The sequence below is a fragment of the Apteryx mantelli genome, chromosome 15 (assembly GCF_036417845.1).
Source record: "Apteryx mantelli isolate bAptMan1 chromosome 15, bAptMan1.hap1, whole genome shotgun sequence".
In the NCBI taxonomy this organism is placed as follows: Eukaryota; Metazoa; Chordata; class Aves; order Apterygiformes; family Apterygidae; genus Apteryx; species Apteryx mantelli.
In genome coordinates, this window is record NC_089992.1 from 9018236 (window position 1) to 9585422 (window position 567187).

The window sequence follows — 567187 nt, forward strand, 5'->3', positions numbered from 1 at the left end:
ACTGCGAGGACAGGAGCCACACAGGGAGAAAAAGAAGAGGGTGGAGGGAGAAATCTTATCTCACCTACCACATCAAAATCAAACAGTTTCACCAGCCCTTTGCGCTCTGAAGAGAGTGAATGTAGCAGCTCAGCTATCTAAATATCACGCAACAATGACTGGGGAGGTTGGAAACCAGCAGAAAGTGAGGGAAAGTGTGTGAGAAAATATTTGGACCTCCCAGAGCTATGATTTTCTTTAGAGGTATTTGAGTCCTTCCCTGCCGGGGTCTTGTCCTAAGAAGCCAGTAGTCCAGCAGTTAAACATCCCCTCAGAACAACTGCTCAAGTTTTCAATTGTAGGATCAGTCGCTTGTGCTGGGCGGGAGATCAGTTCCCATAGAGAACTCCTGGTAGCGTGACGAAGTGATGGTTAGATTTGTTGTGCCTCCCCCCTTCTTGGAGAGATGCTAAAATTGAAGGGTTACCAGAAGAGAGGAGGAAGGGTGGCCATTCCTATAGCTGGAAAAGAGCTGATGAATTGGGAGTGTGAAAAATTAAAGACGTCAAGATGAAACCAACCTATCAGCTCAGCTCAGCCCCTGGAGAAAGCTGTAAGATTGTTTTCTTCTTTCTCTTAGGTCTCTAATCCCTTTCTTCAGTTCAACTTTTCAATGCTGCAAGCAATGGGACTTCTATCACTTCTCTCAAGGAACTGTTTCATTGCTTAGTAGTGTACTGGAAGGGAATAAAGGGCAAAGGAGAGACTGAATGCTCCTGCATTCCCCTTGGAGCAGTGACTGACATCTCTACCTATGTCATTCATGACACTGCCAATCAGAATGGATGTTTTGAAAACACCAGTGTGCTCTGGGCTTGAAACTCAATATCCCTGCTTGGAGGGAGAGTGGCAAAGGGAAAAGAGGACACAGTCCCATCTTTTGGGATTTAGCAGCTACTTAAAGAAACGTTAAATGCATAAGGGTGTAAGAGATTGGGAGGATGGAGAGTGGAGTGGCACCTTAGAGCCAAGAAAGTTCATCCACTCCTGGAAAGCAGTGCTGAAAAGGGGAATTTTTCTCCATGCAGTTCTTGGTATTCCTTTGGAAACAAGCAGTCCTCTTATCCCAAGGCCGTGACCTTGTCTTTTCCATCAGAAAGCTACCACGTTTGAATGGTGGACAAGCATTTTGGGATGGGCCAAAGCATGCCCATACCTGCTAATCCTCATTGCAGAGGAATCGTATTGATGCCCTGGGCCTTCCAGTTATCAGAGGAGCCACTACAGCATGACATCGCAGACAGGATCCCATTTATTCAGCTTACTTATGCTCACTGTTGCCCTACAACAGGAGAAGAGAGCTACAACTGTTTATGAAAGTATGGGAGTGAGTCATGTAGTGGTTCAGCTGATTCCTGGATAGGTCAGGAAGCAAAGATGGACACATCATGCACCAAAAATTCAGCTACTTGCTTTGCCTCTTCATTTAGCATTAGGAGTCACAACCGGACAAAGGTGGGGGAAATTAGCAGCCTTAATAAAGCTGCCTAAGATCACAGTGCTGAACAAAACATGCTCTCCACACAGACTGACACACAACTACATGATGGGCAAGTGTGCAGAACTAATTCCAGTTTCATGAACTTGCAGCGACCCAAGTCTGCAGTCTTTAAACCATAGCCTGAACTCAGGGAGACCCATACACTTGAATTTTGGTAAATAAGAGCCTTTCACATGAAGGAAACCAACTCAATCAGCATTATGCTCCTGTGTCCGTGGCCCTGAAAAACTTAACTTTTCTGGGGCCTTGTTTTACTTGTATTTTCATGCAGAAGCAAAATAACTAAAGAGCACAAACCCTGGCTATTTTGTTTTCTGTATGGATAAATGGTCCCTTGCTTTTATTGGTTTCTTTCTCCTTTTTTAAACTAGTATTTGCCCAGTGTTACAGCTAATTTTTCCCAGAACTCTGGTATGTTGCTATTTTCTTTTGTTTTTTGCTTATATCCACCTTGCCATTTAAAATTCTACACCACATTCCCTAAACCAGTCTTGATTTCCCAACCGAAGATACTCACTGGCCTTCTAAAATCATCCCTTCCCTTTCCTTGACTTTTTTATTTCCCCACATATTTTTTCACTTTGTTCCACCCACTCCTGGGGACAAGTAGACAGCTCATAGCTAATGATGTCTCTCAAGCAAGCAGTCTCTCTAAAGGCATTCCAGATTTTTCACATTTGTACAGCACATGCTTCCAAAACCAACTGTTTGCAAATTCAGCACCTATCAGGACCAGCACAGGCCTGAAATGAGGCAGTCCAGTATCTTTTCCACCCCCAAAAGGAATGTATTGAGGGGCATTTTGAAAAGACCAAATGGAAAGCTCTGTGGGAGACAGGGTGAACTTTCAGTCTGGCAGATCATTGAGTGTCTTCCCTTAGCTACATCTCAGCTTCCATCCTGCAACCTGTCAGACTGCTGTGGGGAAAAAAAACAACTAGAACAGAAAAGACAGGTCACTGATGAGTCCCTAAGGCTAGAGCCATAGCGACTGCCCACAGTTTGGGGTCCTAGCATGCGATTGCTGGCTGTACCATGCACCAAAATAGCACCTTCAACTCCCAGAAACCATCATTTCAGTGACACCCTCCTAGTGACTGAGTTGGTGCTTGCACTTTCAGTGCAAGGGAGCAGCATGCTGCTAGGATGGTGACAACTCCATGGTGCCCAAACGAGCGTTCCTTCCAGCCCCCTGTTAACAGGCTCCTTGAGAAAGCTGCTGCTGGAGGAGCTTGGTGGTGGGAACATCTTCCTGGGCAGGCTGGGAGCTGCCCCCGAGCTGTGTGTGACCTCTTGGTGTTCCCAGGCAACAGGAATAGTTCTCACCTCTTAGCAGAAGCATGGCAATGAGAAGTATCTCTCCTGGAGGTGGAGAAGGAGCATAAGCTCATTCCTATTGTCATCTGAGAGCACTCTGCACTTAGATTTACAGTGCTCTGTGAGGGTTTCCCCCCAAACCTACTCTTCCTCCCCCGCCAACATGCAGTGGGGTGCCAGAGCCAGAGCCAGTGCCAGAACCCCTCTTCCTACAGGGAAGAGCAGTGCCACCCACGCTGCTGGGCAGCTCCACTTCTGGTCCAGGGAAGATGCTTCTGGAAATGAGGTCTCAGGAAGTTCACCGTTAACTCAGCACAGCTGCTTTCCCTGGTCCCCTCCAAAACTGTCATGCCAAAAAGAGATGTAGCAGTTTCCATCGTGTCTTCAAATACAAAACAACACACCCCCAAACAAACCTCCATCCAGCACCAACAGGCCATGGGGCAGCAGTGACAGGGAAGATGTTATGCAGCAGCACAGTAGCTTATCTTGCTTTTCTGAGCAATTGTTCACAATTAGCTTTGACAAAAGAACCTTTTTCCAAGGCAGCCACTGCACTTGGTGGGGCTAACAGTAAGGCAGTCAGACAGCCTTGGACCTTGGCCTCAGGAGCGGCATATCTTCTGGGGCCCATTTTCTTGCCTCTCATGAGGCCGCTTATTCCTAACCACGCGACACTGAGGCCCGGTGTCATGCTCTGCTCCCGAGCTCACTTTGCTGTTGTGACCATACAAAGAGCTGGCAAAAGGGACAGGGAGGTGATGTTGGGGAGGAGTGGAAGGTGGAAGGAGAGAAAGGAGGCTGCAGCTGAGGTACAGCATGGTTATATGGGGACTACCACTGACTATGGAACACAGTGTCTGTTAGTAATTTCATAGCGTAAAGACCTGTGAAACTGTCAGAAAGAGGAATGAGAGCTAGAGAGAGGGGCGGACAAAACAGTGACTTGCACAATCTGGCACAGTGTCTAGGAGCCACACATGAGCAGGAAGCCATTGGGGTGAGAGATGGGCAGCCCCAGGGAATGGTTTTCTCTTAAAGGCACAGAGCTATTAATAACCATCGCTTGCTCTCCCATTGTACGACGACTTCAGTCCTTTTAGCCAAAACAACCTGCATGCAAAGGGAGCCATGCCAGGGACAGCAGCCTTATAACCTATCTTTTTCATTTCCAAAGATGAGCCTGAGTAGGCAGATGATGGAAACCAGGGGACATCCTCTCCCAAAGGAGCAAGATGCTGCTGGTCAGGGTGGCATGTACCTTGTGTCTGTATGCAGCTCCTGCCCCTTGCCCTGCTCCACACCCCTGCCTGCACAACCAGGCGCAGTCAGCTTTGGTGTCCACGCTGCAGGCTGCTGGGGCCTGATCAGTGACAGTCCTTCCAGCCACCATTGGCATGAGTCTGTCCCCTATCTCAGGCGTCTCAAATAGCGCGGGAAGGGCTACCTCTTTGATCTCATGAGGTTACTACCACCCATCATCTTCCACCCCAAGCTTTCACCACTTATCACACAAACACAGACTAACACCATGGCCACTGCTGCCACCACAAACCTTCTTGCAACAGTGCTCCCTGCCCTGTCTGAAACCATAAGCCAAGTCATGCCAGAACTGTGGATGGGAGGTAGAGACTGGCAAGAGATGGGGCTTAGGAGAGTATGCAGAAAGCTTCCTTTTCAGTAGATGGCCATGATCAGGCTTTGGTCAGACTCACTCATCTCCCCTCATGCCAAGGCCCTGAACACTGCTGAGGCCATGGGGAAGGAGCTAAGATCCGTTTTCCCTCTCCTCTTCCCCCATGTGCATTCCCTTCCTGACAAACACCACATCTGAGCAGGCTATTTTTGTGCTGGTGGCTGTTGCCATCTCAAAATTGCCTTGACAATGCCTGTGGCGCCCGCTCCCTGCCCGCTCTCTCCTCCCAGGAGCAGCTGCCAAGCTGAGGTCCCCCCATCCCCCCCCCCCCCCATGTCCTCCATCAGCCAGAGGAAGAAACAGACCAGAAATGTTTCATTTTCTGGGTCTGCTCTGGACAGATGGGATTCAGCATCAGCTTCAGCCTTTCACCAGGTTGGGATTATTTCTGGCTTGAGGGAGGTGGGCTGTAGGGAGGATGCTTCTGCTGAGCTCTCGCTGTCCCCATTACCCGCTGTCGCTGCCTGTCAGGCCTTTCTCCTCATTGAGATGCAAGGCTGGCCGCTGCGGCCATCCGCTGAGCCGTCTGCTCCTGGAGGCACCTTCCCCTCCCTCCCCGCTCCTCCCGGGGCTGCCTGTGGAGCTATTCTTCAGCCTCTGCATTTCACAACAGCTCAAAGGCAGATGCATCAATCCTTTCAGGGGCTGGGGACGTGAGGGGAATGACAACGGGGCGGCAGGCAGGTGCTAGTAGGTTCCCAGCCATCTCATGAGCCTTGTACCCCTCCCTGTCCCACGCTGGCATGTGCCTGAGCATTGCACTGAGGCATGGGGCAGGAATGGGGGGAGGAAGAGGACAGGGAGGAAGATCACTGGGATGTAATAACCCCATAGGCATGCCCAGCCAGGGTACAAGGAAACTCCCAGCTGGTCTGCAAACTGCAGCCTTTCCCCCATGCTAGGAGGAGGCGATGCAACCCTGTCTGCTGAGGGTTTATACCAGGGATGAATTTGGTGTGGACGGGTGAGGGAGGGGGAACAACCCCATGGCCTCTAGCAAAAGTGAAGTGTGAGGAGAAAAGAGAGGGTGGGGGACGAGGGGGTTGTTCCTTCCAAAGTCACCATCTCTGCTGGGCGAACGACACTCCTGTCTTGCTCGCTGGAATGGGTTGGGGATGATTCAGGAATGGGTCTCCAGGACACCCCCCCTTGACTCTCGCACAGCCACTTCGGTCCCACTGCTCCCCTGTCCCTGGCAGTGGTCGGCATGGGGCAGGAGGGAGGTCTGGGTCCGGCCGACTCGCTGTCTGCGGGAGGGCAGCTGGGTCCTGGTATGTGTTTTACCCGTAGGTGCCACAATCCTTTGACTGTGTGTTCAAAAGCCTTGAGTCTATACATTTAAGAATCAGCAAATTAGAAAAATTGTCCTGAAATGTCACAGGGAAGAAAAAGGCAGGAAGGTGGTGGGGGAGGGACTGGGAGGTAGAGAGGGAAGGGGAAAAAGTGGTTGGTAAAAGAGAGTTCATCCAGGGACACTGACCTGGCTTGGCGCCCATGACCTGTGGGCAGGGAAGGAGGGAGCGAGGGAAGGAAGAAAAGGGAGGACTAGTTTCACACATTCAGTGCATATCATACAACCAGGGCAGAGCTTTCCTCCCAGGGCTCCTACCTGGGACGGCATCACTGCCTCAGCCCATCTAGAGCCCTGCCCAACAGCCTGGACCGTAGCCTCACAGCAGGGTTACAGTTCACTACTTAGTTGCTTGGGGAAAAGATTCCTTCTCTTTTCTTTTTTTTTTTTCTTTTTTAATTATATATATCTTTTTAAGTAGTTTTTTTCTCCCTTTTTTGTTTCCTTTTCATTTTTTTTTTTTGAGTCTTATAATTTCTGTAACAGCAGCTTCTTTCTGTATTGGTGTAGAAGTAATATATAGAGAGATATCTATAAATATATATATAAGCCAAACTGCCTTACAGGTCGTTGTTTTGTGGGATTCTTGTTGGTTTGATTTTTGTTTTGTTTTGTTTTCAGTGTTGTATGTGTAGCAGGCACTTGAGTTTATATGAATATGTTTGCTTGGGAGCTGAGGGGCAGGGGACTTGGGACGGGGAGAGGGAAGGAAAGACGGAAGGAAGGAGCAAGGACTCTTGACAAGTGACCATGGCTAGCCAAGGATGTCCAGGTAGATTGGTGTGGCCTTGCCCAGAGCATGAAGGATCTTGTAGATCTCCTTGATGTTGAGCCGTTGCTGAGGTTCTCTCTGCCAGCAGCCCAACATGATGTCGTAAACCTCCTTGGGGCAGACTCGAGGCCTTTCCAAAACTCGGCCTTGGGTAATGCACTCGATGACCTGAAAGAGAGAAAAACAACATCAAACACCAGCCTGGCAGTTCCTGGATGATGTGCTGTCCCTGATACTTCGTGGCTGTCCCCATACCATTTAGTGATTGGGAGTGCTGAGGAGCTGAGCCATCCTGTCACTTCTGGTGAGATGTGGCTACAGATCTCACCTGTTTGGGAGCTGCAACACTGCAGCTGGAGGTAAACCTTTCAGTTTAAAACCATCATTAATGGCACACAAAGATTTTCACCATTTGACACTTAACTACCTTACTGCACCCATGAAACAGGAGGCCACAAGCAAATTATATGAAGTTTTAATTGGTGATGTCAATTTTTCCTGCTAGTTTAAGAAAGAAAAGAAGCCTCAAAACCTGAAACAAACTAATATATTGCACAGCTGAAGTGATGCTTTCTCCCCTGAAAATCAAGAGTCTTTTCTTTTACAAAACCCAGGAGAATTCTCCAGGGGAAAGTTCAGAACATCTATTCCTACCTCCATTTCCAAGGGCAAATTTACCTCACTTCAACACGAGAAAGCAGCTGAAAGAATAACATTTCATCTCAGATCACATTTGTGATGGAGAAAAAAAATTTGCAGTGCTAACACCTTGCTCTGGGTCAGCTCAATGCTGCTAATGAGAGAACTGGAGCTCCTGGACAGATCAAAATTCTCTTCAGAGGGATGCCGTTGGAAAAGACTTCCCTAAGTATCTGTTTGTGTTTTGCTCACCAGAGGAATGGATCCAAAGGGAACTGGGATATGATTTGTCAGAGAGCTGCTATCACTGTCTGGCGCCCTCGGTTGGAGCTGATGAGTCCCAGCATTGCAGGGTGTGAGTGACCTGACACATTCTGCAGATAAACACAGATCCCAAACAGTGTGTTGAGGGAAGCCACCCGGCGAGGGGGGCTTGGAATTTCTCCTTTATGAATAGTAATGGGCCTGCCACACATCTCAACAGATAGTTACTGCTTCGCTGTTTGCATATAAATATGTAGGGAAGAGATTAGGACTTGCTGAAAGCAGGGAAAGGAGACTGCAGCATGCAGAGGCCTGCATCCCCACAAAGCTGTCGGTAGCAGTGACTTGGGGGAGGAGGTGAGTTATGGTTTCTGACAGGCATCCTGGACACGCATAGGAGCCCTGTGGTGGGCCCTGTCCCTCCAGAGTGAAGGAAGGGCATAGACAGGAGCTAATGGCCTGGCTGAGGCTTTCAGACGAGGAGGTCCCTGACTCACCTATCTGCTCAGGCAGGGTCTCTTCTAGCCTTGAACAAACCTGCTAAAACCACTGTGGTGGCATGAGGCCTTGTGGATGCTGTGCGAGAGGAGCGAGCATCCCAGCCTTGCTGTACCTAATGCCCACAAACAGCAATGATGGTACTTGGCAAGCCTGGTGCTTGCTTATAGTCCAGTCCTGGCAGCCTGGAGCCTGGTGCCGACCTGCATCTCCACGGGCCTCGTCAGCTCCCTCTAGGCTCTGCAGCTGCTGCCAGGCTGCTGCTGAGATTTGCTCTAGCTTCTCACTGTCCAGGAGCTGGTGGAGGAGTCAGTCCCCTGCAGCCACCTGGGTTCTGCCCATGGCTCCACAGCCTGTGAAAAATGAGCCAGATAAGAGCTAATGCGGCTCCCTCTTGCCAGGGGAGTGTGGGCTGCAGTGGGAACCCTCAGCTCAGAAGGAAGTGCATGCAGGAACAGGAAAGCAAAGGACAAGATCTCCCTAAGAATGGAAAAAAAGCCAATACAGCTGCATCCCAGACTCTGTGCAGATCTTCACTAGCCCTCTTCCCCCAAGGTTTGGGGTGACTATTCTCAGTCCTGCTGCCCTGCAAAGGAAACTGAGGCAGAAAGCATGGAGGCAGCTGAGCTCTCTTAATCCAGTGTACCTCTCACCCACATACAAGCTGCATGTGCTCATTTGTGTGTGTTTGTATTTACCCTCCCAGGGAAATGCAAGAGCAGCTCATTAGTGTGACAAATAACTTCTGTCGTTGTCTATTCCATTGTTTGTGTCTCCAAAATGTTTGCGTGTGCTACTTTGGGATATACAGTCAGGCCCCATTGAGCACACGAATGGGCAAGTATTAGAGATGTAAAGCAAAACCTTGGATTTGCCATCTCTGCAACTCACTTAATTAAGGGATCTGTGTCCAGAAAGCAGAAAATGCACATTTCTCGTTACAAAAGGTGAAATTGCTGAAATCCATTAGATACACAGTAGGATAAAAATGTGCAAGGTTCCCACAGACTGCTCTGTCAATGCATCGTCTTCTTCTATAATAGTCCCTGCTATTCTGAGCAAAAACCTTCCAATGCCTTTCTGCTGATGTACCTCAAACCTCAGCTCTGGTACTCTGCTAATCCCAGACAGTCTTCCCAGAAATTTTTTTACTGTGTAAAAAAGGCTGCAACTTTTGCTATTCAAAGAAACAATAAGGACCAGCAAGCCCTTTGGGTCCTGTTCTCAATGAACATGGGAAAACCATCTAATAGATATCCCTATGGCAAAAAGCCTCACAGAACTGTGCCACATGCCATATAACATGCCTCAAACACTGTTTCACAAACTGAAGACTGCAGTAAAATATCAAGAGGCTCAGCTATAAAGCAAGGAGGAAGAGAACAGGGGAAATAGAGGTCATCACAGGACTTAGATCCCAGCAATAATTTGGGCATCCCCAGTTCTGGCAGCACCCAGGAGTTTATCCGATGAGGTTGTTATGGAGGTGCATCAGGAATTTAGAAGAAAGTGACTGAGGATGAAGCATTACAAGGCTTTGGCAGAGCCCTTTGATTCCTGCCTTCCTCAGTTTCCCTATTTCTTAAATGGAGATAATGACACTTCTCCCACAGTGAAGTGATTTTATCTCCATGCCTGAAAAAGGATGTAGTGAGAAAATATTGCAGGTGCCAAGCTGGGGACCATCGGCCTACAAATTGCTTTGCGAGCGGTCTGGAAAGCAGTGATGGGAAAAAGGTTTCCAGCTGAGGGGTCTCAGCACTGCTGTACCTCTGTGTTTGAGAGCTGAAACCAGGGTTGCTTCCCGTAAGTGAAGATCTCCCAGAGGATCACCCCGAAGCTCCAGACGTCACTCTCTGTGGTGAACTTCCTGTACATGATGCTCTCTGGAGGCATCCAGCGGATAGGCAGCATGGTGTGTCCTCCGACCTGCGTGAGGGCAAAGGCAGGAGGAAATCTGAGTTATCTGAGCCCCGAGGAAGGAAACAGCCCTGGTGTGATGTGGGCAAACTCAGGGCCACCCTGCGAGCTACCTCTGGAAGAAGATGTTCAGAAAAGCTGTGCTGGCTACTGCCTCCCCTGCCGCCCACGGGCTTACCCACCAATCCCACCTGGTTAACATGATGGATAGGGAGTGACATGTATAAATGATGTCCTCTCCTCCCAAAATGGGCTTGTAAAGAAATCATATGACAAAATGCCAAGAACATACTCAGACTGTACAGGCTGATGAACCAGCAGGCAACACAAGAAACAGAGCATTCAACAAAATACCTCTCTGAGTTTTACTGGAGCTCAGTGCAGTGAGGCACCCACCCGAAATACATAGTGAGGTTCGTCCCTGTTCAGTAAAGCTTCCTGAAAGCCATGCACTGGCATCTGTGCATCACCTAATTGCATGAAAGATTTCGCACTCGTAAAACTGTGCTACAGGCCTTTTCAAAGAATGCTTTGAATATGTAAATGACTGCAGGACCGCACTGCAAAAGGGCGGTCTGTTTGTAAAGAACAGGCTTTTACACACAGGGATATGCCCAGCATTTAATGGAGGAAGGAAAGCTGTCCCCTTTGGAGAATGTGGAAATGGAAGACCCCATAGGCAAAGTCCTGTAGGGGTACACTAAGTGAGGAAAAGCCCCTTTCTTCAACAGGGTCCACCCATCTCTAGGACATGTGAATCCAGCAGGTGGGTGCATGCAAACAGTTTGAAAGCAGATGGATTTACCTTCATATTTGCTAGGGATTTCTAAACAAGTGTCTCTGAGCAGGACAAATTTTTCTCTGTTCTGTCCTTCTGCACAAGAAACACCATCTGTGGGGGAACAGCTAATTGATAAGAGCAGGCAGTGCTGGAAGCAGCATGGCTGCGAGTCTCCAGCATTTGTTTCTGGTGAGGGCAAAGTGTCTGAGGTTTTACTGGTGATGAGAGAGCACTTTCGTGGCACTGCTCAGAAGATTGCTTGTCTCATTAGGGACACCAAAAAAGCAAGTGCTAACGCCTTTGTAGCACTGCAACTGAGCCAAATGGACACAAATCTCTCTGGTCCTGTGAAAAATTGGGAGGGGAAGATATCTGGTGTCTAGGTTTCCTGCACGTGTGTGACTATTCAAAATAATGAGGTCATTGTGTTTGTTTGGATGAAAATGTTTCTTGTACAAACAAAAGCTCTCTTCCAAGCACCCAGCTTTCCCAAGCTCCCACAGGTTTCTCTGCTTGATTAAAGCAGAACTAGTGCAGGGAAGGGTCAGTACTGAGGCAAACTGCAGTGCCAGGGAGCAACCAAGACAGTGTTGAGAGGTGTGGGACTAGGTTGTGAAATGGGCATGATGCTTAGCAGGCTTTCTGCACAGAGGGTGGGAGTCAGACTTCTCTGGGGTTTGAATTCAGACCTGGGCTTGCAACACTGTACTGAGTTCTGCAGACCAGCTCCATTTCTAATGCTAAAACAGCCTCATTTAGAAAAGAAAAAGCAAAAAAAGGAAAGAAAAGAAAAAAGAAAAAAAAGTCTCAGGCGCATCTTTCATCCCTAAGTGCAGAGATGCTCAGTACTGAGATGCCTGAAGATAAAATGCTCGTTGCAGCTCTACACCTCCTGTTTAGAAATGCCTTGGCTAGTGTGTTCTCAGCTTGCTGCTCTGAACTCCCAAGAATGTCCTCCCTTAATGGAAATGGAAATATTCCTTCCTTTGTTTGTTCCTTTTAAACCTTGGCTGCAATTTTAGCTCTTTCCTGCATTTCCAGCTTTTATGACTTGCTTTCCCTTCTTGAGAAGGGCTCCAAGGAAATGTTATTGACAGAACATGACATACATCAAAGTTGACTGTTGCAAAAAAATGTTTTGTACTAATGCTTATTTTGTTCCCCTTTGAGTAGCACTAACTCTTCAGCTTTCCAGCAATCTCAGAATGATTACTTATTGCAAAAGCTCTCTAGATTTGCAATATCCTGAATCTTGCAGCATCATCAGAGATTACAGGTAGTATAACATATTGAGCACATTTAACTCCCTTTTGAACTAGTCTTACAGGAGTTCAGCATCTATGAGCCTGATCCTCAGCTTACAAGAACTGCTGTAGTGCTTGAATGGGAGTACCCTGATTTACACCAATTGAGAATCTGACCCCAAAAGTAGAGCGGAGAAGCCAGTAGATCTTTCTCAGTTCTAATAAACCAAAATACAGTCCACGTCTTTGGTCTCTTCTAGACACATCCTGGTGAAGAATTGCCAGTAAAGTATCAATGGTTGTCCCGAGGACATGACACAATCTTGGCTTAGCTAACACGGTGGCATCCAGGGACTGCCAAAGCATTCATCTCAGCCTTATGTCATGTGAGACATACTTTTTTACTAAAAATAAATCCATTAATAATTAATAATCAAATTAAGCCTGGGAAAAAAAACAAGCCAAGCAACCCTCAGAACTGTATGGCTCCCAAAATATGCCTCAGCTATGTTCATAGATAAGAACTTGTGAGGTATTCTGTGCACCTCCAATAGGGTGGCACATTTCTGAGAGAAAGTGCTAAGTCATGCACCTACTAGCTAACTAGAAACAGAAAAGGCATACATTAAACAGCACCATAAAACCACTCCAATGTCTAGCTTAGCACATAAGGTTGACTATTATCCTTTAAAGCATTGCCTTTGACTGTCCCGTATTGCACCCCTCACAGGCTAGTTAGGATTAAAATTCCCATTTCACAGATGAGAACACATACGCAGGAAGTCAGGGAAAGGCTCTGCTCTGAAGTTGTAGAGTAAGTGAACACAAAGACGAGACTTGCCAGTCTTCACTTGGCTGCACCCTGTTATTTGCTGATTTAGCAAAATGATTTAGAGCTGAGCTCAGACGGATTAACCTGCTGATGCCATAGGAAGCAGAGTGTGCCCAGAGTGACAGCAGCCCCTTGCATACCATATATTTGTTGTGATCTGTGTTGCGCCAGTGTAGACTTGCATGTGATTTCCAAGGCTGCGTACTTCACTTACAGGACCTGTCATTGCCAAAGGCATGAGTGCAAAACGATGCAATTAAACTAGGCTAAAAAACGATGCTGTGTTTCCCTTTTGCAGGGCTAGTTTGTCCTTGGCTCTGGAAGGCAACATTATTGTGTCTTTGGAGCAAAGCTGAAAGTTTGCTTCAGTCAGTCCTCTGTTTGCTCAGAGCTGGGCCTGTCAGGCTCTGAAATAAGTGACCATGCAGAGCTGATGCTTGTCAGGAACATGCTACTTCTGCGCCTTTTCTAAAAGATTCATGTCATCTTCCACCCCACCTTCCCTTTCCCCTGGGGAGTCAAGGATGGGGAGATCCCAGATGCCATTCAGCTCATATTCAAAAGTAAGGATGAAATGTCCTCAAATAGTGGCACTCCAACATCTTCCCTGGAAATGCTCCATAACCTGGCTGAGGGTTTTGCTCTCAAGACATGTAGCCTAAATTATCTTCTGTTTCTCCACTTAAATCCTATGATGCTGCCAAACTCGCCTTTTCTCCTTGTTATTTCAATGCTTCATAGACTTGCAGACTAGCCTCTTATCCCATTGCCATGGCTGTCTAGCTTAGCATGACATTTTTAGCTCTCTAACTTTCTCTTTCTAGATCAACTCCCCCTGCCCATGTTATTCCCACTGCTTTGCTCTTTCAGACTGCAACACCTTCCTGGTAATAAATAGAGCAATCATATCCTCTGAGCTGCTGAAGTTTCCTTCTTCTTACTTTCTCCATGTCAACATCCCAGTATCTCCTACTAGTTTCCATGACTTACTAGTGGATACTCCCAAGGCATCACCTAGTCTACAGTCACACGTTTCTGATACTCTGGGGCACCTGGGCTTTGCTCTGAAGTCTCATTACACATCCAAGCCTGCAGATTGCAGGATAACCAGACACTCCCTTTGAGCAGCTTATTGCTGTATTAGATCAGAGCCTCGGGGAGCTGGGGGAGATTCATGAGAGGCCAGCATTAATGGCCATTAGGGAGAGAGATAATTAGTTAATGCTAGCACAGCACTTTGAAGATGTAAAGCTATATAAGTGCTATGTACAAGTAGTATTATAAGACTCTAGGTTTGTCTGCTAGGAAGGAAAACTGGTGTCCAGGGAAAGAATTCTCCTTGTCCTAGCTTTCTGAAAGACATCTAGCTGATTAGGAAGGAATAAGATGACACGTCATCCCCAATGAGTTTGCCAGTACAGCAACAAGTAGGGGAGCAGCAGTGCTCCAGCGAATGTAGTGCAATGCATCAGCAGTTTGGGCCATTCTCAATGATACCTTGGAAATCAAAACTAGACCAGGGCTGAAAAGCCCAATTTTGGACCTGTGAGAATCCAGACCCTAACATGTTAAAGGCAGGGCTTGGTGGCCACCCCTGCTTTCCCTCTCCCAGCCCCCAAGGTAACTCCAGGGCTGTACCCTAAAGGCACTAATCGGGGGTGGAGGACTGAGTCATCCTCTCCGCACTCGCTGCTGAAGGCTGCTTCATGATATTAAGTGACAGCTAAGAATGGAATTTGGTCTTTGGTATACTCTAAGGTGGTGTTTTCCTTTCTTGTGCAGTTTTCTTCTCAACTTTGAAATAAAAGATTTAGTGCTTTGCTTTCCTTGGTCATTTGACATTTGCTTTGCATGGTCTTTTGACAGCTTTCTTACTGCTACTGGCATACTTTGAGGAGGCTCTGCTCCTGTTGCTGCCTTGGGAGAGTCACAAGAACAGCAGTAGGTGTCTTCATATGGTGCAGCATTAGCTGAACTTCCCTTTTGTGTGCACGAAGTTGAGATGTTTGAGTTTGTACAGAATCACGTAACAGTATTAGAGACCTTGGCACCATTTCTCTCCAGGAGAATACACTCAACAAATCAGCTCTTTTTAGATATGGTGATAAGACACACATTCCTGAATCGCTGTTTTAGTTCCTGCTGCTGTGTGTACGGATGACCTGGCTCTTCTTTAATTGCAGACCTGGCTACCAGCCCAGGCTGGGCTGCACCAGAACATATGTCCTTTAGACCTTAGCTGGATGATCCCTCGAAAATACTTAGCTCTGAACCTTCTCCCAGCAGCCAGATGTATGTCCCCATCAGGATACATTAATTCCTGCTGCGGGCAGCGTGTGTTATTCAGCAGATCTGGACAGTTTTGTATGAGTAAGAGCCACAGGTGGTTGGGTCACCTGAGAGGAAATGAGGACAAAAAAAAAGCAATGCAACTGAGAAACACGAAAAGCTTCTTTGTTTGGCTAAGCTGCACTCCTAGAGAAAACCAAACACAACTGCTGTAGATCATGCCCTTCTAAGTTCAACTGTGTCAAATCTGGTTGGGGGATAAGAGAGTGGCTTCTCAGGGACAAGGCAAAGGCTGTATGCGGTCCTTGCTGGAGATCTAGGAGGAAACACTCTTTCCTTGCCATCAGTCCTGGACCCAGCAGGCTTGAGACACCTTTCCCTGACAGATGTGCCAGGTTTTTGCCTGTGCGAGTCTGACAGATTCCTGGGCACCTTTTGCAAAGTAGAGGGATTAACTCTGACATGCCAGCCACATCTGGGCTTCACTAAACATTAGCTATAGATACTGTCTTGCACTTCCTAGTCATAACTGTCACCTCGGTAAGCTATTAAGTACCCAAGTAGTTTACATCAGCAGTAGCTGTGTTTAAGTGCGTGTTGTGACTGGTTGTGATTTCCCTGTACACCATCTATTAATTTACTTTCAGCTTATCTAGAAAGAAAGGTGTTAGATGTAGCTCAGACTGCATCGTTGTCAGAATTACTCTGGCCTCAAAATCCCAAAGGTCCTTTCATGATTCTGAAAGGCAGCATGTTGTGTGGCCATACCACCCCCAAGGTGAGCTGAGCTGTGGCTGATGACCCAGATCCCCCCCCTCCTCTTCTAAGCAGCTCAAAAGATGGCATTGCAAACTCTCTCAACAGCCTTGTTCTCATCTTCAGGTCTCTCAGGTGTGTTCCTGGGTATGCTAGCCAAGTTGCAATTTTCTGAGTGAAAAAAAAACAAACCCATTGTGATGCAATTGTGGCATTTCCAAGCAAAGTTTCCATGGATGTTCTTGTTTTCTTCCCACACACTCTGTTCATCCTGGAAGAGCATCTTGGTTAAACTGTCATACTTGTTGTTTCAGCCCTTTCATTCAGTGTAAATCCTTTGCCAGGCATGGTGGAGGCCATGATCAGGAGAAAGATCACAGTGGTTCTAGACTGCTGTTGGTCAGTTAGGATACTAGAGGACTTTCAAAGGACCAGGGTCTTTTGCCTCTGCTGTCCTTGCTGTCACAGCCAGTGCTGAACATGAGTTTAAAAACAGCTGACCAACAATGGAAAACTTCCTCCAGACATTTCAGCTACTTTGGCCTTTTGTGTCTTCACCAGGCATCTCTCTGCATGTATCATCTCCTCCACTTTCTGCAAATGGCAGATCTGATCTCTTCTTAATCCTCACTCTGTCCACCTAATCATGTCTTCCAGTTGCAGGCACTGGTAGCGCTGCAGTGTGGGGGATTGCTGCCTGCATGCCAGTGATTAAAGGCATCTTACAGGAATGTGCAAAGGATCACAGGGCATTTCTGTGATTTACACAGTGCATAATAGCAACCAGGAGCTGTTTCTCCTACCCACATGCAGCTGACCTTGGTATCCCAGCCTTGCCGAAAGCAGGGGAGATGCAGGTCGCCTGCTGCCAGAAGGAAGAGGGTTGGACTTACTCAGAGAGACCATGGGCAAAGGAACCAAATGTCCCTGTTGTGATGCAATGTAAGGAGCCAGACGGACGTGCTAGGGAGCAGGGAGAGCTGGCCAGGCAGGGTTAATGCGAAACCGAGAAGGGGGTGAGACCTTCCTGCTGTCAGTAGGACTGTTTGGCAAGGGACTGTTTGTTCCCCCCAGATGCACATACTGTGTTTAAACATGAGTCTAAAAATAAAGCCTGCCATTCACATTGTTTTTCCTTACTTCATTTAACAATCTAGTTGCTTTATGACCTATAATTCTGAATCACGTTGAATCAAGCGGTGTAATTTGCAAGCAGGGACAACGTCCTTTCTCCCCCTTCCCCTCATCTCTGCTCCACTGAGTGTGCTTTAATCCCACGGTTTTCAGCATTCCTAATGAGCCATTAACAAGCTGCCAATTACTTATGCAAATGAGGGGGGGGCAGACATGGAGGGGTGGCTGTAGCTAGAGGTAAATTCTGCTACCTAAAAACGGCCTGAGATAAATCACTGCTGCTGTAAGAGCTGCCTGTACCCAAGAGTCCTCTCTGTTATATTATCTGCCATCTAAAAATGCCAGCGGTAATGCAGAGGATGGTTAAGAAAAGGGAAACAGAGGAGTAATCGCACATATATTTTTAATTATGTTTGCCAATAATCTATTATTTGGTGTGCTCCCTACCACAGTTTGCCCCTTTCTTTTTGTTCCCAGAACTCAAGGCAGCAGGACTCATAGGTAGGAAAGGGCTGTACAAACAGGCTGGAAAGGAGAAATGGCTGATTTCTTGTTTTCATATAAGAAATAAATGCTGTGAAAACCAAGATCTCCAACTCCGGGACATAAATTGTGAGGAACTGCAGTCATGTCCTCTTCAGCTGGGGAGACATGGGGGCAGAACAAGTGTGCCTAGGCCCTGGCCAGCTGTCAGGGGTAGCAGCTGAGAAAGACACACTGCTGCAGTTTGCAAAGCACTCGACAAAGAGGTCAGCAAGGCCCCACCAGCTCTGTAAAATCTTGTCCTAACGGCTGCTGCTAGAGCCTTACCAGGTGAAGGAGAGGTGACCAGCCTCCAGACCCCCAGGGACACCTACCAAAAACTTAGAATGGCCCAGAACGATGAGCCCTACACTGCGGATCTCAGGCAGTTGCAGAAGGAGGTAGCGCTAGGAGGGATTCACTGGTGGGAGACCACGGTGGCTTCCTGGGAATCCCACTACCCTGCTGCGGGATGGAGCAAGGTTGACATGCAGAGGGTCAACACACAGGTGGTAGGCTGGTTGTCTTCTGTGCCACAGCAACAACATGGGCACCACCTCTTGGCTGTTTAAAAGCTACCGACTAACCACCTTTCTCCTGGTCACTGCCCAGATAACAGCATGTGCTGGGAAGGCCATTAAACCCTTTCAAACTCCAGCTGTCAACTAGTTAGCGAGGCACCATATGGATTTACTGATTTGGCTCCACGAGGTTAGGGATCCTTGTACCACACTACAGTCGTTTTTAGGAGAGACGCAACATCCATGAAACAGCACAGCCGTCAGCTGGTTCCGACTTTAAAGGGGATCTGTAGCCTGTGAGGACTGCAAGTACCAACAGAAATTATCCATGACTGATCTACATTATCGTTTTGCAGTGAGCTGATAATACTACAAGAAGTGTTTAATCGCTCAAAAGCTAATCAGATAGAGGCTAAGTTAAACCATCATGATGCAAGAAACATGTCCATCAGGATTCTACTTTTTTGGCTACAGAGAGAAGGAAAATCATCTTCATTTCTGGTCTGGGAAAGTAGGAAGAAGATTTGACCAATAAATCCTAAGCTAGTGATATAAAAGCAAAGTCTCAAAATGGCTTGAGAAATGCTGCTTAGGAAATAGTACCAATAAAGTACTTGCATGTGCTATCACTCTATGCTAAAATGCTTTCAGATTGGTATCTCATAATCTCCCCTTCCATCGTCCGTCTCTCTCTCTGTCCTGACAGTGACTCCCCTCCGGGTAACCAATAATACTCCGTCTTTGTCTGCAGCCAGGGCCATTCCTGACTGACGAGTACACATGATTTAGATAAGGCTCCATTACTTAACTTCTGGATGCTGGATAATCAGTTCAACTGCCTTGGCATTAATCATAATAATATTCAAAATTCATTAGGCTTGATTGTTTGGAAATCTATTTCTTATTAATGTCAGATTCACTGAGCATAGGCCTGGCAGCACAGAGACAGAAATTTAATGCAATGCAGGGCATGGGAACTCCCTGTACATGCAGTCCCTTTCTTTACATGCAGTAGCTCTGCTGGACAGTGATCTGACAGCTCCTGGTTTGGTTGTCTGTGAAAGTTGTCAAGTAGCAGTGACACACTGTCAGCTTGTAGCCTGCTGGCAGACCAATGGGTATCTCCATAAATCTATAACAGAGTATGGAACTTTTGAGGGGGTTAGATGCTCACGCAAATCTTAATTGCATCTGTTTGTTGTATCCAAAAATTGGGCAGGCAACCCAGAGATTTTTGTGCATTATCGTGATACAGACATAAAAAAACTGAAAGTGTCTTTAAAAAAATAAATCTGCTCCTTGCTTTTCTGAAAATTTACAGTACTTCAGACTACAGGCTGCCGCTTTAGTGCTTTACCTAGATGAAAAACTTTCAGCAATATAGTAGATAGATTGTCCCTTCTTGACAAAATCCTGTAAGCCAATTGAGGACAGTTCCCTATGGTACACTTTCTAATCGTTTATCTGGCCTATTTAGGCATTGGGGGTGATGGTGCTTCCCAGGTCCTCTTCAGGTAAGAGTTCTCACCCTCTAGCAGAACAGTGGTTTCTCAGCAGGAAATCTTCAGAGAAATATTGAACAACTTCAGAAGATGCTTACACTTTCTCTCCTAATGAAGGCAGTGCAGGCACAGATGGCATCTCCAGCAAACACATTGCAAGCCATGTTAGAATAAAGAGCTCATCGTTGGAGGCTGCAGTGTCACACCTACTAACGATGTGGTTAAACTCATCAGTGCCAATGGGAAAGCTGTGCTGGCTCTGGCACTGCTGAACGGGGAGCTGCATTTCACTGCAACACCAACACCCGGCACACACAAGTTAGGCTGCTGTAGAGGCACAGCGATTACATGACACTAATGGCTAAATGTGCTGAGGCCCAGGGAGGGAAGGTTGCCCTGGACGTGCCCTACCTGTGCCTGCCTGAAGCATCCCTGTGAAAATGCAGTGTGGCACACAGAGAGGCTGCATGCGACAACAGCCAGCTGCTGGGGGGAGGAGGAGAAGGTAGTACTGGATCTGCCTGAGCCCAGCTGCGACAGGGGAGCAGCAGCAGCAGCGGGAAGTGGCAGGACTAAAGCTAGCAATAGCTGTGATGGTGGCAAGTGTGGGAGACAAGGCTGTGATTTGGCTGCAGGATTCTGTTGGAAAACAAGCTAGATTTGAATCAGAAGGACTTGAGAATCTGTTTTTTAGCAAGTTTTCCAGATGCCTTTGATCAGAACAAATTTGCCAGCGTCCTGTGCATTTTAACCAATTTATGTTAAAACTCTTCCTCTCTGCTTTATTTAGCCAAGAGCGTAAATAAACAAGCAAGCCCATGAACACAGGAACCTGGGTCCCAGATGCCATTCGAGCCCTGAGGCGCTAAGAGGCCGTAGCAGATATTGCTGTTTGGCACCTGCCCCGCTGCTCCCCTCCTGCAGCCAGGCAGACGCTCCACTTCGCTGACCCAGCTCCCTATAGGACACTCTGACAGGTTTTGCCATGAGACAGCCCTGCTCCTAGCTGGCCAGCGCTCTTAACCAGATGAGTCTTCCTAGTGGGGTCTCTAGGCACCAGCTCTCCATTAGGGTTAGCCACAAGAGGAAGGGGCGGAAGGAGAAAGTGAGCCTAAAGAAACCACTAATGTTGCACAGCATCTGGCAGGATGAATGACCCGTGCAGACATGTGCCGAGCAGATAGGACAGTCCTCAATTATGTCATTGCTGGGGCATTTACTTAGAGGAGAGACGTGACTGCAGATGATGGGCTGAGAGCGTTGTGATTTCACTGGCTGGCTAAGCCGCTCTCATCCAAGAGGGTTAGGTATGTGTATGCAGCATGCACAGGCGATGACACACATGTCTGTGTACAAAAGAGCTTTACAGAACAAAGAGTATCACTGAAAAAGTCCCATTAAAGTCCATTCTGCCACCTTTCCTTTGTGAGCGAGGGCTCTTAAGGATATTATCAGGTTTCGATGGGTACCAGTCCAAATATCCCAGTGGGAAGTCCACAGCTTTCCTCAGGAAGTCATGAGCAAATCTTTTCTACATGATGGAAATGTCCTGCTTGCCACATTGATTTTCTCCAGCCTCATCTTCATCACGTTATACCTTGTGCTGACTTCTATGTACTTCTCTCAATAACATTTTCTAACCTTCAGGCTCACAACTCCATAAATATTTGCAATCAGGTATCACATCTCCCCACTCTGGTCATTCCTTAGCCAAACTAGTCACATACTGTACTTTAAATCCTGCCTCAGAAATCAAGCCCCTCACCCCCTCTTCATTTCCTCCAGAAGCTGGTGACCTTGTGGATACTCTGTGTGGGATTGAGTCAGGGACGCGCGGCTACATAGAAAAAGAGTATTTAAAATTATGATTGCAATAGAGCCACAAAGAGATTACCACTTTGCTCTTTGACATGGGATCTCTATGTAGAGCCTTCAAAAGAGCATTTGTCTCCCAGTCACACTGAAAGCCACAAGCCTGCCAGGGAGCTGCCACCCCACAAGGGTCTACAGATGGTTCAAAGAGGACAAGGTTTATATGGATAAAATGCACTGTGGCCTGGGGCAGGCACAAGCTCTCTTTACAGTGATACTGCTGTATATTGATTAGAACTGGCTCGGTGCTTTATTAGTCACCGGAGAGGTGTGATGAGTTGTTACTGGAATTTGTACTTGATAATCAAAGGCATTTGTCACTCTTTGAAATGCTCCGGGTGTAGGTGTTCGAATTGGGTGCACACAAAAAAGGGAAGCTGGGAATCCAGAGCGAGAGGCTGGGAGACAGCCGGGAGCCATGGGTGCACCGCTACCTGCCCTGCAGCCCGGCCCCCACGTGCCCCATGGCCCCAGGGACACTGTCATGGGGCAGGACCTGCTGGATGTGGCTCCTCAGCTCCTCCAGTGCCTGCATCACCTCCTGAACTGCAGCTGGGAAAAGCTGCTCCAGTCCCCAAGCTGACTGGCACATGTAGCTCTTGCAAAGCCCTCCTTTCTGTTTCAACTTTCCTACGCTTCCTAGACAAACTGAATCCTTTTCTTTCCTTCCTCTCACTTGCTGGCAGGTACAGGTGGCCTTGCTGCCCTCTCCTTCCACCTCCCCCTGTTTGAATTTTAAACCATTTAGCAGCCTTAAATGCACCTAATGAGGTTTCTGTCTGCACTTTGCTGCCATCCCTCCACTTCTCTGACACCTGGAAGAAGAGCGGTTTGGAAACCTATCACGGACTTCCCTGCACTGGAGGGCTAATTATATGGTAGCTGGTGACCTCGTAAGTACAGGGTAATCTGCTGTGTAGTACCAGGGTAAATTATCTGAGTACGTCTGTCTTTTCCACCACAGCCCTATGCAGAGATGGAAATATGGCCAGTTAAACAGTAATTAATCTTTGAAGCACCTGACACTTCCCCGAGCCGGTGAGGAGCAAGCTGCAGGAGCAGGCAGCCCTGTGCTCACAGGCACAACCTGGAGCCCCATGCTGGGGCGAGGGGATGACTGGGCCCTGCCCACTGTCCCAGCACCCCAGGGCTGCTCAGCCCCCCGGGGAACTGGCTCTGGGCTGCGTTTTCAGCCCGGCTGTTGTGGATGGGGTTGTCTTGTCCTTGCCTGCAGCATGGAGCACAGTGCTTATCTGGAGGGACTCATCCAGAGTCACCTGCAGGAGGAGGAGGCACAAGAGGGGATTTCGGGGCTGTTGCCTGGCTGGATGTGGTGGTGTCGGTGTCATGAAAATGCCTGGGAGGGCAGAGCCACGCTCGCCTGGCACCTATGCCTGGAGGAAGGGATGGACATGAATTTGGGAGGGGAAAACAACCCTTCCTGCTCCGACTCAGCAGGATGGGACCAGAGGTTCAGCGGGGCTTATCAGGGAGGAGGCGACCATGAGGGAGGTGCATGGGAATGGCACTAAGATTTTTCTCTGAAACCATCCAAATCAACAAGGCACAGACACTCGCCGTTCGAAACTGGAGGTAAAACAGCAAAGAGATCAGCTTTCTCCCTTGCCTCTGTGTGACACTCCGCAGTCCCTCCCTGCATTAACGGGCCCATTGCTCAGGGGCTGGGGGCTGCCTATCTGACCCCTGACATCTTTACGGCAACTAAACATATTTGTATGCGTCTTAGACCCACTGACATGGTTCCCTCCGGAGAACTTTGCTTTTTTATAGCAATCAATCATAGCAACGCTTTTCAGATTATGGACTAATAAAATATTTTAATTTGTTAGGAACATTTGGGTGGGCACTGTATGATTCTTATGACATTTAAATAGTGACCAAAAAAAAAAAGGAAAGAAAGGTTTCTGAGAGCATTTCTTTCCCAAACAGGAGCACTGAAATAGAATGACAAAATCCCACATGATGGTATTCAGATCAGCTCTGACACCTCTCATCCATGCTGTTTCACTTGAACACCTGCCAAGTTAAATAAGCAAACATGGAATTTCGGTGTCCTAGTCACAAACCTGTTTTTGTCAAGTGAGCCCTCCTCCTTAGTTGCTCTAGCAGTTTATGCTGTGCACTAATGAACCGATCAAAGCGTGGATGACTACATGTGTCATTGCTCTCGAAGGGCTGGAATCAGAACTAATGGGTGCTGCACCGTGTAACTTGGCTCAGCATTTTTGCACCTCTGCCTTTTTCAAATAGGCTACATTCACCCTATTTTTCCCCCCATTGCCTCATTCACTGTGCAGTCTGGTTAATTAACGGGACTAGACTGTATAGCAATCAAGTCAGGGGTCTAGAGCATGCATCATACTCGTGGCATGTATGTGCCATGTGTGTACATGGGTACGTGGCATGTAGGGTGCCCCAAAGCAGACTGTCATGTCCAGCCCTTTTCCTCTGTGTTGCATTTGTACGGCTTGGAGTGAGTAAGACTGTGCTGAATGAAGCAGGGGCATTTGAGAGGTGGAAAGTTGCCCTTGCAGCTGTGTGGGTTGAATTTTATTCTAGCTTTTGTCACAGACTTTCTGTGTGCCCTTGGGCAATGCATCTGATAGTTCTGGGCTTCACTTCCTAACCTGTAAAATGGGGAAATGCAACTCTGACTGCCTGAAGACGCTGTGCAGGTAATGGCTGTAGAGTTAAGCAATAAGCCTGCCAAGAAGGAGAAAAATGGTCAAATATTTAGCTCAGGCTTAGTTACACCTGGCAAAAGAGATAGAGGGTAACACAATAAATACTGTGGAGAAGAATAGCAAAGAAGTTCCTTTGTTCAATGGCTGCTTTTGCCTTGTACCTCAACTGGATCTTACAAGATTAACGGCAGGTGATTATGTAAAATCTATACTACAAAGCACATGTAAGATATGTGAGCTAAGGCCTTACCATTCTCATTATCTGACCTTGCATGTTCCCTTTTGCAGCATCAGCATTTTTTGTGGATAGGTTTTTCTGGGTGGTTATTTTAAGAAAACTGTGTTAAAATTCTTGCTTCTGTGCCAGGTACCTGCTGTTCAACAAACGGGCCATGACTAAGCATACACTGGAAATTAGAAGAATCTACGAGTTAAAGCAGTGAGATTCTGGGACTGTCTTCCCTTAGGAGCACACATAAAGTGGTGCTTGATTATGAAAAGGAGAAATCTGATGTGATCGATGCAGCGGGGGATTGGATTTGATGATCCGGAGAGTCCCTTCTGGTCCTCTTTACTCCTAATGAACTTAGTTTTAAAGAAAGAGGGGCGCAATGCTATTTTGATGGCAGACAACATAGAAGTGTGTAGATACCTGCTGGTGGCTAGTAGTACTCCATCACAAGATTTAACCACATCCCACCACCCTGAAGGTGGAATACATCCCTCTCCTGGCTCTGCCAGTCCTGAGCATACCAAGCAGAGGTAGGTGCAAGGATCCTGCCTCCTTCCCTCTTTGCATTTTCCAGCCACTGAGAACTTTGAGAACTCACTCTCCTTGAACCAGTACAGCGAATGTCTCTGCTCACAGGTTCCCTATGTTCTCCTAATGTACTTACCTGTCTCCCATCACCATAATGACTCTGTCCCTAGCAATTTTTTTTGATATGTATCTCCTTGGTGAAGATGAACAGGGATGGGATCACCTCTTTACACTGTAAAACTGATGCAAAGAAGGAACACCTGAATTGCCTATGGTGCCAGAGGACCTCAGCAGCATAGAAAGGACCTGCAGCCCAGTCCAAGGCTGGGATCACACTGCTGGACTCTTCTTCATCTCCATGTACCAAACTGGGCTCTCCCTTTCATGATAGGAATGGCAGAGCAGAAAGTGTTTTGCAGCACATGCATTCACCAGTCTGGAACTCACGTCCTTCTGGCAAGACAAAAGGCCTGAGCTTGGCATTCCTGAGGGCACAACATGATGGTTTCAGAAGGGATGCACAGCGAAAGCAGCTATATTCTTTTTTCCCTCTTGAATAGCTTTAATTCCTTAATTGCTACTTGCTAATAAGTTAAAATGCTGTGTTTCCGTATTATCAAATGGTACAGGATAAGCTAAGGGCGTTTGTTAATCAGCACACTTTTAAGACTGGGAAAAGATAAAAAAGAAAAGCAGCAACATGTTTGGAGATGGTGGCTATAAATATGATCCAAGTGTTACCTGCTACGACATTTTAGCCAAGGAGAGGCTGTGCATATTATTGCTGGGCATGGAACTCTGAAAAAGGGTATGAAATAGCGTATAAAAATTGTAAGTGAGAAGGGAAGGCTTTTCCTCTCCAAAATGTGGCTATTCTCAAGGACATGTTACATATCTCTAGGGCCTGATCCTGCAGGTAATACCAGGTATAGCACTTCTGTGTGTGAGTACTCTACTGGCTTCCCCAGGGACTGCTCGGAGCAGGGAGCACTAAGCCCATTGATAAGTGGTAGCAGGATCAGATTCATAGGTTGCCAAACATTTGGGATGAAAAGAGCTATAAAGAAGTCACATATTATTATGTCACATTGCAAAGGTCAACTCCAGTATTTGTTCTGTCATGAGGACATGATTGAAAGGCAAAAAAATAGTGTCAGGGCACAGGGGAAAATCATTTTTTAAAAACTGCCTTCAGGGCTGAGGATACAAAATTACTTCAGTGCTAAGAACTAAATTCCCATCCACACCCTGCAATTCAATTTCAGCTCAGAAAGGCATAAAAGTAACAAAATCACCTTTTGGTGGCACGTCTGCTTATCTGCTGACATATCCCCTGAAAAGTCAGTGATATCTAAACTCACACTCCCGTGTGATTCTGGCAACAGTCATAAACTGCCAGAGCCCTGCTCCATCACAGACACCAGGAGGGCTTTGCAAGATCCACTCAGCTACTTAACACCACGTAGGCACCCGCTTAATCCCTGTCACTGCCAGCTCTGGATGAGCCATGGTGACACTGGGGAGAGGTTCTGTGGTGGGACAGCTATACCCCCCCCCCGACCCTGGCCAGAGCATACACCTCCCCTAGCAATGTCATGGGGTGGTTTGGGTTTGGGGAATAGGACCCCTTTGCTCTCCCTGCCTCCAGTACTTTGCCCTGATCACAACTACATTGCAAATATTGATGCCCATCTCTCGGGGCTCACTCATGTGGGGAAGCTACTGTGAGACAAAGTGGGAAAGTCAGACAGCCAGAACTGTCCTGCCTTAACTTATGAGGGCTCATATTTGCTCTGCATGGAGAGTGTTTTTGGGTGGATTAACTTGATCCACGTCCAAAGTGGACTCAAGCAGCAGCTCCCCAGTTTTCTAGATCGACAGAGCACTTCTCTCTGCACCAGCAGCAAAGCCGCACAGGACAGTCAAATTCAACGTTCACCCTCTTTCATACACTTCTGCTTCCAGCAGAAGCCTTGCAGATTGCTGGCAGTGGCTGTTGGGACGCTGTGACACATGGGGACCCACTGGCCTCAGCCTCACTACATAAAGGCTCCGGTGTGCAGGGAGTGCACAGGCAGACAAGGGCTTGCCACTGCAGGAGGGAGGGTAGGGTAACAAGAGGAATTACCATCCCTCGGCCAACTCGTGCAGTTCCTGTCAGCCACGACCTTGGCAAACCCGTGCTCCTTTGCGCTGCCAGAGCAGCGAGCCCGCACCGCTCTCCCTCGCTGCCTCTCCACCAGGCGAGGGAGGGGAGCAGCACTGGGACAGGGACGTTTCCAATCCACTCGACAACAGCTATGAGCACCCAGCTGATCAGACACCGAGGCTATGTCTATACTAGCAAACAGACAGTGCAAAGGCTGACATGTGGCACTTCGGCTGTTTAAAGGCTGGCCTGATTTTGGTCCATGCCAATTAGACAGTGCCCAAGCAACTGGTGAGAGGACAACACAGGTCAAGGACAGTCCCCAGTGAGCAGTGAGAATGCCACCTTACTTTGAGGCATGGAGAAGGCTTAGTTGCACGGAGGAAACCGTGCTGTGCCCTGTTGCTGTCTGAGCTGGAGTACAGCCTGTGCTGTTTGCTAGTGTAGACACAGCCTGAACATCCACGAAGGAAGTTTGTACTAAGTTTTGCATTCATCCCGCGTTTCCTCACCATACAGACAAGCCCCAGAGAGTTGCTATAGTAGAGAGAAGCATGTACAGTTCCCATCACACACAAAAGCCCCTTCGCTGCCAAATGCACTAGACGCGACCTAGTCCCACAGCCAGTCGACCCCACGTGTCATTTCATGCTCAAGCGGCACAAGTCCCCGGCCTTCCAGCTGCCCCTGGTGTCGCGATGCACTCACTGTTGCAGCTGCCGGCGGTGCTAGTCTCTGTCGCTGCCACGCTGCGCTGCACTGGCCCTTCCGACGTGGCCCTTCCTGACAGTCAATGGGCGAAAACAAGGGAAGGAGACAAACAAAAGAGAAGGGAAGGGTGAGAGAGGGAGGGAGGGATGGGGGGGATGAAGCAAGGGGACAAGAAGGGAAAGGGTATGTCTTTAACTGAACTGCATGTCTTTCACTGGCTGCAGCACGCTGACACTGCACAGCCCTCGCTGCGAGGGCACGGGGCAGGCAAGGACCCCAGGCGCTGCTTGCCATGGCCTTGTGCTTCGCACCAGCATTTGCACCAATGCAAAGGGAGGTCAAGGAGTCAGTGCTGGCAAGAGTCAAGGGGGCTTCGTCCTCCTGAAACATCTCCCTGGCTTGCGAAGTAACATCTCTTGGAGGGCCCTGACTCCCTCTCTGCTGAGCCTGAAGGACAGAGGAGTGTTTGGGGGCCTGAAGTGCTCTTGTGTAGCTAGTTCCAAAGCACCCTGCTCTTTGTCCATCACCAGCCCTCTGGGCACGTGGTATGGACACATCCGCCTCCACCAGCAGAACAAGATCCAGGCCTGATGTCTTCACTCAGACAAGTGCAGTCTGGGAGCATTTTGCTTGAGCAAAGACTGCAGGCTGCATGCTTAGTGCCCACGATAAGTGGCTAACTCAGGGGCAACATGAGCTGTCCACGACCTTTCTGACCTGGGGCTCCTTAGGTGGGACTGCAGGATCAAGTGCTCACCTGTGTAACAGCAAGTCAGTATCAGCTAAGCTGTTGAGAAGCCAGTTTATATTTAATAGTGTGACAAGATAAACTGGTCACATAGGTGTTATCCCTGTGCCATACAGGCCCCTGTGTATGGGGGACGACAGAAGGCAGCAAGACACACACCCGTGGGACAGCAGAGTGCTCAAGGTTCATTTGGCAGACGGATGCCTCCATCTGGAAGGCTGCTTTCTTGGTCAGGACAGCTCTTCTTCCGGGAGCACCTTTCATCCAAATTGCTCCAGGCTCTTTACAAAGAGTAAATCTTCAGCGTGACTCTGAAGCAGGGTATGATTACAGTCGTTTTGCAGCCAGGATTAAGGGCATCATTTGCCAAATGTCCCAGTAAAGAAGCACCTGGTACATCACCCTACTTTTCCCCGAAAGTCTTCCTCCCCTCTGTACTGTCACTGATTGGGGGGGGGAGGGGGGAGAAAGGACTTCAGCCCAGAGGCTTCTGATCACCTGCAAACCTGTCAGCACTTGCAAAACTGAGCCCTACGAAAGGACAAGGGAAGCAAAATAATGGAGCAGAAAATACAGCACTGTGTTTTCCATGCATCAAAGCAGGAAAGATCTAGGTAATGGGAGGGAGGGGAAAGGGTGGGAATCTCAGGGCACAAATTCAGAGTGAATGACTAGCATAAGGTCTGTTGATTTTCTAGTAAAATGACTTTGCTGCTACCAGGACAAAAAGCAGACAAAGTCCCACCATGAAAGGGCAGCTGGTGAGCGCTGCAGTCTCGGGGGGAGACTTCTTGATGTGGTACTTAGGAGTGTGGGCTGACGGCTGCCAAGGGAAAACCAAAAATTTGGGTTTAGGGTGTGTCCAGCTAGTCATCACCCTGAGCACCTTTCTGCCCTTCACCAGAGGTGAAAATTGAGCTGTTAAATGTAGCTGATGGCTCAGCTCCTTCTGCTTAGGGAATTGCCCTGTGGATGCCTCACTAGCCTCCCAAGTCTTTTGCTCCATTCCCAAAAAGTTGAGGTAGGAAATGGGTGGGGGCAAGGCTTACAAAATTGTTTCATGATGCTTGTTAAATTGCCGCTGTATTACAATGTTACTGTTAGGGGAAAAAGAAAAGAAAGATCTATCACAAAAAGCCACATCCTAAAGCCAGCTGTGGCAGAGGTATGGACATTGGAAAGAAGCAGAGCAGATGAAGTCATCAGCAATGGAAAAAAACATCAATATAATATAGTGCAGAACAAAGCAAATTCTAACTCAAACACAGAGCTGAAAGAGAAACATCTTCCTTTGTCAGTTCTATTACCATGCATTCATTTCAATAACAAATAACTAACCCAAACCTGATTTATTCCTCTGTTTAAGTAAATACAAAGAGGCAGCCGAATCTGACTGTAAAAAACACTGATATCATATGTTTTCCTTGTATGTATTGGAAAAAGTGGGAATGGAGTTTCTGCCTTGCTGCCAGAGGATGTTGGCAAAGCATTTCAGTTATAGATATTGTATCTTGTCACTAATGACTGCAGGGAACTAAAAGGGATTTGGATTTTTTTTTTAATGCTTCACATTAATTGATAATTTGGTCTCAGAATCCACAGTGGAACACAGGATTTGCTGTACTGGATCAGTCTACTGGCCCATAAAATCTGGCGTCTTGCCTTCGTGATGCTCAGAAAAATTATCATCCAGTGTCTGTTTATAAGGTTGCTGGCCATTTTTGTAAGGCCGTACAACTGAAACAGAGAAAAGGTCTTTCTGGCCTCCACAGGATGCCTCTTAAACCTTGAATCATGGTGTGGCAGGGCTTATCATGGTCCCTGTATTACATCTCCTTAATGCAAGGGAGAAACTCTGTAACTATGAACATTTTCAATAGACATGCTGCTGTTTTTCTTCTTGGTCACCACATCCCAAATAGTGAGAAGGTGAACTTGTGTTTTTGAAGTGCAAATGAGAATACAAATTGGGGTAGAGCAGGGGGGCATGCCTTGTATTGAGCAGAACAATATTGATTAGGCAGTATAAAAATTTCCATCATTAATTCATTTAGCAATCTTATCATATGTTGCCCACATAATTGGATGGGGAAGAGAGAAGTGGAATCACTTAAGCGTTCAAAGCTCAACACACACCAAGAAAGGATTCCTATTTCTGCGTGTGTGCAATTTTGTGCATCGTTGCCCCTTGATTGTACATTGAACATGCTCTCCTTGACAGCCTAGTCCTAAACAGCCTGTTTATTAAAGACAGCTGCTTGCAAATAGCGGCTTTTTCCATCCAGCTGCCTTGGAGAAGGGGCTCTCTGTGTCTGTGAGAGAGACTATGGAACAGGGGGGATAAGAAGGGGAAAGCCGGTGGGAATTCCAACCATGCAGGAATTAGGAGGAAAAAAAAAAAGAGAAGAAATGGTTTCTTTCCATGTAGATGTCTTAATTAAGAAGGACAAGATGTTTGGATGTTAATTTTTCTAGTGAGGTCTTCAGTTTGTCTTCAAGCAAGGCCATTCACACACAGGAAACCCTTCAAATCTATCACTTAAAAAGCCACTACTCCACTCCACACATTTAAAAAAAAAAAAAAAAAAGCAAGCCAATTCATAATTTATCTCCACTCCCATTGAACTAGCTTATAAGTTCTCTGCCTCCAGTTCTCCCTGCAAGATTTGTGGCCGTTCCCCACCTTTCCTGACCGATGGGTGATCTCACGGCTGCCTCTGCAGCAGTGAATGCCAGGACCGCACTCCTGTGGGTGGAAAGGTAGGAGGAGGCAGCCAACTAGTTGGGACATGGTAAGGATATGGTCCAACAATCTGGAGGTCCAACAACCTGGAGAAGGTTTACACCTCCAGGTCTTCCTCAGTTTCAAGTGGCAGTGCTTCTTCCAGAATGTGAGCAGTTCCTTTTCTCGTGCTTGGAAACACACATGCTGTTTCTGCTGCATCTGGGGCTTGAATACCAAAGCTCACTGGCATACAGTTCTCCACCTTCTTTTGCTCTACCTACACTTTTAATCAGGCCACTTTAGAATATGCAGGAACCAACTGCTCCTCTGGTCTGCCCCATACAAAATCCTTTCTTGTTATTTGGTGATGCCGCAGAGAACTGTGCGCTGCTGGATCTCCATCACAGGAGAGTCTCACTGATTTGAAACTAGGCACTGTGTTCTTTTCTATGTATCTCATAGCTTTAGGCTAATGGGATATTCAGAGTGGGGAGAGGGGGAAGAATGGAGCACGCTGCATGCAAGCAGCCTCTAGCAAGTGGATATTCACTTAAGGACCACTGTTGGACAACATAAATTAGAACAAGGGTAAAAATGGTTTACAGTCAGAAGAGGAAAAAACAATTCAAGGATGGGTGCAGATCACAAGTACTTTCCTTTGCCTCTCTAGATCCATTTGCTGCATCCAGGATAAGCAGAAAGTGGAAAAGAACCCCTGCTGTTCTTAGTTCAGTTTTATTGAAAGGGAAATGCATTGAAGAAAAAGGCTCCAGAAATCCCAGCAGAAAACTTACTGTCTCAGGTTATCACAGCAGAGGTAAACAGGCTTGGGCGAGCTTGGCTACATGGAAAAACAATCCCTGATCTCTGAACTCAGCTGAACCTCTGACTTCTTGGGGTCCAGCCATCACTTGTCTGGATCTGAAATTTGATGGTTATTCACAGCAGCCTTTCCCAGCTCCCTGGGGTGCAGGGATCAGGCTAGGCAGCTCGTATGAACGACCAATGGTCCAGCCAGGCTGAGGCCAGACCTCAACAGAAAAAGCTTAGGGACAAGTATGAGAACAGACCTGACCCATGGTGGTATGCCCTGCAACGGTCTTCCAGGCCCCAGTAATCAGCAGCACAGGGATTTCCTGAGACAGAGGAGGGTTTTTTGGTTTTGTAGCCCATAATGGATTATTTTTCTTCCACAACTCTGTTCAATCACTTTTTCCACCTTTTTCAACTGCTGGCACCTACAATCTTGTGTGATAAGGAACTCCATCACTTTACTACCCACGGTAGCACCTCTGTTTTTGATCTGAACCTGCCACAAACATCAGCAGGTTTCTAGGTCAGGACATGCTGCCCAATGAATAAATCCTCCCTGTCTGGCTGCATCTGTGCCCTGTGCAGACAGAAGCTCAGGAGTTAAAAAACAGCAAGAAGCTAAACTGAAAGGCTTTGAACTTTCCTAGGTCTCTGGAGGGCAGTCAGGCTGCTGGGAGAAAGCAAATGCCTCAACTCAAACTTCTGGGAACTGCACTGAACTTTGGTCGAAAAATTCTAAGTTCGATTAGCTCTCAGCAAGTGTGTGAAGATTTGGGAGGCATGTTGAGGGCTTAAGCAGGGGTCCGGAGTCTGGGTGAACATTCAGACTGTATTAAGCAAAAAAAGTCTTAGCCAAATGACTTGCAGTGCTGCGCCAACGTATCCTGAGCAGGAGAAGAGGTGAGCATGGAGGTCAAGTACCGCAGCAGGGAGTTTTCATTTCCCCAAAACAAACTGCTCTTTTGTGTCTCTGCTTCAAAGATGTCACTAGATTGTGAGAGCTCTTCACCAGCCACATCTCTCTCATTACTGAAGTGAAATAAATGGCAAGAGCATGACAACAGCAACTCAAGCATGAGAAGGACAGGTAGACAGTGAGGAAAGGGGGGGAGAGGCTGCGGGTGGAGGGTTTGGCAGGGTGGAGAATTAGGGCAATTACCATTTCTGAGAAAATGCCAGAAATGCAACACCACCTAATCTCCCCAATTAATTCCTCTGCACTTGAGCTGCTTTGTGTGAAGAGCTCTTAATGTTTCAGGAGGAGGAAGGGGGGGAAAAAAAGACTCTTCAATATTTGTTTTTCCCTCAGTGGAGAAGTGGGGAAGAGGTAAGGAAAAATATCTGGTTAAAACACAAGATGATGCTGTTACATCTTCCTTTCAGGAGATGATAAGAAACTGTGCTGCAAATTCAATTTCCAGAGGTTTTTATAGGAGCCACGGAGATATCTAAGACCAACATGTTTAATATTGCACCAACTTTTCCTACACACAGAACACACCAGGACTGGCACAGAGACACCTACTACACGTAACCACACCTGAGCACTTCCCTCACCTGCCCTGTTTCTGGCCCTACCACAGGTTCAGGGCAGCTTTGCTCTTTTGCCTCCAAACTGCCAGTAAGGGCACTAGTGAGACTTGGTGCTGTGAGTCACCCACACCTTGCGGGGCAGCCAGGGCTCACCTGGAAGGATGAGCAATGAAAACAAAGAAAGAAATATCAAATTAGGGGCTAGGGTGAGGGGTAAAAAGATGCCGAGAATGCCATATGATAATTTCAATGGTAGATGCAGGCTCCTATACATAGCAAGACTGCAGGACTGCTCCACCTGGTTGGCCCATCTGTGTCAGTACTAGGGGTCTCCAGGTAACATCTTCAAGGTAGCATAAGACTTTCGTGCCCTTACTCATTTAGATATGACAAAGCAGGGCATGTTCTCCAGGATCCCAGCTGGTACAGGAGAAAACTGAAGTACTTTTCACTTCTAGGTCCTTTCATCAGTAGAACATATATTTACAGATATGAAACCTTCCCAGCTCCCTGGGAGAAAGGTTTCATTTCAGGGCTCATTTCTGGAAGGACAGCAAGGTGCTTGAGAGGGGTCAGCCTTCTGCTTCTCAGGGACTGCTTGAGAGAGCTTGCACTATCCACATTTTTGGGGAGAGACCTGGGCACTAAGAGGACTGGGCAGTGATTTTATTCTGCTAGTAATGACCTCCTGTGCTGTAAACACACTGCATGAGATGGAAAGCAAAGCAACAAACAGAGCAGCAGGAGCATGAAAGCAGGTACTGTATGGCTGAAGGATACACACAGGCATTAAGAAGCCATGGCAAGGATGCACAAAAAATGCTGGTGGGCAGACTACAGCTAAACCTCTGCAGTGAGTTCAAAGCTGGTGGGAACAGAGCACCATTCAATGATGTCTGGGACCTGCCTTCAATAAGGTTTAGGAACCTGCCTCTGTCTGGGGGAGTCTGGGTCAGACTATCATCAACTCTGTTTTCAATGTAAGGCTTCTCTATTAGTCTTATCTACCATGCTGAATGAGTCTCCAAAGGAGCATGACCCAGGCAGCCGCTAAGCCTCAATGATCTATTACTCACATGGAAACTTCACTGGAAAAATAGCTGATTGTAGCCCAGGAAAAAGAAAACAATTTTGAACTCTAGGGGAGAAGAAATAAAGTCAGAGATGATCTAGATGGGAGAGGGTCATCAGGAGGCAGATGGCCATCAGAAGGTAACCTGACAATGGTTATTGAAAATTATGAAGAATATGGGTTTTTCTTTAGCCATTTTAAAGAAAGAGAAGAAAAAAATGTTAGCAGGAGAAAGACAGAGTAACCCTTCAGGCTTCAGAGGAGGACGCATCTGTCAGAGGGACCCTAGACTTTTTAAAGAACTCTAACCTAAGGCCAAAGTCATGGCAGAAATGTTGTTTTGTCTCTGATGGTCTAAGGATGTGAGAGTTAAGGTTCATAGGAAGAAATATTAATCTTTTACTAAACCAACTGATATCACTGGAAAAAAAACAAAAAAACTCAGAGAGGGCTTGTGTGTCTGAAATTCATTCTTTTTTCCCCCCTCCAAAAATATCAGGTGTTCTAATAAAAGTTATTACTTCTTTCTGCAAACCTTGTCTCTCCAAAATCCAAAGAATGCTCCAGAGTGGTGAGGACACAGAAGCAGGGAGCATTTTTATTATTATGTTTGGTTCTGTACTGCCAGAAATAGAAATATACTTTCAGAACCCTTTGCAAATCCTCTGTGTGTCTGTTTTGACAAGTTGGTGTCATCTGTGTGATGATCTGTAACCTGAAATATGCTCAGGAGAGACCTATGGAAAAGTATGCATCTAAATTCTTTAGAGGTTTCAAGCACAGCACGGGATTTGGGGCAGGGTGCCGGAAGGGTAGAACATAGGAGACCAGGAGAGAGGGATATCTGAATGAAATTTAAAGCCTGTATAAATCCTTCCTCTACTGGACCTAAGACTTCACTGCTGATGTCCCACCCATGTTAGGACATTACCTGGAAAGTTATTAAAGACTGTCAACTAGGATTTAAGACTATGCTTTCTTCTAAAGATGAAGAAATACTGCCTTTTCCCTAGCTTCCTCCATAATTAGCAACTCCAACAGCCCTGAGCAACTGCCACATATTTTTGTTTTGGAACTGGATTTTTCATTTGAGGGGAAAAAGAAAAATGACCTGGACTTATAGTGCAGCACAGATGAAGTCTGAACTACAGCAGGGCTCTGAAGAGATGTCAAACCCCGGTCTGCTGGGTAAGAGAGGGGCCCAGGGGTCCTCAGCCCAGCACTGGTGATGCCCCTACTCTGGACGAACCCCCTGCCCTGCAGTGACGTCCCAGCTCCCCAGGCAGCTCTGGGCATGCACCATGCACCATGCACCTGACTTGCTGCAGTCCCAGACTCGATACTCAGCTTTGCTAGAGGCCCAACGTCCCTGACCTGCAGCACACCACTGCCTGCTGTCACAGTCCTGAGTCATTCCTAAAAAAGAGTCTGCTTACACATTTTTGAAAGAAAAAGCAAGGAAAAACAATCTGCCCAAGACTTTTCTCTCCAATATGGGTATATTCCATCCTGCCTTTCTACAGAGACCCAAATGAAAGATTACATGGCACATCATTAATCAGTGTGTTGCAGAACTGCTCCTTCAGCATCCCTGCCTTTACTCTTCACCCAGACACTAGGATACTTCTCCCTTTCTCCCCAGTCCCTCCACCTTCCTCTGCTTTCTAATCAGATGCAATTTCACCTCTCCCCCAACCTACCACCTCCATAACCATCTCCTCCCCATCTTGTCTTATTGAAAGAAGGTTTAAAGGCAACAGCTGATGGAATGCCTCTATGCTGCACATGGAAAAGGAAGCATCTGTCTTCAGCCTGAACACCAAGAGCCTTGCAGAGAAGCAAAACTATTCTGTCTGCTGCTTTTGTTACACAAATGTTTGTTTTCTGTATCCAAATGTGCAACAGGAAATTAAGCAGTTCACCTTTGTAAAGCACTTTTGCATCCCACAAATGCAGGAGCCAGATGGTGGTTTTTTTCTTTGTGTTAAAAGATTAAAAATGGGAAAGAAATGAAATGCCTAGGAGTTAATCCTCAGCCTGGAACACACTCACATATCCACATGCCCAGTTATCCTTGCTTGCTGGGCCTGCGCAGGAGCAAACACAAGGATGCAGCAGACTAAAGTAAACACCTGCCTGAAGAGAGCCAGACCTCTCACTTTGTGTCAGCTTTCAGGTGGAATCCTTCACTGTATTCCCAGAAAATGATAAATTATAGTATTCTTCCAAGGCTGCAGCCTGGACACACAAAGCACTATTGTATAGAAATCACCTGAAACAGAACTTTGCTCCAGGTCCTACTGCTGGGCATAACGAACTGTACTGACAATGGAAAGGTGTTGTGCAAAAGCACTGAGAATCAAATCTGGGGAATTTTACCAGACAGGTTGTAGATGTGACAAGGGGCAGTACCAAAGAGTTTCAAAATTCCTCTCTTAAGCCACATCTCTACCTTCCTCGGGTGAATCCCAGGAGCAGTTTGGTTCTCACACTTGGGATCATCTTGCTTTCTCTCTGTACCAGTAAAAAAACAATTGCTTGGATTATCTTGGTGCATTTTGTGATGGGGCGATTATCTTGGTGCATTTTGTGATGGGGCTGTGCGCTTGAAAGGATTGTCTCAGAAGCCTTGAAGAACCAGTTCTCATGCAAGGGATGTTAGGAGTTAAAATTTCAAGGAAGATAGACTCAGAATATGAATGCACAACTGTTGTTAAACCAAATGTTTCTCTCATCCACATTTGCAGGAGGAATTGAATGCCTCTTCATACTATAGTTGCAGTCAAGTCTAATACAGTCAATTCACATGAGCCCCATGTTGCTCTATTAGTGTCATGGCTGAGTTTGTGTTTAGAGGGTTGGCTGTTAGTGCTTGTAGGGAACCAGAAGTGCAAGTTGCCACATAGAAACCAAAGAGCTTTCCCAGTTCAGAGACAGCAAGGCTCATGCTACTGCCTGCACGGAAAGCAGCTGTGCTAGAGCAGAGGGAGAGGGGAGGATAATTGTGCAGGTATGAGGTAATAGCTGGATGCAGCCATAAGATGGATAGGGGGAGGCAGGCAGGGAAGGCCAGAGACTGTCACATAACTGGGAATGCACCAGAAGTGTGAATAATGTGAGAGGCTCCATGTGCTCTCCTGGTAAACACATCCCTCAAGGTTAAAGATTACAGGAGATGGAGAAATGAAGTATCTAGGTTCTCCTCATGCTCTGGGAGGAACGTGGCTAGGCTGTGGCTGAAGGAGGTATGAAGGACACTTGGTGCCTGGAGTTCTGCTCTCAGCTATGGGGAGATATGGCATGGCTGGGCTTCCCAGCTCTGTCACTGAATCCTGCTCTGGCCTTGCACAACTCATTTAAACCTTCTGTCCCTCATGCCATCGGCATGAATATGGGCAATCAAAAACACTTTAATTTGCTAGGATGCCTCTTAGGACAGAGAAAAGGCCTATGTGCATGCAAAGCATGGACTTACTGATCAAAAGTTTTAATAGTACCAAAAGTCAGTAAAAATAGAGAAAAGAAAACCTCCTAAGAACAAAAGTGTCTCTCTAAGACTGTGCTGGTCTGAAGTTCAGCTCTCCCTCTGGTAAACAGGTGATAACTAGTTATTGCTTTGGTCATGCATGACTAGTCACGTGAGCAGAGAAAGGTCCAATAAACAAGCCATACAACACTGCACAGGAGAGCATGGAACAATCCCCAACAAAGCATTTTGCACAGACAGGATGAGGTCTATGAGACACTGTTACAGAGAAGGCAAAAAAATCCAGTATGGTACATTGGTCTAGGAAGATCTTTGCAATTCTCATTCCTCAGGGGCCCCCTCCCATTGCAGAGAAAGCTCTTGGTGCTTCAGGTACACCACCTCTGCTGGGATTTTCTCAAACATCGTGGCGCTGACTGTGGTTGGCTTTAATTCTAACATTGGTCTGAAGGAAAGGTGCCAGGCCAGAGCACGGGTAATCACACGGGCTGGCTTCTCATCCTCCTCTTGGCTCTGCTTTTCCCTACTTGCTGCTTACTGAAGTTTCTGCAGTGATGCTACCTTGGCCACATCTCTTCCCTGAGCACCTCTTTTCCCCGAGACCTTTTCCAAACATGGGCTTTTGTGCTTTCTTGCACAGTGAAGGTCTGTTTCCTGACTGGTGATTAAGCTTAGTGTCAAGCCAATGTCCTGAACTTGGAAAGGTGGTTTGACTTAGCAGAAACTTGATCACCTGTTTCCTCCTCCCTAGTGCAGTAACCCTGCTTGGTATCTGCCTAGCAAGCCAGCACATAAAGCAAGTCTTTTGAATCAGAACAAGATCGCAAGTCAATCCTTTTTTAGGTTGCTGATAAAAATCAGCCTCAAAGCCAAACAGCCATGTTGTAACCAGAAATAAACCAGCCTTACACCATACACCAGACAAGGAATCTTTTCTTCTTAGCCTGAAAAGCCCTTCATGGGTAGTGGGTGGCCCAGTGACAAACCCCTCCTCCAGTATCCTTCAAAAGCTTTACGTATCATAGCTTTTCCTATAGTTGAGGAAGGATGAGAAACATTTCCCCCTCGGGGATGCTGCCATCCCAGGCGGATAGGGCAGTGAAGACTGGCACAAAGGGAGTGTGCAAGGCAAGGGGAAAGTGCGAGCATAAATCACAGAAGATATGGATGGAAAGGCATTCCTGACTCATCGAGTCAGTCCCCAGAGACTAGTGCAGGATTAGCCTCCGCACTAAACTCAGGCATTTTTATCTAGTCACTTCCTGAACTTCTTTAATGACAGGCCCTCAGCAACCTACCTCTGGAAAATTATTCCATTGTCTAAATGATGTCCCTGCTGGAAAAAGTGTTTTGAGGTCGAGCCTGAATTGCCTATTATTTCCTCTTCCATATTTTATGCACTTATCAGTCAGTCTTTCAGTTGCCTTTTCTCTAGGCCCCTGTATTAAGTTTCTTTAATCTAACACCAGAGGTCACAGCCTGTAGTCTTTTAATCATCTTTGTCACCCTCTTTGGATTACCTTTAATTTATGAAAGTCTTCAAAAAAAGAGAGAGAAAAAATAAGAACAAAGTAAAAAAGGAGTGACTTCAGAGCTGACCCAAAGTGTGTGACTGTGTGCTGGAATATCAGAGAGAGCTCTGTGTGTAGGGCAGTTGCATGGGTGTCTGAATTCTATGCACGCCTAAGACTGTAAAGAAATGAGGACAGCGGTTCGGGGATCAGGCACACACAGGTGTGGCTGGTGGACATCCATGTGCATGTTTCAGTGAGGGAATAACCAAATGGGTGAGATCAGAGCTCCAAATGATTTACTGTAATATTTCCTAATCTCTCTTTGCTCTGAGCATCAGACTGCCGCTGGAGCTGCCTTACCCTGTAGTAATCAGTGCTGTAGACATCTCTCGACATCCCAAAGTCTCCAATCTTCACCAGCAGGTTGGCTCCAACCAAGCAGTTCCTGGTTGCCAGGTCTCTATGGACAAAGTGCTGGGAGGCAAGGTACACCATTCCAGAGGCGATCTGGCTAGCGATGTGGAGCATCTGGGATAGCCCTAGCTCCCCTTTGGCTTGTCGAGGCTGCCCATCCACGAGGATCATAGCATCTGGGCCATGTGCCCTATAGGGAGGAAGAAGCAAAAAGCATAGAGTTGGGTCTCCAAAGTGACCAGGAGATAGGAATCCCACACGGTCTCTGTTCCTGCTCTGGTGGGGATTAGCCCCCAACTCTCTGCTCAGTGAAGATGTACACACAGCTCCAGTGGAAAGAAAAATGGAAAACTTAAGAGAACAGTAGGTTGGGAGAACATTTGGTGGGTGAGTGGGTGTCCTACATCCTTCTCCTATCCTTACTCTTCTCCAGGCAACTTCTTATGGCCACAGATGGAGACAGACTCCTGGGATGGAGGGACTGTTGGCTTGATGCGACATGGCCATTCTTCTCTTGTAAGACCTATCCAAAACTAATGAGCCTCCAGATATTTACATGGTCACTCCAGTTAACTCTTACACCTTGGAAACCTTTCCAGAGGTGGAGATATCACCCCTTTTTCTTCCACAGCCATTGTATCCTTGTTGCCTAGTCTCCTTCTTAATCCCCATACAGCCTCCTCTATTTCCACCAAACACCATTCCACCAAATATCCTCCTCCCAGCTGACACCAATACAACCAGATATCACAGAAAAGGTTTCAGAAGAACAATGGCAGCTTTGCCTCTGGAAAATACATTTTATATCCTAAGCTATCCCAGAGGTAGTGCAGCTACTGTAAAGTGTGAAGGCAGGAGCAGAGGCCTGCAGAGGTTAGACCTGGATGTCAACAAACGCAGAGAACATCCTGGGCAATAAAGGAAAATATTTTGCTGAACCAAGTGTATTGTAAATGCAGGACTTAAGGTCAGCCTCATTCCTGTACTGCCCCCCTTTTAATCCCCTCCCGCACTGTGTACCAAGCCTGCCTTTGCCGTGCTCCCTCTGTGATGTCCCTTCCCCTGGCGGACCTCACCCTGCGGTAGCCTGTGTGAAGGTGGAATAACAAAAGCCCTCATACTTAGGGAAATCCAAGAGATTTGCTGTGACCTTCCTCCTTGTGACTAAGATACAGCATGGCTGAGGCTTTCAAACTGTTCTCTTTGAAATGATTCTTGGCATTTTACCCCCGTCATCAGCAGTAACCCCGTGGAGAGCTTGCAAATTAAAATTGCACGTACAGTGCTTTACCTCCTTCCTGACATGGGACTAAACAACCCATAACAAGATCAAAACTGTTTTTTTTCCTTTGTCTCTGTTCCTTAATTACTCTGTTGGGCTTGAGGGCATGCAAAGGGATTAGCATCCAGGCGTTTGGGGTTCAGCTGATACAGTTTTTCATATACCCCTGCCTTCAATCACCTCCTGCTGCCCTACCATGGGGAATATGGTTTTGAAGCTCCCCTCCTCATAACAGGAGGACAGCTGAAAGATGAGACAAACTCCAGAAATGAGTGCTGAGGAGCCAGGCATGTTTTAGGAGCCACAAGTGAGTGATGCTGCAGTGAGTGTGGGATGAACTAGTGGGGAGAAACCTGCAGAGCCTGCAGGGCTGGGGATGCCAAGGGAATCCCCTGAGACGGGTGGGGATCGTGGGTGAAGACAGCACATTGGAAGAACTGCTACGTGCAAGGAGGAGCTGCAGAAGAGCGTATGCAAAGATGACTGCTTGATGTCTTATTTAAACAGCCCACAGTGTGATTTACCCCAGGAAATTACCTGTTAGTGACAAAAGATATTGACAGCAGGTGCAACTGAGCCAGGACTGAACAAATTAGCTAAAAACAGCAAAGCAGGACAGTTTGTACTGGTCATGCTTTGCAAATACACCCTGCTTAGCTGCAGCTGATACTTGTTGTCATCAAGGGTAAGTATTCCTAGGAAGTGAAGGACATATTACTAACTTGTTACTGCCACCTATTTCAAATACAATAATTGCCACCAAATAAATCTCTGTCTGAAGGGAATAGGTTAAGTTTAAGAAATGGTCACCCAATACTTTTATTTCATTGGTTCTTTGTACATATATGTCCTATATTATATATCTTCCTCCCTCCGTTCCCTTCTCCATCCCACATGGGTATGGTCCAGAAGAAAGAAATACAGCATGTTCATGAGATTGACGAGAGATACTAGTGCATTTAGTTGCGTCAAGAAGGTTGCAGAGAATATGAGAGAGGTCTGGCCATCTCTTCTTGGAGCAAACTGGCTAATTCACCTTTATAGAAAGACAGCAAGATTGGATGGATGTCTGTCAAATAACTTTTTCTTTTATAGAGTGATGGAAGCTTTTGTTGACATGGGTTAGAAGATCACCCCTCAGACTGCATGCTCCCTCTGCTGAAATTCCTCCTTCTGTCCCAAGACAGTGCAACTGTAGGGCTGCTGAAAGCAGAGCTCCACTGGAAGGACTGAAACAAAAACCTCAGAATTATGCAACTTGTCAAACAAAACCTTTTCCCTTTTTGAGTTAACAGCAAATGAGGACAAGTTTATTATAGACTGCAAAGAGGGTTTATAATGGCAAAGTGCAAATATCTCTAATTCAAAGTCGGTGCTGCTGCAACAGAAAACAACAGCTCAAAAAACAGTGATAGAAGGAAAGGGAGGAAGCGATAGCGATATTTGGTAAGCGGAGAGGGAAGGAGGTCACCTGAGCACTACAGACCTCCGGAGCAGTGGTCTGTGTGCTCAGGGAGCTGTCAGAACAGCCTCCAGGCCCTGCATACACCAGCTCTAGGGATGCTGTGTTCCCCAGAGAGCGATGTCTGTGCTTCTTCATGGCAGGATCTTTCAGAATAAGTTGTCATTTCACTCTCCCTCGCCTACCAGCCAGGTCACTGCAGCTGTACATGCCCTCTCAGTGCTGATAGCAGGCTACACTGTTGCACCACCAGCGATGGTCTTACAGACAGGAGTGCTGGGAGGTCTGCAGAGCCCATCTCAACACGTGCCATCTCTAGCCCAGCTGGTAGGCGCTGATCATAGTATCTTCCCATGTCACTGTAGTTACCTTTACAGGCCAGTGTTTTCTCTGGGAAGCCAAAGAAGGCATAACAACACCTAGGGGAATTTATTTATGGTGCTTTTCTCTAGGAAGCTGGATCTAAAGTGAGCATCTTCCATTTTACTGCTTTTCCAATTTACAATGAGAGGTGCCGTTAAGCTTGGACAAGCTCATTTGACTGTCTGACAGACTCCCAGCACCCTTGCCTCCGGTGCCTGGGAGCAAACCATCTCCAGCTGTGGGCTGGATGAATTGTGCTGCAAGAACTGTTACCCACCAAGGGATGCCAGAAACTCCTACCACATAGCTGACCCTCTCTGACCTCCCTGCAATTTCTGTTCCCCAGAGTTTCTGACCAGCTCTGCTGTGAGGGTAGCAGAGAGCTGAGTTGACAAACAAAGCCTAAGACTCTCTCTCCTTTAGCATTTTGAGTCCCCGTTTGTTGGGTATAAGCTCCCTTGTCCCAAAAGCCAGCTTCCTTTGGAAGATGAATGGATTTCACTGCCTATCACATATCAACATGCAGAGATGGGAGCTTGTGGCTACTTGCTGCATAGCTGCATAAAGGGGAAAAGCTGGCAGTTAAATGCAGCTGAAAGATTTGAGGTTGTAATCTCAGCGACCACGCTTCTGGAAAGTTTGTCTTCCTTCATGATGGCCAAAGATAATAATAATAAGAGCCTTCCTCTCGAGTGTCACCGGGACTGGTCCTGGCCTCCCAGGACACCGATGTTTCTCTCTGAGACATGGCTATGTCTCAGGGCAAGGCTGTGGTGTGGAAGTGTGGGGGGTGCATGGCTCCACCACAGTAGCAGTCTTAAGAGCCGTATCTGTGTGAAGCAATTACATTAGATGTTGACAGTGGGCACAAGATATCCCACTGAGACAGTTAGAGAGCCTGTTTTGGACTATTCTTTTGGGGAGGTCAATTAGAGCAGTGAAGGAAGACTATGCTTCATCTGCAATATCTATCTACTCTAAGGAGAATAAAGCTACTACTTCTGCCAGGAAAAAAGATGGTTCAATTTTCTGCTCTTCCTTGTGAAGAACTTCAAGAATGCAGTCTCCCATGCTCTTCTTTTGACTGTTTTCCTTCAGTTACGAGGCTGAAACATTGTCCTTAATACTGCAACTCCAATCTGAGCAAAAACACGGTTTTAGCTAAATACAAAGCTACATGCTGGTAGGCAGAGCTCAGTCAGTTGCTGCTAGAACGTTGCTGGGCCCCTTGCAAGATAGGGTAACAGAACAGGGAGACGCAGGGTAACCAAGGCTATTCTCCTTTGAACGTGACTCTGAGAAGGAGCTCTGCAGGGCTAGTACAGTGACAGCCTTCACTCTTCCTAGCTCGTCAATGATCTCATCTATCCAGAGCATGAGAGAGGGACTGAACTAGGAAATCATATTCAATCTATACACAGCCATGCCAAAATGAGGGGGGAAAACCAATGTGGAGATGTTTCCAGCTCAGCCACTGCCCTGTGAGCGCTCCAAGGGAGCTGCAGACAGTTTGGCACTGCTTGGCAGAGGAAGAACAAGCTTCTGGGATCCCTTTCCCATTGCTTTTATGGTATAGGTGACTGACTGAAAATGAAAACCTCTGGGAATGTGTTTTTTCTTCCTTGTCAGAAATTGACTGTGATGGTGAAATAATAATCAGAGAGTGTATCTCAGCCCCGGATCTGGACTGCATATGTTCAAGCTTCTTGTTCCTAACGCAATCATGTTCACACTTAGCAGTCAAAACAGGAAAATATCAAGGGCCCAATTTTCTAAATACTGGGAAATAAAACTACTAATTATTTCAAGAGGTAAGTACAACTCCGCTTGCATGCAGGTCTCAGAGCATAATTTCTGTATTACAGGAGAACAGATCATCCTCCAGAGAACAAACATCCTCCCACAGTTGTCCCTGCCCCTCACTGCTGGCGGATTCAGGGTGCAAAAATGATTGGCCTTATGTTTACAAAACGGTTACAGGGTGATGGGGAGGATCTGACAATTTGCATCTCTTAAAGGCAGGGAAGGCAATTACAGCACTTTGTCAGACCTAACTTCCTGAGTAGCTTGGTGCTGTGGATTAGGATATTTTGTACCTCGGTCAGGATCTCTGTCCAAAAAGGCTCAGGGAACAAAGGCCCAGTGATGGACCCAGGAGGCCCCTCCAAAATTTCGCAACTCTTTTCTGAATATGAGAACTAGATATCATTAAACATCCAGGATATCAGTCAGATCAAGGACCACAGAAAGTTTCTCTAGGGAGTATTTTGCCTGTGGTGCTACTGAACCAGGAGCTGAGTGAGATGAGGACTGATGGCTAGTGACCTTCTTCCTTCAGAAGCAGGTAGGGCATGGGTTTATTGTCTTTCTACCCCCACCGGATATGGATACAGATAGCAGCCACGCTTCCTGCTGTTTCAAACTTGCTGGGGTGGGAAAAGACAAGTCTGTTTCTCATGGCTCACTAGGATGACTGCTGGGACTGCCTAAGAAGAAATGTGGGGGAAAGGACTAAGTGTCAAATCTTGTCACAGAATGGTTGAGGTTGGAAGGAACCTTTAAAGATCATCTAGTCCAGCTCCCTTGCTCAAACAGGGTCACATAGAGCATGTTGCCCAGGACCTTGTCCAGATGGCTTTTGAATATCTCCAAGGATATAGACTCCACAAACTCTGGGCAACCTGTTCCCATGCTCAGTCACCCTCACAGTAAAAAAGATTTTCCTTATGTTCAGACAGAACTTTCTGTGTTTCAGTGTGTGCCCGTTGCCTCTCTTCCTATCGCTGGGCACCACTGAAAAGAGTCTGGGCCCGTCCTCTTTATACCCTTCCTTCAGATATTTATACACATTGACAAGATTCCCCCTTCAGGCCTCTCTTCTCCTGGCTAAACTGTACCAGCTGTCTCAGTCTTTCCTCATGAGAGATGCTCCAGTCCCTTAATCATCCTAGGAGCCCTTTGCTGGACTCATTCCAGTAGCTCCATGCCTCTCTTATACTGGGGAGTCCAGAACTGGACACAGTACTCCAGATGTGGCCTCACCAGGGTAGAGTAGAGGGGAAGGATCACCTTCCTCGACCTGCTGGCAACACTCTGCCTAATGCAGCCCAGGACACCCTTGGCCTTCTTTGCCAGAAGATCATGTTGCTGGCTCATTGTCAATTTGTTGTCCACCAGGACCCCCAGGACCTTCTCTGCAGAGCTGCTTTGCAGCAGGTCAGCCCCCACCCCATGCCGCATGGGGTTATTCCTCCTTAGGTGCAGGACTCTGCACTATACACATTGAACTTCATGAGGTTCCTCTCTGCCTGTCTCTCCAAAAGACTTGATGGTGAGGACCATCATCTTCTGCAAGCTGCCTTTGGAACAACCAGCTCTCATTACCCAGCCCACCAGCATCCAAGAAGCAGCAGTGTCCCAGGAGCATCACAGATTTACAACAAACCACATCAGGGTTGCAGAGATAGCTATATCGCATCTCCCACACCTTCTCTCACACTTACCTCAGGAATTTATTCAGGTCCCCATGCTTCATGTATTCAAAGACCATGATGAGAGGGTCGCCATCACCGCAGACGCCGTAAAACTTGACAATGTGCTCATGCTGCAGGTTGGTGAGCAGCTCTGCCTCCCTCTGGAAGTCCTTCCGGGCTGCTAAGGTGGGGTCTTTCAGCGCCTGAAAGAAGGGGCACAGACACATAGAGGATGGCTCAGATGGTAGCAAAGCCAGAATGAACAAGGCTAGATCGCTCCATCTCCTGACCTTGACATGTTCTGCTACAAGCAGGCTCAAAGCACGGAGAAAGCTGAGAGCAGTGCTGGGAGACAGGCTGCTAGCCCAGGCTCTGCACCATAGCAAAGCTGAGTGCTTTCAGTCAGCTCAGAAGTGCCCCCTCACACAACCGTGCCAAACACTGCTGAGACACTGCCCCAAGAGGTGGCCACCAAGAAGCTTTCACTCATCAGGGCTTTTGCTGTGAGTCTCAGGACATTACAGAGGAGCTGATGGGGAAGGAGGAGGAGATAAACCACTGCTGCCAGCCCAGTGTCACCCGGAGGGCTGGCAGCAGGCACTGGTGGTACCACCTCAGCGTTTCCTACATGTAGTTACCAGCCCAGCAGGCACAGCAGGTTTCCCAACTCATTTCCCAGGCAGCAGCAAACATTCCTCCGAGGGTAATAGCTTCCAATTATTCCCAGCTTGGATAGGATTTGTACTGGTGACCTAGGGGTGAATGGCTTCATATCTCATTATTATTAAATTCCTGAGCCAGTCAGTCCTTGCTATCTGTCTTTCATTTTGAAATAGCTGACTATACTGCCTTTATTCAGAAGATGGATTTGCCTGGCTGTGCAGTTATTGTGCGGATTTTTCAAACTGCCTCTGAAGAAGGACACTGTCAAGTCTTTTCTCATAATTTTTAAAATCATGTTTTTATTCCCTGCTGTTTATAACAGTTTCCCTGACAGATTGAATCTGAAATCAGTATCCTTATTGAGAATATCTCATCTTCCACATTCGAGCACACCAGTTTGCCATTGTAGGGTAGCTTGCAGGCTCTGAGCTGGGTGCACAGGCCTGGTATTGCAGGGCAGCTGTGAAGACATTGCTTTGGGTGCCCCGGCAAGTGGGCAGGGCTACCCAGGGGGGATGCTGGCTTCTTTATGCATTATTGTGCAGTTGCATAGGAGAGAGAGTTTGAAAACAGTGTATTGTCATCGCAGGATACCAAGGGAGGGCTCTCCTATGAGCACTTAATAAAAAAGTTGAAGTCCAAAACATTTGACAAGGTGGGACAGCCATGAGAATCAGCATGGTCTTCACAAATGCTTAAGGAAAGGAAGAGGTTATTCTGGTTTTGAGTCATCTAGTTTCCGTTGTATTCCCTCCATCCTCCATTGCCCCTTGGCATGTGCTGTGGTCTGTGTGGCCAGGACTGCTCTGTACCAGTGCTGGCTTCAACTGTGCACCAATGATGGTCAGAAAGGAGTCAAGATAACTTCATTCCATTTACTTCCAAATTCAGCCCAACTCTTTGCTTTGTGCATTCTATTTATCCCTCAATATGGGGGGATGCTAGGCAGCTCTTCCATTTATTCACGAATTCACCTTTTTCTCAAGCCTTGAATCTCCTGGTGGTGATAGGAGAGGTAGTGTCAGCAGGAGCTGGCTCTAATTTATGTACAGAAAGGGATGTTAAGCATCAAAAAGTTGCATTGGGAGGAGAGGGCTCAAGCACATGACTAATGTACTTCTGCATAGTCTAAGGTTCTGCTGCGTTCAGGGCTGGACAGAGTGAAGTAGCCAGCCCTCCACACTAGCTGCTTTTCCCCTCAGAGCAGATGTCCTGAGAGGTTTTTACCCAAACCTTAGGACATTCCCTCTTCTCCTTCTTCTGCTCCCAACCTGAGAGACACATGGCATAATTTTATTTTAATTCTACGTCCTCTGGGATAGCTTGACTAGAAATATTTAGATGGATGATAGTTACACTGTACAGATGGCAAAGCATCCATCCTTATCGCAGGCAACCAATTACTTTTAGTCATTTAATATCTTCATAATGTTGATGCTACCCCTTTTCCCCCCAGGAAAACAGTTCCCCATCACTCTTTTTTTCACCTTTTCCTATAGTTGTACGTAATATTTCACGTTGCAGTGAGTTTAGATTTCCTTCATACACTGTCTTTTCTACAAGGTGTTAGCACTATAACTTTGTAAATATAATGTAAAAAAAGGATATTAAAAAACATTACTAAGGTTGCACAGCCAAGCCTTTAAAAGGAAGGGAAACACAAGAGTTGGAAGTGGTGGAACAGAGAAAGAAAACCAGGATCAGAGGAAGAGAAGGGATGTCCCATTGAAACCACTGAAATGCCTCCCCTAGGAAGGTTTTGGGTGGACTGTATTTGTGCCTCCATCACATGGTTCCCAGCTGACATCAGGCAAGTCACTGAATATCTGCAGGTTGCAGCCGCTGCCACTAATTGTCAGTTCTTCTGATCAGTAACAGGGAGTTCCTCACTTGCCTGGCATCTGCGCTCAGCTTTGCAGAAGTGCTGAGCATTTACTGTGACAACTGTGGTCAAAAGAAATTTGGTATGTGCTGTATGAGGCTCTGGAAAGGCAGGTCAGTAGCTGTGCACTCCAGATTAGTGGATCCTTTCAGCTCAATTTCCCTGAGCCTCCATCTGCCCTCTGCAAAAAGGGGCTCATATAACCCCAGCACCTCACTAGGAGGTTGTGAAAATAAACACACTCACATCTAGGGAGCACTCAGACACAAGAGCGATCATCACAGTGGAGCAGCCCACAAAGCAATGAAAAATATATGTTCAGAGAACATACCCTGAATACCAATCCCTCCAGCACTCAAACACTTGACTCTGTGACCTCAACACTCTTTGATGAATACCGTTCTTGCGCATTTCCTAGGATGTTGAATAAAACAGGAAGCTTGTCCATGCCATCACATCAGGACTCAGCTCATCTGCGGGGCTGCAATCTTTAGAGCCATTGCAAATCTCTGTCTGTTTAGCTGAACAAGTAACACAGCCACTTTCTTTGCCCTGGTCCCGGCCCTGGGAGGAAGTCTTTGAGAGCACAGGAGGGTCAAAGTCTCTGCTCTGGACTCTGCTACTCCTAACCAGCACATCTTACTGCTACCCAGAGCTGGGGAGGTAGTTCTCAGCCGCAGCTGGAAACATGAGATCTTCAGGAAATGCAGGCAAATCTCAACTTAATATGTAAAGCTTTCCCCCCCCACCCCAAGACTTATACTGTTGCCCAAATTAGAAGGATTTTTTTTTTTCCGGAGCTGGAAGAAAGCCAGATTTCAAGGCCCTGCTCCAAAGTGGGATCTGTATGATCTTGCAGGATGAAAGGCACTCTGGAGATGTAAGCTCATAGTAGCAATTAACAGAAACAAGTTCGGATGCTGTTTCTGCCTACATGCAAATGAAGCTTAGGAGAGACCTCAGAGATAGGATAGCACAAGGGATGGCTGACAGTGATAGGCAGGCAGCAGCCATATAATCAGGCAAATTAATCATATGTGTAGCTGTGTTACCTTGGCCATCTTGCAGTTCATGGCCAGAGCATAAGGGGACAGATGAGCTAAAAAAAGGCTCGAACTGCTGATGATTGAAACGACTCTGAAGTAACTGGTTCCCTCAGCATCCTGGAGAGAGGGCTGGAACCTTTCCCCTGCAGATCATCGGTTCAAATGCAGATCTCCCAAAGAGTTAGGAGGCAGCAGTTGACTGCAGGGGATTAGATTATGAGCATCTGCCAATTGGTGCCACTTGACAGCAGAGCACACTTCTGCACTAAGTGGTACCCTCCACCCAGAACCATGTTGATGTGTCACGACTCACACAAGGACCTTTGCAAAGATGCAAGGAGCACAGCAGGCTCCAAGTTGAACCTGTGTTGGCTCAAAAATCACCAAGATGGGAGTGATCAGTGGTCATGCCAATGGGAGCTGAGCTGAGCCAAGCTGGAAGGGGTTACTTTATCCATCTTGCAGCAAAGCTGTTCCAGCAAATTGATCCCAGAAAACTGGTTTGTGGCATCTAGCTTTTAAGCACTTATTTTTGCTGAGGCCTTTTTATTTCAGCTTCTACATATTCTACAAAGAGATAAAAACCCCAAAGGGAAGGGCCCCAGGTCCTTGCAGAGGGAAGGTGAATTCCATGCTTCACTTCTGCAGCTGCACGGTAGCTTAAAACTTCCAGGTCAGCTTTTCCTCCCTGTCTCCTGGCCGCAGCGGCAGGAAGAGAGGCTTTGGCATTGGCGAGAATAGACGACCTTGAAGCGAAACACTGAAAGTTTGTGTGACTAAGTGGATTTACCACAATCTCCAGCATCAGCTAAATCTCTACCCCGGCCCCCAGCCCTCCCCTGCCTCCCTTTCCCACACAGGTTTGTGCAGCCTTGCTTTGCAGTCCAGCCCCTGCTGTACTCTCTTCCATTTGCCCTTGAGATTTACCTTTACTGCCACCAGCATTTTGTCGTTGGTGGGGCTGAGGTTGTAACACTCGGCCAAGAACACCTTCCCAAAGGCACCTTCTCCCAGCTCCCTCTTCAAAACGATGTCTCTCCTCTTAATATGCTGGACATCTGTTGGAGGGAGGGGAGGAAGAAGGAGAGGGTTGAGGGAAGAATGAATCAGGGTTAATTCAGGGAATGGAAAACAACTAATTCAATTTTCTAGCAAGCTGCAAAGGATCTGAAATTGCCTTGCAAAAATATCTACAGGGATCTTTTTACCCACCCACGGAGCGCAGCCATCTCTGGGATGGAACTAGTCTTATGCAAAACAGCTGTGAGGAAAGTACTTGAGATTTATCAGGTTTTCACTACAAACTTACAGCAAGCTTGTCCTCAGGGAGAGGAACCTTTGGGGAAAAATCTGCCCTGAAGACCTGAATCTCTTTGGAATGATTCTGGAAATAATTCATCTCCTAAAGGTCATTGCAAAGGTCACATACTCTTAGTGCCAGGCCAGGTGACACGAGAAGGTCCTGTTGAGTTTTGCATTTTGGCTGGGATCAGTTTAAACCCAAATTCAGGCAGATTTCTGAGGCTGAGCCCTGGCAAGTCAGAACCAGGAGGGTTGTCTCAGGAGGAGAACCACTGACCCAGCTGCAGCTCAGGGCACTAGCGGAAGCTGGTTGGAAGTGCTGAGCACAGCCATACAACAAGACCTCGGCCCTGCAGCCATCTCTTGTGCAAATGTTTCCTCTAGAAAAAACATCATCCCAGGATAGAGTCACTGACACAATGGACAAACTCATCCCATTAGTTTCAATGATCCTTTCCACTGATGTTTAGGATGGTGAGGACTGACAGAGAACAGCAGCTGAGGTTTCAAGAAGAATCAAAAGAGAAATAGCTATTAATTTAACAAAGATACAGAGGTCTATGAAGGTTGGTCTGCTCCAGATGTTTACGTATCAGCTAAGTTGTCATTCATAATAGCTAGATCTACCCAGGTATTAGGCAGCTGCAAGGGTAGATAAGTGATTACCAGGATTTCCACAAATGCAGGGGCATGGATTAAATGCCACTGACCACAGGGAGAGGTTGGAAGGTCTCAGTGCTCTCTTGGGGACAACACTAGGGCACAGCTACTTCTTGCCAAAGCTCTAAGCACCTTTCCAACATCACAGCTGACACACAGCTCCTCTGGCAACACGAACAGGCATTTCTTCATGCCTGGAAGCAGCTACAGAGGCAGGTAAAGGTGTACAGCCACCATAGCAGTGTCTGGAGATGTGGTACCCCAAATTTCATCTCTAAAAACTGTTCCTTCACAGGAGCCAACTGCCTCCCTTGTGGACTTTAGTAGTACAGACTACCCCCAGCTTCAGGCTGACGGTTGCAGCAGGGCAGTGTGAGCTAAGCACTCCTCTGTAGGGCCCGATAAGCAAAAACTGGTCCGTTAGAGGTCTCCACGAGCAGAGGCATTAGACTCTTCTCATTCCCACCTTGAGGCATCTGTAAATTGGCCCTCCATTTTCTTACTCACAAACTGGGCTGCTTTTGAATCTTTTCCAACTCTTCTATGTGCCACAGGAGCCGTACAGGTTTGCACACCTCCATTCAGATGCATTTTCCTTGGGGTGCTGCGGATGCAGGAGGCGGGGGCCGATTGACACAGGGCTTCAGACTGGCTGCAGAGAAGCATCACTAATGGTGATTACAACCTGCAACCAGCTCCTATCACCCAGGCTTGACTCAGGTGGCATCCACATCAGCCCGAGAGAGCAAATGCTTTACAACAATGTAGGTACCACTCAACTCATCAAAATGCCAGTGGATTGGAAGAGTAACATCCTAATGGCTTTCATACAATTAAACTTTCTAATTAGAAGCTCACAGGCAGGTTTAGAAGCTGCTATCTCCAGCCCTTCCGCTTGTTTGGGAAGATGGATGCTGCAAGATTGCATAAGCAATGGGCCTTGTAATGAATGATGCCTCTATAGAGAATTCCCATTGACCTTTTCATTAATTGTTCAGTAGGCTGAAAACTGTTAGTTGCCAATATTAATAATATTAGTAACATTAAGGCACATGATGGTGGGCATATTCAAAATGACTTTGGTTTTAAATCCACAATGACAGTCAGGGAGAACAAATCACCTGTGGACTTTGCCTTCCCCACCTGGTTTAGTTGAGTGCTTAAGGAGTACCTTGAGAAATCTGAAATATCATGTGTTGAAATGTTAAGTGATGCACTTGGGTGAGGAAAGTCCTAATCCAAGAAGAGCTCAAATTGCACCAATTTACTTAATAGTAAAGAAAAGGTTTTTTTTCCTCTTTCTCTTGGCAAGCATTTTTATAGCACTCATCAGTGTAGTATCTAGGATTTGCTGTATTAACAAACTCTGTATTTGAATTCTTGGTCTGCTGATTAGCAACAGTCAAGAAAGCTGCTGGGAAATGATCTTGTATTATGAGCAGCCCAAGGATCCCTTAAAAAACTCAGAATCCCAACAGAAACGTAGCACTGAGATCCTATTGCCCCATTCAGTTTTAGATAAAGTTAAAAAAGAAACTGTCTCAAAATAACCAATGCTAGTGTTTGAGATTATTTACATTTCAGATGAGTAAGTCATAACATCGTGAGAAATGAAGCAAACCTCTTTTTCTGAACTGCCTGGGGTCTTGCCCGAGATTTTCAGCTCCTTCCCTAACTCCCTCCCAACAACATCTTAATAAATGATCAGACATTTCTGAAAGTTGGGGTCCCAATTGTGTACCTTCATGTTGAGGAGGTCCCAATATTATGTCTACACTATTAAAAAAAAATACCATCTGCCTCTGAGACCCAGATTTTGCAGCAAGTTGCTAGGGTCACCTGGGAAACTTCAGAGAAAACGTATATGAAGAATTTAAGGAGATATTGTACTAGTGGGAGTTGAACAGAGGAAGAAGCAATCCTTTTGAGGTAGTGGACTCATGTAGCACTGTGGGATTTAAAATAAACTTGGATAGTTATAAAGAAAAATAAGTTCATGAAGTTAAGCAGTTTGACAGCAACTGGACAATCTTAACGGAGAGTCAGGAAAGCACTTTTGCTGATCACAATTTCTCTAAAAATAGAATGGCCATAAATTTTGCTTTGTAGTATTTTAGGCACAAATGGAATAATAAGTGAGTTATAATAAATTGCTTTTTCACATGCTATAGGCTTAAAATACTGATGTTTACATCAAATTCTTCCATTCACAGTGGGATCAGCACTAAGATTAATCCTATATTACTATTAAATATGGGCCTTACACATAAAGCAATGACAAACCGCCCTGGCACTGTGCGAATGACTGTGTTATTGTGCTAACCTTGCATCTATTCTTTGCTTGTCTGTCCTGACTGTAACTCATATGCTCATATGGAAGGCCAAGTAGCCGCAAAAGACGCTGGACTGCAAGGGCACCTGGGAGGTTCATCTGCATAAATCTGTTTACCTCCTCCTAGAGAAAGCTGAGTCCTGTCTGATAAACAGCTGGTGTTTATTTGTTTTAGGCAGACTTCGGTGTGCTAATCTGTCTCGGCAGCGTTGCGGTCAGCCCTGCTGACAAGGTGTATGCAAACTGTCCTCCCATAAGTACCACTCTCTCTTTCTTTCCCCCTTTTTTTTTTTTTTCTTTTCCTCCTCCTTGTACCATTAACTTATAAAAGAAAGCCAACAAGACAATTCAAAAGAAGAATCTAGGCAGAAAACGCAGCAAGACCCAACAGGAAAGTAACCAGACTTGACAGCATGATGGAAATTCATTCAGGGCCATGCTGTATCTACAGGAAGGATGTGAATGCAGAACACTGAAGTAATTGCTGTTTTAAATGAAACATCTTACAATCCTTGTTTCAGAATCACTATGATGCTATGCAATACAAATGAAGGAAAGTTAGCTAGATTCTCCACCCTTGTTTCTTCTCCATCAAGACTTAATGCCCAGAGATCATGTTTGAAACCCTTGCCCCGTTCTTGTTCTGAATAACACATGAACCACATGATAAAACACCCAAACTACCACTGGCTGGAAATGCCTTATGGCTTCAGTTCAATAAAGTAAAGAGTGTTAGAAAGACGGTAAGTTTGAGACTCCACACTCACCTTTACAAACCACCTCCAGAGCAGAGAGCTTTTCTTTTCCCTGGAAGACTCAAGGCAGAAGGGCTGGGGCTCCGGATCTGTGATGGGATCTTACCTAACCTCCTCTGAACCTTTGGGAAGATGGCTGGCTTGATCTGCGCTTAATGTGCATTCAGTCAGAAAAGTGGCTGTCTAAAAACAGCAACTTCTCCCTCCCTGTTTCTATTCCCATGTGTCTCTTAGTCACATCTGCTCCTCTTCTTACTCAAACACAGTTAGTTTGCTAACCTTGTAGACCCAGCACAGCTATCAGGATAGAGGGGAGAGGAAAAGGCAACAGGATTAATTCTGCTTTTCTCATACATCAATCTACCATGTCCTGGTGGGTCACTTCTGCATTGACCCCTGTGACAGAGCCTTGAAAAGCCAGGAGGACTTTTCATTTAAATGGCAGTGACAGATTCAATGACTCTTCACCCATCTTTTACACTCCTATTGCAGAGTCGCACTTGCTGGTGACAAGGCCAAGACAGAAAGACTCCAACTCAACTTCCAAATCCAAGGTGGAATATATAGAGCTGGTACCTGAGGCAGTGTGGGGTGAAAGATCCCTTTTTTCTAATAATGACAACATTTCAATCACACGAACACAAATTGGCAACTTGCATGGGGCCTATTTCATGTGTCTAGTTTTCCAGTTCTAAACCAGTCCTGAGAGTTAGAAGAGGAAAGGAAGGGTTCAGTGATCCTGCAGATTCTGCATTTGAGATTCCTATCACAGCCAGCATCCTTAAAACCCTGGTTTGATGGTAGGCTGGAAACCTGGATGCAGATATACCTGGACACCAGGGTGACACAGATGACTACAGTGGGAGGTAGATGGACAAATCAAACTCCAAGCAGAGTAAACCATGAGCAGCACTAATACTTAAGCTACAGCAACATGCAGAACCTCTTAAAGATGGACCATTTATACCAGCTAGAACTAGATCTGAAGTTGCTTCCTCATACTTCCTTCTTTCAGACCCATGAACAGTGAGTGGTCTATTTGGTGGCTGCATTTCCAGTGGGTTTCCTGTCCTTGGACTCTTATTTCACAAACAACAGGTAACTTATCAAGGAAACAGAACAAACCTATAGAAATCTTTCCTCTTACTTTTGCCATCCTCTAGATTAGCAGCTTTCTCTTCTGGCATAGAAAAGACCAAAGACAAATTTCTACTAGTTTCTTCTCCTCCTCCACACATACCTTTCCTTCTCCTCTCCTTCTCCTCCCCCTCTTCCTCCTTCCCTTTCCTCCTTCACAGGCCTTTCTCCTCCTGCATGCCTCCTCTCCCTCATGTTTTGGGCCCTGTTCTGTACTGTTGGTACCAACAATCGCGTCCTTTTCCCTCAGAGTAGTTCCTTTCCTACCCTTCTCTGTCCCCTAGCTTTTTCACTTCTTGCCATTTCTTCTCTCTTGACCTCACTTCCTATTTCTGTCCCTCTTACTGTTCAATTCCTGTTTTAAAACTGACTTCTTTCCTGTGTGTTTCTAGGGTATCCTGAATGGAGTTTGCTCCTGGGCTCTTTGTGGTAATGGCCTTGATTTTCACAAGCTTATAAAGCCTCATTTGCATTAACAGCACTGTATAAATAATAACAATGACATTCTTCAGTAGTGGCTGAGTCATTTGCTGTAACAACTAATTTATGTCAAAGAATTGTCTCTCTTTTCTTCATACACAAGTTGTCCACAAAACGGTAACAAAGTTCTCAGTCAACATGATTCAGTCACTTCTTTCCTGATTCACTGCTAAAATAATTCTAGTGAATAAACCCTGCATGGCTTGCCTGATCCATGACAATTAAAATCAAATAAACAAAGCTTACAGTTTGTGCTGAAATGCGTGTCATGAAGACACGTAACTACCAAACAGAGTGCCTTTCCTGTCAGGCAGTTGACTGCAATTTGGATGTCAACCAAATGTGTTGGTGAGGTACCTGATGTACCTGATTAGAGTAACCTGTGCCCATCGGGTAGGACCAGATCAAAAACCTTGCAACTGGAGGTCTGACAAGTCATTCCCTCAGACTTGTCTCTTAGCGAGAGAAGATAATGCACTGGCTAGCTGCACAGAGCCTGAGTCTTCTTCCTCGCCTGGTGCAAATCCATCAAAGTCAATGGAGAATATTGATTTCAATTGCAGACTGCTGCGAAGTAGCTGTAAACAAAGAGAGAATCAGCCCCACATAATTTAAAAATGGAGAAATAAACAGGCTGTTTCTTATCTCCACATGGACTCTGAGTAGGTAGCCCTCTGCTTCTGGTGGCTTCCCTCATGCTCTGACACGAGCAACCTTTGGGAAAAGACCCTCAGTTCATGCTTTGGCAGCTTGGCTCTGTGCCCAGACACCAGTTCTTTGCCAGTTCCTCTGTCAAGGCACCCTTCAAGGACTCAGGTTCAAAATAGTTGTGATTATAAACTCCAAGCAGTTCTGAGAGTCCTTTCAAAAGCACCACCAAATGATTTTATTTATTTATTTTTTTAATGTAAAGCCTATCTGAATCTTTGAGAACTTCATGGACCAGGCACATCCTTTGGTTGAGCCACCTGAGCTCCAACCCCTGGGTGCACAAGGTCCTTCCCACCCCCTTCTTTCCAGGCCCTGTGGACAAGACCACCTAAACCAGGCCTCTCTCTGCATTTTTCAGGATGCATTTAAATCTTGCTAATTCTGCATGACAGGTCTAATAGCCATTCCTGTGTGTCCACACAGCAAAAATATCAATCTAAGCTTTCCAGCTCACATTTTCATTATGTCAGCATCCTCTCCTTTGGCCTTGCATGAAATACAAAGGATGTTACCCGTGTTACTCCTCTCTTTGCATCCCTTCTCAGCCTCCAACAAGCCAATATAAGGCATTTGGCTTCACAGCCTCCCTTCAGATTGTTCTGCATGTCTTATACCTCACCAAGAAGCTGGCAGCTTGCTTCCAGGGAGCCCCTGGTGCCTGACTACATATTATATTATGAAACAGTCATAATCATCTGTGACAACTCCTACATAAAGACCTTAAAAACATCTCTGTTACATTTCTGCAGGTCTTTGCACCTTCTTATCACTCTCTTCATTTCTTGGGAGCAGCTGCAAGATACCAGTGCAGTGCCCAAATGGGAAGGTCACATTACTGCCTAGCTGACCCAGCAGACCTCAGGCTAAAGCACTACACCCTGCTGAAAGGATCTTGGTAAAAATTAGCTGATCTTGATGCATTAGCTGGACATCTCCGGCTAAAAATAAAAAAAAAATAAAATAAATCAGGAACCTTGAGCCATGCCAGGAGCTAATATTCAGTGTAATTAGGGTCAAGAAAATGAAAGAACAGAAGAGCAGCCTTCGCAATCCAGATTTCTGATCCTTTGAAAATACCTTACATGCACCACTTCCAAGCATACCTCTGGCAATTAGGTGATCATCAACTCCTCTGCTGTTGCAACAGCACATGGAAAGAAAGCACTGACCCAAAGGGCTGCCTTTTGCTAACCAGCTAACTCCAGCCAGCCTCGATTTGAAGGAGAGCCGCTATTCTGCAAACCAGCCCTCAAGCTACACAGAGTGATCTGATTAGCGCATGGAGAGACCAGATTAGCACCTGCTGAGTTGCAGTAACTCGAGCTGCTGCATCCCTGCTGCAGTACTAGCTCCAATATCAGCCACACTGCACCAGTGAGGGCCCCTGTGACAGCCCGCAACTATGGTGTTCACATACAGCATACTCTGATCTAAAGGTGAACGTAAAGAGAGCAGGTGTATGTGCATATGCATAGAGGAGCTGAGAGAAAGGTGAAGCAGAAGTCACCACTTAGACCAACAAATCAGCTAATGCAAACCCAGAGGCTGCCAGATTCCCCCACCAGACCACGCTGAAAACCAACACCTTGGTTTGTAAGCAGGTGATATAAGTTAGTGTGACATAACTGCAAAGTTTAAACCCAAACCAAAACAACCTTTCATTTTCTTCATTATAAAAATCTGAAAAATAATGATAATGTTAGAATATGCTTGGCATCCCCCCCACACTTGCACAAAAGCTACTGTCACAGCTTAAATTACCTGACACTCCTATAAAAACAAAATATGACTTCAAGCTCTTCTCATCCATTTCAGTACCATAAATCTGAGTACAAAATGGCTAGTAATCATTTTATAAAGAGAGAAATATAAGCTGTCCCAGGGTTACTGGGTGCTGGGCAGAGTCTCAGCTGGACTCAGCATACTGTTTGCAGAGTGTTGCAGAAGCATGGCTGTTCTGGGGAGATTCCAGAACAAAGGAAAAAGAGGAACTACAGCAAGAGAGAGGCTTCTGCGGGTCATCCCCAGCAAATTTTTGCCAGTGACTGTAGTAACAAAGAAAGGAAGCCTCCAGCCTTCATGTACATCTGGGTCTTCCACAGCAGCAGGCTCTTTCCTTTAGGACAGCAGCCACCTCCTCCTCCAGTCAGCTTGCGTCTTACTGAAATAATTCCAGAGAGAGCTCTTGGTATCCATGGGACCCTTCCTTGATCCTAGAGGGTAAATCCCTCTGATCCCACAGTGACCTGATTCACTTGACCTATGCTAAGTTGCCAAGGGTTAAAACATCCTTTAGCGGGGAGACATGGAAGACTTTAAAAGGGAAATCTAATGCCTACAAGGCTACCTGCAGTGGCTGTGCCCAAGGAGCACTGGGGTTGGGGTTCACAGCTGGCACACAGCTGTAAGAGGGTTTCCAGCTGTTTCTAGCTGTGCCCTGACCTGCATGCTGTAGCTGTACGAGCTGTAGATTGGGTCCCCCCTCAGGCTGCATCAGGCATGGCCCTTCACCTCCTCCCAGCCTGCTTGTGCCCCAGGCATGTGCCAAGATACCACTGTTTGCTCCCTCTTTGCTTCCCTAGAAATAACCCCCAGCTTCAGGCTACTCTCATAGAACCCATTGGGCGTGGACAGACATCCTCGGCCCTGCCTTGCCCCCTTTCTGCAGGGATCACTGTGCCTTGCTCCACAGACTATCTGCCTGCTCCCGCATGCCGAGCAGCAAGCCCACGTCACCGCCACTGCCACTTGCTACAGCCACACTGCCAAGATCACTAGCCCTCCTGCACCCTTGCTCCTGCCACCTTTGCAAAGTCTTAGCACTGCGCTCTGCTCACTCTGCTACACGCAGCTTCGTCTCGCGGCCACTCCTGCTCCTGTAAGGTCCTGCTCCTCCACAGCCACTAAACCCACACTGGCTCCCCAGGGGACCATGAAGCACTGATGATGGGACCAAAACCTTATTAACATTCCAGACAAAAGACAGAAAAACAAACCAAAAAGGTTTCCATCAACTTTTGCAACCCCTCAAATAAGCTTTCCGGCTGCCACCAGGCTGCAAAACCTAACCTGCCTCTCCAGCTTCAGCAATCTATCTCCTTTGACATCCAGCATCAACTTTGCATCCCAAAGGGACCCTTGGGCTATGCCTTCAGTAAATGAAGATTATCTGCACACCTGGCACTCCTCTCAGTAGGCAGACTAAGCCAGCAGGAGACACATAGAGAAGGGAACAGAGCGGGCTGCAGAGGTCTTTGCACTGGGTGCATGTCCAAGTGCACCACCACAATGTATCATAAAAGAGATCCATAAAAGCACCGCCCTCGCTGACTCACCGTTACACTCCAGCAGCTCTTGGAAATAGGGATTGGGATTCTTGGCAGGGTGGGAGGAAAAGGGAATAGGAGAGGGGAAGGCAGTCTTTCTGGTGAACATGTTTTCTTTCCACCAGCCAGGCCCCTAGGTCCCCTGCTGCCAAAGCACTCAGAATAAAACATTAATTCAATACCACACATTTAATTACACATTATTTGAAAGTGAATTTATTTAACAGAGGAAAATAGTCTTCAGAGAGCATCTGCCTCCCTCAGACTCATGCGTCTGCTGGGAGGGGGCTCAGAGAGGAGATAGGAGGAATAATGGTTTGTTTTACATCAGCAGCTATTGCCGCTCAGTTCAGCCCTTCAAAAGGGGAGATTTTAAAGAGATACGGCTGTGTTTTGCAGGAACTTACTGGCTGATTTGATTTTCCAGCCAGTTTTCACTTGATTGGAAAGTGCTGCTGCAGACAGATATCACTTGTCTTTTTTTTATTTATTATTTTATTTTTCTGAGGAAAGGGAGGGATTACTAGTACAGGAATGGAGGAGGACTGGCTGCCCCTTGGGACACTACACAGTAGTCAGATTTCAGGCTTAAGGCTTTAACAACACAGTAATCAGACACTTAATGGCATCCTATTGCTGAGATGGATAATCACAATAAAGCTGGAAGCAACCGGGTCTCAGCAGCAGCCTCTCAGTTTTCGAGAGTCTCCCATCAGGAATGCAGAGTCTTACCTTCTGCCACCGAGGTTTCAGAGGCCCTTTGCTATCTTGCTCCCCAAGACTGCAGGTTCATCACCACAGCTCTGTCTGTGCCCACCAGGCCGGCTGCTCTAGCTGGGGGCGAGAAGCCTGGCAGCACCTATATTTAGGCTGCATCAAGACTCACAATTCCCCAGTCCAAACTCCACTGAGGAAATCAACCCTCTTCACCTGCAGAAAAATGAGGTCTGACTCCAGTACCTGGCACAGGCATACCCTCCTCGGCCTCATATGAATCATGCTGAACTGCTGCAAGGCCAGAAAAGAGCTGCTTGGTCCTTTGCAGGGGGGAGTTTGCTCTCAGCCTGAGATTTCTCCTTTGCTGTCATCTGCATTTTGGCACCCCTGCAATGTCCCAGCAGGATGATGTCACTCAGGGCTGGGTTAACTCCCTGCAAGGCTACAGTCATGCCACAACAAGAGCCTTTCTCCCAACCCTCACCTCTGCACGTGGTCTTTCTCCCACTCCTTAATTTGGGAGCAGCACTAAAAAGCTCCCTCATCTCCGCGACAACCTTGCTTAGACAGCAATTCCCAAGCAGAGTGACAGAGACACAGAAACCTGCCATCCTGGGAGCTCAACCGATGCTAGCCCTCCATGCACTGCCAAGAGGCAACGGGATGGTTGTGCCCAGGATAGTACTTACCCCAGCAGTGGGCTATGTCTCTCCGAGCACTGGATGTCCCAAGGTGTATCTACTGCCTTCTTCAGCCTCAGCAACTGGTTTCTGCTGGTGCCATACTGACAGTGCCATCCCCATCCCAAACAGTGAATCTCGGCATCAAGGTACCTCTCAGAGCCATGCAGCAGTGCACATGCACACACATGTAGATATTGCAGCACTGCATTCAGGTTACATTGTTAAACTTTTCTTTACAGTTCTGAGGGTAAAGGGCTTTTTAATACTACTATTTCAATGGTGTTCAGTTTCTGCCTTAACCCACAGTTCCGGGGTTCTAGCCACAGACTTACACTGCTTCCACCTAGTCTGACTCCACTACTATTACCTTTCTAATGATTGCTGATCTTAATGGGCCATCACCATCAATGCTAAAAAGTCCCTCACATAACAGCTTCACAAGCACACTGAATACATTCTGGGGACCACGTGGGCATTAGAAGAAGGATGGCGTTAAAGAAAAAGGTATGGTTTGGATTCAAGGGCAGCTGTGGTCAGGATGCAGAGACCACTCTGAACACGGTAAGAACTGGCCCAAAAGTTGGGTGTAAACTGAAAAAAAAGCAATATTTTTAGAAGAAGCACAATTCCTTCCAGATGTGGAAGTGCCAAGAGATTTTAAGAAAAATCTGTTGTCACAGAATTTCTGGACCAACTCGAAAGGAGGAAATTTGGTGAAAGGGCCTGATCTAATTTTTCCAGCTAGAACTCCAAGTGGGTTGGAAATGTTTCTGATTGTTGCCAGGCTCACCATAATCACTTCAAAAAAGGACAAGTTTGGACAGAATGTTGTATCTTCTGCTTGTTTTCTCTTTTTGCTCCTGGGAACTTCTGGGTACCTATGTCCTCTTCTTGCTCCATGCTAAGTCATTCTCTCACCAGTGACTTCCTTTGGTGGTCTTTAAACAAATGGCCAACCCAGCCAAATTCATGGAACAAGAAAATTCCAGAAGTGAAACCACATGGAGTAAAAACATGAGGTGCTGAAAGACAGATCTCAGGCTCATGTTATGATTTCATTAGAAAGCCTTTCTCCAATCTGCACAATTTCCATCTCTCCCCTTCCTTTCTCTTCCTCCCTGCCTCCTCCAATTCCCCTTCTTGTAGGACTGTCACAGGAGGTGCACTCACATCTATGGTTTGATGAGGTGTTCTCTCGGACTCATGTTTTCCTAACACCCCAAAAGGACCTTACTCCGTCTTTGTTTCTGCCTGAGGTTTCCTTGGCTTTCTCCCTACTTCCGCCGTCCATGCAACCCCATCCCTTTTTCATCTTGCCAGCTTCTCCTGCTGAAGGAAACCCCTGAAGGAGGAGTAATGCGAGATCTCTGCCTGCTGGACTCTAAAGTTACTGTGGTTTTGGCTATTTTGGTAATTGTTATTAGGCTGCAAATTACATAGAGAAGAATAAAGAGAGGGAAGGACTGTACAAAGGAATTAGCTAATCTGATGGGACTAGCAGCTGGTCTTCATTTAGCCGTCCAAGTCTGCGAGTAGTTTGAGGCTTCCTGTACTTGTTCACCTATACTTGAGTCAGGCACAGGCTGAGGACGCAATGAATACTGGGCTTTCATGATGCTTCACACTCAGAGAAGTCAGCCTTTCTTCTCAGGTGAGGAATCCCCTCCTCGCTGCTGACAAATGAGCAGGATAACAGCAGAGCACCCCAAGCAAGAGAGAAGAGCCAGCCAGTAGCCCGGGTCCATCCTGTGGGTGAGGACATCCGAAAGGCAGTGTCTCTGCCTTTCGTGCCATGTGTGGACTCCACAGCTGCTCCAAGTAGGGATTTGACTTACTTCACAGACATGGGCTGAGTGAAGGCACTGTCCTGCCAACCCCACCTTCCTCCCCTTGGCAGAAACAGAGCTTTTTGATTAGTGACAGGTGAACCAGAAAAAGTCCTCTTTGGAAAAGGCTTTGGAAATCTCTCTGTCACCAGGAATTCAGGACTATTTAAAGGAACCACACACTCTTGTTAAGACACTGCCTTTCCTTCCTTTATGCTATTTCTTTATTGTATCCACCCATGTCCTGCCTTTATTATGATCAAAAATGAGAATCCATCTCACTTTTTTGTCTCTGACACTCCCAGCATGGGCAGAGCACAAGGTAGTAAAACAGCATACATCTGTCCATCTCTCTGTCATCCTTAGTAATGCCTCATGCCATTTTGAGTCAGATGGTTGGGGTGAATTTTCACCCCACAAAAACATCACAAACTTCACTGCATGCAAAAGGGGGGGAAAAGAATCCTACAGCTTTCTCCTGTGGCAAAACATCAGTGTTTGCATCAGGGGAACAATATGCAGTTAATTCTTCTTAAGGGCCCTGGTGAGAATCAAGAAGACATTCTGCAGTGCTGGGAACCTCAGAAGATGTGATTAATTGCAGGTGGTGAGAAGGTACATGTTCAGCTTTAACTGAATTATGTGTGAAGACTGGATGATTGCTACGTTGGTATTCAAGACACATGGGAAAGGCAACCTACTAGGATCTTCAGCTTTGAAAGCAAGATTATATATATGGTTTTTCAGCTTAAATTTTAAACTTATACTGAAGTTTTACAGCAAGAACATACTGCTAATGGAAAGCAGCAAAATAAGCAAGATTGCTGAGAAAGAAAGAAAAGGGAAATAATGCTTTGCAGTTAGCTGAGGAAGCAAAGGCATCAAAAGGATCTCCACTACACCTCCCCAGAGCTGGCAATACTGACTTGTAGATAAATATATGTGGATGGTACTACAGAGAATGGAGTGGGGCATAACGGTGGGAAGATCTCTGCAATGTCGTTAGCTGCTTCTCCTCACTAGCTTAGGACAGATCTCATTTGACTGGAAAATGGCGTGAACAAGGGCATATATGTTGCTTTCCTGAAATGTCAGAATTGGAGGGACAGCATCAGATCTTGGGACAGTAACATGGAAAAAATCAGAAGTCAGTTTCCACTAATCTAATCTATCAGGCTGCCTGCAAATCCTGTTTCATTATTGCAATCTGAGCTTGGACACTGACCTCAAACTCAGCTTGTATTATAAAGGTCACCTTGATGTCTTTCCTTTATCAATCAGAGTTTCAATCAAGTCCCTTAACCTTTTCCCAGGGCAGGGATTTTTTAAGCTGGTAATGGCCAAACCTACCCAGATCGATACCTGAGCACAAATGAGAACCCAGAATTCAAAACTCAGACTTGTTGCATGTACACAGCCATGTTGCAATTCTCCTGCAAATAAAGCTGATGCCAAGTGATCTGAGGTTTTCAGGCTGGAAGTTGGAAATGTAGAGAAAGCAGAGAAAAATTTAAAAAATAACAAATCACATCTTCATTTCTTGAAGAAGTTTGATGAAGGAAAAGATTCTTGTGCTGTCCAGATTACCCTTTCTTCATAGATAGCACTGTCTTTCCATTGCCTAAATTGCAGTCTCCCTATATCACTTCTTCTTCATGTGTTGAAATATTCCCAGTGCTGCTTACAGTATTGCGGGGGGGAGGGGGTGTCTAAGAGGTCTTCTCTTTGTTTCTCTCTCTCACTCTCTGCTTCTCTTCTCTCAAACAAATCCCCGAATCAAGTGGGTCAGCAGACACACTTGGGACCTTGGGTGCTGGTGAAAATCACTGAGGTTCATGGTGAGCAGGGGTGAATCTGGTTCCTGCTTTCACTATTGTCCATGCAAATCATCAGCAGACATTATGAAAAACACCTGATTAAGGCTGACCTCCAGGACACATGGCATTCAACCTCTTTCCATTTGAAAACACTTCTAGGAATAGCTCCTTTTTGTCATATGTTCTTATGCCAGATTTCTACACCAAAGCTCTTACTCTCAATCATTAATCTCTGATGCCGATCCTTGTCAAATACTTGCTGAAAATCAGCAGTGTACTATATCCACTAAATTTCCCTTATATATTGTGGCAGTTAGATCCTCAGGGAACCTCATCAGATTAGTTAAGTATGACCTCCGAATACTTCAAGCCACATAAGTTTGGCCTTCACAGAGCTTTGCTTTTCCAGGTGTTCTCCCACAGCATCCCTTAAAGTTGAAGATGATTTCCAAGAATTTCCCAGAGTAGATATTAAACTTACTGGGTTGTCTCTTGCCCTGTTATGCCCACCACCTTCCAATCCTCATCAGTCTGGCCCATATTAGACAGGCACTTAAACATGCCAGGGAGGATCTAAGTGAGTTGTGTGTGTACTCACAAGCGTGTACATTACAGGATGTGGTCTCCATCTGTAGAGGATGCTCACCTTGTCCAGTGCCCTGGAGCAGCTGACCATTGCGGAGATCTTTTTTTTATCCTCTGTAAAGTTGGACGTAATTTTGGCAGATGAAATACATTTAATAATATTTCTCTTATCGCTGATACAAGCTGGTTTATATTCTCTGTGGCCAGTCTAAGTTCTCCATATATCACTCTTGAGATAAGCACTTTCTCCTGTGCACCCTCTGCACCAGCTTGCTGTTCTCATCACTCCACACCCTTCCTTGCTATGAGGCCAGTCTCATTGGCACACACAGATACTTACGTACCAAAGGACTTTGCTTTCTGAAATACTCCCTGAGCATCCTGTATGGCTGCTTTTTTTCCAGCCCTTTGTTTTCTCCTCCTCTTTCTTCTTTCTCCCCTCCACTTTCACTGTGATATTTCATCAGTGCCCTGTCGTGGTGTCTCTATTTCTTGTTTACCTGGCCTGGTTTATGTCAGTCCTTTCATCCTTTCTTTTATTTTTATTTTTTAATTTTCCTGAATGTTTAGGGCAGCCTTTTCAACTGTATCTTAAAGACCGGCTTCCCTCTCCCCACTGCTGATTCCCCAGGAAGCATCAAGCCCCAGCCAGCTTTCTTTAACTCATTTTGCATTCCCCTAAAGTCTGCTCGCTGAAAGGCCAGCGGTTTTGTATAGCTGCCCTTTCTGCAGACCCTCCTCAGTACTTCAGCTCTGCGGGGAATATAATCACTGTATCCTAGATGCTCTTCAATTTCAAGTGTATTTATTATAGCTGCTCAGTTTCCTTTAATCCGTCATTTCTCCTTCTCCTCCCCTCCCAATTGCCTTCTTTTCACTGGAATATAAGTGCACTGAAGGAAGCTTTTACCTTTGACCCTTGCTGCCCACTCCAGCTCAGTCCCTGCACTGACGTCACAGTCAGTGGCTTGTGAAATGTTTATTGTTCGTTACTTATGTGGCTTAACGAATGTGCTAGGCACTTCCATACAAGCACAAACCTTGCAAGCAATCAGCTCGGAGTGCACCGGGGAGCTGCGGTGCTCTCTGACGGGTGACCTCTTGGAACAAATCAAGGGAGAGAAGACAACACTCTGATGCACAAATTGCTTGTATCATTAGCACCAAGATGAAAATAAAGATTGAGAAACTCTCCCAGGCCTATCTGGGAGGAGGAAACCTTAATAACAGAGAGAGTGCCTGTGTCTGCCAGAATCTCGTAAAACAGTGTATTTCTGGGGGGTTATACTATGTTTTTATGGGGGTGATGCATGTCTCTTTGGCAACACAGTTTAGAGTAAAACCACAGACATCCCTGCAGAGCTGGAACAGCCAGAGAAGCCCCATTTGGTATGAAAGACATCCACATGCCTTCCTGTATGTTAAGCTGTGTGAGCTTACACACAGAGGTTTAATTGCTGTATTAATGTATTAAAGCACTGATACAAACAAACAGGGACTGTTTTCATAAGCTAGAAAATCCTTGAGTACCTTGTAATTAGCTGGGCTTGTTAAACCGCTTAATAAGCAATAGATAGCATGTGTCTGATGCCCCTGTGCCTTGCCTAGGTAGGAAACGCAGTCAAGAAGTGCTTAAATAGGACATGTGTTAAGTTCCCAGGTGGACCCCTAAGAAATATCACTTCATTCACTGCCATAGGGAGCCTCTGCTCAGGGTGGACACAGGTGGGCCCAGTGCCAGGGTCACAGGTTTCTCGGGTTGCAGTCCTCATGCTTCCCTCCAGCCACTGGCTCCTTGCCTGGCCACAGGCTCACATATGCTTCTCCAGGAACTGCATCGGCCTGAGGGAGCCATCACACTGTGCCTCAGCTTCCCTTCCCACAAATGGCCAACAAACCCTACCCTTAGCTATAGCAAATCTTACTGACCATTGATTGCAAAAACACTCTAAAATTCTTCAACAGGATATAGAAAACAGCAGGACAAAAACACAATGTTGACAGCATCTCTCAGTATCTCAAAGCTTTACAGGTTGGCTAAGATTCAAAGGAGTCCTTTCTCCTTTACAATCCTGTCCTCTCCAGAGCATTGACCTTGCACATCACTACACGACATTTTCACAGTAGCAATCTCATCGGTCAGAGCTGTCTCATTCCCAATAGAGTGGAAGGAGCTGGGGGAAAATTCGTTTCCCTGTGCTTACTCAGGCCCTTTATTTGGGGACCAAACCTAGAACCTGTTGGACTAGAGACTGTATGAAGCTCCCTGAGGATATATCTGAGCCAGTTAGAGAAGAGGAAAGACCTACCATGCCTCGCTCCACGATCTGGTTGCTCCTAGGCTGTGTCTGGTGGTTTATAAGCCAAGGTGGGAAGGGCAGGCATGGAGGAGAAAGCACTATGCTGGACACAGGAGGTCCTTTGCTTTTTCAAATGTTGGACTTCTTTTCTGTTATATGTCTCATCTTTAAGGTATGCTGGGGAGGAAATACCTAAAAAATTTTTCTCAGCCAGGTAACTGAGGAGAGTCAAACATTGGCAGTGCTTAGCCTCCAGCATCTTGATTTGTACGGGGTATAGCGACTGGGGGATGATATGCTCAGGTAGCTCCGTAGGAGGCAGTGATGTTATGTCGACTTTCACCTGCTCACAATGGCACCCAAAGTAGTGAGGGCCAGGAAACCATCCAAAATGCAGCCAAAAAACTTTCTGTCCAGTGGCTGAGTGTTTACCAGGGCTCACACTTTGAGCACCTTTTCTCACTCCTTGAGTGGTCCCAGGCAAGAGGAAAACTCAGCCCAAATGATAACATGATACCACCAATCCATGCACTCCTGCTTCCCTGGGCAACATGCAGTCCACCAGGCTATCCAGATGCCCTAACTTTTCTTTCCCCCAGTGCATTGCCAAGCACAACAGCAGCTTTCAGAGAAAGGACAGAGAAGTTTCATTAAATTCTGCATCCACACAAGTCCACCAAGGGCACTTGCAGCTCTGCAACTATTCCTAGATCTCAGCTGGATTCCTCATTTCATCTTTGTCCTGTCTCCTATTCTAGTGCCAAACCCCAGGCCTGCTGCCTTGGAGCTTCCTCCAGACACCGTATTCATCCATTTTTAAAGGTGACCTTCCAACTTTAAAGGAAGTTAGTAAGCCTTACAGTCTTTTTTTTGCCCTCTCCTTCTTTTTAAATCGCTCTTTATTATGAATTGAAAGGGGCCTGAAAGGTTTCTCTATTAAAAAATAAAATTTGCTTTTAACTTTAGAAAGATCACAAGTTTCCAAGTCATTTCTCTCTCAGCTTTTGTAGTAGCCTCCTTGGGGGTCACACAGCTTGCTGCAAGCTATCAGCTGCCAGCTCTGATGGTGAATCCAGCTTGGGGGCTTCTCCTCCTCTCCATTCCTGGTGGATGCCTGCTGTCCACACCCTGCAGCTGGCCTCCCCCTGTTGTGCTGGGACAACATTGTGCACTGCTTGGCAAAGCAGTGCCCTGAAACGTTCCAGGTAAAAAATAACCTTTGAGGGAGGAGGGTAGAAGTGGGGTTATTTTTAACTTGGGTCATACTAGAGACCTAGGTTAGACTGTGGCCTCAAACTCTTGTGCTGGCATAAATGAAGAGGCAGTAAACAAATGAAGTTCTCTTTATCTCACCTCCCTGCCCAAGCCAGCCTCTTACAAACTCTGTGGCCGTATAGCAATGTCAAGGGAAGATGTGTCCAGCCCTTAGCAATAACAACATTGCTCTTACTCTGAATTGGCCACAGTAATTAAAGAGGCGGTAGCAAAGCAATATGACAGTTTTCTGCTGTTGTGGTATAACATTTTGCTATCTAATCAGAACAGACAGAACCTGAATTTTTACTGCAATAGAAATGAGATAGGGAGGAAAAGAAAGATTTTATAAAATAAAAGCTCATACTCCAGGCCTTCTCTTAGAGAATCAAACAAAAAAAACAAAAAGACGACAATGTCTCTCTTCCACCGTAGTTCTCACTTTTTTGACTATGACTTCTGATGCTGACTGGTCATCTTGAATGTTTGTTTTTGCCAAGAGGTCAGGACATCACAAATCAGTGCCAAGCAGCTCAGCTCTGGTTTTAGTCACTGACATCAGCCTTGATCCAAAAACATATAGACCTTTCCCGTGCTATGGACATTTGACTGCAGGGAACTACACTGACATCCACAAACTCATTTCATGTTGGCCACCAAGTGACCACACACTAGCAGGAGCCCTTATTCACAGCTGGCTTGTGCCACATTGAAAGGGGGAGCCTGGGCAGCTGAGCGCCTGACTCAGTCAGAAAGCAGCCAACTTCTCTTTCCAGACCACTCAATTACATTTTCCCTTGTTGCTGGGTTTGCCAGCTCCAGTGTTAACTCTTCTACTCTGCTTGACCCCAAGGCATGCCTAGGACTCTTCATTCTCCTCTCATTCTCCATCCAAGCCAATGCAACCACAATGCTCCTGGCAGCCCTGACCTTGTCTCACGCACTCACTAGAACATGCCATTTACTTCTTTAAAAGCCCACAATCAAGCTGCAGAACAAGGGAAGCAGCCAATTAGTTTTTTGCTCCAATTATCTACTGAAAATAAGAGAGTATCTCAACATACATTAAATTCAGGAGGAGAGAGGGCTTCCTAAAGCAAAGGCAGGAATGGGAAGGGAGGTGTTACCAGGTCAAGTTTTAGTACAATAAATAATGGAACGTTTCTTGCCTCACACCCTCAGCGTTTTCCTTAGCTCTGATGCTTGATTTCATCTTTGGGCTATGAATGATTCATGAAGCCTTAAAATATATATAATCCATATCTTCTAGAACAAAGAGCCAATATTCAGAGGTTTGCGAGGGAGTGGGGAGCAGCGTGCACAACTCCTGCTCCTTCTTTCTGCACGCGGACTGGGATGTCTCTTGGGAAATGACCCTTGCAGCTCCTCCCTCTTTTCCAGACCCAGATGCTGTTTGGAGCTCAAAGCTGAGCTTTGCCTGGAGGCTCCAGCCCTGTCTCTCTGCAACAGAGATGCGCTAGCTGCTGATGTTCCCAAGAACTTCTCTTCTTGAATCATTCCCAGGACCAGTTCAGAGCCAGACATCTGAAACTCTCCTCATCCCTCCTGAGGCAGTCAGAGTGTACAAATACTACCTTAGCACTGGGAGGGAGTTAAATGATATTATGTGGGATTACGAATGGGGAAACTACAGCAAAAGCTTACCTCTAGGTCACAGAGTATTCCACTGAGGACTTTACCATCCTGATTTCCACTTCTCACATTACTGACGGCGTCTCTTCTCTTGGAAATCCAACACCTTTCAGCCATATTTAATTCCTACTGTGCATATAAATGCACACACACACATCCCCACACCATGAACATCTACTTACTTCTCCAGACAAGAATATTACTTCAGGCATTTCCAAGGATATTGTGTCAGAGTACCCTCCTTTCCAAACAAAGAGATGGCCATCCACTGACTCTTGCCAAGAAAGCTAAGCATGGCACTGGGTAAGATCTGGTGAAAGCTCCTAGTCCAGGAGAGTCCGTCCCTCACTGAGAAGGGAGGACAGGCAAAACTAAAGGGCAAGAGATGCCAATTGTGACTGTCCATCCAAGAGGGGCCTCAAAGTGAGCTTGGTAGCTAAGTCCTCTCCCATTTATGTCATGGGCCCTCTCCAGAGAGAAGGGTCTTTGAGCCCTCTAAACAGAGTGTCCTCCCCATCCATCGTGAACATGAAGGATGCTGCTTCTGCCCACACTGGTCTCACACCACCTGGGCTGCCTTCCCCCTGTGCTGGCAGGCTAACAGCACAGACAGCAGCCAAATCTGACCTTGGTGGTGCTGTAAGCTAATGGTGCAGGCATGCCCCGAAAAGGTGAGCCATCCCTTAAAAGGTTCACCCAAATAAATTTTCTTGTGGCCTGCTGGTTTTCAGGGGTCCATTCAGGATCAAAGAGCAAGATTTCATTCTATGCTATGGCTCCTGCTCACTGACAACTACATTTCCTGGCCCTTTGGAGTCTTAGAAGATTTCTTCCTTAGAAGGGACGTTGTCAATCCTTATTCATTTGGGTCTACACTGTAACATCTTTTATACTCAGGAGTTGTCTTTATTTCCTAAGGATGCCTGCCTGGTTTGTTGGCAGGAGATAGTCTCCTTCTCTCAAAAGTCTGCTATCAATACCAATCTGCCCATTCTCTTTGAGGCTCAGGCTAACACCACTGAATCCAGAGAAGGAGGTTTGGCACAAGATTAGACACATTATAGTCATGTAGGGGAGCTTAAAAACCTACGCAGAACAGAACCCAGCTCCCAGGAATCCGCTCTGAGGTTAAAAGGATTAAACTGAACTTTCAGTCTAGTCACAGGACCGTATTTTCATCCAAGATACACTGACAGAGACTTTGCTGTCTTCTTCTGAAGCCATGACTACAGATCTTCTGTGGGATTGAGTGGCAAGTGTTTCATGCAGCTGCAAAAGAGGCAATCATATTGTAATGCATGCTCTGCTGGAACCAGATAGAAGGGTTAAGGCACACCAGCAGTTTTTTACTTATTGATGATGAAAATGATGAACTGGCACTATCATCAAATAGCCATCATTGTACCTCTGTGCTTCCTGGTTTTGTAAAGGCACGAACAGCCATGGCAAACTCCTACCACAGCTCTGCCATACCAGCTTGCAGCCTGGGGTTGCATCTCCCACCCACCCACCACCTCAATGTGGGCAGTCAAACAGCAGTGCTGGCAGGGGTTAATCCCAGTCTTCAGGAGCACTGTGTTCTTCTGGTTCAAGGCTTTGACACAGCACCAGATCTGCAGCATTTCCAGGCAGGGCAGCCCCAGCTAGTTCCTGAGCAGGGACTGACAGTTTCTTACTGAAACAGTCTAATACAGACAGATATCCTTTATGCATTAAGACCAGATACATCGAAATCATTCCTGCTAGAGGTCTGAACAGAGAGTATTACACACAATAGCTCCCTGGAAGGAGAAAATCTGACACTTACCTATGTCTTTAAGAGTCCTTTCTCAATCGCCTGCAACGTCTGTGCACTGTCAAATGTGATGGCTTTGGGGGACAGGTATCTCTGGAGTTGTTCTAGCAGTGATGAGCATATGACTGGTGCTTAAACACTCTTAAACTTGCAGCCCCCTCTGGCCCCAGTTGATGAACGAATGTGACTCAGGAACCACAAAGCAAATTTGCAGTCACCTTCTGCAATCTGTGGGGGATTGTACCAGGCACTACCAAGCAAGCAGCGACTGCATGTCAAAGCACAGCTGTTTCCAAGGTCCCCAAATACCGCTGGGAACTGATGAGGTGAAACCAAAATGCTCTGTTGGTCCAAAATCTCTCTAAAATCATGTTAGTTACCAGATATCAAGGCTTCATGAGGAAATCTGAGCAGAGATGCAACTTTTTGGCTTGGCAAGGCAAGCTCACGTTTGTAGTGTCTGAAGTGCACATGCTGCATTGGCACAATGCCACTTCAAATTCCTGTTATGGGTACCAGAGGCTGGAACCTTGCTGGCCAGGGCACCAGACACACAAAGCATCATCGCATAAACCCATGAGCTCATTCCCTCTCCTAACAGATGTTGCAATATACTTCCTCACCAGTCTAGTCCCCAGACTATGAACATCCTCCCCTTCCCTTTCTCCCTCTCTACCCCAATTATCTTAATAAACAGCCTGGACACATCTCTGACTCATTTAAGATAATGATGACCTGGCTGTGATTAGCTTGTTCAGACGTCCTGGCATTTTACCGAGCCTAATGTGACTCCGGTCTGGCTCTTTCTGACTTCTCATGAAAGAGGCTGAGCTCCAGCACCGGCTGTACTGCAATCAGTGTATGGAGACCCATACACGCATCAGAAGTGGGCTGCTCCCAAAAATCAGGCTGCAGCCTTGAAGGCTACTCACTCTGAAAACAAGCTCTTAACTACCCCAAAGAGGCTGGGGAACAGTGCCATCTCTTGCCAGCAGACAGACCTGTTGGGGTGGAGTATCAGTCCCGATATATGATGCACAAATACGAGGCTAAGCACAACTCCAAATACTGTACTGCTGAAGAACATCTCTGCATATTACAGTTCTGACTGCCTGTCTAAAACATTCACTCACCCAACCTGAGAACAAAAGCAGCACCAGTCAGCCAGTCACACAACATGAATATCTGAAGCAAACTCTTGGAGAAAAAAAGGCCAAGTAGTCTGAAATCATAGGCAAATCCTTACAAAAAGTCAACTCATCTGCAGGAATTGGGCACAGGTCACAAATGACTCACTAACAGCAGAGCAAATCATTTAACCAGCACTTGGAACGAATCCCTCTGCTTTGTAGTGAACAACCAGGATTTATTCCTGCTGATTAGTCAGCAGTTACACTCACAAATTCAAAATTGATATCAAAGTTCAAATATAATTGTCTTGTACTTGCACTTTGCTTTACTGCTGGAAAGATCATCATCTTTACTTAGCTAAGGAATCATCTACCATTTATTTACCAGTGCTGGGGGCATGAGTGGAGATTTATACTAAGTCTTAATTTGACAAAGCTCAAATACTGAACTCCAGCTCTGTCTTGGAAAAAACTCAGTTAACAGTGTTTAAAATTTCTGTACCATTTTCAATAGGAGCAGGCACTTACCAATTCTCTGGAAGGAAATCACCAAATTCCAATAAAGAAGGACAAACCACCCCCAAACATCTGTTGTACATCCAAAGAGGTGAAATTCAGAACTGAAAAGTGACATCAGGAACTGAAGTAACCAAGCTGAGTTCTCAGCAGAAGTAGAGAGGCCTCAGAATTGAACAACTAAGAAGTCTGAATCTTTCCTGCATTTCAACTTACAATGGTTCTGGTGTAAGAAGGCACTAAGGATGGTAACACACATTCCTGAATTTGTCTTTCCATGGTCGCTCTCTGTGCTGCTTTGCAAAAATCATACTATTAGTAACACAAAGGAAGCAGCCCTGGGAACATTAACTTATTTTTACCATTGGGCTTCCTATTTTGTTTTTTGGGAATCATGGCAAAGCTCATCAGTGGGTCTGAATCTGCATGATACCCCATGGTGTGGATGCGGGGTCAGATTTCCTATAGCCTGCAGTGCACTCCAGGGGCAGAAGAAGCTCCTGCCGCTGGAGATGTGGGGGATGGCAGCTGATGCTCGCTCTGCAGCAAAGCCTGCCCAGGTTGGGCCAGATGCTGGGACCCCAGGAGACTGCCCTGGCAAGAGGAGAGTGTGGGGACTCCAGGGGAGACATCAGGATGACCACAAAAATAAAGGCAAAGGGAAATCACCATAACAGAGGACGAAGATACGTCGCTTTGCCAGCCAAAATACCTTCAGCTATTGCATGCTAGTCTCCCATCACAAGTACTCTTTCCCCTTCAAAGAAAATGTATGCACTTTCCTGCAGCTTGTTAAACTTTTCTGCCAATTTATCAGGACTGGAAGGCATTGGTAAATACGGAGTTAATAAGGACTTTGTCTCATTGCATAAACTTCTCCAGAAGCTCTTCAAAATGTTAAGCAAAAATAAAGTCACCCATCATAGATTTCTTGTGTGCTCTCTTCCTGCTGCTCCTCCAAGCCTGTGTTTTTAAGCTTTACTACTGTGTCTAGGCCTCTTTATCCTCTGCTAATGCCAGGGCTTAACCTGGAGGATCTGCAGCTCGCTCTGGGTACAAATCGAAACAGAGTGATGATGCACTACCTGCAGTTCGCTGAAACAGCAGAAACACCTTCCTCTGACCATCCACAGCTTCTGGGATGTCTGGCCACCCCACTCTACCCTGTGAGCAGGGCACCGACATGTGCTGGGAAAGCCAAAGACCTATGTGGTGGTGAGCACTACTGCCTTTGAAAGAAGTTCCAGTCTCTTGGGGAAGAAGGGCCGATTCGTTAAAAGGATATCTAAATAAACAAGAGAGCAGGAAAGAACACCAAGGTTCATCCTGTGCAATTTGGACAAGCAGCTGTGAAGACCTGCAGCACCCAGCAAGGCCAACATACCTTGACTGTGGCCTACAGGACACTTTAAACATCCACCTGTGCCAAGTCCAGGCCCAAGGTGCCACCATGCCACACATTTTGCCAGAATTGTACAGTGCCCATCACACTCACTCTGGACATGAGCTAAAAGATGATTCATTTTTTCTAGAGCCCAAATCCAACGAAACAAAACATACTACTTCTCTGCTTATTTGCATGCAGCTGAACACTTGTAAGGACTGATTTTCAGGTATAACTCACAGGACGAGCCAATATGTACCCACTGCCTGCATCTTATCAAACTCGTGCCTTGAACTCCTTCAACAGTACTGTCTGTAAATAGCCCAGGAACGATTTGAGGCCAGTGTGGGAAGGGAGAGCAGGACAGCTGTAGCCCACTCGCAGTCCTGCTTTCTCAGAGAGTACGGAGCCTTCACATGGGTACATCAGGTGGCAGAGGCAGAACTAAGCAGCAAGCACATGGAGAAGCAAGTGCCCAACCCCTCCGTGACATGGGGCAGAGCCCTCAGACATAGTCATGCTAGCTCACTGGGAATTCACAAGATTAAAACCATCACGACAACTCATATGTAAGAAATTGGTTGCCCTGAAATGCAAGGCAGGGTGTTAGGGTTAGTTCCAGAGTGGACTAAAGCTGACCATACCAGCAGCCTCAGTAATTGTCTAATCAAACTCCTGTGAAAGACATCGCAGAGTTGTGAGACCTGATAATAGACCCTCGAGTAGTGGGGAGAATAAGGCAGAGCTTCCAACAGTCATATTTCCTCCCCACACCTCAAAAAGGAGAGGAAATAGGAATGAAATCCAAAGCAGCTTAGCTGGCCAGCCCTTATGTAAAGTTGTATGCCAGGAAACAACCATTCTTCTGAGGCATCATGGACATCCCTGGAAAGGTAAAGATCTTAAGCTATCACCTAATCTCGTGAACCACAACACCCACTCACTTCTATAGATATTCTCATTAGAAGCAAAAAGCAAGCAGAAACTCACTCACAACATCTTTGTGAGGCATTTGCTTGAAAGTCATCTTAGGACAGTACGGAAACAGAAGGATGCTGGAGCACAAGTTTTTATTTTGCTCATCAAAACTCTTGCCAGCTTTTCCACAAGGGTTCTAGCAGCATCCAGTAAAGTCAACTCAAAGACTCATGCCCACAGACACCTATAAGTTGACACAGCAGCACTGAGTTATATAAACAGCATTTCCCATTAACAATACTATGACACAGACACTGCCATCCTCAGGCCAAGCCTCACACATCACAGAGCACCTCCTCCCTAGTCCCAGAGCAACCAAACAGCCTTACACAAACTCCCAAGAAAGCACCTGAGTGCAGCAGCCACTTTCACACCACCATCTCTACATCATATGCGGTCTTGTTAGCTTAATAGGAAGCTAATTGTTCCTGATGAAGAGACAGCTGTTCAACCCTCAAGTAGGAGAGCACATTGCACAGTCGAGCAGGGGGACCCACAGCAACAGCATGTCCTAAAGGAAGAGCACTGCAGCCAGAGCAACCCTTTAGTGTCAAGCTCCCTGAGAGATCAGACTCCTAATAAAACTCCTTCCACTAGTGCAGGAATTTGCCTCAGCAAGCTGATACCATCTCTCAGCAGTATTACCTTGTTCCTGAGAATATGACCATTTTTAGCTACAAAACTCAACAGGTTGACAATTGAGATAGCAGCAGCTGAGCTCTAAAGCAAGAAAACAGCTTCCTGACCCATGAGAGCAACAGAAGCACGAGCTACACCTGAGCAATATTCACGTCACAACTGCCAATCCCACCCTCCACACCACCCCGAAGAAGCAAACAATCAAAACTCCCCGCACATGGAACATCTCATGAAGAAGCAGAGTATAGGACATATCATTCTGAATGTTCATTTATTTTGTCTTCAAAGAAGAGACCTGATGCAGCTGTTTCGTTAGAAAATAAAGTGTTTATTAAGAAACTAGACATTGAACACCCCTATAGTCTCTGTGAAAAGGGACCGTCCCATTTCCCATTAGCACAGGATGATAGTTATGGCAAGATAAGAATGCTCAAAGATGGAGGAGTCTCATTGACAGAAAATGAGGTAATGATTTACAATAATTAAAAACAAAATAAAATTTAAAAAAAATCCTTAGACTTGCTACTTAAAGCCACCAATCGCAAACGGCCATAACTGGCTTTCGTTTTCAGCAGTGAGGAACCAGAGACTTTAACTGGTGTTAAACAAATTGAGACATTGATCACAGTGGGGAGAACTGCTTTAAATTATGCTGTACGGTCCGGAGTATTTCTTCTAGGCAGAGATGGACCTGAGCTGCAAAATTCAACCCTTCCTCTGCTAGGGTGGTTGGGTATAGGCTTCTGGTTCAGGCCCACAGATGTATCTCTATGACTGATACACACAGTTGAGAGCAGAGTCCCCTGAACAGTGCAAGGGAGAGGAGACAGTTCGGACGGACAAGACATCCCCAGATCAGATGGGTGACTTTCAGGAGATGGGGAATTCAGTTCAGACAAGCACCCAGTAATTCACATGCTTTGTGAAGCTCCTCTTCAGTCTGTGAGTCTGCAGAATTGAGGTGTAAATCACACATGGCCGCAGGTCCTCTCTCTTGGTGCACCTCTTGTATTTCCAGCTCTGATTTGGGCAGGAAACATTGTTGGAAATTTGGTCGTGGTTTCTGAAGTGATCCAACCTGAACCAGGCCTCCTTGTCCTAATGCAGATGCCCCCCTAAGGCATGTCCATTAACTTAAAGCAATCTGCTATCATTTCTCCTTCACTCTTCTATTGCACTTTACCTTTTTATGCGAGTGAACCAGTAAAAGAAGCAAGAGAATGGAATATTCATAGGGACATCCCTACGGGAAAGGTGATAATAAAACTACCTGGCAATCTCCAGGATGGTTCATGCAGGTCACCCATAAAGGCAGGATGAAACAGAACATCCCATTCTTAGGCTTCTGCCCAATTCTGGCAGAGGGGGACCATGACTCTTTCCAGTGGCAGTGACCCATCAGGGCTGGTGATTTCGAGACATCCCTGGTGTGATAAGAACATCTCAGGCCACCAAGAAGGCAAGCAAAGCTGAGTGGCTGGTGAGCCAGCTCCTGGTTCAGCACTCCTCTCAGAAAGGGAACTGGCCACACCTGAAGATTTCAGGAGGTTTTTTTCCCCTAAAGAAAATCTGCCTTGCTTATAGGTTTTCACTGATATGTGTGAGCAGATCTTTATTTCCCACAGATATGATGTCCAGAGAGTCCAAGGAAAGCCCTGCAAGTTGCCATGAGGGTATCTGGCTTCTCTTGAGGACAGGATCAAGGGGTTTATTTTTCCATCTGAGAGGCTTTGGATGAAGTAAGACAAAAGTGGGGAGGGAGAGGGGGAGAGAATACAAATATTGACTAGAGAACAGGATCAATATTCCTGTTTATGCCACAGAAGAAGCAACAGAATACTTATTTTTCTTCCCCTTCAGTCACTCTGCCTCGACCTGATTGCTCTGTGTACATGACTGGGATACAATCAATCTCTAGTTTGGTGAGAATATAGGGGAGGGCTAAGTGGGGCTGGAAAAGGCCCAGCAACTGGGATCTGCGTGCGTCTGATATGTTTTTCCACTTTGCTTACTGCCCTAGTCCTGGCAAGGACACTGACCCTCCTGCACTATGGATTTTCCATCCATGTGGGAAGTCCAGAAAACTCCTCAGATAAAGCTCATCATTCAAGCAGCAGGGAGAGACCAAAGTACGACAACGATATAGTCAGATCCAACGAGCCGCTCTAACGCACACAAACAAACAGACAAACAAAAAAAAGCCTCCTAGAATATGTGCACTTCAAAGATAACCACATTCTCTTCCAGTTAGAGAAGTACGATTTTCTTTTCATTATTATGCCTTCCAACATTATTTTCTGTGCAAAAACTGGGAGTGGGGCTGCCTTTGTTCTTACCAAAAGTCTTCATTCTGCTTTAGTTTCTTCCAGGCTCCCCGCCTCAGCTCGCTCTGGGAGACTTCCCATCGCGTTGCCACAGTAAGAGGTGATGGCGGCATTCACTGGGTGTTGCGAAGACACAAGCTTACAAGGAAAACTCCAAACAGGGAGGACATGACTAAAGATGTCAGTTTGGTTGGCTTGGTTGGTTTTGTTGTGTGTTTTATTTTAAAGCAAAAGTACAATTATTTACTGTGTTATTAGGATGACTCCTTTAAATCAGGTTTTAATTTTCTTTATTTGCTTTCATTGCTGCTGTTGTGCCTTGCAGAGATATTTAACGAACACAGCGACCACTGGAGGAAAAGAACAACCCTGTTATCTGGTGACAGAAAACCACAGTTTCAGTTGGCTTTAACGTGTGTACAGGCAGGGCTGTAGAGTCCTATTAGGAGGAGACCTCAATCCATACAGACCACGCTTACTGCTTCCCACCATTTTGAGGGCAGAGCCTATAAACTTGACATCAGAACAGGGACTTTTAAGGAGTTTTTAAAAGCCATGACGTCCTTTGCTGAAATAAACACTGACATCCTCAACATAAATGCCTTGGTTAAGAGGTTTGGAATGTCCAGGGAGGCTTATTGGATTCAACATAATTTCTCTGAAACCTAAAGGGGAAAAAAAAACAGAAAAAAGAAAAAAGCAAAATAAAGTAAACGAAAAAACTAAAAAGAGCAAAACTAGAAAAAAAGAGAGAGATATCGACACACATATAATTATTAAAAAAGAACCAAATGAATAACCAGCAAACGGCTGCAGTTAAATTAAAGCCAAAATGCCCTCTCTGTGCCAGGCTATCTTGCTATGTTTTTCCATCAAGAAAAGACAGTCATTTCAAGTGGTGTGTGCAGGCACAAGTGCTCCGAGGACAAGGGGCAGGCAAGAAGTCTGGATGGAGAACTGGGAACAACTCTTTTCCAGAGGTTCCCACTAATCGGGGTGGGAGGGGGAAAAGTCCTATTTAGTCCATCTTTCCCATAGACAAAGAGTGAGCAAAGTGGGGGATCTTTCCTATACCTACCCTTCCCTGATAATTCTTTCAGTCTGGTTTGACATATCTGAAGCAGAAGAGTACATTGCGAGGCTGGGGAGCCCTGACTCTCATAGCGCCATAGGCTACCCTAGCCCCAGCTGTCCCATCTCCCCCAAGACCTGCACTTTAGAGGCATCTCCTTGCACAACCTCACCTCTGTGGAAGTAATTTGAAGGTTTAGGATTTGCCAAAAATACTGGCCAGATGAAAAGGAAAAATAAGTGGAGCAGAGAACACAGGCATCCAACTTCCTTCAGTCCCCAGGAGCTTACAGGGCAAATACAACATTTTCAAGGACTGTATTAATTATCTCTTCAAAATGCCCTTGCTGTGGGATTGCCACAGCCAGAGAAACCCATTACTAGTATGTTTCTAATAGAGACACAATACTTGAACATTATTTGCTGAAGCTAACTAAATGCAAATATTCAAGACTTCTAAGAAAATATTCCACTGGACTGGAGGGAGCAAACCTGTTCTGGAGCAATGGATGGGAGCTCCAGGAGGGAATCCTCCTGCTGAGATGTCTAGTCCCACAGCCCTCTCTCCTGAAGGCCAGACTAAAGGAGCACATATTCTGGTTCACTCTTAGGACATAACCTGATGTTCAGCCTTCTTCCTGACTTGAAGCTCCCATTGTTTGGTATTATCTTTTGTGCTAAGTCCTGAAAGTTCTCACAGAAAAGACCCATATATGTCTCTTCCTGTATCAGCTCATCAGTTTTTACATTACTTTCTCAGACACCTATTTATAATACTATTTCTATGATTGAGGTCATCCTAATGGACTGAAATGAGACATTGGCAAGAATGGCAAGAATAGGTATATGTCTTTGAAGGTAGTGCTAAAGCTGCAGTGAGGTTGCTGTTAGTTCAGATCAAATATGTGGAACAAAAGAAGCTTCTGTGCCACCTTTTCAAAATCCGCCATTCAGATCCATTGAGTTGCCAGAACAAAGACATACAGGGCAGCAGTCTTGGGGTTGCTCTAATCTGTGTCAACTTCTCATGGGCCAAAAGGATACTTCCAGCGACTGAAAATTACTGGGATGCCTTTGCCACATCATTGCTCTAAGGTCTGGAAAATGCTCTTGCTCCTCCTATGACTTGGGGATCTTCAACAAAATGAGTAAGCTTGTCCAAGTCTGGTATCACTAGAGCAGCACAGTGTAACATGGATGCCTTTGGGAATTGACCCTGCTGACCTCAATAGGAAGGTGCCCTCCACTAGGTTAGGAACAGAAAGTTTTATACACTGAATCTACGCCAATCAAAGGGAATTCTTTTTCTATTTCTTCTTTGTATTTTTTTTTCCATTTCCAATTACAATTTCTTTCCTGTTCTATCTTATTCCATCTGCTCCTCAAATGCATGCCTCTTTTGATGAACCTGAGATTGCAGACAAAAGCTTTTTGTTTGGTTTGGAACTGTTTAAGCTTGTTTGGGGGAGACTATCTGTTACTCTCAGAGGCCCCGGAGGGCTGATCCACATGGAAGAGTGAGCTAGGCTCAGTTTCGGTTCATATATCATAAACAAAATTTGTAGGCAAATTCCAAGTGCTGAAATGTCATTAGTAGTGAGAAAGAGCCTAGCTTAACTCTCAGAGCCAAAGCAGAGTTTAAAGTGCTGATGCTTGGAAAAGAGCATGTAAACTAAGTCCATTTCTTATCGGAGTCAGTGGGAGACAAATAAACATGGCATCCCTGAATGTCACTATTTATCCTGTTTTGTTTTTCATAATATAAATATACTTTATGGTCACCAAAGGACAGCTGGGAAAGTCTATACTCAACAATATCAAGCATCTCAAAGGAGCACTCCCGGCTGCTTTATTTTCTTTGTATATCCTAGCTCTGCTAAATTAAGGCAATTCCACTTCTGCTGGACCACGTGCAACAGACCTAAAAACCCACCGGGGACAAAGAGCCTCGGCAAAGGGACATGTGAAAGATAAGTAAGTCTTGTGTCTGGGAACACCAAGGGCTTTGCTCTTTATGGACAGCACTATGCTCTGAATCCCAGCTGCTGGAAGTTCTCTTGACAGCAGGGTCTTTGAAGGATGGGCCTGGATGTAGGGGTTATCCCATAGCTGCTATGTGGTCATCATTGAGAGACAACGAGGAACGTGTCAGGAGAGCAGCCTACATTTCTGAAGTTTAGGGGCCGAGCACACGTACCGTGGACCTGGGAACAGGGCCCAGCATTCTTTCATAGGTCATTTTGTCATTCTCTCATAGGTCATTTTGTCATTCTCTCCTACTGATTTCTTGAAGTCCCCACAGAATTGGAAAAAACATGCTTCTTGACTGATTTTTCCTCTTTCTTCACTACTATCTCCCATACTGTGCTGCTAACTTCAACCCCATTCTCTGTACTGCTAACTTCAATCCCATTCTCTTTTGTATGGAGCAGAAACCAACAAGGCTCTTGCTAGGTTTACTTCTTCCCTGTCAGATGTGAGATGAAGGATGTTCACTATGATGTCCAGGGATAGAATGAGTGAATCTCAAAAGGTTCAGAGTTTGGATGCTACTAGGAAAAACATCATCTTTCTACCATCAAAGCTATCAGCATCTGAAAAGCTAGATTAGAAATTTCTTTTTTTTTTTTTTAAGAAAAAAAGAAAGAAAAGTGTTCATCTTCTTAGAAGGAGCTGGTGAAATTTTAAACAAATAAACCTTTTTGTAATCTTTCACATTTGTCAATGCAAGTTGGAAAATGGGAAGAAAAGTATTAGCTTGGATACTGGTTATAGATTTGGAGGGAAACTCCAATGTATAAGCCTGAAAATAGTAAGGATGTTAAAAAAAAAAATCTGTAGATTCAAGGAGAAAGTGTTTCTGAAGACTTACAAAATTAGGAAGGGTCTGACAGATTAAACTTTGCACTTTTCCCTTGTCTAGTGAGATTACTTCTAAAATTAAAACATGATGCTGTCCTTCTTTCCTAACAGCCATGGTATGGTAGTGGAACAAATGTATGGAGAGTGTTGGAGAACAGGGACGGAGAAATGAGCTCAGACGTGGTGTGCAAGTCTAATAGTTTGAGATGGACGGGGCAGATGGGGCATTTCCCTAAGCAGGCTAGAAGGATGTGGCAATGAAAGGACAAGAAAATTGAAGGCAACTGAATCATGAGATCAGTTTCCGCCTTCAACCTCGGCCGTCCACCTAATCCTCCAGAGCTGTCTTTAGTTTTCCAACACCCTGGCTCATGGGTCCAAGCCACTCTACCCCATGCACATGCGCCGCCGAGCCTGCTGACAGTGCCTCGCAAGGTTTGGGTACACCTGCCTCCACTGACTGAGAGCAAGGCTAAGGAGACAAAGAGCAAACTTCATCTCCCCTTCCCTGTTTGCCTTCTGATAAAACTGCAATAATGTAAAAATACCATGCTTCCAGGGCTTTCAAAATCTCAGACTGCTCAAAATCACATGAGAAGAGCAGAATGGGAATGTGATTCTGAGAACTTCAGAAACCAACACAGAAAAAGAGGCATAATTCCCCATGGCAGCCCCATCCAACGTGTCAATGGCAGTGGTGCAGCCCCATTTTGAAAACCCTTAATTAGAGATGGATGGAAGCTGCCTTTATAACAGCAGCATAAATTACTATGGGAAGGGATCAGAAAAACAATGGGTTGCCATGTTGTGTCTGGCAAAAATGAGTCAAATAATAGCAAATTAAGGGCAACAAGCTGGCCAAACATCTCTGCTATCCACAAGGCCTATATTGGGTGATAGACCCCTCTTCTATGTTACAGCAGAATTTGTAAAATAAAGGAAAGCAACAGGAGACTCAAAAACCTGTACACATTTTATCTTTCCCAATGCACAGATATCAAGTATGAATAGCATCAAGGAAGGCATGAAAACCATCAATACTGGCCTGCATCCAGAACAAAGAAAGCTGCAATCCATCTAGCCAAAGCCAGGAGTGATATGTCTATACCTAAGCGGAAAGCAACACAGTGCTCCAAGACTCCTGTCATGCATGGGTTCATATGCAGTGCTATATCCCAAATCCTTTCTCTTTGCTTTTTCCTCTCACATATACCAGACAGGGCTAGATGCAACCGGGCCTGAGGCTTTGCTTGCCACAGAAAGGAAGGTCACAGAAGGTCACCACAGTCACACCAAGAGGTTCTCCCCGATGCTCTTAACTGCAGGTAGACACACAATCTCCTCTGTAGCCCAAGGTAAAGTCAAAGGGCCTGGCCTCCTCTCATTTACACCGGTTATTGACCAATAGTGGACAACTGCCCACAGAAATTCAGCCCACAGAAGAATTTCACACTGATATACAGACATCAAGCACATCTTCAAGTAGATACAGCTCCTTTAAGAGTCACAGAAAGATTCTGAGAGGTACAACAATGCCTATGGCTGTTAGTTTTCAAGGAATCAGGGTCTTTATCCCTGTTCATGGAAGCTCACCTTGTCTTGTTGTTCTTTTTCCATGATTAACCTCATACATAAGTCTCCCACTTTGGTCTATGAAACCTGAAGTCATTGGAAACCTCCTGGGAATGTGCTAGATGGAGCTCTAGCTACAATTTGTGGCATCTTCATCTTCTCCACAACTGCAAAATCACAAGCAGAGGAAACACACTGCGTGTGTTTGGGGGCAAGAAAGGGAAGAGATGGTCTGAAAGCAAGAGAAACAGCAGGATCAAATGGGTCCAGAAGATCTCATTTCTACACAAATTTCTCTCATGCTTAACTAGAGCATAGAAAGGGATAGGAGAACGCTGCAGAAACTCAACAGCTGAACAATGTTCCTTGAGAAAAGAGTAGTGTTCATGGCTTTCCATGAAATGAACTCCTAAGACTATGTCAAATTCATTAAACCTTTGGTCGGAGGAATTCCAGTATCCATAATATTTCTGCTGTTGCCTCCGTTAATGTGAGCCATTTCCATATTAACCAGGATCACAAGTTTGTTTTCTCTGGAACTCCTTCACGGATGGAGTAGTTCCAAGATACTAAATGTTGTAGCCTGATAGCTTAGAAGGCAGAACTCCAAGATTCCCCACCATTCCCCCTTAGGAAAAGCCCCAAAGTGGGAAAGCATTTACCAGGGAGAAAAAAGAAAGGAGAAAAAGAAAAACACCCCCCCCCCCCCCAAAAAAAAAAAAATTAAGACCAAGAATCTGTTTCCAAGTATGCTGCAGCAACTGAGATGCCCTGTGATTTGAGCTGGAGATATTTGTCCTGTCTAGAGGCACGGCAAGTGCTTTTTTTCTAGACTGCACAGAGGTGTAACTATTTAAAGCCAGTCAGAGGCCCCTTGTGTGATGGAAAGCAGCCAGATCAGTTGGGCCTCCTCAATTTTGTTTTCATTAGATTGAAGCCAGAGTATGTGGAATTATTTGTAAGAGGACCAGGGAAGGGGGAAGGACTGGGCACCCAACAAATTCATCCACAATATACAGAGCTTAGCCTCTGCCTCATTTCAGTTGCATGGGGTCAGAGAAAAGGAAAAGGTATCTGAGTGAAGAGGGTGGCTTGTTCTGTTCCTCACGACACCCACAACAATGTGAAAGTGCGTGGCAAAGCTCTTGGGGTTTATAGGTTGGCTGTGAAAACAAGCTGCAGGAAACAATTTTCAAATGAGAGTTTGGTTTTAGCTGCTATCATGGGCTTTATCAAGCTATTCCTCGGCTCTGTTTCTCTGTGTGCTTGCAGCACAGTGTCCAGGAACCTTCTCCTTTGTAATTCTCAGTGCCTGGAGGAACAATAGTGTCTCCCTACCTCCGTGGGTCCTCATTTCTCACAGTTGTGCATTACCTCTGCCTCTACACTCCACAAAGCCCGTGAGACCCTGCATGAAAGATCCCATCCCAACAAGCAATACATCATTTTCACCACTTTGGTTTTCAAATAAATTCTTTTGTCATTTTTTTTAAGTTAGCTCTCAGAGTGCTGCCAATTTAAGAACTGTGCACAGTTTTACAAAAGCTTCTCATTTCCCCTTTGCCTGACAGGTATTGGTGTTCTTCTGACACTGTCTCTGTTCCCCAGCCGCTTCAGACAGGAATAGTTACCCTAAGCATTTTTACAAAGTTATTGGAACCACTGACTAATTTGCCCAGAAATGAATATCCACCGGGAAAGATTCTGGTTGGCTTGTGTTCCTTAACTGCTGATTAATTCCAATTATGGTACAGTTGATCCACCAGTACCATAGACTGCCACATCAAAGAGCTAACCAGCAAAGGAAGCCCCTGAGTTAGAACAGCAACAGTCCTCTTATAAACTTCTTTTCAGCCAGTGAGCACTTCATAAACATTAATTTGTTACGCCTTGCTTATTCTCTTGGGAGGCAGGAGCTGTTATATTCATTACGCAGATGGCAAAACTGTGGCACAGAACAGGAACACAATTTGTCCAAGGTCCCTGGGGGAACCAATGCCGGGTGTGAGCACTGAGCAGGGAAGAGCCCCAACTCCCAGCCGCCGGCCCTCCCCAGGAGCCCCAGTGCTCTGGAATTGGGGCAGTAGTGTTTGGTATAGCCAGATGGCAGGGGTGAAAGAACAGACACCAATGGGGATATGTATGGTGGATAGGGAAGCCCACAACTGCTGTAGTCTACAGCTGGGACCATCCCTGCTTAGACAGTGCCAAAGATGCTCTCCAGGTCCTCAGAGGACAGGAGAAGGCTGACAGAGGAGCTAATCAAGACCCAGGGTAGATTTTTGTTTGCTCAAGTCTCTTTACTCTGCCATCTGCTCCAGCAATACCTTGTGTCATCTAGGAAGGACAGAGCTGCCCTCCAGGAAGCCCAGGAGCAACACGAGCCAGAGAGCCTGAAGTGTCAGGAGGAGCTTCCTGTGGGAAAACTCAATTTAATGGAGTTTACAGACTGAGGATGGAAACCAGGGCTTTAGAAGTGAGGTGCTCCAGAGATCTCAGCAGGCAAGGAGGCGCACAGCACTACAGAGGAGTTATAAATGGTAAGAGGAAGAGCTGAGGGCAAAAAAGCATGGAGAGCAGCAGGGCACTTCAAAGAATGAGGTTTTGTTGTTTTTTTAGGCTGTTTGGATGCTGTGTGGTCTGGCGTTATTGCCCTTCACCTGTGTTTCTCCAGCATTCCCACTCTGCCAGTTGTTTTGGAAATGAAGGCTACTATCATGGTTTTTCCTCCCTTGATGATTGCCCCATTAGCTGGTTCTCAAAAGAAGTTGGCATCTGCAGCAAAATATATTAGAGAAGTGTCATTAAGCTTTCCAGGGGAGGGCTCCCAACTCCAGTTTTTGTTTCAAGACCATGCTTCGGTACCTGCCAGCGGGTGGCAAGCTCAAAACACACAACCTAGGGCACAGGGAAGGCTGTGCTTTCCTCAGGTGAAGAGAAGACCCTGCTGTCTTACAGCAAATGGAGCAAAATAGATTTGCACTGGGAACATGTTGCTCTTAGGGAACAATTCTGGTAGTGCCAACTAAACAAGTGGCAGGTATTTGTGGTGGCCTTCATTCTGCAGGAGGGGAGAAGAGGCATCACTCCCACAAAACACACATAAAACACAGCATATTTCAGTGGGGGAGAAAGGTATGAATGCAAGGAAAGGCCCTTTCCCCTTGCCACCAGCAAAGCAAAGATGAGATGAGAGAAAAGCCCCCAAGCAGGCCACCCTGGTGCCTGCAGGAGGGATGGGGCCTGGTGTCCAGGACCAGCCTTGTTCCACACTACAGAGGAGGATGAGTGTCGCAGAGGAAGGTCTTACACATCACAGCAGGGTAACAGATGAAGCCCAAAGCCAAAAATGCATGGCTACTGTGAATTAGGCATCCTCATTCAAAGGAGGGAGGAAGACTAGGGTTTCTTTTCTGCAGACTTTTTCCAGCAAGTAGCCTAGCTTTGAATTTTTTCTCTGGCAGCTAGCTCCAAGCTTAATGAACTACACGACTGCCAGACCCTTCTCTGTCCCAGTTTCACTTTGGGTCTGAAAGTCTGTCTTTCTCTCTCTCATCAGGTCACCAAAATGCACAAGGCATTTGAAGCACTTCATCCCAATCTTATTTTACATCATATAATTTTTTGCAAGCCTTTGTGTCTGTCTGTCCCACTTGTGTCATCAGCATGTGCTGATCAAATATCAGCACAGATCAGAGACAGAGAGCAACAGAAAAGAGGCCAAGCTCCCTGACCACCAGACAAGGAGGCACTGCAACATAAAAACTCCCAGGAAAGCAACTGTCCAAAAGCCATTTTCCTTCCACCAAAAGATGTCACACTTGAGAAAAAGTGAAACTGCTTTATGTAAATAAAAAGTTTTTTTCTCATCTCCATCATCTATCGTGCAGCAGACAGAGGAAGTCCTGCCTGTCACTCCAGCCAAGAAGGTATCCTCAGCTACATACTGCGCTCTTCCAAGTGAGAGGTGCCCAGACAGGGCAAAACAGTGCAATGTAAGAGATCACAGTTCATGGCCCTGAAGGCAAACTCAGGGTCAGAAATATCCATGTGGAGAGGAAATAGAGTAACAGCAAAAGTGCCAATGCAGAGTGGGGACAGTGTGTGCACAACCCAGCATGTGTGGGACACACAGGATGGCAGGTGGGGAAGCATGTGAGTGAAAAACAGAGCACAGTGGTGCATCAGCACAGCACGTGAGAGGGAAAAGATGAGTGCAGGAAAGGGGCTGGCAAGCGTGCGAACACACACACGTGTGGGGCTGAGAGCATAATGCTGCTGAACATTTACTCTCACTTTACATTACAGATTTAATGGCTTTTAACGGGAGACTTTGAAAGCGATCAGGAATTGGAACAAAAGGAGCTGGGGGAATAATTATTCTAACCAGGGGAGCTAAAGAACATGGCAAAATTGCGTGCAGAGCAATCACGCTAATTAAAGGCACCCAGAAGAATCAGGATAGAAATGCAAAATGGTTTTCACTCTGCTGCCCTAATCCACTAACTGCCTCCTCACTTTGACTCCCACCAGCTGTGGGAAGGACAGGTCTGGTGGAGTCAGATTGTAGCACTAAAGGGACAGAGCTAACCAAGTGACACAGGGATCCCCTTGGTCATGGGCAGAAGCAGTATTTGGCCTGCCAGGCCCCAAAACAGCTTCTTTCACTGGCAGCCCGATGATGCCCAAATGCCCCTGCACCCTCCAACCACACAAAGAGGTTTCAAACTCACTTCCCAGAAGCAGAACAGCTTCTGTGCAGGGCACAGTGGCTAAATTCAAAGTGGACCCACAAACCTGGTCCTTTCAGCCCCACCAGCCCTGTGGGGCTAGACTGCCTCTCTGCAACAGACAACTGCTCAGCACGGATGGTCTGTCCTGGGCTGTGTCCAGGGAACACGTCTCCAGTGCCACATCACAGCTCTGGCAGCCCTGAACGCACTGATTCCTTGCCTGTGCTACCTTGGCCGCTAATGGGTTGGGTTCACCACGGTTAACATTGCAGGGGCCTTACACAATGGACCAGGACATCTTCTAAGCAGCAGACAATATCATCTTGATCTTTCTAGCGCTTAAAAATGCCAGCCCCCTGTGCTGGGGCTCATGCCATGCTAGCATCAAAAAAGCAGAACTAAAGCTACAAAATGTGGGAAATTTTGCACACAGAAAAAGCGGAGACTGGGAATACATTCCTGCTGTTAGGAATACAGATGAACGCATTCTTGTTTCAACAGACTACAGGTTTTACAGACCCTACTAAAAACTCCCCTGCCTTCAGCCTGGGTTAAAAAAAACCCAAGACTGAGCCCTTAAGGAGTCGCTGGGCATTGACCCCTTGGGGATTTCAGCAGGAGATCTTTTTTGGACATTGCTGGAGTCAAATGGGGCATCACTTGCCTAGACAGATGCATGCAGAAAATGAGATTAAAAGAACACAACACATAATAATGAAATCACATACTCAATGCAAAGTGTCTCTCTCTCTTTGCTCTCTCTCTTTTCCAGCCTCCAGAAGTTCCACCTCTGATAGCTGTTTGTGTGAGACATCAACCAATTTTTTTCTCTCAAGCAATGCAGACCTGGGTTTTGTTACAGCAGTTGCCTGCATTGGCACAGGGTGTGAGTTATGCATAGGGGAGACGGGGCGACAGAATATCAAATGCTAACAATTGCCATCAAGTAACAGATTTCTATTTAAAAAGCAATGGTTTGTTTGTTAATCAACAGGTCCATTAACACTGAGCAAATGCCTCTCTAATGGACACACAGGATCATAGGCTGAACTATTTGTATGCAATGTCTTTTGATTGATTCACCCTGAAGAGCATCAAGTAAATGAGAGAGGATGTAATATTTCTGCAGGAAACATTCCACAGCAGATACATTGATTGCTACATTTAACCAGCTGCTCTGTGGCAGTCTCTTCTTAAAGAGACTTCATATTTGATTTTGATTACATATTTCAAACTGAGAACAAATCAGGAACATTGACTCAACTGTATCAGATCCCTGATCCATGAAGATCTGATATCCTGCCAACAAGGATCATGTAACTGGCCAATGCCCAACCTGCTCCCACTTTTCATGCCATCAAGGCTCACATTACTGTTCTCTATTTTGGGGCAGTCCTTCCCCTACCACACAGGTCACTCCAGTGCTTCAACTGCTCTGCTACCTGCCTTCATCCTGCCACAGCTAAATCCTTGGCCCAAGCCAAGGGAGTCTGCTTGATGGCACACCAGGAGCGCTTATCGTTTGACTTGTTTATTCAACTCCTAACTGCAGCTAAAACTGCAGAAATCAAGGTCCATTTTCCCTGCCAATGCATACTTGACTCCTGCTCTGTCACCACAATGAATCCATTTTTAAACCAAAAACCAGTGAATGCCCAACTGGACAGAAGGAGGCAGGGTTGTGAATGAAGAATACCCTGAGAACTAAGGAAGAAAGTCCGGGTCCCGTGAGAAAAATAGCAATGAAATGATCAGTTGAATAACTTGCCAAACCAGCAAACCCAGCTGGCAGAGACAGCCCACAAGCCCAGAGCTAAGTGCTTAATTCAATTTCTAGTTTGCAAAAGCAGATTCTTTTTTCTATAGACCAAACACTGGGCTGGCACTTCCTTTATGAGCTGCTGAAAACATACCATCTTCTGAAAGATCTCTGCAGAAACACTGGCACTTCCAGTTGATGACCAAGCCTTGCCACTCCACCACTGCTCACCAAGTCAGAGCCTTCAAGGAGCTTTTGAAGCCTCCCTGAATGAGATCAGCATGGCCAGGAGACCCAGACTGCTGCCACGTCTTCAGAAACGACATGCTTATTTCACATGCAAATGAGTCACACAAATCGAGACCAGACTCTCCTTTTCCCCTCTGAGCTAGTCATAAATAATGGAGGGGTAAGGCAGATCAAGTGTCTTTGAGTCAAGCATGGCACGCGCAGGTGAAACACAGAGGTACAAAGGACCGAGAATCTAATTGGAGACAAAATGAGAAAGCTAAACACTCACCCAGGGTCCCATGGGGAGACACAGCTAAACCTCCCCTCCGGAGATAAGCTCCAACAAGAGGGCGTCCAGCCTGTTGGAATAATGACTCCTTGAGGCAAATCAGAGGTGCCAGCGGCTACAAATGAGGGCCTTTCTCTGCTGTAGGTTCGATCCTTTCTCCCCTTCAGTACTGGCAGAAAAAAAAAAAGAGCCTGGAGGTCCCATTCAGGCTGAACTACATATGCCATCGCAGTCTCACAGCCAGGCAACAAGGTAAGAGCTGCAGGTATAAGCTTGGCCGTGGATGCTGGGTTCCTGCCCCCATTTACTTTCTTTTTAAAAAAAATAAATTTGAGTTTGTATCGACTACTGAAAAAATGAGACAACATTATACAGGACACAACCCTCAACAATCAAATTAGGTCATTGCAACACCATAACCAGCATGGAATATTTAGCCCTGATAGTGTAAAGGATCAAGGAGAAGGTTTTCATGCAGCAAATGCTAAAAGACAAAAGGGAAATGAATCATAGCAGGAGATCAAGCAATATCAGAACCTCCAATAAGACTGGAGTGGCAGCAGACAAACAGAACTCCTATGTCAAGGTTTCCCTCCCAAGACCTTGCTGTGCACCCCATTCAGATTGTCCTGCCACTTCTCATAGCTTGTCATTAAAGACATGGCAAGTGCTGGGAAATATCTTTGCCGCTTCCTGAAAAGACTTCTTTCTTCCTCTCTCTAGAGCTTTGTTTTGATGGCTTCTAAAAGAGTAAACCCACTGTTCACAGAGCAGCTTTCCAGATGTGTCCCCGACTGCATCAGTAAAATATTCAACAGCAACAAACTCAAGGTGCTGGTTTGGGGAGTGCCAAGATCTCTTTAGATAGCCAAAGAGACTTGTGAAAAAACTAAGGAGACTCAGCCTCCTACATTGGCTTTAAGTCACCAGTTCTGTGTCTATATACATATATATATATTTTGCATGCAGACCAGCAGAAAATAAAAAACAAAGGCCTGGTCCAGCTAAGCAGACATTTGCCATCATGGCTCACCACCCAGCTCTCTGCCCATCTCCCTCACCCGGTTCACACCTTTCAGATGTGCTGTTTCCATACCCTTCTCCTCTACATGCCACCCATACTCAGACACCCATTCCCAGGCCTTCCTGCTCCTTTTTGCTACACAGGTCATCCCCCAGCCCAGCTCTTCCATCCACTCTCCCAAGCGCTCTGTCTCCAACATGGAGAAAACCCCTCTTTTCACCCAATTGCCAAGTGATTGCCAGCAGTGACAAATCCATAAGTGGCTTCGAACCAAACACCCACCTACGACGGGGGGGAGGGAGGCGGCAGAGAAATCTCCGGCAGTCCAGGTGCACATGTTGAGAGGTATTTACAGTGATATGGGGGCCACCACATATCTCCGGAAAGAGGAGTGTGGGTTACCTCTACAGTGTAATAGTAGTGCTATTCACTGCTACACTGGGACTGCCAGGACTTAGGTTTGAAGCTTGGACTCCCAGATGAGCTGGAAGGTGAGTACTGCCATCCAGGGGCAGATCAAAATGCACTTTAGCAGAGCTCTCCCATAGCCTGTTTGACCCCATAAAGTGGATGAATATGCACCCAATATATTAATCCTGCTACATGCAGGACAGAAGACACAAACCTTCCTAAAACCTGAGATTTACATACCAGTCTGTGACAGTGGTTTCCCAACTGCATAATGAGTACATTAACTTCAGCTAAGCTTATTCTCTAGAGATGATGAAATGGAAAAGAATAATCGAAGCAAACTGTGATAGAGTTTTTGATTAAGCAGCTGATGATCAATAAGAGTTATCTGCAGGGCACAGAGTGTTAATGAGCGACCATTCCTTTAGCAAAGAAACACCTGAACCCACGCTCCCTGCTCGACACAGCCCACAGAGGTCAGCAAGCCATCTCTTCCTCTTCTCTCCCAGCACCAACTACACTAGGACACAGGACATGGACTGGACAGAAAGCCCACAGGTCTTCCCTGCCCTCATTCCTATTAAAATGGAGGTGGTGGGAGAAGGAAACAGAACAACTTTAAAGTGGAACGTGGCTAGAAAGAGAAGAATGAAAGAGAGGTTAACAGCCTGATTCAGGGCTTGAGGTGATATGTTTGGGGGGGGAAAAAATCGAAAAAGCATTCATAACCTTCTAAGACAGCTCCATTAATTTAAAGAGGCCTTCCAGCTTTGCAGCTGTAACACACGACACCCAACACATTTACAAGGAAAGCCAGCTCAGGAGGACTAACTGCTAGCCAGCTGAGCTACTAGACAAGTGGCTGCTTCATGAAAATGCTGATGTAACATCCAATGACCACACAGCAGATCCCGCAGTTACTAAGACATTATCCTACCCCCACAATGATGCAACTGCAAAGAAGTATTAGGTGTTAAATCTTAATAATTATTAATAATATCTTGCATTCATCCCAAAAGATTTTAAGCCATTAATGACTGCCTGGACTTTAGATAGAACTTCTCTAAAAATGCAGCACCTGTTTAACAGCACATAGCAGCAAGGCTGCATAAAGGTTTTGGAGAGCAAGTGCAAAGGAGAACTTCAAATTAAAACTAGCTTGAAGAGAAGGGACTCACATCAGCATAGACAGAGCATCTCATTACTTCTGCCTGAATTTAGCCAAATCACTGTAACTAATCATTTTGCTCTTCCAAAGAGTGTCTAGAGAACTGTTAGTGACCACAGAGAACTGCTAGGATCTTTGTATTACATTTCCTCCCAAAGTTGTCTCCTCTGACAACCCAGCCCAGTCTGCCTACAAAAGGTATTTGTTTTCCCAAAACTCATTCAGCCTTCCCACCTTTGGAGGATCTAGGAAAAGCTGAAAAAATCAGCATACAGGATACTCTTTCTGTAGTGTCCCAAAGGGAACACAGTGGATGAAGAGCACATTAGGGTATCTGACCCAATTTCTCAAATTCTCACGGAAATGGAGTTTGCAATTGCCCTCAGTAGAGAGCATATCAAGACAGATCATTAATACTACTTGATGCTGAAGATCTTTTGTATTAAAAAGCACTGCAATTACTTAGTTCAAATCTCTATATTATTCATAAGATCCATATCTATTATGGATATAGTGTTTACACTACTATGGGGAAATGTAATAAATAAGGCAGTAAGTGCTCCCTTCCTCCAGGTCAAGATGAAAGTCTGTATCTTGGAAAGCAGCATTTTCCTTGGGCAGCAAGTCTTATATCCGAGGTTTCCCATTCAATTCCTTCAGTGAAAAACTAAAGCCAAGGTAAAAAGCAACTGTTCTTCCTTCAAGCCCAGCATGACTCCTACCAAGCCAGCCAGGAGGCAATGCCTAGGTGGAATGAGGTCAGCAGAACTCCTAGAAGGTTTGCTAGGAAAGGTCTCTTCTGAATTAGTTGTCAGAGCAAAAAAGTAACATATTAGACTGCAGCATGGTGCACCACAATGCATGTATCTGAGAGGTGAGGGAGAATTTGATCTAACATATCTGGAAAGGAGAGAGAAAAGCTCAGAATAGCTGTTTTGCATACTGCAGGATCATAATATACAGCTGATAGCCCCAAGAACCTATTTCTCCATCTAAACTCCTGACTCCACTTGGCAAAGGACTGGCTGTGAAAGAACTTCAGGAGGCAACTTGTAAACAGGCAACATGGTCCAGCAGGCTGAACGTGGGCCAGACTGCCAGCTGGCAGCAACCTGTTGTGACCTTGAACAAATCGATGCCTTTCCGGCTGCCTCTCCTCATCTGTAAAATGGAGATGAAGATGCTTGGCAGCTCATTGCTAGGCTCCAGGGAGAAACTCCTCTTTCCAGAAACAGTGACCATGCAAGGTGCTGGCTTACTTCTCTCTGTTAAGGAGAGGGAAACATTATAGCCCATCCCTCAAAGGCTCAGCTGCCTCCTGTGCTTTCAGTAAGGTTCCCCTGACTTTCATGCCCTGCTGGGATCTAGCTACTAGAACAGGGTAGTCCCAGCCCAGCCCATCTCTGGAATTTGCCCAGTATTTATTTTTAACACATCCTTCACTGTGAACATTTTTAGTGGGATTCATACGATTTCATGCTGATCTGTGACTCTGAGCTAGTCTCTCCCTGGCTGCATTGGTAGCCAGTACCATCGAGAGAACAGACGGTGCAACCTACCTTGTCCTAAACAAGATCTCTAACCCAGATCAGACCCAAAGCACCCTATTCCCTTCCACTGTGTAGGAAGGAAGCCTTGGGCAGCCAGCTTAGGTGGAGACGTCTCATTGTAAGCTCCTAATGCTTTCGAGGGGTAACTAACTTGTCCTAGAGCATAAGACACATCAAACAGGGTGCTGAGCGGTGCTTAAAATTACCTTTTTGAAGTCATGAACCCTCTGCCAAGCTCTTTATATTCTTGGCTTTATATTTGTAAGTAATGGGATAGGAGCAGAAGCCATTGTCTGCCCAAGATAAGCCTTGGAGAGTGGGCTTTGACCTTCTGCTGCATCAAGATCTTGGGTATAGCTTGAGGCACATGGTCCTTTGCTTTTGGTTTACACCTAGTGGCCATCATGTCCCCTTGCTCAATGCTCCACATCAATTACAGTGCAGAGATGTAAAATGACTGATACTTTTAATACAAGGGACCTGTCATTTATTTATTAGCTGGCGACAAGCCCTGCAGTCCAGGATGGATGCATTATAAATCAACTGCATTTCTAACCATTAAAAATTCATCCAATTCATAATGTAGGACGCCAGTAATTTCCTTATTAGTGTTGAGTGTGGAGGATTTTTCTTTCCCCTCCCTTGGTTTAACTTTGCTTCTTTGCTTTCCCAAAGATCTTGCTCATTTGAGGATTAGCTTAATCCTGCAAGAGGGAGGTGGGGGGCTGAGAAGGGCTGGGGGAAGGGAGACAAGGGCTGAAGTCATTTTGTTCCAGTGTTTTCTTCTAATTGCAGATTTGCCATATACACTTAGGAGACTTAGCTGTGTTTTCTCCTAGTCACACTTATGGGAGCCAGAGAGATTGTTCATCTTGAATTTAAGAGATGCTTTTAGGGAAAATGAATAAATCAATTCCTTTACCCTGGCAAAGGGAAAGAAGGCAGTGTGGTAAATGGGACAGGGAAGGATAATGTAGAACCTGTTAATACTTTTAAGACAAGAACAGGTACTCAAACATGAAAAAACAGCACTTTTGAAATAGGTCGAATGTATATGTATAAAAATATGTAGGTATATTAACCTTTGGAACTCGGTGCTCCAATTCATTGAGAAAAATAAGTTAGTAGGGCTCAAAGAAAGGTGTGACATTTTTGCAGACCCATGACCGCTTCAGAGAACCATAGGTACTGCTGCAGGACCAGCGATAAATAAGAACTTGGAACTAACAAAAATTAAGACAAGCTCAGTCTGCATGAGGCTGAAAGTTACGGCTAGTTGGAGTATTGCATCCTGTATTGACCACCCTTTGATGCAGGTGGCAGGACTGACTGATTATTGATGTGGTACATAAAGAAATTCTTGTGCTTTCACTGAGTCTCCATTTGTTCCTGTCTCAGAAACAGATCCATTCAGGTAAGGGCAGGGAGAGAAGGCCCCAAAAGCAGATTCAAACAGGGTTCAGCATCAGGTAAGTTATAGTCTGCTTAGGAATGAGCATGGAGGAGTCTGAAAATGGATTATGCAATAAACCCTGCCTTAAAGGGAGACAAGCCCGGGCCTCCAGAGCAATCCTTACATGCTGTGAATTGGATGTACTTTTCACCTCGAGACACTCGCATACAAATCTTGTATTGGTTACACATGGAAATGGGTTTGCCGAGTTCTCAACCCAGTCTGTTCACTTCAGTAAATCACGTTCAGTTCAACAAGGCTAGTGCTTTACACTTAACTACAGTATAAGACAGCTGTTTCGGGTCAGGAGTTCAGGAGCACATCAGCAAAACACTCGTGCACAAGCTGAAAGAGCACCAACTTGCACCGCATCTGCTTCAATTAGCAGTATCAGCTCCCTCCATTTCACTGACCCCGTCCGCAGTGAATCCACTCCCTGTCCATACTCAGGACTGACAACAGCGATAAAGCCACAAGGATTGCAAGGCAGGCTGGAAACATTCTGCAACTAAAAATGACAATTTCTGCATTTTTGTTATATATTATTCATGAGGCAAGAGAGCTCTGCTCTTCAGAGAGCAGTGCTGCCCTGCCTGCCCCTGTGCAGCCCAGAAGCATGAGCAGTCACACTGCCTTCGCATGGTTTCTCCCCAGAGCCAGCCACCATGTTAGGCTGGAAACAAGAGTCTCCTTTGATGCAAGAAGCCCTTTAGGCAGAATATCTTTTTACTTGGGTCTTCCCTCAGCTTTCAGAGCTGAATAGGGTATTTTAGGCTGCCTAACCCAAAAGTAGCACTCAAAGGTTTTTGTTTTTTAACCTCTACTGATATATAACATCACTTTCAGATTCTAGACAATACTTCTTGTCCCAGAGAGCAGTGCTACTAATAACATTCCTGCTGTGTTTGCCACCATGCAAACCCGCCCCTGACTCCTAAACAACAGCATCTATTTTTAATTAGGAATCATAATTTAACTGGACAACTACCACAGAAAAAGAGGACACGTTCTTCTAACCAGAGAGTCGGTTCCTGTCTGCTCATGATGAATCCCTCATATGCGTCTGAGAGTTAGATTTTAAAACTGAAAAGCACCCTGGTTTGACTAAAAAGTCACAACATGATCTCCTTGCAAATTCTGGGAGCTGCCCACTGCCTTGTAGAGGTATCCCAGGGCCAGGTATCACAGCAAACCACGGGCACATCCCTGTCAGCCAAGGAATATAAAAATGCACCAGCCTCAAGCTACTTTCCCAACATCTAACCATTAGAAGTCGCAGTAAACTTGTTAAAAACAAGATAAATATTTAACTGGTGGCCAAAATAAATCAGTACTGCAACTCTACCCGTACGCACGTACACACACACAAGCTATTTTTAAAGCAACCCACAGCCTAATTCACACAATCGATGAGCCATTAGGAGATTATTCTGAAACCTTCTTCATTATCACTGGCACCAGGGCTTCCTGAGTTAGCAATATCCTCAGGTCACACACCATGTCACTGTCTCTCTCCTTGCTGGGAGGAAGCTCCAGGCATGAGGTGCAGCGGCTGCTGAACAGAGCCTGCCTTCCCCTGGCATGGATGTCTGTTTCAGCTTTAAGACCAAGGTGGGGTCAAGAGCACCACAAACGTGGCTGGGTAGATAGAAACACCGATACACGAGGACATAGCCGCTAACTTAGGAAATGAGCACCTCCCTTAGCCCTCACTTGCCCCACTCTTTTTCTCTCACCCAGCTGCAATGTGTCTTGACTCATGCCAGGCCACTGGTGGAAAAAAGTCTGCACTGCAAGGCCTTAAAACCTGCTAGAAAATGGAGATGCAACCATTTTCAATGGCTTTGAGCAATCCACAGCAGGGGAACTGCCTGGACAAAACCACCACAGTGTCCCTAGCTTTGCCAAGGAATGACAGAGCACTTAGCAGAAGTCAGCCCTCACGCTGGTAGCATCCTTCGTGACACAGAGGCGTTCGGAGTGTAGGTGCCACTGTGCTGTGGGAAATGAAGAGGAGCTCCAAGATAATTCAGCAAAGGTTTTGTACCACACTGCTCATGACGGTGCACAGATGAGCAGTGGGGGAAACATGTGCCTGTGCACACAGGGATGGTGGGGCAGGCATGGGGGTGGATGGATGCTGGAAGAGCTGTGCGGTGGGCGAGTGCGTGAGCGCAGAGCACCTTTATCAGGTGAGGGCATAGGGAGCGCTCAGACAAGGAGCTGAATGCCATATGGAGTAGCAGGAGCATCCTCACCAAAATGGTGCACATCTCAGGCAGTCATATCCCAGTCTGAGGGAGGCTGAGGCCTGTTGCTTTAGCTGCCTGGGAGTAAACCATCCATTTGATGTAAGGACAAGGCTGCTAGGCAGTGAGAGCAGCCTGCTGTGTTAGAGCCACTCCAAATCCAGTAGGAAATCAGCTTGGGACATCTCCTCACTTGCCTTGTTAACTACTCGACAGTTGACACATCACTGGCTCCCTTTCTGAAATCACCCCAGGCAAGCTAATCCTAGTTGTCACCCCTATACAGACAGTAGGATTAAAGGGTCCTAAGGAGATGCTCTCAGGCAGAGGGACAGGCATACAGTTGTTCATGGGAAAAACACTTCCTTGCCCACTGTTTGATGTCTGTATACAGGAGTGTTTCCTCCACCACTGCAGTCTCTCTAGTGGCAAGTCAATGTCAGCAGCACAAAACAGTGTTCTGCTTGATTTAAGGGTTTCTTCTTCTAATAGATTTCCATCACCAGGAACGTCTCTCTCCAAAGTGCCATCACCCACTGCAGCTAAGCTGTCAGCTTCAGTTCCTCACGCTGGGGCTGAATTCTGCTTAAGCTGCCTTTGATCTGAATTGTTGCTACAAACATCTTCAGTAAACACACATTAAAGTAACAGATATCTAAAACCCAAACGGCTGCAGGAGGTAATTGGCTTGTATGCAAATAAAGCCAGCATGTATGTCACATTTGGAGTGAGACAGGATTGTCCCACCAGGCATCGCACTGTTGGCTACAGCAGCTCCTTCCCAAGCAAGCAGGGTCCAAGCAGGGGAAACCAGAATGGCAGTTTTCACCCTCCTATGCCGCTTGGCTTTCCCTCGATACAACCACATAGAAAGCACCTGCAGAGCTTGTTAGGGGGCAAGATACACATAAAAGGTTCTGCCAGCTATTCCAGGATGGCTGGAAACACTCTGGTTTCTGTAGCAAACTCATGGCAAGAAGGTCTGTAGATCGACTCACTGAGCCTGAAGTTGCAACTCTAAGTATACGTGCTATAGATGGGATGGGCACTCTGCCTCTGCAAACATAGATTGGACTTCTGCAATCTGGAAAATGTAGGTATTTCTTCCACTCACTCCTTCTGAGCTGGATGAAGCCATGTAGAACATAAAGTAGCCACAGGTAAGGAGTACAACAATGAAAGGAAAACCAGTTGAGAGAGAGGATAAGAGTTGAGCAAGTTAGATCAAGTCCCACTGGTCAAGCAATCTTTCCTGCTAGTCAGATGTTACAGTCTGGGGAAGGGGAATGAGAAGGAGATGCTGGGGTCAGGGGAAGTTCAGTTCTGCTCTGGATGGTGATAAAAGTATTAGTTTTTGTTGCTTGCACTTTTCTTCAGATACCTGCAACATCTGCTCTGGAAATAGACAGCTGTTGCCTGCAGGGTTTCTTCAACATCCAAATCCATTTGCAGGAAGCTCACATCAACACTTGGAGCTCAGAGCAGTTTCTATTAGAGGCTACCACAAACCAGAGGGAAGAGAAATATGGAGGCAGACCACTGTGGCAGAGACCACCACTGCCTTTCACCTGCTGAGCACTGAGGTCTGAGTTTTTTCCACAGACCCAAGCCAGAAACCTAGGCTTCGGTAGAGCAAATGAGGAGACGTAGAACTGGATAGCAGAACATGCTGAAAAGTTATATGGTTACCCATAGGTCCCCATTGATTTCCCCATAACTATCACATACAGCTTGACTTTGAAGGATGAGACCATAAAACAGTGAGGAGACCCAGTGCAAGAGAGTAGTGGCCCAGGAGTGTCCATGGAGGGCAGTAACGGGAGTTAGGTCCTACTGAAGAAGAGGCTGGGCTTTTATGTTAGAGGAGAGAGGAGAAAAAGAGAAGTTTGGAGAAACTGGAGAACCAGCAGGGACCTGTGGGAGGGACTGAGACCTGCTGTCAGTTCAGATTTGGCTCCACCCTTACATTTCATGAAAAAAAAATTTGACAAATCCTCTCACCTCTGGGAATAATAATAACAAAAATAATTAACGGTTTCCCTTTTTAATACTAACAGTTTTGGTTTTTAACCAAATGAAATTACAAATATTTATGGTTTGAATTTGGTGTTTTGGTGAAAATGGGGACATAAACTGACCAAAAATAGAAATGATACAGACTTTTTAGCTTCCCATGCCCAGGATGAATAGGACACATTAAGTGAACAAAAAGAATTAATGGCGGCAAGATAAACTGGGGTTATAAAATGTCTTTCTCATTTTGTTTTCAAGTCTTATTACTAGCAGAGGTAAGGAAATCCATTTGTTTAAAAAAATATGATTTTTGAAATGACCACAATGTTCCTTTTAAACTGCATTGAAAATACAAGATAAAGACAGAGTACTGAGTGAAAGAGTGCTGATGGCTCTTTTATTGTGTGATTTGCCTTGTTTTTTTCTGAAGTACTTCTTTTTAGCCGATTACCATGTATTTACAGTTAGTGTAATTATATCTAATTACTTAATTAGCATGAATACGTGTAATTACTAACTTCGAATATGTAATTATGTCAGGGCAGCCTGTAATAAATGAGGTTGAAAAAAACCCTCATTAGGACTCTACGGAAGGACGGCTGCTCCACCCGTGTGGAGAATGCATCATAGTCCCGAGACTACACCAGTCCTGCAAGAAGAAAATAGAGCAAGCACCAGTTGTGTCCTCACAGCAGCCAGCAATAATCTCCACCAAAATGAAAACACTTGCCCAAAAAGTCTAGCTGCAAAGTTTTAGTGGGAACTTAGCATCCACCCCCAGGAGACAGACAAGGATCTATAGAAGGTCCGCACCCCAGTCTCATTTTTTCCATTGAGCTTTGGAATTTTTTCTCTGATTTATGCCTTTCTTGAGAAGATTTATTTTGTCAAAACAGAAATGCCAGGGAACAGAGCAACTTCAAGACTGTGTTGTGGCATTTGTGTAGCTTGAGAAATCAGATCCAAGAACTTCTAATCTGCATCTGATGCATTATGCTGATTATTAATTACTGCTATTAAAGTAAAATAAGCCTCCAAAATGTTTCATCTGAAACGTTACCAAAGTCTTCCACGATCAAAATCTCCAGCTATTCATAATTATCCATTTTGCATTTTCAAATCCTAAACATAAGGAGATGGAGCTAAGGTAAAAAGTTGCTGCTACTGCCAAGAAGCACATCCAGGAAAACTTTGTCCTACCAACAGCTTAAAAGCCACCTCATGAAATTATTCCAGACTTATGCTCCCTGTTTTTTCACTGACTTTTTTTTTTTTTTTTTTTTTGTAATGAACTGATGTCTCCTGCCTGCAAGGGCTGATGGCCATTTACTGGACACAAACGAGGGTAGAACGGCTCATGTTCTGCATTAGGGAAACCCCTGACCATAGGATGGAGCCATCTGGTCCCCCCACCCTATCTCCTCATCAGGTATTTTGTCCACGGTACTTGCTCCACAGCCAGGTAGTCCTGTTTGTCTCCTCTCATGTGTTTATTTCCAAATATAGAGAGGTGCAAACTTATCACAACCTGCTGTTCCTCCTGTTGACATCTGCCAAGCAGATATGCCACTTGCTGCTCTTATGCATGCCAGAAAGCAGGGGGAAAAGTGTACTTTAGTTTATTCTTCTGAAGTTGAATCTTTGGACTGTTCTGTTGTCAGCCCAGCTCTTTGCCTAACCTTTCAGGTGGGGCTGAGGGTGGCTGAAATGAGGATTTGTTGCAAACTCTATTGCTGCCCAGAATGCCCTGGAGGTATTGCATGAGGATGCAGGGAGCGTCTCCCCAAAGAGTTACGAGAAAACAGGCTGGTGCGCTTTATTCCATGCCTCTTTAGGAAGCTCTCAGCCAGCAATGGAAGAAGGTCTCTGAGTCCCTCCTGCTCCTCTAATTCAGGCTGTAGCAGAGCGTGGGTAAGAAACAAACTTCAACTGCACAGACTGCAGAAAATTGGAGGTGAGAGCAGGCTCCTGCATCCTTCATCCTGTTGATGGGAGCAAAGTGCATCCCCCATGAGAAATACATCTCTGCCTCCTTGTAGACACATTAACTATTGGGCCTGCTGGGGGAGAACCCACAGGACAGTGCGGTGTGGCAGAGGCGAGCAGGGCCACAGCTCAGCGGGCAGGGAGCTGTCCTCCATATTTCAGCTGCAATTCCATTATGCAGAGCTAAGTGTCTGGGAATAAACATCCGTCATCCCTGCATGATAAGCGATGTTTGCTAGTATGGAGGGTGACAGAAATCTATATCACATCAATGTACTATTAATACTGCATTAAGCATATAGAGTTCGCTCTCCTCATTGCAGCTCGGTAATGGATATCGACACGTCCTCAGCCCAGACAACATCCAAGAGTATGGTGATACTGGCAGAATGAAGGAAGGAAGGAGAAAAGTCTAGAGATGGAATGAGAGAAACTGCCTGCTGAAGGAGTTGTTCTAGCAACATCTCAATGCAAAAGAGAGATGCTGGGTGCCACCGAGTGCCTTGCTCAGGCCAGGCTGCATAGCCTTGTGGCTGGTGGGGGCTGCGATGCACGATGGCTGGCAGAAGCGAGGTGACTGCTTGCATTGGCATGGACTCAGCCGGGTGTCAAGGTGCTCCCCAGCCTAAAGCAGCGCCCTCTCTCTCTGCGTGGCAACAAATGAAGAAGTGTTTGTGCCCCAGCTCAGTGCAAGAGAAAGCAATCCCTCCAGTAGGAAAACGTACGGCAGCAACAAACATTCTCTAGCTGTGCTCCCCAGCTCAGGTTCAAGTTGAGCACAGCACATCGGATCAAACACACCCTTTAACGGTGAAAGCTTCCCAAAGCATGGTTATTTTAAAAGGCGAATTATGAAACTTTCCAGCCTTAAGGAAAGCCAGCAGTTAAGTCAAAGAAGTTTTGTCCAAATGAAGTCTTACAGGTTTGGGGACTAGAATACAGAAACATACCGAATCCAACTCTGCCCAAGGTCTCAGAGCCTATTTCTTGCCCTGTGAATGGTAAATAATTCCAAAAATTGAAAAGGTTTTTGACCTGACAACATCCAGTTGTGTTTTCCCCCTTGTTAGCACTCAAATGTAGCATCTTTGCACTGGATTTAGTTTCAGCAATCCTGCCTCGCAGCCCTGGGAAACCTGGAGCTCCAAGATGGGGCTTGGGAAAGTTAGCACAGAAGCAAGCGATTTTCCATGCATTTCAAAGTGTCCGTACTTACTGGTAGTGTTACGTTTTCTCCCTGTGGCACATTCCACAGGAGAAACGGCTCCAGATGCCACCGCCAAGCGCTTCTGCTGTGCACTGAACTTTTCAGATCCTAATCAAATAGCCCCATGAAACTTTGAGGCCAAATCCTGCTGCGAGCTACTTTCCCTGCAACCTTACTAAATTTGACAAGCCCCACAGGGCAAATGCTCAGAGCAAAACTTAATCCTCTGAGTTTGAACCTCTACTACTGCGTAACTGCAATAGCACTAGCATATCAAAACGGTCGGCGCAAAGGTTGAATAGTTTTGAGAGAGTACGGAAGGTGGAAAAAAAAGAGAAAAAAACAAGCCATCAGAGTTTGTAAATCACTTTGAGATGAGGTGCTATAAGAAATGTAAAACATAAATAACGGCAAAAACTAACCCCACACTACTTTCAGCTTCACCAGCTCCTGCCTAAACCACCCCCTCCTCCCCCTCTCTACAAACAGACCAAAATAATTACATTAAAATAAAAATCAAAGGGAAAGCCAGGCGCATTAATTGGATGCGCCCCATTGCTCTGGCCAATTGAAGCACGATGATCAACAACCCAGCACACGAGGCTCGGCTCCTGGCTTTCCTCGCAGTGTGCAGGAGGGTGCGCGGTGGGCTGCCCCAGCGATACCACAGCAGGAGTGGCGGCTGCAGCTCCCATTCGTCCGATGGGGAGAGCTGCAGCCATAGAGAAGCAACTTTCTGCCTAACGTTTAACGATGAACGAATTTCTGCAGGTTAGGAGATTGGACTCCTACCAGCACTTCTGTTCCAGATACTGAATTACCTTTCCTTAGCCTCATGAGTCAGCAAAAGCAAAGTGGAGAGCCGGAAGCAGACTTCAGTGTGCTACCCCCTGCTTCTGCCTGGCCCACAGAGACAGTACAACACCTTTCCAACCTTTTTATTGGATCGGGTTCTGCCTAGAACCAAGAAATACCAGAAAGATGAACAATAACAGGAGGAACGTTATCTGAACCTTCTGTATTGCTCAGTTTGCTTCTTAGATTTCGTAAAAGACAAGGGAGAACTCAACTACTGACTATGGGAGCCCACTTTGGGGAGGGTTGCGCCCCAGAGCAGTCATGGGAAGCAGTGAGGGACTTCCAAGAATGCATCCTTTTACCCAGGGCTTTTCTTTTATGCTCAGAATTTAGGGGAGCTGAAGGGAGAGAGCCAGGTTATCACCACCTGCTATTCTAATGGGCTGACTTCACAACCCAGATTAATATAGGGAAACTGCAAGCTTTACAGAAGCCCATGAATATAAGACATTCAGCATCTAAACCTTCTGTTTTTTATCTCCATGCACCTGCCCCATCTATGAACACATGTCCTGAGCTTGTCTTTGCACCACAGGGAAGCCAAGTAGAAAGTCCTGCTGCTACACGGCTGGGAAACTGCTGGAGGAGGAAGGGGAGGCATGTTCTTTCCCCCCACAAGCAGCAGGTCACTTGAATGCCCCGTGCTTCTACACAAGCTCTTGCTCATGCCTCTGACATGGTGCTCAAAGCAGGCAAGGCAGAGCCCTGTTTTGAATAGCATTTTCAGGCAAGGGGGGAAGGTGACTGGTGGGTGGTACAGGGAGGGTGAAAGGAGGTGAATGTGAGGGTGGAAAGGCTCCTTCAGAAGCACCTGTATGTATGTTGTGATTTCTGAGACCTGAGATTCACTTTGGTTTCTGGACCATACCAAGACCCATTCTCCTCAAAAGCCTCCTTCTCTTCTTCCTCATCCTCTTCTGTAACCTCATCTTCCTTGCCCTCCTTCCCCCCATTTCCCCGACCCTCCTCCTGGCCCTCACAGGGGCATCCGGCTGGACCGGGCACTTACACGTGTCTGGCTTGTGACAGTTGTGACCTTGTCGGAAGTACTGGGGGTTCTCAATGACAGGAATACGGGTCATGCCGATCACCACTGTGTCCGGGCCAGCGTCCAGGGATGAGGGTGTCGTGATGCCGTGGTTGATGTGGTGGAGGGGACTGGCAGAATCCTCCTCTCCGCTGATCACTGCCACAGGACCTAAAAACATCACACACATATCCGTCACACACAACCAGGGAAAGGAGACCCACTGGCCCTGCTGACTGTGTAGTACTGATTGCTGCATTTACAGACCGGCAATGGTTTATTACCATCCCCTGGACAAGATGAGAAATACTGGAGCAGATCCCAATCAACTCATGTTACCTCCCACCACCACCACAAATGGCAGCATCTCCACCCTCTCCTCCGTGCCACAAAAAGCTCAGAGCACCAAAAGACAGGCAAGAAAGCATCAAGAAAAATTAGCTGCCTGAGATGGAAGTAATGGGGATCTTCCACCACTCCCTAATGTCTCTGCCTCCCAATAATTGTCTTGCTGCTCTCACCAGAGCAGGAGCTCAGAGGGAGTTTCCCCAGGGATGAGCTCAGCATCTTGCTAGCATCCCCCTCTCCAGTGCTAAGGGGAATCAAGGACTCCCAAGGCCAGCAGGAAGAGAGCCCCCAGCAAGATACAGAGAAGACAGCACCACAGGCTTTAAAGCTGAGCTATGATAAACCCAGGAGATTCCTTCCTCCTTGTCCTCTCCAATTTGTCTGCCACCATCTCAAGTACTTCTTAATTCCCAATTCCCCATCTGTTGCTTGCTCACAGGGCTGCGTTATCAATCCTGCCACTCCATCAAGCTGAAGGACCTGGTGGAGAGGTCTCGGTTCTCCTTCCACACTGTCCCCCCACACGAAGCACCAATGACTGCTGCTGTGATAGAAATGAAGCGGTTGCCGGTCCCCTGCAGCCACCTCCCCAGCCATGGGTGCAAAAGAGCTTCCTGTTCCCAACACGCCTCAGCTTTCACAACCAGCTCAGCCAAATGTTGCCCCTCTGGGACCCCTCCACGTGCCTCCCCAGATCCCCTTTCTGTGAAGCAGGTCGCCGAACACAGCCCGCAAGGATGAAGTCGTGCTTCATAGCAGCGCCGAAAGCACGTACACTGATCTGCCTCCTGCAGACAGTGACCAGGAACCACTATCCTGGCTCCTGCAATCGCCTACCTAAACCATGTCTCCTTGCACCTGAGTGAACGCACTAAGAGCACCGCCACTCTAATCCACCACTCTAATCTTTCCCTAAACATGAGCAGCTTGTTCCTGTAGGTAAAATAAAGTTGTGAAGGAAAGAGCAACTATACCTGAGAAGAAAGGTTTGCATCCCACTTACAGAGATAATTTACAATATTCAGCTATACCCCAATTTTAGGATTATGCTTTATTTTATTTTTAGAACTTCTAACTTCAGCCTTTGCTATCAGCTGCCAAGGCCAGAAACCTCAGGGGACATCAGAGATTAATACAATTCCCCACTTCCATTTATTCTCATATATCCCAGAGGTCCCAGCTGCCAGCCCACAGCAGCTCCATACAAACACTTCCATCACAAGGTAAAACCTTTTAACCTGTGCTGCAGCCTTTTGTGTTGCATAAACACAGGATCCTGAGGAGCCAGGGAACAAGGGGATCACACTGTAACTTTCCGGGAGGACCTCCTTTTGGCAGTCGAATCAAACACAATGCTAAGTTCAGACGGGAGGAAAAGCATGGTCAACTAGAGATGTTCCCTTTCTCCCTTCTGGAAGCTGCCTGGGGCTACCAGCAGATCAAGCAAAGATGAACAGAGATGCTGCACTGAGATTCAAGCCTATTCAGAGAGGTCTATCTTTTACCTGCATTGCATAGAAAATGCCTCTCTCCCATCAGTAATCTATTTCTAATTGCACAATTACTTTATTACGTAGCGCTAGCAACAAAGAGGGGAATCTTCAAGTCATTTTATTCTCCAGAGCCTCTGAGAGGACATGGAGAATACAGGCTCCGTGCAGTCATTCTGACTGCATTAATCTCATCTAAAGGCTATTCATTTTTGAGACTTCAAGTATTGTTTGTTCTTCCAAGTGGGATACAATAAAGTTATTGGGTAATTAGTAGAGTCCTGGCAGCCATGACAGGTGTTTTAGTCACAAGAAAAAAAAGTCTCTGCCTTTATTGTGAATTCCTTCTGGCAGGTTCTTGCTTTTTTTAAAGTTACTCCCAGGGCCCACGTGACTTCCAGCTTTTGAGATGCAAAGGCAAAATTCAGCTCTTGCTGCAAGATGCCTCTGTTGGGACTACATACATTGTATTTCTCCAAACACAAAAAGTAAACAGGCAATTTTGGTTTGAATGACTTTTGTTCTTTCTTGTCAATTCTTTGTATGCAAAACAGACAGTCTGGGTTTTGCATGGTGCGTGCATCTCTCTTCTGCCATATTCTGCGCTGATGGACAGCCTGACTGCAGTGGGAAGGGGTGACCTCTCCATTTCAAGGTGCAGGTCACAAAGCATGCCACAAAAATATCAGCTGGATATAGACTGGTATAATTTATATAACAAGAGATCATAATGACTCCCCTGCTGTGGAGCTGTGGGAGAGGCTACTGAGAGCTTATTGCTTTCCCTAAGCAGCAAAGATATTGCTTCAAAGAAAGATCATGGGGTGTCCAACAGGGCAGTGTGATGTGAAAGGCCTTTCTAGTGAATGAGGTCATCTATGCTGTCCTCTGCTCTGAGGGCAGAAATCACACCTTTGTGGTGAGGAGTGAAGAGGACATCACCTGCAATGTTAGTACCAGAGGGAGATGTTTGATTCTGTGGCTGCCCATGGGACGTATGCCAAGCTGGCATGGATCCTGGGTACACGTCTCAGGGTATCGCAGCGCCTTGCTAGCACGTAACCCTTGCTGTCCGCACAGCAGCTCCTCATTTTCAGGGAACACAGATCACAACAGGGGCCCAGTGGCACAGGCATGATAGAAGCACAATGGCTACATCCAAAGGAGCAGAACACGATCAGGGAGGCTGGGTACTTGTGAAACTGAAGTTTAGATGGCAATTTCCATGTCAATAAACAGATCCAGAGTTTGACCTCCTTTACACTCATCTGCTTTTTTTTCTGCAGCTCAGTTCTTAGGAGAAGAGTTTTTAAATGTGTTATCTCTAGTTTCATGCCCCAAAGCTGTCCAAGATCTTAGACACAAATGTACATTTCTATGGGGTAAGATGTAACCACGTCTTAGCTCATCCACAGTCCATATCTGCACTCTCAGTCCCCAGGGAACAGGGGTGCTGTGAATTGATTCAGCCTTTTACTCATCCAGCTCAAGTCAATGCTGCTAAGCTTGGATATTTATAAAATGTACCAACCCTCAAAAGCCTCAGAACTAAACTCTGATGCTCCATGACTGTCTCAATCTCTTCCCATTTCTGTAAAAACAGGAAAACCCAGGAACTGCCAAGACTGTTGCAGTCAGGACACCATAGGGATAGTATACCAGTATATTCTATCATTGCAATAACCTGGGGATAGTTTACTGCCTCTGAGCACATTTCAGTGTCTTGAAAAGAACAAAGTAAACCACATTCCTCCATTAACTTTTTTTTTTTTTAATGTTGTCCAGATTTCTACCAACTTCTGTGACACCATCATGGCAATGGTATAGCTCTTGTGTGTTCTTTCATGCCCATCTCTTCTGAGTGGTCAGAGTTGAGATCCAGCCCCCTCTAAGGCTACAGCCACTCCGTCGCCCCTCTGAGATCAAGGCTAGCATTGGACTTGCTGCACAAGCCTGAGAGACAAACTCTAAAAATATCATTGATATCAAGTAGTCACCAATCACTTTTATAGGTTTGACTATTGCTCTGACTCTCAAAATAGGTAGTAATCAACAACTCCTGGAAATAAAGCAGCTACCTACACTTCAACCCCTTTAATCTCTCTTGGTAATATTGTATATTTTTTGCTGCTAAGTAGGTAAAATGGCTTTATCTGGAAGAATTCTAGCTGGCTTCAGCAGTGGATTTTCCAGGTAAGGTTAAAGGAAAAAATGGAATTAAAAAAAAAAAAAGAGTACAGATTTTAAGATTTAGGTTCATCTTCCACTTGACAGATGAATGGGCAGAGGGACATAGGAATGAACCCTGTTTTGTACCATAAAAATGCAGAGTAATAGTCTGGGGCAGTCTGGGCTAACTCCTGATATACCACTCTATAAACTTTAAAAAGAATGTAAATTATTTTGAAGCTCCTCTGAAATTTAAAATCTAAACAGTGATGCAGCAGATGTTTCTGTGGATAAATCAACCTGCACTATGGACAAACATACTGTGAGCATTAACTATAAAGAGAGTTTATTTGTTAATATTTTAAAGAGCCTGTGTATGTTCTGAAAATCAAAAATATCATAGGCTCTGCCATGGCTCATGGGCACCAGGCAGCAGGAACCAGCAGAGAGCCAGGGCAGAGGATGAGGGAGCCTGGGCTGGGGAAGAGCTCAGGTCCTGAGCAGCCTAATCGGTGGGATGGGGCCACACCACTGCCAGGAAAGGCCAACGGAGCCACCAGGGCTGTGCCATGGCTCCAGTTAGCCTAGGAGGCCCTCCCTGCGCCCTGGTCCTGCGCAGTACGTACCCCAATTGCAGTTACACGCCCATCTGCAGTCCTGGTGGGAGAGTCAACTGCAGTGACCACAACATCAGGAACTGAATGAATCCGCCATTATCCAAAGAGCAGTGAGGCAGCCTGAAAATGCTGCTTTTGGAGAAATGTTACAAAGAAGACCTCAAATTGTCTCTCTTCTCTTCCACACCCATCTACATCCAACTTCTTTTTCCAAAGAAATGCGCCCCACTTGGGCATCACTGTTCCCAGACTCACCTCTTCCCTCGTGTCTCCTCCAGCCTCCTGTCCAGGCTATCCTCCTTCCATGTCTATCCTAGCAATGCTCTGGTTCTTGTCCTTCCTGCTCTGCCTCTATCCTAATGCTATCACCTCTGCTGCACAGCTGCTGAGCAAGTACTTTTCCAGATTGCCCTGAAAGCTCTGCTTTTTAGAAGATCTCCTGTCATTCTCTATTCATCACTCTTCCCTGTGGCTAAACTTGAGTTCAGCTTGGTACTTTTGTTCTTCTCCTTCTTTATCTGGAAGCTCTATCAAATAGGATATACATTTCAGTCCATGTCTGTAAAGGGCCTGCTGCATCCACAGTGTTATATGGACATTTGTTACTTAAGAAAAATGAAGCAAATAATAATAAATAGCTTGGGGAGCCCCTGTTTGCATGATCATATCATAGTGGTAAATTATTTACCAAGGCTAAGAGCTATACTTTCTGATAAAACACAGGCTCAGAAATATAGGGTACTTTATAAATAACCACAGATTTAAGAAGATAAGATAATGGTCACTTCATACACATCCATAACATAATGAATGCTCCAAGGCATACAGGTGAAGAACAACAAAAACTCCAGCTTTCTATCTGACGGTAACCTCTCCAAAACAGCAAAAATGATTGAAGGTGTAGAAAACATGACCTCCAAAGGAAAAATGAAAAAATTATGCTTTGTATTGAGGAAAACACTGAAGGGACACATGATAGCAGTCTTCAAATATGTAAAAGGTTACTGTGAAGAGAAATATAATAGCTGTTCTCCATGTCCACTGGGGATAAAACAAGAAATAATAGGTTTAAATTGCACTGAGGGAGATTAAGGTTTGAATGTTTTCCCTAATGCCTAGCAGCACGGATGATTAAGCACTGGAACAGATAACCTACAGATGCTCCAGAGGCCCCAGCGCTGCTGGGATAGGATGGGGAGAGGTTAAAGAAACTTCTTTCAAGGACATTTTGGTTATAAGGGCCTGAGGCTGCCCAGAGCTCCCCAAGCTGTAGCACTTTTCACCTGCAAACAAATAACCCTCAGCAAGGAATAGTTTTTCCTTTTTGATGCTTCTGAAGAAATTCCAAGTACTTGCCTTCCAGTTCCAGCCTGCCTGGTCAATGCAGAAACAGTCTACACTGCAGACAGACCTTGGGCAGCTTCCTAGGCACCACGGATGCCTTTTTCTCCATAGGAACTGGATGTCAAGAGCCTGTTGCCAGCTTTGACTTTCTCAGGCTGAATGGAAAGCACTTGTCTCTCCAGCTTGGTGCAGCCCGCGGCTGGCCAAGTGAACGGGACAGCACAATACCCGGGACGAGGACATAATCTCTTTATGCCATTTCAGACAGGACGACTCCATCCATGCACCAAGCCACATGCTCAGTAAGAAAACAGAGTTGCTTAAGCAGACAGAGAGAAAGCGAACACTCAGGCTGCAGGGCAATTCCTGTTCCCCTCTACCCATGCCTACAGGCACTGTCGTTCAGAACATAATTTTTGATAAAAACTGATCACTGCAAGAGATAATTGTGCCATCCACATTTGACTGTGTAATATAAAGGAGCCATATAATTAACCTACTTAATTAGGAACTGTATATGACCCATAACTAGGAAAAAAAAAGCTCTCCCAGTAAACTGGGTCACCATGCATTGTATAGCAAGTGCTGAAGCAGACCTCATTAAACTCCAATATGTTATAAAACCCCCTCCCCATCTAACTTCAAACCTCTGTTGGCACTTCCATATTTCCCTGATCTTAATCTTAAATGCTGTTCTTCAAAGGGTTGTATCACTGGCTGGCAAGTGGATAATTCCAAAACAGAATCTCTCAGCCTTGCTTTACAATTCAGAGCTATATGTACGCACATACGTATTTATTTACAGCCACAGACAGAAAACTAGCCCCAACCTTCAGCTTATCAGTAAAACCAAAAAAAAGGTGTTAAAAAAATCCAACTTTTTGCTGGAACTGAAATTAAACAATCCCCCAGGACTGATCTCTGCACCAGCAAGGAAGGGAACTGAAACTCATAAAACAGAATAAGTGAAAGCACAACAAATACAATTAAAAATCTAGCCATGCTCAGAGTGAGATCGCATTTACTGTCTCATAAAAAGAGCCTTGTCCTGTCAGGCAAAAAAAAAAAGGAAATCAATTTCTTAATTTTTATTGGCAGATGTGGGCATGGGGCCAAGTAAGTGCTTGGTGCCTGCGAGGCAGGGACCTGTTCGGAGCCAGACTGCCGTGGGCTCCAGTGTGTCCCCCTGCCCCCCTGCAAAGGGAATCAGCCACTTTTTCTTGTCTCCAGGGTTGCTGATTGCGACTGCTGGATTGTTTGTCGTGTGCCGTCTCTTCCCCTGAGCAACAGCCATACCGGAGCTCAAAAGGCATTGCAGATCTCTCTCTAACTTGTACAAAACGGCAGTTTAACTTCAGATCCCTGTAAATCCAACTCTTCCTCTGTGCTTGCTTTTGGCCATCATCTAAACCAAGTCCAAACAGCCTTTCCCACATTCATGAAGTTCAGGTCCTGACCGCAGCTGCCCAGCCTCTTCAGGGTGAGCCCTGTGTCCTCTTGGGCTGCTCCTGCCTCGTTCTTCAACAAGCAGACATCTGTCTCAGCAGCTCTCCAGGGACTGCAACCAAATGCCCTGTCCTCCTTCCCAAATTTCACCCCAATTCATTTGCAAGCCTTGCAGTCATGCAAGCCACAGAATTCACATGAGAAACCCCACAGAAACTGTACGAGCATCTTTGTAGAGAACAGCCACACAGCACTGCTTCTGCTCAAAGCCCGCTGTGCCCGGCTGTGGACGTGCCCCGACTCATTGCAGAGCTCACAAAGGTGCAAACCCTCGGACCTGGTCCTCCCCCTGCCAGGCCCCAGGACGAAGGTGCACAGGGCAGTACCTCTCGCAGGGAGCTCTCCCTTTAACCTTCTGGGGAAATGACACATATAAGTCTATAGCTCCGAGCTTCGGAGGGAGACAAGGACTCCAAGATTATACATCTGAGCTCTCCAAACAGTCTCCTCCAAATCCTACCCTCACTCAGCTTCCAGCCCCTCTAGCAGTGAAGCTAGGCGGAAATTGCCAAACAGCAATCAATTTTCCCCTCTCCTGAAGGGGACAGTGGGCCCAGGGCCCTGACCATCTCGAGGCCCTCAAGATCCCGCTGCGCTTCTTCAGGCTGAAGGGGAGCCAACGCCAGGCTGGCAGCCTCTCCGCACTGCGCTCCTCCTGCCTGCGGTACCCGCTGCCGCAGCGACACAAGGCTCTTCCCCCACCTGCTGCCATCCCCCAGCCTGTTAGAAATTGCAGATACATTATCATACAAAGGGCTGTCAAATTTGTTGTCAGTGGGCGATTCCTACATACATGATCCCTAAAGCATTTGGGGATCTTTCAAGATGAAAGAGTGCCGCCAAAACCCTGCCATTTACTAAAGCCCATTTCCCTCTTTACGTATTGACATTCCCTTCTCTCTGATGTTTTCAGGCACTCCTGGGGAGGAAAGACGGCTGCGCCAGCAGACAGTTGCCTGGTTCACACAGCTCCAGCCCCATCAGGATGTGGAGGATCCCCAAATCTCTCTCAATTCATCCTTGTCCTTTTTTTTCCCTCTCTCAGGTTTATTTATGGAGCTTAGACATGAATCCTATGAGCACTCACACTCGGGAATGGAAACATTAAGATCAAATCATATAAAACATAAAGTCAATGCATATGATGGCACAAATGCATAAATCCAGCAGAACAAGCACAGGAAAATGCTTACAGTAAAAATGACGAGACAATCTGATAATTAAAAAAGGAGGTATCTGACAAGCCAGAGCCATGTGTGACAGCAACTCCAACCACCGTCGGGAAGAAGATAGAGCAGGAATTATGTCTGTGCTCAAAGCTCCCAGCCCAGCCATACCATGGGTCTTCAAATCAGAAAGCACGTAACTAGGAAAAGAACTGTAAACATGTGCTGGGGCTAACCATGAGAATACTTTGGAACTTTCAATCTGAGGATCTTATAGCACTTCAGGTATTGACTAAGCCAAAATCTTCTCCCGCTAAATAGGAAAAGGGTACCTGGAAGTCGCTTCACTTGCCAATGGCAAGATGCTTTCACCACTGAGGTGGAGTGACACAGCTAGTTGGTGGCCCAGGCTACAGGAGAGGAAGCAAAGTGTATTTTATTTGATTGCAGCTGAAGGGAGGAAGACAGTATTTCACCCAGCAATGCCTGTACCGGTATGCACAGCAGCACTCTTCTGCTACCATTGCCAGTCACCTGCCATCATTTCCCCTATCCTGCTTCTTCTGTTTACAGGTCACAAGCTGATTTTTGTGACTGCCAGGTCTGCATGCTCACTGTGGGCTGTGATAAGCCAGTTGGGGTCCTTCTGTCTCATGCATCAGTCACTAGAAAGAAACCTCCTGAGACTGCATCTTAGCATGACAGAGTCCAAGCTAGCAATAGCAGCTTCCAGAGCAATAAAAAGGAAGACAAATACACTTTTGTCAGCAAAAGAGGCTGACCTGCCTTGAAGGCAGGAGGAGAGCGAAGCGGGGAGAGGTCCATTTTACAGTCAGTGGCTGTGATTTCTACACTTTGGGCTCAGTCCGCAGATGCAGAGCAGATGCTGGGAGCCTGCAGTAGCCGTGCTGCTGTCCCCAGTGCCCTGATGAGACCAGAGGAGCAAGAGACATGGCATCTGTGTATGGCCAAAGTCCCTTTGTGGCTGCACTGAATCCGTTTTGCCCAGGGTTGAGGCCCAACCCCAAGCTCAAGGCTCAGAAGGGGCTGGTGGAGGAGAGAGAGGATGGGCTGCTGCAGTGCAGCTGATACCAGGCATGCAATAAGACATCAAAACAAGGCATCCAGTGTCCTACTTTAGCTAGCCAAGCATCCTAGCATGCCAGAAGACACAGGGCTGTGCTGAGCCACACACATCTGAAGCCATCAGATGGCATGAAATAGGTGCTGCCCTCTCCCTTGCGCACTTGGTCCCCGTGAGTGCCGCATGAACCAAATCACCAAATGTTTCCTGTAACTGAGCCTCCCGCCTTGCCCCACATGAGGCTATAGCTCCATTTCTGTTGCTCATCACAGGGCAGGCTTTATCCTGAAGCTGGAAGCTCATTGCCATTCACACCTCCATGCCCAGGTCTCCAGCACCCCACTGTACTAGCTCCTAGAGCTCCAGCCCCTAGCTCCAGAGCTGGGCATGGTCCTGCCTGCCCCAAATCCTCAGCTTACCGCCCATCTATCATTTTTTCCCCCCTTCCTCCTGACTAGAAATTTGCCTCTTATTTTTTAAAACAAAGTCACCGAGCTTTCACCTCGAGGGCACCTTGAACTCCAGAGTGGCGCACGCTTTACGACGCAAGAGACGGGCAGTGGCTGGGTAAAGGCCTCAGCAGTGTCTATTAATCTCTTGGCTCACTCATCCCTATCACAGACACACCGTAAAAATGATATAAGCATTTCATTCAAACGGCACTGCAGAGGGAGTGGGGAGAGCGCACAGGCCGATTGATTTCCACTATGTCTGCTCTTTACCTTCAGGTATAAATACAACAGCAAAATCAATCGGAATAACATCATATCAGCTTTCTAATCTCTTCTGTTTGTAAGATGCGCTTTATATACTGCAGTGTTTCCTACAGCCAGCACACTTGTCTACAGGAGGCCCTCAGCACCTCCTCGCCCCCAAACCTTCCTGCGTGCACAGACAGATGTCACTCCCCAGCAGCTCTGGTGAAAGGCATCAAGATCTTCAGATCCAAAACACAACTTTTCTCTTCTTCCGTAAGGGAAATGCGGAGAGGTATCTCAAAGTAAGCTGCCTCATCTGTGAAAGAGTTGGTACCACCACGCACTTGCTAAGCCCTGAAGCATGTTATCATGTCCTAAAAAGACACGCTCACCTGCGTGCACCCCTTCCTAAGTGGATGGTTGTTGGCTGTAGTTAACGTACATCTGGGCATGCTTGCATTGCATGAAGCTACGCGGGAGTGATCCCACCAACACGGGACGTGTGTGAGGAAGAAGCAGGCACGTGCTTTTCCCCATTCCGTCAGGAACACATCACTGTATGCCCCAGGGCTCCCATGTCCCTGCTGGTAGGTCACCTCCTGGCTCCCCTCTGGCACCAGCTGGTCTCTTGGGGCGCAGAGCGCCCACAGACTGGGCAATACTATCTGAATGCCTGAGCCCAGGAGGGGGGCTGCCTGCTCAGCGCTGAGCACACACATTTCTTCTCTGCTTTTTCAATTTATCATTAGCCCAAGGCTTTTATCCTCTTTCCTGGCCCCCAGCCACCGCAGCATGAGACTGTGACAAACTGATAAACATTTTAGCTGAGCCCCTGCTCTCGTGACCATGCATATGAAGTACGAGGCTGGAGAAAGGGCTGCCTGGCAAGGCATCAAGGAGCCGTCTTCCCTAAAGTCCAGCTCAGCTGAGCTTAGGGCTCAAGCGATGCTCTCCCCCACCTCGGATCAGAAACAAATATGGCTTGCCTGAAAAGCTGCATTATGGAGAGCAATGCAAAGGTGGTTTAAGCTACCTCTTGGTCTTATTCTACAATTTAGCTGGGCAAAGAACATGCATACATAGCTCATAAAGCTGCAGCATTGCCATCAACACTGTGGCCACCGCTTGGGTTAAAACTTTTGGTGACATGGTTTCTAACTAGCTCACCACTGTCTGGGGCCATTGCAAGCTGAGAACGAGTGCAAGCTTGCGCATGTTTCTCATTAGGGTCCTTCATCGCCGTTTGCCAGGAAGCCTCCTTCCCTTCCCGTGTCACTGTGAGCGAGCCACGCTCCTGCTACATCCCTTCCCGTGCCCAGGCCGCGCTGAGATCAATCTTGGGCCAGCTTGATCTACTTGGAAAGCTTAACCGCCATGAAAGTAAACCACTTGTCCTCTGGCTCCAATCTCTTACTGAAATTAGTGCCAATGGAAGTGTCACTACCAATTTCATAATGTGATTGGATAGATGCAAAACTGGGCCAAGTCCCATATTCCTGACGGGCCATCAAAGCGATAGGGATTGTGGGTAAGGAGACAGGCAGCCCGGACAGGAAAGGCAAAGACTCGAGATCAATTACCCTGACAAGCTATCTTTGAGCCACATCGCTTAATGCTGACACCAGTGCGCTCTCCTAGGAGCCTGGATGCCCCTACGCGGAGAAGGTTTATTTTCTCCAGTGGTAACTGGAGACCCTTGGAGCCCAGGGATCTCTGCATCCCCTCTCCAAAGCATCCAGTTTATGAGACTCTGGAGACGCTGAGGGATTTTGCTGTCATTATGGGACATTAATTTTCAGGCCTCCCTATTTTGGTTTAATATTCTGTCAAGATAAAAAATCACGTATTAAAAAACAAATAAATGCCTTGCTTTGCATTACACCGAGGTTTCAAACTGAAGGAATGTTCAGACTCTAAAGTCCATGGCACAACACATTTTATCTTTCTTTGCTTTGGGTTTTTCTTCTTGTTTTTTGGTGTTTTCTTTTTCTTTTTCCTGGTAAAAAAGAGATCCTGCTTGGACCACGAAACTAAGCTGGTCAGTTCCACCATCTGGTTCTCATGCAGTAATTAATAGCACTCATAATTTTTCAAACAAAAATAGTTTTTGGTTGTTATCTTTTTGTCAGCATTTGACCTTTATAATTTTAAACAGAATTTTTACAAAAACATCAAACAGCCACCGAGGCCGCACATGGCAATGGACTAGATTTGATTCCTGTGGATGCCTCACATGCATAGTCCCTGCCAGCACCCAAGCAACTGGCACTCAGGGTGCAAATCTGTAGACAAAAATTTTTAGAAAATCAGACCCATGATGTTTACTTTCAGATCAACCGATAAATCCTTAAATGGTCAAAAAATAATAAAACGCAACCTTGCCAACCACAGTTTGGCTTGTTTCATTCATGTGTGAGGTCAATGAAAATTTAAAACTTCTGCCTCTTTCAGAAAGCCCATCATTTTTTTTCTTCCTCTAAAGACCTCCTTAAGATGATCTCAGGCAGTGATATCGGTCTCTTAGATTTATTCCTTCCTAAGATAAATAGTGCATTTCTTACAGAAACAAAATGTGTTTAAGTTGTGTAATTGTTTATATCCTGAACCTGCCCTTGTATTTACAAGACTCTTCTGGAATATAAACTCCGCAATAGAAATATCCACAAACAAACAAATCCTTTTTCACTCCTGCTCACAAATTGGGAAGGAAAGCAGAGCCCGGGTGCCTGCAGCCTTGCGCGCTCCCCCTGCCGGCTCCCCAGCTCCGCGGCGCTGCCACTGCTCGCAAACGCCAAAAGGAAGAACAGGATTAGGAGTGTCAAGCTTCGCTGGAAGCATGGGGATCAACATCTGCTAATGGGAAAAATCACAAAAGAAATGAGGTTTTGCAGGTTTCCCAGAGGCTGTTGCGGACTATGGTGGGGGGGAAGGAAGCCTTTGAGAGTCTCGACACAGAACTGATTGATAAAAGACCGACACTATTCGGCTTGACTAATATCAACTGCAGCATCGATACACTGGTGTTTTCCAGGATGTCATGTCTTACTCCAAAATTTATGTTCCTTGGTCAGAAAGGTGATGGTTTTGCTTAAAAATAACAGAAGCGGCCACTAGAGAAAGGCTTAGAAATTACAGGTTTCTGGGAGCTGACAACTCATTTGCAAAGAGAATCTCCAGCTCAGGGGTTTCTGCCTGCCTTGCCGGTAACCTCATCGATTTTGGAGAGGGGCCCCATCGACAGGGAGATAAAACACAGTGGGAAGAAAAGGCTGGGAGATGGGAGGGGGAAAGAAGAGAACTTCCCACTCCAAGAACTTGCTGCACTGCTGATCCACCAGCCTAAACAGCCCCTTTAATAAATTAGAGAGCTATTCATTGAAATGGCTTCCTCTGTCCCCACGCTGCCAGTTAATCTGTAATTCAGATAGATCAGTCAGAAGGCAAGAGTCCAGCATATAAAATGATTAATTCCTCCAAGGCCTAGGGAAATTTCACTTTCTAAACAGTATAGCATGCTCCTCTCCTCAATGGTGAGCTACAGACATGTATGCCGCTCCCATCAGAGGTCAGTAGGGAACGTCACTTGCATTTAAATACAAGCACTGGCAAATGCAATGTCTGTCGCTATGTTGTTGGGTTTGAAGTTCCATGGCAGTGACTCTGGCGTAACCCAGGCAGCCAGCTTGTATTGCACCTTCCAGTGTCTTCCTGCTCTCCAACACCCGGCTGGAAACAGCCTGCCTCTTGCCACCACCTGGCTGGAAACAGCCTGCCTCTTGCCACCCTGGCAGCCTGAGACCAAAGCCTGTCCTCAACAGGAAAGGCTTTCAAGACAATAACTTTCATGCAGCAAGACTGTAAACCATCATCTAAAGCAAGCAGCCTAGTTTGCAAAAATGCAGCGTCTACCAAATCCAATCTAGGACCAAACAGGCAGTGGCAGCTGGTACGAAAGCGAGCGCGGAGGGTAGGGACAAGGAGCAGAGCATATCTAATCTCCCAGCTCCCACACAGGAGTTACTGGTACTCCCAGTGCCACTTCTGTCCTTTACAACTTCAGGAGCGAACCGCAGCGCTGGCATGAACAGATGCTGCTACACAGGCTTAGATGATTTGCAGGTACTCAACAGCACCTACCAGAGAAAGGGAGGGATGAGCTTTGAAGGGGGGAGAGATCTGAAGTACTCACCTGAAAAAAACCTTCCTGTGCCAGTAGTGCAAGGAAAAGACTGAGAGGAAGCCTCTGGCTAGAAGATACCAATGAAGAAACCATGCAGATGGAGCAGCTTTGGAAAATGACTGAAGGGTGGGAGTTGATCATATGGACGAGCTGCAGTGGGCAGCGGGGAGAAGTCATACACAATTCCACGTGAGACTAGAGGCATCTGAACGTGCCAGCCCTGGAGGCCGCAGAATATAAGCAAACATCTTTGGATTGCTAGGAGATAGGAGAAAAGAAGGGCAAACCCAACTGAAAAGGACCCTTTAAAGGAAGCAAGAGGTCGGGCATCAAAGTAGTCACCCAATCTGTGGCTGGCCCAAGCAATGGCCTAAGAAAAGGGGACGTTAAGGCAGGCTCTTCAGAGTCTCCTTGCTGATCTGTGGTCCAGCTCCACCTCAGAAAAACCAACAGGTAACTTTTGCAACCTCATTTGCCAACGTTTAAATCATGTGAGGATAAGAGCGATCCCCAGCCAGATCCCTGTCTCCTTACATGTATTCCACATCCTGCCCCCAAGCTACTTCATCAACATCCTGAAGGCTGGTGGGAGGGAATGTGCCTCTTGTTAGTCTGCAAGCCAGGAGGTCAGTGAAAGATGGGGTGTTCGACATTTACCTTCATGACTGATTATGGGGATGCTAAGGACAGCATCTGTCATTTTGCACAAGCAAAGCACCAAGCGCTGTCTCCTTGCCCCACACCCCGTTCCCCCAAAACACATCTCTCACCTGATGGGTTTGTAGCTCATGACAAGAGACACAACGCATCCAGGCTGGGAAGCCAGATCTGAACAGGACTCCTCCATCTGCACCATCAGAGGGAGCAGAAAAGAGCAAGTAAACAGCATTCTCATCCACAGCACAGCAAGCAGAAGCTGGTGGGGGGGGAGGAGGAGGGGGAAAGGGAACAAAATAATAATAAAAAAAAAGCTTGCACAAGGCTAGCAGCTTTCTGGCTGGGAGCAGCCTGTGTCTGCTGAGCTTCAAGCCAAGCGCCCCTCTCCCAAAGCCCACTTCAGGCTGCCAAACTGCCCAGGAGTAGCCCCTGGCTGTGGCAGCAAACAAGCCCGCTTACAAATTCACCTGCCTAGAGGCACCCACAGCACCAGCATCACCCTGCAGCTGGAGGGCCACGAGGAGGAAAGGGGTAGGGCTCACGCACAGGCAGCACAAGTGTGCGGCTGGAAGGCAGCACAGGGCGCTTCAGGCAGAGAGAGCGAGGCGGCGGAGAGCTGCAGTAGCTGAGGCACCTGGACCACGACCAAACAGCTTTCTAGAAGCAGCTATCAAGCCACTGCAGAAGTTGTAGTGGAACGGAGCCACTTTTCATCCTACCTCTCAAGGAAATCATCACTGCTGTTACGCAGACACAATTATGTCTCCAGAGCCTTTTAACTGCAGCTCTTTAGGGCTGAGTGGGCTGATAGAAATCTATTCACAGGGCTGACATTGCACGGCTGGGCAGTGATGCTGTGCCACCAACTCACTGGCTGGTGGGGGGATCAAGAAATAAGACTAGTGACGGGGAAAGTCCCAGGGAATGGCTATAGGCAACATCATGGCCCAAGCAGCATCCCCTTGGGGACTTATGCCAATTCCCTTAACAACACAACACAAAGTTCAGGCCAATTTTTCATCTTATTCTTCTAGAATTTCCTTTTAAAGAAAAATAAAATAATAATACCCCACCTCCACGCCCCTGTTTTACTTTAGTTTTGTGCTCTTCCACTCTGGAGCAACCCCCACTCAAAGACGGATGGCTGCACATGCATGTAAGCCGCAGCAGGGCAACGCAGAGCAACATAAGGCTGTCTCGTCCCCCAACACCCACGTTCTCCATGTAGCCATAAGCAATGCCAGGATCCTAGCACCGGGCAGATGAGAGCACAGGAATGGCTTGGCCATCAGCCTCTGGGACGCCTTGCCGAGTCCGTGTCCGGAGCAGAGAGATGCAGGAAGCTCTTACTGTGGGACCCTTGAACTGCATCGCAGAGCCCTCTCCGAGCTCGGCAGAGCCAGCCGGCTGATGCTTTATCATAGCTGCCATCTGTTTGTTTGCTTTGCAATCCTCTGCTCCTCCTGGCTGTGTTCAAAGACTCCTACCTGCTCTCAGAAAGCATTGCCGGGTCTCGGTAAACAATTCGCAGGCAGGGAGGAGAGTGGGGATGGGGAAGGCAGGGCAGGAAGAAAGAGGGAGAATCAAAATTTAATTAAAGACACTTTTGCTCCAGGGTCTCTGAAAATTACAAACTCATAAATCTCTTAGTAAATGCCCTGAGCGGTTGTTGCACCAGGCCGCCTACCGGTCCCACTAGGAGGGCCATAAAGCGCAAGCACACAGCTCGCCGGCTCCCTCCCTCCACCTTCTTCCTGCAACAGAGGCAACCTTGAGCAGCCTGTCAAGCCCGTGACAAGTGTTTTTGCAACCAGGAGCTATCAATCTGCAGCCCCGTTAGCTGCTCGATGCAGGGAGCTGCTCCTTTCATTCACAGTCAGGGCACAACAAGAGGTGGGAGAAGGCTGGGACGCAGGGATGGGTAAGTCTCTGCAAGAGGAGGGCAGAAGGTCCCAAGGACATATTCTCGGAAGCACCGAGTTCTTAAAAAGCATATTTTCTGATGAAGATGATCAAGGAACAAGGTAAATGAAAAGGCAGATCCAGAGGGATTTCTGCTAGTCAATGCCAATCTTAGGGCACTATAGAGATAATCTCATCTTCCAATAATTTCCTAATTAATCAGCTTCGTATTTTCTCCTGCGGCTGAGAAGAACATTCACCAGAGGATGTGTGATTGCTGTCCAGCCCAAATTTACTTCTCACAAGGGTGATACAGAAGGATAGCTAGCATCTGCTGCCTAACAGCAGCAAGAACAAACTGTTTTAACGTGTTCCTCCGTTCCACCATGCAGCCAGGAATGGACTGAACTTCCAGCAGGCGGGGGAGTCGCGCAGCATTACTATATTTAAACAAAGCTCTCCGTACAGTCTGTAGTAGTGCTACGAACCAAAGCGTGTCTGACAGTGGCCAGTTACACTAAGGCTTAGAAAGGGGGATCTGGGGTATTTTTCACCCTTTACTTACGAATGGCCACAACTTTGAATGCAGGAGCAGAGTCTGTTTTCTACAACCTGGTCAGGTCTTGACCCTTCTCTGCTAACAAGCAGTTAGTTAGTAAAATGGTAACATAAACTTGCTTTCTTTCCTTTAAAGTGGACATCAGTGGGTGAGAGTAGCAAGTTTCCTGCACAAGATGAGACTAATGCATAATAAAATCCTTTGCTGAGTTACATCACTGGTTAAACAACAACCAGAAAAATAACAAAAAGTTAAAAAAGGCATTTATATGCTAATAGTAACCTCCAGAATCATTCAACCCACCATGGGCTACACTTTGAACCATATCAGCTATTCACCTACCCAGTAATGCCCATTTTCCAAAGGATAGAGTGAAGTGGGATAGACCAGACAGTGTTGGTTATATCAGGAAGTCAGGCAGATTAAGCAAAAATTTTTCAGCCAGAGAGCAAAAAAAGGTAGAATTGCTCTGAAGAAATATCAACCTCACCAACTTTTGTCATTTCTGGAACCATGCTCTAAACCTGAATCTCTCTAGGAATCCAGACAAATCTCACGTCACTCCATTTATGTAACTATGGTGCTTCTGCTGCATGTTGTGAGTAGAAGCCTAAGAGTTGAAAACTGAGGCAAGAGTACTTCTAGCCAGTTCTCAGGACCTTCCCAGTCAAATTCTCCAAAGCATGACTTGAAACACCTAGGACAAATACAGACTATTTATTTGAATCAAACAAATTCTGAACATCCTACAAAGGAAGGGTATCAACAGTCCACTCTGAGACTTTGTTTTGCATTTCTAGACCATCTGCTAAAGCATGCAACCCCATTAGGCAGAGGAGGCAACACAACAGATGCTGTAGCTTCTAATGGATATGCAAACACTGGAGGGGCACACAATCACTGAGGCTGGTTTCTCTCGGAGCTCAGCTTCCCTGGTCTCGTTGGATTGGGAACATGCAGAGGCAGAACTAGCATCGGCTCCAAGCTCATAAATGAATTTGTACGGCTTTCTTGAATCATCTCTTCCAAGGCTGCTCTCCAAATTGGAGATGCAATGCTTGGAAAGCTGTGGAGGAGTATGGAAACTAGAAATCAAGCCTTCCTGAGAAAAAGCAGCTGCAGCTTGTCATGCAAATGACTGCCCTAGCAAGAACATCAGTGAAGAAGGCAACAGTTCAGAGCAGGAACAGGGCAATATAACTAATACGCATCTCTCCTGTCCTACAAAAGCATCCTGATATCATTACTAGTCTGTGTAGCCACCTATCTACACAATTATGTACAGTATCTATGTATTTATCTACAGCACTTATTTATCTACACAGAGCATCTCCTTATCCATTTATCTTTCTTTCTATAAAGTTATAACATTAGTCTCTATTTTAAAACAATGGCGCTCTTTTGTTCCCCTAAATTCTCAAAGTAGAACAGTTCCCAGGGGAGAGGGGTCTTTTCTCCGGTCTCTCTGCTGTGATTCAGGGAGACTCTGGTGCAGTCAGTGGGGTGGGATAGATGTGGGACACATGCCCACTGGGTAGCAGTGGCCAGGAGAAGCCAGGCACACCAGCAGGCGCTGCGCTCCTGTGGGGGTGGACGTGACAGCAGGTGAGCACAGGCAGGGTTCAAGCTTAGGAGAAGCATGGAATATGCTGCCGCAGGGTATCTCTTTTTCCTTGTAACCCAGGATGGCAGCTGACCCAGCTTTATCTTTCTACCTGCCTAATTGAATCTCTTTCCCTCTACAGCTTTCTGTACACACAGAAACGCACAGACCTGCAAATGCTCTGCTCTCGGTCATACCAAGGTAACTTGGCTGGGGATGACCGTGCTCGGTACCTCTCAAGGTTGAGCACCCCCCATTTTGTCCTGCAGACGTGTGGTTTGCAGTTCATACCCTCACTCAGTGACTGGGCAGCAAGAGCAGATCCTTAAGGACCCAGCAGCAGAGAGACTGAATCTCAGACCCCAAAGACAAGGGAGGTGGTGCTCAGCTCCACATCCCCCAAGCTCCTTTACCTATAGCATTTGCCTTCTGCTTTATCCTTTTGTTTTTTTCCCCTTGCTGAGTGAAAAAGGCAAACAAGAGCTTATAAATTATCAATTCTTTTTGATTGATTTTGCTGAGAAAAGCACATAAAACAATCACTCAACAGAGAAGAAGAATAATTTAGCATTTCAAGCAGGGCATGGTAATGTTGCTGAGACAGCTCTGCGTAGGCAGACCGCTCCTGAGTTGCCCAGCAAGATCTCCTTGCTTCAGCTTCTTCCTCCTGCACTCTAGGAATATGCAAGCAAAACCCAAACCTCCTTTTCTCACAGCTGCCTTAAAACACAGAGACCTGCATTTCCAGTAGCGGGGCAGTTCCCTTCCAGCCCAGTTACCTGATGATGCACGAACATGAACGCAGGTCTGTGCCCAGGCTTCCACTGAGGAGGCTCTGTGGCATGACAACCCAGGGCTGCCCACACCCTGGGAGCTTGCACGGCAGCAGAGCCAGACTTCTGCTCCCCTTTGCCATATCTGTGTATAAAAGGCTACTATTTCCACCCCAGAATTTGCACTGCAACTAAGTAAGACTATTAAGAGCAGGTATTTTGAATCAGTCTCCATCAGTGGCTTGCTACTGTGAATGGTTCAGAAAACTGTGGTCCTCCCGTTCCACATTCAGGTGCACACTAGCTAATAGTTTTGAGCTCTCTTCTGTCTGTGGACTCCAAAAGAAGGTTCCACTAGAGGTTCACACCCCTGTAAAGTTTCTCCAACATCACATGCAAAATTTCTTTTCTGAGTCATTGTGGGAAATAACAGTGTCTCCCCCCAAACTAGCAAAGGCAGCACCCCACTGTTTGCTGTCAGGTTGCATGCATCATGTTTAAATTGTTTTTCCTAGACTACAAATGACACCATACAGTGTTGCCTAGCTGCACATGCAGTTTTTACTTTCTGTTTATGGGGTAAGTATGATATTGCAAGTAAAATGCTTAGCAAGGGAGCTGATAAAATCACCCAGTGATTACCTGCAAGATTGGAGGCAGCAGAGAGCAAAACAAACAACTCTGCATCCCTCAATAATGGGAAAAAGAACTGATATCTGTGGACTGAAAGTCTCCAATACCTGGGTGTTCCTATTGGGATAGACTTAAGACACAATTAACCTTGTCTGGAAGCAGTAATTCAAAGGGGATGAAGAATGAGAGGCATAACACACCTACCAAAGGCTTTACACACACCCTGGCATAAATAAAGGAGCTCTCCAAGTGCTCGAGGTTCCTGGCAATGCAGCCAGGAGTCTTCCCAGGGCATCAACCTGACCAAGGGATTGCCCCATCACCAGACTGTACCTTCAATGCTGCTGGCTGGAGATCCTGGGTAACAGAGCCTACAGGACCTGTGACACATTGCCAAAGTCCTCAGGTAGTACAGCAGGATTTTTTGTTTTTGTTTTTTGCAATTATGTTCAATAAATTTGATTAGCCTATGCTTTGATAGATTAAGGTCTTTCACTTTTTTCCTGTAACTTTTCTAGCTGTAACCATGTTCCTCAGGTAAAGCTCTGTTTACTACACTGGGTAGTAGGCGGTTTGTTTTCAGACACTAGCAATGCAGCATAACACATGCAGCTCCCTAGAGTTACAGATCACAATTCAGGGTCCCAAACTGTCCATTTCCCCAGTCGTTTGGGATCTTTGTTTGCTTTGCTTCAACTCTGAAGAAGAGAGCATTTCCTACTCTGCCTAAACATGGCCTGCTTCTCCTCCTGTCTTACAGAGAGGTTGGGTTTTTGACCATGCAGCAAGAAAATAAATATGTGTGTGTGTTCATATATTGATACATGTATATGTATTTAGAAATAAATAAAGAAGATGATGAAAGAGGTGGTGGCTTCTGGATTGGAAGTTATATTCCTTCCCTGCTGCAGTAACGATCTGATTAGGCTCCATTCCTACCACATCCTTCATGCGCTAAGTCATCTTTAAAGAGTTTAAGTTGCTTGAGGGAGATGGATGGTGGGAGGGTTTGCGTGCATGCGCGATTCTCATACAATGCAGTCCTGAAAGGATTGTACATTCACCCCCTGGTCACCCTACAAAACGAGAAATTTCCTTGGGCACTAAAACACCTTTTCTGTTTTTTTGGCAGCAATGTCTTTTTAAAACTACAATTTCATCCTTCCAATTTATGGGCATACTTGGATCCTTTGCATGAGCTGGAAATCCATGTATCCTTTTCAGTCTGTTATTTCCCCCCTCTCACCCAGACTTTCCACCTTCCTTGCAAATCTGGCTTTCATCTCGCTCTCTTGCTCTGGTTTCCAAGCTGCTTAGGAAATCTGAAGGGTGCGCCAGCTCTGCTCCACCAAGCCATATTCCAGCTGCTACTGGCTGGATTTCTCAGGATAAAGTCTGAATATCTAAAGTTTTCCTTTTTCCCCTTTTTAGAGATTAATTTCCTCTAATTCATGCAACACTCACAGCCCAGGTGACCTGCTGGGGAACTTCCCATACTTAGTTGCCTTCATCCAGGCTTCAAGCTTGCTGCGATTTACGAGACTCCTTCCAAAGTGGCTTGAAACCCAACTAAGTTCTTCACACAGTAACACCTGAATGAGTGTGCCAAGCCTAGAATAACCCAGAACAAGGTCCAAAGATGTGACCCCAGAGCTATTCCATCACCAGGAATGATGGATGGGAGGGAACATCGATTCCCTAACAGCCCCGGGGGAATCAAGCCCTGTCCTGGGATGCTCAGACTGAGCCGGACAGTCTGCACCCACAAAGGGCTCAGCAATCTGCTCTCGATTCAGGATGTGACCCACTGCTTTTGTTGGGGCAATGCCAAGTGCCAAACAGACTCTGAAGAGGCTCCATACGTTTTGGAAAGTGGCAGGTCCAAAGACACAACCTGCGATCCTATGCTGACCTATATATGAATAGCTGCCTCACATATATTTCCCCTTCCAGCCTGACACACAGCGGGCACCATAGGAGCCAGGAGAAAACAGTCTCTGTTACTTCTGCAAATAGAATAGAAAGGACTTAGCATGCCATCTCTTATCTCTCCAGAAGTGATGTGTGGCTCTTTGATGCAATGCTGTTATTGCTGCTGATGTGCACACTCCTTTCACAACTAAAAAAAAGAAAAAAAATCCTTTTTTTCCCCCTTCTTAGTTTCATATTTGCTTTTTTTTGTGGCCAAGGAAATATAGTTTTAAAAAATCACAAGGATAGAGAAGGTTGAGCAAAGGAGATCAAAGACTCCAATTTACTTTCCCTCATCCTTGTAGGAATTAGAGATCACTTAGTAGTAAAGCATTTATAGTAGAGATTAAAAGACAAATAGAGGGAATCTGTTGCCTAATGAAGTGTGATTAACCTACAAAAATCACAAGTGCAAGATCCTGCCTTGCTGACACCTAAATGAAAGTTTCTGCAGATCTCAAGCATAAAAACAAATCACTTCTCATGTCATATTAGCACCTTCAGTGCCCAGGAACTAGGAAACTTTGCAAGGGCTGTAGGTGGCAATTGCCTCCACTGCAGATGGGTGCCAAGATGGATAGGAAAGTCTGATGCCTTGCCAAGATCAGTCACAGAGCTGGGGGCACAATTTGGTCTCCTAACTCCCCCCCGATGTATTTGCTTGGACATGGGACTTCTCTGGCTAGAAACCTCAGCAACACACAGCTCCAGTGTTGCTGATTCCCACAGATATGGACCACAGCTGACAACTGCGTGCTACCAGGAAGACTCCCATCTCTTTCTCATCCCACACTGACAAAGCAGGAACCTCATCACTCAATCTGAGAAATAGCCAAAATGGACCGTTAAATCTGTTCCAGCAATTCAGGAGCTGTGATATTGGGCTAAAGGCAACACTAGGCTGTTTTGCAAACTTATGCGTGGCCATGTTAAACCAGCAGAGCATACCTCCAGTTTGTCATACATCACCTACAATACAGCTTGCACAACCAAAAAGAAATGTTTCTTACAGGCAGTGACATCAGAGAAAATATAAGCTCTGGCCCAACTGACTTCAACCCAGAGATTACCAGCTGCAGCATGCCCCAGCCTGTGTTCATTGTACCTTGGTAATCTTTCAGGGTTGCACTTAATGTCATGTGTATAAGAACAGCATATTCTCTGTGTACAGTTCAATCTCCCTTATCAGCCAGAATAATTTGTTTCCAGCAGGGACAATGCAAAGCAGCAGATCTAAAGACCGATTTAAATATCATGACCATAGCATTACACAAGGGGAGCACAGCAGTGCTTAGGGCAGGGCTGCACAAGGCTATCGCAGCAGAGTCTGGAAACAGTATTTGCTCCAAGAGCTGCCTGTGCTGTCAGTCAACACAGAAATAAATCATTGCCTATGCCTCTATCCACATACCATCTTTCTTTTCTTCTTCCACTTGGCAGTTCAAACTCAGCTAAATTAATTAGTCTAGGTCATGTTTAAAAAGGATGACATAGACTGCAAAGCTACGAAACAGAAAGAAAGCTACGCTGTTGGGTGCAAAATATTACTCCTCTAGCCATTGTAGCTGAGGTCACAAAGAAAAGAAGTGTGCTAGGTCTTAGCTGGTGCATACTAGATCCTCGTTTCCAGCCACAAAACATTCTTCAGAAACAACAGCCAAGAATGTGCTGTTTCTCTTTAAATGCTAAGTTTCCCAGGGGTGTACATTGGTTTATTGCATGTAGGAAAACTGGGGGAAAGCTTTCGCTCCTATTTGGGGATTCATTTGGCTGCATGCCTTTTCTCATCATAACTTACGTTCTTACTTATCTTTTATTAAAGCATCTTGAGGCATTTGGGAATAGATGCCCAGGAACAAATAAATAAATAAATAAATAAAAAGCTCCACTGCTACTAGCATTACAAAACTACCAGATGGTTTGGAATGATGAGCTGTCTGCAAAGCAGATAGCCTGTCCCAGAAGAGCAGGAGTCCGAGGTCAAATTTAAGGGGACCTGGACAAAGCGACAGGGATCCTCTCCACTAGGATCAGCAGTGAGTGCCGTAGGCGAGCTCCAGCCAGAGCGAGGCAAGGCAGGAGAGCTCTGGCTGTGCAAAATGCAGCCCGTAGTCCACACTGCTTTTGGGATTGCAGCCTTTTGTATGGGGATTTTGTCCAGGCTTGAGAGGAAACTCAGCAGCTCGCCCTGCTCACTCCGATTGCATCACCTTCACCTTCGAGCCTTCCCCTCTCGCTGCCCACTGGCCACCTGCAAATTGGCCATGCTGACACCCACACATCCACAGCACCCAACAGGCTGACGAGTCTGCCCATCGATGTGCAAACACGCATGATGAGCCCCAGCAACCTGATCGCACTCCTCCAGCTTCACAGCTTGCGTTTATGAGCCCCTGAGAGCAGCTCGTGTTTTCACGGAGCTCAGCACTGAGCAGCGTCAAAGCAAACATGTATCTGACCCCATGCGGAGGTACTGCGCTATGGGGCTGGGTGGCCGGAACGGAGATGGCAGTGGGGAGGCAGCGGGGATGGAGGAAGCGCTGAGGAGAGGGTTGGCCCCGTGCCCGCACCCAGGGCAGGGCTGAGCAGGCAAGACAGCAGCGGTCCTCACGCCTGGCTGAACCCAGCCGTGCCGTCAGCATCTCGCGCTCTCATGCTCTTGAATACATCAAAAGCTGTTTTATGAATTTAGACGCTCCCTTTAATGAAGCTGTGAGAAAAGACTGCTCTAATGTTTATGAGCACAGCTGAACACAGCTCCCTCCTCCTGCCCCTTTGCAAATTACTGGGATATTGTCACTAATTATCAGGCTCAACAAGTGAAATTGTGCAATTTGCTACAGACGCACTAGAGAAACGACGTGAAAAGCAGGTTTCAGTGCAAGGAAGAGGGGGGAGTTTGGAGGAGCCCTCTAGTGAGAGCACCGCAGCCCCCTCGGCAATGGAGCGGGGAAGTGCCGGGGGACCGGCGCGGGAGGGCGGCCCGGCAGCGGCGTTGTTGTGTTTGCGCTGAGTACTGTTTGCCTTTTTTTTTTTTTTTTTTTGCCTGATGTTTACTTCAAGCATCGCACTCTGAGGACTTATAAAGAGGATTAAGTGGTGAGGAGGTCTCGCAGAGTTAGGAGGAATTAATCAAGCGGTAATCAGAAAGGAAATTAATCTGAAGAGTTAGTTAATCAGTCGAGGCAGGGAGACTGCAGCCAGTCCTCCCTATCCCGCCTTCCAGGTTGCTATTTCACACACCGGCACAAACCCGGCAGCCGCAGGGAAGGGAGAGAGAAGCCCAGCGGGAGAAAGCGTCCAGCTGCTCCCGCCTCCCCAGGTGGCTTTCCAAAGAGAAAGCGGCAGCGACCACGCGACGAGCCGTAGGGTTTCCATACCCCGTGTCCTCTGCTTGGGAGGAGCGCAGGCTCTCGACTGAGGATGAGAGACGGTGCCAGGCTCCCCCAGGCCAGCGTCCCTCCACCTGCGGCTCCCCGTCCCCAGAGCAGCTTGCCACTGCATCCTGCTGCTCCCACCTCGGTGCTGCCCCACCGCTGTGACCTTCACTGTCCCAGCAAGCTCAGTCTGCCTCCAAAGTTTCTGGAGGCTGAGGCATCTGTTTCAGAGACTCTTTCATATTCCTGTTACTTCTCTCCTTCAGAAAAAGGTCGCCATATATGCAGCCCCCAGCTTTCTGATTGCTTAATTGATTTCATATACCCCAGCTTCTCCTTCTATCATCCTAAATAGTCTTTTTACTTCTCCATTGTTTGACTCTTCTAAATATGCACCACTGAGGATCAATTCCCCTTCACTCTTGTCTAGCTGGATTTTTATATATTTAGCTGTTTTTTCTTAATCTTTTCTTACAATACATTCCCTGCAGAACCTTAATCATTTTAGTTGCTCTTCTCTGAATTCCTTCCAAAAGGCATCAGGCAGAAAGTTTTGCAAATTCATTCTTGTCCCTTCCGGACTGCATTTTGACTAATGCCTGTTTCCCTCGTGATGAGACATGCCCCACACAGGCTGCTTGATCTGGGATTTTCAAACTTCACTGCAGCCTAAAGCACTTAGGGGAAAAAACTCTGCAATTCACAGGGGCTGCAACTTTATTCTCACAGTGCATCTTTGAACTTACAAAACCTAGGCCAGTTTGCAAAGACATTTGAAATCTCATTAACTTCACCATTATTATTATTATTATTAGACTCTCTTTATTCACAGAGCAGAAGTTTTAATTGCCTGGATGTTGAGAGCAGCTTCTATTGTGTGTTTTATAGACCATAAGTAAAGATTCACTTCTATGTGCTGCCTACAAGCCTGCCTCCAAGAAGATGCAGCTAAGTCCAGAGTCAAGCCCAGGCTGCAAGGGGTTATTCAGCAGCCCCAAAACTGCTCCTTCAAAACCCTTTCCTCAGAGGGCAGCAGAAACCATCTCTTCATGTGGTCACCCTGGACTCATTTTTAGTGATATTTATTGTGGCTACTGCTTTCTGAGAGATGATAGTTCAAAACTGAGCCAGCTCAGCTCAGAAGGGCTGCAATATCCAACAAAACAACAGTATCATCCCCAGAATCGGCAGGGCCAGCAGATGCCACATTGCTTATGGAAAAGGCAAGCAGTCCAAGGCTCGTCCTGCTGAACAAGGGTTACCCTCTGCGTGTAAGAGGGAGGAGGACTTCTCCACAGAAGGTGCTTCTGTAGCACAGAGAGGCCCCACACCTAGGCAGTGCAGGCAAAGCTACCCTTGGCCTTCCTGGCAAAGATGGTACTGTTGCCAAAAGATTCAGGACATGACAGAAGTGTGCATTATAACAGACTGTCAACATTCAAACCACCAGCATTAAACAGTGTAGTAGATACACAGCCTTATCCCATCCAAACATTTTTAAAAAGTAGGAAAATAACACATTTCACAAGAAAGGATCTGTGGGGCTAAGGGAAAGGCTAAAAATCGGCAAGGTGGGCCGTGACATGCAGAGGTGACTAAAGACTGGAGAGAAACCACTTGAAACTTGAGTGTGCCCAGAGTTTACCTACAATGAGGATGCCAGGTAGGCGCTCGCTGGCCACTCTCAAGCATTATTCTCCATCAGCAGAAAAGCCCGTAGCTTGAGCAGCCTCAAAGGAAACCACACCTGCTCCACACCAACATACTTTGCCCCAGCAGTTTCAATGGCCATGCAAGCCACTGCTTTCCTTCTCATGGTCATCCCAGTCCTCCTTCACACCAGCATTATTTCCAAGAAAGACTGGGAAGGGTTGCTTTTTCTTCTCAAGTAGATGCCACCCCCGGATAAAAGCTCCTACATCACCCAAGGGTCTCCCTTTCCCCCAAACCACGAACATATCTCTTTTTCCTTTGATACATAAAGGCTGCTATTTCCATGCAGCCTCTAAAAAGAACAGTGACCTTTAAAACTACTGCTGTTGCAAAAAATAATGTTAGGATCTGTAGAGTCCAGAGGGAACTGTGAGCCTCAACCACTCTTCTGCATATTCTGACCCAAAGAAACAGCTCAAACGGCTCCCCATGGCCACTTTTATAATGGGGAGACTCTACCTCTTTCTCCCACCTCCCACATGCTGCTTGACTGAAAACTGCTGGATCCAATTCATTATAACTCAGTTCTACTGTGACTGCCTGTTAGATGAAATTGATTTTAATAATTTATAGTCTGCCCAGCACCACAGCATTCACATCACCAACAGGTATCCCGAAGGCTGGCTCTGATCTGAAAAACTCTCCCTTCAGAGCCAGGGCTTTGGATACCTCAGCAATCGATGCCCTCTATGTGTGGTACCCCAAGAGCCGAGATCAAAAGAGAGGCTGCTGCTCTGCTCCATGCCCTAAATGCCACAAAGAGGGCACATTAGCAGAGGCAGTTCCTTGCTTTGATAACTGCCTCCCCTCCTGGCTAAGGAGTGAAGATCTAGTCCCTGCGGGGGTTGCCACTGTGTTCTGGCTTTTAGGGAGTAATGCTTTTATTTAGGATTTTTAGGTGGTAGTTCAAAGGAGAAGACATTAACCTCTCAGAGAATCCTAGCCTGCTGCAGGAGGATCTCGCTGCATCGCCTGCTGGGCTGTGATAGATCACTGGGTCATACAGAGCTGGAGATGAATTGATAAAAACACTGGGATAAACCGAAAAAATAAACACCACACACATACACACAAATATGTGAGCTTGGATATAAATATGCACAGATAAATGCACATCTCTCATATGATGCTATCAGATACATTACTCTCCAAATCCCTGCAGAGCAGCAGACCATCTCCAAGGTCATATTAGTGTGGAAGTAACGCAATCCCATTACCCAGACTCCCTCTCTCTCAGTTTCTATGTTGATGTTTGCTCTCTTAATTTTAAACACCAGCCATGTATCTTGTGGCCCAGCCTGGGACCACTTTGCTCAAGTGGCAGTAAACACATGGCTTAATTCACTCATTCTCCAGGAAAAAAGCTTTTCCTGCATGAAGTACACGCATCCACTAGCACAATGATCGACGCAGGGCACACTGAAAGCTGCCGTAACTAACACAGGCTCGGGAAACAACCAGACCACGCAGGGCGGTAAGCGGAAAATCTTTACACACTGCACTTGTCAGGACAAAAATATATACGTACCACGTAACTCAGACAGCTTGCACGCTGAGAACAATATACCATGCAAGCTTCCCTGGTGCTGAGGATGCAGTTCAATATTTATGCCAAAGCGTATTAACTAGTTCCCAAGGCGAGTGACAGGGTCATTAAGAGGAAAGCCTGACTGACTGCATAACACCAGCAGGGAAGCAGGGATGGAGGTGGAAGCAGCAGGCATCTGCTGGCGCGCAGGCAAAGGGGCTGGCAGCTGAGATGCTGAGTGCCAACTTTGAGTGTTGTGTCACAAAGAAGTACAGGGCAAAAGCAGGACTTTAGAGGCAGCCATGCAAGGTCACCGTGCCCCTTGGCATACAGGCACAAAATGGGCCTGCAGAAGTGCAACCCTTCTCCTTCCACTCAAGTGACCTCCCAAGAGAAAGAGGATAGAGGATAGCTCAGGCAGGGGTCACCACAGGCAGGCTGTCCCAAGGCTGACAGGGCTGCCCTACACAAGGCCTTTGCAAGCCACATTTTCCAGGGAACTCATCTTTCTGGACGCTAAATTCTTTAGGGTGTTGGGCCACTGGCATTGCGCATGAAAAACGTCATGAAAATCTGGCTCTGTGCTTCTCCAGTCCAAGACCTGAATCACTACCATGCTAGATGCTATGCTCCTCCACTGTCCCTGCCTTTCCTAAAAACTTTTCAAATCTTCCTGAAGTTCAGGCCACTCTTTGTCTGTTCACCTTCTAAAAACATCTCTAATCTCTCTTTTTTCCTTTTGCTGCCTGCCGAAGGCTGTGATAATGTATCCTCCTTCGCACCTCTTCTTTTCTTACTGACATGATAATAAAAAGTTTAATAATAATAATCTCCAACAAAGAGCACAGTGAAAGAGCGCGGGAAGCACTTCTCGTCATCAGATGCCAGATAGATCTGCCAAAACATGTATCTCAAAAGATCCTTAGCATATGCTTAGACTTCTCCTGAAACCTACACACACGACACCTCATGGCAAGTCAGCACTGAACAAATGCCACGAGGCCAGTCAGCACACGTGCCCACTCTTTGAGGAAGACTCCCCGGAAAGCCTTTCAGGATGCTTTTACCCAAAATGCACACAACACCCCGCTTGAGAAACCTTCATTTTTGAGTCTCCCTGCCTGGTATAATTGGGTATTTTATAGCAGGAAGCAGCTAGACCATTCTGGCAGTACAGCTGGGGTGATAAGCCAGGCACCGCTTCTGGGGGCATAGGTGTCCAGCCTCAGCAACCGCAGTGGCTCTCGATGTATTTTCACAGGTAGCTCGAGATATTCACCTGGATCTCCAAGAAGATCCTCACAAAGGGCAACTTCAACTAAGTATGACTAATGTCCCTAAGGCTCACTCTACAGTCAGTGGAGAGATAAGATGCTACTTGAAATGCTTCTGCATTCGCTAATGAGAAACTCACCCCTCTTGGGCAACAACAGAGGGAATCTGCAGTGATTAGTCTCATTAGGCCCCTATGAATGCCACTCCAACATGAAATTGCTAGGTCTGAACTATCCAAGATAGACTCATTAGTAGAAGGTGAATGAAAATCCAGCCCTGGTATTTAACAGCCTACAAGGTGTCGTTTCTGCTTGGATGACTCCTTAACCTTTGTACATTTTGCATGGCTCACTCGGTTGCTGTTCACAGCATGGAGCCCATCTCTGTCCCACAGTCTCTGTCCTAGTCTTCTCTTAGAAACCATACAAAGTTGCTCACTCTGGGTTATTATGAGTAAAGGCCTTTTTCTCTAGTTAATAAAACATTTTAAGTACTCTCTCCTGCTCCCATCACACGTACTTCAGCACTTGTTAGATATTAAACCCAGGATCGTCAAAGGATGTTACAAGAATTTCAGTAGGATTTGTCTATTAATTCCCTTAACTACTACTTAAACTCCCATGCTTCAAAAAAAATGCTGCCACACATATCCTTCTCAACAGGTAATCACTAATGAAATTATCCACCAGCTGCTTATTCAGTAAAGCTCAGCTGATCTGCTAGGAGCAGCCCCCCCCCCCCCCAAAGTGCTGCTAAGAGGCTGAGGCTTGGAGCTGCCATCACGCGCTGATGAGGGCTGAACTAGAGGCACATCAGTGGGCCCTCGTTCCTCCAGAAGGCAATGCACAGCAATCACCTGCCTTAGAGCTGCTCCTGGACAAGAACTAGATATGCAGCCACACATTTCAGTGTCTGCAGCACAAGAAAAGGCAGATCCACAGCAAAGGCATAATCTGTGCATTTCTGATATTGCCCCAGAAACAGGGATAAACTACCTCAAACAGATAAGGAATGCTCAATTTCTTTATCCTTTAGGAGTCATTATTTCCTATCAACATTTCCCTCAGCCTACAACTTCCAGGAGATTATGTCTTAACATCCTGAAGACTTTCTTTGGTACAGTGACACATTTGACCCCCTGCATCTCAACAGCTGCAGCTCAAGACACAAACATAGGCAATACAGCCTGCTCACTCAAAACATAAGCTAAGCAGCGCAGAGTGATCATACATATACATTTCCAGACTCTGGAGTGATGAGTTAAAATTCAAAGCTTCAGGCCTCATTGTTAAAGCCCTGTTAGGACAGGCCAAGCTACCCCAAGGGCCATTTTGTCTTTGCAACCATGGCTGCAGAGTTCCAGTGTGAAAGAAATGTTTTACATAGATGACGTGTGGAAATTTTAGCTTTGGAGCACCTACGAGATCATGCGAATTTTACACCTCCTAGCAACACCACCTTCATACAGAAAACCCATCTCTGCTTTATAAGCAATTTAAAGGCCTGACTCCTCACACAGATGCTTGCAGTGATAGTATTCATACAGCATTTCATTTTTACCATTTCCTTTCATGTGCACGCGAAGATGAAAGACCCAAAGTCTGACCAACAAGCATTGTTTCAGCCATATCCTAACAATAGCATTTCAGAAAGGTGCTCAGATAACTGTGCTGAACCCAGTTTGAACATGATGTAGACATAAGGTTAATAACTAAAGTCTGCCGCGTGGTTCCACCTGCTCTGAGCTAACAACAGCACAGGCATAGGACGACCTTTGACTGTAGCAAGACAGGTCCATGTATTTTGCTTTGGTTTTGCTGCTCCTTGATCAAGGCAGTTGTACATATCTCCTCAATAATTTAAACTGACAGCTGTGCTGGACTCTGTATCAATCAAGCCCCTTTGTCTAGGCAACATCCTTCTGAAGAAAGTATCCAGACCTCCTAATCTGGGCTACTGAATTTGTCAGACTGTGGAAACAATCTCTAAAGGGCTGGATAGAAAGCATCAGCTGGACAGTCTGAAGGATCACAGTACACTTTGGCAGAGACACGTCTCTGGGTCACATAGCTCTTGAAACTATTGTTCTTACAGGAAGGTGTTAAAAAAAAAAAAATAAGATTCAGCTACCAACTTTTCATCTCCCACACCCCTCACCAAAGCAGGAAATGATTGCTGCTCCCTCTTCCTGCTTTCACCATTCACACCCCCAAAAAAGAAGCAAACACTCGCTTCCTTCCCTCTCTGTCACTCAGGACATGCCAGCACACTTAGGAAATCATTGGTGCAAATTCCAACCAAGATTACTTATCCTTAAAGAACCTGTACGACAGCAAATCTCCCTCCAGCCACTCCCAGGCTCTGCAGCTCAGCGCAGATAAATAGGTGCTTATTGCCAGCTAACAACTTCATAAAGCATCTTCCTACCTTTATTCCCCTGTGATGCCTGCACACACACATGCACTCCATGCACACGAAGCATTCAGAGAAGAGTTTCTTCTGTCCCCACCTGCTTTGTTAAAGGTGACATGAAGCCTCAAAATGCATGCATTAATCTGTCAAGTAAGTGCTTATGCTACTATACTGCCTCTCCCCTCATTCTTCCACATCTTCATCCATTCTCATCTTCAGCTGTAAATTTTACAAGGCAAAGGCTTTGTGTCTTTACCTGCATTATAAAGTGCCATGCTGTCTAAAACACTTTGTAGATAGTGATGGTGCAGAGGACTATACAGTTTTTCAAAAACATGCATGCAATAGAGAGCTCCAAGATGCCAAGGCAATCGGGGCTTTGTACACATGAGCCAACAATGCACCGACATCTGAGAAGAAAGTACTCAGAAATGGCTCCTGTGTAAAGCTCTAAAGTACTGAATTCAAGATTTAGGGGTTCCCTATTAAGAATGGAGGACATTAAAGGACCTGTAAGTTATTATTACAAATTCACACAAAAAGCTGATGGCTTAGAGAACCAGAAAATGAATAAAATCTATGGGCAAAGTTTGGGCCAGTGAAAGCTAATAGAATTTTTGCTATTGATTGGCAAGTGATGAGGATTCATCTTCAAGGCACTGACTCAGGCAGCACGCACACCCTCCTGCATGATCCGGGCTGGTATCAAAGGGGTTGGTGCGCCACAAGTCAGCAGAACAATCATGAATCCAAACTAAGGTACCGTTGTGAAAACAAAGCTTCACAGCTTTTTACAAGCTGCACAGTAGCGGGTAACTAAATGCTAGTTTTGGTCTCATCCAAATACTCTTTAAAAAATAAAAATAAAAAGACATCTGGCATGCATCCAAAGGCCCAGTAGCACATGTCAGGAAGAGACTTAATCTGCAGTATTTAATAGCACCTTCCCCCCTAAAAACAAAAAACTCTCATTCCCTGTCAGTGGATTAACAAAAAGCCAGCCCATACAACTGGCCCTGAAACTGCATGCTTAAACCCTGACAAAGCCTTGTACAAAGCAGGTTTTGAACAGGAGTGCACTCAAGTGAGCCTTCCTTTTCTGAAGCATCCCTAAACTACGGACAGATTTTAGCTTCTCTGGTGGGAAGTACTTAAGAGGAAGAGACTTTTCTCGTGACCTGATCACAGCAACTTTAGCTGAACTTAAATCAGTGCCTTTACCTATACATATCAAAAGGTAGAAAGATGCCCTCCTTTAATCTTACAGCTTCTGTTTTAATATGCCAGGGTGGAATACATCTGCTTTGCTGATGATGGGTTTTGGCACCTGCTGATGTCCCATTAACTCTAGTATCCTTTTAATAGACAGTAGCAGCCAAGAAGCATTACTTGAACTCTTTAAGTGGAGAGAATAAGCCCAAATCAGAAATGATGTTCCCAAATACATCAGTAGCATAGTAAATGTGAATAGAAAAGAACCATAAGTAAAGACCATTTGTTTTGTTATTAAAAGCTAAATGACAATATAAAAAAAGGGGGAGGAAGGGGGATTTAAAATTCAGCTCTCCAGTAGCAGCACAAAGGAAGGGGATTTCTGCAGGCATCCAAAAGTTGAGTCAGGCCATATCTGTTTTCAATCAATTTTGATAACGACACTTCTGATAAAAGGAGACTGTGAATAAACAGGCAATAGAAGAATTCATATTCTTTAAAGAAAGAGAGAGAGAGAAAATGACATAATGGTCAAAACAGTTAAGCAAAGAAAAGTCCTACTAGAAAAATTTAGTAATATTTTCTCTCTTAGTTTCACACACCAAGGGGATAAACCTGCAGCAGTCTGCAGCAGGATACTTACAAAAAGCATTCAGTTACCTAAAGGCAGAAAGTCTTAATACCAGTGGCTGCTACTAATTTAATTCTGAGAAGAGAAACTTCTCAGGAATGCAGACATGTATTGTAAATCTTTAAAGACATTTCTCTTCATATATACACACATGCACACACACGTATGCACACAACTTGCATTTTTTCCTCAGTAATTTCTTCTACACATCAGCCATAAGTCTAACTTTAAATTCAGTAAAATAATGAAGGAAATATTAAGAAAAAAATTATTTGAGAGCCTAAATGATAGTGGAATCAAGAGCATGAAGCAGTTGGGCTATAAAAGCAAATCACACTAAACTACCTTGAATACCTTATTTTCTCCTGATCAAATTACAAAGTTAGTCAATGAAGCTTGTACTATATTTGGGCTCAGTAAAATATTTGATGGCATCTCAGAAAAAAACTGAAAACTTAATTCAGATTGGCTTGGCTGTGAGCACTGTCATACAACAATATTAATAACAACAGTAAATTTTATTATGCAGCTATCTGCTAGTACCATTCTAGGTGGTTCACAAAAACCTCCACACACACTTGCACCGTAAAGACTAGTGGGTGGGTGGGTGCGAATGCAAAGCAGGCGGTGGGCTGTAAAGGAAGGGTACTAATACAGCAAAGTTTCAAATCGGAGAAGAGGCTTCCTGCGGGGACTGGTGTTAAGCCTGGTTTTATTTAACATCTTTATTAATTATTTGGAAATGAAAAAAAAAAAAAGCCACTGAATTAACCAAACAGTCGATACTTGTCTGGTTGGGGTGGGGGAGGGAATGAGTTGTATTCATTTCCGAAAGCCACCATTAATAGAGGCAGCAAATTACAGAGCAAAAAGGATTCCCGATCTGCTCCGTTCCCTTCCCTGAAGTCAAGCGGCACCGAAGGTGCCAAAGCTGCACGGGCAGCACAGCAATTCGCCGGCAAAGACAGGCTGAAGAAAGGCGATGAAGATGTAAACTTTGAAAACGTTCAGGAAAGCGAGTTTTGGAGATGAGCCACAGAAAGGAGCAGCGCCTAACGGAATACCTCAAACCAACCCAGACTGAGCAGTCCTCCGGCGACAAACCCCCTTGGGCTGAGGGATGCCCCATCCCAAACTGGGGCACGGCAGCGCAGACCTGCCGACGGAGACAAGTCCCACGCTGCCAGAGGAGCAGAGAAACGGCGCCGGGGGGAGCCGAAAGACAGGGACGAGCGGGCCCTTCCTGCGCCTCCTTCCACGGGAGCCCTGCGCGGCGGGACGACCCCGTTCGCCCACCAGCACCTCGCACCTTCCCCTCACGCGGTTTGGCGGCAGGTGTCGCAGTGTTACGTGATGATGACGACTCAACAGGCCGCACACCCTACCCCATCCCCCAAACCCCCTACCAGCCACACAGCCCTGCTGCAGCATCGCGCTGCTCTTTCGAAAGGAACGAGCACAAGAATTTTACTCTCAAAAAAGAAAAAAAAGTTGTTTTTAAATGAAAAAAAAGAGAAATTAGTTAAGGAGGCTAAAAACTGATAGTCCGCTGATACCTTAGTTTTAGTTGGGTTTTTTTTCCCATATTTGTAATACTAAGCATTTCTCCTTGATTAAAAAATAAATAAATCATAGCTTAATAGATAATGGCGTGCTAGTTCTTACCCACCCCCACACGTCAATCAGAAAAAAATCACGTCTCTGTTACAAGCACTTCAGAAAAGGAAATCCTTCGCTGATCGGCGTAGGCAACGCACCTGCGGGCTGTGGGAGATTCCCCTTCTGGTTCCTCCTTCCCAGACCAGGAGTGATCGAAAGCAGGGAGCCAAACCCGGCGGCGGCAGCAGGCGAAGCCGCGGAGGTTCGGGGCAGCTGGGACGAGGCAGGGGTCGCAGGTGAGCGAGGGCCCGGCGCCGGCCTAGGGGCCAGGACAAGCCCCACATGGCGCCGCCCGGGCCCGGGCCTGGCGAGGAGCCTCTCTGCCCACAGGCCCCGCACGGGGCTCCCGGGGGACCGGGCCGGGCACCGACGCGGCAGGGAGAAGAGGAGGCCGAGGGGGAGGAGGGGAAGAGCGGGGTGGGCGGTTTCCCTCTGCCGTTTCCTGGCAGGGAGGTTTTCAGTCAGCCAGGGGCTGCACCCGATTTTTCCATCACCCGCCGAGGGATGCTTTGCCGTGCCTTCACCAGGAGCTGCTCCGCCAGCACAGAGGGAACAGCACAGGCAGATAAGCCAAAATATCCAGCGTGGTTGTTTCGGCAGGAGGCGTCGAGGCTGCGGCTGAACCTCCTTGCGGCCGCCTCTCCACACGGAAAGCGAGCTCCTGCGAGGCAGCCGTACGTGCTGAGTAAAAACCGGGAGCATCCCACAACATCACCCCCCCATCGCCAGTGGGAAAAGGGCACCTCGGCTCCCCCAGCCCACGCTGGAAACGCTACATGGTGGCGGCCGCATCTCCGTCTAGCTGCCCTCTGGACAGCAACCCAGGGCCGCACCAGAGCCACACGCCTGCCGGCCGGGCACCAAACAACCCCCTCGGACCGAGCGTGGCGTCCCCGGGCTCCTCCGCCGCCAGGGGGGAACCAGCCTGGCAGGACAGCGCGCCGCATCTCAGGTTCGCATCTCTGCGCCATGAGAAATGCTTCGTAGCCCAAGGACAGCAGCGATTTTACCTGCCTCTTTCCGTGCCGGCTCCACTTAGCATAATGATTATTAAGTCCTGTCAGCAGATATGAAACCAATGGATGCAGCTCCACAGGCAAGTGCTTAGAAAGCCGCTGAGACGCCCCTGCTTACAGGTTTTTGTTATCCATCTGGAAAATTGCGGATGTCACAAGAGCTTTTAGAGCATCAAAATGAAATAGTCTTGTCAGCAACAAAAGGGACAGTTTCTTTACCCCGATCCCAGCAGCTGTCGCACTGCTGCAGGCTTTTGTGCGAGCGGCAGACGCTGCGCTGTGTCAAGACATAGACACCGCTCGCGCTGGGGGAGCCTTCGCCAGCTCGCTGCCCGCTCCAGATTACCCGGGCACCAGGATCTCCGTCTGTGCCATGCTGAGGATTTTACAGTGAAGGAAAATCAGGGTGAAAGACAACAGCAGTTTTCCCTGATTCTCAGCCTTTTTTCTGACTCTTGATTGCATCAAAAGTCAAGTCTACGAAAAACTTCCAGTTTGCTGAGGAGGATAAATCACGCCCTGGGATAGAGGGAAGCGGGTGGTACAGGTTCCCTGATACCAACCTCTGTTTCAGCTGGTTCAGGTTGAATGAGAAGCAACCCAAAGCACTTTTAATCTAAAATCCAGGTAGAGCCATCCATTTTCTCTGCCACAATTGTATTTTTTTTCATCCTCTGTTTTTTGAAGTTGCCACACCACTTTGGCTCAGATGGCATCAAAGGCAGATCAGGCAAAACCACCTTTCTGAAGGCTGTTCTTCTCAGTGGGGCTCTGGATGAAAATAGCTTTTCCTTTTTCCACAGGCAAACCTCTCTCTGGTCACGAAGTGAAGTCTTTCAGCAAGATCAGGGGGTATCCAGAAAAGGCACAAAACCACCTGCTGACACCAATGCACGTAGGATGCTGGGCTGCAGTGTAATGGTCCTGACATGAAATAGCCTATTGCAGTAAAAGTTATTAAGTCCTACAGCCACTGGGCTCAGGTGAAACAAAACAAAACAAGCAAAAACTGTTTTGCAGCTAATATGGTGACGACAGATACAGGGAGAGAAGGAGGCCACAAAATACAGGACGGCTGTGAGCAGTAACTCCATGTCTTCTCCTGTTGGCAAGTCTGAGACGCAGGGAGCAAGTCTTCTTGCAAAACAGCCTGAACATGGAGCAAAGCACTTTGACAGATGACAACTGGGCTGGGGCAAGATTTCATGGGTGCGCTGGGCTCTGTAGCTGGCACGTGCCAGGTTCACTTGGTGCCTCCCAATGCTTTCTGTTGGCAGCAGGACTTCATATGCAGAGCCCAAAGGGAGATCTGTGGCAAATTTAAGTGGCCACAAGCAACAAGACCTCTTGGCTCCCTTTTCTGAAACATAAGCCAGGCTCAAAGGGAGACAACATCCCATCCTTCATTATCCAGGGCCCTGACACCAACTGGAGACCAAACCAGAAATTGGATTATGACCGCCACCCAAATACATGATATTAAAATCCAAATGCGATTTTTTCCTACTGTGCACAAAATATTGCCAAAGCACCTGCCTTTGTGTACAAGGCTGGGCATTATCTTCTGGCCCATTAATTTTTAATAGCATAGTTGTAGATCAAAACAAGATGCCTGAGTATCCCATAGGATTTTGCACTGTTCCCACCTTCATCAATAAAGATGCTAAACACTGGTGCTGCTGCTGAAGTTTCTTGGGACTCTCCAGGATACAGGCAGGCTTATTATTCCATGACAAAAGATAGAAGTTAGAGCTGGAACAAGCCTGTTAGATCATCCCATGCCTGCTGCCCTCTACAATTTGCTTCCTCAGTGCTTTCACCAGTTGAAGCTTAAACAGCCCAAATGATAGCTCCTATCTTTTCCCTTGGGAGGCTGTTGCACTCTCTTTAAATTTCTAGGCACCCTTAAAGCACATTCAGCCCAAGTACAGAACCAAGCAACATCATTTTCTTCCTTCTATATATTTTCCTTCAGAACTCCTAAATGCTTCCCTTGCCAATCCTAGCATTTACATTGCATTCACCTCACCAATTAGTCATCCTTTAACCAAGAACTAGCCTCTCCTATCCCATGGCTTAAGGAAAGAGTGCTGGATCTCAGGAGTCCTGGCTAAACAAGGCATAAATCAACAAGGATCCTACAGCAAGTCACGAGGAGGAAGAGATGATGAACTCATCAGGGGCATCCTCCCTGAGGAACGTTTATCAGCATTAACAGTAGCAAAATCTTTTTCAAGGAATAATTGGACAACTGCAGTACAAACAAATTACAATTAAAATATTAATTAAAGCCCTTTGCTTCTTCCCACACACTCTTGCACCTTATTAAAGCCACATCAAAGTTGACACTTAGTTGCCTGGTTGTTGGCCACCTTCGGAGAGGCATTGAAGACTGCATGGGAAGTAGGGCCTGAGGAGACAATCTTTTCATCAGATCAGTCATACTGGTAAGAGGAGAGAGAAAAGAAAAAAAAGAGCCTATCCTGCTACTGTCTGTGGTACCTGTTCTGTAGATAAACAGAATTATTCAGGCTCTGTGCTGTCAATCCAGCATCTTTCACTAAAGCAAAGCCATTTGAAGACAGACAGACACCGCAGAACTCCAAGCAGTATCACAGGTTCGAACTAGAGATGTTAGGAGCAGCCAGGTAAGAATAATGCTGCCACAGAGATGAAATGTTCTGAGGACTAACACCTTCCTTGTGGTCCCTGGGGAAGGCTGCTCTGATGATTGAAGCTAAGCAGCATTGAATTTCACAGCTGTGGAAATGATAAATGCAAGCAGCTGAACAAAAAACTAGCATGCCTCAGTTGCTTCTGAATCACAGTGGATAGAGGAAGTCTTCCCAGGTGCTCCAGCATAAGGGAAAGTGGCCAGGTCTTGTTCTAATCCTCTTCCTCCGGAGCCAGATGCAAGTTTGTGCCCACGATGTACCTGAAAGTAGAAGCCTAGCATGGTACCACATGTGACAAGGTCACCACCTCCTGCTGGTGCTCATTGACCCAGTGTGTCCTCCAGTCCTGCAGCTCCAACCTGCTGTTGCTTGTTCATTTTGCTGGGTGCAAAGGAGACGCACTGGGAGCCTGGAACTGGGAAGTCTTTAAAATGGAAAATAAAATCTCGTGATACCTTTCCACCAGCTTGACTGGGAGTTTACATCACACCAAATAAGTTGAGTGTCGTTTGTGTGGCTTTTGACACTCTCCCCCTAACATGCAAACCACTCATGAAACTCAACAATGAGAGAACTGCTAAGGAAAAGCTGCCCTGTGCAAATGCAGACACTATTGTTGGGCTCCTTTTGTGTGACTGGTGCATTCCAGGTTGAATACCCAACTGAAATTAGAGCAAATGAATGCACCCACGAGTGAGGAAGATGAGGAGAGGGTGGGGAGGTCATGAACATGGAGAAAGAACCTACAGGAACTCAACATGAAGGAAGCTTGGGGCTTCCCATATCAGATGAAAACGACTGATCTGACATTTTTCAACTGCTCTTAGTAATTACCTCAAATAGGCATTTATGTTTTGTAAAAAAATTGTAATGGATGCTAGCAAAATGCACTGACCAGCTACTATCATTTCCTTTATAAATAACCTATCAATGCTTCTGGGAGTGGAAAAATATTTTATTTCCAGATCTAAACAGTTGCTGATCTCCTACCGACCCTTTCTCCTGCAGGTTGCTTGAGGCATCTCTCCAGTCCCCTCCAAGGATGGTTCCCTGTCCCTTTTGGGCAACAAAAAGCATATCTGGCACAAGGATAACAAGGGTGGGATGAACTGACTGTACTCCAGCCTGGGCTGGATACTCCCAATTTTTCATGGCAGCTGGGCTACAGCAACAGCACCCTGCCACCTTTTGATGGTCTTCACAATAACAAAGCTGGAAACAAAGGAAATGGGATGTGAGCATTAATGGCTGATGTGAAAGTGGTTCTGACTTTGCAGAACAGAATCACAGAATCACAGAATCACTGAGGTTGGAAGGGACCTCTGGAGATCATCTAGTCCAACCCCCCTGCTCCACCAGGGTCACCTAGAGCACATTGCACAGGATTGCATCCAGGCGGCTTTTGAATATCTCCAGAGAAGGAGACTCCACCACCTCTCGGGGCAACCTGTTCCAGTGCTCTGTCACCCTCACAGTGAAAAAGTTTTTCCTCATGTTAAGATGGAAGTGTCTGTGTTTCAGTTTGTGCCCGTTGCCTCGCGTCCTGTCGCTTGGCACCACTGAAAAGAGTCTGGCCCCATCCTCTCGACACCCTCCCTTCAGATACTTGTACACATTGATAAGATCTCCTCTCAGCCTTCTCTTCTCCAAGCTAAACAGGCCCAGCTCTCTCAGCCTTTCCTCATAAGAGAGATGCTCCAGTCCCCTAATCATCTTTGTGGCCCTTCGCTGGACTTGCTCCAGTAGTGCCACATCCCTCTTGTACTGGGGAGCCCAGAACTGGACGCAGTACTCCAGATGTGGCCTCACCAGGGCTGAGTAGAGGGGGAGAATCACTTCCCTCGACCTGCTGGCAACACTCTTTCTGATGCACCCCAGGATACCATTGGCCTTCTTGGCCACAAGGGCACATTGCTGCCTCATACTTAACTTGGTGTCCACCAGCACTCCCAGGTCCTTCTCAGCAGAGCTGCTTTCCAGCAGGTCAACCCCCAACCTGTACTGGTGCATGGGGTTATTCCTCCCCAGGTGCAGGACCCTGCACTTCCCTTTGTTGAATTTCATGAGGTTCCTCTCTGCCCACCTCTCCAGCCTGTCCAAGTCTCTTTGAATGGCAGCACAGCCCTCTGGCGTATCGGCCACTCCTCCCAGTTTTGTATCGTCAGCAAACTTGCTGAGTGTGCACTCTGTGCCTTCATCCAGGTCATTGATGAAGAAGTTGAACAAGACTGGACCCAGTACTGACCCCTGGGGGACACCGCTAGCTACAGGCCTCCAACTAGACTCTGTACCACTGATCACAACTCTCTGAGCTCTGCCATTCAGCCAGGTCTCAATCCACCTCACTGTCCACTCATCTAACCCACACTTCCTGAGCTTGTCTATGAGGATGCTATGGGAGACAGTGTCAAAAGCCTTGCTGAAGTCTAGGTAGACAACATCCACTGCTCTCCCCTCATCTACCCAGCCAGTCATTCCATCATAGAAGGCTATCAGATTGGTTAGGCATGATTTCCCCTTGGTGAAGCCATGCTGACTACTCCTGATCACCTTCTTTTCCTCCACATGCGTGGAGATGGCTTCCAGGATGAGCTGCTCCATCACCTTTCCAGGGATGGAGGTGAGGCTGACTGGCCTGTAGTTCCCTGGGTCCTCCTTCTTGCCCTTTTTGAAGACTGGGGTGACATTGGCTTTCTTCCAGTCCTCGGGCACCTCTCCTGTTCTCCATGACCTTTCAAAGATGATGGAGAGTGGCTTAGCAATAACATCCGCCAGCTCCCTCAGCACTCGTGGGTGCATCCCATCAGGGCCCATGGATTTGTGGGTGTCAAGTTTGCTTAAATGATCTCTAACCCACTCCTCCTCCACAGAAGACAGAAGTCTTTGCCTTGTTCAGCACCCTGGATGGGGAGGTGGTATCTCTTGAAGGTTTGTCAAGATACTCAGCTCTACAAAGCTGCACTGTAGTTTTCCCTTGCTGCACCAGTTAAGGACTGTATGCTTAATGGAGGGTGAGGCACCTGTCAATTCACAGAGGTGTTTGCCTTATCACCTTGAAACTACTAAATAAATAAATAAATAGCACAAACTGAACTTCAGCAGAGTATAAACAGGCATTTGTAGAAAGAAGTCCCAGTGAAACCCCATGCCCTTTCAATCTACTTCCCAGGCAAATAAAACCAAGTAATACTGAGCACAAGAAGTACTTCTAGGGGCTTTTCAAACAAATAGATACCAACGAGGAAAGGCCTTGACCTCAATGCCAAGCACTTGCTCTGCCTGCTGATTTCAAGGGGATCGAAATGAGTTCAGTCCCTCGGCACTGTGGGGCGGGAGTCCTGTGTGTTACAGGAGAAGGTTTAAAGAAAACAACAGCAGTCAGCTCTCTACCAGTGCTTTAGGACTGTTCAGTGCACATCCCTGAGCCACCATGATTAGGCAGGGTTTTTAATGTACAGCTGTTACTCTCCTGTAGCCATGGCAAGACTGGATGATACTACTTTGCTCTCTCTTTCTTCCTGCTCCTGCTACATGACAGAATCCCAGGAGGATGAAATGAAAGGGCCTCGATCACGGATTTCTCCTGAGCAACTAACCCTGAAGATACAGCCGCTCCAAGCTGCAGATTGTTTTTTCATTCCTATCCAGCTGCAAATAAATACTCAGGGGAAAAACAACTAGGACATTATTGTAGCCAGACATGGCCAAGGCAACGTAGATCAGAATTAAGCCTCATCTGAAAGGTAGGTCATGTCTCTTGTATATTTTTCCCCCTTTAAAGTTGCAGTGATAATTGCATGATGGAGGAGGAAAGCAAAAAAAAAAAGAAACAAAAAAACAAATCAACACAACCAAAAAGCCAAGCATCTGAGATATCTTTACAGGAGCTGGTCCTCTTGAATCAGAACCCTGGAATTGTTCTGCAATCGACTCAGCGGACAGTTACCATCTGTTTATGGAAAAAAATGTTAATAACCCCCAATCATAATCAAATAGGCAACCACTTTACTTTAAGTACCTATTAACTAATGCTAAATTACAATGGAACAGCTCTGCAAGTACTTCTGACATTCACATGCACATCAGCAGCACCAGCACTCTGATCAGGGCTATTAGAACAAATATCAAATGAATTGATAGTGATGCAATTCCTAAAACATTACAGAAAGCGTGGGCATATTTACTGTTCTCTTCTTTCTCTCCCCCACCTCCTCGTTGATTCTGCCTATTCAGAAAGAAAATATGGATATGTATTTGTACGGACATGCGTAACACCCACCAACAGCAGACCCTGTGAAAGCTAGTTCCTATGTGTTTTGTTTTGTGTCCTAGGCTGAGTTTCACTATGGATTCTCTGACAACCAGAGAGGCTCAAGGCATTTCCATCAGTGGGGCATTATCAGTCGTCGTCCCCTGCTTAGCCCCCTATTTCCATGATGCCTGTAAAAACGTAGCATCTCTTAAGTCCTCTCCCCTCTCCTCTGGCTGGAGGTGGCCAGCAGATCCAAAAGCTGCTGCAGAAAGAGAGGAAAAACCAGGCAGCAGGCAATGTATGCACACACACTTGCACACGCACACATAGATACAGTGAGATCACACACCTTATTTCTTTATGAAATCAGATTAAAAAGCAATGGATCCTCAGAAGCTGTAACTAAGTCTGAACCATTAGCTGGCACCGTCTCCACCCGAGGAAGAAACCTCATTTAGAGAAGGTAAGTAGTTTTTAATCTCAGAGCCCAGAAAACAGTTCATCTCGGCAAAATGACAAGTACTCTTGTCTCTGGATTTTCTCTAGCATCTTTCTCTTCACATCTTTGCAAACTCAATTTTTTTAGTCGTGCAGCACCAGGAATACATCACACAAATATGCATGAGCACTACTGCTTTATCCCAAGGCGCTTGCAAACGTAACAGAAAGCAGGCAAAAGGAACGTATATTTTACTCCATCAAGCTAAGCATTTATATAGCCTCCATCACTGTGCCATCCAAACATTTTGTTAGTCCCAGGATTTGTGCGTCGTTATTATTGTTTTAGGAAATTTCATTTTTGTTAGTCCCATGACTTCTGTGCGACTTTTTATTATATTATGAAATTTCATTTCCTGTCATCTGCTGGGATTATATTTTGATGGGAAGACTTGGGTTTACGAGATTTCTGGTTACAAGTCTGACCCCAAAAGGTGAGGTGTAAAACACTCCATCCCCAGTGGGTGGTCAGGAGACTCGGGACACAGAGCCCCAAGTCCAAGTAGGCAACAATTGATAAGAGGATGCAGGACTTCTTGCTCCCAGGCTGTCCATTCTAACTCTAAAACTCACTCCCCTGGGAGACAGCAGTAAATCAAAGGGCCCAACTCCCAAATCCTTGCTCTGCTAGATCATGTTCCTCTTTCTACACTAATAGAAGGTTTTAAAAGCATCTCAGTTCCTCCTCCGGATAGACTAACCTCTAGCAAACAGTTACAATGCATATCTGTGACTTCAAGGTTTCTTAGTTTTTGTATTCACTCTTCCTGGCTGTTTCCCCTCCACTGCCTCTGTATTGTCCACATAACGCTACATTTCACAGAGGCGCTTTGTTTGCCATTGTCCTTCTACCTCCACCACCCCAGGTCTGGTGATCCCGCAGCCCCAACAGCTGCCGATAGCTGCTTCAGCCACCTCCATATCCCCCAGCCACATGAGCCAAAGTCAAAAGAAAACCAGAAAGGGGATCCGACATCTGTGATTCCATGTTAATGAATGCCCTCTCTGGAGAAAGCAAGGAAAGGCAATGAGGATGGCACACAGCCAGCCTCCACAAGCTTAGCCGAATGACGCCAGTGAGCTGGGAACACAGTACGTTAGAGCCCACTTAACAAGGAGCTTTTGTTGATGCCTCTGCTGCAGCCCATCTATTGTGCACTTGGCAGGGCAGGCATTTCACAGCTTTGCTGTTGGCTGTATCAGTAGCCGGGTCGTAACCAGGCTGGCAGCTCTGCCAGGACTCCCATGTGAGTGTCCGAGGGTGTGCTACCAGCCAGAAGGGAACGTATGGGAACACCCCATTCTTTCATAGACCTCCACCCAGCACATGTGCCTCCAAAAGCCCTGAGACATGGTGAGCACTTTTTCAGCAAAGGCAGCTGGGATGTTGCCCACTTTGCAGCCAGTTACCCCACTTCTACAGACTGGCAGGCAATCCAGACTGCCTCAGGGGCACTTTCCAAACCAGCCTGATCTCCAACCTTATCAGTCCAAGTACACCCCTTTTTCTCTAGAAGATAAACTTTCTGCTTAACTGCTAGGAGATGAGGGAGGAAAGAAAGACGTGCTCATAGAGACTCATGAAGTACTTTGGGTAGCACATCTAACACGAGCACACAATGTTCTATGGCTGTGACAAAAACAACAGGAAAAAACCTGCTCCTACAGTCCTGCCAAGCTGAGATTTCAACAACAAGTAGCAATATATCAGCTGGCTATGAACAGTTCCTGATTCAGGGAATGAGGCACTTTCCCAAAAAGACTCAGGGTTTGGATTTTTTTCTTAGTAAATGATAACATGTTGAGTGCCATACAGAATGGCTCTTGCCCAAGAATTAAATGATAATGGATGACCCAGAGGAAAGTGCAAGCTCAAAGGAGATGTGGGGGTGTTTGCCAGTTGTGTTGCATCCAGTATATGGGGACAAAACAAGATAGGACCTCTATGTGAACCCTAGGAAAGGAGATCAGGATCACTAACTAAAGTGATTTGATGATTTGGACAAGGGCATCATTCCATGAGCAGGGAGAAGAAAAGGAACAGCAGGCCATTAGCAGAGTGAAATAGAAGACACTAGGGGAAAGAGCCATCCGACATGCGCAGGACAAACAAAAGCTTGAACATGTAATTGCCAAGCTGGGACCTTCTGCAACAGCTCAGCTGAGACCCTGAAGTAATCTAAGGAGAGAGCTGGGCTCTGGGGTCACAGACCTGCAGAGGATCAAAGAAATAAAGTTTAGAAACTGCATTTTGGAAACAGTGGAGAGGACTGTGATATTCCCTGAGGAAGCCAGAAGTAAATGAGCTATAACTGCCAGGGCAGGCCATGGCCAGGGTACCACTAAGCATCTTGGCCACTGCATGAGAATGAAAGAGTTGCATTCATGTCATGGATGCAGAAGTGGCAAGGTTGGTAGCAAGTCTGACACAAGGAAGGGAGATAAGGCTAAAGATGTAAAGCCTTGTACTGTGGCAATTGACATTGGCACTATGGCAAAAGAAAAAAGCAGAAGCAGAAGAGACACAGGGGAAAGCAGGATGCTCAGAACTGCTTCTCTGTGCCAGCAATAGACAGTTAAGGCCATGCAGGGCAGGAGAGTCTGTGAGGAACAGAGCTCAGATAGCATGAGTAGTCAAAGCACAGAGGGGAAAACCTGCTGGACACTGTGCAGGGAGCTGGGCCGGCGGGAACAGGGGACACCACAGCGTAATTTTCGCTAAGGCCAAATCAGCCCAGGAAGCTGGCCTGGCAGTGCAAGGACTGCTATTCCAGATCTCAAGAAAGTGAGGGGAGCTGCTGTCTCTGCTGCAGGTACGTCAGCAGGAGCACATCCACACTGGCCATCCTCATATCCTGGCACAAGTTTCATCCATTTCCCCACTGATGCCACGCAGTCTCCGAGGCCACGGTAATGCAGCAGCAATCATTTCTGACAGGCCACCCACACTGGTGCCTATGAAACTTGTGCCTGGTTAAAGCCAGAAGTATCTTCCTTGATTTTAAAGATATATTTAATCTCTTCCAACTCTGTCTCTCTAAGCAATATTATGGATAAAACTGCTAGAAACTCTGCAGAGCTATTGTTTAATAACAGAACTGGAAGAAATATAGCATAGTGAAGAGGAAAGAAGGCTTTTCTGGTTAAATGTTTTTGCCTCTCAAACACAGCACACACAAGGACCCATCACTGCACACCTCTAGTTTCCAGGAACTCAGAATATCCACTAACATGCTTCTCTGAACCCCTCTGAACACATGTGTGCATCTGTTCACCAAGACTGGTTACTCACATAATGGTTATTTCACTTCGATTCTCCTGTTAGGGTCAAAAAAGTTACTTTTCTTTTTCATATTTGTATCTCCAAGTCCCATCAGTGGCAAATGCTCAGGCACTTTACAAGTGTTCTCTGACAAATCCCACCAGAAGGCATGTAACATCATCCCAATTTTACAGATGGGGAAATTAAAGCAGAGACAGAGGTTAAGACAGCTAATTGCCTACGGACACAAAGTGAGTCAGTAGAAGAGCTGGGAATTGATCCCAGGAACCATGTCTTCCATTCCTCTGCTCCACCCACCAGTCAGTACACCCTTCCAGATGGTTCCTATCATTGGACATATGGACTAAACATTGCTAAGTTGGTGTAGAAGATTTGCTATTAAATTTAAAGTCCTGTCTTCCATCTCCATAGGATGAGTAGGGGAAACTCCAGCCAGAATTCCATCTGGACCCACTCAGGAAATGTCTCTAAAGCAAACAAAGATCTAGGCAAGCAAAAGAAATTTTCCCAAACCTATCAACCTGCCCTACAACGCAGACCCCAACAAGGCCAGGAAATAGGCTGCAACTCGTGAGCTTTTGAAAAACTGTTTACCAAAGCCTGTCTTCATAATGGTGTAGGCATAAAATACCAGCAAGTAGGCTGGTAACTACTTTGTCATGTGAAGTCTCTTCCTCCAGCCTTCACTGGGCAGCACCATTGCCCCCAAACTGGAGATACCAGCAAAGGCACAAAAAGCAGATGGCACACACTGATTCACTTTCTCTGGGCATTAGCTCCAGCACATCACAAAAAAACAGCACTGGTGCTGGGAGGCCAAAGAGACCAGCTCCACATGGCAAATATCAGACGCCTTCTCCCTTTGTTATCACTACCAAGAACTCCTGAAACAGCTCCTAAGTGGATGGTCGTGAAGCAGAGGAGGAAACTTTCCAAAAGAGATGCAGCAGAAAGAGACCTTCCACACCACTGAAAGATCTGCCAGCTGTCCTAGAACAGACCTTACAAACACATAGTAGCATCTCATCCTCACTCACAGACAGACACAGATGTGGTGTGCCTGCCTTTCAAACAGAAACCAAAGTAATTTCACATCCTTCTGTTCTTCCTTCACACCCTGCCCTCTGCACCCAGTGCAACATAAAGGGAAAAATCATCTATCATCAGGCTCACAAGAAAAACTTCATCCAAGCATGCACTCTTCTGAGTGCAGCCACCTCAATGCGGGGCCAGAGGAAGCAGACTCAAAGCTTGTCTGGGGGGAAACTGTGGGTGCAGTTTTATGCACTGACAAGGAAATACACTGTTCATCATTAACACACAGCGTGCTTTTCCCCACCTTAACCCTAACACATGCAGGTCAGAACCACTAGCCCTCTTATCTCTGTTGCTCTCTAAACAATAAACAGAAGAAGGTTGGACAACATTCTCTTCAGAAGGTTTTGTGCCAACACTGACAGCATAGGAATAAAACCGTAACACCTTTCCACGCGTGCTATAAAAACTGGGCAATCCAGGAAGGTGCCTCCTGCTAGAAGAAAGTGACTGCACGTACCTTTCATCCCAAACTTGGATCGACGGCCATACTTGTTGATCATAATAAAGAGGACCACCAAGAGGACACAAGCAAAAGCTGCCAGCCCAACTGCTATGGAAACCTGAAAGGAACAAAACTGAGAGTCAAGGCAGAGGAATTTAGAAGTCTAGATTGGAAATATAGGCACCTCCTTGCTCAGTTACCTTTCCTGTAGACTCATACCGCCTGCTGCGGCCACGTGGGTAGCAGCAGTGGAGAAAAACGCAAGTGAAAACAAAGAGCTCTGGAACAACTGAGAAGCTTCATGGCTTGTTTCCACTACTGCCAGGTCTGAGATCTATCAACACTGCTGTTCGGGCAGCACTTTTCCCCAGCCTCCCACTACACACATCTGCAGGGAGAGAGAACCTCTGCTCCTCTGTCTTCCTGAATGCCTGGCCTTTCCCTCATCACATGACATCATGATCCTCCCTTTATGACATCACCACCATGCTGTGATGTCACAGCAACAAGGCTATACTAACCTGAGATGGGAACAAGTAGGAGCAGCGAGTTTTTTTTGTTTTGTTTTGTTTTTTTAATATAAAAAGCACTCCTGTCTCCATCCAAACATCCCTCAGGAGAGAGAACGAGGGAAAGTAACACAACAAAAAGAAAACAAGAAATGAAGTTGAACTGCTTTTTCCCCAAAATAGTTGGTTTTTCTGGAGCCTCCAACAGCTCCTGATTTATTGTAATTTTTAGAAGTAAATATTTATACTACAACAGAATCCAAAGTCCTTCACCGGAACTGTGGCCCCACTGTGCCAGTGTATGAGCATAGAAAATAAACCCTTGCTGCCCTAAAGGGTTTACAGTCCAAAGCTTATTTTAATATTTTTGGATATTTATTCCTTCAAGCCTTTACTCAAGATACTTTTGCTGCACTGATGTAAACAATAATTTCTTTGGCATTTGGCCAATACTTCTCCTGTACTGGATCTTGTGTTGCATTTAGACCTGGCTTTCTTATTACAAAACTGTGTTCTGTTATTATTAAAAACACATCATTTAACAAAAAAAATGTTATTTTATTTTGCAACAATTTTCCCTGCTTTTGATACCTTAGCCATGATATTTTTAAATTTTTTATTTTACCATATGCTGTTTTCATCCCCCAGCTTATTTTGTGTTGTATATTTAATAATCAGTGCACATTATTACTACAGTCCCACTTTTCAAGGCTTTCATTTCAACCATAAGAGAATTTTAGCTGGATGAAAATTGAAACCAAGGTGGACTGAGTTTTGTTCATTCTGTTAGCATTTGGTGGGTTTCAAGATCCTAAAACTTTCACAAAATTAGAGCAATTGTATAACATGCTAACTTTTCTTCAGTAGTTGTACACCCAATATATTTTTTTTTCTACTTGGAATCTGCAAATGAAAGAAATGTTGAGATCTGGTAAGCCCTGGGCTTGCTTTCCTTTTCCATTTGTGGCATGCCCTGCAGAGCAGGCAAGAGGGCAAACTGGCATTGACAAAAATGAACCAAGCTAAATTTGAGGCCCTCACAGGGCTAAACTTAACTGTTCAATAATTCCATAAAACAAGCAATTGACTGTTTGTTTGTTCTCTGGGTGCTACTTTTCTTAGAGTGAAAATTTCTGACCCCGCCAGCAGCAACTTCACAGAATGCCTTATTTCAAAGAGCTCCCTGGTTCTGCACTGCAGACCCATGAGGCTCACATGGTTCATGTCAGTATTTTGCTTGCCTGGCACAAGCCACAAAATCCTTCTGATTGTTGGCTGCCTTGTATCACAAAGGAAGAGATTTTACTTGCAAACATCTCAGTACAGCAACGGCAATATAAATACCATGCCACCACTAACAAGAAACGGATACAGAATAGTTCTGTAAAAAAGAAGATAGGACTCACCCCAAAAGTGTCCTCCTCTGGTTTGTGGGTGACAGTGATCGGTGGGGTGGGACTCACTTCATAATCACCGACTGAAACCAAAACACCAAAAACAGAACATTCAACGCACATCCCACAGAACTCAAGGCACCAGCATGTCCCCAGTGGCAGTTCCCTACCTAACAAGATTCCATTCACCCCTGGAAGAAGCTGCAGCCTTTTGTTTCAGAAGGCAACAGAGCCAACTAGCAGAGACAGTTCCCTGACTCCTGCCTCTGCAACACTGTGCTGGACAGCAGAGAAAATACAGATCAGGATGCTGCTGATGCCACTCCAACCTTATAAACAAGAAACACTAGGGTTCCTACCGTCCCAGGGCAGGTGGCCTTCACCCCGAGCCGTCTTCTAGAGCTTTCAGAAATCTGCTGGGCTAAATAGTGCTAGAAAATGCCTGACTCTAGCAGAACTTGATCCAAAGAAACAGTTACTTGGATGTTTTTTGGAAAATAAATACATAAATAAATAAATAAATAAGGGTAAAATCTGGTGAGGAAACACTATAGTTGAGCCCCACTTTGCTTTCCCCCTCCTGGCTACAGCATATCCTGTACATGGGCCATGCCACACAACTGTTCTGGGGATTGGCCAGCCTGCATCTAGTTAAGACCCCTTTCCACCACACCACCATCAGCTGGTGAGAGTTTGTGCTACTTATGTCTGGCCCTACAGTCTAAGCCCCCAAAGACCACTTTTCATTTCTACTACAGTAGACAATACATGTCTCCTTGGATCTTACTGACCAGCCACACTGCCAGCTATGAACAAAGACCAGTCAGGTACGCCAGTCACATTCCCACCATGACAACCCTTGTGCTAGTGTGACAACACCTGCTTCCTCCTCCCCTGGGAGGGACCTTTCCTCAGGACCTCACACAAGCAAAACGAGCATCTTCCAAGCTCTAGAGATTGTACTGCTGATCAAAAACCTTCCCTAGTATTTTGCTCATGCATGGGAAAGCCAGAGCTTTGCAGCAACCTCAGCTAACTTGCACTGGGGCTTCCCGACTTTCACCTCGAGGAGCACGTGAATCACAGAGGAAAACAAAACAGAATGCAAAGGGCAAGGAGGCACTTACTTGAGACAAAGTTATCGGTACTCTCTGTGGAAAGGACAAAGAGAGAAGCAAAACAGTTAGCAGCATGATAAAGGGAGAGTAGTCTCATTCACAACCCCTCCCAGCCACACTCCACCACCCCATTAGCCTGGGAGAGAACCCAAAACATTTCATGATTTGTCCTGCTTGACAATTGTAACTGGAAATCTCTCCACGATGTGTCAGCAGGATATGCTGGAGGTCAGGATCAAGTGGACACTTGCTGCTGTGTGGGGCCCTTGGCCTAAAACAGGGGGGAAGGATGCTGCTGCAAGGCCAAAAGGGAGAACAATTAATACCACGCTGTATTGAGATTTCAAGTGGCTGTTAAACAATTCTGCTTTCATTAGTGCCGATACCAAGAAGGCAGCGTGGTCCGCAGGATGCCAGTCTTGTGGCCTGTTCGGTGCTCTTGGCAGGCTAGTGCTAGGCTCTCTTGGCTCACCCCTTCCTCTCCCCAAGAGCCCTGCTCCCTCGCATGCTTGCCCTGCTTCTGTAGCAAGGAGGGGAGAGGAGTTGGATGTGAGCAGTTCTTCTCCCAGCTGGTAGCCTTCCTGCGGCTCCTTCAGCAAAGTGTGCCAGACGCCTGGGGCCAGCGAGGGAGAGGGCTGGGGGGCAGCGAGGATAGATGTAGAGGGGAGAGAAGCAAATTTTGCCTTGCACGACAGTCTTCACCTTGGCATAAAGTCTTACAGGGACAAGGACCAGCTCCCAGGAAGGACAGATCAGCTTGGGAAGGGAGTTGAGAGGAGACTCTTCAGAGCCCCCCAAACCCCATCGAGTCACTGTCACGAAGGCTAGTAGTGTCTATACTGGATGCGGAGCCACTGGACGCCCCGCTGCCAGTCAATCACATCGGCAACCTGACTGCTTCAGTCTATTCAGTAAAGCTTCTTCAGCTCCAGAGACAGCCAAGGTCCCGGATGACGAGGTCTAAAGCTCTCAGTGACACTCTGTTTACATAGCATGAGAACAATGTCAGCTTTCAATTTACTCGCCCATGTAAGAAATTGAGCCCGATATTAACAGGAGTTTACACAGCTTTGCTGGCAGAGGGCTGCTGGAAGGATGTTGAAATGTTCATGTTAAAGTACGGCTGAGGTTTGGAATGGAATCATAAAACAACCCCAGGGTGACAAACATGGCTTTCCAAACCAGGAGGAAAAACCTGAAAAAATATTTTTGTTTCAAGTCAAGCAGAAGCAAGTTTCCTTCACTTTTTCTAGCAAGAGAAAAGTATTAAGGAAGAAATATTTCATTTGGAGAGTTTTATATGTATTTTTTAAATCTATTAAAATGGACAGAGTCTAGTCATAAAGCATGTTTCTTCTACATTTTCTCTTTTCCATTTTTCTTTGCTGGACTAAGCAAATTCAATAGAAATCCACAAAAAGTTTTTCTCCACTAAACCTCACTATTTTTTGAAGCATAAAACATAACCAAGAAATTTTGGCCAGCTTGAGTTCTACAGAAAGTTCCCAAAGAACTGAAAACTCATCAAGAGAGAGATAGATAAGTTAACTTTTGTGGATTAAATAAGGAGATGGTAGCCCATGGTATACATGCCAACGACGACATGCAATGAGATTTTGATTGGGACCTGAAGTAAATCTGTCCTTGGAAACACGTGCAGGAGGGGCAACAGCTCCAAGGGCCACAGCATTGTGGAGAGGCAGGATATGGCACATCAGCTCCCATTCAACTGCTACTAGCACCTTTTACCTCTAACTTGGGAAGAAAAGTGCCACCTGACACAGTACCAATAACAGGGTGACAACTTCTGGATCTAGACAATGTACCCATGGTTCTTTTTCCATGCTGACATGAAGTCTGCCAGAAAGTACATTTTCATTAATTAATACTAATAATCTCTTCCTGGATAGTTACAGCAAAATTCTTGCATGTGTGAATACCTATAGGCAATAAGTTTCTTGAGTGAACCAAACAGGGGAACCTTCAGTTTGTAGTATTTTCTGGAGGAATCTACCTTCAAATGGGAAATTATAAACATCAGCTGTAAGTGTTAATGTCACCTTCAGCAGTGGATGGAGCGATGAACTTCAAGGAAAGTAAATTACATCCTGGATTACATTGACAGGGTCTGCCTGGATGAAGAACGACTTGGGACTTTGGATCAGAGGAAATAAAAGAAATGGGTCATTTCCTGCTGGAAGATTGTTCAGGGTCTGTAAGTACTCCACAGGCACAACACATACAAGGCGTGGGTAAAGATGTGTTCACAAGGGCAACATTTTATGTATACTTCACACAAAAAGATTCTCCCAGAGCCTTCAACACAAGAGGCTCTTCAGACATTAACGTGCCTTCCCACATCACAGCATTTCCACAATCAGCTCTCCAGAACAACAGATCTGCCCCCTTTTCTGGAGGTCCAGCACCTACTTAGAGCTGTCCTCATTTCACGGGCAGAGATATTGAGTCACAGAAGTGGGACCTGACAAAGCTGAGACTGTAAACCTGTGTGTCTCTACGCCCACCTACATTTCATAAGCTGCTCTTCCTCCCCAGCAGCAAGAAACATAAATAGGTCAGATAGCCAAAGAGGGCATCATCTTTGAAGCCCGAATACAAAATTTTCACTCCCATCCATATCAGTTTGTTTGTTCGATTGTCAGATCTTCAAGGCAAATATTTAGGTTTGTGTTTACGATATCTGACCTGCAGGAAAACTCTGTGTACATATATGGTGTGATATAAATAATAAATGAGACCACCACTGGTATTTTTCTATATTTAGAAAATGCCCTATTTTGCTGGATTTTCTTGGGCTGCAGGGGCCAATTTAGAGCTGCCACTTTCCCATGGTGCTGTTCCTGAAGGCAGTAGCAAGCACAGCTCTTAACTCTGTGATGGCCAGCATGGAGCTGCAATGCAGAGAGCAGACCAAGACCCTCCACACTCCTACAGAGCCAATAGGTCACTACAGACATCTCTACTGAACTCCCCAGAGCTAGATCTCCATGTCCTCAAATGTTTTCCTGCAATTAAGCCCTACTGATTCAATGGGGAATTCCAAACCATTGGCTAAGAAAACTTGGCAAACAGCTGACGCAGAGCAATTTATTGAGCCATTGCTTTTTTCCTTTTTTTTTTTTTGGTAGGGACTGTCATCCTGAAGTTGTATATGTCATTTAAAAAGAAAACAAACCTGACACTACTGCATCCAGCTATAATCGTTTCACAAAGGAGAGTCCAAAGAAAAAAAAAAAAAGAGAAAAGAACTACACCACTTTAAGGGGCTTTGCTTTCTTCAGTGTATAGTTAGCAATCACATAGAAGAATTTTACTATTAAAAAAGTGGGCATCCTCTTTGGGGGTCCTCAGAGGAGATCTAAAATAATCAACCTACCCTACATCTTTCTCTCTCTGAAGTCCCTAAGGTCTTAAAAAAAATATATATATATATATATATATATATATATATATTGCACAATATGTTACAAAAAAAAAATCTAAACCCGTTAGTCTCTTCCTTCTCAGTGAAATTTGGCCTGACTTCTGCCAAAGCTCGAGATTAAATTCTTCCTCTTTATATGAAGAAAGTAGGATTTCCTGCTGTTAAAGTACTCTGGGAGCTCGCTCCCTACGTTAATCCATGATACTTGGCTGATCAGAACCAAAGCTCCCAACACAACATTATGCTGACAGGTTTCAAGAGAATCATGAACTCAGGGTCACAACCTTGCATAGCTGCTGAAAACTCCACAACACTGACGTTACTCTTGGTGCTTCACCTAATGTTATGTACACCAGTTCTTGTGTCCCAGACAGATGCCAATTTAGATAAAACCACACCTTGTCTCATGCTTGCACCTCGAAGATTTCAGTGGATCTGATTCTTATTCACCACCTTTCTGAATTTTTGTGCAGTGTTGATCACTGAGTCAAAGAGTTGTTATGACACCACTTTAATAGTAGAATCATACTTGTTAGAAAAAACCTCTAGAGGTTTTCTCTTCCAAATTCCTGCTCAGAGAAAGGCCAACTTGGATTAGGTTGCTCAAGGCCTTGAACATGTACAAGGATCACTGGTGGGAGCATATTAATATCCTTGAACTGCAACTGTAAAGATATAAATGGAATATCTTACCTGGAAAGGGCTTTTCAAGAAAATGTCCTTTGATGGTTTGGTTGGCGGAGCCCAGCTGGTTGGTGGCCACAATTGTATAGTTGCCGTTGTTGTAGTGAGTGGGTTTGTTGAAGAGCAGGCAACCCTCTGACACTTCCCCTTGTTGGTAGAACTCCATGTGGATGATCTCCGTCTCCCGGAGGACCTGGCCATTGTGCAGCCAGTGAAGGGTGGGAGCTGGGTTCCCATGCACTGCAAATGCAATGCAGTGCTCCAGGTGCAGCACCGGCTCCTCCAGGGTTAGGATGCGAGGTGGATCTAGCAAAGAGAAACACGGTAGAGTCACAGCACCCCACCACCCCCATCATCTCTCTGTGCACCATGGAAATTAAGACTGTTGAGAGGGTAACCTCCAAAATCCCTTGTTCCTTCTACCTTTCCTGTGGATGTCTGCAAAGAAGGAGCACTGAGCCACAAGAACTGCTCCACAGAAGGATGATCTGAACCATAGCCAGCTCTCTTAGGCTTGTGAACAAGGGTATGAGTTAACCACAGTGCTGGTCCCCCTGCCAACTCACAAACAATTAAGCTTGGAGTTGCCCAGGCCACACAGCCACTGCTGTGCTCCCTCCCTCAGGGGATCGCATTAAGGCAGCACGTGCACATTGAGAAGGACACTGCAATGTGGTGCTCTTACGTTACACATTGCATGTGTGTAAGGTGCCTACAGGGGCTCTCCAGTCACACTGAGCCATTGGCACTCAGCCATTCAAGCAAATATCCTTCAGTGGCTGTGTTTCCTTGGGGGTTTTGATTACCTGCATATCCCAACCACTGAACATCCTCCAGGGGCATTTTAATTAAAGGGAGAAGAGTAGAAGAGCAGAAAGAAAAGCTGAGACTCCACCTGCAATTTAATGCATGTGCATTGTCTTCCCTCCTGAGACATCCCAAAAATTCAAATGTTGCTCCGCCATCATTTCTGAAATCCCAATTACAACATCTACGTGTAAGGTCCCAAACCCTGAGGCTGGCAAGGTGTGAACAAGAAGAAAGTTTTGTGGAGCAAAAGACACAAAGATTTACATCTTCCCTAAAGCACTCCTTTTCCTGACAGCATCCAGCAGCAAAGACAATCCATTGGACATCCTCAAGGAACAACAAAGATCCACCAACTTTGGCCCATCTTTTGAAAACAAACAAAACAGAACCACCCCTCCCTCCCGCCAAAAAAAAAAAAAAAGAATTTTTCAGTCAGTGAAGGTGGTAGGAAAGAACAAGGTGCAGAGCTGCTTGGGCTGAGCAAGATTTTCTCACCAACACTCAGATACTCCAAGCCACAAAGCTGCATCCCAGCCACTTAGTTTCACTTGTAAGCCTAGATCTGAATGTGGCTTATTCATGTCTTCTTGGCAAGGAAGATACCAAAACAAGCATCCACCTACACACAAAAATCCAGATCTTTTCAGCATGAAATTGCAGCCTGAGCGATGGGTCTGGGCAGTGAGAGCAGAGGTAGCAGAAACTGTCAGTAGCTTAGAGGGTTACATGGGTGAAAATAGGCACTGACATGATACTGTTTAAAGTGTGAAGGAAGATATGCTCAAATGCAGTGTGCAAACACCCGCCTGCTAACTGATCACACCTGAGCTGATGTGAACTTCAAATACCTGCATTCTTCAATGCATCACTTGTACTTATTGGGAGGAGGTTGAAAGATCTCCTATCTTCTTTCCAGCATTGTGACTGCCTTATGTTTACAGGACCCCATAGTTCCTGCACTGCACTAGACATGCAACACAGACAGGTTCACCCAGACTGGCCAGAATCACTCATGTGTCTCCATGGTTAGGGGAGGGGATAGATTTCCAACCTACACACTAAGAGCAAATGTTACAGACATAGCAACATATAGTAAATCTCAGCTGCTTGAGAGCGCCAAGCTGTGTCAACTTCCTCTTAAGGTCAGGTTTGTGTGAAGTTAAATTAGAAAGCGGAGCAAAAGTTTAGCTACTTGCAGCTAAAAGTGAATGGTTGAAATTTGACATGTGTGTGTTTACACGGCATTTGCTGTTTAACTTTGTAGGAACAGATCTGGAAGGAAGTACTAGCATCCCTGAAATGAGAGGCAAAATTTACACTAGCTTTAGCAAGGGTGACATTTAACCTCTCAAACATCATCAGAATGAGTGACTCCATGTTTGTAAACAGAGGTTTAGCTCCTCTATGGCTTTTCCTCACTCATGGATCTTCCACAAGTCGGGTGGAGATATGCCCACCACCAGTGCGGGACTAATGCTCCTTGCCTGATGTATCTCTGCTATAACAGAAGTATCAAGAGAGCAAAAATAATGGCTCCAAAGAGACAGCTGTGCTAGGATCAGCCTCGTTATGGCTGGGGTCACCTCCTAATTCTCATCCAGAAAAGTGGTACATCACAGGTAGCAACTGGGACATGCATTCACATGGTTCCTTGGCCAGCCCTCCCTCCAGCCTCTACGTGGTCAAGGTCTTCCCCCCCCGCTACTTACAGTAGACAGTGAGCAGCACACTGGCATTGCTCATGCCCACCACGTTCTCGGCAATGCAGGTGAGCAGGAACCCGTTGTCCTCACTGGTGACATTCACCAAGGTCAGATTGATGGCATGAACATTGGTCCAGTTGAGGTTGGTCTAAAATTCCCAGAGAGATATACAGGCAGAAATCAGTGACTCCTGCCCCCAGAAGCCAAGGATCCCAACTTCCACAAAAAATGCAACAGGGTCTCTAGCATCCAGGGACAATTAGGATTTGGGTGAGGGAGGTGTTTCCTCATCTAAGTAAGCACACCATATCTTATGAGAGTAACCACTGGGGGTGGGGGGAGAGCCACAGTATTGAAGCAATGATAAACATGGCTTGTAGCATGTTTCAGCTGCAGCTATTGCAGGCACTTCTGTAATTGGGTAGTTTCATTAGAGGAGTTATGAGTTAAGATTCAGTTGAGGAACACTGAGCTATCACATCTTCAGTTTCCTACCATAGAAAGTGAAAGTTTTTTCTGCCTGCAGTACCCCTCAGGTAGCCCTCAGGTTCTCATCTGGCTAGGGGATGGCCAATATTATCCACTGGATATGACGACTTGCTCGCTTTTCTCCCACAGCACTCTTCAGCATCTATCCAACCCCACTGTCCTGCATACAATGACCTGGCAAACCTGCGGTGGCTGCAACACATTGCTGTGTCAGGCACAGGCAGCCCGACAGCTCCTTGGCCCCTACCTGGTGAGTGTTGATGGAGTGGAGATCTGCGACGGTCCAGTCCACGTCAGGCAGCGGTGAGCCTGAGCCGTTGCAGGTGATCACAGCGTTCTCCCCTTCCCTCACTGTCAGGTTCACATGGCTCACACTGATCTCGGGGAGGTCTAGGAGAGCCAGACACCAAGACACTTAGGTGTGGAGCAGCATTTGCTGCAGCCAGCCACAGGGTCCACATGTATGGACATGGATCCTGCTGAGCTGTTTCTCAAACAGGCCTCAGGTCATGGCAAAGCAGCCTCCAGCATCCTGGGGTAAAGAGCAGGATGCAAAGGTAAAGCATTGCCCCGTCAAGGGAGAGAGGGGCATGGAGACTGGGGAAAAAGCATGCGCACAGGGGACATGCTAGCTGAATCGCACTTGAATCAAAATGTTTTGTCCAGTCCTGGTTCCTCTTCCCCCCTCACACAAACACCCTCCCCTTCTCTTCTAATCTCACTGAAGTTGCTCTCGAGAGCAGTCACCTGGGAAGGGTAAAGCTTCATGTGCTGGGAGAGGATCCAAAGCCTTCATCACCTCTGAGGACACAGCACAGAGCACCCAGTACTTCGGGTGAGCAGAGTATCCCTCTAATTTATAACAATCAAGACAAGATGACCAAGGATGTGTCCTCATATTAACTGCAGCTCTCCTAATAAAAGGTGCCCTTGCTCTTCCTCTGAGGTGGCAGAGAGATTCACTGATTTATAGCAGCTCTGATTTACACCTCTTCCGTATTTGCTGCCACAGGCGCCAAATATCCTCACAACGTGCCACAGACAGTGCCGGTCACAAGAAGGGCAAGCAGCCCTTTTGCCTGGGGGAAGCTTCCTGGGCTCACTGCAGAGACAGCCTGGGTAGGGGAAAAGGGGGAATTGGCTGGTGGTCCCCTCCCATGGGGGATATGTCCCACTGATGCGGAGCCATTGATGGGAATACCCAGTCTTTCATTGCCGTTGGGACATGAGAGCAGGAGGAAAGCAATGTTGCATAATGGAGCAGGAATGGGATCCTGAGGAATGGCACTGGTCTGGAGAGCAGCAAGGTCACACCGTGGCCACTTTCTCTGAAGTCTTTGATCTGACATTCGAAACTAAGTTCAAAGCAGTGAGCTGCTTTCTTGTTTCTGCTTCTCTCCCCAAGAGGATCTCAGTGATTTTTTGGGGGATGCCAAGAGGCAGCAAGGAGACTGCGGGTCAGGTGCCTAGTGCATTGGCCAGGCCGTGAGAGGAGATCTGCTGAGGCAGCAGGTCCAAAGGATCAGCACAGGGGCAGATGGGAGGGAACACATCAAGCTCTGATGGTCTCCCCCAATTCAGCTGGCATCAAACCTGGCCATAGCGAGCCACGCCAGCCCTCAGGACTAGAAAGCAGAGACAAATGGAGCCTTGTTAGGATGACCCTTAAGTCATTTTAGTGCTCAAACAGAAAAGCTCTCCCCTGGAAGAAAGCATATCAGTGGAACTCCTTTCTCTGCTAGGGGACTATAGGATCAGGGGAGATGCTCACCCTACACACCAGAACATTTGCGTTCACAAATCAGCACTCTGCTGTCCACTCAAGTCTAATAATACCACAGATGAAGTCACCTCTCCTCCCTTCCCTGATCCGTAAGGATTTTTTGTTTTTTAATCTTTGAATATTATTCTTCCCATTTGTGGAGGAAATTACAGCGGTCTCTCAAATCTTTTTAGCTCACCCAAATGCAGGCATGCTTTGGCCAATTTCCAGAGCTTAATAAAGGGACATCGTGAACTTGAAAAAAATCACACAAATTCAAATGTGCATGCCATTTGTCTACTTCTGCTACAAGAAACAAAACAAAATTCCTAGAACTGAGGGAGATCATCAGAAAAACACAGCTCTGTTTTTCCTTTTTTCCAGGCTGTGAGTTTGACAGATGCTTGTGTATAGACAGTTTAATTGTTCTGCTGATGGTACATGTCCTTCCCATATTCTACAAGGGATGCTTTCCAGTAACAGCAACAGCAGAGCAAAAACTGACACCAAACAAGCAGCTGACGTGCGAACAAGGTGAAGGGGACAAGGAATAACTCTTGAATATGCCTCCTGTTGCTCCTGGGGCCATTGGACACTTTTAAACATCAGCAGGAATCAGAAAGAGATATATAGTCACTGCTGCCTCTTCCCTACAGACAGTGGCTTTTGACTGAAGAAATAAAACAAAGCAAATGAATAAAGACATGTATTTCCTAAGAGTAATTACAAGAGATAAGGTGACCATGCCCTTTAACATTATGCTATTTCTAGGATTTGCTAGGCAGAGGAAGAGCAACAAGAAGCATATTCTTGTCAGGGAATGGACTGATCACATGCATTTTGCAGGCAATAGCATTGCAGTGAAAGAAATCCCCCAAATCACCTGATACCTTCAGGCATACAGTCAAAAGCAGTCTTGCATTTACCCAGAAACTATTTTTATCCACAAACTATGTGGTGTTCTCAACAGTGCGATGCTGTCCCGTGACACCAGCTTCCCCACGGTAACGAGCAATGGAGGTGCTGGTGTTGGGAATGGCTCCTCTCCGGCACGGCTGGAGGGAGAGGGCAATGCTCCTGCAGTGCACGTGGATTTTGCCTTACCGCACTGGGTGATGTTCATATCCTGTAAGCGGATGATGGCCGCGTCCATGTTCATGCAGTACAGCTCCTGATACTGCAGGTTTGCCTCGCCTTTCTCCTGCCAGAGCTGGATCCAGCGGATGTCGCAGCTGCAGTTAAAAAGGTTCTTCTCTAGTCTCCTATAGGCAGAGAGAATGTGAAAAGTGATGGTGGGGTGGGGAAGGATGACCAGGGTCATCACCCATCTCTTGGGCTCTCCAAGGAGGAACGGGGTCATGGGGCCCTTTGCATGGGCGAGAAAGCTACAGGGAGCTCCTCGAGACCAGAAACAAGAAGAGGTGGCCTGAAGCTGTGGTTCAAACACTGACAAGCCATGAAGACAGTGATAGGAGGATTCTCCAGTCCAGGGGGGCCATTGGCTGGCATGGTCAGGGACAGGGCACGTGGCCAAGGCCAGTAGGATGGAAAGCTCAGGGGTGTGGAGACCCAGCAGAGATTTCCATCACGGGGTTGTGCACTTGGGGAAGGAGGAGGCAGGAGAAGGACTGCCACCACATGGGATGAGAGGTTGTTCTGACCTAACAGAGAATCTCTTTCAAGGTATCTGCCGGGGTCTTCTGGCACACGTTGTTCACATCTCTTCCTATTCCGGAGACGGTTGCTACACATCCACATGTTCACATGTTCTCTTTCATGCACACGCACAAGGTTTTACACCTCCCAGAGCTCCACACTCAGATACACGACACATCTGTCACCACAAAGACCACATATCTGCAACCAGGTCCCACAGCAGTACCGCTGAAAGCATCGAAATATGTACATCTTGGCAAAGGATCAGACAGGACCACACTGCCCCAAAATATTGATTCACATCTTAAAATCCCACTGCTTGTACAGGCCCAAGACTGTGAGGGGGAAAGCACATCTACAGCCCCTCCTGAGTGCTTGGTGAAGCTGGCAGCTCTGCTCCATAGTACACTGCATTAACACAAGCCTCCTGGTGATCTAGGACACAAGCTAATGCACTGGGTATCATGCATTTTAATCAAATCACACAGCCCTGCAACTGAGACCCTGCTGACCTGGCTGGGAGAAATGGAAAAAAAAATCCACTGCCTTTAATGTACTTCATTTAAAATACACTTACATGTGTTTTATATACCAGGAATGTTTATTATTATTGATTTTCCAACCTATTAACCATTTCATTTACATTTTTAAAGCCCTGCAGCTCTCTGCAGAGATGCGAGGAGCATGGGTCCCAGAAGGAAAGGGAACCTAATGCGCAGCTGGGAGGACAGACTAACTTAACAATAGTTTTTGCATGGATAACTTGAGCAAAACAGGAGAAAGGGATAGGACAGAGCGGAATTTCCCCTTGCCATAGCTGGAAAGCAAAAGAAAGCAGGAAGCAGAGAAGCCAACACTGCCAAAGGTGAGCCAAGTCACCCCAAAGATGAGGGGCATCTCCAAAGATCAAAACATTCCTTCCCACAGCACCTAGATCTCCACGTCACGTGAGGGTAAGCTGTTTCTCTGGTCTGTTCCTTGTGTTACTGCAAAATTCATGCTTCTTTTTACAAAATTAACTGACTAACAGGATTTCCAAACATGTGCAACTGCTGTTCTGTCCATACAGTACTGCCAAAGGAGGGGGGAGGTCTTCTGTTAGCACCTAGGCGTGGTAAACCTGAACCCTAATGACATCACTTTGAATCGCTTCATAGAACGAGATGTCATCTCTGACCTTTTTTAAGAACGAATACTAAGCTAAACTTCACTATGTGGCTTTTTGTTATTGCTTCCCTTGCCTTTCAAAAGAAGCTACACCTTTGTAAGGCAAGTATAAGGCTTAGACAAGAGATCTGAAGGCCAAAACACTAAATTTTAGCTCAGTGATTCAGTGTGATTTGAATGATGAGGTGTTCTCTGCACACTACCATGAGTATTGCTAGGGCCTCATGCAGACTTTGACTCCTCTTAGCATGGACGTGAACCCGGAGGCCATGTTCTCCTCAGGACCCAAGGACACTCCTGCCAGCAGCACTGGATGCTCGCCAGGCACAGGAGCGGAGGACATGCTCCCAGAGTTGTGGAACACCATGTGGGTAAGAGCCAAAGACTCCACTAAGAGCCAGTTTGGTAACTGGAGTTGTACCCTGGGTTGAGGCAGAGAGCAGGGGGAGCTTAGATGCAAGGGGAAAGAAATTCTGCTCCACTGCAAATATCATCACAAAATGAGGCTGCCAGGGAGAGCCACTGTCACAGCACTTAAGGGCAGCTCTGTAAGTAGTAGAAGGCAGCCTTCCCAGCCCATTGCTAATTCATGAAGGCCCATGAATAATACAGGAGCAGCGTGCTTCAGGGCAGAATTTACCAACGACCTGCCCCAACATCAGTGATGTAACTTGTTCTAATCGAGACCCCCACAGGGGCTTTTGCACAAATTAACTCCTATCACAGGCTGGACATGCCACTGGTAGCTCGTATGGTGTTGCTCTGGGAAGATGCAGCAGGTAGAAGGGGTGTAAGACGCATGCACCAATTTTCCTTTACACTCTTCCCAAAGACACTCTCGACATGCTAGAGATAACTCCCCTCCTTGCTTGGAGCCTGCCTTGCCAGCCAACGCTCTGGAGAGGTGCATGAGATTTCAACACCTGCGCTGGTCTGCACCTGTACTTTCCCCCCCCTGCCCCAAGACACTGAAACACCTTTCTTTTGTCTCAGACCTCCACCTTAGAGTCACAGCCTCGGGGCTTGCGTGGATCATTACAAGCCATATTCCTTCCATTCCCTCCTCCTGCAAACTCTGTAATGTGTTTGCTCTCTCCCGTTATGAATTAAACAAAGGCTGAAAGCAACGGCTGGTCATACGCTGTGCTAATCAGCACTGCATAAACAACGTGAAAGAGGATATAGCTCTCCTTCTCTGAAAGCAAACTGGTAGGACTTGAGCTACACAGTTGCCCACACCCAGCTTGGTCACCGCCTTCCAAGGATACAGTGTCCCTGTTACCTCCAAGTTTCTGCTTGCTGAGATAAACGCATCCCTTCTCTGCAAGAAGGAGAAGCACCTCTGGGAATACAAGGTGCCCTTTGGCAAATGCCCACTGTCTGGCTAGGAGGCATCTCCATATCCCGCAGAGACACCCTCCGTGGCAGGAGAAGGAAGGAAACAGTTGCTGAATAGCACAACAGAGCAGGCCAAGAGAAAAGGGTTTATTTGCTCCAATGATTTTACCAGGCTTTTGGAAACCAAAGGGTCAACAGGGATATCAAAACCAATCACCACTGGCATCATCAGAGCTGTCAGATTGGAAAGGCCAAGGAAGACAGAAGCTGGAGCTGCCTGCCTTGTGATGTAGCAGTACTGGAACAGTTTGAGAAAAGGAGCCAATTTTCTCAGCTATGTCCCCTTCCTCAGCACCCTCTCAAACTTAATTTCACTTAGCTGCTATATGTTTAATAGCCTTATGGGCACTGCAGTGAAACCTAAGGCAAGGAGCTCCTTCCCCATATTCGGCACAGTTTCTTCTGGAAAGGACAAGTAAATCCAAAGGGCATTTTTTCACACATAGCCTTAGCCTGGAAATGTTGCCAAACCACCGCTTGGTTACAGCCACTCAGGAGTTGCACACACTCCCACACCTTCCTGAAAGCCTCATTAAAATAGAAAAAAATGCTTGTGAGAAATAGCAAGCATCACAGCTGTAAGTGAGCTGGGGGCTTTCTGAGTAAGCAGAATTGCTGTCTGCACCAAAGGAGGCAGCCAGCAAAGGAGACTGAACCCGCACACAGGTCAGACCTGACCATCAACTACAGGGCAGAGGCATGCACCAGGATCTGCTCCGCACACAACCGCCTCACACAGCGGACACTAGAGCTCTGCTCATGTTTGAGACAGAGGGAAGAACAGGGAGAGTCATGCCCAGCACCATCATTTTAGAAGATGATGACAGAGCTGAAACCCCAGGCCATCTGGACACCAAGTCAATCCAACCATTTTTCACAAGTGCTATACGGGTGGTGTGTAACCTCATCCCAAATTCATGCTGGCTGAGGAGAGCTCCAGAGGTACAGAGGACCTAAAAAAAGCTCTCTAAAGCATGCAGCACCATGGGAGGAGCAGAAAAAGATCACTACACCCTTTTTATTTGACTGAGATATTTGGTCAAAACACCAAGGTTACCAGACTATATGCCCCCTCCCCCAACCATAAATACATCTGCCATCTCAGGCTTCCTACAATTAGCAGCCGTAACATAAATGGAAAGGCTTTAGTTGAGCCAGTTGCTGTTCTGCAGCCTGCAAGACAGACTACAGTGCCAGATGCCAGTGCTGCAGCTTCCAGGTCCAGGCCAGCTCCACTCCTCCCCGGAAAGCTGCACTTACCCCCATCCAGTTCCCCGAGAGCCTCCACCAGAGCAGGATGACATGGGAGAGGGAGGTCACCAGCATCCCAGAAGGTACTGGGACAAGTAGTACTTCACACACATGGCAGGTTTTTTCAGGGTAGGCAGCTAGACAAGATGCACTGTCCCGTGCCTCATCCTCACTAGTCATCAGCTGAAACAAAACTGCCTGCAGCTAAGCCTCTAGGAGGACATTGGAAATCTTTGCCACACTTCTGCCATCTGTGTTGATTCACGCAAAACTACTGTTGAGGTTTGGTATGCTGGAAATTAAAACATTCTCCTACCTGGGGACTCAGACCACCTTGCTAAGCTTCAGTAAAAGAGTGCCCAGTGCAGAGAGAACAAAATCTATTTTCATTTTTCATTTATATTTATTTTCCAGAGCCAGGACTTCTCTCAGGGATCCAGCTAGAATCATTATTTCCAAACCCATGCCAAAAGGGATAGGACAGAAAAGGAAGAGCTTAGAGAGCGATGCATGGTTTCTGAAGGTTGAGTTAGCTCTGCAGAGTAGGCAAGTACCTACTGTTTTGCTACAACTCTATTAGTGTGACTGTTGGCAGCAGTAAGTTATTTAAGCTAGAGGCACATGTGATGTTAACTTGTGCACATAACATTAACAGAGATGCTGCTGTGTCCTGCCCCACCAAAGCCTCTTGCTGTAGCATTGCAGAAACCTACTGCAGGGCAAACTGGCAGTGACTGCTTGTGTTAGAAATGCTGATGGTCTGTGCAGAGCTGCAAGATGTTCAGAACTACAAGGCTTTATACAACCAAAGATGTAATTGGATCCAGAGTCTTAGGTCTTTCTGGGAAGGAATTTCTTGAAATGTCAGCCCTAAGCTCTCTGAGGACATGACAAAGGAAGCCAAGGACATGACAGAGGAAACCAGCTGTGACTTCTGGATAAGAAAGGCTGTAAGTCCAATGTTTATGAGCTGTTGTATGTGTCAGATGCTTGCCTGTGCACACTTAGCTTCAGACTTAGGAGAACTGTTCACACATTAGCTTCAGCCCTGCCAGTCAAGGTCAGCCCGTGCCATGGGAATTAGGGCTGGAGTTACTGGAAACCATTCCAAGTCTTGCTTATGGCCAGGAGGAAAAAGAGATAATATTTTTTGGAAGTGTGCCTCATTTTTGCCATCCTTTCTTCAGTGAGTCAGCAGGGGAAAAGCTCAGCTCTGTTCAACAAGAAAAGAATCTCTGTCTTAAAGAAATTATCTTCTCTCCTGGCTTGAGATGCCTTGAATGCAACCAGGCAGCTGTTTTAAGCCCCAGATTCCCATGCACCAGCCTGCTCTCATAGTGTGGCAATGATCTTCATACTACTCTTCAGCTCTCTTCTGCTCTGTGTTCACTTTGAGTGGCTTTGTCAGGTGTTATGTTCCCTGGCATTCTCCATTTCACACCAGTTGTAGTTCCTCCCTCCCAACACCCTCCAGGAGATGATCTCCCCACTGCTTTCTTTATTGCGTGCTCCACTGCTCTGAGTTGCCTCATTGCAGCTTGTGTTTTTGCCTTCGCTGACACTCCTCCCTCTGGATCCTTAGGGACCACAGTGCTGGTCGCATTTGCCTGGCCGCACTGAGACCCAGGACTCGCCCCAGCAGGGTGCTGTTTGACAGGTTGTCCTCTGGTTAACCACTGTAGCACCTGCACCCCTTGAGAAACGCAGCTTTGCCAATGTGGGAAGGGCCCACTTGTCCCCACTGACCCTCCCCACAGATGTAGCCCTCTAGAGAATAGCAAACATGCTAGCATCTCTCCCTCAGATCATCATCTTGCCTCTCCAAGGCCTCACAGAACGCCTGCTGCTCAGTCTGTCTTTCTCAAGCCTGCTATCTCTCTGCCTCAGTCTCTTCTGTTCACCTCCTTCCTCCCTTCAAGAGATTTGGCTCACCTTCAAGTTCCTAGTTGATATCAGTCCACAACTTCCTTTCTAGCTTTCACCAGTGTTTCACACTCACTTTATGTAGGCCATGTATTCTGACTCCCTCCCAAATCCTGGAGGCCTCCTTGGAGCTCAGTATGCCACAGAACTCTTCTACTTAACCATCCCCTGCATTTTAAAAAAAGAAAAACACACCCTAAATTTTCCACTTCTACCTATCTATTACTAATTTCTCCCCAACTTTCAGATTTACTTTTGTTCATCAACAGATACAGCCTTTCTACTTCTCAGGGCCATGAACACTCTACAATAGATCTTTCTTTCCCTTATTTTTTACTCCTTAATCTCCAAACATCTTTATGTGAATGAATATTCAGAACCTATAGCTCAGACTACACTTCCACAGCCTTCTCTTGAATGTATCCAAAGTTCTGCAAAACCGTTTTCATGGTCTTGCCCCTGGGGAAGACTTTGCAAGCACATCCCCTTTCCCAATTAACACTGACTTCCTAATGAGTATCAACTAAAATATTCCCCTCCTTCTTTCACACTTCTGGGAATAGCATTCCCATCTCATTCTACCACCTCCATCTTTCTGATCTATGCTAAGCTAGGTGGAGGGTCTTCAATGAAAAGTGGCACATGAAGGAATATTTGACAAGAAACATCAGTGACAAAGCAATTCATCAGGAAAAAAAAAAAAAAAGAAAAAGAAAAAGAACTTAACTGGGTTCTTACTTCAATGCAGCCAAAGCAAGCCAGACCCTCCAGGCATTCATGGAGCCCCAAGCTCATCTGTACCTTTAAGTTGACCACCTGAGCTCATGCCATGACACGGCTTGCCAAGAACACATCTGCAAAACTGAAAGGGCCTGATGGCAGGCTTGGTATGGCTGAGCTGCAGCACTGCCTCCCTCACTGTGAATTCTGCCAAGCCTCTCTGTAGGAAGCCGCTGACACCACACTTCATAACGACGGTGCTACTTTCCCACCTTCTATCAACTCTTCCTATTAACCAGCCCTGTGATCTTCAGCATTTTTATCCACATTACTTCTCTCATCAATCAGGGCTTGTTACAGCTGAGAAAACCACTCTGAACACAGATCCAACAGGAGCCAAATGACTCAGATCATTTCCGTTTGCCAGTCTGTAGAGCACTGGCTCCAAGTGACTCTGCTGACACAGAATTAAATCAGCTCAAGATGACTGGCATCCCTCTCAGGATCCCTACAGCGGGACAACAGACGAGTCTTGATCTGTACTGTACACCTGCTGTGGACAGGTACACTTTGCTGCCCAAACAACAGCACCTCAGTTCCCTTAGCGGAAGCTGACTGACTTGGATTGACAGACCTAGGACATACCTGAAGAAATGAAATATGACCAAGTGAAACAAAACCACCTAAAAACAGAGCCAGGTTGGAAGTATCCATGTTGATCTGTGGGACACCATTATCCCAAGCCTTAACTCCAAAAATCCCTGCCAGTGTCTCTAGTTCAGGATTGCAGCCCCCATTTGCTCTTCCACTCTTGGATGTCTCTTGGGTAATAACCATTAATCTGAATTTTGCCAGACTGTGCAATGAGAATAAATAAAGGTCTAAGAATACAAATGACTCATGCTATTAAACTTGAAACCTGAGCCAGCCTTTAAAAATATTTAGAGCTGTAATCAGTGAGGAAACAAACTCCAAATTCAGCATTTTTAACTTTGCACACCAGATTCCCCATCAGAAGGGTGTTTCTGTATTTTCTAATATCACTATTAGTATTTTTCATTTAACAATTTGACAGAAATAAAATACGCTGAAGTAACACCAGTGATAACACGCTTGCTCCCACTTGAAAGACTGTCTTTATTCTTTCATAAGTCACTTCTGGCTTACAGTTCTATTGATCATCAGTGAGGATGAATGGAACTTCCCAGGATCCTCCGGGAAAAATCCTACATATATATATATATTTTTTTATACCCACCAAGAAACTATTTCTAAAATTCAAGAAAACAGGTCACCAGGGCAACGTTCCATTGATTTCATGTCCACTTATTCTTCAAGCACAACACTGAATGCTTTATCAATAATTCAGTAGGCTGAAGGCCACTGCTGCCCAGAAGATATCCTGTCTAATCTCCCACACAGCATCTGGGAAGCGACTCAATTGCTAAAGATCGAGGGACTCATTCACCTAAAAAGGAGGGGTGCCATATAAAAAGTGTCATGAGCTAAAGGAATGTAACCACAGATGAACAGTAGGTGAAGATCAAGTCTTTGAGGAGATTCACTCAAAATACAGCCTAGTAAGTATTACTAATGTGTTCCCAGAGTTAGTCAACCAGTTACCACCCCACAAATAACTTGTTCATCATCCCAACATTAATTATCCAGCTGCCATGAATTTGAAAGAAAAGAAGTTCCACTCTGGTGCTTCAATACCCAGGAAACCCTTCCAAGGATGTTTCTGCCCACTGAAGTTTTAGATAATTATTCACAGGTTTCAAAATAGGTCATCTTAGAAATCGTTTAACCTCCTACTTCATTCAGCCTCCCCTCCTCTCCCAGGAGATACCTCAGGATGGAACTTACAGTTCAAAAAGTCTCAGTGTCTGGAAGAGTTGCCATGACAGTGTGGTGAGCCGGTTACCGGAGAGGTCTCTGAAAATTAACAAGAAAAAGAAGTCATGGTAAATAATTCCTTCTGCACCTGGCCTTACTGGGTCCACAGAGCTCATCATTTTCTTCTGTAGAGAGACTGTCAAGCAGTTTAGGACCCAACCTTAGGTTTCATAAAGAAAGATTTTAATGAACCTGAACCAAAATGGATATTTCTCTTTTTTTTTTGTTTCCAAATGGGAAAATGGTTTATATTCTGCTGCAATGTAAAACAAAACAAAACACACACACAGACAGATCGACTCTTGTCACTTGTGTCCAAGAATCAGGAGCTCAACCAACCATAAGCAGAAAGAACAAGCCTAATTTCATTTTCCAAACATGAACAAAATACTAACTACAAACAAACTTCACGTTAAAAATATTAACATCCAGGTTAAAACGACAGAACCATAATTATCCAAGATACTATCATTAACTTAGAAAGATTCTTAAACTACATAGAATTTGTACATTAACAGCATCCCATTATGGCTCTTTGCTATTTGTACCGAGAGGTACCACTACTATAGCAGCTAACAGCTTCATACTCCTTTCTCCATCTGCCCAAACTTGCAAAAACATAAATATCAACCACCTAGGAAATCCAGCAGACATCTCTTCATCTAAAAGCCAAAAGAGGATAAAAGAGTAAAACCGAATGAAGTACTAAAAGCAAGAGAACAAATGTGTATGGGGCAGACTAACTGAAAAGGTGGCAGGCACAGAAAGAGAAAAGAGCCCTGGGTTTCTAACAGTGTAAGAGGACAATAACAAACCTGCTTTCTGTAACAGGCTGTCCTTCCAGCGGATTCCCTCCAGCCAACGTCAGAAAGGAGGAGCCACACTCTTCCTCCTCTCGGCCAGGAGCCAGCTGGCTGCCCACCCTCACCGCACAACATGTTTCGCACTCCCACAAGACAAGCTTCTGCCACCAAAACCTCATTGTGAAAATCCAAGCTACCAAAGCAACAGTGCTGGGGAGCATGGGGAGGTGCAGACACTCCTCCGGCTCTTGCTGGTGACGCAGGAAGAATTAAACAGTTGAGATGGATCAGAGCAGGTGGAAATTTGTTGGGGGGCTTTTGGAAATGGAAGAAACCACTCAAGGGCCTCTGCTGAACTCCTCAGCTAGCCCTAAGGTGACCAAGCTCAGCACAAGAGGACCATCCAGACCTGTCCCTCCTCATCAGCAAAGGTTGTAAGACCCAGCTCTACCTGTTGATAGCATTAACCTGTTTTTCCTCATTCCAAAAGCCAGATTACAGAAACTAGTCCCAGTCTAGGGACTGCCAGCCCACAAAGGGGGAAGCGTGGTCACAAGCTTTTGCAGAAATCCAAAGTCATCCCATACCCGTGCTAGCATTCAGAGCTACAGAAAACATGGGAAATGGTTTGGAAGCAATGCCTCACCTTCACTGTATCTAGTCCTATTCCCATCAGTTGTCTCCCACCCCTGGTACGCCAGGCCTAGGTAGGCACTACGGCTCATCATACACGTCTGCACCCTGGCTGCAGAGACCATCCGCACTGCTACCCCGCTCACTACAGAGGGTGGGGAAGCACCAGAGGCATGAATGAGAGGCCCAGAGTCTCATTAAATCAACAGCTGGTTGAAGGAGAGATGTGGGACAAAGTGGCACAGAGGCAACAGCAGGCAGCCAAGTCTGTGCCGGGCTCGGCCTGGAATCCCCGTTCAATTTGGAGAAACGTGATAAAAACAAGACAGTAAATCCCAGAACCCACTGGTGCGGGTTGGAGGAGTGAGAATTTGGGCTGTAAGATTCATTTTTCTGCTTACCCTAGATTAAAGGGCAGCAAGCGGCAACAGCAGAAGCCTGTCAGGCTGGTGGAGAGACAACATGGCCTCTGAACTCATTCTGCTTCGTAGGAGCCAGACAATTCCCTCCAAGGAGGGGGGCAAAGAAGGAGCCCTGTGACAGCGACACGTTACAGCACCATCCTCTCAGCCCAGCGAGGCCGAGACCCAGGGACCCACACCTCACCCTCAGATTCAGGGCTCGCAGAGGACATGCTACCCAGCAACGGGCAAGGAAAAAGTAACTTTGGACAATTCCGTGCTGCTCAGACTCCGATTTGCAGAGAGAGATTGCAAGAAGAGTGCATGTGAGAAGTCACCTAGCTGCTGCCAACCTACCCAACCAAACCCCCATGCCAAACTCTGCAATTAGGAGTGGGGAAGCCCTGCAGCTCACCAAGCAAACCACCTCAAAGGCTCTCCTCGACTCCGGCAGAAGGATAAGTGCCAGCAAACGCCATGCCGGCACAGCGCTGCATCATTAAATTCTGGCTCTGCCTCACATCAGACTATCCCGCTGCGTAAACTGCCGCAAACCACAGGTACCTTAGTTCACATGACTAAGATCCCACCACTCCTAAGGCTTTAGACAAATTGCTACCAGCTTCCAACAAAGTTTAGAAAGGCAGCAATAATAGCTCGTGAAACTAAAGGAAGGGGTGAGATTGCAAGCCTTCCCCCTTATCCAACCCAGAGCACCTGGGCACTTTGCAAAGACAGATGAAAAGTAGGAGGGGAAGGAACATCTTGCTGCTACAGAAAAGCTAGACAGTAAATTCCCTCCCCCAGCAAAGAAGGAAGAAGGAAGTGAAAAGGGGGATGCATGAGAGACAGCAAGATGTGGGAGAGAGGCAGAGATGCAGAGGAGGGAGTGAATCTTGCTGGAATGTCCTTTCTCAAAGGTCATGTTTTGCTACATTAGGCAGAAATGTCAAGAGAAAATTGGATTCTGAAAGAGAAGAGAAAAAACAACAGGCTTTCCACGCAAATAAGGGAATCAAAAATAGCATGATCATGTTATTACAATTTAGGGCACAGAGAGATGGAGAAAGGAAACATCCTCACTATTGCAAGAAGCTTTGCCAGGCAGATGTGCTCCACTTCTTGTCTCTGTCAGTCCCTGGAAATCAACTCCTACCTCCCTCCTCCCCTAAAAAACCCAAACCATGCCAAGCCTCAAGCAAGGAGGAGATACATCTTCACTTGCATGCATCTGGCAGGAGATACTCCTCTAAAAAGGAAGAGACGCCATCCGATCCAACTGTTAGCATCTGCAGGACTTGTCAGGAGGGACACATATTAACAGCTCCCATTTCAGGAGATCAGCCAGAAGACACATAGGGAGAGATGCGTTTGTCATTGGAAATGGGTACTTAGGATGCTTTAAAATGTCAGTAAGGTTCTTGTAAAAGGCCCCTGACCTCAGCAGGTAGAAAGAAAGGGGCTACACACATAAGTACACATTAAAAATACATCATTTAGTTACAAAACCAAATACTCCAAAGGTCAGAAATGCCAGGACTAAGGTTAGTCACGCAAAAAGTACACTTGCTGACACAAAAGATACAGAGATACTATGGAAAGAAACCTTGCTGCACAGCATTGATTTCTCCCCAGAAGAGATCCATCCTGTGTACTGGATGCAGGGAGGGGGGTGCACATGCACAGGCACCCCCCTTCCCTGCATCCTGGGGCAGGTTTCCTGGGGAAAATAACACATGATTATGTAATTAGAGACTGTTATCACAGTGCATGCACACAAGGAGATTAAATTATGGCTCCACGGGCGAACTGGGCTCTGGCAATTTCTAACTTCTGGTCAGACATGCAAGCTTCCCACTGTGCTCTAGCCTTGGTTGTGCACATGGAGTTTCCCAATGTCTTATAAAGAGTGAATGGGGAGGATTAGGGGGAAAAGGAAGCCAATTCCCTCCAGATATTCCTCTATCCACTCAGTCCCTGCCATGATCGTCAAAATCAACCTCCACTGCTTGAGCCACTCCTAAACACTTCTCAGCCCCAATCTCTTTATCCAAATTTCCCATGATGCTCTCAGCCTTTATGTCCTCCCATGCCAATCTCAGTGTCCCAACAAAAGCTTCCACTCATCCCCCTATCCCCTCTCAAATAGTCTTTCCAAAACTTCTCCCTTTATTCTCCTGCAAGCCCTTCATCCAACAGTATCAAGAGCTGCTCTTCCTTCTATTAGCTAGGCAAGGCAAAATCCCCAGAAAAAAAGAGACAGGGGCCATGGCATGACCTACAGCAAGGCTAGAACACACTGGTTACATGTTCAGGCAATTTACCTGGGAACGCCGCAGAGGTCTCTAAGCACTAACAAATGAGATTTTTTAATTGAGCTGAGTTTCGGCAGAGTTTCATGGGGAGAGCAAAACCAAAGTCTTTCACGCAAAAGCCACCCTTTGGCAGTTTCCCAGCTCCAGAAAATTAGGGTGCAGGTGCTTCATGAAGGAAGCTTCGCCAAAATTTTTTTCACTTGAGCAGAAAAGCCCATTTTTTTTCCCTATCCACTCCCTCAAACATCTGAACAGGTTTTGTTTGAAATTTAAAAAGAAATAATAAAAACAAACTCAGCCAGGAGCAGACACCCAACACAGAAAACTTCAACCTGAGTGATTAAAATTTGGCAGCTATAGGAAAGTGAAAACAGTCTTAAAACAGAGCATGCCAGACAACCTTTATAACAGACTGTGTATCAGCTCCACCTGTAATAAAATATGGCATATCACACAGAGGAAACAGGGGAGAAGTAGCGAAAAGCCTTCAGAGCGTATTTCATGGTTGCAAACACGAGTCCGTCTTCCTCAGGATAAACCTGGCTATGAGCACTTTCATAGCACGTTTGAACTGCTGCTTTGTCATGTGACTTATTATCCATCACCTCCAAGACCCTATTTTCCATAGAAAGAGAGGAAGTGTTTAGAAATAGATGCCAGGGTCCTTTTCCCTCTAGAGTAGGTTTCCAGGGGAGGGCTGGGGAAGGCAGTTTTGCAGAGCATGTTTCTATCTAGACAGCCAGCAAAATGCATGACCTTCTTGTGATCCAAGCTCAACAACCTTGCTGTCCTCAGACTGTACTGGGTAGTCATGCTACTAAACCTCCTGGTTTTCAGGTGGATCATGACCTGATAACCCAACCACCTCTCTCCATCAGCAACTCCACACATGACTCAGAGGTGGACTGTTATCACTGAATGACAGCAAAATCCCAGTTATTGCCTTCTGCCTCCACCCAGCCTCCCTTTACAGGTCAGGAGGGTAGATGTTCATGTCCTGCAGTGCCATTGCGCACTCTGAGGCAACTTGTACATCCTGTCAGAGGTAGCTGCCTTTCAGGACAGGCTCATATATACCCTGAGCACTGCAGAAACCTCCCTGAGGAAAGGCAGGAGAGAAATATAAGGTGATCATGAGTGACAGATGGGGCAAGGAGGCACATCTGCTGAACAGGCTTCTGCCTGCTGTGCTAGCAGAGGTAGAGGGGTGGATGGGTGTGTGTGTGTGTGTGTGTGTGTGTCTGCATGCGCCTGTGTTAGAGGGGGATAAAAGAAGAGTCTGGATCCGCACAGCCCAGAACAATTGGACTTCAGTGGAAAAGGAAAAGGCATGTTTTCTTTTCCCGCAATTAACCAGCATCCAAGAAGAGTTTTCACTACTAAAGCCATTTTTATTCAGCTAAATTAAGTCAGATGCCTCATTAACGACACCAACAAGCAAGAGCCCCTGTAATTAAACCGTAAACTATATTATGTGGTTCAGTCCAACCCAATGGCAGAAACGCTGCTGCTGGGGAGGGGCTCTCTTCACCTGTCCCTCCTCCACACATCTCTCCTTTCTCCACTTGCCCTTGTTTCCAACCTGACACATTTACTTCTGCATGGGAGACGTTTTTCACACATTTTAATAACACGGTGCTACTCTGAAAAATCTGATGAGGGGGATTAACTGTACAGAGCAGCTGGGGGAAGGGGGGTGAGGGAGCGCAAGCGACCACCCGGCATAAATTAGAGGCAAAACTCACATCCTCAGCTGTGCTCCCCCATGCTGGATATGCCAGTGGCCTCGCGCTTGGTGTTTGATATTCGCCATACTCTGGGCATCCTGTAAGGTGCAGCAAGCGCTTCCCATCACTGTGCTGCTCCCAGGGAGGCTGGCTGGGTGCTGGCAGGCTGTGGGAGAAGGCAGCACTGGTGGTGCCAAGGGCTGCTGTAGAGTAGACATAGGAGTAGCTCCTCCATCCTGCCTTCATTTCTGCAACAGCTAAACCACTGAACTCTCTGAACCTTATGTCCTATAAGTCAGGCAAGGTATCTCTTTGACTCCTCAGGCCGTTTGAGCTCAGACATGGGTAGGACATCTCAGGTGGCAGTTTTCCCTGAGGCCCACTTCCCATTTTTGCGCCTGACTCCAAGGTGACACCCGTCTGCTGTCCAACACACCACTGGCAACAGTGGGGCTCAAGAGAGACACGCCCCTGTGGGAACCATGAACCAGAGGGGTCCAAACACACTGGTCCAGAACTCTGCCCAACAAAGCCGTGTTCATTTTCCAACAGAGAGTAAAATCACTGAAGCACCTAAGGGGTTAAGCCAGACTCCTCCAACTCAGAAGGGCAGGGAAGCTGACTTTTGGAAACACGACACAAGCCCAGCTGCCCACGCGGCCCACGTGCCAGCGTCACACTGCACCTCACCGCTGACGAGCGCCAGATCCCCTAGACACGAGCCTCGTTCCACAACACTGGAGAATTGTTCTCTGACTTGTTCGTCTCCGCCGAAGGAATGCAACGGCCTCTAAAAGCAGCACCACACTCTTCCAATCCCCTGCCCTGCCCTATCCTTTGCCCTCCCTTCACTTCCTGTTTAGTAAGCAGCTTTACTCATTAAGAGGAAAAATATACTGTCCTTCCTTAATGAATGTGTTAAAATTACCCCAGTAAGTCTCAGAAGATGCAGAAGTACAGGCCTCACCACGAATCAGGCTCTGCAAATATTAGACTCAATTGAAATCTCAGCTCAGCACAAAGCCCCAGCAGGCCACGTTTGAGATAGAGCCTGCAAAAACACTGGGCAATGCCAAACATGTGCAAGCCTCACACATGGAAAGCATTTGAGTTAGCAGAACAAGACTCGGTGTTAAACTGATAAGACCAAGGGCTTGTAGCTGCCAGCAATTCTCTCATTTGTGCTCGCAGCCCAGACTCAGCACCAGGAAGCACGTACTAGTGGGATGAAAGAGTACGGCAATACAGAGATCCTCCCAGCCATGATCCTGCATTACCTACAGCCCCTTAGAAACCCCCTGGCCTTTACTGACCCCAAACGCAGCCAACTAAGAAAGACTCCATGGCTCAAATCTTCCTTTGCAAGTTTGGACAACGTAACAGACTCCACTGTCACATCTAAGGGTATTGTACTGTGCCTTGAGCTTTGTAAGGCATCTGAATGCAACCACAGAGCATGTCCCATCACCTTATCTCATTCTCCCCAGATTAGTTCTTGTTCTAGTGCTAGAGCCAGAATTTGCAATAATTTCATAGACTCAGAGATGGTTGTCAAGCTTCTGCATCGGAGGAGAACAGGCGACCATCACTAGCACTGACACAAAAAGAGACTTTTCAAAATGTACAGCCCTGGGTCCCTGGAGATGCAATGCCAGAAGGGAGAAACAAGACACCCCAATCACACTCCTCCTGTATTTGCTGGTTTCAAGACCTTCATTTGTATATCCCAACTGTTATTGAAACAGGATCGAAGGGGGTGGGAGGGGTGGTCTTTCTCATTGTTCTTTAAACAATAGCATTAAAAACAAAACCACAGTTGCACAGCAAGTCAGAGACAGAGGAAGGAGGTGTACAGGCACAGTGGCAACACACCTCCTGTCACAGCGCTCTTGCACGAGACACTAGCAGCACATCTGCCGCACGCCTCTCCTCCCACTGCCTTTGCCAATGCAATGGGCCATGATAGCAAGATATCTATTGCTGCCACTTTTGTCCCAGTGCATCCCAAAACACATTAAAGGCCACTTTAAAGGCCATATCCAGCCCTGTGATGTTCCCACACCCTCCAAATTGGCTATAAGGCATCTCCCAGCTGCATCAAGCTTTATTTGGAGACAAGATCACACCCCAGAGCTAATCATTGCTCACAGTTTGGGTTCAGCCCCTGGTACAGATGGGAACCAGTCACCAGATGTGAATAATGCTGTCCCTATGCTTTGAGGCAGATCAGATGCAGGAATCCAGCCCTCTCGATTACACTTCTCTCCTTTGCTGTGTGCTGTTTATGCTGCTCTTCTCTAAAGACATCTGGGCTCTCAGAGGACTTGAGGAAAGGTTAAAAGCTGGGTCAGCCCTGCAGTTGCTTTACCTTTGCCTGCCAGCTTCCCTGCAGGGCAGAGTCCAACAGCATTCATGAAACATGCCAGTCTTCTGCTCAAGGAAAAGGAAAATCTGCTTGCAACAGGCAAGAGCCCTTCCCCACGGCTTCCCTCCTGCTGCTGAGGCATCCCCAGGGCTGCTCTGCCCCGCACCCCTATCTCCTCTCTCCTGAACCCAAACTATGGTAATTTTAGATCCGTCAAACTTGGAATACAACTGTACAGTGGGCTCTTTCCTGCTTCAATGCACAGAAATAATACTGGAGATTTGTGCCGATAGAGAACAAGGGGTGCCAGCTGACAGCTCCAGTGAGGGGCTGGGTTTATCGTGCCTGCTTGCTTCAAATTGCATGTTTCTTCAAGATAGGAACAGAAAATGACTGGGGAATGCCTCCCACTCACAGGTTTCCAGCAGGTCTAGGGCAAACCAGACCACCATGCGACAGAAGAGAGCTCTCTGCCGCACAGAACACAGCAGAAGCATGAGAAAACTGTCTGGAAAGGGCAACAGCACCCGGAGGGCATTTTTCAGCACCTCAGAGTACAGTGACACTAGAGCCCAAACACGTACTCCTCAAAGGCTCTCATGTTTCTGCCCCACCACTTTCCTCTGGGGCGATACTCAAATGGCAAGGTCAGTAGCTCAGGCAGCACCATTCCAGTAACCATCCACTAAGGGTCATCCCTAATGCACAGGTAGGCACTGGGGAGATCCCAGGCTGGGGCAGTTTGACAAGGTCAACAGCCAAGAGTCTGAACTGCAATGTGTTGAGCACAGAGCCTCTAGGACAGGGTCTTTCCTCCCCTCCCTCCTGAACTAGGTCTGTACTCTCTCAGTTGTTACAGACCTACCAGCCCTCGCATCATTTTTTTTTAAATTAAATATAAAAGTCCATCCTCTCCCAACATTCAATTCCCAGAAACCAACGAGCCCTGAACAACCTCAAGCACTGCTCTTCCAGGGGTAAAGGTAAGAGTAACTGCCAGGCCTCAGCTGGGTTTGGCTTGCCTCAGGGAGGAATGCCGGGGCTGATCTGGCCTGGGATTGTACCAGAGGTTCTGCAGAGCTTCCAAAGGAAAGAGGGGGGTATATGTGTGCACATGTGTGTGTGCATGTCCCAGCAACAGCAAAACAGGGCATAAGGCGGGCTAAGCTCTCGGCAGACACTGCTAAATGGTTTCCAATTAATTAACTGATTACGTGATAGAACAGAAGGGGATTCAAGTGAGTGCTGTTGACCTTTAAGAATAATTAATATCATCAGGATCGCAAAACTCGTCCAGGAAAAATGATTAGAAACATCCTAATATTACCTCCAAAGCCAAGTCAAAGCAGGAGAGGAAGGTTCTGGTTAGTTTAGAGGTGCAGTTCCCAAGCATTTGCTAGCAGCCCCATTTCTTCCTTAAACTTGTCTTCCCTGTAGAGCTTTCTCTCCCCCCTCCCCCTCACACTTCTCCCCTATCCCAGACAGCCTTCCCTCTCCTCTCCATATCCATTCTCCCATCACCTTTTCTACTCATCTCCTTTCTTCTCCATTTCAGTTCTCTCACCTAATGATTTCTTCTTGCTCCAATCCTTCCTTGCAAACTTCCCTCTCCAGACTAGTTCCCATCCCTCCTGCAGCTGCATCCCACCCCCTCCTTGTCTTCACTCAGCCCTATGTTCTTGACCTTCCTGCACTTCAGGAAGGATCCCTGGTCCTTCCCTCTATGACACAGATCCACTTTTTATCTCTAGTCACCATCAGCAACTTCATGTGCTGATCACAGGTAAGGTCTACACACAACCCCGAAAACTTGCTTTTCCTCAGCAATCAAACCCATCATAGAGGCTGTTCTAGGAAGCAGATATGAATAACAGATGCACAGAAACAAGAAGGTGAAAGACGGGGAACTCATGACTCCCTTTTCTCCCACTAGGCCTCCCCAAGTGTGTGAATACTCCCACTTTGCTATGGTTTCCTCTCTTCACCTTTCTCTGTTCACTTGGCCACACAGGTTCTGCACAGGGAGAGTGGCTGGAAAGCCGCTGTGCTGAGCGGGAACTGGAGTAGAAAGGGTCCCAGGGAGAAGGTCGAACAGATTCCCTGGAGGGAAAGTTGCATGAGCAACCAATGCCTCTCATGAGGAAGCCTAAAAAAGCCACAGCCCTGGAATAAAACCTGCCTTTGCAGCAAATAAATTTCCTCCACTGCTTATTATTGTGAAAACTTCTGTGGCTTGACACTCTACTAAATTATAGATAAAAGGAAAAATGGTCTTCATGAGCTCAGAAAAGCAGGCTGCTCTGCCAAAGAGCTGTGTTCACACCAGCTAATGAAAAGAAAGCCTGCTATTAGCCTGCAGCACTCGCCCCAGCCTCTCTGCCAAGGGAAGCGGAGCTACCTGCTTCCACAGTGTAGGGTGCCTGGGAATGAGTGGCTAGACACAGCAGGAAATGCAGGATGAGGGGGCAAGGGACCAAGAGCCAGAGAGTGTGGCGGGGGAAGCAGGCTGGCAAGGGCAGGCACACGTGAGGGGAAAGGCAGGGAGGAGAGGGTGCAAGGCTGTACTTCTCCAAAAGGACCTTGCTGTCAGCCAGCAGAGATGGCAGCTGCCACCTCCCTGCTGTGCAGAGGCTCCTGGCCACAGCAGGAGGCAAGGCTGATGTACTCCAGCTATGCCTCAAAAGGCGAGAAAAACACTCAGCCTACGAGACAAACAGCATCAAGCAGGGAGCTGGCTTGCTCCAAGCCGCAGGTTCCCTCTGGGTGCCACAGGGCAGGGAAGGGGAGCTAGGAGGCAGCAGATGCCTGGGAGTGCATCTGAGCTTAGGAGGAGCCATTAGGCAGAAACGCTCCTGCTGGCACAGCTGAGCACACACCAAGGAGACACATCCCTAGAAGAAACCCCCTACAGCTGTGCCTGAAGCTTGGTATGGTGCCCTTCGTTGTGGTCTCAGACACAGCTACCTGATGGGGACTGCGAACTGGTGGTGACTTAAGGCAGTTACAGTCCAGCAAACCCTGCTCATTTATAACCTTCCCAAAAGCAGAAACTCATTTTGTCCTTGACAATTAGCTCTGGCAGAGAAAACGCACAAAATTGGATGGAGTGATTATGCTTTTCCTGCTCTTCCCAATGCATGCTGCGCTTAAACAGGAAAAGTATCTTTCTTCCACCCTTTACCTTCAAGCACTGGTCATCAACAAGGATATTTTTAAAGTGAAAAGAATAATCACCATAAAGCACAACAGCCTGACAGTCAAACTAGGGCAGGCATTTCTTCATTATTCTGAGACAGCAAATTACCCACAATTATCAATGCAAACAACTGGATACAACAAATGCTTAGCCAAATCCCATGGGTTGTAGTTGCAATGAGGTTAGATGGCAATCCTTCCTAGAGAGCTACTCATGTGAATAACCCATTGATAGCAGCAGGGTACTGCAGGATGATTCCTTTTACGCTGCAGAACAAAACCAGTGCCAGGGAACCACTGCAGTTTAGAAAGTTTAGAATACATTCATCATAAACAGACATGTCAGAAGACTTGTTTCATAAAGGGAGGAATGGGGGGGGGGGGGAAGTGCTGGCAGCAAAACCTAGCTGGTCATTCCTCAGATAGACTCACACCTGGTTCCTAGAAATATAGTTGCACCTGCAAGCCAGGTGTGCACAGCTGCTGATCCATTCACTGCACTTGAACAGCAGGCCAGAGCTGTGTCTGGAAAGAGGAAAGATGTCATTCAAAGAGAAGGGGAAAGGAGGCAGGGAGACCAGGCTTAGGTCAGATGTAGGGAGGTCAGGAGGCCAAGCTGCAGGGCCAGGAGACTGGGGCTGGACTGGAGGCAGGGTGGTCAAGCTGCAGGCACCAGGACTAAAGACTGATGGACTAGAGCTTGAGCTTCAGGCAGAGAGGTCGCAGCTTCAGGCAGAGAGGTCGCAGCTTCAGGCAGAGAGGTCGCAGCTTCAGGCAGAGAGGTCGCAGCTTCAGGCAGAGAGGTCGCAGCTTCAGGCAGAGAGGTCGCAGCTTCAGGCAGAGAGGTCGCAGCTTCAGGCAGAGAGGTCGCAGCTTCAGGCAGAGAGGTCGCGACGTTTGCCTGCAAGCAGTGAAGCTGGAAGCAGGGAGGCCGGGGCTGGCGCCAGGACAGAGGCCAGGTTAGAGGCCAGGGCAGGGGCCAGGCTGCAGGGTGGCCCCGGTGCTGTCCGCGGTGCTGAAACGCAACCCTGGAGTGAGGCCCCACGGGATGCAGGGAGCCGGCAGAGCCCCACCGAGGGGCTCGCATCCCTACCTTGAGCATATGCAGGGGAACTGGGGCACCTGGGAGTGCGCGCATCCTGCCGGGGCATCAGTCTTCAGGAAGGCACAGCCAGCAGGCAACCTCATGGCACTGCTGGCAGGCCGCGGGGTGTGAAAACACACTCCAGCATCAGTTTGAGGGTCAGATCTGCCCTGGTTCTCATCCTCAAACAGTAGGAAGTTTACAGATATGCTCACCCACAGCCCCTGCTGAAGACAGAAACCTAATGCTCATACTGACAGCTTCATAAGTATCCCACAGTCTCTTGCATCTGGCATAATTCACAGTTCAGACCTTCACAAATACAAACGAAGAAAAAGAGTTGGTGTGAAACTCCTCCTACAATTTTCTAATAAAATTTTTATAATTCCAATAAAACACACGGCTGCCTAACTTATGAGATTTAAATTCTTGCCTAGTCACACACCATCATGAATTAATGTTCCATCATTCATGTCCTGTCATGTCTTATTGCTCAAATAACATATGATTTGAGTGTTTATTTCTCTGCCCTCATGCTTATTGCCTGTATATAAAAAAAGGAAAATCACCTCTGCAATCATATAGTTAGTAAAATAGCATCATGGAAAGAAAAATCCCAGGTGAGATCACTTGTGCAGTCACTTAGCTTTCACTCATCTTGCCATGATTGTTCTCCCTCTCCCAACAGCTTTCAAAGAAGTCTCTGTGTCCTCAGGTCCCCCTTGGGATGCTCCCTCTCTGTACAGTAACTCTCATGCTGACAACAGGCAGGGAAGACATGTCTTGCACCACACCTAATCAGCTGAGCCACAGGGTCTGGAGAACAAGCAAAAGGGACAGCCAGGGGCTGTTTCCAGAGTACTTCTATACTGCATCAACCCCAGGAGTCCAGGAGCAGTCTCTGGTCCTTGTCACATGGGCACATCCAGGAATTGGCTCATTCTGCACTGCTGGTGTTTGCTTTTTGAGAGATCAATAGAGACGCTGTGAGGTTTAACCAAGACATAGCAACACCCCTGCTTCAGAACTGTGTCCAAGAGGAACATTTGAGCCTCTCTTTGAGGGGAAGCTCACAACACAGCAACAAGACATCCATCAGGCCATTATTACACAACACATACTATGTCACAGAGAATGACCCAACAAAAAGCACATGTTTAGAGTTCATATTTTACCTCAATCCTGAAACAAGGCTTGTAAAAGACTAGAGAACATCCACCCAGGAGCAGCTGAACAGCCACATTCAAAATATCCTCAGCATTTTCAGCAGGCTCTTTTAAAAAAGGAACAGGACTTTTCCAGAACCTCAGTTGCCCGTTTCACATGTCTGTCAGGAGATAACTGCTCAGTCTTCAGAAAGGGAAATAAATCCCATAGCCACACAAGGCATCTGGAAGCAACATCTCAACATTTCAAAGAAAGGAAAGAGGGACAAAACCACACCAAAATCCTAAGAGCCCAGGTACCAGTGATAGGCATCACATAAAAACTGGGCAACAAACATTTGTGACATCAATAACATTATAACTCATCTTGCATTGCAACAGCATCCCATAATTCAAGGCCACATATCACTAGAAATGCATAAAGAGCTACACTGCAAATAGATCAAGTAAAAGGAGAGAAAAAAAACAAATGCTATTATTCCAGTTTTTCAGATGGGGAACTGAGGCAGAACAAGTCTTACCCCAAGGTGCACAGAACTAGAGTCAGAAACTTTCTCTCCCAGGTCCTTCTAGTTTGACAGTCACAAACCACTCTTCCTCCTATTGCAATACAATAAACCTTCTCCACAGCTGAGTGGAGCAATATGCAGTCAGGAATTAGTTACCTAGCCCTCTGAATGCAGGTCAGATGATTTTGACCCATTTTGAAGGAAAGCCACAGTCCTGTAGTGAACTAGTCTCTCCTCTGGCCTTGTGCACAATGCTTGGTAAAACAAGCTACCTCTGCTGCTGCTGCAGAAAAATGAATAGCTGCTTCTAACTGATTATCAGTCACCTGCGGTAATGACAGGGAATAAACATGCCATCAAACCGCTGCTGCTGATTAGCATATCAGCAAGGACCTGTGCTACACTGGCATCCAGGGGACAAAGCAGGTAGGGAGTCAGGGCAGGGAAGTTTATGGAAGCAGAGGAGACATTACTGCTGTTTATTTTAGCAACTGCACTCTAAACATGCCCAGAATTTTATAGGAGAAAAGATGAAGAAAAATACCTAAGTAAATCACAGTACAAGTGCCTGATCCCAGAGGGGCTGGGAACAGTAACATCCTCGGTGTGCAAGTAGAAATTAAGGGGTACCCAAACTGGCCATTTGATCAGGAATAACAAAGGAACATTCACTTAATGGAATTGAAAAGCTTTTTCTTTTTTGCTGGTAGTCATGGAGGAATTCAGTTCTTATTTAGTCCTTTGCAAATACAAAGTAAAACATTAAATTGTCAAGGAGAAGGGTTAGGTAAATTCATTTTACTTCATACTCTACACAGTCCTTTACTGTGCCTAACATGATACGCAGAGACTTCTTAGGTCACACTAACTCTGGAGTATGGTCAGGAAATCATGAGCAATTAACACATGACAGTTCATGTTAGGAGATCACCACCAGGATGGATATGAAAGCAGGATATTGATGAAAAGGACAGAGCACAGAGAAGTCATCAGAAAGAAGAGGGGAGAGTAACAGGACATTCAGAATCAAGGGTTACAGGCAGTGACAAGGCCTAGAGCTGGTTGCAGGAAGAGAGTTAACCTCTTCTTATATACAAATGGTTCCTTTAGAGGAAAGCAATAGATCATTAACCACAAAGAACAGGCAAACGACCCTCAGGCCACGACTGAGAGGGAACAGAGCTACAATTGCAGTAATTCAAAGTCTGGTATTTTGTTTATTTCTTTATTTAGCCTGATATCTAGATTGAGCTCCCAGGCACAGCAAAGAGGACGTGAACCTCACAAGCCTTGCGGGCTCATTGTCTGCAGCCCTTGAAGGCATGTGGGCTTCAGCTGGTGGAGAGCTTTGAGAGATGTCCTGAAACTGCGCTTAGGAGGGCACAGAATGACTTACCAGCTCTGAATGCTTCAAGTTTCAGGGGATGCAACCCCACTCACCTTCCTACCAAAGCCTAACACCATAACACATCTGTGGCGAACTCCTGAGCCAAAGTTACAAACAACATCCATCACCAATCCATCGATTTATGTGATGCTGCAGAACGGCTGCTTTGGGGCCGACTAGCTCTGCTCTTCGGCAGCCCATAGTAGCTTTGCAGGGTAAGCCAGGAGGTGACATGAAGAACAACTCCAGTGAAAACATCAGATTTCAGGGAAGCAGAGCATGGTTCCCTGAGTGGAGGCCAACCAGGACACCACAGCCAACCCCACTCTCAAAGCAATGCAACCTTTAGAGGCAGCTGTGAACACCTGGAAGGCCCCACATTAATCACATTTCCAAATTTGTCCATAGGCAAATTCTGCAAAATCTGCCTTTTCATTTTTTGACAAATTTGCATCTTTGGGAGAAAAAGGACCAACAGGATCACACAGATTAAAAAAATCCTTGGAGTAAAAGGCAGCACAGCCATACAATACTCTAAAGGTGGTCACACTGGGTACAAAGCACTCCTGAAGACAAAGAAGTTTTCCAGGAGTCCAGTTTTCCAGTGGTTCCTGGCCCCTTTTACAGCTTGTGCCAAGGTCTCTGTTCCAGTCCTGGCCTTATCCAAGGCCTCCATCTTTAAGATCCTTGGGTGAAGACCAGAAGAGAAAGTTTTGTCCTCAACTCCATCCCTGCTCCAGCAGGCAGTGCTGAAAGAGAGCTCTTTGACAGGAGCTGTGTCTTGGCCAGCCCACAAACCAATTTAGAGCACATATAAACATCCAGAAGACAGTTTAAAAAGAGCCACTGAATGTAGGCAGAAATGGCAATTATTAATTTTCTAAATAGAAATCTGACTACTTAGGTCTTATTTAAAAGGATGCCTGTCTCTATAATTGCAGAGCCTTAATTTGTTTTCTTTACTGCACAATAAATAAAGTGCGCACAATTACCCTCTGCAAATACAAGCCAGTGCCTCCTGACTGGCTGGCCGAGTATGCAGCCACCCAGGAAAGCATTTAGAGGGAATTGCAGTCCCTTAACAAGTACCTGTTTTCCAGTAAAGGGGGACTCAGGCACTGCAAATGTCAATTTGTCTAGTCCTAGGTGTAATCTGCTCAAACACCTTCTCTCCTACATCTATAGCTCCACTGTCCAAGCAGTGGCCAGTGAAGGCTGGACATTTGGCTAGAAGGAAAAAGAGATCCTGTCCTCTACTGAATACTGATTCCTGGTGCATTTGTGCTGTGAAGTCAAGTTCTCATAAGAACTACCCAGTGCCAAATAAGGATCATGACACTGCTGCATTCTTCCCAAAGGGCATTATAACATCTCTTTCCTCTACTATTCCTCTGCCTATTTTCACGATATGCATAGGAACTTAATACCCTTGTGATCTGTAATCCCCTATCAAGTTCAATTAGAATTGGTCAAAGCATTCAAGTGTTACTAGGAGAAGGACAGAGAGTGATAGCATGTAAGACTTTCTCAAAAGCTGTGCTAAACACAGTGGCATGGTTTGTGTGTCTCAAATTGAGGAACCATACCATCCTCAAGCCTTCTTTGCACAGCCTCAAGCCAAAGGCTGAAGGGGTTTTTTTGTTTTTGTTTTTGTTTTTTTTTTTTTTTTTAAATCAATGCTAAATGTTTCCTACATTCATCTAGCTAGCCTGCTAACACTAACTTCAGTGGATTTTGGCTATAAGGGCTCTCAGTTTTCAAGCCTAGACCTGCTGGTCCTCAAACCCAGTGCACAGTAAATACTGTTGTCCCTTCCTGGGAAGCAGTTCTCCAGGACCATCCTCGTATTAGCCAAGTGGCTATCAAATACAGCACAGAAATGGGACCAGGAACCCACCCAGGCAACCCTGGCCAGTGAGAAGACCTCCAGAATAAGGACACAAAAAGATGCTGGATTACATTTAGTTCAGGTCAGACTCACATCCATCCCCATTAAACAGCTAGTCAGTGCTTGTTCTGGAAAGAGTCACTCTCAGTCCTGTTGCCAGCAAAACAGGAACATCCATGTTGCAAATCCCACTATTACCATTTTGGATAATTGCCTCTGTCACTGGTAGACTTCGCAGCCCTGAAGATCAGATGGGCCACTGAGTCCTAGCTCTCTCCATTCCTAGAGAGGTGGCAGGGATCCAAAGCTATTTATAGGTCCACACCTCAACATGGGCTCTCATTTCCAGTTGCTCACTGCTCCTCCACTGATCAGATTGGCCTCAAGCCCCTTACTCTTACGGAGCTAATTTTAAACTTCAAAGGACAGGCATGACCCTGCCAGACTGTGCTTGGGAGCACTCTGAGGTCCACCCTCAGGCAGCTGAAGGCTGAAAAACCTCTTCATAGCTTTCCCTTTCCTCCCTGACTCTGTGATGGGGAAGCAAGGGGGGGGGGGGGGGGGGAGAAAGCCAAACCTCATCCAGAACCATTATCTTAAACAAACCCCCACAAATCTGAGCTCCTGCAATTAGAGCTGGGATAAGTGATCTGCTTGTGATTGCACAGCTGGGGTCTGAAGACAAGTGTGTGCACTGTGGAAGGGCCAGAAATAGAAGTTGATGGGAGAAGGCAGAGCTATCTGGCCCATCTGAGAGGAGGAAACCTTGCTAAAAGGCACTGGGGGAAGGGCTGGGGGGGGGGTGTCACTTCATCAGCGGTTTGGGATTTAACCTAGAATGGGGAGGGAGAAAAAACAGCAGTTGAGTCCTCATAATCTGTACACAAGCTTCAGCCAGAAAATGGCTGCTGCTCCTCGGAGCCAGCTCGCAGCACCCAAGGAAGGCCCAGTCTGAGGTTCCCACCACCCTGCGTCAGTACCCCAGTGATGAAGCCCCCCATCATTTCTTAGGCACATCTGCTGCTTGCTGACTGGACTCCATCTGCAACCATCCAAACACCCAGCAAAGGGGAAGCAAAATCCGGGCAATGGGTGCCTGCGTTGCCTCTCGCAGTGGTAACTTAATTAGCCGTAAGCACACCATGAGCCAGCCCCAGTCCTGCTCCTGCATCCCTCCAGCTGCAGCTATCAGCAGCCAGTTCTACTGCAAGGGGATGGGGGCAGTATCCCTTGTTCTTGTCAGCTACTGTACCCAGTTACAGCAGCCCAAGATTTAGAGCAGAGTGACATTTCCGTTAATCCTTTTATCCCCAGCTCCTATGTGCGGCGGCTGCAGAAAATGTCAGACCCTCAGCAAGCCGAGCCCCTTCTGAGGCAGCGGCCAGAGAGCAGCAGAGAAGACACCCGGCTGTGCTGGCACAGTCCCATGGACCTGCTCTCTCTGCAGGAGACTCTGGAGTGGCACCAGATGCCTGCGAGGCTGCTCAAAGGCCGAGGAGCAACCAATCTCCCCAGCAAAGATGTGGGAGCCGCAGGAGGCCTGGAGCAAGGGGATCATTTGGGCTGCCTAAGTGACATGCAGCCCCCATCCTGTGACAACTGGGCACCAATTCCAGTCCTGCCCCACACATCTCCTGTCCTCCATCCTGAGGAATTTCCAAGTTATGAACTTGAAGCCTTCACACAGAAAGGAGCAGAGCACCGAGGTGCAGTCCAAATCTCCGTGCCTGGCATAACGACGGCAGCAGCATCAGCCGGGAGCAGGCTGGCTCCGGCACCAGCAACCACCAAGCTGCAAGCACGTGTGGCCTCCAGCTCCTTCCTCGTCTCTGCTGAGCCGGCGTCAAACCCTCTGCCGTAGCTGCACTCCAGACAGCTTCGGCGTCGCCAGCCCACCGTGGACACACCACTGCCTGGCGCTTCCTTGCATTGCCAACGGCCCATCAGGACCGAGCCCCTATAGCAATGACAGGGGGACTCAGGAGGGGAGCGCGCAGAGCTGCTGGCACCGTGGGGCCAGGCGCAGAGGGCTCCATCCCCAGGGCCCTTGCCATGTCACGCGGCCAGACATCGGAGCTGAGCGGTGGCCTCACAGCCACCCTGCCGACAGCCACAGACCAAGGCTGTGGCACCGGATCCTGGAAACGGCGTCAAAACCCACTGGCAGACACTAACTGGATAATACAGTTACTTGCCTCAAGCTTCAAAAGGCAAGGAAAGAAAGATGTTAAGAACATGATAAATCTTACATGGCCCAAGCAGTAAACAAACACATATTTCATCACAACATACCAACCTTAACTCTTGACACAAGATGGATATGTTTTTTTTCCAATCTCAAAAGTAATCTCAAATGACAAAAACAAAAGCTATCTGAAAAAGCAGCAACAATTGCACGTATACACATTAACAATACACACTCAGACTCAAAACGTGCATATGTGGCCTTCTAAACTATTAGAATACCCAGACTAATGTTATTAGAAATCAGTGGTTTTCACTTTATCTTTTATATACATAAACAGCAACTGCACACAACTGACAAAACAACCCCCTAAAAAAATCAATTGGGAGAGGTATTCAGAGACAGCGTTTCCCAGTAACAAACAGATACAAAAATAAAAAATAAATACCACAAATCAAAATAATAAAAAACAGAAATCAGGAAAATCCCAGTGGTCAGCGTTAAGGAGGTTTTATTATAACAAAATACGCCCTTCTTTAAACTCAAAAAGGCCCTGTGTTTGTTCACAATGTCCTTAACTATTCATGCCCTTTGGTACTGAAGATCTCCTATTTAGCAAGTACTTTACCGTCACTTAGCAACTGCAACTGGTTTTCCAAAAAGGAAGCTTTTGGGGTTTTCAGTTCACATCATCTCTGAGCAGACATCAAAAGACAAATATATCCTGCTCTGCAGGTTGCATCTATCTCCCTTCACCAGTAACATGACCATATTGATGGACACAGGGGTCTGCAGAGTCAAATGGAGGCTTTTTTTTTTTTTTTTAAAAAAAGGATTTTACTATTGTTTTCCATGGCAGAAGCCACTAGCACCAGTTTGTAAAAAGTGGGGAAACGTACACCCTCCATCCAGCCTATCAGCTCACTCCCAAGGCCTGAGGCCTCTCGCCAGTCCCATTTCCACACCAAAGCGGAGAAGGGTTTGACCTCAGGCGCAGTCACTTGGATGAGACGTCTCAAGGCCGTGAAGTGCCTTGCATACTCACCAGCAATTCAGACAGCCACTTACTGCCTTGGGAAAAATAAACAAACACCCGGAGAAGAAATCAGCCTTCTCAGCCTCAAGCACACAGAAATTCCCTGAAACACCGTGCTCCGGGACCAGCAACAGTGGATGTTTGTGCAAGGACTTGTCCTCTCCTTGAGCCACACTCAGGAGCATCAGTTCCCCTGCCCGATCACATCCCGCTGTGCCGGCGCTCCAGCAATCCCCGGCACAAAGCAGCCCAACACCAGACCCACTGCAGATGCCTGTTTAAAGGGTCAATAATTAGGAGTACGGCTGTCAGCCACGTGCCCAAAAGAGAGAGATTTGTGCTGGAAATCCCCCATTGGTGAAAAGCTAATGAGCAGGGCAGGCTCAGGCCGTGTGCAGCTTGCAGCCACTGACCTTGGCAGAAAGGGAAGCTTGCCCCAGCTGCAAGGCTGCTAATGCTGCCAGTGCTCGTTAGAGGGGCCATCAGAGCTGGCCCAGTGATTAGACACCTAAATCTGTCAACAGCCCAGCAGGAGAGCCAGTCGGGGCTCTTGCCTCCCCCATCCCTACATCAGAGCCCCTTTCACTTCCTGGCATCTTCACTTCTCCTCCCCTCCTTAATCACCAGCTCTCGCTCCCCTTCTCCTTTCACACCTCCCCTTCCCTCCCCATCGCTCTCCCAATGGAGCAATGCTTCGGAGACGGCTCTTCCAAGGGGATCAGAAAGACCAGGGAGCAGAAGGCAGGGAAGAGGAGACAGGAACTGGTTCAACTCACATGTAGCGCAGGTGAGGGTTCTTTGCAAACGCCCGCGGCTGGATGTTTCGTAGCCCTGAGTTCTTGATTGTCCTGGAAAGAGATTTGAAAGGACAGTGATGGGGTCAAGGCTGAACACTGCTTTACACTCAACCTCCTGCACTGAACTCTGGAGGCCATGCCCCAAAAACTGCAATCAGCTCTGGGAGTCCTCAAATCCAAAGGGAGGCAGATCTCACCTCAGACAGCCCTTATGAATTACAAGCAAAGAGGAAATTTATCTTTTCAGTTCCACTGATAGGTGATAGAAGAGGCTCAGTGCGGGTAGCTGCAGGGCAAGGTCCCCACCAGCACACCGTGGAGGCGTGCAACACCACCTGCCCTGCAGCAAACACAGCCCTGCACCCCCAGCCCTGGTCCTCTCACCCCCTTGCTCCCCAGGCCCAGCTCTTCTGCGGGGTTACGATGAGGGTGTGCAGCCCTGGGGAGCACCCAACATGCTTCATCCCAAGAGAAAACCCCTCTGCTTGAAGCCCTGATAAGGAGGGGTGAACATTTTGTGTAGGGCGATATGGGTATTGAAGAGGGATTCTCTTTCCATCCATCTTTCTCTGTTTGGAGAAGCTGCATCAGCACTATAACCATGATTTATTAATATCTGCTACAGACAAAAATGCGCCCAACTCCATTGCTGCTTTTTAGGTTAGATGAGAAGGAGCAGTCAGCCTGCTTACAGAGTGGATGCGTTAAGTGCACAGCTCGCTGGGGTTCAGTTACCGAATGCTCAGCAGTATACACCTCTCCTCTGGCCTGCGGTCAAATGGTAGCTAATGTAAAGTTCCCAGTGAAACACATTAGGAGAGTCTCAAATTAACCCTAAGCAATGCTGCACGTCTTGTACGAAGGGCACCCAGCAGGGCACAGCTGCGGGCAGGCACAGGGCTGTTTGCAGTGCAGGAGGGGGAAATTACGAGGTGTGGGTCGTGCCCCATGCTCGGCCAGGCTGCCCAAGGGGCTGGAAAACCACTCGCTCTTGCGAACCCCAGTTTCCCCATCTGCAACATGCAGAGTTGCTTTCTCCCAGTGCTTTGAGGGCTGTGTGAGGAGATACGATTTCCTTATTGCACAACACTACTGCGATGGCATCTGCAGTAAAGGAGACTCAACAGCCCAACGCTGAAGGATTGATAAAGACAGCTGGAATTTCGCATTGTAGGGCTGAAATGAGTCAGAACAATGCACAAGCCCAGAACCAGAATAGCAGGGAGAAGAGAGGTCAGGGCTGATGTATGCTGACAGAGCTGTCAAGAGCTAGCAATCTTTCTTCTCACAGATCCAGCAAGGACCAAAAAGCACTTCATCTCCATTTTGTGAAGTCTCGCAAAAAAATATTGCGGAGTCAACAACTAGCAGGCTCCAAACATCACAGGGTGGAGACAACAGACAGAAGGGAGCAGCAGCTCTCTGCTGGAGCCTTCTGCTTGGGAAGGAAGCGGCTGCCCAGTGCCGTTCTCCTCCCCAAAACGCGCAACATACTTACAGCCTCTGGAGTCCCGTGTACAGCTCCATGTCTACGGCGTTCAGCGTCTGCAGGTTCTTCCAGTTCTCTATGTGTCTGTGGAGAGGAAGGAAAGACTCAACAGTGGCACAACCAGGTGATTGCTCTGCCCATGCAGGGAACAGCATGCAGAGAGCTCTTTGTACCCTACTGCCCTGCTCCACATCTCTTCCCATCTTGCTTTAGCCAAAGCCTTGTAACACAGGAGAGATCTGGGGATTGGACCTGCTCAGGCTTCAGCATCCACATCCCCAGACACATATGGTATGTATCATACTGCCAAAACAAGCAGTTTCGCATGCTGCTTTTTATTCTGTTTTCCCAGCACTCTGAGAAAGGCAAATAATATGGCTTTATCCAGAGTTTCTAGCATGGAACGTGCAACCGATGCATCGCATGTCCTTGGCTAAATCATTTCCCTTCTCTGGACCTCACTGTGCACACTGGTAAACTACAGACATGATTGAGACAGCTCATGCAAAAGGAGAGAACGTAAATAAAGCCTCTCAACAAAAACACGGGGCCTAAGTGGGGGGGAGGGGGGGGAGACATATATTTATCCAGACTCTTAGTAGGGTGGCCAGACAGGTCCTAGTCTTTGCTGGCTGGGTGTGCTGCTGGCAGGAAAGTGCCAGACTTAGTTTGGAAACTGTGTCTTTATTATAAATTCTTCAGTCGCCCGGGGCGTTCTGGCAGGTATGTTATAGAGAATGAAAACAGAAATAGATCTGTCACTGCAGGATCGTTATTCAGTAAATATTAGAGCTGGGGAAAGGTGACAGATTGACAGCCCCAGAGAACGGTGTCCCCTGTTTATCAACAGCATAGGAGCAACGCTGTCAGCCACACAGCCAGCTTGCTGCAGCCATGGGCCTCTGCTACCAAGCTGCAGTGCTGCGTGGTGGAAAAGGAGCATGGTGTCTTCCTCGCCCTTTCAGCCTTTGGCCTCTTTGCTGAACTGGCCCACAAAAGACCAGTGACAGTGCTAAAAGCAATGGGAGGCTTTGTGCACTGCAGAACCTGAAGGAGAAGCCCAGGATTTGGGCTACTGTCCTGACAAAACTAGAGGAAGGGACCAGAAGGTGGCCAGTGCCACTTCCTGCTTCCCACCAGCACCTGCTTCTGACAGGTGGGCAGCAGAGATCCTGCACCGATTCCTTGAGCGAAGCACAGAGGCTTTTTCTGAATCTGGATGCTTGGAGAAGACACTTTCTATGCACATAGGGCTCCCCCGGGGCATGTGGTGGACAGTCTCGCTTGGTGTGCCAGGCAGGTCCCACGCTCTTGACTGGCCTCTGCTTGGACACAGGCAACAGCTCATCAGAGCCTGCAGCCATTTGACACTAATGCCCGAGGCCTGAGCATTTGACAGCTCCACCAGTGAGGCAGTAACCAGCATGATTTCATGCTGTTGACTCCAGAAACAAATTTTTGCTGAGAACTATACTCGGTCCTCCTCATGAAGCACAAAGTCAGTTCAGACTTTCTCTCAGACTAAACTCAGACACCTCCCCACCAGAGAGCACAAGCGTTTTCAGGAGGGTCCTCTCCAGGGAGTGGGTGGAGGTGGTCCTCTCTCAAAAATCAAGAGGAGGAAAAACATCTGGCTAGTCCCCTTAGATAATCTGCGAAGAGAAGCCCAGTTCAGCCTCTGGGAACACATGCATCCCAACTCATATTTGCCTTAATGCAATAATTGGCCCTGGGCTCAACCCCAGAGAGGGGAAACGTTTCCAGTGATTCAGGCTTGGGGTGATAAGCCAAAACTGAGAGCTGTATCACTTCTGGGCAAGAAGGTTGCAGGATGTCACATGGTGGTCCAAAGGGTAAGTGGAAGGGGAATCTTCTACCACTGCCAGAGCAATCAAGGAGACTGTACATTCCTCCCCCAGCACTCACTGTTTCTTGAGAAAAAGGTGTGTATAAGAACAGATGAACTAACGAGACAGAAGCGCATGGACCTGTTTGAACCATATCCCACATATCATTCATCTAACAGGGGGAAAAAAAAATCCAAACCCTAGACTAAAATTAAACACTAAATATGTTTCTCTTCTCTTGCCATCCAGATCCAAGAAAAGCAGAGGCCCAAAAGAGTCACCTCTGCTTTCCACATGTTCCATAACTGTCTACATATCCAGAGTGGTTAGAGTAAGGACGCAAGATAAAACCCCAACTGGCTGCTGAATGACAATGTAAGTTACGGTTCATCCTAAATGACCTGTTCATCAGCTTGGATTGCCTGCATCCCAGAGAGAATGAGAAACAGGACATTATTAAAGCAATTTCATATTCACTGCCAATGTCTATGGCTTCTGCAATCACTTGCAGAACAGAGCGCAGACTGGGAGGCATCAGTCAAGAAACTCGACAGCTCGCTGAAACTCTTCAGAGGAAGCACAGGACTGCGAGATCAGGTTCTGGGGCACAAGGTTACAGGACTGGATTACTGGGGACTTCTCAAAAACTGGCCTGACCACACTGGGCAAGGCTAGAAACACAGGCTGAAGGCATTTCCCACCTGCAACTCCTACAGCTCACATGAGACCATCCTCCAGGAGAAAGAGAGAAAAGGGCAGGAGGCAAGTGCTGGGCGCCATGGGTTCCTGCCAGGGCATGCTGGAGCAGCCACATTGAGCCCTGGCGGCAGAGAAAGCAGTCCCCGGCCAGGAACCATGGAGCAACCTGAGCTCTGAAGGAGGAGGAGGCCAGATTGGCTCTTGTTTTATTGATTACGCATTTGATAAAAAAAGGTAATGTTATTTTTGACCTGATACTCAAAGCCACTTGGGCAGCATTTTAGAACAGGTAGAAAGAGACCTCAGCTTGTTCCCAGCAACGTGCACTAGCAAAACTTTCTGATGACTCAGCACTGGGGTATGGGGGTGTTGCAAGGGACAGAATTGAAATGCATTGGCAGAAGCACAAATCTCTTGGCCCACTCACTCCTGTCTCAAAATTAAGAAATATATCTGTTTCCATCCACAAAATGGTGCACAACAGCTATGGGCTGGGAGATTAAAGCCATACCAGTGGCATAGACTGCCTGTGTCTCAGAGTGGCTGTGCCTCCGCAGCGGTTTAACCATTCCAAAAGTGACATTACAGGAGGCTAAATACAACTCTGCAACCTGTGCTCCAGCCTCCCAAAGGCAGCCCATGACTTTCCCTACCCAGATATGCTCTGGGATGTTAAATAACATACACACACAGTACCCAGAAAGGGAGCAACAAGAGAAGCAACTGTTGAAATGAATACCTGCACCCTTTCGTGCAGGATAGATGCACAACACAGCAGCTGTTTTACATAGAGAGGGAGATAGTATCATCTTGAATTAGGTACACAGGTTAGAAAGGGACCTTGGAGTCCTATCTACTACACAGACACTTTTCAAGCAGCAAACTGTCTCTCCACCGCCTTGCCCTTCTCAGGGATCCCCAGAAATGGCTCTTCCCCCTTTTTTATCTGACTCTTTCAACCTAGAAGGAAATCCACCCTAGATCCTAGGGGTGGCAAATCAGTCTTGGTTCACAGGCACCCCAAAGATGCATCTGAAACACCATTTTATTTGTATCCACATTGCTTTTGAGAGAATAGTGTGCCTTAGCACTGCCTGGATTCACCTGAATCCACTTTAAGAACAAGACAAAACAGAAGTACATCTTATTTCAAAAGTTCAAAGGGTAAAGCTGAGATTGCAAAATTGCAGCAGTTGCACAAGAAAGCAAACGAACCAATCAACAACAACAAAAACCCAACACCCAAAAGACTCCCCACAAACTTAAGTCCCTTCAGTATGTCAGCTGGTTCTCCTGCTTCTCCTTCCAGGGTTTTGCTTGCCCTAAAAAGCTCACATCCTCCCTATTACTAGTGAAGATGGAGACCTTCCCTTCTCTGTCTCAGTTCCTGTACCTGGGAGGAACACAGGTTCTGCATTTGTGCCAAATACAGACACGACAACTCCCAGCCTTGCCCTGCCCACGTCTCTGTAATCAGGCTTTGAGGTATGAAACACAAACACGATCAGCAGGTAACTCACTAGCTCCCCGCTAACTTCTCTAACTCTATATTCCTACAGCAATCCTCAGTTATTACCAAGGTACGCAGCTCTTCTGCAAGATGCAATAGCTTCAAGGCCAATACCACACTTTACAACTCCTGAATCATGAAGTGCTCACCACATACACATCCATCTAAACTCAAGACCACGTGAGCTGCATCACTAACAGATAAAAGTGCTGACATTAGCATGTTTTTGTTTTGTTTTTAAATTTGCTTCCTTTTCCTACCTCATGTCTTTTTGGAGGGACCTGCCAAGTCCTTCAGTCTGCCTGCACTGCAGAGCACTACATTATATTATACATTTTACAGACTGATCAAACTTCACCTTAAAATTAATTAGGGCTTTGCCTTCTCTACTTTTACTGAAATGTTGCACCAGAACTCCACTGCTCTTCTCATTTCTTACTTAAATATACTCACAACCATTTTACGCCCATTTGGTCTTGCATCAAAATTGTCTTAGCTTAAGCAGCTCTTTTCCTTTGCTGGTATTTCTCCTGACTCCTTGCAATGTGTTTACAAGTGAGAGTCAAATCCTCCCCAGCTATCATTCACAAGTTATACAAGGCCAGCTCTCCTAAGGCAGCATATCTGTACCAAGCAGCGAAGTGCAAGGCAAATTGTCTCAAGTACCTTGAAGAGATACTAAATCAAGTCTCAGAAGTGATACAGACATATTGCTTAGACAGAGCTCTTGGTGCCAAGATTATTTGGTTTCCGACCTAGCACAACCGACACTCCCACTTGTGACCCTACACAGCAGGCACATGCCCCCTCTTGCCTTTAGGTGGGGCTGGGTTTCCCTTTTCTTCATCATCCTATTTAAACCCCTCTTTCTTGAAGAAAAGTGACCAGAAACACAGAGCAATCTCTGGGAGAGGTCTCACTTGTACAACAGCACCAATAATTCCTTATTTGCACTAGAAATGCCTCGACTTTCTGCCTAAGGTCACACCTGCCTCTCTCAGCCACATCAGCTAAGAGGCTCTTCTCCACCCCATGATCAAGCAGGGCACCCGAGCACTTCTATTTGCCAGGTCACTTTCAGCTGATACAATTTCCCAGCTGTCATCAAAAGCCTGCATTAGACCTGTGCCCGCACTCCCCCCCTCCGTGTTAAATAGTCTCATCTCTGCTACTCCAGCCCACGCCGCTGCAGCTCTTCCCCCCTGCCACTCTGATCCACCTCCGCATGGGCACTGCCCCAGTACCCCGTTGGCAGGGGAGCCCACCAGCCTACTTCTCCTTTCGTGCCGGAGTCCTAAGCAAAAGCATGAACTAAGATCATCTCCTTATTTGCTAGTTCTGCAGCTCATGGGCATCACGTTTCACCCTGAATCCCGGAGCTGGGCAGCCAGTAGGGAGGCAAGTATCTACCCTACATCACACAGGCATAGAAAGAGATTAGAGAGCACATTGACGATAGGGTCATCATGTCGTACGCTCTAGCTATTGGTCGGACTCCAGGACTTTTGGGAGCACCAGGAACCTGCCCCACTCACCAGAAGGGGGGACTGGCAGCTCCTGTCAGTCATCCAAATGGACACTGTGCAGGGCGACATTTGTCACCGCAGTCCAGTGTCACTTTTGAGAGGGCACAAGTCTGAGCAGTTCAACACGCTCCTGATCCACGCCGTGGCCAACACAGCAAGGGAGATGAAAACACTCAGATTTCAACACAACTGGACTCATTTTGTCCCAATACATAAGACAGGTGAAAAAACAGCCTCTGATGCCAGTTTACCAAGCGATTATCTTGAGGCTACTTAATGTTTCTGGCCTTCCTGCACCCTTCTCGTACAACAAGGATAATATTTATCTAATCTCTTCCAGCTTTTCAAGTACTGCGGTCGATAGCTGAAAAAGGCACTCAATAAGAGCCAAGTATTATATAGCATGTGTACACCATGTGCTACTCAAATCTATATCTAACCTAGACTGGAGAAGAGGGACTTTTCATCAGGACACCCTCAGCTCCATTTGCTGCCAGGGCAGATGACACATCTCCTTTAGACACGCTGCAAAAGTATGCATGCGTGCGCACACGCACAAACGAAACAAGCAGAGTATTTGACTCTTCTTGTAGGGCAACAAGAAAACCGATTTGTCATCCAGGCATATTATACATAGTGATCCAGACAGAAGCATTAGCTTTCAATTATCCAGTAAGTTTAGCATTATCAACGAACTGCCTAGCATGCCAGCGCCAGACCACACAAATATGAATTTGATAGGGGGGATAGGCAAGTCATCTGTTAAAACCTTTGGCCAGTAGGACCTGCCTCCTCCAGGTGTGAGGGCAAGGAAAGTCAACAGCCGAGGTGGAGAGGTGCCCCGACGTTGATGGGGAACCCTGAAGGGTAAGAAACCCGCATCTGGGTGGCTGTTGCAATGCTACATAATGACTGCCCACAGACGGAGCACAAGACGACCTGTCAAAGCCTGTAGGACTTCCCAAAGCTCAAAGACAACACAGAGCAATGGAATCAGCCCCTCGGCACCTCCCAGAAACTCTGCGCTGGTTCGTCCAGTGACTGCCTTCCCTTTCCCCCTCCCACATATACATTTCCTCTCCAAAACCCAATGAGCTGCAACAGAGGGCCTTGTGGCACCCGTACCCAGCTCCAGGTCCCCCTCAAGCTGTAGTACCCACAGCCGACAGGGGTGACAAGGCGTTTCATCAGCTCTACAAACCAGGAGGCTTTTCCAGTGCCAGGACCTCACCCCTGCTGGGAGTGGGTGCCTCGTGGCCACCCGCACTTATGTGTCGCAAGAGGTGGCATGGAGAGGAGGTCTGGACAAACTGTGTCCAGCTAATGCAGTTCCCAGGTCTGCTGTCCTGCTGTAAGGACTGTCCTCATCCCGAGCAGCCCTTCCCAGCTGTGTGAATGCACATCTGCACTCACCTAAACCTCTTCCCGAGGGCTTACAAACAGCATCAAGTCGTATTTGGGGATTGCTTGAGCCCAAGGTACCTGCTTGTGTGGGGGAACAGCAACAGTTGTTCCCTCCTCTGGGTCAGCAGCATCTTCTCACGGTGTGTTTAGGCCACCTGGACAGCAGGTTTACAGAGGCCGTAAATGCAGGCTGCCTTTATCTCTACGTCCCATTTTCCCCAGCAAAGAGACAGAACTGAGGATATGCCCAGACAGAGAGGACCACGAATAACACTCACATTACCAGGGTGGACAGGCACTCATCACTGCTCAGGCTGCAGCTCCTATCTGCACCGTGGCACCAGGAGAGTGAGGGACCGCGATGCTTGTGGGCCAGCCCATCCCAGTGCCAGTCCTGGGGGCAAGACAGTGCCTGTGGCACGGGGATACTGAGCCTGTGCCTTGGCCAGCCATGCTTGCTGGCACCCACCTCTCCTGCTGGGCCCTACCTGTTTCCAAGCACCCAAAATGCTCTCAGCATCTCGGTCAACTGCTCACCCAGCACAGGCTGCTCAGGAACCTGCTCCTGATGTTACCTCTCCCAAAACCAACCCTGCATTTAAACACAGGTGCCGTCACACCGGGTGCCAGACTTGCCAGCAGTCCAGCACTGTGGCAGAGCACCACCATCGTGAGGGTTCACATGGGACCTGCCATCCCCTTCCACCCACCGCTTGCACACCATGCAAGGCTGTGAACAAGCCATAAAGAAATCAGCCATCCTTCACAGTATTATAAAGCACTTATCACATACATTTATTAACCAGAGGCATGAAGGACTTTATTCCCTCAATATGGAAGTTATAAAATTGAATTGGTAACTAAGCATTAAAGGGAAGTGCTCCTGAATAAAGACTTACGAGGTCAGTATTTTCCCTATTTAAAGTGTGGGCTTTCCTTTACCAAAATCACATGGAAAAGTCACCCTGCAGCAGGTAACTTTGCATCATTAAGGATAATTTAAGGTCACGAGAGAAAAGGGGGAGAGGTAGCAAATATGGCTTTGTAGAAATAATTATTAGCGTAACTCCACAGTGTAATTGTGATTTGTCAAGGTAACGATCATAAAACAGCACTGCAGCACGGCTCCCTTTGCACTTACAGATCTTCTCTGTTAGCCAAGGCCATGTAGAGGTATGTGGGTGCGGGGAGCACACGGGCCCAGGGTGCGAGGGAGATGCACCCAGTCACCCTCCCACGGGCCCAACCATATCCGATCCAATGATCCAAATGGGCCCTTTCCAGAAAGGCTGGGCAAAGAAAACTAAGGGCAGAGCTGGCTGGCGATGACTTGTCTCTCTGAGGAACGGACTGCTGTAGTTGTGAAAAAACCCTGCATGAGCTTTAGTGAGAAAGCAAGCCTCCGAGTTAAATAAGTACAGTCCTGCTGTCCACAGATTCCTGCTTTCTGTGATCCTGCCATCTGGGAACCAGAGCAGATATCACATCCAAGCCCTGACTTGAGCTCAGGTTCGGTATCCCAAATAACTCAACGATCTTCTCTCAGCACTGTTTCTGGGCACCCTGGCCAGAAAGCAAAAGCCATGGAGAGGTGAGGAAGCCTCTTCCTCCTCCAGAAGCTCTCTACATGCCAGAGGCAACTGGTGCCCACAGGGTGAGAGTTGCCCAGCTGGGGACCATGCAATTGTTCCTGCACCCAAGGCTGGGCTTGCGTGCAACAGGCAGCCCCAGGTCGGGACTGGGGAGCTGCAGTGGGGACCCGCAGGGAGTGCCCTCAGTTCCCCCCATGCTGCGGCTGGGCAACGGTATCTGCAGCAGGGTTTGAGTGCGGTACAGCCATGCAAAAACCACCTAGATATGGCATCTCAACAGTTGTCCTGGGGAAACCTGCCTTCTGCTCTACTCAAGCACCAGGTATTTAAAGAGCGAGAACCCCTGCAGAATACCTTCTGGATAAACCGGGGTGAGCCCAGCGTTCACCCAGGCAGCACTTACCTGTCCCCAGGCTGGCTGCGAGCTATTGCTACATGCAAAGAGCTGCTACAGTTGCAGGATCTAACATGATTGCTGTATAAAGACACCCTAGTATGGAAGATGCCCTGAGAAACCATCCTCTGAGTGACAGATTTAAGCTCTGCTGTGAGCACACACACACAGAAGTGTTCCAGGCACTGCAATTAAATGATGCTGTCTGGCACCCCTAAGCGCACATAGGAGCTGCTCCTAAAGGCAGGGGAAAGCACATGCATTTAAAACACAGAGCAGTGCCAATGTGATGAAGACCTCATCCAGTGCTTTAGTCTCCCAGTATGAGAGGCAGGAGGGGCATGAGGCTATCTTTCATACATAGGGTGCTTTGCCCCATGCTCGTGCATTTATCCGCTCTCCCCTGAGAGCTCCACAAGCCTCCAGCTCACCCCAGCACAGCCTCCCCATCCCGCACTAGATCCGGTACGTGGCTTACGGAGCAGACAGCACCCCTCGCAAGGGTAAGGCTTCAGCATTGCCCAAGGACAGCAGGCTGCCTTGATCCACCCCAGACAGATTGCTACAGCAGATAGGAAGCCGTATGTTCCCTTTATCACACGCTACATCCAAGGCTTTTCAGTGCGGGAAGAGTTACGCCCAGTTGCTTGCTTTCAGAAAGGAAGAAATAGGCATAAGGCAGGATGCCAGAGCTGAAGAACTGCTGTGGGTAGCAGTACGACCACCATCATAACAAATAACCTTCTTAATTTCCCATCACTATTAACGAGTTAGTGCTAGGATGAACCAGCCCTGGGGTCTGAAGCAAGAACTTCAGGCGTTTAGAGTTGATCCAGGCACCAAAGAAACCTCATTCATCAGAAACGAGCACCAGCGAAAGATTCACAAGGAAATCACCAAGGGCCGCAATATCACCTGTGGAGGGAGCAGAAAGGGGACAGTGCCCCGGCCTCGTCCATGCCCCTGTACTCATCTGAGTACAGGCTTGGGCTCCTGGCTCTGCCCTGGCTCCCTGCCGGACACCGTGGCACTGCCCCATCCGGCACACGCAGCAGGACACAAGCGCACCCCAAGCCCGCAGCAGCGATAGGCACCGAGCACTGCTTTCATCCAGCCTCCTCTGCAAGCACCGCGAGGAGAGCACGCAAATCAGCAGCTTATGTCCCACAGACAGACAGAAACGCAGGAATGCAGCCACCCCTGGGGTTAAACATCTGTCCAGCACCAGTAAGAGCTCACCCTCCCGCAGCACCTGACACATCTGTCCCTCCTTTTGGGGTGGCAAGCTTGGAGATGAGGATATTCCCCCCAAAGTGGCATTTACTTCATTCCTGTTAGGCAGGACAGCGTGCAAAGACAGTCCCCTGTGCCAGGAGAGGCTCTTTCCGCTGCCACCTGTTAGAGGCAGACCTGCGGGACATCGGAGCAGATGCTCCTGCCAGGGACCGTTACCATAAACCCGCTTGTTTGTAAACCCGCTTCATTGCAAGCAGCCGTGCAACAGGGAAGAGAGGGAGATCCAAGGGGAGAAAAACAGTTCCCCTGGGAATTTTACATAGGGCACAGACCTCAAGGTGAGAAAGCACCCTGTGCTTTAAGGGGAGTGGGAGACTGAAAGAACTTCCCTTTTAGGCAACAGCCAGGCCCCCTTGCACCTGCCAGGTCAAAGGAAAGGATGCTTTTATCCAAAATATTTTATACCGTTAGAACTAGCATTATGCAGCATTTTGTGGTGTTTAAAGATCAAAGAGCATTTTATAGAGGAGCCAGCACCCTGGTCAAAATCAGCATCAGAAATCATATTCTGCCTTGTTAAACTCTCCCAGCAACTACAAACTGGAGGTTGGATTCCCTCGCACTCCCACCTCCGAACAGTTCTGGAGCTTTTCAGGAATTAGAGTTATGCATAAATTCATGCAGGCGGAGCTGCCAAGCTCTGCTCCAGAGGCAGCTGCACTTCTTCCCTGCAGAGCACAGTGCCCACACACATTAGCAAGACGAGCAGACTTACTAAAGCTAGGGGGTCGCTACAGTTCGACTTTGCAGGACTAACTCTTAGTGTCCCAGAGCAGGGGGGAGCTGGGGATGAGGGGAGCCACCCCAGGAGACGGGGGCTCTGGCAGCAAAGCCAGCCTCCACGCTCAGTAATGTCCTGTCCGGCTGCTGCAGCTCAGCTAGAAGTGAGAGCTCGCAGCCACGTTCGTGCGCTGCACTTCATGCTGTGGCTGAAGACAGGAAAATGGATGGAGGGGGAAAGGAGAAAATAAAATCTCCCGCAAAACTGGCTGTTTGGGTGATATACTGCGGTGGAAACTGGGAGGGAGGAGCAAGAGCCCAGCAGGAGCAGAAGTGAGAGCCAGGGATGGGGCTGCACAGGCTTCCCCGGCACAGCCCTGCCGGCTCCCCGGCCCCTCTGCAGCACCAGGGATGCTGCGCTCCGTCACCCAGACCTGCTGCCTCTGCTGGCTCAGACCTGCTGCCTCTGCACTCGCACAAACCCGCAAGTACTCTTTTTAAAACCACAGGCTCCACAGGAGTCTAAATTTGGGAGCTTTTACATCCACATCAGATTTCTGCTCCCTCCACCCATCCCAAATCCTAGTTAAATTTAGATGCGAGTTCTTGGGCTGTGCAGCTGATCCTTCCCACTCTCAGCTCACTCCTCCTCCTCCGCCTGCATCCTAAAAGCTGTGAAAAAACCTAAAGCTCAGAGCTGTGCACTGCAAGCGCCAGAAGGTCCCTCTGCTCCAGTTGTGGCTATGGCCATTTAGCAGCCAAATCCTGCGCCCTTCCCTCTCTCCCCTTTTGATTCCCCCCATCCCACTTTATCCTCCTGCACTTCCCTGCAGCCTTCATTGCCCCCATAGCCTGGCTCATCGGGGCTATTTCAGTTGCCGGCTTTCCCACACACACCAAATACCATGAAACCTGCTGTCCGAGCGAGGCAGGGAGAGACAGCCAATCTTTCTTGGACTTGTGTTCTGCTCCCATGAACCATTTGTTTTTCTAAACGGCTCCCAAGGAGCTTGAACTTTGATCCACCAGCATTTTGGCTTCTTGGATGTTTATGAAGCTCAAACAACTGGGCAGCAATGCCCAGCTGGGCTGGAAGGCGGCCAGGCTCCCACCCGCTCCCGCGGCTTGGCCGGGCTGAGGACAGAGCTGCTCGGGTCGGACCGAGAACTTCCCAGAGGCCGGCCTCGGTCCCTGCTATCCTCCCGGCACTGCAAATCTCCCTCGCCAGCCTGGGGGCTGCTCTACGCAAAGCCGAAGGGCAAGACGAACCAGGCAAGCTTAATACACAGTTTATCCTGCACCAACTACCGCGACCCCCCAGGCTTGCTCTCTCTGTTATGAGCAAATCACAGCCAGCTCTGCCTGGCCTGGCCAGCAATAAAAGGTTCAGACTCCTCCATCACCCATGCCACACATGAGAAGGGGTCCTTCCCGACTTCCCTAGCCCAACACCTGGCAGGAGGCAGCAGTGTCACTTCCCGGACCCTGGTGCTGAGAGTTCAAAACCACAGGTTGCCAGCCAGCAGCACGAGATTAGCGGCTTTTTGTCAAGATAATGTTTGGATTCCTGTGGTTTGCAATCAGCCCTTGCAAAACTGTGCAGTGAAAAAAATATCTCCCTCTTCTGCATGCGCTTGCTGTGATGGACACGCGTGCCAGGTGGCTCTTACTGCGGAGGTTTTAAGAGCAGAAGCATCTCCCAGGAGAGGGGGGGATGCATACATGAAGACAGGATGACCCCGAGCCCTGGGCTTCCAGATATTTTGTGGGAAGATGGCTGGCTCTTAAAAGAAAAAACTAACAGCCATACCTATAAACGTGACAGATAGGAGGAGGCAGGGTAGGAAAGAAAGGAGAGCGGGGGAAAAAAGGCAAACACTTTAAAAGAGTTTCATAGCTCTCTACTTTGTTCATATAAACGTGAAAGTGTTTTGCAAAAACGTTATACAAGATGACACTCTGACAGCCACAGACGCTGTCAACTGGGCTGTTTGAGTCCATCCAGCTAAGGAAGCAGCAAGTCTATTTGAATTGTGGCATGGGGGACGGTTCCTATCTTGTATCTAGGCTCAGCCTGCCACTCCTCTAGATAAAAGCATAACTGAATTATGAAAAAGCCCGTTCACTCAGCACCTCACAACAGACAAGCGCTCATGCAGCCGGGGCTTCCCGTCGCTGTCGGTACAGAGCACGCTGCAAAGCTGGTTTCTGCGGCCGCGCTCCCGGCCCACGAGGCTCCCCGCGGGCACCCTCCTCGCCAGGGCCAAACGCAAAGCGAAACGCTGGAGCTTGGGCTATCGAACATGCTGCTGTCAGGCTGAGCTGGCAGTTCAGCAAACAGGCTTCGCTTTGCACCGGGAGCATGGCAGGAGCACACAAACCAAGTTACAGCAGCTCGGCCGACACGCAGCAACTCATTAACCCCAGCACTGACACCATGGACCCTTCGTTAAGAGGGTCCCCACTAGACACATGCTATTTCCTTGTGCTGTTTAAGATGTGTTTTACCACTGGGGCTTGAAGGCAAACACAGGGCTGCATGGAAGGTTTTGAGTCCACGGCAGAGGGAAGCGATGACATGTAGCACAGGAATGTCCCCCGCATGGGGTACAAGTCACGGGGCATCCTGGGATGAGCGACCCCAGCCCGCAAGCCCCCATCTCCATCGCACACAGCCCCATCCCCACAGCAACACACGGGGCTCCTCTTGTACCGAGATGCGAGCCTACAGACAAGCCTGATAGGACTCATTTTTGGGAGTACCAAACTGTTTCTGAAGCGTTCCCAGAGGCCAGCATTACCCTGACAGGCACCAAGTCCTACAGGAGTGTTTGGGGAATCCAGGGTGGTCATGCTTAGCTGTAATTGCAAAGGGGGAACAAGCAGGGCAGCCTGGCTCAGTCTCCTGAAGGCACCTGCTCTTTCAGCACTTGGCTTGACGATGTATTTGGCGGGACACAGATTCCTTTTTGGTGCCATTTAGGGTCACAGAGCAGTTTCAAAGCCAGAAAGCAGATCCTCCAAGGAAGCCCTCGCAGCTAGTTTTTTGGAAAGAATCACTGAAACTTTGTTTCTCCTCCTCAGCAGCTCTGATGCCTGGACAGTCCCAGTACCAGCCCGACTGGAGCAAACTGCACGAGCCTGGAGCGTTGTCAGAGAAGGCGGCGAGACAGGCAATGCAGCTGACAGTGGGCAGGAGGGGCAGGGCCAGACAGACCGACGGACGGGGCTGACAGCGGCAGGACACAGAGACACCAGGGCAGAAAGTCAGAGCTGAGGTGCAGCCTCTCAGCTGTTGGAGCCACCAACATAAAGACACATCCAAGGCTGCCACGGCACCAGTGGCTGGCGGGTGTCAAAAGGCATCAGCTGGCATCGGCAGTGCTCACCCAGCCTGGGAGAGCGAAAGGGTTTCCCGCTGATCCGGGGAGGGACTTCAGGCAGCAAGAAGCCCTTCTCCAGCCTCCCCCAGCAGCACTGGGCCGGGAGGCTCTCCAGTTTCTCCCACCGGCACGCTGAGGCTCTGGTTCAGCATCCAGGGCAGAATACTCTGGGTCACCGTGCCAGGTCCGGGCCCTGCACTGCATCCCCAGAGCTTTCTGCCTCCCAGAAGAGTCATTACAGCCCTTCTTCCCTTCTCTCCCCACCAGCACTAGGGTCTGCACTATGCCATACATCAAGTTTTTGTCCACTGGGGCCCATCTCAAGTGTTTGCCGGTGTTTAATAGGGGCAAAAGCCCTGCAGCAAGGGGAAGCAGTGCTGTGTCACCATTATTCACTCTGGGAGCTCGCAGTAAAGAAACACATGCAAGTTCAGCCAAAAATTGAGCAGGATGGGAAAGCTCCGTTAACCAGCTTAGTAGGGCAGGGGTGCAAGATAAGGCAAGACCTCTCCCAGCAGCTCCTTCCCGAACGCTCCCTCCCTCCCTGCCAGGGCATCTCAGTGTGAGGTACTTGAGGGATGCCCCATCTGCAAAGCCTTCCAGCCAGCTGCAAGCAGCAGAGCCCTTCGAGCGCAGAGCTGCCCGTGTGAGGAGCACAACACGGGCCCCTGGCTGACAGCAGGGCTGAGCTGCCGGGATCGCTCCCCCAGCAAGCAGATGGATGCTCTGCCTTCACAAGGGCTTTTGGAGGCCTTGCTCCTGAGCAAAGGGGATTTTTGCAGCTCCCAGCAATGCCGGGACAACAGGAGGCAGAGCAGGAAGGAAGCAGGATGAGCCCAGAGCAGAGCCCAAAGCCAACACATCACCAGTGCCAGAAGCTGTGCTCCCCTGGGGCTCTGGTCCCTCTGGAAGGGCAGGCACAGGTGAAGATTAGAGACCCACATCTGAGTTGACACAGCCCTTGGCACTGCTGAAATTGCCCAGCAGAGAACTAGCATGGGGACACGGCTGGGTTGGGAAATCGCCCTGCGCATCAGCTGCGGTGTCCCCCCGGCTCTCCCAAGAGCTGCGCCAGAGCACAGCATACATCACGGCTGTGCCGCACAGCCCCACACGCTCTGCCCTTCGCCAGCCCGGCCCAGCCCAAGCCCTGCCCAGAAGTCACCGGCCTCCCACCAGTGCTTGGCGGCAGGCAGCACAGCATAAGCATGGCCAACACACCGGCTCACGGAGGCATTGCAGCCCTCTCGGCCCTGTCAAGCCACCCCATGCAAGGAGGAGCTCATTTTTCCCTCATTTCAGGCTGCAAGAGCATCAGGTCAGCCTGTAGGCTGCCTGGCTGCATTGCCACGAGGTCCAACACAGACACACTAAGCTGGTGCAATTCTCTCAGATGAGAGGCAACGTGAGCTGCTGGAGCCCCTCACACTGCACGCAGTGGCAGACGTTTTTTGCCCAAGACCATTTTCAGCTGGGTTGGGTTATTTTTAAACATCATTCCCCTATTTCCATTTTGAAAATCCTGCAGTTGCTATGGAAATAGTCTCATCAGTATGGGTGGAGCATAGCAGCACCATCTAAAACTCCCTGTGGTTTCCAGTTGACACCAGAACCTAGGAAATAGTTGTGCTAGAGGTTAGCCAAGCTGCAGAGGGCCTACCCTTGAGCAGCAGTTGATATCGATGGGTAAGCAAGATCCATTTGGGAGTCAAGAGCAGGGATCCACAATTTACCCAGGGATAAACCAGGAAAAAAAAAATCAATACATCCTCATGTCAGCTAAGGGGTGAGACAGTTATAAACAGATAACAAGATGCAGTCTCCCAAGTGGTACCCTCATTGCAAAGGAGGCAGGCTCAGAACTGGAGTAGCAGGAGCAAAACTGAGTTTCGTCACTGGCTCCATCACCAATTTGATGCACGTCTCCAAGGAATTTTTTGCCACCCTCTCTGTACTTCTCCAAAGCAAACCTAATAAGCAAGCAAGGTGCAAGACAACACTCAAGTGCTGCAAAGAAAGTTGAAAAACCAGGTCACCACTACAAGACTCTTGCCCATCTAGAAAAGAGGCCAGGGTCTCACCTGGTTGGTGCACACCCCAACATACCCGTTTCACGCACCCAGTCCTCCCGCTCCCATCTGATAGTAGATGCTGCAGATCATTCAGATTTTATACCATAAGCTGATTCTTTCACTGAAAACACTGACAGGGTCTTTGCAGGCAAAGGGACATCCTCCTTTAGTGACAGAGCTTTGGTCAAGGTCCACATGCATCCAAGACCTTGCAGCAGCAGGAACAAGCCCTCCTCCCTGCTGAGTGCTCACCCGCCTCCCGCGGCGGCAGCCTCCCAGTGTCCCTGAGCTATCACAGGCTGCGGGGCGACAGATGTGTCTGTCTGTACAGACAGCATCTAGCCTGCTGCATGCACGAAGAGCTGCAAGATACCTTGAGTCTGAAACGTGCTGTGGAAACTCAGTCACTTCCTGGGTTTTTTTAAATGCTCCACCAGCTGAGTGGGAAATGCATCTTCTCCACAGGAGCTGACAGCATGGCAAGCAACCTTCTAGAGCCGTGTGTGCTACTGCCATGCTGGTAGAAGTCAGCGCATCTCTCATTAACCCTGGATCTAGGCTAAGTGCATGGGACCCTCGTTCCCATCATTCCGCCAGGCAGGGAGAGGGGGAGGACGTGGCACCTCGCCAATGGAGCAGATCCCAGCCGGGGTGCACTCCCCTCATCCTCCCTCCCAGCTCCTGCTGTGCAGCGTATCTGTATCCAGGTTAGTTGTGTCAGTCGCCCTGTCACCAGCTCCCACCCCCTGTGATGGATGGCAGGGCAGCTCCCCTTGCAATGACAGCAGGGAGGCTCCCAGAGCCCCAGGACACAGAGCCAAGCCTACTGCCCCAACCTCCAACGAGCCCCGCGGGCTGCTCCCGGCCGGAGATTGCTGCAGGCACAGCGACTTTACCATGGTGGCACAGCGATGCACTGCTCTGCTGCCTGGCAGAGTGTCACACTACCAGACCGCATCAGCACACATCGTGGGCCACTAGGTATGAAACTGATTTCACACCTTTGTTCCACCCTCGGCAATGAGAAGGCTACAGATGTTAACACAAGTTTTTCCCCAGCATTCATCTCCCAGACCAGGGTTTTTCCTACATTTGCATTAATGGCACAGTGCAGATCTCTGCAGGCTTCTCCATCCTCACCCGCCAGCCCCACAACAAGCCGTTGGGTCTGTCGCACAGCACGTCCCACCCCTCGCTCAATCCTGGCTGTAAACAGCACAACATGCAGGCAGTACTGGCACGGCACAGTGACACGCTATGGCACAGTCACCGGGAAGTCCTTGACCTAGGCTGACAGTTAAGTTACTGGTGCCAGGACAGTCCGAGTTCAGCGCGGAGCATTACTAGGACCTCCAGTCCTTGTGAGTACATGAACCAAGTTAAAGGGCTAAATAATAATTTGCACTGTCAAACTGCAAGTCACACATCTACCTCGGGGACTGTTCACATCTTCAGATCACAGAGCACATTTGTTCAGAGTGCAAATGCTTTCCCAAAAGGATGCACTCAAGAGGGAAAAAATAGCTTAAGCTGTTGATTGAGCTGTTTCAGACTTGGTTGCATACTCCTGTGAAACACTGTCCTTTCCACTCTAGATTTGACTGGTCCAAGAGCTGAAACCTAAAGGAAGAAGCCAAAGTCAAAGCACTTCCTTCCCTGTTCGTCTTGTCCTACGTCAGGGAAACAGTCTCTTTTGCTCCCTGCTGGCAGAAATCTCATTGCATCAGCCCAGAACTTTTTGCTCCACGGTTTGTTTGTTTTAAATCAAGTTCCAGGCAAACTTGCCTGCAAAGCAAGCGAAGTATCTGTGAAAGCAACAGAGGGACTTGAATCAACCACTCTCAGTCCAGGAACAGCATACGCAGGTCCAAGATTTGGGAGTGGGCAGGCTACTCATGGCACTGACACCGTCACCTTGCTCTCACGATGCTACATTAGTGCACATCACTGTCCCTCTTGCAGTGCAGAGCGCAATACCCTGAAAGCCTTGGCTGACAGGTCGTGCAATCTCTGCTCCCGCAGCTCCTTCCGCCACTGCAGTTCAAGAAGCAGCAGCCATAAGGCAAGCTCAGAGGCAGAACAGGCACAACCCTGTAACAGGGAAAACTAAGGCACAGACCGAGAAGATGGCTTGTCCCGAACCATATAGCAAAACTTTAAGGAAGCATTAAGATGTGCATGCAAATATCCCAACATCCATCTTTTTACCATCTCTCCCCCAGCCAGGAGCCCACACCAGAAATCTCTGGATTGGAGAGACAATTGCTTTGGTGAGGATTAGTTAGCCCCGGGGGACTGACGTTATTAGAGCAGCATTTTAGGGCTGCTCCCGGCTAGGACACGTGGCGGTTGCAGGTTCCCCAGCGTGCCCGCCCTGTCTGCACACCGATATGCCCCAAGACACCCAGCGGCCGCACAGGCGAGCCGAGGCTCTCACGGCGGGTGCACCCCAGCAGAGAGCTGGCAGCTGTGCTGAAAGCCTGCGTGGCAGCGGTGTGACAGCACACCGACTCAAATAAAAACTCTACACAGCCAATATAGCGAATAAGATTACAACAAATATAAACTAATGATATAGCTGTCAAGACAGATTAGACTGCACAGTGTAAAAAATTGCAGGGCTGTTTAGTCACAACAATATAAGATTAATTTATCAATACAGCTTATGTGGCGCTAGAGAGATAGCAAATTGAATAAGTGAATCTTTTCTACACCTTGCACAAGGATGGAGTAGCTGACCTGATCGGCCACAAAGGTCTGAATGCCTGCAAGGATCCGCAGGCCAGGAGCATCCCGACGAGGCTGGGGTCGGTTCATGACAGCCAGGGCTCCCGGAGGGGACCCTGCACGCCTGACCACCAGGTGTGCGGCCACAAGCCAGGCACGTGTGCAGCAGACGAGCCCAGCTCGTCACCCCCCCGCTCACAACCCTGCCTACTCACATATCAGCTTCCTCCTGGAGATGCATGGCTGGAAAGGGAAGTTGCTAAATCAGGATGTCCAGAAGCTGCTATTGCAGGCAGATATTTCCAGCAAACCTTCTCACACTTGTCCAGGTTCATCATTACATGAATTGTGCTATATCACCATTAAGGCCTGTCCCAGGTACAGCGTGCATGTTCCAGCATACGCAGCAATCGGAAGAAAAAATCCACAGGGCTAACATGTAAAAATATGCTCAACCACTTCCACCATTTCGGGTCTTAGGCCCTGGCAGCTCCAGGCAACTTTGCAGACCTGAGAACTTCTCTGAAGGGTCCCCAAAGAGCAAGAATCCAGGCAGTAGGTCCTTAGGATGCATTTCCTTTCCATCCTGCAGCTACTACCCAAAACCTACAACCATCCTGGTGGGACAGTAGCATTTCAGCTCTCTCATGCATTGTCACTCATGGGTTAAAAATGTGCAAGTAAATAAATAGCTGCAGTGCTAATGAGGCAAGGTTTCGATCTGTGAAGGTGAGAGCACAGCAGCAGCCGCCAAAACGAAGGAAGCGCCCGTTTCTATAAATATTGAAATCCGGTAATTATCATCATTAGAACTAGTTGCGATTTATCCGTAGCTCCATCCCAACAAGTAAGAATGGCATTTATTTGCCACAATTAGAACAGCTAAAAATATCTCCTGAACCTTGCCTGGTTCAACACTGTCCCCTTCCCTCCACCCCACAAACATACTCTGCCTCCGGCCTGAAAGGCAGGGAGCAATACAACATTGGGGACCAGGGCAAGGGGCACAGGGGAGATGAATAAATTGTGTGCTCACCCAAGGAGTCTACATGTCTACTCCAGGCCCCAGCCACCCCTTCCAGGAGTGAGTCTCAGCTATATCTCCATGGCTTCCTTCTTAACTCCATCTCAGCCCTGCTAATTCCTCATCCCTCCTGACACCTAAAGACAGGGGTCCAATCCCTCTTAAAAATCCTGCCATGAGTACTAAGCAGACAGCTGTCCTGCCTTGCCTATCCAAGGCGACCAGCAAGGCCATCATCTCTCAATAAGACTTTAAGTGTGCAGAGACTCGGCCCTCCTCCCTCCGGCACCCCATCTGTACTTCAGCAGCCACCAGATGTTTTCCAACCTTTTTCCAGCTGCTGGCCTGCTATCAATACCTGCCAGCATGTGGTGAGATACTGCAGGAGGCAGCACCCGAGGTAGCTATGACCACCTTGTTCACCACGGAGTCACCAGAGCTCTTTGCTCTCTCAGTTTCCCAACTGATCACGCAACCCAGGGCAGAAAAATCCCCATCAGATGGCCCAAACTGCCCAGGGCCATTTCCTTGTGCTTTGGCCAAACTTGCTCTAAAACACAAGATTTCTCTGAGGAAACGTGCCCAGCTCCCTCCATCAGGGATGTTCCCTCTGACAGTCATGCTGAATATTTTTTTGTTTATTCGGTAATATCTGTAAAAGACCGTGAAATCGGGAGCTTAGCGATTCGCTGCTGTGTGGGGGTGAAGGCCATGAGGTGCTCAGAGCAGGCGGTAGTCAGTGCCAGGTTAATACAATAGCTCACGCAGCTTGGATATTCATCCCACGGCCCGCATGGACAGCCACCTGTTCTTCCTCAAAGCTCCTTCATCCCTGGGAGTTTTTCATCCTCCAGCCTCCTTGCAGGGTAATTTGACTCCTTCAGTCCTCCAACCTCTTTTTTTTCCCCTTGCTTGCCTCTGAACTCTCGCCAGTTTGTCAATATTCCCGTAATAAGGTGCCTCGAACCGAGGCCACATTCCTGGCTCTTTAAACAGGCCAGTTTGTAGCTCTGCTCCCGCAGTGCCCGCTCCCCTCCTCCCCAAACACAGCCCAGTGCTATTTGCTTAGGGCCCTAAGCCAGTTTTCAGTCCATTTGGCAGCGTCATATCCAAGGCAAACTGAACTAATTTTAAGAGTAAGATTTGGCGAGACACTATATCAAATGCTTTGCTAAATCCAAATATATTAGGATTTCCATGTTCTGCTCAGCCACTAATTTTGCGATTCCATCAAAAAGAAAAAGCAATCAGGTTTGTCTGGCAAGATTTATTCTTTCTAAATCCCTGCTGTTATTGCTCATGCTTTCCTTATCCTCTAGTGCTTCTCTTCCTTAATACTGCAGGACTGGAAGTGTTTGCTGGAAATTTATTTTTGCTATTTATATGGATTTTTAAAATCTGCCTCTGCTCTCCTCCGCTGCCCCCTGTGTTCCCTACTGCTGTTAAGGTCCCCATACACATCTCCTCCTCTATGCTCCTTCCAAGGCCTGACCACAGTAGCGTCCTAAGCCACCATTAATACACAGCTGGTCTCGTTCACAGGATATGGATAAAAATCCTCATACAAAGAGGACATTTCTTTGCCAACAGCAGGAAAAAGGACAAAATACCCAGCTATAGGCATTCAGTCCAGGCAGGCCCACAGGACATGTTGTCCACATGTCCCCGCCCACCACACAGCACATCCAAAAAACCCATGAGAAGTGCAAGACATCCAGTACAAGAAATAAAAAGTCACAAGCTGTGCAATGCCAGAGGGCGAGAACAGGAGAGGCCAACAATTTCACCAGTGTCTTTACAGAACCCCATATGGGTACAGTCAAGCAAGTCTCAGAGCAACAAGAGATGCAACTTCCCCAGCACAACACCCAAAGGACACTAAGCTGTCCTGACCCGATGCAGGCACCACGAATGGCATCACATAGTCGTGCCAGGTCCGAGAGCTTCACCAGCCTCTGTTCTCATGCAAGGGAACAGAACCGGAACAAGAAACCATCAAAGTCTTGTCAGGCCAGCACTATTTCTCTTTTTCTCACCTACCAATATCTCCCCAGTTTCTCCAGCAACGGTTTGAGCAATTTATTAATGCCTAAATCAGCCACCCCTCTGCATTACCTTGAGCCATCATCTCCTTCTGTTATTGCAAGCCTTCTGCCTGATCACCCAGACAGCAGTTGCCAGAATCAAGCCACAAATCACACACAGCTCAGTGCCTTTCTAGAGGGCGTGCACAGCCTGGGACAGAGCAGAGCAAGAACCTCATTAAAATAAAACCAGAATACCACAGGCAGTTGAGGAGTTGCAGGCTTGGAGCTTGCAGAGCAAGATCAGGAGCAGCTGCTATCACCTCTGCAGCCTCCTGTCTTAGGCCGGGACCTCACCCAAAAGGGGCTTTTCTAGCCCTGGAGCTCAGGCAAGAATCCCCTCTTGCCATGACCAGACTGGAAAGAAAACAGAGTGGGGAAGAAGTTGGCAAGGTCCATGTGAGACAGTGAACCAGACATGTTGTTACAGGAAGGAAAAGGCCACCTGGACAAGATGCAGAGACCCACAGCAATACCCCTTGGGCCCAAAGTGACATCTGCAAGGGCCCTCCTACTTCCCACTTACATCCTTGGGTTTGGGGTGACTGGAAATGCTCAGACCCTCCCCAAAAACACAAGCGAGATCCTGGCAGGACACCTCCGCCTCTCCCCACAGGCTGGGGCAGCGGTAGCTCCCTGCCTGCCAAACCACTGCCACGAACACTTACTGTGCATGAGAGGGGCAGAGGGATGCAGAGGCTGGACCAGCATATCCCACCACTCACGCTGGCCCTTCCTACCCTGGAAACACTCTCTTATCCTGCACTGCACAGCTGAGCGCCAGCAGCCAGAGCCCCCGCTCTGTTCACTCATACTATCATGCTCTTCTTTTAATGAATCGCTGTGGGTACTCACTGGGAGGACAACCCATCCTGAGCTCCTGCATCATATTGCTCTGCGGGGAGCCAAGCATAAGTCTCTAAATTCTGCGTGCATGCAGCAGCTTTGCCAAGAACACCATCCCAAAACGCTCTAGTGACTCCATTCTGCTTCTAACTACACATCTTCTGCTGTGTGCACCACTGACCTCTACTGAAGTGGGGCACAACAGATCATATATTTCAGGTGAACACTCACTCCTGCTCATTAGGAAGAAGAGGAAATACTGTTCAAGCATAACTGTTTTCTGCTCACTAAGTCCTTGGGTGCAGCAAGGGTTGGTATTTTGCAAACCAAGTAACATCCAGCATCCAAACCTCACGGCTCAGAGCCAGAGCAGCAGGTGTGCATTCACCCTCAAGGACTTGTATCCATACGTCAGCCAGAGACCTTGTCTGTCGACAGCAGAACAGCAGCAGTATCAGCCAGGATCAAGGCTGAGCAACACATGGGCCAAGCCAGCAGCACATATAGGAAAGCACACCACCTCTCAAGTGCTTTGGGACAGTCTAGCGTCCCTCGTGCAGAGCAACAAGGCACAAGTTATAGACACACAGTTCATGCTGAGGAGCCAGTCCCACCCTGTCCTCAGTTTTCTACATATCCCTTAGGTCAGATCACCGCAGGACACCTTTCCCAGCTTCCATATGCTAACCTGGAGTCATCCACAAAAAGGGAAAAATCAGTGCAGTTACCCCTGCAGCACAAGGCACAGGGAACCGGGGCTCAGAAAAGAGGCACCAGCATCTCAGCAGCACAAGTTCAGATAACAGCTGCCTGTGACCATAAGGGACCTCTGCTGCCGGTGGCAGCTCCTTCATTGCGTACCAAAGAGAGCAGAGACGGGACATTCACACAAGGTGGCTATGCTCCATGGCTCTCCGACAGCCGTGTCCAAGCCAGGCTGAGAAGTGAGCCCTCCCTCAAGCCTCAGCTATGAGGAGCAAGGCTACAGGATGAATCAGAGCACTTGAGGGATAAATGGATTTTCCCTCTGCCCTGGCTTCTTTCACAACCCATAAAACAGTCCAGGAGGACCAGCCCTCTGCAGGACCCCTCCCAAGGGGCCTGCAGCTCGGTGCAGGCTCCTGCCGCCCAGCTCCAACAGCTCGCTCTGCTTTGCGCTCAGCTGGCCGCAGCCCACAGAACAAAGATGACAGCCCAGTGCTGTCCCGCTTCCAGCGGGAGGATGACCTTCCCCGCAGCCAGCCAGGCAGAACACCCTTCATCAGCTCACGACAGCAAATGAGTCACACAGAAACTGTCGGGAGGGATTAATGAACCCCAGGGCAGCCACCCTCGCCTCCACGTCTCCGAGACCATGCACACCTTGGCCCCCTTCCCCATCCGCTGCAGGACAGCCCTGCCGTGGTGGCAGTAGGGGAGCCGCACCAGGGCTTGGGATCTACAGCGGAGGCAGATCCAGGGGTTGGCAGCAGACTGCTGCCCAGAAGGACATGGGATTTACAGGGAAGGGCCAGTTCAAGGGGACCTGGAGCAAAGCAGAGGGGGATTTATGGGGTCAGCAGCAATTTACACAGTAGGGAACACTGAGGAGGCAAGGATTTATAGGAGGCAGGGGAAAAGGACTCTTTTTGGTGTTTCTCAGGAAATGCATGCCACCCTCCTCTAATCCCCAAGATCCAGGGAGAGGGGTGGAGCAGACAGATTTGTGACAAGCCTCTTCTTTGCTCTGGAGGCCACAGATCAGCAGGTATCAGGAATCCTCCCCATCCCAGGGTGGGCTGCAAGCTGTAGATGGCTTCTACTTGGCCACAGAACCCTCAGGGTCAACAAGAGCCCCTCCATCCCACTACTGTGCCAAGGCAATGCTCCAAGGCCAGACTCACCGGTCAGTCCTTTCAGGGAGACTGCAAATAGTGAGTCCTCGGCCATCTGCTCCCCAGGCCAGAGGCCCTTCCTCTGGCAAGGCCCACGCGCTTACCCTGCTCCCCAGTTCCATTTTCCAGGTGCGTCTTGCACCCAGCAGGAACCACAATACAGCATCAACCCCAAGTAAGAGACCCTGAGTATTTCAGCCTGGACAAGTAGATCCACCCTTGTGTCCAGTGGTGCACAGAAGAGGCAGCTGCGGGACATGCCGGTTCCCCTCATGGGTACCAGACCCTCTTCCCACTCCTGAGCTATGGCCTGGCCGACTGGGGGATGCACGCCTCAAGAGCATGGTGCAAACATGAAGTGGCAGCATGTTTTGGTCTTGAGCAGTCACAAACCTTCCAGCCCGGTTTTGTTCCAGCAGCACCATTGAATCCACATGCCACTTCAAACTGCATGGCTCCTTGGCCCACCATGCTGGAAGCAGTCTGGGCACAGAGACACAGGGCATGGTCTGGCCTGCTCAGACTGTCAGGGGACTAATCTCAAGGGCCATACATGGGGTGGCAAGGGGAGAAAAGAAAAGAAAAGTCAGCATGGGGAAAGCCTTTTCCTGCTCCACCACGTGTTATGAGCAGATGCGCAGCAGCAGATGCTGCATTGTGCAGACTGGGTGGAGAACTGAGTTATTGGTCTCTGCCACCCCAAGAGGCTCCAGGATCAGCATACATGCACAGGCCTGACTTCCAGTTCACAAACAAGGTAGGAGATCTTACCACTCCCAGCCCTTTCCTGCCTCATCTGCCTGTCATTGCCAACAGTCCCTGCTGCAGCCAGCCCAGGCCGGCTGCTCCTCCACATTCATTCAGGCTGTCCCCTCGCTCTGATGGGAACCACTGCAGGGAGCAAGTCCAGGCTCCTCTGTGAGGTACACATATAAAACTCTAGCTCTTTCTTTTCTCTTCCCCCCTTCATTTCCAGGCTGTACCCACCTCCAGGGCTGAGCAGCTAGTAGGAAGTGACAAGGGGTATCAGTCACCTGCATTTGGATGAAATCAGTCCAGAGCTTCTACCTACCAGGTCTGCTACAAGCTGGCACAAGGTACAAACCTGAGCCGGAAGCAGGCTCCGACTGGACGCTGGGTTAGGTGCAGCCTTGGTACCAGCTAAGGGCAGTCTATGCAGAAGCAGCACCTGCAACGTGTCATGGCCTTGGGACCAAGGATCAGCCATCCCAGCAGAAGAACACAGCAGCCCATGTCTTGTGTGCTCCTCCTGCAGAGACCTTGGGAACTAGTCAGGAAAGATGCCACCCTGAGGCCACAGGTGCCTACTTAGCGAAGGACGCAGGCCCAAAAAGGTCAGTTACAAGTTTTCACCTGGAGAGCCCCCTCTCAGCAGGAAAAGCAACTTCCAGAGGGAAAGAAAAACCTCAGGGTCACATTTACTCCCCAAGGAATTATCAGGCCTGGTTTGTAATAAAACATGCTGAGAGGCTGGTCCTAGAAGAGCCCAACAAGGAGGGATTTCACACTGCAATTACACCAGGCTGAGCAGGTTATTAGCGTGCAAGCACTAGAGACCATAAGCTCTGCACACAGCCCTACCAAGCACAGCCAGACATGTCACGGTGGTACATGGGCTCCCAGGACAGTCAGATCCAGGTTTCCTCTCTTCTCGCATATTTGCAAGTCAGAACTCAGTTTGCTGGGATTATGAACCCGCAAGTCTCCACAGGGAGCGTGAACTCACATCCAGGGTAGCAAGTAAGGTCAGCATCTGTATTTCCACATACATATAAGGCATAAAGGGCAAGGCTCCATCCAGCCTACTCAGACATTTCATCTCACCCTCTTTCTCCAGATATGCTCCAGCTGTCCTCTTTTGCTCCAGACAGAGGCGCACAAGCAGGAGACTCATGCTTAACAAATGCAATACTTTGGGGAACACCAGATTCATTGCACTCATATGATGAGCAACCCAACACTGCAAGAAGACTGGGTGCTACTAGCAGAGGGAGGGAGAGGAAGGGCTCCAGCCAGTGAGCACTGAGACATCCATGAAAGGATGGATGTGCTGCCCAGCCTTGGCATGGAATAAATAAGATGAAAATAAAGCTGTTAGTAGCCTACACAAGGCAAGAGAAGTTTCTCTCTCTCAACCTGGAGTGATGGCAGCTTTTCAGTGCCGACAGATTATGAGTCATAGTGGGTAATATCCTAATCCGTAATAGTCAGTTATGGGTAACACAAGGGCCCAGAGAAGATCCCATCAATCACAAATGAGTGCTCACTGAGCACAGCCTGTCTGATGCTGCAGCTCCTCAGGAGCACCTCCCCAGCAGAGACATGGACAAACACCAGCACCCACGACACCATGATGTCCCATGTCCACACACATCTCTATATGTGCAAGTCACCCATGCAACCAGGCTCTCTTCTCCCACCTGTCAATGTCTCTGAAGTGATCAATTCAGTGGATATTTTATCTGGTTTCCTACATGCAACTTAACCATTTTGTTAGGGACAGATCCTGAGCAGGCACTGGAGGCTATGGGGTCCATCAGACGTGGGCTCCCTGGCACCCTGAGCTGAGATAGGAGCAGGATGGTCTGTTTCTTGTCCCAGTGGGACAGGACAAGCTCTTGCACAGCCCCGCTCGCTGCCAAGGACCTTCCTTAAACCCATCACCCTCTCCTTAGGGCAGCCCAGTCACCTTGCCCCTTCGCTAACATGCAGGTGCCTGGGCTGAGCAGAGAATCTGTTCCCTGCCGAAGAATTCTAGGGGGCAGGATGGCAAGGTCCAACCCACAAGAGGTCCCTGGGGACAGTCTGGACATCATCTTTCCTTTTCACACTTTGCAATGTTTTACTGCCAAGTCAAGTTTGCTCATATACCTTCAGACAGCAGAGTCCCCCCACACACATGCGTTATGAATACAGCCACCCTTAGCAACACACGGCACCTATGGAGAGGTGAATTTCTCCTGGGGAGGAGATCAAGGATATCTGCAAACGAGGAACGCATACCTCCACCAGAGCTTATGTTTGGAAGCTCCATGCCCCAAGCCCAGCAGGCAGGCCACGCTATTCCTGCCGCTTGCACGGTCCTCTCACCCTTGCAACACCTCCCACCACACAGGGCTGCTCTGCTTCCACAGTCCCCACGGCGTGCTCAGGCACAGCAGCAGCTCTCGCCTGCTCGCCCCAGGCTCTGGCTGCTTGGCTGGATGCTCTGAATAGGAAACTCCCCGCTGCTCCAGTGACAGCTACCACGCCAGCCAGCAAACAGCCTGCATGTCTTTCACCCAAACCACAGGCCGTGGCAACGCCATTGCCCCCACCCCGCTACCCCAAAGTTTGACTAAAGCTCAGGAGTATCTTTGCTTTTATAAATCTCTGCCTTTTAATGATGGCTTCAAGGCTCAGAGAAAAAAAGGCCCATTAAACTCACTGAATAACTTAATGGGGCAGAGAGAATCCATTTCAAAGCCACCCCGGGCTATTTTCCTCTGGAGCTAAAGCCTGAATAAGCAAAAAGGAAAAATTAAAACTGTACAGTGCTTTGCCAATAAATAACCCCCAGTGTAATCTGCTCCCAAGCAGGCCTCCATTTGCAGAGATAATGGGAGGCAGATCAGCTGTAAAACACCTCCACTTCCAGGGACCACCACCTTTTGGTGGCAATTAGCTCTGTGCCATGGCAGGAGCCTCTCTCTCTGCCTTCCCTTTCCACCTGGCCGAGCGGGAGGGGATACCTTGCATCCTGCAAGGAAGCACCTCAACCCAACAGCATGCACTGCAATTCCCTGATGCCTGCGCTCCAAGCACATACCCTTGCTTGTCCGCCTCTCTGCCTCATTTCTCCAAGCCCTCCCGTCTGCTTGTGCCTCTCACAGCCCCGTCTCCTCCTGATTTCACAGGCAATGCTCTGGTTTGGTCCCTCTCTGCCACAGCTCTCACCAGCCAGGAGCCCAGGCTGTATGAGCTCCATTAAAAGACAAAGTAAAACAAACAAACAAAAAGCAATACCAAAAAAACTCCACAGCGTGTCCGGGGGGGGGGGGGGGGGGGGGAAATCCCTGTTTGTAAGTGTTGATCCCGCTAGACACAGTTTATTTACTATTTAATATTTAAAGATGCTAATTAAGTCTCTGAATAAATAAATCTCTTCTACCAGTGCCTCTCAGAGGCCAGGGATCCTTCCCCCATTGCCAGGGCAGCCCATGCCACAGGCCTGGCATTGGAGGCAAGCCTGGGCCACAGGATCTGCAGGCAGGTCCCACCACTGTCCCTCCCAGAGCAGAACCCCTGAGCTACCCTGCCTTCGTTCCCAGCCCATGTCCCCGTCCTCTCCCTGCAGCATCCACACCTTCCTTGGCCAGGTGAGTCCTTGTGCAATACTCGCACCTGTGTCCCACCTGGAGCGGGTCTGAATAACCTGCTCCTCCACCAATTCAAGGCTTCTTAGCAGAGCTGGGCAAAGGAGTGGAAGCGGGGCAGGGAGACAGGTTTGCTAACCTTCAGTGCCACCTACACCTCCATCCAGCAGCATCTAGGCTGGCTTCCCAGGGTTGTGAAAGACAGTAATGCCTGGCCATCTCCCCCTGGAGCAGCAATTCATAGTGTTGCCTACACCTCAGTAGGGTGCTTCCAGAAGAAGGCCCTAATGCCACATCTCATACCTTTGTTTGAGAGTGGAAAAGAGATATAGGGAAGAACAAGGCAAGACAGGCAGCACTGCTCAGTTATCCTAGGAGGATATTTCTGGGTTGATTGGGGGTGACTGAAAGCTGGTGGAGCACCGGATGCCACCTGCCTCATCTATTTGTAGTTTAGATTTCTCATGCAACAGCCTATCTGCAATCCAATGTCAAAACAACCGCCAGGCCTAGCTGCCAGGCTCAGACTGGGGACACCAAGGGACCTGGGCCATAATACACAAAGGACAATGTGGACAGGGCAAGATGCAAACACCAGGGTTTTAAGGTATTGACAGAGCTTCAGGACGTGGAGGCCAGGGCAGACCCTTGCAGGACTGTGCCCCTCACAGAAGCCATCAGCACAGCACACTGAACTCACTGCCTGCCACCACAGTGCTGGGGGGACACAAGGACAGCAACACAAGTCTCCATAGCCCACCACCAAGCAGGTCACAGGCTGCTCCCAGGAACAGCCACAGGCTGCAAAGACCCTCTCAGCTGTCTCCCCAAGGGCAACACAAGGCAATTCCTACCTGAGAGCTCACCAGCTCCACCACCTCTTCCCCAAGCAGCTCTGCTTCTGTCCCAAGGAACACCACTGCTGCCTTCCTTCCGTCTCACTTCCAAAACCCCAGTGCCTGCATGCAAGCAGCTGCCTGGCACACCTGCCACCCCTCTGAGTGCAGCTGAGGAAATTGCACACAGGCCTGAGGTGGAGAGGAGCTGATGAGCTCTCTCACCTGATACCTGTTCAGCCTCATTGGGCTCCAGCTGTAACAAGTACCATGCTATTAACCCTGCAGGAACCAAGCCCTGCAGAGCTCTGCTTTGTGCAGTTGGGACAGATGCCCTCAGGCTCACTGCCCCTGCCAGGATCCCAAGCTCTGCACATGCTCCCAAAGCTCAGGTTTTGGTCTGATGTTCCTGAGGACATCCTCTGGCATCTGTCCTGATCCCAAGCAAGGTGCACAGCACTTCCCAAGGGAGCTCCCAGCTGCTGCTGCACTCTGACCAGTCCTGATGTTTGTTCCCATCAATGCTCTTAACACAACAGCGAAAGCTTCAGAGGTAGACAAAGGTGGAGGGAGGGCAGAGATACTCCTCCAGGGCCCTGGGGAGCTGGCACACGCTGCGTTCCTCAGCTCCAGGTCCCACTGAACTTTACTTGCCCCCAGGGCTGGCTGGCAGCAGGCACCAAGTGACTTGATGGGTTTCAGCTTACATTTCAGGGGACAGATTTTGGCTGGGAGAGGCAAGGGATGAGACAGCCAGAGCTGGAATCAGCATCTCAGGACCAACACGACTAACCAGAAATGACGATGCCACAAAAAGGTAATTTTGCACCCGGCAGAGGGAGTGGGTATCACGCAGGACCGCTGCCCACACCAGCTCCCCCATGCTCACCCTCCCCACCATCGCTGCCACCCCTGTGCCCTGAACACTTCGCACCGTGAGTGTGAGCCGTCTCGCACAGCTGCCCTGAGAGCAGCTCAGCACAGGGACACAGCTCTCAGTAGACACACAACTCGTGACAGGAGCTGCATTTTTCAGAAAGCACCAGCACTTGGACCTCTGACGTCCCCACACATTTTTAAGAGCCTGCACTGCTACCAGTTGGCTTCTGACTGTTTGGAAAGAGCTTAAAGACATGCAGGGTCTGAGCAAGCCCCCAAAGCACCCCCTCTGCATCCCAGTCTGGGACAGCGCTCCCCAGAAATCAGTTCAGTCTCCCTCTGCCGCTCCTGGGCTCTCACTTGCTGCGAGAGGCGAGCGGTGGGTGTATGCTGCGGCTCCTACGGACCAGCGCTGCCCCAGGATACCTGGGGGTAGCAGCCCCAGCGTAGGGCAGGAGGAGCCTACGGGCCCCGTGTGGGAGCTCGGACCGTTGCCCCGGGAGCATCCAGCCGCGTCCCTGAGCCAGCTCCTGGTCCCTAGCTGCCGTGCCCAAAGGATGCTCTGGGATCCTAACACAGGCCTCCGATGCTGAGGCCACATAGCGTACGTCAGACACGCTGGACAGACATCCCGACAGCCAAGCACCGCCAGCGCTGCTGCCTTCGACAACATAACCCCCAAGGCTTCGGGAGGTGCAAATTAGCCTGCCTGGGGGAGGCAGCGAGCGGCCGCACGGTCCCGGCTGCCTGCCGCAGGCTCTCCCCGCGCCAGCACCCACCACCCTACGCAGGCTGCCCGGAGAGCCAGGGCACCCCCAGCCCCTCGCTGCGGCTGCTGCGCTCCCCAGAGACTCCTTCCCAGCCTCTCTGCTCCAACTGCTGGGACTTTTTTGGTTAAATAAGCTGTTTTCCTTTCTATTTTGGCAGACTGAAGTGAGAAGGGGAAGACGGGGGAGACGGCACGTGCTGGAGGGAAGGGACAGGAGGAGGACGGCTGCTAGCGCGCTCCATTGTTTCCTAAACCGGAGCGCTGGGTGGCAGTTGGAGGAAAGCTGGCTGTGCACATGGTGCTGGATTCTCCGTCTCCTTTCCAACTGCTACGTCACATGAAAACAAGCTAAAAATACAGCACATATTTTCCTAGTGCTACTCTTCCAAGCAAGCATGGGCCAGAATTGCATGAGGATATTAGACGAAGGGGGACAGGGCCAGGCCCCACAGTCCGGGATGGGACAGGGAACAGGGTGACATGCGGAGGACGGAGATGTGCAAGGATGTGTGAGACTGGGTTTTCTCTCCAGCAAGCCTGGCACACTGTGGAGGGACCCAGCCAGAGCCTCCTCCTGCAGAACCTGGTGACTCAGCACCATGACACCTTCCAAGCACCAAGAGGTCCCAAAGGCCCCTGCCCTCCACGGCACCTACAGCTGCAAAGGGCCTGGCCAGGGACACTGGCTGGCACAGCCTTGACAGGAAGGGAAGGGGCACAGTCAAAATTAAAAACACATTAATAAAATCTGCATCATCCCTGGCCTCGCTTTCTCACAGACCCCAAAGTAACTTGAGCTGGCTGCTCTCGTTTACCCAATAACTTTAGTGTGGCCAACTATGGGGCTGATTTTCATCAGAGTTCAGGACAACAGACCCTGCATGAACCTCTTCACTCCTCAACTCCTCTGCAGAGTTGAGGGGCTGTGGAGGACCTGTCCTAGCCAGGAAGTGATGGCCATGCAACCTTCCAAGGGGAGTCCATCAGGAGGGGAAAAAAAAAAAAGTTTTAATCTCCTTTTCTTCAAATGAAGTTACACTTAGGCCCTAAGCGATTGAGCAATACCACAACTTTCCTTCTCCTGGCTGGTGTTTGCCACCCACCCACAACACACGCTCTCCCAAACCCAACTTTGCCCCCTGCCATGACACTGGAAACCCATTTGCTGTTGCATTGCCGAACCACTGGGTGTCACAGCCCTTCCGTCACACAGGCAGCGCATGGCAATAGCCTGGCAGGGAAATAACCAGCTCTCCTTTTGCCCAGCCTGTGGAGAGCCAGGGAGGATGAGATACCAGCTCAGGAGCTGCACGTTGTGGATGTTGCAGGGCTGACGCCAGCTACCTACCACCACCAGCCTTTTCCCCATCTCGCACTAGGCTCTGCTCTGCCTTTACCCCCTGGAGAAGGGCACATGGTCTCTTTAGCCCTCCAGCCTCCATCCAACACCTGCAGCAAAGGGTTAACTGAAGGAGCAAAGAGCACTACATTTGCAACAGCTCTCAGCCTAGGCCTGGGACCTCTTGCCTCTCCATCCGTGATTTCTCTGGGGACACCTCTCATAGTGGCCTGATGTAACAGGATAGGCAGGCTTGCGTGTCTCCCCGCATGCCTGGCCCTTCCTTAAACCCTGCTTGGTGCTGGGCTGAAGGGTCTCTATCCCTGCTGTGCTGCTTGCAGGCCAGTCACGCTCCTGCTCCATGCCTCAGTTTCCCCATCAGTAAAATGGGCATAATTGTAAGGGTTGCTTGCAGATTGCTCTCCCAGCCCAGTCACAAATGGCAGCCACACAATTCTTATCAAGCATGTCTCCCCAGCATTTCAAAGGGACAAGAAAATTTCCCTCCAGTGCCAACTCTGCCTTTCAGGGCTGGCACCTGCCAAGAAGCTTCAGATCACCTCTATTCACAGATCTGCTGAGGCTGTAGCACTTGTGACGCTGATGTAGCACCAATCAGCACGTTGTGGGCTACACTGGCCGCATCCTCTCCCAGTTGCTAGGACAAGAGCACTGTGACCCAGCTCCAAGCCTGGTCCCAGAGGACCATCTGACACCTCAGGGTGCCCACCCGTGCCGGGCACCAGGGACGTCTTCCTCAGGAGCAAGCAGCCAGCTGCAGACCCTGGGGCCTGGTCCGATGGGCACCTGTCCAGAGGGACAGCGAGGAGCATGGCAGCAGCATCGCTCCAGAGCAAAGGCTCTTTGCGTGCACAGCATCCTGCAGCCTGAGAGCAAGCAAGGGGAGAACCAGGCCCTTGTCCCTAGCGAGGGGCATCCCGCCGCCCTGGCAGCCAGGGCAGCGTTCACTGTGCTGCAACCTAGAGCTGTTCTGCAGCTCCGGCCTCGTCTGTCCCGAACGCCAGCGGGGCCGTCTCATGCAGCCGCTTGCCCTCTAGCGGCTCAATCGCACTTGGAAAACAGGAGGAAAAAAGGCTTGGAGAGGAGGGAAGCTAAGCAGAGGGCTCCCGGCTAGCCTCAGCTGGGTGCAGGGCCAGGCACCCAGCGCAGCAGGTCTGGGGCTGCGGAGCGTCCGCCAGGCTGGGAGCAGCCCAGGGGTGGCACACTGGGGTGAGGCTTGGTTTTAGCAGGGGGGTTGTGCAACCCATCTGTGAATCCGCTCGTGTGCAATCGCTTTGGCACAGCCAGCCTCCGTTCGGATCAGCCTCACGCCAGGAGGGGAGACAGATGAGTGCAGGGGAGCCCCCAGCGCGCTCACAGCCCTCAGGCACTGCAGCCCTGGCTTGGGAGCAGGCTGCCCAGTCCCCTGGGGCTTGCACCAGCTGAGCATGGCTTCTGGTTGCCACCACACCTCTTTGCACAGTGCACAAGTGTCTGCCATAACCCCCCAGCCGTCCCCTCCAGGTGGGGAGGTACAACCGCAGCCCTGTCCCTTCCCTCGCCTGGCGCAGACCTGGGCAGAGGACAGGCTAGGGAAGAGGGGAGGAGGAAGGAGCACTTTTCCCTCTGCTCAACCTAAAGGCAGCCACCACAGTAACTGCAGCCCACGAGTAAGAAACTTGTCCCACGAGCACCACCTTCACCCTCCTCAGCTGCAGTTTCACTCCACACCCCTTGGGTGCGGGGCAGCTCTCACTGTGCTGTGCAGCATGGCTTGGGGACAACAAGATAATGTGGAGTAGGCCAATACACACAAGGTGCTACCAAACATGCCTGCTTAGAAAGCATCCAAACCCACAAAAAGAAAACACACACACACACAAACATTGCAGGAAATCAAAATCACTGCTGTTTCACAGTATCCAATAAATAATACACTACACAGGCGAGTTACAAACACTAGTAATGCTCAGTCCTGAAAGCCTGACAAGATCAGACATTGGTTCACTTCCCACTGGACTGCAGCCCCTCCTTGAATGAGGTAAGCCAAATCCAACTGCAAACTAGTGGAGGACATCTAGTATTGGGCCCTACTTTGAGCAGGACAAGCCAACGTGCTGGGTTAGCACTGTGTAGCATCACAAAGTGCAACCTGTGGGGATCCCCAAGAGACATCCCTGTAACGGCCTGCTGTGGGGGTCATTTTGCCAAAAGAGCCACAGATCCTGCCATTTCAGGGTGCCCAGAGTGGTCATAGGCCTTTGGCTGGACGCAAAGAACTTGCCCTGCCAAAGCGTGTGCAAGCTTTGCCCCCACCAGGCACGCTGGTGGGATGAGAGCAGACCCGGAGAGCTGTCCATAACTGAGCTCTAAGGCACCCCTGGCAAGAGGTGATACATCTCCAAGTCTCAAAGAGAAGAGCAGAAGGTTTTTTTCTCAGTCTCTTCCTTCCCATCTCTGCTTCTCCCCAGGACAGATGGCAACGAAACGCCTGGACTCAACTTGGAGCATCTCTACTCCACATCTCCCACGCCAGGGAGACAAGTCAGCAGGCAGAGCTGACCTAGACTCCTGAACCCCAGCAGAAGACAAGACCTGGGGAGATATCATGTGCACCCTGAAGGCAAGCTGGGCCAGCAGCTGCCAGGCCACCAGCTGCATGCTCAGACCTTCTGTCTGGGTGACAGCTCAAGCCTGAGGTTCAGCTCACCAGGAAAAGCAACAGGCACACAGGGTATCTGAGCATAGCACTGGGAGTTCCCAGCAGAGATCAAGATCTTTCCCTCCCCAGAGGAATACGTCACATGGGCAGTCAGCAGAGATTCAGGCTGGTGCGCAGACACAGCTGGACTTGAGGGCAGTTGGGGATATCTGGCCGGATCAGACACACAGGGGGCAGAGACACCAGCACAGCTTCTGGCATGAGAAGGCAGGTGACTCAACACAGCAGGAATCCTGTTTCTGAGACAATGTGGGGCTGTAACTCTTGGGTGCCTGATGCCTTCTGCTCTGCATTAGCCCAGCCGTGGCTGGGAAGGCCAAGCTGAGACCTGGCATGAACACAACTCTCACAGACCCTTCTACTCTGCCCCCAAATATAGCCTTGAAGGCTGCAAAAGTACCATAGGCCCCAGAAGTCACCCATGCTAGGAAAGTACCTCCTTCCAAGATTGGTAAGCAGAGAGAAAGGCCATAAGAGCACAATGTGGACACAACAGCTTGGGTATGCACCAAGGGCAGCACAGGGAGCACCAGGCACCCCCAGTTCAAGTTCAGCTTTTCTGGTGCACTTAAGCCATGCAGCACCCACCATGGACCCAATCTCCTGGTTTAAAGGGGGACTGTACCGGGACATTCAGGACGAGCTCTCCTGGCTTAAGGCACCTCTTAGGGCAACATGTATCTCAACCCACCTTCCTGTCCCAAACACCCTTGCACCTTCTTCTGCCCTTACAGCCTCGCCTCGCCCATGGTAACGTGCTTTGGGACAGCCGCTCTGCAAAAACAGGAATTATGCAAAACAATCTGGGTTGAATTAAGGACCTTTTGAATGGGCTCTGCAGCAGCCAAAACCTCCAGGACCAGGAGATGGGAGGAGCGGATGGATGGGAAGCTTTGGGAGCACGTAGACCATCATCACCAGAGACCAGCATCCCACAGGGGCCTGGTGTAGGAGCAGCAGGGCAAGTTTCAGCCTCAGTGATGAGTTGCCCAGCTCACAAAGCCCTCCTGGTGTTGAAATCCCTCACAGGCTCCCTCAGGAGGGCTCAAGGGCCAGCACAGCAGAAAGGGAGGGAGGACAGAGAGGGCTGATTCAGAGGGCAAAGTTTGTGCCCTGTTGTCCGAGGCAAAGCAGTCACCAACTCGAGCATTGCAGGTGCCCCTCTGTGGCTTTTCAGGCCATCAGCCCAATTTCTCCTCCTAGGCAGATGCCTGTCCTTCCTTCCCAGGTGCAGGCATCACCAGCACCTCACCTTTCCTCCATGCCAGCAGCAAACAGGTGCTGCTGCCCTGCCCTCCCTCGCCAGCAGCCCACTCCTCCAGAGCCCCCTTCTCTTCCCCCGTCACCACGTGCTCCTGGCTCCCGCGCAGCGAGTGGGAGCTGAAGCTGCCACTCACCCCCCACAGCTCAAGGCCGTTCTGCTCTGACGCGGCTCTCCCACCCCCTGCCAGGCCCACGTCCCGCAGGATGGAGTACATTCGCCTCCAGGAGCGGCGGACGCCTCCAGGGCTGGTGTGACAGTACCGCGTCAGCCAGTGATGGGGCTGCCCTTCTTGCCCACAGGGGAAAAACCCAGGAGAGATGCTTCTCCTCGGCCCTGCAAGTTGTGAGGCTGCAAAATCCCACATCCTGCATTGCTCTGAGATGACCTGACTCCTACTGGGTTGTTCCGAATTCATCTCACCTGGCAGCAGGCACCCACAAGCTGCCCTTGCAAACATTGCAAATCCATCCATCGGGGGATATTTTACCGTTTCCCTCTGGTGGGACTGGATACAGGATCAAGGCAGCTGGACTTGATATCTCAGGGGCATCTCCCTACCTACAGGGAGCCCAGGGGTGACAAGCGCAGGCCACTGCCGCTTTCCTGGCAGCATCTCTGCAGTGTCATAGCAACAGCTGAGAAGTAGGGAGGCCCAGATGGCAAACTCCTCCGTCCGTCCTTCCCCACGCGCATCGCGCTGTGCTGGAGCACGCAAACGCTTCCCACACTGCCAGAAGGGTAACTCCCCGACCCGCCTTCAGCACGTGGCACCCCAGGGCCTGCTGGCACTGAGACACGCGGCAGCACAGGCGAGCCTGGCCCCCCCGCACGCGCAGCCATAGCCCAAGGCCAGACACAAGCCCACGTCGTCCCAGTCAGCATCGTTTAGGGGGAACGGGGAGCCAAAGTCACGAATGGCCAAGCTGCTTGGGGCATGGATCCTCCTGTCAGTTCCTGGGGGTCAGGAGGGTTTTTGTGTTGGAGGACTGTGGACATCAAGGGTAAAAGGCTATTCTCCCTATGCTTCCCCTCCAGTCTAGAGAGATGCTCCTCCAGAGGTCTTGCAGAGTGTGGAGCCCAACTCATGCTCCCATAGATGTCCACCCAATAGGACCTGGCCTCCTCATTCAGCAGCTGAAGTTAGATAGCAGGAATACTACTCAAACACACCAGCACAGAGGCTCCCAACACCTGGAGCAAGCTGGGGCACTGACTTCACATCCAGAGGTAATATCTGGGTTAAGGGAAGCTTGAGCGTCCCCTTGCCAAGTCACACCTGGCTGGGGACCGAGCAAAGGCCACCAGGACAACCCACTGCACAAAGAAAATCAACACTGCAAACCTGTCCCAGTTCCATGGCCAGCTGGTCCAGCTCTCCCCAAATTGGGAGGCTGCAGTCCAGCAGCATGATCCCCGCTGGGGCCCAGCCCAGCCTCTCTGCTAGACGGGACCCTCAGCAGATTGCAGGAGCATCCCTGTGTCCAGAGCCACATCCCTGGAGATACAATCCAAAACTGGATATGTTACTGGCTATGCTGGGGAAGGGCAGGGTGACGCCAGCCAACCCAATCTCCTCCATCTCAGGGCAGGAACCTCCTGCCCTTTCCATGCTTCTCTGTTAACCTTTTGCTGCCTGGATTCACACAAAGGTTTTGAGACATCCCTTCCCCACCACCCTCACTGGCTCAACCCGCCCTGCCCCACGACAGTGCAGTGCCGCCCCTTTGGGAACCTCCCAGACCTGCAGCGAAGGCACAGAGATGACAGTGTCCGGCGGAGGTGGCAAAAGGACTACAGCACTTCACAGCAGCGACAGGCTGCGGGGTGGCCAGCTCAAGGCTCACAGAGACACTTGGCTCTGGGGGCCGCACAGCTGCTACTGCCACAACGCCAGCGCTCCCAGGGAGGCACAAACGTGCTCCCACCCCAAAGAGCCCAGGGTACGGCTCAAGCCAGTGCCGAACGGGGCCCAGGGAGCTTTGGTGCCATAAGAGAGCAAAGCACCACCGCTAGGGCCAGCTTGTCCACCCTTCCCTCTCCTCGACTCCACCAGGTGAGAGCAAGGCAGGGGAAGCCAGGTGCCCAGGCAGGCATCCTCCCAGCAAACGGCTTCTCAAGTGCCTGTACCCAAGAGGAGGTGTCCAAGTTCCGGTCCTTCCCGACGGGTGACTCCCCTATTTATCCAGTGGGAAGAGTAACACCCTCCAAAGCAGAGCGTTGCTCAACGGATAGGCTCCAGCCAGCCCCTGAGATGGATGACAAGGCCGAGTGCAGAGAAGCACGGCGGGAGGCCTGGGGCACAGGCAGGACCAAAGCAGCAGCTCACGGCCTGCTCAGCCAGCAGTCTCCAGCCTCCATATTTGCCAGGCCCCGCACTGAGGGTGCCGGCAGGCCTTGCCCTCCCCGACACTCACTGTGGGCAGGTCTCTTCCTCTCCCCACACCTGCCTCAGAGGAACACCGCTCTAATACCTGCTGGATGGCATGAGGCACCCAGTGGCTTACACCAAGACAGCACAAACTGGAGACCTTCCCAGATGGAGTGGCCTGCCCTGGAGGGATTTGCGGGTCTCTCCCCTTGGATTTGGGCAAGATGATTGGGCCCACCAAGCAGGCTCTTGGCTCCTTCTCTGTTGCCCTGCTCTCCTTCCCTACTTTCCTCGCAGACCCAACAGCTTTCCTCAGCACCACCCAGCCCAGTGATGGCCACCAAGGCAGGTAGCGCTCTCCGTGCGGAGCTCGACTTTTGGACACAGAGGCGGCCCCATTTAGCCTCCAGGGGTTTCAGCGCCATATGTCCCACCTTCGCTTTCCCTCATCCTCTTCTGCAGCCAGGGAGAGAGCACGTTTTGGGAGCAGGGACCACCACCTCCTCCCAGGGCCCCAGGCAGGTCCTGATGGGAGACGCAGGGAGAGATGTCCCTACTCGTCCTCCAGCCCAAGGCAAAGGCACCTTTGCCCACTCACCGTCCACAAACGAGGCAAGCTGCCTAACGAAGCAAAGCCCCCGGTGAGCTTGGCAAGTAGGAGGAAGCGCTGTTCAGCGTGGAGGTGATTCAGACCCGGGTGTCAGGCGTGATTCATCAGCAGCCAGGGCGGGCTTCAGCACACCCCTCACCCCAGCACCTGCGAGGTCAGTCCAGCAAGGAGAGGCCTGAGATCGAGCCTGGAGGGTGCAGGACCTGAGGCCACCTGCCCTAGCCCCTGTGCAAAAGCACGAACACTGGTTCAAGCCTGGCTCGGATGGCAGAGCCACCTTCCCTTGCTAGGGAGCAGTTCCTCCCTGGCCTTGCCACCCAAAACGCCCCCTACGAACCTCCACGGGAAAGTTTTCGCTCACATTCAGTCTCAATCCCTCATGGCGTTTAGGAGGTCACCTTGGTCTGGTGCCCACCTTGCCTTTTGGCAAGGTAGGTGTGGGGCACAGACGGGCAGTGAAAGCACTTTACTCCAGGAGGAACAGAGATGCATATAGCATCCAGCAAAAACTGACACCCTCTCCTTGTTCCCCAACTTAAGAGAATCTTTCCTTGTAAAAATTATCCAACACCTCTGTTTCTGGAGTTGAGAAGGTCTTCTCCCCCCCCCCCTTTTTTTCTGACTGCTTATCACCATTTTTCAATTTCAAAGCAGTAAAGACATTTTCTGGATACAAAGGGCTCACATAATCGTATCCCTCCCAACAGGTCAGATATGTGTGTGTATCTGAAAACACACACTCATGCTGCTGCTTCTGAACCTTTCACAGCCTTCCCTACACTCTCAGTACAACAAAGGGTTAAAACAAAACCACAACAAACAGCAAGCACAGGAAAAAACACGAGTTCCTCCGACTTTCCTAGCATCACCCACGTCCCTCCGGCATCGCAGGAAAAAGAAAAAAAAAAAATACTCCAGCACTGGCGACGTAAAATAAATATGGGGCATTTGGAAGCGGAGCATTACAGTAGTTTCATATTTACTTTCCCCGTTCCTGCTGGGTTTGCAGAGCAGGTTTGCTGGCAAGGCAAAGCTGGGGAACAGGGTCAGTAGCATTTGCTGAAAATCTGCCTGGGCACTGCATGAACCTGTATGCAACTGGGGAAAGCAGATCCAGTCGTCTTTACCCGGCAAGGGTGACAAGCAAAGCTGCGAAAGAGCCACTGCAATTACTCCATGGCTATGCTGCAATTGCACTGTGACCAAATAAAACAGCCTCAGGAAAAGACCCAGAAAAGCACTCTTCCTCCATGCAACTGTGCAATCGAGGTGAAAAATAAATAAATAACCCTCCATTACTCATTTCAAACCTTGCTGCATTTAACTGCCAGAATAAAGGATTCCACCTCTTCTCTGCTGAACTCCCACTGGCAACTTGCTCAGGGGGCTACATTTCCCTAAATGCTCACATTTCAATTAGCATTAGAATAATGAAATGGCTCAGAGTTCATCTCACCCAAAAACGTACTGGAAAATAGAGAGCAGAGATTGGAAATGATGAGGATTTTTTCTCTCTCTCTCCCTCTCTCACACACACACACACCCCAGCATGATGGATTCAGGAGGAGGAAATATATTCCTTTCTCAACTCTACGCTGATGAGATTAACATGAGCTTTGCTAACTGCATCTCCAAACAAGGATAATGCAACTTCAAGTTGATTTTCCAGATAAACAAGCATGCAAACAAACGCAAAGTGCTCAACTAAAAATATCTCCCTGCTCCGGTTCTTCTCCCCACCACCACCACCCTGAGATGAAAACACACAAATCCCAGCTCAGTACCAGAGTGAGTTGCAAAATTATAACAATGAGAGTTAAATAAGCTACTTAAGGGACATCTCTCACTGTCCTATTTTTCCCTCCCCTCTTAAAAAGCAGAAACCGCAGATTCCCAGATACACTCAGCCAGGGCAGAGAAGGGAGGATTTTCCGTGTGGGGATGAAAAAATGGCATTCTAATCAGATCCAAAGTCTCAAAAAAGAGCAAGCAGTTCAGAACTCGTTTTTCTTGCCCAATTTGGGTATATGTGGATGTGTGTGGATGTGGTGTTCTCCCCCCTCCCTTTGCAGAAGCAAATAGTTAAAGGAAACAGCAGCTTTAGCATCTTTGCCTGCTGCGCTCTCCTGCTAAGGAATTAAATCTCATTTACTTTATTTCTCGCAAGCCTTGGCCAAACTGTTGCTGGGCTTTTTTTTTTTTCTTTTCTCCGATGGGGTAGAGGAAAAACCCAGTCTGCATCCTTTGCACGACAAACAAGGCTGAGCTGAGGGCGAGCAATGCCAGGAAGCACAGCAATGCTGAGGGCACCTGAACCTCCGCGCAGGCTGCTCTGCTTGCAAACACGCACCCAGGCAGCACCCTGCCTCCGGGAGGGAAAGGCACCCACTGGGAGAGCCAGGGGGAGCCCACTTACATTGAAGTGATGTTCCTTGAGATGTCCGTGATATTGATGCTTGTGTTGCCATTGCTGCTGCCTGAATCCTGCCCTTCCAAGAGAGGGAAGAGGTTCCCATCATCCGGCTTCTTGCAATTGATGTCTGTCTTGCTGCAAAGACAATTAGCAGGGCAAGCCAGCACCGAAAGCAGATAGTCTCCCCAAATGCTCCAGAGCAAAAATACCCTCCAGAAAGTGCACTTGGTAGGGCAAAGAGAGACATCCATCTCCGATTGCTGCTTCTAAAAAAGAGGAGGAGGAGGAAAGGGGGGATGGAGGGAGGGGAGGGGGGGAAAGGGGGAAGGAAACAAAGACAGAGGGAGGAAAAAAAAAAAAAAAACACAAAACCTCAAGCGATCAGATGCAAAAATCCTCCAGCAGATGAAATCATGCTGGCAGCTGGTGAGGAGAAGCTGTAATTCCCCCTACGGTAGCGGGCGGAGATGCATACTGGCCGGGCTGCGTGCGCCCGGCGCCCGGGCTCAGGCGCTCCCCGCCAGCCGCTCCGGAGGATTGCAACAGCGGCTGGGGAGGCAGCCAGGGGAAATAAATAAATAACAAAAACGGTGCGAAAGTCACCAAGTCCCACCTACTGGGCAGAATTAAAATTGACACACCTGCAAAAAAAACACACAGAGGGAGAGGAGGCTGGGGAGAGGAGGGGGCAACCTTCCCTTCCCATCGCTTCCCTCCCCCCGGCCTGGCCAGCCCTGCTGCAGCGGGCAAAAAAAAAAAAAAAAAAAAAAAAAAAAAAAAAAGCAGGGGAGGAGGAAGAGGAGGAGGAGGAGGAAGGCTCGCAAAGCAAGCCCGGCTCTGCGCGCTTCCCTCGCTGCAATAAAAAGGATTCCCCACCCCCTCCCTCGCCACCAAAATAAATCCAGGGGAGAGGGGGGAAAGGGGGAAAACCCACCCCCGCAGCCCAGCCCGAAGAGGGAAAGTTGCAGCTGGGGTTAAATTTGTGCTGGGGGAGAGCCGAGGGGCTCTGGCTCTGCTCCTGCTTTCTCCGGCTCTTTTGGTTTTTGGAGGAGGACGATGCCGCTTTTTGCCTGGTTGTTGGGTGGGTTTTTTTCCTCCCCCCCTCTGAAATCCGGACAGACAGAAGGGTGGAGAGGAGGAAAAAGATTAAACTGAACTGGAGGAGAATAAAAGGTGGTGTGGATTACAGCGATTTAAAAAATATATACATTTTTTTTTAGAGGATTCTAGTGAGAGGCAAATCAGATGGCTGGGTGGGAAAAAAGCGATTGGAGAGCACCCAGGAAGGACTTTCTAGAAAAGACACATGCACACACACACACACACACACACACCCCGCAAAATTGCAACAGGGACTCAGTCGTCTGGCTGAGAAGTGCAACCAGAGCACCGAGGGCTGGGGCTCCCATACTCCCTTCCCTCACTTTCCCCTTCTGCAGCAGATTCTGCAATCAGACATGCAAAAAAAAAAAAAAAAAAAACACTGAAAGAGGAAGAATGAAGTGTTGAAAAGGCTGAGCTCAGAGCGCCGAAAAGGCATCAGGAGAGCAGTGAGCGCGAGCTGAACAGCAGAGCGAATTAAGATGCATGGTGCATTTTTGGCAAGCACAAACCCAAGCAGATCAGAGCTCTGCTTAATTTGCTCTGGTTTTCTACAGCGCTTTTCTGCATGCCTTTTTTTCCTCAATAGTTTCATGTTTCTGCTCCTCTGCACAGAGGCACAATGATAAAGGGATGGTGCTGCAAGCAGGGAGTGCAGGAGAAGGGAGGGATTACAGGTGTAGGGCTCCAAATATTTTGGGTTCTGCTCCTTCCAGGCACAGGGCTTTGCTTCCTGCCCTGCTGGGTTGAGAGGAGAGATTGGGCAATTTCCACTTTGAACTGAACCAAGACCTTCAAGCTCCACTACACCCCCCAGATCAGCCCAGTGCAGCTGATGAGGGCAACAGGACTGGGGTAGGGGAAGAGGGGGAACGGGGAAAAAAAGCAAGCAGCTGCAGGGAGACTACAACCCTCCTTGGAGCCGGACATGGATTTGCAAGCGCTATTTGTACACTTAGTGGGGAACAGGGCTGCCCAAAGCCACATTTACAGGCATCCAGTCCACATGGGGCAGCCACCACAGATCACACTTGAGTAACTTCATATTGAGCACCACACATGGGTGCTACAGGCCTGGGAAATTCCAGGGATGTGCAAGGTGCTGCATGCAAGGGACTGGTGTTTCAGTCCTGGCTCCTGGAGGTTCCCCTGCTTCTGGGATGAAAGGATTTTCAGCAGAGCTCCTGCCTGTAAGGGCTCTTTGGGGAGGGGGGAGAGCAGGGTACTCAGCTGGTGAATAAATACTGAACTAGGAGGGCTGATTTCTTCCTTAGTCCCACCTGCTTGCAAATTAGGGCAGTCCAGCTTTCAAAGTGAAACAGCTGGATCCAGCGAGATCAATAAAACGCCTGGTGCTCAGGGCTGCAGCTGAGAGTATCACGGCAGGAGCTGGTCTCCATCCACATGAAAAATAGGTCCCATCTCCAGACACCTGTGTACAGACTCTAGCTATGAGGAGGCACCAAAAATAAAAAAGCCTGGTCAGACTTGCTCCCTGCCTCAGTTTCCCCACTCGTGTCAGAGAGAGAATCCAGTCTTGTTTCTCCAGATGTCGAGACGTGACTAGAGAAGGCGCTGAAGGGCACCATATTTTCTCTGCCTAACATTTTTCACACCTATAACTCCTTTGTCCTTCCCCCTCTGCCCCTCTTACCTCTAGAAACCGGCTTTCCAGCTGTGTGCTACGCGGTGTTTCTTGCAACATGATAGCTTCGATCCCATCCCAAATGTGCCTCTGCCCTTCAGAACCGGAGGCCCCAACGGTGACGTTAAGCAGCGCATGGGCGGAGGCGCTCCATCCCTCAGCCCGGTGGGCACAGGGACATTTCGCCACCTGCGAGGCAAGAGCTCTTGCCGGGGCTGGACGGGACCGCGGCTCCCCTTATGTCGAAGCTCGCGTGAGGTCGCAGCCTCGTGGCGCTTGTCACATTGCAGCGTCGCTCCCAGCACGGCTGTGACGGTGTCGCCCCACCGCCGCGCGTCACCGCGGGCTTGGGGTGGTGGGCAAGGGCAGGAGGCCCCCAGCCCGGCCTCGGGGCCGGCCTGCCCCCCCTGCCCACACGGGGCATGTGCGCCCGCCGCAGAGACCCGCTCAGCTCCCCGCTCCCACCAGCGTGACTCACCCGCCTGTCTTTCCCCGGTGAATAACCCTGCGTGAAAGAGGAAATGTTTAAAAAGAAAAGAAGGGGGAAAAAAAAGTTCCTCCCACCCCCAATCCCACTTTAACTTCTCCTCCGCACATTCTGGGAGCAGGCAGAGGGATGCCTGGATTTAGCAGCCGGGGGAGCGGGGCAGCGCGCCGGCTCGGCGGGGGGCCGCCGGACCGGTCTGCAATCACCGCGCCGCACTCGGGCCGCGCAGGGCACCGCCGTTTGGGCAGCTCAGCCCCGGGGACAGGGGATCGCTGTCGCCCAGGTGGCGCCGGGATGGCGCTCGGTGCCCCCGGGGCTGCCCGCGTGAGGACCGCGTGCCATCCTCGCCTGGGCTGCGCTTGGGGCTGCGCCGACGGCTCGGGGCAGAGCAGGCGAGATGCCCCCTGCCCTGCTGGCCCCAGGGCGCGGGATCTGCCCCGCGGCAAGGCTGGTCTGGAGTAAGCGTGGGCTCTCCCGCGGCGTTGGGCGGATCTGAGGGTGGCGCCCGCTTTTGGCTGCAGCGGGGAGAGATGTGCCGGGCTGGCCCCAGGCACCATCCCCGCCGTGACCTCCTGGCAAGGCACGGGGGTCTCAGCCCCGGGGAGACACGGGCAGCGCCTGGCATTTGAGAGGCAAGGGGGAGGGGGAAAAAACAAAGCAAAACACCAGATTTGCACCCTTTTTCAACAACAACAAAAAAGAGAGAGTACGTGGATGGCAGTTTCCTTTGGCTTCTTCATTTTTCTGTCGCTGTGCCAGGGAGGCCAAATTCGGCATCCCCGTTCCTGAGAAGGGCACAGAGGGGTGGGCACGGATGTCCCCACACCCAGCCCCATGCAGAACAGCCACCAGCAGCGTTCCTCTTCCGTCAGAAGGAGGTGGCGGGGATGAGGATGAAGAGGGAGGGCTGCAGTGAGGAAGGGGATCAGAGAAAATGTTTCCTCCCTGCCTGCCCCTCTCTGTTGCAACTTGCTTCTTGCTGCCTCCCAGTGGGACACGCTGTCCCGCCACGATGGGAGCCGGTGAGGAGGCAGATGTGCGTGCTGCCAATGTAGTGGATCCGTGTTTCATCCACATCAGGCTGCCAACAGGGCTAGGTAGCAGCAGCACGATGACACAGTCGTTAACTTCTCCCTTATCTGGGGCAGCAAACGGGAAGCCATTCCCATAACTCACCTCCAGGTTCAGCCCAGCAGGATGCGAACGTGGCAGAGCTGCAGCGGGTGCTCCCAGGCAGCGCAGCCCGCGCCGCCCCATCCCTGCCCCATGCCAGGTAATGGGAGCAACGCTGGCCGAGCGCTCCCTCATGCCGATGGGGAGTCATCTGGCTCTTAGCGCACCTGCTTGCCTGTATTTTGCCAGGCATTTCTCCGCTTTTCTCTTTGAGCTGCAACATGGGAGCCCAAGCTGCAGCCAGGACATCCTGCTCGCAGAAAGGGGAGCTTCCAGCAGAGCGCGGCCACAAGCGAAGCACAAACCTCCCCGGAGCAGGGTCTGGGTCCTCTGCAGCAAATCAGGGAAGTTACTGCGCTTTTCACTTTCCCCCAAGGTAGATGCAAATGCTTCCAGATAGTAAATGAAAAGCCCCAGCTCCTTTCTGGTAAGTCCTTGCAAGGCAAGTTTTAATCCAGCAGAAACTTGGGGAGTTGTTGGGTCAGTGCCGAGTTGTTTTGGGGGAGTTCAGAGGAGCCCACCCACATGGCGAGATGCGTGTGCCCCGTTCTCTTATTCCCATGCCAGAAAGGCCCTGCTTCAGCAGCTAATGAGAAGGTTTTGTGCCAAGCCGTGGCTTCCTATGCAGCTAGTAGAGAAAGCCACCACGCGCAGAGGAAATTTGGCTAGGCAAAGTGGGGAACCGGAAGGAGCAGGATCATCCCGCTGGGTATCCAAAGGGCTGGGCAGAAGGTAGGAAGGAAAAGAAAGAAAATGAGGGGTTGTTCGTGCTGTGACCTGCCAGGGGGTATTTTGCAAGCTTTCTAGCAGGAGATACTGCAGTGACAGCAAAGTCCCTGCTGCAGAGAGCAGACAGGCGGCAAAGTGTGGCCACAAGTCGGCCTTCACCCAGACCACAGGCCATGGCCACTCTGCCTGGCAGTCTGCTCAGCCCAGAGGCCCCCTTCCCTCACCAGAGTCAGCCGCTCATCGCTGTCCCATGGACAGCAGCCCAAGGTAGTTGCCCACAAGGTCGTGATCTGACAGAAACACCCGGTTATCACATCAACCCAACCATGCTTAAAGCTTTTCCCGGATGGGGATAAGAAAGGCCCCTCTGAACAAAAACCTCCTCTAGGTCCTGCCCCTATCCCCCCGGCATGCTGCATGGGCAGGGAACAGCTGGAGACCCGCTGGCCTTCCTCAGAGAAGGCCCACAGCAGTGGTGCAGGGAATGCTGCCTTCACGCCTCTCCATGGGAAGGATCCCTTCAGTGCCTTGGTCCCTTTGCCAGGACCACAGCGTTACTCATGATTGGGGGCACTTTTGGCCACAGAGGGCTGAGCAAACCACCCATGTCCTTCCCCAGATGAAAGCTGATGCTCAGCAAGGCCAGTGATACCTATTTCACACAGCCCTGGACGCAGACCCAAAAGGAGACAGGCCATCTGGGAATTGCCAGTGGTGTGAATGTGCCACTTTTGCCTCCATTTCTCACTCCTGCTCCCCTGGAAGAAGGACGTTAGAGGCAGGGCGTGAGTGATTGGGCTGTCAGAGTGCAGAGATGGTATCTCGAGCAGAGGCCTTGCCATTACTGCTCTGAGGGATGCTGGCAAATTGCTCTTTCAAGGAGCATCTCCATGAAGGATGAAATCAGTGTCTCTCTGCAAGAGCTCTCCCCCACAGGGGACTCAGGGCCAGACTGCAGGTCATTCCCACTGAGGTTTAAGTGCGTCCAGAAACTCCACGAGATATTCTCAGCCGAGACAAAATCCCACTTCATCTTCAGCCAGACCTGTCAGCTCAGCCAGGCCCCGTCTCCCCCATCCAAGTAGTCCTCTGGAAGGAGAGATGAGTTGCTACCAAAATGCCCAGCACAACCCAGATTCTGTCTCTTCCCACCTAACTAACAGTTCCCTTTAGCATCACACTTTCTGGCTAGCTTTCCCTTGGATGCAATCTTTCCTCCTACCACCACGGTTCCCAGACTGAGGCTACTGCTCCATGCCTTGACCACAATGCACTGCTCTCCTCCCAGGAGAGGGCAAACGATAGCCCCAGCCTTGCAGGGGATGACCATAAAGAGATTCGTAGTCCAATATCTGCTCAGTCATCATCAGCTCCGACGTCCTCTCCGCCTCTGATCTCCGCATTGATCCGGCAGCCCCACGCAGAGACATGCGCCGCCCCACTCCCTCTTACCAGAACACCACTCACAGCTCTCTGAAAGTGATGAGCTGACATTTTTCTAGCCTCCTCGCTCATCCAGAAGGATCTAACAGTCTGTGTACAGCAGAGTCTCTTTGCGCACCCCTGAAACGCAGCCAGTTGTGGGGTGGGCAGAGCCGCTGCTCATCGCCACACAGTGATGCTCAACAGCAGCACCGAGCCTGGCGCAAGGGAAGGGATGATCTCTGGTGGGAATGGCAGGGAGAAGGATGTCTTTCCTTCATCCTCTTTGGAAACTGGGCTGCAGCTTTAAGTGCCCCTTTGCAGAGAGATCCTGGGAATTTTGGAAGAGTCATCAGTGCCAGGCTGGTGCAGAGAGGAGAGGGCCCTGCTTGCAGAGCAAATACCCTAGGAAGTGCTGCCAGGGCTCTCTGGGAGGGAACCAGGGCTGGTCCAGGGGATGCAGCATCCTCGACAGTATCGCTGGCACACGCGGTCCAGCCTGCAAGAGGAAGGTGGTTGCCACCACTGAGCTGAGAGTTTGCCTCCTTCCCGAGCCTTGCCTGAGCCATGCAGCTCACGCAGGCATCAAAAGGCATGTTACTGAAGCAAAGCTCCCCATTCCCAGTGCCCAGAGAATAGCTCAGAGACAGCTTTTGATCTGATGGCCGTATCTCTTTTCAAGCACTTGGCAGGAGGAGCCCATGTACAGCCGGGAAGGTTGCGTCCTGCACACAGATCAGCCTGGTCCGGGGAAGCTTGCAGGAGGAACAACGGCTGCGACAGCGGCTGGGGAAAGCACTCGGGGCGATCACGCCTTCAGGAGGGGACAGCCTACAGCGTCATGTAATGAAGGGTTAAGGTCTCAGCTGGGGAGGCAGTGGAGGGCAGCGAGTCATAGCTGGCTCAAAGGATTGCCCTTCAGGGCACGTGGGGCCGAGGGGCCGGCTCAGGGAGACAGCTGGGACAGGATGGAGGGAGCTGCCCACAGTGGACATGGGGTGCCCAGGACCTGTTGCCCGGGATGTTGCTGCCCACAGCATAGGGTGCTGCTCCCTCAGGAGCCCAGCGGTGGGAATGGGACAGGAGAAGGACCCAGGTGCTGGCAGCAAGAGCTGTTGCCCGTCTTCACCCTCTCCCCAGAGCTGTTGGAGGTGGCGGGGCGATAGCAGGAGTGTTTCGCTGCCCAGGCATAATGAACGTCCGGGAAAAGCTTTAGCCCTGCGTGTTCCCGGACAGAAACACTTCAGCAGTGTTGGCTCAGGCCCTGGTACTGGGAGCTCGGAGATCTCCCTGCAGCCAGTTCAGCCGGCCTCAGCCCCAGCCCTGATTTTTCAGGCTCGCTGGGTGCAAACGTCCTCCCAAGCCTGTGGTGCTCGCTCGCATGCATGCCTCCTCCTGCCCGCTCCCCTCAGCCCCTCGGTTATAGAGGCTCGGTGCAAAGAGGAGAGACCTCAGCATCTCTGTAAGATGGGGTAATGATGAGCCCCGTTTCACAGGGGCTGTGCAAGGATTAGCTAATGCATTTGGAAAAGGCTTTGAGGAGAAGAGGGTGCGTGGAGGAGCTATCACCATTGCCATCACTGATATTATAAAAATAATTCTGGCACCGGTAAAAGGCCACTCCTGATAGTGACGGCTCTGTTTAATCCACAGAGCAGATCGTCTTTCACAGGGGTGTGAGAAGAGTGGCTCCCCCTGCATGGGAACAGGTCACTGCCAGCCTTTCCAGTGAGGTTTTGCCAGCTAAATTCCCAGCATGAAAACTGCCCTGCAAAAATCAGGTATATCGGAGAGAGGCAAGTGCATGTGTCCCTGTGTGCTGGAAAAGAGAAGGAGAAAACGAAAGGGCTGAAAAGGAGGGAAGTCCCAGCAAGAAATCATAAACTCTCCCCTTTCCAGTGACATGACCAATTCCAGCTGATCATTTGCTCATAAAATTTCAGAGAATATTTCATAGTATTTCAGAGAATATTAAGAACATGTAGGGAAAAAATAAAACACACAACAAGGAACTGTTTGTTCGATAAATGGGGACAAAAATTTCAGGAAGAAGCACTTTCAAGTGAGGGCTAAAGAAACAGTCCTGTCAGGAAGATAGCAAATGCTGGTGAGTCCACATTCATTGCTGTAACCTGCACAAGTCTCTCACATAGGCAGCTTCTGAATTAATGTGTCTAGCCAAGGAAAAGGCCTGGCCATGGCTGTAATGTCCAAGAGATGGTCCAGGGAAGACTTCTGCAATGTTCAAAGAAAAAAGAAAAAGACTGAAACAGAGATCTTAGAAGGCCCGAGGAATAGGAAGGAGAATAATGCAGAACAGATTATAGCAGTATTCAAGAAATCAAGGCAGTGCTCCTGTCTGTGATACTCTCCACAGACCTGGTCGATCTCTCACCAAGAAGAAATAGAGGCAATTCTGAGGCAATGAGAATGAATCATAGATGGCAAAGCTCTAATATGAAGAGAGATTGAAAAGGCTGAGAGTGCCTGTCTTGGAGAAGAGTTGTGGAGGGGGTGCTGGGGCTGGATGCACAATAATGATGGGTCTGAGCACGGCTGATTGCAAATTTCTGCTCCTCCTGCTTCATAATGTAAGAAAAGGAGGAGAAAAGGCTGGCAGTCGAAGCTGTTAAAAGGATAAAGAAGGCCTGTGAAACTCATTGACACACGATATTGCTGCAGCCAGAAGCATAGCAAGGTTCGAAAGAAGATCAAGGCTTGTACAATCACCAGAGCCAGAAAATAATTCACAGGCATTTCCAGGATGGATAGATATCTCCTGCCTCCATCTCACGCACCGTCTCTTCACCAAGCAGGTCCAAGAGTCTTTCCCAAGGCAAGGTGGTCTCCCGAAGCGCTGGCAGCAGGAGTGTGACCTTGTGTGCAGGCAACACAGCTGGGGGCTCTCGCCCTGCATGCGGTGACTGTCCTCTGCCCATGCTAGGAGAAAGATGGTCTACTCACAGGCAAAGCGAGAGTGAATTGTGAACCGGCACTGATAACTCTGCAAATGCTCCGGGCTGGCCTTTGAAAGGCACGGAGGACAAATCATTTCCATGGCTCTATCTGCACTGTCTCTGCTCCACACACCAGCCCTTTCCTGTTTCTCTCCCATCCTCCAGCACCCCGTTCCCTGAGCGCTCCCATATCACCAGACCTCTCTGTCACCATCCGAAAGGCCAATTACTGCCTGCCAAAGGAGTCCCAGGATGCACTTGAGGCACTCTGTATGTTGCAAGCAGATAACGAGAATTATAGTCAAAGCATTGTTTCTCTAATGACCTGCCATCTGCAGACCTCACAGGGCTTTTTACGTGCTTAGAGCTGCATGGTCATGGGCACAATTCGGGAAATTCCTGGAGTAAGTGGTCAGGCATAGGTCTGTTGTGCAGTCATGCATACAATTTCTGCCAGGAAAGAGGGAGATGAGGTCTCCATCCTATTCCCAGATGTTTTTTCCCAAACCAGACCTGTGCTTTCAAAAATCATATGTTCCTAATTCAGTATGTGGGTATTCAAGTGGGGCATTTAGGACTCCAGGAGGGTCAGAGAGGGGCAGGGATGATCCACACCTATGAAAAGCAGGACCTTGGCGCCATTTCAGGGCTGTCACTAAGCAAAGAGGGGCAGGGAGCACTCTGGGGGAAGAAAATTTGCTGTAGATTTAAAAAGAATTAGAATTAACAAACAAACAAATGGACTCTTCAAATTTTTTTCAAGAATACTTTTAAGAAAAAAAAGAAAAAGTTATGTCATCGCTGTTTGTGTCAGTGAAACACCCCCCCCAAACTCTTTAATATACAAATTCAAGCCCTTAGCCTTGTTCAATGTTTCCTTTTGCTATTTACTGACTACTGGCAGGGGCTCTGGTCCCTGTGTCCCTGCCCCAGAAGCAGACAATTCACAGTCCCCATCTTTGGGTCCCCCTCCCTGCCACCCCCGGCTTTCTCGCCGCGCAGCGTGACTTCCGAGTGCGACTGTCCCCCGGCTGGGAGCCCGGATCCGCCAGCCGCTCCAGCCTCCAGCCGCACCTCCGCATGCTTAGCAAAAATTCAGGCTGACACTAAGATGCTGGGAAGGAAATTGTGCGAAAAGAATAGTAGCCATGACACACGCCTCATCAGAGACTTAACAACACTCATATCAGGCCCCTACCAAGTCTCCAGGTTAAATCACAGCTCACTGGAGAATCAATTCCTCCTCACCCTGAGCCCTCCCCTGCTTCCCAATTGCACACATACACAGAAACATGCTCTGCAAACCCTGTCCACCCTTAAGAGTAAATTGAATTGCTTTAGAAAAAGCTCCCTAGCCTGTTCATGACTCTGAATCTTTAGGAGTTATTCCTTCCTGGTTGACTCTGTTGACTTCAGGGGAGAGGTGCCAGAGTTGGGTTAAGCAGGAAAGAAACTCAAATAACTGACTCCTCATAAAATGATTTACCAAAATCTTTTCTCAGGGTCCTGGTTTCCCCCAAAAAACTCGCGATGTTGCTGTTATCTGCAGCAGCGTAAGGAAGGCAGCTTTCACACTAACACAGACAGGAAATATAGCCCTATCTCAGCATCACGTGTGTTTAACATACTTCCAGAGCGTCAGCAACAGAACAATTGACCTACAGTCCCTGCAGCTGGCTGGGGAGGTGACTGCAACCCTGAAGCTGAAGAGGCGACAGTTCAGCTGCAGAAGGGCATCACTTCATGTCCTCTGCTTCCACTCTCATCCCAAGCCTGAGCTGCATCAATGGCCACTTTAAATGGCTTCCTCATTCATCAGGGAAACTGTGAAACCTGGGACTACTTCAGAAACCTCCTCCAAGAGAGTACTGGAGTCAGCAAGCCTAGTGATGGCAGAACTGGGGAATAAGGATGAAATGGTCTCTGCTGTGCAAACCAGGCAGGCTGTGCTCCAGGGATGGTTCCCTCCAACTACATCCTAGAGCTCAGACACAAGGTTGGTGAAGGACCCCACCAGTGATGGATGCAATTGAGACCACCAGTCCTACTCTCAACCCACCACAACCACGTGCAGGAAGAAGTGAACATGTCAAACCCAAAGGGACTATGACCCAAGAAGCCTGGCATAGGCAGGAGCACTGGGCTGAGCAAACAGCACCACCAAAAAAGGTCTAACCCAGCCACCTCACCTAGCTTTGGAGAAAAGCAAGTGAATGAAGAACACTTTCCCCTCGGTGGCTGATGGAGCCTGTACTTTCCTATTTTGATGCCTCTCCAGCATTACCTGAAAGCCTGAGCTCTTGGAGCAGAGAGTGACAGGCTAATAGCAGCCCTGGTAGCAGGGCCGTGCCTGTGTGCCTTCCTCTCTGGGTGCTGCCACACTTGTTTCTCAACATTGGTTTTGCAGAGTCATTAACAATCACACTCATGTGTAGCATCTAATCTCTTCCCACACAGAGATGACAGCAGCTGGGGCTCAATGGCATAATTGTGTTTTGATCCCTTGTGCCAGACTTCCTAGACACATGCTGGGAGTTGATACCACCTTACAGGAGGGGGCCTTGCTAAGGGAAACAGCTCCTGCAGACTCTGCTCACCTTGGCATGCGGAGCGAGGTGGGTGATCAGAAGTGAGCTCTAGACCTTTGTTTGACTCTGCAGGAAAGCAGAGCCGATTCCCACAGTGTTTGGCTCATGGAGATTAACCTTTGAGACCCCGGAGCACACAGGTGTGCTAGCAGGGATGGACTAGTGTTGCCCTTAAGCTGGGGCAGATGTTCCACACATCACCTCTTTAACGCTCCCTCAGCCCCCTGTGAGCTGAAAAGGGAATCAAAGGCAGGAGCCTGACATTCAAGCTGTGGCAAATGTCCTGCCAAAGTGTCTGCAATAAACAAATCAATAATTAAGAGAGGATGTACATTAGTCTTTGAACACACTCCAGGTAGAGTTTATTTTAGACCTCCCAAGGAAGGCGTGTGAGGAGAGCAAATGGGAGTGGGGGGCTGCAAAGTGTCAAAAGTCTGCAGGAGGATGGAGTGGGAATTAGATCTGAAGAGGGAAGATGAGCTGAAAGAGAGCCAGATTTCTCATGTGGACAAGTTGCAAGGATGAGGAATGTGTGTGTGAGGTAGTCTGCTGGGGCAACCGTCGGGGGACTAAAGAGAAGAGGGATGTGTGCATTTGCGTAGGCTGGAGGTGGTGTGTACAAGCAGGTCTGCAGGTTTGATAGGCAAAAAGTCCATGTGTAGGAGCTGAGAAGTGGAGAAGTGCCATGGAGAAACTGTAGTGTAGGAGCTGTGTGGAGAGAACACATCACCAAGATCCCCGCATCCCCCTCTTCTTCCCATGTACACTGGGTGAAATCCCACCACTAGCTCTCCTACTCTTCAGAGGACAGTGCTGCTCAGGGCCTGCTCCTTGTTCCTGGCAGTGTGACTAGTGTCCACTATCTAGGGGCTAGATGTTGCTACGGAAGAAGAAATGGTCATCTCTCAGAGCCCCAGCCCTTATACCATGGGCTCAGAATAACCAAAACACAATTGTGTGTCATCTGGCCAGTGTGCTACTCTGGCCCTTGATGATCCACAGGTCTGCTCCTTAGGGTGAATGAAGGTCCAGTTGCTTGTGCAGGAAACAAGTGAGAGTTTTGTGACCATGTGGCAGTTTTGCTCACCAACTCCTGCCTGGCTCCTTCTCAAGCTGTGTGTCTTGCTAAAGACTGCCTCCTTCCGAAAAGCAACCCTACCAACCTCACAGTCCTTTGTCCAAAGCTCAAGATGCCAAAAAACATGCCAACCACATGTCCACCTCCAGCCCTACAGTTCAAGAAAGAATCCTACCGCAGGAAATGGCATCTCAGGTCAGACAACATCAGCACACGAAGAGACCATTTTGGTAACAGTGCCAGACATCAGCAGGTTGAGCTCCCGGTCCCTCTGCTCACTGGCAGCACAGCATGGCGGTGGTGCAGGGCACACTGCTAGACCCACCAGTCTGAAAGGACGCTCTCCCCTTCCTTACAGGGAAAAAAACACTGCCTACTCTGATATATGCCTACAGCATATCTGAGCTGGCTTGCCCCAAACCTTTGCATTTGAGCTTATGCTGGAAGCCGTACAGGAGCATCAGCTAATGTGAAAAGCAACCCACCTTTTCAATGGGATAGGGTCACAAGAGTCCATCTTTCCATTTTCCTCTCCACTGGCCTAGCACCGTGTCTCATTGCCAGAAAAGGCTGTGGGTTGTGATAACCAAATGCTCAACAGCTGATGACGCAGCAGCATTAACTAGAGTGTTGCCAGGGGAGCTGGGCCCATCTGGGGGCAGGCTCTGGATGACTCCTGGGGAGGGATGCAGACAGACGTCGGCTGGTCTAAGATGCTCAGCTGCCAACTGCTGAACTTCCAGAGAAGTCTTAGTTGGTCCAAAACCTCAAACACTGAAGAGTCTTTTCCTCAAGTGAGGAGCTTCCACTGTGAAAAGATACCAACAAAACACTTGTGATGCAGTTCGGCTGAATAATGTAAATAAAAGTGACTAATGATTTGATTAAATATTAAAAGATCACTTTATTTTTGCAAACACACAGAATGTTCAAAACATCGGAAATCCAGGGATGGCCCTTACAGCTGAGATGGCCAGAGATAGATAAAATGACAGCAGGTTTTTTTGTTGTGCTGTAACAAGGATCATACAGAGACCTCTGCTTTCCACCAAGACAGAGGTGGGTCCAGCAGCCATCTATGCAGGCTGCTCATGTACAGATTATCCAAACAGAGCTTCTACAACCAAGACAGATACGCTGAGCCAGAGGCCTCCCAGACCACACCGTGCCAGTCTGACTTGTCTGTGTGTATATATATTGCTGGGCCAAACAGGCAGAGTCAGCAGTATGTCCTTCACCATGCTACACGGCTCCCCTCCCTCCTGGTCCTCCTTCTGTGATATTCCAGAGCCACCTAATGAAGTTAAGATAAATGTTTCCTCCTACTCTTAACACAGGCCAAGGGGGATGTCCTTCTCTCACAGGCCCCTGCCCACAAGCCCACACCATTTCACTGGCCTCAGCCATAGCTGTGTCTCTCCTTTCCCCTACAATGAGGATGGGGTGGAACAACACCCCAGTATAGACGTGTTTCATCTCCTTCCCCATACAGGCTTGCCCAGACAGCGTCATTGCTGAGAAAAATTGACTGAGAAGAGCCTTGAGCTCAGGCCTGACCCTCAAGACACTTCCCAGCTCTGTCCTGTGCTTTCTGGGTCACTTTGAATGTGTTTTCCCTCTCCTTGCACATTGCCCCCCCCCCCCCATCCCAGCAGTGGGGCTGAACATCACCCTCTCCCCCTTGTCAGGGGCTTCAGGGTGGAAGTTGGCACTGCAGACCCATCCTCTGGCTAGGAGCATCCTGGAGCCAAACCAAAGTGATAGCAATGGGCTGTTTTTAGCTCTAAATACTCCAAGTCATGCACTGTTTCTGGAAGTGGCCTTTCCAGGAACCACATTGGAAACAATATCAATGCAGACCTGGCCCCAGCCAAATACTCTGCAGTGGTTGGTAATTTTGCTTTCCCAGGATCAGCCCAGCTTTCTCCTCTCCCCGCTCTATCCCCTTCCTGCCCTTTCCGTGCATTATCTGCAGCTGTCCCCATTCATTCATCTCAGGGCACTTCTCTCTGTGTCCTCCAAGGGTCCCTCGGGCTCTCCTGGTGCTATTTGTCCCACCTCAAGCAATACAAGGGACTGCTGTGGCTTTTGATTAATGTGCCATTGCTTTGCCTTCTCTATGAATTTTTAAAACCAAGAGCCAAAGCCCTGTTGGACCTGTCCTGCTACCATCCATCTCTGGGCCTGAGCTCCTGCCCTGCTGCCTGGCTGGCATCATTCCCTCAGCTCCCTGCTTTTCTCCCCCCCTGCTCCCTTCTCTTCCAGCACTTCCCTCCCTGCCTCTTTCCACTCTTCTCCCTCCTCTCACTGCTCCTTCCCTTCTTCTTCCTGCCCTGGAGCTGCTGCAGCAGATGATCACCCAAAGCTTTGCCCCAACCATGCTGTGTTCCTGCTGGGCACCCCACAACACCATTGTCTTTTTTATGTCTCGTTTGCTGTCCAAAATAACCAAAGCACAAGTCAGGAGCTGCAAGGGCTCATTTCCATCCCAACGCGGGATCCCACAGCACCCTCAGGCCTCCATGCACAGCGAGGGACCCTCCTGGTCCTGGAGAGCCCAGGGGCTCTGCACCACCAGAGAGGATGGAGCAGGCTGTGCAGGGAGTCCCCAGCAGGTCTGCTATAGCCTTGCTATAGGAGCCGGTGGGGGGATGCACTGCTGAGCCAGAGGAAACTAAGGTATTGTATGGTCAAATGTCCAGTTCCCATAGCTCAGACATCAGAGCCCCAGGCTGAGCAGCCAGCACGACTCTATACAGCTACTACACGTGAAAACTCCATGGTCGTGTCACAGGCAGTTTGCACTGGGAAGAAGAGGTATATTTTGTTATGAAATAATTCCCTCAGCACCATCTGGTTGTTTGATCCATCCCCAAAAGTCTGCTGGAGAGGGCCATACTGACCCTAAATGCAACTTCCTTAAGAATTATTATAACTGAGTGAGAAATTTTCTGTTGGTGCTAATTTTATTTTATTTTTGGTAGGAATTAGTCAGAGGCACTGCAGCATTAGAAGTGCATCAGCCCGATCTTCAGAGGACCTGGAGGAAACTATTTGCCTATGCCCACTGCTCCCTCCCTTCCCCTGCTGCCTCCACTTGGCTGTGGCCACTGCTCAAGCACAGAGAGAGAGGCACGGGGACAATGCTCCGTTAAAATCCTGGTTATTAGGAACTCAAAGGGAAAAGAATGAATGAGTGCCAAATGGCGAAGGATAAAATCAATATGGGGAGAGCTGTTATTTAAGCTTCTGAGCTCCAGGGTATTACAAATGTTGGAGAGCAATGAAATAAAAATGATACATAAAGTGACAACATCATCATGTCTGTATAACTGACGCCCTTAGCAGCTGTTTGGTCTGAACAACAGAAGTAAATCCAAATCTGTGCCTGCTGCCCAGGGCTGTCTGGCACTCCTAAGGGGGCACTCTGTGATCAGAGAGAGAGGAAATTACAAGGTATTCTTGCCAACTGGATCATATTTAACCTCCTTTGGTCACCATGCCCTGGAAGCCCAGAGAATCCCATCATGAGCAACCCACTCCATGGACCAGCACACCAGCTCTTGTTGAAGAAGCTGGGGTTTTTGCTGGGAAACTGGGGGGATCCCAACAGTCTCCAGAGGTGTAGGGTGGCAGTGGGCTCCCCAGGAGCAGTGGAGGGAGGCCGGCCTGCCTCAGTGCTGGCTGTGGCAAACTCCTGGTAGGATGCATGTGCCTTGGCCAGCCGTGAACCATACTACACAGCATGGGCCACTCAGGGGTCAGAACCAGCAGACCTGAAACCCTGAGTGAAAATAGCACAAGACTGACTTGCAAGCTGCTTGCTTAAACCCAAAGATTTTGGTGCCCTTTTCCTGCCTCCCAGGGCTTTCTGGCACCCTCCTATTACCCTTTAAAACTTCCCCTCACCAACATAAGGCAAGAAAATTTTTATTTCTCTCTTCATCAGCTAAAAGTTGAGGTCTTCCAGTCTTCTCTGCCTCTCAACCATCTCCCCTTCCTACTGACAAGATCACTGGACTCCAGTACCACCTGGACGCTGTCAAATGTTAGCGATTTTCCCTGCTTTGTCCACCCTGAGACCTGCTAGGGGAGAGCTCAGTTTCCTTCTTCGCCCTGTATGCTGGACTTGCAGCAGCCCCACGTTGCCTGGAGTATTTCCACTCCAATCACTGCCCAGCCATGAAAGCTGGGAGTTAACCTGCCAGACTCGTGGGGAAGCTTTCAGCAAGCCCCAGCTCTGCCTGTGGGCTGCCCACTGCTGCCTGCTGCCCGAACGTTTCCTCCAGCTGGGCCGGTCTAGCAGCTGAAGGGCATCTTCTGCCCCAAGCTGTTTTGCAGCGCCCGGATAGGAGGCAGCAGCCTGGGTCTCCTCCAGCAGTCGAGATGCTGCGGCTTGCAGAGCCCAGCTTGGAGAGCAGCTGGGCTGCAGGAGGGCACGGACAGAGAGCCAGACACAAACCACAGTGTGCTGGGCTCTCCAGGAGGGACAGGGACACCTTGGAGGATTCAGAGCTTAAATCCTGGTCTGAGGATTTGTGAGAGGATGCGGCTGCTAGCTGCTGGGGCTGGGGGATTCGTACTGCCACCTTAGGGATAGCAAAAGAAATGCTTCACCAGAGAGCGGGAAGTGCTGTTTGCTCTTACACAGAGTGCTTTGTGTTAAGGACTGGCTCCTACAAGGCCGATGCAGAAGTTTAACCTCCACCCGAGCAAGGGGAGCCTAGGGAGATCGAGCACGTTAACCCCCCACCCCCCGCCGCCCTTACATCTCCGCTCTGCAGCTGCCGCTGCATTAACCCAGCTCCAGTAAAGCACCCGGCCGCGCTCCAGCAAGAGGAGCAGAGGCTTTTAGCACAGCCCGACCATTACGACACCACATGCTATGGCTATGAGAGAGGGAGAGGAGGCAGCCTCCTGCTCCCAGAGCACCATTTAACCTCCTGGAGATGCTCTGCGATGTGCTGGCAGGCTCAGAGGGACCTGCCGGCAGAGAGAAACATGACGCCAGATCTGAACACGATGGCACAGCCGTGCCCAGGGGCACCAGGGCAATGGGGACCTGTCTGGAGGTGGGCTGGAGCAGGGGGTGGCCATGCTGGATGGGGATAGGGAGGGAACAGATACTCCTTTCTCCTTGCTCATCCAGGTCTGAAGCCTCAGCAAGATGCTCCCAGAGCCTGGGGAAACCTGGCATGGCCTCCGGCCTTTCTGTCCCCAGGCTGCCAAATGAATCTCTCCTTCCCTATGCTTATTCTCTCTGCTTTCCCCAGTGCCTGGCACAGACTTTCAGTGGGTGTTTTAAGGGAGCTCCCCAAAACAGAGGCTTTCTCCTAGGGAAGGGGCCCTGCCTGCCCTCACCAGCATGATGCGCAGAGGACCACGGAAAACGTGGCGAAACCCTAGCCACCAGTTCTCCTGTCTCAGTTTCCCTACCGTGGTACACGAGGTTTCCTGGCTCTCCGCTGTGCCGCAGTGACTCACAGAGCCGCTGGCAGCACTGGCTGTCCCTCAGAAGGGGCATGCCGGGTCCTCGGAGGAGCTGCAGGTCAGGCCAGACACGAGCCACCAGGCCAGGACTAGGAGATGGACGGGCATCTGCAGAGCAGCTGAAATATCTGGACTACTCCAGGTGGCCGCGGTCATGATGGAGGCCAGTAATGGGGCCAGACCTGTGTCAGAGGGAGGCACAACCTCCCTGTGGAGGGTTTGGGAGTGAGGGATGGAGATTAGCTCTTACTGCTTTCACATGTCTCACTTAGGCACGTGACATGTGTGGGCAGGGTGCATCCCACCTCCATCCCAGCTAAGGATGGACCAAGGCAACCCTCTCCCACTCCAGAGCCTGCAACTGGGCTTATGGCCACTGGGATCAACTCCACTGAGCTGTGGCATGCTCCCACCCTCCTCCTGCCTGCACCCAGTTTCCCCGCAGGGAGGGAAATGAGGAAGGAGAAGAGGATCTGATGGACTGTGAGGGACGTAGGATGGGGAATGCCAGCAGAACTGGGCAGGATGGGGAGTTCAGGTGCTGCAGTGTGGGACAGCGAGCTGCCGGAGAATCTGTGCTCCATGGGGAGAGAGCCAGGGCTGGGAAAGGTCAGGGCTGGAAGAGCTGCTGGGCAGGGCAGGGAGCTGCTGACAGTCAAGAGAAAAAATGTGGGCCAGTAAAAGAGAAAGTGTCTGGAGAAACCTGAGAGTATTTCCTGCTCTTTGATCACCCTGGTGCTTTCAGTCTTTCCTGCTTTCAGAGAGAGGTGGAAGGTCCCTGCTGCAGCCACAGATGTTGCTGAACCCGCAGGTTTCTGCCTCTCCAACCCACCTTGGCATGCACCATGGTCTTACAATACCCCCACCTGCTCCAGCTAGATGATACCAGCTTTAATCAGGGGTAAAATTAAGGGTAGAATTGCTTCCAGGGAGACAATTCCCTCGATGTACACAGGTACCTTCAACCACCTCGTGCACGAGGGCTGCACTTGCCCTGGGTCCATCACAAACCATGCTTTCCTGCTCCGTCAAGATGAAGCTTTCCTGAATTTTAATGGTTCCTCTTCCCACCTGCTCTCAAATCCTCAGAAGCTGCTCCCCTATTTATGCACAGCTCCTGCATACGACTCCAGCCAGAGAAGCAGAGCAGAGCATCTCTGAGGTGGGTGGTTACACAGGACTCCACCCACTGGAAAAGTTTGGAGTGGGGAAAAGGAAGGAAGAAAGGAAAAAAAATAAAAGCAGAAAAAAAAGTCTCCAGGTTTTACCACCCATCTCTGTGGAGCAGCATGAGGTGGAGAGATCCTTCCAGGAAGGTGTTGTGTGCTGGAGGAGGTCAGAGCAGAGCAGGAAGCAATGCCCTTCTTCCGGGCAGTGAAATGGGATGATGGGACCAGTGGGGAAGTCTCCAGGAGCTGGCAGCAGAGCCAGGAGAGCCCAGAAAGAGCTGCAGGGTCCAACAGAGGCTCAATGGGAGGAGCGTGGGACCGGGAAAGCCAGCACATGCCTGGGGTACTCTGTCTCCTTCCTCAGCAAGCAGTCTCACTGCTGCTAGGAGCAACAGCCTCCGTCCCCACATTTCCCCCTGTCTGAATTGCTCTGGGCTGAATGTTCAACTCTGGACCTTGGAGAGACAGAGCAAAGTCCAAAATTCAGGCAGTTTTCACTAAAACAAATCCTCTGGCTTGTTAGTGAGCCCCTGAAGAGCTGCGTCTGGCAGGTTTATTGGTGAAACTGGAATAATTTTTATCAAACTGCCGCTAAGTAGCAACAAAATGAGGGAAATCAAGGCTTTTGCAGTTTTGTTTTACACAGGCTCAATTCCCAAAGCAGGTGGAGCACGAGAAGCTGGGAGGGCAAAAACAAGGCAGGTGAGTCTTCATTTGCAGACTTCTCAAAATTTTAACCCAAGAGCATGGACTTAGCAAGGTTTAGGGCAAACCAAGGGCTCTGGATGCCCAAGCCAGGGTTGGAGACCCTTGCTCCAAGCTGTGTGTTAGGAAAGTGGGGCCCTGCTTTTCTGGAGCACCAAGAAAAGCCAGGAGAAACTTGCTGAATTGAGAAGCTTCTCTGCAAGCAGCAGGTTAACACAGGTTTCCTTGGATACAGGGAGAACTCCAGCTGTTTAGCAAATGGCCAAGAGAAAACTCCAGCCTTGCTTTATGAAACAGGCAGCAATTTATGCCACCCTCTTCTGGCTGGCGAGGAGCTGGGAAAGGGATGCTCTGGGGCCAGGGACAACTGTCAAAGCCGGTTGCTGTTCGCAGACTGAGAGGGACTCACCAGGAGGAGGGTGCTAAAAAGCACTAGGCTGGGACATAGGCAGCGTGGGATCAGGCACTTGTCCTGCTTCCACTTTCCCAGCTGGCTCTTTGCAAAGTGCTCGTCTCTCATGAATGGTAAGGAAGGCCCTGCTCTAGCGCAGTAGATAATCCTTCCATGCTGACGACCAAGGTTCGTTACAGGTAATTTAGTGCCAAGGAGAGGGGAAGAGGACGCACCTGACTGTCCCAAGAGATGCTCTTATGTCTGCGTTTGCATCCCTCTTTGTGAGAGGTTCTGCGTAGGCCTGTGAGTAGGCACGCAGCATGTTTGAGTGCCTGCATGGTTGCCTGACAAGGAGATGTGATAGTGCAGGTTGTGTGCAGAGGAAACTCACTAGAGATGGCCAGACCCAGAGAGCTGGAAGGATTTTTCCAAAGAGTTAAGCAAGCAATGGGGGCTGGAAGAAGCCTTGTGAGGAGACACGATGTGCAGATCTGTTCATCACTGAAAACGTGGGTTGCAAACAGCTCCCACAGAAAACACAAGATGGAAGAAAGAAACTAGCACATAAGAGAGGGGAGCAGGCCTATTTCTTGGTCTTCCAACCTTAAAACTCATGCTGCAAGCCTGGCCTCCAAATTCTGGAAGAGGTCAAGAGACACAAAGCCCTGTGGGGAGGTGTCGAGCAAGCAGTGGTGCTCATGGGAAAAGTCCCACAGGCCCATGTGCTCATGAGAGCACGGTACACCAAAGGAGGCTGACTGAAGAAAGGAAAAAGAAATGCAAGGAGTGTCTTGTCTGTTTGGTATGGCATGTTATTCTGCTTTAAGCTGCTTATTTAAGCTGCCTGCTGAGGCAGGCTAGGGAGAATCTGCATGGGCGATGAGAATCTCACACAAAAAAGAAATGTACTAGAAATCAGATCCCATTTGGAGAGAAATTTGACTGGCCTTCAAAATGAAGCCAGTGTGGCTTATTTAAATGATGATGCTTCTCTTTAACTGGAGGAGGAAGGTGTACTACTATGCATGTCCCTGCCAGATGCTTGGTTAACACAATGCAGCAATTCCCAGGACGGTGACAGAGATCCCTGCTCTGGGTGTCCCAGTCATTTTTCAGTTCTGCTGCATCTTTCCCTTCAGTTCGTCAAGTCATCATTAGGCAATCGCTCGAAGATGACACCAGCAGTAACACAAGGGAAAGTAAAGCTTCCACGTCAATGCACTTGACTTGACAATGCAAATAGCCTGGGCTACACAGTGCATAAGTATATATTATTAAGCAGCATTAAATGAACGAATTCCCGTACTTGCCTGGTGGGAGGGGGTGGGAGAATTCAGGAAAGACCTGGGGAACCAACAGCCTGAATCGCTCCTTTCTTAGCCTCTCTCTATTGAGTGGCTCATTTGCCCTGGGTGTTTGAAATTGATTAAATTAAGATTCTTTGTGCATTCAGGTACAATAAAATAGGAACAATTAAGCCTAATAAAACTCAGGTAGCTGTGTCTGGCCCTCCTTATGCCTTCTTATTCCTTTACAGCCTCTAGTGAGAGGCCAGGACACCCCTGAAGGATTCAGGTGGGGCACATCTGGGGATAGGTTTGACCCATCTGCCTGTCACACCAGAAGGGATAGAGTTATTCACTGTCATTTGAAGGGTCAGCCAACACAGTCCTGCTCTGGATAGTCCCAGCCCTCCAAGACGCCACAGAGGTGAAGAGACAGACAAGTTCCCATTCTGGCAAATGTACAGAAACCAGTCCAGGTTCGGAGGTGGCCCATGACAGACTGGTTGGGACAGTTTGGTTGCAGCCAAGCACTGGTGTGGCAGCGCTGCCTGCTCCTGCGCTGTCCCAGGTGGCTGGTATCAGTCCCCCTGGTCTTCTGTTAGCTGGCCTTCTTAGGCCCACAGCAACCAAATCCCAGTGAGCACCTGTGGCTGCACCTGGTATTAACAAAATGGTTGTCTAGGCCAGTAGGAATGAAGAAGAGGTCATAACATACCAGGCTGTTTTGCAAGAAGTTGTTCAGAGCCCTTTGGTTGTACACAGCAGAGATAGAATAGTTCTGTCCCCCTCCTCATGCCATTGTTCCCCCCATCAGCTTCTCCCATTTTCTTTCTCTGGCTCCCATTCCTTTGTTTTTTGCCTTTTTTGTTTGTTTGTTTTGTGTTTTTCTGCAAAGCTAACCATATCAGTTTTCCATCCCTGTGCAGACACAGTCCCCCCAGTTGCCCCTTTTATGCATTACCCTGGGGCAAGAGGCTCTCACCCTCGCAAAGGTGTGATCTTTACCCCTTCCCATGTCTTGGCACCCAGGATTTGATCAACAGTTTTAGTCACCAGCCAGGAAAAAGAGACCTTGGAAGCTAATTTAGTTTCGTATGGAATTGAAATGATACCGTGGAGTCCAAATGTTCCCAGTGCTCAGACACCAGAAATATCCCCAGCCTTGGAGAACCTGGAAGTAAAAATATTAGAGAACTAGTATTAGGAAGCATGGAGAAGGTATTTAATAGGGCCTCCCTGATTAGGGATGGGGCCCAAGCTGAACAGATCAAGCTAGAGGGAAAGCAAACACTTTGCTCCACTGAAGAAATATGGGAGATCACCAAGCCTCTGAGGACTAGATGACACAGAGCAATTTCGTAGTGTCCTTCCCTTGGAGACTGGCCCAGACGTGAGTTGGGAATAAGGTGCTCCCAGGACTGTCACTAAAGAAGAGGGAGATCTAAGTGCACTCAACAGGCACTGCCACATAAAGACCCCATAAATGTCTGGGTTCAAAATCTTAGGTATATGTACAGGTTTCCAGCAGCTGCACTGGTGAGAGGAATGAACAGACCATTGAGTGAGCCTCTTAGAGGATCCAGCCACCACTTTTGACCATATCCCAGTGTCTCTCACAAATGGGGCCTCTTGTGCATGCAGGAAAGGAACCAAGCCCACACAGCATGTTGAAGGCAGGACTTAGGACCTAAGAAGTTTGAGGGCAAGCTCTGCATTTCTTCCCTTGACCTGGATGAAGAATGTGTGGTTATGAGCATGGCCATCAATGAACCACAAAGCCTTTTAGTGTCCATTATTTGCAATTGCTGCTGAGCAAACAAATGTGACCACATCAGTCACCAGGCCCATCCCCTGATGAAAGCTGTTCACATCAGCCGATGCCTCCCCCCAGGAAAGAAGAATAGCTTACCCTGAGGGAGCGTGGTACAGACCCATCCCCCTTTCCCTTCAGTCTGTTTGTCAGGAAGAGATAAAATGGGGTATCTCACCTTCCCTACTCCCTCTGTCTAGCATCCCCCCTTGAAGTGGGGGGGGGGGGGTCACAGTGATCCTTTAATGATCACTGTGGGCCACATCTTCCTCCCCGTTTCAGCACAGTAACTCCCACTTGTGAGGTGGATTTGGAAGACATTTGCATATCCCCACCACACTCCCGTATCCAGCCAGCAATAGCTCACATGGAGGAGTTGAAAGCCAGCATGGGGACCAACATTTAGAGATCTGATCCATGTGAGGACAGTGGAAAGCAGTCATGAGAACTGACAAGTTTGAAGAGAGACCCAGAGTCCCAGCTCAGGAGACTGAAGCAAGACCACCATCTTCCCCTGAATTGCAAAGGGGACTGCTTTAGCCCTCGGAAAATAAATATACATGCAAGAGCCACATAAATCAGAAAGACTGTTCTCCTCCCACCCCTGAGTTAAGGACTGCTTCTTTCTGACGCTATGACTGGGTATGAGCCCAGGAATCCCCTTTCCATGTGCCAGTCCATCACAAAGGGCAGCAGAAGCCTCAGCCACCCGAAATGAGGAGTCAGAAACCAGGGCCTGCAACTCCCTGCATCCGTCCCATCCCCATTTGCACTTAAGGGGAAACGCCCCTTCCCCAGCCCCAGGATGCCCTTTGCAGGTGCCCTCTGCAAACCCTCCTTCAGCCTTCCCACAGCACCTGCTCTGACATAGAGGGTCCCAAGGCGGGGTGTCAGCCCAGCTGGAGTCAAAAAAGGGAATGCCTCTCCGGGTGGCCAGGGAGATTTGGATGAGATCCTAAGGGCTGGTTTCACTGTGAAGACCCTGTGCTCCCTTGGCAGAGGACACAGCAATGCTGTTGCCCTTGCTTTGGCTCCGTAGCCTTACAAAGGCCTCTTCCCAACCACAGACCTGTCCTTGCTTTGTAGTGAAGGCTTGTGCTTTGCCAGCACACTCCAGCTCCTGCTCCCCTCTGCCTGCCTGTTTATCCTCAGACTGCCAGCTTAACAGAATGGTTTATTTATTTATTTTATTGGCCTTTCTTTCTTTTCTACTCCTTCTATCTCTATTTCTCTTTTCTTCTTGTCTTTTTTTTTTTCTTTTTTGAGTTGTGCCGCACTTCTTGGTAAAGCACTTTAATCCATTTTAATGCCCCAGTTCTGCTCCTCAGTGACAGCTTGGTGGTTAGTCTAATGCGTCCCACTCACCTCAGGGTTACTAATGAGGTCACAGTGAAGGCAGTCTCCAAACTGAATAATTCACTAATCAGATGCTGCAGACTCCAGTGGTAAAATTTATTTCTGACACCTGAACAGCAAATGGGTTTGTGGACACACACACATGCACACACACACACATGCACGTGTGCTTCTTCTGGTTTTCTTTCTTCAGAGATATTTTTGGTCAACTGGCGCTGTGCCATCTGTTTAACGAAGGGTCTTGCTCACAGTAAAGATGACTGATTTGTTCCGAGCTCAAGACAAGGAGAAACCACTATGATCTCTGCAAGGGGCAGCTGACCTAGTGCAATGAGGCCAAGATCTGGGGACAAAGGCATTCTCATGCCATGCACAGAGACTGCCTGCTGCCAGTCTTCTCCTGGTCCTAGTCTTGGGGAAGAACTAGCTAAGACATCTAGGGCCATGCTTTCTAGGAGGTGATCCACTGAAAAATCCCTTGCTCTCAGAGTTTTCACCTTCCTCTTTAAGAAAATTTAAGAAGGAAACAGCACAGAGAAGCCCTTGCCCCTGAACTGCCCCTCCCTAGTAAGCAGGAAGGATTCATTGGTGGGGGTTAAGCCCATCTGAACACCCATATTTCTTGCAGCAGATGCCATGGGGTACTTTGCCTGGCTAACCACATTCCAGGGACTTTTTATCCCATTGCTCAAGTGGTTCCAGAAGGGGACAGCTAGGTCTTCATACTCAAAACACAGAGATAGGGAACTCCAGCTGTTACCAGTGGCCTGTAGTGAGGCCAGGACCGCTTCCCCTCATGTACTTTACGCTGTACCTCTAGTGACTTGTCTTGCTTTCAGGCTATCACCAGTGAAACCCTCTTCGGAAAAAGCAAAGTCTCATGAACTTTTCCATTCACGCCAGCAGTGGATGCCTGGAGGAATGAGGTCCTAACCTCACTTTTGACCTTCTCTCTAGATCACAGCGGACAGCTCTTGCTCTCCAGGATGCTTTTTTCACTGCCCAGTGATTTGGGGCTGGCATTGCTAATCTCATACTCTGTCCCATATTGGGCAAGTCTTCTAGAACTCTTCTCACCCCTGCCACTTTGCATTACCCAAATAACATTGAGTGAGTTCCTGCTTGTCCCTTTTCTGTATTGAAAGCAATGTCTGTTACTTTATTATGTGCTACCCCCAAGCATCTCCAAGAGAAAGGATAGTAATAATCCAATTAATTAGTATTGCTAGTAGTAAAAGTCACAGGGAGTCATTAATAATAATTAATACTCCATATTCCTAGAGGACACAGCAGTCAGAGAACTGCTTCTCTGTTGCTAAGCCTGAAAACAGGTGGCCGTTGTTGATAATGTGTCTAGTAGAGCCTCAGAATGGGGTGCATGTTGGCAAAATCTCCCTCTTTCCTTGGCCCTGAACCAATACTCCCTTAGCAGACTGCCAGAACTGGAAAGCCCTGAGAGACTCCATCAGTGCGGTTCATATTCAGTCCTCAGCTATAGAGGGGCTGTGTTCCTCCTAGAATTACCTGGCTTCAGCAGAAAGAGCAAAGCAGAAATACTGATGGGATTACAAGGAGGTGATTTGTCCTCTGCCTGACAGTTCTCCTTGTGAAAGAGAAGGAAGGAAGGTCTGGAGCTAGCTGGGTGGCAAATGGCTCTGTGGATAAAAAGTGCGAGGGTTGTAGCTAGACTAAACTCTGTCCAAGGAGGATCTCATCAGGTGCGGGAGGGCTGAGACACCTTGTCCTGCTCCTGCCTGGATTTGGGCTGTGGTGAGGGGAAGAGAGGGAACAGAGCACTTGGGGAGAAAGGCAGGCTCACCTCCAAAAGTATGAGGTGAAGATGCTCTGAAATGGGGTGGTGAGGGGGGGGGGTCACGTGTGGTTGGAGTCAGATGTGTGGAGAGACCTGAGTGGGAGTCTGCCTGAGAGTGAAATAACCACTGAACCTGGCTACAATACTGCTGAAAGATTTGTCCAAGCCAAAATGTTTCTCGGAAAAAAACTGGTTTCCACAGCCAGGAAGGTTGAGAGGCCCCAAGAGAGACACTCTGCAAATGGAGCATTATGGAAATGGGAGTCTGTATGAACTGAAGTGTCCTGGGATGGAAAATAATTCAAGCAAAGCAAGGATTTTAATCCATGCTCCCCAGCCCAGAGCCAGTGCTGGGCACACCAGCCCAGCCCTCGTCTCCAAGACTGCGCCTGAAGATTTGGTTTTCCCTGGAAAGGAAACTAACATCAAAATCTGAAAGCAATGATGAAGTAGGATTTGTCATCCTGTGGCCAGCTCTAGTAATTACACAGCTAAGTGCTCATTTGTGACGAGACCTGTGAGAATTAGCTGTATGGTTTGGCACATCACTGATTTCCTGAAGATCCAGAAGATGATTTTAATCACAAAGCCCATTCGCATAGGCTACAGATGCAAAATGCGGGATAGGTGGCTCAGTGACACATCCAGATCCCACAGACTTGCACTGAAAAATCCACATGCAAATGTTCAGCCGATCTTATAACCCATCCCCAGTTCAAGACACTGCTGTGCAATACTGAATGGTGCTACTGACTGCCCTCCTAGCAGTACAGGGGCATTTGTGCATGTAAAGACGATTGTAGGTCTTCCAATTTACAAGCTCAACAGAAGGAAGAGCCAGTTCTCCTCAAGTGAAAGCAGCTGCAGACAGTGGGGTTCCCTGCCTCCAGACACAGCCATGGCCTGGGAAGAGCTGCTGGGTGGACACGGAGATCCCACCCCCCTGCCCTGCAAAAAAGGTTGAGCTGAGGTAAATGAGCTCATCTTTGCCAGAAGTCACCCTTTGATGTCCGTACATTTCCCTGGGGTGCAGATCACATATGGCCCGAACACGAAGCAAACTCTAAGATGCAACATGAGCAGGGAATGAAATTCCCTTGCTGCTTCCTTTTGGTAACGCTTTAATGCTGACCCCTTTTTGCAGTGGCATTTCAAGCAATGTCTCTTATTATGGCCGGGTACAAGGAAACAGTAAATCCAAGTCCCAGGCTAGCGGCTAACATAGCATGGAGCCACAATGGCCCAGTGATGAAATGTCTCACCACAAGCAATGACCTGACAAGATGCTATCTTTTCTGAAAAAGGGTCCACAGTGAAGCAGCATAAGTCCCACAGCAAGGACGGCCAAAGTCTGACTCTGGGAGGAGGGAAGCATACAGAGGATAATGGGGAGAGCAAAACTAGGCACATACAACAAGCACGACAAGGTGGAAAAAGGCAAATGCCAGACGCTGGAGAATCCCGGAGGAACCACCCGCAGGAACTGGAGCAGGGTACCAGGGGCCAAAAGAGCTCCCACCTAGTGCCAAGCACCAGGCTCCCCGCCCAACTGAGCAAGATTATGTGATAAATGATTGCATTAGTCTGGACAGCTTCTCATTTTCCTCCAATCTGGCCTGTCTGCCCTCTTAGCACGGGGCTCCTGATAGCATTTCTCCCTTCACTGACTTCATTTTTCCTGTTAGGTTGTCAAGCTGACAGGGGGAAGAAAGGAGAACCATGGGCAAGGCTGCTGTCTCTGCGCTGAGTACATCCTGCGCCTCTTCCTTCTCTGCCCTCCCTGTCGCCCCTTGACCTCAGTGAATGAGGCTCCTGGATTTCCCTAGGCTAATTTTCCCAGCAACATGGTCCTTCCCACCCTCTGCTCATCTTCCCCTGAGCAACCATAAACATCCCTCCTTCAGTTCAGAAGCCTGTTTCTGATTCTGCCTCTGAGCATGCCAAAGACACAGGGGCATGATGGGGTTTCATAGAAATTAAGGTTAGAGGGTTTTGCAGAGACACTGGCTGAAGATTTATGCATTGATAGCAGCATTTGGGGATTTTAGATCTCAAATCTTGAACTTCATTACAAGAGTGAATTTTGTGCCTTTAGCAGCGCTGTAAATCAATACATGTTTCCTAAACACAAACATCTTTAAATCCAAGTATGCCCTAGGGGAGAGTACCAAGACATGTAGAATAAGACATGCCTCCCAATCCCAGCTCTGTGACTGGGAGTCATACAACAATGGGCAACAGCTCTCCTGTGCTCTGCACCCCAGTTTCGCCATTTGCTGGTTTCCCACGATAATAATAATTGTGCCTGCTGCACAGGCCTGGTATTACCCAACAACCTGCGACATGCTGTGAAATGCTTGGGGGGAAGGCATTCCATAATTGCCATCTTCTCACTCGACAGAAAGCAGTTATAGGAGCAACAGTTCTGGTACCTGCAGCATTTCTCTCTTCCTCAAAGTGCTTTGCAAATATTAACTAACCCTCCTGGCCCCCCTGCGAGGGAGGTGGGGAAACCTAACTACTCCTAGTAACATAGCAGCCCTTGTTTTAAGCTAGCACAAGAAGAGGAGGGACTTTCATGGCTCGTTCCCCCCACAAGTAGATAGCATTGGTTCATGTTGACAGGAGAGTTAACAGCCATTCGTAATTGCATTAGAGAGACAGTTGAACTCCAAGGAGGCCTGTTCGCTGGACATGCTCCTCTCCACTGCATTACAATGAGGAGATCAAAGAGGATCGATTCCAATGTGGAGATTGAACCAGGAGAGGGAAGCAAGTCCACGGGCTTGGAGAGCAAGGGCAGCCATGGCCAGCGGCCTGCCCTGTGGTGGAAGTCTTTACAAATGTAATTAAGGCAAGGCTGAATCAGGAAATCAGATAACATGGAACAGGGAAAGGCTATGGGCAGGGTCACACAGCCAAGTTAGAGTGCTGTCAGCTAAGGTGGGACTTCATTACTTTTTTTTGCTGTGCGTGGAGTGTGGCCAGTGCAGTAGATGTGAGGTGGTTTGACCTTCCAATGCAAAGGAGAAAGCCACCCCCAGTGTCCCCATGCAGGGCAAGATCAGTTGCTATGGAAGGGCTGATGCAGGGTAACAACACAGCGTGCCCGTATTTTAGGGCCACTTAGGGTCTAGACAAGAGGCCAGTGTGTAGAAATTGGCAAAAACAGCCAGTTTGCTCTTCATATATCTTCATGTCCCTCACTACAGCCCCTCGTTAGATAACTTATCTAGCTATTTACCTGCTACCTCTTCACTGAGCTTGTCAATATTTGCCTTTGTGCTCGGCGAAGCAGGTGAAACTTCGATAAAGAGGCAGAAATGAGGTGGATCTGCAAAATTTCCACACAGCAGAGCCTCATCTCTCCAGATTTGACAGAAGAAATGTAATTCAAGGGCAGAAAAAAATCTTAGCTGGAGTGAGGGGTCAGCTTGGGAGGAAGATACAGAGCCATGGAAGTTGTCTGGGAGATTAATTGGCAGAAGCGGGCTTCCCAAGGAACCCGAGATTTGCCAAGGCTCTGAGGGGAGATGGTGGGGAGCTCTAACACTGCAGAGCTCTGCCAGCAAGGGGTCCCACTGGAAGGAGTTTATAAATGCTGCCACAACACAGAGCAAGAAGGGGCAGCTCACCTGGAGCAGCTCAGCTGCAAAGATTTGCAGCAGACATCTCTGGCTCTGCACCCCTGAAGAGAGCCTGGTTTACTGATGGTGAAGCGAGGCACTGGAGGGAAGGAGGAATACAGGTCCAGCCTCTCCCAGAATGCACATTCAACACCTTCTGCCATGGACTCTGTCTAAACTGCATTTCCATCCCTTAGCTCTTCCGGCAGTCACCACTGCCTTGCCCCAACCCTGCTTTCCCCTGTACTGTCCTTTTGGGATTCTCTCTCTGGTGTTTGGCTGAGTTTTGTGCCAGCAGAAAGCCCTGGGCTTGGTGGCCGTGAAGGTCAGAGCATCCCTTGAGACTGTGCTGTGAAGTGGTTCCCATGCAGTGTGCCAGCTGGTCCCAGCTCAGTCCTGCTGCCAGAAGGGGAGAGAACTTTTCTACAGAGAACAGATCTCATAGTTCCTGGCATATGGTTATTTTCAGACAATTAATCACTCAAAATAAGGAGATATCAGTCACTTCAGGTATTGACGAGGTGTCAGCCTGCTGCTCAGTGACAATAATTGCTTTCTCTCTCCCACTTACTGGAGGGAAACTGAGGCCCCCCTCATTGTTGCGTGTCCCAAACATGCTCTCTTCTGCCTCTTTGGGACAAGCATAGCAGGGCCAGAGCTGGGCTGGGACCAGGTGAGGCTCTTCTCCACCCTCCTTTACAGCCTCCTGGCAAAGCCTGGGCTGCTTTTCTGCTGGACAAGCTCCTTTCCCTTGCTGGCTGTTCCTCCACAGAGCTCCGTGGGCTGCCTGGGTCTGAGCCCCAGTGAGCCCAGCTCAGCCACTGGGAAGTGGCCAAGGGAGACAGCCAGCCAGTCCTGCCTATGCCCTATGCAGTCCCTACAGAAACATGGCCATGGAAGAGACCTACTGGGTCGTGAAGGCCAGCTCTGCTATCAATGAACAGCATCAGCCCTTCATCCCTATCAATCCTTCCAATTTTGTTTCCTGTTCCAGCTGAAGAGAGGCAAGGCTAAGGTGGGGAAGAGACCCCAGGATTGGGGTTCATAGTGTGAAGCCCTAGATCAGAGGAACCAGCACTTTAGCAAGGTGGCCTGTAGTTCTCTGCAGCAGTAATTTTTGCTCCTGAGCTTGCCTGCACAGGAAAAGGGCTGTTGACTCCCCTTCTCCATCCACCCTGTCTCCATCATTCTTGCAATGTTTTCCTCTCCCTTCTTCTCTCCCCCTGTCCATTTCATCCTTCACTCCCTTCTCCTGCTTCTTCTCTCCCTCACATATCCCTCTCCCTGGAGACGCAAGCTTGTAGACTTACCACATTTCTCCCAAGAGCCTGGCATTCTGCCCAGCTGGGGTTGCCAGGTTCATACTGGAGGCTGCTGGAAGAGAGGCAATGTTTTTAGCTGTAAATGATAATGACTCATCCCACTTCCTAGCTGTATTCCCTCCTTCCTCCCCATGTCCCAGCCCTGGAGTCCTGCAGGACCCATGACCACTGGAGACTTGCAACCATCTGGGCATTTCTGAGGTCTTTGGTGGCTCATGAGTCCACCCCTCAGGCTTTATAATTGGAGTGCGTAAAATTTCACCCAGCCTGGTTCCTGGGTCACCCACTTTCTTTCCCACCACAAAGTCTCTCTTGGAGGCCGTGGAGCTTCCTTGTATGTATTACAGGCCCCAGAAGTATTTCAAAGGAACATGGTGCTGGGAGCATGCTGGAGAAAGGGAATGACATCTTGCCTGCACAGATAGAAAGGTCTTGGAGAGCTTCTAGGAAGCCATGGGGGCTTCCTGGGATCATAACCCTCCTTGGGAGCATCACTTCTCCCCACCATGGTGCCCCACCCCAAGGTGCCACCCCAGCCTGAGTGTCTTCCCAGATCAGCCGTTGCATAGCCAAGGTTGCAGAAGAGACCAGGCGGGTCCCTGCCCATCTGTGCCTGGCAGCTGCTTTTGCCCAGTTAACCAGACTCACGGGAAAAGGGAATTTGCATTCTGGGCCTTTTGGAGGACCGATGAGGAGAGCTAGGAGTGCTTCTGCTTCCCTTTTGTTCCTCCTTTTGCTTTTGGCCCTTTTCCCTGCTTGGAGAGGTAAGTTCAGAGGTCACAGGCAAGCAAACCCCAAGTGAGAGACCAAGGGCTCCTGAGTTTAAAGAGAGAGATGCTATCACAAAGAAAAATCACAGCCATTTTCTTTTAGTGCTTTTCTCTGGAACGACGGTTTAGTCATTCCATGGGGAATGGTTGATCTGCATTTAGACAGCGACACTGGGACACAGGACCCAGTGGACCATGTAAGTATCAATTTTCTGGAGTGGGCTGATCATGTGTAATTATAGACCATTCCAGGGTTTATGGCCGTGGAGAATCTCTCCAACTGACAATAAAATACTTATGAAGTTGTTTTGAACTTTTTCCAAGAGGAAGGGATCCTATACGGGCCATTCAGACCGCCTGGCCCCTCTTTCTGCCCCTCCAAATATCAGATCACCACATGATCAGACACAACTGCACTACTAAATCTTGGGAAAAGGATAACCAAGCAATTAGGGATTTAAACTCTAGAAAAGCAGAGTAGAAGATTTGCCTCCCTTCTCCAGGGCAATGCATAAAGAAGAAGAAATGGGGCAGAGATTCTCAGCAGCTCTGAGTAAGAGAAATCTGCAACTGAGAGATTGCTTTGGGCTGGACTATACCTATAAAGGCCCTTATAAAACATTTTCAGGGTCCTGGAATGGATGGAGATGGACCCTAGGATCTCCTCCATGATTTCTATCTAGCACTAATATGTTGCCAGGCCCAATTCAAAGAGCAACCAGGCAAGTGTAAAAACAGACCTGTTCTGTAAGGAAGGATAGAGAAGGGGACCAGTGCAACAACTTGCATTACTGGGAGATTTTTGTGAAAGCAGCACAGTCATGTGGAGGGAATGTGAAGAAAGGGTGGCATGGGAGAAGCAACAGGGTGGCAAAGCACCAAAAGAGGCATTAGGTCAGGAGCTGGAAAAAGCTGGCAGAAACAAGTGCAGGTAGGAGGAAGCTGTGCAGAGCCTGGCAGGTAAAAAGGGAAAGCAGGACTGTGATGAGAGAAGCAAAAGAGCCAAGGAACAGGGAATGGCAGCCCCAAGAGAGGCTGCAGAAATGTCTTGGGGAATAGAGGAATGAGACTGGAGCAAGGGTAGATATAGGCTTAGGCAGGTCAGTCCTAGGTGTTAGCTGTGTTTTGGAGGATGCAGTTTTGCCTGGAATTGATTTTGGTCATCTCTGCTGAGAGAAGGCATGACCTGTGTTTTCAATCTTTTGGCTAAAACATTTCCCTGCCCTTAATTCTCAGCCCTAGCTAGAACAACCAAGCCATAGGAGACCCACCACCTCACCCTACGTGAGGACTCCAAGGCCCTCTGGCCAGATGTCTTGCGGGCCTTCATCTGGGACTTTGGCTGTTCCCAGATCCATGAACAGCCCTTCCTACTATTAGACCACTGTCAGTGGGGCCAAGACTCCCACTGATTTTTCCCCCAGAAACCTTCCTGATGCCAATGGGTAATAAGAGGATCCCTCTGATCTCAGGTCCTTGGCATAAGCCCACACAGCCTCCACCGAGCCTGGTGAAAGCAGCATGGGGAAAGTCAGAACTCATCTCTTGAAACTTAGAGCCAGTCCAAAGCTTTGATACCAAAACTGAGGAAACGGTTCCATCTTCGGGCATAGCTCCCATCTCACATAAGCCCTTCATCTTTTGCAAAAAGAACTCCTCTATGAATTACCCAGGAATGAACCATGTGAGACACCAGGCGGTCGCCTGAGAAACGTTTAGACTAAATCTGGGCTCTCCAGTGAGTCAGTAGCAAAGTAGGTGAGAAAAAAAAAAAAAAGCTTTTAAAGAAAGTGAGACATTCTGAGAGGAAAAAAAGGCTCTTAAAGCATATATTTAATAACACAGCCATAAAACAGTGGACTGAAAAAGGGCATGAGATAACAGGATTGGTGCAATTTTTTCTGATTTCTGAAACACCACCCCTTCTGGGACCCATTAACATATATGGGGGAGTCCACCTGAGCATACCTCACCTAGGTAACCAGACAGATATATACGCACTGCTATCTTCATCCCCCAGTCCTTTCCCAAACATCCCCCAGAGTGTCCTATCCACAAATGATACTTCTCCAAACCCAGGATGTGTCAACATGGGGGATGCTGATCGGAGGAGTAGCGATGGTTTAAGATGCCCCATTCTTGCTATTCCCAAATAGCTACCTCTGTGTAGACACTCTTTCTGGGAGAAGAGAGATTTCCATTCCAGAATAATTACTCTACCCTGCTTGGAAGCACACTAATTATCCCAGAACAAAGTGACTCGAGTGTCCACATGGGGAGCTATTGTGGAATAGCTTATTCTGTCAGAGCTAGTCTAGGCAATTTCCTCTCACAAACAAGCCATGAGATCTAATTTGCCTTCTTGCTACAAACAGAGGAAAGGTCTTTGCTAATCAATCCCAAATCATCCCAGCCTTCCCTGCCATGAGTCCTTCCCAGCACTGGGTGAAAATTGTCCTGAGTTCTCCTCTCTTTGGGACTTCCTAAATTTTATTTTTAGGGAGAGACATAAATCAGAAGACTTACATCACCAGGACTCTGGACCCATTCCAAAGAGTAAGGCCTAACCCAGCACAAATTAACCCACACGATGGTAAGTGAGGGCAATGTTCTGAGCACCCCCTGAATGCACAGAGGATATGTGTTATGCAATATGTGTTTACAAGACAAAGGAAAAGACAGAAAAAAAACAAGTGGCTATGTATAAAAAAGAACCCCTTCTTAAATCAGATTGCTATTATTTCAAGAAATGCATCATGCATTTAATTAGCCAATAACTAAATACACCTTTCCCCAGCACGTGGGTTAGAAATGAAAAAGAGAAAGGAAGGAGGATATTGGGGCAAAAGAGAATTAAACCCTGCAATGCCCATGGGATTAGAACAGCCTGGGAGGTTGTAGGGTAGGAGGATATTGGGGGCTTTGCAAAGCCCTTAACACCCAGCTACCCCAAATGATGGGCAAACTGGTGAAAATCAAGATAGACCCACCTCTAGCAGTACCCCAGGCTCCAGGATACCCTCCTCACCCTGCTCTTTTGGCATCTTCTTGGCCTGTTTCATTTTCTTCACCTCCTTCTGCACCCAACAGGTCCCATAGGTATGGGGATAGAGAGCAGAACAGAAACACAAGGACAGCTTCACAACAAAGCAAGTGAGATGTGGGAAGGACCAAGATCAGCTGCTTTGGGAGGCAAAGTGACTTCAGCTGTGGGTCTGGAAGATCAAAGGGAGAGCACTGCCAGGCTGAGACAGCTGGGAGGACACCTAGGCATTTCCAGCAACCCAACTGGGGTACTTCACCCTGTGATTCAGGGATGGCAGAGATCAGCTTGTGTGGGTGTGAAACAGAGCAGCAGCAGGTGAGCTGAAGGGCTTTGGAGAGCAGAAGACAAATGTTTCACTTTCTTCTTAGTAAAAGCACCACCACTTTGGTTTTACTTGTACCTGATCTTCTCAACATCTGTCCCACTTTATGACAGCTCCCTTATTTAAAAATAAATCCTTGCCAAAAAAAAAAAAAAAAAAGAAAAAAGAAAAAAAACAACAACTCTGCAATTTGTTCCTCCAAGCCGGGCTGCCTTTCTGGCCCTGATTTTATCAGAGTGGAGACAGGCTGCCCTTGCAGAATGATTTTACCATCTTGAAAATGATTACAGAATTGCACAATGCCTTCAGCTCTCCACGTAACGATATTTTTATACGCTGTCTCATTAGAACGCTGCCCAGGTTGAGCATGTTTTCAAACATTGTCTCTTCATGGTCGACGTACTGCAGTACCAGGAATAGAGTGACAAATTGGAGGCAGTTCAGAGGGCAGCGGCAATAATCAGAAATCTGATTTACAAGGAAATGTTAAGAAAACTGAATCCATTTTGTTTGTCTAGAGCAGGGAACTGAGCATCCACCCACAAAGATCTGGAAGGGCAAGAGACAGGCGTTGGGGAATGTGGTACCTGCTGTATAAGTAGAGGAACATTTATCAAATGAAAAACTATAGGTACAGTCTCCAGAATATTTTGTTTTCAGCAGATCTGCTATGGATTCATGTCTTGCAGGACAGAATGGAGGGATCACTGCTGGAGGTATAAAAACTAGACTGGAAACATTAGGAAAAACTACCCACTGGGGAATAGTTCTGCCTAGGCAGAGATGTAGATTACAAGACTTACTGGTCTGCTTCATCTCTAACCTCTTTGGTTCCTAAAACAGCTGTTAAATGGCAATGACAGCCAGCCATTAGTGAATCCAGGCTGCAGCTGAAACTCTATTCAAAAGGTGACAGGTTCCAGATCTCATTCTCACCCCTCAGAATCGCCCAGGCCCCTGTGCCCCTGCCCTAGGTAGGTCATATTGTGTGCCTGAATGAACTCACAGTATCCCTGTAAATAGAGTTCACGGCATGTTGCACACTTTTTTTTTTCTTTATAAATACACGTGCTATAGCATGACTGCGTTCTGTGAACCGAGGGTGTGAGCAGCCTGTGATTAGCGGAGAACGAAATGCTGATCATGGGTTAATTAGCTAGGCTAATAAACTGCCTGTAGCTTCATTTAGGAGAGAAACTGTATTTCATCAAACACAAAACAGTGCAGAACATGGAGAAGAGAGTTTTGCTTAGAAAGATTGAAATTCAGCCTCGGAGAGGGAGGGAGGGAATGAATATCTTGCAGGGATGTAGAGGGACATCGGACAGGTGGCAGTGGGCGAAAGTCTGGGTGCATGCTCTGCTCCCAGGAAAGGCCACTATGTCTTGGCCATGAGATCAGGCCCAGGCTGGTGGCAAGGCTGGGAGGGGGAGCAGCAGGTGGAGGAAAGCGTGGGCAGGGCTAGGGACAGACTCAAGCCCTGTGAGACACACTGCAGAGAAATGTTAACTCCAGGCACGGAGTTAACCACCCTGGAAGCCCCTATGCTGTCAAAGGCAGGCTGCGGGGCTCAGGGACCAGGCAGGGAGAGCACCTCCACAAGAGAGGGGTTGTGGGGAACCCTGGCAGGAGCCCTAGCAAGGGCAGGAGCTGGCAGGCAGAGCAGTTTAGTTTAGCTACCAGAGAAAGGTGAGCAGTTTAGCTGAACTTAACCAGAGAAGTGGAGTGTGTGAGAATGCAGAAAGAAACAGTTTTGCCTCGGGGAAGGATTAAATGATCTACAGTGTGTACACAAACCAGTTGTTTCCATTGCTCATCTCTCCGAATCAGAAATTTAGAGCTTTATCTGGAGCTGCTTCACTTTCTTTCCTTCTTTGTTTCTTCTTTGGTGGAGAAGAGAAGGAGAGCTAGAAAACCCCAGCGCAAGCCCTTCAGCTGCAGTTTCCAGTCCCTTCCTGATGACATTTCTACTATTAGATCTTGCCAGAACAATCAAATGCCCTTGGGAAAGATGAGTCGGCTTCACCAGGCTCTTCCCACAGACCTGAGTCCCAACCAGCCTAGTGCCATGTCAACCATGGCGCCTCTGAGGCTGACTTTCGCTAGCTCAGCACCTTGGTCCATAGCTCGGGCAGTATTGGGAAAGAAGGAAGAAGCTGATCCTTCCCTTTCCATGCAAGTGCTTGGGTAACACGTCTCTTTCTCCAGGCGGGTTTGTTGAGTGTTTCGATGTTCTCAGACACGCAGTGTCACTTTTTCCAAGCAGCCAGTGTTTAGACAACACCACGTCATTAGCTCCAGTCCAGCAACGCACCAGGCAGGAACCAAAAGCAGTGTAGCGAGTAATGAAACCATCTCAGATCTGCTTTGTGTCCGACTGCGCGAGGAGAACAATCGGTGTATTCACCACCATCCTGTCTGCTCTGTGATTACAGAGGCGGCCAGCAGAGCCCGTTTCCTCTTTTATCCTGTCATGATGGGAGCGTATGTGTGAGGCTCCAGTATAAAAATAAATCCTCTCCTGTCACATTCCAGCGTATTAATAACAGCACTTAATAACTTCTGCTTAATAGTCTCCATATTTGTGTGGGAATCTGTGACGCTGAGGACTGGACATGCTTCCTCAGCACACGCAGTGTGGTTGTCCCATATGCCATGCAGCTTGTGAAAGAGGAGAGGGAGAAACAAACAGCACTCTGGGAGAAAAAAAAATGTAATGTAACTTTTAATTGAATTTAATGTTGCCAATAAAAATAAAGTTGACAGCTTTGGAGCCCACAGTCTTCTCTTTCTGCGCAGAGCAGCTATAAGTACCAGACACTCACAAACATGGACAAATCCTACCTTGGAGAAACTTTGTTGAGGGTTTGAGAGAATTTCTCTTACTGTGCATCGCTTCACCGTCACCCTTCAGACATGGATGCTATAAGTACCAGGAAATGGGCCAGAGTTTCCTAAGGATGCCCAGATATTGAGGGCTGTGCCTCTAGCTGTGCCCAAGCTGTGCTTGTTTTTTGCTATAAGTATGGACAACAAATATGATCTTGAGGGCAGCCAAAGTGCATCCCTCAAGGGACAGCTTAAACATACCATGTGAGTCTAATGAGTCCATTAGCAAGCTGGACAGCCACCAAATAACCTCCTGTGACAGTGTGTTTAGGATCACGCACATGTGAGGGGAGTCACGGGATAACCCCAGATGTGTTTCTCTCTACAAGGATGGGAGACCTCAGTCTCTCCCAAGGGCATTGCTCATGGGCCCAGCTGGCCTGCTGGGAGGGGGATGCTCATGAGGTACCCAGGCATGGTGAGAAATAGGTCTTCTCTGAGGATCTCAGGTGGAGAGCAGGGTCCCCACGCTGTAGGCATGGGCTTCACCTCACAGCAGTCTCCCCCATTTGCAACCCTACTCCTCCCAACTGGATTTCAGGCATGGGTTATATTTCTGGCTGTGCTCACTGAGTAATTAAAAACATTCATTTAAAATAGAACAAAAACAAACAAACTACAAATCAGTCAAATCTCATCAATCAAGACTGCTCTGAAGCAACCAGCAACTATAACCACAGAAAAGCTTTGATTCCCAGCCCATCACCCTAAGTTTTGGGCAAAGGAGAATCACCTTCCCCATGTAGAAGAGGCTACTGTTACAATTTTTTTGCAGTCAAAAGCTCCCTTTGTCACAGCTGTGCAAATTCCAGTGTGTCTTACGGTTGCAACAAGGGAAAAACAACCCCAGGGTGACTCACAGGTCTGCACAGCCTGGAGAAGGCCACCCCACAAAACCACACTGCCACTTTCGACCCAGCTCTAATGGTTCCGGGGAGAACTTCGTCACCTAAACCCTACACAGGGGACTTAAACCACTTAAATCTCCTTTCTTTACAATATAATGAGACTAGAAATAAAGGCAATGTAACAAGGGAGGGAGGAAAAGGAGAGAGTCAGACATGGTGATTCAAAGGTCTTCTTCAAAATCCTTCTAATTGGGCATTTACCTAAGCTGCATTCCCTGCCGCACAAAGCCATTGCTTAAAGCAGTGCATACAGTGAGGCAATTGCTTTTTTATTTTGCTGGTTATTATCCCTCACTGGAAAGGAAAAAAAGAAAAAGCTATCATTCTGGATTTTTTTTATCAGGTTTCAGCCACTCTGGCTGATGTTCAATAAAAGAAAAGCTATCTCTGTTAGAGATGAGTAGCCCTTTACAGAACAGTCATTGCCTACAAAGTAACCTTTAAGCACCTGGCTGTCTCTTAAGTTAATGCAGGTAGAGGATGGAGAGGAAGTTAGTCACTTCTGTGTGTTTGAAAAATGCAGCTATTTCTCTTAAAAATCAGCAGCCAGCCAGACACACTTTGGTTGGTTTTCTTGATGCTGTTGTTTACAGTTTTCCTGAAATCACTATCCGTCACCTTTCTCCTGCCCAGTTCACCCAGCTGGGCCTCCACGCTGATGGGAGGAGAGAAGCAAAGCCAGCCCATGCTTAGGAGACCCAACAGCTTGTTCTGTTCCCACAGCTGATGTTTGGAGTGGACGGTCCCTAAAGTGTCCTCTTTATCAGCTTCTTCAGGAGAGCCCAGAAGGAGCCAGAAGGTCAAAAGCGATGGTCTCAGTGGTAAAGACAGGGCTGTCAGCAGTGCTACGCTGAGATGGTTTCTCCACTGGAGTTGCACCCTACTCACTGAGCAGCAGGGGAGTGGGGCAGATGAAACCTCAGCAGTGTCTCAGCCCTCCCCATCACCGGGGGCACTTGCCTGGGAGGACAGGGAATAGCTGGGATATTCATTAGTGCGACCACTGTGCTCTATCCACACGTCACTGGACTTGACTGCAGCAGCTAGGAGTGTCTTGGGAGTGTCATACCGTACCCTTGTGCAACACATCACTGGACAGACAATCCAGTCCTGCCAGGAGAGAGGTTTGGACCGCTGTGTGCCCAGATCTGCAGATGCATCCCACACCCCTCCCTGGGCTTCTTGTGACTATTAGCCCTCTGAGGGGACACTCCCACAACAACCACCCCAAGAAGACAGGATCACAATCAGACTGTTTGCATGGGGATGGATTCCTGAGTCTTTATGAAGGTGCCACATTAAGGTCTTTGGAGTCCTTTGGTATGGTTTGATGGGGACTCTGCAGGTCCGAGCAGACAGATTGGGAAGAGGGCCTTTGAGATGGTTGGGACTATAACATGTGTGAATGCTCCACAGTTACCCAAGGCATGTACAGGAGGACTTACTGTACATGCAATTTGCATAAGAAAAGCCAGACCCTGCAGGATGGTTAAAGTGGGAGCCTGTGGCCTTTGTTCTGGGGGGCTTAAGATGGCCCCATCCTCATGCAACATAGTTCAATCTCTTTGCAACAAAGACAGTCCTGTGTGGAGTGTCCCTGCAGCACCTGCCTCCTCTGGGGACCACCATCAGGCTCATGAAGAGCAGCCCCCAGGATGAAGGACTCCAAGCCTTGGCCAAGCAAGAAGGAAAGGCTTTTCTCGCCCACTGCCTCCCTCTGTGCACCTCCATCCCCAGTAACTCTGAGCCATGTCAGCATGGAAGAAAAGCCCCAGCAGCTTTTCTGGCCTCGCTCTACAGATAGGGATGGCAGATCCTGGCCAGCAAATACACACGTGCCCGAGGAAATGTAAGCCATCCCCAGGCAACCTGCTCACGGCTGCGGCCTGTGTTAAGAGGTTCAGGATTTAAGGTACCCCCGGCACCTACCGCATAAGTGACAAGCAGCTGTCAGCAGCTTACGGGGCTCTCTGGCTGCCTGCAAATTTCCGCATTAGAGTCGTAAGCTCTCATGCCTCACTTGGGACCAATAAAACAGGATAGGGTAGAGGCTGTCGTGACAAATGGGGCATAAATCACATCTCCCCCTTCTCCTTTCCCTTCCTTGGGGGGAGGTGGTGCTGCCAGAGCCTTCACAGGCCCTGCTTCAATATGCTCAGACAGGTCCTCTTCTGACTGTGCAGTCAATTAGAACTTCATCAGAAATCAATTTGTGAGGCCCAGCTGAGATGTACCTATAGATCAGGCAATGCCAAGTGATTATTACACTAATGGAATATTCCATTGATTAATTGAATATTTAAGTCCTGAAATGTAAGCCCCACTGTCTTATCCACAGCTTGTTACAGGCATACCTCGGAGATATTGTGGGTTCTATTCCAGACCACCACAATAAAGCGAATATTGCAATAAAGCGAGTCACACAAATTTTTTGGTTTCCCAGTGCATATAAAAGTTATGTTTACACTATACTGTAGTCTATTAAGTGTGCAATAGCATTATGTCTAAAAAACCAATGTACATACCTTAATTAAAAAATACTTTATTGCTAAAAAATGTTAACCATCGTCTAAGCCTTCAGCGAGTCATAATTTTTTGCTGATGGAGGGTCTTGCCTCGATGTTGATCGCTGCTGACTGATCAGGGTGGTGGTTGCTGAAGGTTGGAGTGCCTGCGGCAATTTCTTAAAATAAAACAGCAATGAAGTTTGCCACATCAATTGACTCTTCCTTTTATGAAGGATTTCTCTGTAGCATGCAATGCTGTTTGATAGCATTTTACCTGCAATAGAACTTCTTTCAAAATTGGAGTCAATCCTCTCAAACCCTGCCACTGCTTTATCAACTAAGTTTATGTAATTTTCTAAATCCTTTGTTGTCATTTCAACAATGTTCACAGCATCTTCACCAGGAGTAGATTCCATCTCAAGAAACCACTTTCTTTGCTCATCCATAAGGAGCAACTCCTCATCTGTTAAATTTTTATCATGAGATTGCAGCAATTCAGTCACATCTTCAGGATCCACTTCTAATTCTAGTTCTCTTGCTGTCACTTCTAGTTCTCTTGCTGTTAGCCTCTCCTTTGAAGCTTTGAAGCCAGGCATTGACTTCTCCTCTCTAGCTATAAAAGTCCTAGATGGCATCTTCTTCCAATAGAAGACTGTTTCATCTACATTGAAAATCTGTTGTTTAGTGTCACCACCTTCATCAATTCTCTTAGCTAGATTTTCTGGACAGCTTGCTGCAGCTTCTACATCGGCACTTGCTGCTTCACCTTGCACTTTTATGTTACAGAGACAGCTTCTTTCCTTAAGCCTCATGAACCAACCTCTGCTAGCTTCAACCTTTTCTTCTGCAGCTTCCTCACCTCTCTCAGCCCTCAAAGAATCGAAGAGAGTTAGGGCCTCGCTCTGGATTAGGCTTTGGCTTAAGGGAATGTTGTGGCTGGTTTGATCTTCTATCCAGACCACTAAAACTTTCTCCATATCAGCAGCAATAAGGCTGTTTCGCTTTCTTATCATTCGTGTGTTCACTGGAGTAGCACTTTGAATTTCCTTCAAGACCTTTTCTTTTGCATTCACACCTTGGCTAACTGCTTGGCGCAAGAGGCCGAGCTTTTGGCCTATCTCAGCTTTCGACATGCCGTCCTCCCTGAGCTTCATCATTTCCAGCTTTTGATTTAAAGTGAGAGACGTGTGACACTTCCTTTCACTTGAACACTTAGAGGCCATTGTAGGGTTATTAATTGCCCTGATTTCAGTATTGTGTCTCAAGGAACAGGGAGGCCTGAGGAGAGGGAGAGAGACGGGGGAACGGCCGGTCAGTGGAGCAGTCAGAACACCCACGACATTTATTGATTAAATTTGCCGTCTTATATTGGTGCGGGTCGTGGCGTCCCAAAACAATTACAATAGTAACATCAAAGATCACTCACTGATCACAGATCACCATAACAGATATAATAATGATGAAAAAGTCTGAAATATTACGAGAATTACCAAAATGTGACACAGAGACACAAAGTGAGCACATGTTGTAAGAATAGCGCCGCTAGACTTGCTCGACGCAGGGTTGCCACAAACCTTCAATTTGTAAAAAACGCAATATCTGCAAAGTACAATAAAGTGAAGCACAATAAAACGAGGTACGCCTGTACTGAGCTGAGCAGCAGACACATTTCACCAGTGCGAGGAGCTAACCTTGATTCATGTTCTCTTGGGGTGAAAGGCAGAGAATCTGGTCCCAATCAGGCAGAGGACATTTTTACCTCCTTGATAGATTCCTCACCCACCCTGAGACACTCCTCTTCCCTGTGGCAGGAAAAAAAAACCCTTCTCTCTTTGATAAGGAGGACTTGGATGTTATATCCCTTTGGGTTTTGTGCAAACACTGGCTGTTCTGGGTGACAAGTGAGGTCCGCACAAAATAACCCATGTATCAACAAACACACAGAATAAGTAATAAAGTGGAAAAGAAGGTGCTGGGTTCACTCCATGAACTGTGTGTGATCTCCCCTCATTCACAAGGCTCAGCTGCTCTCCACTGTGAGGCAGCACCCAAAACACCAAGCACTTCTCCCATGCAGAGCTATCTGCTCCAGAGGCTCAGCTTTTCCCTGCCCCTTGCTTAGAGCCAGCTTCGATGGCTCAGACTTATCCCAGGGCCAGCAGTGCTAATGTTCCCCAAGTCCAAGGAGGAAATCCTAAGTAATTTATTTTCTTTTTTACACACAAGCAGACATCAAGACTGCAGACCATAGTTAGCAGGTCAGGAGGGCATTCCAAGGATTTTCCTAGTTACTCTGCCCACATCCCTAGTGCTTTCCACACCACTAAAGCCCCAGGTGCACAGAGGGCAAAGGTGGCCAGGTGCCTCCTGCCTTGGGCTTCCGGATTTGCCGCATGGAGAGGGCCAGGTTACTTGTTCAGTGAAACACCTGTTTAAGTGTTTTGTTGGAGGAAGGCCATAATGACCAAGAGAGAGAAAAACAAGATAGAGATGAGGAAGAAGGGAATGATAGGGTCAGCAACTGGAAGAGAGGTATGCTGCAGCTGGTGTAATCATCACTTAAGGGCCCAGCAGTGGGTTAAGGAATATTACCACTGAACTGTATTACATGACTAACTCAGTGGAGCACCGTTAACCACACGAGCAAGAGGGAGGACTGCAGGCCTCTCCACAGAGCTCCTATTCCCACACTAGATAGTGAGGCTTCCTTCCTCAATCTGAAGTGCACTGGCTGCTCATGTCCACACCCTAAGGGTTAGCTGCCAGAGGAAGGAACAACTGTACCCAGAAAAGTGACCATCATGGCAGATGTCCAAAGGGCTGAAGAGCCTTTTGCTTTACTCACAACAGGGCTGCAAGCATTCCCTTGAGGGGTCCTTCCAGGAAGGCAGTAGAGGCTGGAGCAGTAGTCTCTCTTTCCAGAGAAATCATTACAATAATGAAACTTGACCCTTGATTCCACCTGATAGTTATCTGTAAGGTCTAATGTGATGGCTCTGAAACACCTGTAGACAGCAAGATGCCCATAAATCCCCCCCAGGCTCCCTGTTGTTCTCACCTTTCCTAATTCTTGTGCCCAGAACCTGCCTTTCCTCCTACCTCTGGGTATTGAAGAAGGTCTGCATGTCACTCCCAACCTCCCCTATTGCCCCACAAGGTATAATGGGGGGGGTCTAACACTGCCTTTGGCCTGAGCTCTGGTAGCAGAAGCTGCTTAACCAGTTATGGGAAGCATTTTTTTTTCCTCTTTATGTATGGCTTTTTGGACAGGAAGGTAAAAATAAAACTGAGAGGAAAAACAAGTATTGATGGAACAGCTAGAAAGGAGAAGAGAGCTTTTTGTTTCACTGAGAGACCTGACCTTTCAGTGGTAGCTTCAAGAAACCTCAAGCAAATGTGCTTTCCTGGTGTTCACTGCAGATGAATTGTTGGGAGTTTTCATCCCTTCTCTCAGGAGATAATGTTTTGATTTATTAACTTGTTAGCACTGGGTGCCTTGGAGACCTGAGAACCTGGAAACACCCAGGATCACATCACCTGCCCAGCGGGAAAAGTCTGCCTGGCAGAACTGCTTGGAGGCAGAGCAGTCTGCGGGGAGGGTCTGTGCATGAGGAGGAATTGGGAAGAAACCACAGCCTGGCTGTCTGCAAAGGGAGATGGACAGGATCAGGAAAGGGAACATCCTTTCCAGATGAGCAGTCAGCCATAGGTACTGCTGTGCCTGGGCTCTCTGGATCCATCTGTGGCTCTCAAGAACAGGCTCTGAGAAGTGGCCTGAAGCTGTGATTCTCAGCCTTTTTCAAGCAGTGGATCCCTGTGAAACACAGCATTTCTCCTGCTCAGCAGACTCTCTTGCCCTCATTTGTGATGCTGCTAACAATGCTGCAGTGGGATGCAGTTCTGGTCTCATGCACTACTTGTGGTTCTCAAACCACCCTTTAGCTGCAAAACACAATGGGGTCATAAAATCAACGTGGGAAACTGGGCCAGAAATGAAACATATTCCTTTGGGTTTGGGTCTGCTTTTGCAAAAGAGACAAGCAAAATGAATCTGTGCTGGCACAGCCCCTTCTCTTCCATAGCAATGATGAGCAAAGAGTCCAGACTGCCTTCCTCATAGGAGAGGGAGGACACTAGTGGTTTTGCAAGGCTCTGTGCAGTCTAGGGAGGCCTCAGCAAATTACAAGCCAGGGACCAGGGGAGATAGAGGCAGAGGGAAATTTGGCAGCATCCCCAGGAAAGCAGTTCAAGGGCATGGGAGACCCCATCAGGACTCTCAGCTTGCCTTTGGAAGGTCCCAGTCGTTATTACTAATGTGAAGAACCAAGGGAGGAACTGGAAGGCTTGAGTTCCTTTAACCCTTCCTTAACCAGAGGGATGTGGGAGTCCCATGGCGGAGATATTACAGCAGCAGTATGCGAACACATACTGGGGGAGGCATGCAATCCATCCAGACATGGGCCTCCATCTCCCGCTGTGCACCAATGAGAAATCTCTTTGGTAAGCCCTGAAATATGGCCCCCAGGGCGGAAGAGAGCAGCAGCTTCACAGGGCACAGCAACACAGCAGGTTAGCGCCGTGCAGAATACCACAGCCAGTTCAAATAGCGGTCGCTGCCTGCGTGTTTGTGGGGGGAAGAGATAAAATCACTCGTACTGGATTTCCTTCCCCCTAGGCAATGCACAGAGGTCAAGAGCTGTCCCAATGGCCTCTGCCTCCCTTGCAGCTTTCTATTACCAGTGCTGAGACACCGCGAGAGCGCAGAACAGCAGGCCCTTCCGCAGGCTGCACCCGAAGGGACACACAGGGTTGTGTTACAGTCTCTGAGTGCCCATAAACGCACGCACCATCTTTCTTCTCTGATTTTCTTCTGCAAAGAGCACAAACAGCATTGATCTTACAAGCAGAATCCTCCGGCCTCTCTGCACAGGCATTTTGCACAAAGATGAAGTGGTTGGGGTGGCTTTCTCACGTCATTGTCCCCACTGGCTGCTTTGCAGGGAAAGCGGAGTGGCAGCCAGCTCTCCCGTCTCTGCCCTGCCTGGGTACCGGCCCTCTGCATCCCATAGTGGGGAGGCTGCAGGCAGCCGATTGCTCCAGGGCTCATCATCGAGGGCTGAGGGAGCTGCTGACAAAGCAGGTGCAATGACTATTATCACTTGCACAGCACCAGGGTCACACCAATGCCACTGTCCCAGCCCTGAGCCTTGCTAGAAGAGACACGGCAGGGAGAGAGGAGACAGAGACTTGGGTGAGACCCATTGGGGTGGGACCAGGGCCACAGTCCTGCTCGCTGCAGCCCCTGAGCAGAGACCCAGACAGCTGAATTTTCTTCTGCTCAGGGACCCTTAGTGTCAGAGTTGGAAGACGGGGAGAAGAATGGAATCATCAAACATGACGTGAATCGCAGGGAGATTTCGGACTGATAAATATTTCAGACTGACAGCTATTCCTGTCCCTGAAAGTTCATTCATCAAATTCTCAGCAAGGCCTCCACATCCCAGGACCATAAATACTAAGACCTATTCTAATAATCTACTTTCAGTATGACTAATACCAAAAGTATAGAAAATGGTTACTGTTCAACACATACACTCATGTGTTTCAGTGTAATTTAATACACCCAGAAAGGGTATACTCAAATATATGTCTGTGGTAATTACAATGCCTGATTGTGTGTGACAATTTGTGAGTTGATTGTACCTTGTTTTGAAAAGATTCTACACAGTGATGACAATTTAAAAACAATGGCAGGCATTAGTATACTGGCAAGATAAAAAGCCTCTGTCACACACTCAGGGAGAGTTTCGCTGTCTGTTTGCGGAGAGAAACTTTGATCCAAAGTCGTTAAAAACAGTTTTCCACCAGGAGAATAGTAAAGCTGGAAACTGGTAGCTCGGATCCTCTCCAGTCCTCCCGGCTGGCGCAGTCTCTGCAGTGACGGTCATCAGCTCCTTCCTGACGCCTGGTGGGGCTGCCATGAAGCAGGCAGCCACGTGTCTGGCTCCCAGCTTTCTGCAAGCCTCAGGCCCAGCAGGGCATGAGAGACTGGATTTGGGGGAAAACTGTTTTTTTTTAAACCGGCCCTGAAAGATCTGACTGCTCAAATGCTCCCCATGTGACCGAGACAAGCCCCAGTGATGCACCAGGAGCCTCTCCCAGCACCCGTGTGGCTCTGGAGCTGGGGACACGGCGCTGCCCTGCTCTCCCAGGGCCTGAACTGCTGCTACCTCTCCTACGTGCACGTGGGTGTGCACACACACAGAGGATGACATGAACATGCATTTCAGCCTAGGGAAAGTGCCAAAGAGAGAGGGGCAGAGTGTAAAACCTCTGTAAGAGAAAGCAGGGTGGGTTGCTCACCTCCAGGCCAGCTCCCTGCAGGCTGAACAATGATGCTGCCTATGTTTACATGGTCACAGCATAGGATGTGTTATTCCACTTCCCCTCTGGCATAGCGTACGCCCGGCCCTGCAAGGCAGGAAGGATGATTTATGGAGGGCTGGAGGTGAACTGGGGATGCTTATACCTATTCCAGATAATACCCAGTTCACACAAACTTGAGTTCCTGTTGAATGTCTCGGCAGAAGGGAAGCCACAGAGCCGTTCATTAGAACACAGTCCCTCCCTATTAGCAATGGCACACCATGGTAAACAGGAAACTTCCTGTGTGCCTGTCTGTCCCATGAACAAATGTAGCCCCCACCCAGATCCTTATGTTAGCGCCAGACTATGACAGCCCAGTGCTAAATACTGGCTGGGCTTCTCAAATCCCACCTCCAAGTGCCATCTTGTCTACGAGCTCTTTAAATGGAGCCTTTGCCTACCGGGCGCTCTTAAAGCACATTTCATTCATGAATTAAGTCCCTGACAGCCCATATCTCTATGATCAATATGTTTGTTTATTAGCAGCAGCTGCTGTGTTTTAGCAAAACTGGAGGGCTCCTGCAGGAGCAGCACGCTCTAACCGCAGAATAGGGCTTGGAATGGGGAGAAGGACCTCCTGCTGGCAAATGGGAGCCGGGCTGGATAAGATTTCACACTAACGACCCTTTAATTGAAATCACTTCTCAGGACAGATTGCTCATCTCAGGGATATTTGCACTGATGGCTCCCGGTTTGGCCACTCCTGAGATGAGTCCATTAACTCAGCAAAGGTGAACAAAAGCAAGGAAGGGGGATAGCAAGAGGCCATCCATCCCCAGTGTAGCTGCTGTGTGTGTTCAAGGAACCCCAAGTCAGCGCTGGTGTAAAGGGAGACCTGGGCAAAGGGAAGAGAGAGTGTGCAGCTTGCTGGACCTCATGCCTCTGCCGCGCTGTGCTGGGGCTGTCAACTCAGACTGGATGTGGCCCATACTGTCTCATTCGTGGAGCAGGTTTGGCCCCATGTGTCAGTTTTGCACCCCCAGGAAGGGGAATCAGGACATCTAGGTTTCACCCCCAGCTTGTGGTGTGACCTTAGCCTTTGCTTCACCTTCTGGTTCTCAGTCTCACTGCACGGCTAGTGCAAGATAGCAATATTTGTCCACTCTAATGGAGCACTCGCATGCTAGGCAGAGAGATGTTTGCACTGGAGAAGAACCGGAGCTGGAGAGAAGGGAAAATCCTGGTCTCCTATTCTGTCTTCTTGCACCACACAGGCCAGCAGCAAAGCAAATTCCCTACCTGAGGCCCCTTCCCATTTCCCCTTGCCCTGCCGTGGCAGCAACGGCAGCCTCACACAGGAGCAGGCAGGGCTGGTCCTGGCTGCCCTGGCCGCACAGGCCCTCTCCTGCCAACACTGGCACATGCAAACTCTCTCTTTAGTTCTTGCAAAGCCTCTTTGGGCACCCTCAGTGAGGGACATCAGTGCTGTGGCCAAAATGTCAGGGATTACAAGGCCTAGACATATGTAAACACATGCAAACACCCCAAAATATCCATCTGAATTTTCAGAGGCAAGGGTTTGCACTGTCCCAGCCATATACCTGAGCAAGTGTATGCTGTTCCTGGATGGGCTTGACTGAGGGCTGCCAGAGCTGGTTCAGGGACCTCTCTGCTCTCCTGTGCCCAGGGGGGCTACTGGTCCTCTGGGACATCCCATGCTGTCTGGACATCCAAGCATGCATGGTGATACCCTGCTCCTGCCAGCAGCTGAGGAGAGGGTGAGCCATACCCATGTTCACTCCACTGTGAGGAGCGGAGCATGAACGTGAGTCTATGCCCAAGCACCTGTCCTATGTCCTATAAAACCTGAGACCATTCTCTACCAGGCAGGCTCCAGGTAAAAGGGAGAACATGAATTTCCTGCCCTGTGGTAGCTGGGGAGGTGCGATGAGAAACTCATAACCAGCACAAAGTCCTCAATGGCCACAGAGCTACTGTGAGATACAGTCCCTGCTCTGTGCATCAGCCTCCTTCCCAGCCAAGAGGGAACCTTCCTTCCCCCGGGGACGCTTTGTGTCAGAAGCTTTATTATGGGCCAGAGAGTGCTAATGAAACCTGGCTTGTTAGACTTAGGCAGCTCTTTTGGGCCTGTTTTGCAAGTGGAAATGTTGATGTGTGTCTCTTGCAATGCAAAGAGAAGTCTGAGTGCACAGAAAGGAGGGTTATGAACCTGCTTTGAATGCATTTATTATTCCCATTAATTACTATGCCTGCTAAAGAGGACCAGCTGTTCTAGGAGGCTGTGGTACCAATTTATCAGGAGAAGATTCCAACAGAAGTCGCAGAGAGTTTTCCTCTGAACTTGGGAGGATGGAAGATGGAGGTTTTTTAATTAGAACTTGTTATTAATGGGAACGTAGCAAATTAAAAATAGTCTCCCTCCCCCCCTCCCTATTATATGGAGCTCTGATCTCAATTAGAAAGATCAGGGACTAACCATTGAATGGGAATTACTGAGATGAAAACTGATTGAAAGACAAAAGCTAAAGACAGAGGCATCACAGGGAGAGAATGGAGACAGGGAGCAGCAGGACTGGGAAACAATGAGCAGAGGCTGGCGGAGGCTGCGTGCAGCTGCTGGGTGTCAGCAGCACAGCTGAGAGCTGGTGGCTTTCTGCTTTCCCCTGCAGGGACTCCCCTCCAGGACTGCTATTAGAAGGTCCCTGTCCCATCTAGAGCTGCAGTCTACCCCCCAGCAGCTTGGCTCTGCTCAGGTCGGGGTTTCAGACATTGCTGTCGCCGGGCATCTTTTATTTCCCAGCTTTGCAGGCTCAACAGAGTGGGACCACAGGGTCTAGCCTCTATGGGCACTTCTCCAGTCCCTGTTCTCAAGCCCAGACTCCTCTTCCATCATCTGCATCATTTCTATGCCAGGCTGGTGGTGGGTACTGGCTCCTGTCTGCAGATGGGGAGGACTGGCTGCTGCAAAGGCGTCCTCCACAGAAGTCTCACCCTGCCCCCATTTATTAACCCTCCTTCCATCTCACCCACCATCCCAGTGTGGCCCTACCACCCGCAGCCAGTGCCCTGGCTCACCCAACCCAAGGGTCCTCACTCCTGGACTCTGGTCCTAGGCTGTGCACAAGACTATATAACACACCCAGATAACCAGCTCATTGCTGGTTCCCCAAATCCGGGAGCCGCTCTGGCTGTTGGGACATGAAGATGCCCTGGAGCTGCCAAGTTCTTGGCAAGAAACAGGCAAATTTGTTCTCAGTCCCCTCCACTGCAGGAACTGCCCAAGGTTAGAGGGGGAGCTGGTGATGGGATCAGTTCCTGTGGCATCTGGGCAGCCTGGAGGCAGGCAAGGAAGTGGGTAAAACAACAAGGTATGGGTTAGGCTGGGTATTATGTTTCGTTTTGGTTTTGCAAATCTGAGTCATTCTAGGTTGGGGAATGTGTGGTTGGGAGTCCAACCAGGGTGGCAGGAAGGGACAGCTGGGTCCTGACCAGACCCATCTCCTGCATGACACTCCATGAAAAACTTGGTTAATGACTTCTTAATGAGAACCTCATCTGCTAGTTTCTCTGGTCACCTATGGACCAGGGCCCCTGTCTTCCTTCCAGCAGATAATCCATGCCATATTCTAGGGCAGGCAGGGACCTTAGGCTGAAATTACAGCCTTGCTTACTAATTGCTGCATGTTCTCTCTCCGTAGGTATATCATTGCCAGCAATTAGCACAAAATCCTTTCCCACTCTTGTTAAGTTCCTGTGCTGCAGTTAAATACTCCCAGATCCCATTTAAATGATTTCAAATGCAATTCATTCTGGCTCGTTAAATAATTCCACAGCAGTGTTTGTCGTCTTCTCTCTCTGTTTTCCAACAGCAACTTTCTCCCAGAAAGAATATGATGGCTGAAGAATGGAGACAAAGGGGACAGGGAAGCAACATGAAAACAGAAAAATAGGGGGTTCATCCTCTCCATCCTTATTTTCATCTCTTTTCTCCCTCTCTTTTCCAGCTGAGGCTTCTCCAGGTAGCTGGATTTTGAGACCTTATGGCCCACAGAGACCAGGTCATTCCAAGGCTTTGCTTGTGGTGTTCTGAACCATGTAACCAACCACACTGAGCCATCAGCAAGCTTTGTCTGGGGATATTTTTCCTTGCACGGTAGGATGCATTTTCCTCTTAGTCCAGGGCTGAGGATGGGCAAGGCTGAGAGTCAGAGCTACAGCAAACGGCTGCTCATATCAGACTGAGCTTGCTCAGAGGAGCCGTGCAGGTTGTGTTGTGAACACGGCATGGCCTCTTCCATGTGTGTCTCACCCACTTCCCTATACTGAGCTATAGCTCTCCTTCCCTCATCTCCTCTTTTCCTTCCTGTGCCAGGCAGCTTCTCTGCCCACATCCCCATGTCACTGGTCCAATGTCCCAAGGGCAGTTACCGTATTTACTTTTGGGGACACCTCACTGAGAAGACATTGTCTTTATGTTTACCCATACATTAAGTATGGGTAATTAAGGCTAGGGTGGGCTTATATCTAAGCCTGCTTCAGTGATTACTGTCTGATGTGGCATCCAACAGCATTTGACTGCCACAAAACATAGGACACGGTCACAATCGTAGAGTCCTGCTCTTACACCAGGATTGTGTATGCTCCTCAAATACAATCCTTGTGTTGTCCTTCCTGACAAGGCTGTATGACATCATTTTTGGTTTCATCTCCTGGCAGCATTGCCAAGTCTTATGAGTATACTGCAGACTTCCCAATGCTGGATATTTTCCTCAAAGCCCCCATTCCTGGAGACAAGTGATTCAGCAAGACTCTCAGCTTTCAGTTTATTCTGAGAAAAAAGAAATGTTCTAGTTCTTGTGGCTGGAGGGAAAAATAAATAAAGGCTTTGAGTGTTATTTGAGTGCAACCTACTGGTTCCAGAGCCAGAAGGCAAGTGAAAAGAAACCAGCATTTAATAATTTTGTAATTTGGATAGCAGACTCATAAGCTCTGAAAGTCTGGGGTCAGCAATACCACATCTGTTCTGCCTCTCACCTGAAAATGACGTGAAGGAGCCAGTTTTGTCTCCTTAGGTGGCTATTTGTGGATCCACAGCCAGGGCTCAGCTCACCATGAGAAGGGACTTTGCAGCAGGGAACAGCTGCCCATCTCTGTCAAGAATATCCAGACTTCCACTGCAGTTTCAGTATCTTCTTATCCCCTCCTATATCTGCACGAAATGCTGACGCTTTCTAAATTTAATTCCCACCCAGAGAAGTTAGATGAAGTGTTCTTCGTATGTAGTTTGATAAGTTGGTGGCTTTCAAACTGCAGTCCTTGAGGCCTGAGGGTCCATCAACTGCTTGCATGGATTCATGAAAAGGTTGCAAAGAAAAGTAATTTCCTTTCTGCCATTCAACAGTCTGTGGCTGCGTTGCTGTTGGAAAATTTGTAGCGGTCCTTGAGTTCATGAAGCTAAAAGCTACTGTGCTAAATGCATTAATGATCCTTCAGGATGAATAGTGCAAGAGAGAGCACTGTCAACAGGAGGGCATCTTCTGGACCCTCTGTCCAAGGAATGAAGAAAACTACATGGAGTCAGAGCAGTTCACAGGAATCAAGACCTGACTTTGTATTTGTTCATTTGTTTGTTTTAATATCAGAATGAGTTCTGGCTGAGGTGCGTGGATGAACACCTCAAGCCACTTTGTTTCCAGGGCTGAAGTTTGTGATACTGAATGCTCATAGCTAATGATCCTCTTGGATTGCTTTGATAAAAAATGTGAATTTGGTTGGAAAGGAAGTAGACAATGAAAGAAATGAAAGCAAATTTCAGAAATGTTCACAACAGTGTTTGCATAGAAAAGTTTTCTACTGAAAATTAACTCAGCTAGCCACACACCTAAGACTGGGATGCCATCTTATTCCCAGGCAGTCATTCCATTGCAAGGATGCTCCTGAGAAAAACCATCTCTAATATAAACGGAGGAATGTAAGGAAAATCTCTGTGCTTTGAAAAATGTGTGTCCCCATCTGTTAAACAATATTCAGGTGCTCCTGCATTTACGCTTCCTCCAGATTTACGCGGCGATGACTTTCAAAGACAGATTGTCTATGAGAAGAACAGATGGAGAGAACAATCCTACCATCCAAGCTTTGCACCAAAACTACAGAAGTTTGTGATCTAGTTCTTGGTTTACAATGCCAAGGCTTCAAATTAAGCCCCCTCTGGTCTGACTCCTGGGTAGCTCCAGAACCCATGGTGGAGCTGTTTCACACCTGTGACTACCAGTACTTTTCTGCGGTTTTCCCATCAGGGGCTACTTTGTGAATGCAACAACAGTGTCAGAAATGTTTTCTGCATGGGCATCTACAGGACCCATGGAGAAGCTTAACAACATGGGCCAAAGATAACAGGGCAACCGAGCCTGAATTTCCTTCCTTTCCGTAGATATGAGAGCATTTTTCCAAGTGTCTGAGTCTGCTTCCCAAGCTTCATGACAAACTGATGAGCAAAGTCTCCCCAGGCTGTCAGTGCACACCCCTTAACTTTTCATCAGCACAAAATTTGCTGTAACATGGAAAAAGTGATTTCTTGAAAGCAAAATAATACTCAGTCAAATCGGCATCTTAGCTCCCAATCTTTCTGTTTTCTGTATCTCCGTGGATGTTCAAAGGAAAACAATGTGATTGTTAATTACAAACTGTTTTGAATGCATGAAAGAAACCATTTTAGTGCTAGAGCCAGCCGGAGGCACAAAAGCTAAGAATACAATGTGTGCCTAACTGCTTTAAAGGGCAGAAAGTTCTGTTGTAATTAAGGCTGATGCAATCATTGTAACAGATACAAGGTGGAACCATTACTCGTTTAGCTTCCCACTTGCTTATTTTCTACCTATTGGGTTTTACTTTGGACTAGGTGGAAAATGCTGAAACATCAAGGTAGTGGTTTGTGTTTCAAAGAAGTTAATGGATGAATGCTATTCTGATTCATTAGTTGTCTATCAGCGCATTGGGGTTCCAGGGTTCCCAGATAAATCAGCAGCATCTAATGAAAGCTGGTACTTTGCTATGCTCATCTTCTGCTGGCATGTCCAAGGAGCAGCGTAGATAGGAATGAAGCGACCAGCTGAAGTCTGGCAACTCCAGCTTGAATGGGAAGAAAAATGGAGCTGAAGCTTGGTGTAACAGTTAATGTTAAAAACCCACTCATTTTCCCCCAGTCCCAAAGAGCTTCTTAATCCCTTCATGATTCAGCCCAGCTTGGGAAAGCAATTGCAACAGCCTGATGAAAGAGAAGTACATAGCTGAAAACACAAAAGAGAGTCTACATGCAATATATGTATAAGGTAAAATGAATACGCAAGGCATGGAGGGAAGCGTGCACAATACCCCAGTGGATACCAGACAAAGCAGGAACGGGCTCAGATGCTCACACATATACACACACACACACGCTACACACCAGACACAGACAGAGGGCTCTCAGCAGAGAGCCAGGTGTCAGACACATGTCAGCTGTGAAGCAGTAGCTCACAGTGGAGGGATGGCCAGAAGGTCTCAGGAGTGGCCTCGTGCATGAGGCATCCTGGATTGCATGCTCATCGCTCACTTCCCAGCACAAGGTCCCATCTGAGCAGGACGACCCTTCCCCAACCCCACCTGGGCAGGCAGGGGGAGATGCGGAGGATGGTGGCCCGCCACAAAAGGTATGTGAGGCAGGAGATGGGTGACAGGCTGAAGTATGGGTAGGAGAGAGAAGGGCGGTGGGGGGCAAGGCATGAAAGCCGGATTAGACGCCCCAGTCCAAAGCCTACTGTGCCTGCCAAGCCACAGCACGCTACCAGTGCCACCTCTGACTGCCTGGGCCTCGTCCCTGCCAGCACCACGGACAAAACTGACCACTTCCCCAGTGCCAGAGCTTTACACCTGCTGGTTTGTACTTCCACCCACCTTGAAAACGTGGCAGCTTTGCTGTTTAATGGAGGAAGGCAGCCTGCCTTCACTTACAGGCTGAGGCTAACTTGTAAGGAAGGAGATAGTGAAACTAAGCATTTGTGGTTACTCTCTCCTCTGATCTGCTGCCCATGCACTCCATGGGAGTTGGAAACGGCTGATAGGAAGGTGGCTGGCAAACAGAGCATGTCGCAGATCTGAGCCGTTACTCCATCCTTCTAGGCCAAGACACGCACCATCCCTAGGCTGGGTGGAGGGAGACTTCAGTGAGGAGTCTCCCAGAGGGTATCTCCAGGCTGACCTTTCCACAGCTCCCCCAAAAGACCTTGGAGCAGGCAAAAGGAGGTGCACCCATCAAAGACCTGCAGAGTGCCAGGACAGCAAAGGGAAAGCAGAAATGCTGGGGTGCACATTGCCCTGTGGGGCTCCCTGCAAGGCTGCTCCCGGCAGGGCTCCTCACCTCTTGGAAACCACTCAAAGGCAAGTGGCCCTGTGCTCAGCCCTGCTCTGTTCCCCTTGGGCCGCCTAAAGAGCTCCAGGCCCCCCTGCGACTGCCTTTTTCTGCCCTTGCTCAGGTTTCTTGCCCACATACATCATTTAGCCAAACTGCTCCGGGTGCTTTGCTCTCCCATCTCCAGTCAGCTCCTCCAGCTTTAGCAACTTGCCCTCAAACTCCTTCACACCCAAGTCCTCCTCCCCCAAAAAAGGGATGCTCAGCAACGCCACTGCTCCTTTTCCAGGGGAAACACCAGCTCCTGGCTCTGCCTCTCTGTCCCTGCCTGCCAGGGCCAGCTCTAGCTGTGCACCCTACATAGCAGCCGCAGAGCTCCTGCGCGGTCCAGCCCTGTCCCTCCCTGGGGGCCGCAGTGCCCCGGCATGTTTTTTCCTCCTCCACAGGAGTCCTGCTGGCATCACTCCCCACTGCCCTCCACTTCCACAAGCCCCTCACCTGCTCCCAACTCCCCAGCCAGGACACACTGCCTGGTCCAAATCAAGCAGTGCAGTTAGTCCCCCCACGGTCCTGGTGTTTGGCTGTCAGGAGAGGAGGTGTCAACAGTGACACCGCGCACAAGCCCGTGGCTGCCCCTGTGAGTTGCGGTCTTGCTCTGCACTGTGCCTGCACGCCTCCTCCTCTGCTCGCAACCTTCCTCCTACAGGGAACTGGTGACTAATGCTAATTGCACGCACTCCTCTCTGGCGTGCATCATCTCAGCACGTGTGGGTGTGCGAGGGTGAGAGAGAGCGCGAGTGGAGGAGGGGGAGAGAGCGCATTTGTGAGAGTGTGAGACGGTCTGCGAGAGCTGGCATGTGATGGTGGGAGCACGGGAGCGTCCTGGGGAGAGACAGCCAGGGGACGTGGGCCAGGAGACTGTGAGGGCTGCAAGGCTCCCTGGCACCCTGTAGTTGGAGCAGGGCGTGGAGAAGGGATGTCCAGGCAGTTGGGAAGAGGTGACACTTTCTACCTGGATGTTGCTCCATGGGTCTCACTCATGCAGGAGAAAGCGGGGTCACGAATGGAAAGGATTTGGAAATGTTGGACACTCTGGGAAAGTCACGACTCCTGGGCTCCTTTATTGGCCTCCCTCGAGAATGGGAGACTGGGAAGCCAGAGAGAAAGGTTGAGACCTTTAGGACAAGTCATAGCCCAGCTCCATGCCTCAGTTTCCCCATTAGTAAATGAACGATCCTTATTATTGTCATAGCCATTACTTTTATGAGGTCTCCTGGGGCTGCTGTTCTCTCATTGGTGTGGTACAGCTCCAGAGTCAGACTCCCAACAGAAGGAGCCACTCTGGCACAGCACTGCAGGGGACCCTCTTCCTTGCCCTGGCGGTCCGGCCAGCCTCCTCCTCACCCTTTTCCTTCTGCGGGCACCAGCCAGTGGCTCCTTGGGCGTGCAGGATGCTGCAGAACACAGGAGGTAGCCCCAAGGAGCCGGGTCCATCAAAACTCTTGGCCCCTCTGGGGAAAGTGCATTGAAGCAAGGTCTTTTCTCACATGCTGTGGTGTGGCCAGCCTTGTGTGTCTACATGTGATTTATCTGTGCCATCATGGAGACCTTGGATATTGCTCCCAGAGGCTGTGGGACCCTTGTTCTGCAAGGACTACACAGCCAGTTCCGGTGGCCAGGATGCTCTGATGGTCTTGGGCTTTGGCTGCAAGATAAGCACCAACATCCAGGCCATCAAGTCTGGCCAAACCCACCCGTAGGGCCTTCACCACGGTCCTCACAGCCCCGTTGTCCCCGCAGGCCCTCTCACTTCAAGCAGCCATGAAGCAGTGTTGGGCCTAGAGTCATATCTGCCCAACTCCAATCCCCCTGCCAAATGCCCGGGCACCCATGCATGGTGGGACAGCCCCATCCCTTCTTCTCACCCTGTGCGCATCTGCTAGCCACACACTGGGAGCCGACGGGAGGCCGGGAGCCTGCAGCAAGCCCCGAGGAGGCAGTCCCAGCGGGGACGCTGCAGGTGGGAGGCAAGGCAGTGCTTTTAAACAAGGCAGTTAAACATGGCTCTGTTTTCCAAGCACACCAGCGTGTTTTTTTACAAGCCCACTTAAGAGCAGAGGAGGGTATGAGCTGCTGGCCGCCGCCGGCATCCCAGCGGGCTCAGGCGCCCCGCACTGCCGACCGCAGCCCTGCGAGCCTGGTGTAATGGTCTCGGGAGCGGCGAAGAGAGCCAGTAGCAGCCTGCTAATGTGAGCTGAGCAGACAGAGCCGCCCGCGGGCCCCTCGCCCCCCTCCTCCTCCTCCTCCTCCTCCCTTTGCCAGAGCCCCACTCAGACAGCGAGCCCTGCGAGACGCGTTTGCTTGCTCTCTCGTCACGAGCCCCCAGGGTGGGCTGGGAGGAAATGCGAGACCAGGCTGGCACCCGGGGAAGCCTCTCTTCGGACCCCGTAGCGCACAGGGGTTTCCTCCGGCTTCGCTCCTCAGGGCCAGCCTCTGCTCTCTGCAGCTCACACTCCCTCGCCCACATCCTGCCAGGTCCAGGCAAGGCTGAGGGATGTGAAGGCCAGGTGGATATATAATAGGAAAAGTTGTCGCTAAAAGTTTGGGTAGCAATATAACGGAGGAAGCGCCAATGGAAATCATATTTAACACCTGCCATTCTGCACACTGCATATCCATGAGTAGGTGCAAGCCACTGAACAAGACCCTCTTGCATCCTTCCTTCTGCAAACCAGGTGTGTGACCCACCACAAGACCCCCTGAACAGACCCTATATGGGGCAGGAAACTGCCATGTCTTCCAGGTCACATATTCTGGGACTTTTCAAGACTGGATGGGATGCTAGAAGGGGGCAGTTAACGAACGGGTAACCCTTGCTATAGAAGAGGAAACATTTTGTAGGCCAGCTTGTTTGACAAGGAATGAATTGGCAGCTGTTTGCAGCTGATGGCAGTCTGGTCTGGGTCCGAGGGAGCTGGGTTATCAGGCAGGAGGCAGATGCAATGGTCAAAGCCTTGACCCTCCTGTTTATCAGTGTTGCCTTCAGAGGGGACAAGGACAGATCCAGAGCACAGAGATGGAGATCCCTTGCCCAGATCCTGACCAGATCTCACCAAAAATGTGCTATGGGACAATGAGGACAGCTTTACAGCATAGCAGAGATCCTGGAAGGGTTCAAGCCATCGCTTGTAACATTTCAATGAGCAGCAGTCAGGCAAATGCTAACGCAGCAGACCAGCATCTTAGACACTTTCTCAAGACCTCAAGAATCCCTTCAAAAGCTCCCAGACCTTAGGGCCTGTCATTGTCTCTAACAGGCAGGTTTCATTACAGAGCAGTGGTGATAATTCGTCATATAAACCTTTTCCATTAGCAGCAGGACAGACCCCAACCATCAGGTTTCACAGAGGGTACTGAGCAGCTTTTAGGCCCGTTGTGTCCTGAAGCACAATCCTTACAGGCACCTCCAACCATAAAACCCTGCACTGAATGCGAGAAGCAACACTCAGTCCACAACAGGAAAGCAACCACAAGGGATGAACAAGTTCACCTCAGCCCAGGCGGCAAGGCCAGAGCACGGTGCAGCGCAGACCTTCCCCTGGCTTCCTCCAGTGTGTCTGCTCACACACCCAGGCTCACCGAGACCTGCTCTCCCCGGTGCAGCTCCGTCCCATCTGCCTCACGCTTTCACCCATTGCTTCAGGGACGTATTTCCCTGTCATACCTCATCAGGAAGGATCACAAGGCTTTTGGCAGATGCAACACGCACAAAGTATTCTGCCTGCTCCTACGTGAACATTTCCGTTGCAGGAGAACCCGTAAGCACCAGGCAGCGGTTTAGGCATCAAAACCAGGGTAGACACAGGCAGGAAGATACTGCCTGCCAGTTCAGCAGTGCTGCAGAAGAGCTCCTCAGAGGGGTCTGTTGCAAGCAGAGAGCTGGCCAAATCCTGCTTATCAGATGAGATCTACCAATATCCCTGTTCACAGTGGACTGACCGCAGGGTTTTTTGTCAGCTGATGATATGAGGCTAAAATGAAGATAAATGAGAGCAGAGAAAAAAAAGAAATCCCTCATTGAAACACGTTTGAACTCAAGATAAAAAGCAGCTCAGCTGCAAGTTTTTTTTTTTTCTTTCTTCCCAAACTTTGAGAACTCAAATGTGGGTGGGAATATCACTTTAAGGATTTATAAAATGACACACGGCCTCACCTGTCAGCATGCCAAAATCTGAATGTCGGTTTTAATTACACCGAATATTTTACTTTCTTATGCAGAGGCATAATCAATTATCTTATTTAAAGGCATTACGATAATGTGTGTGTAAAATGGAGCCATTCCCTGTATTGCATTAGATTCTCTAATTATAGGAGAATGTTTGGAGCTAAAATGTCAGCCTGTCATCTGGCGGGTGTGTAATTCATGATCTGCATTCGCCGGCGCGGATGGAACTGACAAAAATTGCATTCATTCCCTTCCGCAGCTTTGGCCTCAAATTTGCTTGGTCTGGAGGTGACAAATCCCTCCCCGTCCTCCTTCCCCAAGCACAGCCAGTCCCGTCCTGTCCTGCCCCTGGCGGACGGTGCTGCCGAGAGTTGAGTTTGACAAAGTGCTTTCTGCTTGTGGGTGTTTATTAGTTAAACCTCGGCGTGCCCGGAGATCGAGTGTGGGAATATACATCAAGCTGTTGGATAGCGCAGAGCTGTTACGATTTGGTCATGGGCATGGCGAACGGCTTCCTTGCCGTCCCGCCTCATGGGAGGAGGCCGAGGCAAGACGGAGCAAACAGAGCGAGAGGTGACAGACACGTGACTATAAAATCGTCAGCGATTTTTAAAAACACCTTCATCCGAGTTACTAATAATGAAACCCCCTCCAACTCCCAGTTATTACAGCAGAGGGATTAGATAAAAATAGTGCTTGTTTCATGTTAGCTTAGTCCTTTTCTCTGAGCATTAACCAAGTGAAGCCAGCCTAGATGGTTTTACTGCCTGTTTCTTTTTAGTTATACTTTGCAGGATGGTTCATGATCTTAGTGACGTGGTGACGCACCACACTGCCCGTGCCCACCGGCCAGGCCCATGCGCGCAGCCCCACGAGGCTCAACGGCCACTGCCGTGCCGGCTCCGCGGCTCCTCCTGGCCAGTCTCCAGCGTAGCCGGGGACCGGTGTGCAGTGCCGTGGGCTGGGCACGGTTTCAAGCAGTGCTCATTCACATTAGGAAGGAGCCAAAATCTAGAACTGCTGCGACAGCATCGAACTGGCGATTGAGCTCCCTACAGAGTGAGGTGCAGCGGAAAGCACCACCTTGGACATGAGACCTCAGCGACACCGCCACGAAGAGGATGGTCCTGATGAGGGAAACGCAGCTGGTGTTTTAGCCGGTGACCAACAAGAGAAATCACACGGGGGACCAACATTGCTTTGTCCAGCTCTGGGCAAGGCCGTTCCCTCGGCAGTACCTGCCAAGTCACGGCTCTGAAAATGGGCGCTGTAGGACCTGATGCACCACAAAACCTGCCACAGCGTGTGAGGATGTTGGTTGAGGGCAGTGCATACAACCAACATCTCTTGGCCTCCCCTTGTGCATGTGTCATGGCTTTCAGGCCAGGCCACCTTCCCGATTTTCTGGTGTGAGCTGCATCTGCCCTTTGCATCATGATAACATGCATCCTCCCTGATCTGTAGAGCAATCTCCACCCTGAAGGATGCCAACATGCTGCACGCAGTGCTTCAGCTCCCTTGCTGAAACATCGCGGTGGTCCCCATGCCCAGCGCTCACGTGGCTGCAGGCTCCAGCCTTGGCCGCACTGTCGGGACGGGGCCATATTCAGCAGCCGGCCCCACTCAGCCCCGTGTGTGGTTTCCCGGCCCTTTTCAAGAACTTACCCCTTGCCTGGCCCCTGCCAGACAGATGGACCTGGCCTCTCCTGTGCGGTAAAGCAGGACACAGGTCCACCCCTGAGCTTTTTGCATTGCCACCTGCCTCTCCAACCCTCTGGTTCCCGGCACTACTTCCCTACCCTGAGCTTGCTGCAGCACTAGGGTAGCCTAATGGAGGCATCCCAAAGCTGCCAAGGATCCACACGATGCCATTAAGAGGCTTATTAAAAAGTGATGCTCCAATTTAACACGTATTAGTGAGCGCGGTGCCCTTTAGCTGCGCAGGGGAACCTGCAAATGGAGGCCCCAGCTCCCAGCAGAACTCTAAGTGGACGAGTTTAACTTTATGGCACCAATTAGAGGAATACTAAAGCAGCACCGGCGCTGCGGATTTATTAACACTCCTCCGATCCCCAGACCGCCGCTTGCCAACGCTCAAAGTAGGCGCAAGCAGGTGCTTTGCAGGCCAGATCCAGGGTCTGGCAGGGGTCCAGAGTTTCAAGCGGTGGTGGGGATGCCCCATGCGGCTTCACTCCATCCATCTGCGCACCCTGCAGGGCTTCGGTGGGAGCTTCCAGCCCACGCTAAGCCTGGGGGTATCAGAGGTAGCTAAAAGTCGGTGTACAGACAGAGCCTGTCCCTGAGGATTTCCCCAGATGCCCTTTGCTATTCCCCCCTTCCGTGTGGGATCCGAGGTCTGGGATGCAGCTGTGGGAGGGCAGGGATACACCTTCCCCGAGCTGTATGGTTTTAGGAGAAGGGGGATGTCTGCAGGGAGGAGATGTGCCTGATGTGGCTGAGACCAGAGCAAGTCACCATCCCCCAGGGCCCATCTCACCCAAATGAGACCCCTCCTTGAGGAAAACACCGTTCTCAGCGATGACTCACTTCCAAAATAGAGCATTTTGAAAATGGAAAAATCCTGACTGTAAAAAGAGCACAAAGGGTGAAGAGTCTCTCTTAGGCATTTATCGTTACCTACAAGCCCAGGCTATTGCTCAAAGTATAAAGAGGGAAACTGAGGCACAGAGAGGCTGAGGGAGTTGACTAAGGTCACAGAGGGAGCCTCAGTGGAAACCACCAAAGCCCCTGACGGCCGCCTGAGCCCTCGGGCCAGCCCTGCAGCCCTCTGGTGAGGGACAACACTGATAGGACTCCATGAACTGAACACCCTGCACATACACTAATCTCATCAGCCAGAATGATATTAAGGCAAAACAGGGAAAAGTCTCTCCTGGTCACACCTCTTCATTTGATTTGGATGACCATGCCAAGGTTTGTTCCTCAGGCAAGGGGCTTCCCAGACAGTCTCTGCTCTGCCCACGTGGCCCTGCGCCTCCCTGGTTCACACACCCCATGGTCTGGCCTTTGCAAAGTGCGGAGGCTCTGGACAAAACCTCCCTGGGCCGCGGGATGGCAGAAACGCAGCGGGCAGCAACAGAGCCTGCCTTTCACCAGGCTGCAAATGCACCTGTCCACAATGACCATGTTGCCCAGCACTTACAACAGATCCTACAATAACAAGGCGGGCAGCACAGTCTAAATTCACAGCAATGAAACCGCATGGGTGCAGCCAGAGGAGACAATTTCTGGGAGGAAAATTTGTAGTTTTACATTTCTACCTGCAGGCTGGAGGTCCAGCTACACCTCCCACACGCTGATCTGAGCTAAGCACCAGCTGGGGCTAGGAAATGGCCAGAAGAAGTGAAGGTCAGGGACGAGCAAGGGGTTACATACAAGTCTGGCGAGCTAAGGAAAATCCCTGCCACTCCTGAAGCTTCAGAGGAGCAAGCCAGAGCGCAGGCACTAAAGCGCCAGTCACTAAAACTCTCCACATCCTCCTGGGACTGGATCAGATGAGTGCTTTGGGTCTGAATCCCTTGGCCAAATGACCAAAGGGACCCCTAAACTGCTGGCCCTTGAGTAGCCAAACCTGAGACCCACCGCCCGAGTCCCACAGGGCACATCCGCCTGTGCTCCCCTTGGCTGGTGCCTCCCGTCCCCTTGGAGCGGGTCCCACTGCCTGGCACGGCACAGGGATGGCGAAGCCGCCGCGGGAGAGGTGGACACCGCGGGGCAGCGAGCTCCTGGCCTGCCCGGCCGAGGTGGGCTGCTGCGGAGAGCGGCAGGGACAGCAGCCGTCTTCATGCACAGTCTGGAGTTGTTTAAAAAGCCTGTTTATTCCAGGAGGTTTATAGGCCACCTTTGCCTAATAAAGTAATTTTTTAGCATCTCACATCACCCTAATTACTTGTCATAATAATGCGAGACAGCTCTCGCGTGCTGTGCTCCCCAGCCCATCTCAGGGCAGGCACAGCCAGCAGATGAGATGCAGTTAAATATTGCAGCTCATTTGCTCACAGGCCAGGTTCCCATGAATGCAGCCGCACACACGTCACCTGCCCTCACCGCTGGATCATACATCACCGCCGCGGCCATAAACACCCCGCACAAGCCCCTGCAGCCCCCTGCCTCCTGGGAGGGGACTTCACACCATCTCATACCTGAAAATCCCACAGACTCCGTAGCCACAAGCACGCCCTGATCTGCACCTTCACCCTGTCTGCTAGCACCCCACAAGCACCCCCCGCTTCCCAAAATCCCCCGAGCACCTGTGCATCCCTGCAGAGAGGTGCTCGTCCCCGCAGAGAGGTGTTCCTCAGCCTTCTCGCAGCGTCCACCCCAGAGCCCCGTGGCGGCACACCTCCGCTGCGCCGTGCCTGCGCGCCCCCGGCACTGGGCAGTCCTGGCCCCACGTCCCCCTCGGGGGACAAGGCCAGCTCACTGCCACGCTGTGGGAGGTGGTGAAGGGGTTGGAGGGTTTTAAGCAGGGTGGTGCAAGTCCGCTTGGAGCACTGAGACTTTGCATCATCCAAATCCCACCCCTCTGAGCCCCAGCACTTGCGGTGATTTCCCCTGTGCTCCTGTAATTTCCCATTCCCTCACCACGGCTCTGTAAAGCAGCATTCCCAACACCTTGTGCGAGGCCCTTGGCATGCCAAGGTGCCTTTCCGGCAGGAGTTCCTGGCTACCTTCAGCTTCACTGGTGGCTGGGGCAGGAGGGGAGATGAAATGCGCATCCTCGGCGTGGGACAGCTGAAGGCCGCCTGCCACTACAACCTGCTCCTCAGCCCCGAAAGCTCTGCTGAATTTCATCTTCCAGCCCCTAGGGGCCTCCAAAAAGGCAATGGGGCATCGTGGCCCCATGGGGCTGATGGACCCGGGATGGAGGGGCTTCTCTGGCTCCAAACATTTCGGGTGAGCGCGTGGCACGAACACCTGCAGGGGAGAGCCAGGCTCCCCACGCCTCCCCGCGTCCTGGCTTTCAGCCCCAGCAGCCAGACACAGCAGTCCCTGCCGAGCAGCGATTGCGCCGGTAGCAGCCGAAATGTACGGCAACCCCAGCTTTGCCACCGCGACCCGGATGAATTGCTCTGGGTGTGTATCCATCGGACCGTGGCTGCTCGCAGATGGGAATTTGCTGCACGGGGCTGGAGCGAGTGGCTGCTGTGGGTGTTTCTATAGGAACTGCAATCCGGCAGCGCTCGCGGGGGGCACCTGGAGCTGCTTCCAGAGCTCATTTCCAGCATGAAACGAGAGGCAGCGATGAGGATCGTTGTTTGCTCAGCGATCAGTGAGCTGAGCACCCACCGGACACGGGCATGCTCTGGCGGGAGGCACGATCCAGCCAGCAGGCTTGCGGGAAAGCTCCCGCGGTGGCAGCCGCAGTCTGATGCCCTCCCGAAAGGCTCCCAAAGGCTTGTCCCCCCGGCAGCTCCGGCTGCTCCCACGCCGCTGTCCATGCCGGCGAGCCCCGCACGGCAGCTCCCATCTCCCCGGGGGGGCCGAGCCTCCAGCCCCCATCCAACGGCTGCTAAAATTCAAAATGGATTTTCTTGCGGCAATTTTCTCCCCGTTCCCACCGCCTGCTCATTACCTGGCGTGCCCCTGCCAGCGCGTGCTGTCATTTCCTCGCCGCAAATATCATCTAACAGCGCTTTCTCCCTCCTCGTTCAGGCAAACAAACAAACAAACAAACCGGGGCCTTCGTAACCAGGGGAAAATTAGTAGCAGGTGAAAGCAGATTTTAATGAGACCAAACTGTTGCTAATGTAGCCCAGAAACAGCATTTAATTCCCCTCCCTCTTGCTGTTCTGCAGTTGGAGTTAGCAAAAAGCAAATTAGCATGGGGAACACTTGTGCATCGCCTGAGCAAGGTACCTGTCTGGGGGAGAGCATATCCCACGTGTCCGTGTGTCCCCGTCCTCGCACCCATCGGTTGCGTGTCCTCCTGGCTCACGCCTGGCCCTCACTCATGGGCTGAGCTCTGCAAAGCGCAGGTGTTTCACTTTAGTGGCTAAACAGATGGATAAAAGCAAAAAAACTTCATTTCTTTTTCACCTGAAATACTTTGTTTCACTCTCAGGTTGTTTAACTTGCTTTTTTAAGCTTTTAAAAAACATGGAAGATCAATTTCAAACCAAAAAGCCCCAACATTTGGGGGGGGGGGGGGGGGGAGTCCAAAGTTCGTGTTCCAGACTGGCTAACAAAATGTCCGGATGCGGCCAAGCACTTGCCAAGAAACACTGCATCTCTGAGCCAAAGTTAACTGCTGTATTTGACTTGAATCCATTAGTAGCTTTTGTTCCCCCGACACTATTTTTACTAAATTTGTTTACACCAAAAAAAGTCCCCCCCTTCCCATTCCCCAGCTCTCCTCACCTATTAGAGGAACATCATGGGTATATTTATAGCTCAGCTGAGCTCGCTAAATGCTTTCTTCTAGGAAAATAGTTAATCAAACTGTCTATTCTGACTCTTCATTTAATCTCTGTTGCCCATCTGTTGCCGGGCGGCCGCAGGGCCGGGAGCGGGCACCAGGCTCGGGCTCAGAGCCGCCAGCATCAGCTCGCTGGGTTTCTCCAGATCATGTGTCCCCTATTAACAACCCCTTCTGAACCATCATGCCCCAAGGAAGGAAAAAATTGGCATGAAACAGTCACAGGACACACTAAACACCCCTGCAAGCAGCCCCGACAGCCCCGCTGCCTGGCTAAAAGCTCCTCTGCTCTGATTTCTCTTGATACATATGAGGAAAACATCTGAGATCATTGTGTTTTTTATTGTCCGATTTGGCAGCCTCTTCATATTTGCTTGGATTGAGATATAAATTGAATTTGGTTTTCTCCCGCTGACTCAGTTATTTGTTATAGGAATAAGCATGTGGTAATGGATTAGACAGGGAAGGAGATTTCTCTTTCAGGCTTGTGCGAGGTGGGATTTGTCGTGCTCTGTCCCGTGTTTTACTGGGGTGGTTTCGCACCACAGATGACTTCAGAGGTGCTGCTTCCCTTCGACACCCATCCATGGTCACAGCTGGCTGTGGGATTATTTTTGTGGGGGACTTGTTCTTTTTTCCCCAAACTCTGCAACGTTTTAGTGCAGAGGAAATTTAACCAACAATTAAATCATTTTCTAAATCTGCTCCCCACCCCTAGTCCTTCCCCATCCCCAGGCCCCATCAGTCACTTGGCTGGAAATGGGGCAGAGCATCTTGGGGTCTTCTGCAGTAATCTCCTCATGGTTGATCCTTTGGGCTCCCTCCCATTGCCTGCTCAGCTGCATCGGATGGGGCAGCACAAGATGCCCCCCAGGCTTTCCTTATCTTCTCCCAGATGTCTGAATTTGAGATCTTGAGCATCACTGGACAAAAAGCAGACCCATGAAATGAAAATCTAACATGGGCTCCGTGTGGGAGGCTGCCCAGGAGCAGCGTGGTCCCACTGGGGCAGTCCTGAGGGCCAGACTAGGACCCTATTACGCGACACCCTCAGCAACCCCAGCGCTGTACGAGCCCAAGGGACTACTGGGCCACACTGCAGCTCCCACGTGTCCCTCCTGGGTGTTTCCACACTCCCAGCCCCAGCACCGCTGCCCTGTTCAGGGCCTGGCACTCCCAGGCTTCCCCCCACCCTGAGTCGGTCCCGTGCACCCAGCTCGCCCGAAGGGCGATCAGCCGCAAGCACAGACCCTCCGAACCCAGCGTTGCCCCGATGCGCTGGAGAAGGAGCAGCCAGCTGTGCCCCACGGCAGTCAGCCCCAGCACTCCCAAGCATCCCTCTGCCATGAAGCACTTACCGGCAAGTTCTCAAGGAAAAAACAAGAAACCCTCCCATCCCTGGCACTTGACCGGGGCTGCGGGTCTGCAGAGCATCCCTGAAGCCACAGCACACCCTGCAGGCACTCGCACCGAAGCACCAACCCCAAACCCTCCGCCGAGACCCTCGCACCTGGGAGCGGCACTGCCACCAGCCGGGAGCCGATCTCGTGGCTCTTCCTTCTGCAGGCGCAGGCAGGCAAAGGCAGTGCAAGGCATTAAACGGGGCCCCTCAGCGCTTGCGCCTGCCTCCGGAGCCCGCTTGGTCCCCAGACCGTGCCTGCTGCTCACGGGAGCCCTCGCACGCGGGAGACCGCAGCTTTGGGCACCCAACGGCAGGAATCACCGAGCTGCCCTTGAAGGAGAGGCCAAGGCACAGGGAGGCGAGACCCACGGAGGAAGCAGCTTGAGAGGCGAGAGACAGGAGGGTGCAGAGAGGCAATGGAGGAACCGCCACGCAGCTTTGCTGCTGCCCATGCCCTGGGCTGCCGCCTGGAAAGTGCCAGGCATTGAGAAACCGGCCCCAGAGAGGAGCCCCATGCCCAGGAGAGCCCGGCATGCAGAGGGGCCAGGGCGGCCAGCAGCATGCAGGAGAGGAGCAGCAGACCCCGCACATGTTCTCAGAGGTATCCGTCACTGCTGCTGTCACCAGAGCCAGGCGAGAGCCATGCAATATTGATGAGGGCACTTCAATTACCCGCCGCGCTCTGCAGAAAGCCCGGATGCCTCTGCTGACAGTGCAGGGGCTGCCGGGGAGGAGGAGGCAAGGCCTGGGGGCTGCAGACCTGCCCCACAGCCACGGGCTGGCTGTGAGTCAGGAAGCCAAGGCAAGCGCCCGTGTGCCGTCCCTGGGGCCAGCCTTGCAGCAGCCTCCTTCCTTTGCGGCCTCTTTTGGCTGGACAGGCCAACTGCCTGAGGGCAGGAGAGGCTGTCTGTATGTCAGTCTGCTGAAGGTCCCCCAGAGCTCATCACCCTCAAACTCCCCTCCTCCACCTTCCCTTTTCCAGCTGGGAAAACCAAGCAAACCCTGGGACAAGACCCGACAATAGCAAACCAGCACATGCAGCCTCCCTGCAAGGCAGAGCCTGCTACAGGCTCAGAAACCAACAGAGAGAGGTGGCAAGGGGGGGTGACGCCCTTAGGATGAGGCACGTTTTGATGCGCAGCCTCCATGGGAGCGGCATGGAGTCTGAAGGTTAAAGGCGCCAGTTCTGCCCAGGCCCCGGGAAATGAGCCTTCAGAGCAGCCCCTGCCCAAGGCATCCTGCCTCCCCGCGCTGCCCTGGAAAGCGAGGATGATGAGGGGCTCCCGTGCTAATGCTCTGCGGAAGCATGCAGAATGGGAGACTGGGCAAAGCAGCAGGATGGGGACAGCCTCGGTAGCTCTCTGATGCCCAGAAGGACAGAGGTAAAGCAACACCCATGGTCAGTTCTGATAGAAGAACCATGCTGTAGGCACAGAAATGGGGACCAGAAGGGGATATTCCAGATCTTCAGGCTTGCGTTGGTGCCTGCACCAACTGCCCATCATTTGCCATCCCCGTACCCCACGCGCTGAGCTCTCACCCCTTGCCCCCTGCACCCCTACAGCTAGTCTGGGTGAGTACCTGGGGCACAGCAGGCTCACGGCAAGCTTGCCAGGCTCGTACCACCTGGATGCAGTGAAGGGAAGGAGGGAGAAGCCATGTGGTTGGCTTCTCTGCAGGCACTCCGCACCAGACACTGCTGCCAGGGACACCCAGTGACCTGCCAGGGCAGCACAGCAGGCAGAGCATGTGGCCTAAAAGCCCACGGCACCCTGCTCTGACGCTCGTTCTCTCCACACCTTCCCTCCCTTGCCAAGGCCCAACTTTCCCCCTGGAAACTGCAGTCCTGCAGGGGCAGTTTGCAAACCACCAGGTGTTGCTGCCTCCAGCTCCCCCCTGCAGCAGGATTGAGCCCAGCTGCTGCGGGGCCTTCTCCCTTTAAGCATTCAGCCCTGCAAATGGCCTGCAGGGCTCCAGCAGAGCAGTATCGATGGCACCACTAATTGTATCACCATAAACATGGTTTATAGTGATGCAGCTGCTTGTCAGGGCCATGTCTCAGCATTTCTAGATCACCCTGCACAGGGGTCCTAGAGTCCCTTTCTGGAGCACCAGTTTCTCAGCCTAGCTTCTCCCAGCACTAAAGGTGCTGGGAGAGCCCCCTCAGAGCACAGAGCGTTAAAAGAAAGCTTGCAAAGGGCTACCTGGTAGGGCCGGGGCAGGCAGGATTCACTGAGAGCAGCCTCCAGCAAGAAAATCTCTGGGCAGGCCAGAGAGAGCAGGTCAACCAGCTTTGCTCCCTGTCCTCCGCTGTCTTTCCTCACAGGGAAGAGGATGTCCTGCAGGAGGTCATATAGGAAACCTCCCAGAAAGCCCTGCCTGAGAGCAAAGAAAGGAAGAAATATGGCTATTAGAAATCTGGCTAATCACTTTATCAGAGAGAAAGAGAGAGCTGCAGCATAGCACAGCCCAGAGCCCCCTCCATCCCAAATCCCAGAAAACCTAGGCCACCTTTCCCAGGGCTTTTTATACCCCTGCCCACCACTGGGCATGCCCAGTGCCTGCTCTCAGCCCCCGGTGCAAAACACCACACTGAAAGGGCCCAAATCAGGCCAGCTGGCACCTGCCTTGAGAAACATGTACTCAAAAGAGAGAGCAGCTGTGGCTCCTGACTCCAAAAGACCACGTGTCAGTGGCTCCCCATGCAGAAAACACACCTGCTCTACATGAAACCATCAGCAACCTGGCTTCACCAGGAAGCTGAATGCCAGGACCTTCTGCAGAGATGGTGGGGTAGCACTGAGGGGTCTTCCCTCCTCTGGAGCCTCACTGCTTGGATCAGGAGTGATACGGCAGGGACCTATTGCCAAAGAGCATCTGGCTGGGGTGGGCAGACACCATTTCCCCAGCTCCTGGGTACTTCCCGTGTCTCAGCACCATGTGCCCCTGTGCAGGCGAGGAGGCCAGAGGTTGCTAGAAAGCAGCAGCAATTTCTGAGCAGAGCTCCCTGTCCTTCCCCAAGCGATGCTCAGCAAAAGCTGCAACGATTCCACCCAGGAGGAAAAGCAGCCGCAAGGCAGGCGGGATCTCTCAGCCATCGAGGCACTGCAATAAAGGCTGCCAAGTGCCATCCGTGAGGCTTGTAAAGAGCATCTGGCAAACTTTATTAAAGCAAATCCACTGCTGAAGCCCTGCGTGGCGGTGAGGCCCTTTGCTGTGTTTCCTACTGGCAAAGCTGATTGCGGGAAAGCTGGTGTGGTGGGAGAAGGGGCTGAGTTCAGCCACTGAACTGCCTGCAGTTACAGCAGGGACAGGCCTGGACCTTCACACCTAGCTGGGAGTGTCCTCACGGAGGTGATGAGGTCATGCAGCTTCTAGGTGACTTCTAGGTTGTGATGCCACGAGCTGGCGGAGGAGGCTCTGTGGGGTGGGAGGGTTGTTGCCAGCAGGCTTGTGTGCAGCTGCATCTAGAGGTGGTCCCTGGAGGAAACGCAGCTGCCAGGAGCTCTGGGGAGCAGGGCACTGGGGAAATGCGTCCGGAGCAAGTCAGCATGTGGCCAGGTGGGATGCATTGGGCCTGAGCCTTCGGACACATGCATGTGGGGGCCAAAACGTGAAGCCTCCCACTGTCAGAGAGGGCTGCTGCATCTTACCTGCCGGCAACATGCTCCACACTGCGAGGGCGAGCTTGGCGTCTCCCCCCTTGCAACCTTCATTGCCCAACGCGCTGTGCACTTCAGGATACATTGGGGAAAATTTGCCTCGGGTGTGAAAACTAAACAGGTAAACCAGCAAGTTTCAGCCCCTTGTGGATTTTGTTTAAAAAGCTGCTGGGCTGCATGAAGGAATCTCAGCCGGACTTGTCTGCCGCTCTTCTCTCAGCTGAGGTCGCCCTCCCTGTCAAGCACGTGTGCCTCTCACAGGTATTTAAAAATAGAAATAATAACAACCTCTTTTCTCTTTCCTGCCTGGTTGGAGAAGTAGCTTAATTAGTTAATAAGGGGTTTAATTTGTTGTGTAGCTGTGTGAAGAACTTACAGAGCGTGAGCTAAGTCAGTAAGTCAAAGAAACGAGCTTCAGAGGTAGCCTGAAGAGGTGAGGGGAGGACAGAGCTTGATGTGCTGTGCAGGAAAGCATCCCGTGCCCTGCAGGGACCTGCCACCAACTTCAGGGAGAAATTCCAGTCCAGGTCTGAGGAGCTTTTCTCAGTGGTGAAATGATTGCATCCCTGTGGGAAAGCTTTCAATGTTGGGGCAAATCAACATTTTCTGTTTTTATGAACAATTTCAGCTCTAGCTGGACGTAACAGCAACAGGGTCTCAAGCAAGCTGCCTCTTTCAGTCCCAGCCGAAGGGCTGGCCAGCATCTCTCCTCCAGGGAAGGAGGGGTACTATTATCCCATGAAAACAGGGATGAGAGAGCGACAGCCCATCTCCCGAGTGCACAGTGCGCAGGGTGTCGGTCGGCTTTTATCCTCCTGCACAATTTAAAAGGGGAAAGCGCAGCCTTGCATGTAGCACGCAGTCAGCCTGTGCCCTCAGTCTTGCTATACGTGTCGCAGAGTGCCCGAATCATTTTCAGGGTTGGGTTGTTGTGCTCCATGGGGGGAGCGTTCGCACTAAGATGCAGAGATGTCCACATGTATTAATGTACAGCCTCACATGTCCTTTGAGTGCCCTGTTGCTGGAGAAAAAGGGCTTTGCCTACAGCCAGGCCTTGCACTGTCAGGTGATGGTCCTTGGAAATCTTCAGCTCAGCCCGTGCCTCTAAGCAGCCAGCCATTAATTTCCTAAAAAATATGACAGAAGCATTACACTTGCTTGGTTGCAATGTCAAAAACGCCCAGCAGCTATTTCTATGGGCACCTTTCCTTTACCCTTCTCTGTACCAAGATGCTGGGCTCCCAGTATCCCTCCCCAGCACTGAAGAAAGGGAGGGAGGTGGCTAGAAGACAACTGTTTATTCCTGTGGACTCAAACCAGGTGGCAACTAGGATGCCAATTCCTGAATATGCATTTCAGAGTATTTATCTACAAGTGCACTGGAACTGTACCCCCAGGGAGACTCCTTATCATCTCCCATTCCTCTTGCCCATGCTGCAGCTGCAAGACCTGCTCCTTCCGTGTCCAGTCACTTCAGCCAGCCACCAGCCAGGGCCTATATTGTCTCAGCAAGCCTCTGCCTGTTCCAAAATAACCTGCTAATTAGCATTTATCTATAGCAACATTTAAAAAGGCATGAAATGTGTATTTACTCAGGGTCACCTCCATGCCACAGCAGAAGCTTCAGCAGTCCACATCCCCAAGCGATCAGGGAAGGGGAGATGGGGGGGAGACTGGGGCCAGGCTGACAGTGGGATCGGGCTGCGTGGGTGGACTCACTGTTTTGAGTCCACCAAGAGCTGAGCGGAAGAAGCCAGAGAAGAGCCAAAGGCATCTCCCCTGCCAGCAGCAAGCCAAGGAAAAGCCATGGCAAACTTGCCTTTCCTTTCCCACATCCCAGCATGGCCAGCTTTCTGCATCCAATTTGGGTGTCCTTATAGGTAATTCCCTGCTTGACATCTCATCAGAGGTGGGGGAGGGAGACACCATTTCAAGAAAAGACAAAAGGGCTCTTTCTTCATCAGCATTAACCTCAGGCAGCTCTCAAGAAAAATTCTGGGCAATTAGTGGAGCATAAGAAGATTTATAATTGAAATCTAGTTTGTAGCACTACAGGCGGCTCTCTCAAAAGACATTTTTCAGAGACCAAAAAAAAAAGGGGGGGGGGGAGAATAGGGAGAGACAGAGGGGGAAAGAGAACTAGTTAAAGAGTTTTAAAATCTCTCCAAAAACTCCATTTAGTTTAACATTGTATGAGAGCTTTCATAATTCAGAACAAAGTGCAAAGCTCTTTAATGAGGCCATTAATGACCCTTTAATTTACTCCACCAGGGCTGAATTCATAAAACATTTATGTTCCATTTACACAGGATTTTCCTGAGACTCTTTGGGGCAAGTCACCATCACAGAGCAGGTGGGATGAAACAGAGGGCTCTTCTCTTCTGTCCTCTCTGCTTTTCTCTCTTCTTCACCCTCTCACTAAAACTCTGTGTGTGTCTTTTAATTCTGCTAGAGAAGCTGCAGGGACCCTGAAGGGAGAAGAGCCATTTTTGACCCTTCTGCACGGTAAATAGATGCAGCGCACTGACTTGTATTTCTGTTCTAGGAACAATGAAACCCTTTCTAAGATCTAGCTGGGGCATCCAAAGCCAGCCTCAAAAAAAAAAAAAGGAAAAAGAAAATAAAATTACCGTCCAGTTCCACTTCATTGCTCACTTGCCCTCTGGGACAGCTGTCTATTGTGATATCAGATTTGCTTCTGGTGTAGCTCTGATCTCAGAGCATGTGGGGGAAATGTGTCCCACCAGATTTCCAGGCTGCTCCCCACCACTTTGGGTGGTGATGCAGGACAGAAGAAGGGGACAGGGGAGGTTTGAGAGGTGCAGGTACATGAGTGGGCACCCAAGGCTGCTTTTCCAAACACTGGGGAGGGAGGGACAGACTGGGAGCTGCTGCCAGCCTCAGCAGAGGTGTCTGCCTGGCTGCTGGCTGAGGTAGTAGCTGAGGTGGTCTCTTAGCATCTCCATATTTCTTGTTCCAGCAGATTTGGGAAGCTCAGAGAGAGCTGTCAAGGTGCATGTGGGACAGTTTCCTCCAGTGAGAACAAGACTAGTTTATTGCTCCCATTCAGACCTCTTTGAAGCTCATACATGAGTTTCAGGTGATGGTTCAATTTGGTTGTCTCTTGCTCCAAACTGAGCTATCTGCCTCTAACTAGGTTTTCTTCTGTTACAGATTTCAAGCAGGGAGAGCCATATAGGACTGTGTAATTGCTTTTTTTGGCTGAAACATCTTAAAAAAAAAAAAAAAAAAAAAAAAAAAACCTCTTCCTAGTTTGCTCCAAAGACTTCACTTTCATTTCTTCAGAAAAATGTCAGTTTCTAGGAATCTTGAGATGAAAAGAGCCATTAATCATTGCAACTGCTTGGTTTTTTGACCTAAGGATGGTTTCTTACATCAGCAGGCACAATATTCTTGGCAAACTGGACTTTTCTAGGTACCTGAACTTTGGAAAACAAGAATCAGGACCTGCATTGGCCTGGGAACTATTTCCAGAGGGAATTCTTTTTCACTAACAAGGGTAGAGCTACCTGTATCTCTTCCCTTCAGTAAAATGATCATCTGGACAACTTCATTCTTCTTGGGGCTCTGGCCTACAGAAGGACATTCAGTTATTTTCTTGGGCTACCATATCTGGACAGCAAATGTGTATCACAGGAGTGCATCGTGTTGGGGATTAAGCATGTAGAAGACCAACCACACAAGCTGCCAGCTCACAGTCTTGAGCTGACAACTTGTGTGGTGCTACCAAAGAGTGAAGAGACACATATCCAGCTCCCAAGGACCTCACACCAAGGTAAATGGGAAAACTTAACCTTCCAGCCCATGCCTGGGAGAGTCGCCTCCTAACAGAGCAGGGGACTCTGGCATTAGATAATATCTGGGGTGTCTGGTGGGTCTGGAAGGCTTAAGGAAAAGGTGGCTTTGAGAGGAGATCCTGAGGAGGGTAGTAAGAGGATCCTGCCAGACATGTCAGAGGAGGGACTGCAGGGGTGAAAGGGAGCCACTAGAAGCCAGAGGGTTGAATAGGACTTCAGAGGAGGGATTTGAAGAGACAGACTTGCCCCAGGGTCACACCAGGCAGCCCCAATCAGTCATTCCCCTGCTGACAGAAAAAACCCTACCAGAGGTGGTACTGTCTGGGGCCCAGAATCTCAGGCTCAGAAGAACCAGCATCTCTGGGAAACCTCTGCTGCACTTCCCTGACCTGCTGCCTCCCTGTGTGTGTCCTCTGCCAGAGCCCCTCACTGCTGGAGTTTTCAGACAACTCCCCCTTGTTCATCACTCCTCGAGACCCTGATAAGAGCTGCTTTCCCACCTCGTGCTGACACTTCAGCATATGGCCCAGCTCTGCATGTCAATATTGCTGAGCCCCACCATCAGCACTGCAGCCTTTGCTGCCCTCCAGCTTCCTCTCTCCCAGGCTGCCAGCCTCAGGGAGCTTCCTCAGCACAGGAGAACACAGATCCCAGCCTGCAAAGCGCAGAGAATCAGTCCCCCCAAACCCGCCAGAGAACAGCAGGGAAGATGCTCTCAAGCTGTTGGCAGAGGAAAGAGTTGGAGGTCATCGGGGAGCATGTCGAGAGTCAAAATTTTTAGTATCTGTAAATGACAGTAATAGGAACAGTCCATGCTTGAAGGTCTGCGAAGCTGGGTCTCCCAGCAGGATGTGTCTCGTAATGAGTGGGGACAGAGTCTCTCAGGGAGTTTTATTTTCTATATCACTTCCCCTCTCCCCCCAAATTCAGGTTTTGTTGTCATTCTCATTTCCTTTTTCACCCCTAATTTTACTGACGCAGGTTAGAAACCTGATGGACCGTCAAGGTACTGACACCACTTGCGTCTGTATGGTTCATGAGTCATCCTTCTCACTTCACAGTTAAAAGGACTGCTGACGCTGATGCCCTCAGAAAGGACACATCAGCAGGAACATCGATACATTTGAAACCATGTCAGTGCTCATCACCAATGGGCTGTGTGCACATGTGTTAGTTATTGTAGGGTCTCTAACATGCACTAGGTTCTATGCACTGGGTTTGTTATTGTAGGGTCATCTTTTACTTCAGGGGAAAGGCACCAGAGGGAGACTGCTTGACCTACCTGGGTTATTTGTGCAGAACTGCTTTGCAACATAGGGTCAAAATTGTCAGAACACTTCGATCTCAAAAACCTATGGCCAAAAGAAATTTTAAACATGGATAGGAAAAAATATAGACTACAGAAATAGTCTAAAATATATAAGAAATATAGACACTAAAATGGGGAGGAAAATAGGACAGCATTTTCCAAATATTCTAAGTGATTTTGGAATCTTATATTCAAAAGTGATTTAGGCACTGAAAGCACCAGATCCCTGACAGGAGAAATAGGGTAACCATTCCCAAAGTGTTCAAGTCTGAAGTGCTCAGTGTCAGCAACCCAACTGTTGTTGCACAAGTTTAGTGAATGGATGAGGAGGGAGCCCGTGACAGGAAAATGAGGCAAAATTGAAAGGGCTTGCTCAAGAAATCAGAGCATCAGACAGTATCCTCCTACAGACAGTTGGTTTAGCACACCAAGACACATGCATTCAGACTTGCTAGGGTAAGGTTATTCCTTTTCCATCCTCAATGATTATTTTAGGACCAGTTCAAATTGCTAGGGACCACTGGAATCATATGCAGACTAAAGCAAAGAGAATTATGTTAATCACAGGAAAGGGAATGTGCAGCTGTTAGACAATCCCAAATACAGAACGAAGCTGGTTGTCCTAGCAAGGTTGGCCACAGAGAAAGACAAACTTTGAGCTGGAAATCTAACCTGGTTGTAGGTGTTATAACTGTGTCTTAGCCATTTGGCCACAAAAAGTGAGTCACATAACAGTTGCCATGACTCATTGAAGGGTAAGATGCCGGAAAAAGAACAGGTTCAGGGTTGGATCTGGAGCCAATCCTTCCCTTTGGAAAGGGGTGTTTGGAGCTGGCCAGGCCTAGGTGTCATGTGGCACATTCTCCCTTAGGCACTTTTCTTAGCGCAGAAGACCACCCTAGAGTGCAGATCTGTACCTCTCCCCCTTGAGCAGATGGTTTTTGGCCAACTGGAGATAGATCTAATCCAAGGAGAGGGCTAAGAACTTCCTCCTCATCTTCTGGGACATTTCTGACACCCATCCATCCAATCAGCCCTGCTGTAAGAGCCAAAGTCTTACATTGTTTTCTGTCTTGTACAATCTCCTGAGCTTCACTCGTCTTGAAATCTACTCTATCTCCCACTTCACTGTGCTGCTCTAAGCATCCACAGTGTCTCTCCCAGTTCTTTGCTTCATGCATTGTACTGCCTATCACCACACATGGTCCCTTGTACAAGAGTATCAAAAACAAACCAGGTATCTGGGAAGATTCTTGGACACATTATCCTGCCACCAAAGACCTGAGACTTAATATTCTCCTAGACCACAGAGAGAAAGCAAGCGAGAAAGAGAGCGCAAGCGAGATCATCTTACTCTTGGTGGCAGCAGGAAGAGTGTCCACCTCCATCAGCCATAGAAGGATGTTCTCCATCCTGGTGTGGAGATAAGATGCACCTAAGTAGAGGCAGTTATCTGTGAGAAAAGGCTGTGGAGCAGAGAGGAGGGAGAAGCCAAATTTCCTTCCTGACATCGCCCTCCCCAAGGCAAGCAGACAAGAGCAGCAGCACTTAAGGAGACCTCATGAATGGAGCAAGCTGCCACCGGGGGCAGGAGTCATTCTTGGGACACTGACCTGTACAGTGAGGGTTGATTGACAGAGAGGAGGGGAGCATGCCAGGTCTGAGTGGCACAGGGACCTCCTGCCATCACATGGAGCTGCCTGCAGACCTGGACCCTCTGTTTACAGGCATCAGGAGAGTCGGATGCTCTAGGGGCTCTCATTTGCTTTGGCTCCGGCAACAAGCAGCTCTGGGCGGCTCTAGGAATGAGCTGCCTTAACTTTATTGTTATTTGACTTCTAGAAACAGCAATTCAGAGATCCCATCCAAACTGGACCTCAGATTGTTTATACAGCACAGGCTGCCATTTAGTTAAAAACACATGGGCTCTTATTATTACATTTCCTTGGAAAAACAATGGTTTAAATTAAAGGGGAAAATATTTAGTGAAAATCAAAACTTTTAGCACACATGCGCACACACACACACAGAGTCCCTGATGCTTCATAAATGCTGAATTCTCCACTCCCCTATCCCAGTTTCCTGCTCAGCACATCTCTGCTCACAAAGACCATCTCCAGGGAAGCCTCTAGCCAAAGGCTTTGGTTTCCTTAGGTTCGCAATGGCCAGCCATATTGGTTTCTCTGCAGGGGAATGAACTCTTTACCCTTTCATTGAGGGTTTCTTGCAGCATGCCCAGGTTGCCAGGCTTTCTCCAGCTACATAAGTCCAGACTCGCAGCCCAGGAAGCATAGGCAGGCTCTTTAGGCTGCCTGGATCCACACTGATTTTTTAAGATTTCCCAGTAGATTAAGATTAAGATTTCCCAGTTGCTCACACACCTCATAGCTACTTTTCTTGGGAGCACACAGTGTGTGAAACCAAGACACACTGCCTTTATGAGGATCTCTTTGTACTTTAGCTAAGACCAGAAACACACAGCTTCCGTCACAGCTACAAGACACTTGTGCATATATCCTTTAGTGATCTGTGTACTGAGCTCCTCTGAGCAGTCCAAGATCTCTTCTCACTCCACTGCCACAGCCCATTGCACATATACCTGAGGATCTGCACATGCCCATTTTCTTTCTGCTTCCCTTAAAACCCCAGAAGAGGCCACAGGTAAAACATTTAAAGCCTGTTCCCTCAACAGGTGATCAAAATCCACCTGGAGGTGGGCTGATGCTCACAGGGTGTCTGCATTACTGGTGGTGGTGATCCTGTCTGATAACCAGGGTGGTTTCACAGCCTACCATGAGCTAAAAAAAGACAGGACCAGCAGGCCTGTGGGAAAATCCCTGCAGGACTGTTTTCCTTAGTACAGCCACTAGATCTTATAATCAAGACTATCTAATATACTGATGTCATGCTAGTAATGGTATAACTCGATATCTCTCTAATGGCACAATGGATTTACAAAGGGAGCAGTATACATGGAAATACGCATTCATACTTGCTAATCCCTCATAAGCCTGTAATCCTGATTCTTTTTTTCCCCCAAATAATAAGTGCAGATCTATTAAGACTCTACCACTAGCTGCATGTGAAATTCTCTTTTTTTCCCTGCTTGGGATCTGCTGTGTATCCTACACATGGTAGGGGCATGGCAGAGACACTTGCAAGCCCTGCTGTGCGGGGAATGCCATCCCGTGGCAGGGCTTATCCCCTTATGATGATGACTGTGATCATGCACGCTTGAAAATCCCACCCCGTAGTTTGCCCCTTAGCCATAGCACAGAGAGCACACGGAGCAGCCGCAGCTGCAGTGCCGCTGCCTTTCTGGAGGGCCTGCTGGGAACAGGTCCGACAAACGGACCTGGAGGACAGGTTGAGGGCATGGGCCGTAGGTTCGTGGGATGGCCTTGGGCCATGATTTCTGCGCCCTGAAGACAGTTACGATAGGTATCCTTTACCTGCATCTTCTCTGCCGAGCAGGGAGGTTAGCACCTGCCTCACAGTGAAACATGAGCTTGCATTTAATCACAGTCATGCAAGTAAGAGAGGGGAAGCCCGCTGGCATTCAGCAGCCTCCTCAGGCCAGCCCTGGCAGCGTTTCTCTCACCCTTCCTGCAGGCTGTATCTCGGTGCTGCCAAATCCCTACCTCCACCAGACCCCACAGCCATAGACAGCGATTTCCAGGGAGTCTCGATATCAAATAGTGTTTCATAAAGCATTCCAGAGTCATTGCATGCATACAACCTGGAAATAACCCTTCCAGGAGTGACAAAGTAATAGTCACTAATTACACAATTAATTTATTCTTTGGTACTAATAAAAAAGAATTTGAGTTACAAAGGAGAAAAAAAAACAATTTAAGGATTTGTTTAATTAAAGCTACAATGTACTGAAAAAGCAAGTAATTTTAATGATACAGACAATGCTGTAATTGTATAATTAGTAATTAATTACCTACAGAAATGACACTCATTTCTTTAGAACTATTAATTTTTTCTTTATTTTTTTTCTTTTTTTCCTCTCAAATGCAACTGTCTTCAGGGCACACAAATCATGACAGCAAATTGCTGCACAGTGCAATAGCTGGTGAACTGGCTGTATGTGCGATTCCTTACCTTCCCCATCAAGGAGTGACCACAGTGCCACTGACTTTGCTCCCCAGCCTCGCTGTCCCCATATATCCACTCTCTGCACCAAAAGCAGAGTGCAAATGAGCAGTGGTGCAAACTGTGACTCCAGCCACGAAGAGCTGCTGGGACAGAGCTGACAGGCAGCAGAGGCTATGGCCTTCTGAAGAGGGAGTCAAGGAACAAACTGTTAGCCCAGTGCTATTTATATATTATGCTTATATGTCCTGATGTTAACCAATGTTATATATATATTTATTAAGTATTCATATATTCATAGCTATAAAGGCTTTTTCTCTACTTGAGCTAAATTGTATAACTGTGACCTATTGTCCCAGAAGGCTTTTTATTCATGTTAAATGGGTACTGAGATTATAACACTCCTTGGTAGTGGGTGCAGAAGCATTCTGGAGGAGACAGGAGAAGATGGATGGTCCTACTGAGGCTCAGCAAAGAGGGCAAAGCAACTTTCATTGAAAACAAGAGAACCAAGTGGCTCTGCAGCATGCCAGGCTTCGCATCTGACAAACAAGCTAGGGAGAGCAACATGGGGGGGGGGGGGGAGGGGGCTGCTATTGGTTTCCAGCACGTTCTGGAGCCAGGTGAGGGGAAGTGGCCCCTGGAGCACTAGGAAGGTCCTGGGGATGGGGACAGTCAGGGTTACCCCCCAGCCCAGTGCCCAGGCTGGGGGAGGCCAGTGGCCAAGCTTGGACCAAATCATGGGACAGAGAAAGAGGCCAGCTAGGACCTTTGCTACTGCGGGCCGGTGGCCAGGGCTGACCACGGCACGGCCGTTATTCCTGACAAGCGATGCCATGGGCTCACTTGGACCACCGAGACAGCACAGTTCCCAGTGTGACCCTGCAAGACCAACCCACTGTCTGTCCCCCTGAACTTGCAGCATGGCCCAGTTCCCAGCCCAGCACTGGCTCTCCCTCTGCCTCAGGGGCAGCTCTACAGGCAAGATGGGATCCCAGACAGAGTCTGGAGACGAGACAGGTCCAGCCCTGCTCCACTGAGGCCAGCAACAGCATTTTCCCCTGCACTACCCACCTGCTTTCAAATGGGGAGGGAGGTGCAGGCTGCAGACATCCCTTCCTCACATCACGAGCTGGTACCCTCAGAGGCGAGGGTTGATGGCTCAGTGACAGAAGTCAGCATCTCTCAGTAAGGCACAGCTCCTGACTCTGGAAAGGGGCCCTCCCTTCCGAATAGCCCAGGCACACAGGCAGCAGTGAGCAGCCCCACTTATCCAAGGAGACGGCAGCCCCCAGATACCTCATCCTATTCCTCGCACCCAGGGGCAGAGCTCTGCAAGGTTCAACGAGGATGAACACGAGAAAGGAAGGTGAATTACTGCATGAGGTAGCACAGCATTTAGCTCTGCTTGGCTAGTTAAATGCTCCCGTCACCTCGCTCACAGCTTGCCGGCCCTGGTCAGGGGTGGCAAGGTGCCTGCTGGGCAGCGCACACGGGGACAGAGCACACACGGCAGCAGGCACCATGGGGGGCCTGACTCACTCCGAGGAGAAAAGCTCAAGGGGTATCATTGGGCTTCATCTCCTCCCCAGGAAGTGACAACTGTACCTGCAGCATGCAGGGACGCAAGCATCCAGTGCGCACACATGCCAGCACACTCACACGTCCCCAGTCTGGAAGCTCCAGCCTTTCAGGTGGCCTCTGACTACTCACCGCTCCTGTCTGTTCCCCCACCCGTAAAACAGGGAGACTGTTCCCCGGCAGAGGGACAAGTGTCTTGGACTCCTCTGAAGGAGGAAAGAGGTCTTGCACTTTTTACAGGCATTGATCTGCTCCTTCTGTGCTCTTCCCACTGAGGACTTGCCCCCTCTAGATTCCATCTGCCTGCCTTTTGGACAGAGAACAAATGAAATGGCTTGTGTACTGATGCCTTCCTCACTTTCAGCTTGCCATGCCCTATACCTCTACCTTAGTACCCTCTAAGTACCCCCTATTGGCCCCGACAGGGTGAAATGCTGGGCAAGACAGACCTTTGATTCCATGAAATACAGTTCTTATTCCATATCCAGCAAAGGAAGAACATCTGGTACTTTCCATTGTTCCTTTCTTCCCTCACTCTCTGCTGCAGAGGAGGAAGATGGTGACATCCTCACCTAATATTCTCCCACAGATGCTGTCGACATCATACAGACAGCTGGGCTGAGTGTTAGGATGACAGCAGGAAAAGCTGTTCAGCCCTGCCACTCCACCTCCAGCCCAGGAAGCCGTGACCCAGATCTCCCCAAACTGAGAGTCAGTCCCCCCCAGATGGGGTTTTGGTGGAGGGGATAGAAGCACAGGGCTGGGGTGAGGGAAGTGCAAGGTTCTAGGGCAGGAGTCCCCCTTTTGTAGGGCCAGGGAGTCGGGAAATTGAAAGATTTCCCCATCAGCTCCATAACTCACAAGTGCAGCACTTGCAATTATGAAGCATGTCGTAGTCCTTGGCTCAAGGTCATAGGCACAGTCAACAGGCTGTGAAAATATGGGTGCAGTTAATCTCCCCTGGGAAGGCTCTGCTGCAAGAAGGCATTGGAGGATGTCAGCTCCGAGCCAGGCAGGCGAGCAGAGCAACAAGTCCCATGCAAGGGATTCATCAGCAAGGGACTGGCAGATGCAGCATAGCTCCAGGGCATGCTGGCAGCTCCAAGGCCAGGAGATGCTTGACCTCAAATCCAAATCCTAGGTTTAAGATCAACAGTAGCGCAGGGCTGAATAAGAACCAGGATCTCCATTAGTAAATAAACACATAGTCCAGCTCAGAGCACAGGCTAGTTTGCAACACTGGATGATAAAAAACCTTACTTCTTCCCTGCAGAGCAAAACAGCTCCAAAATAATGGAAGTGCCATGCATGGAGGCGAGAGAGGCTCAGGGCAGAGCTGTGCTTCCTGATTAGTATTCATGGGGAAACACAACCTCTTTGCAAAACCTCTGCATCAGTATCCTGCAAGGAACCCCTGATCCCTTGGCCCTCTCTGCCCAGCCAGGAGATCACTGCAGATCACATTAGTGAGGAGGGAACCGGCTGAGGAGATTAGCCGGTCTCCCACTCAGATCTTAACCTTGCTCTGAGGACACCTCTGGCTGCTGGCTTTGAGTCCCATGGTCACAGAGACACAAGCAGTGAGATGTTCCCAGTCCGCTTGTTCAGCGCCAGCCCACACTGGGAAGAGTCACCAGCCATCCCCTGTCCTGGCCATGCCAGCTCTTCTCACCTGGGAGCATCTTGCCCCCCCTTTCCCCCATGGACCTTCTCAGGGCACCAGGCTGTCCCCTCCATCACCATGACATGGAGACAATTCATCTTGGAAAGGAATAGGTGGAGAGGAAAATCCAGATCCCTTTTCCCTCCCATAGCCACCAAGGAGTCAGGAAGAAAGGGAAGGAGCACCCGCTGGGCCCCTTGGGGAGAAATTCTGTCATTTCCTCAGAGAATTGTGGCTCCCAGGCCTTGGTTACCTCTGTGCTGTCTTGGGAAGAAATCAGGACAGGGATGGCCTGGGTGCCAGTGCCAGGGCACGCAGTGATTGCCAGGGATGCTGGTGTCCCCTCGTTGGCTCTGGCACTCCGGCAGGGTGGAAGCGGCAGCAAGCTGGCTGCTGACTGTTACGCTGGTGCCAGATGGTGGATGAGATTAAAAGAATTTGATTTTCAAATAATCCATAAACCTGGCTGAGCTAATGTCATTTCATATGCATTATCTTGTAATCCCAGGGAAGAGAACATTTCAGAGCAAAGAGCCTTATTCTCCCTCCCTGCAAGGACTCTAACAAGCTATCGATAATCCCCTTTTTGTTGGAAGGTGCTTACAGGGAACCTACAATGGCCCCGTGCTTGGACGGGGGGGCTGCGGTTCTGCACCTGTGCCTGGGAAGGGAGACAACCAGGCATCCTGGGACTGCAGCCTGCGGTCTGTCTTGCCCTAAGCTTCACAGGGGTGGGAGCAGCAGGGCCTGAGGACACCTGTCTGGACAGGGTCTGTCTGCTGGCAGGGGCATGGCTGTGGGGACGCAGAGGACTGACACTGAGGGCTGCTGGGGTGCACCAAGGTGGTGTCCAGCTAGTGCGCGGGAGCTCCCAAGTCCAGCCACAGGAGCACAGGACAAAGTCACGCTCCTGGGCAACTGGGCTGGCTCTCCTCTCCCTTAGGAAGGGGCAGGGTGGGCTGGCTTGGGGGAGACTTGGCTCTGCTTGCTGGTGACGGGGACAGACTTTGAGGACAGAGCTGAGTCCAAACCTCCCCTGGTAATACAGATCTCCCCAGCACCATGAGTTTCTCTCTGACAACCCTTCAGGAGTGGAGCACACCTCCTGGAAGGTGCAGTGCACAGGATCAGCCCTCAGTGCCGTCCCCACCAGGACCCTGTAGCCATCTCCAACATGGGGCCCTGAATGAGAACTTGAACTCAGACCCCTAGGAGCTAAGCATCCCATTTGCCTGATTCCTAATGCCAGCCTTGGTCTGCCTAGCAGCATTTTCTCTGTTCTCTCTGTATTATCTCCAAAGCTGACTCCAGTAGCAACCTAACCCTGTTGTATGGGAAGGGGGGGGGATCCCTATCTGGGCTAGAAAGGAGAATCTTCCACTCTCACTCCCTCACACTGCCTGGGAGCCCAGGCTGCCTCACTCAGCGTTGGGGGAGATACATCCCCTCCTGCAGATAAACCCGCTCTTGACTCCCGAAAGCCCAACCCAGGTGAATCAAGGGCACACTGTGCTATGCTGGGGACAGGACCAGGCTCTCACTGGTGACTGACCCCTTAAGCCAGGCCCCTGGCAACCACACTCCCTCCTGCAAGGTGAAGAATAGCACATGGCTGAAAACTCCCACCGGACACAAGCAGAAAATCCTACACTGCCTTCTCCAAAACAACCGTCTCACAGCAAGGCCATAGGAAACTCATCTTCAGGGATTTGTTGACTTCTACCTGCCTGTGTCAAACGTGTGCAACCATTTTTTTGCCCTTACCTCTAACCCATACATGTGCAATCCCCTCTGCACTCCCACCCCTCACCCCCTGCCCACAGCCCCTCAAGAAGTCCTGAGCATCTGCTCTCCACCCTCAGATGCTGACTGCCCATTCCACTGCCTGAGCTCCCTCTCCAGCTCACCCCGCAGAGTCCCCAGACCGCTCCTGCCCTCAAACACTGGAAATGAAGTCCTGCAGGACCCCTTCCTCCTTGGCAAACCCCACCAGTGACGGGCAGCACATCTCTGTCTCGGCCTCTTTTCTCAGACCAACCCTGCACCAGTGATGCTCAGGCTACCTCGAGATTCCTTTGAGCTTCTGGTTGCTTGTCAACACTCTGTGGTGCAAACACAACCCTAAGCCAATCCCTGGGGCCCTTCAAGGCACAAACCACCAGGCCTGGGTGCAGTGGGGAAAAATTGGTGATCCCTACTCCATGGTCCCATGCTGGATTGGACCTAGGGCTAGAGCAAGAGGTGATTTTGAGGGGGAAGGGAAGGAAAACTCCATGGATGTGATTTCCCAGTCACTGCCTGCCATCTAGTGCCTAGTGCTTGCTGCTGTTTTATAGGCAGTAAGCAACATCCGACTCCATCCTCGGGGGAATTTAGCTCTTAAATTAGAGACAGTGACATTTGTTTATCAGTCTCCCAGTGCTTGGAGTTCCCCACCATGCTCCTCACTCTGTGCCAGGGCCAGGGAAAGGGGTTTGGAGACAAACAGCTCAAATCCTGGTGGGGCCAGTCAGGGAAAACAGTCCAGGAGCTAGGGGAGGTGATGCCACATGTGTGCCCCGACAGTGCCCAGCGCTGAGAGCAGGCCAGGGGGAGAGGCGCCTCACTAGTGGGTTGCAAATGCGATGCCCAGCTGCAGCAAACTAACTAAACAATACATCTTGCTTCACCACGCACGGTTACCTTCAAGGTCATATCGTCGCTGTCAGTAGCTCCTAGCAAAACGGTACATGAATGCGTTGTGTGAAGAATGCCACAGATAGGCTAAAAATAGGGAGACAAATGGAAGCATGAGGGAAAGGGGTGAAGAGTGAGGCTTGTCAACTGTGCAGGAGATTGTCAATCTAGAGAAAACCAGAAAACAAAAGACCAACAAAAAAAGAAAACGCTGACTTCATGACTCAGATATTCTCACTCTCAAAGACACTATTAAAATGTTTCCTACCCAGTTCAATCCCTGGGCAACCATGGCAGTAGAAAGGTGGTCCCTACAAGCCCCTCACAGGCTTTGGGGTCAGCATCAACGGCACGTACCCTGGCATGATGGCATAGTGCTGGAGCTTGCGTCAATGCATAGAGGGCCAAGGACCCCATCCTACATCACCTGCATCCCTCTCCATCCTTCCACAGGGGTGTCAGACTAGCATGGACCCAAGAACAGGGTTCACCCATGGCTGAGGGCATGGGCTTGCACAGGAACAAGCAGGAGGAAAGCGTTAGCTCCAAAAAGCCATCCTCATCCAACACAGTGCCAGGACCTGGCTCGCTCCTCACTCCCTGGGCACATGGGACAAGGTGCTGGGCAATTGTCCCAACAACTGCAGTTGATTTAGGGTCTTTCATCAGTCTTCAGGCAGCCTGGAGGGCTAATGCTCTCCCTCTGTCTTCAGTAAGGGCATCTCTGTTTTCATCTTAGGAGCTGGTCATCCGTCAGCTTCTTGTCCCTCTGAAAGGGTTGTGACACCTACCCACAAAGGCAGGAGAGAGCAGCCAGCAGAGCTGAGTCACCACAGTCCTGTTTCCAGGCAGAAGAAATTAAGGGAGCTGAAAGGCAGGAAGGTCCCTCTCTCTTTACCCAGCCCTGTATCACTTAGCTACCTGCTCTCCATCGCACCCCAGTGCTTTCCTAAAGCTCATCTAACATTCGCAACCTGTGCCATTTGCTAACTCCATGGATCAGGAGACGATTGCTGCTTTGCAGAGGGACACACTGATGTCTGACACGAATGGGCTGCACTGGTCATTTGGCAAAGCAAGCCAGGGCAGAGCAGCAGCTTACAAACACACAGAACCAGATTTACTGATTAGCACATGGCTCTGATTTCCTCCAACACTTCCAGAAAAGCAATAGGCAACATTAACAAAAGGATTACTCAGAATTCAAAAGCAAATGGGATTTGTGACCCATTATATTAACCAGGGGCCAAGGAAAGCTCTACAGAGAGTGAACACTGCCAGCAGGTCACCAAACCAATTATTAAGAGCTCACAGATCAAGAAGCTAGATATATACACACATCAAGATAAATTTCTATTTGCCTGGAGAAGCAGGACGCTGGCTGAGCCACCCTCCCAACTCAGCGTGCTTTTTTCTATGTGCCCATTAAACCTGGATTATATCTAGTTACTTTCCCCAATAATTCACTTCCCCCACAGGTTTAATGCTGAAGAATAACATTTGGGAGGGTAAAACCTGAAAGGAGAAATTTAATGTGCATAATTACTTTGATAGATGAGAGAGAGCAGAAAGCAGGCAGGCAGCATGTGGAGGGAGCAGGCCAGCCACACACGTGCTCACCCTGACAGCCCTCACCGTCCTCCCAGCACCGCTGCTGGCCTGTGCCTCAGGCCACCAAAGTCTCAGTTCCCTCTGCCCACAAGCCTGAGAGGGAGAGCAGCCCTTAGACACAAGATAACCTGCCTCCAACATTAGCTGTCACCCTAATCTCCAACAGAGGTCAGTTTAGGCTGCAGATTGTGAGCTGTCATATCTTTTCCTAAACTTTTGCCTTGGTTAATTATAAGACTGGACGTTCTTGACAGCCACGTAAATGGCCAGTTCCTGTTAGCGCCCTGCCCAGCCTCTGAAATAGGCTGTGACGGTGAGTCCTAAAGCCTTGTATGTGCTGCATAAACACTTCATTGCCTTGTCTGGGTTTTGAACAAGCTTTCTTTTAACGTTGCTGAGAATCCCCTCATATTCTGACTGAGAAATGCCCTTGCATCTTCAAGTATTACCTATGAAATGCTGCCTACCTATGAAATTCTGTTAGGAAAAAGTAGCCTTGACAGGAAAGCCATATCCAAAACAACCTGAAGGCTACCTGCTGTCAGTATTTTGTACTCATCTCAAACTCCTAGCTTTGCTTTTTGAGGGCTTGGTGTTAAAGCCTGGCTATTACAGCAAAGCTTTTGGAGCAATTTTACCCCAAGTTCAAGTTTCCCAGTAAGCCACCCTTCCTTTCTATCAGTCCTGACCTCTGCAGAGGTTCACCCCAGCACTGCCCTCTACCTGCCCCACTCTGTATCCTTGAAGCCTATCGGATATGTCAAGACACAGGGATGGCTTCACAAGAAAGGGAAGGAAAAAAAGTATCCCAAGACAGGAAGATGAGACCTAATCAATTCACATCACTGGTGACCTCAACCAGATTTTCCAGGCCATTTTCTGCTGGGCCTCCTGACTGTCACAAGCAGGATTTCAGAGCACCCCACGCTGCTTCCCCTGCAGGCCTCTGTGCACAGCAGGAATGGGTAGCGCTCACGGAAACCCTGGCAAACACCAGAGAAACCCCTGCCGAAGAGATGCATCCCCCCAACACAAAGACTCCAACCCCCAAGCCAGCCCTCTCCTTTCCCTGGCAGGGAGGGATGCCACAGGGGAATGGTGCTCCCTGCACCAGAGCAGCTCTCCCTGCTCTAACAAGCTCACGGCTGCATTTGGGAGCCAGAACATTTCTCCTCGTTCGGGTTTTCAGAGAGCAGGAAGAGGTACAGCCCGTGGCTCCACCTGCCTCTCCTGGCTCTGTATACATCCAGCTTCCAAATGTCAATGCTTTTGGTTGCTTGGAGCCAGCCAGGAGCAACAGATAACAGCTTCCTATTACATGAGAAAGCGTGCAGTTCTGAACAGTTCACAGTGTTACTGTATCGCAATGTACATAACTGGGACTCTGCTTAGAGAACGCCAATATCTACCTGAAACTCCTGCAGACAAGGGGATATCAGCTAGGGAAGATATTTTGTAGGGGAAGTAGAGGAAACCTGTATCTGTAAAGCTGAAAAGCGGTTTTAGTAGGACTTGTTATCTCTCCTTTGCTGGAGGGGAGTGCTAGCATCCAATTTGTCACAAAAGAAGACTTCATCTCTCTTCTGACGTAGTGGCCTAAGCAATAACTTAGATGCAGGAGTTCTAGACAGCAATTGAGCCTTCCATTCATTTCTGCTTCTCGAGGATTTTAGCAATGGCAGCCAGACTGCATTGCACCACAAAGAAGTCATCTAGATATGTCTCCTTCCCCCTTTGAGAGAGAAATGATCTGGCCTTTGTGAATCGCCCTCATGAACGGAAGTGCTCTATACTGAAAAAGTTTCAGGAGCAGAAAGTCTCTGCAGTCTGATCATCAGTGCTCTCCCAGTTCCTCCCCAGGTTGTACTGTTTGGGGAAGATAACCCTTGGTTATCCTGGCACCTGCAGCACTTACCTTATGTTGGACTTCTCAGATGAGCTCCACGCTGTGCTTCTCTTAAACTGAGGAGTTCTAGGCCCTTTGCAAAACACATCTCTCTGCACATACTTCAAGTGAGAAGTCTCCAGTTGTTCTGACTGTGCCTTGCACTAGAGAGTCACAGTAAACTTGATGCCTTCTGAGCTACCCACTGTCACTTCAGGTTCTCATGTAGACATCTCATGTGAGGAGGTCTTTTCCAAGGTGAGAAACACACTTCAGGCTTTGGACACAAACAGGTGCCAGAACATCTACGCAATGAACACTCGTACAATTCACCGTCACATTTGCAAAGTAGGAGTTCTGTATTTCATGCTCAATGCAACTGAAATCAAAGCTTCAATGACCTAACCGTGGGACCTCTAGGAGCAGAGAAGAAATGAGGAGATGCAAGACCTGCGCAACACCCTTCTGCCTTCCCTGTTAGAGGCCAAGGTGAGGGGGAACAGGCCACACAGAAGAAGAAGTGAGCAAAAGCACCTGAGTCAGAGGATCCAGGATTGTTTACAGTAACCAGCTGAAGGTTTGCAAATAAAATAAACAGCAGGGGGAAAAAAAGGCACTGCTCATACACAGGCTGGAAGCAGGAAATTCTATTTTAGGTGCTGAGAAAACAGCTATTGCAACTTCCAGATAAGGCCAAGTTCCCTGCACATCTGCTACCTTTAAGAACAAGGGTATGAGTTTGAGGGAAGAAAAAAAAAAAAAAGAAGAAAAAAAAAAGAAAAGGGCTGTTGATTCTGGCCTTTCCATCACTGGAGGGAGCTCCCCCTCCTACTGCACAGACAGTGCCCACAGGCTTGTTGCTTGAGTAAACCAGAGAATAAGAACTGTCTGGGTCTGAAGACCAGTAAGCTTTCAGCACAGCCCTTTCTCTCTTTCATGCTCCTAGTTTTGAAGACAAATACGCACTATTTAAATAGTATTTTACACGCTTTGAAAGTTCAACTCCAGCAACACAGAACTTGCCTTTGGTATGGGGAACGTGGTACAGACCTTGGCAAGGGGCCTGTCCTAGGCCTATGCCCACAGGGCTCTGCTTGGAGACTGAATGCTACAGCCTGGAACAGTGGGGCCAAGACAAGCCTCTCCAAAGCTGACTGCATCCACTGCCCTGAGCCTGCTGGGGACGTGAGGGTCGCAGTGCTGACGGGAGGTACTCATCTCTCCCCTCTGCAGGAGCTTTCAGTCTCAGAGAAGGCAAGAGTCTCCCCTTCAACAGTGCTGGCCTCAGACAGCAGCCAAAAAAATCTGTAGTTCTGCAGGCACATATCCTGCTCTGCATTTATTTCCTCTTTGCAAATGCTCTTTCAGCACAGGCACAGCCTCCTTCCCAGGTCTGCAAGGGCATTTTAAGAAACCAAGTTTTGTTTTGTTTGTAATTTATTGCAAGCCTGCAGCTCCTAAACTGCCCAGCGTTAGAAAATAGAAGGCTGCTGCGCTACCCCTCACCCCAGTGGTTGTGGAGTGATTAAGGATAGCTTTAATTTGAGGCCTGCAGCTCAACAGCTCCCAAAGGATTGATAAAATATATATAGCAATCTCCAGTTCCACCTCTGGAGGCTGAACTCTCTCCGGATGATTAACGACAGCTATTTCCTCCATCTCTCTCCCTGCCACTGAAGAAGGCTGATTCTCTGCAAGGTCCTATCAGCACTGGCCCACACTCTGACTAGCAAACAGCAACATTTACAACCAGAAAAACATGCCGAGAAATTGAACCAGCCTCAAGGAGGTGAGACAGCACCACACAACCACAGGATAGCTCTTTTAATAAATAAATTGGGGTAACTGGGGTCAAGCACCTTGAAGCAGGCCCTGCTTGGCTGGGTTAGCAGCACTGACCTAACACGGTGGGAATGGAGCTGAGAAGTGGGAACTCCTGAATGCAGCCTCCACGACTGTCCCCAGGAAGCAGCAACGCTGACGGCAGCCTTCGCAATGCAAGCAGAAATTAGCCTCTCAGCACAGAAACAGAGCTGCTGGTCAGATGTTACCCTCTTTTTTTTCTGCCTGTTGCTACAGCTTCAGGCTCAAAAGGACTGCAGCATGGGTGGGAAAACAGCACTCATTTTTATATTAAAGAAAGAGCTGCACAAGGAATAGGCAGCAGCTGTGTCCTCCATGGCCACCATTTATTAGAGGATTTTGGGCTAGAGGCAGCTCCAAAACATTTTAAATGTCATTTTCAATCCACAGGTAGCACACACAAACAACAACAGGACTGCGACACAGTGCTGTGAACAACCTGCAGAAACACAAACCGGTTCCCCAGAAACCTACCTTCCCCAGCTTCGTGGGTCCTCATCTGCTGCCCGAGATCTTTGCAGAGTCCCCACTCTACACAGTACCAGGTATGTGGTTTCTGGCTACTGAAAAAAAACCCACTTTCACCTATGGCTGACAGGGTAAGGAAAGTTGGCCTCCTTTCCAGCAAGCTGGGCAAGTGAACGAGTTACTTCTGGAGAAGCTAAAGGGCTCCAAGAATGAACGAAGGGAGCCCAGCCACAGACACAGTCTGCATCCAAAGAGATCAAGGTATGGCTGGAAATGTTCATCGGGCTGCTCCAGGCCAGCAAGAGCTAATCCTTGGATAAACAACTGACTGCCGCACTGCTGCACACTGCGATGTGCATTTCCTCCCCAGAGGGGTCACAACAATCCAAAGAAAAACTACAGTCTTAGGGGTTGGGATGGTGCCTAAAAAACAGAAATACTTCAACTTGGTCCCTTGCCAGGTCTCCCAATACAGCTAGCTGGCTGGCAAACCCCCCTCTTACATCTAGGAGAGCTTATTCCCACCTGGACACACAAGTAACTCTCCAATGCTGCTCTTAGTAAAGAGCAGGTGCCAGGGACACAAGCATTAGCTGTTATTTAAAAGAAACTGTTTGAGCTCTAGACTATGACAGGAATTTGGTGAGGAGAGACAGCCTCTGGGGTACCACAACCCTAGGGAAGGGCCCACTTGGGAGAGGAAAAGGAAGTCGCAACATGCATTTCCAGAGGAGGTGGAGGATTCAACATAAGCAAAGAACTCCCTGAGGAAAGCTTCACTTAGGAGTATAAGTTTTAATATTTATTTAGTACAGGCCCGGGGAAGAGAACTGGGAAATAAGGCAAAGGCAAATTATCCTCCAGAGCCCAATTCAACATCTCATACACACAGACCATGGAAAGCAGCAGCTGTGCTCCTCCCCAGAGTCATGTTCTAAGTCTTCCCCATCTGCTGGAGCACAGCCTAGCACTTATACGTCCAGAAGGAATCGATTGACTTTCTTCAGGTATTCTGACTTCAAGTAACCTCCCAGCTCATCCTTTGTGACCCACAGGTAATCTTCTTTCAGTTCTGCCTGGGACAAATCGTTGCTCTGGAGGAAGGCTTTGAAGAAGAATACTTTGGCTCCCACGTTATCCTCAGTCCTGATGGCCCTGGGGAATTTGTACTTGTAAAGCCCGTACGGCGCATTCCCCAGGAACTTGGCTTGGATATGATCTCCTGCAAGACCCCAGCAATGCAAGAGAAAGAAAACGGAAAACAAGACATAAGAACAGAGAGCAACAGCAACTGCTTTCCTGCAGTAACAGAAAGAGCATAGGACACTCCCTATGTCTGGTTCAGACTGACTGTTCCTTCTTCCCAGCAGAGATATTGCCAGTCATAAACCTTATTTCATGAAAAACCTATCCATCCTGGAGTCCTGCCAGTTGCCTAAAAGTGAGAGAGGTAGGGAGAGAGCACCAAGCTCTGCCAACCCATACTGAAAAGAAAGGACATGTGGATTTGCTAACACTCGTCTGCCACAAAAGCTGCTACGGGGTGACAAGAGGGAAAGCGAAGCTGTACCTAGAGCAACCCTAGACCATTCAGGAGGCAGCTGGTGATGCTTAAACATCAGACTGCAGGCCGATCTTGGCACTCAGTTGCCAGCCCAGTTAGTCCCTCACATACAGCGCAGCAGCTGAGCTGAGCATAGTGCAGCTCCAGTCCCTCTGCAACAGTTCACAGTTACAAGCAGCTTACTCAGCCTTCATAGCTCTTGCCAGAAACCCCATCACGTTTAGTTCAGTCCCTCTGCCATGAAATCCCTTTTCTCAGCAGATGGGAGGGGATTTTACTACAGAGGACTGCAAATATCTCTAGGTTAGGGGAAGGGAAGAAAACAACTGGGACAAAAAGAGGGCCAGGTACACAGAAGGCTACACACCCAAAAAAGTAGCCATGGCTCGCTCAGCTGTGCTTCGCAGCGTCTCTCCAGGCTGCCATTCTGCTTGAGGCAGGAGCCACAGCTCCTGGTTACCAATTTTCTGTTTCACCAGAAGCATCAGGTTACTGTCCAGCTTTCTGTTCAATGACGTTCGAATGTTGTTTTTATCAGCATCTGCCAAAAAACAACACATACTGGAAAGTCTCTCAGCAGCACTGGGCTGATCACCACAATTCATCACTTGTCTCCTTCTAACGCCTTTCCAGCAATAATACACACACAGTACTGATACATGGAACAAGACCAAAATTGAGACCAAATGCTCTCAGTCACTCTGGGAGCCGATGCAGGATTCAAGTGGAAGCCACTGCTAGAGTGCACTCTACATATTTCATTTTCAAAAGAAATTTATAACAAGCAGTTTGGATTTTTAGTTTGATAAAAATCAACCACAGCCCTAAGCAAGTCTGTGAATCAAGCTACCCAAAGTTTCTCTTATCTCAAAAGAAAATCCATTTGTACCCTTTTGTAACATTGTGTCAACAAGCATATCTTCACTGCACAGCAACAGAGATTCCCTTGTAAGCTAGTTAATTCCTCCCATGCTAACTGTGCTGTCACACAGTCAAGACCCTCCTTAGAAACTCAGCAGATGCCTTCACTCCACTGAACAGCGCTCAGCTGTGTTCAGCAGACTATCAGGATGTTCTTCTCTGCCACGACACAACAAGAACTTCAGTGTGTACCTGTTAGCCGTGGAGCAGCTTTGAACTGTAGTAACTTCTGTTCCCACTTGTCCTCTAGGTCTTGAGCCATGACAACAGTTTTGCCAGGTCCTTCATCATCATCATACATGCTTTCCTTCCTCCTCTTGAGCTGCTCTTCCTCCTCCAGCCTGCGAATTTCATGGTCCGAATAGTGACTTTTCTCCAACTCTATCTAGAAGGACATCACAGAGAAACGTTACGCCCTTCAGTACTGTCACTGCAGCGTGGACTGCACAGGGCGAACAGAGCAATTTCTGCGGCCGCGAACGGAACACACCATGGATTTCCCTGGTCTACGGCGTAACTTCTCCGCTCGCAGCAGGTCTCCACCAGAGACGGCAGCGGACCCAGCACTGGAGGTGACAGGTCACCCCTAGGAAGGTCCCGGGAACAGCACCGGCACCAAGCCCCGGCCCCCAGGCTCAACGCGGCACCGTGTCACCTCGAGCGAGGCCTCCCGAGGCGCCCCCCCGCACCCCGGCCTGAGGGGACCCGCCGCCCCCCCGGTCCCCCCGCTGCGCTGAGGGGTCCCCCCGGACTGACGGGACCCCCGGGGCCGCCATCTCCCCGCGGAGGGCCCTCGCCGGGGCCGCCATCTCCCCCCCGAAGGGATCCCCCCGCCGCAGGGCCGCCGCTACCTGCCCCATGAGGGCCGCCATCTCCTCCTCCTCCCGCCTCAGGGGCTGCGTGATCCTGGGCAGCCTCAGCAAGCACAGCGCGCCGAAGAGCCGCCACGGCCGGGGCGCGGCCGCCGCCCGCTGCATGGGCGCCGCCATGGTGCTCCCGCGCGGCCCACAATGCCCCGCGATGGGCGCCGCCATCTTTCCTCCCAGCGCCCGTCGTGCCTCGCGGTGACCTGGCCGCCACCGCCACCGCCACCGCCCAGGACGGCGCGCGCTACGGAGGGCCGGAGGGGCCGAGCCATGAGCGCGGCGCTGGCGGTTGCCCGGCAGCGGCTCCTCGGAGCGGCGCGGGGGTGAGCGAGGAGCGGGGGGCGCCGCGGCCGCGCGGGGAGGCCCCAAGGTGGCTGCCGGCGGAGCCCCCCGGCCCTTCCCTTAGAGCTCCCCGCGCCCCAGCTCGCTCTGACCGGGTTTGCTGCCCTTAAGAGGGTCCCGCCGGGCCGAGGGCGGCCCTGCCAGCCCTCCCGCTCTCCGCGCTGGCCTGCGGCGCTCCGCGGTTGCAGGCGGGAAGCCCCCGGGCAGAGGAGCGCTGGGGAGGCCCGCCGGCGCCTCGGGAGCTAACGCGAAAGCCTGCTCGGTGCAGGTCCTCATCTCTTCCTTCCGTTTCTTCACGCAGGGGCTATAACGCTGCCCTGCGCCATGGCATACAAACAGGCGTCCAGAGACTGCAGGACCTTACAGAGAAGGTCGCCGCTAAGGAGACGGAGAGCCAAAGCCTGACTGACCTTGGGTGAGACAGCCACGCTGTGCTGTGAAGTCTCTTCCATTTGCCTCTCGCTGGGAGGCTTATCACCTCTAGTGTTTTTCGGTGAAGGAAGGAAAGCAAGTGATTTCAGTCAATCACAAACACAGTTTGTGTGTTTCTGAGACCAGACATCACTTGATCCCTTTTTTCTTTCCAAATTCCCAAAGAATATGAAATAAAATTTTGCTAAAGTTAAAGAGCAAGTGTCTGATATCTTTTGTTTTGCTTCTCAGCCCTTTAATCTTGCAAAGGAACTCCATGAGATGGGATGGAAAGACATATGAAGAGATCCCAATAGCTCACATCAAAGCTACATACAACAAGTAAGCAAACAAGCTTCTCCATGCCTGTTTTCATGTAAAATGAAAGTTATAATGTACCTGGGTTATGGCCAGTCATTATTTCAATTTAAAAACTCAAAGGAAAAAAGTCAGGGAAGCAGTGTTCATGACTAGGAAGATGATAACACTGAACCCAAATTTCAGTGCTGTTCAGGAAGCATAACTGTCTTTATAGTATCTTAAATAGGAATAAGAGTGTTACTACACATTTTGACTACATTCTGATATGAATAATTAGATGCTGACAGCTTTTAATGGCAGGTTCATTCCTGCCCTCAGTTCTAGCAGTATTGCTGTACAGAACTGAAATTGAAAGTGCTGTTGTATTATCCTCAGGAGGTGGCTGGGTTTCATTAGTGATCCCTAGTGTAGTATTTTACCATTTCTTAAAGCTCTCTGAAGTTCTAAAAATGTTCTGTGTATTTTTTTAATAAACAGAAGAGGTAAAATGCTCACAATGAGAGGTGTTTCTGAAAAAGTTAAACCTTATCTGAGGAATACCTAGCAGGAGACGATTATCCAGAAAGGTTTTACCATCTCACTCTGATTCTCCAGGATGACCTGGAAGTTCTCTGCTGGGAGCTCTCTGCAACTGGTTAGTGTAACTGAGATAGTTAGAGTGCTGAGTTAAGATGGTTTTGAGAAGGGAGACAAGAGTGGCAAGCCTTGCAAGTTAAGCAGAATGAGAAGAAACTGGACAGTGAAGTCTTGTTGTAGCTTACTCCTTTCTTTTTCTCCTCTCCTCCTATAGCACCCACATCCAAGTCGTCAGCTTCGACAATATGCCGTTTGCCCGTACATCCTGTGGCACAGAAGGCTTCCAGAATGCCAAAAAGGGAACTGCCATCGCAGCACAGACCGCAGGCATAGCAGCAGCAGTGGTGAGTCTGTATTGGTTATTCCCACTGTCACAGAGAGGAGTGCTGACTGCAGAACATACTACCAGGGTATGTGGAGGATAAGCGCATTTTGGGAGACTTCCGTTATTTTCAGTGGGATAGAGAAGGGAGAAGAAATTTTGCTTCTCATGTTGCTGTCCCTCACTCATGGACAGCAGTCCAGACCTCTGTTCCTTAGAGCCTGAGCAGCACACTGCCATTTGCAGACTGTTTCCCTAGCTTCATGTGACACAGTGAACATCTCGATGCGGACAGAGCACACCTGAAACAGCAGTTAGAAATACCCAGGTGGTGAGCTTAGCTGTGCAAGTTGTGACTGGGAAATGTATGTTGTAACTTATCCTCTTCTAGCTCCGGTTTGTATAGCTTCTTTTTTCTAAGTGAACATATCTCAGTCGTTGTGGAAATGTAGCCCCTCAGTCAGCAGTCATTCAATTCTTGCACTGTAAGGGACTGAGAAGTGGCTGTAATTACTGGCTGAGGGTTTTATATATGCTCTATGCCACAGGAGAACTGAGCTGCTGCCAGCAGTTCCAGTCAGAGAAGGTGATGTCCTTGCATATGTAGTTTCCAGATCCATGCAGTGTACTATAATCATTTCTAAAAAACACACGTGGGTGTCCAGATGGCAGGAGAAGATGAGGCTGTATGTGTCATGGCCCTCATTACAGCAGAATGAGGCAAGGTGAAACTGAAAATCCTTACCCTAAATTAAGTGGAACTCACTCTAACCTTTTAGATCAGAGGTGTTCGGTGCCACTGCTGGCTAACAGCTTATTGTGGTTGGCTCAGAGGAATATAAGAACATTTTTGCTATTAATCTTTGCTCATTGGAGTCTCCTAACAGCTGTATAACTGTGCTTGGTCATATTTGTTCCTCTACCTGTTAAAGTCATTAGCAGATTAAATGCACCGGAACACAGAAGGAGAGAGATTCAGAAGGGCTCCACTTGGTGGCAGTACTGCCACACTTTACAGCAGGTGTTTTTCATCTTCAATTTCCAAGCCCCTAGAATTTTTGTCCTGAAGGTGTGGACTCCTGCACAGCAAATCTAAAGCTTCCTTTCTTTTCTCATTTACCTTCTAGAAGGAATCCACTGATCACAGCATAGAAGTCACCGCATTAGACAAAGGAAAATGGCATGGAATTAATCCTTGCTAGTCCCTGCCCAGTTTAGTCACGTATCAGGGATATGTCATTTTCTGTCCTGACTTTAGGTTGCAGAAAGTTTGATCTTAAAGCTTTCTTTGTATGCAGAGTTGGCAACCTAACATAGAAGTTCTCTTGAAACTGCCACTGATTTATCCAAGCCTCTCTTTTCTGCTAATATCTCGCTTTGTGCAGTGATCCCAGTATTTGTCTTCTGTATCCATCCATTACTACCTACCTTTTATTTTTACTTAAAGCATACCATGATAGTGGGTCAAAAGGGAATGAAAGATTATAGCAGAGCCAGAGCAGCAGTAGATATAAAAAAGAACACTAATGAGTTCTTCTTTCTCAGAAAGCACGTGGGAAAGGTGTATTTCATGTACGAGTCATGGTGAAAGGACTGGGACCAGGACGCAAAGTAAGTGTCTGAATTGCTTTCCATATTTTTCTTTTCTTTTTTTTTTTTTTTAATTCAGGCTGGGCTCACTGTACCTATTAAGCCAGTCTTTCTGAAGGTGATTCATCACTCAAGTGCCTCTTCCTTCCTCCTCAAAAACAATCCAGTCACAAAAAGAAAGTACCCTAGTAGTGAAATTTTAGAATAATTTCACTTTAAGGGCAGAATAGAAGCTGTATGGGGGTTTCTTCCAACTAAAGTAGCATAACTGATAGGAAATGTGATGAAAGGACTGGACTGGACAAGGAAGGAAGGTTTGAACTGGGTTTTCTAATACTAACTGTTTATTTTTAAGATAATTGCAAAGTAGAAGCATTGGTCCCTTCTAAAATCAGCTTGTTCCAAACTGTTTTCCCCGAGCTTCTTCTCCCTCTTCCACTCTGCAATGTGCTGATAACAGTACATCATCTGCCGTCTTGCTCTTCCAGGCTGCCATCAAGGGTTTGACTATGGGAGGCTTAGAGGTTATCTCCATCACGGACAACACCCCAGTTCCACACAATGGCTGTCGTCCCCGGAAAGCCAGGCGAATGTGAGAGAGAAACGGAGGAGACACAGCTGCATTCAATATTAGCTGGTGCAACATGGACTGGGTTGAGGGTTGCTCTTGTGACAGATCCTGGAAAGACACCTTCTGTAGAAATGTTTGCCGAGAGAAACTTGAAGAAGAGAGACCACCTTAGCCTGGTGGTAGAAGCAGGAATACATTTACTTTCTTAATGGGAAGCCTCTTGTGTACAAAATCTGTTGATTAAAATGTTGATCTTTTGACAGCCATTCCTGCTGTGTTCATAGAAGTATTTTGGATTATTATTGCCTCTCAACTGCTCTATTCCTCTCACCACAGTATGTGGCTCTTGTCTAGCCCTCAGCAGTATTATTGCCCTTGTTACGTGGAAGGGGAGCTTTGGGAATGTAAAGAATCAGTCATTCCTTTCCAGTCATCTGTTACAGAAAGAGCCCCATAGGGTCACTATTGTCCTCCCTTTCTCCCGCTGCAAACATTTGGAAGCTAGACCTGGGGGTAACTTCCCCTTTCATCTGGCTTGCAGAGCTCAGTGTGCTGTGCAAGAGGCAAGTCTCCCTCTGTTTGCACAGCATGGAGTGCTATAGTCTGAACTCATTATTGTCAAAGATCTGTTGTGCTTTGTTTTGCCTAAGCTGTAGCTGGTCTGTCAGTGTTATTGGCAAATAGAAAATGCCAGTCCTTCTAGAGGGGCTGGGATCTTGCCAGTTCTGATGCTTGCAGTCTCTTTGGTCCTGTCCTGTGCACCACGACCCGGATTTGCTGAAGCTCCTGAGGAATGCAGGCAGGGGGTTAGCAGGCCTGAGGAACAAAGAAACACTGCCAAAGAGATTTAAAACACTTAAGACTTGAACTGTACCTCTGTATATCCACAGGCAGCATAGGCTGTGTCATGGCTCTATAATATATTACTGCTGTCCCAGCTCCATCCAGAGAGAATTTCTGCCAAGCAAATATGTCTGCGTCTCTCTGGAGCATTAACTAGAGGAGGTAACAGCAGCAACTGACTACAGCATTGATTTCCTGGATGGCAGAGGCACAATGCCTAGCAAAGGGCAGCTTCAAGACCCACGCTGCCAGGGAGGACCCTTGACTATACACAGCATATGCTGGGTAAACACTTCTGTAAACAGACTGTCTTCTGCTGCAGCCACCAGTCTTATCACAAACCCAGAATCTTCCCTTCTATTATTTCTTTCTGTGGTTCCTCCTTAGTATCTTAAATTGCATAATTAACTATTCTCTTCCTCTTTAGAGAAAGGGTACCATGGCAACAAAGCAGCGAACCTCCTTCATGGGGCTGAAAGGCATACAGCAGGTTTTGAAAGAAATCAGTCTGCTTAGAAGACCCTGGTGAGGTACTTTTGACAAAAGAGAATAAAACAAGACTCAGATGAATGCCCTACCTTACTCCAACCCTGTCTGAATTTGAATACAGGGATAGGTTGTCTATGGAAGTTCCTTGAACTGTCACAGATTTGACAGCAAGCAAGAGAGGTTTTTCCACAGATGCACACATCTAAAGGACTAGAAGAGTTTCCCCTCACTCCAGAAACATGGCTGAGCTTCCAGTGAATTCATATTACTCTTTTTAAAGAGAAGATACCAGGACAGCTATAAATCACAAAGATTAACTCCAAGTATCTGGGCAGCTAGTTGAGAAGAGCCATGTGCAGACGCTGATGTGCCTTACAGCAAGGCTTGACTGGCTTCTGTGCTGAGCACCGTGACTAGCCGCGACAAAGGACGAGTGCCGTTCAGCGCTGGCAGACTTGTCAGTGATGTACTGCAGAGTACACATTGGAAAAAACAAAACCTTCTCTACCACAAGCTGCTCATTGCACCAATGCAGCAGAAATGCGTGTTAGATAAAGACAATAGAACAGACTGAAAAATAAGATGGGGAAAAGAGCTGTGGTCCTTCTGAAATTCAGGAAAGAGTAGGCGGCATGACTCTAGAGTCAGAAAGCAACTAGAATAGATCTTTGTCTAACCCAGATGTAGAATCAAGGCTGTGCCCTTTATAAAAAGACTGCTCCTTAACACCCTTGGTTTCTGATCATTTATATACAAATTACCAATACGCTGTCACTGTTTAAACAGCAGGAAGTTTTATCTCCCTGTCTGCTCTGTCCAGTTCTAGTACCTTTCCCTACTCTTTCCTCAAACCAAAATTTATATAGCATGCTCTGACCTGGCCAGAAGAGGTTGTTGTTATTTTTCCCATAGTTCAGTACCTGGATCTGTACAGTATCACGCAGTATTTGTTTGTCTTCCAGTCCCCCAGCTCCACATACCCTCCTAGTGCTTTGAAGTACGGTACCTCGGTTGTACAGCTTTTGATTGAAGTTACATTTTCCACCCGTCTTCTCTCTTATCCTGATGGAGGACCCCCAAAGCTGAGTCCTAACTAAGTGCTCAGCCGGAGCTGTTTACTCTGCAGCAAACCTCAGGCCTTTGCGGCAGCTCTCAGTGATGTGGGCGAGCACAGCTACACAAAGGGGGCTCTCCCGCCTTGTGCAAGGACTCGGCCACCCCCCCTCCCTGCCACACACACACTACTGCAAAAGAAGAATCTTAAAACTCTCTATTGTTGTTCCTCTTGCAGGGAATTAATAGACACCAATAGCACTTAATGATTTCCTTACCCTTCAGATGAAACTATTAATTAAAGACCTGGCTTTAGTCAGCCACTGGTATTTACCAGGTTTAATTGCTTTCCTTGGCGCCTGGGTGGAAAACTGTTTTGTACTGGCTCACATCCCTCCTGAGCAGCAATTACTTCAGCCACAGCATTAGCTCTCTTGTGAAGTTCAGATCCTTCCTTTTTGGGCTTCCCCCTTTGCTCTGGGACATTTTTCTCTGTATCCCCTCCTCTCCCTCCCAATTTTGATTCCCTACCCTCAAACAAGCCTTTCTCCTGAACACCAGCTCAGAAGTTTCTATTAACCACAATACTCTGCTCTTCAACCCAGTTCAACCCTGGCCTTTCTAGGTTTTTCCTCTTCCTTTTAAAATATCTTTCTCCATCATCTGGAGGCTGAAATAAAAAACAGAATTCTGAGTTACAGAAAATACACTGCCTCAGGTCTGTTTACTCCTTAATGGGTGTAAGGTCTGACATATCACCTTCAGGAGTTGGTCTAACTCCATTGTCCCACCCTTGGCCATGGATGATACCTGGTGGTTTGAAAAAAATAGCCCCCACACTTATTCCCAATAGTATATTATTCTGCAAAGAGGAATTGCTTTCCTAACCCCTGCAACAAGGGGTTTCTATCTAGAGCCACAACTTTATTTGCTGAATTGGTGATTTACTATTTCCTATGCGAGCATCTTAGTGACAAAAGTCGGGCAGCCAATTTCGATCCCTTTGTGAGATTCAATTAAACCATTAATTAAGTGATGTCAGTGTCCTTTAACAGCTGACTGTACACACAAGCAAGCAAGGAGAAGGAGACAGACCCTGCAGCGCCAATAACTGTAGCAGCAGGGGTGGTTTACCGCAGCCCAGCAGCTGCGAGCGACATCTGTGCAGGTTTTGCTGGCTTTTCCCCTGGTGCGGGAATACCTGGCTCTAGTGCCACACGAAGCAGGTCTGTGCCTAGGTGTTTATAACCGTGGAGCGCCCCGCGGGAGCCTCTGAGAGGTAACAGTTCAAACGAGGTGGTGTTCTGCACTCGGGCTTTGACAGATAATCACTGATCTGCAAAGTTGCCACTTCCATCCCCAGAAGCCCTGCTCAACCCCTCTTCTCCTCGCAGCCACCCCTCCAAGCTCAGCCCATGACCTCTCAAGACCAGAAGAAGATCAAGGACCCTCAGATTGTTTCTGTGCTTTTACAATGTTCTCCTCTCCTCTCAAGAGGCATTAATAGGTACTTAACAGCAGTGGGAGCCACTCGGAGGTTTTACTAATGAACTGCCTAATAGCATCCAAGCCCCCACGCTGATGGTGAAGTTGGGCTGCAAGTTCCTCTTAGGGAGGAAGCGGCAAGTGAGCCAAGCAAACAACGCCTCGTTACGATTTCCTTCTTTTCAAACCACTCGTGCTTCCTCCGCTGTGTTCTCCCAGCTTCCCTTGTGCTAGTGCCACTTTGCAGGGTCCTTTTGTTTTTCTGGAGTTCATAAATCTCTTGCTAGGCCCCACATCTACTGTGAGTCAGAGAGTGTGCACAGATCCCAGACCAGGACTGAAACCTCTCAGTAGCCAGGGAGCCCTAACAACCCTCGCTTGGGGTAGGCTGCTCCCGGGAGCAGCTTCACAGCTTGTTCTCTAGAGAAAGAAGGCAGAAGGGAGAAAGAGTCGAGTGTGAGGGGCCGAGTGGTAGGCAAGGATGTGGGGAACAAAGCAAAGATGGGTCAGGAAAGAGAGAACATGGAGGCAAAAATGCAGGAAGAGGTGGTCACATTTTGCCAAACAGCATAAGCGTTTCCTAAGGCTAAAATCTCCCGGCTCGCTGTCCAGGAATCTGTACAGTATTAGGACGAAAACCAGGAAAGGACTCTGCAGCAATAGGGTCACTTCAGGATCAGACTAGATCCACACCCCTTTCCTATCCTCCCAGCCAAGACCTCCCCATCAGAAGCACGGGGCAGCCTGGCTTTGGAGTCTTCCTCCTTCAGCACAATCAGCTCTTTGGAGCTTTCACTTAATCACTTTAAAGAAGGCTTGAAGAGCCTCCCGGAGCTGTATTTGCAAACTTTTCCAACGCCTGTCCAAGCAGCAATAACAGTCCTCAAAACCTTCCTTTCCCTTCCAAGCTGGGTCTGAAATCCCTCTACGGTGCTTCACTACCTCATGATTCATTTTGCAAAGCCAAACTCTAAGCCAGAACGGCTCAGGTTGACGTCTGCAACGCTTCCCAGCTGCATCAGCGGACACTTCTGCTTTTGGCCTGTTCTCCCTCTGCTTGCTTCTCTGTGCAAGAACAGGCCAGGCTTCCCACCACAGGCAGGACTCCAGAAACATGGAAATCTTGGGGCTAGGCAGGAGTAAGACACACATTCTGCCCCCCAGCCACTCATCATCAGCTCCTTCAGCAGGTCCCAGGATGTGGTGGTAAAATATGGCTCTAATCTCTTTAGCAGCCTGGAGGCAAACAACTTCTTGTAATTGCCAGGAAGGGCCCTCACACCACCCCTTGCAAAGTCTTGGACACTACCTTTCATTTTGCTCTTGCACCTAGCATTTCCCACAGCAGAAATAACGTATCCATTGTCTGAGCCATCAGGACCAAAGGCCACCAGCAAAGCCTTGGGTACGCAGCAAGAGGAAGAATAACTTTTGATGACAACACGAAAGACAACAGGACGGCAGACAACAGGAAAAACAGCCTGCTTCAGCACTGGGAGATGCACCAAAACAATCTGTCCTTGGACACACTTGTAAAAAAAACAACCCCTGTCACACCAATGACCAGACCAGGGACAGCGTGGCCAGCTGGGAAGATCCCCCCCAACAGCGTCCATCTCAGCTCATCGCCAGGATCACAGCCAAGAGCAGCAACGCTGCCACTGAACAGCCAGGGTAAAACTGGGACAAACCCAGCTGGGTTTCCATGAGCCGCCAAGATCTGAGCCGGAGGGCGGCGTGGGCAGAGCCATTGTCCGGGGATGAGGGGCAAGAGGGAGGGTGAGGAGAGATTAACTCCGACCTTGCTGCCCAAAGCCAGGCAGGCCGCGCAGCGCAATCGCGCTGTCAACACGACATTCGCCTGCCCTATGTTACAAGAGACCTTGTTTGGCTGCCAGCTGTCCCTGCTCCCTTACGAAGGGGGATTTTCCCAGCATTAAGGACTCGCCGGGCAGGGCTGAGACAGTGACCTAGCTACGCCGCCGCAGGTATCGGCGCAGCTAATCTGGACCCTGCCCTGACCTCGGGACTAGCCAAAAAATAGGGCAGTGGTAAAAAATGAAAAGAAAACCACCCTTCATGGCTGAAGAGGCAGAGAGCGCACGGCAGATGCCTAGCGGGGGCAACGCTGGTGTTTAACACGGGGTCTCCCATGCGTGGGGACAGCCCCGTCTTCTGCCAGGCGCATCACCGGCGTCGCAATGCTTCCCGTCGCCGCTGAGGGCCAGGCTGCCGGCTGGCCGCCCTTTCCTCCCCAAACTCGCCGTTTGGACCGTTTTCTCCCCGGTCTCGCTGCCAGGCACAGCAAGGACGTTTCCATGCGGACGGCTGTCTCTCCCCGTTGCTGTGGCAACGTGCTCAGCGCCAGCGGGGCCGGAGGCGGGAGGGCGAGCACCATATCTCCCCGGCGCTCGCCAAGGGCAGCGGGTACATCTAATCCCGGCATCGCTCCACTTTACGCCTCGGAGGAGCACCGAGGAGCTATCAGATGACCAGCTCGGCGGCGGCAAACAGGCGCGTGGAGGGGATGCGGCACAGCCCGCTTCTCCTATTAACACCCGAAATCACGTCCAAGGGCGGACGGGCAGCCCTGCCAGGGCCAGCCGCCTCCCTCCCACCCCACGCTGGGTTTCTGCTCCCCTCCGGGACTCCACTCACAGCGGGGGCATTTGTTAGCCCACGTTCAGCAGGGGTGACATGACTTGCCTGGAGGAAGGAGACTGGTGGACAAGAGGACGAACCAGCTGGCCAGAGAGGGTTGGTGCATCACCAAGAGCAGGGGCTCGGGGAGGCCTTCGGGACAGAGCTTAGCCGGCTTCGGGCCATGCTCGGCACATTGGGAAGCTGCTGGGTAGAAAGAACGGGAAGGAGGACAGCAGAGAAGAAATAACACATTTCTAGCTTTAAACAGGATGAATTCAGTCTAGTTCCGTCAATGACAAAAACTGAACTCTTCCAAAGGCTCCAGTTTGTACCCAGGCAAGGCAGAATGCAGAAAATGCTAGAGGCTTTTTAGAATTTTTCCCCTGACTTTCGATTGCCTCACTGCAATTTCTACCTGAGTTTCCCCTTGCAGTGGCCAAACCTTCTGCTGCTCCTCCTCTAGGAAGGCTGCGCCAGGAGGCACCTCTCCCTGCGGTCCTGCTCCCTCTGGGGTGCCAAGGGCACCGGGCACCTGGCAATCGCCTCCCCACCACGCTCACAATTATCCCACCTCCTCTAGAATTGCCCTCAAATTTTCAGGTGCAGTTGACATTCTAGGAAAACAGAGAAGAGACAGCAATCACCACGTTAGCAAAGCGCAACAGCTAGGTGTGCGATGACTTGGCACATGGGAGGAAAGAAACAAGAGGCACAGTAAAAAGCTAGCACTGCACATGAACACAGTAACACCTATGGGCCCATACAACGCCCTCCACTACTTGCTAACCAAGCAGGCCAACACGTTACCCAGATGTTACAGCACAGCCCAAAGCAGCTGGTACGAGGGGCACTGTGCCTCCGTCAGCACGGCCCCTTGTTCAGTTCTCTTCTCATATGGGACCACTGTAATGATCCACAAGTTACCAGTTTCCAAACTGCTAGTCTAATACCGCTGTAGTATTTTTGTGTCGTAACACCAGAAAAAGAATCTGTGCAATTCACACTGGTATTTTTCTAAGAACTCATTTTCATACACAGTAAGTACAGCTCCTCCCTTGGTGCTGCCCTGAGAGAAACAAAAGCTCATCAGACCTTAGCCAGAAAACAGCTCTAGCAGGGGACACTGCTGCCTGATGAGCAGTCAGCCGAGTTGGTGGGTAGTGCTAGTCTGTTACTGCTACAATGACTGATTTTGCACAGCTCAACTCAGCCCACATCCCCTGCAGCCCGGGAGCAAGAAAAGAAAAACAAAAAAACCCCACTATCCTTTCACCATTCCCTTCTCATAAGTAGTAATTGGCTGGAAAAGCTTTTACAGTCATACTAACAAGACAGAGGTACAACTATTCAGGCATGTACCTGGACTCTGACACTCTGAAAGCCACACAGAAGCAAACCCCCCAAATCCTATCGCACTGCTTGTCCACACAACCACCTGCGAGTTCTGCAGCGTGCCCCTCCCTAAGAAGGGTTCACACAAGGAGAAAAGCTGTTGGATGACCACGTATCCCATTGCCTTCCAGCCTTTACAAGACCTCACTTGACTCCATCTTTTTTCCCCACAGTCCTGAGAGATTCTGCAGAAAAAACTGGCAGAAAAGAGACAAGACAGAGGATGCAGGAACAAGAACAACAAATAAAGAGAATCCCTAAAGCATCACAAATCCGTTTCTTTTAGCTGGGTCAAAAGAGACCAAGAGAAGCAAAATAGACACATGCCAGCACCTGAGCAGAAGCAAGGCCCTGTAAGTACACAGAGAACATAAGAGGGCTAAATCAGGGACAGGCGCTCTGTGCTGGAAGGTTAATTGAAAGGAATCTTTAGCAGGGACACACCATTAATGGATACATAGATTTGATTCTATTGGGATTTCTGTGGCTTGCTGTCTAATGCAGTTTATATAAGAAACATCACAAGTGTCCCGCTTTCACTTTTTTTTTTTTTTAAAAGCCAGGGCAGCACAAGAAGTAACAAAAAACAGTAAGATTCTGCTGCCAGTCAAACATACTTTCCAAGTCAGGCACTATATGGCAAAGAAATGCTTATCTGACCTGAAGAGCAATAGCTCAAGAGCAGACAAGTCCCCCACCTTTCTGATATGCTCGAAGTCTTCAAAAGAAAGCATCAGAAAAAAACTGCATGCACATAAAGGGAGGAAAGGTTCAAAGGAATATTGCTGGGGGCTGAGCTGCTTTCATGCTGAAGATGTGGATGCTCGCAGAACTGACACATACAGGGACAATGATGGCTTGTTACATAGCAGCGGTGGGTTAGAAGGGGACCCTGAGCTTTCGGAAGGATTTTTTTCCAGTTCTCAGCCACTACATTCTGCAAAGCTGCCTCTTAGCAGCTGGGAACAGGATACAGCTGGAAAATTCAAGTGCCTTAGCCCAGTCTAAAAGCAGTGGGAAGATAATGGCTCTTCTGCCAAGCCAGGTGCATTGTTCAACTTTCATCTCTTGATCACGGAGCATCAATAGGTAACAGCCACAGGACGAGACAGTCGCTATGGATGGACTGAAGGAAGACCCTCTGAGTACAAGTTGGATTAGTAATAAAGTACAAAAGGGGAAACATAACTGAAATGAAGCCCAACCACTCCTCCTCCAGCATTAGCTCATGGGGACTAAAACAAAGAAACGAGAAATCTGCAACAGCTACGTAAATGCCTGAGGTAGAAACTTCCATGAGCGTATCGGTACTCCAGACGCCTAGGAAGAGGCAGCAAAGTCGCACATGATATGCCCGTGTAGCCAAACACACACACCTGCCATCTCTTCTTTGCAAAGGGATTCCCAGGCGCACCACTAAGATTTTTGAAAAATAGAGACAACAAATCAGGCTCTTAAAGCAAATTCTGTTTATTCCATTTTTGTTTTGTTTTACTAACAAATCTTCATCCTAGCCTAGTAAAAATATCATGTAGAAAATCTGTCCCTTTCTACCCACCCTCCCCACCACACACACTTTTTGTTTCTTAAATAAAAGAATCAAAATTTCAAGCATGAGAGACTTTTCTTTCAAAACATTTCTGTAAGAAAATTAACTCTGTTGTAGATATAAAATGCAGCAGCCATGGCCAGAGGATCTGCAATGCTACTCCAAGGCAATTAGTACTCAGAATGATCAATCAGTTTGTCTGCAAACATAATAAGAAAATACTTAGCACTTATCCAGCACTTTTTATCCATGAATCTCAAAGTGTTTTACAAAAGCTGAAAATATGTTTTTGGCCTCATTTACAGAGAAGAAAACACCAGCTGGAACAGGAAGTGATTTGCCCCCAGTCACAGAACAATTTAAGCAGCAGAGCTAGGAACAGATATCTTGTCTCTCAGCCCCAAGTCCAATCATCTGTGCCACGCTCTCTGCTTCACACAGGACAGCCTGAATCTGGCAAAAGCCCCTACTGCAAAAATGTTGAACTGATTTATATTTTTTCCACCTAAAAAAATTTAAATGGAAACCTAACAGCTATTTTAGTAAGCACTGATGTCCCAGACTGTGACACCAAGGAGTAAAACCAATCTTGGATGGAGCTGCTGAGAGCTCTGGAAAAGAAAAAAAATCTCATACTAAAAGTGTGAGCATATGCGAGAGTGGTGCAGGAAGGAGGTAATTCCATGATCTATAATGTGCAAATGATTCCCCACTTGGAGCTTTAATTAAATGTATTTGAAGAACAGATCACAGAAGAAAAACCTAAAACCTTGACATATAGTGTTATTAGATGGAGAGAAACCTGTTGCTAAAAGCATGCGTGGCCTGACACCCCCTCTATTAGTAGTCTTCTGACCTGAAGTTGTTCCTGACAGACCTGAGAAACCAACAGGGCGAACCCCAGGGAAAGAGCAGTGAAAGATGGTGTCTTGCCCTAGAAATAAGTTTAGCAAGGCCAGGAGAGGAGAGACATGCAATGAGACAGAGACTAAAGGCTGATACGAGGACCCCAGTGCCCTCCCCATTACGAGGTCAGACACTTATGCCATATCCAGGCACCAGCAACAAATATATTTTCAAGTTATTTTCAAGTCCAGTTATTTTCAAGTCCAATACTATGCAAAATGAATGCATGACCTCAAGATCATTCTTCTCAGGCATGTGGCCACAATACATCATCCACAGCTGGACCAATCTCGGCCCAAACAAGACACCAACAGGGTCCTTTCAAGTAAGGGTCTCCCCGTGTATAAGCACCAATTTCCTAGTGCTTTCAGCTGAGCACCCTGCATTCCCTAGGATGGCTGCACTGACTGACAGCATGCAGTCCTAAAACCAACCTGTATGCAGCAAAACTCAAGTGTTAATCAACAACCAAAAACCACACTTTTAACAGAGGAGGGCAGGATGGCATTCCCACCAGCCCACAGTGGTATGCAAGATTACATCCAGGAGCTTATTTTATAGACAGCACAGATGCTGCAGCAGTCCAGTCTGCATCAAGCCAAATATGATGCACCAGCCAGCTGTGCTTTGAAGCTTGGGCACAGCAAATCAGGTTCTCATGGAGAACAGCATATCAAACAGGGATACATAAGCAACCTAAGTCAACGAACTCAACTGCAAATCTGCAGCAATGCAAATTAATTCGGGTCTCCTCCCTCCTTTCTGGGGAAACCCAAATGCTACTAATTCTCCATGTTCACAGGGCCAATACGCAGGATGGTGCCAGCAGCTTGGTCTCCCTTCCCCTCAGCAGCAGAATCAGCAGATGCCCACAAGGATATGCTCCCTCTCTGCAGAGACAAGTCCTTTGGCATGGAGAAGGAGCTGCTGTTGCTCCCCACACCCCTCTCAGCCACCCATCTTTCTGCTGTGCCCACCTCCTCATACACTGCAGACACAGTCAGCTGCCCTGGCTCTCTGGTATTAACACACCACCTTTCACTGAGGGGCTTTACAGAAATTAAGGCACAAAGATTAAGTGACTTGCATAAGAGTCAGGAAAACACCTCATCTCTCCTAATTCCAGTGATTTCTCAGACCTTTCTTTCCTAACCTCTTGCATATTAAAATCATGTGAGGAGATTGTGTGAATGAGAACAGGATTTCACTTCCCTAGTAATACTGAACGTACAAATATGGGTAGCTATATTTCTAAGCCCCCACCAAGGCTTATATCCATTCCCTCTAAGACAGGCTGTTTGTCTCGACAAGGTAGAAGAGCATCAGTGCAGAAGGGAGCACTCCACGCATTGCAAAGCTCCATCTTTGCCATCCTAAGACAGACAACAGGAGAGGAAAACGGATGTGCCTCTGGGAAACCGAGACAGGAATCTCAGCTACGCTTTGTTCATCGATAAGAATAGGGAACAACAACAGTGCTTAATGCAATGGAAACCTTTGCAGTATGAATGGATGGAATCAGGAGAAACATTCACAGGCCTAACTTCAGTGGATCGGCCTTCCACAGCCGATGGGCCGGCAAGATGCTGGTTGGTAGGAGCTCCCAGGTCAGCTTTCTTGACATGAGCGATGGTTTGGTTTCCTAGAAGGCGTGAGTGTCTGGCTTTGGTGTGTCTGTGGCAGAGGCCCAGACCTGAGGAGAGCAGCTGCCCCGGCCACCTTTAGCACTACGTGCAGCTGTGCCGCATGTGGAAGTTAACCACGTACTCTGCATTAGTGCGCTGCACTGAGATGGCAAAGGGCTCGAAGGGGTGGAAGGTAAACGCAACCAGGCGTCGCACTGTGTGATTGATAGGTCGCCCCAGGAGTCCTGCCTGGATTTCAAACTTCAGGAGGCCAGAATCACGAGCGTAAAATCTGAAAGGAAGAGAAAGTCAATTATGGTTGTTCCCGACTATTGACTTTGCCATCTGGGCTCTTCACAAACAGCGACAAGTGCCTTGTTAAATCTCTGGTACTCCCCCAGAGGCAGGAGATCCTCAGCTGGGGGTCTGGCTCTTGGCTACGCAGGAAAGTCCCTCCCAGGGGAGCTAGTTTTCCACTGTCTAGAAAAAAAACTTGACTTCATTTTAGTATCATCAGTGAGAGAACTCTGCCTTTCATTTTGGTGGACTCAGCTGATTTCACAACAAGAAATAAGAAGTTCAGTCCAGACCCCACCTGCACTGCCTCTCCATCCTCTCTTAATGCAAGCAGCTCCCCTTAATCCTCAAGGCAGATACACTGCACAGAACTGAGCTCACTTCCCTTAGCTATGGCCTTCTCTCCAACTGTAACCCATCCTTCCCCTCTCCTAGTGCTGCGAGGTAGGCTTCACACTGCTGCGCTTGTGCCTTGCTACATCCCTGTTCAGAAGAGGAAGGTGAACATTGCTGGATCCAGCTCTGCTCCAGGGTACCAAACTCTACTTTACAGGTTAGCTCAGCTCAAGCCAGGCTTTGCTGTTCCTTTCATATTTCCAGCAAAAAAACATCAACAAGATAGCCTGGGCAGGAAATACTTAGTGGACAGCGCTCAGACAGTCACAGCAAGGGCAGATAAAATGAAAAATGGATGTGTCCTTCTGCTGTCACCTGCCTGTGGGTCCGAGGAAGCTCATTTGTGTCTCTGAACAGGCGACTTCTGGGACACAGCTTAAGCAAGAACGGAACATTGCTTAGGGGATGAGGCAAACAGCACCGAAGAGAGACAAATCTAGAAATCTCTTCACTTCTTGAACCTCCCCTGCATACTAGAGGATGGCCTCACTCTGCATAATAGTCCTAAGCCCAGGTAACTCTATTCCTCTTCACTGCTGTAGGAACAGGGGACTCTTAAGACCCCACTGTCCCCAAGACTTTGGTGGAGATTCCTGGGATGTGGTACCTTCACAAAGCAGCTGGGCTCTGACAGGACTCAAGTCCTCACCTTCTAGTTAGCTCAGTTCCTTAGATTGTTTTCTGCCCCCTTCAATCTTAGGCACAAAATCATCATTCTGCCTCCCAGCTGTATTTTGAATTTTCCTCCGGTTTTAATTCAGAGAATGCTTTTAATATCAGAGCGCATTTCCCCCCCACTAGCAATACGATGCACTCAGCTCTCAGCCTGATAGAACTGGTGATGACAGATAGAGGCAATGCTGTTTCAGGAGCAGACATACTCCACATTTTAACAACACAGCCTATTGAGATCCTCATGTTCTTCCTGGAGGGCCACTCTCCTCTCCCTTCCTCTGAATCAAAGTGCCAGCCAGGCCTGTCTGAAAATTACACACAAGAGCCCAGCAAGAGAGTCACAATCTTGGTATTTGGCTTTTCAAAAAGCCCTTTCCCTCCTACGCAGGGCTATGTATGTGGAGGATCATTCTTTAAATAAAGCACAGCCCCTGGTCAGCTCCTCTCTCTCCCCAATTCACAATAATTTACTGCTCAAGATGAAGCTCCCTGTAATCTCAAAGATGTGCTCAGTTTGGTATTTTTAAATCTATTTTTAAAAGTGCTCTGCAATCAGAGGCCATTTCCATGGGCTCTCACTCTGAGGATAAATTAGGCACCAAAATATAAAATTGTATGTCAACAGAAACAGCAAGACCAGCCTTTTCAAACTATATGAAAATGGAAGATTCATCTGCAGACCAATTTTTTGGTTAAATGGCTCCTTATTAGCCACCTAGATGGAATTTAGAGACCCCCCTATTATAGGTAAGGCTGTGTTAAAGCCTCTTCCTCACAAGTCCCATCATTTCACCCAGTGAATTTATCTTCAAGCCTCCTGAAAAGACCCTGGAAGATGGCAGTGATGGGGAACCTAAAGTCCTTCCCAAAAGAGAGAAAACAACCATTAGCCTCTCAAGTAACCAGGGACGACAGCTGAACCTTCCGGGATGCAGAAAGGCAGTAAGGGTTAAAAGGACGCAGCGAACAGAGGCGCTGAAACTCCTGTGTAAAATGGAGGCCTGCAAATCACACATGTCATGCCAGGAAACTACATACAGATTGTAACACCCCTAGTTGCTGAAGCGTTTTGCACTCCAGCCCATTCTTGGACTTACATTACAAATCCTATGTCCCCTCATTTCCAAGCTCTCCAGTCACAACACAGACAGCTGCATTATTTTATTAAACCCTTTGTTTTGCATGTGAGAAACACGGCAGCACTCTTTCAGCTACTGAATGGTTAAGGTTAGTGCCTTATCTTCTCTTTACTTTCCAAAAACCAACAGCCTCACTGCTCTGAGGCCCTATTCAAGTCCTAATTGACTCTGCACAGCTTTGAGCTTTAAAAGCATTGGTTCTGAAATGCCGGTTTGCTCAGGGGAGGGAGGGAAGGTGGCACTTCGCTTTGTTTACTACAAAGACGTAACCGCAGCAAATGACTGCGGTTTTGCTCCCTTTTGTCTGTGGAAGCTGTACACAGGTTGGCGCTGGCAGACAAATGCCGCCCCGTGAGTTTTCTCAACGTCAAGCATGAAAAGGGGGAGAGGGCAGGCTTTTCTCTGCAGATTGCATAGGAGCTGGAGATCAAACCAAATCACACAGACAGAAAAATCAATTAAATATACATAATTTGGGAATTGGGAGTGCAGGAATAATCAGAGGTTTCCTGCCACCTGAAGCAGGGCCAGGGGAGACATGAAACCAGGTTTTGAGAATGCACTGATGAAAATAAAGTTGGGAAACAGGCCAGGACAGTCTCCCTAGGCTGGCTGAGCCCTTCACATGTGGGCAGTCACTATACAAAGCACTTAGGCATAAAGGTCTCTCTCTGTTTTAGAGCGTAGGTTCATTCTGCTTTTCCAGTACTATAATTGGAAAGACTCTTCTGCCTGGAAAACTCAGTGCCTTTGAGCCTTTCAGGCAGAAGACATTGGATTCTTAACTGGTACTTCTTGTGGCCATGGCTGCAGCCAACAAACAGGAATAAACGGTCCCGGTGCTCCTGCAAGAAGCACTGCAAACCTTATTCCTGCTGCCAGCATCAAGACATAGATAAAAGACACAGAACATCCCTTACATCTGGCTGAACTCCTACTACCGAAAGAAGATCACAGAAAGAAGGGGATTGAAGAGGACTACAGCTCCCAGGGTGAGAACTGTAAACAACAAAAGCATGAAAATAGTTAAATCAATACCACAAGCATTCTGAATAACACCTAGCCCAGCTGCTATTGTATTCACAGGACAAACCAGATCATCAATGCCAGCTATCCCCATGCGCTCAGGGGAGATCCTTCCAGCACAGGAAAGCAGGTGCCCAGAATCATATGACCCTGCAACTCAATAGCAAAGGTTGGACTATAAGAAGATGAGGAATGAGAGTATTCACATGGAAAAGGCTCAGGTTTCACTACCCAAATCTTCCCCAAGGCAGCTCAACCAGATGACCTGAGGAGCCCTTCCACATATTCAAAATAAGAGTTATCGCAAGGAGAGAGGCCAAGCTCTCCGGGACTGCCCAAACAAACCCTCTGGTCAAGGCATGTCAGAAGAGAAAGGCATCGAGCTGCCCCTTCTTGCACATTTGATATCATGGGGCTGAGGCAACTCAGAGTTACTCTCACACTGTTCTCCTCACATAAAGCTTTCTGGCCCGTTTCATACCTTATAGGATGATCACCGCAGGTCTTGGGCCGCTCCATGACTGACACCCACTTGTCATCATAGCTGAAAAGGGAGAGGTCAAGGTAGGGGCTGCCACTGTATGACTGGGCGCTGATTGGAAGCTGGCCCAGCAGCCTCCGCACGGCCTCCGTGTGCCCTCCATACTTGGCATTCACAATAGTGTCTTTGAACCTGTAGCAAACCAAGGAACAGGCTTTACTTGCAAAGGCCACAGGTGAACAGCAGAGCTTAAATACACTAAAGAGGAAAACAGCTAGGGAAAGGAAAACAGCAGCAGTGTAAGAACTAAAACAGCTCATTTCCAAAGATGCATCGCACTGATTCAACCATCAACCAATTCTGCTGACCTTTATACCCTCCCTCATCATTACTGTTTCTGCTCTGAAAGCCCAAACTGACAGAAGGACAAGATCCTGTCTATCCACAAGGTCTGGCCCCAGCTGCTCTGCAGTACAGGAAATCAGCAGGATCAGATACAGGGAGAGATGGATTAACAGCTTATCAGCCAATCCAAGTTTTATCATGAAGCCTGGAAAAAGCATAAGCAAAAGCCAGAGGGTTTTGCAGTAACAGTTGAGCCTTTAAGGTTGACTCGAGAATCCCCTTCTCTCTAGCCACTGTTTAAAGTGCGTAAAGGGAGAAACCTTAGATGGGAAGAACCTTGAAGGGAAGCCTCAAGCTTTTCAGACACTACACTGAGCTGAAAGTTCTTCCTGGTGAATGGATTAACACAGGTTGGATTTCTCTTTCCAAATAAAATTTGAGCTTTCCAGAACTGAGAACAGTCAGATCAGCAGCATGAATGTCATACATCAGGGACAGTAAAGCATTCCCCTTAGACCAGAAATACTCAGTCAAAAGCCAGCTCACTGTGGACAAAGCACTGTTATACCCTGCTATACCGGATAAACACTCCTGCTACAGGCCCTTATAGCCAAGGGGGTGAAAAGATTCTCCTCTATTTTAACACAAGGCAGGACTTGCTCTTCAGGTGCGTGCAGCAAGCTTGCTCTCTCCCTCCCCCTAAGCAATGTGGATTTCCCAACAGGGAGCTCTAGAAAGTTACAGACAAAGCCAACTTCCTCTTACTATGTTACATCAAGCTGGAACCAACAGAAGCTTCATCCCCATAAGTGATTGCCAGGAGGAAGTCAAACAGTCACTGGAAGAACAAGACACCCTGAGTCACATAAAAATATATTCCAAGGGAAATAACACACTGCCTTATGAAAGCCATGTTTGACTGTTAAAACACATTCTAGAAACCCTGGTTACTTTGATATTTTGCTCAGCTCTCACAATAGCTCTAGGCAGATCAGTTCCCTTTCTTACAGCAGAGTTTAACAAGAATCACAAGCTTTTCACTGATGTTGCAGAAAACGCTACAGAGCACAATTTGATGTACATTAAGTTTGGAAAATGCCACTTGGCAAAATACATCCATTTAGGTGATGCTGGCATCTCGACAATTCTTATCTGCATGGCTTTAAACTACTGGGCAGTGCTGCTTTAATAACCTCCAGGGGAAGTTACCACTCAAAGAGAGCCAGCGATATCTTTCCCTTAAAATTCCTTCTCCTTCTTCTAAATGCTGGATTGCCATTGCTTTTTTTCTTCCTGTCACAAAACAGACACTGGGAAATACAGAATCAATGCATGAGGCTGCAAGATGAATTTTATATGAACCAGACCCTTGCACCACCACTGGCTAAAGGAGCTGGGTTTTCTCAGGGCTGCCACTGTTATTTGATACTGGCCTTCAGCCGACTGGGGTGAGCGTGTATCTACATGGCACAAAGCATGCTCCGAATGGCTTACCGGCGCTGGATCTGCCTGGCAAAGTTGTTGCTGGAAGCTGAGCAGGGGAACTGGACCGCCTCACTGTGCAGGGTGGCGTTCCTGAAGAGGTCACAGAAGTTCTCAAACAGCTCCAGCAGCTCATCAGATGTATTCTCAAATACGGCAATAACTTCTGTGGTCACCATGTTGTACACAACGAAGAACGAAGGCTGTGGAAAGAGGCAGAGGTAACGGTTACCCAGGAGAGCACACACAGGGAACCTGTCCCCTTCCTTTTCCTGTACAACAGCACAAGCCCTGTCTCGATTAGGACAGAAGAATCCCACATCCCCCCCACACAAGTTTTCCTCAGGAAGCCCTAACAAATCACAAAGCCTAAACTTGGGCAGGTCTTTGGAGACTGCTCCACATCTGGAATCATCTCCTGAAAGAGAAAGGAAATGAGATGCTTTTCCTCCAGCAGAAAATACACCACCTGAGGAATGCCGCAAACAAACCACAATCTGCATCTTAAAGCAACCTTCAGGTGAAGCAAGTCAAGAACTTGTTGCAGCAAAGGAGGCACAAAAGCCTTGGTAGTCACAGCAGAGAGCTGAGCCGAGTCTACCACATACATTTTCACAGGGGTGGCTCCAGGCCTTTGTCAGGGATGTTACCCAGGATACTATCAGCAAGCAAAAAGCTGCAAGACACTTTCACAAAGCTCTGACATCTTTCTGATAGCAATCTAATTTTATATCGATGGGTAAAATTGATTAGATTATGCCTCACCTATCCTCTCCCAAAGTTACTGCCCTTCCAACAAATGTAAAACATTAAAGAAAAATGAAAAAGCACCCAGTCATCCTCCAGTAAGAATTAGACTAATTCTACAAATTACTTCCAAAGAATTACTGTCCATTTCTTCTAGGGTCTAAGTCCAGGAACTGACAAAGATAGGGAAGAAGAGGAAGGTACGAAAAAAAAAAAATCTAAGAAACAAATCAGAACAACAAGCAGCACTAGAGACTTATTAGAAATTCTTGTCAAATATTTTGAACAAAATAAAAGTGGATTAAAGGAATAAAAAAGGAAAAAAGAAAAGAATGTGATCTTGCTCAGTCTCACAGAGATCAAAAAATGATCACGTCTCTAATAGTAGTGAAAAGAGATGGTCAGCCTGCAGGCTGGTGAAACATCTGGAAGGACCCAACACTGACTAAGCTACATTTGCTCTAATTTGATTTCCTTAGTACTAAACTGAAAGGAGAAGCAATTGGCACATTAGCTAGATTTAAGAGTAGCTACTCCAATTTCAAGAGAACATAAATACTATCTCTGACAGAAGCTTGAAAGCATAAGTATGCAGGCAGAAAAGAAAAGGTAATTCTACCAGGGAAAAATGAAGACTATTATATTTGAAAAATATGCTCTAAGATACATGTAAAAAGACAGAGAGTACCTCTACAATATAAGCATATTATACGAAATAGCAGCTAGAAAAAAAAAAGAAAAAAATCATCTAGGGATTTGGGAAGGAGAAGTGGGTTCTAAAGCATCTCTGAGCACAGGAAACGATCCCTGGAGAAAGAGGACTTGATAACCCCATAAGATCTTTCCTCCCTCCTATCTAGCTGAGAAGAAAGTGATGAAATTATGAGAGAAAAAGATACTAACGTTACTCGATACCAGAGGCATCAAATGCTCACACAAGAATGAAGTACAGCAGTCCTAAACAACTTATCCACTGAACAGTCACAGGCTCAGCTACGAAATGCAGCTCACGGCATTTTACCTTCTTGGAGCACTTGCCCCAAAACAATAAACAGTCTGAGGAGGCAGGCAATACCTGTGAAGGATCTGTCACCCGCAGCGTGACCACATCTTCACTAGTATATTTGATAAATAGATGGTTCTCATCCAAAAGCTGCATCTTCCACATGCGGAGCTGCCTCAGCTGATCGAAGTACTGGAAGAACCTTCTCTTTGCTATGGCACTTCCATCCTGCTCTGCCCTTCTCCACAGGTACACCAGCAGCCTGTGCTTCAAAGAGTTTATGAAGGGCTCTTTGTAGGGGTTGGCCATCCCTGTCTGAGTGTCCCGCTGCACCTCAGGATACACCGCAGACAGAGTCAGGAGATCATCCTCATAGCAGAAGCGGCCGATAGTCCGCACATCAATGAAAGTACCCTCCGGTGTTACTTGAAAGACATGAATAGTCTGTTGCTGCACAGAGAGAATGGCCAAGATGTTTTTATAGAGGTACAGGCCCTGGTTGTGAGACAGGATGACTTTGTCACATTTGAATGTCCTTGTGTCACAGAGTCTACCTGTGTGGAGGTCTATGATATGCAAGGAGTAGTCTTCCAAAGGGGACCGGGGATTAGGGGTCACAGACTCGCTGTTGCGGTAAACCTCAAAGAAGGGAGGGTGAGGCTCCTCAGGCAGGTAAGCAGCAGAGCCGACGATCACATACCGACAGTCGTCTGTGAACAAGCTGCACTCGCGGTTCAAGTGCTCGCCGTTGGAGGCCACGTTGGTGATATGGAGCAGGACAAAGAAGCGTTCAAAGAGCCGCCCCCGAATGTTGACAGATCTTTGGTCGTTGCCGTTGGCCAGGATCTCTCCCTCGTAGCCTTGCAGAAGGTCTTCTGCCGCCTGGCAACCCTGATATTCATAGATCTCCAGGGAGGTCTGATCAGAGGAAAAGGCAATGAAGTAGCGTCCATCAGGGGAGAACTTTCGCAAGAAGCAGGGGGGCTTCTCCACGTTGACCACGGTGAAGTTGGGGAAGACGTTCTGGTGGAAGACGCGGACTTGGTGCCAGTGGGTGCCGGCTTTGCCCGAGCTGATCCGTCGGCGCTCCAGGCGGTGGATGACATTCTGGTTCTGGATGCGGCGGGGCCTGATCGTGGGAGCGTCATGGTCCATGATCAGAGCACTACTTCATCTTCACCCTGCTGGGGAGAGAGCACGCACATGCCCTGGGACCCCACGGAGACCGGGGGAGAATGCAGGGCAGCGAGGGACCTGCTTGCTGAGGCTGGGGGAGAGAAAGTGGGGTGTTTAAGGGATCCGGGGGGGGCTGGACCCGCCTTCTGAGGGGGAAGCACGGGAGAACACTGGGCAGAGGTGGAGAGAGGCAGCAGCGGGGAGGGAACTGGGGCACCCAGGAAAATGGGGGGGAGCCCCCAGGAGCGCCAGGGGCTGAGGGGGCCTCGGAGCAGCGGCTGGGGGCAGACACCGCGCGGCGCCGGGCGGAGAGCCGGGGGGGCAGCGCCGGGGGGGCAGCGCCGGGGGGGCAGCGCCGGGGGAGGGGGCCGCAGGGACGCCGGGCGCGGCGGAGGCGACGGGAGCGCTGCGGCCTGACAGGGCCGGCGGGAGCGGGGCGGCCCGAGCGGGCACCGGGGCGGCGGGGGGCGGACACGACCCTACGCACCTGCCTGCCGAGGGGCCCGCAGGGACCCCGGGGCCCGGCCGGGCGCCGAGGGGTGCGAGAGGGCGCCGGGGAGCGGGACCCCGCGGCTGAGGGGCCCGGGGCCCCCGCAGGCCCCGGCTGCGCTCACCGCTCGGGCCCGGCCGCAGGGTGCCGGCGCCGCCGCTCACTCTATGGCCGCCGCCATCTTTCCGCCACCGAGCGACGAGGCACCGCGACGGCGGCGGCAAGAGGGTATCAACCGCCCCCCCCACCGCCGCCTTCCGCTTCCGCTCCGCCATACCAGCGAGGCGAGCAGGAGCCCGCACCAGAGTGTCACCCTCCCCGCGCTGACCCCGCCGCCGCTTGGCGGGGGGAGGGAGCGCCGCAGGGCACGCCCGGGTCAGCCCCTGCACCCCTGCACCCCTGCGTTCCTGCACCCCATTCCTGAACCCCTGCACCCCACCCCTGCACCCCTGCACCCCTGCACCCCCGCACCCCTGCACCCCCGCACCCCTGCACCCCTGCACTCCTGCACCCCATTCCTGAACCCCTGCACCCCACCCCTGCACCCCTGAACCCCACCCCTGAACCCCTGCATCCCTGCACCCCTGCAACCTGTTCCTGCACCCCTGCACCCCATCCCTGCAACCCTGCACCCCTGCACCCCTGCACCCCATCTCTGCAGCCCTGCACCCCATTCCTGAACACCTGTACCCCATCTCTGCACCCCTTCACCCCATCTCTGCACCCCTACACCCCATCCCTGCACTCCTGCAGCCCTGCACGCAATCTCTGGACCCCTGCACCCCTGCACACCCCCCACCCCCGCACCCCCAGCACCCCTGCACCCCGATCCCCTGCACCCCATCCCTGAACCCCCGCATCCTTGCACTCCTGAACCACTGCACCCCTGCACCCCCCACACCCCTGAACCCCACTCCTGCAGCCTTGCACCCCATCCCTGTGCCCCTGCACACCTACACCCCGAACCCCATCCCTGCACCCCTGAACTTCTGCACCTCTGCACCCCTGCACCCCATCCCTGCTCCCCCTGGGCACCCCCAGCCCTGTACCTGTTTGACATCCCCTGCACCCCATTTCTGTACCCCCAGGCGCCCCCCTCCCTGCACCCAGGCACCCCAAGCGCCCCGAGCACCCCCCCGTCCCCCTCAGGGACACCGCTCTCCCCCCTGCGCCGCCCCGTTCCCTGGGCACCTCCCTCCCCCCTCGGGCACCATCGGGGCGATCCGGCCCCGCTGCCCCCCCTGCAGCCCCCAACCACACGCAGACGCCCCACGTGCCCCCACGCTTGTACTCACAGCCGCTGTGCATCACCCTCCTCCCCCAGGGAACCGCCGTCCCGTTGCCGTCCCGAGGGAGACGCCGTCCTGGAGCAGCGCAGCCGAGACCGTCGCCTCCCGCCCGAAAAGCTTTCACCGGCGCTGGGCGCGGGGGCGCGGGGGCATTTTCCCTTCCGCCCAGGCGGAGGCTCGTGGCCCGCAAGCCGCGCTTCGGTATCCAGCAGGGGCCGGCCTGAGGCACCCAGCGAGCGCGGCCTCCTCCCAGAGGGACGGGTGTCACCGCGGGAATTGCCGCCGCGGGTTTGGCAGAGCCATGGGGAGACCCGGCCGCCGGCCACCGCCGCAAGGCCTTCCCCGAGCCCCAGCGCAGCCTTTCCACCCGCCGGCGCCCCGGCATCTCCTCCTCGTCCTTCCTGGTTCCCGCACCAGCCCCACACGTCCCAGCGCCCCGGCATCTCCTTGTCCTTCCCAGTTCCTGCACCAGCCCCACGTGCCCTGGCATCTCCTCGTCCTTCCCAGTTCCCGCGCCAGCCCTGCGCGCCCCGGTGCTCCGGCTTCTCCTCATCCTTCCCAGTTCCCGCACCAGCCCCACGTGCCCTGGCATCTCCTTGTCGTTCCCGGTTCCCGTGCCAGCCCCACACGTCCCAGTGCCCCGGCATCTCCTTGTCCTTCCCAGTTCCCGCGCCAGCCCTGTGCGCCCCGGTGCTCCGGCTTCTCCTCGTCCTTCCCAGTTCCCGCACCAGCCCCACGTGCCCTGGCATCTCCTTGTCCTTCCCGGTTCCCGTGCCAGCCCCACATGTCCCAGCGCCCCGGCATCTCCTTGTCCTTCCCAGTTCCCGCGCCAGCCCTGTGCATCCCGGCATCTCCTCGTCCTTCCTGGTTCCCACACCAGCCCCACATGCCCTGGCATCTCCTCGTCCTTCCCAGTTCCCGCGTCAGCCCCGCGCGCCCCGGTGCTCCGGCTTCTCCTCGTCCTTCCCAGTTCCCGCACCAGCCCCATGTGCCCTGGCATCTCCTCGTCCTTCCCAGTTCCCGCGCCAGCCCCACGCGCCCGGGGCAGGCTGCTACAGGGCTTTCTGGAGGGCTCGAGAGCTTTCCATCGGGGCCGCAGCCGGGCGCTCGCCTCTGCCGAGGCTTTTAGCAGCTCTCCTGCCGCCCGGCCCTCGCATTAGCGGCCCGGGCAGCGCCGGCGGCCGAGCGGGAGCCGAGCGCGGCACTTGTCTCTCAAAGGGAGGAGGCGAGGGAGAATGTCAGGGGTCTCTCCACATCCATTTGCCGCCCGCCGGCCCGTCCTCACTCCCCGGCCCGAGGGCCCTTATTGCACATTCCTGGCGCCGCCGCGCAGCCACTCGCAGCTACTCGGCGGAGCGCAGCCGGCACAAAAGGGACATGGGGCCGGCGGCGCCCGGGGGGCCGCGGTGGGCGCCGAGCGCGGGGGCTCAGCCCGGGGGCGGCCGGCGGTCCCGCCGTCTGGGGCCTCCGCCGCGTGTTCGGGGAGGCTGGGGGCCTGCCCGGAGCCCCCGGTGCCGCGAGCTGGGCTCGTGCCTCGGATGGAGCTGGGCAGCACCGGGCTTCCCGGCCCTCCGAAGGCCTCTCCGGCACACGGAGCGGTGGGGACGGCACGGGGCAGCCCGGAGCCGCGGTGGCCAGCTGGTGGCATTATTGCCACATGAGCGGGGACCCCCTTTTCCATGGAGCTGGCCGTGGAGAGGGAGCCCTTCCCTCCCTTCCCGTGGGGCTCGGGGGCTCCTCGCCCGGCCGGCGGCACCTCAGTGCACGAGCGGCAGCGGCCAGATGCGGCAGAAGGCATTTGGGAGAGAGGGATGGCAGCCGGAGACGGCGGGGGCGAGAGCATCCTCCGGCATCCTCCAGCATCCAGCCGGCGGCCAGGCCGCGTCTCCGCAGCGCCCCGAAACTCCCTCCGCGGCAGCCTCCTGCCAGCCGCTCCCCTTTGCCGTCCCCTTCTCCCCCCGGATGGCCCCTCTCCCGGAGCCGCCTCCGTGCCGAGGGGGGCTGCAGCGCGGCGCGGGACACCGGCAGCCCTGGTGCCGCCGGCAGGACGGGGAAAGCACGGAGCAAGCGGGGAAGGGCCACGAGGCAGCAAGGGCACCCGGGAGGCCGAGCAGGGAGCCGCCCTGCGTTTCCCCCGCGCCGAATCCGGGCGGAGGAGCCTTGCGCTGGGGAAGCGGCGCTCGGCCGGGCACATCCTTGCCTGCCGGCGCCGCCAGCGAGGGCAAACGCCAGGGCAGCCCCGCGGCACACGCGAGCATGTGTCCTCGGAGCGTTGCCCCGGTGCAATAGCGGGGAATACGGAGACGGAGGGAAGGGCACGGAAAAGCACCTCGCGCTGGCTGCCGGGGAAGCGCTTTCCTTCCCCAGCCCGGCAATGATGTTAAAGGCAACAGTGAGGAGCGAAGATCCAGTAAAACCCGGGAGGGGTTCCCGCAAATCGAGCCAGCGCCGGCACCAGGGTGCCGCGAAGCCCCAGGACGTGCTGGCGGCCGGGCACCGGGCACCCCGCTCTCGCCCGCCGTGGCCGCGGCAGGGGGAGCCGCGGGACGAGCGGGAGCACGCGGAGCCGCGGGACGAGCGGGAGCAGGCGGCGCCCGTTTCCCCCCGGGTTTCGCCCCGCCGAGCTGCTGGGGCGCTCTTGTCCTTTGCGCTCTTCTCGCCGCGTCCCCGTCGCAGCAGGGCTGGAGCGAGCGGCCGCGGCGCCTCTCTTTGTCTCTCTGCCTCCCGCGTAATTAATTGAGATCCACCTTAATAGGATAAAACTAAACACCGAAGAGCATCCAACCGCACAGCAGCTGGCAGCAAAACAACAGCCAGGCGCGCACGTACGGAAAGAGCTCGGCGGACAAAAGGCCCATTTAATGCGGTGGCTATTAGAGGTTCCTCAGCTAATAACTCCATTACCACAACCTTGCCGGGGCCGGGGCCGGGGCCGGGGCTGGGGCCGGCCTGGTGCGGTACGGAGGGGCAGAGCAGCCCCTCGCGGAAACGCTTCCGCTAATCGGCAGGGATTCGCGTGATGTAAAACACATCTTGGCATGTCTCGACCGCGTGCGCCTTCGGCAGCGCTTGGCGTTGCCCTGGCGTCCGGCCAAAGCTGGCGGCAAAGTTAGTCCCTGCTCGCTCGGGGCCCGGGAAGCCTGGAGGCAACGGCTGGTAGGGCTGGAGCTGGCGCGACGCCTCCGACGGGATGCTGAAGTCCAAGGGATGGAGATGCCCAAGGGAAGGGGTCAGGAGGAGACTGGGGTTGGAGGAGGAAGGAAATGGGGGATGGTTTCTCAGCTTTTAGGGAAGGTTTTCTCCAGCTCCCACCAGCAGACGGCTTCAAGATGAGTTTCTCAGGGTGTTAGTGGAAAGTGCCCAGAAGGGTAAGCTGGCAGATAGGACTATCTGGATGCACCGAAGAGAGAAGGGGTGTGGAAGGGGCGCGGGGCCTGTGCTCAAGCATAATATTGCCTTTTCTTGAGGAACTCAGCTGTTGTGGCAGGTGACAACGCCTGATGCCTTCACAGGGGCCTCCTTGTCCCCTCTTGGGACGTTCCACCAGGCGCGATTTTGTACCTCCTGCCACGCTTCGTGCCAGCCATAACCCAGTTTTCCCAAGGATCAGCATGCAGGCAGCCCAGCACAGCACTCGGGATCCTGCGCCGGTGGGGACGGGGGACACACAGCCGTTACCGCTGTTGTCTGCTGGGGGACGGCGGGGAGCTGGGCACCCCTCAGCGCGGTGGAGACGGGCAGCCCCAGCACGGACCCGAGGGCGGGTGCGGGGCCTTGCTGGGGGCTTCGACAGGCTTTTACTGTGCCCCTTGCAGCTGTGCAGGGCACTGGGCTGCTTGGACTTGGGCTCTCATGGGGCTGTTTCCGGTGGAAAAAGCATTTGGAAGATGATCCCCGCTCTCTTCTGCATGGCCGGCTCCGGCGCAGCGGAGGGGCCGCAGCCCTGGCTGAGCACAGGCACGTGCAAGGTTATTCATCGGGTGGCTCCGGCTTTCCTGCTTCTTGGCGCTGCTCAGGAATCACCCTCCCCTTTTCAGCTGCAGGCTACGTGGGGCACAAACGTCCCACCGAGAGGGGGTCCCGGGGCGAACGGTGCAGCCCTGGCCCCAGGATGCAGACTTCTGTCCTTAGCGATGGCTTTCCCTGGCGTCCCTACAAACCTCCAATTCCTCCCCTGCGAAAATCACCCTTTTCTACCCCAAACGACATCGACCATGTCGCTCTCTCCTTAAATGAGTGAATCCTGCACGGGGAGGACAGTCTTTTATTTAGGCCTTAAACCAGTGCCAGGGTGGCCGGGGAAAAGAGCACGAGGATGCTCCGACCGCGTGGCCGCGGGCTCCCAGCGTGCGCTGGCGGCGCGAGCCCGGCCCCGCGTGGCACCGCCAGTCCCGCTGCCGCCTGGGCAGCACGGCCTCCGTCTGCAGGCTGCTCCGCCAGAGCCTGCGTGCGAGCTGCAAAAAACCAGGACAGCCCATTTGGGCTGTTTTGGATGATTTCTCACGTTACTGAAGCAAGAACCCTTCTGCTGTTCCTGCTTTGGCTGTTTCCCAAGAGCCTCCTGGCTCCGGATCCCGTGGCTGCTTTCCCGGGATTAGCGAGCGTGGGTAACGCGGACGCCGCCAGGGGAGGTCGCGGGGCCGCGCGAGTCAAACGCCCTGGTCTAGCGACCGTCAGCACGCGACGCTGAGCATTAAATCACGGCAGGGAAAAGCTGGTCTTCCTCCTCGGGCGGACACCTGGGTGGACACGGCGTCACCGGCCCCTCTCACAGCCGCCTTCAGAAATATCGAAGCTCGGTCGCTCTGCGGAGCCGTGCCCTACGCTGAGCCCCACTTACACGTCGCGCTGGCGCGGGGGGGGGGCGGAAAAAGCAACCTGCCTTTCTCGGGCTTTGCGGAGAGCGAAGTTTGTGCAAATAGCATTGTGCGGCTGAGAACACTTCAGCCTCGAATTGCATTTCTCGGCCCTACTCGAGCCTGTTCCCTCTCAAGGACTGAATTCCCAGAAGGCGCTCGGCTGCTAATTGCATTTGCAGCAGGTGCTGCAAAGCCGGCCGGTGCGGTGGCAGCGCGCAGCCCCTCGCGGGCACGCGGGCGCCGAGGCCGTGGCTCTGCACATGCCACCGGGGAAGCGCTGGTGGCCCGCGCGGGCAAGCGCTCACTGGATAAGCGCTGCCCCCCGAACACGGCAGGCGATGGAAATAGGAGAGGCAGGTGCTTGGATGCTGTAAGGTTTATGTTAACCTCTCCTGAAGGGATTTCTCTGTAGGATGGAGCGAAGTGGTTCTTCCAGGAGAAATCTCCAGGTGGCATTTTCTTTTCCTTCAGAAATGAGCTGCCTCTGTTATTTTTTCTGGGGTGAAGCACCCTGCCCGCTCAAGCAACAGGTAGCTAGAAACTTTGGTCAGGGAAACTCTTACTTGAGTGACTCTGTTTAGAGTGAAAAAGGAACAATCCTGGTTTGGGAGGAAAGAAACAAAGGTCTCTTCTAGCACGGATTTCTCTGATCCTTCCAAGCCAAGAACAAAAGGATTTCATTCAATATTTATTTCCTTCCTAGGCCTGGAGTGACAATTAATGTTTAGAAGCTCGTGGATCGCCTTGCATGGAGGGGGCAAAGCACACATCTTTTATAAAGCATCGCTCAGAGAAGAGAAAGCCACATGCACCCCAGCAGGGTGCTCCCGCATTGGGCCAGCTCGGCTGGACTCGCAGGCTCCCATCCTTGTGGCTCTGCCCTTGGCACCGGTGTCCCCCGAAAACACCATGCAACCCGCAGCCCCGGCGCTGGGGCGGCCACGTAGCCCCTTCTCACCACGCTGGGCAGGTCTCAGGCAGACAAGGCTCCTTCAAAGCTGAGACCTTTCTTCCGTCTGCATGGTGCAATGCCCATGGACCTTCACAGCACTAAGGAAAACCTTTCCTTCCCATTAAGGCATCCCTCATTCTTGCTTTAATTGGTGCTAGAGCCTCTTTTTGAAGCCAAACCTGGCTAATTTGGCAGCCCGTTAACAGCATCATCACCCCGGTGGGACTGGGCCTCCCTTCTCCGCTCCTGGGGGTGTCCTACCTCTGCCTGACGGTAGGAACCGCTTTAAAGGCCTTTTGAAACTCTCCTGACCTTTGCAAAAAAAGCCCTGCTGCAGGGGCAAAACCCCACGCAGGACCCCGGGGCGATGCAACAGGCTGCCGCTGCGGCGCCTGGCCCTCCCGCGGCTGCACCGGGCCTCGGAGCTGCTGCAGCCACCGCTCGCTGCTGCGGCATCGCCCGCGGGCTCAGCCAAGGGCCAGGCACCAGCACCCCGCCGGGGGGGGGGGGGGATAGCTGCAACGACCCCCAGCTTCGGGGCATCCAGGCTGCAAAGTCGTGTCCCCAGGGAGAGGATCCGTGGATGCGACCGCAGCTCCTCCGCATTCCCCGGTGAGGGCCAGACCGTCCCAGCTACCCGGTACAGGGTGACAGCCCTGTCCCCCCCCGTGCCACCCGGGGCCGGGGATGGCACCGGCACCCCCCGCAGGGTGACAGCGCTGCCCCCCCCGTGCCACCCGGAGCCGGGCATGGCACTGACACCTCCGCAGGGTGACAGCCCTGTCCCCCCCGTGCCACCCGGGGGGAGGCAGCCTGGCAGCATCCTCGCGGCTGATGCGCAGTGACATTTGCAATCTGTTGCCATGGTCGCCCAGGGACTTTTGCTTTGGAGGGGGATCGCATTTCTCCCCCCCTCCTCCTCCTCCTCGCCTTCCCTCCTTCCCTCCCTCCCGATGACGTCATGGATGACCACGGTGGTGACAGGCCACCTGTGGGTTGGTGAGGGGTTTAAAGAGACAGTCTCCAGCTGCAACAGGAGCCCTGGCTATTGTCTCCGCACCTGATAAAGCGGGGGGGACCTGCAGCCCCCATCCCATCCCCTCACCCCCTTCCTCCTTCTCCTCCTCCGCTGCAGTTCTCCCGCGGCCGACGCACCCCGCGCCCATCCCCGCGGCCGCTGGGCTGCCCGCGCCGCCGAGCACCGCCAAGGTAAGGCTGCGCCCCGGCCCGGCGCCGGCCCCGGGCTGGCTTTGGGGGTCCCCCTCCGCCTCGGGGTGACCCCCCTCCCCGCGGAGCAGGGACGCACCGCGGCTCGGCATCGCCTGCAGCGGGGTGCGGAGGGGGGACACGCTCCCCGCGCCGGGCGCTAACAAAGGGGCCGGTCCGTTGTCAGGCGGCGGGGACAATGGGGAGGTGGCCGCGGCCCTGCCCCCCCCCGGGACCCCCCTGCGAGCGCCGGGGCTCACGGGCGGCCACCCGCCCCGCTGGGGCCGGGACGGGGCATCGCCCGCCGGGGACGGGGCCCCTCGGCGCCCGGGCTTGTCCCAGGCGCCGGCACGGCCGGCTGCAGCCCCCCGGGCAGGTCCCGGCCCCTCGCCTTGCCCTCGCCTCCAGGCAGGGCGCCGGGTTCATCCCGGGAGGCGAGGAAACCCCTGGGCTAACAAGGCGACGCCTGGGTCAGCGGATCCCCGCTCCCGCAACGCGCTGCGATGCTCCTGCCCCGGGTGGGAACGGGGCCGTGCAACTCAGCGGGCTGCCGTCGCCTCCAAGCTGGCTTTCCCGGACCTCGTCCGAAGGCGTCCACCTCTGCCATCCCCTTGGCCGGCACCTGCCTTCCCTCCACGCTCCTGCCCGGGCAAAGAGCGTTCGGCAGCTCCTTCCCCCCCAGTGCGGCCCCCGGCAAGGGGCTGTGCCGAAGGTGCCCAGCGCCTCGGCCTGGTGCCGTGCCAAGCGCTCGAAACTCAACACCGCCAAGCCCCGAGGGTCTGGGGGCCGTGGCAGGTGGCGGTGGCTGCCACGGTGTTTGGGAGCCAAGGTGCGTGTGAGATGAGCAGGCAGGAGCGGGGGAGAGGAGCAGCCCCCTCGCCTGGGGAGGGAAGCACCCTCTCTGCCTGGTGTCCGGCTGCGACGCTTTCTCCTGCTGCCCTCCCGTCTCCGAAGGGAAGCAGGCAGGGGGTGAGCGGCAGGTAAGTGCCTCGCATTCATTCTGGCTGTGGATTTCAGTGTCTCTTGGATGCGTTGGCAGGGAGCGGGGCAGAAGAAGGGTCTGTGCCCTGCAAGAGGCTCAGAGCAGGATGGAGGAGATGTGTGAGGGTGGATTTGCATGTCTGTTGCCTGTGAGAGGAACCCATCCTGCAGGACATACCCAAACCGTTCCCAGGCAAGTTGCCAAACTCTTCAGAGGCGCCCGCCAGGCAGTCCCTTGCCAGGAGCTCTGCTTCCCAAGCCTGGATCTCCCGTGGGTGCCTGTGGATGCCCCTAGCTCCACAGGAGGCTGCATGGACTCCCACCAGCTAAAGAGACAGTGGTCTCAGAGGAGTGGGCAGGAAGAGAGCAAGGCAGCTGGAGGCAAACCCTGTGGCTAGTGTTTCCCTGGGCTGTTTCTGCAGTCTGCAGAGTGGCAGCTGTCCTGTGGGCATGGGGCAGACTAGCAAGGCTTGACTGTGCTCTAGCTCCTGTGTAGGGCATCTCTTCCCGGCTCCAGCCTAGAGGAACTGGGCAACCCCCCCTGCCCAGCTGAGGAGGCAGCTGCCCCAGGCATCCTTGCAAAGATGAACCTGCTGGAGGGCTCTCTGCATACTGTTTCTGCAGTGCTGGGATCTGAAGGAATAAGTAATAGCATGTTTGTGCCATGAATCTGTCAGAAGATGCGGAGGGCTTGGGCTGAGCCTGCTTTGGGAGTGGAAGAGGCAAAACGCAAATTGTCTGATAGGTGGAAGTCTCAGTCTGAGAGGAAATCCCAGGGCACCGCACCTTGGACTTTGCACATCTGCTTCCCCTGGCAGCGGCTGAAACGCACGGCCACAGCCTGAGCCTCCCAGCACGTGGCCCGGGGGGGTTGTGTCTGGGTGATTTTGGAGGGGCAGAGCCGGGGGAGCGGTGGTGAGGCAGGCGGCCGCTCGCGATGGGGGTTCACCCAGCGGTTCAGACTGGTTGTCACAGCGCCTGCCGTCCTCTGCGCCTTCCTGCAGCTGCTGCGAGGTTGCGAGGCTTTGCTGTCTTTGCTGCTTTCTCCGCCAAAACCAAGGCTTGCTGGCTGAGCTGATATAACTCCGGCCGCGGTCTGTGTATCGCCAGGCTGTGAGGCGGCAAACGTGGCCAGACCCGCCTTGCAGAAGCACCCGGCAGGGAACGGCGTGCAAGGGTTAATGCGATTCTGGCACCCGCGGGTCCCTGGCAGCGCGGCGCTTGCAGGGGCAGCGTGCACAGCTCTGCACCCTTGTCACCACGACACAGCTCAGTCGTGATCACCTCTGCAAGAGGCGAGAAGCCAGATGCAGCCGGCTCTCACCGTATGATATCGAGGGGGTAGCGTCTTGCTGCTGGAGCCGTGTGAAGTTGAGAGTCGGGCATGTGAGCTCTGATGTGAAACCACTCGCGCCGTCCTCACTGCACGGAGGACGCTGGCCTGGGTCTCCCCCGATGCGCTGGGCAGCTCCCACCCTGAGGAGAGAGCGGCCGCGGCTCGGGGCTGCCGGAGAGGCAGGTACCGGCTCACGCGGGGGTCGAGCCGTCCCCGAGCGGCCCGTGCGCGTGGGCGCGCGGGGGGTGAGAAGTTCCTCTGGGTGGGCGGGGGTGACAAAGCGGAGGTGCCACGAGGAGCTGGTGCGAGGAGGAGGCGGCTGCTGCTCTTGGGGTGGCTCTCGGAGGGGGTATCAGGAGCCGGCGTGCCGGGGCTGCGCTGCAGGCGGTGCCGGAGGGCTGCCAAGTGCCGGCTGGTCCCCGCGGCCAGGCGGAGCTCGCGGGAGCGGGGGGACTGCCCGGCCGCTGTCCTGGGTGTAGCTCGGAGCTGTCCTGCGACTCACCGTGTAGCGAACCGAACCAGGGCAGCTCCCTGAGGCGGCACCGGCTCGGCTCGGCTCCCTGAAGGGGAGGACGAGACCCTTCAGGAGACCAGCCAGAGCCCCGCGGTACGAGGTGACGTGACTGAGGCTATCGTGCACTGAGCAGCAGCGCGGCATCGCTGCTAGCAGGGCGAGAGGGAGGTCGCCAGAGCCTCCTGGACACCCTAGTGGGTGCCGGGATGGGTGGGGGGGGGGACACACGAGGGCAGTCTGGCTGGGCCCGCGTCACCCTGTCCTTCAGCACGCTGCGTGGGACAGCAGTGTCTGAGCCATCGGCACAGAAAGTTGGAGTTAATTTAGTACTCAACAGCCACAGTCGCGGGCTCACTGTTGTTGCGAGGGGCTGGAAGCGAGTTGCAAAGACACAGGCATGGCCCTGGTCTGTCTGAAAAGACGTACAGAGCAGGGGGAAAAATACAGCAGGCAGGAAAAGTCACTGAGTAGTGGCTGGCCAGGACTGATAGTCCAGGGAACCTGATATTGAGATGATCTCCTTTAACTGCTTCAAAATCCCGTGGGAGCCCCTTCCAGATGTATCCAGAAGAGAATTCACGTCTGCGTGGAATACACCCAAGAGTACATACATGCACACGTCATACCCAAATATGCTGCAGCACTCAGAAACACCAGCTTGGAAGCTGGCTCGCGCTCCCGGTTACCCCCCGGCAAGCACTTTCACTCTCTTGCAAACACCTCTTTGCATTCCCAGAGAGGAAATAGCTCCTAATGCTGGGTGATAGATAACGACGATGTGGCGTGTGCTCCTCTCTTGACCCCCCTCCTCACAGTGTCTAAAAGCAGAGCATATCCTTTGCTTATTTTGCAGACTTCAATCCAAGATAGTACTTAAGCTCAGAGCTAGACACGTACTTGCTGCTGTCTTAAGTAGGGATGTGATCTCTAATCAAACTTCACCGGGTGTCTTCTGCCCTGCCCTCTGAACGGGGCCAGGGCCTCGCCGAAACAAAATGCAGTTGTGCATTTGCAAGGAGTATGAGATTAAGGCACCAGCGAGGCAGAGTTAAGGTTAAGTGACCTATTCAGTGGTCCTAGGTCTCCAAGCACTTTTGCTTGATTTCTTAGAGCTTAATGTGTTTTTTCTGTGCCGTACATCTGCCCCCACAGGGGTTCAGGCTGCTGGCGTCAGGCGCCAGAGTGACAGCACACGCTCTCGCCATCCAAACGCAGAGCCAGGAAGGAAGGGACGAAGGTCGCAGCTTCCCTGCCCTTGTCACGCTGTGGGCTGGATCGTGCCGAATCCGCAGGGGGGTTGAGGAAATGATGCCACCAGGCAGTAACGACCCTCCCTTGCGTCTCCAGCCCAGATCAGCATGTGCGCGCTCGGCAGGCGCAGGCTCCTCGGCAATAACAAGCAGGCTCTCAAAGCCCAGCCGATTAACCCCGCTAATGCTATTGTTTTCTCTCGTCAGGCCCCCCGCGAGAGGGTGGCACAGAGCCTACTAATTGCACTGGCAGTCTGCAGCGCGTGTCTCTGCTCACCGGCGCTGCTGCCCCTGCCAAAGGCCGGACTAAGGGGCTGCTCTCCCTTCCCAGCGGTGCGGGACGCGGGGGCGGACAGCGGGCATCCTCCGGCCGCGGGCAGCGGGAAGCGCTTGGCCTCTTCCCCACTGGCACGGCGATGGCCAGCTCGAGCCCAGTGTGCTCGTTTCTGGGTTGGCTCCCGATAAGGGAAGGCGCTGGGTGCAAGGAGGTGGGGAGGGCTGAGGTTGCCCTCTCTGCCCCCGGCAGGGACTGCAGCGAGAGGGGACGGGGCTAGGTGGGAATGCCAGGGACGTGCCTGGGCGCCGCCGAAGCCCGGAGCATCCCCCCGGCTCCTTGCCGTCCCCACCTCCAAATCCCCAGGCCATCTGGCCACGCTCATCCATGTTAAACAAATGTTAGAGTCTATTAGCGGGCCCTGCCTCCCCTTTCCCCCCCGGACAGATGGAGGCTGAGCGAGCTCGGAGCCCCGGCCGGCAGCATTCATGTGTGTGAATGAGAAAATTGAATTATTTATGGCCACGCGAATAAGGCTGGCGGCGGCGGAGGCCGAGCGGAAAGGACTCCATTACGTGGCAATACCTGTTGCTAAGGAGCCTGGGCATCTCCGCTCCAGCCCCGGCCCCGGGGCCGCGCGCCGAGGTCGCCCCGCCGTCCCCCGTCCTCGCCCCCTGGCAATGGCTCTTTGCCCCCGGGGCTGGCCGGGCTGGGGACAGAGATCGGGGCCGAGCGCTGGGCCGGCCGCGGCAAGGGGCGACTCTCAGCCGGGGCCGTGCAAAATCCCCCTTACGCCTCCCCTCCCCGGAGGTGCCGGGAGGTGGGAGCCGCAGCGAGAGGACGACCCAGGTCACCGTTCTCGCTGCAGCAAGGCAGATCCGGTAAAAAGTAGCTGGGATTAGCATCAAACTCCCGTCAGAGCATCTGCCCGGCCTTGGCTACGCAGGCTGCGAGGGGAGAGACGTGCCGTAGGGTTGCACGGCACTGCCGGGACACCCCAAAGGGAGAAATGGGCCCATCACCCCGGCAGGACCCCAAGCCCCCCCCCCCCGATGATAAATCCCTGCTGAATCCCGCAGCGATGCTGGGAAAAGCGCCGGGGCATCCCTCCCGCCCACTATCTTCCCAGCTCCCCCTCAGCCGAGAAGGAAGACGTGGCCCCCGTCGGGGCACCGCCCGCCTTGGCGGTTCCCGTGGCCCGGCCGGGGTCCGGTGGCCTCCTCGTGCCGGAGGGGCCCGGCACGGCGTGGGACGCGGCAACCCCTCGGTGCGCGCCGCGGCGCTCGCAAGGACTCCCGCTCCCTTCCCAGCGCCGCGAGGGCTCTGCAGGGCTAAGAATAGACTCCGGCTCCTCTCCTGGAGCTGAGTGGGCTCTGCCGGGCTCCGAGGAATAAAAAGCAGGCAAACGCTTATTTTAGGTACTGCAGTCAGCAGCTGTGACTCTAATATATCCAAGGAACGGCACTGCGCCGTGTTTACCCAGCCGCTTTTCAGGGCAGAGGCACCGCTGGAGTCTGCTCTTGGCCAGGCTGCAGATGGCCGCAGCGTTCCCGGCCTGCGGAGCGGCGCTGGAGACATCTCGCTCCAGCCCCCCTCGAGCCGGTGCCGAAATCACAGCCGGCTCCTCCAGCCCGCGCTGCACCGCGCTGCTGCGTCGACGGTGCGCCGTCCGCCTTGCCCTGCTGCCGCTGCCTCCCTCCTCGCCCCTTCCCTCCCTCCTGCTTTCCCCCAGCCCCACCGGAGCAGCTTTGGGGGACGGATGCTCCCACCCTTCCCTGGAAATGGGGGAATCCGATTTCTTCCAGCTCTCCGTCCCCGGGTGGTGACGGCGGGCCAGGGGAGCCCTGCTCGGGGATTGCTCGGGGTCCTGGTGCCGCATCCCTCGGCAGGATCCCGGGGCCACGTCCCTGCCGCCCAGGAGAGAGGGGCGTTTTGGGAATCCCTGTGCCGGGGTGAGACTTCTGCCCGGGATGCTCCCAAAACTGCACCGCTCCGAACACGCGGCTGGGGAAGCACCTGGTCCCGGGAGAACAGATGTGGGTCTGTCTTGCTAGCATAACCCCGAGGTAAAACCAAGAGAAAGCTAATTGTTTCCATAGTTACGTGAAGTGGCCTTTCTCGGGGAGTCGCGTCATCGCTGCTGTCACAAGGTTAAGGCGGTGGGGAGTGGTGGCGGGGAGGGGGGGAGAGATGTGTTTTCTTTGGAAAAACCATGGCAACAGCGATTTCTAAGGGAACAGCTGTGCACGTCGAGGCTGTGGGGAAGGGGCTGGGACCTCGCAATGCCGATGGTGCGCCGAAAGCAGCGGCAACAGGTCCAATGTCTCTGCGCGGCGGCCTCCAGAGCCCAGACCAGCCCCAGCCTCTCCACGCGAGGGCTTTTCGGGGACCCTCGAGGTGCTGGCATGGTGTTGTGGGCCCCAACATGCCCAGCACAGCAACGTGAGGATACTCCAGTTGGCTCCCCATGTGCATCCCAGAGAGGGCAGGACGGGGAGTGAGCCCCCGCTTGCTCCGGAAGTGTGGGTGCCGCCGTTGTGTGGGTGGAGGGGGTTCCCCACCACGGGGAGGGGGCAACAGCTCCTTGTCCCAGGTGAACACACTGGGGAAAAGCCCCGGCGGCATGCTCGAGAGCAATCAACGAGTGGTGCAACGTTTGCATACCCGTAATGCAAATACTGGCAGAGATGGGCACCAAGTCAACACCTGAGCACCAGAGATGGCACAGACCAGGCTGGGCAGAAACACACTGAATAAAACTGCCTCCTGTGACTAATGGAGCTGCTTCTGCTGGGAGCTGCTGCCAGCGGGGCCTGATGCGTGGAAGAACAGGAGAGGGGATGCTCTTAGGGTTGAGGAACGCTAACGGAGCTGTAAAGACAGTGGTGAGGGCTCCAGGGCTGAGGCCAGGACTGCAGTGCCCAGAAGGGGCCCAGGGCTGGAGAGGGGAGGCTGGCCAGGGTTGGGAGATGCACAGAGGACCAAAGGACCTCCACCTTTGCAATAGCCAAATGGACCCTGCTAGGAGAAGATGCTGGTCTCAACTGCAGTCTCCATCCTGGCTCCTGTTTCAACACATAGCTGGAAATTATCTCTCTTTGCAAGACGGACTCTTAATTAAGACCATTTCCCTGAAGGAAGCCAAGATGGAGAGCTTCACTTCTCGGTATTCCAGCGCATTCTGGCATTCGTTTCCACACCAATTAGGGCACAAATTAGTCATTCGATGCGAGATTCAGTTGCTGTGCTCAAGGGAGGCTCTTCAGCACACGTGCCATCTTTTTCCAAGAATTTGGGTTGCAGACACAAGCAGGCCGGCATTCCTGTGATGGGGAGAGGGAAGAGGCAAGCAAGGGTCCTTGGGGCACTGTGGTCTGTGGCTGCTATTAATGGCCCAGGGCTGGCCTGGGACCCCTAGAGTGGGCACAGAGCAGAGTCGGGCTGGTGTCAGCAAAAAGGATTTGGGGTATCTCCATGAGGAGGGCAACAGGCTGAGAATTCCTCTCCTTGACCACTGGACTATGGCATTACCCTATAGGCCAATGGACTGTAATGCTGAGACAGAGTTTTGAGACTAAAGGACCAGATGGAGAATCAGTAAATGGTATTAAAATGGCAACAGAAAGGGTGGGAGGAAGAGAGAGGACCAGGTCTCCCCAACCCCTAACGTAAGTGCCTGCATCGAGGTGCATATTACTGCCCTTTGGTTCCTCTAGCTGAGTGCTCCCGGCTTTGCCCTCTGAAAGTTGGGTTCAGCACACGTTGCTGAGGGATTTATGTCTTCAGGACACACTGCAGTCCCATGAAACATGTCTCTCACCAGCAGAGCAGGTCTTTGGAGAAGGCCGTGTTGACAAGGACACTCCTTCCAGGCAGTGAGGCTAGACCTGCAGGGAAAGGGAAGGCAGCGTCCCTCTGTGCGTCCCTCATGCATCATTGCTGCAGCCAGTCTGCAAAGACCTGCCGTGATTCCTGCAAAAGAGAGCCTCAGAAACCCACCTTTGCTCTCTTGCAGGAAGGCTGGTCCCCCAGGAATGGGATGGGGCTTCCTACCACCAGCCTGGCCCCCTTCTCAGAGTCTGGCCCTGGTCTCCTGCTGTAAAATGACAGCTGTGCCCAGAGGTCCTGAGCCCACATGCATCCTCATTGCTCATTTCTTTCCTTTGCTGGTTAACTCTTGCCCTGGAAGGCCCAAGTACTGTGCGGGCTGTTCTCCTCTTGATCTCTCCATCTGAGGAGAGACCCCATCCGAACTCTTCTCTTCAGCAAGCCCAGGAGCTGGCTGTACCTCACCAGTAACTAGAAGGAAAGACAAGAGCACCCTGATGATGGTGGCAGGGAAGGATGTTTCTATTTAACTGCTTGCTGATGTGAATTGTTACCTCTACTCCCAAAGGAGATGCATGCACCCAGAGCCCCATAACAGCCGTGAAACCCAGAGATCCTGTGGGTACCTGCTCCCTGCCAGGCTCCAGCTGGGCTGTTCCACTCCCTGGGAGACGCTTGGCTGGGCACAGTCGCTGGCCTGGGGTGAAGTCTCTGTCCATTACCCAGTTTTGCAGCCAGATGGATGGCTGGGGAAGGCCAGCAGATCACACACAGGGAGTGAGGGCCATAAAACTTCCCACCTCCCACCCAGGCAGTCTCAGATGCTGCTGGTGCCACAGGACTCTCCGTACAGTCACAGCTGTCTGAGTCCCAGTCTCTGGACCAAAACCTTTCTGTAGAAATTGTTTGCCACATTGGTTAATGAGTGTTTAGCCTTCTCTCTCCCAAGGCTACACCTTCACCCAGACCACATGATGAAAACCTCTTTCTGGAGAGGGAATTGAGGATGAGATGTTATGCTCTGTGCTGCCCTGGCATAACAGCATCTGACCCGAGGGCATATTGGGGAGCTAGGACAGAAATGTGTTTTAATGTCAGTTGAAATCTCAGCTTCTCGATGATCACCTGCTCTGCTCTTGAGCTGGCTCGATGCTCTCAGGTGGCAGTGTCTCTGCACAGTGGGAGTGTGGTCCCCAGCTGTGGGTCTGCCCACCCGCACGAGCATGAGCTGGCGTGCCGCAAGGAGAGATCACAGAAAATACCCTGGTTTGGTCCAGGACAAACCACGTTGGCCGAGATGTTTTCATGCAAGCGTGGTGTAAAAAGCAGGTGAAGAGACAGGAGAATTCAGAAGGAGGTGGGTCCAAAGGGCAAAAAGCAAAACCGCGCTGCTGAGGTGACTGGGAGCACTGCCTGCTCTGCAGCCCGGGAGGAGTGGGATGCCTGCAGGCAGGTTGTAAGAATTCATTGAACATGACTTATGACACCTGCAGGGAGCACTGGAGCAGACTTCCAGTGCAAAAGGAAGAGTCTGGATGGCTGATTGATTTGCGAGCTGATGCGTGGCTAAACGGCCGGCTGGAGAGCTGATGGAGAGGCGGCTGGGAGGAGACATCAGAAAGCAATGTTTGGCTGCTGGTGTCTGCATCTCTCCAGGTGACCCAGGAAACACAGTCTTGCTGCAGTACCAGGCATCTTTCTCGTCTACTGCTAGTACCTTTTTTCTTACCATATCCCTCTTTCTTAAAGGGGTGGGAGACAGACAACGCTGCTGAAATGACAAGCAGAGTGCCATGCTGACTGTTTGCCAGTAAGAGAGCAAGGAGAGGAGGGTTTCAGCTGAAGTATCTGTCTCTTGGTGATCTCCTGCTAGAGTCCTGCTGCAGGGGAGTCTCAGAGCCTCTGAGTGGGGAGGCGCTTTTGAACATGTTTTGCTGAGTGACGCGGGGCGGTTGGGGATGGTAGTGCTCGGGATCTGGGTCCTCCTGCTCCTTCAAAGGATTCATCTTTCTGTCTCTGTGGGACAACCTCCCACAAGGCCACGTGCTCCATGAGAAATGGTCAGGGTCACACATTCAGCATATATTTCCCTAAATTCTTTTCCTAATTTGCCAGGAAATGCTCTCATTTCCCATGAGCACAACCACCATGCAGCACGTGGGATAAGGAGGCTACCTCACCTTATGGTTTCTCTGCACGCTGCCCGCTCCTGCTCCTTCAGAAAGGCACAAGAAACCCTGCGAGGAGCCGCCTGCTCTTGGGGCATGCCCTCCTAGCCTCCATTAGTTAGTGGTTGTCTTAGGCACTGAAGCATTTGTAGCCTTATTCTTCCTAATCCTGTCTAATGTAACTGTGGCTGTCCTCATTAGCCACATAATTGTCTAGCAAACACAAAACAGGCCCTGACACAGTCAAAGGAAATTGGTTTAAAAACGTAAACCAACATTCCCAGATTTTTTTAAAGAGGGCTCTTTTTATTAGTTGCTGTCACACAGCTCCATGCAGAACAATGGAAAAGTGATTCTTCCTCAAAATATGCATTTTTTTTAAAGATCATCATCTGAAATGTCAGCAGGGGAAATCCACCCTGGCCCCCATACTGATGGAAGGCAACTGCGTCTCCAACCAGTCTCATCTACCAAGCAAGGGGGGTTCCAAGGAAGGGAAGATGGCATCTCCCATCCATGCTCATGTGCGCACGCTCACACACACACACACACACACACACACACACACAAGCACGCACACTGGCATGGTTGCCCAGGAAGAGGTTCAGCTATCCACATCTCCAAGTGATAAAGGCTCTGAATTTCAAAAGGGCTCCATCCACTTCTGACAGCAGATGACAGGGCTAAGTTAATTGAGGCAGCAGTAAGAAATCTAATTAACCTGCAGTATGTTGTTTAATTTGTGCAAAGCTGTTGTGGTTACTCGACTATAAACTCCATGCCCAGCTCTAATGATAGTGACTTGCATTGCAGCAGCAATAGACAGTGTCCTGGACGCAGGCAGCCACCTCTTGCTCACCCTTGAAGGTGCCCTCAATTATGCACAGAGCGTTCCAGTGGTTGCCTCCATCTGGTTCTTCCGTGGCATTTGAGACATGTTTCTAGCTCCAACCTTTGGAACAGACACCTGTGTTGCTTCTCTGCCCATTCTGGCATTCAACCCTGGTGCATGGCTTCCAAAAACCAGCCTTCAGGACCCAGCAGTGTCAATCTGTTGACTGCATTAAAGTCTAGGAGATGGGTTCAGGTCGCTGAGTTCCCACCACAGCTCTTAGGCTGTAATTATGTTCAAGGCTCTTTACCTCAGTTATTTCTTTCTGCTAATGCTTGGAGTTGCTGTACTGATCTTTTCTTCAAGGCTGACCTCCACGTAACTTCCCAGGAGAGAGCCAGGCCTGTTATTTAAACCAATTCACGAACTGTCTTCCGAAGGCCAGTTGTCCATTATACGATTTTTTGAACAGCGGGAGCCAGCAGGGCTGATGGCACCTGAGCTCTTTGTATCAGTTTTGGAAGAAGTATAGGAAAAGTGATGGATGTCCTGCATTAGCATCACTTCCCCGTTTAACCTCCCCACAAGATCCTGGACCAGCTAATAGCTCCACTATAGCGTTGCAGAAAGAGAGCTCTGGCCTTTCTGTGAGTGACTGCAGAAGGGTGATACTGAGTCTCAACATGCTCCTTTTTCCTCATGCTCATCACTGAAAGCTCTGGTGGTCGCTCCATGACCACTAAGAGAGATGCAGACACATTCATACCCTACAGGGACAGCCTTTCCATGCAAAGAAGGAAAAGCTTTTAACTGCGTCCCAGAAGACTCTCAGTTGCCCAGTGAGAAGAGTTTTGCCAAGAAGGGAATTTGAAAGGGAAATGATCTGTCTCTAGGGTCCATCACAGCCAAGCAGTGGTGAAGCCCTGCCGCCATGGGTGTTTGCTAGCGTAAGGTCTCTGGAGCAAAGACCCCTTTTTGTGCTGTATGTACAGCACCGAGCACACTGAGGTCCTCCTCAGTGCTGCTGCTCCAGCTGCATCAGGGATATGAAACATGAGTGCTCTTGGCAGTGTGTTTTTTAAAGTGCTGGATACCAGGCTTAGGCTATTAAAGGCTATGGAAAGAGGTTATGCCTCTCGCCAAATGGTTTCAGCCCTAATAGGATAACCTGTAACTGGCAAAACAGGAGGCAAATCTTTGCAAGGGGGATGGAGAGCACACGGCAGTGAGGATGTGCTCCAGGGCGCCGAGACGAGCTCTGAGAGCAGAACGGCGGCTGAGCATGCACATAAGCCCTACGCGGGGAGATTTACAGCAGCAATATACAGAGAGCCCCGGGTTAGACGCCTAGCCGAGCTAGATACCCAGCCTCTTTCCCGCAGCAGGCAGCAGCTCCCACTTGCATTCGAGCCCCCCGGCCAGCGGGGAGCCCGGAGACCCTGACTCACTCCTCCCCGTCACAGCGGGACACAGGCCGTGGCCTCAGAGCAACCTTTTGGAGTTTTTGCATAGAAAATGAAGCCCGTCAGAGGTCTTCTACCAACCTAGAGTCAAGCTCCTGATAACGGAAAGCTTGGACACCACCAGTCCGGACAGTAGAGCAGGAGGATGTCCTCTGGCAAAGCCGAGGTGTCCGCACACAAACCTGTGGCTGCCTCTGGCCGCCCGGTCCCCTCGCACTGCCCTGCGTGCTGCTGAGCTGCAGATCCTTTTCTCTTAATCTGGGGACAAAAGCAGCTCACTGTGCTGCCGAGAGGGGGGGAAGAGGAAGTGAATGCAAAGAGGAAGAAGAGTTCAATTTGGGTTTTTTTCTTTCTTTCTTTCTTTCTTTTTTCTTTTTAAGAATTAAAAAGTGGCAGTGCTAGCGAAGGGTAATTATCCCTCTGTTCCAGCTGAAATACAATTAAGGCAGCTCTCAACGAGCCCCCGGGATATTGTGGTTTACTAATTAACAAGCGGATATGCTGTGGCCCCTGTCATGGCAATTACAGCATGAGACAGGCTTCAGGAGCTCTAATTACACGTCAGCCCGCGACACACGCTGCAATACAAATTAACGAGGGGCCAGGGCTGGCGACAGAGGGGCTTTACCTAGTGCGTGGCCGTGCCAGGCAAAGGGAGAGGCCGGGGACAGGGGCAGCCGACACGGCCTCCGAGTCCGGGGCCGACGCAGGGAGCAAGCTGGGGACCAACCAGCCCCGGCCGCAGCGCGTCCCGCACGCGCGGGGGCCGCCCGCGGAGGGTGGCGAGGGAAGAGCGTCGCCCATCGGGGGGTCCGCGCTGAACGTGGGGATGGAGACGGGCACGGGGATTTGGTGTTTCCAACCTCCATGTTGCAGGCAGCAGTGGACACCTTGGGACAAAACACGGCTCTGAGCTCCTCCTGTGTCCTGACCGCCCGGCACATGAGTTACCCGGTGCCCTGGGAGCAGCTCGGGGGCTCTTTGCTTTGCAGAGCCGGTGTCAGCTTTGCCTCTGGGTCCTGATGACATGACTGGCATTTGGGATGACTGCAAAGAATAGCGAGTATCGCATTTTTCATCATTAATTCCCAGACCAATAAAGCTGCTGTTAAGAAAAGAAGTCATATGGGAAATACCCAACAGGGTTTTGAACGCCGACAAATAACTAATAGGGCTCCCACAGCCAAGAGGAAATTTTCCGACAAATTGTTTATTGAAAAAAAGTTATGTAGCTCCAGGCTGAATTCAACTAATGGTTTTGGCCAGGTATGAAAAAAGAAAACAAAAACAAAGCAGGATTTCTGTAAATCAAATTTTGACATGTTCCATTTCAAAAAAATGTTTCCTTTCAAGAAGTATTAAAAATAAGTAATTAAACCAAAAGAAACATCCTGCACCTAAATAGGCCATTTTGTTTCCTACAGAATGAAATGATATTTGTCAGGGGGATATTTAGGAAAAAAAAAATTAAAAATGAGGAAAAAATAATCCACCAACCTCATAATTTTCCCCTGGGGTTCTTAGGGATGACATAGTCCAAAAAAAAAAAAAAAAAAAAAGTTGACTTACCTGCCCAGCTTGAACAGTTTCACACATCACAGTAGACATCATTCCTGTGCCCAAGGAGGAAGGGGCTTCCAGCATGGGTGCTGTGGCTGGGGCGAGCCGTGTTCTTCCCTCAGGTCCCAGGACCAGGCTCCTTCAGGTCACCACCCAAAGCAGCAGCAGCAGTTTTCTACGCAGCTTGTACCACTTTGGTCCTGGAACCGAGACAACAGGGGCAATAAATTAAATATGCTGAAAGCCCTCCCAGAGAACGGATCGGAGGTGATTTGATGGATGCCCTCAGGATGGGCGGAAAGGGCTCCCAACTCTGGGTGAGCAGCACGTCCAGGGAGCTCAGTCCTGGATCTGATGACCCTGTGCTCAGTGCCGCAGAGGGGCAGCCCCATGGGAGATGTTTCAGCAGTGCTTGCAAGACGGTGCAGGGTGGACAGGGCGGGCAGCGCCTGCGGGACAGCATTCTGCATAGAAGTCGTCTAGGGTGAGACATCCCGGAGAGGATGCAGGTCTCACCAGCTCCACATAGCAAGGAGGGCTCGTTTGGTGTTTTAGGTCTCTCGTCTCCCCTTGAAGATCAGCATGAACCCATAGCTCCTCAACTGTATGCAGAAGGACGGTATTTAATGCACCTGCTCCGGTGGCAGCAGACTCCCAGGAACACGCAGTCCGGACATTGGTTTGTGCCTTGCGGCCACTCGTGCACAACCATCTCGTCTGGGGCTCTTAAGGAGGGGACATTGCACAAAGGAGCACTGGAGCTCCGTGCCCAGGCCCTGGCCGCTGTGCTGGACTTCCTTCCCAGACCCTGGCAGCACTGTCTGTGCTGGCACTGATTACAGCACCGTCCCGTGACTGCCGAGCTGTTTGAGGGGCCGCGGCGCAGAGGCCAACACCTGCCCTGCCAGTGCGGCTGGAGGTTTCTCATGCAGGTATATGAGACTCAGGGAGGGTGAGGCAAAGTCCTCGGGTTTGGGGATCCCTCCAGCCACGATGCGGGTTGTGCTGGCTGGAGGAAGAGCCACTCTTGCTGGAGGAGTAGGGTGCCTACAGGGAGGGAGCCCTGAAACAGGGATGGAGGGAAACCATGACATTTCACAACAGAAGTGCATTTTCCCACCCTGGAAGAGACCCTGCTTTCTGCTTGCGGGGGTTGTCTGAGCGGCATGAGATCTCGGGGCTGTGTGTGCCAGATTGGATTGAGACCCAGCATTTTCGGGGAGGAAGGAAGAGGAAGAGCTGACAGGGTGAAGAAAGCAAAACAATCCTCAGCTGCAAAACATACAGATGCACGTTGCAAACCACAGCCAGCCTGGGACAAGGGCAGGGAGCAGTGCGGGGGTCTCCTGTGGCGTGGTGCCCTGGCCGCACGGGGCAGGCAACACGAACAGCAACAGGTCCTGGCCACGGCAGCTGCTCCTCGCTTGCTTGTGGCTGTGGCCAAGGGGCGAGATGAGAGACAGGTGCTTCTGCGTGGCTGGTGGGTTTTGGAATAACCCCCCTGCATGTGGGCTCAGGCCCAGATGCTCACACACACCGCCTTTCCCGCGGGGAGAAGATATCACCCAGTCCCTGCTGCCAGCAATCGGGGCATGAAGCCACCAGGGGCCACCTCAGCTGCAGAGCGGTGGCAGGGGGAAGGCGCACACCACCTTGCACGCATGTCCCAAAATAGATCTCATTAACCATCGCAATTAATGCAAGCCGGGCCCTCTCTCCCTCTCACCACCCCAGTCAGAGACGTACATAAAAATAACTGTTTATTACACAGCGGGCACAGCCCGGCTTATCGCTGCAGACAGGAAATTGCTGCGCAGAAACTGCACGTTTCACTTTTAATAAGTTTGGCAATAAAACGTCTCATCAAATGAGGCCACGACAGAGTGATAATGAAGCTTCCGCATGGCCCATAATTGCTTACTGCTCTCCTGGGGGCGAGCCAGAAAATCAGGGCTGAGGGGGGAGCAGACGGGGAGCCATATGCCTTCTCCACCAAAGGGGCTGCCCTACGACCATATGGTGCCGTCGTTTCCCCTCACTTTCTGCTTCGGGAACATCCCTCTGCCTCCTCCCCAGGATGCGGTAGTTTTCGCTGTCCTGCTTTGCACCCTGTGTACCCTGTGCCCTAAAGGCCACCTGTCCCGGTGCTCAGCCAGCCTGAACCCATCGTCCCCGGCAGTGTATCCCAGGATCAGCAGCACTGCGTCAGGATGTGTCTGAGGAGAAGGTCTACCCATGCTGGAGGGGCCGCTGTATGGGCACATGGAGCAGGCAATGTCTGAGGAACAACAGAGGAGCTGTCAGAGGAAGAGAGAGGCTTTTACTGAAAGGAGGAGGTTTTCTGTCTTCCAGGCAGGGCTTTTCAGCACTGAACACTCTTCAAGGCCAGATGGGTGCTTTCCCACCACGGCTCATCCATATTCTTCTGAGACCTTGGCCAGGAGGGTTATGGTCTCCTGGAGGCTGTGCATGAGTCAGCTCAAGACGGGAGACTCCAGGGAGGAGCTGCAGCTGAAGCATTAAGGATATAAAGCAGGAACAATGAAAGCACTAGACCCAGGTGACTGATACCCTACAGAGATGCTTCACTTCTTTGCAAAGGTCTTTGCTGATACAAGCTGCAGAAACCGTTAGCTTCTGTGGCTGATGTTCCTCAATTAACATCCACAGATTTCTTGCCTTCATGCCCTTCAAGTTCAAGTGGCTGACCACGAACCTGAAAGAAGTCCCAGCCTCAGCCCAGCTCAACTGAGCAGGCGCTGTGCCGCTGGCCATCAGTGGAGAAGCAAAGTGATGGAGGATGAACTACGTTGCCCTCTTCACAGAAATCTGAGGGTAAAGTTTGTTACAAAAAGAGGTCCCCAGGACAGCCTTCTATGCTGGATCTCCACTCTGGGGAAACAGGAGAATTCAGGGCTGCAGGGCTCCAAGATTCATCACGGTGAAGACCAGGAAGCACTGCTGTAATTATCTTTTCTGGTGTCCTCATAGCAGTGACCTCAGACTGTCAGCCAGTTACGTCTGCAGCCCAGGATGGCCCCATCTGCATCTTGAGCTGGGACCAGGGGCTGCTCATAGCAGAGAGATGACTAGGATATGCTTCTCCTTTTACATAGCTCAGCCCTGCTTTTTTTCATCTCTGCCTCTCCTCTAATCATCTGTCCAGCTATCACCATAAGAAACCCATGAAGTGCTTCTCCGCTGGTGAACCTCTACCAGTGAGGGGCAGCTCAGGCCGCAGGAGGAACGCATTAATTAAAGACAGAAGCAGGGGGAGTTAGATGTTGTGCTGCTGGGGAAGCGGCTGCTGGAGAAGGCCAAGGCTGGCAAGAAGAGCTGGCACCTGAAAAACGTCCAGGAGCCCTTGTGCTGCCAAACACCCGGCACCCGGGCCAAACAAGAGGGCAGAGGGAAGGACAACTTCCAGCATGATATGTCATCACATCAGCCTGTTAACTGTCTGCTACCTACCAAAGGACTGTTGCGGTATTTCTATGTGTGTCCTTCACAATGGAACGCTATTTTCCTAGAGAAAACCAGGTCTAGTAAAGGGTTGGCCACTTTTCTCACCTGCTTCTTTATCTCCCCCATTTCTGTTTGATCTTTCAGATCCTGGGGGACACAAATCAGCCTCCTCCCTCCTCTGCTAGTGATGGGAGCAGCTCAAGGAAAGCCTCACCTGCCCTGGCCCCTAGGGGACTGTTAGGAAGGTGTCAGGTGACCAGCAGACCCCAGGACCATGCTGGGTCCTAGGCTAGCTGTGGGTGGGTGTGGGGTGCCCCTTCCCCCTTCATGAGCACCATCCTCCTGCTACAAAGCTCTTCTGTACTTGTGTTTCTCTCTCCTAAGTTGAAGTGGTCCTTCTTCATCCATGGAGGCAAAGCTGGGCCCCTGCTGCCTTCACTGAACTATCTTATCCCTGAACTTCTCTTTCCCCACCAATAGCCTCTCATTGACAGAAGTCCTTCTCAGCTGGGAAGCAAGGAAAGCAATCCCCACTGCTCCTGGACAGGTTGCCAAGGTGGGACAGGCTGCTCTGCATGTGCAGGACTGTTCCTGCATCGTAGCCAACACATGGGTCCTTCCCCATATCGGGGCAGATGCAAGGGACGGCAGTAAGGAGTAATGCTGGTGATGCATCTAAGATCCTGGTGCGAACACCAACAGAGAAAAGAAACCAGAGTGAAAAACCACCATCCTCTTGAAGGCCTGTCTGCCCCCCTCCAAAGGCACGGTTCCTCCAGCCCCCCCCCCGCCCCCGGCACATCTGCCCAGCAGCCCCAGGAGCAGAGGTGGCCCACCCTTCCCTGGTGCGGGTAGAGTGGCTGAGTGATGGGTGCTGCCAGGCCCTGTCCAGTGCAGCAAAGTCAAGCCAGAGCTGAACAGGGACCGGCGCAACCGGCACCGTGCCATGCGCGCTCCGTAGGCAACATTCCAGCTTTGCAGTAATAGGAGACAAAATGAGACGTGTCCAGGCTGGGACCGGAAAATGAGGCATTTTAGAGTCACAGCAGGATTGTGCTGGCGTTACTGGAGCCCTCTGCCCACCACTTGGCTCCCCAGGCAGGCGGGAGGCATTGTTAGCCTGCATTAGCGCTCTCGGGGAGTTTACCTGGAATTACTGATCCAGATTCATAAACATGCTCGTGTTAATTGGCTGCTGCGGCCGCCGCAGCCGCCTGCTGCCATCTCGTCCCAGCGCAGGGACTTCACATGCACTCATCTCCCCATCCCCAATGTCAAGATGTCTCTATTCCTCCACCCACTTGGACCGAGGAGGCTGGAGGTACCGAGGCCAAGAGACAAAGACCCACCTGGAGAGCAGAAAGAGGCAGAGGCTGGACTGGTCTGTAATCCTGGAGCCAGCTTATGTCCACAGACACCCAGTGAACTGCACCAGCTTGGCTCAGCAAAGGAGCACGTTGAAAGTAAAACACAAATGCCCACTTGAGGGTTTTATTTGGTCTTTGTGGGGACCTTGAGCTTTGCAGAAAGTCCTGCAGCCATGGGAAATGGTGACTTGAGGGCAGACACTTTGTCTAAAGAGCAACTTTTAGTGTAGGAGCAATGATAGCGTGGCAGGAGAGGGAACGGCTCCCAGCCAAGGACAACCATCAGGCTGCTCAGCCCGAGATCAGACTTGCTCTTGTCTCTCTTGGAGTGAGGCCAATCACTTCTAGTAAATTATTCATCTGACAAATTTAGCCTGTTATTCTATCCATGATCTACTCAGAGTTTTACAGATTTCCCTATTATTTGAAATTGTGAAAATACTGCAGAAATCTCTCTCGGGCTCTGGCATGTTCTATATTCATCTTAATTCTTGGCTCATCTGTGACATCCAAAGCACAGTTTCTACCACATGGTGCCAAACTCTCAATCTATAATGAGATGACAGGACCTTGCAGAGATGAGCGACACCTCCGTTCTGCACCAACCTTCCCACAAGGAAGCTTGCATGAGGAATCACAAGACTTGCCCTTTTTACGGACGTGGCCCTCCTGTGGCTTTTGTAACTAATGTAGGCTCTGGCCTGGATAAGAGCAGGCACAGCAGTGCCAACAGGACAACTGCCCACAATCTGCCCCCATATTTGCTGGTCCTTCTTGCACCATTTTCCTGGTGCAAACTCTTTGCTGGGCGGATTTTTCCCTGCAGAAGCAGTCTCCTTTTTCACTAAAGCAGGCGATGATGTGAGAACTATCTAATGATAATCCTGAGCTTATAGCATAGAGGTTAGTGGAACCAGAGGAGTCCATGGTACTCAGTGGACCCTTTTAAAGTAATTTTGACTTTTCTCACTTCCATCCCTATATCTGGGACACAGGAGAAAAATAACACCACTATTCCCCTGCAGTCAGACCTATCATGGCCTTATAAAACTGGAAAAAGCTTTTGCCTCCCCCCACAAGCTCTTAATTGCTGCTGTCAAGATTTCTTTGGAAACACGAGGGTACAGCTAAAACTTAGCACTGTCAAGGGGAATCACATGCCTCTTATAAAATGTAACGCCTGGAAAGGAAGATTGCTGAGCAAAGAGTAAGCGAGATGGATGGGGTTATTGTGAACAAGCAATGACTAATCAGACCTGGGAGTACAACAGCGCTGTGTCAGAGGAGAAGCTGCCGGTCATGTTCATCAATAAGCACAGTGCGGTCAAGGTGCATGAATCTCAGCTAGGAGATTTTAGACGACCTCTTAGGAAAGTTTGTGGGCCAGACTCTGGCTGCAGCTCTGGAAGCTGCCTTGGGTTATACCTTGTCCTGCTCCTGCTTTCTCCCAGAGAAAGACCAGGTCTCTGAGTGGTTCAGAGAGCTCCCTGTCCCACTGCAGGATGCGAGGAAGAAGAGCAGCCAGCGACACCACATCTTTGTCCGCTTGGATCTCCCAGACCTGGGCAGAGCCTGTCATTGTCGGGTTGACAACGCAAAGCTGTGTCCTATGACTCTAGAGCCAGCTTAGTGGTAGAAAAGAAGCTGTAGAGGTGCAGGGAAGTCACCAACACTGAAACAGCTCAAGGGAAGTTAAGGTGATATTTGAACTGATTGCTAAATCATTCCCCAGTGGGTTTCCAGAGATGACTTGACAGAGGAGAGTTTCCTATAGGAAACAGGTCCTGCACACCTTGGGTTCACCATTCCCAGAGAGGACCAGGGAACAGCACCCAAGAAACCCCATTCGACAGGATCAGGTTTGCACTTAAATCAGTAAGTCTTGCACACCAACCAGAAATACCACAGGCAAGTGCGATCCTCTGTTAACAAGCGTCTGAAGGGTTTTGCTCACTGGAAAACCTGGAATGAGCTTCACTGTGTGAATCACACGTATTCCTGATCCCCTTGAGTGTCACCCCCCACCCCGCCAGCTATGTCACCCAGGGAGTACAACCACCCCATCCGTGCTGACATGGTGGGAACCGACGCGCCGTCTCTCCCGCGGTGCTCCCCTGCTGCACTTTCACAGGTAGCTTTGGCATCTCGCTGCTGTTTCTCCAGGCTCTGTGGGCACTGTGGCCAGTGCCTGCCATTCGGGAGGAAGGACAAGCTCCCACCTCAGCTTCGGAGCACCCCTGGCACCTCACCTACACTTTTCCATCCGCAGCCGGAGACAGGCAGTTTGATGGAAAGGTCACAAAATGCTACGAACCTGCTGGCTGCTTCTGAGCAGGAGCAAAGGGAGGGGGAGGGAGGGAAAGAAAGAGCACTTGCATCATTTCAGCCCGAGGAAGGGCCATCACATCCACTTGACTCCCTCAAAATCCAGGCTGAGCCAATACCTGACAACTTCTTATCTACAAGGCAAACGTGGCCCCTTTTCATGCCCACGCTTCCGCTGGGAGCTGGTGGTGGTTGCCCTAATCGATTGGCTATTCTAAATATACGGGCCCTTGGGATGGGGGAGCTGTAAATCGGTTTGGCTTCGCAGCTTGGTCTCCAGCAGAGGATTCGAGCAGCGGTGCCGGGGGGGCAGGCCAGGTAAGCCCTGGCGAGAGCCTTGTTTTGAGAGAGGAGGGCTCTGAGCCAGCGAGCAGGTGCCAGCCGGCCCGGCCCCCGGCGGAGTCGGGAAAAGCGAGCGGTGTCCGCGTCGGAGCACGAAACGCAGGTCAGACCGTGCTGCTTCCCCTGGCGACTGCTCTGCAGCAGCGCTGAGCACCGGAGCTTTATCCGTAATAATCTCAGCGTTTGCACACTGGGGTGCAAATCATGTAACTTGACTGTTACAGGGCGTTCATCATTCCTGGGAAAGCGAAACAGCAGTGCTGGTACCAGGGAAAAGCCCGTGAGAGCCAGTGTCCTGCCCCACGCTGGGTGCTGTCTCGGGGCTCCCACGGGGGCCGACGTCAGTCTTCGTTTCTCCAGCACCGAGCTCGAGCTGGTTGCGGCGCGCAGAGGCGGTGTTGTGACGGTCAGCTCACGCCCTGCATGGGGAGGGAAACACGGGGCACAGAGACCCCCAGCAACCCCAGCTGAACCATCACCACGAGCTGCGTTGCACAGTTTCACCAGAAATAACAAAAACGAGCAGAAATTCCTACAAAGAGACCTGCCAGGGCTTCCTAACACGTTATTGTGGGACACTTTAAAGACTCTCATTAGGGGGAATTAATTAGCTTAACAGCAGGGAAGGAAGCGAGATATGCAAAGTGCAGAGGAACAGATTTAAGGAAAAGGTTTACTAGCCAGAAGAAAAGTGTAAAAGGACGAGGAAAAATTAAATTACGGGGCAATTTAATTCTTTTAATTCCGAACAGGCAGAACAAGCCCACAGGTGGTTTTACAGGGGAAGCAGTAACGCTTGTCCCGCACACTTGGCACGGGGAAGCAAACCGAACTGCTTCCCCCAGACATGGGGAAACGCACGACAAAACCACTTACGCCAGCCCAGGCGGCCGCACCGGACGCAACCGCGCAGGGGCCGCGGCGGAGCTGCCGGCAGCCTCAGGAAGACGGTTCCCCCCGGCCACCGGCCCCCAGCGCCGGGTCCAAACACGGCAGCCGTCCGACGCGGCGCTCGTCGGCGCTCGGGTCCGGCTGCGTGGGGATGCATCGCGCCGGCCCCGGGCGGCAGCGGCTGCCCCGGCGGGACGAGGACGGACGTCGTGCCCGGCCCCCTGTGGAAGACTAGTGATTTTGTTGTTGTATGGCTCGTCTCACCACAACAAGTCACAGTCTGCCTTAGGGCGCCCGGCCCCTGCGGCGAGGCGCGAGGCTCGGGCGCCCGCGCGGGGCCGCGGCGCGGCTGGGCGACCCTGCTCCGCTTCTGACCACCTCGGCCGCTGCTTTCGTGAGCCTCGCAGGGGAAAGCAACGAGGGGCCGGTCTGAAACCCCCCCGACTGCACCCGCCGGGCGCCGCACCAGGCGGGCGGGAGGGAGGAAGCCGCCCGCGCGCTCCCTCGCCTCGGCCCACGGCACCGCGGGGAGCAGGAGCAGCCCCGGCGCGGCAGCGGGCTGCGAAAAGCCGCAAGGCAGCGGGGGCTCCGGGAAGAGGCGGCGAGGGGAACGGCCGCCACGGCAGATTCGGCCTTCGACGCCCCCGCCGCGCTGGGATTCCCACGCGCCTTCGCTCGCAGCCGGGGCAGGTGCTGCGATAGGCACCAACACGCAGGGATGCCGCAGCACGGCGGGACGGGCGCAGGCTCGGTGCGGGAGGACGAGCGGGAATCGTCCCCTTTCGGCACCTCCCAGGGTACCGCAGCGGCCGGCGAGAGCTGCTTTCCCCTTCCCTGCACCACAAGGGGACAGGACACCCCCAAAAACGTTTCTAACTGGTTCAGAGATGCCCCCAGTCAAGTCCCCTCTGCACCCTCACTCCAAACCCATCACCCGGAAAGGTCCCATCCCACCAGGAACAGGCTCAGAGGCCGGGTGGCTAGAAGCAAAGCAGAGACCCACATGCTGGGCAATGCTGGGAACAATGCTCATTTCCCAGTACTGGGTTTAATTTCTTCTTACAACAGCCCCCCCCCCGTCCCCCCCCCGAATCCATGCAAGGAGGCCCCTACAGTGAGGGCCCATACAGGGAGCACCTCTGCCCTACAGCTGGAGCCACGCAGGGAGCCGCCCGCTCCCCTACAGCCGGCACCCACAGGGGGGTGTCTCCTGCCCTATAGCTCATGCAGGGAGAAGAGTCCCTACAGGCGGGCCCACGCGTGCCGGGGGGAGACCAGCCCTATAGCCGAGCCCACGTGGGGAGAGACCAGCCCTATAGGCGGGAACCCCCCCTCCCCCACGCAACCTGTGCGCGTTATAGCCGGGGCCTCCGCGGGAGTTGGCGGAGCGTCCCGCCCCTTTATGCAAATCTCGCCCCAGCGCGGCCAGTGGGAGGGCTCGGGGGCGGGGAGGGGGCGGGGCCACGGCGGGGCTTGCCCGGGCATGTGAGGGCCGCGGCTTCCGGGGCAGACACGTGGGAGCCGCGCTGCGCCGGGCCGGGCCGCGCCGGGCCGCGCCGGGTGAGGGGGGGTTTCCCCGGCGGGGGGTGGGGGGCAGTGGGGCGGGCAGGGGGCCGGGGCCGGGCAGTGGGGCGGGCGGGGGGCCGCGGCCCAGTAATGGGGCGGGCGGGGGTCCAGAGCCGGGCTGTGGGGCAGGCAGGGAGCCGGGGCCCAGTAATGGGGCAGGCAGGGGGCTGAGGCCTAGTAATGGGGCAGGCAGGGGCTGGGCCCAGGGGTGACAGTTTTCCCCCCTTTCCTGCCCCTTGTCGCCCTCCAGGGCTGCCCCCACCCGTGGTTGGGGGCCGGGAGGGCTCTGCAGTGGGGTGCACCAGCCCCGGTCTCTTTGGGGGGGGTGGGGCTGGTGTGGGGCTGTGTGGCGCTAACCCCCGTGTCTGCTCCAGCAGGGATGCCTCCTGGCAAGGGGCAGATGACCCCTCTCCTGGGCTCCCCGAGGGTCTCCATGCCGGCCCCGAAGGGCGCTCATGCCCCTGCCGCAGAGGGCAGCGCCTGGCCCCCGGATCCCCCCTGTCCCCGGACGGCCACCGAGGGCCCCGGCTCGCCACAGGGGCGCAGCAAGAAGAAGAGCCGCAAGCACCAGAGGTTCCTGGAGCGCAGGGCGCTGCTGGAGCAGAAGGGGCTGCTGAGACCCCGCAAGCGCCAGGGCAGCCAGGCCCCCGCGGCCAGGCCGGCAGAGGCCACCTGCAGCCCACTCGCCAAGGCGGGTGGCAAATGCGGCCAGCTGGCCAGTGAACCGCGAAGCGGGAAGGTCGGGAAGCCCAAGCAGGTCCTCTCCCTGTCCCCGTCCGCCTCTCCGGACAGCATAGCCAGGCACCACTCCGTGCTGCTGTCCCAGGACGACGGTGGCAGCTCCATGGCGGTGCGGACATCCTCGCCGCTCCTGCGCCCGGGGAAGTACGTGGCCATCGACTGCGAGATGGTGGGCACCGGCCCTCGGGGGAAGCTGAGCGAGCTGGCGCGGTGCACCGTGGTGAACTATGAGGGGGACGTCATCTACGACAAATACGTCCAGCCCGAGCTCCCCATCGTGGACTACCGGACACGCTGGAGCGGGATCACGAAGCGGCACATGAAGAACGCTATTCCCTTCAGGGCTGCGCAGGCAGAGGTGAAATGGGGAGCTGCAAACCCCGGGGGCAGGAGGGGTGCGACCGCGTGGCCCCAAGCTGGGCTTTGCTCCATTCGCTCTTGGGATGACCCTGTCCCGATAGCTTTTTGCCAGGATTCAGACAGACCCATAGTGTGTCCCATACCCACACCAGCATCTCATTCTGGTCCATCTCATGGGGGGACTTTTACTTATAACAATGGTGCTGCTTAGCTTACGTCTCCTGCCAGTCCCTTGGGATTTTGGCAGGAGGCTCTGAACCACTGCAAACAAACCCCAGGCAAACAGCAACAGCCCCTCCAGCAGGACGGTGTCTGTGAGAGGAAATTAGAAATAATCAGTGAAGCTCTGCCATAACTGGGTCCCATGACTTTGCAAAAAAGTTATCATTAAATTAGTATTTAATTAAAAACAATAATATCATGGCTTTTTATTTTTTAAAAAAATGCTATATGTTATCTGCCAGCCACAAACTGTGATATGAAGGGACCCATGCTGAGCTGCTCTGATGTAGACACACAAGCACAGAACCAGGAGCCACCTAAGCCTTGTCTGAGCTTGGTTTGCTGTAGCTGAGCCTCCGTGCCCTCAGGCTTTAAGCAGTACACTATGTACCTGCCTTGCGCTGCTGTGGACTTGAGTAACATTGTGTAATGGGACCAGCCGGTTACCACTCGGTTCCGGGAACCTAAAAGACTAGAACCAAAGAAACTAAATTTAATGCAAAATGGTTTATTTTATACTTAATCTGTGTTTCTTTTGCTGCACCACCTGTCTAACCCCATCTGACACTTCCAGATCCTGAAGATCTTGAAAGACAAGATTGTGGTAGGACATGCCATCCACAATGACTTCCAAGCCCTGAAGTACTTCCATCCAAAAGACAGGACCCGAGACACCAGCCGGATCCCTTTGCTGAACCAGAAGGCAGGATTCCCTGTCAAAGTCAGTGCCTCTCTCAAGAGCTTGGCCAAGCACCTGCTCCACAAAAAGATCCAGGTGAGCACCCGCCTCCGTGAGGGGACAACAGATTGCATGAGTAGCAGGTTGCATGGGACTTAGCCTCCGTGAGCGCTCTATAAATCTTGAGATGGGGTACAGTCCTCAGTTCTGCTGTGGGCCTCTGTAATCAGCCTGGTTCCCCCCATCTACATGGGGTGCTATCTATGAGACAGAGACGGAACTTATTCATCCTATGCTCCCTCCGTCTATAATCAAGCCGGGGGAGACCAGCCTCTGTAGCTGAGCTGCCATTAAGCACCTCAGTAAAGCAGGGACAGGACTTGCAGCCTCCAGAAAGTGGTGGTGGGAAATGCATACATTCCTAGGCCTGTGTGAGGCTGGATCAGACCCTTGCTGTCTCTGAAAGCCCCAGCACTTGTCCTTACGAGCAAGTAAACGGTATGACTTGTAGGATTTCTGCCAGCCCCCCCTTCTAATGGAGCTTTTCCCCTTCGCTCTCAGATCGGCCGCAAAGGGCACTCGTCGGTGGAGGATGCGCAGACAACCATGGAGCTTTACAGACTGGTGGAGGTGCAGTGGGAGAAGGAGCTGGCCAGCACCCTGCCCCCCAGGCCCCCCAGCCCCGTCGCAGACAGCAGCACAGACAATGACCAGTACATGGATGACCAGTACTGGCCCACAGACCTGAACACAGACAGCCTGTGAAGGGCGACAGCTTCTCCTCCACGTTTTGAGATCTCCTGGTGCCTTCAGCGATTAAAAGTGGAGGCGGCTGCTGCTGCCCGCGTGGTGGTCTGCGGGGTTCTTCCTTCCCCCAGGGCTTGTACCCCAAACACTCTGCCCAGCAGCGGTGTCTCAGTGCGGATGATGACGTGGTTGCTCCCGTCACCCAGCCCATGCTGAGGGAAACGCAGGTGGCAGCGCCGAGAAGTCAGACATCCCTGACTGGCACTGCCAGCTTTGTGGGAGCATTTGCTGTTGGAAAAATGGTTGCACTTGGAAACTTCTGTGGCTTTGGGCCTGCTGAAACCCTCCCTGGCTTTGTCATGATTTTTTTGACATCTGGGAATCCCCTTAGGAGGAGGTGTGAAGCGTGTCTTGGGCAGGGGTGGTTGGGGGACTTCCCTGCTCCCAAGCTCTATATGGTTATCCTTAGGCTTTCCAAGGGAAGTGCTGGGGGGTTGTTCCCTTCCTTGCCCTTGGCCCCTGTGATGTTTTACCCCACCCTCCCCCCAGCCAAGATCAGGCAGGACAGAGCACCCCTGGCCTCCGGGGCATGGTGAGCCACTGTGCACCCCTTCTCTCCTGTGCCAGCCTGTCCCTCGGGGTACTGGCTGCAGCAGACTGCGGACATGGTGGTGGTGAGCCTTGACTGTCCCATGGGAGGGAGAGCGGGCAGATCCACGCTCTGTGGTGGCAGCAGTCGGCTGCCCGCTGTTGGAAGCTCCAGGGATCTTGGAGTTGCACGCTGTGATCTCCTGGCTGTGCTGCCTCCCCGCAGTTGCTTTCACCTGGGGAGGGGGGCCTTTAGTATGAGGCACAGTTGCTCTGGGTACCTCAGGGCAGCGTCTCCCAAAATTCTGTCTGCAGCCTCTCGCTATCACACGAGAGCCTTCCCACAGAAAAGTGCCGTGGCTGGGCTGTGTCGATCTGTCACTTGGTGCTCTGGGACGAGTGGGGTTGCAGCGCCAGCCGGGAAGACCCCCTGTGGGCATGCGATGGCTGGGTTAGGACTGTCAGGGGACCTACATATGATGGCCTCTCGGAGGGCAGGAAGAGCAGCCCTCCATGGTGGTGGGCAAATGACTAGTCTTGCTGCTAATTTCTTACCTCTTCCCTGAATCTGTGGTGATGAACAGGACCCTGTTGTGACCCTGTGAAATGGTCAGAAGGAAAAGCAGTGTTTTCTTCTCCCTGAACACGCAACCACGTGGGCCAGCTGCAGAACTGTGGAAGAATTCAGGTTGGCAGGGACTTCTGGAGGTCATCTAGTTCATAATGTACATCACAGGCCTGGTACAGCAGTTTATTGCTGTCTCGCTGGCACCTGAAAACTGCAGACTGTCCAGGGCTAGTTCAACGACCAGTTTCCTTCCCACCTTCATTGCACAGTGAAGGCCAAAAAGAAAGTCCAGGTTTAATCAGTGTCTAATTCCCCCTGGACAGAATAGGATGCACTAGATTTTAAATAAACTATTCATTTATTTGTCAAATTGTGAATTAAAAATCATTGCTGGAAAAAAACTGTGTGTTGCCTGCATGATCAGATTGGGAAATTCTCCAGGAGGGAGTATGGTAAGGATGAGGTCTTTTTGCGTTGTGTGTTCACTGGCTGCATCATGTGCTGTGCTCCAGCAGCTACAAACCCATGTGCAAACAGCAAAGGTATTTTAGGTGTCTTGATTATAGTTGGAGTGAGCTGCACTTTCCTTCTTGGAGCAAGGCAGTTCCCCAGCATTAGAGGATAGTCCTCTCTGCTCTGGGGTTACTGTGGTTACCTGCTGCCCTTTGAGGACAGCTCTGAAAAGCTGTTTGGCAAGATGTACTGGATGTGCTTAGCCAAAGCTGGTGCGGTGCAGCACTGCCAGTTGCTAATGAGCCCTGTTCTGTAGGACAGCCATGGTGACTTTCCAACTACTTTTTCCTTCAAGGTGGCTTTTGAGTCCCCTGTCATGCAGAAGGTCTGAATGTCCTTGATTAGACACTGCTGGCAGCATTACTGCATAGGTAGGGCCCTCCTGCCTTTTTGCAGCGGAGAGAAGCTGCCTGTTGTGCAAGACTTGCAAGATGAGGGTTGCTTGGAGCAAGGGCATGTCATGGAGAGACAGTTTAAAGAAAGCCCATTTGAAGAGAAAGTGTCCCACTGTGTCATCCTGCCCCTCCCAAGGCAGGGCTGTCACAGAGCCCACTCCTGACTCACACAGGGACCTCCCCACACTAATGAGGATGAGCCACTGCTTCAGCGCCTGCTTTAGAAGAGAAAACCTTGTCTGAGCTGGCATTTTTATGAATGAAGTGAAGTTGACTATTGCACTGTGGGGAGGCTGGCTCAGCCCTGTTTCCCTGAAGTCGATCATTATATGAGTCACCTACATTTGGTATAATTTTAAAAAATAATAAAAAAAGCCCACTTCTAATGTGGCTGGTACTCCAAAGCCCTGTCTCTGCCTGTCCTCCCAACCTCAGGAAATGCTTTGCCTGAAGGCAAACCTGCAGTCATTTGACAACTACATTCCTTGAGCACCAAAATATGCACTTAACCAGAATGCAGAAGATGACCCAAGCAGACAGTATGATTGTTAAAAATACCAGCCAGCATTTCCCCAACTCTGTACACAGGAATTGCCCACCTGTATGGGCTCTGGGTGCTACCTGTCTGATAACATATCTGTGCAAAGCACCTCAGAGCGAGAGCCAGGCCAGTTCTGCAGGAGCCTCACGTGGATGCAAAGTGTCTCCCCTTTGTGCAGCGCTGCCTAGGCCATTGCATCCTCGCTGGCTGCTTGGGGCGCACTGCCCGTGGCTTTTGATGCTGGGGCCCTTTGGTCCCACCACAGCGAACCCAGCTGTTGTTGGAGTTAAGAGAGGTTGCAGGATGGGTGCTGGATGTGCATCCATCTAGAGGGATGACCACCAGCGCTATGGAGGCTTTTGGCAGCCTTGCCGTGGCAAGAAGCGGGTGCGGTAGCCAGCATTAAAATGAAGTCCACGTCTCCCCGCAGCTAGGCTAGACAGGGTCAGAGGCTTTTCCCTGAGGACAGTGGGAGGGAGAGTTCAGCCCGAGCCTTGGGAAGCGGCCAAGTCAGCCGAGTGACGCAGGCACACCTGACGCATAGATCAGTGCAATTACAAGACGCATCTTGCACTTCCCTTCTTAACTCTTCCTTGCCCGGCAGAGGCAGCCTGGAGACAGCCCAGAAACGCTCTGACATATACAGAACATGTCTAAAAGGATCTGCCCTCCCAGTGACATGAGCACAATGTTTCAACAGTTGCGCTGCTCCCTTTAAAGAAATAATAATAACCTGATCTGCTCAGTGAATTCATAGTTTATCCACTCTCCACCAGAACAGGTAAGAAACGTGGGTCCATGGCAAGGTCTTTCAAACCTGCTGGTGCCAGTCTGTGTCAAGCGTGTTCCTGACCCAGCAAGGCCATAAAGCATCACCCACTCCACCTGCCATGTGTGCCTCGGGGTGCAGTTCAGCTGAGCCCCCGCACAACTCCATGCAACATCAACAGGTCCCTGCTGGGTACAGGAGGGACCTACGCCAGCAGTACGCCGCATGGTGCATGCGAGATGGAGCATTCGCACCCAGACATCTGCGGGAGGACAGCTGATGTGGGTCTTTCTGCATTTCTTCCTCACTGCCATTTCCACCTCTCCCAGAAACGGTAGCAGGAGGGAAGCGCAGATACAGAATAGCTGTAGGCACGAAGGTCCAAAGAGGCTGAGGAAATTTCCTGCCCCACTGACCTAAGAAGAGAAAAACCTGTCCTCTGGCAGAAGCAAGCCACCATGAAACCTGTCTTAGGTCCTGCCTAAGCCACTGCTCAGAGAATGCCACGCTCGTGGCTTGTGCGACTCCGCAGCCATCCAGCCCGACCGAAATCCTACAAAGGGAAACACCCCACTGTGGTGCTGCTCTTTAGCTTTGAGATATGAATGTTCATTTTGCCCCACATCGCCCTCAGCAGGATGCAGCGGTGTTTTCCGAAAAGCCGTCTCCCCACCGGTCGCCCTGCACAAAGGCAATCATTCAAGCCTGCTCCGACTTGGGTTATTTATCAGCCTCGGGCGGCTGCCAAACCTTCGCATGCTTTCATCTCAAATGAGAGCCCAACCAAAAACATAAGGAAGGAAAAGCACGTCGGAGAAAACGTGAGGCATGACTTGCGGCTGTGCTGGCAGTGAGCCGGGTGGGCTTGGAGCCAGGCAACGCTGTGCCAAGGCCCTCTGGCTTCCTCGTCCTGGCCCGGCACGCCGGTCTCACTGGCTGCGAGAGGTTCGGTGCTATCCAAAACGAGGCCCCGGGCCCGGGGGGGGGATGCAGTTTTGCCAGCAGCGGCCGCCCCTAGTAGGCAGCAGCACGGAGCGCCCTGCTGCTCCCGAACAACGCGCGTGTCCCGGGTTCGCTGACGTTCGCGCGCGAAGGCTTCGTTTTCCAGTGTGACGCGAGCATGCGACTTTCATCAGAGCGAGACATCCTCCCTCGCTGCACCGGGCTGGCATCCCTCCAGCCCTCCTTCACCCGATAACGCTGCTTCGCTCTCAACTTCTGGCCACATGACAGCACAGTTTGAGACCCACATGTGTCTAGGTTGAGGACGAGGGATGGCACAAAAAGACGTGGAAGGACACGCGGCTTTATCAGCCTGTGACTCATTCTGCATTGCAGTCAGTCACAGACAAGAAGAAAGAGTAATTAAGAAAAAAACAGAATCAGAAGAACACGTCTAAAGTATCAACCATTAAAATGCTTTAGAGAGAACCACTTCCAAAAGTGTGCCTGGACTGAGGTGGGATGAAATACGCAGGATCGGCTCTAGAGTAAGGGACAGATTTTTCTAAGTGCTCAACCTCTGTATTTTGGGGCAGATTTTTCCCTCTGTCACCATCAATGAGGCTTTCCATGGTCTGCCTCCACGGCTGCTGATGTGCCCTTCTGGGAACATAGTTTAACACTTGCACTGTAGTACAGAGGCTGGGAAAACCTCAGACTCTCTCTCAGAGTCCACATTATGCAGAGTTTGGCCCCCATCTCCACAACACTGATTTAAACCCCCTGTTGAAATGTTCCTTGCTTTGCGGACAAATTTGCTGTCCTCACGGCCTGTGGCGCTCACACGTCCTGCAAGTTTTGCTGCTGTGCCATCTTCTCCAGATCTTGGGGAAGCTGAGGAACAAACTGGGGGTCAGTCATGACTTGCATCAGCTTTGAATGGCTGGAAGAAAACACGTTGTACTCTCAAGCCCACAGTACCTCCAAGACATGCTTGCTGAGGAGGGAAGTTGGGCAGGAGAACCACGGAGGAGTCTCCCTTCAAGTCCTTTGTGAAAAGCACCTCAAAAAAAATAACCAGGTACAGAAGAAAACATCATGACAGATGGCGGGTGGTAGGTGGTGGTGGTAACCTGCTACATGCTGATGAAGGTGAGTGTCAAACAGCAATGTTTGCTATGAATAATATTAATGACAACTTTCATCCCTTCTCCACCTGGTGAACCATTCAATAGCTAATCAGGATTTTCACAGATGTTTGTGAATATTCACCTAAATGTCAGGGAATTGCTACAGCTCAGAATAGCCATTCTTTGCACTGTTTTATCATCGTCCCGGCGTGGTGGTACTCCTGTTGGAAGGCTCAACATCCTCAAGCAGGTGGAGGAGAGTGGGAGCAGGTACTGGGCTGGCTTGGCATTTACACTAAAAATCATGACAATTTGAGAATTCGCAGAATACTTGGCGGTTGTCTGAACGCCCCTGAATAATGATTAATACAAGCCCATGAAGCCAGCAATGGGGACTCAGGGCTTTTTTATCAGAGGAAAAACATTGTCAAATTAGTTTTTCAACCAGCTGCGAGAGCAGGTAACTGATAAGCTCGTCATTGGAGTGGGTTTGAACCAATGGGAGCAGATGGGTGACAGCATTTACTTCTGTCTAGCAACAGCTTCTCCTTGAGCACCACACGACAATTCAAACTGAGACGTGCTTTCTCTTGCTTTTATTATGCTTCCCCCTTTCCTCTCATCCTGCTAACAGGAGGTTTTCACGGGGGACAGTCAGAAACTGAGTTCATAGTGGATTGTCCCCAATTTTCTGCACGGTTTTGGTGCGCCTTCCTCTCCCGCAGGACGAGAGCCGGCGGGAGCTAGTGCGAGCCTGAGAAGAGGAGTGGGAGTCCCCATCGCGTCTGCGCAAGGTGTGCTGTGGGGCTGCGCTTCCTCTCACCCGCTTTGCCCGCGAGGTCCTGTCAGCGCGGTCCAAGAGGCCGCACGGCAGCCCCGGGGGCTGAGCAGAGCCCGCTCGCCCCGGCATGGCATGACGCTAAGGTCGTGCTTTTCTCCTCTTTTCCTCTCACCATGTCCCTCCTCCCTTGGGGCTGTTTTCCCCTCTCTCCCCAGGGCAGCTGGTGGGGCCCTGCTTGTTTTGGAGGGGTGTAGAATATCCTTCGGGTGCTGGAAATATTTAGTAGTATAAAGAGCGGTTTTGACCCAGAGCCAGGAAACGCAGCTCCGGGGAGCACCTGGTTCTCCCCCCCTCACAGCGAGTGTGCGACTGCGGATTTGCTGTTCGGTAGATTTGCTGGCCCCCATGGGACCGTACAGGCTCCGTGTGCACGTGCAGGGGGAGCTGCATGGCACGAGAAGGGTTTGCTTTGATGCCAGCTCGAGTTTTCCAAGGATGAGCAAAAGGGGTTTTAACTGCTAAACTCCCCAAATTCCTGGGAGTGGAGCAGTGTAGGTCCCTAACGACAACCAAGGGGCAATCTGTGCCTGCAGAGCTTGCAGCCTGCTGGGGCTTGGACACACAGAGGTACCATTCCTCCCATTTCCAGGCAGAAAGCAGAGGCTTGGATGAAGTGACTTGGCAAAGATGAGACTAGGCTGCAGCAGAGGGAGGGATCAACCTCTCTTCGCCCCTTCCCCAGCCCGCACCCCCATCAGCTCCTTTCTCTTCTACGCAAGTGTGAATTAGAAGACAGAAAACTTGCAGCTGGCTACAAATTAAAATCTCAGGAGCCTTAATAACCTGCCTGGCCGGAAGAAGCAAATAGGTGTGATCTAAAAATGAATAGGCACATCTGCCCGTCGCTTAGCACTTCAGCTGCAGGAGGGGTGTGCGTGTGTGCATGTGTGGCACACGCGCGCGCGTGTGTGTGTGTGCGTGCGACCTGCCAGCACAGCCTCGCGGATTGGCTGCAAAAAGCCTTCCCAGCCAATAACAGGGACCAGTGTGGCCTAGCAACAGCCTTTCCCTAATGAAAAACAAGCCACTTAACCATCGTGACTGTCTGCAGATAAAATATTCTCTCAGAGCGCCCCATCCTGCAAACGTATCCGGCTGCCCCGCAGCCCAGGCTGGCGCGAGGACACGCAGCATCAGGCCGGTGTCTTGCCAGCTGCACGCCAGCAAAGAGGGCTAGAGAAGTGCCTTGGGTGTCCGAGCTGGGGTAGCACCACCCAAATGGCCGAGGTGTCCTGCATCTGACTTCCCCCCCCTCAGCCTCTCTGCGCCAGACGGGTGTCAGGAGTGCAGGAAGGAGCTGCTGCTTGGTGTGGATACAGCAGAAGCTGCTAGGGAAGGTGCTGGACATGAGATTGAGGGAGGAAAAACTCCCCGATGCCGTTCCACCCCCTGGTGCTGCAGAGGCACCCTGCCAGAGGCACCCACAACATCCTGCGCCCGTGGCCACCCTGCTGCTGCGGAGAGCAGGACTGTCCCCCAGCACACCTTACCCCGAGCCTGGGTAGAGACCACGGGACGTGCCCCCAGCCACTGCTGCCGCTGGAAGCCTGGGACCCTTGCGGGCAGCAAGGAAGGACGCTGGCCGGGAAGGGCCAGGCACGGGGCTGAGCGTCTCGCAGAGACGCCAGTTCTGCTAGTGCGTCAGCCAGCGAGCTGGGAAGTCTGACACATGAGAGCGATCCCCAGCGCTAGCAATAGCCTCAGCAGCCTCCATGGGAACCAGCTTGCAAAATAACCACCGAGCTTACGGCTCTGGGGGAAACAGAGGGCTGGGCCTGGAGTTAGTGGACAAGGGGACATATGATGCATACGAGGGTGTACAGAGGATCTTGTAAGTCTTTTTGCCCTTTCAAAGATTTTCCTTAGTAAAAATCACTCTTTTCTTTGGCTGTTTCAGGTGTGTGTCCAGTTCTTGCAGAGGAGGCAGGTTGTAAGACAGGGAGGACGGCAGAGGAGATTTAGGCACAACGTCACTTTTGAGCTTCAGACACCCCATTCCCTGGAGAACAGCAAGACCCAAGTCGACTCTCTCCTGGCAATATGTGTAATTCCCAGTAAGGTGGCAGGGGGAGAGGGCCCAGCTCTGGCCACCTGGGGACTGGGAACAACAGCGCGGCACAGTGATGCCTCCGTCCCCAGCAGCTGCATCTTCTCAGGAAGCTTTAAGCTCTGCACCAACCTTCCGGTCTTTCAGCCTGCTTTTCCTTGTACCAGCTCACCCTCTGTTTTGCAGACAGGGAGATGCTAGGGTGTCTATGGTGTTGTTCAAGTTTGCCAAGTCAAAAGGAAGGTTTCAGCTCTGCTTAATGTACAGCCTATGCCTCCAGTTCAGACCTGCCCTGGAGCAGACCTGCCCCAGCGGGCAGGAAACAGCCCCTAGAGAAACACAGTTACAGTCTCAGAGTGAACATCCTGGACCAATTCACTCTTGCACACCCCAAGCCTTCCTCACACAGCAAGGTTTGCATTAGAAATAACGGAGTTTTGTTTTGTTTTTTCTCCCAAACTAGAGAACAGCAAAATATTCTCATCTTTCCAATGACGTCTGACACAGGGAGGGGCAGCAAGGTGTAGGGCTGGTGGCTGGAGGGCAACATGACCCTATTTCCAAAGCAGAGTAACCCCAACTCTCCCAGGGAGATGTGTGCTGGGAGGGAACCACGTAGACCTAACGCTGCACCCCCAGCTGAGATCTGCTGCACTTCTGCCACAACATGGCCCAGTCTTTCTGAGGCTGGGCCTCCCTGGGTATGTCCCTGGGACTGATTTGCCACTGAGATGCTCTCAATGATATCCGCACAATATCCTGTGGGCTTGCATTTTCTGCCGATGGCCCATGTCTCTGCAGCAAAGGATGGAGCAAGGTGAAGACTTTTCTCCTCAGCTCTGCCACCTTGTCACAGCATGACAGCAGCCCAAATCCTCCAACTGCAAAGGGGCCAAGCACTGGAGGGATGAGGGCTAGGGAGGCTCACCTACGGCTGTGAGCTCCTGCAGGTGTCTGAGAAAATTAGGCCTGAAGGAGCCAGGCATCACCATGGAAAATGTTGAAAAATAATTGGGAGGGGCGGGGGGGAAGCAAAACTGTGACTCTCCACTCCTTTGAGTTGACTCCCCAGGGAAGTAAACCCAATTTTCACTCAAATCCTGCCCATTTCAGGTTTGTGCAGTCTTGGCTGTTCACTAGATGGTGCCCTCGGGCTGCTGATTTCTCAGTTATTCCCTCTCAGGTCCATGATGGGACAGAGGCCGGGGCAGCCTGCTCTTCCCCGGCTTACCAGGGAGTATTTTAGGAAGTTCAAAAAAACAAATGGTCAACTCAGTTCCAGCGCGGAGACACAGCAACAAGTGGGAAAAGCAGACAGGCAGTGCTGGACCCTCGCAGGGCAGGAAAGAGGTGAAAATCACATTTCTTTAAGACTCACGTTCACATATGTCTTGTGTCAAACCCTCAGTAACACATCGTTCTTTGCTTGGCCTCCAGCTGTGGCCATTACTTTGGTCAATAAAGTTAAATCCATGTCCCTTACCTGCCATGCCCTGAAAAGAGGAGTTTAAAAGCCACATGCTTTGCCCATATACCAGGGCCAATTAAATTACTGTGCATTCTGGGGGCAGTTGCTTAGTTTTCACATGGTAACACTTAAAGGGAACTAACTGCAGCACATCGATCATGCAATGGTGTATCTAAGCACTTCACTGGGCAAGAAATTTCCTCTCAAGAGACAGCTGGCAAAAGGTGTGAGTAGATCGCATGGATCAGACCTCCTCATTTTCTCTGGGGAAAAGGAACTTTGGTGGCTATTGCAACGGACAGGGCAAAACATGGCTAGCCCCCGAGCTCAAACCACAGCCTTTTTCCACTCAGTCAAAGGTTAAAGTTAATCATCGTTTCTGCCATGGAACAGAAGGAGCCTAAGGCCAAAGGGAAAGGAAGTGAATCATACTACAAAGGTGGATGTAGAAAGCACCATTCTCTCTTTTTCCAGAGACAGCCAAAATTTCTTGTTCTAGTTCTGATAGATTCTGTCCTCTTCCTCCCCCAAGGCTTTGGGGATTACGCCCAGACAAAAATATTACCAGGAAAATGCTGGTCTCCAAGCCAAGCCCTGAAGTGTCCTGAATTGAGACTGCCCAGTCCTGACACTGGCACGTGCCGGCCCTCCTCTGGCAGCTCTGCTGGTGTTGCTTGCCCACACCCTGCGAGCCTCACTGCTGTCCCATGTCTAAGAGTGGCACATCAGAGGTTTCTGCATTAACATCAGCTTTAACAGCAAATTACAGCATGGCTTTGACATGATGGTACTAGTTGCTGCTGTAGTTGTTCCACGGGAACACGCAGATACGTCCCACTTGCTCCCCACCTGGCCACGGCCTCTGGTTTGGAAGCGGTGCTCCTCACCAGAGACATGAGCTCCCTGTTCTCCTGTCTGCTGCTGGATTATATAGCCCCTAACTCACTCCTCCAGCAAGGAAACAGGTTAGCACAAGGAATAACTCCCCACAGCTCAACACAAGATTGTGTCACTTGGGACTTGTAAAGGTAGAGTGGCCAGAAGGACTAGCAGAGCTCTACAACACACCAACCTCCTGCCCAGCAGGAGGGATGGAAGGGGCTGGAGAGGCTGTAGCTCAGCTTGACAGGACCTGTCCAGGCTTCTCCTGTTTGCAGCTCCACGACTGCCTCTCTGCACTGTCTTGACTCTTTCTGGAAGGCTCACCATGCTCCTGCAGCTGGTGGCCATACGCACAAAACAGCTGCACTGTGCTGAATGGGTAGGGAGCAACGGCTGCTCGAGACAAATGTGCATAATGTGAACACCAACACCAGTGACCACAGGATCCTGGGTGGGAGAAAATGCAGCCATTCCATACAAAAATACAAAGTGGGTACACTGTTCTGTGAAAAACAGTGCTGTGAAAAATTGGGCATTGGGTATCTGTGCTGCAAGCAGTAGTCCCTGTTCCATATCCCAGTTTTACCCAAACCCCTCAGAACTTGCGTTTTGTACTTCTCCCACTGGGAAGCTAGTTTACATCACATCTTTGGCAAAATAGAGGATAGAAGGTGGGAAGGACAAAGAAGCGATTTTGCGGATATCCAGTGCATGCACTTGAGTAAAATAGCAACTAACAATTCATCACCAAAAAAGAAACATATAAAGCCATAGTTCTGAGGGAGGGAAGGAAAGAGGAGAAAGGCAAGCTAAGACACATTAGTACTACTAGGAGGATATTTATTCACTTAGAAATGTAAATCAATGGGCATAAAGCAGCATTATCTGAATCCGTTAGAGAGGAGCCCAGACTTGGAGCAAAAGAGGGTGACAAGTCAGGGCTGCAGCACATCCACAAAGCTGCATTGGAACCCAGAACAAGAATAGCGGGAGCTGCTACAGGTCAGACTAAGGTCTGTTTGCAGTCCTAGGAGATGACTGTTTGCATTTGACCTTCACCTGACCAAGACAGACATTCCTTCCCTTTTCCTAGAAACCACTCCTGCCCTTATAAAAGGGGAAGCCCAGTTATGAGTGGCAACTTCCAATGGCCAAGTCACACAAGGTCACTCTGTGGCGGTACTGTAGGAGATGCCGAGGTCCCCCTTAATCTTCTGGTCTTTTAAAATAACAGAATGATGGAAAAGATCAAAGCCAGAGCTGCACAGAGCAACATTTGTTGTCATTTTAAGATGGCATTAATATGTAGTTCTGGTCAAAAATGTTTCTCCAAAAATGGTTTCATGTTGCTGATTAAGTCTGCCCTATGCAAATTCTGAGTCATACCTGTCAGTGGACACAAACAAGGTTCAACTGCGTTGGGTCCTGCAGAACCGTCTAGACATGGAGGTTCAGGCCACAAGGGCCAGGGAGTTCTCCTGCCTTGGAGCTCTTCAGCTGAGCTAACCACCCAGCTCAGGAGCTGGTGCCGAGGACTGGATGAAGTGGAGGGACCTCGGGGAAGGCATGACCTCTGCTGGGCCATGCTGGCATTTAATTTTTTTTTTTTTTAAACTTGGATGCCAGGTAGATCCAAACTGGAAGTAGCATGCAAAGAATTACTTTTGTTTTCAGCAGCAGCAGCCCAAATAGGCTAGAGGGAGATGGGGTTCTCGTGCCACGTTGCCAAGTAGTCTTAAGGGACTAATATTGCCAGCTTATGGAGATAAGAATGTGCCTTTTGGCCTCTGGTATCATTGGCTGCAATAACAAGTTGTAAAACAGGGCAAAATGGCTCTCACAGGCCTCCGCAGTAAAAGTAGAGTCTGCATAGAGGCAGTTTCCCCCACTGGAAATACCTGCCAGCCAGCTTCTCACTGGGGACTTTTGGGGGGAGATGGGAAGGAAGGGTTTGGGAAGGATAGCTCTTCCTATTGCCATTGTCTTTCAGTTTGGGGACAAATGTGAAAAATGAGTTCCACAGCTGCCCACTGAACCTGCTTTCGATTTTCCAAGAAAAGTTGGGCCAACCCAAGGAATGAAATCCCAAGTATCTCAATCAGGGCCTGCTATTAAATGATTAAATGATTCTCCTACCTTGGAAAGATACAGGTTCATCACATATCTATTAATGGGAACATTCCTCCCCGCTGACTCTCACACTTGAAAACATTCGCCTCCAAAGAGAAGGCAGGACTGTCTGTTATGGCCTGGAAGCCTAATGATTTCCTACCTTCAAACCAGCAAAAAAAAGCTCATATTTATCACATAAGTACAACACCAGGAAGAATACTGCAGGAAAGCCACACACCCTTGTAATCTCTGTAATCTACACTTATGAAAACTTGTAATATTCCTTTATAAAAGAGTCATTTTTCTAGTGTATGCTACATTTAGCATGAATGTATTTTCCATGTGCTATAGTCATATGTTTAATTATAGATCAAGAGACAACTTAGAGCTCTTTCGAGGCAGCTGGGCAAGGGTGAAGGCGAGCTGACTGTTGGGAACCTCCAAGGAAAAGGGACCTGGAAGCAAACCCTCCAGTTCTGTGAGCTCAGACATGTGGGCACACAGGGTCTCGTCCATCAGGGCCCATGGATTCACTAGGGAAACCTGTTAGTCAGAACTAAGTGGACTAAACGTGAGCCACAGTTTGCATCTCTGTGGTCTGGACCCTTCTCTGGCTCTCCCAAACACCCTGAGGCAACGATGTCCTCAGTCAGATCCCAGCCCCAGAAAGGTTGCCTGGAGTCACATCAGCCCCGGTCCCGCTGAGAGCACATGCAGCCAGCAAGGCTGCAGGCTGACCACGGTTATTCCTTGTCCTGACCAGTGGGAAACGTTCCAGATAAGCCGTCTCTGTCTCCTCTCAAAGCTCCTCTGTTGGCACTGGGCAAGCGTCAAGGCCCCCGGGAGGAGGCGGAGGGGACCGCGGCAGTACGCGGTTGGGAGAGGGCAAGGGATGAAGAAGCCGAAGGGGAACAGGTATGAAAAGAAAAGGGAGCTTTTCCTCAGACTTGCCTCCAAATGTGCCCCCACCACGGCCCCCTCCTTTTGGGCTGCCCCCAAGGGAGCCATTTCACCTCCCGCCAGCTCCATGCACAGGAACTGCTGCAGAAGAAACTCATAGGGCTCCTGGGTTTTGCTGGGCTCCACAAAGTGTTATCTGGCATTTGACGGCAACAGGAGGGGCACAAGCTTAGCACCTCCTGCTCCCCAGCATGGCCCTTCGTGCTCCTGACCTCTCCAGGAGCAAGAGGCCACAACGCACAAATGACCATCAGCCCTGGTGGTGAAATGCAACTATCCCCCCCAGCCCCAGCTCCCCCTGCTCTCCTAACAACCTTTGCAAGCAGGATCAGGAGGGTTCAGTCCTGATTGTCCTCTCAGTACTGTCAGCATCTCCTTTGCCATGCCCATGGGGAGACATGGGGAAAAGAGCAGGGATCAAGCCCTTTCCTCCTGCACCAGCAACCAGACAGAAAGGCCTGCCTGTGCACCATGCGTGCATCGAGCCCGGCCATAAACATCTGTGCCAAGGCTTCTGAGGCCCAAGACACTACGCGAGTATGTGTGTATTTAGATTTGCACTTCGTCCCTGGGAGCAGAGCTGACCTGCTGCTCCGAGGATCCTGATAACAGAACATTTTGAGCAAGCGCCTTATGAAAACGCCTTTCATGGGCAGCACAGAGGATGGTTGTTCCCAGGGCCAAACCTCCCTCTCCCCTGCTCCCGCCACCCCGTGTGGGACACTTGTCTGCTCAAAATACACGGAGCCCATAGCGAACAAGACAACGTGAAAAGAGGAATTTACGGCTTGCTGAGATGCAGCCTCGGGCTGCGAGTCAAGCCTGGCAGCGGGAGGAGCTGTGCTGAAGCAGGTTTTTTTCAGAGCGGCCCCAGCCCTGTGGGAAGCAGGGAGAGGGCTTCATCAAGGCATCGCTGTAGCCAGCTGACGCCAGCGTTACTCTGCGGCCTGAGACCCTTCCAAGGAGAGGGCTGAGGTACAGATGTTCCCATTGTGCATCTTGGGAGCCTTCTTGGAAAACTCAGGCAGCTTCGTTCCTCAAGCTGCCTTTTTAGCTCAAGTTAAAAAAAATTATATATATATATTTTATATATATTTTATATATATATTATATATACATATTAAAAAGTTTGGAAGACAGCCTTCTTTCTGCTGCATTTCTTTGCCTCTTGCCAACTCCCCCAGCATTTTAAGAGCTCACTCCCCACTTCATCCTCCCTCCACCCTCAATGATAGCCATTGTCTAATGCATTGACACTATTAGACCCTAGTGCAAAGCAACCTCCACCAACCACAGGCTGTTTTGTATTGCTAGGGCTGGTTAGGGGGACCAAGTGGACGGGCGGAAGCATGGGCTGTGCACCAGTCAGGGATCCTGCAAACTGGTTCTGCTCTAGCTCTGCCAGGCAGTTGACGTGAGAACTGCACATGACCCTCTCACTGCTCCATGACTCAGTTTTCCCACCACCAGAACAAGCAGCATCACAGTGGGTAGATGAGAGGTTTGTGAACCGCTTTGAGATCCTCAGTTAAAGGCTTTTTCTTCCTCCCTTTCCTATGGGAAAAAGCAGTTAAGCAGAGACAAGAAGCGAAAGACACATATAAGAGAGATGCTAGATTAGCCCTCAAACACAGCAGGAGAGGCACCTTTGTAAAACAGAGCTGAGAATAGAGCTAGAAAATTATGAAAGGATTATGGGAAGGATCAGCCTCTTATAGAGAACAGGATTAAGGCCAGGAACCAGAACAGTGAGGCAGAAACCTGGTCTTTCTTGACCAGAAGGAAACACATTTATCTGTGCTCTTGGGAAAAAACCTCTCATACTATAATTCTGGTGTAATAAACACAAAATCACAGGGACACCATTCTTCAGAACAAGCTGTCTGACAAAAGGATTGGCACAGCCCAGAAGGACGAGCCACCTGCCTCTGTATTGTGTCTTCCCACTGCCTTAAATGCTGCCCCTAACTCCATCGTTGGCCACTCTCTGACATTCTTGCTCCCTACAGGGAGAGAGAGACCGACATATGTCTTGCATTGAGTCCTAGGTTTAAAGGAAAAAGATGAGAAAGTCTGCTCTGGGACTCGCTTTTCTGTATCTCATTCTGTTCTTGCTTAGAAATCATTTTGGTCAAGCCACAGACAACTGCTGGTTCCTGATAGCTTAGGTTCCTAATTAGCCTTTTAAATCAAACATGACTGGAGGGCAGAGAGAAAGCCCTGGGGCACTCTCAAACCCTCGTTGTGGCCTACCTCATCTCTTAAGTCTAGCATCATTAAGGTTAGCAGCAGATTCAGGTTTAATCTGGTTTGGAAGCATGTCTTATGACAGAGGAAATTACCCCATTTCTCTTGGATGGTCCTAGCAGCTTATGGCTAAGAGATCAATAAATGAAAGTCAGCCTCCTAAGAGAAACAAAAAAGCAGCACTGTTTACAGCCAAAAAGCAACCAGAAAGGCAAATCTGTAATAGGAGACAAGTTTACAGCTGACTAGAAGCAAGAAAAGCCACATCTTGTAAAGGGGGCAGGGGCAGAGGGCATCTTCTTTCAAAATAAGCTGCACAATCAGGAAAGGGAATTTGAAAAGCAAACATGATTCTAGGAGACATTAAAGAAAGCAAAGCAGCAGCCAGCGGAAATTACACTTGGATCATAAGGGCATCCAAAGTACGAGTGCATGTGGAAACTCCTGACATTGGGGCTGGGGAACACAGATTGCCCAGTGAGTGGGAATGACTAGGTTGCCCCTCTGGGACCACCAGGACCTGCTTTTTCTCAGCTTCTTGTGTAGGACTGAGGCCAGCCTTGGGAGCACTCACAGCCCCTGTGTGCCGGGAGCCGGTTCCTGAGTGCCAGCAGTGGGGTTACCAAGAGGGCTGTCAGGCTGAGAGAAGACAGGGCTCCCGCAAGCCCTTTGGTGGCGGCAAACTGCCTTGGGAGACTCCAGGCTTGTGTTTTTAATCTGCTTCTTCAGATAGGCTTTTCCTTATCAGCTTCCTCCACAAACCACATGGCCTTCAGGGCTGGAGAGCTGAGCATATTCCCCCCCTCAGTGATTGTCTTTGTTTCATCCCATCTGGTCGCAATAAGAGGAAGCGAGATGTTTGGGGCTAGTATTGGTGTGGTGACTGCAAGGAAGGGCTCATTGGGCACAGCCTCAGTGGGTCCCTGCCCTGCTGCTGGCACAGGAATGAGACATGGTCAAAGCTGAAGGCCTCTCCACAGCTCCCACTGCAATCACTAAGTGATGGGCCCTTTGCAGGCATGCAAAGGCATGTCTTGCTGCTTGCATCTTTTCAGCCCTGATTTCACATTGCTTTGCAACTTATGCTCCCTAAGAAGCAGGACCAAAACTGGGGGTAGCTCCCTGCCAGTACTATACCACCAAGGTCACCTCCAAACCCACCAGAGCACCAAGCTGCAAACATAGCTCAGTGTGGCCCAATTTTATTAGAGTTCCCTATTCTCCAAAGTAGGGACTTAGCTCTTGCACAGACTCCTTTGTAAACTTAGAGCTCTGTTTAAATTATCCAAACCTCCACCCTGCCATGTCTACCTCTGAGGTCTTTGCACGTGCCAGGAGCTGGAGCCCATCCACCTTCCCATTCCAGTGTGCGTCCCCATACAGAGCACATGGACACAGTGAGCTGCCAAGGAAAGGAGGTTCAAAGGCTGCCTAGCTAAAGAGGGAGTCACTTAAGCAAGACAGGAAGGTGGGGAGAACCCTGCATGACAGTTTTGAGATTTCAGATCTGAGAAACTGAGAAGCACCTGTAGGATGAAGGAGCTGAACAGCAGCTTTGAGGGCACCCTTAGCCCCTAAATGATGAATAGCAGCTATCTGCCTTCCTTAGGCACCTATACTGCTTTTGAGGTCTTGGACCATATCCCAAAAAGCTAACTGTTTTAAAGAGAAACATACAGAGAGACAGAAGGAAGCATCTTACAGCAAAGATTAGGTGAGCATACACATCCTGCTGCTGTTCATTAAAAATAACTAATAATCTAATTTTTTTTCCGCTCAGAAAAACTGCTGTGTATAAGCAGATAAGAGGCTTACAGACCCAGGAGGCTCAATTAATGTTCTTAGTACACATAGCCTCAAGTAGAAGGTATGGCTAACCCTAGGTTGCTGCTACCAACTGTTTAAGGAACAGCTTTCTTTTAAGTTCCTATAATACAAAGGCTTCTTTTAGATGTTTTGAGTACTCCTCATCTCTGTAGTACCTCAGCACAACTTTTCCTGACTCTACAGACATTGCTAGCCAATTTCAGGTCAGTAACCTAATGAAAACTGTTTCTCTTCCCTCCCCATTACCAAGGCACTTAAACAGAAGGGAGAGCCCCCTCTCTTTGAACCCAGCCTTACATAGCCCCACTCTAGAGCCAGGTGGGCTCAGCTGTGCTCGGCATGAATGACTATGCTCACCCACCCACAGCCTCCCTTGTATATAAAGCGGGAGCTGCTTCTAGTGCTGTTTTAAGTGAGCATATGGGGGCTCAGTATGTCTGGAGGAACATGAGAGATAAGTTTTTCTTTTCTCTTCTTTACCTAAACCTGTTGATTAGGGCTATTTGCTATGAGTTAAGTTCAGCTGTTTACTCTTCTATAGTTTTGTCATAGGGGAAAAAAGCATGTGGTGGGGGGGTGTCTGTCTTCCTATAAAAAGATGGGTGTTTGGTAGCTGGATTACTTAGGCTGTGTGTCTCTCTAGGGATGCTGCTGGGGATGTAGCTCCTGAGGGATTTCTCTGCTTTTCTAATGCTCTTTCTAGGCTGTACTCTGTATAACCCCCTGCTCCTGGGCAGTCAGTAGATCCTAGACCTACTTACAGTTTTCTTCATTGCTTCTCATGGGCTACAGCAGTAGGGCCTGGGTCTGTTTCTCTCCTAATGCTGATCAAAGGAGTAAGGTGCCTTTGACCACTACAGGCAGAAGGGCAGTGGCAGCTGAGAAGAGAAGATATGCCCTTGAGCTGCCTGGGCAAGGCCATAGGAGAGGTGGGAGCAAGCACTGCTATAGAAGCATTTGTGATAATATGGGTACAGCACTGAGAGCTGTATGTCCTCAGGGGAACATCTAGGGCCCAGCTGCTGCAGGTGGAATTACTAAGGTTCAAGGGAATAGCTCAGGATCAACAGGGCTGTGGTCAAGGCTGAGGTGCCAGCAGAGCTGTGCAAGGGGTTTGCAGTGTGCCAGTCTGCGCTCCCATGGCTCTTCCTGGGGCTCTTACATCTCTGCACTGGTGGGTGCCAAAGCATCCTAAACATTTACAGGAGCAGGCAAGTGGTCTAAGTGGAGGATGCTGTTGGGCAGATGTGATCAGGAGGCAGCACAGCAATGATGAGTGGGGGCTCCTGTGCTCCAGGCAGCAGCTGCCTCTGAGGGACTCTTCATGGTACAGCCCAGACACGGGGGCAAGCTAAAAATCTGCTAGCAGCTGTAGCCTACCCCTCATGTCTTCTGGCAATGTCTAGAACAGTGCCTGTGCCCTGGACACACAATGCAAACGTTTGTCCCTCTCTTCCCTCCATTTGTGTTGGGGCTCAGTTTTCCAGACCTTGGTCCCTCCTAGCTTGATTGGTGGCCACACATAAAGGTCACTTTCAGAAACAAATAGCTTCTTTCTCCCTTATACTTCCCCTTAGGATTCACCTTCCCTTATAGCTGATCTTATTCATCAGTATGGTGAATTTGGTACAGAAGAATGCAAGTGTTGAGATAAACATCTCTTTTGGGGTCACACCAAAGAAAATAACACTGTTTGCTTTCCATCCCAAATGTGAAGTGCATGCTGTCCCTATGCTCCTGGATGCACTGTGCTCCTAGATTTGTTCTGCATGTCTGAGTCAGCCAATCGCTGTTTCTTAAACCCATACACATCCCTTCCCCTTCTGCCCTGCTCCTCTCTGCCAACTCAACCTTCCTCTGGAACTCCATGGTGTCTGCTAGAGACAATGTGGGCAGAGCTTTGCTGGCTATCATGACGGGAGACTTCACCAGCATCTGCACTAAATGGGCTAGAGAAGATTAAGTGCTCTCTCCACTCCTGAAAGGCTCATTTAATCCACTTTCACCCTCTTCCCCCTCCCCCTGACCTCCCTGGCATCCAGGACACAGGGACTTTTATTACACCACTGAAAACCTTGAAGGGGACTGGTTTTTTTTTTTTTTTTTTTTTTTTTTTTTTGCTCATTCCACCCTCTACAGAGAAATGTCTCCTCTGACAGGCCACCAAGTTTACATGCCTCCTGTCACGCACATGCCTGCTCACGTGCACCAGGAGAGCCTACAAGGAGGGTTTCTTGGCCAGCATCTGTTTCAGGATGAAATGGCCCCAAAATCAAGACTTAAAGTTTTGCAGTGAAAAGGGTTTAATACCCTGAGGTCTATGAGAAAGTATGTGTGCTATCAACCAGGGACAGGAGCTGCCTCTGGGTACTTTGCCCTCTGCTGTTTCAGAGGGGCCCAGCAGAAGACCCAAGGTGCCAGCAAGGTGGGGATGTAGCAGTAAGATGTATATGAACTTGTGAGTGGCACCACGATGGGGCTAGCCTGCCTGTGGCCATCTCTCCTTGGCATTCGCTCCCTCTTTTTCTTTCTGGGCTATTTGCCTGCTTCTCACTGATCTTTCACAACTGAGTGCTTGTCACAGGCCACAGCTGCTTGATGAAATAGTTGAAACTCTGGAAATGTTTGAAACTTATTCAGCCTCAATGTGTGTTGGGGATGCTGAAAGATGTTTCTTCTACATCTCACAGCAGAAGGTGGATTGGGGGTGCGCGTGTTTTTTAAGCAGACTATTGGGAATGCAGGCTGTGTTGGGAGCAAACTTGCTGTCTCTGCTGCAGCTATGTGGGGCCAAGTTCTCCCTGCTGTAACAGGATGACATCTAGCAGAAACACAGGTGAGACTATTTTGGCCCTCAGAGCTAACAGTGGTCACAGCTCAGCACCAGGTGACTTGTCAGCCACAGATGTCTGCATTTAACTCAAAAGGGGGTAAATGCCATACTGGGGCTGGCTACTAAATACCTAACTGAAACTTCTCCAGGCCTTTCTCAATCAACTACAAACTGGAAATCAAAAGCTTTCTCAAGAGATGCATGAGGAGGTAAAGGTGCATCTGTCTGTCTTGTGAGCCTCCCCATCTCAGAGAGGCTTTCCTCCATTTGCTGCCCTTTACCACAAGGGTCATGGATTAATTGTGCACCCATGGAGAGTTCTCCTGTGCCCAACTTTTAGATACTGCTTTGTGTCCAGTGCCCCCTGGCCCTCTCACAGGGGACATTAATGCGCTGATAAAACTGTGTAAACAATTCTGCACTGTTGCCATTGACTGCAGCTCCTGCAATATAGCAGGATGTCCCTTGATATGTGCTGCTCCCACTGTCTAATAGCCCTTTTCTCAGCCCTCTGTGTCAAGCCAAGAGTGCGTCCTCACAAAAGTCCATGGCAAAACTCCAGCTGAGCTAAAAAGTCTCCATTTCTTATTAGGAAATCTTGCTAAAGGTACAGTAATAAAAACAGCATTTCTGAAAGAAAATCAAATGCCCTGCAAGAACAGTATTTTCTCCTAAAGATCTGCCAATAATGAGAAAATCCTCAGTCATTAAACAGCAAGAGAAATGCTAAGCTGCCAGGGAATCAGGTGGGGCTGTCTCCAATCAGCCAGACTGTTACCATGCAAATGCAACACATCTGGATTTTCTTTTGTTGCTCTGACACTTCTTTTCCAGCAGACATAAGGTCCAACATTTCATTCTTCCCCAAGACAGTCCCACCTTTCCCAGCACTAATTCCTCCAGCAGCTCGGCTTCCCTACTGTAAGTGGGGTGAGGTGCCAGCTTGTGTTACTGAGCTGTGAAGAGGCTCTGCTTTGAGACAGTTGTTTACCACAAGAAAAGCCTGGCAGGTCAATTCTAGCTGCATAGTAAGACCAATTGGCTTTCAACATCTAAAGCAATCTCTGAAGCTGAAAGGGCATATGCACAGGCTGCTGCAAACCACCACCTTGCCAAAATATAGCCCCTGCTCTCTTCCAGGTGGAATGTGCTGCTTTACACTGAGAGCAGCCCAGCGCACACTACTGCAGGATAGCAAAGTCAGTGCATCATCCTAAAGCAAGTCTTGCAGCTCTGGCAGTTGAGACATACGCACATATTCTGATCTCCATTGCATGGGAAAGGGGAGGATCTGAGTAGGGCAGAGTGAAATGAGAATTTTGTTTTCAAGATGGCTACAGGCTTTGAAGATCATAGGTAGCTTCTATAACCTTCATGTCCCAGTCCTACTCAAGGGCTCTACCATGATGGATGCAGAAGAGACAAAGGATGCACCTTTCATCAAGTGTTCAACAAGCTCCTGGGGGAAGATACAATCTATGACTAAGAGCAGAACTTCAGAACAGAACCTGGCTCCCCCCACCATTTGGACAAGGCATGTTGGTGAATATCTTCCCTTGACTTAATAGAAATAGGTAGAAACCTGTCAGCCAGCTGGTTACTAAGGAGTTTTGCCTTTTTTCTCTTGTCCACTGATTGTAAAGAAAATACAGCTTTCTGCAAAGTATGTATTTATTCAAAGTGAGTTACTTGATTCCTTCTCTCTCTAGGTGTCAGACTGTAGTACGCCTATGGTGTCAAAGCCGCATTGCTCACTCTGATGGGACACAGGTCAAGTTTCTTTCTGAATCTCTTTCCAAACAGCCTCTCCACTATTTGCTTAGAATTCACTCTTTCCATGCCCATTCTGCCAGTAATTTCTCTTACTGGAATCTCTTCTAGTTCAAGTACAGTTAAAAGAAGAAAAATTGCCAAATAATCCCATTCCCTAGTGCTATTGCACACTGGCTGCTCCAGCCAGGATGTGCCAACAGTAAGACAGAGTTAAAGTTGCCAGTAATAATTACTATTATAGCACTGCTAAAACCCTTAAAAGGCATGGTGGTTACAGGCAGGAAAACCTGCAGCTAGCAACCAGGTCCAGTTTATGCAAACACAACCTGACTCACAAAAGCCGTAGTCAGAAGAAGAGTGAGAGCTCCTTCTGTCATCCCAGGACTCTCTTTCTGGCTTTTGCTGGGCTGGCTGAGCTCTGGGATGAGCAGTAACCCAGGCTGTGTGCTGTACCAAAGCATACTGTGCACGTGCCCACAACATGAGCCCCTCTGCTTCCTTCCCTGAGGCTGGCCCTAGTTTGTGCACATGCCATGCAACCTCCTGTTTGCCACCTAATCAGCTATGGGACAACAAGTGGGGCTGAAATCTGGGTAATGTTGACTCCTAACAGCTCCATTTGAAGTGCAGGGGAGGGAAAGCCTTGAAGGACTGTCACTCAAGGAGCATGCTCATTTTCAAAGGCTCAGTACAAATGGAGAGGCCAGCTCTCTTTCCACATCTATCCCCTTGTATCAGGACTGGGGGAAGCAGTGGTATCTGTGACTTTCCCTTGACACAGTCCCTCAAGCCCACACCTCACCCATTGATGCTGTCTGTAGTAACAGCCCTCCCAGTGCTCTGTCCATTCAGAAACAAGTTGTGTCTCACTGTGCTTATAAAGAGATTAAACCCAGATACTGCTGGAGAACAGGAACATGAACTTCCTTCCAAATTGTTTAATTAAGCACAGTCCCCTTCTGGTTCTTTTTGGGAGGAAAAAGGGAAAGTAGGTCTCGCACACTGAGACTTCAGAAGACTGAGTTCAGTTCATGTGACAGAGAAGTGACTGTTTTCTGACTACAACCTGTATCTGTAGAATGGACTTTCTTGCTGGGCTCCTTCCCACCTGAGGCACTCCCTGGTGCCAGGCTGGGCTGAGGTCTCCCTCTCTCTATGAGCCACACAAAGTGCATCAGGGCAATTGTGACTGACCAAAGGGTGCCATAGGGCTGTGCTGCCAGGGAGTAAAATGCTTTGATGGAGAGTAGAAACAGGGAAAGCTCAGCACCTCGAGGAGAAGGATGGTGTTAGACACTGGTTTGCATGTCAGCTGAAGTTCATTTGACTAGAACCACCCTCCACATCAAGATAGACTCATGTGTTTGTAGACATAGCAACTGTCTGAAGTATAGCCTCTTGCAATGCTTCTGAGGCTTGATCATCCCTCGAGCCCATTTCAGAGAGCAGGAAAGTTTCTTGGGAGTGGAGTGCCTTGCAGCCAGGAGCATTATCCTGGCAGTACCTTGTGCCTGCCTCTATCACACCTCTCTCCACCTTCAGCTAGTTAGGGAGCAAAGCACTTGACTGGGAGATTAGGGAAGACAGATGCCAGCAGTGGCAGCAAGACTTCTTCACATCCACTTTCCTAAGGGAAAAAGATAGAGGTTTGGGGGAACCTGGGAACTCTAGGCAAGTATTTGGTGGGCAAATGTTTCAGGCTCATTAACTGAACAGGAAAGGATCTGAGTTTTGATATCCTAAAGCACGTATCTCTGCCTTGTGCCCCGCTGCTTTGCCGCCCATCCATCACACATCATGCAACCAGAAGAGAAAATGAATTGCTGACTGCATGTGGCAGTCAGAAGCCATGAGCTGGTCACAGAGGTGTGTATTTTCATTAGTGAACTCTCTGAACAGAGGTTAGAGGTCATGCTGAAGGCAGCATAGCACCCTGGGCACAGTCCAATGGAGCCTTGCACGTTATCCGTCTCCCATCCCCTGGAAACAGATGGGTCCTGGCAAGGACTATGCACTGAGTCCCCCACATGCTGCATCATGCCAGAGGCTTCCAGTTCACATATGCAAATGGACAACTACTGGGACTCTAAAATGTACCACTGCCATCTTTCTCCCCAGACATCCTGGCTCCATCTTCAACAGGTTACCATGGGAGCTATGAAAGATCTGCCAAAATTCGCACCTTATAAGAACTTTTGAATGGAAACTCCATCTGTGTAATTTCTACACTTTCAGCAGTAACTTCTCCATCCTTCTGCCCCTTTCCCAGTCCTTCGTTATCCTATGGTTCCATAGATTAGACAAGCCTGCTCGTTTCAATGTCCACACTCAGCAGCTCTGGCCTGTGTTTGCCACTGGCATTTCAATGGAACCATTGATAGCATTCCTAGTTTGCTTTGGCCTTTGGCTCAGCTCATCAGAAACCCTGAAAAAGAGACACTGGCATTTCTCCGATGTATGTCTAGGAATAAAGCACTCCAGGAGGACAACAAAGCCCTGACCCTGCTTGAGAAGCACAGCGGGACCCACAGGAAGATTGTCTCAGTCTATCTCCTGTTCCTCCTTAATTCTCTGTGGTTGCTATCCCAGAGTTGTAGAGTAGTGACTTTCCTGAAGCAGTCATTATGTTCTCTGGGCTGTGGGTACAGAGACCTCACCACTACCTATCTTCATCCCAGGCTGTCCAACACTCATTGGGGACTGTTCTAATTTAGGGACTTTCTGCACATGGCATAAGACACCCTCATGCTCCCCTCCCTCTTGTCCCTGGCATGCCCTGGAGTAAAGACACATACAGCTGATTCACAGGCTGATGCTTTTGGCTTTATGCTAATGGAAAATTTTCCTCCACAAGCCATTTTTTTCCTCTGGACAGTCACAACTAAAATCCAGACCTCAGCTTAGCAAGGACAGAGCAAAGGTCTCAGTATATGACTTATGGGTTCTGGCTGGCAATTCTTAACGTCGTATATGGTTGTTGACTTTTCAAGTTTACAAATGTACAAGTCACACATTTTGTAGACCAGCTGGTGGGAGGTATTTTCTTTAAGCTCTTTGAAAGCCCAAATGAAGAACAGTGACCATTTCTTATCCCCAGGCTACACACTTATTTTACCCTTAAACATTCGTGGTAATTATTCACATATTAAGCCTCTACTTTTCTTTAGGAATAAAGGCCAAGAAAGATTATAGATAGCAAGGGCTATCAGCAGAGAAAGGAGAGCACAGCTGAGATCCTTTTTTGGTCACTACAGGGTGATGCAGAGAATTTAACAAGCCACATGTTGCAAGGTAAAAATTATACAGAACAACATTTTGATGAATTATGCAAAGATGTATATATATATTTTATATGTGTATGTGTATGCATACATTTTATATATATACACACACACAAACACACAGATGGAGAAAATATGCTTAGCTAATGGTTGTGCCTAGCATTTATATTGCCTCCTTCATTATAAGGAGCTCAGCATGGTTTATCAAGCTATATGAGAGCACTCTTCACTCACCATTGAAAAATAGGGGTAGTTTTTTTATGTTTCATAGCAACAACTTGAAAGTGCAGTGTTCAAGTGAAGCTGCTGGGTAATTTGGGGAGGCAGATTTATTAGAATCTGGCTAGTGCAGTGAAGTTAATGCACTTCTTGCATCAGGTGCCAGAGGGACTCTTTAGTGACCACAGGCTGTCAGAGACTCAGTCTTCCCTGTCAGCCCAAAGGCAGCCTTTCATGGTGCAGCTGTTCTTCCCATAAGAGCTGGCTTGTGCTGACAGCCTCTTACTGAACTCGCAAGAGAGATCAGCAGCATTTGTCCATTCTGGCAGATGCTCCTCAGACACGCCTGCCTGCTGGCACTATAGGCAGCTCACTGCATTGATAGGCAGGAAACAGCCCAGTTTGTAGTGCCACCAGCAGGTAAAGGTGACCTCCACAGTCTTGTCTTGTGGACATACATCCCACAAGCAACTTCAACCAGGTTGTGGGTGAGTTCTCTGGAAACGCCTTATGGATCCACCTGCCAGCTTGAAAGGTGTTTTTTTTGCAAGGTGTATTTATCTATAGTGTGATGGCATCCAGGCATCTCAGTCTTGCCCAGTACCCCATTCTGCTGAGTTCTTATACAAACTGCAAAAACAGGTCTTGTTTTAATTTATGCCATTACTGTTGAAACATACTGGTTGATGGAAGTTTTGGTGCCTGGGGGTTCAGTTTATGCTCCTTTCATCTTGGTATGCTGTCACGAGTCCAGTGCTGGATCTCCATGACTGCTCGCTTCCCAGCACCAGGTCCTCTAGCAAACAAGCAGATGAGAGGCAGCATTCAGCAGAACCGTACCAGCTGGTGGGGAGGAGAGGGAGGGGATGGAGTAAGCTCCACCATGCATGGCCCGGGATGCCACTGACCTTGGGGAATACTACTCCATTCCAGTGACCACCCATTCCTCAGTGAATTGTATGGTGCTGGCAGAACAAGAAGACACCATTGCTTCTGACTTTATCCTTCCTTGTAGCCCTCTTCTCAGCTGTAACAGTTGTTCTTTTTTTCTTGGTTCCCCTTTTCCCTCCCTCCCTGTCTTTTCTCCCTGTGCCTGTTCCAAGCCACCTCTTCTTAATTGACTGCATATACATTTTTTTAAATGAAAGGGCTATACAAACAGAACCCTCTGAGTGCCAGGCTAAATTCCTAAAACAAGCTTTCTCTTCCGGGAGGAGACCCAAATACATTTACTCATTGATAGGACCGCTAGCTGATACTTAGCTAACCCCCCTTCTCCTGTATTTCAGATAGGTTTTCTTTTTTATTAAATGGCTCTAAAAAGACCAACAGATTGCCTGTGAATGACCACACAGTAGAATCCTACAAAGCTCCCATTCACAGCCAAGAAACTTGTACAATCCCAGTGGTGCAACAGAAAGACAGCTCTTTATGAACCAACCTGAGTTAAAAGGTCAATGGCCATAAACTCCCCCACCCTGCTTTCCTGCAGGGTTTGGGTTTTTAATAGTAAGCAGTACTTTTTACTATCATAAGGAATAGGTCTTTTAAAGGGAGGAGGAGAGGTTGTTTTTTTGTTGAGGACTGCAGGGAAAGACCTGTATCATGCTAGATGTGCCCCAGCACCCTTCCATTACAATTCCTTTTATCCAGTGAGGCTCTTGTCTGGATGGATTAACATTGGGTGTTTTTTTTTCGTGCTACTGCTCTTGGAAAACAGGAGGACACTTTGGCCTGAGCATGGTCTGAGGCTGAGAGAACATCCTAGGGAAGGTGACCATGGACACAGTCCCTGAGAGAAGGCAGGCAATGGAGTTACTGTGGTCTAGAGTACTAAAATTAGGCCATCTTCATGACCAAGGACAGGCATGTTTTCAATATGCCAAAGTCTCAGGACTTCTAACATTAGCTTCACCGCTTAGTCATTTGGCTTTCCTGCCATGAAAAAGCTGCTTTAGCTGTTTAAGCCACTTCTAGCCTCCTGTTGCTTAACTACAGTGTGTGGGCAATATATAGGTCTCTTTGAGGCTCTTTCATTTGTACTAACAAGAGGCCATATCGGAATGCCTGCAGAAGGAAAAACAAAAAGAAAACAGGTAATAGTAGACAGATCAGTCAGGTGCTACTTGTATGGCCAGCTGACGTTTGTCTGTCCATAATGGCAGAGGTACCAGAATAATAAGGTGTTTTCTAAATACCCAAGTGGAAAGACAGGTAGAGAAATTTAGCTTTGCTTCATCTATCTGGAGGCACAGCACTACCTCCTCTGAGCAGGTTCCTCTGCCAAAAAGATTATGAAGAGCCTATGAACATTGCTCATTAAAGCATGTGGTAGATCTCCATTTAAGAAAGCATATGACTAGGCTGTACTCTGCTAAGTCGGGACCAGTGAGACCTGTTAGCAGACATGGGTTAGGATGGGTTAGCAAAACCTTGCAGAGTTTGTCCAAGTGGAACAACTTTTCCCATCATCTTGGACTTCTAGGAATTGACCTGGATACTTCTCTGAGTAGTAGCTATGAAATGAAAGAGGTCATGGTAGGGTAATCGATTTTGAAAATGTTTAGTAATAGGATAATAATGTTTAGTAATAGGATAAGTTAAACTCACTTTTCTAAAAGCCCCTGAAGCAAAGGAGATGGGAGTGTTCCATTGCAATAAATTATTCATGAGACCATAAATAACAGGACTTGCAGCTAAAGCATTTACGAATTGTCCATGTGTTTACTGTCCCAGAGACATCTCATTATTCAGGAATTAGTGGGGAAGGACTACGGTTCCCCATGGCAGTCAGGGTGCATGAATGGGTGGGTCTGGATGAAGGCAAGTGTGTGCCCATCCAGGTGGGTGTTCAAACGCATAAGCATACAAATGTACACGCTTAACATGGTTAGAATAAAAGGCTATTTAAATTCTTCCATTAAAAATATCATTCTTCAATTATTTTAGCATGTTTAAACCCTCATTAATATCCTTTAAATCTCCCTTTCACACACACTACAAAGCCTTTCAGCGAAGGACTCATTCTAATGGACTTAGGGTTAATCTTGGCTTTTAGCAAATAAAATAAAGATTTCACTAATTAAAAACTGTTACAACATTTAGACTGGTCTTTTCTTTTCACTGCTTTAATTGAATGGCATCTTGGGGATCAAAGAGCTGGATCCAAGTTTTACATAATAATCCTAGTTCCGAGGCCAAAAAGGAACAAGCTGTTCTTGAAAGAATTTTGTCTGGTAGATGTATAAAGTAGGAAAGGCTTGACTTAGCCATGAGCCACTAGTTCCGGTGGTCGGATCTGTGCAAACCCTTAACAAGAACAACTAGGGATGTACATGAGCTGCATGGAAGCAGTATTGCTCTGTCCTTGTCGGCAGGGAGAGTGGGGTCAAAATATTCACACTTTTGAGTTCAAGACCTAGGAACATACTTCATAGGTCCCTTGAGAGCAACCATATTTTTGGTAACTCTAGCCCATTTTGTTGGCTATGCATGCCATTAGCTATCAGTTGCTGGTGCAGAGCATTATCTCACACAAGGGCTGCATCTCTTTCAGTTGGCCTTGCAGTGTGTCAGCTGAGGGATGGGTGTGCTTACTGTGTACGTTCATTTGGCAGTTCACACCATGCGTTGTAGGTGTTTAAGGTACAAGTAGAGGACCAGAGTTAAGATTCAGTGCTCTCTCTGCATTTGGTGAAAACCGACAGGCACCTACTAATTTTAGCTGTCTACAACAGATGATGTGAGTGCTCCCTCCCAAGTCCATATTGTCTCCCACTGGCACCGGGCAGCAGTTCATCTGCCTGACTTGACTAAAGGTTTTGTGAAAAGCACCTATGGTTTCTCTGGTGGAAAAGCAGATATAAGAGGTTCTACTTCCTCTTCTTTTCCTTTCCCTCACTCAAACTCCTGTCGATGAGCATCTCTTTGGCTGAGGATCTGTGCTCAAAACTGATTAGTGAAATGACCTAGGTTCAAAAGAAAACATATGTTTATATTTGAAGATGTTTTTAAACCCAGATCATTTCACTGACCCAGTTAGACGTGAGCTGGCACAATAGAGTGGGGTGGCCAGCTGCCTCACAGTAGAGAGGAATGAGTAGCCGGAGGCTGGCAAGATGTGAACTTCGACTGGCTTTGCCACTAGGAAAACTGCAGTGTGGAACCACACCCTGCACCTCCTCTCCTTTCTCCTCCCCCCTCTTCCTCATGGCATTTGAAAAAAAGACCAAATCCCAACCTGCTCCACAACGAACACCCTGTTGCACAGAGGGCTGCTGTCTGTTTTCCCACAAAGCCTGCTACCTCAACTTGGAGGTGCTGAAAGGCATTGGGTCAGTGTTTAACAGTGGGACACAGACAGCATGGGGTATTCACATAAGCTGCCAGAGATCAGCATCCTAAGGGTCACTGCTACTGTCCCTTTCAGGAAGAGAAAAGTCCAGGGGCTTGCTTTACCTTGTGGAAGGAAGGCAACAGTCTAACTGAGGTTCCTCAGGCTACTGCAGGGGTGTCTAGAGCCCTGGGTCCCACCTCAGTGCAGTGACCAGGGATAGCAGAAGCAGGCAGTGAAGACAAAGGCTCCCCTGACACTGTCCTAGACAGACAGCCACAGCTCTGACTGTGGGAGAGGGCCTGCTCTTCCACCTCTCAGCAGTGCATGTCTCATCTATCCCCGGTGGAGGGGCTGTGAAGTGCTATTTTGATTTTGGGAGTGTTTCACACCATGGGGCCTCACTTAGTACCTGAGCAATGAAAGCAAAAGGGACAAGATGATGGGAATCTGACCTCAGATTCAGTACAGCACCTTTACAAGGTGGCTTACAATGATACACTAAGTAGTGCAGAGGGTCTCTAGTTTCACTCACTTGTCCTTCCACATTGCTAGACTATAAAATCTTCAAAGCTTGGCCTCATGTGTCTTTACTGGCATTGAGCAATGATACCACTTCCCATCTCTCAGTCACTTACATCTCTCCCACATATCTGTTAAAGGACCAGTAGTAACTGTTAAAGGGTGCATGAGACATCAGCTACCTCTGGAAAATGTTAACATTTTCCTGCTTGATATGCTCAGCTAGCCTGGAATTATTAAAAAAAAAAAAAAAAAGACTTTTCCACATGATTTCTGGGAGGGGTCTTCAAAGAGGAACTTGTTGTCAGCCACAGCTCATGACTAACATAATATAAAAAGCGTCTGTTTGGCAAGATTTTAGGCCAGTGACTGTTTCAGGAATGAGGGTATTATTTTATGTGCAATGTTATATTTAGAATTTGTAGACTGCAGAGTCGCAAGAAAATAATTGCATCAAGGAAATCTGGTAGAATCATAAACCATGAGAATGCAAAGCTTGAATCATCAGAGCCCACAGGAGCCTGGGATTTATTCCACCAGAACTCACTGCAACTCATCCATTTGTTGGTGTTTGGGGTATTTAACTAACATTAAAAGAGTTTATGCTTCAGAGTATTGATATATTTACTAGGGCAATAACTGTAGCATGTGAAAATTACTGAAGCCATAAAATGGATTCTAGACCCCTAGAAAACAGACTTTAGATTGGCTCATTTTGAACTACAACTCCTACTCCTGGAACAGATGCATCTGAAAGCTCCAAAGATATGAACACTCAGGAATTTGACTGTTGTTAAGATGTGGCTTTCCACACGATGATTCATGCCATCCTCATTTCATGCATCCTGGTGTTCAAGAGCTGATGTGTCCCTTGCTCCTAAGTATCACTCTAGAAGACAAAATGTCGCAAGATGAAATGGCAAATGCATTAAGCTGTGACCCCCAGCGAGGTCCTCTTGTATCAGTTAAAAGCCTCCCAGAGGGCTGCAGAGGTGTTGATGATTCCTAAACATTACATTGCTTGTGTATACAAAACCAGGAGAGACAGAGGGTTGTGTATACGAAACGAGGTTGGATATGGGAGGTTGCGTATAGTGACTCCTACTCAAGTCCCCATACGCAGGGACTGTAGATATACAAGCCAATATTTTGAAAGGCAGGGGGAGGTTCCAGCTCAGCCGGGATAGGAACATACATCCTTATCTCCCCCTATCAGCTCCAGACCATTCCTCTTTGCTCTTCTCCTTAACATACGCACACTGCTTCTCCTCTGCCTCATAGGAGCAGACAGCTCAGAATTCCTTCTTGCACTGATTCAGAAAGTCCCACTACTTCTCACTTCAGTCAAGTTGGCATCCCCTTCCCAATTCAGCCATCCCCAGAAAGAATGTGCTGTTTTATGATTCTCTTGAGTAGGCTGGGGCAATATTTTTGGACATGTACAAATCTGGTTATATCTGCAAAGCAGTGCCTAAAACAGAAAGCACATGGAAAACTGAGGCGTAATTCCTTCCAAATCCTTGTGCTGTGCCATTTCAGAAATGTCCTGAACTAATGATTTCATGTGTATTCTTTAAGACTCCTCAACAGGTTGCAGTTGGTTAAGCCAACATCTGCCTGCATTTTTTAGTTAAATAGAATTTTTAAGTGTTCACTCTGTCTGGCTTCATACTGTGAATGGGTGGAAGGTGCTCCTGGAAGTCATGGGTCTTAGCTTTTTTAGACATAAAGGCATGTGTTCACCCCAAGGCAAATGGGACATGTGAACAGTGCCACAGGGTTGGGTTAGCTAACCTTGCAATTAAACCAAAATGTCTCATCTTCACTTGTGAGTGTCAGCTGAAGAACACAATGGGTTTTAGTTATTTTAATTTGGGCAGTGAAGACAAGGCCCTTGTTACAGCACCTCAAGGGACAGTCAAACATAAACTGTCCATAGCTCCCAGCCTCCCTCCAACTGAAGGGCACGTACAATTCTTAAGAAGGAGTCACTTTCTTAGCAAGTACATACACTGCCATAGTGTCCTCACTGAGCCGGAAGAAGGGATGGGGCAAAAGAGGGTTTCAGAGAAAGAGATTAGAGAGGTGGAGACATTTATTTCAAGACCTTCACGATGAAAGGTTCCCCAATTCTGAGGACTCATTCATGCCATTTCAGAGCTGGCATTCAACCAGGGCTTAATCCAGTGCAGAATGAAATCAGGCATTATGAAGAGATGGATGGTTGTAATTGAAATAATAACATAAATATAATTGAAATATAAATATATATATGCATACACACACGCACACTGTATATAACCTCTGTGGAAACAACAATAACCTTTTAGCTCTGCGAACCAACTAACCTATTCCTGTAACCACCTCTAATCTGTATGTTTGCACCTGGGGTTCTTTAAGGAAACTCACAGTTGTAATTAACTGGGGGTGTGGAGAAGTCAGATGAGTGGGATATTCAGACTGCAAGACCAGAGCACGAATTTGCACCAGGTCACATGCATAAAGAGAGCAGGCGTTCCAGCTTAGTCCCAAGAGATCATTTTACATGCTCTCCGTCATCAAATAGCCATACATTGCAAGTCACAAATTTCCTCCGTTGACCGTAAAGTTTCTCAAAAAACTTTACCTCTGACTTAGTCATTCAGAAAGTTACTTTGTGACATTAAAAAAGATCTTTGGATTTCGCTAGACTTCTTCACAGATTTAGCACCCGTGAAACTGGTACCATATTGCCATGAGACATCACAGTACCACATTGTTGGTGGGAACCTTAGGGAAAGAGGTTTCTGGACATGCCCAAGCGTCCACTTTCAGGTGATAACTTCTTGGCTAATAAACACATTTAAAACACAAAATATGAATTTCCCTTATTGCTCATGATGGAGCAGCTGCCAAACATCAGCAATTAGGATTATGTCTGGAGAGCAAGGGGGCTTATCCAGTGCCTTTGGAGTTAGTGTGATTTCAGTAAAAGAGTCTCAGCTCACTTCTGAGAACGTTCTCACATCTGGCTGGAACAGCTGTCTGGATGTGACACTTAGGCAAAGCCTTAAATTGGGCCTAACTTCATCAAGGTATGTTTTCATTTTACAGCCTCTATTATGGCAGCCCCTGAGACACACATAAATGGTAGGTTTGTCACAGCTAGATCCAGGAGTGCACAGAGTAAGAGATTCCCTGTGGGGCAGCTTCCATTCTAATTAGACCAGAGACTCAAAGCATGAGAGGAAAGAGACTGATTACAAGTGAGCTGGGAGTTGAGGTGCAAAAAAATCCAGGACAAACCTTCTTTGCCGTTTCCAGATATGCTGGGGAAGAGGTTTGTGTCCCTTGCTTTTTATTGTTGTTTTCTTGGCTGTTCCCTGATCTACTGAGGTGCAGTGTGTGTGAGTCTATTTAATTCAGGCGATTTTGTGAACTGACCCATGATGGCAATAGCCCTTTTCAAGGAGGGCAGCTGGTGTCAGTAATCACTTCTCCAAGGTAGCTGGATTTGGAAGAGAGTAGCTGGCTATTGCCTTCTTCATTTGCCATGAATCCGTGGAAAGTCTTTGTCAGATCTAAAAAGGCATCTTGATCTCCTCAGGTTCAAGCCTGAGCATTAACAGGCCGTGCAATGAACACACTGAGAATGGCAAATTTGTAATGTAGCTGCTGTTGTCTGTGATCAACAGCACAAGTGGCCCCCCTTTGTACAGCTTGCCACAGGTTCCAGCCAGGCTGGAAAATGCTCTCTTGGCAAACAGTCCTTTCTTTTTCCCTGTTGACAGTATTGTTTCTTGTTTGCTTTTCCTTGGGGCTGAAATTTGTCTGCAATCTCCACATCCAAACCAGCAGTGTCAACAGCATTCGGGAGGCTCCATGAGCAAAATCCAGGAGTTTATAAATCAATATCTCCAATCAGTCCCACAAATGGATTCTCATCTGTTCCTCTCCTGGACACTGCAGACCACAAAATGGCTTTTGAAAGGAAACAGTGTTTGTATCATTTGTTAAAAAGATGTCTATTTAAACAATTGAGACAGATCTATAGCAATCTTAAACTAACAGCTTGGTATGGCCAGTGGGGTAAATGTAGAGAATTTGACAAAACCAGTGACAGAGCTGAAAATAACACGAAGCCTTCATTTTGTAAAGGAGGATATTGCCCTAGGGTGGAGGTGTCTGGTATGTGTTCTTGTCAGTGACAATTCAGCAAATGCCAAAAAATTGTCATTAGTGATTAAGTTCCCACACACAGGGAGGCTTTGGGAATAGTAGTCAATGGCTTCATAATTAGCAAAAATTACTGAGAAAAGAATCATTTGGATGTTTTGTTTTTTTTTCTCATTGAAGCCCTCTTGTCTCTACATCCCCTTCTGAGCTGGTCTGTCTCCCAGCCCAGCCTTCTTGTGATGACAAGGGACTGGAGACCATCTCAGATCACACAAGGCAGGATGGATGCATACTTACCAATGTGTGAATCATAGTGACTAAAGAAACTGGGACTCCATTGGTGTCTGCTCTGAATCCCTTCTATTCAGCCTTCTGCATCGGCCCAGACTGTAGCTGGGGTGATCAGTCCTAGACACTGTATTCCCTGCTGGGGCTCACTTGAGGTCTCTAAAACAACTGATTTGTTTACTAGACCTGGAGTTGAGTAATAGGTCTATAAGTCTATTCTCTATAAACTCTCCTTGCTCCTGCTAGCCTTCAGTCCAAAGATACAAATGTAAAATCTAGGACTGGATCAGTTCTGAGCCAGTCCGCCTGCATGGCCTCTGTTTCCATTACCATTAAATCCTCTTTTCTAGCTGGATTACATGTGTACAGCCATAGGAATAGCTGAGGATATAGGAGCCTGGAATAGGAGCAGGAATAGAAGCCTGACAATGTTTTATAAACAGGTTTTCTGACATTTTTGGCACTAGTTACCCGTAGGAAATATACCTAACATGGTTTGCGTGCATAGCTCCTTGCCATACATGTATGAAGCCTTGGCCACCATATCCCGGCTGACACACACAACCTGCAGAGCTAACAAGCCAGGCTGAGCCACAGGGAACTGTGACAGATTCACACCCCTGTTGGATAAGGCACGGAGAGGATGTATAACACTCCTTTTATGGGCAGCTTACATACATTAACGTAGGAATTTCCCAGGAAAGCTGATTCTTAGCAAGAGCTGACATCTATTTAGCAAAGTTAATGTGAAACAAGCTGTCATGAGGCTGCCATGTTTCCTATAACTTTATCAAGCACTTTTTCTTTCTTGGAGGAGTCTTCTGGGATGTACAGATTTTCTCTGCTCCCCCCCCAACCATTCACTGTCTTTGAATCTGCAGCTATGTTTCCTTCCCAGAGGGCTGAACATGCCTGCCAGCTAACCTGCTCCACCAATATGAACACTGTGCAAGACAGAGTGTCACTGAAAAACACGATGATGAGCATCTGAGCGGATGAGGGAGAGGGACTGTGCTCAGCAGCTGAGTGCTGATCCTGTCCAGGTGATACTGTGATGCCCAGCAACAAGATGCTGAAGTCAGTTGTCACTGTATAAAGCATGCTTTAAAATGCTTGAGGGCTGTTCTCAGCTGCCTACATGTGAATTCAAAGTGACTCTATTAATTGCAGTGGGAGCTGTTACAGATATGCGAGCAAAGCAAGCCCTTGGGAGAGGAACGCAATGGCCCAGTTGCTGTCTGTCTTGTAGAAATGGCAGATATTGCTTCTGCTTCTGCTGTACTTAACAACTGGTCTTTCAAAACATACTATGGAACAGGGCAAAGATCTGGACAGTAGTGCCATGAGGCCCCTTAGCAAAAAGTGCTTGACTTCTCTCTGCTTTTGAGTGACATTCAGGAGAACTCCCAGGAGGCTTTAGTGGGGCCTGGCACTCCCATCTGAACTAGCTCTCAGATTCCCCGAGTCCTGCAGCCTCCGACAAATCATGAACAGGGTCCTGCAGTCTGGCCTGGTGACAGACTGTAACTTCTCAAGGCTCAAAGACTGGAAGTGTTGTTCCAGGCATAAGGAAACAGTGTTTTAAGCAGCCGGTCTCCAGGGCTTTCTCTCACAAGCTCTGTGATTATGTCATGTCTCCAGCGAGGTCAGTGTTCAGTTATCGAAATGGAGTTTAAATTACTCCAGGGACGCACACACACTCTCTCTCTCTCTCGTGGAATATTGCAAGGTCATCACCAGGAGAGTACAATGAGATTGTCTCTCATCAGTAGTCCTTTCTTGGGGAACCAGCTTCCCCCTGTACCTCTGCGTAGGTCCTGTGGTGGAAAGAAAGGAATGCTTGTTTCTTGCCTATAGGTAATAGAAAGCACTGGAAGTGTAACCAGAAATGACAACTTGACTGAAATGTGATGCCTCTGGAGGGGCCCAGAAGGCAGCAAAGTGGTGCCTTCCAGCCAATCCAGAGAGACCCCTTTCTCTCCATCTCCAAAGAAGCAGTCAGTATGGGAAATCTTGTTTTTACAAACGTATATTTTCCCCTCTAAAAACAATAAATGGTGTTATTGATGGGCAAAGCCAGTCCAGCGTGGCCACACACTGTGAGGTTTGGCTGGTTTCCTCTGCTGTCTCTATGCTCTTGTTTTCCCCATGAGATTTTTGATACTTCCTTCTTCTGTTAGGCCACACATACAGACAGAACAACCCATCTGAGGATCTTCTATATCCAGTTCATTCTCATCCTGGACCTAGGAGGGGCAGAAAGGTGCCAAAGGATGAGACAGTTCCCTGACTACTCTGGGTCTCCAGCTCCCTCTTTCACTGCTGACCTGCAGTAACAGAGCCTGCCTGAAGTCTCAAAGTTCAGTCCTAGTTCTCCAACCCATTTCTCAATACCAAGGTTCAATTCACCAGGCTGGAAATTCATGTGCACATGTAGAAATGACCATCCTCAACTGGAGAAATGACCCCAGACAATGACTGCTCTTTCAGTCCTGCATACTCCATGAGCTGGGTTGATTAAGGGTCATCCTTATCTCTCAGGTACAAATGATTTGAGAGCTCTGTTGAGCACAGATGCTCAGGCATAGGGGCAGAGATCTAGTCTCATCTGGATGAGGTTTAAGCAAGGAAGCAAATCTTGGCTTAGAGTCTGGCTTGGACAATGCTTAATTCTCAAAATCTGTCCTCTCAATTCTCCCCCAACATTATCTCTAAACAGTAATTGCCAAAAAAGATCAGACCTTAGGCAAATGTTAGAAAAGAAAAATTAGAGAAAGTAAATAGAATCTGGCTTCATATCAGGAATCCAAACAATGAACAAAGCCCAAGGGCCAGTCATCACTAAAACAAACATAGGAGAAGAAAGCGAAAACTGGCCAAGCCCTTCAGCTCCCCCACACATCTGCAATTCCAAGCTGCTTCACTGATTTACATCCCCTCATGTCTCTTCCAGCTCCCATGAATCGCTCCCCTCTTCCCTTGTTGACCTCCATGTGTGCACACACACACACTCACGCACACACACACAGACACACAAACATCTCCTTTCCTTCAGTTCCCCTCAGCCCAGCCTGAACTGCTCGTTCAGTCAGTGCCCTGGCTGCAATCGTATGGATGTTGCTGATTCACATGTCGTCACTGACGGCTCCTCTCCCACAACGCCCTGGTCCCTTGGATCTGCTGCACTGCACGTCGCTGGCAAATAGCAGGGCCAAGAGCATTCATTGGCGTGAAGTAGGGTACTGGGGCAAATGCCTGCTGAATACCAATGAGTGGAAACCAACCCGTGAGCAGACACAGAGCAAAGGTTCCCTATTCTCTTTTCTTGGCTGCTGGCACATGTGGGGCAGAGGGGAGGAAGAGGGGATGTGGGAGAGGAGGAAAGGAGAGGTACTGAGCCAGAGACAGCAGTAGGAGCTCTTTTGCACTTCAGGATGAATGCTAAGCAGACCCCACCGGGCAGGAGTGCCCAGATGAATGGGATCCTTTCACATCAGCCTGACAGAGGAGGGATTTCATAGTTCTCCGAGCAGCACAGAGCTGCCTTAATCCAGCAGATACAATGCCCTGCTCATACGGCTCAGGAAACAAAATAAATATGTTCTTGCAAAGGCATCACAATGAAGCTTTTAAGGACTCTACACAAGAAGGCTCTACCTGGTTCTCGAGTCTCCTTGCATGTGTGGGAGCTAAGAGCCAGGTTTTTCATTTTCTCTCTCTTTTGCTTTTCTCCACACTTTCCTTCATTTCTGCATCTGGCCCTGGGGTGGACGAGCAGAGCACTTCCATATAGGCTCTCCACTAAAAACAAACATAAACAGTAGCCCCCAGGTTTGTTCTAAAGAAAGGTATCACAGATACACCTGGCAAAAATATAGAAATACAACACACCCTGCAGAGAGATTAAAAATAACCAAAAATGGCTAGAATTGCTGAGCAGATCATGTCCAGGCAGGTCAGAGACAACGGCTACTTCTTGTGCTTACCATTTCTGGTGTTCAGTACACAAACTGAAGGCCTCTCTACCCCACGGCCATAACAGGGCCAGCAGGATGCAGTGGTTGTGACTACAGCATAACTATGGGGTAAAGCTCATCCCTGGGGACCAGGGTCTGCTCATTCCACCTTCACATTAACCTCAAGCACAGGACACAGCAAAACAGCCCAACAGGGTACAGTGTAGAGATACTCAAGCTAGCCCTTCAACAAAATGCAGCTGTGGAGCTTAAGGTAAGCAGTTTGCACAGTGGCTTGCTCCTTCAGCATGTAAGCTAGCCTGCAGAACTCCATGCTGCCACAATTTGGCTGAGTCTAGCATCCAGCAAGCTCTGAACAGCCTTGAGCTGCTTTCTCTGATAGCATCCAACTATGGGTAGAGAGAGAGCATTTAGCATTAGCTAATCTAGCTGCCCTGCTCCAGCAACACTCCTGGCTGTCGAGAGTCTCCCTTTGTCCTGTGATGCTATTGCAGCTCCCTTTGCTAAGAGCACTTACTCCACTCTACAAGCATGTTACTACAGTGGATTTATGGCACCTTTTCTATGCTGTACGGAGTTGGTTTTGGTACCCAGTCGGGGCTGTTTGATTCCATCCAACCCTCCTAAGACTGTTTTGCTTTTTCCTTGGTGTCATGCAGCCTTGAGGTTTTACAGGCTGGGTAACTCCAATCCACTTAAAGCATATAAGGTTCATTTTTTATTTCCATGATGGTTTGATTTACCAGCTGAAGGATAGCCTTGTTCTGTAAGGAATGGATATATTAATATCTCTATTAGGAGGTAATGAAGACAATATTTCAAACACTGCAGCTGAAATCTCTCCTAGGAATGGCTCCAAGGGATCATAATACTCTGATCCACAGCTAGTTTCAAACAATTAAAGACCATTGTTTGAATTGTGCCATGCATATGCCATGTATATGGGATGTGTGATTGCCAGGTTTGGCCATCTTTGCCTTCCCTGCTGTGGAGGACCAGGTACCTGTTTGTACCTTTGGTGCCTGTCTGGAAAAAAACTCGAACTGCAGGACTGTGTACTGTCACACTTCTGCTTAGGAAACTGCCTGCCTTTCTGTTCTGCTCATTGTGGGTATCAAATAGCAATATAAAAATGTCAAGCTCTGTTCCTAAGATAAAGAATTTGTGTCAAGCTGATCAAAACATTTAGACAGGAGAAATGCAAAGAGGCAAGAATTTTAAAACCAGAACTGGTCGTTTTCCAATCTGACGTTCCTGCATACACCAAGCCATAAAATGTCACCTGGTAAATCCTGCCGTGATAGCGATTGTTCTTCCTGTTAATGTAGGGGTTGAGGAGAAGTGTATCCTTTAGAGGCAAAACCTATCTTCCAAAAACCTAGCAGCCAATATCCCACTAGAAGACTTCTGGCCACATTTTTGTTTCCCAAAGCATTAAGCTCTGTCAAAAACACAGTGCCTGTGCCCACTGCTTTAGTGGAAACACGCACTTCTAAAAATTAGCCTAATTGTGACACTAGCTGTTAGGTGTGTGTTAGGTCCCTTATTCTAAAGCCTGCAGAGATGTGAGCTAAAATATCCATTATCTGTCAGCTTCTCCTCTCCCCCCACCACTCTTGTGCGAGTGCTCCAGTTTCAATGCCAAATCTGACGAAATGAGGCAGTGGGTTGACTCAGATAATGGGAGCTCTGTGATTCCCCGGGCCGATGATCTACCAGAAGTGCCAGACTGTGTCAAGTGAAGCGTGAGTCACCACTCACAGCTTCGGCTCAGCAGTGAAGCAGAAATCCACAATTCTGGCAAAATTTAGGCCTTTTTATTATTCTCCATAGCAGCCTTGCCAAGCTGGTATTTTTAGTGTCCCAAACCAAAGTTGAGTAGAGCTGCCAAGGGCTGTCATCCCAAGTGTCTGCTTCTAATTTCCTTGCAGTGGAGATGCTGAGACGGCTGAGAATATTTTATTTTACCACCTGGCCGCCAAAAAGCTTGGTCTGCATTTTGGGTGATGTCACATTTCCTGAGCTTTGGAGAATGGTTGTCTCTCCTTTTTCTTTTGGCGCTAAACAAGCTCAATCATTCAAAAATAAAATCCCTCTTGAGCTGCCAAGGAAATACCAATGAGAGAGACAAAAAGAAAAGCATAACTGTAAAATCAGAGGAGACAAAAGGATTTAATAAATCTAATTATTTTTTCCCACCCAGACTGTAGCATCCTTGTCAACTGGTGACAAGAATAATTTGGTGACGTTGGAAAAACTCCGAACAAATCCACTCTTCCTTAATAGACCTGACTAAACTATCCAGCCCAGTGGGTTTTGTGGTTAATTTGGCTAAGATCTATGCCCTCTTTGACACAAACTGTAACTCCCATACAGTCCTTCCTAGCAGGACTCATCTCAGAGATGACAAGGAATTGACTAATAACAGAATGCGCTCTCAAGCTCGGTGACTATATTCATTTGTGTAGCCAAAGACCCCATTAATAGCTTGCACGCACAGTATATATAGTTACTTTTTAAATATAGAGGCATTGTCCAGAGGTATTTCTATTAGCCCTGTTTACTCCCAAACCACTTTGGCTCAGACTTCTCGACATTCTGAACCTAAATATGGACAAAGCATGAGGCAATGCTCCAAAGGGTGAGACCAAAGGGAAATCACTGTGTCAAGCAACTTTAATGGAAAAAACATTTGAAATTGCCTCAGTTCAATACTTCTGTTTTTAAACCTGGGTAATCCAAAAAGTACTGGGGTACATCAGAGACTGGGGTTAGGTGCTTACTTAGAAGTAAAAGATATCAGTCATGTGGAACATGTGAGATTTGATTATTGGAATCTCTCTTTACTGGAAAAGATTGGAGAGCCTGATTTGCTTGGAAGTCTCAGAGGAGCAGCTGTCTCCTCCTGGAGTGGCTATTTGTAAGGGTATAGCTTTTTCTTCAGTTTGCTAGTGGAATGACCCCAACTTCTTTGTGAAAACTTGCTACTCCAATGCACCTACCAGTGAAATTCTCTTGAACCATTTCTAGGATAAGGAAGTATCAGTATTTACTGAAGGTTATTTCCATTTTGTTTCTTACGCTGTGCAAGTGAGAAGCTAAATTACATGAAGTTTTGATTTTGGTTTGTTGTTTTGGTTTGGGGGGGAGGGCACAGTGGGGATTTTTTACTGTCTAAATGGAGAACAGGAACTTAGTTTAAAAGAGCAACAACAAAAAATAGCACCTGTATGGCAAGGACATATGAACAGATGATCACAGAGGCTTAAAGAATATGAGGGTTGGCAAATATTTTCAGCCAGGAGACAACGTTCCACCACCCATAAATAGTAGCAAATCAAACAGAGGGCTCAAGCTTACAAATACATGCATGAATCATTGTTTTTTTATTCTTTAGTTACAGCAGCTATAGTTACTTAAAAAGGACACTCCAGTTCTTCCATCCTCCTAGCTAGGCTGGTAAAAGTAAAAAATGTAAGACCAAATGCTGACCCAGAGCAGCAAAGAAAAGCATGTATCTGACATAAGAGCTTTTGAGAGCAATTCTCTATTCATTCTGCCTTGTTCCTGCTAGAGTTCCTCTGAGGCTTGTAATTCCCTTTCACCAAGGACACGCATCTTTAGAAATGTGTTTTGGTTCTGATCAAAAACAAAATAGAAAGCTTTTCAGCTAAAGGAGAGCTTGAGGGTCTATGGCTCTGGGGTGATTATGCTGATTGATCTGAAAGAGGAGGCAATGGAAAACTGATAGGTCCTAGCTCCACAGAGCAGTGGCACTGGACTCCTCAGCCATCCCCATCATTTCCTCAGACCTGCACAAGATCCCGTGCAGTGGAGGAGTCAGGAACCATTCTTTTGGCTTATTGCTTCAGGACAGCATCTCAGGTAGAAACTTGCTGTCCTCAGCACTGGGGCACTCTCCAAACAGGAGGCTGTGATGCTTTGAAACCAGCCCCTCAGCCAAAGGCAGATAGTGAGATTATCGCAAGCTTCCACTCCTGCACAAAGTGGTATCTTTGGGGCTTCTGAAGGATCTCCTGACACACCAAGGATGGAAGCTACTGCATAAGCTTTTATTCCCAGATTTAGTCCCTTAAAGAAACCTTGCTGGCGGCTTTGGCAACAATGAAAGCACATCAAAAAAGAAAGAGTTCTTGAGAGAGGAAACTATGAGAAATGAAAGGAAAGAGGCCTGAGACTGCATCTCTGTCACCTAAGGGACAGAAAGAAATAGGTACTGCTAATTAATGGGTGTTTTCAACATTATGTAAAATGTTTTAAAAAGTTTCATTTGAACAAGAGCTGCCCTGATGTGCCAGAGGATGTTTAAGCCCTTTCACATCTCAGCTGGCTCACTCACACCTCAGCCCTGCAGAATCCTGCCTGGCTGCTTCCACAGAAATGGGGCATTCATGCTCTCAGCGTGTTAATGATTTCACCCTCCATAAACCAGGCCGTTCAACCACGCGCTCTGTAGGACACACACTGAGATGAAATACTCTCTTTGAAGGCCGGGAGGAGGTGTCAAAACTGAAGTTTCTTCCTGGGACAACTTCACCTTGATCCCAGAGAGGTTCCCCATGGGAAGGGTTGCCTGATTCCTGTTACCCCACTCAGGCTTCAAGCCCTGCTAGCTTGGCCGTCATTGATATTTTTTTACACAGCTAGCCTGGGGGTTCACAGAGAGTGTTAATGTCTGACCCACAGTATTGCTCAAAGCCAGTCCTCTGGCTCTCCTTTGGCTCTTGCTTTGACAAAGGGGCAGGGGGAGTCCTTATGTATCTAAGCTTTGCTGGCAGTGAGAGGCAGAAGACTTTCTCTTGTTGCAAAGCTCTCCAAGCGAGGCACCCAGGGTTAATTTGTTCCCCCAAGCACTCTGTTGACAAATTTTACAGGAGGCTGGAAAAGTAATGAAAATAGTCTACATTGCATGTTTATTTGAAAAATGCTATAAAACCCCCTGAATAATTTTCACACTGAGGTGATCTGACCAGTCCTACATGGAATAATTAAGTGGATAACAGCCCTGCATCTGCCTGCATAACCCAGGCTAGGAATGATGCTCTTCACTGGCGTTCCCCACTCCAGCCATGCCTAGGGGTTATTGAGAGTCTGTTGCTGGCTCTAGGCTGCTCCAGTTTGAATCCAGCTACAGGATCCCCCATGTGCCACTGCAAGGACCGCTGGTGTGCTGGCAGCGTTCTGTGATCCCTCCTCCCGAGCCAAGAGCATGGGACGACATAGAACGGACGTGGACTGGGAATGCTCCTGCACTGCAAGATTCTCAGGTAGTGACTTAAGGTAACCTGGAACTGCTCTGCAGAACAGCATCTTCCCAAGGCAAAGACAAGGGGGAAGGATAGGGCAAGGAAAGCCTATGATTTTCCTTCTGTTTTCAAGGAAAAAAGTCATGCAACCATTCAGATGCTGTGAATTAAATGTGATCCTATTCTACAGTTAAAGCATCATGGGGACCCAGCTCTTCAGATGAAACTCCACTGTTTTCTCTTCCTGCAGTTTGGTCATTTCCAGCTCAAGGGAACTACAGGTCCCAGTATGCAGTGCTCTATCTCCTTCTACAAGGCCTGAAGAAAATGCGGGTACTACTGGATTGAACTGTTATTACTAGTAAGACTCCGTGCCAGTACAGATGTTTCTATAGCTTTTATCCTAGTTCCATCTGCTTAGCTCTGAGAGACAGTATTTCCCTCTGTGACACACTAATGCTTTTTGCATAGGTGTTAATGGCTGAAACATCAAAACCCACCAGCTTCGTTGGACTAAGCAGCTTTATGTGCTCTCACATTGCAGTAACATTCAATGAGAAAGGCCAAATGACAAAAACTAGGCCTCCTGTTCTTTGCTGGCCATCTGTCACAGCCTGAGGGCTGGGTGGGGAAACCCATGTCAACCAGTCCAAGTGACCACGTAAGACGGTGATGGGGCAGAAGAAGCAGCAAGGGAATGTTTTTACTTAAAGTGAAGCTCTCAGAGATTACTCTGACAGAAAGGCTGTTTAATTTCCTTACTGTGCAAGTTCAATCACTAATCTCAAGAGACAGGCAGGGTGGTCCTCTGCCAGTGGGTCTATCAAGGATGCACTAGGATAGCAGAAGGTGGGACTGAGAATTGGGGGAGGAAGACAGAGTTCTCAAAATGGAGGATAGAAAGGTAAGGCAAGTCTTCATCTTTTGGAAGATCCATGCTCCATGAAAGATGGAAAAGCAGGAGAGGAACAACACAGTCCCCAAAAAACTGCAGTATACTTTTAGAGGGAGGAAGGGATTTCTTTCATGGGACAGCTGAGGTCAGAATTTGGACTTGGACCTGTTTGTGAGTGAGACAGCAACTCATGTCATACTTCAGGAGGACTCAGAAATGCTTCTCCCAGTGACCAGAGCTCTTTCTCCCTCTTCTGTAGCAAGAAATGGCAATGCCTCTGCCATGGCTTCTCAGGACCTCTGCCCCATGGTGAGACAAAGACCACCTTGAGAAGGATGAGTGGAATTACTTTACTGCTGGCAGCATGAATGGGACATTTCTGCTCAGCTGCTGTCACTTAAATGCAGGAAGAAGGGAAAAGGATATATCACACACTTCCTGAATAAACCAGGAACTCCATCCTGTGCCTGACACAGCCCCTTCAGCCTTGTTTGCACAAGCCACACGCTTCCATCCACGATACTGACCATCTGTCAGTCTTCCTGCCTATCCCATCCCTTCCTTCCTGTCTGCCTGACTAGTCTCTCCTAGAGAGGCAAAGCAAACATCTTCTGTTTATTCCCTTTCTTCCATCTGTTAGTCCATAATTTGAGCCCACTCTGCAGGTTTTTTTCCTTCCTTCCCCCCAAAGTAGGGGGACAGGGACTTTTTCTCTCAGTAAGTCCCTCTCTCTAGCTTTCATCCCAGAAATGGAAGTGAAGAACTGGAGTCAACCCCCCCCAAAACATCCACTCGCATCATCTGCCAAGAACCTCCATCAGGCAGCAGTAACGTGAAAGGCTCTGGGTCCATGAACACACGGTGAAATTGTTCATCTGCACGGCAGGTGGGAGACATATTTGCTGCTTTCAACTGACCAACTCCAATAACAAAAAGCAAAGCTGAGGTACACTTACCCACACTACCCCACTACAGGGACACCCTCTTGCAGCAAACTGAGAAACAGTTGTTGTTTGAAAGGAAAAAAATTAGAAACAAACAAAATCTTTAATTTGCCTTTGCCAGCTTTGGACATTTGTCACACAAAAACAATCCCAAAATACTGACTTCATATGAAAAATCTCTCTTCTATTCCTGGCCTTTCAGATTTTTTTTTTTAAATGATTCTTGTCATCCCAAATGAATTAAAAATGGACCTTTCCACAGGGTAAAAAAAGGAACCAATTCTTATAAATATGCCAGCTCTACAGGCTTTTCCCATTCACTTCCTGTGTTATTCCATTGTGCGGGACAGCCGCAGGCTGCCAAACAGCCAGCACGCTGCACCCCAGAGACAGTCGCACACGGAGCACCCCCCGGACCTTACAAACTGCTGTGGGATTTTCTGGGCTGAGAGGTGGCAGGGAAACATCGCAGCCGCTCTCACAGCTCTGCCACATGCACAACAGCACCATTGCAAGGCAGCTCCTGCTGAGTACTGGACACTTATGTTTTTGCCCTGTTCCTGCACACTTTCTGGTATCTTTCTGTGGAGCAATTAGCTTGAGAATGAAAATCCTGTATAAATATATAAACCAGAATCTTTTCTAATCAAGGTTTCTGATCTTAGTTTTTCAGGGAAGAAGGGACTAGAGAATAGCTAGAGATGCAGTGGAGATTTAGGGTCTGTCCTTTTTTCTTTCTATCTATGCAAGTCATACTCTCTGTGTGTGCCATCAGTTTAAGCCGTTTCCCTTGCAACACTAGAGCAGGTCCCCACAGGGACCCACAGCAAAGCCACTCGCAGCATGACAGTATTTACATGACAGCACGTCAGCTCTCTGGATGGCTGCACTTCTTACCCAGCACGTGAGTTCCTCATTCTGTATTTCATTAATGCTCCCTGGAAACCTCACCCATGGAAAGGCAGGAGCGCGCGCTGTGTTTGTCAGATCTGGAGATGGCAAAACCCACCCCCAGCGTCTGAGAGCATCAGGAGCGGGTTGCAGGATTTCTGAGTTCTACCTCTGCATTACACAGGCAGTTCCCAAAGCCCAGGAAACAAAGAAAACCTCCTAAAACTCACTTTAGTCGGTGGAGATGGGAGGAGCTGTCCCACCCCCGAGATGAGTTATCCAAGGTGAGTCTCAAACAAATGGGTATGATTCCAAATAGAAAACATCATTGCTTACACATAGTATTTATATGTTCCCTTGCCCTGGTTTCGGCTCCCTCCCACTTTTCTTCACAAACTGCACTTTGAAAAGGGCCATTCAGGGAGGTTTACCAACGTGAATGCAGCTCCAGCTTGTGAGCCCTGTGCCAGCTCCACACTCAGGAGCGAGCACAACAGATTTTCAGCAGGAGAAAATCGTTCCTGGCATGTGTTAACATTTTCACTCCTTACACTTAGAATATGTTCCATTGAGCTTTTATTTTTCTTCTTTCCTCTTTTTGTGCTAATTGCTGCAATAGAGTCTATAGCAGCAACTAGACAACGGGTTTGCAGCTGGTGTAAACGCAAGCTGAATTCTGTATATCCACATAAGCATAGGGAAATGGCACTTTCTTCCCATGACCCTACTTTTGAGCAAACATTAAACTAACAAAGATGGCCCTTGGTTTCTCTTCCTGAAATACAGTTGCACTTGATTCACTATCAACAAGTGCAAAATAGAAAACAAACATTAACATGTGTTTCCTATAGCAGATCAAACAGGTCTTTGCTTCTTTCAGCGATTTGCTAGGAAAATGAATATTCACCGGCACAATTTTGAAGGGCAGGTGGCACAGGCATCTGCAAAATGCTCTTTGCTTGCTGCTAGCTGGACACATGATCATTTTAATTTCTTACTATGTGACAAACCAGATGCAAGTCGGGGGCTGGGGGAGAATATGCCAACAATAAAATTTTCTTTTCTTTTTCTCTTTTGTTTAAATTGTGAAATTGAAATGCAAATAGGTATTCACTGTGCTGTAGCCTACCAAAGTTACAGTCTGTTTTCAGGTAAAATAATATCTGGTAGCCCCAAAACAGCAGTCTGAGCTGGGAGGTAGGGACAGCTTCCTCTTAGAGCTTGTGTAATGTTAAGTAGTAACCATTACTATTGTCATCCTAGATTTTATTGTTATGCCTATCAAATCTCAACCAAAAATATATCCTTTGTGCCTAATCTCATCACTCTTTTCTTCTGATTAAATATTTTCTCTCTCTTTCTGTATATATACATAGATAATAGCACAAGCTGAGTCAGGAGTACAGCAAAAGAGAAGGAAGGAGCCACAAGGACAGAAATGGTAGCTTCAAGTTTTTCTAAGAGTAAGACAGCTGAAAGCTAAAAAAATATTTAAATGTATTTCACCCTCCTTTAGAGATATACTTTATCTTTAAAGATAAGGATCTCTTTCTGCTAAAGATCCCCCAGGGAAACCAGCGTGTTTACTTTCAAAGAGAGATTTGAATCCCATCCTGATCTTTTATTCTAACAATGTTATTTCTTCCCAAGTGATGCTGGACCCCACATTATTTTAGCTGATGGATATTTGCACAGGACAGTGCATGTTTCTCATCATAGCTTGATGGACACATCACGTTCTTCAGCGGTTTCCTAAAACAGGCCCATGACAGCACTATCTCTGTTTTTCTCAGTTCATTGATACTGAATTACCTCAGATCAAGGCATAAGATTTCTCTGGATTTTTTCTTGATAGAAGTTAAATTTCTTGTTTTTTTGTAATATATTACAAATGTCCTAAAGATCAGATCTGCAGCTGGGAGAAACCAGTGTGACTTCATTTAGTCAGTGGAATGTGGCTGATTAGCATTTCTGAAATGTTTTGCACCTCATGTGTAGTTAGTTACATGTATACAGAAGACACTGGAGGTGTCTTCATAATCACTATGAAGCTGGTTTTGAGAGGAAATTTGAAACCTCTTCACTGTATATCAACAAGTCACTGAAGATGCTTTTAGCACCAGCTGAAGTGCCGGATTTCTAAACATGGATTTGGCAGCCTCTGCTCATCAGTGTAGCAAGCCTAGTCTGGACAGAAGTGGGACAGAAGCTTCTTGTATATTAATATGCTCAAAGCTAAACTGAACTGACTGCTAGGAATTTAGAGAAAACTCTAGGCCATGTGGGGAAACCCTGGAGCAGGGGTGCAGGGCACCCTTGACCCTTTTGCTGAATCCCTACCAGAGAAGCCAAGCAATGGCAAATCCCATAGCTGCTGGGTTTTTAAGCACTCTGTCACTAGGACCAAAACTGACAATCCCCAATTCACATGGCCAAAAACGCTATCAAATCTTAAGGGCTTTTGGACATATTCAGTGTGAATGCTGAGCAGGACCAGTGCTTTAGAGAAAAGCAGTCTCCGCGTCTCGGTACTCATGCTGGTTGTGTAGTAGACAAAGATTCCCCCCAAAAAGCACCAAGTTCCTTTTGGGGTGATTCAGGGTCATATTTGCTGTACACAAATGCTCCTCCAGCCATTGGGAGCTTGCAAAAATATTTGCAAGTCTGAGGGCTGCATATATTGTAGCACAAAGATTTACCTGTGAAGGAAATGCGTAAGGAGAAGCACATTATTATTGTCCTGTTTTTTGAAAACATGTCTCGTACAATCAGGGGGCCGGACTCGCGTGGCCAATCACTGAACGCAGATGCCAAGTAAACAAAGGAAACAGCACACAAATAGCCCATGGGCAGGCTGGAATGACTCAAAAGTTCCTTACAAACAAGTAGGAGAATTCTTGACAGAGAGGATCAGTTCATCACAGTTGTATCAGACCTTATTCACCTGACCTTACCTATCAGCAATGCTCCTGGTTCATCCACTTCCTGAGTAAAGCTCCCAGCAGTAAGACCAAACACCTGTGTTTCCCTCTCTTCATTATGTTTGCAAATTCCAAAATTTCCATTTAAAATTCCGAAGTCCACTAATTCATAGTGGAAAAATTCTCTCCATCTCCCACCTGAAACAGCATCATTGTGTCTTGGAACATATATCCAGTAGTTCAACAGGAGTCACACAGCCAAAGAGAAACGGCCAAGCACGGGGCAAAAGTGAGCTCTGGCTCCTAGCTCAACATGTTTAAAGATAAGCATGGACATATCCTTGAGAGGAATGGTAAGGGTGGGACACTGTCTCTGTAGTTTCTGCATTGGGTCGCATGCTGGGGACCTGCTCTCCTGTCATTATTTGTGATGAGGGTGGCAGGGTGCTGAATGGGGAGAAACACATGTTGCCTAGCTCCATGCCAAGTCACATCCTCTCTCCATGGGGGCCAGGACAAAGGAGAGAAGGCCAGGACTGTGCTGGGAATGTGTAAGTTCTTGTTTGGGAGACAGGGAGTAACAGTAAATGGTGGGGAGGCCCTGCAATAAATCAGCCTGTGGGAAGGACACGATGCTCTTTGCTCCAACAGCGCAACTCAGAAGTAAACCAAGCCCTTAAAGACTGCTCCTCTGATGAATTCCACTCCAGACTGGCTGCACTCTCCAAGACGTCTTTGGAGCAAAGAGCCATGTTATCTGCCATATTGTAGCTAGACCTTGTCCCGGTGTGCTTAGCATAACTCGTTCCCTCCCCTTACACGCAGGGCCCTGGGAACAGAGACAGACCATGTTTCTGTCCCTGATGTCCGTCACAACACTCCAAGAGCTGCCCAGTTTAGGGATCTTACAGGACTTTCTCCTCCCTCTGCATTTGCTACGTGTGTTTGTTTTGGCCACCTCACCCTGACCTCCTTTTCATTTCTAATTTTTTTATTCAATTACTTTACACACACCAATTGGCACTGGTCAGAGCACATACAGGTCCTCATTTGTTTCCCCGGCTGGAGTAATAGAACATACAGTGTCTGGAACTGCAAAGAGGGGAAAAACCAAAAACGAAGAAGTGACTTACAGACGCAGGTAGAGATCAGGATATGGCGAGCGGAGGGGATTGATTCATGGGAACACTAGCCTGAGGGGTTCTTGGAGCTGGGCTGAGTTCTTCTTTTCTCAGACAGCTTTCTGTTGTCCATTTAAAAGAACACCATGTTTTTTAAAAATCCCACCAATCGCAACTGCCAGCCAGAATACAAATTACCATGTTGTTCATGGTGGGGTTTTTCATCTAGGAGTGGTTTTGACTATTTTTTTTCCCACAAGAAAAAAAGAGTCACTGTTGTTTATTTCCACTTGCAATGTGTGCATAAGCTGGCGTTGCCATGCTTTGGTGAAATGAAACATTGGTGGTTTGGTTTGGTTTGTTTATTCTTCTCCAGGAAGTATGGCTCACTTGTGGCAGTTTGATCCTGGCTCTCTCTCCTGCCTCATCATGTAAATGCAGAGATTGTGATGCAGTCTGTGCTAAAAACCTTTACAAAACTGGGCCAAGGGATTTGGCCAAAACCACACAGTGAATCAGGGTGGAGGCAGGAACGGAGTCCAGCTCTTTGTCTCAGGCACAGTCCCTGTTTTGGGTACAAGGACAAATGACTATCACATTGCCATGCAGGGCAACAAGACAACCTCAAAGGGGTTAGACCTTGAAGTGGTGGCCATCCACACTCTCCACCACATACCGCAGCTAGGCTGGGCTAAGCCTAAGAAACTCAGTCTAGCTCTTTGTCATTAACAGATGCATTCAAGTTAGCTAAAGAACATAAGTACACTCTCCTCTTTACTCCTCAGAGCACTTACTGCCATGTAAAATGTCCACTATATAATACTACCAACTTTGTCATGCAGGATTTTATACTGAACTTAATAAATAGTGATACACCCACTTATAACGTGAGCAATGGCCTCTAGGGCTTGGCTAAACATCCTTGGGTCTCATGGCTATAGTAATTTCTCAGGATCTCTTTTCAACCCTGTTTTGACAAGTAATTTTTAGTTTACTTCTATTATTATTATGATTATGGCACTGAGGAGTCCCATTATGAAACAGAACAGCGCTGACCAAACACACACACTGCTTATGGATGCTGTCCAAAAACAGACCAAAAAAAATCTAGATCACTCAGGAAGGGCTCAGAAATGAGACACAGATCTTGTCTTTGTTCTTGGGGAAATCCCAGCTTACTTCTCCTTTACTTATTGTCTTTGTAAATTTTATGGCATGGGCATTGAGAAAGTGGAGGTCTTTTGAGAGTGAAAAGAAGCCCACTCTCATCTGCAGCTGTGATAATCTGGCACCAAAGGAGTTAAACTCTAGCAACATGTTTGACAGGCTGGAATCCACAAATGTGTGCAAATGGCAGCCAGACCCTCAGAAGTGCTGGGTTTAGCCAGGGGCTGCTAAATTCCTGTCTTTCTCCATGCAGTTGCCATCTCCATCTCCACCAGCCTGCTGGCTGCCTTCCCTACCCTGCCTAACTTGAGGAGAAAAAAGAAAATAAAGATGACTATGAGATCGGAGAAAACACTTCTGCTGCTGCAAAGGTGGTTCCTGGCAAAGGAGGATTTGCCACGTTATGGGACACTTCTTGGCTTCAGCCTTACAAACAGCTCCCACCTAGGCAGGCCCAGCAGCCAGCAAACTGCAAGGAGAATGGAAAAGTACAAGTGAGTGCTAGCTTCCACAGCTGTGCCTTTACAGAGGATAAGGCTGCAGTGCTCCTCTCCTGCTTGCTGCTCGCCAGGGTATTTTACAGACACCCACACCCACACCCAAAAACTGAGGTATTTAACATAAGGCTGCAGGAAGGGTGACACTTCCAGGTGCAGAGAGGAGCGAGCAGAGGCCTCGGAGAACTGCAGCTGGTGCAGTGTGACTGGGGAGAGCTTAGGGGTGAACATGGAGGCCTGAGGGGTAATTGCAGGCTGCCTCAGCCCCATTCCTGATGTGCACTTTGAGGATCCTGGAATCTCTAAGGAGCTGCTCATCACGGCACTGCATCACAAGCCAGGCCTGAGATTTTCTGACAGTGCAGAAAAGCAGCATTTCAGGACTCTTGGGTAAAGAAGAAGAACTGTAGCCCAGTGACCAAGTGAATTAGTCTTTTCAAAGATGACATCAGAAACGGATGCCTGGCTGGCCCTATTCCTGTAGCTGATCCAGTACCTAAGGAGTGAGGGTTGCTTGGAAAGTCCTGAGATTTCCATACCAGTCAAGGCAAAGGAGTTAAAGCTAAAGGCAATTCTTACAAAACTCTAAGCCCAAGTACTGACAGATGCACCAGAGATGATAGACTGGCTGATCTGAGAGCTGTTTATATATATTGCACCCATGACTTAAAAATGAGAGGTGAACAATTTATAACAAAGCAGTGTCACCAGCTGGCATATGAAAAGTATTTCCTCTCTGTCAATGAGCAAGTGAGAAACTGCAGGAAATTGTGTAAAACTCAAATTTCATTTGCCTTGATTCATAAAATGTTTCTCCAAATCAGCAGCTGAGCAGCTTCAGGATGGCTTTTGGGATCAGGCCTGTAGAGGGTGTCCACTGAGGCAGCAGTTACTGTATTCTGAAGCAGCAGCATGTGCCTTCAACCCTGTTTCCACCATGGCATGGATCAGTATCCGCACTGAGACTCATCCTAGTGTCAAAAGTATGCCAATACAGTACATACATATGAACATCCGCAGTGGAGGCATGCCCATATTTTCTTAAGCTGATGCTATGTAAGAGGTAAGAAAATTCAGATCCCATGTTTGTGTGCTTTATATAGATATGCAGAGAAACAGCTTTCCTCAGCCTCAGAATCTGATTTGCCCATTATCTCCCAGCTCCTGCCCTCCAGCCCGGGCAGTAATTGAGAATACAGATCTTTTTATAATTCTCCTCCATAAGCACATGAGTCAGAGCTACTGCCTTCATTGGCAGGTAATCACAATAGTGAATGCATCCACACTAGCTCCTTGCTGTTTAACATCCTTAGGGGTGGTCTTAGGATTCATAATGCTCTGGATCTAGATCAGCTCTGTTGGCTCATTATTTATGGCCATTTCTCCCAACTTGAAATGGGGCCCTCAGGCTCTTTGGTAAGTGGGATGAGAGATCATCTGGTTCCATGGAAGTTTTTGTCAGTGCCACTGTCCTCCACTTCAAAAAAAAAAAAAAAAAAAGCATTTTGAACATTTAGTTTCATGATTTTCCTGTGAGTTAATGTCACAAACATCCCTTCCTTGTTTCCATAACTACCAGAGAGTACTGGGACCTACGCAAGTCACCCAGCTCTGACACAGGGAGATACCATGCAAAGTGTGTCCACTCTGGCTGGGACAGGGGAAAAAGGTTATGTGTCACACTGCTGCACAAACGGTAAAATACTGGTTCTCCCTTTGGCTTTACTAAGTGATAGGTAGTCAGAACTTCATTCATTCCTCTATTTTAGTTACTCTTGTGGCTACCGTCATCAGACTATCTAAATGCTCCAAAATTCAATAGCATTATTGTCACAGTATCTCTGTCAGTGAAGCCCTGCCACTTTTCTTTTATAATAGGAAATCGATTTATGGAGAGGACATGACTTGCCAAAGGTCACAACATGGCCTCAGTAGCAAAGCAGTGAACTGAAGGAAACTGTTGCAGGTCAACACTGTATTAACTAGAGCATCCTTCTGCTCTGCCAGGGCCTAGGCACTCTGTGGAGAGACAGCACTGGGATTTATATCTCCCAGCAAGTACCATGTATGTAATACAACTTGCAATCTGACTCATACTAATCCTTAGTATTTGCAGATAATTTGCCACTTGGTGTCGGTCAAGTTCCTAGTGTTATTCTCCTTCTCCATCATGGAAATTCATGGTTAGAGGGGTACAGTCATTCAAAAACAAGCTGGAGAAGGTAGTGAAAATGATCAGGAATCACAAGGTCTTCAGATCCTGTCAGTGAGTCCACCCTCGTCTCTGAAGATCCCTGCATACACACCATGGCTTCGTAACATCCCTTGGAGGAGGGAGGGGAAGGAATCAGAAAGCAACACTCCTCCCATCTCCAACCACATCCCAAAGCTTTCAGCTTTGCCATCTTAGACAGATCAACTGCTGTCTTTGTGAGAGGCAGTGGGCGGCTATAGCCTAATTCTCTGCACCGGCCAACTGCAAGGCTGTGCTCAGACAACACAGGTAACAGCTTAACTCCTGCTTGATTCAACTAAGGGATTCAGCTACAGATAGCTGCAGAGTTCTACTGGGAAAAATTAAAAAAGCAGCAAGCAAAGAAGCCTGTTGATTCAGGGGAGGTGACAGGGAGAAAACAGCTGTCCAGCCAAGCTGGGGATTGTGCAGCAAAGTGCAAGGCCGTAACTGAGCATTGCTAAACAAGGGCACTCTGTGCAGAGAGAGCTGCAGGACTTCCAGTTCTTCTGCAGAGTCAGTGTCCCGAAGTTGCTGCTCCCTGCCAGATGCCTGTGGTCATCAGCTCCATGGCACTGGCAGCCAAGACAAGATGACCATACCTGCCTCTTCTTTCCTCAAATCACAGACACAGATTGCTCACCAGCTTAACAAACTGCTTTAAGTTAAACACAGGTCTGTTTTTCATCTGGAAACTGCAATGCAATCTGTGGTACCACTAAGCCCAAAGTGTATGATAAATCCCTGCCCTCTTTATTCATGGCCTGAAGGAAGTCACAGGTAGCAGGCCACACATCCCCACTAACCCAGGCCGTACTCCAGCCCCATACAGGCCCAGGCATTTACCTTTAGCACTCACTAACCAAGCACCACGCATCCCCGTGCTGTTTTGCTGATGAATCTTAACCCCTTCCCAAAGGACCTGTTACTGTTATCATAGACAGGCGCTTTCTGAAATGGCCCATCTCTGACCGGCTTGGAGCTATTCACCAGGGGGCTTGTGTGCCCCAGCAGCCGGCGTGCCCTGAAGATATGTGCAGTGCATGTAACACATCACATACGCTACTGCAGGAAGAGTTTTCTATTTGACCAAGACTTTCAGTGTATTGACTCTAGCCGTGTCACACCTAGTGCTGCTTTGCTGATACTTATATGAAGAAGCAAATAACCCTGGTTTTATGTCCTCTTTGGTACCTTCAAAGCCACTTGCAGACACAAGCATAAGTACCATATAAGGGCCATTTCTTGCAGTCCCATAATATCTCCACTGCCTTCCCCACATAGACACTGTTTAAGGAAACTACACCAAGACTCTTATCAAGCTGTGTGTAAGAGTATCAGAAGCTTTGGCCATTTTCGTGCAAGAGCCTTGAAGTGTACCCTATTGCTTTACCTTCTGTTCCTGATTTTCCTGATGATGGGGGGTGTTTACCTGCTCTCCAGCCAGAAGAGCTCAAGACACCTGTATATCAGGCCTGCAGAGCTTTCAAGAAGATTCACCACCAGTTGCTGGAACAATTCCTAGCTCCTGGAGTAGGGCCCAGTGGAAAGGCAGCTTCCCCAGACTCCCTCTCAACACCTGATTAGAGCTGAGCAGGCTTCTCTGCTGACACTAATGTGGTCCTTGGCCACAAAGAAGGGTGTTTCAATAGCCTGAAGTGGGCTTGGACAGTGAAATAAGCACTGCACTGGGAACAAGATTCCTGCTTTTCAGTCCTGAGTTTGTGTATAACTTCAGCCAAGTCCCTTAGAGTTGCTGGGTAAGCTTTTCATGAGTTTCTATAAAGAGGCTTCTCTTGGGCATGTCTGCACTGCCAGCAGCACAGCAAAGCACAGTTACCCCAGGTAGCTTTAAACAAGTTAGCGCAAGTACTGGAAGGAGCCTAGCAATAGCTGTTCTATCTTCTGTGCTGCAGACTCAGCCTGCTCCTCGGCAGTTCTGCCTCCAGTGAGTCCTCAGCTTGCACAGGATGGATGCAGAGCTCACCTCCAGTAAGCTGGGGCAGTGGCAGCATGGCAGAAAAAAGCAGAAGCGCCAGGGGCGCTACCTACCTGAGATGTCACTCAACACATTTCAGCCCATGGATTTGCATCACTGCAGTCTGTTTCACCCTGCTCTGTGCTCTCCAACCACACAAGGGCAGAAGCATAACGGCCACTTTAATTTACTGTGTGAATACAGACATGGCCGAACACCGCTGCCTACTGAACCCCCAGTCTCTCTGCCCAGAAATACATCTGGGCCTAGCAGGCATTTCTCTGGGAAATGTGGAGAGGGAAATTTATCTTTAATTGAATCTTAAGCTCTCTTTTTCTCTCATTCCTGCTCTCTCTGGTGGGCATTTTTGGTTCCATTGGGCGCTGTTGCTTATCCAGAGGTCTCTGACATGTGAAATGAAATACAGAGGTATCCACAGGCCCTGCAGTTAGGATTTGTGAATCTCCAACCGTAGTACATTGGCAGCTTCCCAGAACACAGCATTAGCACTCACCCTAGCACCCTGGACCTTAAAGAAAGCATGTCTGAGCATGTTTGACGTTAGTCTGCTCTGAGCTGTATCTTGAGCGTCCTGTTGAGGTCTCAGCTCTTATTAACCAAGCCTTCATCCCCCTGTAGGTCATGATCATGCCTAGAAAGGAAACCTTTCTCCATCTTTAACACACCATAAGTTGCCTCAGCAAATGCTTGCTGCAGTAGTGACTGCAGGCTCAGCTTTTCTCTATAAGGGGATTGCATGAGCTTCAGCAATGAGGTCAGATCCATGTGTGGGAGAGGAATGTATTGCTGATTGGGAAGTTAGGAACTGTCATACTAGATTGGTGCCTTCTTCATCTAGACAAGTGCCTTTGGTCTGCTAAAAAAAAAAAAGCCTCTCATGGGCTGAAATCCTGCATGAATGCCAAGGAAGTCATTGATCTTGGGAGGAGAGGGGGTCAGGACTCCCCACACTTGCCCCAATTTCTTATACCTGTAGCTATTAGAGTGTTGGTCCACATGTGGCAGGAGATTGAACTCAGATGGCCGAGGCATCCAGTTACCACTTCCAGCTGCCTCTCCCAGAGCAAGGACAGCACAACAGGATGGGAAGCAATTTCTGAACTACCTCAAGTAATGGGAAACTTCCCAAGGGGACATAGCAACCACTCTGATCCCCTCCATTGACAAACATGAATCAGCACTGCGAGTGCAAAAGTTTAACTGTGCAAAAGTATCCCTGACACCCCTTTGCACTTCCTCCTGTTACAGTTCATCGCATGTCCCCCTGGTCACGGAGGATACAACATTGGCAACATGGTGCAACTATGGTCAAGTTACTACAACAGCACCCATAATCCTGTTAAGGCACGTTGTGCCATTTGTCATCTGTTATAACTCCTCTACACCCTTCTTCTTTATCCTTTCACCATCCTCAACTCATCCCTATGTTAAGCCATTCTAATCTCATAAATCTCTCATGTAAACCTTTGCCATATGGTAAAAGAACCTCAGTCCATCCAATCTCTCTCAGCTGATTTTTAATCCTGACCTTCTGATGGTGAGCTTGGAGCAGAAGTTTCCCATCAACTCTCTCCCAGGCTTGCTGCTTCCAGGGAACTTAAAATAATTGAATTGTTATTTCACATTATATGCTTATATTTGCTGGCTAAGGGTTCTTCAAATGTCATCTGAGCCTTTCAGTTTTCCTGGGCTGTCCTTCCTGTCACAGTTCCTGCTTGAAGCTGAATTTCTGAAGTCCCTGAATAACTTCTTGTCACTTAGAGAGGTTTTTTTTTTTTTCTCTCGTGTTCATGCTGCCTTTGTGATTCAAGTTACACAGGTAAGACCCAGTTAAGGTACCTCAGTTTGTTTTGAGAGGCTGTCAAAGATGACAAAAGAGAGAGAGCTTGGCAGGGACAGCAGCTGGGAGGCGACATTCCCAGTCTCTGCTTGAATAAAATGCCAGGAGTCTAATGCACTCTTACCCTCAATCTGCTTGTGGCTAGGGATTACCACTTTTTTGCTGGTGCAGTGATCAAATATCTGGGCCAGATATTCATGGAGAAGGGGATGGCATCTGAGACCACTATTCTGGTTTGTGGGGGTGGTGAAAAGGACCCCTGAGGTGTGGAACACCACTGAGCCCAAAGAGTGGGAATGGAGTATGTTTTGGGCCACTTCATTTTTAAATTTCCCTTTCCCACTGCTTATCCTCCCTGTTTTTCTCTGCTGTGCACGCTCTTCTGCTTGTGGTGTGCCACACACTGCATGGCTGTGGCAAACTTGTGCTGGATCACTGACTTTTTTAAACCAGAGATATCCCAGTAGCTTATTTGCCCACCTCAGCAGAGAAAGAATTAATGTCACAAACCAACCTCAATCCTAACGGACATGGAAAATTGGCTGGGAAGAGAGCAGCGTAATTCCAGCGGCTGAGGGAGCAATGGAACAGAACTGCTCAGAGACACACACGAAAGGAAAATCTCTGCAGATCTGGCTAGCTTCCCTCCTCCATCTTTTGTCTCATACTTTTAGGTGCCATGAGCTGGAGCATGCCTGCCAGCTCTCCACCTCCACATCCAGACTTGAAAGTAAACAGTGTGGCTTTAAATTAGGGAAGAGTGGCAATGAAGAGACTGCCGCCTCCTAAGTGTCTTATGGGCTCACAGGGATGTGTGCAGTCCTTCCTTGCACCTCAGCCCAACACCCACAAGCTGACCAGTGTTGAATAGAAGCCTGTTTGGGGATAACCAGAGCTGTGGCATTTCCAGAGCTGGCATGGTTCGGGGTACAAAGAAGAGAGCCACACACAGGGCAAATGGAAAAATCCAACCAGCTCACCTTGCTGATGGCTAATGGAGGGTTACTCTTATTACCCCTCCCATGTACCAGAGAGGCATGCTGTAAACACTGCCTCAAAGCCTCCCCTGCCTCCTAGTACCTCTTCCCAATTAATCAGTATCCTGAGTTTCAGGCAATATCTCAGTTACTGGGAGAAATACCCACCTACTTATCTAATTCTCAATGCCCAGGTGTTCCCTTGCCAACAGATGTTAGAGGCATGCCCTGCTCCTAGGCTCCAGCAGTATTAAGGCATGACTTTTCTGCCTGTGGCAGACTGGGTTCACCAGGCAGATCCTGCCCATCTAAGCCCAGGTATCTTTCCGGTCACCTTCCTGCCTGCCACAATCTGAATTTTATCTGGGTTTCATTCCACTACCTTCATTTTTTCCCCTTCACTTCTTACTCTCCAGTAGCAGATTCTGACAAAGCCTTCAAACTCGGCCTGCTCATATTCCTGAGAGCTCCTCCATGCAACCGGTGCCCAGCACCAAGGGAGGACATTTTGCTGCCTTTTGCCACACTACTTCCATAAACACAAAGGGGGCACAGATTAGGTGTCTGAGATGCACACAGAGAAAAGGCCTTCGGGAGTGGATATAGGACAGTAACTTTCAGAGAGTCAGAGGGATATTCCAGCACCTGGACTGAAGTCCTAGGTGTTGTCACTCCACAATGGGCAGCAACGATACAAAGTCCAAGAGAAGAAGGAGACCAGCTCCCAAGAAAAACAGATGGGCAGATATTAATCCCATAACTGGACAGGGGAAGAAAGTGGCACTGCTAATGAGAAAAATAATTCAAAGTAGAACTTAAAGAGTGAGACAGTCCTACCATGCCACAAATTTTTCATGGACCATGAATGCTCAACACCACTAACTGTATATGTCCTCTAGCCAAGCACAAGCATATAGCCAGAGCAACGTGGCATGGCAGCTGAGCCAGGAAGGACTAGGAGCATAGACTGTGAGCCGCTGTTGAACTACTAAATTATCTGGGTGTTGTCAGTCCGCTTGCAGAGTAGTTAAATGCTCCTGTTGAGGATGAAGATACAAGGTCATGTCACTTTGCCTTCAGAGTCACACAATCAGTCAGTGGCTTTATTGTGAATACAACTCAAGAGCCCTGATTTCTCAGTCCCTACACTAACCAAGAGGCAACAAACACTCCTCCCTAATGTCTAATAGCAACTACCACAGATATGCTTCACTCATCTCCTAAGCACAGTAGGAAATAAACAGCTACAGTATATTCATTCCCTCTGTAGAGCTGCTGTTTAGTTCTCGTGTTGCCCTCAGGTAACCTGGGAAAGAGCGGCTCTTGTAAGACACACAAGATATTGCTGGTCACAGAATGAGGTAAGCTTTAAAAAATGAAGTGGGCAGCAACAATAAGGAAGACAAACCTACAGGCAGTGAGCACTTCATTTTCATAGGGGAGAGCAGGGTTTGCAAGCAGGTGAATCTAAATGCTGCTTCTTCTGCCTGGGAACAAGTATACAGGGGCACTGTAAGGCTATCTGTAGACAGTTAAATACGCGAAAAGAAAAAACTTTTAACATGGCCCTGGGCAAGACAGTTTGCCTCACTTTACTACTTTTAAGATAGTAATAACGATACTTTCATATGTTCCAAGTTAAAATGACACCTCAATGTGTGTGGAGAGCTCAAACAGTTCAACAGTAGGTGCCAAGAGATAAGGTGGGTCTCATGGACGCATCAGTCCAATCCTCTACTCTCTATATTAGTTTCCCACAAATCAGAGTAAAGCTGAAGCTCAAGATCTTCATCTTCAGAGTTCTCAGTGAGCCTAAGGGATCCAAAAATCCCAGCAACAGTGAAAGACCCTACCTGAATAAGATCATGCCCTGCTCATGCAACTCTCTCTTTGGAAAGAGTATGAAAGAGAGAAACACGCAGAGACATACAGCAAGGTCCGCTAGGGAACTAAAAAATCTAGGAAATGAAGTCTACAGTGATGGGTTTCATGGAAACATCCTAAGACAGAGAGGTCTATGAGAGACTTGTCAGAGCTTGGACAAGGCTTAGCAACTTGAATCTGCCCTTGGAATCTTCTCATTAAAAGATCTATTGTTCTCTGGGAAGCGGGCAAGAGCTCTTATAGGATGTTGGAGATGTCTTCAAGAGAAAATGACTGGCTGGTTTAATCCACTGCCACAGGGCTGACATTGGATGAATTTAGCTGAAGAAAACATCAAGGTTCTTGCTACTGGAGGAATAAGTCAGGCTATTGGCCCTTACTCTCCTCTCTCTGTAGGAGTGGTGTCTTACTGGTGCACTCCACACCTGACCACCCAGGCTGGCAATCTGCAGCACTCGAGGGTCTGGGGAGGGACACTGGGAGCATCATGGCCCGCATGAGCTTAGTTTAATCCAGGCCCTAATGCACATGCTGCTCTCCTGAACAGTTTCTTTCTTGCAGCTTGAACACTCTGCATTGTCCTTCCCCACCATTTTGCAGGCAAGGTCCTTCTCCTGGTTGCTAGTGTTAACACAGGTTTCCCTTGTTCTGTCCCTTGAAATTTCCAGTAAAGCGCCTTTAATACAATCTCTCTGTGGCTGCTCTAATTATGTGTGAAATATTTTTTCCCCCCATAAACCAAAGAAAACAAATCAACACAGTAATATCCTTTCTCTTAGGCTGTTTGGCAGGTCTCACGGTCTTCAGAAAAGTTACCTAAGGTCTACACAGTCTCTGCTGTCTTTTCACAACAGCAGTTTCGGGTTCCTGTAAAAGGATCCAACAAAGGAAAGGGCAAAACAAATCACAAAACCTCGAAAGGATATTTTCCCACCTGCATACTCACAAGCCAAAGGACAGACTGCCTGCTGAGTGACAGAATGTACATGCTGCATGGCAGGGTTGTTTCCTAAGGAAACAGAGATTTGGGATAGGGTGGGAGGAATCAGGGATCCTTTAAAGGCAGGGATGGGTAAATCAGTGTTTTGTTCTCACGAAGGCCAAGATACATTTACTGTGTCCAGGAAGAGAAAGTGAATTTATTTTGTTTTCTGAAAGCAGCTGACTGTTTAATCTCCTTCCCACATTAATGCATCTCAACACCTTGCTGTTCCAACCCTGGGAAACATTCAGGTGCAGGTAAAGGCCTGACAGTGCACCTCAACCATAACATATAAACCTTATGCTCTTCCCAGAGCTCTTCTCCCTGCAACACAAAGCTCTGTGCTTGCACCTCAGTCCTACCCACCAGCAGCCCCTGCTTCAGCCCAGCAGTTCTCCTAACTGCATCTCCAATACTCCAGAGTCCCCAGAGCCCTTGCTACCCCGTCCAGGGATTTCCTTGACCTGGCTAATGGTGCCCTCTTTTATTGTTTGCCCTCTTTACAACCCTCAGTCATTGCTTAGGTTCAATTTCCCTTGTGGTGACTGTTGTTTTTGCTCACCATCAGGGTCACGCTACTGCCCTTTTCTGATAGGACCTGGGAAAAAAGGGATCCAGTAAAAGGAATCAGTTTCAAAATGAAACATCTCTGTCTCTTCTTCCACACAGGCAAGTATTTTTACATCTCTTTTTCAAAACCAATACCAAACACTTATGGATTAAGAAAACACTGTCAGTAAATTTAGGACTAGTTTTGAATACCACTAAGAAAGAAAAAAGGGAAGAGGGTCAGGCTTATATGCTACAGGAATAGCTAATTATGAGCTTGTCACTGTGCCAGGCCTCCTACCCATTCCTCTGAAGGGTCCTCATGTTATGTCAAGTCCAGGGTCCTAGCCCATTCTTTAGGGGCAATAATAGCACTTAATCAAGTGCTCATCTGAGGTAACATATATATATATATATATACACACATATTACATATATTTATATTTATACTTCTCATCCAAATCTCAAAGGGGCAGATTAGGATCATGAGTAGAGATATCCCACCTTTACAAGGTGGGAGACTGCCTCCGCCACCACACAGGGCAGGCCTGGCTGGGGGCTCCTGCAGGAAACACAGCTGAGTCCAAAGCAGCTGCCCTCGACCCTGCACAGAGAGGCTTGTTTCTGGAAGCGCTGAAGCTGGCAGGGCCCTTCCTACTTCACAAATATTGACACTGAGATCTCTGCATCCCAGCCTAGAAATAACATCTTCAGGGAGCCCTTGATCTGCAGAGCTTTTTAATTTAACATGGAGAATTCAGATTTTAAACACTCTGCTTTCCTCTCTGCTGTAGCAACTTCTCATGTGGACCTGTCCGACCTTCACAAAACCCAGCCTGAAACAACAGGAGCCTGTGAAGGGCCCATGGAAATAACTCCCAGCAGTGCAACTGCCCCTTTGCAGGCCAAGGAAGGATGTTTCACAAAAAGGTACAGAGGCCTTGAAGCAGCAGTTGCCAAAGAGAGACCTGTTAAAAGTTCTGAGCACAGTCCCAAGTGGGTTTTTAGGAAAGGAACAGCAATCAGCAAGCTGGAAGTATACAGCCTTCTGGAAGGAAGGACTATGGACAATTCCAGTGCATTCTTACTTGGTCCTATATTGGGCAAATTAGCTTTCATGGTCCTCTGAAATTCTTTGCATTAATTTTGTGAGGGTAGATCTAATCCCAGGACAGATGCAAAAACCTAGGACAATAAAGATTAATGTTCTCTCCTAACACAGGCACAAGCCAAGACAAGGCAAGCCTATCTTACCAGCCCCACCACATATGCCTCAACCCAGACATGAACACCTATTGCTCATCTCATCAGCCTAGAAACTCAGGCTCTGAATTCAGCAGAAGACTCAGCTATAAAATGGGACAAAGAATGTTTAGAGGAGATGGATAAAAAGCAAAGACATCTACTGGAGTGCTTTCCTCTAAAGCAACAGTGCACAGAGAAATACTGACTTATGGCGTAGGACTCAGTTGCAAGGAGCTAAAGGAAAGGAGAAGGTTGTCTAGAGGTGGATTTGGTGATAGAGAATAATACATCTGTAACTTTGGCAGCTCCTCAGAGAGCTGCTTATATGCTGGGGAAGCAAGATGAGGGGGTCACCATAGGTTTTTAACTGGGTAGTTCGATCTGGCCCTCAGAGTACTCAGAGCTAAAAGGTGAGGCAGGTTATGTCTTCCACTGACAGAAAAAGATGAGGTGTGCTATTAGTAGTAACCCTGAGGATATTTCTGGGTCTCCAGCCCCACCCACCCACCCTACAATTCAGACAGAAAAGCAATCTCTCTTCCGCAGCAAACAAAAAGACACATTTCTGAAGAATACAAAACAAAGAGTGACACATTGAAACCAGAGGATGAGGTTTCATAGGCAAATAAACCAAGAAAGAGAAAGACTAATAATAAATGTAGGTGAAGTGGAAGGAACAAACTGCCAACTCACTGTCAACCCTGGGGCTGGATAATTTATCAAAGTCTCTGTGTATAATGCCTGGAGAAGCTCCCTACATTCTTCACCTTCCATACAAATTTGCTACTAAGTTCCGATCACTCGAGCAGAAAAAGGGTCAGTGGCAGACAGGAACTTACAGCAGCAGTCTTAAAATCATATGTGTTATATGCAGGTCCATATAAATATTATTGCTGAATTGTGGGGCTTCCAGTGGGACTTTGGTTTTGAGATTGACTTTTTTATAATATTTTCTTATTCACCAGCATTAAATCTGCTTCACTTCCGACTTAGAAGCTGACACATACAAGATATAAATGAGGAAAGGAAAATGGATACTCCAAGACATGACAGAGAGGATTAAAAGGCGCAAGGGGTTTCTTGTGTTAATGAAACAGAAAAGATTGACCTCCAAAAGACAGGTATACAGCTCTGTTGCTAAATGGCTAAAAACTCATTTAACTACAGTAAGAAAAGCACAGTGCCTGCTGTGAATATTCTTGGACTTTCTGCTGCAAAATTGACCTCTGGACTGTTGCACACCAACCAAACCAAGTCTGTCTGAGATCCCCTTATTTTTCAGCTGAAACTGCTTAGCCTGAAGGACTCCTGGAAAGCTCTTTGCAACTGAGTGCTTTGGCCTAGTCCTCTGCTGGGAACTGAAAAGTATGAAACCCTCACTGAAGCAAACAGCCCTTAGCTTTGCTTTTAGATGGGTCTCTTCACTTTTTGCAGGTCCTCCAATTGCTGTTTGTTTCCCTAGGCGATACTGTCACCAGAGGACTCTCAAGAGAAGTCAATATGCTTCCCACTAGCAACTATTCATCTCTGGTCAACAGGCATATGAGAAGGAACATAGCCCCATTTTCCCCTTATTTTCCCACAGCTATCTGATACCTGAAGGGCACATGAGGGACCAGGGACTGTGCTCTTCACTGGAATTCTGGCCAGGTCTTCTGAAAAGCAGAAACCTCCTCATGCTTTCCTGTCCCTTTGTTTTCACATGAAAAAGCTGCAACTGCCTTAGTGTGGGAGCCCTTTTGGGTCTGCCAGTACTTCTTCCAAAAAAAAAACAGTTTATGGAAATGTATAACATAACCCTAACGAATGATACACAACAGCCCAATGCCTGAGGCGCAGACTCAGGTCTAAATCACGGTAGCAGATTCACCAAGGCTGCATGCTCAGACAAGGCTTCACAAAGGTTACTAGGGCCCATCTTTCAAGGTCATGATGGACGAAGCAGATAACACGTTTAAAATCTTTAGAGCTGCCTGCACAGTGGCTTTGAGCTTCAGAGTGGGAGATAAATAAGATTCCTTCAAGTTCTTAAGAGAAAGCTTTTCTTAAAGATAAGGCTTTCCCTCTCCAGGACTGCCAAAGATCTGCCAAAGGACAAGCCATCTCCAGAGCTGTCATGCAGCATCTTCCAAGGTGGCAGGCTATTGCTATTTTTTGTTGTGCTTCCATTACACAGCTGACAAGTTAAAATATTCCTTGTGGAGGGGCATTGATATGTTCATGTCAAAAGCCTTTCCAGTGACCTCTCCTACCTCCAAAGAGGCCAAAGAGATTGACACAGCCCCCAGAGGTCAGAGAAGCTGACACTTTTCGCAGAAGAAGGCCAGAGCTACTTGTGCTGTCAGTCCCTATTTGCAGGCCCGCTCTTTGCAGTCACACACACACACACCCCGCCTCTTCCTCGCTGAGCTCAGACAAGCAAACACCTTTCATCGGAAAAAAACAAATGCCACAAAAATTCCACTGAACCAAAAATAAATAAATAAATCAAAAGGAGAAACTCTGGAGAATTTCCCCTGACAAGCAAATTTCCCTGGAGTCAGCAACCTCCCGCCAGGTCTCCCTGCTGTAACTCTGGTGAGAAGGGAGAGGCAGCTGACCCCACTTCAGAGCCCAGCACAGCACTTCGTACCGAGTGTGCATCTTGTATGTAACCTCTGCAGCCAAAGCAAAAGGGTGCGAGACCATAAATATCCCGCACAGCCAGCCTGCCTCACTTGACGTAATCCCTTCGTCAGCTTCCAAGGTCAATAGCGACCTGTTTATACTGTGCTGGGTGAGAAGAGGAATTCTGGGAGAAAAGCAAACAGAGGAGATGTCCTGCGCCCATACAAAAGGTGCTGTATTCCTGTGTTGCTCCATCCCAGGCTTGGAGGAACATAAAATTAGCACTGTTTTCATTCATTCATTGTATAAATATTCTGCTTGCTGCCCACCCCCATGCTTTCTTGCTGAGCTTGCAGGTCTCCATCAGAGAGGCTGAAAGGGGGGCTGAGTTAGGTTCTCCAAGCAGCTGATTAACAAGGTGAGATGAGGGCACGCATATGCATGCAAAAAAAAAAAAAAAGGAAAAAAGAAAAAAGGGGGTTGCATTCAAATGCAAACGGTGTGTGATCGAGAAGGTACACAGAGGGAGGTACAGGTGACATCAGTCCGGGGAGGGGGGAGAAATCACTCTGGCCAGGGAGCAGGATGTCTCCAGAGCAAAAGCCGTTTCACCAGGCGCTAGCACAGTCATCTCGGGGTGGCTGAGACCTGTGAGGCTCGTACCACACGCCTCCAGGGCCGAGGGAGAGCTTCGCAGAGGGAGGTGACAGCAGGTCCGTGGCGGCACAGCAGACTGAGCCAGACCGGCCGTGCAGCCACGTCTCAGCTGATCCCCACAAAGCCTCGTTTAACAGCCTCGCTTGGGCTCCCGCCGCTCCCGCCGCAGAGCGGTGCCACGGGCCAGGGAGGCTCCGCAGCACCTTGTCCATGGCGGCTCCCCTCAGGGAGGAGGAGTCCGGCCCTCCCTCTGCCCCCCGCCTCCCGGCCGGACCGGCCACACAGCCCAGCCGGGCTTTTCCCGGGGCTGGTGCTCCCGGGGGTCCCCGGCGACAGCCATGCCGGGGAGAAGCAGCCCCGGGCCTGCCCCTGCCCGCCCCGAGCGGACGCCGCCCTCCCACCCGCTCCTCTTCGCCGGTCCCACCCCAGCCCAAACTGCAGTTTAAGCCCTAACGCAGCCTGCGTTTCAGCTCTTGGCATCCTCTTTCTGCAGCCCCCCGGGCTGTAAAACTCACGGCACGGCGGCAGGCGCCTGAGCGGGGCTCCGTGCGTGGTGAGGCGGCGTCCCCCGGCGTGCCGACGGCACCCCCGTCCTCCACGGCCTTTACCGGCATCGCCTCCGCTCCCGGCACACACGTTGTTCCCTGGGGGGCCGCCCGAGCGCAGCCCCGCTCCTCACAGCCCACCGGGCAGCCGCCCGGGCCGCTCGCCCCCTCCCAGCCGCGGGGCAGCTCAGGCCCTTGGTGGGGTCAGGCTGGTCCCCGCTCTGCAGGCCCGGCGTTGCTATTAGCGACCGCGCCGCCCTCCATTTTGTTTGGAGCGTGCTGAGGCCGGGGCTGGGGCGGCCTCGCCGCCGGGGGGGCAGCATGGGGCAGCCCCGGCCTCCCCCTGCAGCCCTGGCCTCCCCCGCAGCCCCAGTGGCACGAAGCCTTTCTGCGGGACGCCCCGCAGCCACACGCCACCAGCCTGGGGCTCCAGGCGGCCATCACCACCATGATATGGCCCCCGGCGATAAGGCCGGGCCGGGGCACAGGCGAGGTGGCGGCAGGAAGGTGGCGGGAAGGCGGCGGCAGCGGTGCGGACAGGGCGGCCCTGTCTCTGCAAGGCCGCCGGCGCTGCCCAGTGCCGAACAGGCGACTGGCAGTGCCGGGCCCGGCTCCCTTCGGACAGCCCTATTGAGCAATCGGAAAGACACCGAGAGGACAGGAGAAGCAAAAAGCAAAAAAAAAAGCTTCCAAACAAACACCACTGTGTGAGCACCATCCCGCCCGGAGCGCCTGGGCTTCTATTTTTATCGGGTGAGGAATAAACCACAATATTGGGGTGGGGGAGTGAGCCCTGCTGTTTACGTCTGCCGGCACGCGGGATGGCCAGTGCGAGCAGAAGGCGGCGCATTCAGCGGAGCCGGAGCGTCCCGGTGGCTGCGGGTTGAATAGGTACGTTGTCCTGGCGCTGGAGGTGCAGGAAGGGCACCGTTTCCAATCCAGGATGCAAACAGAGCTGGGAGAAGCGGTGCGTGTGTGTGCAGGGGGTTGCTTTTCAAATACGGGGTGAGTTTTCCATCCGCACCAACTAGGGCTGACATTCACTCCGGAATAAAGGGGCACAGGTGCTGTGTTTGGAGCAGAGCAGGCGCCACCGTGCCCTTTTTACTCCTAGACCTTGACTCATCTCTTTTCAGCTGCCTCCCACGCTCCCAAGGCCCTCAGGATAACATTTTACTGGGTAAAGCCTCTCATGGGACTTGTTAAGACCCTCCTAATTTTTAGCTGGAGGGGTTTCTGCACTATCTCTTTCCATCCCTCCAGTGCCTGCATGGCTCATCCTGTACTCCCTGGCATGGGACCACGAAGTAGGACTATACGTTCCCCCCAGACCCAGTGACATGAGCTGTGCAGGGACATGGACACTTCTACATCACACCGGGCTTTCTCTAGCCTGTAACCTTTCTCCAAGCAAAGGACTCTAACAGGACAGTCAAAACTGGTACTGAGGCAGCCTGACAGCAGCACTTCGGCACAGCCTTTAATAAGGGCACTCAGACAGCAGACATTCAGGCTTTGCCTTGTGAAACAGTCAAGGCAACCCTTGCTGACCTGTACAGCAGTGCCTCAGCATGAGAGCTGGGAGGTTTCCTCCTGGCACAGGGGCTTCACCATCAGGACAGCCAAGGCTGCCCCTCGGGCAAGCAAAAGGAAGCTTTAGTACCCACATAGTGAGGGCTGCATACGTGGTCCGGAGTGTCAGCAGTACCGAGTTGCTCAAATGTATGTTTCCTAGCCTGAGGTGACGTTCCCTCCAGTAGTTTGAGTGTGTTTGTATGTGTGTGCACATGTGTCAATGCCTGAACCCTCAGCATTTCTCTCACACGTGTGCTTGCACACTCTAACTGAAAGCCATAAAGGATGCAAAGTGTCAAGCACCTGAGCAGAAATACAGAAAATGTTCCGTCCTCGCCCTCCTCCCACCCTTCCAATTAGAGGCTTGTTTCCGTTGTCAGCCAGAGCTGACAGCCTGCGGCCCGTGAAGGGGCATGAAGGGTTTTCGCTTTGGCAGTGCTGCAGTAGGCGTGAAGGCTCTGTCAGCCTGTGTCCTTCCCTCTCTGTTTCCCAGCCTGCCTTGCTGGGAGGTGAGTTCGGAACTGGCAGGTAGGTGGGGTCTGATCTCTTCTCACCTGAATCAAAGCGTTCGCCTTTCCGAGTGGCAGCCTCATGCTCACAAAGCCGCAGTGCCCGTCATTGCTTTGGAAGAGACGATTTAGCAAGGCTGACGCACCGACGTTTGAAAAGCCTGAATTGTTTCTGAGCTTTCTAGTGGATCGAGGACTTTGCTAGCTTTAGAAGAGAGAGCAGGGCAGGGAACTGGGATCCTTCGGTTCTGCCTCTGACACTGACTTCCTCTGCAGCCCTGAGCAAGACACCTTGCTTCTGCCAGCCTCAGTCCCACGTGGTACATGGGATTCGTGCGGCAGGGAGATGTCAAGTACTGCTAATGAAAGTAACCTATGATGGCTGATTAAGAATGTTTGTTGTGTTTTGAACTTCTCAAATACTGACATAAAAGCATAAACAGTACTTTTGAACAAAAGCCCAAAGCTCCCAGACTGCCCTTAGATTTCCAGTGGCTTTTCCTAAAGACTTGTACAGACTTTTAAATTGTGCACTGCCCCATTCAGCTACCTGTGCACAGGATAGTTGGGATCCTATACCCTCTTCTCATCTCCTTGCAGTTTTTTTTTAAATGCCTAATTAGCATTAATATATGATAATAATCCTAGAAATGATAAGTGTTCGAGGGACACAAACTCCTCCTTTTCATCTCCTGGAGGAGGACGAGGGACTGAGCTGAGGACTGTGAGATGGTCTGGAAATAATAGTTGCAGAGAGGCAGCATTAGTTCAGAATAGTAAGTGGTTAGGTTTGTGCAATTTTTAAAAGCAGATTGATGACTTTACTCTATTGTTTGTTCTAGTCTTTATTCCCTCTCCTTTTTTCTTTTTTCTTTTTCTTTTTAATTCTAGAAAGCCACCCAAGCCTGCCTTTCTTTGCTTTTGAAAAACTGCAAGTAACTAACACCTTAACTGATTCAATCTTTTTCTGTCTGGTATTGTTTCCTTTTCTGCCTGTTTTCATTCAGTGACTGTTTCCACCATGCAAATTCTGGATATTGAACAGTTTTCAGTGCAAAGCTATTATTCACTCTTCCTTGGACACAGGGCTTGTTCTTGGTCCAAATATTTGCACTCCCTGAAGGCTGAACTTCACTGGGAATAGACATGGTCCTCCTTTGAACTTTAAGAAGAAAAATCTTACCTAACTGTAGCACTTTTGTAATTTGTTACCTGTATTTCAAAGACCTCTGAATTGTTGCTTCCTTGCTTTAAACAAAAAACAAAAAATCATTTGAATGACTTTTCTATCCTGGCCTCTCCAGAAGGAAATAGGGTGTTAGATTTTGCCAGCTTAAAAACAAACAAACAAAACCAGTTTCAACGGCAGTTTATGAATCACAATTTCTCTGAACATGTTTAGCTGTTTTTCCAATCATTCCTGATGCAAACAAAAAATTGGGACAGCCGGCAGGTACTGAGCAGTTTCTATTCCTTTCCTGAAGTTGCTAAGAAACTGCTTTGTGAGGAGCATCACATTTTCCTAGCTGGTCAGCTCCAAAGTGGAATTTTCTCTAGTCCCTGGCTTAAACTCACCAAAGGTTTAGATAGGGTTTGCTTCGCCAAACCACAGCAGCAGCAGAGGGTACACAGGGCTCACAGTTATTCCACAGCGAAACAACTAAACATCGATGCATTTCCCAAAAAGGTCTTTCTGTTACGGTGAGAAAGGGCTGTGGCCAGGCATGAGCTGTTTCAGAGTCTCTATATGTGAGTCAGGACAAAATCGGTGAGGTCACATTTTATAGCTCCTGTCTACGTGAAATTTGAAATACCGCACCCTGCCTAAAGCACAAGCCATCTTGTCCCACCTGAAGTGTTTCTGTGTGCCCTCTCCCAGCAGCCTGGCTACGCTGTGCGGCGGGTGCGGAGCGGGGACACCCCAGCTAGCAAAGGGAAGGCAGCGCAAGGCTCCAGCGCAGGCTAGCCGAGACAGCGTCTGCGGAGCTCTGTCTCTGCTAATTCGCTCCACGGCTGGATATGGCAGCAGCCCCTGGGACTGATCCAATGGCCTTTAAGTCGGAGGGAAGGCCCCCATTTGACCTCAGTGGATGGAAGATTAAATTTGATGTAGGCAAGCTTATATATTGAAAGGCATGAGAGGCAGGAGGAAATAAAGTGCAAGAATTTCAAATGGGGCTGCAAACGCTCTGTTTTTTCTAATGGTTGTGAAGAGTTTTTCCTTCCTGCCCTTTTGACCCTTTGCATAAAGGTACCAGGAAAGTGTTTAAGTTACCATCTAGTGCTTCGCTGCTGAAAAAAAGGGGGAGATCCATGCCAAAATCTGGTTATGAATCTCCAAGATGGAAAAAGTTACTCACGGGAAGGCAGGTTACGTAAAGAAGTGTGTCTCCATGCTCTGTGATCTGGGAACATTAACTGTCAGGATGATGGATGCATGGCTCTCACGAGAGGGCATGCCTGCTGCAAACGGGTTATGACTGTCAGGTTTAAAAGTGGGACAGGCAAGGAGGCAAGATTTGAAATGAGGGATGGGATCAAAATAATTCATGGAGGGAGGAAAAACTATTATAAACCAGAATGCAAAGGTGAGTGTTGGGAAAAGAGAGGGAAATGCAGATGCTGAAGATCATGTCAAAAGAGAGATGGAGGGAGAGAGGCTGAGGGGAGATGTGTGGCTTGGGTGTAAGGTGGGCACAGAGCAGACCTGACAGACACATTTTCCAGCTGTTCCAGGCAGAGTCAGGACACTAAAACCACCATAGAGCTTTAGAATCCCAAACACACCAGGAGAAAGGTGTTCATGTTGGATAAGAGGTTAAAAATCAAGGTTGTGGACACAGTGTTCATACAGTGTCATTCAGACTTTACTTTTACCTTTGTCTTTACCTTTGTCTTTACCTTTACCTTTACCTTTACGCTGGTGATGTTCTATTCCATGTTAAGGGAAAGGGCTGTCACAGCTGTCTCCTTTTTAAACCCAGAGGGTTTTCCAGCTTTTAAAACCTCTTTAAAACACAAGTGGTTTAAAAATGTTTCCCTGTTTTCCAGAGGAAGAGCACTGCAGAACATAGCAACCTTTAGGCTGTAGAGACCTGGGTACAAGTTGACCTGCAAAATGATTCATCTTGGGTTTCCTGCTGTTCTTTTTCTGGTAACCCATGTTGCAACCTGCACAGGGGGCTTTCTATTGGTCTGGATATACTGAGTTTCCTGCAGTGGAGGTGTGCTGGTGGAGGCATCTTCACTGAAATCTCTGCCAAGCTGTGAGGGAGAAGTTACTGTCCAGGCAGCATCATACAGCAGCATTTGTGCACTCGGGGTTGCCCAGTGTTGATCTCCTAGAGGTCTCTTACCAGATGAAATGTGATGAATGGGCAGGTGAAAGACTGAGTCACAGTGCAGGTAGTCTCAGCCTGTCTTGGGGGTCTTCTTGTAGGTCTGAGGAAGTGCAAGCTCAAGATCTCTGTCTACTCTCAGGCTTCAGCACAGAGATACACAGAAGTTTTTTCAGCCAGGAACGGTTGTCTGAACTGTGAAAGTCTCAGCAGGTTCCCGCCTCCTCCCAGCTGCCATTTGGCCCCTTCACAACCCAAGACGTGGGCCTGCAGCAACAGACCCGTTCCATCCTTCCAGAGCACAGTTATTTCTGCCACTAAAAGTTACTTGCATCACTTCACAGAAAAAAGGGTCAAAACACATTACAGCCTCATCTTTCCTGAACACTTTCCCACAGCATTGGAACTGCCAAGGGCCAAGGATGCAGTTATGGGAGCCTCCTTGAGGTTTTGGGGTGGTTGCATTGTTCTCCACCATTCCCAAGTGCTAGCTGGCTCTGTATTTTTCCCCAGTACATCCCACACAGCTTTTAAACAGCTTCATTCCATTTATCACTTCTTGTTTCTCTGCCTTTAGATTGCTTATCAGTTACTGATGCTCCAGGTACTTTCCATTTCTTAACAATGGGCATCCTCTCCCACTTTCCAACCTGAGCTCCCCTTCCATCACCTGCCTCCTTCCTGCACTCTCTCAGCAGCCAGCACAGCCATACAGGAAAGTTCTCTAAACTTTCCTGTTTGCTGCTCTCTTTGAGCTTCCCAGTAAATCTGCTCATTTCTAGTCAGACTGCAGTGATATTGACTGCACTGCAGACACACATGCTTTGCTCAGGTTCCTTAATTAGCTTCATCTTATTTTAGTTTGCATAAACCACGTTCTCTTCTTATTACATAAACTATTTCTTCTCTCTCAACCACTTGTGGTGCTCCATGTAGTCTGGTTCCAAACCAGAGGGCTAAATTTAATCCCCCACTCCCCATTCAGCTTTCTCCATTTACAGTATTTTTTTTGGTAATGCTTTTTTTCCCCCTTTCTTTTCTTTTCTGTTTTTTTCCCTCTTTCCAAGAGGCTGGGCTTCCTTTTCTGTCCATAAGCCCTCCTATTTCCCCCTGCCCCCTGGATGCCTGCCTACCTTTACTCTAAAATTCAGAGGAGGATCCAATACATTTAGTTTGCCAGCTCTTCAGGAGGTATCTAAGGAGGCTGACAGGAGTTGGATGGTCTCTCTTGCAGCCAGTGGCAGCTAATGTGGTCTGAAACCCTCTCTCTCTTTTTTGCCATTCACACACAGTACTTACTCTTCAAGCCTGCTGCTGCTGCTGCCACTGCCTGAAAGGACCTGAAATACCACACAGGGAATTTTGCTTTCTTCTGGGGAACCGGGAAAAAAAAGGCAGGAAAACTCATCTGGAGATTGTGAAGAAGACATACAGTAATAGCAAGAAGTGGCAAGCTCTTTCCTTATTAAACGCTGAAAAACACCTAATTTCTCTGCCAGGTGTATGGGACTTAGATTCTCGAAGCACTGCACTGAACTGTTAAAGGTAACATATTGCACTTTCCTCTGTCGTCTGTCTGTGATATTTTTTCCTTAACTTTTCTTTTTCTTTCCTCAGTGCTCTAAAGATGCAGGCTCTAAATAAGTGGATTGGTTGTTTCCCTGGTGAGCAGTAAGCACAGAAATGTGAGAAAAGTTGTTAACTGATTGATCCCAAGCTTCTCTACAAAGTTTCACTTTTGCAAACAGCGCTCCTGTGAGACAAGTTTGTCTGGAATGTGTATGATGTGTAAAGGCTGCCAGAAGTGCTCCCGCGCTTGAATGCCGCTCAGAGTGATGGTCTTCACCAACAATTGACCCATTAAGACAAACCTATAGCCAGAAACAGCAACTATGTGTCAAGTTTGTTAGTTCACTTGGGAAGGGAGGGAAAGCAAGCTATCTGGCTTTAGAGATTGCATAGCCAGTACCAGTGGGTGGGAGAGCAGAGAGGGGCTATCCCTCTTTTTGCTCCCCAAATGACCCTCCAAACCATTGGTGTTTCTCTGTGATGGACCTCAGCTGTCACTTGAGCGCTGAAGACATTTCTGATCCTGCTTCTGAGCACTGGGGAAGGAGGCTGTGGTTTTGCTGATTTGTTACAAATGTCCTAAAATGTTGGGGAGGGGGATTCTCATGATTATTGCTTTGAACATTATAATTGCTTTGCTGCAGGGGAGGCAAAGGGTGGTCTCCGAGCTATAGAGATGTTCAGTTCTGGATAGGAGGTGACAAGTACAGAAAGAGAATGAAAAGAGACTGGTTAGCTGAAGGTTTGACAGCGTGTTCTTGCGTGAGGATCGCAGTGAATGAGTGACTGACAATTGGCAGAGTCTCTTGGGATACTTCCAGTTAGCTGCTCCGGGTGTTACCAAGTACCTGCCCTCTTTCTGAATTGATTCACAGATGAAGCATATTCTTAGCAGTAGTTTGCAGGGAGCTGAGCTTTTCTGCAAAAGCAGATGGAGCAAAAAAAGTTTTCAAAATCTCTATCGGAAATTTCTTCTTTTAATTCATTTATTACTTTTTAAGACTTTTCATTTAAACCTTGTGCTAAGTAGCAGTCTATCCTCTGTATGTTATGGAAAGCCCATGTTTAAACCTTCCCTTTTGAGTCATCTAGCCAAGAACTTCAGTTTAAAAAGGGTTTTCAGTTTTCTAAAATAACTTTTCCAGATGTGGAGAGGGGGGAATATCCCATGAGGAAATAGTTGGGAGAGAGGAATTGTTTAGCATTTGTCACTATTTTGTTTTTTTGTGTATAAACTCCAGATAAAGGCTGTTTGTTGGGCAGAGGGGCCAATGATTTGGGGGCTGAGTTTGTGTTTTTTCCGATCCTGCAGAGGAGGACAATCCCATGCACTTTTGGAAACTGAGCTATTTGTTTCTTTCCTTTGATTGTTTGACGTTATATTTTCCTGCTTGCTTCAGAGGCCCTATCAGCCTGATAGATCAAAGAGGAGATCTTCCCTCTTTCTGAGATGTTTCAAGCTGTTGTCAGAGTGCAGAAGAGAGAGACGTCCTCTCCCACCTAAGCTGGACAGGGACAGAGGGTGAGGGCTGGAGATGTGCCCGTACCGGCTGAGTGCTCTCAGCAGCCTCAATGGCCTTTGAGGGAAAATTCCATCTGTTCCACTTGAACTGCTGTTTAATGTTTCCTATAATCAACTCCACATACAGTAGCTGGGTTTGACAGCAGCACGAGGGCTGCAGGATGGATGGGCAAAGAGAGCTGATGAGATTGGAAATCGAGGGAGTAAAAGAGATGGTAAAAGAAAAAAAGGACCTGCTAAAGAAAGAAAGGACATTGAATAAAACTTAGCAGGCTGAGCACTGTCAGAGCAAACAGCAGCTCATCCTTGTAAAATATCTGATTAGAGAGGTGTTTAGGTGACCTTAGGTCATTAAGGTGTTTAGAAGAGAAGAGGATGGATAGTGTCACTTAAAAGAAAGAAAGAAATGAATGAATGTATAAATGAAAAGAGAGGCCAGATTGCTGTAGGCTTGTTCAGTGCTCTGATATCACCTGGGACTGCATAAAATGGTCAGAATCCCTAGGGTCTCCAAAATCCATTCTATTATTGGTATTTTCTCTCCTGCTCTGTTTGGGGCAGATCCTCATCAAATTTCATAGATCCAGTGACTTCATTGCCTTCCCATGCTGACTTCCACCCAGTGAGAATGTGGGCTGGTGGAGGGCCAGCTGGTCCCATTTTAAAAATCAACAGGACCTTTCTTCGCTGTCTGAGACATCTTTTCCACTGCCACCCTCCTCCACCTCCTCACTTCTCCCTTTCCCTCTCCAGTGGTGGGAAGGCTGCTCTACCACAAGACGACGTGTCCAACCTTCCCCGAGCTGCTCCTTCCCTCTCTTCCTCCTCCCCCCCTCCAAACGCCACTCCAGCCTCCACGTGTGAAACAAGCCGGGCTGTGTGTGCCGTTCACAGGCAGCTTCCCAGCAGCTGCAACAAAAGCCGTGTTCATAGTGGGTCTGGACCACATACGGAGTCAGAGCGCGACGGCTGCAGAGCAGCCCAGAGCATTCAGGGCTGTTTAAAGAGTGAAAGAGAGAGAGACGGCAAAGAGAGGGAGCTGTTATATATAAAAAAATACTTGAGCCCAGTGCAACAACGGAAACCTTACAGTTTACTTTTAAAAATTCAGTGCTTCCTTGTGAGAGGGCAGAACAGCTCAGCCTGTGTGTGTGCGGAGCAGATCTGCGGGCTCTGTCTGTATGTACAAGGGAGGGTGTGTGAGTGGCTGCCTCTCCTCCGCTCTCAATGGACTTACAGTATAAATCTAAAGAAGCTTTTTGTTGGCCTCATGAATAGGCGGGGGGTTTTGTAATGTTCACCGTGCAGCTTTTTTAGAGACACTTCACACTGAGAATTTTCCTTCGTGTGCTTTTTGTTGGGCTCTCATTTTTTAATAAAAGTTTCCATTTCTTCCCTGCACGACATTCTGCCTCTCCAAAGATTGCTCAGCAAAGAACAGAGAGGGGTAGGGTGGGGGAATGGTGGGAGATACCAGGATCATTTGACTTTGGTACCCCAAAAGCCTCCGTGTGCTTCGGCTGTTGAAATGTCTGGAGGCGTTAAGTAGCAGCCACATGGACTGCCTTGCTTAGATTTCCTTCCCCTGCTTTACAGCCCAACCACTATGTAGCAATCAGCTTTAATGATCTAAACTCCAAACGGCATTAGCCCATTGATTGGGGGCAGCTGGAACTGTGTTACTACCTCCCCACCCACCCCCACCGCCCCCCTTGATGAGATGAGAGAGATGATGTGAGGTGAGCAGGGTGGTTGTGGAGTGAGGTTCAGGAGTTACTGGGTTTCCATTCCTGCTCTGTAAGTCTCACTGAAGTGGCCTGTGAGCTGCCTTTGTGGGGTCTCTGTGGCTCTGCCTTTCCCTGGGACTCACTGAGGAGGAGAACTTGCTAAGTTTGGGAGCTGAAGGAAAGGACTGAGCAAAGGCCACAGAAATGGCTCTACTGAGAAGAGGAAGCCAGGGATGAAGGAAGGGGAAGAGGAAACCTCTGATGAACAATTGTCTGGGCTTTCACCTTTATAGTAGTTCTTTGTGCTAACCAAGGCATGACAGTCTGTGCCTTTTTCCAGGCTCCAGTGCAAGCCAGAGAAGAGCTGGGCCTTTTGTAGTAGGAGGAACTTTGGGAGAAACCTGAAATTAACTCAGATGATGATTCCTACCTTGCTGCTCAGCTCCCACCTTGGTTTTCAGAGATGTTATTGTGCCCTGAGGGTATTGAGGCTTATGCTGGAAAGGAAGTGTGGTTGCTGTGAAGGATTTTGCTGATGGGATGTGCTGGGAAGGCCTATGCTGTTTGGTCTGGGATCTGTACTTGCTATTGCAGTTAATGAGTCACTGTGTGAATTTTGAACAAGGTGATAGTCTTGGTTGCTGCCATGTTACTAGTGAATTACATGAGTTAGGGATGTTCTTAAGTATTCTGGTGCTGCATAGGTGTTGGAAGGAGCTGAACACAGCAATCTTCCATGTGCAGCAATGGACAATGCAGATCCCAGAGGAATGGCACTTGGTTTAACAGACTGCCTCAGGCAACACAAGAAAAAAAGGGCGTGTGTGAGAGGAACCATGTTGTGTTGCACAGACAAAGTGATCAGGGCAGGAAATTGTTTCTGGCAGAGCAGGGTAGGAAATGCTCATAAGTTAGGCCTGAGAGGAGTAAAACTGTCTATTAAGCCATGCCCAATAAACCTAGCTTACATTAGTGGGAGAATATGGAATGTAAATACTCATGCTTCAAGGCATAAGCTAACCACTAAATGCCTAGTGTTAAAAAGAAACTTCCTCCTCAGCAATTTATTCCATATTTTTTGATGATGAGAACTTTAATCTGAAGCTGGTGATATAGACCTTATCCAAGACAGGATATTGGCCTGGATGCACCATTGGTTTGATCTGGCTGGGGTGGACCATTAGTTTCATCTGGTCTGGCAATTTCCATGTGTCTTCGGCTTCTGAAGTGCCCTTGGTTAGCACTGGCCAGAGGACTTGGACTTTATTAGCAGTAGTGTAGAAGACCATGGAAGGACAAAAAGAATTGTCTGTGGTCACAGGAGACACAGATTTGGCTTAATAGGCAAGGAATTTAGATAGGTGTAATCAGACAGTCAAAACAATCCTTAGGGGAAACAAGAAATAACCAAGGAGAAACTCCTGACTGAGGTTAGGTCACAGACTGGGGGGGAAAAAGGATGTGTAAAGAAAATGTGGAGGCCAGCAACTGATAAACAGGTGAAAATGTGGTGCTGATCCCTTCCAGCTGGAACCCTCATTTGTCATTCACACTCCCTCCAGGAGAGGAGCCTCTGTGCAGAAAATTGAATAACCTGTAATCCACAGCAAAACCTGTTACTCCTCCTGGGATCTTGCACAGGTTCAGAGGTAAATACCCTGCCACTGGAAATCCCCAGTCCCTGCAGGCCCTTGCACAGGGCAGAGCAGATTCAGTAGTTTTGCTGGCATAAACCTACTGACTTCAGAGGGTTACTCTGGTTTAACAGTGCTCTGGTAAGAGTAGATCTAAGTGTAATTAACATTACATCATCTGTACCACAGTTTCAAGGTTGAAATAATCACGTAGTTCACATTGGAAATTGCAGGATGGTTTTCATATAAATGATTAACTGCTGCTATTACTTACCCCAGGAAAAAATAGTTTCTATGGTGTTTGGTGTATAAATAATACCCTGTATCTCTGTAGTGCTTAGCTTCAAAGTAATACCTCAGTGCTGTACCATAAAGAATACCCTCCTGTTCTGTAATAACTGCTCTGCAAATGGTATCTTTTCCTCTGCTGTAAATTATATTGTGCAGTTACTGCTATTGCTGCTGTTGCATTCAGGTTTGGTTAGTAAATAATACTCTTTCCCTACCACTGTATCTGAGGTTTAAATAATACTCTGTACTCATAGTACTTGGCATGTAAGTGTCACCTAATCCTGCATGATACTTGGGAGTGTATAGAATATCTTGCTGCTGTAGAGCAAATTGCAACCTTCCTCTCTGTAGTACTTGCTCTCTAAGTATTACCCTGCTGTTTTATATAGCACTTATAGTATGAATAATACCCTGCTGCCTTGTAGTAATTGACATGTAAGCGATACCCTCAAACTGTAGGGTACTCGGTCTGCTAATACAGCCTATAACACCAGCATTAGATGATGCGGCAGGGCTGGGCAGGGGAAGACACTGGACTCCCAGCTCAGTGTGGATGTCCTTTGTCACTGTTACTTGTGCCTTCTCTCAAAGCACAGGGTGCTCAGCAACAGCAGCTGCAGGGCTGGAGCTATCCTGCAAGTATTGCTGCATGTCAGCAGGGAAAGGGGGCCACCCTTTTGCTTGTCCGGCTAGTCTATGGGGTAGTCTGGCTCTGCCCCAGAGCTTCCACAGTCCTTGAGGGGAGGCATGAGATAGAGGACGTAGATGAGTTTTAGCAGCCTCGCCAGGTTCTCCAAAAGAAGCATTTTATTTTCTGCCAGGCTTTTCATTTCCCAATCTAGTTGTCTGGCAGATGTGTAGGGGGTACAGGTGAGGACCATGCAAGTTAAAGTGGTCCTTTCTGCTTTGGATCATTTTTGTCTACCTTTCTTTGGAATCATATTGGCTATTTAGGTAATGACCCCACATATCTGAAAAAGTGAATGTGCATGGTCTTGTCTGTCTAGGGGAACCTTAAACTGCTGTGGGGAGCCAGCAGTGTGGCATCCTGCATCTACTAGGGCACACATCAAATGGGGATCTTGACCCCTTCTGGTGTCCTTCAAGATAACAAGGTACTTTGCCCAGGTTAGGGCAAAGCCTCTGTCTTCACAGATCCCAGATTCACTGTAGTTTGCCTCTTAAAAATCTGCTTTATGCTAGCTAACAACAGATATCACCTTCCAATTTCAACTATATAGTTTCTATGGTTGTTATATGGCAGGGTGAAATGATTCAGTGTCTCCTTTAATGTTGAGAAAGTCCTAGGAGTCAGGTTTGGTAGAGGGCAGAAGGATCTTCATTATTTTTACCACTCAGCTGTCCAAATTGGGAGTTTTGAAACTCCTGGGTCACTCCTGGCATGTTCCTGAGACTAAAGATATATGTAGTGTTGTACCCATTTCATCTGTATAATTTTTCACATATTGATATACCAGCAGGCTTCCATGCATTCCTTTACACCCTTCTGAAGTATGTGAACACTGTTTTGGGCTGTTCAGTTTTTGTAGGCAGGTAGGCATGTGGGTTATAGGCATGAGAACCTCAGAGTCTGGGAGACAAAATCTTCATTTCAGTTTATCTGCTAGGCTGTATCTCTAGTACCATACTTCTGCCTCTCACTAACATACCCAAAGTAACTTTAAACTAGCTAGCCCAGGCACCATAACCACTCTAAGATAGCATCAACTTCAGTGTAGGTTACAAAACCTGCCTGAGATGCAAGATAAGTTTTTTTGGGGGGAGTTAGTGTTGCCACAGCAAGCGTGCTTAGCCAGGTGGCAGCCAGCTCAGTCTTGTCTACAGTACCTAGAAACATTCCCATTAAAGAAATTAGTGCTAGGGCTCCTCAGTCTTCATCTACATTCTCCAGTAGAGAAGCCATCTATTTTCCCCCCTTTCAAAGATTATAAAATCTTTTGTCCTTCCTTCTGCCAACCCCATCAGATGTTCTCCTTTAGGCAAAGCAAGGTTTGTAGGTGGAGGTGGTGTCTCTGAGAACATCTGGGGACACTGTAAAACACAGATGCTTTGAGTAATGAGCCCTTTTTCCAGCTTTTTTCAATTCATATCTCCCTTCTGTCGTCTTCTGACCAGTTCTGTAAAATTGCCATTGTTGGTTCACTTAAAACTGGCTTCCTACTGCCTCTGAATGAGCACATCAAACTGATGTTAACCCATGTGCCCGGTGAATATTATGCTCAGCCCTTTCTTTCACAGGTGATAACAGCCCCCTGCTCCCTCTGTAGGCTCTGCAGCAGCTCACTTGTTCACAAGCTGCCTGAGAGATGGTGCTTTGGCAGCTCCTGAATGACAGTTTCATGTCAAAGACAAAAGGCTGGGCTTTGCTTGCACTTAAAATACAAACATCTTTCTCATACTGCAGTCTCAGCATAATGTTGAAGCTTTACTCATGCCTTCATTATCTATATTGGTGAAATTTAAGAAACAGAAATACACTGGCTGGCACCTTCTCTTCAGTTCTGGCACAGTTCATTACCAATTTCTTCTATTTTCCAGCTCAATTGCTCTCTATTCTGCAAATGCAGTTGACTGCTTCTCTGTAGCTATGCAATGCTTCATCCTTCAGAGATGCCTCTTATCTGTGAAATTAGTGTAATTAAACAATAATATTTTGAACCTGGAAATTGGTGTCATTAGTCACTCAAATAGCTGATTGGATTTATTTCCCTTATAAAATTGTCCTTTTCCAGCAGTTGCTTTAGGGATTCAAGGCCACATTTTGTAAAAGCAGCAAAGTGCCCAAAGATACAGAGAAGCACTTCTGCAAATTTCATTAAGTACCTAACTCATCTGTTTGCATCTCTAAATTCTGAAATACCTTGGACAATTTAGCAGGTTCAGACTCTTACTAAACCATTTTAACATCCTCAGAAATCTTGGGGTATCCATTTGACAGTACGGTGTGAGACTTATCTACTGCTATTCTGTCAAAATTTGTAATCACCATCTCTTAAAACTCAGTTTAGAAGACATCTGTTAGTTTTGTTAACAACCAGCAGTGCATCTTTCTCCTCCCCAAAATACTTGCTTAGGCTTTTCATTCTCTTTTACAATATCTTTGCCTTCCATCCATCAGCATTTGCCCTTCCATCCTACTCAGCATGGTAGGAATGAGATTGCAGATAGGCAGTACAAGACTCATAGCCCGAGGGAAGAGAAAGTCCAAGGTAGCTCTTGAACATCCTCAGTACCACCACAGCCCAGAGGGCTCAGGAAGTCCCAGGCATTAACTGGATAGGCTTGGGGTCTGCCTTTTGGCTGCCTTTTGAAGGCCAGAGCTAATAGCAGTAGCTTCTCACCTTTTCTGTACACTAGCATTAAAAATCATTAGCTTAAAAGTATGACTCTTATTGTTTTGAACATTTAACTGCCAGTTAGATTTACTGGACATGGCTCCCATTTTGTATTTTAATTAAATCCTGGGGATCAATGTGCGTTGATGCTGTGATTGCTTTTCAGTCACAGCCATGGGATTACCACAGCCTGTAGATTGTTCTGTTTAACTCCTAAATGCTATATATTATTAGAGCCAGTTCTTCTATTATATGTAAAAGCCAAACAGTTTTCCTTGCTATATTGCCTTATGGAATTAATTCTGTCTGAAAGTGGAGTTCTCTGTACAAACTTGTGCGATTTAGACTTTTTTGAGAGTTCTCCTTGCTCTCTATTTTGGACTTTTTAGCAGTTACATGTCTAGACTAGGTTTTAGTACTAGAACTTGTGCTTAACCTTACTAACCTCAGAGATAAATGGCACTGTTTCTACTTATTCCAGTGGAAACTGGATCTGACCACCAGATAATTTACTTGCCTGTCTCATTGGGAGAATTACAAGATAACTATTAAAACAAAAACAAAAAACACTAGCATTTGAAATGAGCTTTTAGACCTCTTATAAAACAAACTTTATTTTAGATTTCTCTACAGCTTCTCTTGCTGTAGTGTTCCACTTGATTTTTAAATATCAGTGTAGCATGTCCCAGTATCCAGTATAAAGCCCATATCTCTTCCATTAACACCAAGGCATATTTGCTGGTTTGAAACACTTTGCTAGGCAGTTATTTTGCCTACAAGGGGATCTGTGTTGGTGCTGTTCTGTCTCCCCCCCCCCCCCCCCCCAAAACATGGGTACTGTTGGTTTTTAAACTGTTCCACATACCTCTGGAAAAATAATGTTTTCTGTTGCCCTTACAGAATATTTCACCAAATACTGGGCTACATTTTGGTGCTCTCTAAACCACATCTCATGCATAGGAATTTATTTGCCTCTCAGAAAACTTTGTATTCCTATTTAATTGCTGGTTTGGTTTCCTTCATACTTCATGTTCTTTTTTTGAAGGTATGACATATGGACTTTACTTATTAAACTGTAGATTTGTACTTAACATCACTGGCTCTCCAAATGTCTGTGGCTTGTGTTAAGACTAAATTTCTTCCCTTTAGAAGTCTGCACCTCACATTTTTTCTATTTCATGTAAGAGCTTTGCTTTAATTCAGGATTCCCGTGGCCTCCCCAAATTCACATTTGTGCTCTCCTGGCTTGGTCAGCAGCATACTTTGTAAGATTGTGAGATCTTCAAGGCAGGAGCCGTGTCTGTCTGGTGGGGCAATACAGTGCAGCCCTGAGATCTGAGCTATAATGAAATGATTATAATATGCATCCACTGGCCCTAGACTGAAACTAATTTTTGAGAGGCTAATTGCCTCTCTGCCTTGCTCTCTCTTTCAATGTCACATTATTATGGTCTCTTAAGTAATACATACTTATGTACTTTTATAAATTCATTATATAGACATAGAGCTCTGCATATACATTACATACATTCAGGTCAAATTAGGTAAGCGAATTTGGCCAAATAGCAGTATGGTTGGTTTTTGAAAATGGTCAAAGAGTTTGGCTGTTTAAGTGCACTGTTTCTATTCTGCAGGCTAGTTCCACCATGTCTTGGAGGCTATGAAGGGATTCAGTGGGAACAAGGTTTTATGAAATGCACTGAAATCTCCTTTGAAAAAAAGCAAAAGGCTGTGATTCATTTTGGGGGTTTAAAATAGGTCTCATTTGATTTAAAATCTATTCCTCTGTTGCTCATTTCAGAAAGTATTTGTTTGAAGGGTTTTCTTGGAAGGTTTGGATTGGCCCAAAATGGAATTCTCTGATTAGCCAGGGAACTGCAACCCCTCTGCCAGTTATTTCCTCTTTCATACTGAGGGATCCTGTTATCTTTTCTGCTGGGTGGGTGAATATATGACCCAGAACCTCACCTGCACCTTCATGGAGGAGCCACCAGCTATAAAAGTACAATTTTATAGGCTTCTTTTCCTTCCCTTTGCTCCTTTGCTTTCCAACTTCTGGCCAGTCCCATAAAGTGGAACTTAAAGCTTTTGAGGTCTCTGATGGATGGTCTCCTCTGTAACAAACCCAAAACAAGCTTGTTTGGCTGTAAACTATTTTGTTGTTATCGTCTTTCTTGTCTTGTGTTTTCCATTGTGCAATTTGGCTTGGTTCAAAAGCATCACTATAATAGGAAAAAATAAGAGGAAGATTTATTTTCTGTCAGTAGTCCCAGTTGATTTCTGCCCAAAAAGAAAAGAACAGTCTGAACCAAAGATGGGAATTACTGTTCAGATAAAGTGACTTGAAAACTGAATAGGAGCAATGGATCAATGTCTCTGTCCAACTGGACTGCTCCTAGCAAGGAGAGCTGAGCGTCCATTAATGTTCCTAATACAGTGAAATGCCCTTGGAACAACTGGTGCAGGACGGGGCAGCTGAATTCACTTGGAAGTACCTCTGTCCCCCAGAAGGAATGGAGCAATATCAAAAAAACAGGAACCTTATTGACTAGGCCAGTTAAATTGAGTTAAATATGCACTGTATGTCTTGGCTAAGAGGGAAGAGATCATAGTATGCCAAAGCAGCCTCCTGGCATGTGAAAGGTTTGAGCACGCAGAAAAGGAGGGAATTGTGCAGGAATTGTACAGGGATGCAGGGCAACGAGGTACCCTGAAATGGCATTGACTGAAGAGTCATTAAGGATGAATATTAAGGGGAAAAAAAAAAAACAAAAGAAGAGAGAAACCAGTGAGACTTTTAGCAGGTCCTTAAATCCTCAACATACTGGAAGATTCTTAGGCTGCCTGGAAGGGGTGAGCAATGTAACTTTGCAGGTATCTTGATCTGGTGATGTGACTCTTATATGAAAGGCCTCTGAGCTGGCTGCTGTGCTATGGGAATGAGAGATCTGATGTACAAAAGCTGACAACTTCTAGCACAAAGAGATGTGAGAGTGGTTGGGAGCCAGGGGTTACCAGCAGCACTGAACATTTCTGACTCTCTAGCCCATCTCTAGAGAAAATTTAGTGCTGGGAACAAGGATGTCTGGGAACTGTCAGTCCATCTACAGAGCAAAGGGTTTGTACAGTGATGCAGTAGCCCTGGATACTGCCCCTGCTCACCTCACCTCTCCTGTGTGGCTCAGTCCTGGAGGGGGGACTACATTGTCTGTGGGCCATGTAACCTACCACAGCTAAAATCATCAAGGCGGGGATGAATTGAACTGGGGAAATTGGTCTAGGAAGAAATGAAAGAAAATGGTGAAACCTTCTCCTGTTGTCATGTACTTGACCTTTCTTCAAGCCTTCCTAGAACCAGAGATATGGGTGAAAAGCAGCTTTTTAATCCTTCCTGTACCATCCAGTCCCCTAGATTAGGACAAGCTCGCATGGCATGGCTGTTTTATGCTCAGGCATGTCAGGGTTTTGCTGGCAGAGGAATCTGAGAAGTAGGACAGCCCTCACCAACACAGGGCAGCAAAAGCCTCATTGTAGTTTGAATGCTATGTCTGTGGTCTCAGTTGATACTATCTGCCCTCTCCATAAGCTGGAAGGCAAAACTAGCCCAATGTCTCCAGAACTCAGGCTCATCTTACAAATCCCAAAGAGAGGCAGACAACATTGAGGAAAACCTACTCCAACATTTTGGTAAAGACCTTCAGACACAGATGTGTGAGATCCTTTCCAGCAAGCAGCAAAATCCACACTTGCATGGGATTCACATTACTGCAGGAAAACATCTGAAGTATTTGATGTAAGCTGGTGCCTAGTGCCTTATGACTAAGAGAAGAAAGTCTCCTTTTCTCCTAGGAAGTTCTCCCTACCTTGTGGAAGGATCTGCTACCTGCACAAAAAGTTTGTGTGTTTGATATGCATATGCCTTTCTAAGGATCACAAAGAGTTTGAGCATCTGGAAACAGGAGAAAATAATCCATTGCTTCTCCACTGAAAATGCTAGTGATCTGCTCAGTAAGAAAAGATCACTCTGTGTTTAAAAAAAAAAAAAAAAAACTTTAAGCCAAGAGATTGATATGTTCTCACCTAGATTTTAAATCTTGCAAAATATTTATGGCAAGCAGTAACACTTGCTTGGACCCCTGGCAATCCCTCATGAACATCATGCAACAGACTGTCTTCCCCCTTTCCAGCCAGTAGCCAGAAAGGCCCTTTTGCCCTTCATTTCATTTGCCCTTTTGCCTTCTAGGTCACCCCCGAAGGGAAGATTGGGTGGAGATTCCACCTTACAAGGAAAACTACATTGTACATGTCTTGAATTTACGAGCAAGAAATCTATTTGGAATGAAAGCCGGGGCTAAAACAGCCTCATTTAAGTAAATCTAAGCAGAGTGTTTACACAATGTCTGGAATTAATGCAGAGAAAACTTGCAGGTGCCAACTCTGGAAAGAGGAAAATGGTGAGTAGGGAGAGGCAGATACTGAGCCTGTAATGAAGCTGGAAGCTCTTCCTCCAGGTTAGAGGGAAGATTGCTTTTCCTGCTGTTAAGCACCAGGGGCATATGATACTTGGTAATGCAAAGGCCAGATATGTGAGCAATCGCATCCTATCTCCTTTTTTCTAAGGTGTGACAGTGAGGGTGTTTGTCACCAGCTGTATGTTTCCACAACACAGATTGGCCTCACCAAAGATCACTGTGCAGAATGGCACACAGCAGAGTGTATGCTTAGCAGGAGCTTGCTGCAGGCTTTGTATTTTATCATGTGCATATTCACATGAAGAAACATAAATGCAAACCAAGGCTATGACCAAACAATAATGCACAGCAAGAGGCAAAGTTTTTGTCCATTGTGAAGCCGGCAGCTGATCTGGAAGACATCCACTTTAGGATCTCTTTCGGTCCTGCCCAGTGCCTTATTAGGTGAACTTTTCCATCCCATCTCTTAGGGGCATTATGTGTTACATCCAAAGTGGTAGCAGTATGGGAGCAGGTATTAGATTTGGGTAGTAACTAGCAAAACTGGTGAAGAGCCAGAGGCTTAGATCTCTGAGCCTCTGGATTCTGTATTGAAACATGGACCATTACTGAAACTAAAGGCTGCAGGCCAGAATTTTTGCTGTTCGGCTAGAGGATTCCTTCAGTTCCAGGCAGGGACTAAGGAGGATGCTAATCTCTTAATGGCATACTGCAGAAGGAGCCCTCTCAGGATCACACACTTGCCTTGAGGCACCACCAGATGCCTCACAGGTTTTAGGTACTTTTCAAAAAACTTTTGTCCTGCCTAAGTGCAGTATCAGCCATCCAAATACTCTAAAGAACCAATTCATCCTAGAGAACCTTATCTCTGTATTGTTTAAAGCAAGGCATAGGGGCCTCCAGGGCCCACAGTACAGGACCCATGGTCAGCTGGGACAGAGTGACTGGCCAGGCAGTCCTAGAGCCTGAGGAAGGAGAAGGAATCATGCTCTGCAAAAGAAGCAGAGCAGGTCTGTGTTTGGCTGGGAGGGAGAAGCAGTGAAGGAGCATATGCAGGGTGAATCAGGGATGTTCTGTGATGCTGGAGGGTTGACTGGGTCAGAGCAAAAGGGAAGAAAAGCAGATCATCTCCATGAAGCTTCTGCCAGTGCAGAAGCATTGCAGAGGTTTGCTTCCCTGCAGTCGCATTTGTGTCTTGCTCCAGTGTCAGAGGAGCACACTTTTGCAGCTTTGCTTTCCCCCGATAAAATCAGCAAGCATCATTTTTAGGGCTACTTCTCAACACAAATGAGTTCTTGGCCACCTCATAAAATAAATGAAAAGTCAAAATTCCCCACAAGTGAAAATCCCCGGTACAGCCCATGCACTGTTCTCCCAAAGAGTAATGGGCCATCTCCCAGCTGGGGCAAATAGCTCCTGTTAGTCAGCTGGGCTTTACCTGTGTTGCTGCAGAGGATCTGTCTGCCTGTTTAGCCTATGCCTGTCTGGAGCAGGTGGGCATGTGGTGATTTAGAGAGGGTAAATGATAGGAGCTTGACAAAGAAAAAGTTAATGGAAGGAGATTTTTCTAGTTCTCTCACTCTTCCCTTATTCTTGCTCTGTACAGAGTTTAGGTAGCTTGGATCTTAGGTGTGCCAAAGCAACAGCTTTCATTTTTCTCAGTGTGATTTATAGAGAGCTAATGCATCTGAGCAGAAAATACTGGCACGTGAAGAGTCTGTTCTGCACTTCCTTGCATAATGAACCAAGATGCCATCTTCACACCTGACATCCAGGGATGGTCTGGTTCCTCAGGCACCTTCTTTTGTGCTCTGGTGCTTTTTGGCTTTTCTTTTTTTTTCTTTTTTTCCCCCCTTCCTATGTCTAGAGGAGCATTTCTCAGAGCTGGCAGCAGCTCCAGAAAAACAAGTGTAGATTGTTATTTCCTTTCTCTAGGATATTATTGCCTATCTGCCCCTTGCTACCAAAGAAGCATCTAACACTTTGAATGCACTCCTAGCATATTAGATGGGTATGGAGGGTTTATGTATTGGGTTATTGCCAGTGAAGCCATCTGAAGGCTGTAACCCCATTCATTTATGTATCCAGGCTTGTCAAATATAACAAGGGAAAATGAACAGCTCTTTAGTAGGGTAGCTCAAAAAGCCTTGTTGCAGCTCCCTGTAGGTGGACCTTCAGCTGATAAAAACATGCATCATTGACAGTGCATTTAAACTGATTCTGGGATAGCTGAGAGTGTGACTTTTCTAAATGCTCCTGGGAGGTGTCGAGACCGGGAACATAGCATGACCGAGCCAGCGCTGCAGACATCAGTAAGTGCAGATGTGCTCTTACAGCGGAGCCTTGCATGTGTCCAGGAGTGAATTACCATTCTGGACTCAAGTTCTGAATTTCAGAGCCACTGGCAGTTGAATGGGCTCTTAGTGGGAAATGGGTGCTGGAGAGCTTTGTTTCACTAGATGCTGGCCACTAGCATGCCTCCCTCCTTATGCCTCTGCTATGCAAGAAACAAGGAGGAGTTTCTAACAGCTTCTTGCACCAGGGGGTTCCCTGCTGTCCTCAGAGGGCAGGTCCCAGACCGTGCTAACCCAAGGGGCAGTGGAGGGTGCTGGGTGATTGTTGCTCTGAGATAGCTTACCCAGGAGAAAAGAGAATTCCAAGTTTCATTTTTTCCTTGTGGATTAAATTCTTCTTTGCAAGCCAAGGGATACATCGCAATTACATCCCACTGTGTTTAAAATGGGGTGTAAGGAGGCTTTATGAAGTGCATAATCACTCTCCCATCTCTGAAAGTTAGATGTCTAGTTGCAGCAGTGCTCCAGGCTCCCTTATTAGCTGACAGAGGAATGCTGGCTGAACCCCTCTTCGAAGGTTCTCAACTGAGAAATCTATTTTATAAGGAGATGAATTGCCCTTTAGAAGTTTCTTTTGCTCCCCTCTGACTAGAGAGACTTCTTGAGTATGAGCTTCAGCTAGTCTGAAGAGCTCATTGTTCCTTTGAATTTAGAGGCTATGAGGGTGATTTGAGTATGTCTGTTGCTCTCTGTATTGAGCACACACTCAGAGCTGTGGCAGCTCAGGACTTAGTGCTGATCTGGTACCTTGTTCAAAGGACTCCAGCTGTCATCTACTCATCCTAACAGACATTTTTCAATTTCTTTGTCCTTGAAGGGCAGGAAAGTTACTGGTGTGTGTTACAGGTGACAGCGGTTTTCTTGCATGAAAGCTAGTTTTTGGGTGGCCAGTGGTATGGGATTTTGGTGTTCTCGAGCAGAAGGTCTGTATATTTAGCCTGCATCTGATCTCTAACTCAGAAAACAAACAAAACCCTCAAGAAGTGCTGCTGAAGTTAATGGAGATGTAGTGTAAAACCAATATAAATCAAAGTAGAATGAGTTATTTTATGGCAGATACCAGAAAGAACTAAATACTTATAAGGCTTTTGGTGTTCAGTAAAAAATTTGTTCCAGACCATGTCTGAGCTTGGATCACTAAGTGAGCCTTGCATCTCAGTAGCTGTTTAGCTTTTACTAAGATTTCCTTTAGCGTCTTGCTCACTGAATATATGTCCACACATGCTTGGGTATTTTGGCTCTTCCTGTAGCATAAGTGTTCCCTTATAGTAATATAATTAAATAATCAAATTATAATGGGCTGGAACTCTTATTGAAAGAAAGGCCATAAAGACCCTGAAAATTGAAATAACATAGAACCCAAATTACAGGTCTGGTTGTCTTTGGTTCATTGTAGATGGAGAAGAGAGGAGGTCTGGATCACACGTTATTGCTGAGGGATGCATTGATACCAAACATCAGTGTGTATTAGCAGAACAATGTCTGATCATGTTTATGCCTGCAGTAGCAAGGGGTGTGTAAGGACAGGAGCCAGCTGAGGCTTGAGGAGAAACCTGACGTTTTTCCTAGTTTTAAACAACTGTTCTCTGTCTTGTGCCTTACGCACTAAGAATGTCTCTGTGTCTTCAGTTTTGTCTCCTGTAGCAATCCAAGTGGCTAATGCTGCATGACTGTCAGTGTGTGGAGGACTACATCCTTCGATGACAATATCAGAGCAACTGCTGCCATATATCTTTCTGATTGGGGTGAAAAACAGGACTTGATTGTTCCAGGGATGGTTTCAGGAACAGAGAAGGCAGGAGCAGCATCCAAGCTGCTCTCTACATAAAGACCTTACTCTCGGAATGGTTTGGAAGCCAGACAGAATGGAATATTTCTCCTATTTTCTTTACAGCTGAAAAAACATGAAAAATCACAGAAGTGCATTTTATTACCATATTTAAATGCCAAAGTTTGTCTTTTTTTTTGAAAAAAAAAAGAAGAAATAAAACTGATTTTGCCCAACCCCCCTCTTCCCCACCCCCCCCCCCGCCCTTCTCTCCCTCCCATTTCCTGGACCAGGCTGAGTTTTTAACAGAAAAGCTCTCAGTCCTGCACAGAGGCTGGGAATATGCAGAGGGACAATAAGGTGTTTGTTCATGGAGATCGTAGAGGAATGGGCTGTATTTTTATAGGGGAGAGGAGAAGCCACTCTGACTCTGAAGCCTGAAAGAACGTGGGACATACTGTCTAAACAGACACAAGAACCTGTCTGATGTCTCTGTGCCTGTGTGATTGTCTCCTCAAACCTTCTTCAAAAACTTGGCCCGCAGGGCTGGTGCCTAAAAATACTAGTATTGAAATAAGGTGAGATGGAGGTGTCCATGTGTCCTATAGAAACTGAGGTCTGTTCCCTGATGGGGAGTGAATAGAGGAGGAAAACCAGTTGAAGAAAGAGAATCCAGGCTAAAAGAGTAGTGCTGAATTTGACTCTTGTTCAGGGGCCTCTTTATATCCAGAATTTTAACGGAAATGTTGTCTTTGGAAACACCTTTATGCCCATGCATATCTTCTAGTTAATGAGTGGCATTTCACTAGCTGTCAGAAACAATATGTAAGTATATTACAAGTCTTTCAAAACTCAAAAACAAGGAAGCTTAAAATGACCTACTCACCCCCTTCCAAAAAGACAACAGGATTAAGGGTGAAGAAAATAAATTTAATTGCTACAGGGGTGATTAACGTGGTATGGAACAAGCAAAGGCCACAGGAGAAACTGCAGATGGGAATCAATTAAAAATAAACTAGAACAGAATATGCTTTCCAGCAAGCAAACAAGTTAGAATATGCTGCAAATGGGCCATCTGGCTATTTTCCACTGTACAGTCTTACTGTGTAGGCACTTTGTTGGACTTTCACTGTCATGACTCTTCTTTTTCTTGCTCTGTCCAGATTCTTCAGTCCTTTGAAAATATGGGGGCAGGTTTGGAAGAACAAGGGATTAAACCTGTCTGCACATATATACGCACTTCCCTCCATGCACACTTAGATTCTCAAATAAACATATTTATATGCAGCCAATATAGGATGGTCTGCACACAACCTGATACAGAAGCATGGCCTTATGCATAAAATAGTGGCAGTAAGTTTAAATGAAAAGGGCAGTTGTTGTCTCGGGTGGAAAGCTCCTAAGCCTACCAGTATTCCCCAATGCTGCCTTTCTTGGAAAGGTAAGAGCTTTTCCTGAATTCCTCCTGGCCCAAGCTGAATTGGAGAAGGCCTTGTTCCTGTCTGTCGCTGGTTAGAGACGGTAGGATGGCTGGGATTTTTGTGGCAGTTTGGTCAGATTCTTGTTCTTCCAGACTGCTTGCTACCCTGCACAAGGACAGTTATTCCAACACACAGGGATGCTCATGACCTCGTATAACTTCTGCCTCCTCCTCTTTGCTCTCCACAAAAGCTGCTCGTTCCAGCTGTTCTCCCAACAAGTGCAAATGAAGTTTTGTAAGAAAGTCATTGCAGGGCTGGCAGCCGTTTCTGTAGCACAGGCCCTGCGGTGAGCATAGCGTGGTCATAGCCACTTGTGCGTAGGATATTCACCTCTGTAGGGTGAACATTCATGCTCAAGCTAATTACTCTCCTCTGACAGTTAGTGGAGGGCTGGGTCATCAGTTTTAAGGTATGTCCTGCATGGTCTATTTTAGATGTTGCTTTAGAATGAGAGGAATTGTTTCCCCTATTCCATCGTCTAGACAGAATAGATCTCCATCATCCATGCCATCAATGTCTGCATTTACTTAGATCCCTGCCTTTATTTACTTTCTTCCAAAACTGCTCCTTAAAGCAGCTCTTTGCTCATTGTCGCACGCTCAGACATCCTGCTAGAGACAGCACAGAGCTGTGAGGTGTTACAACATGGAATCATTGCAATAGCAGTGGGACACTGGTCAAAGACATTCTCGGCTCAGTGAATCTCAGTCAGAGCTGCATGCAGACTCAGGATTAGATCTCTTTGGTGCACTTAGGGGAGTGAAAAATAGAGATCAGAACTGCAAATGGCACCCTGAGGAGGAAGTTGGGTTTCTTACTGGCAGGGAGTTGAGACTTTGGCAGAATACACCCAAAATGTTGTTGTTGTGATTTGTTTAACCACTGCTAGCAAGGAAAAGTCACTGCCCCTGGGCTTCTGTGGGAAAAGAGAAGGGTTTTTTTTTCCCCCCTACAACTAAGCCAAACTGTGAAGATACCGCTGGTCCCAGCTGTTGTCATATGAGGATATTTTTCCCTGTGGAAGATCAGCATAAAGCTTAAATAGAACCAGGAGTACATGCACTTGTCTTAGCTTTTGGGACAAAGTGAATTTTGTCCATTTTGTTCTGAGACATCTAACTGGTGCACAGATGAACCTGCTCTACTCCTGCTCTTTGCCAAAGCATGCAGAAATGGAAGTAACAACTGTGTGGGACTCAGAACAATGCTATCTTGTTGTAGACAAGGACCCTAGATGTCTTTTCAGCCAGCCAGCTGCTGTTGTATTTAAATGTCTCTTTTTCCATGCTCTAAGATATATCTGTTCTTCAGTAGGCAGTCTAGACCGACAGCTGCCTCACCTCTCTTGGCTGAGTTTATCACATCATGCTTGGGGCTGTTCAACTTAAATTGATTCTGGCAAAATCCTGAGCTTCCTGAAGGGTACCTGATTTAAGGAGCCTGGAGAAGTGAGAGCTTTTATTTGATGTTAGAGCAGGTATAACGATTGCTAGGAGAATTTCTTCTGATCCCAACAATGTGCCTTCTGCCCCAGAAGGCCCACCCCATAGCAGCCTGGGGAAGACACTGGAAATCAGTTTCCAGGATTCACTTCATCTTTGCCCTCCCATTTCTCCTTTTATCCAGAAAATAAGAATGGAGGATATTCACTGGCATGGCACATTTTGAATGATGCAGGCAGAAGTAATCTGAGCCTACCCCAAAACCTCATCTCATTTCAGGGAGACAGTTCTCAGTCGCAGTCAGGTTGGTCCATAGTGGAAGCAGTCACCTATTCGAGGAGAGTTCTCGATGTACAGTCCCACAGTTGTGTGTCCTTCTAGGATGCATTCCTCTAAATAAGAATATGCTTCAGAGTTTTGACTTGTTTCCTCCCAGAGCTTAAAGTCTGTGCCAAAATGAAGAAGCTGTGTCTGCTTCAAAGGCTTTGCAGTGCCTCATGTATTAGCAGTGATTGGTGTGTAACCTGGAGATGTTCCCCAAGATATAGATTAATCTCTTATCCCTGTCCTCTGCTATTTAGCTTACTCCTGAATCTCCTTCTTACTGTCTGACACAATGCCAGAGGCTGCCTATCATATGCAGACCTCAGGGATGGCTGGCTTAAACTGAGCAGGGAAGGATGTTAATTTTACAGGATGTGTTTTTGCCTGTGATCCTACAAGAAAGTTAAAAAAAATGAGGTAATTATTCATAAACATGATTCTTTGTACTGCCTAGAGCCAGGCAAGATGAATAATACAGGAGTAGAGATCAAAACATTGACACATTCATATTCATAGATTTTAATGTCAGAAGGGATCTGTGTGCCCAGGGCTCTTAAATTTCACCCATTTACCTCTGTGTTGAGTCCAATAACTTATGTTTGCCTTGTCCATATCTTCTAAAGAAGCATTCCAGTCTTGGTTTGAAGCTACAAGGGGACGGAAACTTCTTTGCCTCCCTTGATAACTGTTCCAACGATCTAACACCCCCCATTTAAAATGTGGGCTTTTTTCCCATTTGAGTTTGCTTGGTGTATGGTTCCTAGGTATTAGTTCTCGTTATGCCTTTTTGTTAATTAGAGTCCTTTAATATCAGCAGTTTCTCCTTAAAAATATATTTATGTACTATAGTCAACTTGCTTCTCAGTCTTATTTTTGTTACAGTAACTAGGTTCAGGCTTCCTAGTCTCCCACGATAAGGTGTTTTCTCCAGCCCTCAAATCCTTCTTAGTGGATATATTCTGTACCATCTTTTCCAATGTCCTTGTGCCACCCCAGAAGCATGCATAGTATTCCAGTCACTTACCACTGACACACAAAGAGGTATTCCTATTTGTTTTGATGGCAAAGGATGACATTAGCCATCCTGAGTCACTGCTTTCTGGGACACAACATCCCATTTTCCAAGCATGTTCTGCATCCCTTGTTCCTAAGTGTATAATTTTTTATTTGACTCTATTAAAATACAGTATGTTTAGAAACATGTTGGATCTAATACTGACCCCTCTTGAAGTCCATTAGAGACACCTCAAGACAACATCAGTGTCCCTCAGATGACACCCTTTAGAGACCTGCTACCTAGACTTCTGCTAAGCTGTTTAATGTATTACTGACATTACATATCCTCTTGGTCTGGAACCCTGTGAAAGTCAAACACTTTATCAAAATCAAATTACATTATCTTACAACCATGCAGGTAGCCTTATCAGACAAACTTGTAATCATACAAACAAATAAAATCAATTTTGGTAGCATCTTTTTTCTCTACTAGTGCCTCAGCTAAGATTAACATTATTCTTATTCTTTGGTGCTTAATGAATTGAAATGTGTCAGATTTTCCATTATTTTGCCTGGAATTGATGTCAAGCAAACCATGCTGTGGCTCATCGTTGTATATCTTTTTGGACTATTGGCACAGTACTTCCATACTTGGGACATGCCCCAGTGCTCCAACACAGATTATAAATGAACATCAGCAAGCCAGCAATTTACTCAGCCCACTCTTTAAGGACTCTCGAGTATGGCTGTTTGGCCAAGCTGACTTCAGACTGTTTATCTGTAGCAGATGGTGTTTCCAATTCTTCTTGCTTATTAATGAGCAGAAGGTACTTCCTTGCTCCTCCTAGCCCATGCTTTGGGCACATTCCCCTGCTGTTTTCTGGGTGCTGAATGCTGAACACTGGGCTCTTCTGCAACGTGATGGATGATTTTCCTCTAGTGATGGCCAGTATCATGGCTGGGATTTCTTTGGTTCCTAATATGCTGATTATACAGATGTCATTTCTAGCCAGAGAGACACCAAAGCATGCACACAACTGCACAGTTTCTCCCTGAGGCTGGCACTTCCCTGATATTTTATTCCCAGGCTCAGCAGAAATTGAGATGTGTCCATTTTTGTCTCAGTCAGCCCTACAGCTGCAAACTCAAGCCCACATCCTTCTCTGCCAATGTGTTCCAGTCCCTCTCTGTCTTATTTGCTGCCGGTATAGTTGTCTTTCTTAACAAAAGACTTCACAAAGATAAGATTTTGTGATGTATTAGGTTGAAATGAATGAGTGCATGCCGTCTCCTGGCATTCAGAGGTCAGGTTTCTTTATAAGTGAAAGGCTAATGCTGGACTGTATAGGATGAGGTTTATTTTTGGCCTTTGCCTGTGCCAATGAGGATATTTAGTGGACTTTTCTGCTAGGTCGATAGTCATGTACTCAGGATATTCCCTGTCAGCTGCAGCCAGCTGGGATCCTTCTAGATCACAGGAGTCAAATGGCCAATATTTGGACAGGTGACCTCAAAGGAAACTTGTGATTCAGTAGGTGGGGTCCTTCCTTATGAGTCAATGCTGAATCAGTGCTGAAATGCGGTGCCGAAAGATGCTGTGTTGCTGGAGGACACTTTTTTTATTTGAAATATTAAAACCGACCTGAGCAGTTGTGGCTATTTAAAATCCTATGATATTATGCATAAGAATGATTATGAATGGTAATTCAGTTAGGATTAATTTATTTGGCCTCCCTATATTGCTTCTGCCATTTAGTGTCAGGAGGATGCTGCTTTCTTTTCTTAGAGTTTTCTCAAGTAGCAGGTTGCTCTCCATGGTAGAGGGATCCCAACAGGATATTTAATGGATGGAGTTAAGTCATGCCCAGAATTGTATCCTGCACATTTCCTGTAGAGATACAGCATCCATTTGCAGTTAGGGCTGTGTATGCTGTCAGTGTGAGAGTATGATACAAAGCATTATAACCTTTGCCATAAAGGGAGCAGATATCCCTTCAGAGCATTTTAAGATATAAAAAATGCATCCAATCATCTATCCTAGGAGCCAGGGCTGGCTTGGATGGAGGATGCTGGCGATGGGCCGCTCCTGTTCTGAGGTGAAGGGTTAGCTGGATCTGATGGTCCATCTGGAGTAAATACAAAACAAGCGTGAAGAACTGTTTCAAAATTGTCTTTGTGTTCCACTGGGAAGATTGGATCACAAGACAGAGAATGGCAGAGCAATGTAGTAAGTCATCTATAATAACACTTAAGTCTGTTATGAATAACAGAACATTGAATTTATTTGTCTGAAAGACTGATTTCCTGGAGCAAGATGCACTTCAGGACCATGTGCTTCCCCAAGGCCCAAATTTCACTGCCAGTCACGTACAAGAATCTTAAGGGGTGACTGAAAGCATTATGCAACTGTACTAGCTGCTCCCTTAGCAGCATCCACAGCACCCCATTCCGTATGATCATACAGCCGTCATAAAACCTTTCTCCCTGTGTTGTTTCTTGCAGGTAAACTATGACCACTTTACTACTAGTGTTTGTGTGTTTGCGAGTCATCACTGCAGCCGTCTCTGTGGAGCTCTCAGGTACGTGCTCCTAGGTGCAGGACACTGGAACTGAGCAATGTGCTGCACTCTGGTCCCATCCCCGACTGCAAGTGACTACCATAAATAAGCATACCCAAGATTTGCTCTGTACACACACAGGGGCCCTGTCTTTGGATGGCTGTTATACCATAATCTGTCACTGATCTTGTGCTTGGGGAGCAAGGGAGATAGTTCCAGGCAGGGGTATATTTATAGGGAAACTAAGGGAGCTGAAGTATTCCCCTTTCTTAAACCCTATCAGGTGTGATATCATATTGTGGGTAGTAGCTACACTGCAGCAGAGCCCTTTGCTCCCTTCATGTCTTCATCTAGAACTGCTCCCAGCTCTGGAGGGCAACCGTGATACAAAGGTCACTGTTGCAGCTTCCATTTCTGCAAGTTATCTAAACAAAAAAAAAGGCTATGTCTGAATACGGGTGCAGGTTTAGAGGCATTGGAACATTGAAAGCACTGGAGATTTTGGATGAAGTGCGTTACTGATGTAACCATTGCTTTGTTTGGGAACTGGCAGACAATAGTGATGGCCTGGAAGTGAAGATACCTGAGCAGTCTCCCCTGCGTGTTGTCCTGGGAAGCTCCCTGAACATCCCCTGTTACTTCAACATCCCAGAGGAAGATGACATCAGTGCTCTGCTGACCCCACGGATCAAATGGAGCAAACTCTCAAATGGGACAGAAGTTGTCTTGCTAGTGGCTACCGGTGGGAAAATCCGACTCAACACTGAGTACAGGGAGGTGATCTCTTTGCCCAATTACCCCGCCATCCCCACCGATGCCACCTTGGAAATCAAGGCCCTAAGATCCAACCACACTGGGATTTATCGCTGTGAAGTGATGCATGGGATTGAGGACAGACAAGACACAATAGAGGTCCTAGTGAAAGGTGAGATCCTGCCTTTGCTGTTTCCTCTTAGGATCAGACTGTCTGGATTGGGCAGAAGAAAGTAAGGAACTATGGGGACTGGAAAGATGCTACTCTTCCTCATAGGCCTAAACCCTTTCAGTCAGGTCACAGACAAGGCCACAGTCAGGTGAGAAGAAGCCATGGGCCAGGCATTTAATTTAACAGCTTGGGACCAGACTAAACGAAGCAATAAAATGACTCAGTTGGGCGGAAGCTGAGTTACAGAGATTGCAAGGCCATGCTCTTGGCAGGAGATGCTACTGGATAGGCTGGGTTATTGCTCAAGGGGGTGAAGCATGCACGGGGCTATTATAAGACCTTTTTGTTCCTCCAAGCATTTTAGGAGACGGGATGCCCTCAGCTGGAGCACTGGTCTGTTTTGGAAAAAAAAATCCCATAGTCTTGCAAGGCCCATCCTAGTAATAGGTGGATAAAATAACAACAGTTATGTTTCCTATAATCCTTATCTTTATCAAGGTTTTTACTTTCAGTATAGATAATGAAGGAGAGGCCAGGGAGACAGCTTTCACTACATCCTTTAACCAGGAGGTTTTTTGCTGGTCACATGCACTGGAGGATATATCTCGTAGTGGAGGGCTGTGAGCCCCTTCACTGCCTCTTGGTGAATTTTTGCCTTGACTTAAGCCTGCTCATGCCAGACCTGAGTGTACAGATAGCTATCCTTTGTTTGGTTTGATTTGCCTTGGTACAAAATGTCATTATTGTTTCCTGGGTGTTCATATGGTGTTTGACACACTGCAGCCTTGGTCCTGAGCAGGACCTTGGAGGGTTGCAGCTGTAAAACCTGCACAGCAGCACAGTCCCTGCCCATTGACCAGCTTCTGCACACTGCTACATCAGGAAAGTAGTGGATCCTTCTGACAGTGTTATGGTCTGTATTCCAGATGATGTGTTTCCTCCCACTGTTTGCACTATCTAGTATTCAAATACTATATATTAATATTGATAACTAGTAAATATTAATGCACCGTGATTTTGTTCCAGCATCACAGGAGAGCAGTCTCTGTTCTAGGCCACCAGTGTGTTCCATAGGGCAAGTGTCCTGTGTCCTGTGAAGGGAGCCCACCAAATCGCCCTTGGCTTGAGATGCTCAAATAAAGATAATCACCATAAATAATTCATTGTTCCTAGTTGAAATGCAGTATCTTTTCTTCGATTCCCTAACTTCTTTGGAATGAAAAGGGCTTATTCTTCTCTGGCAGATGTACAGGTGTGATGGCCTTTGTGTTTTTTAGGCATCGTATTCCACTACAGAGCAATCTCCACAAGGTATACCTTGAACTTCGAGAAGGCAAAGCAGGCCTGCATCCAGAACAGTGCTGTCATTGCTACTCCTGAACAGCTGCAAGCTGCCTATGAAGATGGGTATGAGCAGTGTGATGCCGGCTGGCTGGCTGATCAGACTGTCAGGTAATAAGCTGTGGAAGGGAAAGGAAAACCACAGGAGGGGCAAGAAATAGATTGTTAGATAAGGACTTTTGTAATGAGGACACTGCCTGAGGATGTTTCAGAAACAGTTGCTAAATAACAATTGTTGTAATTGTTAGTGTGTGAAGGGAGCTGATGGGTTGCAAGCCATTTTCTGCCTGGGAGGAATGCATAGCAGGAAAACACTGTGACCACTGTCATCCTCACCTAGTGGTGATAGCTGAGTGGTCAGTGACTTAATCCTGATCTTTCAACCTCCATGAATGAAACGAATGTTATGCCAAGATCAAAAAGCGTGGCTTGACTGTACTGTGCTGTGCATCCCCCATTAGGGAAGCACCTTGCCCTAATGTCTTTGGCTAGTGCTCTCAGGGACCTGCTGTGCTCAGGACCATGAAAGGAAAGACAGGACAGTAGATATTCTTGCCCCTTCTCCATAACCCAGGAAAAAACATAAAGTATTGCCCTACCTGTTTCTTCCTCATTGCAAGAGCTGCACTGTGATCTGTGGCTCTCTCCAAGCTTTGGATCTGGATGTGAAAGTCCTGCCCATCCCACACTCCCTACACACTCTCTTTCTCCCCCTCTCAGGTACCCCATCCACCGTCCCCGAGAGCGTTGCTATGGTGACAAGGATGAATTTCCTGGAGTGAGGACCTATGGTGTCCGGGAGACAGATGAAACCTATGATGTTTACTGCTACGCAGAGCAAATGCGAGGTGATTTGGGACTTTTCTTACTCGACACAGAAGTGGACAAAGCTCTGATCATGCCCAGAGTAGACAACAGTAAATACAGAGGAAGACGGGTTAAAGATGGAAAAGCACATCCCCCAGCAAGGCCAGGCAATCTCTATGGTCTCTTTGTTAGACCATGGACAATTTTAATGTCAAATAACTAACGCACTACAGAGGGTGGTGTCAGTCTAACCTCCACCAAAGGACATGCCACCCTGTGTGTCACTAATCATCCATTCAGGGGTGTGATATTCAGAGGTGTCTGTCACCCATGCTTACAACAGAGATCCATTGAAATGTTCAGCACATCAGAACTGAAATTGTCCTTTATCCTCCTTTTGTCTTGTGACTCCAGCTGGTTTTGTGTTTTGCTCCAATTGATTTACTCTGTAAAATTCCCTTTCTTCTGGCCTTTATAGACTGTCATCAACATAGAGTTGAAGTTCATCTGTAATACACAGGATTTTTCATCCTAGTCAGGGTCTCAAGAGAAAGGGAAGAGGACAGAAAGGGAATTGGGATTAAACTCTACAGCTAATTCCTATGCTAATGGATTGTGTGATTACAGGCAAAGTCTTCTATGCCACCTCCCCGGAGAAGTTCACCTTCCAGGAAGCTTTTGACAAATGCCACAGTTTGGGAGCCCGTTTGGCCACCACAGGAGAGCTGTACTTGGCGTGGAAGGATGGCATGGACATGTGCAGTGCAGGCTGGCTGGCAGATCGCAGCGTCCGGTACCCCATTTCGAAAGCACGGCCCAATTGTGGAGGAAACCTGGTGGGCGTGCGGACAGTGTACCTGTATGTCAACCAGACAGGGTACCCTCACCCCCACTCTCGCTACGATGCCATCTGCTATAGTGGTGAGTGTATTACAGTTATGGGACTAAGCAACAGGTCTCTGCACATGTAAGCAAGCAGGAGCTTCTTGTCCAGAGATAACTTATCCTAAAAGTGTCTTCTATTATCCAGTCCATGCTGCTCTGTCACAGTGTTTACTAGCATTTTCTTTACTCTGATTTTAAAAGATGAGATGAGAAGATGTGACTACCTAAATTTCCCTTGCAAAGATGTTCACCAGTTTAGTCTAGGAGCATGAATTAAATCCATTGTAATTCACACGGAGTAGAGAATTTTTCACTTCTGGTTATTTTTTCATCTCAGGCACTTTGAGGTAAGAAACTCCAGTATAAAAGCCAGACCCACAACTCATTGTTTCAGCTGCCTTCATCAACTGGTGCCTCTGAACACTTGCTTTGCTTGTCTCTCTCAATGACACTTACCTGTGTGATAGCCCTACTCCAAACTAACCTGGAGAATCTTCTTGCCCCTTTATTAAAAAGGGGGGAAAAAGCAGGACTGGTGCCTGTACTTAGTCCCCACATTCATGCTCAGGTAGGAAGCAAAGAGTCCAGAATGTGCATGAATGCCTGCCCTGTACATGAGGGCTCTGACGAGGGGCAGGTGTAATACCACCCTCTTCTCTCCAGTCCTCACACACCTTCCACCTTTGATAGCTCTCCAGGAAGCAAGGAGCAGAGCTCAGGTGATTTATGTGAAAGACTTTGAATGCTGAGGATGGAAGAGAAGGAATAAGAGAAGAGATCTGACCCTGAAGATATGTGTAGTGTTGAACTAGCTAGAAAATGTTATTGGAAATAAATAGAGCAGGAAAAGCAGTATTAGGTGGAAGGCCTAGCTTTGTCTCCCTATCTCTTCTCTCCCCAGCTGAGACCTGTCCTGCAGCATTTCCAAGAGGTTCCCTCCCTCCCTGATCTGTCCAATTCTGTTTTATGTTGCTCTTTAAACTGCATTCCTTGCTGTAGGATGATCTGTTCAGTAAGGTATTAAGCAGGACTGCCCCACGTTCTCCTAGCTGCAAGGGATGAGACTAGAGCAGGAAAGTGATTTGGGAGGAGAAAGGCAAGAGTAATGCACTTGTTAGAATTTACGATGGAAAGAGGCCTCAGCTGCCTTAGTAACAGAGGTAGCATGCTCATATGTGATGAGTTCTTAAGTCCTCGCCATCTTACTATTCTCCTGGCAGACCAGAAGGAGATAGTGATCCTGGTGTGACTTTATGCATTTACCGTGAAGAACCAGTTGTCTGTCTGTACCTCACTCACTGTGTCAGATCTGCTGTGGAGGTTATACAAGCACCCCTACTTTCTTCTGGCCATCTTGAATTCCTTATAGCAGGCACTAGAGGTCAGTGCAGACTTGGATTTGGGCAAGGTGTTCCCGGGAATGAGAGCTGGGATGAGAACAGGGAAAATCTTCCTCTCTAATTTACCAGCTGTGTACGTGGTGACTCATTGCCTCTAACTTATGAACATGCCCTGGCACTGGGGTGTTGTAGAGAGCCACAGTGGATTAAGGAAGAACATTTATTTTACAAGATTATCATGATTTTCCTGCTTCCCGCAGAGCCAGCAAATGCCCACCTTCTTCTCTGAGGCAGCAACCAGTCCAGTATATCTAGACCTCGCTAGACTGACCATGTCCCCTCTAATCATTTCTTTGTCTCCTGATTTAGGTGATGACTTTGAATCTCTAATCCCAGTGCAGTTTACTGATGAGACAGGAAGTGAGCTGGGCAGTGCATTCACCATCCAGACTGTCACCCAAACTGAAGTTGAGCTACCTCTGCCACACAATGTCACAGAGGAGGAGGCTCGTGGCAGCATCGCTACCCTGGAACCCATTGAGATCACACCCGCTGCCACTGAGCTGTACGAAGGCTTCACCATTGTCCCCGATCTCTTCACCACCAGTGTCACAGTAGAGACAGCTTTCCCTGAAGAAGAAAACATGACCAGAGAAGAAGTCACAGAAGTGTGGGCTATGCCTGAAGTTGTCACAACCTCAGTTTTAGGCACTGCCTTCACCACTGGAACAGCAGAAGTGAGCTCAGTGGAAGAGGCCTTGGGGGTGACTGCTGCCCCAGGACTAGAGTCTGCCTCAGTGTTCACAGTGGAAGATCAGATTGTACGAGTGACAGCTTCCCCTGATGTCGCTCTCTTCCCTGAGCAGCCCATTTCTCCCACAGGTAAGCCACCAGGATTCCAAGAAGCCTGAAGATCTGTTTCTTCTAGGGTCAGCCATTCAGCTGAAAGCAGTCTGAGCTTCCTCTATCTCAGAGTGCATCCAGCTCTCTGGCTGTTTGGCCTGTTTAGTAGGTTGCTGTCAGGGACAGGCTGAATGCCTCCTCCTGCAATGGGACAGGAATAGTGAGGAGGAGGCTATGGGCTGCCTCATCAGGTGCTGGAAAGAGTTCAGCTGGCTGGTGCTTGGAGCTGCAGCAGTCACACTCTGAAATCCCATGTACATCCTGCTATAGGAAAGGGGAAAGTCAAGATAGTCAGATCCTAAAGGAGAGCTAAAGAGACAGCCAGAACATTGCCCTTGGTGAGAACAGACCTCAATGAATGACAGATCTCCATCAAAGTGGGTTTGACAGACTCTCATCCTTGCAGGGGAAGATCCTTTCTGGTCACCAGTCCCAGAGGAGGCGGGGGGGGGGGGGTGTTAATGTATCCTCTGTCTCAATGTTGCTTCACTTCCCCCAGGTGTGGTGTTTCACTATCGTGCTGCCACCAGCAGATATGCCCTATCTTTCGTCCAAGCCCAGCAGGCCTGCCTGGATAACAACGCAGTTATTGCCACTCCTGAACAGCTTCAGGCTGCCTACGAGGCTGGCTTTGATCAGTGTGATGCCGGCTGGCTGCGGGACCAGACAGTCAGGTAAAACTATAGTGAATAGGGGAAGATGCACCTTTGGAATGAATATACAGCATGAACTTGTGGCTTTACTCTCATATACCCTGATGTTCTGTTCATCAGCAGCTAGGACTTTCCTGACCTGAGACTGTCTACACACCATCATATTAAACAGTGACCAATAGAACTGTTCTCATTAACATGTCAATAACCCCTTTCTTAACCTCTATTTGCATCCTGAAGCAGTCAGTTCCATGGTGTAGTTATGTGTTATAGGGAAAATGGGGAAAAGTTTGTATTCATTGCCCCAGGTTGTAGGTGTAGATTAAACTTGTTTCCAAGTCATGCTAAGGGCTCTGAGCACCTCAAAATGCCAAGTTTTTACATCCTGTTCCCAAGTACACCACTGAGATTCTTCAGTTCAGGGTACATTAAGTTGAACCTCCTCTCTTTTGGTAGGTATCCCATTGTGAATCCCCGAAGTAACTGTGTAGGAGACAGAGACAGCTCTCCGGGCGTGCGGTCATACGGCATGCGTCCAGCCTCAGAGACCTATGATGTATATTGCTACATTGACAAGCTAAAGGGTACGTTCTTCCCCTTCTTCTGAGGATTGCTGCTGATCTTTACACCTGCACGTCTGTGTGTGTGTGTGTGTGTGTGTGTGTGTCAATAGCAGATATGTCCCCCAGATGCCAGGCACAGAGAGGTTCAGGGGCTCATACATGCTTTTTCTATTTTCCCTCAGGTGAGGTGTTCTTTGCAACCCAGCCAAATCTATTCACTTTCCAAGAAGCTCAGGAGTATTGTGAGAGCCAAAATGCCACTTTGGCCTCTGTTGGGCAACTCCACGCTGCCTGGAAGCAGGGTCTGGATAGATGCTATGCTGGCTGGTTAGCTGATGGCAGCCTCCGGTACCCAATCGTGACCCCACGACCTGGCTGTGGGGGAGATGAGCCTGGTGTGAGAACCATCTACCTGCACTATAACCAGACGGGCTTTCCCAACCCACTGTCACGGCATCATGCGTTCTGTTTCAGAGGTACCATCCCACCCTTTCTAGTGCCCATTTTGTATAGACCTGCCCCCTCAGGAACAGGATTTCAGGAGAGAGGTTGGTCACCTAGGGGTTCCGGTTCACACTAAGCAGGATTCACCAAAAAGAGCTGCTACTTCTGGGGACTCAGAGGGACATCCCCTTATTGTTCATAACTGTGCATTTATTTTATTGTCTTGAGAAACTCTCAAATGGAAAATCTCACCCAGTTCCCTCTGCCTCCAATTCTTCTTTTTAGCTTGTCTCCCAATATGAGAGGCATTCCTTTTCTTTCTTTTTTTTTTTTTTTCTCATGGCTCATTATCTTGGTATCTAGAACATTCATGGAGCCATGTCATATGCATCTGAGAGAGATTATGAATTCTTAGAAACTCCCTCCAATATCTTTCTGTCCCAGCTCTGCCATCTGTGGAGGAGCAGGAAGGGGTTACCTCATTCTTTGAAGAAGAAATGATCGTAACCCAAGTGATCCCTGGAGTTGAAGGGATACCTTCCGGGGAAGAAACAACTATGGAGATGGAGCTTGCCACTGAACTCGAGAATCAGACAGCCTGGGGAACAGAAGTCTTCCCAACTGACATATCGCTGCTCTCAGGTGAGTCACTCTTCCCTGTGTCGCAAGTCACGCTTGGCTGGTGTTGAGCAAACTTAGGGCTACAGGCACTCCTAATATAAATGAACTGTATCTTTGCTGAAGAGAAGCCCCTCTAAATCCAGCTGAGGAGGAGGGAGGAAGCTCGCAGGACTCCCTTTGCATAGAGCTAGTTCTTCAACATGGTAGCCTCAGGTGCACTTTTCAGTGGAGCTTGCTGGGAAGTGTGGAGGCACTCAGGCAATACACAATGTTCTTTAGGGACACTCCAGTCTTCACAGGCTACTCAGCAGCTGGATTTAATGTGAAGAGGAAGGACATACTGAGACTCAGAGGAAATGTGAGACTGAGGACCTTCAGTTACTTAAATTAAGGGAAGGTCATCTTGCTCTCCTAGCTTTGCACTTTGCTGTGTAAAAGGCCTTGAACTGAAACACGGTCTCACTTTGGGAAATTGGGGTGGTTTTTGTTCTTTTGTTTTGTAGCTTTTCACTATATTAGCAAAGTCTGGGAATTATCCTGTGATCTGGATAAACAAAGCTGCACATCTTGGGCATGTGCACACAGTTACCGCAGGAGGAGCTGTGAATATTATTGAACTTCTTTCTAAAACTGAACTAGATTAACAGCCATCCTACCAGGATGGCACTAGGCAGCATAGTTTCTGCAGACCAGCACAGAGCACTGGCAAGGCACCTCACACTAGTGTATGATTCTGAGTCTGAGTAGGGGTAGACAGGCTAGAGACAGATTTCAGGTTCTGCGTTCCAAGGAGGATGGAGTAAGAGGCTGTGGTGTGCTCAGAACAGTACCAAACTTCTTCTCTTCCACATGTTACCTGAAAGGAAGCAGTAGGGGTTTTCTGGCATCTGGGAATTGATGCCACCATTGTCCTATGTCAGAAGTTTATACATTCCATCAGTTTCTCGAAGATATTTAAGACATTAACATTTATTTAAGATATAATCCTCTTTAACAAATTTGAAGGGACCAGAGGATTTCTGCAAGCCCGTAGGACTTTGTACCTTTATCTCAAAGGTTATTTTATTTGCTGTCAGTTTGGAAGTAAAGTTGATTAGAAATTTTTTAATAACTTCTTCAAAATAGTTTAGTAAATTATTTTTCTATCTCCCTCTCTTTGTTCCCTCTTTCTTTTCCAGTGAGTCCATCTGCATTTCCTCCAGCTACTATAATACCAGAAGAAATAAGTACCGATGCTTCCATCAGTGTGTCAGGGGAGATCACTGAATCTGGAGAGCATCAAGTCAGTGGCGAATCTTCGGCATCTGGGTGGGTATCTGGAGTCCCAGATACAAGTGGAGAACTGACTTCTGGAATTTTTGAACTTAGTGGAGAACACTCAGGGATTGGAGAAAGTGGATTACCATCAGTAGACCTGCATACCAGTGGCTTTCCATCTGGAGAAAGTGGGCTATCGTCAGGGGACCTCAGTGGGGTGCCTTCTGGCATTGTTGATATTAGTGGCTTACCTTCTGGAGAGGAAGATATATCAGTGTCTACTTCAAAGATACCAGAAATTAGTGGGATGCCATCTGGAGTGGAAAGTAGTGGGCTGAATTCTGGATTCAGTGGAGAAATCTCTGGAACTGAGCTAATCGATGGCCTGCCATCCGGCGAGGAAAGTGGACTCCCATCTGGTTTTCCTACTGTGTCTCTTGTGGATTCCACTCTGGTGGAAGTTGTAACAACAGCACCGGAAAGGCAGGAGGAAGGAAAAGGATCAATTGGAGTCAGTGGTGAAGGAGATCTATCAGGGTTTCCATCTGCTGAATGGGACATAAGTGGGGAAGCCAAGGGGCTACCCTCAGGAGCTGAGCTCAGTGGAGAGCCGTCTGGAGTACCTGAGCTCAGTGGAGAGCCATCTGGAGTGCCTGAGCTCACTGGGTTACCCTCAGGACTGGATATCAGTGGAGAATCATCTGGAATACCTGAGATCAGTGGCCTGGTGGATCTAAGTGGCCTTATTTCTGGTGTTGATGGAAGTGGTGAGGCCTCAGGCATTACCTTTATAAATGCCAGTTTGGTGGAAGTGACAACCCCCTCTGTTACAGAAGTGGAAGCAAAAGAGATTTTGGAGATCAGTGGCTTGCCTTCAGGAAGTGAAGACACATCAGGCATGGTATCTGGTAGTTTAGACATTAGTGGTTCTGGGCATATAGACTTCGGTGGGAGCGTTTCTGGAGTGCTTGAGATGAGTGGACTTCCGAGTGGAGTGATTGACAGCAGTGGAGAAGTCTCTGGGGTTGAAGTCACTAGTGGCCTAATGTCTGGAGAGGAAAGTGGACTCACATCTGGCTTTCCTACAATCTCTCTTGTGGACACCACTTTGGTTGAAGTTGTTACACAGGCATCAGTTGCACAAGAGGTGGGAGAAGGGCCATCTGGGATGATAGAAATCAGTGGCTTTCCTTCTGGAGACAGAAGAATATCTGGAGAAGGGTCTGGAGCTGTGGAGACTAGTGGGTTACCTTCAGGGACAGGAGACTTCAGTGGAGAGCCATCCGGGATCCCATATTTCAGTGGAGACATTTCTGGAGTCACAGACCTAAGTGGACAATCTTCAGCAGTGACTGATATTAGTGGGGAGGTCTCAGGGCTTCCAGAAGTCACTTTAGTCACTTCTGATTTAGTTGAAGTTGTGACAAAGCCAACAGTTTCACAGGAACTGGGTGGGGAAACAGCTGTCACATTTCCCTATAGTTTTGGGCCAAGTGGTGAGGCCTCTGCATCTGGTGAACTAAGTGGGGAAACATCTGCATTGCCAGAAACTGGTATAGAAACATCCACAGATCAAGAAATCAGTGGGGAAACATCTGCATTTCCTGAAATTAGAATAGAAACATCCACCAGTCAAGAAATCAGTGGGGAAACATCTGCATTTCCTGAAATTAGAATAGAAACATCCACCAGTCAAGAAATCAGTGGGGAAACATCTGCATTTCCTGAAATTAGAATAGAAACATCCACCAGTCGAGAAATCAGTGGGGAAACATCTGCATTTCCTGAAATCAGAATAGAAACATCCACTGGTCAAGAAGCCAGGGGTGAAACTTCTGCCTATCCTGAAATTAGCATAGAAACATCTACAGTTCAAGAAATCAGTGGGGAAACTTCTGCCTATCCTGAAATTAGCATAGAAACATCTACAGTTCAAGAAATCAGTGGGGAAACATCTGCCTATCCTGAAATTAGCATAGAAACATCTACAGTTCAAGAAATCAGTGGGGAAACATCTGCATTCCCTGAAATCAGAATAGAAACATCCACTAGTCAAGAAGCCAGGGGTGAAACATCTACATTCCCTGAAATCAGCATAGAAGCATCAACAATCTATGAAACCAGTGGGGAAACATCTGCATTTCCTGAAATTAGCATAGAAACTTCGACATTCCATGAAATCAGTGGGGAAGCATCTGCGTTTCCTGAAATTAGCATAGAAACTTCCATGGTCCATGAAATCAGTGGGGAAACATCCACATTTCCTGAAATTAGCATAGAAACATCCACAAGTCAAGAAGCTAGGGGTGAAACATCTGCATTTCCTGAAATTAGCATAGAAACATCCACAAGTCAAGAAGCTAGGGGTGAAACATCTGCATTTCCTGAAATTAGCATAGAAACATCCACAAGTCAAGAAGCTAGGGGTGAAACATCTGCATTCCCTGAAATTAGCATAGAAACATCCACAAGTCAAGAAGCTAGGGGTGAAACATCTGCATTCCCTGAAATTAGCATAGAAACATCCACAAGTCAAGAAGCTAGGGGTGAAACATCTGCATTTCCTGAAATTAGCATAGAAACTTCTGTCCATGAAACCAGGGGTGAAACTTCTGCATTTCCTGAAATTAGCATAGAAACTTCAGCAGTCCATGAAACCAGTGGGGAAACATCTGCATTTCCTGAAATTAGAATTGAAACATCCACAAGTCAAGAAGCCAGGGGCGAAACATCTGCATTCCCTGAAATTAATATAGAAACATCCACAAGTCAAGAAGCCAGGGGTGAAATATCTGCATTTCCTGAAATTAGCATAGAAGCATCCACAGTTCAGGAAGTAAGTGGGGAAGCTTCTATGTACCCTGGAATTAGCACAGAAACTTCAACAATGCATGAAATCAGTGGTGACACATCTGCATTTCCTGCAATTAGAATTGAAACATCCACAAGTCAAGAAGCCAGGGGCGAAATATCTGCATTTCCTGAAATTAGCATAGAAACATCCACAGTTCGGGAAGTAAGTGGGGAAGCTTCTATGTACCCTGGAATTAGCATAGAAACTTCAACAACGCGTGAAATCAGTGGTGACACATCTGCATTTCCTGCAGTTAGAATTGAAACATCTACAAGTCAAGAAGCCAGGGATGAAATATCTGCATTTCCTGAAATTAGCATAGAAACATCCACAGTCCATGAAACCAGCAATGAAACTTCTGCATTGCCTGCTGTTCACATTGCAACAGCTACTGCAACTTTAGTCAGTAGTGAGTCTTCTGGAGCTCCTGAGGAGAAGGAAATTCCTGAAGTAACATCTGAAACTCTGACACGCTCAGTCACAGACATTTCAAGAGAAACCTCTGTCCCAGACATTGTAATTAGTACCAGTATTCCAGATGTTGAATTAACACAGGAACCCAAGAATCCTGAAGAGGCTCAGCTTGAAATAGAGTCCTCCACTCCCATGATGTCAGGACAAGAGACAGAAACAGCTGTTGTTCTAGACCCTCCACATCTGTCAGCCACCACTACTGCTATCCTGCCTCAAGTATTGCAAGAAGCGGTAGATGCATTAGGACCCACTACTGAAGGTACTGTGCCTTGTTCTTCTAATCCTCACACGCTATGAAAGGGAAGGCAGGGAGGGGGCATAGCTATTGCTTTTTACATATGACAAAGAATATTAACACAGAAATAGACTTGCGAAGAACTTTATCGTGGTGGGAAACCACAAACATGTGGGGTTTTCCACCTTACAGTAAAAGCTGAAACCTCAGGGTTTCAGTCAACCAAGCATTGATAAATGACATCCCTGGAGAAAGCCGTGTTTAATGCCCCTGGTCCTTGGGGCAGTTCTGCAGTGGGAATACTCCAGTGTCACCTGTATTAAGACAAGCAGACAAGGCCCCAAAACAGGTCATGTTCAATAGCTTCTACCCTAACAAATGTTGCTGTCTGTGTTTGGGTAGGTAATGTAATTATTCAGCCACTGTATCAGCATCCCCAGAAGCCTTCTGGACTTCCCTTCTGCCCATGGCAGTTACATTCCCCTGGGAAGAACAGCACAGGAATAGAGCAAGGGAAGCATCATGAGATGCATAATTGGACTTCCCCCCACTGTGCTGTAGTAATAGGCATCGAGTCACTTCTCTAAATTGCTGTCCTTGGTGGTTGCAGCTGCACCCCAGACATGTTATGAGCAGCCCTGTGGAGCTGGCACCTGCCAGGAACGAGATGGGGGTATCATCTGTTTGTGCTCGCCAGGGTACACAGGTGGCCGCTGTTACGTTGGTGAGCTCTCTCCTCTGCTGCTGGAGATGGGGGGCTAGAAAAAGAGAGTAGTTTATTAGTTCTCAGTGAGTGCTACTGTGACCAGGTCCCTGTGTGTGATATATCTGGGGAAGGCAGTAGGGCATTCACTCTCCTTCTGAAATTGGTCTTAGCCATTGCTCCAATCTAAAGAAAGCAACAAATATTTCTTTTGCTGTGGAAACAAGAGCAAAGATAGCTCTACCTGCCAGAGACATTCACTTTGGCTAGAGAACACGGCTGAGAAGTTGGATAAGACAGGTTACAAGTCTCTCCTGTTTTGTCTCCCCTTCCTGTGATGTGTGCTGCCTCTATCCCTGAGTGTTTCATGACACTTGCTATGGAGTGGGAGACTGGCCGTCAGCAGCTTCTGCATGCCGAGGAGCTAAAAGGCAAAATAAGCCAGCCTTGGAGAAAAATCTCTGCTCTCAGAGTTGCTTGTGCTGAGTGCAGTGTTTGCACAGGGCAAACTGTGCGTCAGTCTTTGTGTTGCCTTTTGGCATAGAGCTTGTGCACCTTCAAGTCTGAATGCTGTGCTGCTGTCTGCAGCTAGAATCGTCTAAAGGATCGTATGTTTGAGACGATGCTCAGAGCAAACGAACACTACCTTTTGTCAGCTCCGCTGATAAATGCCATTCCTTCCATCCTGTCCCTTTTTGGTGCATTAGCACTCTGTGCTTTGGTAAGCTCCATTGCTGCTAAGTATAAACAATTACAATATTTAAATTTGAGTAACCTTTTATGGTGAAAATACTCTGCTAGCTTTTTGACAAGGCTCCCACTGAGCAGTGTGCACGTGCCACGGAGGCAATAGGGTACTACAATGAGAAAAAAGTGAGACGGGATGTTGTTGTGCTTGCCAGCTACTGCTTCTTGGCCAGGGAAAGAACCCAGTCCCAAGTAACGTAGGATGTCCCATGACATCCCAGGCCATGGCTTGCTTTCACTTTGCTGCAATTAGGAGCAGGCTCCATGCACTCTGGATAGACCTCATTTCAAAACTTTTAAAGCTTGTGCTGTTGTAAAAGGTCCTACATAAGCTTTTGGGTGCATCACAGTTCTGAACAGGCTATGCATTTATATAGGCCATGTTACTTTGCTCAACTCCTAGCAAAAAATAGTATTAATTCCAGGTTCCTTCCCACGTTACCTCCTGAACTGCTTCTTCTTGGGTTAATTTACACTATTCAGCATAGGTTACACTGGATTTGGTAAGGGTCTTTAAGTGCAGGGCTTTGTGAAGCTCAGCCTGGTTTCTAACTTCATTTCCATTCCCAAAGTGTTTTGAATGAGTCACCGTATTTCTCTCTGCGTCACTTCTCTCACTGAGAAAACAGAAGTAATCATAAACCTTTGTTCATTCCTGCTTATAATACATTTAAGGTCCTTTCTGTCTCTCTTAAGCCTCTGTACAGTGGATACCACAGGAGGGCAAGTCAGGAGGATCATTACTGCAAAGCTATTCCAGCTTTGTACGAGGCTTGGGGCTTGGCAGTATGCTGCAGGAGTTAACTACGCTGCCCAGTTAAATACCCAAAGGCCACCTTTGCACCCCTAATGTGTTCTGCTTTGGGCCATGCTTGCTGCCACGTCCTAGCCTGGAGGCAAAGACAATTCAACGAAGGTGGGGAACAGGGGAAGGAAGGAAACTAGCCAGTAAGGCTCAGTAAAAAAAAAAAAAAAAAAAAAAAAAAATTGGCCTGAAGTGTGGTTTGATTTCACTGCTTTTTCTTTTTATAAATTACCCACAAGGATATTGCCAGATTCTTCAGAGCATTTGTTAGCCAACATTCTTGTGAAGTATTTTGAGAGAAAACCATGTGTTTGTCAGCTCATGTGTGAAGAAGTTTGAAAAATGCTCTAAAATGGGAACATGCTTTGTATTAGTAAGTTGCTGAAATGACAGTGTAGCAGTCAGGGTTTCTAAGCAGGTAACAGAAAGAGGTAACTGCACAAAACTTAATTCTAGATTCATTATAAGCTTGAGATGGGCTTCAGAATATGTGCTTGGTGGGTGTTCTCGCCAAGGAAGGTATTCCAAGGTAAAAACATCTTTTATCTTGCCAGGCTTCTTTGCACAGTACTCCCATGAAATGCAGTCTTGGTCAGGGTCTGAACCAGGCTCATCCAGGCTCTAAAACGTATATGGACCATCAATGTGCAACACCGTTGCAATGAGATGAACTTCATCTAGAAAATTAGAGCAAAGTGATGACAAAAGAAAAAGAAAAGTATTCACAGATTTTGGTTTGGGGGTTTTTACTCTGATCCTACGTGAGAGAAAGTCTTCAAAGTGCTCTGAGAATTGGGAACATGAAAAGTCTACAAGGAAGAACTCCATAGATTCTTTATAAAAATCTATAGGACCAAAAATGATATTTCCTAGTTTCTGGCTGCCTTCCTTTATCTGAAACTTCCTAGTCTAGAAATCTAGCTTTTGCAGAAACATCAGTTAAAATATCTGTGCCTTGTTCTGTGCTCAGTGTTTATAGGGTGTAACAAATGCCTTTTAAAGGTAATTAATTTAGACTAACAGTTAAGCAGGAGCAAAACCAATTCAGCTTACGAGAGGAGCCTGGAGTGAGGAGCAGGGAGGCATGTGGCTGTTGTGCTCTAGTCCTGCCAGTTAGATTCAGCAGTCTTTTTAATGGGAGGATTTAAGAATAATATTTTTCTGCTTTGCTATAGCCTCTACTTCTTTCTGAAAAACAGAGTCAGAAGCACAAGGGGAATGAAGATTAACCCTTGGAATGCTAGTATTTTTTAGTTTTTAACCAAACTGAAGGCTACACGGGCACGTGTCTTTCGTCAGCAGTTTGAGTACTCCACAGGGACAGGAACCTCGCAAGCCTACAGCTTGAAGAATTGTCCGTAGACTTGGCTTCTTCATCCAGAGTTTTGTCAACCCACTGGGTCTTTTTTACTTCTGGTAACATCTGAAAACAAATTATTAGCTGAAAAAAAGTATGCTGGCATTTCAGTGAAAAGCTGTGGTTTGGAGCACTGTAACCAGCTGATGATTTAAAAATCTCACTCAGATCAGGGGAAAAAAACAGAAATGTGCTGAAATGGCAGCAATTTATGCTAAGTTTTGCTTCTCTCTGGTGGAACGAGTCCATGGGTTCTGCTGCCTATGGCCCCAAAACAGCTAAAGGTTAGAACACAAATGGGAAAAGGTCTTTATGGGGTTTCATGCTTCTTCATGTCCTATCCAAGGGAGTGGTTTTTTGGTTTGAAGTAGATTAACAGAAGAAAGCAGTCTAAAAATAAAAATTCACCTGTTTCATAATGTTTCGCTTAGCATGGCTTGGAGAGTACTTTCCGGAGAAGGCAATGAAGGCAGCAGTCCTGCTGAGAGACAGGCAAAACCAGAAACCATTTCTAGCTGGTCCGATTGTCTCCTGAGTTTTCTGTGCATTTTGCATCAGAAGTTACTTGCTTAATAAAAACCTCTATGTAAAGAGGCAACCTACAGTCCTGGACTAGTGTTTTATATATATCAGTTTACTTCTACACATAATATTTTGGAGGCAGAGATGTCCAGATTTCCTGAGTTCTCCCTCCATGAGAGTGTTGAACAAATAAAAGATCCCTCCAGATCAGCAGGTTTTCTTGAGAACTGACTGTCCTCTAGATTAATAGAAAATTTTAAGGCTGTGGCAAAATCTGCCCCTTCTGCTGCATGGAGGCTTTGGTTTAATTATTTTCTTAGTGTTAATTATTTTAATGACTTAATTGTTCATTGGAATTCATTAGTTGGCTATGTAATGGCCAATGGTAGTAACTTTATTTAAATGTGAGGGAATTGTTTTCTTGGACTCCTTCTTTTCTTGTAGAAATCATTCTAATTGCTGAAATGTTTTTCTCCTCTGTCTGAGCTATCATATTCTCAGTTCAAATTTCCCAGGAGTCTCTGAAAAGCAAGCTTAATTTCTAGCTAGATTTTTTTCCTGCAGTCTGTATAAGACACTTATCTAGCTGATCATCTGAGACCCTGTTTTGATAATTACATTTATAAGAAGGCCTGTAAAAAAGGGAGTGAGTGGCCCAACATGGACTGTTGTATACCCTGAAAATGTCTTGCTTTTCAGTCTTAGCTTTTCCCCTTTGCAGAAGAGAAGCAGGAATTTAGACGCTAAAATAAATTTCCAAATTAGTTGCTCACAGCTTCCATAAAACTATACAGTTTGTTCAGTGTTTGGGTGATAGCATCCCGTCTGTTTGCAAGCTGTTTCTCCTCTGTAAATATTTTAAGCACAAAGCTAAACAAAACCTTGTTTAATGGATATTCTTACTCATCATTGATACAGGCTGTCATAGACAGAAATGCACAGATTGTATTGTTTTTAAAAGTGTTAGCACTGTTTCTAGTTTTGTCTTCTCAGTTTGGGATGAAGCATTTCAAAAGTACTTATTTTTCACCACCGACACTATGTGTTCACTTTTGTGTGTCATTTGCCTTTTGAGCAAAACCAGGACCAATCTATTTCTCTTTCGTTTCTAAATGATTTCTCGTACCAGTTTCTGTGATCACACGTGTTCCTTCAGAGGCTACAGAGACTCTCTGCAGAGGTACAGCATGTTGCCTTCAAAGGCTTTGGGAGAATACTCGTGTTTAGTTGCATCGAAATAAAATAGTACTGACTGATGTAGGATGTATTTGGCAATGTAAGAGAAAGCTTAGGAAGAAAATGGTGAAACAAATTCAAGGTTTTCATTGTAGCTCTGTAACTCCCTTTGCTTTCTCCAGCCAATAGTTTACATTTCCCAGATGCAAGACCCTGTTTACATTGGGTTTTTTGCTTTACTTTCTGGTTTTGAATTTTAAAAGGCTTTTTTTTTCTAAAAGTTAGACTTCAAGTCCTGTTGATAACATTGAGTAAAAATTGCTGTGACAATAGACTTGAATAATCTTTTACAACTTCTGGGTGATATTAATTGAAGTACAAATTTCTGGGTTTGCTTTACCATCAAGAAATGAGTTAATATGTTTTAAATGGGCTTCCTATGCTTAGCAGTGCAAGGCTTTTTTTTCCTGTCTCTGTTTTAGAGCTGAAGCTCTTGAAAGCAAGGGCTGCCTCTGTTCTGTGTCCCATACCACCTCATTTGTCCTTTGTTAGCACTCAGTAATAATAGTAATTGTCTGTCTTTCTTGTCTTTTGACAAGCGCTTGAGCTGCAGGATTGACACAGTGCTGTGAGAGAGCAAAGCCAACTTTTTGAATGACTGTTTACCCAAACAAATAAATAGCTCATGTATGCATAAGACTCTTCAATGTTGAGGAATGTGGCAGCCAGCTGCGGTGGAAGTGGGGGCTTGCTGTGTGCAGTGCACAGGGCGGAGGAGTGCTTCTAAGACATTGCACTCGGAGTAGCTGAGCAAAGCTATCCCACCTAGGGGGCTGCAGGCTTTTAGATTGGCTGAAGATGTGTACAATGATTTACTAACTTTATCTAGCTCTCAACTCTGTGGGTGTATACATTTATGGTATCTAAAAGGTTAAGAAGAAAAAAGCCAAGCATTGAATGATAGACGGGATTTTTTTTTTTTTACTGAAGTTCTCACCTCCTGTAAATCCTATGGCTGTGATGTGATATCCTAGAAATGCCCACAAACCTGTTTGCCAGGGTTTCCAGAGGCAACATCAGCACCAATTTTACCTTTAGGACTTACTTTTAGAAAAGTCCGCTAAGACCCAGATTTTCTGGGAGGAACAGAATCAGTAACATTTCCTCCAAACAGGCTGATACGTTTGAGTTTCCTGCTAACTGGCTGGGTGAAGCGATTCCTACATCCAACCAGAGGCACAGTCACGGCCCCAAAAACCAACAGGCTGAAGGGAGAGTTTGGTATTTGTGATCATTATGTGTTTAAAATGTCTTCTTTCCAGCCACTTTCAGCATGCTTCTGGGAAAAACATGTCTATGTCTCACTTGCCTTTGTTGTCTGTTTTTCCAACAGTATCTTCAAGTTCACATCCTTTCTCTTTGCACGATATATACAAATATGTATGTATATGTATGGGCACATATATAACATATATATATACATGCAGAGATTTATTTTTAGAGCATATATAATATGTGCAGTCATATTATATACAATATCTGTAAAAGGAAATCCTGTTCCAGTGTTATTTCCCAGCTGGAGATTTTGGCAATGAATTTGCATGTGCGTGTCTGCTCCATCTTCTTCCAAGATTGGGAATGGCAACTCACAGCAGGTCTCGTGCATCCCAGAAGAGATCTTGGATGCACCAAGTTTTAGGCCATGTTGCTGAAGATGACTGAAGACTCTTTATTCCCTGCTAAACATTCTGCTTTAGCTCTTTCATGTGCTTTGTTTCTGTTCCTGCGGTGTACTTTCCGCTTCACAGAAGCTAATGGACAAAGGAGAGTCTTTCCTCACTTGTTCAGCTGGATCCCACTGGAATCAATATGAACTTCTGCTGCTACTGCTGTTGGGAAGCCTGGGGGAGCCTCTACAGTTATAATCAACCATCAGGACACTTCTTTTTTTTTTTTACGCTTTAAACCTTCTAAGAACTCCAAATGTGACTAATAAGCAGTAGCCAGCCAAGTTTTGCCCGTCTCTTCTACTAGGCCCATAACTCCAGTTTTGTTCTGGAAAGTCTCAAAGTATTTATTAGTGTCAATGGAAGCAAGTTCTCCAATTTCCTTTATGTTGCAGTGAATATAATAATCCAGAAAGCATCCACGAATACTTAGAAGGGCAACCCAGAGGAAAAAAATTCCTTTTCTCAGTGAAGAACTAATTGCAAAACTGATATAAGTGGTTCATCAGCCGTTTGGGGAATAATTGCATTTCTCACAGTGATACAGCCTAGAATAAAGATGATAATCCTCATGCTCCAAAGCACAAACTGATTTACCATCCAAGGTCAGGAAGAATTTTTTCCTGACCGGCATGTTACAGAGCATTTCTGCTTTCTGTTGACATATCAGACACTGGCCCCTGTGTGACTAGACAGTCACATGAGATAAAACAGGTACCTGCTCTCATATGTCTGGAGATGCTGAACAGCTGGGTCACTATCCTGCAGGGAGACAATATCAGACTAAACATACCCTAATCAGAAGAATACAGAACTTGAGGAGTCACTGCTCTGCTCTGGTATGAGTATTTCCATGGCCAGCACTCTCGTCATCTGTGAATATTTTCTCACTAACCCCTCTCATCCACAAGAAGAGTGTTGAGTGTTAGTCAGCATTTTTAAAGCCTTATATTTCTTCCAGGCTCTGGGGCAAGAGTGTGAAAGAGAGAAGCATTTTCTCACACAAGGATCTAACCTAACATGCATGGATTTGTTTCCAGTTTCTTCCTTAGTCTTGTTCCTTGCTTCTTGAGTTGAACATCTCTGAAATCTTTTCTTTCTAAATGACTTTTCTTCTGATTCCAAAGCTCCATAAGTAGGATTAAGATTCAAGCTGGAGAGATACAAAGAAAAGAGCTTTTCCTTCCATCAAAAGCTGGATTTTACTGTACATAGATACAAACTGGCTACCTGTGGCCCTCTTCAGAGCATCCATGCTTCCCTCTTTCTGTCCCCAAGATGATAGCTGATGGAAGTGCTACCAAACAATGGTATTTACTACCCAAGCTGGTGCTAATTAGCAAATTGGGAAACACTGGAGAGTTGAGGGTCAAACTGTTCCCACACCAACTTCTCTTTTTACCTCTGGAAATGCAGAAAGATTCTTAAGGCCTGCTCAGGATGGGAAACTAAGAATAGATTCCTCCACCATGAGGGAATCACAAGTGAAAGAGCGCATAGTGGGGACAGGTCTGGAGAAAATGGCACTGCACTCCAGCATTCTTTGCCAAGGAAGAGGGTCCTATGGCCCACCCTAAGATCTTCAAGGGGAAAAGGTTGAGGGTCTTCAAACCATCTTTGAACCTACTTCTTTTCTCCCTTGCACTTAGCTTCACTGAGGTGAGGCTTCTGCCCTGGACCTTCATCTGAATCGTGGTTAGGAAGAAACTAGTGAGGAGCTCTGGCCCCAAGCAAGAGATCAAGCTTTATTTCAAGATGTTTCCCTCACTTCTGAGAAGCCCGCATTCTTCCTTGTAGACACACAGCTGGTGGAAGCTGAGACTCAGCCACAAGTTTGCATATTTGATCTATCAGCAGAGACAGTGGACAAGGAAGAGTCACCACAGATGTCAAAGATACTGTGTAGTGGAAATGTCTCTGCTGAGGTTGTCCTGATATCTCCAGAGTGGTGTTCAGCCATCAAATGGCAGAACAACGTCTTCCTCATAGGGTGGGTCGGGTCTCTTGCCTTCATTCCTCCAGCAGCAGCAGTGGCAGTGGGTTTTAAAATAAGACCTTAACAACTCCCAAGTTCCCCCCCAAACGACTGATATGCCCTTCTAAACAAGCAAGGAAACAAGTTCTGTTGGTGGAGTTCTCTGCCCAGAGCCCTAATGGAAGCCCTTGATTTCTTGCAGACATTGATGAGTGCCACTCAAGCCCCTGTCTGAATGGAGCTACCTGCGTTGATGGCATCGACTCTTTCAAATGCTTATGCCTTCCCAGCTACGGAGGGGACCTGTGTGAGATCGGTACGGCCTCCTTGGCTTCAGCTAATCTTACTAACAGCTGCATTACCTTGTTCCCACCCTAAACCCCAAAACACTGATCCCAAGTGCTCCCATCAGTCATGCCCTCATCTCAGTAAGCTAACCTCTAACAGCAGATTTAAATACAACACAGTAGGGAAAAGCTTTGAGCATTTTGCTTATATATTTTGATTATTTTGTTCATCGTAGCACCATATCCTATAAGATTCCTAAGCAAGAGCTTCCGGTGTCTTCTTCAGCTTTCTCTTTTTTTGTAAGTTTCTCTAGTGAAGCTCCATGCAGAATGCAGTAGTGTTGATCACTGAAGTCACTATCTCTTTGTGTAAAGGGTCTTTCTGTTCATCTGTAGCAGTAGCGAAATGTCTAAGTATGTCTTCACCCCAGGCAAACTTTCTCTGCTAGACTGGAATTCCATGAAAAGATGCTTGAACTGAGCCATGTAAAATGATTGTGTTTCACTCTGTGAAGATGCAGCTGAGAGAAGCCTCATTCACTCCAGGGATCCCCACCAATTTGACTCGCATGATATTTTTGTCATCTCTTGAACATGGCTTCTTGTTGCAAAATCAGCAGGGAAGGTCTATCTTTGAGGAAATATGAAGTGACCTATTTTTTCATCAAGATGAGGTACTTTGACCCGCACTAATACTTATTTTTGTTTCTACAAGAAAAGAAAAAAAGGATTTTTTTTTCTTAAAGCTTACGAAAGCCCAGACTTCTGTCAGCTTAGGCAATGATGGTAAGCTCTCCTGCCTTGCTCAAACAGAAGAGGAATAAGGTTAGAATTTCTTCTTTACCTTGGCATGAGTAATGGTAATATATAAAGGCTTCTCCCCTTTTCTTTCTTTACGTCTTTCTTTCTACTTTCAATACAAACATACAGCGTAGACCACAAGAAAAAGGCTGTGGATTGTTAGACTTGTCTGAGCAGGAATTGTGCTGTCTTCACTTCTCTTTGCTAATGCAACCTAATCAGCAACTGATTTCCCCATCCATGCCACCTATTGCTCTGCCAGAAGATCCCTGTAATAGAACAAGAGATTTTCTGCCCTGTGGCTGCTTATGATCTTGTTTGGTCCAAGCCAAACTTAATTTCCTCTTTGCTATTATTAATGGGCTCATGACAGCTAGAGCCCATAGCCTAGGAGATATGAGAGGAAGCCAGTACCCTGAATTCAGTGGCGAATGTAAATCTTTATTCCCATGAGGCAGATTTTGCCTTCTCTAGAATCTATTGCTCTCCAGGAACCTCAGGGACACTGTAGGTAAACTCTGCTGTCTGTGCATACAGTCAGTCTGTCTTGTCACTACAGTAGTGTCACTGCCAGGGACAGACTTTTCATGATTCTTTTCAGAAATTATCCCTGTCATATTTCCCCATAAGTAATAGCTATGTAGGAAAGAGTGGCCTTTCTCCTAGGCAGTGTCCTGCTGAGGTTCTGTGCCATGTTCTGTCCCCACCCCAGGCTGTGATGACAAGGGGTGACATTCAAACAGCAGGAAAAAAATTTAGACCTCAAAAAAAAAGGCATGTTCTCGGCTCACCTTGTGTAAGTGATCTGTGCACAGAGAGGAACAAGAATCCTTAAAGCTTCAGCTGCTTCAGGATAACCCATTTGATGTGCATAAGAAGACAGAAAAAGGTTTAAATGCCTCGCCTAACTACCTGCCCCTCCAATATCTATGAGGTGTTGGCAATCTCTACCTAGAAGAATACCAGACAGGTGGATTAGGAGGAATTTATGTGACTGAAGGCGACCTACCAAGTTTTAACAGCAGAAGAAAGAAATGGAGTACAGAAAATCTTACTGGAAAGTGAGAGAGGCATGAGCACTAATGAAATCCTACCACTCCAAAAGCAGCAAGTGGCTGAGAAAGGGTGGTAAACTGTGTCCCTGAAAGGCTGAGCTTAAACACATTTCAGTGTGTCCTAGATTTCTGCTTTCACCAGTACTGGGGCTCTCGCCTCAGCCAGGGTTTTAGTGTCTTTCTCTCTGTTCCCCGCTCACAGACTACAGAGAGAAAGCTTGCCCCTGTGACTTTGTGCCTGAGCCCCCGTGAATACAGGTGCTGAAAGAGCTGATGTGAAAGAGCTAATTCAAGGCCCTAAAAGTACAGTAGCTCCCACAGGTGGCTGATCCTGCCCAAACAGCAAGTCCAGTCACATGTGCCACCATGGTGCCATTTCTCTGTCTGCCTCTGTTTCCTTCCAGCACATGAAGCAAATGTGTGTGGTACCATGTAGTGTGGGAGTTGCTGAAGGCCTTTTTTGATGACTTCTGCATGTGACTCTGCTCTACCCCATCCATGGTTTTATTTTTTTAATTAATGGGTTCAAATCTTTAGCATTTCTCAGGTAGTAAAAATGTTTTTAGAAGTTGAAATATTTTTGTACTTTTCTAGCAGTTTCTAAGGTTTTTCCTTGAGATTTCTGTCTCCCCCATGGTAAGTTCCTGCCTCCATCTCTTTTCTCTTGTCTCACTGGGTTTGCTTTTCCTTCCAGAAGCCTCAGAACCACACTGCGTGCTGTAACCAGCTGAACCCTAGCCTCTCCTTCTCCTCTTTCTTTTGCAAAGCATAAGTGTCAATTCTGGGCATCTGAATTCAGGTTTCAGGATTGCTTTCCAGAGCAAGAAAATCCTGCAAGACAGCACAAGTGAGAAGAGAAGAGTTGTTGCTTGGGTCAGTTTCTCAGAAACAGAGTCCTGGAAAACCACTTGGGATTTGAATTGCTCAAGAATCTGTCTGTCTCACTCAAGTTTTCCAATAGTGTTGATGACCATACTGTAAACATATGGTCTTCAAAGCAGCCTCCTCCCTCTGGTGTTTCTTGGATGCCTTCTGATCATTTTCCCTGGGATGTAACAGACAATATCAGGGTTTGTTTTTTTAGTGGTTGTGACCATGTGTCATCCTTCTGTGCCATGAGTGTGTGAGCAGCTAAGAGGTGAGTTGGAAGGCTTCCAGCCACATGCAGCCAACTCCTTTTCATTCCCTCTTTGTGTGTTTCAGACCTGGAAAACTGTGAGGAAGGTTGGACCAAGTTCCAGGGCCACTGTTATAGGCACTTCGAAGAGAGGGAGACTTGGGTGGATGCAGAGACCAGATGCCGAGAACATCAAGCCCACCTGAGCAGTATCATCACCCCAGAAGAACAAGACTTTGTGAACAGTGAGTGTTGAGGGCAGCCTTGAAGATGCGAGGATGGGCAGGGGTTAATCAATCAGACTGCAAGTCTATGGGCAGACTTCTTGAAAAGGGGCTAAAAAATACCATTATCTCCACTGACTTTCAGATATTTCCTGTCAAATGATGCCTTACCCTTGTGTGGGAGAGGAAGACCTCTCGGGCTATGGGACAGGAGAGGGCCTGTTCATGGCTAGGACAGATCTGTGCTCCTATCACATTGCTAGTGTGGTTCACAAAATGTTCACTTGGTACAATAAGCCCAGTGACCCATGGCAGTGTAGATGGCATGAAAGATCTTGTGTTCACAGCAAGGTTAGCAGGGAGAGAGATGAACAAGCATAACACAGGGAAAAAAGGTGGACAGCAGGGACTAGTGACTGGGAAGGAACAAAATGACCCCGAGGTATCCTGGGGGAGGCTCCAGGGCCCGAAGCAGCTGAGATGAGAGAGAGAAACCTGCATGAAGGGGGTGGAAGCCACAACAAGGTGGACCTGCTCCTTCTTACTCTTCTCTCCCTGTCCGGCTTTTCTAGACCACGCGCAGGATTACCAGTGGATCGGTCTCAGTGACAGAACTGTTGAGAATGACTTCCGCTGGTCTGACGGGCACTCCCTGGTGAGTCAGTGAGGAAGGGCATGGGATGCTGAACCTGGGAGAACGGAAAGGAGGGGAGATACCTCTGTGCAGGCAGGTGTTAGTTTTGTGGGCAAGGGAAGAGGCTGCTCTTGGGGTACAGAGCTGCGCATGTTTTGTACTGAGAGCTTGGATCAGGTGTTGAGCGGAGCCACTCAAAACTCTCTGGAGCAAGGGCTCTTGGTTTCTCCCAGTTTTTCCAGCCTCTAGTAAAATAGGGCCTGACCTATGGCTAAGCTACCAGGCATCATCGCAATACAAATAACAGCTGTAGTAGCACTGCTGTTAATGCATGCTGGTGAAGGGACAGGAGAGGCAGGAGGAGACACAAAGGAGGGAAAGAGGGAGAGACAGGGAGAGAGGGAAGGACTCAGTCTTAGGGGAAGGGCTTTTCTCTCTCGACAGCAATTTGAGAACTGGCGGCCCAATCAACCTGATAACTTCTTTGCTGCTGGTGAAGACTGCGTTGTGATGATCTGGCATGAGCAAGGCGAATGGAATGACGTCCCGTGCAACTATCATCTCCCTTTCACATGCAAGAAAGGAACAGGTGAGCCCTCCCCCAGGTACCAGCAAAGATTGGGGGAGCCAGTCTAGGCCCAGACAACGGCTGCAGTGCTGGAGTGTGCAAGCAGCGAGCTTTTGTCTTCAGAAACCGTTGTGCTCTTTGGGGAAACCCTCAGTGCGCGTAAGCAGGAGCTTGTTGGTGACAAATCCCAGAATATAGTGGGGTTTTACAGCCTTCACAGAAATGTTTTGCATGTTAGCCTGTGCTGTGACCCTGGAAGGGCCCTGGAAATCTCCCACATCCCTCAGCTGTCCTCACTGGAAGTTTAATTTCTGCACAAGAAAATTAATACAGACAGCAAGGATGACATGGATTTGTCACTGCAAAGGACACTTAAGGGTGTGGAATTAGTGTTAGAATTTGGCTCAGGCTCTGGGAAAAAGGTCTCTGAGGTCTTGAAAATAAGTAACACAAGTCACCGAGACTGTCCCCAGTGATCAAGAGCAAGGCAGATGTGCCAGTGTGGCCTTCCTCCCACTCCCCTCACTCCCTGCCGTGTGGCTGGCATTCACCGTCACAGCCAGAGCTGTGCCATCCCCTCGACGCCACCCTCCCCGCAGCTACCCCCAGCCCCGGCTAAGGGGAGCTCCCCCACTGCTGCCTGCCTTCTCTGTGCCCGTGCTGGCTGCTCCCCAGCATGGCCTGACTGCAGAGGCAGGGCAATACTGTGGCAGATGTGCAAGCTGGTAATGCCCTTGCTTCCATGCTGTGAAACAGCAGTTCCTCTCCTTCCTTCCCTCTCCCACCAAAATCTGCTTGCTCTCTTCACAGCCCCACCTAAGGGAGCAAACACATTTCTCCTGTCATCAGCTCCCGCATCTACATCCTTTCCAGCCCTGCAGAGAGCAATTTTCATTGTTTTCTTCCAGAGTGAGCTAGTAGTCCTGAGATAAAGCTCAGCTGCTCCATCCCCTGACAGCGGCCTTGCTCCTGCACACCAGCTCCTTGCCCTCCCAGGGCAGCGCGCGGCTGTTCTGATGCCCAGGCTCCAATGCCCAGCTCTTGCTGTGATCCTGCTTCTCTGGAAGGCAGAGATGGAGCCTGAGGCATACAGGCAGAGGCAAACAAAGCAGATTTTGCTGTGGGGAGGGGATTTAAGCTTTTAATCACAATCTGTTTTGTATTGCCTCCATCAAAGGAAATGATCCCTCCCTTGTCAGCTGCTTCTGTGGCCCCTGGCCTGACTGATGGATGTGGCAAAAAAAGTCCAGCAGCTCAGGTGATGGTACCTGCCCAAATGGGACCTGGAAACCTTCTAGTTCAGAGAGTTATTATTGGCAGGGGGGCATCACTCCCATCCCGTCTCAGGGATGGGCAAAGATGACTGTGTACGCGGCTGCCTCCTTCTACCCCAAAAGTGGCTGCATTTCAAGGGCAGATGCAGCAGCCGTTTCATGTTCCCTCTCTCCAGCACTTAGAGATCCTACGGGACACAGAGTGCAGAAGGATGAGTGAGTGAGGATGTCTGCGTGCCCAGCCCACCCTGCAGCGGCAGGGTCAGACAGGAGCTGTGCGGGCTGTGCTGTCGCCCTGGGCAGCCACCTGCTCAGCCAAGCAGGAGCCTTCAAGCTCTCCATGTCTTTGCCTGTCTCCTGCAGTTGCCTGTGGGGACCCCCCCATCGTGGAGAACGCCAGGACCTTTGGCAGGAAGAAGGACCGCTATGAAATAAACTCCATGGTGCGGTACCAGTGTAACCACGGCTACATCCAGCGCCACGTGCCCACGATTCGGTGCCAGCCCAATGGGCAGTGGGAGGAGCCACGGATATCCTGCATAAACCGTATGTCTCAACCCCTCCGCTTTCACGTTCACGCCTGGGTGTCAGCCGAGGGCACCGCACTCTGTCCAGGAGGGGGAATGAGAAAGTTCGGTGCTGGCAGCCTGAGGCAGGAAATCCTATGGGCCCAAGCAGAGGTTTGGAATCAGAAGAGCTCTAGAAAGGGATGCCCGTGCCCAAATCCTTCCCCCACCCAGCTTTCCTGGCTGTGGAGGTTTAGGACTGAGGCATCTCTGCATCTGGGAGGAGGAGCTGGGAGTGAGGGTGGAACAAATCATCCAGAGCATGGGAGTGAGAGAGGCTGGGAGCAGGGAGGGGTCCCTGCGCAGCCCTGCACCACCCAAGCTCCTTAGGGTGCAGGTGAGCTATGAGCCAGGCAGAAGGGGAAATCACAGTCTTTTGCCTCGCTTAAAGCTCCCCTGGGGCCATAGGAGCTGGCGTCTTCTGGGTAAGTCTGGACCTTTAGGACCTGCTGGAGAGCCAGCTTCAGCAATTGCTGACATGGAGCCACGCCAAGACGCTGGGGTCTTCTCCAAACACCCAGCTCCCTGCTGAGCCCAGGGCTCCTCCACCTAGGCAGGGCAGGCGCAGCTCCAGGGGCCAGTAAATTGCAGAAAAGAGCTTACTAAGGGCCCAGACAACTTAAAGAAAGGAAACAAAAAGAAACAGTTTCTGAAATGCTGAGTTTTGGCACTACCTGCAGGATAAAAAAAGGATAGTAGGGAGCGAGCTGTGGGGTTCCCCCCCAAGCCCTGCTGGGAGGCCTGTGTTTCCCTGCCCTGGCAAGCTGCAAAGCAGAGAGAAAACCCCAAAGAAGAGTTAACCTGAGAGACTGGACTCTTGACCCTTCTTCTGTCAGGCCTCCAGCTGAGAGCAGCCAGGCCTCTCAGCGAGGCGTCCCAACCCATTCCCAGGCCTGCCTACACCCCTGTCCCATCCCTGCTTGCCTGGAGCTTCCCATTAATTTTGTCTGCCTTGGCCAAATCACATCTGTCAAGTGTCATCAGCCTCCTTGCCAGGTTCTGGTCCAGCTGGGCAATTCCAGCTAAATTAACAGTCCTGCAGCCAGAGGAGGTTGATGCTGACTTAAGGGACAGAACTCTGAGCCAGGGAAGAGCTGGGAAGAAGGAGGGATGGAGGAGGTGTCAAAGAGCAGCTGTGGTTCGACGCTGTGTTGTACGGACCAAGCTGCCGACTCCCTTGGCTCTGCTACGGACCCTGAGAGCTGCAGGCTGCTCCCAGCATCGCTGAACCATCAGTGATCATAACAAGAAAGTTAGGCTGTTCCCAACCAGCTCTTGCTGCTTCCAGCAGTTGCCTCCTTCTAGCAATGCACAGAAACGATACCAGGTTAAAAGGAGAATTGCAGCAGAGAACAGGAAGAAATCTTGTCTGCCACCACCCCAGCCAAAAATAAGGTTGTTTCTCCTCCTGTACATCCAGCTTCAAAGCACAGCCCACCACTGATTTGTACTTCCCTCCCCATCCCTGTGGGGACCAGGCACAGTTAGCTCCATTTCACAGACAGGCAGGCAGAGGCAGAGCGATGGGAAGGGACCAGCAGGGCAGCGAAGTCCAAGCCAGACCCCCGTGCCCTGCCTCTCCCTTCGGAGCAGGGCACCTTGGTACCGCAGGGAGACGGAGGAAAGCAGCTTCCCGCGTTCATCCCGTTAGCAGGGCTGCCTGCCCGGCTGCGCACGAGGGAAAGGTGGATAACCCAGCAGCGGACACCCCCAGCTGAGCTGCCCGCCAACAGGATGCTTCTGACCGGGGTCCCGGGAGGCACACGGGTGCCTTTGCCTCTCGGTGCTTGCGGAGGGAGAGGGGCCGTTACAAAGCGCACTGAAGAAAGCAACATCCCAGCTGGGCGAGCGGGCGGCGGCGCACCAGGGGCGAGAGAAGGCGCGATTGTGCGCTGGCGAGCAGGCTGGCGCCGCGGCCCGCGCCGGCCGCCCCGCCGGGCAGCGCTCCCCTGCAGCCGCCCCCGTGTTTTTCCAGGGAGCGCGAGGCCGGGAGCCAGCCAGCGCAGGACAAGCAGGGTCTCTGTACCCTGCTCCCACTAACAAGGTGTCTTTTCTTCTCCTCCCTCTTCCACAGCCTCCACCTACCAGCGCAGACTATACAAGAGGAGCCCCAGGACTCGGTCGAGACCCAGCGGCAGAGCCGTGCACAGACCCACCCATTAGAGCGGGCAAGAGAGACAGAGGGGGAAAAGAGAGAGAGAGAGAGAGATTTTACAGAACAGTTATATTAACAGAGTCGATTTCTTCTTCTTCTTGTTGTTGCTTTTTGTCATATAAGGAAAAAAATTATATTAAAGAAAACCCACCTTTGTGTATATATATAAAAAAAAATTAATGTTTTTTTCCAAGCACCAAAGCAAAGCAAATTAGAATTCAGCATTTTTACTAACCGTCCGGTTCCAATTATCTTTGTGCCTTCAGGGACAGGGAGGGGGGTGGGATTGCAGAGGGCAGGGGGTTAAGTTAAATAATAAAGATGATTATTTTTTCCTGATTTTATCCACAAACAATGTAATTATTTCTGTTATTTAATCTCCGGGGTGGACAGCACCTTTTGGGGTTTATTTTATTTTATTTTTTTTTTTCCAGAATCCTACTGCTGCAGTGCGTCAGGGCGGTCGGGCAGATGGGTAGTGAATGTACAGGAGGCGCGGGAGGGCCGCGGGGCTGAGCCGGAGGGACGAGAGGGAGGAGGGACGAGAGGGGAGGCTAAAACCAGGGGCTCAGGCGCCCCGGCGCTGCGGCTCCTCCTCTGCCACGGCTGGTTCGCCACCGCCGGCTCTCCCCGCCGCCCTGCGACGCAGCTCCCATCCCGGGACGACGTGCTCTTTCCAGGGGACCGTGCGGGGCACCAGCGTTCCCTGCACCTATTTATATTTTTGAACATATCCTATTTTGAAAGAATGATAAATAATAAAGAGAGTGAAATCGGAACAGTCACTTTTTTTTTTTTTCCGGTTGTTTCTTTGGGGAAGGAGGGGAGATACGTGGCCTCGGGGGGAGGCTGGAGGCGTCCATCCTGGGCCTGGCTCAGCACCCCGAGGTGCTGCTGTGGTGCTCAGGGCTTTCCTCGACTCCTCGCCGCCCCGGGAAGCACCCTGGGGTAGGACACGGCTCTCAAGGGCCCGGTCCCCCATGGGGCACACCAGGAGCCCTCTCCCTGCCCCGCGGCCTGCCGGCACCCCTTCCATCGGCTGCTCCCCGAGCCCCCGGCCCCGCAGGACTCCTCCGGGAAGCGGCGCCCAAGGAGCCACTGAGCACCCACGGCATTTTTACCTTCCCATATTTAGCTTCGAAGGCGCTTCAAAATTAACGGGTAGCCCCAGCAGGGCAGCCCCGAGTGTCCTGGCGCCGCGCGGCCCTTGCGGGAGCTGGGGCTGGCGCAGGGCTGAGCCGGCGGAGAGGAGCCAGGGCTCAGCGACGACGTGCCGGGAGCACAGGGGAGCGCTGCTCCGGGATGGGAACTGCCCGTCCTGCCGCACCGTGGCCTGTCTGTATGCCTGGCATCCGGCTGGGCATCCCCAGCACATTCCCGCTCCACCGTCCTCTCTCCAGGGCAGACCTGGCTTTTGCACCGGGACAGAGATGAGGACACGGCCACATCGCTCCAGGCCTTTCTCCAACGCTTTATTAGAAGAGGTCTAGGAAAATACATCTTTTCATAACAAAACACTTGAAGAAGAAGGCACCAGTGTTCAAGTGGCATCCAGGCGAACGGCGCATGGTGAGTCAGGCACTGGGTGCTCCCGCCGGGGCCGGCGCAGCAGCACCCCTCAGCGGGACCGGGGCGGTCAGCGGGGCCGGGACGAAGCAGAAACGCCTGCTCCCGCGAGTCCCAGCCTGCGTCCAAATCCAAACGCGCCTCGCTGCCCCCCGCGAGCTCCCGCCAGGGCTCCCGGGAGGCTGCTGGGGGCCACCAGTGGGGCTGGGCCCCCCCCCAAGGGCCTGGGGACAGGCATGAGCGGGTCTCGGTCAGGCGGGCTGCCACGGTGGGGACAGGGCCACAAGTCCGCACGGGTGGAGGCGGCCAAGGTGGAGGGGAGGGGGGGAAATAGCCCACACACTGCCGTGCCGGCGCGGGCAAGGGGGCCATCGTCCTCGTGCCCGGCCCACGCCGGGGCTGTCGGTGCCGCCCGCTCGCGCCCAGCCCCACGGCTGCCCCGACGGTCGGGGTGGCCCCGCTCCCCCGGCCAGGGCAGCGCAGAGCTGCTGAGCGAGATGCCCCTGCCCAGGGCCCTGCTGCATTTGAGAAGTGTGAAAACGTAAAGCAAGAAAACAAAATAAAACAAGAAGAAGTGTGTCCCCCCCCCCCCCAACACTCACCCCCTCCCTAGTCACCCCAGAAACTGCCCCGGGAAACACCCGACCTGGGCACCGTCAGGCTGAAACATCCTCCGGCCGAGCGGGCGCCGGGCGGCTCCCTATCTCTCCTTGTAGCAGAAGACCCCAAAGCGGCCCGTGCTGGGGAAGCCGAAGCTGCGGATGCCGGGCTCCGCGGGGCCGCAGTTGGCCCTGGGCTTGGCGATGGGGTAGCGGACGCTGCCGTCCGCCAGCCAGCCGGCGTCGCAGCGGTCCAGCCCCAGGAACTTCCAGGCGGCGTAGAGCTGTCCCACGCGGGCGATCTCGGCGCCGGCGTCCTGGCAGGCCTGCTTGGCTTCCTCCAAGGTCATGCCGGCCGGGCGATCCAGGTAGAAGACCTCCCCTAGGAGGGAGGGAGCAGCCTCAGGCGGGGAGCCCCCGGCCCGGGGCATCGCCCGGAGCATCCCCGCCTGGGCGAGACGAGCCCCTAAGGGGCAGCAGGGGATGGGGAACCGGCCGGCCGGCCCCGGACCCACCTCTGAGCGCGGAGGAGAAGCAGAAGACGTCAAAGCGGTGCAGGTGCCGGTGGCGCTGGCCGTAGCTGCGGATGCCGGGGGCGAGGTGCAGCCCGCCGCAGGGCTTGCGGGGCAGCCGGATGGGGTACTGCACCGTGCCGTCGGCCAGCCAGCCCGCGTTGCACCAGTCCAGCCCCTCGCTCCAGGCCTGCAGGAGCTGGCTGAAGGTGGCCACGACGGCGCCCTGCTCCCGGCAGGCCCGCTCGGCCTCGTGGAAGTTGAGCCGGTACTGGCCGCGGGGAGGCTGGTAGGGGAAGACGATGCCTGGGGAGGAGGCGGACGGGCGGCTGAGCCAGCGTGGAGGGACCTCCACCTCCCCTGCCCGCAGCCAGGAGCTGCCAGTCCCACCACAGCCCTGGCAGGAGCCGCGGGGGTCCCCGACCCATCCCAAATTCCTGCTGCTGGGACAGGAGATGAGCCCCGAGGTCCCTGGGGCAGCCCGGAGCTCGGCACCGGAGAGCCCCAGGAGGGAGCAGCCTCCAAACTCCTGCATCAGGGCAGCTCCGGGCGCTGGAGCAGCCGCCAGGGCAGAGCAGCCACCAACGGCGAGCTGCCAGCGACATCTGGTGGCACAAGGACACACAGTCCTGGGGACACACGGACTGCCACCACCAATCAGGAGACACACATCGCTGTCATGGGGACACCTGGGCTACGGTCCCCGAGACACACGGTCCACTGCCACGGGGATACAGGGGCACACACAGACTATGGTAACAGGGACACAAGGACCACCATCACAGGGATGTGCTGACCATCGTCGCAGGGACATGGAGACAGGTGGTCCTGAGGACAAGTGGACCACCATCACGGGGATGTCCTGACCACCGTCCCAGGGACACAGAGACAGCGGGCCTGGGGACACGTGGATGACCATCACAGGAATGCAGGGACCACCATTCTGGGGACACATGGGGCTGTCCCGACTACACTAAGAGGGCCACAAGGACCACCACCATGGGCACATGTGGACCACAGCCACAGGGACCAGCAGGGACAAGCCGCAGTGGAACACAGGGCCCCGAGGTGGGCAGGTGCACCAAGACGGGGATGCTCCCCCAGCTCCTAGCTTGGCGGAAGAGACGAGGTCCAAGTGGGAACCTCTTGGCCAGCAGCAACAGGTCAGGCAGTGCCAAGCACCGCAGCTCAGCAGCTCCAGCATACCACAAGGTGCCCAGAGAAACCTGGGCTGGGAGGCAAGAGTTGGGTTTTGGACCATTTGCTGAGGGATAGAGGAGCCAGCAGCAGGGAAATAGCCCTGCAAGGAGGGGAACCCGGCCCTGCTCGCCCCAGGCAGGTTCCCCCTGCGGGTCACTGCACCAGGAAGGCCGGAATTGCTACCCTGGTGCAGGGGCGATGTGGTCCCTGCTGTGTCCCACCTTGCAGCCGGAGGTCCACCACATCGCTCTCATCCTCCAGCCCATCGATCACCTCACAGCGGTATTTGCCATCGTCCTGCAGGCGCAGGTCGCTGACCACCAGCGAGGCCTCCCGCCGGCTGGCCTGCCGCAGGCTTGCACGGCCCTGGAAGTCCCCGAAGGCCACGTAGGTCTTGCCGATGGCCACCAGCACGTCCTGCTCCTTGGTGTAGTCATCCCGCAGCTTGGACCACTTGATGCGGATCTTGCGCTTGGCCTCCTGGTCGGGCTCATAGTGGTAGTGGCAGGGCAGGGTGACGTTGGCACCGTTGGAGCTGTAGACAGGGTCTTTGGGGGTCTCCACCACCAGCTTGGCCCCGTTGAAGTGAAGCGCTGGGGACAGGGAGGGAAGGGTTGCGACAGGCAGGCTGGGAGCCCCGGGGCCAGCAGCGTCCCCCCTTTTGCTCCTCCCGGCCCCGGTCCACCCACAAGACGGGCCCTGGCCCAGGGGCAGGTGGGACGTTCGGCCCCGGCGCCAACCAGCCCGCCATGCCCCCCGCCCCCCCGCCGGTCCCCGCTGTACTTTTTTCGTGGCTGTCGCCCTTGTCGTTCATGATGTGGTTGTAGTAGAAGCCGTTGTAGAAGGGGTGGTGGTAGGAGCCGCCGCCGAGGCGCAGCAGGGCGGCCCCGAGGAGCAGCGGGAGCAGGAGCATGGCGGGGCAGCGAGCGTCCGGCCCCAGCCCGGGCTGCAGGCAGCGAAACCTGTGTTAATGCCCGGCCTCAAGCCCCCCCGGCCGCGGGATGACGGCCCCTTCTTGCCCCATCCCAGCCGCCCGCCGCGCTGCAGGGTGATCCCCAAAACGCCCCGGCGCGCCCCATCGCGCCACGCTCGCAGCGACGACGGGGAGGCTTGGACGAGCCCTGTGCAGCACCTCACTGCCGGGAGAGCAGGGCGCAGGGGGGTCCGGGCCGCCCCGGGGCAGAGCCGGCCGGGCGCTGCCTCCCCGCCTGACCCCGCTCCTTCCTCATCCTCGCCGGCAAACACGGCCAGCGCGGCCGCACTGCGCGCCCGGCCCCCAGCCCAGCTCAGCGGGGCCTTCGCCGGCGGCTCCGCTAGTCGGGCGACAGCGGCTCGGGGTCCCCGCGCCCACGCGACCGCCCGGGCTGCGAGGGGAGATCGCGACGCCTCGACGGTGCCGCGGCTCAGGGAGCCCGGAGAGGGGAGCTGAGCCGGAGCAGGGAGCGACGGGGGGGGCTGAGCCCGGCAGGGAAACAGGATCCCGGGGCGTCCTCTGAACGGGGAGCCCCGGGAAAACGTCACGCAGGACACGCGGGGGGAGAGGGGCGGCGGGAGCCCCACTGCGTGCTGCGAGCTCGGCTTACGGCAGCAGCGGAGCGCGGAGGAGAGGAGGGAAGAGCTGGGGGCCGCCGCTGCCCCTCGGCACGGGGCAAAGCCCCGCGGCGCCCCAAAGCCGGCGAGGCAGGAGGCAGGACTGCGGCCGGCGAGGGCCAGGAGCGGCCCCTCCGCCGGGGCTCGCCCACGCGGCACGGTCCCCTCGCGGCCCGGGGGAACCTGCTGCCCCCAGCACCGGGGACCCGGCGCCCCGCCAGCACCCAGGGGTGCCCGGCGCAGGTCTCACCCGGGGCGGCCGGCGGCGGGACGTGCCGGCTTGCACGCTTCCCCGGAGCCGGCAGAGGGGGCCGGCGCCCGGCGAGCCTCCGGAGCCCCCTCCATTCCCTGGAGGGGTTTGACATCGGTGCCCCCTGATCGGACGAGGGTTACGGGCGCTGCAGCGGTGCTGCCCCACGGGGCCGGGCGCGCCGGGGTCCACGCCAGCCGTGCCGGGGGGAGGCAGGCAACCCCAGCGCCGCGGCGGGGCCAAGCAGCCGGCCGCCCTTGCCGGGGGACGCTTGCTGCTGGGCTCCGCTCCCAGCTTGGTGCTGCCGCTCGCCCCACGGGTCCCCGCTCGCCTTTCCCTAGGGCGCCGTCCCCGCTCGCCCCCGAAAAGGCCGTTGAGACGTGCGAAGCGAAGCCCTTGGCCGCAGGGTGCCAGGCCGGGCGGCGAGCAGAGCCCTGGGCGCGCGGCGCTCTTCGACGCCCCCAGAGCCGCACGTGTGCCGCCAGCGCCGTCGGGGCAGCGCGCCCGGCTCGACGCCCCAGCCGCCTCCCGCCTCGGCCTCCGGAAAAACCATCCCGCGCCCACGCTGCCCCCGTGACTCCCACTGCCTCCACGTGCCCACGGGCAGCTGCCCTCGACCGAAACGCCGCGCCCGGGCAGCGCAGCATCCTGCACCCCTGGGCGCCCCGCTACCAGCACCAGCAGCATCGGGGCTCGCAGCTCTCCCGCCCCCCCCCGCCCGTCCGCCCCCACGGCCGGCTCAGCACCGGCAGCCGCCTGGCCCCGGCCCCGGCGGACTCACACGGAGCGGCGGCGCGGGCAGCGCAGGCAGCGCGGGCAGCGCGGGCAGCGGGCGGTGCGGGCAGGCTGCAGGCAGATGCGCTGTGTTTCGGCTCTCGCAGGGCTGGGAGGAAGCCGCTCCGGCGCCTGCCTCTTAAAGGGAAACGCACGCCTTTCCCAACCCCCCGCTCCCCAGCCCAGCGCGGGGGTGGGTGCCCAGGTCCCGCTGCCGCCCGCCGCCCCCGCCAGGATGGGCCCCCGGCACGCGTGACGCCCCGGCCGCGGCCCCCGCGCCACCGCCGCCCGCCGCCCTCGTGCCTTTTCCATAATGCGCCCCTGGCCGGTGTCACCCCCGGCTCGGCAGGGAAGAGACAGGGTGCCCAAGCGGGGCTGGCGGAGCCCCACGGTGCCGCGCTCGGAGCCCTGGCCGAGCCGACCACGAAGCTGCCCCAGGAACCGGGCTGCCCGAGGAGGCAACCGAGCCGAGCCAAGCCAAGCCAAGCCGACGGTTCGGGCACCTTCAGGGCTCCCGGTGCCCAGCGTGAGGCCGGGAAGGCAAAGCGGAGCTGGGAACAGGCGGCTGAGAGCTGGTTTTGCAGCAACGGGGACACAGAAACCAGGGGCAAAACTAGCCCCTGGGGTGCCCGCTTGCACCCGCCGGCCAGCGTGTCCGGAGCCGCGGTGGTGTGCATCACACCAGTGCCTGGCGGCACACGGGGACGCGCAGCCCCGGCTCCTTGCAGCTCCGAAAGCCCTGGAATGGACCCTCGGGAAGGGCCCGGGGACCCCCACAGCCGCCGGCGAGGCCGGGCGCGCAGAGGAACTGCTGCGCGGTGTGCGCCCTGACCCTGCGCCCTGCTGTCGGTCCGGCCTGGCCTGGCCTGGCCGCCGTGCGCCGCGGCTTTGTTGTTTCCCGGCAAGGAAATGAGGCACCGGAGCCCGGACCCGGCTCTGGCCGCTGCGCAGGACGGCGTCAAACCGGAAAGAAAACAACCGGTGCAAAAATAAACCCTTTGCTCTTCCCAGCCGTCCCCACCACCGCCAGGTTGGCTGCACACGCCGGCGGCCACTGGAGCAGACAGCCACTTCCCGGGCGGATGGGGCTGCGGGAGCCCTTCCCGAAGGCCTTGCCGGGGCGAACGAGCAGGAGAAGGGCAGGGTCCAGGGACCCGGGGGCAGGATCGCGGCCGGCACGCGCTGGCCACAGCCGTGTTGGCCCAGCTCCGTGAGGCTGATAGCGAGGAACCAGCAGCTCCCGGCCCGGAAGCGCCTTTATCTGCCAGCCCAGCCTGGCCGGCTCCGCGCGGTGCCGGGGGCTGCCGAACCCGTGGGAAGCCCGACCGGAGACGGCTGTGGGACCTGGGGTCTCACAGCACTGATTTCCCTCTCCAGTGAGTCACGGAATGGAATAACAGAGGGAATAAAAGCAGCCATGGGCTCGTGCTGCCGCGCTCGGGCTGGCCGGGGTCTGCCCCCGCCCTGGGCACACGCACCGCCGGCCGGCTTTCGGCTCCGGGCGCCGTGGGGTGCCACCCCGGCCGAGGGCTGCGGGTGCGTTACGGCCCGGCGCGCCGCGGCTTTCATCGCCGGAGCACGCTGCTCCGCAGCCCACAATGCAGCGGCGATTACATCTCGCGGCGCCGCGGCGCGGGGCGGACACGCCGGCTGCTCCCCGGCGGGGTGCCGGAGCGGGACACCTCCGCGGGCGCTGCCAGCCGCCCGGCCTCGGGCAGCCCCATGGCGGGGCACAACCCCACTGCCCGCACGGCCCTGCCGGGGCTCGCTCCGCCGTTGCGCGGAGGCTCCCGCCGGGGTGGGAGCGAGGCAGCCCGGAGGCAGGAGGCTGCACCCCTGCTCGCGCCCTGCGCTTGGGGCTTCGGCTCGGTCCCAGCTCCGGCTGGCGCTGCCGGGTCAGGAGCACGGATTTCACTCCTGCTGGGGTTCGGGGGCGCAGTGGCGGGCAGAGCTCCCTGAGGGCGCCCCTGTGCAGGGCCGCGGGGCCGCTGGGGCTCCCCCGGGCTCACGGAAGCGCCCGAGGGATCCGAAGGGGCAAGCCGTGCGCGAGGCTGCGGAGGTCGGGGCAGAGCCGGCAGGGGCCCGCAGGAAGGCACGTGCTTAGAGCTGGTGGAGCTTCCGACTGAACAAGAGCCAAGTAAACATCATCCCCGTCTTCCCTGCCTCGCACCCGGAGGCCGACGGCTCTGAGGTGGCCCCGCCGGAGAGCTTTCCTGCCAAAATCCTGGTTGCCCAGGACCGATTTCCAAGCGTTTCCAGCAGGAGCCTGTCGCTCAAGGCTAAAATCAGGGAGGAAAGCGGCCATCCCCGGAGGAACGGGGGCTGCGACGGGTGCCGGGGTTTCCTGGCGGAGGCTGGGAGGATGCTCTCCCCCGCGGCCGCTTCCTGAGGAGCAGCCCGGGGCTCCCGGCCGTGCCGCCAGCCTGAGCCGCAGGCAGCAGGGCCACCGCCACCGCCGCCGTGCCACGCTGGGGGCTTCCTGCTCCCCCATCTCCAGAGCCGCCCCAGGACCAGCGGCCGCTTCCCGGAAGAGCTTCCGAGGGATGCGGCGGAGCCGCGGGAAGGGCGGCCCGGCCCTCGCCGCCCTCCTTCAAAGGGCTGCCCTGCGCGCCGAGCGGGGAAGGAAACGGGGGCGGCAGGGGGGCCGGGCTGCCCCCTCCTCCCCCCGCAGCGGGGGCGCCCGGCGGCGTCCAGGCAATGGGCTCGCGGGGGCTTTGCCCGCGCGGGGGGGGGCGCAGCGGGCAGGCAGGAGCCGTGGCCGGGCGCCGGGGCTGCCTCCCCCGCTGGTGCGCGGCAGCCCCCCCGGGAGCCCCCGTCCCGCCCCCCCCCCCCGGGGCTCTTTGGGCTTGACGCTGAGCGAGTTGCTCTTATCTCTGCCTCAGCTTCCCCCCGATAAGGACGGCATGTCGGGATGCGAACGGAGCCGACTGTCCCTCCCCGCTCCGGCCACGGATGTTGTTTGTCACCCACCAGCGTGAGTGCAATGAGTTTAGCCCGGTCTTTGGGAGCAGCCCCTCCTGCCGCCTGCCCCTCCAGCAGCCGGGACGCGAACCCCACGGGGCCGGGAGGAGCGCACATCCCCCCGGGAAGCTGAGGACAGCAACCCTCCTCCATCGTGTCCGCCTCCATGCCCCTTCCCTCCCTGCAGCAGTGCTGGACCAGGGATGCGGCCCATAGCCTGGGTAGGTCCCGGTGCAGCAGCACCCGCGGCACCGCCATGCCCGGGGAGGCTCCACAGGCAGCATCCCACCGGGAACCGCCCCCCCCGCGCTGACAGCCGCAGCCCCGTGGCCGCTGGAGCGGCGCAGGAAGCAGACGGGGGCTCCCACCTGCCTGGGAATGGATGTGCTGGGCTTTTGCTCCAAGAGCGGGGCACTGCTCCAGGAGCAGGTTTGCTCCAAGATCTGCTCCAAGATCAAAGCCCAGCACGGACACGCAGGGCACGGGGCACCCGGAGCTGCTTCCCATCCTCGGGTCCTGCACGCAGTGCGCTCAGTCGGTGCGGAGCCCCTGCGGCCGCGGCAGGGCGGATGCACGCGCCTCTGGCACCCTGGTTTTCCGGCAGGGAAGCGAGCGAGGGCAGTTTGCAATGGCGGGAGAAGCCCTGGGTGAGCACAGGAGCCGGGCGCCCCTCAGCCATGCCCTGCCCTGGGGCAAGTACCGGGCACCCGGCCGCGGCACCACGGGACTCCCCTGCCCTGCGTCTCTCCCTCCATCAGCTTCGCCCCGTTATTCCCTGTCCCAGCCTTGCCCACAGCTATCATGCCACAGCTGATTAATTCCTCCTGGGATTGCCCGGGTGCCGACATCCCAGCCTCCCGGAGGGCTTCCCACAGCAGCTCCCGGCCCCAGCGCGTTTCCCAGCAGCAGCTGCCTCCAGGCCACGAAACCGCCGCCAGCCACGTTTCCCTCTAACCCCAGTTACTCCAGGCCCAGAGCGGGAGTTTCAGGAGGTGCCAGGGAGCTGGGAAGGGAAGGGGGCAGCCCCGGAATAGGCCTGGGAGAGGGGCTGGCAAGGACGGGGCTCTTTGGGGGACGGCTGCCACGCGCGCAGCAGGGATGACGCCGGAAGCACAAAGCAGCGAGCCGACAGCCCCAAGTTTCAGCTGGTTTTAATACTGTCAGAGACACCCCCGATCGGGGCCACCTGCCACCGAGACACGCTGCCCCCGGCCGTCACGGTTTCCCAAGCAAACCCGCCGCCGGCCCAGCTCCACGGCCACTCTGCATCCCAGCGGGTCGGGGGGGAAAGCGGCGCCGCCAGTGCCGCCCTCGGCCACGGGGACAGGGCACAAACCCCAGCGCCGTGGGCTGCCGTGGGCTCTCGCGCACGGGCACCGGGTCTGCTAGCGCTACCCCCAGCTGCTGAAGCTTGGCGAGAGGCTCCCCTCCGTGCGCCCGGAAAGAAAAGTCAGGTTACAGAAAGGATCAGTGATCGGGCTCTTTGCCTACGGCAGCCCCGGGCCGGCCTTTCACCACCCCCACTGCAGTAAGGTCGGGACGGCCGGCGGCGGCGCGGACACACGCAGGAACTGGTGCCGGCACCCAGGGAACGCGACGGGCAGCGCCTGCCTCAAGAGAGGGGCAAAAGAAAGAAAGAAAACCTTTCCGAGCCGCCCCCCCGTCAGAACTACGCCCTGGGCCTGTCGCAAGGGCAAGGAGAGGGACGCGGGCACGCTGGGACCGTCCCCGGCTGAGCCCCAGCTGCAGTGTGGCGCCGGACCTCATCCGGCTGGGAGGCTGGGGGTAGCCCCATGGCAAGCGCCCGCAGGGCACCTCCGCACCCAGCTCCCCGCAAGCGAAGCCCCGCCGGGGGCCTGCGGGAGCCGGGACGGGCTCTCGGCTGCAAAAAAGCCAGAGGTGCGGAGCAGCAGCAGTGCTCGGAGCCAGCGGCGATGAAGGCCCGGCACCGCTCGCTGCGCGCGGCAGCCCCAGCCCGTCTCATCACTCCCCTCGCACTATGCGGAGCTGACACCGCCAGCGCGCGTGGGGCCAGCGCCTGGGAAAGCGGGCTGGAGACACTGCCGAAGGGTTTCGGAGCCCCTGCTCGCAGCCACGCGGGGAGCAGGAGGGACGGTGGAGGCCGCGAGCCCCGGGGACCTGCCCTGGCTCCCCAAAAACAGCCGGCGTGGTGAAGGCAGGAGACTGCCACCAGCCACGGCCTCTCTGCTGGAAGCAGAAGCGAAAAGGGGGAGACAACTTGTTCCCAGGCTCTGCTTGAGGCTGCAGCGAAGCCCGGTTCGCAGGAAGGGGCCTCGCCGCTGGCTCGTGGGGCGACAGGGCAGGAGGCGCCCCCGTCCCCCGCCTGGGACGGCCCCGTAAAGTGCAGTGCTGCAGCCCCCGCGCGCAGCCCCCGTCCCGGCCGCGACTACCGCCAAGGCAAGGCAGAGCCTCCCTCCGCGCTTCTCCCGGTTGCAGTAGAGCCGAGCGAGGCGGCGGCGTCCTGCTCCCGGCCGGCGCCGGCCGCGGGGACGGAGGCGCGAGGTTGCAGCAGGAGGTGCGCGGGGAGGGCAGGGAGCAGGCGACGGGGAGACGGGGAGCAGCAGTCCCGGCCTCGGTCTCCGCGCCGCCCCGGGCGCCTACTCGTCACAGCCCAGCAGCTCCACGCGAAGCGTGATGCGGTTGTGCCAGGCCACGGGCAGGATGCGGACAAAGCGGGCGTAGAAGGGCACGTCGAACACGTTCTTCTTGTGCGAGTAGTTGTCGCTGTTGCCGTGGAAGATCTGCGGAGAGGCCGGGGTTAGCGTGCGAGGGGCACGGCAGGGACCCTGCGAGCCGGATCCCTGCCCATCCCTTCCCTGCGGACCAGCTGGTACCCGGGCGCCCCGGCCCCTCGGAGCGAGCTCCCGGGGCTGCCTGCCCTCCCCGGGCACCCCGCGGCGCTGGACCCCCTCGCCCTTCCCCGCGTACCTTGGTGCTGTTCGTCCGGCTGTCCCTGTACACGGTCCAGGACGCGCCGTTGTCACTGTAGGCCACTTTGTAGGCTGCCACGTACTGGATGTGCCCAAAGTCCCGGGCGCCTTGCGTGACGATGCCCGTCACCTTCTTCTGGTCCCGGAGGTCGATCTGGCACGGAGACGAGGCTCGTAGCCAGCGGTGCCGCGGGCCGGCCGGCTCCTCGCAGGAGCAGCCGCCGCGCGGGGCCAGCAGAGCCCTCCCGGTGATGGCTCGCAGAGCTGAAGTCCCCTCCCCGCCACCTCGCTGGCCCGGAGCATCTCGCGGGGCCTGGAGGCAGCCGGGACCCGCTGCCGCTCGGGGTCCCGCGTGCCTGGAGCTCACCCAGGCGTGAAAACGTGCTGCCAGGGCTACGGGAGCGCGGAGCAACCGCTGCCGTCCTGGGCAACCCCCAGCCCTGAAGGCACAGGGACTAATAAAACAGGCCGGAGAGGAGACATTTGACCCTTTAACGCTTGCAGCAGCCCTCAAAGCAACCCCAGGTCAGAGCGGCAGAGAGGAGGCTTTCTGCGCCCAAAGCGGCCCAGCGCAAAGCCGGCTGCCTCTCGGGAAGGGCCCTGCTCCCCGCACGCTGCCGAAGCCACTTCAACGCCTCTCGCTGAAAAGGTCAATGGGGGAACGGCAGAAAAAAATCTCAATTTAAAAAAAGGACTCCCGGAGGAAATGCATTTCTAAAGGAAAGCGATTCTGGCTGAGAAAATACGCAGATCAACCCAGTCTGGCATTTGGGTTATAGCCGAGATGGTTTCTATTATACTTATTTTGCTCCCTGCCCTGCCACGCTGCACTGTTGCTACTGGTGGGTCGCAGGATAACATAGCAAATGACCTGAGAGTCTCCTTATTTTAGTTTCTATTTTACATTCTTTGAGGGCAGTACTAGCTATACATGCATGTGTAAATATATATTTATATATATGTATAAATATACACGTATATGTATATACACATACACAAGCGCAGTCTTCAATGCAACAGCCCAACTCCACGTGTCATCATGACCCCATCAGGAGACATTTTGATAAGCTGGTTTATTTAGGGCCGAGGAGCAGCTGCTTTTAATCATTTCCCAAATAAAATAAAAAGTGGGACAAATAACTAAACTGCTTTGTCCTATTATGTCATGAAATCATGTGAAAAGTATAAAAACAGGGGAGGAAAGGAAATTGAGAAGGAAATTTCAAAACTATTTGTTTCCATTCCAGACTGGGGAGAAAAACACAAAACTGATTTTTTTCCTGCAAAACAGAAACGCGGTGTTCTGGGCAGCCAAAGGACTTGTGTCCTTGGCACGGGTCTGGGACAGTCACCCCGGCCGGAGCCGGAGGTTCCCACGGAGGTGGCACAGAGCCAGGGGTGCTACAGTCTCAGGGTACCCCACAAATGGATGTCATGCCAGCGGGGCGCGACAGCTCGGGACTATCTGATTGGGGCAAAAAAACACCTGGCAGAAGAAACAACCCAACCCAAAGCCTGCTGCAGCTGGTGTTTAGCCAGAGCAGTCCCCCGACCTCGCTCCCTGCGCGATCCCACGGCCATCTGAGCCGGCACAGCAGGGAGAGGGATGGGGAAAGGGGAGGGAGGAAAAGCGTGAGGGGAAAGGGCTCCCAAATTTAGGGAATCCCCTGTAATCCCAGCTAGGGAAGAGCATTTGCAGGGCTGCTTGCCAACGGCTGCCACCTCCGCACACCTGGGGCTGAGAAATCAGGTCACGGAGGCAGCGAGGGACGTGTCTGGGTTCTCATACGCCCTCTCCACCTCCGGGGAAGACTCCCGGGCACCAGGACCCACCTGCAGCCACTCGGACGGGTCGTTGTTGAGCGCCGTCCAGGCGTTGGTTTTGCCCGTCTTGTCCAGGCGAGCGTAATGGGGGTGCCAGGTAAAGGCGTCAATGCCCCAGGTCTTGAAGACGCTGGAGGCCGTGATCTGCTGGTCAGAGATCAGGCGGGATTTCATGCCCAGAGGCTCCGAGCAACCTGCCGTGTTGAAATACACTGTAACACAACGGTTTATACACACAGTGAAAGGGAAAGAGTCCACAGCACCATCACCCCCGATCTACAGAGAGCCAGACCCCCCCAAACCCCAGCAGTTGGGGTCCCCGGTATTCCCGGCCGGATTAGCAGACAGAGAGAGCACCGCTTCCCAGAGCAGAGAGCAGGACCAGAAAAGGACCCAGAGAGGGGCAGGGGATTCCCGAACCGCTTGCCGCTCGCGGAGGCCGGCGGCAGGACTGTGTCGGCGAGCCATTCCCTGGCTCACAGTGCCTCCTGCTGCAGGGTCTGCGCCGAGAGCCCTGCAACGCAGCCCGCGGAGCACAGACGGAAGCGCTGCTGCTAAACCCGGAGCCGGCTCGCCGAGGGGGACGCGTTTTCGGCACCCGCTGCGGGAGGGAAGAGGAGGGCTACCCTCCCAGCAGCCACGCGCCCCCCTCGCCCAGCCCGCGGCTCGGGGACGCCGAGCGGCGTTCCCGCAGGAGGCCGCTTCCGCGGGTGCGGCGTGCAACGAGGAGACCTCCCCAGCCGAGGTCACTGCGCGCCCGGCAGCAGCGGGATGCGGCCCGGGCTCGCGCTGCGCCCCGCTCACGCCACTCGCCCCCGCGCAGGGCCCTCGCACCCGCGCTTCCCCGAGCCGCGTCCCGCTCGCCCGCCGGAGCGCGCCGGGGCTCCCGCGCCAGGCGCCGCCTGGGACGAGCTGCGGGCAGGAATGCAGCGAGGGATGGGGAAAGTCCGAGGGCTCACGCTAATCATCACTCACGTGGCCCAGAGGACTTTGATCCTCTGGCGTTTTTCAAGCTCTCCAGCAGTAAAAGCGGTTGCTTCACGGCTCGGATGGGGGCGGGAGCACCACGAAAAACCCGAGCCATGAACGGGGAGGGCCCCGGAAGGTGTTAGCAGGGCGAGCTGCTGAGATTAACGGCCTGCCCTCCCGAAAAGCACCCATGGGTATTTCCAGTCATCACCAGACGCAATGAGAAAAACAGCAAGCCCTCGCAGGGCAAAATTCCCTGCCCCAGGGATCAGAACCGGTTACAGGGGGGATACCCCATCCTGTGTCACCCGTACCAACCCCCGACGGCCACGGGGTCAGCCCTGGGTAGGCGAGACTCACGTTACCACGTCTCTCAGCAGATCTGGACTCTTCACACCCCCAGACTAACCCAGGCCAGCCCCGATCCGAGAGCGATCCCTGGGGAGGAGACAGTCCCCCGCACCCGAGCGCAGCCCCCGGAGGCTGCACAGCATGCAGCCGGCATTTACCGTTCATCTCACAGCCGATAAGCTCAAAGCGGAGCGTGCAGGCCCGGCGGCACGTCACGGGGTAGATGCGGATGAACTGGGCCGTGATGGGAGGGTTGAACATGTTGGTCTGCATGGTGCCATAATCCACGTTCCCCGGGAAAACCTGCAACGGCACACAGGGCTGAGTGCCCACAAGCATCCCCAGCCTCGTGCGTAAAAATCGCTCGCCCACTAGATGGACAGACTTCGAGCGAGGGTTGGGCAGCGTGGACTCTCACGCTGTGCCCTGGAGGTGCGCGTGAACTCGCTGTGGCCCTAACGCTCTCCACCCAGCCGTGCAATGCTCCGTGCTTCTCCTCACCACGCACAGCCGTGCATACAGCAACTTCCATTCCCTCTGACTACTGCCATGCTCCCCAGGTCATGACGCTGACTCAAATAACAGAGACATGGCTTGCCTTTTTGTTTCTTACGCAACAAATACAGAATACAGGCAGGTCAAGTTTTCATGCATTTTTTCCACCACTGCATAGATGGGAAACTTTTCCTTTTTTTTAAAGTAGGGCGGATTTCCCCAGCCATTCCCAGATGCACGAAAACAACCAGGAGACACTTGCAATAAAAAAGTGAGATTGGAGAGAGCCGCATTTAATGACTACGTCCGTTCTGAGAGTGAGATACGCTGTAGTTTCATACCCGGCACAGATACAACACTGAGCCTTGTAAGCCGTTCACCAGCAGTTCCAGACCATGCCCAATTCCTACAATGCTTCAGTTATAAAGATGTTATCTCAATGACCTAAATAAATCAGCGCTGCTTCTTTGGTTATGCTTATTATGGTCAATTAAACAGAGCCAGAGAACACTGCCTGGCACTGGAACTGTCCACATTGTCACACTGTCATACGGTCCCTGACATGCCTTTGACCCAGGTCAAAAGCACTCTCCAAAACACGCCACAGTTCGGGACTCGGCACACAACTACCCCCCAGCGCACACACAGCACCCCTCTCCGGGAGCGCAGATGTCAGCCGGCAGGGTACAGGTCTTTGCCTGCCTCCGGGCCAGAGACCAGCCCCGGCACGTCTAATTTACCGGCATGAACACAGCCCAGGAGAGTTTGAGTCTCTGTTTTTTCACCTGGTGCCCAGGGCCTCTGCTCCTGCATGGGCAGTACTAGTGTTTTAAGGCAGACGAGCAAGGGACAGCCCATCCGGAGGACGAGCGACGCGTTCCCCAGGCGTGCTGGGACCCCGAGGCACGGGATGGAGGTCAGCACTGGCACACAGAGCCCACCGGGAAAAACAGCAGCAAAGCGCAGTGGGAGATGTCACCGGGCGAGGACACTGTGCCCACAGCCCCACGGGGGGCTGCTGCAGGTTGCATGTCAGTAGTCACCACTGTGAAGCTCCCACAGTCGAGCTCTTCCAGGTAGAGAGCACCCTGCACTCAGGTCCCACCCAGGATGGTGACATTGCCTCCCTCCCCCCAGCCGATGCCCGCCGCAGGGCCCCGAGCCAGCACAGCCCCGCGCGCAGCCAGCACAGCCCACCTTGTCCGTGTTCTGCTTTTCGTCCTTGCAGAAGGCAAACTCCCGTCCGTCCAGGCTGTAGGCCACTTTGAAGGCGCGGACATACTCTGCCTGGCCCACACGGCGAGCACCTTGTGTGATGACCCCACTCAGCCTCATCTTCCTCAGCAGGTTGGCCTGGGGGCAAAAGCAGGAGCAGAGCACGGTGAGGCCAGGGGTGCTCAGCACCCTGCGAGCACACCCCCTGCACCCACCAGCACTGCTGACCACGGCTGGAAGCATAGGCTCACGGTCAGCATCAGGCCCAGGAAAGGGGCTGCCCCCTCTGCCCTGCTATTTCCTCGGTGCTAAAGCCCTCCATCCCTCTGGCCTCTGATCCTGGTCCCCGGGGCTGGGAAGGGAGGAGGACATGGGGTCCCTATCTCCCTCCAGGGACCTCACCAGCTCCAGGGACGTCAGCATCCCCGGCTGACATCCCCTGCTCACAGCAAGAGGCCGCCCAGGGGCAGGACAGTGGCTCCATGCAGTGCAGTGCAGAGATTCAGCCCTTCCCTTACCAACGGAGGCAGAGCAATCCCACAAGAACAGCCCAGCAAGATCGGCACCGGCTAATGGGGGCTGCCTGCTTTGCTAGCGCTCACAGCGCTCCCGTGGGTACCTGGATCCACGGGTTCTTGTCGTAATTGCTGGAGGTCCAGGCGTTGACGATGCCATGGTTGTTGAGGCGGGCAAGCTCCGGCCCCCAGCGCTGCAGGCCGAGGAAGCCATAGTGGACAGAGGAGGCCGAGAGCTGAGCGTCGGAGATGGCCCTCCCTTCCATGCCCAGGAGAACAGCACAGCCTGGAGGGACGGGCCGAGGGAAGGCAGAGCGGGGACGTGAGCGTCAAAGGGACAAGACAACGAGGGAGTAAAACCAGGGGAGGAACTGGCCGCTCACCCAGGATTGAGTTTCCTCATTCTCCCCACAAAAAACTCCTCTTGTCTGAGGCAGGGCATGAAATGAAGGACAACACTAGGACCTCCCTCCCTCATGGATCAGATTGTTCATGGAACAAAATGCCAGGTGTTTCCCTCCTCAGACTTCAGCCAAAAATCACATCATCAATCAGCACCTCTCACAGCATGGAGGTCTGAAGGAGGGAAAGGGCTGCTCTGTGGCCCTCCAGAAAGGACACGGTGCCTTCCCAGTGATGCTCTCCATGACACCAAGGCTCATGGGCATCAGGGGCCAGCTGGCACACAGATACCTGCAGCTGCCTTCAGGTGGCTTTGCCTTCCAGACCTAAGTCAACTAGCGAGACCTCTTCTGCGCACACTGGTGGAGGCAGACAGGATGGTGGGCAACAGCGACGGAAAAGGATCTTTCTACATAATTGGTGTCAGGGACTTACGGACGTGGCAGGTCTTCCCCAAGAACGGAGAAGGGCATTTGCAGGTGTAGTCGCCATCCAGGTCTTGGCAGGTGCCTCCATTTTTGCAAGGCTGGGAGTAGCACTCATTCTTGTCTAGGAGCAAAAAGAGAAGGTGGGCTCAGGAAGAGACCCCAGAGCCAGTCCCCAGGGAAGAGACCCCTTGCTCGGTGCCACGGGAGGAGGAGAGAGGCACCTCCTGAGCGAGGGCCATAGCAGGGTCCTTGCTGATGCAGCGGCACTGGCTGAAGCTCTAATCCAAGGAGCTGCCTAAGCTGCGTCCCCTCTGACTGGAGCTGTGTGGAGCATATCGAGACTCGCAGCCGTGGCAAGGTTAAGAGCCCATCAAGCAGGCCAGGCTTTGAGGTATCCATTCTCCCATTCCTCCGCACCTTCCAGGCCACAGAGGAAGCACCATGTCCCCTCCAGGGCAGGCATGACAGGCCCCAAGGAGATGCAGAGCAAGACTCAGGCAAGGTCTTGCTTGCACTAGCCTCCTACCCATACCGCAGTCCTTCCCTTGTCCTTTCAACATGGTCCAAACCAGCCCCCAGCCCCTAGTGCACGATGCTGCCACAGCCATGGGTGCAAACATCCCCAGGTTGCCCTGCAGGACTGTCTCTAGGGTCCTCAAGCCCTTTGTGGCAGAGCAGACCAAAGGGGTCATGACTCTTTGGCTTCCTCCCTCCTGGCCCCTTGCATCCTGCTGTACTCACTGTTCTGGCAGTGCACCCCATCGTACCCCACAGGGCACTTGCAGATGTATTCAGTGAAGACATCCCCCCGGTTAGGGACCAACTGGCACTCGCCGTTGTTGTGGCAAGGATTAGGGTGACAGGGGCCTGGGGAAGAGGAAAAAAGGCACGAGTAAGTAATATGTAATATGGCACAAGTGGAAAATAAGAGCATCCATTGGGTCTTCACTCCCCAAGGCTGGGACACAGATTGTCCCAAGCAATGCAGGTCACCATGTCCCTGCTTGCATACACATTCTACATGCCCGTCAGCAGGGCTGGACCCCCAGGCCAGTCATGCAGGCCACCACGAGGGCACGTTGCTGTACTACAATGCTTGTACAGACCTAGTGGCTGCCTGCACTTCACTGAGCCGTTGTTGATATCTCCCCTGTGATGGGGGACTCAGGTCCCTCCCCAGAACCTCACCTTTCTCGGTCTCATTGCAGTCAATCCCAACATAGCCTTCTGGGCAGATGCAGAAGAAGGGGGCCTCATTAATGCCAGTCAGGCAGGTGCCCCCATTCTGACAGTGGTTGACATCGCAGAAGTCACCTGGAACCAAAGCTACATGTCACCGCAAGCCATCACGAAAGTGGCATCTGCCACAGCCCTGGCTCCACACACATTGCTGGCATCAGGCCTGTCCCAGCAGGAAAGGTCCAGCCTGGTCCGACCGCATTTACTCCTCCCCGGGGATGTCTCAAGAAGGGGAGTGCCTGGGCAGAGCCGGGCACAGGAGCACCAGGCTGCACCCAGGGGCCAAGCAGGATGGGCCAGCAGAGTCATGCATAGGACTGCAGGGGTTCAAGAGCAAAGGCTGAGACCAGGAGCATGGGAGAGCGGTCAGGAGCTGCCCTGCGCCGGCCTCGCAGCCTGCCTCCCCATCTCTCCCACGCTCTGCTTCTGCCAGGGTTATGGAAATGCCACGAATCGCCCCTGTTGGCTCAGAAAGAAGTTGGTTTGATGGAGTCTGGACATCAAACCAAAGCCCAGGGAAGTCCCAGGTCTTTCAGTGTACCAAATGTTTTAGTTCCCGTTTTGGGAAGCAGGGGCTGGCCAGGCTGGGGCACACTCAGGAGTGAGCAGTACAGGATTATTGCAGGGAATCAGGCTGGTCACATTGCTGGGTTTTGCTGAAGAAAGTATTTGTGGGGAGACAAAAAAAACATTGTAGGGGGAACCCACGTGCCTTGGCTCAAAGAATCTTGGGACAGGAGAGGAGCACGGGCTCTACCCATGCATGGATACCGCCCTGCCTCAGGAAAACCTCTCCAGCCTGAATGAATCCCCAAACACGTCCTGTCTCACTCAGTTTGCCACGTGCATGAGGAATGCCCTGGTGGGGGGCTTTCGGGGAGTGCAGGGGAGCAGACACTCCCAGGACCCATTCCCTACTGCCCCAGTGAGACCAGTCTGCCCAGCGCTATCTCTAACATTCTCTAAGCAACTTCCATGGAGAGGTCCCAGTCCAGGGGGCAGGTCCCCCCAATGCAGCTGGTGGGACTGGGGCCAGCCTGTCCTCCCTGTCTACGCACCCACCTCCAGGGTGGTGAGGATTCTCCCGTAAACCTTCTGCTTCCTTTTCCAGTGCTGACCCAGACTGTAAAACATTCCTCCCACCACCAATTTATTCCACCCAAACAGCAGCAAGATGGCAAAACCCTATCTGTAAGCCTAAACTGGATTCCCCGCAGACCTGGCTGAAAGTCTTAATAACTCCTCACCAAGCACTGGGACAGCACATCTCCTGATGTCATGCTCTTCTCTGCCATGCTGGAGGAGTCAGAGCAAGGGCTGAACTCAGGTGGAGACCCACAAATAACCCCCCACTACCTGCATGCCCCGGAGAAGGTGGAAGTTAATGAGCTGCGGGCTTGCTGCCCAGACCCACGCCAAACAGCATGGCTCTCATTAGCCTAAGCTACTGCTCAGAAAGCTCCTACTCATTAGTCTTTTAATAGCAGGGCTTCTTTAAGTTAATCCTCCTCTTCCTGATGCTCTATATCTGTAGGGTATGCACTGGTGGCAGACAGGCCAGGCAGGGGCCCCTGTTAAATGAGGGTTTCCAAAAAGATGCTGGAGCTCCCTTAGCCCAGCCTGAGGAGGCAGAAAAACTTGGGCACCAGTTCAAATTGCTGCCTGCGCTGCCCAGCCTGTTCTGCATGACCTCATGCTCCATCAATGCGCTGCCATGAGCTACCACACGGGAGGAGCGAGCTTGTGCTGATAGCATGGGGATGCCTCTGCCCCACGCTCCTCCACAGGTCCCGAGCGCATCCAGCGGCTCCATCCCGAGGATCCCAGCCAGCAGCTGGCCAAGGCCATGCAGACAGAGCTGCTTCTGTTCAGCAGCAGGAGCCAGCTGCTCCCAGAGGCACGGAGGGCGAGCAAACGCGTGCTCCCCCGCATCCGCTGCTACGCTGCTTCCAGCACAGGAGTTTCTGGGGTTGGGACACAGAGGCAAAGGAACACGGGCTACAAATCCCTCTGCATTTCTTCCCAGGGTTGGCACAGCAGGGGTACCAGTATGAGTTTTACATTTTCATTGTCCCAAGTAACCGGACTCCCTCTTATCCCCTCCCAGGAACAACTTCTTATGTGGTGGGTCTCGCTAGCCAGCCCCATGTCTAGCAGCAAGGCATATGGGTCACATTTTCCACTGTGGCAAGTAGTTTTGGATGCTCCTGTTTCTTGGATGTTTCAGGCCTGGTGTCAGAGCAGTTCAACATCTCCATCCTCCCCCCACACGCACTTCTCCGGTCAAGGACAGAGCTGTCAGAGGCTGGACAGTCAGAAACCAAGGCAACAATGAGCAGCCACCGCTTTTGGAAATGTTTGCTTATATGAACCCACAGACTGGCTGGAAGGCAAAAACAACATCCTCTGAAAACCATCAGGGCTCGTCCCAGCGGGGCTGGGGGAGGTCAGGTCAAGCCTGCCTCTGTGGGGCAAAATGGGAACCTCTCCCCATGGAGAGAGAACACAGAGCCTTCCTCCCCAGCACACCTCCTCACTGCCCTTTGTCCCCTGGCCCTGAGCCTGCACTTGGGTTTTGCTTTCCTTTACCCTGCTCCCTCTTGTCCCTTTTGGGGTGACCCACAGATCCCCCAGCCATGGTTCACAGGGTGATGGAGCTGTGAGTTCTCCTGGGGCTCCCTCGGCCATGCCAGCTCCTGGTGCCCAGCGTGCTGTGTCAGCCCGTCCCAGGGAAGCTGTTTACATCTTGGGCTGGGTTATCTAAGCCTGGAAGCACGGGACAGCCCGGCTGAGCTATTCCCGGCTTGGGAGCAAGGACTGGCTGATCTGCCTGCAGATCCAAGCTGCTCTGTCCTGTCCAGCCAGCCCCTCTGCTCCTGCAGAGACAGTGCTGGGGGCTGTGCACCCCCTGCCCTGCGCCCTGGCAGATGTGCAGGGCGCTCCCAGCCCTGTACCTCGGATACCCTTGCCTGGGACCTCGGCACCCCTCGCCTTGCACCCTGGATCCCTTCGCCCTGCATCCCAGATCCCCTCACCTGGGACCCGGCATCCCTTGCCTTGCACCCCGGGTACCTTCCCCCTGCACGCCGGGCCCCCCGCTCCGCACCCGGCTCCCCTGCACGCCGGCACCCCGCGGCCCGGCTCCGGCCGCGGGAGCTGCCGCCGCACGGCGCGCCCCGACTCACCGGCCGCGGCCAGCAGCAGCGAGAGCCCCAGCCCCAGCGAGAGCAGCGCCCGCCACGGCCTCGCCGCCTCCATGGTGCGCGCCGAGCCGAGCCGGGCCGAGTAGTGCCGAGACGAGTCGGGCCGAGCCGAGCCGAGCCGAGCCGGGCCGAGCCGAGCCGAGCCGAGTAGTGCCGAGCCGAGCCGAGCCGGGCCGAGCCGAGCCGAGCCGAGCCGAGCCGAGCCGGGCCGAGCCGAGCCGAGCCGAGTAGTGCCGAGCCGAGCCGCGCCTCCCCGCACTGCTCCTCCGCGGGGCTCGGGGCGGGACTGAGTCAGCCCAGCCCGGCTCGGCTCGGCTCGGCTCGGCCCGGCCCCACGTGCTCCCGCCGCCCGCCCACGGGGCGGGGGCCCAGCGCGGCCCGGCCCCAGCGCCGCCGCCGCCCCGCTGCGCCCCGGGGCAGCTACGAGGGGGCTGCAGGGTGGCGAGCAAAAGCCGCGGGGGGGGAGTGCCGGGGCGCCCCGCAGCGGGGTGCGAGAGGGGGGCGGCGTGCTCCGCAGGGGGGTGCGAGAGGGATGCGGGGCGCCCCGCAGCGGGGTGCGGGAGGGATGCGGGATGCCCAGCAGCGGGGTGCAAGAGGGATGTAGGGTGCCCCGCAGCGGGGTGCAAGAGGGATGTGGCGTGCTCCGCAGGGGGGTGCAAGAGGGATGCGGGGTGCCCCGCAGCGGGGTGCGGGAGGGATGCGGGATGCCCAGCAGCGGGGTGCAAGAGGGATGTAGGGTGCCCCGCAGCGGGGTGCAAGAGGGATGTGGGGTGCTCCGCAGCGGGGTGCAAGAGGGATGTGGGGTGCTCCGCAGCAGGGTGCAAGAGGGATGTGGGGTGCCCCGCAGTGGGGTGCGGGGGGGTGCAGGGTGCCCTGCAGCGGGGTGCAAGAGGGATGTAGGGTGCTCCCCAGCAGGGTGCAAGGTTGCTGTGCCCCGACCCTCGCCCCAGCCCCGGGCTCAGCCCCACGGGCCGGGAGCAGGCAGGAGGCAGCAGGCTCCTCGGGCACTGCCCCGGCTGGCCCAGGGTGCGAGGCACACGCCGGACGGGGAAGGCAGGCAGAGCGAAGAGACCGGCACTATAGCCAAAGCTGCTTAATTAGCAGCCTGGAAGGGAGAGCCCCCACGGCGCACTGAGGGGCTCAGGGAGCACATGCTCTGATTCGGCTGGGGCTGTTGGCTGCTCCTGCTGGGCCCGGCTTCCCCAGCTCGCACCCCTGGCAGAGGAGGCACCGCAGACCGGGTGGTCGCTGGCACCTTCCTGACCCTGGCAGCGCCCACGGCCCATGCCCCTTGCTGGCTGGCAGACGGGTGCGGAGGCTGGCCGCCGCGTGCCAGCTGGATAGGGATGTGCCCAGGGTTGCCAGCACTCGGCAGGAGGCAGAGCCTTTGTGCAACACAAAACCCCCTTTTCTCTCCCTGCGAGGGGTGAAAGCAGGAAAGGGCTTCACCACCACTCCGAGCTGGGGAAAACTGCTAAAGCACGTCTGCTCCCCAAGCCTGCCGACACAGCAGGGAGGGACGCCACAGCTCAGAGCACTGCCGTGCACAAACGGCACCCGGCACGCCAGCGGCACAGGGGTATCCCCAAGGAGAGCAGCGTCTCCTAACCAGCCTGGAGGCAAGCAGCTTGCAGCAAGGTCGGGTTTGTGGCTCTTGGAAGAGCTGCTCAGCAAGATGGTGAGAGCAGAGCTAAGGGGGGACAGACAGCTCTCTACCCAAAGCACCACTCTACAGGTCTGTTCGGTCGGCCACAAACAAGCTCCCCTTTGAGTTGTGTCCGTGTCAGCCTCCAGACCCCAAGGGAGTCTGTGCTGGAGGACTGGCAGCAGCAAAGCCCAGCCATGCTCTCGAGAAGAGCTGGTGCCACGTGAGGAGCTCTGCCCTGGATCGCAGAAACCGTTGGACTAAAGCACGTGCAGGCTAAATTCATATTCAGCAGCAAAGGGGACAGGAAACCACACAGTAAATGAATGCAAGGTAATTTGCCTCCCCACTGGAAATCTCCTAAGCCCTCCTCCTAAACATGCAGTTGATTTTATCTCTTCTTGCAAAACCCTCCATTTTAGCATTAACTGATCTACCTCAGATATTCCTGTTGCTCATAGTTAAATGTTGACTCTCTCTGAGCGTTGCTACATTTCTGGCTTTGACAACATGGCAACCCCAGAAGGCAGCAAGCACCACAGTCCAAACATGCACTATGCACTTTGATCAGTCTTTCCACCTCATTTTCCATCTCCACTTGAGCATCCAACTACCAGTTTTCTTGGACAAAATCAATCAATCCCTGTAAAAGCACTTAGACAGGGGAGCGACAACCTCAAGGACTGATCCGTGGGCCAGGTCTAGCCGCCCCAGCGGAGCAGCGTGCCAGTTATTCGCAGGGCTGGTTATGATGTTGTCTTCCTTGCCCCTGTCTAGCTGCTGTCTGATCCCTGTGTGGTTTAAGAGGTGCGGCCAAGGCCCTTCCCCAAACGCTGCCCATTTCCCGCAGGACCTGCTATCTCCCCAGCTCTGCAGAGCAGGACATGGAGCAAGCTTGCCCACGCCGGTGAATAAATCCGTTAACTTATCCCCAAACCACAGGGGCAGAAGGAACACAGGGAGCTGGTCTCATATTGCCCAGTCAGGCCCTCCATCCTCATTGCTGGTATTTCCTTCAGTTAGTATCAACATGAAGCTAACACCAGAAAGCGCTTAACTCCAGCTAAGGGAGAAAAAACAACTAAAAAGGAGGGAGTGAACAAGGCACAGCACTTGCTTTCGAATAACCCTCCAACCTCAGGGTAATTGCTGCTGTTGTGTTCAGTGGAAAACAAGGTCAGGAAGAGGAAAGAGCAGGAAAAGATTCCCAGGACTGTGCACAGGCAACTAGGGCAAGGGTGTTTATTTTGCATTTTGAGGGGCTACTGCCTGGATTTGTCTCAGAGAGGCTGCAAGACCCAGAGGGAGCTCCAGAAAAATCAGCAGTCTCTCTAAAAACAGAAAACAGAATATTTTCCTTCTGTCCCTAGAGGCATACATGCCAATGTCCCTAGTAATGTGCATGGGAAAGAATATTAAAAACTGAGACATGGAAGCCAGACTGAGCTATGTTCTACTCAGAAACTCAGTTTCCTGGAGGCACCAATGGCTCTTTAAATGGAGACCTGTAAAAGAATGAGGGATCGCAGGACAGCTAGGAAATTTGGGCTGAGAAGATCCCACGCTGTCCTAGCTGAAAGAGGGGAAATCTTGCTGCAGGAGACACAAAAGAGAGAGAAAAACAACCTGTTAAACACAGGGAAGCAGCAATGAATGGAGACAGCCCTCACATGCGCTACACCACACCCCAGTTTCATATAGCTGCCAAGTTTTCGCAAGGGATGGCTCTACTTAAAAGAGTTTGGTAGGTCGAAGGTCAGGCATAATTTCACTCCCTTCTGCAGGGACTATTTAGGCCTTGTTATAGCAGGATTTACCACTGGGCTTGGTTTCTGCTGCATGAAGGTCTGCCAGGCCAAACTATGCCGTAACTCTTTCTGAGCCGTGCAGATAGCCAAGATCCTGGGTCCCATGGGTGGGGTGATAAAGAGGAAAATATATGATGGGGCTGCTTGTTTCTGTGATGCAATCCTCTTTATTTCCCAGCTTATACAAAGCTGTTGTCCTTTGAAAGAAGGAAGTGAACAATACATGGCCTTCCCCTCTCTCAAGTCTAAAGCTGCCTTCAGCCAGCTCTCAGACCATAAAGCTTTCTAAGTTTTGTCTCACGGACAGTGTGTTTGCAATGACTGCTCTGTTATCTCTGTGGTTTCGTGCTCCTCCTCTCCACTCCCTCTCTTGCACAGACTCTCACCTCTGACCCATGGGATCTCCCCCCACATCAGATAGCAAGGACCCCTCCATGGCAAACTCCCACTCAGCCCTTGCATGGATCTTTATTTGGGTGGCAGCCCCTATTGTTTCAGCTATCTGTTCCATAAAGAAGCTCAGTGATTTAGGTTTATCTTGAAAGAAAGGCAGTCGTTACACCCAAGAGGGATACCCAACCCATAACACTCCCATAATCCTCCCTACGACATGGCTCCTCCCTCACCCCAGCACAGAGGGCTCTCTGCTCAAAAAAGACAAAAGTCTCTCTCAGAGCTTGAGAGCTCTGTCCCTTGCAGGCACATCTCTTTCTCAGGGCGGCTCCATACAAAGCGCTAAATCGTGGTTCAGGCCACAGTCCAGGTCCCAAGAAGGTTTCCTACCCCATAGGATTAAGCATCCCATACCGCCACCCGTGCCACACACGTGTCTGTTACTCCAAATGGGGAGGAGAGGCCATCTGTCTGCAGCACTGTCTCAGAGGATTAAGCCCAAGTCTGTTCCTAATCTTTCTAACAGGATAACCAATCTCTCATTGCCAGTATCTCTAAGCAGTCACCTCCTATGGCCCCGTTTGCCCTGATGTAGTCACTGCTAGCATGTCAGCTCATGGTTTCTGACGGCTGCAGAATATATCCACGGGTCAGGACAATCTTCACACGAGGCTCGACTCTTCTGTTTCTGTTCTGGAGAACAGGTTCCTAAGTTCTCTGCCTCTTCCACCAAAAGGGCCATAGTTTCTTTAAACTAAGGCTTCACAGGGATGCTAACACTTAGGTACCAGGAATTTCAGGACTAAAGAAAAGCTTCTAAAGAAACCTAGACACTGAATATCCTCAGGGCACAGAAAGCTCTTCATATCTATCACGTTCCCTTCAGGGTATGTAACTGCATGTGATTTAAAAGGAAGAAAGCAAGGGGCAGCACGTTCCCCAAAAATTCCAGATTTGCTCTGTTCCCACTACTGATTGTTTCAGAGCTCAGATGAGATCCCAGCCAGTTTAACTTAAGGTCCTTTGCTCTAACCTCAATAAACAAGATTATATACAGATTAGAGCTAATGTGTCTGTGTAAGGTGCTTAATATAAGCACCTTTATATAACCCCCTTTTCTGAATTTGAGTGTCATATCTCCAAGAAAAAAAGGTGTTGCTTTCATCTCCATTTTACAAATGGGGAACTGAGGCCTGGAGGGACTTGGGGGAAGGACAGATCTCCTTTTACTTTGTCCATCTACAAGATAGGCATTTGGGCTTAGCCTCTTGCACACACCTTCTCAGCAGTCAGTGGTAAGAGAAGTATTTCCAAAGGTCATTCAAGTCTGCTGCGGGAGGAATTACCCTGGGAAATACCTCTCTCTCTCTTCATGACAGATAAGCACAGACGACTAGCCAAGACTAAAGCCCGACTGTTGGTGGTTCCAGTTCGGTGAGGTCAGTCTCTCGTAGAGTTGCCCAGGAAGGAGAGAGCAGAGCCCACACCCCAGACTTGTATTACCCCGCTCTAGCCTGGTGGTTGAAAGCACCAACCCCATATCAAGAACTGACACTCAGTGGTACACCGTAACGCACAATTGAAACTGCTTATTGATTAGCAGCGGCGAGTGGCCCAAACATGCTCAAACACAGAGCAGATGCCGCAGACAGATATGCTGTGGCTCTTTTCTTGTTTTTCAGGAAGCTCTCAGCAAGCTCCTGCCTTGACCCATAACACTAAATTGTGTCCTTGATAACTTTAGCTTCAAGGTTCCTCTGATAACTGAGGTTTTCCTGGTAAGAGACAGATCCGCATCCTCTTGCCAGGTACACAAGAGCCCTTCTTTCTCAAACCATTCACTTAACGCACGTGCTTCCAGCTTACACCGGATTGAAGGTTTTCTGCCCTCCTGCGGGGCTTGTACGGCCCAACACAAGCTTTCAATCCGATTAAACAACCGGGGCCTCATAGAGCTAATGCTATATGAATATGTAGCAACAAGAACGAACTCTAATGCGCTGGGCCAGGGGGTTTCAAGGAGCCCCAGAACCTGTCTTACCGGCTAGATAAGAAGAGGCAGTTTGCTCGTTATGGCATGCTCCCCTTCGCACTCCCCTCCCTGCGTCCCTCCCTCCCTCCCGTCCGCGCTGAGGAGAGGCTCTGCCCAGGCCTGGGCCTCATTAATCTGCGAAGTTCCCCTTTGATCTCTGTATCTCGGAGCGTAATTAGAAGGTTTGAACTATCTCTCGGCCCCCCTGTCTGTGCCTCCCACTTGCTCTGATCCCCCAGAGCCTGGTAGTAAGGTGAGATTTGCCACAGCTCTGGGATTTGTTTATTCCTGAAGAGAGACATGTTTAGGGCCTTTTAAGATACATTTCAGTAGCCACATCTGTGGCTGGTTGTAGCTGGAAAACATGGGCTGTTCAGATCCCTGCATACCTCCCCTCTCTTGCACATACACCTGGCCTTGCAGGGGGCCATCCAGGGTGATCAGACCTCAAACTTGGTTCATTATTGCTTTGTTTTCTGGAGACCAAAGTGGCTCTTGGAGGCCACCTGGAGCCAGTTACGTCTGCATGTCAGGTAGCTGGTGACTGCTGATGCAGTCTGAGGGCATGACATTCCCTCCCTGCCCACCCCACAACCATCCCACGCTGCCGGGGGGAGGCGCAGTGTCCTGGCGGGGGGCTCCCCCAGCACCTCTGCCCTGAGGGGCAATTCTTGCAAGCTATGGGCCTGATGCCTTCAGCAGGAGCTCGGCTGAAAGCTAACACGGGGCTCTGATGCTGGCAAGCAGCCGTGTAGGGCCACCCCAGAGACCAGGCACAGCTTCCCATGTGATTACAATCTGCCTTCCTGTCACAGACGGACCCTGGCGTCTCTGACACGCGGGTTGAAGCTTCTTCCCAGCTGCTTCCTGCCTCTTGGGCTGCAGCCTCCAGAGCCGCAATGGAAACCACAGCAGGAGCTCACTCGGCACCGAGGGCTCTGTCCAGGAGAGCTGGCTCAGCTGCTCAGTTACTTCTCTCCTATGACTCCTCCTTTCCTCAAAAGGAAATGAAAACAAACTCCAAGCCAGACATGTCCTCAGTGAAACCCGTGCGTGAGCCATGGTCAGGGCCTGAATGGGGGCTGCTGCTTGGCCAGGGTGCCAGGACCCACTACAGAGCGAGCAGGAAGATGAGTGCACGTAGCCCACCCGCGGGTTAGTTAGTGTGCACCCAAGGGGACACGAAGCCCGAACGTAGCGTGCTGCAGGACTGCCGGGGTGGCTGCGTCCCCACCAAGTGCTCTGCTCGCAGCTCAGAGGGCTGGTGGCTCTGCAGATTGCACCTGGGGCTGCGCTACGTCTTATCTCATCAGAGACAACAGTTCCCGCGTGGGAAATCAGCTAACAGCTCTGTAAATCCACAGTTTCAAGCAGCTAACACATGGTTTTGAGCAGCAACAGCCTCCTTTGCAGGAATGAGAGTGTCCTGAGAGGCAGGGGTATCCACCCATCCCCTGGTTGCTTCACGAATTTGCTTCAAAGGAGATTTCCTAGAGTTCAGTTTTGTATCAGACCCTTGTAAAGTCTCCCAAGCAAGAAGGCATTTCTCCCTCCCTGCCAGGAAGTTTATACTAACGTATTTTTAAGACATTCATTCTGTTAGTCATACCCCACACGTTCTCTGCAATCATCCCTCCTTCTCTGTGGGAACTCCTAGCCCACCGGTTACCTTGTCCAGCCTCCGCTGGTGGCTTTATAAGGACTCTGGGAGCTGTAATTCCTGTTGCAGCAGGTATGACACTGAGAGAGCGCCGCAGCATTTATGGCATCTACTTCAGATGTGCCCATGCCAGTCACCACAGCAGCTGGACTGCACTGGGAGAACAGTGTGAGGAGAAACAACTGAAAAAAGCAACCCATTCCAACAGGCAGCCGGTCCCAGCCAGCTTCTATTCTCCTTGGAAATGACTTTCTTACTCTCCTTGCCATAGTGACAGATGTCATAGTATCTTGAGAGAAACATTTCTGGCCAAGACATGAGCGGATTTGCCTTCTGCCTTCAAAACCCCTTTAGGCATTTTTGTGTTACTCTTCACTCCTTGCCATCCTGCCCTGCAGCCCATTCAACACTGTCTAAATCCCACGTATTCTGCATCCTCGTGATGGCTCTTGGAGGAGTGAGATGGCCATGGCTCCAGTGCTGAGTCCCCAGCTGTCCCCAGCTTGCAACAGGCTGCTGCCCTGACAGCCCTCCTGCGGTAAAATCAGTGAGTCTCCCTGGAGATGTCCAGAACAGATACAGTGAGCAAAAGAGTGTGGGTTTCACAAGCCCTTGTCCGCTCCTAATGGTGCTTCACTTCCCCCAGAATATTCCCTGCCCTGATGTTCTGGGACAGGTTTGTTTCTGCCTTTGCCTTTTAACTGTGCACTGCCTTGTGGTGTTAGCAGCCTCGGCACTGGGGAGGGACGAGGAAACCCCATGGACACAGAATGACCCCACCTCCTCCCCAGGGAGCCGCGAACTGAGCGCCAGCACTTCCTTCAGAGCAAGTGGTGGGGCCAGCACAGCTCTTAGAGGCTTGTGTGTTAACCTCTCATGTCCAGTTTGAGATGCTCACTTCCGGTCCCTGGTAACTCACCTAAGGCCCAAGGAGGAAAACAGGAAGGAAGTCACCTACATCTAGGCCTGATCTGGTTCATTTTCATTCAGTGGGGATTTACTGGCACACCATGTTTTACAGATGCTTCTCACCATAAAAGGAGGCCAGCACCTCCTCATCTCCCTGAGGTAGGTGCAATTCCTTCAGGGTTGCTGTGAAATGAAGTTTTTTCATGGCTTTCCTCCTCCTTGCTCATGTCAGTATCTCCTCCCGGTTTTGGTACGTTATCTTCTGTGATACCTAGTAATGTAAGGCAACATTTACCTGCACTTCCTCCTTTTCTAGCTATTTCTGCACATTTGCATTGCCTGCTGCAGGCAGTCAGACAGACCAAATTTGCCTGCCATGAGGACAGCAACCCCACAACTACAGCTTCGGGGTGGCAGGTGTGTGTTTTGCAGAGCACGTGCAGCCCCATACTAGCAGATAAGTTTGCTCTGGTTGCCTGTGGTTAGCTGGCAGGCTTCCTGGGGAGCAGCAATGCACTCAGAAGGCAGGCTGTCCCAGAACATGACATGTTTTTGCCTGGTCTTGCAGCTACCTGTCAGCCACTGTACAAACATAGCCCTGTCTCTCGTGCCCCCTTGCCTCTTCTGCCTCTCTTCGGTGCTGCTTTTTGCTGAGCTCCAAGATCAGCCACACCTCAGCTGGGTAAACAGGAGCTGATCCTACCCCATCAGCTAAGGGCTTTTCAGCCTTAGCTGCTGTGAGACTCAGAGACGGTGCACAGCAGGAAGAGCTCCTTGATTTTTCCCTCAAGGAAATCTCACTTTTCATTATTGAACACATCTGCAGCCCTTAAAAGGACACAGCAGCCGATGTGATCGTCTGGTTTCAACTTCTATTTTCTTTCTTCATTCTTCTGTTCTCTATTTGTTTTGTTCCTCTTTCAGCTTCCTTATCTTCTGTTTTGTTCCTCATTTTCTCACTCATGTGTCTTTCCTGTCCTTTTGGTTTTTCCATTCATCCTTTTTAATACTTCTTCTGTTCTTCTGTTTCTTCTTTCTTGTCTGCTTCCCACTTAATTCTTGAGACACCTCCGAGTAACACTTGCCAGCCCCTGAAATGCAAATAGCAGCTGTCTCCAGGCCACATCCCCAGAGCACAGCCCAGTGAGAATTCCCCATGTGCTGAACTGTATCTCACAACCCTGAAACCACACAGCCCTGTCCTGAAGAAACCCACCCTTTCTGTACTGAAATATGTCATCTTCTCGGTGCTAACTCATGAGCCGGATGGAGCTGATACTTTATTGCAAAAAAAACTTTAGAGATTGTTAGTAACTAAAGCCAGCCAGCACCTTGTTCTCCATCTCACCTCAAAGACAGCATTTCTTGAAAACTCTTTTACCTGCCTTTGAAGAGATGCTGAGTGGGGAGGGAGGACACCCATTCCCTGCAGCACAGCACCCTCTAGCCTCCGCTGGGGCAGCAGCTCTTTGCTCATCAGGAAGCAGGACCTCCGCCACCATCGAATGATCGCTGTGCCTCGTCCGAGCCCTGCACCAGTCCCTACACATCCAGCCCTGCGTCACTGCAGCAAAATCCCCCTGCAGCATTACTGCCACGTGGGTCGGAAGCGATGCAAATGGTGGATTTCATGGGATCTTCATTGATCAGGATCTTAAAGCTGGAGCTAGTCTGTTCTGAGTAGACATGTGGTAGATCAGATGTCATTTCTGAATGGCTGAGACACCAGCTTTGCAAGGTGGAGCCCAGAATGAGCAGACGTGTGGTCAGCCTGCGACATGATGGTTATGCGGTGTCAGCTGCGCTGTTTATTTCCTCCAGCCCAAGCATTAATTTAACTCAGTGGTGATACAGGCATGATTTTCAAAAGGGTAACGCTGCCCTCACAAAGCGAGGTGAGGCTAGCTGGAGGAGTGATGTGGGTTCAGTGATGGTAGTAGCTTTGCAGGTGCTGTCTTTTCCTGCGAGACTGTTCTGCCCCCTACCAGGTCCTTGTGTGTGGAAGAGGGTGGTCATTCCCAGCTCGCCTCCAAACATGGCAGCAGCCCTTCCCCACTTGGCTGTGATTGCCA

At 49.5% G+C, this 567187-nt stretch overlaps 8 protein-coding genes across 15 annotated transcripts; 3 read left to right on the plus strand and 5 right to left on the minus strand.

Annotated features, from left to right (window-relative positions):
- Positions 1-6339: 6339 nt before the first annotated feature.
- On the minus strand, positions 6340-245747 carry NTRK3 (neurotrophic receptor tyrosine kinase 3). 3 transcript variants are annotated; one of them, XM_067305558.1, is made up of 19 exons: positions 245642-245747; positions 245273-245340; positions 202705-202779; positions 201186-201257; positions 179686-179754; positions 170809-170966; positions 168190-168332; positions 167460-167601; positions 164950-165246; positions 160821-160844; positions 159706-159776; positions 157806-157908; positions 108002-108190; positions 51180-51310; positions 46692-46864; positions 40028-40271; positions 27773-27847; positions 9848-10006; positions 6340-6844 (listed from the first exon to the last, which is right to left on the minus strand). In XM_067305558.1, exons 3-19 carry the CDS (start codon positions 202731-202733, stop codon positions 6659-6661), a joined length of 2265 nt encoding a protein of 754 aa, XP_067161659.1. In that variant the 5' UTR covers positions 202734-202779; positions 245273-245340; positions 245642-245747; the 3' UTR covers positions 6340-6658. The 3 variants fall into 3 exon arrangements, with proteins under 3 accessions (XP_067161659.1, XP_013814082.1, XP_013814065.1); XM_013958628.2 differs by lacking the exon at positions 245642-245747 and having other exon boundaries at positions 245273-245559; XM_013958611.2 differs by lacking the exons at positions 27773-27847; positions 245642-245747 and having other exon boundaries at positions 245273-245559.
- A 94371-nt stretch (positions 245748-340118) lies between these two features.
- MRPL46 (mitochondrial ribosomal protein L46) lies at positions 340119-342872 on the minus strand. Its single transcript, XM_067305503.1, has 4 exons — positions 342675-342872; positions 342016-342208; positions 341270-341443; positions 340119-340560 (listed from the first exon to the last, which is right to left on the minus strand). The coding sequence occupies exons 1-4, from the start codon at positions 342855-342857 to the stop codon at positions 340310-340312; spliced, it is 801 nt and encodes a 266-aa protein (XP_067161604.1). The 5' UTR covers positions 342858-342872; the 3' UTR covers positions 340119-340309.
- Positions 342834-347088, plus strand: MRPS11 (mitochondrial ribosomal protein S11). Its single transcript, XM_067305504.1, has 6 exons — positions 342834-343012; positions 343333-343446; positions 343695-343784; positions 344554-344683; positions 346207-346272; positions 346740-347088. The coding sequence occupies exons 1-6, from the start codon at positions 342834-342836 to the stop codon at positions 346845-346847; spliced, it is 687 nt and encodes a 228-aa protein (XP_067161605.1). The 3' UTR covers positions 346848-347088.
- A 9093-nt stretch (positions 347089-356181) lies between these two features.
- Positions 356182-368132, minus strand: DET1 (DET1 partner of COP1 E3 ubiquitin ligase). 3 transcript variants are annotated; one of them, XM_067305666.1, is made up of 5 exons: positions 368062-368132; positions 366471-367579; positions 364661-364851; positions 362822-363013; positions 356182-359099 (listed from the first exon to the last, which is right to left on the minus strand). In XM_067305666.1, the coding sequence occupies exons 2-5, from the start codon at positions 367551-367553 to the stop codon at positions 358910-358912; spliced, it is 1656 nt and encodes a 551-aa protein (XP_067161767.1). In that variant the 5' UTR covers positions 367554-367579; positions 368062-368132; the 3' UTR covers positions 356182-358909. The 3 variants fall into 3 exon arrangements, with proteins under 3 accessions (XP_067161767.1, XP_013814044.1, XP_067161768.1); XM_067305667.1 differs by lacking the exons at positions 356182-359099; positions 368062-368132 and adding an exon at positions 363932-364004 and having other exon boundaries at positions 362948-363013; positions 366471-367666; XM_013958590.2 differs by lacking the exons at positions 362822-363013; positions 368062-368132 and having other exon boundaries at positions 366471-367666.
- Positions 368133-376132: 8000 nt separating this feature from the next.
- Positions 376133-403299, plus strand: AEN (apoptosis enhancing nuclease). Of its 3 annotated transcripts, none has more exons than XM_067305729.1 (4): positions 376133-376373; positions 400910-401631; positions 402430-402630; positions 403096-403299. In XM_067305729.1, the coding sequence occupies exons 2-4, from the start codon at positions 400912-400914 to the stop codon at positions 403297-403299; spliced, it is 1125 nt and encodes a 374-aa protein (XP_067161830.1). In that variant the 5' UTR covers positions 376133-376373; positions 400910-400911. The 3 variants fall into 3 exon arrangements, with proteins under 3 accessions (XP_067161830.1, XP_067161828.1, XP_067161829.1); XM_067305727.1 differs by lacking the exon at positions 376133-376373 and adding an exon at positions 400466-400526; XM_067305728.1 differs by lacking the exon at positions 376133-376373 and adding an exon at positions 400509-400526 and having other exon boundaries at positions 400907-401631.
- A 99281-nt stretch (positions 403300-502580) lies between these two features.
- On the plus strand, positions 502581-533875 carry ACAN (aggrecan). The gene is made up of 19 exons (XM_067305334.1): positions 502581-502650; positions 503183-503554; positions 504832-505006; positions 505616-505743; positions 506330-506623; positions 508297-508809; positions 509330-509504; positions 509940-510067; positions 510229-510522; positions 510935-511132; positions 512290-514779; positions 514948-515128; positions 515249-515955; positions 525146-525259; positions 528290-528448; positions 529000-529082; positions 529506-529650; positions 531267-531449; positions 533544-533875. The coding sequence occupies exons 1-19, from the start codon at positions 502581-502583 to the stop codon at positions 533630-533632; spliced, it is 6498 nt and encodes a 2165-aa protein (XP_067161435.1). The 3' UTR covers positions 533633-533875.
- Positions 533876-535784: 1909 nt separating this feature from the next.
- Positions 535785-538467, minus strand: HAPLN3 (hyaluronan and proteoglycan link protein 3). The gene is made up of 4 exons (XM_067305299.1): positions 538285-538467; positions 537723-538094; positions 536305-536607; positions 535785-536171 (listed from the first exon to the last, which is right to left on the minus strand). The coding sequence occupies exons 1-4, from the start codon at positions 538412-538414 to the stop codon at positions 535891-535893; spliced, it is 1086 nt and encodes a 361-aa protein (XP_067161400.1). The 5' UTR covers positions 538415-538467; the 3' UTR covers positions 535785-535890.
- A 5744-nt stretch (positions 538468-544211) lies between these two features.
- MFGE8 (milk fat globule EGF and factor V/VIII domain containing) lies at positions 544212-556918 on the minus strand. 2 transcript variants are annotated; one of them, XM_067305297.1, is made up of 10 exons: positions 556651-556918; positions 553415-553540; positions 552968-553093; positions 552234-552347; positions 551501-551682; positions 550864-551019; positions 549330-549474; positions 547861-548063; positions 546026-546181; positions 544212-545838 (listed from the first exon to the last, which is right to left on the minus strand). In XM_067305297.1, the coding sequence occupies exons 1-10, from the start codon at positions 556721-556723 to the stop codon at positions 545695-545697; spliced, it is 1425 nt and encodes a 474-aa protein (XP_067161398.1). In that variant the 5' UTR covers positions 556724-556918; the 3' UTR covers positions 544212-545694. The 2 variants fall into 2 exon arrangements, with proteins under 2 accessions (XP_067161398.1, XP_067161399.1); XM_067305298.1 differs by having other exon boundaries at positions 547861-548045; positions 556651-556917.
- Positions 556919-567187: the final 10269 nt, after the last annotated feature.

What these genes read in the sequence shown, in the direction of transcription:
- NTRK3 (XM_013958628.2), bottom strand. Translation starts at nt 245,520, where the DNA reads ATGGATGTCTCTCTTTGCCCTACCAAGTGCACTTTCTGGAGGGTATTT. An exon ending in TATGAACATCACCCAGTGCG is followed by an intron (nt 168,333 to 170,808) that starts GTAAGGCAAAAT and finishes TGGCTCTCCTAG; the next exon opens with ACCTCCCCGAGATCAGTGTG. An exon ending in ACTCCATCAACACTCACCAG is followed by an intron (nt 167,602 to 168,189) that starts GTAGGGGCCAAG and finishes TGGGAATTTTAG; the next exon opens with ACCAACCTCAACTGGACCAA.
- MRPS11 (XM_067305504.1), top strand. Translation starts at nt 342,834, where the DNA reads ATGCCCCGCGATGGGCGCCGCCATCTTTCCTCCCAGCGCCCGTCGTGC. An exon ending in CTCCTCGGAGCGGCGCGGGG is followed by an intron (nt 343,013 to 343,332) that starts GTGAGCGAGGAG and finishes TTCTTCACGCAG; the next exon opens with GGGCTATAACGCTGCCCTGC. An exon ending in CAAAGCCTGACTGACCTTGG is followed by an intron (nt 343,447 to 343,694) that starts GTGAGACAGCCA and finishes TTTGCTTCTCAG; the next exon opens with CCCTTTAATCTTGCAAAGGA.
- MRPL46 (XM_067305503.1), bottom strand. Translation starts at nt 342,857, where the DNA reads ATGGCGGCGCCCATCGCGGGGCATTGTGGGCCGCGCGGGAGCACCATG. An exon ending in TGGCGGCCCTCATGGGGCAG is followed by an intron (nt 342,209 to 342,674) that starts GTAGCGGCGGCC and finishes ATGTCCTTCTAG; the next exon opens with ATAGAGTTGGAGAAAAGTCA. An exon ending in AGCCATGGCTACTTTTTTGG is followed by an intron (nt 340,561 to 341,269) that starts GTGTGTAGCCTT and finishes GGGGTCTTGCAG; the next exon opens with GAGATCATATCCAAGCCAAG.
- DET1 (XM_067305666.1), bottom strand. Translation starts at nt 367,553, where the DNA reads ATGGACCATGACGCTCCCACGATCAGGCCCCGCCGCATCCAGAACCAG. An exon ending in GCCAGGCAGATCCAGCGCCG is followed by an intron (nt 363,014 to 364,660) that starts GTAAGCCATTCG and finishes GGTTTGCTACAG; the next exon opens with GTTCAAAGACACTATTGTGA. An exon ending in TGCGGTGATCATCCTATAAG is followed by an intron (nt 359,100 to 362,821) that starts GTATGAAACGGG and finishes TCTTCCTTTCAG; the next exon opens with ATTTTACGCTCGTGATTCTG.
- AEN (XM_067305729.1), top strand. Translation starts at nt 400,912, where the DNA reads ATGCCTCCTGGCAAGGGGCAGATGACCCCTCTCCTGGGCTCCCCGAGG. An exon ending in TCAGGGCTGCGCAGGCAGAG is followed by an intron (nt 401,632 to 402,429) that starts GTGAAATGGGGA and finishes TGACACTTCCAG; the next exon opens with ATCCTGAAGATCTTGAAAGA. An exon ending in TGCTCCACAAAAAGATCCAG is followed by an intron (nt 402,631 to 403,095) that starts GTGAGCACCCGC and finishes CTTCGCTCTCAG; the next exon opens with ATCGGCCGCAAAGGGCACTC.
- ACAN (XM_067305334.1), top strand. Translation starts at nt 502,581, where the DNA reads ATGACCACTTTACTACTAGTGTTTGTGTGTTTGCGAGTCATCACTGCA. An exon ending in CGTCTCTGTGGAGCTCTCAG is followed by an intron (nt 502,651 to 503,182) that starts GTACGTGCTCCT and finishes GGGAACTGGCAG; the next exon opens with ACAATAGTGATGGCCTGGAA. An exon ending in CTGCGGGACCAGACAGTCAG is followed by an intron (nt 509,505 to 509,939) that starts GTAAAACTATAG and finishes CTCTTTTGGTAG; the next exon opens with GTATCCCATTGTGAATCCCC.
- HAPLN3 (XM_067305299.1), bottom strand. Translation starts at nt 538,414, where the DNA reads ATGCTCCTGCTCCCGCTGCTCCTCGGGGCCGCCCTGCTGCGCCTCGGC. An exon ending in GGGCGACAGCCACGAAAAAA is followed by an intron (nt 538,095 to 538,284) that starts GTACAGCGGGGA and finishes CCCTGTCCCCAG; the next exon opens with CGCTTCACTTCAACGGGGCC. An exon ending in CTTCTCCTCCGCGCTCAGAG is followed by an intron (nt 536,172 to 536,304) that starts GTGGGTCCGGGG and finishes CCTCCCTCCTAG; the next exon opens with GGGAGGTCTTCTACCTGGAT.
- MFGE8 (XM_067305297.1), bottom strand. Translation starts at nt 556,723, where the DNA reads ATGGAGGCGGCGAGGCCGTGGCGGGCGCTGCTCTCGCTGGGGCTGGGG. An exon ending in TGGGGTGCACTGCCAGAACA is followed by an intron (nt 552,348 to 552,967) that starts GTGAGTACAGCA and finishes TTTTGCTCCTAG; the next exon opens with ACAAGAATGAGTGCTACTCC. An exon ending in ACCCGTCCGAGTGGCTGCAG is followed by an intron (nt 546,182 to 547,860) that starts GTGGGTCCTGGT and finishes TCTCCGTGCCAG; the next exon opens with ATCGACCTCCGGGACCAGAA.